General features: G+C 39.7%; 4 protein-coding genes and 1 long non-coding RNA gene across 12 annotated transcripts; 1 reads left to right on the top strand and 4 right to left on the bottom strand.

Moving 5' to 3' along the window:
- Window positions 1-40,625: 40,625 nt before the first annotated feature.
- Window positions 40,626-47,828, bottom strand: LOC140493608 (ATP-sensitive inward rectifier potassium channel 11-like). The gene is made up of 2 exons (XM_072592232.1): window positions 46,242-47,828; window positions 40,626-43,497 (listed from the first exon to the last, which is right to left on the bottom strand). Exon 1 carries the CDS (start codon window positions 47,460-47,462, stop codon window positions 46,293-46,295), a length of 1,170 nt encoding a protein of 389 aa, XP_072448333.1. The 5' UTR covers window positions 47,463-47,828; the 3' UTR covers window positions 40,626-43,497; window positions 46,242-46,292.
- A 4,594-nt stretch (window positions 47,829-52,422) lies between these two features.
- Window positions 52,423-278,312, bottom strand: abcc8 (ATP-binding cassette, sub-family C (CFTR/MRP), member 8). 6 transcript variants are annotated; one of them, XM_072592228.1, is made up of 41 exons: window positions 278,200-278,312; window positions 267,903-268,065; window positions 267,640-267,781; window positions 257,847-257,968; window positions 243,736-243,902; window positions 220,919-221,161; window positions 205,817-206,005; window positions 199,886-200,050; window positions 193,964-194,119; window positions 175,003-175,137; window positions 168,470-168,632; window positions 148,373-148,413; window positions 146,723-146,868; window positions 143,098-143,203; window positions 142,695-142,805; window positions 138,859-138,934; window positions 133,917-134,022; window positions 128,800-128,823; window positions 126,803-126,841; window positions 124,322-124,420; window positions 119,128-119,212; window positions 115,708-115,788; window positions 111,717-111,854; window positions 110,355-110,480; window positions 109,898-110,003; window positions 108,418-108,665; window positions 104,036-104,202; window positions 102,835-102,904; window positions 97,362-97,519; window positions 89,143-89,235; window positions 86,925-87,027; window positions 83,803-83,916; window positions 82,794-82,914; window positions 82,562-82,692; window positions 80,474-80,552; window positions 78,287-78,395; window positions 76,830-76,933; window positions 70,413-70,546; window positions 60,392-60,454; window positions 52,817-52,977; window positions 52,526-52,639 (listed from the first exon to the last, which is right to left on the bottom strand). In XM_072592228.1, exons 1-40 carry the CDS (start codon window positions 278,215-278,217, stop codon window positions 52,843-52,845), a joined length of 4,776 nt encoding a protein of 1,591 aa, XP_072448329.1. In that variant the 5' UTR covers window positions 278,218-278,312; the 3' UTR covers window positions 52,526-52,639; window positions 52,817-52,842. The 6 variants fall into 6 exon arrangements, with proteins under 6 accessions (XP_072448327.1, XP_072448330.1, XP_072448331.1 ...); XM_072592226.1 differs by lacking the exon at window positions 52,817-52,977 and having other exon boundaries at window positions 52,423-52,639; XM_072592227.1 differs by having other exon boundaries at window positions 52,541-52,977.
- LOC140493609 (uncharacterized) lies at window positions 278,206-279,236 on the top strand. The gene is made up of 2 exons (XR_011963724.1): window positions 278,206-278,318; window positions 278,861-279,236. It is a non-coding gene; the product is annotated as an uncharacterized lncRNA (long non-coding RNA).
- Window positions 279,237-293,892: 14,656 nt separating this feature from the next.
- ush1c (Usher syndrome 1C) lies at window positions 293,893-499,306 on the bottom strand. Of its 3 annotated transcripts, XM_072592221.1 has the most exons (22): window positions 499,181-499,306; window positions 474,650-474,717; window positions 469,020-469,163; window positions 458,833-458,971; window positions 443,902-444,010; window positions 442,934-442,958; window positions 434,413-434,470; window positions 430,364-430,467; window positions 430,170-430,254; window positions 425,378-425,437; window positions 421,219-421,275; window positions 411,029-411,171; window positions 406,848-406,913; window positions 397,800-397,924; window positions 386,865-386,941; window positions 341,770-341,832; window positions 337,832-337,873; window positions 329,973-330,026; window positions 326,519-326,618; window positions 305,757-305,866; window positions 301,502-301,557; window positions 293,893-294,349 (listed from the first exon to the last, which is right to left on the bottom strand). In XM_072592221.1, exons 1-22 carry the CDS (start codon window positions 499,214-499,216, stop codon window positions 294,337-294,339), a joined length of 1,734 nt encoding a protein of 577 aa, XP_072448322.1. In that variant the 5' UTR covers window positions 499,217-499,306; the 3' UTR covers window positions 293,893-294,336. The 3 variants fall into 3 exon arrangements, with proteins under 3 accessions (XP_072448322.1, XP_072448324.1, XP_072448323.1); XM_072592223.1 differs by lacking the exon at window positions 341,770-341,832; XM_072592222.1 differs by lacking the exon at window positions 425,378-425,437.
- On the bottom strand, window positions 378,909-383,890 carry LOC140493606 (harmonin-like). Its single transcript, XM_072592224.1, has 3 exons — window positions 383,192-383,890; window positions 380,908-381,024; window positions 378,909-379,461 (listed from the first exon to the last, which is right to left on the bottom strand). The coding sequence occupies exons 1-3, from the start codon at window positions 383,237-383,239 to the stop codon at window positions 378,910-378,912; spliced, it is 717 nt and encodes a 238-aa protein (XP_072448325.1). The 5' UTR covers window positions 383,240-383,890; the 3' UTR covers window position 378,909.
- Window positions 499,307-513,548: the final 14,242 nt, after the last annotated feature.

Here is a 513,548-nt window from a genome sequence, read left to right as displayed (position 1 = left end):
TCATGTCGGAAAGAGAGTGGTTGGGGTAACTGAAATGGGCGGTGACTGGGAGGTCAAGTCAGCCTCTGCAGACCCGACTGCAATACTTAGTGAACTGTTCCCTAAGTTTATGTTTGGTCTCCCAATGTAGAGAAGAGTACATTGGGAGCACCTGATGCAGTAAACTAGATTGGAAGAGAGTCAGGTGGCCCTCTGTCTCACCTGGAAGAACTGTTTGGAGCCCTGGATGGAAGTTACATTGGTAATTGGTAGGTTGAGGATTGAGAGATCCTACACAGACCCCCAGTGGTTCTTTGGAAGCAGCCAGTTGTTTAAAAGCTGGTGTTAATGTTATCTTAATAGCCACTGGGAGAAGATGGCCACCCTTTCTGGTCACTAGTCCTGCTCTAGCAGATCTCATAGACCTGGGACATCCTCATTTGGCAGTGGCAATGTGTCTTGCTCATCTGAAAAAAATTGCATCAAGGACAATAGACTCTAGGGCTCCTATACCACCACCTCAACTTGAGGGCACCCGTCCTGTGGTTTCTTTTTGTGGAGGCTGTTCTGCAGCTGCTGGAACTTGCTACTGGTCCTGAATTTGCTGTTGTACCTATTCCTCCTCCATTTCTCTGTGTCTTAATGATGCAGTGACCAAAATGAAGATAACCCCTTGTCTAACTTCCCCAACAGATCAGTGGCACCTGATAGCTCTCCTTGACTTTCTGTGATCAGATTCGAAGATTGAGTGTGGCCCATTCTGCTCACTGACCTGGAATGACTGACCAGACCGATATCTGTACACTTCCCTGATTTGACTAACTGCTATTCTGCAGATTGGATCCATTGGACCTACAGAACTGACCAATGGTTCACTCCCTGGATTGTAATAAAATGGAATCCTCCTGACTGACCACATCCAGGCTGCTGGACCGATATCAGGCAATGTCCTTTACTGACAATTGTGGGGACCCATTGATTGCTGGCATGCCCTTTCACTTGACTGAGGACTAATCCTCTTAGACTTTAAGAGATAGTCATTTGAAGGAAGCAGGTATGGCATTAACATAACATGATACCATTCACCAACAAGTCTGCCCCTCTCATTGACCATTATTGGTAAACATGACCAGTTGCTTGGCTTTGTCTCTGCACTAAAAAGTAAGCTAGACCAAAGAAGCTTGTAATTTCTGAACAAGGCAGCAATGTGCAAAAAGACAAAGCAAGCATCCAAGCAAGGACAAATTGAGTGACCACTAAGCAAGCAAGCTAAGAGCCCTGAGATGCACTCTGTTAGGGTGCATGAGATGAGTAGCTAATCATGTGTGTAAACCAACCTGAGCAGCTTTGCAATAAAAATTGCCAGTGAGCTCCAAGGTGCAGTATTGATGTGGGTAAGTGTATTGTAAGTGAGGTAGTGATGTGCCATGGTACCAACCTCCATGAATGAGTTGCAACCACCAGGTACCCACTCTGACTTTTGTATTGGGACTTGTCACTGTCCACTTTCTCTCTGCTGCTGTGGAAAATTGCAAACTATATAAATGAGTTGAGATTTGGTAATATTGAGATCTTATCTTGTGCCAGTGAACCTGAGGCCACTCACTAGCTAGATTCTTATCAAGTCATTGAAACCTTATGCATGAAATTGGATTTTTTTTCTCCGTGTTAAGAATTTCATTTTCCATTCTCATCATGTTTTCTTGACTAGCTTGCCATTGCCCACGACCTTCAGGACCTGACATAATTCAGCTGAATATCTCTTTTATGATTGGTAAAATGTACCGCCTTTATTTAAAACAACATATCCAATTCTGGTTCCTATTTTACATATCAAATAGTTTATGTACATATCCGCATTAAAATGTATATAGCACAATTTGTCCATTGCTGGCATGAAAAATTTAAATTGTTGCATTGTTTCTCATTACTCTCCCTCCTAATTCATTGATAATTTCAAAAGGTTGTGTATTTTAAATTTCTTTCTGTGCTGAATCCTATTTAGCATTTTAACTAATCACAGAAAAGACAATTGAAGGTCCTGCAGTTTGATTTCCTGTTCCTGTGTTTTAGGGGAAAATTAACTGGGGCTTCCACTCTCCAGTGACTCCTTCCACTGTAGGTTCATATGTGTGCAGGAGATTAAGACATCCTCAGCTCTGATGATCCAGTATGGAGCATTATGCTATGCTTGCTGTCAAGCTTCATACATCAATAACAATACTGTCTCAGTGCCTTCTGGAGGATGGGGATGTAAATTGGTGAAGTTTTTAAAGGAAAACAGAGTCGTGTCTGAAAGCTTGGAAGATTTGCAAATGTTGTAACTTTATTGCCTGTACATAAAGACCTGAATTATTGGGGCCAACAGTGCATTTAATTATAGTCTCGTAACGTCAGCATTGCATGATTATTAGTAATCACTCAAATGCAGTATATGGAAACTGACACAATATTTATAAGTATTCCAGAAATGCCTATAGCCAAAAAGGAATAGTATAAAGATGAAACTAATTATTTTCAAAGAAGATTTCAAGGATTCTACAATGCTGTTTTGACACTAAGTTGTTAAAGTTACCAAAGACAACATTGTGTCCCTTGCTCTCCTTCAAGTGGGTGAAGATATTACTGTAAATGTTTGTGTTGTCATCTGAATGGCTGTGAGCATATTTTTTCATTGCACATAATAGGTCTCTCAAGTAGCCTTAGCTCACAAGTGTTAGGATGAGGATTTTTCATCCATAGTGATGCTTATTTACAGTAATCTTCACATATGTGCTCCACCAGGGAGTAGACATATGTCTGTCTGAGTGTTGTTTTCACTGGTGCTTCTCCCTGTCTGGTACATATACAAATTGTGGGACAGTGGTAGTGTATCTTTGATTCAAAGTATCTGGTTCAAGTCCCAACTGTCCTGGAGGTGTCACAGCATGTCTAAACAGGCCTGAAATAACTGCACTTCTTCTGTTCATTGTGTCATGCTTCATTTTGTTTTGCATGTGATTCTCAATGGTCAGCTATTCATCAAATGTTAGATATCCCAGGGGAGTGATAGTCAAATTAATTTGCACGCACACACTCTTTCTACATGCTCATTCTTTCACCTTAATTCATGCCTCTGCTCTTATTCAAGGATAGTTGGAAGATCGTTCTTTGTAATGTACTGGCAGCACATACATATCTGTAATTTTCGAACGCACCTGAAAATAAGGCATTGGCTTTTCAAAGATGTTTAACTGGACTTTAATAGACTTGAATCCTTTTACAAAAGTGATTCTAAGGACAATGTTTTGAGGGGGAAAAAAAGAACAAGGTTTTCATGATGACCATCCCAGAAATTTAGTGGACCTAGATTGGCAGGTGGATATGTGTGCTTATGGCATGACGTGACAAAAGTCAGAGCGGGTACCTGGCGGTTGAGGCTCGTCCATGGAGGTGATGTATTAGCTTGGTTAACCAACAGAAATCAGAAAACTTGGGACAAATGGGTCTTTTGCCAGTTGGCAAGATGTAACTAGTGGGGGAACCACATGGTTCGGCCCTTGGATCCCAACTATTTATTGAAGGCAGGCTAGGTGAACTATTCATAAATAATTTTAAAGTAGTTTATTTAATTTTGAGTAGCAATAATTTAAATATGATGCATTCACTAGCCAAAGTGGTAGGGAACATTTCCTGATCCACCTGTCATCTGAAGAAGGCAGCTGAAGAGGCCAACTGATGAGGAATGCCTCCTATCTCTGAGCACTGGGTAGGGCTGAAAGGGTCAATCACTTGCTTGAACCTGTCAAACCAATGAATGCAGGAAGTACCCAGGATGGTCGCTTCCTTCCTTGTCTGTCACCCAATTCCTGGCCACTTCTAATATTTACTTATGTAAGGGGGTATGCAGGATTGCAGAAGATTCCTTGCCATAAGCTCAGGAAAGGTGTGACCTTAATAGTGGATGTACAATCTCTCTACCTTGAATTGGTCCTTGATTGCTTAAGATCACTTTCATTTTTCTGAAGGAGAGGAAGAATGATATATTGCAGCTAATTTATGGGTTTTTTTACTATACAGAAAAATAATATTTATTGAGGGTTCTTATTTCTTACAATAGCATGTGAAAATCATTGCACTTTATTGTTTAAATACAAATTACAGTTGAACATGTCTGTTGACATTTACACATGTGAAACATCGTCACTACAATCACATTTCCTCTTATTCACAGGAATGTGTGTGTGCGTGTCATGGCATCTGCTCCCAATATCCCTGAAATCAACTGAGAGAATTCACCTACACGGCTAACCAATCCAAGAAAAGTGGTTTCTGCAAATTGAATGGAATTAAGTGGTTAGAAATTGCTTTTCCAATCGATGGATGGTTCTCCCTTGCTGATTGGCTCATTTGTGAGTCCATTGACAACAATCTGGAAATGAAACAACATATGATTGGAGGAGCATTGAGGAACCATGGGCTCCACAGAGAACTGAGGTCTTGGGGGGTCAAGAGTAGGGATACAGGAATGGATGGGCAAGGCTACCATTTACCACAGCTGGAAGGAAGAGCAGGGCAGGAACTGCTGGGGGAATGGGGTAAGACTAGTAGAGTGCAAGAGAGATGGATGGAGACAGGAGGAGTCATTGGGATAGGAATGGGGTGGATGAGATGAGAAGGTTGCAAGAAGGGTGTGGGTGAAAGAGTCAGAAGCTGCAAGAATTTGAGGGAGGGAGCTATGGGGCAGGTGAGAGAGAAGCTGCAAGATGGAGTGGTGAGAGAGAGAGAGGGAGGGTGTAAGGGGAGTGACAGATGGAGATGATGTCAGCAAGAGGGGCTGACATGGGGACATAGAGGACACAAGACAGAGAAGGGGTTGAAGTAGGAAAGAGAGAGAGAGAGGCTGTTATGAAGCAACAACTGTTTCAAGCATAACAGGAACACTCAGCTAACTAGAAGCTAAGTAAACTTGAAATCACTGAGGTAATGAATTACTTGTAAATGTGGAATTCCCTATCTTAATGCTGCATAGTTCAGAAGCTCTTGTAGAGGAAACATACAGCCTATTTTAATGGATATTAAAAAGGATAATAACTAGTTAAAATGTTCCAGTTTTGTGAATACACAATGGAAGTACTTAAATTATGACCTTGCCAATGTGGAAAGTGCACTTAGGATGTTTTTTTTCCTGTGTAGAAGTCTGTGTCAGTTATTCTTAAAACTAACAGGCCAATTTAAATACTACACAAGAATTAAATGTAATCCTTGTGTGTTGTGGCTTTAAATTTAATGGAGGGTTGATAACTATTGAAGATATTGCTGAAAGCTTTTAATTCTGCATCTGAGTCCAAATGCTCTATGTCAATACAAATATAGGGTGGAATGTTGTGACGAACATAATCACTAAATTAATGAGCAAGTGAGAATGAAAAATGTAGACCCTGGAAATCAAAAGAAATCAGCCCCCCAAAGTCAAGAAGTAGCTCTCGAAGAGTCCTCAAGAATAATTTTCAAAATCCTGTCCAGGTATTACTTCTGCAGTTCCTAAAGGAGACTGTTTCAAATTCAATCTCCCGACTGAACTCCCGTCTTGGTATTCCCAATCTGGTGGTTGTAAGAAGTGGAATGACTTTATACAGGTTCACATGATTCTCATATTGAAACACACTCCTAAAATGTTGAGTTCCTGTTCATATTGATATATCAGGTTCTTGATGTGAGCACTGCTCCACCAAATAAATAATTGGTAAAATAACTAGCAGTGTGAACCAAGCACACATTCCCATCCAGTACGCAGATCCAAATTGTGTGATATCATTCTTCACTTGTTCCATGTGACGGTTGGTGAACAAAGACCATGCAATGAAATATAGTAGAGCTGGAAATAAAAACATTGAAACTTCAATTTTCCTGCAAAAGTCAGGTTGGTAATTCATGTAGTTACTTTTGATATGAAGTGTTAATGACAGTTGAGAACTGAAAAGACCTGTTAAATATAGTTTCCTAATGAAATTATTCGGCCTAAATCAATGCTGATAGTTGAGGTAAGAACAAACTAATTCAATTGTCAGTAAATCTTTTATTTTTCAAAGTAACTTTTAATATTTATAAAATCTTTGAGTATTAGGATAAATTTGATACAATCATTATTATCTATTGCCTTCACCCCACACATTCACTTTCTCCAGCACTAACGTAGCCACAGCAATGGTCCTCATCCACAAGTTACATGGCAGCAACTCACCAAGATTCCAATTATAGCATCTTCCAAACTTGCAATCTCTAATACTAGAAAAGCAAGGGTATTGGATGCTTGGAATCACCAGCAGGCCCCCAAGACATATATAATCTAAAGTGGAACTATATGCCATTCCTTCATTGTTGTTGGGCCAAAATCTTGGCTATCCCTTCTTAAAAGCACAGTGGGGGTTCTTTCCTCTGTTAAATTCAGTCATTCACGAAGCTTCTTGACCTCCTTTCTAGTATTATTAGCTGGCCTTGGAAGTGATGTTTGTATTCCATAAATATATGTAAGAGGGCTTTCTCAATTATATTAATTAATATTCATTAGCTCTGCAGTAACAAGGAAAATAATATCCTGACGAAGGGTCCTGCCCAAAATGTCGACTCTCCTACTCCTCAGATGCTGCCTGACCTTCTGTGCTTTTTCTAGCACCACACTATATCCACTCAATATTCCCACAATGGTTGACCAGTTTAAAGAAAACATGAAATAAATCTCAATATGTTACTTTGTAGTAAATTTGATTTGTCACTACATATGTTTATCAGTGATCATGGATCGGTCAAAAATGTACTGATTGCTCAATTAGTGTAAAAAGTGTGAAAAGCAGACTTTGTTCATACCCCTATCAAAATTAATGTACACAATAGGAAAGCCCCAAGTTCCCCCTTTAGTTTATGTTAACAGATCTAATGTCCATATGTTCATCTTGAGCTAAAATAGTGATCACTGATGAGAAACTTAAACTAATTCTTCCTCCCTGAGAAGACGGCCATTACAGCCAGTTGTAACACCCTTACTGCCATTCTTTCTGATAACTGCACAGATGTGGGGATTAAATTTGAGATTTATGTGGTCTGCCTGACTGTGTTACTCAGTACCTTTAACTAGCTGAACCATTTGAAGAGCTCCAGTGACTACTTACCAGTTGGCACCAGAATTACAATCAGCAATTTTCCGGGATGCAGTATCCGCCCAGGATTCATTTTGGATTCAATGTAGGTATCTGGGTTCCAGCAACAGATGAGCAGCAATGCGATACAGATGGCTGTGATTGCCATCATAGTTGCAATCACCCCAAATACACGTTCTGCCTCCACTGCTAGAAAGAAAATCAACAGTAACTAAACATAAAGCACAAGCAACACCTGAACACTGTTCTCAGATTCAAAGTTCCATATTACTTACTCTACAAAACATTTTCAGTTCATAAACAAAGCCGTCATTTCCGGACAACTAACATCATGCTTTGTTAAGCAAAATTAATTGGATGCGAAGTGAAAATTGCAAACATTTCAGGATTTTTGTCAACACCATTTCCTGCAGCAGCGGAAAAGCACCCAATAGCCTAACATCTCCGCCAACACATCTGAATAGCAAACCAAGTGAATTAGAATTAGCATCAGGTTTCTTGTCACATAATCACGTGAGTACAGTGGAAAGTTAACGAGTCGCACTTAGTGCGCCATCTTATGTCCGAAATAGAATATCTAATAGCAATTGTAGAAGGAAATGCTGGTGTGAAATTTGAATGCAGGGAGAAACTTCTTCGGAATTGGGCATTACTATACTGAAAATATGCAGACGAAAGAAATATCCTACGTTATGACTTTATTCATTTTAAGTGCCTGTCTTATATTTCTAGATTGTGCTGTATTAAACTTGCATTACAAATCATTGATCGGAAAAGGAACAGAAAGCTCAACAAATTTTGTATCTTTCTTAATAATAGCACTGGCGGAGAGAGTAGAAACTGAGTTTGTGAACTAAAACAGGAAATTAGTGGTATGAGATCTGATTTGTATCAAAGAGAAGTTCTGCTTACTGCTCTGAGCACTGTGTGTAGCTTTCTTCCTCTGGCTGAAAGTTAAAGTCTTTGAATTGAATATCTTTCTGATTATATTGCTAGTATCACTGGAAAACCTCATATTTGGAAACAAATTTTGAAAATATCAAATCAAAGAAGACCTGGCTGACTGACACTGAGCTAAAGGAATAATAGAACTCAACAAATACAAATTTTGACACGCGAAAAACGTTAGCCGTTGTTTATCTGCTAGTGTAGGGGATTGTGACAATGGAAATTGTTTTCTGTCAAAGTTTCCAATGAGGTAGCCAGGTCCAGCAATTGTGAAGAAGGGTTTTTCAACAGATAGGAGTTATCATTCAGACGGTACCATCGGGTGATCCGGGTAGACTAAAACCTCCTGTGAATCTTAGACACTAATCACGAGTAGTTTAACAGGTTGCTCTTTTCACATTTGTGTGTGGAATGATCCATTTGGAATTCAGTTCTGAAAACGGGTCACTGGACACGAAGCATTAATTGTCTCTCCACAAATGGTGCCAGACCTATTGACTTTCTTCAGCACGTTCTGCTTTGGTTTTTGATCTCCAGCATCTGCAGTTTTATTTTAGGGAATATACCCATGTTCACTTGTGCAAAGTAATCTAGTGGATGTAAAGCAAATTTTGTTTGTTTTGAGAGACTTACTTCTGTGTAAATCTATATCTTTGGCTTCCTCCACTTTGGATTTGGCTTTGCTAGGACTGCAGTCAGAACTAAAAACAATATCTGGTCCACTCACTATTATGATATATAACCCGTACCCTTATCTACAAAGTTCAGCACTCCCATTATATTCCCATTATTTCTTGCTAAACTACATGTTCCCTGGAATTCAACAAAAGAGCTAATTTTTTTTTTAGATTGAATGTTTGTTCCCATTCCCTGTGTTCATTGATCCTCCTATATATAGGTTACTGTTTGGTACCTGAGTTTGAACACATTATTCAAGATTCAGTTTTGCTGCAATGTTACTGCTAGATGATTGCATAGGGATCTTATGACATTAGTAAAAATATAGACTAAAACAAATTTGCATAAATGGATTGGATGAGGTGCATTATATATTGAACAATCATAATAGTTTCACATCATTGTCTTGTCAAGTTGACAATGGTGTAACATTGACTCACTCAAAGTTAAGAGGTTTCAATAGTGTAAATAAGGAGAAACTGTTTCCACATGCAGAAAGGCCAATAAACAAAGAACACAGATCAAAGATAATTGGCAAAAAAATTGAGGGGGGATATAAGGTGAATTTATTTTCAGCAGTGCATTTTTCTGAACAGGACTGTCTGCTGAAAGAGTGGTGGAATCCGATTGGATAGAAACCTTCAAAAATGTTGTTGAATTTATCCTTAAAATGAGAAACAAAAGATGCTGAGCTGTACAACAACAGTGTAACTACTGTAATATTGTAATATGTACCAGTGTGTTACAAGGGAAAGTCATCAATAAAAGTGGACACTGAATCTTATTCAGAAAAATTAGGAGAAAGAATTAAAAGCTTACAGAAAGAGAGAGATTGTAAGGAATGGGTGTGATGAATGTTCACAATATATTATTGTTCTTAAGAGCTTGGGTTCTAAAATGACCGAGGACCAAGTATTCATCGGCTGCTTCATTAATCAGCTGCCTCCATGAAAAGAGGGGATGTACCTTGATATTTGCATGATATTCAGCACCATTTATGGCTCTTCAGATACTACACCAATCCATTGCCAAATGCGACAAGACATGGACGTTACTCAGGCTTGGGATGACAAGATGCAAGTAACAATCATGCCACATAAATGCCAAGCAATGACCATCTCAAACAAGAGGGAATCTAACTACTGACCCCATGACATTCAATGACATTACCATTGCTGGATATCTCACTATCAACATTCTGGGGTTTGCAACAGTGGGTAACTCACTGATTTCTCAAGGAACAAATCAGGCATGTGATGGAATATACTCCACTTGTCCAGATGAATGCAGCTCCAAAATCACTCAAGAAATTTGACACCATTCAAGATAAAGCAGTTTGTTTGATTGGTGCCATATCAGCCACCCTCAATATTCATTCCCTCCACCACCGAAGTTTAGCAACTGCAGAAATTCACTTAGGCTCCTCAGTTAGCACCTGCCAAACCTATGACCACTATCATCCAGAAGGATAAGGGAAGCAGCTAATGGGAATACCACCACTTGCAAATTCCTCTCCAATACCGAATATCACATACTGGTTGGTAAACTTAAACATCGGAACTGAGAACAGGAATAGGCAATTCAACCCCTTGAGCCAGTTGCTCTATTTAATATGTTCATGGCTGATCTCATCCCAGCCTCAACTTCACTTTCCTGTTCACTTTCCATAATCCTTTAACCCATTACTAACTAAATATCCATTTATCTTCTCCTTAAGTTTATTTAGTGTCCCAGCATCCATTACACTCTGGGATAGTGAGTTAAAAAAAAGATTCACAAATCTTTGAGAGAAATAATTCCTCCTCACCTCTGTTTTAAATCTGCCACCCCTTATTCTAAATGGTCTCTCATTCTGGATTGACCCACAAAAGGAAACATTCATTCAAGTCTAATTTGTCAATTCTCTTTAGTTTCTTATATACCTCAGTTAGATCTCCTCACATTCTTCTAAAGTCTAGCATATCGGCCTAAACTGCTCAAACTCTTTCACAAGTCAAACCCCTCATTTCTGGAATCAAGCTAATGAACCTACTCTAAACGGCCCCAATACGACTACATTCCTCTTCAAGTAGGCTGACCAAAAATATGCAATATTGCAGGTGTGATAATTGAAATATTTACCCATTTCTATATTTCAGTCCTTTAGCAGTAAATGCTGTAATTCCATTGCTTTCCTTATTACCTATTGTAGCTTCATACTAGTTTTCTGTGATTCATTCACAAAGAAACCTAGATCCTTCTACACCCAAACATTTTGAAATTTCACTCAAGTTAGATAATAAGTTGACTATTTTTTCATTCTAGATAACATTCCTATCTTTCTGGTTTTACGGTTTTGTCTTCTTCTGGAGTTGGCACAATTAAAATGGACATGCTGAGTGTATGCAATAAACTGCCAGAGGCAGTATTTGAGATTGGTACAATTACATGATTTAAAAGGCATCTGTGTGAGAGTATACGAATAGGAAGGGTTTAGGTAGATATGGGCCAAATAGGACTAGATTAATGTACCATTTCTGGTCAATCTGAACCAAAGGGTCGTTGTGATGCCATAGTCTTACCAGACCATAAGGGCTGCTTTCTCATCAGAGAGAAGTGACTGGCAGTGATCTAACCTGAGGGCCACCTGACCTCTGGCGAGGGAAGATGTTGAGAAGGAGAGTCCTTCATGGTAACCTCAGACCGGTGATGGGAATTGAACCCATGCTGTTGGCATCACATTGCCTGTAAACCAACAAGCCAGCCAACTGAGCTGAACCGATTCCCTTCCATACTGGACAGCTCTATGATTTTATCATGTAAGGAGTTGGATTGAGCTGATCCTACCAATAGAGCACAGGAAGATGAGAAAGTTGAGGAAGGAGAGGAGCGGGTGAGCTGTTGGAGAGAAAGGCCGGATCGAATGAGCCAATTGGTTTTCCTTTAAGTTCTTCCCGAACCTGTGATACCACATGCTCCTTAGTTTAAAGATACATCGTTATATTAGACGCCAATGCTGGAAGCGCTTACCTCGGCTAAGCGGGTGGTGAAATTCAGTCCGTTCAGAGGTAGATGAATTGGTAACATCGGGCATGTACCACAGCCCCTTATTCTGATACCAGCTCGGGCTACAAACCGAGTAAATCAAAGCGACAGAGCCGATTATCACAGTGGTGTTCTGCAGCAATCTGCACCTCAGCTCCCTTCCCCGCATCCCCATTGGTCTAATTCCGAGTGTCCAATCTACCGGGGGTCACTGTTAGCAGGCAATGTGGATCCTGAAGGTTAGCAGCTGGATATTAAACGTTCCTGTCAACTGAATGGCACTGAGTCTGGCCTGAGTGAAACCATTCGGAATGCTGAGCGAGAGACCAGTAATGCTGGTTTTCAAAGAGAAACGCTACAAGGTCAGATGGAAGTCCCGGACTTTCCCTCTAAGGTTTTCAAGCAGCTATTGGAAAGCCCCAGGCGATGGCTCCAGCGGCGGCTGGCGATTTGACAATGACCCTGGCCATCAAGCCTGGGACTGGGCAGGCGGCCATGGGGAAACAGAATCTGTTGCTAAACCTCAACACTCCAGAAATGCAAATGAGGCGAGAGAGTCAGCTCACACAACAGGAAGGAGATTAAATAAAGTGTTCTGATATTTCCACTTCTGCTCTTTAGCATGTGCACAGATAGCACTTCAACACTTGCATGTTAGCATCAGGGACAGCTGGTAAGAAACCAGCAGCGTGCAGTCCCAATGGTGAGAAATCTGCTCAAGCTTTGCTCCAGCGGTGATATTTACAGCAGATACTTTCCGCCAAAAATGTGGTTTCCATCCAGTGACGTTTCTGGTGAACGGTCTGGTGGAAGGCTGCAGTTGTTTGCGGTGAGGCACACTGCATTTGGGGCTTTTTAAAAACGCTAATCTGTCAGAAAAGATTCACGAAAATGGTTGTGCGGATCAGTACAAAGATAGATTGCCCTAAGGAAGGGCTTTTGCCCGAAACGTCCATTCTCCTGCTCCTCGGATGCTGCCTGACCTGCTGTGCTTTTCCAGCACCACACCCTCGACTCTGATGTCCAGCATCTGCAGTCCTCACTTTCGCCTACAAAGATATATTGGACAGGGTGACTCTGTTTCATTCAGGGAGGGGGTTGCTGAGAGGAGATTTCTTGAGGCTGTATAAAATCAGAAGGGATTTGGAATGAATTTGTTCCCATTGGCTGGGAATCTGACAACAAAGCTCACGGATTTCAGGGAATTGATACAAGAGTGAAGGAAAACTTCACTCTTATGTAGCAAGTGATAGTTATCACAATTGCACAGCCTGTGGCTATGATGGAAGCGGGTTGACTTGAAGCATGTAACAGGAAATCAGATCATTATCTGCAAGGAAAGAAGAGGCTAAGGCGATGGGGAGAGGGGGTGGGGTTGGTAGCAGGAAGCTAGTTGAACTTCAAGAGAGTGTTAACACTATATGCCGAACAATCACGTTCTGTGCTGTGACTTTTATCTGAGCCCCTGCTTAATATCCAATCCACATTACCTGGAATTTCCTGTGTGTGTGTGTGTGTCTAACAAGATCTGAAATTGGGCATTAAATAATTAAGCAGTGCATTATGTCCAGATTTCCACAATCTTTTTCAAACTTTTTATCATTTATATAAAAATGACTTGGATGTGAACATAGGAGGAATGGTTCGTAAATTTGTCGTTGACACCAAAATTGGAGGTGTAATGGGCAGCGAGGAAGGTTACCTCAGAGTAGAATGGCACCTTGATCAGATAGGCCAGTGGGTAAAAGAGTGGCAGATGGAATTGAGTTTAGATAAATGAGAGGTGCTGTATTTTGGAAAGGCAAATCAGGGCAGGGCTTATACACTTGATTAGAAGGTCCTGGGGTGTGCTGCTGAACAAAGAGACCTTGGAGTGCAGTTTCATAGTCCTTGAAAGTGGAGTTCAAGATAGATAGGATAGTGAAGAAGACATTTGATATGCTTTCCTTTACTAGCTTTGCTGGGGCGACAGAGACTCACGATTGGTATGTTGCCTCCCAGGTGCAAGGGTACGTGATGTCTCTGATCATGTTTTCCGGGTCCTCAAGGGGGAGGGGGAGCAGCCCCAGATCGTGGTTCACGTTGGCACCAACGACATAGGTAGGAAGAGGGGTGAGGATGTTAGACAGGCTTTCAGGGAGCTAGGTTGGAAGCTCAGAGCTAGAACGAACAGAGTCGTTGTCTCTGGTTTGTTACCCGTGCCACGTGATAGAGAGTCGAGGAATAGGGAGAGAGAAGAGTTAAATGCATGGCTACAGGGATAGTGCAGGAGGGAGGGATTCCGGTTTCTGGACAACTGGGGTTCTTTCTGGGGAAGGTGGGACCTCTATAAACAGGATGGTCTACAACTGAACCTGAGGGTCACCAGTATCCTTGGGGGGAGGTTTGCTAGTGCTCTTTGGGAGGGTTTAATCTAACTCTGCAGGGGCATGGGAACCTGGACTGTAGCTTTAGGGTACAGGACCTTGAGTGTAGGGAGGTTAGGAACATGGCATCAATCTCGAAGGAGGGTGCCTGTAAACAGGAAGGTGGCTTGAAGTGTGTATACTTCAATGCCAGAAGTATAAGAAATAAGGTAAGTGAGCTTGCAGCATGGGTTGGTACCTGGGACTTCGATGTTGTGGGCATTACAGAGACGTGGGTAGAACAGGGACAGGAATGGCTGTTGCAGGTTCCAGGGTTTAAATGCTTAAGTAGGGTCAGAGATGGGGGTAAAAGAGGGGGAGGTGTGGCATTGCTTGTCAAGGATAGTATTACAGCAGTAGAAAGGGTGATGGAGGAAGACTTGCCATCTGAGGTAGTGTGGGCGGAGGTTAGAAATAGGAAAGGTGAGGTCACCCTGTTAGGAGTTTTCTACAGGCCTCCTAATAGTCCGAGAGAAGTAGAGGAAAGTATTGCGAGGATGATTCAGGAGAAGAGTGAAAGTAGCAGGGTGGTTGTTATGGAGGACTTTAACTTCCCAGATATTGACTGGGAAAGCTATAGCTCGAGTTCGTTAGATGGGTCGGTGTTTATCCAATGTGTGCAGGAGGGTTTCCTGACACAATATGTAGACAGGTCAACAAGAGGTGAGGCTATACTGGATTTGGTTCTAGGTAATGAACCAGGCCAGGTGTTAGACTTGGAGGTAGGTGAGCACTTCGGGGACAGTGACTACAACTTGGTGACTTTTACTCTAGTGATGGAGAGGGATAAGTGTGCACTGCAGGGCACAGTTATAGCTGGGGGCAGGGAAATTATGATGCGGTGAGGCATGACTTAGGATGCGTGGATTGGAAAAATAGGCTTCAAGGGAAGAACACAAATGATATGTGGAGATTGTTCAAGGAACAGCTAATGGGTGTCCTTGATAAGTATGTACCAGTCAGGCAGGGAGTAAAGGGTCTTGTGAGGGAGCCGTGGTTTAACAAGGAATTGGAATCACTTGTGAAAGGGAAGAGGGCGGCCTATGTAAAGATGAGGCGTGAAGGTTCAGTTGGGGCGATTGAGAGTTATAAGGTAGCCAGGAAGGATCTAAAGAGAGAGCTAAGAGCAGCGAGAAGGGGACATGAAAAGTCCTTAGTTGGTAGGATTAGGGAAAACCCAAAGGCTTTCTATAGGCATGTCAGAAAGAAAAGGATGACTAGGGTAGGTATCGGTCCAGTCAAGGATAGTAGTGGGAAGTTGTGTGTGGAGGAGGAGGAGATTGGTGAGACACTAAATCAATACTTTTCGTCAGTATTCACTCAGGAACAGGACACTGTTGCTGATGTGAATATTGAGTCACAAGTGATTAGATTGGATGGCCTTGAGGTAAGTAGGGAAGCGGTGTTGGAAATTCTGGAAAGGATGAAAATAGATAAGTCCCCTGGGCCTGATGGCATTTATCCTAGGATCCTCTGGGAAGCTAGGGAGGAGATAGCGGAGCCATTGGCCTTGATTTTTATGTCGTCGTTGTCTACGGGAATAGTGCCAGAAGACTGGAGGATAGCGAATGTGGTCCCCTTGTCCAAGAAGGGGAGCAGGGATAGCCTGAGTAACTATAGGCCAGTGAGTCTCACTTCTGTTGTGGGCAAAGTCTTAGAGAGAATTGTAAGGGATAGGATTTATGAACATCTGGATAGGAATAATGTGATCAAGGATAGTCAGCATGGTTTTGTGAAGGGCAGGTCGTGCCTCACAAACCTTATTGAGTTCTTTGAGAAGGTGACCAAGGAAGTGGACGAGGGTAAAGCAGTAGATGTGGTGTATATGGATTTTAGCAAGGCGTTCGATAAGGTACCCCATGGCAGGCTAATGCAAAAACTACGGAGGTATGGCATTGAGGGTGCATTAGAGGTTTGGATTAGGAATTGGCTGGCTGGAAGGAGACAGAGGGTAGTAGTTGATGGTATAGATTCATCTTGGAGCGCAGTTACTAGCGGTGTTCCACAAGGATCTGTTTTGGGACCATTGCTGTTTGTCATTTTTATAAATGACCTGGAGGAGGGGCTGGAAGGCTGGGTGAGCAAGTTTGCGGATGACACGAAAGTCGGTGGAGTTGTGGACAGCGAAGAAGGATGTGGCAGGTTACAGCGCGATATAGATAAGTTGCAGAGCTGGGCAGTAAGGTGGCAAATGGAATTCAATGTAGCTAAGTGTGAAGTCATTCACTTTGGTAGGAGTAACAAGAAGCTGGATTACTGGGCCAATGGTAGACTACTTGGTAGTGTGGATGAGCAGAGGGATCTTGGTGTCCATGTACACAGATCTTTGAAAGTTGCCACCCAGGTAAATAGTGCTGTGAAGAAGGCATATGGTGTACTGGGCTTTATTGGTAGAGGAATTGAGTTCCGGAATCCTGAGGTCATGTTACAGTTGTATAAGACTCTGGTGCGGCCTCATCTGGAGTATTGTGTGCAGTTTTGGTCGCCATACTATAGGAAGGATGTGGAGGCATTGGAACGAGTGCAGAGGAGGTTTACCAGGATGTTGCCTGGCATGGTAGGAAGATCGTATGAGGAAAGGCTGAGGCACTTGGGGCTTTTCTCATTGGAGAAAAGAAGGTTTAGGGGAGATTTGATAGAGGTGTACAAGATGATTAGGGGTTTTGATAGGGTTGACAGTGAGAACCGTTTTCCGCATATGGTGTCAGCTGTTACTAGGGGATACAGCTTTAAATTAAGGGGTGGTAGGTATAGGACAGATGTTAGGGGTAGATTTTTTACTCAGCGGGTTGTGAGTTCATGGAATGCTCTGCCAGTAGCAGTGGTGGACTCTCCCTCTTTATGGTCATTTAAGCGGGCATTGGACAAGCATATGGATGTTATTGGGCTAGTGTAGGTTAGGTAGGCTTCGGTCGGTGCAACATCGAGGGCCGAAGGGCCTGTACTGCGCTGTATTTTTCTATGTTCTATGTTCTATGTTCTAGAGCATTGAGTATAGGAATTGTGAGGTCATGTTGCAGCTGATTGATTAGACTGCTTTTGGAATATTGTGTGCAATTCTGGTCTCCCTGCTATAGGAAGGATGTTGTGAAACTTGAAAGATTTGTGAAAAGATTTGCAAGGATGTTGCCAGGGCTGGAGGGTTTAAACTATAGGGAGAAGCTAAGCTATTTTCCCTGGAGCATTGGAGGCTGAGAGGTGACCTTACAGAAGTTTATAAAATCGTGAGGAGAATGGATAGCATAGATAGACAAGGTCTTTTCCCAGGATGGGCAGTCCAAAACTAGAGGGGGTATCAGTTTAAAGTAAGAGGGGAACAATTGTAAAGAGACCTAACGGGCAACTTTTTCACCCAGGAGGATGGTATGTGTATGGAATAAACTGCCAGAGGAAGTGGTGGACGCTCATACAATTGCAACATTTAAGAGGCATTTGGATGGGTATATGAATAGGAAAGGTTTGGAGGGATATGGGCCAAGTGCTGGCAAATGGGACTAGATTAGGTTGGGATATTTGGTCGGCGTGGACAAGTTGGACTGAAGGGTCTGTTTCCATGCTGTACATCTCTATGACTCTCTGACTGATGCAATTGATACAAACAGATGGAAACAATGCCTAGTTGGTCAAACAGACACAATTTTTAACACAGTCATTTGTAGGACATGCTTGTAGTTGCTATACTAGCATTGATTCTCAATCCCTTAATTGCTCAGAGGGCAGTTTTTATGTCAAACATATTGCTATGGGTCTGGAGCCACACATAAGCCAGACATGGTAAGGATGGCAATTTCCTTCCCTAAAGGGCATTATTGAATCAGATGGGGTTTTCCCCAACAACTGGTAATGGTTTCATAGATTCATAGAATCCTTATGGTTTTTAGGGAGGTCATTTGCCCCATCAAGCCCACATCGACCCTCTGAAAAGCATCTCACCCAGACTCACCCTCCTACCATATCCCTGTCACCTTGCATTACCCATGACTTATCCACCTAACCTGCACATCTTTAGACTTCATAGTCATTTTAGATTTGTAATTCCAGATTTTATTGGATTCAAATTCCACCATCTGCTATGGCAGGGTTAGAATCCAAGTCCTCAGACCATTATCTGGGTCTCTAGATCAATAGTATTAATACCAGTAGGCCATCACCACCCCAACAGACTCAGTTTGGGGCTATGAGGGTTCCATAGATTATGGTTGGTTCTTTTACAGCCTCATTGGACCTGTCAGTGTGTTTCAGACCATTTTTAGTCTGCTAGCATCTTTTTGAATCTATTAGTTCTGTCTGAGTCTGTTTGCATTTGTTTAGATTTGTTTACTTTTATTTTGACAAGGCCAACATATGTAGTATGCTCTTGCGAAGGAGGTGTTAAGTAACTCAGTTGCAGTCCATCCAGTACGGGGACACCTACAGTGCTATTAGGAAGAGCCTTCCAGGTTCTTGACCCAGCAACAACAGTGAAAGAGTAGTGATATAATTCCAAGTCAGGATTTCATGTGGCTTAGAAGGAAACTGGCAAGTTATGGTATTCTTATGCCCTTGCTGTGCTTGTTTTTCTAAATCAATGCTACCCAAAATAATTTCCAATGTGACACCTTTTAATTCTTGAAAATTAATGTGACCCCTGATGCCAACCAAAAAAACATGCAGTAGCATGTTTTCAGTACAAAGTGAATATGGTTTGTTAAATCAATGTATAATATAAATATGAAATACAGTGATGAAATCTGGGCTTTGTCCACGTCTTCCTAATACACTTTGGTCATGGTTATTAAGTGGTCATCTACATTTAAAATTCTGCTGCCTGCTGACTTGGAAGCTGGGGTTTCAGCTGGGGAAAACTTCAGCCCCTCCTCCTCAACTGATTCCTCTTAGTCATGCTCAGATATGTCCACCCTTTGGTTTACACACACTGGTTGACTGGACTCGGGCTTTAATTTGATTTGAACTGCGCTTGGACCTCCCTTATGGTGGTCCCAAGGGTGCTGGACCTTGACCTGTTAGCTTAGTGGGAGGGAGAGGAGGTGGGGTTATTTCCCAACTGAGTCCATTTCAGTTCGGACACTACTGTCCTCAGGTGGATGTACAGCCCCTGCTGCATTGCCCTGCTGCTTATCAAGTAGGTGAGACATCTCTTTCACCATCAACATGTGTTTTAGGAATTTTCCAGGTCGCCCTTTAAGGGCTGACAAATAGGAGTTGTCTAGGACCCCCTGCTCTGCCAGCAAGGGTTAGGCCTCTTTCCTTTTTTATATTTTTTATGGTTTGAGAAATAAGAACATCAGAACTAAGAGCAGGAGTAGGCCATCTGGCCCTTTGAGTCTGCTCTGCCATTCAATAAGATCTTTATGTGTCCTCAGCTCTACTTACCCACTCTCTGACCATAACCCTTAATTCCTTCATTGTTCAAAAAACATCTATCTTAGCTTTAAAAACATTTACTGTAAATATTATCAACTACTTCACTGGGCAGGAATTCCACAGGTTCACAACCCTCTGGGTGAAGAAGTTCTTTCTCAATTCAGCCTAAATTTGCTCCCCCTAATTTTGAGGCTATGCCTTATTGTTCTAGTTTCACCTGCCAGTGGAAACATCCTCTCTATGTCTATCTTATCTATTCCCTTCATAATTTTATATGTTTCTATAAGGTCCCCCCCTCGTTCTTCTGAATTCTAATGAATATAATCCCAGTCTAGTTAGTCTATCCTCATAAGCCAAACCCCTCAATTCTGGAATAAACCTAGTGAACCTCCTCTGTACCCCTCTCATGCCAGGGCATCCCTTCTCAAGTGATGAGACCAAAACTGCATGCAGTACTCCAGGTGTAGCCTCACTAGCACCATGTACAGCTACAACATAACCTTCCTGCTTTTAAATTCAATCCCTTTAGGAATGAAGGACAGATTCCATTTTCTTTCCTAATTACCTGTTGTACCTGCAAACCAACCTTATATGATTCATGCACAAGGACACCCAGGTCCCTCTGCATTGCAGCATGCTGCAACTTTTTACCATTCAAGTAACAGTCCTATTTACTGTTACTCCTACCAAAATAGATGACTTCACATTTATTAACGTTATATTCCATCTGTCAGACCTTTGCCTACTCACTTAAAGCATCTATGCCCCTCTGAAAAATTTCACAGTCCTTTGCACAAATTACTCTGCCACTCATTTTAGTGTCATCCGCAAACTTTGACACACTACACATTGTCCCCAACTCCAAACCATCTATGTAAATTGTGAATAATTGCAGTCCCAACACCAATTCCTGAAGCACACCACTAGTAAACTGATTGCCAACCAGAATAACACTCATTTATCTCCAATCTTTGCTTCCTGTTCGTCAACGAATCCTCTCTCCATGCCATGCCATGCATCTTTACCTGATGCAGCAGCCTCTTGTGTGGCACCTTCTCAAAGGCCTTTTGGAAATCTCGGTACACCACATCCACTGGATCCCTGTTATCCACCGTGCTTGTAATGTCTTTATAGAATTCCAAAAGATTAGTTAAGCATGACCTGCCCTTCATGAACCCATGCTGTGTCTGCCCAATGGGACAATTTCTATTTAGATGCCTTACTATTTCTTCCTTGGTAATAGACCCAAACATCTTTCCTATTACAGAGGTTAAGCTAACTGGTCTATAATTCCCCATCTTTTGTCTACAACCCTTTTTAAACTGCAACATCACATTTGCTGTTTTCCAATGTGCTGGAACTGCCCCAGAGTTCAGCAAATCTTTGAAAATTACTACAAGTGCACTTGCTATTTCTTCTGCCATCTCTTTTAGTCCCCTGGGATACATACCATCAGGGCCAGGAGACTTGTCTATCCTAAGCTCTGTTAGCTTTCCAAATACTACCTCTTGTGTAATAATGATTGTTTCCAGGTCCTCACCTACCTTTGTCTCTTTGTCAATTATTGGCATGTTATTCATGTCCTCCACTGTGAAGACTGACACAAAATACCTGTTCAAAGCCTTGGCCATTTCCTCATCTCCAATGACTAAATGCTTCTTCTCATCTTCTAAAGATCCAATGTTTACTTTAGCCACTCTTTCCTTTTAGATATTTATAGGAACTTTTGCTGTCTGTATATCTTGTCCTAGGTTTTTCTCATGTTCAATCTTACTTTTCTTTATAGTTCTTTCTGTGGCTTTCTGTTGAACTTTAAAGCTTTCTCAGTCTTCTAGTTTCATGCTGTTTTTGGTCACTTTGTATGCCTTCTCTTTCAGTTTGATAGCCTCCCTTTTTTCCTTCGACACCCATAGCAGATTACCCCTTTTCTTACATTCCTTCCTTTTCACTGGAATATATGTTTTTTGAGCACTTTGAAGACTTGCTTTGAAAGTTGATTACTTGTCAACTATCCCACCATACAGTATTTGTTTCCAGTCTACTTTAGCCAAGTCCTCCCTCATCTTATTGTCGTCTCCCTTGTTTAATCACAGGATCCTGGTATTGGATTTTATCTTCATACTCTCCACCTGTATTCTAAATTCAATCATACTATGATTGCTTCTGCCAAGAGGATCATTAACTATGAGGTCATTAATTATTCCTGTCTCATCACACAGGACCAGATCTAGGATAGCTCGCTCCCTCATCAGTGCCATTACATACTGTTCAAGAAAACTATCATGAAAACACTCAATGAACTCCTCCTCAAGGCTACCCTGACCAAGTTGCTTGGACCAATCGAAATGTGGATTAAAATCCTCTATGATAATTGCCATACCATTTTGAAAGGCAGTAGTTATTTGTTTATTGCCTGTCCCGATGTGATATTATTATTTGGGAGCCTACAGACTATGCCTATAAGTGACTTCTTCTCCTTAGAATTTCTAATTTCCATCCAAATGGATTCAACCTTATTCTCCACAGAATCTATATCATTTCTCTCGTCCTTGAATATCACCACCTCCCTTACCTTCCTGTCTGTCCTGAATAGTCTGATACTCTGGATATTTAACTCCCAGTTGTGACCATCCTGTAACCATGTCTCTGTAATGGCTACTAAATCGTATTCATTCATGATGATTTGTGCCGTTAACTCATCTACTTTGTTACTACGAGCATTCAGGTGAAGTGCTCTTATGCTATTTTTCTTTCCTTCATGATTTCCAACATCTCTATCAATATCTCTTGAGTTATCCTTCCTTTTTGCTTCTTACAGGGGTGGCACAGTGGCTCAGTGGTTAGCACTTTGAGCTCACCAGGGACCTGGTTTCGATTCCAGCCTCGGGCAACCATCTGTGGGGTTTCCTCCCACAGTCCAAAGATGTGCAGTTCAGGTGAATTGGCTATGCTAAATTGCCAACAGCTTTCAGGATTTGTAGGTTAGGTGCATTAGTTGGGGTACATTTAGGCGAATGGGTCTGGGTGGGTTACTTTTCAGAGGGTCGGTGCGGACTTGTTGGGCCGAATGGCCTGTTTCCACACTGTGGAGATTTTAATAATTCATTGTCTGCCTTGTACTTAAACCCTCCTGCACACATGCTAACCTGCTGCTTACCTTTTTATTTACCATCATACTTCCAGTTGTTTTTCATTTCCCTCCCCCCACCTCACTGACACACTAGATTAAAATTCTAGTCCTAGTCTCACCCTATTTATCCTTTTTACGAGAACACTGGTTCCAGATCGGTTCAGGTGGAGACTGTCCCATCAGTGCAGACACCTCCTGTTCCAAAACTGACGCCAATGCCCCATGAAGTGGAACCCCTCTTTCCCACACCACTCCCTTAGACCCGTGGTTACTTCCTTAATTTTCTAATCCTAAACCAATTTGTATGTGGCTCGGGTAGTGATCTGGAGATTATAACCCTCGAGGATCTATTCCTTAATTTTATTCCTGGTCCTTTTGTTCCTAATCCTCAAACAGGTCCTCCTTACTCGCCTTGCCTACATTGTTCCCAGTGTGGACCACATAACTGGATCCTACCCCTCCTGCTCCAATATCCTTTCAAGCCGGTCAGAGATATCCTGCACCCTGGGACCGGGCAGGCAACACACAATGTGGGACTCCCGATCCGGCTTGCAAAGGATACTATTTGTCTCCTAATTATAGAAGCCCTATAAGTGCCACTTGTCTTTTTGCTATCCCCTCATGGGTTTGTAAAAAAATCAGTGTTGAGTCAGTCATCGTTGATGGAGATGGAGAGGTCCAGGAAGGGGAGGGAGGTGTCAGAAAAGGTCCAGGTGAATTTAAGGATGGAGTGGAATGTGTTGATGAAACTGATGAACTATTCAACCCCCTCGTGGAAAGATGAGGTGGCGCAGATGCAATTATCAGTGTAGCGGAGGAAAAGGTGGGGAGTGGTACTGGTGTAACTCCAGAAGATGGATTGCCTTCCACTCCCTCTGCTCCAAGCCCAACCTCACCATCAAACCAGTAGACAAAGGGGGTGCAGTGGTAGTTTGGCGTACTGACCTCTACACCGCAGAAGCCAGGTGCCAACTCGAAGACACCTCCTCCTACCACCCCCTCGACCATGACCTCAGCCCCCCATCACCAAACTATCATCTCCCAGACCATACACAACCTCATCACCTCAGGGGATCTCCCACCCACAACTTCCAACCTCATAGTTTGGGAACCCTGCACCACCCGGTTCTACCTCCTACCCAAGATCCACAAACCTGACTACCCTGGCCGACCCATCATTTCGGCCTGCTCCTACCCCACCAAATTCATCTCCACATACCTCAATACTGTCCTATCCCCTCTGGTCCAGGAACTCCTCACATATGTTCAGGACATTACGCATGCCCTCCACCTCTGCCAAGACTTCTGTTTCCCCGGCCCCCAACACCTCATCTTCACCGTGGACATCCAGTCCCTCTACACCTCCATTCGCCATGACCAGGGCCTCCAAGCCCTCCATTTGTTTCCTCTCCCAACGTTCCCACTAGTATCCTTCCACTGGCACTCTTATTCATTTAGCTGAACTGGTCCTCACTCTCAACAGTTTCTCCTTCGAATCCTCCCACTTCCTCCAGATGAAAGGGGTAGCCATGGGCACCTGCATGGACCCCAGCTATGCCTGTCTCTTTGTTAGTTATGTAAAACAGTCCATCTTCCAGGGCTAAACTGGCACCACTCCACACACTTTCTTCCTCTACATTAATGACTGCATCAGCGCCCCCTTGTGCTCCCACGAGGAGGTTGAACAGCTCATCAACTTCACCTTACATTCACCTGGACCACCTCTGATACCTCCCCCCACCTTCCTGGACCTTCCATCTCCATCAACAATGACCGACTCAACTCTGACAATTTTTCAAACCCACCAACTCCCACAGCTACCTGGATTACACCTCTTCCCACCCTTCCTCCTGCAAAAATGCTATCCCATATTCCCAATTCCTCTACCTCCGCTGCATCTGCTCCCAGGAGGACCAGTTCCACCCCAGAACACACCAGATGACCTCCTTCTTTAAAGAACACAATTTCCCCTCCCACATGGTTGAAGATGTTCTCCAATGCATCCTCTCTGCCCTCGAACCCCACCTCTCCAACCGCAACAAGGACAGAACCCTGCGTCCTCACCTTCCACCCCACCAACCTCCACATAAATCACATCATTCACTGACATTTCTGCCACATTCAAAAGGACCCCACCACCAGTAATATATTTCCCTCCCCATCCCATCTACTTTCCACAAAGACCAATCTCTCAGCGACTACCTCGTCAAGTTCACACCCACTTCCCCCCCGCACCTCCCCCAACAACCCACCCTTCCCTCCTGGCACCTTCCTCTGCCACTGCACCTGCACCTGCACCCACACCTCCCCCCTTACCTCCATCCAAGGCACCAAAGGAGCCTTCCACATCCATCAAAGTTTCATCTGCACTTCCATACATCATTTATTGTATCCATTCCTTTTGATGTGGTCTCCTCTACAATTGGGAGATCAGACACCTTCTTGCAGAGCGCTTCAGAGAACATCTCCAGGACACACGCACCAATCAACTTCACCGCCCTGTGACCGAACATTTCAACTCCCCCACCCACTTTGCTAAGGACATGCAGATCCTGGGTCTCCCCATTGCCACTCCTTCACTACCCGACGCCTGAAGGAAGAATGCCTCATCTTCTGCTTCGGCACCATTCAAACCCATGGCATCAATGTGGACTTCACCAGTTTCCTCATTTCTCCTCCCCCCACCTTACCCCAGTTCGAACCTTCCAACTCAGCACCATCCCTATGATCTGTCCCATCCTCCTTCCCAACTATCCGCTCCAACCTCCTCTCAGATTTCCACCACCATACACCTATTGCCCTCTCAGCTACCTTCTCCCAGCCCCACCCCTTCTATTTATTTCTCCACCCCCAAGGCTCCCAGCCTCATCCCTGATGAAGGGCTTTGGCCCAAAAAGGCGATTTTCCTGCTCCTTGGATGCTGCCTGACCTGCTGAGCTTTTCCAGCACCACTCTAATCTTGAGGGGCTGAATGGTGGCTCATGCTCCTTTTTCTTATGTTTTTATATTTTGCCTTCATTAAACAATCCAAATTCTAAAAATGATAATTATATATTTTTCAAACTTTTCAATATATCAACTTGTCTTCAAGATAATATAAATGTATCTTTAAGAATAATATTTTTCTATAAAAGTTTCTTCATAATGCTATTTCTATGGTTCATTAACAAAAGTAAGATTTTTGCATTGAACTTATAATTTTCACATCAACTATGTTTTGATCACTGCGTTTGTTTTCCCCTGTATGTGCTTGCTGTACTGTTATGTTTCCAGCTATATGAATGATTCTAATTCTAATGCAAGTCTAAGCCTTCAAAAAATATACTTGAGTTTTCATCATGGAATCACTCAAAAAAATTAAAAGGTGTACACTGCGTAAACTCCCCTATACTCCCTGTGTCTACGTGGGTTTCCTCCGGGTGCTCCAGTTTCCTCCCACAGTCCAAAAATGTGCAGGTTAGGTGAATTGGCCATGGGAAATTGCTCGTAGTGTTAGGTGAAAGGGTAAATGTAGGGGAGTGGGTCTGGGTGGGGTTACTCTTCAGAGGGTTGATGTGGACTTGTTGGGCCGAAGGGCCTGTTTCCATACTGTAAGTAATCTAAAAAAAAGACTCAGCAGAATTATTGGATAGCTAAATTGTAAATTGATATAGAACCTACAGTCAGTTCAGTAGCTGTTTTTCCACTATTGAATGTTTCTGCTGGCCCCAAGACAATTTCCTCAAGAAAGCACTGACAGACTGTTTGATCCCCATTTTAAAATTGGAAACAAACTTCTGACAAAATCTAGTCATGTCAATAGAATACAGAATGTGCATTTTCTCTTAGCCATAGGAAATTTAAAAATCTTTACTTTTACTTCCCTAGATGTTATTAAATCTTGCGCCACTGTGTGGCTCAAATAATTTAATTTTGCTTTGGCAAATTCTATTTTAGCCAAATTATGACCAAATTAACTGTGGGTAGTGAATCAAACAGTTCATTTAAGTGCTCAAAATGTACTTCTCAGTTTGGCTGAACATGACCTCATCAATGTAAACAATGCAGTTGTGCAATTCTTCAATAACCAATTCTTCAATTGGTTAATCATTAGAAAGTTTCTGATGCATTTCCCATTTGAAATGGCATAACTTTACATTGACAAACTCCATGTGGTGTAACAAAATCTTATATTTCTTTGACTCTATCAGTCAATGGAACTTGCTAAAACTTTTAACAAGTCAATTCCAGTGGCATATTGTGCATATCTTTTAAGACAATCATCAAGTAATGAAATTGGTTGAGTTTTTTTATTACAATGTTGATATTATAGTAATACAGATTCACTATCACGATAGGTGGTCTCCAGCTGCTATAATTCAGGCAGCATCCGAGGAGCAGGAAAATCGATGTTTCGGGCAAAAGCCCTTCATCAGGAATACAGGCAGAGTGCCTGAAGGGTGGGGGTGGGGAGAAAGTAGCATAGAGTACAATAGGTGAGTGGGGGTGGGGATGAAGGTGAAAGGTCAGGGAGGAGGGTGTGGGAAGGTAGCAAAGAATACAATGGATGGATAGGGGTGGGATGAAGGCGATAGGTCAGAGAGGAGGGTGGAGTGGATAGGTGGAAAAGAAGATAGGCAGGTAGGACGGGTCATGGGGACAGTGCTGAGCTGGAAGTTTAGAACTGGGGTGAAGTGGGGGAAGGGGAAATGAGGAAACTGTTGAAGTCCACATTGATGCCCTGGGGTTGAAGTGTTCCGAGGCGAAAGATGAGGCGTTCTTCCTCCAGGCGTCTGGTGGTGAGGGAGTGGCGGTGAAGGAGGCCCAGGACCTCCATGTCCTCAGCAGAGTGGGAGGGGGAGTTGAAATGTTGGGCCGCAGCGTGGTGTGGTTGATTGGTGCGGGTGTCCCAGAGATGTTCCCTAAAGCACTCTGCTAGGAGGCGTCCAGTCTCCCCAATGTAGAGGAGACCGCATCGGGAGCAACGGATACAATAAATGATATTGGTGGATGTGCAGGTAAAACTTTGATGGATGTGGAAGGCTCCTTTAGGGCCTTGGATAGAGGTGAGGGAGGAGGTGTGGGCGCAGGTTTTGCAATTTCTGCGGTGGCAGGGGAAGATGCCAGGACGGGAGGGTGGGTTGTAGGAGGGCGTGGACCTGACCAGGTAGTCACGGAGGGAACGGTCTTTGTGGAAGGCGGAAAGAGGTGGGGCGGGAAATATATCCCTGGTGGTGGGGTCCGTTTGGAGGTGGCGGAAATGTCGGCGGATGATTTGGTTTATGCGAAGGTTGGTAGAGTAGAAGGTGAGCACCAGGGGGGTTCTGTCCTTGTTACGGTTGGAGGGATGGGGTCTGAGGGCAGAGGTGCGGGATGTGGACGAGATGCGTTGGAGGGCATCTTTAACCACGTGGGAAGGGAAATTGCGATCTCTAAAGAAGAAGGCCATCTGGTGTGTTCTGTGGTGGAACTGGTTCTCCTGGGAGCAGATATGGTGGAGGCAGAGGAATTGGGAATACGGATGTCATTTTTGCAGGAGGTATGGTGGGAAGGGGTGTCCATCTTCCTTAATTACACCGGCACTACTCCCCATCTCCTCCTACACTACATTGATGACTGCATTGGCGCCACCCCGTGCTCCCGTGAGGAGGTTGAGCAATTCATCAACTTCACCAACACATTCCATCCTGACCTTAAATTTACTGGGACCATCTCTGACACCTCCCTCCCCTTCCTGGACCACTCCATCTCCATTAATGACAACCGACTTGACACGAACATTTTTTACAAACCCACTGACTCCCACAGCTACCTGGATTACACCTCTTCCCACCCTACCTCCTGCAAAAATGCCATCCCATATTCCCAATTCCTCCGCCTCCGCCGTATCTGCTCCCAGGAGGACCAGTTCCATCACAGAACACACCAGATGGCCTCCTTGTTTAGAGACCGCAATTTCCCTTCCCATGTGGTTAAAGACCCTCCAATGCATCTCGTCCACATCCTGCACCTCCGCCCTCAGACCCCACCCCTCCAACCGTAACAAGGACAGAACCCCCCTGGTGCTCACCTTTCACCCTACCAACCTTTGCATAAACCAAATCATCCGCCGACATTTCCGCCACCTCCAAACAGACCCCACCACCCAGGATATTTCCCTTCCCACCTCTTTCCGCTTTCCACAAAGACCGTTCTTTCCATGACTACCTGGTCAGGTCCACGCCCCCCCCCCCTCCTCCCCAATAACCCACCCCCCTGTCCTGGCACCTTCTCCTGCCACTGCAGGAATTGCAAAACCTGTGCCCACACCTCCTCCCTCACCTCCATCCAAGGAGCCTTCCACATCCAAAGTTTTACCTGCACATCCACCAATATCATTTATTGTATCCGTTGTTCCCGATGCGGTCTCCTCTACATTGGGGAGACTGGACGCCTCCTAGCAGAGCACTTTAGGGAACATCTCTGGGACACCCGCACCAATCAACCACATTGTCCTGTGGCCTAACATTTCAACTCCTCTTCCCACTCTGTCGAGGACATGGAGGTCCTGGGCCTCCTTCACCACCGCTCCCGATGCCTGGAGAAGAACGTCTCATTTTCCGCCTCGGAATATTTCAACCCCAGGGCATCAATGTGGACTTCACCAGTTCCCTCATTTCCCCTTCCCCCACCTCACCCCAGTTCTAAACTTCCAGCTCAGCACTGTCCCCGTGACCTGTCCTACCTGCCTATCTTCTTTTCCAACTATCCACTCCCCCCTCCTCTCTAACCTATCACTTTCATCCACACCCCCACTCATCTATTGTACTCTATGCTACTTTCTCCCCATCCCCACCCTCCTCTCATTTATGTCTCCACCCTTCAGGCACTCTTCCATGTATTCCTGATGAAGGGCTTTTGCCCGAAACATCAATTTTCCTGCTCCTCGGATGCTGCCTGAACTACTGTGCTTTTCCAGCACCATTCTACTCCAGAATCTGGTTTCCAGTATCTGCAGGATTGTTTTTATCCAGCTACTATAACTAATTCCAATAATGTCATTATTCACAATGAACTTAATCTGTTTCCTCACCCTGAGTTCTGTTCTTTAGATTGCAGCTGTAAGGATGTTGCTTTGCATCCATAATTTAATATCATGTATAACCAAATTTAATATCCAGAATTTAATATCCTTAATTTAATATCCATAATTTAGCCTTTACATCCATAATTTAATATTATGTATAGCCAAATGTAAACAAATGGCTTATGTGTGAGAATAAACTTAGGAGCTTGTAATAGCCTTGGTCAGTGATTTTCATAAGTTTCTGGAATTATAGAATATTATGTTACCTAAGCTTTAAAACACCTCTTTATTATCCAAACTGGGACTTTCATTTTTGAATTTTCAATTCTGATGCATTCTGTAATTGTTTTGATACTTTTATTTCTTTATGTATTTCTTTCACTTCCATCATATACTTTTCTCCTGAATATCATGGCCATAATTTTTAACAATATATTTCTACTGACCCACCTGCTGATTGTTCATCTTGTCTGGAATACTCACTATATAATTCAAACCATTTGGTTTCCTTTTAATGTGATAAAGTGCAATGAACCTCCATTTTAATGGTTTCCCAAACTCAGGTAATTGAGCTAATATCTTGTCTTCAGCAACAACATATCAAACATTAGCCTGTTTACCTGCTGCAGGTTTCATTGCTTGTGGAGCATTTTTCAAAGTACTCTTCAACGAACTCCCAAGATTTGGTTAGTTTCTATGAAGCTTGAAACATAAGGTGGAAGTATTGTGACTGGGTCTTCTGTTTAATTATTTTAAGGGATCCTGTTGCTTCATGCCTATGTATCCGTTTAAAAAGACTGAATACTGTGGATTCATTATGGGCATTTCTAATGGCAAACACGAATAAAGCAACTTCTTTATGATAATCATTAGGAGATACTTGACAGTAAAGTCAAATTATTTGTTTTCAATTTTGGATGCTATCTTTTCATTGTTCCTTAAGATTATGGATGATAAGCTAAAATGTAACATATCTTGTAAATATTGAACTAGCTTTTGCACTTCCACTTTTACCAAAATTTTCCATGAAGGCACTGCCTCAGGAAATCTTGTGACACATCCATAAATGTTAAAAGATACAGATTCTCATTCCTGGATTTAGGTTGAGGTCCAATATAAACTGTTAAGATGTCACTAAACAGTTCCTTAAGAGATGGCATAAAAAAATTAAAGGCAAAGTTTTAATTCCTGTGTGGTGTTTGCCCACTCCCTGGCATTGTCTTGCATGATTTGGCCACATCTTTGCATAATCTTGGCCAATAGAAATATTTTACTATACTAGCCTTTGTTTTCCTAATACCTAAGTGACTTCCCATTGGAAATTTGTGAACTACTCATGAAATTTTGACATGGTGCTTAAATGGGATTACACCTATGAACTACTGCTCTTTCTTCATTGGCTGATATTTAAGTGATCTCCACCTTTTCAGTTATACATTGACTTTTAAATCATAAAACTCGGATATTGGTTCTGTTCCAATTTCTGAGTGGGCTATTTGATATAACTCTCAATTCAGAATCAGTGTTGGATTTCTATTAAAGATACTGGACTAAATTTCTTAGCATTGTTCTCTTTTCCATTCTTCTTTTCATTTCCTTTTTGAAATTAGTATCCAAATTTGAGTTTCCAAATCGTCCCCTTGCTTATAGACTTATTTCCTTCCTGTCTAATTCTATGGGTCTGAGGTCTAATCACAGCACAGACAGGAAACAATCCAGAATGTTTCTCCCCTAAAATTTCTCTTTTTAAAAACCTCTGCTGGTTGTTCCATCACCTTTGATGAGGCCAATATTTTTGGACCAGTCATCACCCAAGATAAAATCAATTCCTTCTACAATGATTTGATTCACTATGCAAAAGACGAAATCTCCATTTATTAAGTCATTCTTTAATCTGAATCTGTAGTCTTTTACTTCTGAGAATTTGCTCTCTGGTCTGAGACTTTTCCAAGAGGGGAAAGATCCTGTTACCATTTACCCTATCGAACCCGTCATAGCAGGGATTATCTTAGTGAACATTCTCTGAACTGGCTCAAATGAAATGATATATTTTCTTAAACAAGGGTACCAAAACTACTCACAGTACTCCAGATATGGTATTGCCAGCACCTTGTACAGTTGCAGTTAGACTTTCCAACTCTATACTTCACTCCGTTGAAATAAAGGCCAACATTCCGTTCACCTTCCTGATTACCTGCTGCACCTGTGTGCTAGTTTTCTGTGTTTTGTGAACAAGTAATCCCATGCTCCTTCGTGCTGCAGCTTTCTGCAGTTTTTCTCCATTTAAATAATGTTTTCATTTTTGTTCTCCTTTCCAAAACATTTTCCACATTTTCCCACATTGTACTCCATTTGTCAAAGTTTTGTCCATTTATTTAACCCATCGATATCTCTCTGTAAACTGTTTGTATCCCTCTTGCAACCTCCCTTTTCACTAAATTTGACTAAAGTATATCAGTTTGCTTCCGCCAACAATTGAAGTTCCAGCACTGATATCTGTGTAAACCCACTGGTCACAGGTCACCAACCTGAGAAAGAATTCCTTATCCCCACTTGCTGTTTCCTGCCCTATGAACAAATTCTCTATCCATGACAATACACTATCTCCAAATCCATGGGCTTATGACTTAAAATTTTGTGAGGTACCTTTTAAATACCTTCTGGAAGTCCAAATACAACACATCTACTAGTTTCCCTCTAACCACTTTGATTGACATTCCCCGAAAAACTCTAATAAGTTAGCCAAACATGATTTCCTCCTTATAAACCAAAGAAATTGTTATGGAATATGATAGGCCCCCTCAAAACATTTCAAGAAAGTAGTCCAAACCCTAACTTTTCAGTAGTACATCAACTAGAGCCATAACAATTGTAAACTGTTTATGGGATCTGAATTCATTGAATTCAAGGAGATTCTGGGTTTTTGTTTTAATGAAATGTATTGGAAATAAATAGAATTTTGTGGTGAAGTTTACTGTATGGAATGGACTACCAAAAAATCCTTTGACTGTTGCTAAAACCTTAATGGGATTAAGTAGACACCATAATGGATTATTTGAAGTATTTGATTAAGGCTAAGCTGAGAGAGTTAGCAGACACATAGATGGTACAAAGAAAAGCCAGATTTCATAAACTGTTTTGAACAGGTGTACAGTGGATATTCCAGGAGTGATGCAGCTGGTCAAAACCCCTCGATTTTAACAAAACAGAATTTAATTACAGAGTACCAAATGAAACACACACAAAAAAGAGCAGAATACAGAATAACTTAATCTATTCAAAAACCCAAACAAACTATCCCAATTTAATGGTGCTGTTCTAAATGTTTGCAACAGTGCCCATGAACACCCTCTTGGCAAAAAGTAAAATCAGACACAGGTTCTTACAGGAGAATTGTCAGAGAGATTTTGCATGGAACCTCCTTCCACTATAGCTGTTTCTTTGGATTTCCCAGTTAAAATTGATCAGCAGCTCTGAACAGTGAGACTGCTAAAAAACAAAATAAACCAGAGAAAAGCTGAGCTAAGAGAACTGCCACTCCCTTTCATTGTACAAGCATTTTTTTAAAAACTTGAAAGCCAATTTTCTGAGGCTGTATGTGTTATCTGTAATCAAATTTGCCCTAAGAACCATCCAGACTGGACAAATCAGAACCTGTGTCTTTATGACTCCTCTGAAAAATGACGAAGGACATCATAGCCTTGTTAAAGGAGTAGCATCATCACAGCATTGAAATGGAATTCCTTTCCTAAGGGCATTGTGGGTTAACCTACAGCATGTGAACTGCAGCAGTTCAAGACATTCCTGATGAAGGGCTTATGCCTGAAACATCGATTCTCCTGCCCCCTCGATGTTACCTGGCTTGCTGTGCTTTCCCAACGCCACACCTTTCAGTTCAAGAAAGCAGCTAACCATCACCTTCTCGAGGGCAACTAGGGACAGGAATTAAATGCTGGCCATAAAAAGATGTTTGATAAATGGAAAAAGCAGAGAATATATCCTCTTTTCTTTATACAAAGTGCACTTAGAATATGGCTTCATGTCTGGAACAGTGATGGTTGAAATTATTCAAAATTACCCATGGCTGCGGTTGACAACTCATAGGGAATTATATGGCTGAAGCAAAGATGCTATTAGTGGAGTGCAAGTCTCCAGCCAGAACTATAAAAATTTTAAACATCCCAGCTTATGAAATCTTGCTTTTCTTTGTATCATCTATGTGTCTGCTAACTCTCTCATCTTAGCCTTAATCAAATACTTCAAATAATCCATTATGGTAACTACTAATCCCATAAAGGTTTTAGCAACATTCAAAGGATTTTTTGATAGTCCATTCCAAGCAGTAAACGTCACCACAAAATTCTATTTATTTCCAATATATTTCATTAAAACAAAAACCCAGAATCTCCTTGAATTCAATGAATTCAGATCCCATAAACAGTTTACAATTGTTCTGGCTCTAGTTGATGAACTACTGGACAGGCAAATTACTAAATGAAACCTGGCTTGATCATTCACTTGTTTTTTTCTCAGTTCGTGAATGTAGAATTTGGTCATTGAAATATAAGCTGCAAATTTTCTTAACAACGGAACATATAATTATTGCATAGAAGAAAACAACTGACTCCAGCTATAAATACACATAGAGTCATAGAGTTGTACAGAACATAAACAGACCCTTCAGTCCAACCAGTCATGCTGAATGTAATCTCAAATAAACTAGTCTCAAATCACCTGTCTGCTCTTGGCCCATATCCTTTGAGTCTTTCCTATTCATGTACTTATCTAAATGTATTTTAAAGGTTGTAATTGTGCCCACATCTACCACTTCCTCAGGAAGTTCATTCCACACACAAATCGTCCCCTGTATAAACAATTTGGCCCTCATATCTTTTTAAAAATCTCTCCCCTTTCACTTTAAAATAAGACCCTCAATCTTGAAAGCCCCCACCTGAGGGAAGAGACAACTACCATAAATTCTATTTATACCCCTTACGACTTTATAAGCTTCTATAAGATCTCAACCTCCTCCAGTGAAAAAATGTCCCAGCCTAACCAGTCTTTCTTTATAACTCAAACCTTCCACACCTGGCAACATCCTGGTAAATTTCTTCTGAATCTTCTCCAGGTTAATAATATCCACCAATATCTGGCAACTAGAACTGGACACAATACTCCAGATGGGGCCTCACCAATTTACTGTACAACCTCAACCTTACTTTCCAAGAATATACTAAAAGGACTGAATAATGAAGGCAAGCGAGCTAAACACTTTTTTTAACCACACTGTCTATGAGTGATACAAAGTTTAAAGAATTATGTGCCTGAACCCTTAAATGCCTCTGCTCTAGAACACTACTCAAGGCTCTGCCATTTATTGTCTAAGTACCCCTGTTGGTCATACCAAAATGCAATACCTCTTATTAGCCAGATTGAACTCCATCTACCATTTTTCAGCCCATTCACCCAGTTGATCAAGATCACTTTGTAATCTTAGGAAACTTGCTTCACTGTCTATTATGTCACTAATTTTGATGTAATCCACAATTTACTAACCATGCCTTCTATATTCTCATCCAAATCATTTATATAAATGACAAACAAAAGAAGACTCAAAACTGATCCCTGTAGAACACTGCTGGTGATAGGCCTCCAGTCCAATAAAACAACCCTCCACCACCACTCTCTGTCTCCGGCCGTTAAGTCAATTATATATCCAATTGACAAGCTCACCCTGAATCCTATGGGACCTAACTTTACTAAGTAGTCTACAATGCAGAACCTTGTCAAAGGCTTTACTAAAGTCCAAATAAACAACATTTACTGCTCTGACCTCATTAATCTTTTTGGTAATTTCCTCAAAAAACTTAATCAAGTTTGTGAGACACAATTTTCCTTGTAGAAAACCATGCTGATGATCTTTAATCAATTTTTGCCTCTCTAAATATCTGTAAATCTAATCTTTTAAACTCACGGCATAGTGGTTAGCACTGCTGCCTCACAGCGCCAGAGACCCAGGTTCAATTCCCACCTCAGGCGACTGACTGTGTGGAGTTTGCACATTCTCCGGGTTTCCACCCACAATCCAAAAATGTGCAGGTTAGGTGAATTGGCCATGTTAAATTGCCCATAGTGTTAGGTGCAGGGGCCAAATATAGGGGAATGGGTCTGGGTGGGTGTGGACTTGTTGGGCCGAAGGGCCTGTTTCCACGCTGTAAGTAATCTAATCTAATTTACCCATAACCGAAGTTGGACTCATAGGTCTATAGTTTCCCAGTTTCTCCTTATAATCTTCTTAAACAAAGGTACAACATTAGCCACCCTCAAGTCATCAGACACCTCACCCATAGTTTTCGATGATACAAATATTTCTGCAAGGGATTTCATAATTTCCTCCCTTACTTCTCAAAGTTAGATCTGGTCCAAGAGATTTATCCACCTTTATATTCTCTATGACCTTCATAACTTCCTCTTCTGCAATATGAACTGTTTTAAACCATCAAAATTTATTTCCTTGTGTTCCCTAACTTCCATTTCTTTCTCCACAATAAAACATGACACAAAATATTCATTTAGTATCTCTACCATCTCCTGGGATTCAACACAAAGACAACCTCCTTGATCAGGGACCCTACCCTGTCTCTAGTCACTCTTAATGTACTTGTTGAATCTCTTATGATTATTCTTAATCTTATCTACTAATGCTATCTCATATTTCCTCTTTGCCTTCTGATTTCGTTTTTAAGAATGTCCCTACACTCTATATTGACTAAGATATTCAATTGAACCAAGTTGCCCATATCTAAAATAAGATTTTATTTTATTCTTGACTAGAACCTCAATATCTTTATTCATCCATTGTTCCTTAACCGAACCAGCCTTACCCTTCACTCTAACAGGAAATAATGCCTTTGAACTGTCATCATCACGGTCTTGAAAGCCTCCCACTTGTCAGTTGTCCTTTTACCTGTAAACAGTCAACTCCAATCAAGTTTTGAAAGTTCTGTGTCATTCCATTATGATTTGCCTCATTCCAATTAAAACTTTAACTTTTATAGAAGGCTTATCCTTTTCCATAAGTTCGATTCCAGTCCAGGTTCAATAAACATTTAGAAACTAGTAGAATTATGATTACAATTAGAAAGATTTTAATTTGAACATTAAAGCAGTGTTTCAATCTGTTTCCCAATTCTATCTGTTAAAGAGAATATTCAGAATAATTACACACCCATCTCAATTTTAAAAATCTCCTACCTGATTCCCTCCAGTCTCTCCATTTGAACTGTACAGGCATTTTCGTAATTCCTCTCTGAGTGTGATGGCCTGAACCTTTCACTGTTGATGATCTAAATTTTTGTCAATTCTAACAACTTAAGGATTTCTATCCCAAATTCTCCTGGCTTAGAAAACTTGATAAACTAGGGAGAATAGCACTGCTCCTGCAATGACTGATATCCCCTGAACAAAAGTGAACCAAATGAAATGATTTGAACCAAAACTAGCCAGGAGAGAAAAATAATGCAACTCTTGATTCTTCTCCACTAAATTCTGGAATTCTTGCTTTGAAGTCAAAATAAAATGAATGGCTTAGCATATTTATGCTGCCTGTCATAAGTCTAAATGTATCAATGCCACATTTCACTAGTACACTGGGAGTGTTCAGAAGCCTTTGTTTACAGTCACATGTCTTCTTGGAACAAATGCATTTAGATCACTGTTCCAGAATGACTTTCTGACCTTTCAGAATAAAACCTTCACAACACTAACCTGCATCCATATGATATTCTGTTTAAAACACCCCAAATTAAGAACAGCTTCTTCCCCACTGTTATCAGCCTTTGAATGTACAATTCAAATGTTAATTTTGATCTCTCTCTCTCTCTCTGTGTGCACCTTCTCTGCTGTCATTACATTGTAATCTGCACTCTTTTCTGCTACCCTAATGCACTTTGTAAGAGATGATCTGCCTCTAAAGCATGCAAAACAACATTTTTCACTGTATCTCAGTACATGTGACCCACCAATAAATCAAACTCAAACTCCTAAAAACAATTTCACACAACTTTCAGCACACTCCCTTTGTCTTTTTTTGAGCTTCTGTCTCTTCTCCTTGAGCTTTTGATTTCATTTGGAAAGCACATCTTTTTCTGTCTCTTGAAACTCCTACTGTCTCTCTTACTAAACCTTTCTTGTCTCCTCCTTTCCAGCTCTATTTGCCATTTTAAGGCTAGAGTGATTGCTTTGTGTAAAGGATTTCAGTTAGGTTTTATTTCTGACTTTGCTATTCTGGGTAGAGACAAAGGGTCAAGTGCTCAAACTGTATCTAGAATTCCTCATATCTTTAGAAAGTACTTCTTCCAGCTACAAAATGCAAGGCAAGAGAAACTAAGCTAGAGTCTTGTCGATAAATTCTTCCTTTCCTCCATCCATCTTTGTGGTATAACTTGCCCTAATGTTAGATCAAAAGATTTTGTTATAGTTGTTTCTTTCTAAAAATAATTTTATCCATGGAATTTTTTACTCTTTGGTTTCCCAAAGTTTTGTCTCTGGTCATTTTTCTTTGCACTTTGATCAAATAATATTAATGTGCAATCATTTATCTCAAATCTGAGACCAGGATTTTGGTCACAGATGAGAGAGGGGTGAATTTAACTATTTTTATTGTTCCTCATCTATCTATAAAGGAATTGGTGATTACATTTCTTATTGTTGTTGTTTTCCATTTCAAAATAGCCATGGTATCCCATACTGTGTATATTTAAAAATGAACCACTACAAATTCTTGAGTATAAAAACAAAGTTTTATTTCTTAATACATTCAAAACCTCCAGGAATGGTTCAAACCCACATTTACACACAACTTATAAATTAAGAATTAACTTAAAATCAAGGATGTTGGCATTAATTCAACTGTATTTGAGAGACTAATAAGTAGATGGACAATGGAGGTCCTTCCTGTGCACAAAGAAAAGCCCTCCCAGGAGCTCAAATGCAGCAGAAGTTAAAGGTACACTGATTCACTTTGCTGTTAAGTACAGGATTCTTACTGGATAGCAGACCTTTCAGAGATATGAAGACCAGAGGTCCCAATTTGCTATGCTAGGAGTTGCTTCTGTGGTTTTCCCTTCTGGTGTTACAAGCAGAATGAGGAGAAAATTGAAACAGTTAAACAAAGGAGCAGCTTCATTCAGGTGGCTCTTGGGTTAAGTCATCTTAGTTAATGTGGTTGCTTTGACAACCCATCATCCATTGTATACTATAGAAGATAACTAAGAGGTCATTAGCATCAAGATCAAATTAAATGTAATGTGTCTTGATGGGTTTCTTTCAAAGCAGACACAGCTGTAGTGATGCATTGTTTGGGCTTCCTTTGCATAATCTTGTCTGGAATGCTCATACAAATGGTGGTGCAATATTCCAGAAAGATTATGCTTTTGTTTTAACGGAAGAAAAACCTGCAGATGCTGGAATCCAAGGTAGACAAGCAGGACGCTGGATGAACACAGCAAGCCAGGTAGCTGATGAAGGGTTACAACTGAAACCTTGACTGCTCCACCTCCTGATCCTTGTCTACCTTATTTCAAGTTATTGCCGGAAATTTCTATAAGCAGCCAACTTGGCCATTCTCTGTTCGAAAGTAAGTGTTTTCTATCCACCAAGAGTCTGTTTTCTTTTAAAATAATGTAATTTTCAAAATAAAAAATATTTAGGATCTTTCATTATGCTGCTGGGCATGATAGCAGAATACTCTTACCAATACTTTGATGGGCTGATGTATTAACAACCAGTAGAAAGATCAGGGTGAGATAAATTACATTTTACCCTTTTGTGGGTTCTATCCCTACCTAGAGCAAACTCAGTCTGGCTGGTATGTCTTTTAGGACTTGTCCAGCTCAGTGGTGCTACTTGGGAATGGTTATGAAAGATCCCCAATTATTGTACATTGTGCCCTTGCCGCCATCACTGCCTCTTCCAAATTGTGCTCAACATGGGAGTAATGATTTGTCAGCTGACGGACACAGTAGGAGGTAATGAGCTTAAGGCTTTCTTGCTAATATTGGACCGGTTATCAGGAAATGTCATGTGATCTGGAGTCAATGTTGAGCTGATTCAGACCTCACTCAGTTTTGGTTACTCACCGTCTGTGAGGGGTTGTTTGATACTATTTGGATTTATTCTCTGAAATATCGGAGTCTGTTACACATTGTAATGTATCCCTCAGTATCTGTTAGAGTCTGTCTTGTACTGTTTGGGTCTGTGAGACATTGCTAGTATCCATTTGGTTTCTCAGTATTTATTTGGGTCTGTCAGAATTCGTAAACATCAGAGTTGTCTGTTTGTGTCTGTTAGTCTCTGGAAGGTGATGTTGAATTCATCTTGATCACTTGCTGCAGTGCATCTTGTAGATGACATACAATGCTGCAACTGTACATCAGTGGTGAGTGAGTGGCTATTAGAGTGGTAGATGGGTTTCTCTGTCTTTGATTTCTCTCTAAATATAGACTATAAACAGAAATATTTCATATGCTATTTTGTTTGCTTCCAGGTGAACACTTTTTTTTAAAAGTGTGCCTTCACACACTATTTTTCCCATTAAGGAAAGGTGGGGAGGTGGTGGTGTTGAACGACAGGCTGAACACTCCTTTGCAGCTATCGAGATGTAACATGGGACTTGAACTCAAAGGTAGAGTCAGTATCACTGTGCCACTTGGCTTCATATGATTTATCACTTGATGTTTGCTGACTCCCAAAACAATTCTGTGAAATGCACAAAGTGGATTCAGGTCAATCAGTGACTTTGACCACTTTTGAAAAGCTTGCAAATTGCTGTCAAAGAAATTATCCCAATTTGGGGCCTTGTCATTTGATCATATCCAGGTAGATAATAGATATCGCAACCAAAGAAACAAATGATATACCTTTAATAATTTTATTAGAACATATAATATTTATTCAAATTAAATGACATCAATTTCTGATAATATGAAAGCTCCATCCAATTGACATTTGAATATAATTGCCCTGAGGAGACGTCTACAGTCAGCTCACTTGGAAATTCAACAGTAATATTCTTTACAAGAAAACATTTATGTAATCTTAGGGGTTAACTTCTTACACTTTTTGAGCATTACAAAATATTAAGCTTTAAAAATTAACAAAGTCGGTAATCTATTTTTCCACACAGAACTAGTGCTGAGATATTATGATATGTATAGTTAGGTGATATGATCTCTTTATAATAATCTATAATTGTCTTTAATCACTTTACTCTTGGCAAATAGTCCTGATTCAAAAGTTACAAATAAATAAATCATTGAAAAAAATGCATCTTTGTGTATGAGTTAGGTTTGAGGCCTCTGCGAAAGAAAAAAAAATGCATTTATTTAGCTCCTTTTATGATCTCAAAGCAATTTACAGCCAATAAAGTGTAATCATTGGTCTAATTTAGGCAACACAACAGTTTTTTTGTACACAGCAGGATCACAAAAAAGGACCATGATGATGACCTCATCATCTATTCTTTAGTTATATTGATTTTTGGATAAATATTAGCTAGGATCTCAAAGATCACCCTCATACTCTTTGAAAGAATAATCAGATTTTACATCCATCTTGGAGGGAAGTCAGCACTGCACTTTATCATGTCTTCTGAACAATAACATCTCTGACATTGCAGCAGCCTGTCAATACTGCATTGGAATGCCAGCCTAGATTATTGTTGAGTTTCTGAAGTGGGATTTGAAGCTACAAGCTTCTGACTCAGACAAGAGTCTTAACAACTTAATCACTGCAGACACTAAGTAAGAATTCTATGTTGTGTATTCTTGATTCAGTTAACAACTTGTCCATTTCAGTGGTTAACATTCATTAGTCTGATATAATGAAAGTTGCTTTGTATCTATGACCATAATAAACTAACCTTCTTTATTTATTTGCAACCCATCTTCAGCCTTTGACAGCTGACCACAAAACCATTCTCTATCCTCTTGTCATCCAGCCAGGTGATCTCTTGCCATTGACAGCCAGAAAATCATCTTCCTCTGCTGCACCATTGTTCCTTTAAGTCAATTTCTCATTTACAAACTGTCCTTTTGCAAGACCACCTGAAAATGCTGGATCAATTTCCACATGTATGCTGATAACACACAACGCTACCATGCCACCATGTTGCAACATCTCTGCACTAACTTTAAATGGTCATCCTGACAATTTTACATTCCATAATGGATGAACAGAAATTTTAATCCATTAACTATAAAAGAGGTGCCAAAGCCATTTTTTTTATTGGTTTCTGCCATATACTCAATAGTCTAGCCATCAACCTTTATCCTTCTCCTTGACAATTGTTTGATGCTGAACCAGACAGTTCATAACTTTAAGTCATACTTGATACCAAAATCAGCTTCTGAAAAGTAACTGAACAATTACAAAGACATCTTATTTCTATCTCTGTAACCTTACTTGACTCTGCCCCGACCTTAGCTTATTTTCTGCTGAAGCTCTTGTTGATTCACTTCTTACACCTGGTAGTGACCAAATTATTGCAATGTGTAATAAACTTGGATTTCTTTCTGACCTTCTTAGATCAGAAAAAATGCTGAGCATTACAACATTCCAATGAAACACGTGTATTGTTTGCTTCATTAATTGCCATGATGGAATTTTTAGAGTGTACAGACTAATACACAATGTGAATAAAGCAAGTGAGGGCCCCTTTCAACAGATGGATAGCTGTGAGTAGCTCCATGGTGAGATTATTTTAAGCCTGCATTTCTTTTAGTATACGAATAGACGTGGGGTGTTCCTCTTTGTAATCCAAAAATGTGCAGGTTAGGAGGATTGGCTGCACTAAATTGTTTAGGGATGTGTAGGTTAGGTGGATTAGTCAGGGGTAAATATAGGATAATAGGGGAGAAGAATGGGTCTGGGTAGTTACTCTTCAGAGGTTCCGCATGGATTTGTTGGGCCGAAGGACCTGTTTCCACACTTCAGGGATTCTGTGGTCTTAACTGTAGCTAACTTGTTTGCCATTGCACAAACTCCCCCACAGACACGGAATCTGCAATCTCTGCTTGAGAATGGAGGATTATTGGGGAAATTTTACACTACTTGTATACACATGTTCATTTAAAAAACTAAGGTGCTTTTACACATTACTAAACAGTGGAATTTACCATTGAATTATACATTGCAAATTGAATTTTTTTAATGTATGCATTCAGCTCGCAAAGCAATAGAGGGCGCCATGCACTTCAAACGAGAGCAACTACAAAGACTCCAACAGAGATTGGCAATTTCGGACGTCATGTCCTCCCGCTTGCACTTTGAATCCGTTTGTTTTAATATAATGTGAGTGAGGAAAGAGAAGTTTTAAATTGCAAGCAACAAAATCAAAGGTTGTGAAAACGTTTTATTTCTGAGGATTACGGTAATTCTGAAGGGTAATAACAAAAATCGCGAATTATTTGGGATACTTTGGCCATTTTATTGGTAAACATAAATGATATTTTTTTTTCCACAGGTAGAAAATTTGCTTTTGTTTCCTACCTTTCGACTGGCTGTCAGATCGGCAAATTTGCAATATGTACATTCAAAGGTTTGCCTCGAGATAGCAGATGTTTTGAGTCCACAGTCACAACGAACACTTGGACTGTTTAATGTTTAGTTTTTTGTTCAAGCAAACTGATACTAGCTCAGATGTAGTGGTACCGGAGTGAAACGTATTATAGACCAAATGCATGCGATAAGATTAGGGTTACAAAATCGATCGAAGTTCTAACGCAACCACTGGAAAGAATACAAAATGGATATTAGGCAAAGTATTGTAGCTAACATGAAATGACTGGAGTCTTAAAGATTTAACGAAAATTAACCCTAGATGTGTTCTGTTGAGTAATAACCCATTGACTACAATGCACCCAAGTGAAAAACGTAGTACTGTGGATTGCTAATGATGTACTGTAAATAATAAAATTACTTCGGATATCTTAATTTTTTAAAGGTAGCACAAAAGCTTTTCTTTCAAAAAGAAGGCTGTTCTGATTTCAATATGGGCGGCTATTTTTTCTCTCTCTGGAGCGCCCGTGTCCAACTGGCTTGGTACAAAGTCTGCTCAGATTTTCAGAATGTGTTTCTTAATTTAGGATTCTTAACTGCCATGTTGTCAAATGTTTATACATGATATGAAATTACGATTTTCTGGATGGTTTCTTAATCTTCCATTGGTTTTAATTCCGACCAAGTTATACATAATGCCCTTACAATCAACATTTTTAAAAAAAACATACTTTTAAACTACAACTCGATACTTGTAGTTAATGCTAACTGGTCAAACGTAATTAAATTCCAGTTTCATTTGCAGAACGTGAGCAATGAAATTCCACAATTTTGTCCATTTTCTCATTTAAAAACATAAATGCTGTGGCGCATTTACTCCAAGTGCGCATTTACTTCAGCAAAAGTGCTGAAATGATCAGAGACATAAACATTTTCACGCCAGATTTGAGAAAACACTGGTATTAAGTTCAATGTAATATCAAATACAGAAATTAAATTATCTCTTTCAGGAGCTTCATAATTGGGCTTTGAAGTTGAGTTATCATTTTTATATTGCTCCAAAATAAAAATTGCCAGTAATACTGCGTCATAATGGTACCCTTTGTTCCATCTGGAGTTTGGTTTCTGCTGGAAAGTCGTCCTTGTATGAATGATTTTAGTTGCAAATCTTCGGATTGTGTCTGCACTTGGCTTAACTTGCTTTATTTTATGATACGCTTCTCCTCCCAAATGGGCGCAGTTTAGATAATTTGGCTCGAGAGCTAAATTCCCAAGGCTTACTTAAAATATTTGAGTGTGTCGATGGGAGTAGGAAGCATCGCCGTCATTCTGATCTCCGAAAACACATTAAGTTTAATCGCTGTTGTGTACGCCCTGACTTGCACTCAATTCTTCACTCCTGTACCCGTTTCAAGAATCAGGGAAGTGGCTCCCAAAGTATGTGGGCTCAGTAACTTGGTCAACTTGAGACCTGAAACTTACGGCCGATTATAAAACAAAACTAACAAATATAGTAATCATGTAATGGGACCCGCAGCGTAGTGGTAGTGTCCCTATAGGCAGAAAAGCCCAGCTCGAGTTCCACCTGGACCGGAAGATATCTTCTCAAAACTCGCTAACATATCATATATCCCCGAAGAGGCAGTATCACCAAAAACGAAATGAAGGTCGATGAGTTTCTTCTAATTATCTTATTACATTGAAAGAATTGAAAGAATGACATTCAAATTCTCTGAGGCTCGGGAACCACTTTTTACCTAACACCCTCCCCACCACCCCAACCCCTCCATCCCATAACGCAGAAAGGTTTTTCTTTAGATTTTTTTTAAAAACTCTCTCTAATCAACTGAAAAAAAGGGAGATTTTACAAATCTCCAATGTTGTTTCCAACAATCAGATTGTTTCGGCTTTCACTATTGTTTGAAGTGAGAAAAAGGACTAATGGAAAACGTATTCCACTGACTAATACTTAAAGAGTTGTCTTTTTTTCTTTCGTCCATTTTACCTTTCTTTTCCCTAAATGTGTTTATCATGTCTTCATAACTGCTAGCGTTACATTAATGTCATTCAATTTAACGATATAACTAGAAGTTACCAGTGGCGTTTTAACAACACGGCATCGAATTCACCCTCATCCAGTTTTGCATTTATTTTGCATTCTAGTCGAGTAGGTGCAGAGGTTCAAATGAGAATGGTCGGGAGGGTGCTATTCATGCAACGTGCCCATCCCCATCGCAACGAGTTTGTAAAATCAAAAGGTCTGAGGAAAACTGCTACTCAGAGATAACCTTACCACTGTTCTTTAACTCAGCTGTCAAAACAGAAATACAAGGAAAGATGTCCCTTCCGTTTGCATCGAACTCGGCCGTCTATTAGTTGGAGACATACGTGAAAAAATGTAATGCTTCAGTGCCTTAGGGTGGGGATGATTAGACCTTATAATTGCTCTATTCCTGATGAAGGGCTTTTGCCCGAAACGTCGATTTTCCTGCTCCTCGGATGCTGTCTGACCTGCTGTGCTTTTCCAGCACCACTCTAATCTCAACTCTGGTTTCCTGCATCTGCAGCCCTCACTTTTGCCTAATAATTGTCGGGCTGGGTTGGGTTTCCATCGGGAAAAGGGGGTCTCACACACAGGCTGACTCATTTACTCTTCGATTCGACAACCTGCATGATTGTGCGGCGATGACACTCTTGCAGCAAACTCGGTTTATCGGGGGCTCTGCGTTCTCCTGAGGTTGAGGCGCGCTGTTGCTGTCTGGTGCAAAAAAAAACCCCCATCCAGCCGCTCCTTACAAACTCCGAGGAACTGTTAACTTCAGCACCAGGGGGGGAACCTGCCCGAGACTCTCATTTCAAAGTGCCTTATTGCTGTAGAGAATTACTTTTAAAAACGAACAACCGGCCGCACCACAAAAGATTAAATTATATATATATATATATAGGCAAATAAATATGTAATATATAAATATTACGGCGTCAGGTTCCCTTGGGTTTGGGGAGCTGTCTCTGCCTCTCTTTGTGCTTCATGGCCTGTCGCTGCTTCCCTGCTCCTCCTCATCCCCGGTGTCGGAGTGGTGGCGGTGCGGCCCCGTGAGCTTCCTCCTGTGGGCCGGCGGGAAGATGTCGAAGGTGGCGGCGTGCGGCGCGGCCTGGGCGTCCTCTTCGGGCATGGGCATGGGCACCGGCACGGTGTTGCCGAACTTGGAGTAGTCGACCGAGTAGCGGCCGTCCTCGTGGCCGACCACGGCGACGAAGCGGCGGCCCCACAGGATCTCGTCGGAGAGGTAGGAGGTCCGCGCCTGCGTGGTGATGCCGGTGGTCTCCACCACCCCCTCGAGGATGACGACCACCTCGAAATGGCGGCGCTGCAGGTCGGCGGCGCGCAGCGGGTACAGCGGGCTGCCGGGCGCGATCACGTGCGCGATGATCAGCGGCGCCACCAGGAAGATGCCGCCGCCGCCCACCGGGTTGTCCACCTCGACGTCGACCTGGTCGAGCGGCAGCACCTCGCCCTCGGCGGTGGCGGTCTGGCGGACCAGCTGCAGGCGCACCGTCGCGCCGATGATCATGCTCTTGCGGAGGTCGCCCACGCGGCACATGAAGCACAGGCGGCCGTTGCGCGGCGACACCACCGCGTGGCGGCTGAAGATGAGCGTCTCGGCGCGGCGGTGCGCCTGCGAGGTCTTCATGAAGATGCAGCCCAGCATGATGGCGTTGATGACCAGGCCGACGATGTTCTGCGCCAGCAGCACGGTGATGGCGGCCGGGCACTCCTCGGTGATCATGCGGCCCCCGAAGCCGATGGTGACCTGCACCTCGATGGAGAACAGGAACGCCGAGGTGAACGAGTGCAGGCTGGTCACGCACGGCACCGGGCCGCCGTCCCGGGGCCGGTGCAGGTCACCGTGCGCGAAGGCGATCAGCCACCAGATCATGGCGAAGAGCAGCCAGCTGCACAGGAACGACATGGTGAAGATGAGCAGCGTGTGCCTCCACTTGAGGTCCACCAGGGTGGTGAAGACGTCCTGCAGGAAGCGGCCCTGCTCTCGGATGTTGGTGTGCGCCACGTTGCACGCGCCGTTCTTGGCCACGAAGCGCACCTTGCGCTCCCGGGCCCGGTACCGGGGCCTCGACACGTCCTCCACCAGCCGCAGCACATACTCCTCGGGCACCAGGCCTTTCCTGGCCAACATCTCCGGCCCATCAGACACACCGCCCCGGCCCCCCCCCCTCTCTCTCTCTCACACACACACACACACAGAGCTGCTGCCTCCTTCCTCCCGGCTCTCACACACTCGCTCCTCCCGGCTACCGCTCACTGATTCTCCCTCCACCCCAGGGAAGGGACATCCTTCCAGCAGCCCGCCTGGCGCCGCCAATCACTCCGGTAACTCGATATAAAGGGCAGGCTGAGGGCAATGAATCAGCCCCAGAGCCCAGCTCTCTCTGCTCAGCACCAGCTCCCGGCCCCTCCCAACCACTCCGCGCCGCCAGAGGGAGGGGAGCCGCAGCGCCTTCCTGTCTCTCACTTTCTTCATTATCCTCTCCTCCCCAGCCTTCCCCCTCTTCACTGTCTTATTCAGCCTCTTCACTCTGCTCCCCAGCTTCTCCCCTCTTCAGTCTCCTCCTCCAGTCTCTTACCCCTTCACTGTCTGATTCAGCCTCTCCCGCTTCACTATCCTGCCCACCCCCAGCTTCTCCCCTTTTCACTCTCCTCTCCAGCCTCTCCCTCTTCACTATCCTGTGCTCTCCAGCCTCTCCCCTCTCACTGTTTCCCCCAATTCAGGATTTGCTGCAGTTCCACCCTGGGCTTGAACAGAGAACCCGGCTTTTGCAGGGAATTCAATTTGTGTTGTGTAAACAAGGGGTTCATCTCTCCGCTACCCGCCTTGAATGCCATTAACCTAGCAGTTGAGGACGCTTTTGCTCGGTCAAAAGACCGACGAGATGCCGCATACTCAAATTATAACACACATACACACAAAAACTGAAATTAGACAAATGTGGAAAGATCTTGGACATGAAACTTTTAACCCTTGTTGCTCTCTCCAAAGACGCTGCCAGACAATTTGATGCGGTGTAGCTAAGGTAACCAGGCCATTTCCTTCGTAAAATCCGAAAGAATTGCGGATGCTGTAAATCAGAGGGATTCTAATTCTAAAAAAAACAGAAGTTGCTGGAAACCGCTCAGCAGGTTTGGCAACATCAGTGGAGAGAAATCGAGTGACCCTTTTTCAGATCCTGCCTCGCGTAGTTTTCTGGGATTGAATGACGGGGCAAACTGCTTAGGTTTGGTAGTATATTCCCGCTGCCTTTTGCTGTTTTGAACCTGTTTGTCAGCAGTGAGTTCCAACACTGACTCCATAGCGGAGTGATTATGCATACCTCAGTGCATACATTTACTGCGCTAGGTTGTGTTGATCAGGGGGGAAACAACAGCGCTGGCCGTTCGGTGTGCTTGCCCGCAGACTTTTGCACTTTAGTTTGCAATGACCAGCGAACCATTTCAGCGCAACACCGTTTCCTGGAGTACTGAATCCCATATGCAGAATTGGCTAAAGACCGAACCTGGGAATGTAAGTTGGACTAGTGCATTCAGTGACAAATTGAGTGCAGCAAACAAAAAGAAATATTGGACTTGGGAGAGGAAAGACATAGAAACAAAAGACTGAAAACAATTGTATTTATGATCTCCACCAATGACCAAAATATGAGTCTCCTGGTTAATGTTTAGTCCTAGAGGAGTGGTCTGGAAGTAATTAAAATAGATCAAACATTTAAAAAATACTGGAATGGACACGCCTGAAATTTCTGGTTAGTTTAGAAGTATCTATTACGTACGTACAGCAACTCCTTGTATTACATTCCTGGGTGTCTCAACATGATCCAAAGACTGTAGTTTCTAGCGGAGTGGGACAGTACAAACTCCCTGATTTCCGTATTTAACTGCACATGCGCAGCTGTAGGAAATTGCTCTTCCATTGACACTTGAATGACAATGAATGTTGTTAGCCTTATTATTTTTACAATTTCGTTCAGGCCAGTAGCATTCATATGAATAGACCCTAGGTGGTCTTGCCTCTGCCAACCGTGCATCTATTGAGGGTTTCAGATTCAATTTTCTTGTCAAGGAAAGGGTTTTGTGCAAGTTTGTTTACAAACACACGCCATATTTACTATCAGGCAAACGTGGGTATTTTAAATACTGAAAGGAAGTTTAAATGAAATCCAGGATGTTTTGCAAAACATGCCCTTGCTACTTTAAATCCACCTTTGATATAGAACCGGAATAACAGTCCGTGCATAACCTTGTCTGTGATCTGAGGTCTGGTAGATTCACCAATTCTCCATTTGTATCCGGAGCCTTTTGTTCCTTGCAGTAATTACTTAGCAGTGAGATTAGACTTGCAATTTCACTGTGAGGTATGAGCAGCAGAATTTCAATTTAAGGATGCCGCAATTATTTAGCACAGCAGAAAACATACTTGGAACAGGTGGCAAATGGAGGCTGCTTTGTGATCGTCTGTGCTTGCGAACTCAGACTCGTTTCCGTTTCAGCCAGACAAAAGCCCGACGTCTGTCTTCTCGCTTCGAACGTAACAGGAGAGAGCTGCCTATGTCTGGTTACAGTATAAAAAGTAAATATTTAGGAAGTAGGAAAGAGCAAACCATGTTCTATATATAGAAGCAGCTTCAGTTGTAGTTTAGATTACAACAATAGGTAATATTCTGGATTTATCTTTTTGTAACTCAACATCCTCTGGATCCTTCCCTGGTCACCTATTCAGGGGAAATAAGCCATTATTTCCTGGAGTCTTTCTTCCTCATTCAGTCTCCTCTGGCATGGGATAATCATTCTCATCACTTCCAATAGCATTCCAGTACTTTGATATACTATTGTGATTGGCTGATATTCTGAATGCAGTAATAAGTGAAAATATAGCAACAGCAATAGAGTTCAGCCAGTTGCACCATTAGATACTAGTTCATTTTCTAATTCTAGATCTATACCCATCATATAAGATTTTCCTAACTAAGAGATACCGATCTCAGTTTTGAAGTTTTCAATTGACCTCTCACCTCCCCGTTGAGAGAGAGTTGGAGATTTTCATTGCGTCTTGTATGAAGAAACGTTTCATCGCCCCTGGACAGCCTCACTCATTTTTCATGTACGCCACTTGGTTCTGGAAAAAAAAACACGGTAGAAGTTTCTACCTCGTTCAGATCCTGTAGTCAACTCAATTGAACATTGGAGGCGGGAATTTGTGGATAGTTGGTAAACTGGACTCTTGCTTCTCTGTTTCTCGGCTCCAGTCCTGGCGGGTTGTTGTCGTCCCTGGCTGGAGTGGGGAACAGGTCAAATGGCTTGTTACAACTTTCGAAGAAACCGATTAAATCTAACTTCTGGGTGTACCTTGCGTAGGTTTCTGCAGGTTTGTGAAGCGTTATTCTGAAGGAATGATCGGAGTGCATCTACCAACAGATAGTCCACCCAGTGATGTTACTTGCTGATTTAGGAGAGAATATGAGGAATGACAACTGGGTGTGAAAGGACAAATATATCAGTTCACAACTGTTGACCTGAGTAACCAAATCACTGAAAGATGAAGGGCACGGTAACAATAGAATCTAATGGCGCGCTATCAAAATGCTAGAGTAGCTCATAGCATCAGCATAGAACCTGCAGGAAGTAAAGTGGGGAACCTGCAGGAAGTAAAGTGGGGACTTTGCAGCACCTAACGTGTAAACCTTTATATTTCTTGGCATTTATTACTATTGTAAAGGACATGATAAACCTTCAGGCAACCTCTCCCCGTTTGATTTGGTGGCATCTGATCAATGGTCTCCCTCTGAATTGTGTCCCGAGGGACTTACCTGCTATTGCTTTGCGAAGGTGAATCACCGACAACTGTCCCAGATCAGGACGAAGGCGGTTGGTCTTCAACTCTGTCTCACGGAAATTCAGACTGCGCAGGGAACGCTATCTGCTCCTGTCAGTTTATAACTTCAAAGTGTTGGTAAAATGGACCCCTGGGCTCCTCAGACATTTGATGACTAAAAATACCGCTCAGATAACGACCCTGAAAATATGCTCAGTTATTTGCGCGACTAAGGTCATTGCCCCGACGTTCTGATATTAAATTTGCCATTTCACCAATATTTACAATGACATTTATTTGTATATTTGTTCCTGTAGTGTATTTGCACGATTCTGCATTATGCTACACTGTATTTTGAATAGAGAGAGTGGGGTGGGGTGAGGATACACTGCCACTCAATTCAAATCAACTCGATTCAAATTTAGTGTGAATTCTAAATTCAACCGCAATGAGTATTGTTAGCCAATGTTGAGAACGTACCTTTTGTACGTAGTGCCTCATATACAGTATTGCGATGTTGTATTAATTGGAGTAGGGGTATTTCGGTTGGAGTAATTTGACTTTTTTTTGCCAATTTGGCGCAGTAATACAATATATAATATTTGTAATAGATATTTAACTCTTATGTATTGAGAAAAATATTCAACTGTCGTTTATTTCTGGGAGCAATGACAGACGTTTTGATGTCTGTGTATCCTACCTGAATAACAACCAAAAACAGTGCAGCCAGTCAAGATGATTTCAGCATTAAAGGCCATGTGGAGCAACAGGATTTCCTAAGGATATAAATTAGCTCTTTATTGCCGTTTGAAGATGATTTGCTCCGAAGACATTGTGCGATGTAAGTTCGAACAGAAAAATGATTGTGTAGACATGATTGTGAGTTTTGTATTGAGATTTTTTTAGCATTAGGGTGGAGTGAGTAGTACGGGATGTGTTTCCGATGTATTAAAAGATCGAACCTGGGTAGATATTTCAGAATTAAAAAATAATTTTGCTGATTTCGATTGAAAATTGCGCTTGTGTAGAACTATACGGCGTTAGATGCTAGTTTATTGCATTAGGTGTATCATAACAGAACATGGATTTGGAGATTTATTGAAGTTTTTTTAAGTAATGGAAATATTAGATATTATTTTGGTTTGATGTTCGAAAGAATTTTGTGTCAATGAGAGATTAGGTTCGATTTTTCTAGTAATTTAGTTGTGCAAGCAATGGTGTTATTTTACATTGTGTTGTGATGGTAGTAAACAACTTATTCAATACGACAGAATCATAAGAAATGTGCCAATTTTATTTACAGATCAAATGAAATTACAAAAGCAACTCTAGAATGCAATTATTGCTATGTATCATTTATCTGCCTGCACAAAAGAGGCAAAGATTCCGTCCCTCTGTTCCAAGAGTATACTGGGAGTGTCATATTCTAGGATAATTCCTCTTTTCATCACAATCACCAAGTCTGCATTCAGAATGGTATGCACTCGATGCTGAAAAACAGAAACACCAGTGAGCGTGATTCACTGCAAATCGATGTACCTTTTGAAAGTGTGAACTTGGTTAGGCACTCAATGCTGAAATGTAAAATAAAAACACAGCCTTTGTTAGTGTGAAAGCAGAATGCAGCTCGATTTCTGTGAAGGGTAACAAACCATTCCCATACAAACCCGGCAGGCCAGTTTGTGACCAGTCTCTACTTATTGGACTTCACTAAAAAGGCAAATGTGCTGTTCCTGCTCAGTAAATTGGATACAGTATCATTTTCTGCTACTGTGCCATCTGACAGGACTATAATCTGATCCGCGTCCAGAATTAGCGAAATCCGGTGCTACAAAAGAAAAAGTAAAGAAATCTTTCACATGAGCCTGACATAAGCCAGGGAATAACTACACTTCCATAATATCTATTGCAATTAAGTGTACAATTCGTGGTTATCCATACATGGAACTGAACCATCTCTCACTGTTACTTTGGAAAATACGGTCAGAATACTGTACCATTCAAATTTTAAACCCTTTGTTAATAGTCAATGTTTTCTTTCTCCAGTCGTCAAACTCATTTTGTCAAACAGCTACCTTTACAAACTGACAACAGTTAGTGACCAATTACTCAACCACTCCTGTCACACAGGCACATAGATGGACAATATTTACCTCTCAGCACCCGTACCTCCTTAATTAGATGAAACAGTATTTTAAACCCTTTTAGTCATGCACTGTGCAGAATCTCTTTGACAGACCTTCCGTATATAATGCAACTTTTAATTTCTCTATACAATATTATGAAAATCTGACTGTAGTATTTATTGGATCATAAATTAATATTATGCCAGAATTAAATAATTAAGGTAGTTCAGCTGAGGAAGGGAAAGAGGAGTCCTGTTGCATTTCCTAGATATTTTCAGCGCAGCAAATGATTCTTACTCTGATGTAGGAGAACAAGCTGGTTACTTGGACATTACCGATAAATAACTATTTTCTCTTCTATTTCTTAGGTTCAAAATAATATAGTAACTGGTGGCAAGGTTAATAAAGTGTAAAATAACTAAATATAACGTTCATTTTAAAAAATGTCATCCCTAAACCATATTGAAATGGCAGGATAAATGATTGTCACAGTTGCAGCATGCAGGAGTTCCTGGAAATCAGTCTGTTTCAGAGCAATCACATTTACAGCAAATATTTGAAGCTCAACCAGACTTAGCACAGAGTTTACAAACTGAAGAATGACAATCCACAATTGGAAGGGATAAGTTACCTGGATTTTTGTATCAGGAGGCAGTCACCCCTTTCAGGATCGTTTCATTTTTCTTCAGGGATTGGACTGTCTGACCATGAGTCAGTCAGAAGAGGATCGAGAAGGCAAGAGACTCAGAAATTGTCTATGGATTTGAGGCTTTTTGAGATTGGGGATGGGAATGAGGGTGAATGAATGAATAAACTAACTGATCATGATATTAAAGCACAGAAAGCCATTCATGTACAGACATCCAGGGCAGTTAAAAAAAAACAGTAGTGGGTAGGGACAGTATGGTGAGGGGTATTGATGCTGTTCTCTGCAGGAAAGAGTGAGAGGCCAAACAGCCCTGTTATTAGCATGTTGGGGCATCTGCTCAGGGTTGGAGAGGAACTTTGACTGGGGAGTGAAAATCCTAACTGTCAATTTCCATGTAGAATCAGTGAATCCCTACAGTTTATAAGCAGGCCATCCATTAAATTGAGTCTACACCAAACCTCTGAAGAGCATTCCATCCAGATCCACCTCCTATTCTGTCCCTGTAACACTGCATTTTCCACAAATGTTCCACCCTAGCCTGGACATCCCTAAACACTATGGACAATTTAGCATGGCAATCCATCTAACCTGCACATCTTTGGACTGTGGGCGGAAACCAGAGCACCTGGGGGAAACACACACAGACATGGGGATAATGTGCAAACTTCACACAGTTGCCTAGCAGCGGAATCAAACTTGGGACTGTGAGGCAGCTATGTTAACCACTGGGCCACTGTGCCACCATTAAGTATAGGTACCAATGATATAGGACTAAGGAGGAGGTTCCGCAAGGTATGAGGAGCTTGGCACCAAATTAATCTCTGCATGTGAGCCATGTGAAAACTGATATAGGGCAAATCAGATCAGAGAGATGCATGGGTGGCTCAAAGATGGATGTGGAAGAAGTGCATTCCAGTCTGTATGGCACTTACGCAGGTATTGAGGAAAGTTGAATTTATACTAATGGGCTGAAAATGTGTTGCTGGAAAAGCGCAGCAGGTCAGGCAGCATCCAAGGAACAGGAGAATCGATGTTTTGGGCATCAGCCCTTCAGGAAGATGCTGCCTGACCTGCTGCGCTTTTCCAGCAACACATTTTCAGCTCTGATCTCCAGCATCTGCAGTCCTCACTTTCTCCTCGAAGATTTATACTAATGGGACAAACTTCATCAGAATCATACTGGATTTGGTGTGCTTACTAATGGCATAACAAGAGGTAGAGAGGATTAGTGGGGACAAGGGATAAATTTTGGGAAGATGAGGTAAATAAAAGTGGAAGGTGTTAATATGAGAAATGGCAAATAGACGATGCCATGAAAGGATAGAAAGTACAAATCTAGCAATTAAGTAGAGTCATAGAGATGTACAGCACGGAAACAGATCCTTCGGTCCAACTCATCCATGCTGACCAGATATCCCAACTCAATCTAGCCCCACCTGCCAGCACCTTGCCCATATCCCTCCAAACCCTTCCTATTCATACACCCATCCAGATGCCTTTTAAATGTTGCAATTGTACTAGCCTCTGGCAGATCATTCCATATGCATACCACCCTCTGCGTGAAAAAGTTGCCCCTTAGGTCTCTTTTATATCTTTCCCCTCTCACCCTAAACTTATGTCCTCTAATTCTGGACTCCCTGACCCCAGGGAAAAGACCTTGTATATTCATCCTATCCATGCCCCTCATGATTTTATAAAGATTTAAAAGGTTACCCCTCAGCTGCTGACACTCCAGGGAAAACAGCCCTAGCATATTCAAGCTCTCATTATAGCTCAAATCCTCCAACGCTGGCAACATTCTTGTAAATCTTTTCTGATCCCTTTCAAGTTTCACAATAATTTTCTGATAGGAAGGAGAATTGCATGCAATATTCCAAAAGTGGCCTAACCAATGTCCTGTACAGCCGCAATATGACCTCCCAACTCCTGTACTCAATATTCTGACCAATAAAGGAAAGCATACCAAACACCTTCTTCACTATCCTATCTACCTATGACTCCATTTTCAAGGAGCTATGAACCTGCACTCCAACGTCTCTTTGTTCAGCAACACTCACTAGGACCTTACCATTAAGTGTATAAGTCCAGCTAAGATTTGCTTTTCCAAAATGCAGCACCTCATATTTATTTAAATTAAACTCCATCTGTCACTTCTCAGCGCATTGGCCCATCTGATCAAGATCCTGTTGTAATCTGAGGTAACTTTCTTTGCTGTCCACTACACCTCCAATTTTGGTATCATCAGCAAACTTACTAACTATACCTCTTATGCTCGCATCCAAATCATTTATATAAATGATGAAAAGTAGTGGACCCAGCACTGATCCTTGTAGCACTCCACTGGTCACAGGCCTCCAGTTTGAAAAACAACCCTCCAACACCCCCTCTGTTTCTGCCTTTGAGCCAGTTCTGTATCCAAATGGCTAGTTCTCCTTGTACTCCATGAGATCTAACCTTGCTCACCAGTCTCCCATGGGGAACCTTGTTGAATGCCTTACTGAAGTCCGTATAGATCATATCAATGCTCTGCCCTCATCAATCCTCTTTGTTACTTCTTCAAAAAACTCAAACAAGTTTGAGAGACATGACTTCCCATGCATAAAGCCATGTTGACTATCCCTAATCAGTCTTTGCCTTTCCAAATATACATACACTCTGTCTCTTAGGATTCCTTCCAACAACTTGCCCACCACTGACGTCAGGCTCACTGGTCTACAGTTCCCTGGCTTGTTCTTACCACCTTTCTTAAACAGCAGCACCACATTAGCCCATCTCCAGTCTTCCGGCACCTCACCTGTGAGTATCGATGATGCAAATATCTCAGTAAGAGGCCCAGCAATCACTTTCCTAGCTTTCCACAGAGCACTAGGGTGCACCTGATCAGGTCCAGACGATTTATCCACTTTTATGCATTTCAAGACATCCAGCACTTTCTCCTCTGTAATATGGACATTTTTCAAGATGACACCATCTATTTCCCTAAATTCTATATCTTCCATGTCCTTTTCCACAGTAAATACTGATGCAAAATACACTTTAGTATCTGCCCCATATCCTGCAGCTCCACACAAAGGCTGCTTTGCTGATTTTTGAGGGGTTCTATTCTCTCCCTAGTTACCCTTTTGTCCTTAATGTATTTGTAAAAAAAACATTTGAATTCTCCTTTGGATAATACATAGAATTTAGAAAGAGACAAAAGGATACAACTAAAAGCTTTGTACCTGAATGCATGTAGCATTTGAAACAAAACTGATGGATTGAGAGTGTAAATAGAAATATTAAGTATGATCTGGTAGCCATTACACAGACATGGCTGCAGGATGTTTTGAAGCGTACATTTTGGAATGGCAGGAAACTGGGAAAAGGTTAAGGCATAGCTCCGTTCATTAATTATGTTTTTAATCCAATACAAAAGGGTTCAAGTAACTAAGATGTGAAAATAGTTTGGGTAGAAATGAGATGATAAAAACATGAAGTCACTAGCGGACATGATATACTGACTCCATCTTAATAATCATGTGGTTAGGTGATGCATAAAAGGAAGAAATAATGAAAGGTTGTCAGGAAGGCACCGTGATAATTATAGTGGATTTCAATCCACAGAGACTGGAAAAGACAGATGAAAGAAAATTTCAGTCAAGTTTTGTAGAATGCTTTCAGGATGGTTTATTGGAACAGCACATTCTGGAACTAACTAGAGAGCAGGCTATACCTGGTATTATGTAGTAAGATCATCATTCCTCTTTATCCATGAGAGGTCTATTCCTGAGAACCCCATTGAATGATGAAATTTGAGAGTGTAGAGCTCATTAAAAATAGATTAAAATTGGGACAAAAATCACAGACATTGAACGTTGAATTTTGTTGTTACTTATTTCTTGGCGTGGAGAGATTCGTGATTTTGCATGTACAGAGGATTTGCTGTAAGCTTAATGATCTCAACGATGGTGCACCTAGGTCGCAATGACTATAATATGACTTAATCTTGCATTCAGTCTGAGGCAGAGAGGAGTGGGTCTGAGCACATATCTAAACATTTACATAATGGCAATAGTGAGGGAGGGCATGAAAACAGTGTTTGTCATATTGCATTGGAAAATCAGGTTAAAGGTTAGATCAATAGAAATGCAGTAGTAGATATTTAAGGGGATATTTCAGCATAGGTCCATTCCAATGATGAGAGATTACAAATGACAGACTCACCCTGGTTAACTTGAACTGTTCACAATAGTATCAAACTTGAACAAAAAGCAAAGACAGGTGGCAGATAAGAAGGTTGGATAAAATTTTAAATAGGCAATAAATGACCAAAGAAAATGAAAGGTAGACAGAAAGCTGGTCAATTAACTTAACATCTTTCATACACCGTATGTAAGAAGCTCTTAAAGAAGTTTTAGGAGAGCATTTGGATAAATTCAAGGTAATCAGGAATGTCAATATGGTTTTGTGACCAATCTATTGGAGTGTTTTAAAGAGGCAAAGGGAGCTAGTGGTGCACTGTACTTCAATTTCTCAAGTCTTTTGATGTGACGTCATCTCAACATGTAAACACACATAGTGTAGAGGGTAACATATTGGCATGGATAGGAAATTTGGCTGACTAGCAGGGAGCAAAGAGCAGAAGTAAATGAGTACTGTTCAGATTGTCAACGTACAAGTTATGTACCATATTAATGTTGGGAACTCAACTGTTCATAAGTTTTTTATAAATGACTTAGATGAAGGGATAGAAGGTATGGTTGTCAAAAAAAACTGATGACACAAAGACAGTTAGGAAATTAAATGGTGAAAAAGAACATAAGTTGGTTACACAAAGATGTTGGGAAGTGAACCAAATGAGCAAAAATGTGGAAAATGGAGAATACTGTGCAGTTGTCTATTTAGGCAGGAAGAATAAAAGGAATCATTATTTAATTGGTGAGAGATTGTAAAGTCCTGAAATGCAGCTGAATCTATGTGTCTTATTTCATGAAATTGCCAAAGGCTTGTATGCAGATACAGCAAGTCATTGGGGGAGCCCATAGAATGTTATCATTTATCATGAGAGGAATCAAGTACAAAAATAGGGAGATTATGCTTCGATTATACAGGGCACAGATGAGACCACATCTTGTTTATTGTGCACAGTGTTTATCCAAGAAAGGATGTAAATATGTTGGAGGCAATTCAGAGAAAGTTCACTGTACAAATTCCTTGAATGCATGGCTTGTCTTGTTAGGTAAGTGGGGCAGGCTCGACTTGTATCTGCATTAGATTAGAAAAGTAAGAGATGACTTTATTGAAATGTTTAGAATCCTGAGGGGTCTTGACTAGGTAGATGTGAAAAGAATGTTTCCTCTTACGGGAGAATCGAGAACTGGGGGTCATTGTTTAAAAATCAAGGGTCACCTATTTAAAAAAGATGAGGCCATTTTTTTTCCACTGAGAGGACTTAATGTCTTTGGAACATATTTCCTGTAAAAGTGGTGGAAGCAGAGCCGTTGAATATTTTTATAGCAGAAATGGAACAATTTTTGTTGAGCAAGAGGCTACACAGTTATTGAAGTAGGAGAAATGCAGATTTGAGGCTACAGCCAAATTCTCCAGGTTCTTGTTGAATGGTGGAACAAGTTGGAAGGGCTGGATGGCCTCCACCTGCACCTAATTTGAATGTTTGTATAAAAAAAATTTAAATTTGCCTTACTGTGTTTCTTCTGCCCATAGCAATTGTATTAAGTTTTAAAATAGCAGAACAGATCTCAGTGATGTAATTGGAACCTAATCTATATATTTAAGGATAACTACGTCAGCTCAGTGTGAGCATTCTTGCTACCTGTAATTTAATATTGACTTTGGTCAGATTGGAATGGGACATTTTAACGGTCACTCCATGGAAAATTGGTGACCGCTCTTATTAAATAAAGCAAATTCAACACTTATTTCAGTCCCATTATTCTACCTGATTACCTCAATGCAATTTATTTTAATAAGCAGTGCACTTTAGTGTAGTGGGTCTGTTACTGGTTCTTGTAATTCAGAAGTCTGGCCAATAATGCAGAAGTTCTAAGCTCAAGTTCATCTTACCCATTTAAAAAATGAGTTCAGTTTAACAAACAAGCGATTAATAAATTAAGCTGTCAAGTTCACTGATGGCCCTTCTTAGTTTGGCCCTAAAGACTCCAGCCTTACACCAATATTATTTATACTGAATTGCCTTATGAAGTGGCAGTTGTGTCAAATCACCTGGCCCACTGTATTTTCATGCTCAAAATATATTGTCCATTATCTTGATGCCGCGTTCCAAAATGAACAAGGAAACATTCTTTAGTTAAATCAGTGTAGTGTGCAGCTCAATTTCCCTGAAAGAAAACTTTCTTCTTGTTGAAAATACAGTTCTCCAAACTCTAACTTCATTCACAATCAATTGATCTCAAGGTTCTGGAAACGCTGTGATCTTCCCAAAAACCAAGAAAGGAGCTGCTACTTACAGCGATGGTCACCACTGTCCGATCTGCAAAGGCAGTCATCACAACCTTCTGTAAAATATTTTCCTAAAAAAGATAACAATGAATGAATTTATTTTCTAATATGTTCTACATACCAATAACTGCCATGCTCTCCTTCCCCATATTACAGATTTTGTTATTGTACTTTGCCTAACTGATAACTGCTATTTTAGCCCCTTATTTCTGCAGTACCTTTATACTTAAAGTAGTTCCCATCAATGCCAAGGACCTTCTTCAGAAAGATGGCTCACTATGCTTCAGGACAGGATTTGAAACCTCAAAATTACACAACAAAATATTGGTGTATCGCAATGTGAAATCACTTTTCTTCAATATTACCTTTTCAGTAAAAGATACAACCAAAGTTCAGCTTGATGCACAGTACACAAGAATGAACACATTCCCAACAGATTCCCATCCTGAAGGGTCCTGTCCAAAACGTCAAGTCTCCTGCTCCTCTGATGCTGCTTGACCTGCTGTGTTTTTTCCAGCTCCACATTTTATTAACTCTAACTTTCCAGTATCTGCAGTTCTTACTGTCTCTACATTCCCGATAATGAATCACCAATTTTCTTCACAGAAAAGTTATATCAGATGTATCCACATATGATATTCCTAGACTAATCAAGTACCATATAGCATCAAGTAGGTGTGTAGAAGCAAAATACTGCAGATATTGAAAATCTGAAACAAGCACTGAAATGTTAAAGTAACTCAGCAGCTCTGGCAACAACTGTGGAGAGAGAAACAGAATTAAGGTTTCACCTCCTGTATGTCTCTTCTTCAGAAGTATCAGTATAGGGTGTTTTTCTTACATGGACATTGTGAATATGCACAAATACTCTGCCCACCCAATGATGATGATGATATGAAAATATGATTGATTTCTGTCATTGGATTTCACTTAAATACAACAGGTGAATTGCTAGCATTAACTGGCTATTTATAGATCATTTGGGAGGATGTGGAATGCAATAAGTCTCCCACCACTTGAAAAGGAAAAACATTTTGCAAAAGCACTCATTGGAGAGCTCATTAGCACACTGTCATTTGTGGGCCTCTGATTTTCTGATACAAGTGTGGAGGTGGTATGGGGTAACTGGAAATGAGGGAAGTTCCATTGTCAGGAATATCAGTCCCAGGTTCTGGTGTGGACTGTCAGTTTTCTGTTTATATTGGCAACCTCTCCATTTGCAGTTTGGTACAGGAATTTACAGTTTGCTGCATCTTTCCAAGCTGACTGACTGGCATTTAATTTTATTCATTATTTGTATCTCAGTCTTGGTCACATTGCAGTAAAATCTGTATTCAAAAATTCTGGAGAAACGCAAGAGTAATATTTAAATTCCTTGGTAATGCAGCAAAGTAGGTGTCATGGACTTAATCTTCTCATTGGAAATAGAATTCACCTGTATAAAACCAGGGCTACAGACCAGTAATGTATAAAACCAGGGCTACAGACCAGTAATGTATGACCTTTGATATTTGAATACTTAAAGCTTTTATTGGAAGTGATTATAAAAGGAGGGATGAAAAGCAGATTTATCTGAGGTGACTGTGATGCACTTCACTTTACACATGGAATTTTACGAACTGACCTATGATCATCCAGCTGGAAATATCCAAGGGAACCTATCTTTGCAAGCTATGCTTCATTGTTGAGTTACTGGCATCTAACATCAGATACAACATTTCCCACATTTAATGAATCTCCATGCTGCCCTTTCTAAAACTTTATTACATTTTCTCTCACGGGGAGCCTAAATTGTAGGCAGCACTCTAAGATCTTATATCGGTTCTTCTGTATCTCTTAGCTTTTATAATTTCTATGAACTGGGATATAACCCAAGATTTTCTACAGCTTTATCAAGTTTATCTGTAGGTCTACAACCTGGCGTTCATTCACACCACTGAACATACATTCATTAAGCCTCCTTTCTTTTGCTATTCTGTGAAAATATTACCTCACTTACTCACATTGAAATCAGTCTGTTAATTTTCACTTCACTCTTCTCCCCCCACCACCCCCCACCCCACCCACCTTTAAACGTTAATACTTCAGATGGCTAAATAAGGTTAACTAAAACTCCTATTTTATATCTTACTATTTTCAACATATTGGGCTGTAGGCCAGTAAGCAAATAATTGATGCAGACACCGAAAAGAAATAGCTCCAGTACTGAACATTGTGGGGCACTATTGGCCACTTTGAAGTTCTGAAACATCTGTACAGTCCTTTCTCTATCTACCAACAAATTTCTAATCCAGATTGCAATGTCTCCCCTAATTCAAGGCCTTTAATGGTCTCTAACAATGTACCCATGTGGGAACTTCTCCAAGGCAAAATTCTTAACAACTGTGACATTATCCCCCATTTCTATGGGATTTTAGAGTTACAAACAAGCATGTGAATTTGGAGCAGCCAGCCCTTTGAGCCTGTTCTGCCATACAATAAAGTGATAAAATAGAGACAGGCAGGAGGCTGGAAGAACACAGTGAGCCAGGCAAATCAGGTGGTGGAGAAGTCAACGTTTCGAGAGTAACGCTTCTTCAGGACTGCTGAAGGGTTACACTTGAGGTGTTGACTTCTACACCTCCTGATATTGCCTGGCTTTTTGTGTTCTTCCAGCCACCTGCCTGTCTATTTTGGATTCCAGCATCTGTCTCTATGCTATAAAATCATGGCTGTTCAGCTTGTAACTTCAAATACATGTCTGCTTACACCTGGTAGCTTTTCACCCTCTTGATTACCAAGACTTTATCTACTGCCACCTTGAAAATACTCTGCTGCATTACATTTTCAGGAAGGGAGTTCAGAGGCTTATGACCCTCAGATTAAAAAATATCCCTAACTGTGTTTTAAAGGGGATAGCCCTGATTTTTGAATAGCGATCCCAGTTTCAGGTTCTCCCACAACAGGAAGTATACTCTCTATATCAACCCTATCGAGGGTCTTCAAGAACTTATGTTTCAATCAAGTGATATTTTACTATTCTTGCAGCAGGTACAAGTCTAGCATGTTCGACCTTTTCTCATAAGGCAACACCATAGTGCCGTCACTCTTCCTGCATACAGGGGTATAGGGAAGGGGTGAATAGACATTTGAAATGTAAAAAAAAATTGAATAGCATGGCAGCTTGATGGGCTGAATGCCCTTTTATAAGTTCATAAAATATAAGACCAGAATTAGGCTATTCGGCCCATCGAGTCTGCTCCCCCTATTGATCATGCCTCATATGCTCCTCGGCCCCATTTTCCTGCCTTCTCCCCATATCCCTTCAACGCATTACCAATTAAAAACATGTCTAACTCCTCCTTAAGTTTACTCACTCTCCCAGTATCCATTGCACTTTGGAGTAGCAAATTCCACAGATTCACAACCCTTTGAGAAAAGTAGTTTCTCCTCAACTCTGTTTTAAATTTATAAGACCATAAGAAATAGGAGTGGACGTAAGGCCATTCAGACCATCGAGTCCACTCCGCTATTCAATCATGGCTGATGGACATTACAATGCCACTTATCTACACTCTCCCTGCATGTCTTCATTCCTTGCGAGACTAAGAATTTATCAATCTCTGCCTTGAAGACACTAAACATTCCGGCCTCCACTGCACTCCGTGGCAGTGAATTCCACCACTCTCTGTCTCCTCATTTCTGTTCTAAATTGACCTCCTCTAATTACAACAGATTACAACAGGATCTTGACCAGATGGGTCAATGGGCTGAGAAGTGGCAGATGGAGTTTAATTCAGATAAATGCGAGGTGCTGCATTTTGGGAAAGCAAATCTTAGTAGGACTTATACACTTAATGGTAAGGTCCTAGCGAGTGTTGCTGAACAAAGAGACCTTGGACTGCAGGTTCATAGCTCCTTGAAAGTGGAGTCGCAGGTGGATAGGATAGTGAAGAAGGCGTTTGGTATGCTTTCCTTTATTGATCAGAATATTGAGTACAGGAGTTGGGTGGTCATGTTGCAGCTGTACAGGACATTGATTAGGCCACTGTTGGAATATTGCATGCAATTCTGGTGCCCTTCCTATCAGAAAGATGTTGTGAAACTTGAAAGGGATCAGAAAAGATTTACAAGGATGTTACCAGGGTTGGAGGATTTGAGCTATAGGAAGAGGCTGTTTTCCCTGGAGCATCGGAGGCTGAGGGGTGACCTTATAGAGGTTTACAAAGTTATGAGGGGTATGAATAGGGTAAATAGACAAGGTCTTTTCCCCGGGGTCAGGGAATCCAGAACAAGAGGGCATAGGTTTAGGGTGAAAGGGGAAAGATATAAAAGAGACCTAAGGGGCAACATTTTCTCACAGAGGCTGGTACAAGTATGGAATGAGCTGCCAGGGGAAGTGGTGGAGGCTGGGACAATTGCAACATTTAAGAGGCATTTGGATGGGTATATGAATAGGAAGGGTTTGGAGGGATGTGGGCCAGGTAGTGGCAGGTGGGACTAGATTGGGTTGGGATATCTGGTCGGCATGGACGGATTGGACCAAAGGGTATGTTTCCATGCTGTACATCTATGTCTCTATAATTCTAAGGCTGTGCCCATGAGTCCTAATATCCCTGCCTGATGGAAACAATTTCCCAGCATCCACCCTTTCTGAGCCATGCATTCTCTTGTAAGTTTCTATTAGGTCTCCCCTCAACCTTCTAAACTCTAATGAATACAATCCCAGGATCCACAGCCATTCATCATATCTTATTTGCTACCTCTTATCCTAAGAATATGACTTCTTGTCCTTGGATGCCCGACAAGAGGAAGCATCAACTCCATGTCTATTTTATCCACACCTTTTATCATCTTGAATATCTCAAATTACGCCTGCTACTATGTTCCAACCTATCTTGTCAGCAAATTTGGCAATTATGCCTGTCGTCCCTTCATCAAATAAACATTGTAAATAGTTGAGGTCCCAGCTAAAATTCTAGTGACCCACCGCTTGCTACATCTGGATAAACTGAAAAAGAACAATTTACACCAACTTTCTGCTTTCTGTTGGGCAGCTAATCTCGATCAATATGCCACTCTCTACACCATGAGCTTTTATTTTCTGTTATAACTCTTGATGTGGCAACTTATCAAATGCCTTCTGTAAGTTTAAGTACTGTCCGTCCCTTTATCCATAGCATCTGTTACTTTCACAAAGAAAACCCCAATAGATTGGTCAGATATGATTTCCTTTTCAGAAAACCATGTTGACTTCTCCTGATCCAAGGGTACTGTTTTAATGTCTTTACTAATTGTTTCTAATATTTGGTCTTTGACAGATGTTAAGCATACTGCTTTCTGCACCCCCTTTTTGCCTAACGTACTCACTTCTGCTCTTTTCCAATCTAATGAGTCCATTGTCGAATCAAAAGAGTTTTTGAAAATTAAACCAAGTCAACAACTATTTCACTTGCCACTTTTTTAAAGACCCTAGCATAAAACCCATCAAGACCCATGCACTTGTCAGCTCAAACTCCCACAATTCATTCACCACTACTTCTGTTGATTGTGATTTTTCTGAGCTCCTCCCTCTTCCATTTTCTGATTTATCATTGCTTCTTGAAAGTTTCTTGTGTCCTCTATTGTGAAGACCAATGCAAACTATCTATTCAATTCATCAGTGACTTCTTATTTTCCATATTTAAACCTCCAATCTAACTTACCAAAGAACTCACTTTGCTAAATCCTTTCTTTCTCAGATGTTTATAGAAACTCTTACTTTGTTTTTATATTTCTGTCTAACTTCCTCTCACATTCTAATTTATCCCTTTATTAATTGTTTGGTCATTCTTTTTTTTTTGCATTCTGTCCAGTATTCTGACATGCCACCTGCCTTTTGCACACAATCATAAGGTTTTTCTTTTTAATTTGATATTTGACATTCCTAGTTAACCATAGATTGTTGGACTACCCTTTGGAAATTTTCTTCCTTGTGATTTCTGAATATCCCCTTAAATTGTGCCACTGCATCTTAGTTGATTTATCCATTAATTTAGTTCACCAATTTACTTTAGACAGCTATGCTTTCATGCCTGCAAAATTCCCATTGTTTAAATTTATATTTAAAAAAATCTTGGACCCATTTCTCTCTCCCTCAAATTGTATTATGATTGCTGTTACATAGGGATGCCTTCACTTGGAGATCACAAACTAACCCTATCTCATTGTACAACGTCAAGACCCAGATTTCCTCATGACTAGACAGATGTTATTCCAATGTAGATATTAGTTGCACATGGAGACCCTACAGAACTCCATGACAGCAGGCTCTAAAGGAAATACTCAAGAAATTGATAATTCTGCTGGGCAATTCCCCTATGCCTGGGACCCTCAGAGTTTTCCTTTAAATCAGAGCAATTCAGAAGGAGCTGATGAAACTATATAGTAAAAGAAAAGGAATAAAAAAGGCTTTGTTTATCCCTTGAGTAACTATTTAACTGACACATACTTAACTCACAATCCTTCGACTACATATTCCCCCATCTTCAGACCCTGATTTGATACCTCACTAAAACCCAACACCACCTACCCCTGCTCCATGAACCTTTCCCCTGTGGCTGAACATTACCGGCCTTCCCCCAATGCCAGACATGCTTTCTTATCCCCATCAAACCTGACACTCCGCTTCCCCTCTGTCAGACCAGACCCCTCTTCTCCCATGACCAGACATGCTCCCTTTAGCCCTGCCAGACCTGACCACTACCTTCCTACATCGCCAGACCTGACAATGCCCCACTGCTCCTCCCTGCTCTTCCCCCACCACCATCACAACCAGACACCACACTTACCCTGCGGTTAGACCTGACATCCCTTCCACCACTCCAGAGCCAATATCCCAATGATCCAATATTCAGACAACACTTCTTCCCCAAATCCGCTCCCAACCCTCTTTCCTAACATGGGTCCAGATCCCCTGCTGTACCAATCCCTCCCCCACTTATCCTTCTTGCCTCCCTGTTGGACCAAATTTTTCCCTGCCATTTCTTCCAGCTCAAACACTGAACCACCTTCCTGGCTACCTTGCCACCCTGACACCCTTCCCACCTAGCATCCCAACCATGTAACATCTTGCTCCCTAACCAACTAGCGTCCTGACCCCTAACATTCTGCCCCTATCCAGCTGGCAACCCACTACCTACCCAGTAGCATCCTACCCATCTACCCATCCAGTACCCTACCCTCCCTATACCCTAAAATCAAACTCACTTATGAAAACTTACTATTTCACAGCAGCTGTCAAAGTGGCTGTGCTTGATAATTGTATAACTAAGGGAATGTGGACGAGACATCAAATTTGTAAGATGTTTTAAACTGACTTGTAGAATCAGGACCAAAGAGAAAGGCAGGAAGTGATAAAGCTTTAAATGTCAGAATACAGTAGCTGACTGCTGTGAAAAGGGGGTGTGGTTAATTCCCCCTGTTGGTTCGTGCTACAAAAGAACTGTCAGCATGGAAGTAACGTTCTCCATTTCTGAAGGAACCCTGATCAGAATCTGTTGTCAAAAATACTGAACTCTTTTTTTTTGCTAATAAAGAAGGGACAGAATGGCAAAATGAGAGAGATGACCACTCTTAGAAAATCTGCCTGTAAGTGCTCTTTGGTCAGCTCTGGAATATGTTGCTCTAAGAAACTATTCTGAAATAGCCTTTCCTTTCTGATTTTTCCAGTTTATATGTGGGTTAAACACTACCATGATTGTCATTCCTTTCTGACAAGCTCGTTATTTCTTCCTTTGTGTTTCTAACCGTGTGGTTACTACTAGGAGCCCTGCATACCACTTCCACAAGTAATTTCTCTTTAACATTTATCATTTCTACCCAAAGTATTTTCACATCTTGGTTTCCTGATGACTGAATGGTTTCCTGAATTTAAGTCATTCCTCTCTATTCTGTTAATGCCCACCATTAACAAACACAGCTAACCCTCCATCTTTTCCTAGTTCGCCATCCCTCCAAAATGTCCTGCACCCTTCATGTAACTTGCCACCATGTCTCTGTAATGGCTTCCAGATCATACTTATTCATTTCTATTTCCAATGTCAGATTTGTTTCAAATCCTAAATGCATTCAGGCAGAAGGCTGGAAATCACAGTGGGTCAGGTGGCATCTATGGAGAGAGAGCTCTGAAGAGGAGTCATCCAGACACAAAACATTAGCTTGCCCTCTCTCCGTGGATGTTGTCTGATCCACTATGATTTCCAGCATTTTTGCTTTCAGTACAGATTCTAGCACCTGCAGCAATTTGCTCCTTCAGATCAAGAGCCTTTAAGTTTTATACTTTTCACCTCTTTGCAAAATTTAGTCTAATCTGTTAGTTCACTCTTTTTGTATTCTTGTTTTCATCATAAAATGGTAATCAATACTAATTCAATTGTTGAATTTAAATCCAAGATAGACAAAGTTTTTATTAAGCAAAGGTATCGAGGGATATGGGTCCAAAGCAGGTATATGGGGTTAGGCCACAGATCAGCCATGATCTTATTGAATGGCAGAACAGAATACTCCTGTCCCTATATTCATTCCTGTCACACAGAAACGTAGAAAACAGGAGCAGGATTAGACCATTTGGCCCTTCGAGCCTGCTCTGCATCTATTATGATCATAGTTGATTATCCAACTCAGTAGACAGATCCGGATTCTCTCCTATGTCCTTTGATCTCTTAGCCCTAAGTGTTATATCCATCTCCTTCTGGAAATCAGAATGTTTTGGCCTCCATTGCTTTCTGCAGTAACAAATTCCTTAGGCTCACCACTCCCTGGGTGAAGAAATTTTACCTTATTTCAGTCCTAAAATTGTTTACCCCATAGCATTCGATTGTGACCCTGGTTCTGGACTCCCCCACCACTGGGACCATCCTTCCTACATCTACCCTGTCTAGTCCTGTTAAGAGTTTATAAGTTTTACCTGTTTTCTAAATCAACCTATTCAGCGATACTATCACACACCCCTTGAAGAGGTGTGACTTGAACTCAGGGCTGCCTGGCTCAAAGATACTATCACTGCACCAAGAGCCCTATCTTTTTGTAGTTTTACTGGTTAGGATTTTGTGGGTCACATCTGTTTATTGTTTCCTGCCTTTCTCTTTGGCCCTGATTATGCTGGCCAAGTCAAACATCTTCCCAAATGTGATCCCTTGTTGCCACCATTTAGTTTAAAATCCTCTCCCTTAGTTATGAAATTGGTAAGAACATCAGACCTAGTACAGTTCAGGTGGTTACTGCCCCATTGGTGCAGCTCCCACTTTCTTCAGTTCTCGTGCCAGTGCATCACGAACCTGAACATACTTCTCCCACTAGTCTTTCAGCCATGCATTCAACTCTAATCTGATATGCCCTGTGCCAATTTACACATCGTTCCTAAAGCAGAGATGATGACGTTTTGAAGTTCTGCTTTTTAATTTGAGATCTAGATCCTCATCCTGACTACGCAGAATCTCCTCTGGAACCTACATGGACCTGATGACTGGATCCTCCCCGTCCCACTGCAAGTTCCTCTCCAGCTCTGAGCAGATGTCCTGGACCAATGACACTAGGCCGGCAATACTGCCATCTAGACTCATGCACGTTTGCTGCAGAGAATAGTATCATTTTCTCTCACTGTACTCTTCCCTACTATCTCTGCATTCATTCTTATTCCTCCCTCTTGAATGGCGTCCTGTACCACACTGCCATGGTTAGTTAGCTCATCCATCCTGTATCCCTAACAGGCACAAATGTCCATTTTTAAATCTGTACTGACTGTATCTAAATATTCTCTTTGTCTAGATAGAATTTAACTTCTAATTAGAGAGACATAAGATTTTCGAGAACAGATGTTGATCTAATTGACTCCTTTAAACCATCTTTGTGGGGATACCATTGAATACTATCAAAGTTAGAGTGGAAGACTTTGGAATTTCCAGGATTGAAATACCTTTACAATGCAATTCCTAAAACCATATCATAGATCCCTGTAGTGAAGTCTCACACTGAAAAATCCAGTAGTGGAAGTTGAAGCTTGGTACTCACGGTTGCCATGTCTATTGAGGCTGTAGCTTCATCCATGATCAGCACACTACTCTTGCGTACAAAAGCTCTCGCCAAGCAAAACAGTTGACGCTGACCCAAGCTAAAATTTTCTCCTCCTTCAGTAACTATAGCATCTACCATTCAAACGTGAAAAGAAACAAAATAGGAATCTTGGTAATCATTCTTGCGACAGTTAACTTTTACCTAAACTTTCATATCACATGGAATGAGACCTAAAGGTTCCTATGTTTCTGAAATGATGTGAAAAAGGCATAGGTGATTAGGTTTTTCCCCCCTTATTCAGCCTAAACATGTTTCTAATGACTACTATATTATTTATTGTTTCAGAATTGAAATTAGTTTGAAGGACCAAATATTAAGCATGATAATAAGTGTCAGAATGTGTCCATTAGGGATATCCTGCACTGATTGTGCCGAAGTATGTGGGGTCAAGACGATGTCATTTAATTCAAATAATGGAGGCAGAGACTTGCAACACTCGTGATGAATGTTAGGAATCTGTCACAGAACATCAGCTGAAAAATGTGAATCAGGGTTTTAGTCAAGAGTTGGGAGTGTTGGTGTGGGTTGGGTGGGTATGGGCTGATGCTAGGTTCTTTAAGGTGGGAACTGGCTAGCATGTCCTCATCTTTAGGCACACCCTTGCATTTATGATTGCCCGTGGTTAAGGCAGGTAGTCACTCTGACCTACTTCATTCTCAGCAAAACCACAGAAAGTTTGCTGAACAAAGGTGAGAATATAATACGCCTGTGCCTCTTCCTGATGCCAAATCTCTCAACTACCAAGTGCCTTCGAATGGGCTTAAACTGCCAAAGGAGCCCACTTAGAGTCATAGAGATGTATAGCATGGAAACAAACCCTTTGGTCCAATTCATCCATACTGACCAGATATCCTAAATTAATCTAGTCCCATTTGTCAGCACTTGGCCCAAATCCTTCTAAACTCTTCCTATTTATATACCCATCCAGATGCCTTTTAAATGTTGTAGTTGTACCAGCCTCCACCACTTCCTCTGCCAGCTCTTCCATGAACCCACCACCCTGTATGAAAAAGTTGCCCCTTAGGCCCCTCACTCTCAACCTATGCTCTCTAGTTCTGGACTCCCCCACCCCAGGGAAAAGACCTTGTCTATTTAACCTCTCCATGCCACTCATGATTTTATAAACCTCTATATGGTCACCTCTCAATCTTTGACACTCCAGGAAAAACAACTCCAACCTATTCAGCCTCTCCCTATTGCTCAAACCCTCCAGGTCTGGCAATATCCTTGTAAATCTATTCTGAGCCCTTTCAAGTTTCACAACATCCTTCCTATAGGAGGGAGACCAGAATTGCACACAATATTCAAAAAGTGACCTAACCAATGTCCTGTACATCCACAACATGATCTCCTTACTCCTATACTCAATGCACTGACCAATAAAGGAAAGTATACCAAACATCATCTTCACTATCCTATCTACATGCAACTTCACTTTCAAGGGACAATGAACCCGCACTCCAAGGTCTCTGATTAGCAACACTCCCCAGGACCTTACGATTAAGTGTATAAGTTCTGCTCTGTTTTCCATTTTCTGCTCTGTTTTCCATTTCCAAACTGCAGCACCTCACATTTATCTAAACTAAACTCTGGCCAAACTCTGGCCCACTTCTCTGGGCTGAGAAGTGACAATCTGATCAAAATCCTGTTGCACTTGTGTTTAAAGAGACTGAACATAAAATACTAGTAAAGTTGCAACAAATTAGAAAAAAAATTAGTTAAAAATGGTCTGGAATCTTCAATTAGGAAAAAGGTTACCTGCATTTAGACTGGTTTGATTGATAGGCCATTTAGTGTGACTTAAAAAAAAAGCCAAGAGTTTTTCATGTTTCAATAGGCTTCCTTTTTTGGAACTTGGTTTGTTTTGATGGCTAAGCCAATTATAAATGCATGCATATGTTTCAAAAGTCAAAGTAACACTTTCTTCAAGAGGGGCTTGTGTATTGTATTAACAGTTTTAAGAGGTTATTTACGTTACTACTGAACAAGATTGTGTTTACAACTGAATGACCGGTTGAGGAGGATTACCAGAGGATTTAGCAGGTTTATAGATAGGCTGGAGATTTGACTGGAGAAATGGCAGATGGAATTTAATCCAGTGATGCATGTTGGAAGGTCTAATGCAGGAGGGATTATGCAGTAAATCACAGAACTATTAGAAGCATTAACATACAGAGGGACTAAGGCGTACAGGTCCACAGTTCCACGATAGTGGCAACACAAGTGAATAAGGTGGTTAAGGAGGCTGATGCCATGCTTGCCTTCATCATTTGGAGCACTGAGTACAAAAATTGGCAAGTCATGTTGTAGCTGTATAGAACTTTAGGAAGGCCATATTTGGAATATTAGGTACAGTTCTGGCCATCACACTACCAGAAGGATATCGAGGCTTTGGAGAGGGTCCAGAAAAGAATGTTGCCTGGTTTGGAGTGTATTAATTATGAGGAGAGATTGAACAAACTCAGTTTATTTTCACTTGAACATCAGAAGCTGAGGGGCAATCTGATAAAGGTTTACAAAATTATGAGATGCATGGATAGAATGGATAGTTGGAGTTTTTTTTCCCCAGTGTAGAAATGTCAACTAATTCAGGATATAGGTTTAAAGTAAAAGGGAGAAAATTTAAAGGAAATGTGTGCGAGGTAGGTTTTCTTTCCCCCCCCCCCCCCCCCCCACACACACACACACAGGGGGTGATAAGTGCCTGGAATGCACTGCCAGAGGAGGTGGTAGAAGCAGATACATGACTAGGCCAGAAAGGGGGGGGATATGGACGGTGTTGAAAGGCATTATGCATTGGCATATGCTTGATGGGCCAAAAGGGCTGTTACTTTGCTGTACTGTTCTTTGACCACATAAAGGAGATTTAACATTTTACTATTGGACTTGGAGGTTTTTTTCTCAGGGGGATGGTTGTATGTTTGAAAAATAGGACTTCTAGAGTTGAATTTTCTAACCAGCCTGCTTTGGCATCCAAACTCCTCCAACACTGCCTGGAGAGCTGGAAAATGCAAACCCTCTCACCCATGTATTCAGAAGGTGAAAATATGGATGTATAGACAGAAATGAGATATTCTTGTTTTCTGATTACAACACAAAAATTCAACACAGGAAAGCAAGTATATTAAATTAGTTCCTGGAAAAAGGTAAATTATTTGTTCATCATCTATTGGAAGTAAAAAGACATTATACAAGACATTGGTTCGGCCGCATTTAGAATACTATGTAGAGTTATGGTCGCCACATTATCAAAAAGATGTGGACGCTTTGGAGAGGGTGCAGAGAAGGTTTACGAGGATATTGTCTGGTATGGAAGGTGCTAGCTATGAAGAAAGGTTGAGTAGGTTGGATTGAGGTTTACAAAATCATGAAGAGTGGATAGAGACAAGCTTTTTCCCCCGGGTGAAGGATTCAATAACGAGAGTCAAGCTTTCAAGGTGAGAGGTGAAAAGTTTAAGGGGGGATACACATGGCAATTACTTCACACAAAGGGTGGTAGGCGTTTGGAACGCCAGCAGAGGTGGTAGAGGCATGCACGGTAGATTTATTTAAGATGCGTCTGGACAGATGCATGAGTAGGTGGGGAGCAGAGGGATACAAATACTCAGGAATTGACCGACATGTTTAGACAGTACATTTGGATTGGCTCAGGCTTGGAGTGCCGAAGGGCTGGTTCCTGGGCTGTAAATTTTCTTTGTTCTTTGATAACCAAAGGCAACTAAATAAATCTTCTCTGAATTAATCATATCTAGATTCCCATACACCATCAACACAGATGCAGTAAACATTTACTTTTCCTCTCTCACTCTTCAATTTTAAATCTCTCTCTGTCACTCTGAACTAAATATAAAAACATGAAAATAGTTTCCTTTTATTCAAAGTAAAATCTAATTTTGAAATCATCTGGAAAAACACATTCATTGTTCTAGTTATAACTAATTATTCAGTCTTCGAGGACGTGAAATTCACATTGTACTGTAGCTCAAAATATTTGAAATAATAGCTCTTTTCCAACTACTTTGCATTTTCTTTTTGATGGCTTCATTAGAAAAGAAAATCATGCAGACTATAAAATGGATTGCCAATTTGCTAGTGGTCACTTTGCAGTATCTGTCAAAATGAATTTCACTCCATTTTCTCTCTCCCCCTCACGTGCAATCTCTTTTATACAATACCTGTCCCACTCAAATTTACTCAATCATATGCACTGCTTTTATCCAAACTTTTCTTTCCCACAGATGCACTTAAAGCTCAATAAATGCTTGCACCTTCAGACTTTAAGCCAGCAGAATTTTAATTGTGTATCAAAAATATAAACTTAAGACCTATGCAAAAATGTCTTCTCCACTGTCCAGTTTATGAGAGAGATAGAATGAAGTAAAGACATTGATAAAGATGCTCAGACAGGTAAACTCAAAAGTCAAGAGTATGGTGCTGGATGCACAGCAGGTCAGGCAGCATCAGAGGAGCTGGAGAATTGATGTTTTGGGCAAAAGCCCTTCATCAGAAATGAGGCTTATGAGCCAAGGGAGTGGAGAGATAAATGAGAGGGGGTTGGGGCTGGGCACAGGTTGCTGAGTGCAATCGGTAGATACAGGTGGGGGTAATGGTGATAAGTCGGAGGGGAGGGTGGACCGGTTAGATGGGAAGGAAGATAGAAAGATAGGACAGGTTAAGAGGATGGTGCTGAGTTGGAAGGTTGGAACTGGGATAAGATGGGAGGAAGGGAAATGAGAAAGCTGGTGAAATCCATATTGATGCCGTGTGGTTGGAGGGTCCCAAGTTGGAAAATGAGGCATTCTTCTTCTAGGAGTCGTGTGGTAAAGGTGTGGTGAACAGGCCCAGGACCTGCATGTCCTTGGTTGAGTGGGAGGGGGAGTTTAAGTGTTCAGCCACAGGGTGGTAGGGGTTGGTGCAGGTGTCCTGGAAATGTTCTCTGAAGTATTCTGCAAGTAGGCATCTGGTTTCTCCAGTGTAGAGGGGACCAAATTGGGCGCAACGAGTACAGTAAATGACATGTGTGGAAGTGCAGGTAAAACTCTGATTGATGTGGAAGACTCCTTTGGGGCCTTGGAAGGAGGTGAGGGGGAAGATGTGGGTACAGGTTTTGCAATTCCTGAAATGGCAGGGCAAGGTGCTGGGAGGGGATGGTGGTTCGGTTGGGGGTGTGGACCTGACAAGAGAGTCGTGGAGGGAATGGACCTGAACTACACCTCCTACTACCCTGCCTCCTGTAATTAGGACCTCTTCAGCTCCATCAACAGTGACCGACTCAACACAAACATCTTCTACAAACCCACAGACTCCCACAACTACCTGGACTACACCTTCTCCCACTCTGCCTCCTGTAAAACCCCTCACCTCCATCCAAAACCCCAAAGAGTCTTCCCCATCTGCCAGAGATTTACCTGCACTTTCACATCATGTCATTTACTGTATCCATTACTCTTGATGTGGTCTCCTCTACATTGGGGAGATAGGATGCCTACTTGCAGAGTGCTTCAGAGAACACCTCCAGGACACCCGCACCAACCAACCCCACCGCCACATGGCCGAACACTTCAAATCCCCCTTCCACTCCACCAAGTATATGCAGTTCTGGGCCTCCTCTATCGCTACACCTTAAGCACCCAATGCCTGGAGGAAGAATGCCTCATTTTCCACCTTGGGACATTCCAACAACACAGCATGAATGTGGATTACACCAGTTTCATTATTTTCCCTCCCCCACCTTTTCCCAGATCCAACTTCAGCACTATCCTCATGACCTGTTATACTTGTCAATCTTCCTTCCCATCTATCTGCTCCACCCTCCTCTCTGACCTATTACCATTATCCCCACCTTATTCTACCTATCAAAATCTAAGCTACCTCCTCCCCAGCTCCACCCTCCTCCCATTTATCTCTCCACCCCCTTGGCTCTCAAGCCTCATTTCTGATGAAGGGCTTTTACCCGAAACTTCAATTTTCCTGCTCCTGGGATGCTGCCTGACCTGCTATGCTTTCCCAGCACCACACTCTCGACTCTGATCTCCAGCATCTGCAGTCCTCACTTTCTATGTGTAAAGTCAATAGGCAGGTTTAACAATACTATTTTGAAAGAATTGGTTTGCTAAATGAATAAAACCTGTATTAACCTGCAATATATGGATTGTTAGAAAGTTTGTGTATAGTAAATTGAAACATGTAAAACCAACTCATCAAGTTACACTATTGAAGAAACACAAGAAACAAAGGAGAATAGCAGAGATGATTTATTCTCAAATTTGTTGATGATTAGCTAACATAAAAGCATACACTTTGTTCGTGGCTTCCCTGCATAACTGTTGCATATTATAAAATTGCCTATGTTACCTAAACCTCCTGGTAACGACTTCACCACATGTTTGAGCTGAGCGATCTCCAGGGATTCCCACAACACACTGTCTGTGCATTTTTTCTCTGGATCCAAATTAAATCTACAAAAGAAAACTTTGATTCAAACACAAATTCCAAAATCACCTTCTTATTCCTGTCTTACAAAATCCTGATCAACAATCTGCTAACCTGTCATTCTCAGACTTGGTGGTCAATGTACTTTTAATTGAATGTTATTTTCTAATGTTTACATATTTCTTAAAATATCAGTTTCATTTCATTGAACATCATTGTAGTCAGGGGATCAATTTAAAATATTTTTTTGAATTTTATAGTTATTTGCATTCAGTTTTGGATCACAATGAATTCTAAGATAAATTCAAAAAAGGGACTTTTCAATCTGAGAAGTTCTATTCCCAAGTATGAAGTTAAGTTCCAATGTTAATTCTACTTATTCCTTCTTAATGTGGAGATTAATATTCAGATTTTTGAGCTGAATAAAACTTTTGGTATGAAATTACAAATACTAGGGTAAAACAAAAAGGCAATGCAGGATGTAGTTTTAAAAGTAACAATCATCATCGGCATGAAGATATTTAGTGTTTGAGCCAGACCTGTTAATTGACAGTGAAGACTAGATGAAATGATCAGGTCCATATCTTATCATCAAAGTAGTCTCCTAGATTACTGTATATTTTTTCTCCATGTACATTATAAACAATCTGTGCTATGATTTGGAATAGGGAAAACCTACTTTAAACTCTTTTGTGAAGAGTTTGACAGGTCATCAAGAAACACCACTCTTCTCTCAATTCCTATTTAAAACAAAGTGAATTTCCAGATCATTCCAATTAGCTACTTTGAATCTAATGCTGTTCAGTATACCCTTTGCATTGCTGGGGTTTACCTGTAAACATGTTGACTGTACTGTGATTACTTTTTGATGTGTGCAGGAGAACTTTAGTAGCTTTCCCATTAAGTCAACTATCATAGGGAATGCACTGAAAAGTGATCAAACAGATTACGCCCAAATATGAGGCATTAAGATTACTCTAGTTGAGATTTCCTGCAACCTTCATAATAGACAATTATTTTTACTTATGGGACATCACAAACTTATTTGTGCAAGCACAAAAACCATCAGAGAATAATCATATTCGTCTTCCTATTACAGAGATTTACTCTGCATTGCTTCTCCCGGTATACTTTCCTTTTGGGTAATGGTTCAAAGTATCTATTTTAGGAAATATTTTCTGACACCACTTGAGACATAAGCTCATCAAAATACCAGAGAATCCCAAAGTCCCAAACTGTATGGATGCAATGTTTTTTCAATTGTAAAAAATGTCATTTTCTCAAATTTAAGCTGGTTACATCAGAGGATGACTAATCGTGCAGTGGCCTTTGCTGAATTATTTGTAGTAGAGCCAGACGACCTTATGGTGGATACTCACCGAATTGAACCGCTGAATAGCACAGGATCTTGAAGAATAATGGATAGTCTGGACCGTAAAGTGTTCAGTGGCAGTTTGGAAATATCTATTCCATCAATAATTATCCTCCCTGTGCAGAAAAACAAAGAGGACTCAGAAGAAATGCTTTTAAGCTATGCTTCTGTAAAAGCTATCCTGACGCATGATAAAGATTAGATTTGAAATGGGAAGTAAATAGTTAGTTCATCGCCCAGATATTTATGTGTAAAACGATGTCTTTTTAAGAAAAGAAATACATGTATTTAAACAGCACCTTACGCTTACAGGCATTCTGAAACACTTTCCAGCCAACCCACTACTTTTTCTGAAATATTATCACTGTTGTGGAATCGCGGTAGCAAATTTGTAAGCTTCCACAAACAGTATTGTGATAATGACTATATGATCTGCTTTTCCATTGTCAGTTGAGGAATAAACATTGGGAGGGTAACAGGCAAAAATGATTTTAAAAAAAAAATTGCCATGGAATCTTTTATATCCATCCTGGAAGGTAGGCATGGGTCACTGTTCATTATCATCAAAAGGTGACAATTTCTACACTGCAGCATCTCCTTAGTACTGTATTGGGGTATCAACCCAGATTTTGTGCTCACATTCTGAAGTGAGACATGAATCACTACATTCTGACACAAAAATGAGAGAAAGCCACCAACTGAGGCACAGCTGACACTAACATGAAGCAAACCCCAAACAAATCCAGTGTGATAATCTAATTTCCTATAGAATGTAAATGAACCTTCATCTGTTTTATCATTGTTCTCAAGTGTCTATTTTGCTTAAATTATTTGGACATCAATATAACAAAAAAAAACATTTTGAAAACCATCACTGTTCTGAAATATTGGCAAAAAAGACCAAGGAGAAAAAGAGTCTATGATAACATGCCATGATGAATGTACTTCCTTATAATGCTACAGAGCAACGTGATCAGGATTGTAACTAAATGAATACAGTACCACCTCATCCTTATTATTGGGTCAAAGCTTTTAATTGTTACACACAAAAAGTAGTTATGGTAGTGAAATGGTTGGGCCTGAGTGTGGTGAAGAGGATACAGGTCATTTCTTAATTTTGATGACAGTGTGGTGAACTGAATGTATTTTCCTATCTAGGAAATCGCAAGTTGGGTGTGTTTGTCGTACATTCCCAGAATAAATAACTTGTGATAACAGGAAAACAGAATTATTATAACTACACTCACTTAGTGACAATAATATTTCTATCATATGAAAAGGAAAGCTAAACTGTTTGTGTGTAATAAAACGAGTTTATTACTGTGAACATCAACCTCTCATTTCCTTTGAATGCAGGGGGAGAGTCAGAGAAAATAAACAGTGGCCGTCAATAAATTTGGCTTCATCTGGCAAAGGAAAATATGCTCATTTAAAGTCCACAGCCAGACAGAATCAAAAAATGAGCAGGGGAAAGTGATTCTGCTCTCTAAATTGTACTTTTGTTTGCAAAAAGGGATATAACAATTGTTTTCTATGTTGAGTTTCTGTAAAATAAAACAGCCTAATGATTGGTAGTTAACATAAGCTTACTGAAAAACTAGATGAATGCACTTGAGGGCGTTGCAAAGTATACAATACCAACTGAAAAGGCTAATGGAAGCCAGAGAACTGAAAATAAAAGATTGCTGGAAACACTCAGCTTGTTATTGTGGCATCTGTAGAGAGAAACAGTTATGTTTCAGTTGGCAAAAGATCACCAAATGGGAGTCCAATTCTTACTCGCTAATCATGCTTCCACAAAAGGTAGATATTGGGATTTGTGGGCATACATCTGCATAGAAGACACTTGGATTACCAACAAGAGTGATCAGTAAAGAGGACAGAATAACAAAATATCTGCCAAGCTAAAAGGGAATTGAAAAATTTCAACATATCTTTGATGGATAGCAAAATAGACTGGCTGTTATGTATTTAGCAGGCGAACATTTGTGATTGCAAATTTACTTTGACACTTGGCTGGGCAATACCACCAGCATCACAGTGCTTCAGAACTATGTGCAGCCAACCAAGGCATTTAAAAGTACCAATGTCTGTTGCTTAGGTTCAAGCCAGGATTCAATGCAAGGCAGTTATCAGTTGGCTCAAAAAACTGAAGTCATAATATTCAAAACAAACACAGATTAAAATATTTTACCTTCAAACATATCTACCATCCTGAAAAAGGCTAAAGAAAAGGAAGACTTCCCACTACCAGTTCGTCCACAGATTCCAACCTGTGTAATAAATAGATTCTAATATTGAATATCATAATGTTATGCACAGTAAAGCCTTCAGAGATGCATACCAAAGGCATGTTGTACTAATATAAATATTATACTTAGAAAAATCATGTTGTGATTTACATTTAATGGTCTGATTTTGGGTTAAGAAATGATAAGGCTAACTTTATATTCAATTTTCTTATCATTTTGTTTACATACTGTAATATCTCTTAATCTCCTCTATCTTGCCATTTAGTTTTGCTTTCAGTACTTCATCTTGCAATGAATTAAATATTCATACTTATACTTGCTGATTTAAACTTCTGGGTCAGTGAATATTCTTCAGTTTGATTGGTTGAAGAAACATCTGCTCTCATGCACCACAGATCCCAAGAAAAAAATCTCTAGGAACCATAAGTTGTTACTTAAAAGCTCACAAGAAGTTTGTCAACAGTTGTAAACACAGTGAATGTGAAGATTTTTTGCTTTATCTCTGGCCACAAAATCCAGGCCAGAGTCCTGTCTTGTTATAAGATTCTCATGGTATGAATTACTGTTGTGTTGGAAAACAAACCACCTGTTTTGCACCATCAAAATTACACAAATATAGTGGCACGAATGACTTGAACTTTCTATTTTTAATTGGTGCTCTTAACTGAGAGAGGGGTATTGACCAGGACCCCTAAAGAATTTCCCTGCTCTTTGTTAAAGTGTGCTAATATGAACAGACAGCTGGAGGTCTCAGTTCAATGTTCCATCTAAAGAACAGCTGCTGTGATAATTTAGCATTCATTAGACTGGAATGACTACCTAAAGTATGAGCACCAATTACAGCATGGACTTGCAACCTTCAGATTAAAAAGCACTGTCGGACTATAATCCTGGTGTCGTGTGATTTAGGTCCTTTTCCAACCCAGTTCAACACTGGCTCCTTCATATCATTTATTCAGGAATAAATAATCTTGCAGATTCGTATTTGTCAAAATATTACAGTTAAGAGCTACTTTAATCTATTTTCAATTAACCACTTATTCCATTAACCATTATACGTTCTTATTTGTTTTTGTACTATGCATGCCTTAAGGTTCTCAATATTCCAATTTTCGGTTTGATATCATCAAACAGGGATTAAACAACACTGTCTCCAACTGGCTTCATTGGCAAATAACTGACTTTCCTAACTACAAGGAACAAATATATTTAAATCCTCTCTTAAAATACATTTTTCTTCTGTCTCCAAAACGTATGCTTTTGGTTGAGGTACACTTGTGCAATGAAGCATGTTCAAATATATGCTACAGCTTGGATGATGGAGATACAATGTCTCTGTAGAGTCCAGTCTTACTGATGGAATTGACGCATAATAGGCCACATTGAAAAACACAATATTTCAGATGAACAAGATATTTTGAGCAATTAGAGCGCATTATTAGATACACAACCTTCTTTTATTCCAGCACCAATACCATGGTATTGACATTGTGTTAAATGGGTAGAGCTTAAAAACAAAATCTACTTGATAGCTTTGTCCTCATAACAAACTATTTTATAATGTAATGGAGGAGCATTACTCTGAAGCTACTTATAAACACACTTGAGTGTGACTGGAGTCACTTTCCTCTTAAGTCTCCCATTATTCTTGCAGTATTGAATTAACACTCAATGCCATCATCAAAGTTAGGAATGTAACATTTAGAGAATGTGAACTCAACTTTCAACTCCTAATTCATGGCATGATGTTCTCCTTCCCTCCAGTTCATAGATGTACTGTTTCCAATTCATGCCATTAATTAATTGCCAGTGGAAGGGATTGCATTTTCCAACCCAACTCTAATAGGACATTAGGAATAAACTTTTCTTCAGGAGACCAAACTGCTTCTGTACCATTCCTGGCAGATGCTCAGCATGGTGCTGCATGATTTTGGATTATTATTCAATATTTTGAAGGCCAATTTAAAGCAGTACTTCATCTTTCTCCGTCTGACAGCTTCATATTGGCCAAGGACAATTTCCCAACCTACCTTCTGTCCTGGGCTGATGTGAGCATTCACATTCTTTAGCACTGGTTTTAGGCTGCTGTCATACCGGACGCTGAGATTCTGAATTTTAATTTCACCCTCGTCTGGCCAGTTTGGAGGAATCTGGGAAGGTGCTATAGCAGAGTAACCAGGATGAGAAAAAAAAATGTTAGAAGTTTCCTTCATTAATTGGCTGCTTTGTTATATTTAGATTTCTTGTGAAATGAATGCTCACATAGAAGTCCCTCATAGTTTTCTGTTTCAATTTTAAGAAGACTGTTTACTCTTTGCACAGCACCTAGTTGCACTTCCATATCAGCGAGATTGCGTACCATCCAGTTTAAGTAGTTTGAAATCTGGAAAGAGACAGCAATAAAAGAAACAATTGACTATATTGCCACTCATAGCATTTAACCATGCTAAATACAGGCAGTATGAAAAGCCAAAACATAATACACTATTGATCTTCCACATGAACAAATGTAATGATACATCAATCAAATTTATAGAAAAAATATGACCTGTGGGTTCAACTTCATTAATGTTCAACATTTGCTCTACCTTGGCTTTAAATCTAGTATAAATGTCCAGGCAATTATTGATGGTAAATTTACTCTTGCAGCTGTAAAGACCTAATCTTCTTAATTTTCTCCTTTTTAGATCATGGGTCAAGAAGGGAAAAGCTGTGTGGAAGGAATTGCTGCACTTGGAAATAAAACAAATTACTGGTTCTCATTGTGAGCTGTGTTTACACTGTTGCCTTGTTCAAGTAGATGGGGAAGACGTCTAAGGTGCCACAGCATCTTAGGTGCGTGTGCAGAGCAAGCTGCAATCAGAGACAAACTGCTGATTGGTTTGTGTAATCAGGATTTGTTGTGAAGGCCAAGAGTTGTCAACATCTCTCTAAATGGCTAATGGGCAGGTTATCAGAGAGGGTGGGTACAATATAAGAACAGAGGCCTCAAGACTACAACAACAGACTTCAGGTATATTTTCAGAGGGGTTTTAACACATAAATAGTTTCTTGGATTTCTTTCACTAACTTATCAAATGTTTCCTTCTGTATCCACTCACACCCACATTCAAACTACATCTCAACTATTCAAAGGTACATTGGATTCTGCATCTTTGTGATATTAGTGTAAGTTGACTAAAACAAAACTGAGTTATTCATGTTCAAATATTATTTAAATATCTGCTAACTTCAGCAGTTAGACATGCAATGATCAATTAAATACTCTCACCATAAGTGCATAGGTAAGTCCCAGACCCACAAGTCCTGATGCAAGTCCATAATATAACGAGTTGGTAATAGAGGCCACTGCTGCAATGAGAACTACACAGGCTCCGATATACTCCTGAGAAATCGTAATAAAAACATCATTCCAGACATATAACCTTAGTGCTTGAGCAAAGCAATAATGAACGAATAGGCATGAACGTACAATGAGTAGAATTGTAAGAAAAAGTACTGAACAGATTATAGACAGCATTTTATACTGTGATGAAAAATCTAGTAAATATTCAACATTTAATTTTTGGTGGAATAATGCACTGAAGAGTTTGTAGCTATTGATAAAGGAAGCTCAACAAAGATACTTGGCCTCTGGGGCAGTAACTCATATAAAGGCATACAGTTTTTATAGCATGGAAAGAGGTCCTTCTGCTTATCAAACATCTATCTATCCTAATCCCAATTCCATTTTCCATCACTTGGTGCATCACCTTGAACGTTATTCTCATACATTAATCATCCTGTCTGAAAAGTAGCTACCTGACAAAGGAGCAGGGCTCTGAGAGCTTGTACTTCCAAATAAACCTGTTGGACTATACCTTGGCGGTGTGATTCTTAACATGGCATCCTAGTCATTATGATCATCGTACCTTTGATTATAGAGAAGGTAACTTTAATTGGCGAAAGTAGTAGTATAGTTTTATAAATTGATGTTTGGATGAGGGTGGGTCACTGTCATTTACTGCTTATCCCTGGTTGTGGATCTTCCTCTTCGATTCTTGTAGTACATGTTGAAGTATCCCTATGATTCTGTTAAGTAGCAAATTTTGACACAGTGACCATGTGCCTAAATTGGGTGTTGGCTGACTTTGAAGAGAACTTGAAGATGAATTTGTAGGGGATAGCATTTCCACACACCTATTCGACTATGATATTCCAGTGATGGACAGGAGGAATATTTAAGCTGGTGTGGGAAATACCATTCAGATACTGGTCTTGAATGTTGGTGCAGCTGTACCCATTGATGCAAGTGGAAGGTATTCTGTCACCATTCCTTGATATATTATGTGCCATTTGCAGGTCAGGCCAATAAGTAGTGTTACAGCAATATATTGTTGAAAAAAAACTTGATAGTAATCTAGAGTGTTAACTCTAAACCCCATAAACTCTCACAGTATCAAGTCAAACTTGGCCAAAGAAATACCTTGCCAATTTCCTTTTATTGCTACTCATTAGCTGATAATCAACATAGCCTTGTGTTTAACACAATGTAGAAGAAATACAATAACTCTGATGTACTTTGGATGGGATCTCAATGCCCATCACTGAAAATGGCTGTGTAAGATTATTCCTGAGCTTATTGGCTGAGTACCAAAGGATATTGCTGTCAGACAAGGCTTCCAGCAGATGGTGGAAGTCAAAGGAGGGAAGAAAGCTCACTTCAATCATCCTCAAATCAATCTGTCACAGATCCATCTAAACAGGACAGTATTGGTAGGAGTTAGCACAGCACTATCTTCGTGGAGAGACGAAGTTTCTTCTTTGAACCAAGGACACACTCCATTGTGTTGCTCTAGCATCATGGGACACTGTATCATCAATCGCAGAAAAATTGTCTTCTGCCATAGTCTAAAATCGCTTGCTGTAGGAGATCCCTTATTCTATTATCCCCCCATCAATGGGATTGAAACTGGTTCAATTCATGCACAGGTGCATACCAGGAACAGCACCAATAACCTGAAAATGAGGTGCCCACCTGGTGGCGCTACAACACAAGATTGCACACCCGCCATAGCATGGCAGTAGCATGCTATAGACAGAGCTAAGTAATTCCATAAATAATAAATCAAAGCTATAAAGTTCTGCAACAACCCAGCCATGAATGTTTGTGCTACTTTAAACAGCTAACAAGAAAAGAACTCAGAGGGCTGTAGAGGCTGGTCATTAATTATCTGCAAGGCTGAGATAGACAGATGTTTAATTATTAAGGGATTTCAATATTATAGGGTAAAGGCAGGAAAGCGGAGTTGAGGACTATCAGATTAGCCATGATCTCACTGAATGGTAGAGCAGAATCAAAAGGGCTAAATGACCTACTTCTGCTCCTATATCTTATGCTCTCATGGTCTTGGGTCTAATCACATACACATGACATTCATTGGCATTGCGATCATTGAATTCCCAGCTATAAACAGACTCTGAGTCATCACTGACCAGAGCGCTTAACTGTTCTGCTCAGATATATACTTTGGCCAGGTATTCTGCAGCAAGTGCCCAATTTCCTGACTACCAAATGTCGCTCCACCATCTACAAGTCACAAGTCAGGAATGTGATGAGTTACTCTCAATCAGCTTGGATTGATACAATTCAACCAATATTCAAACAGTTTCACACTCTCCAAGACAATGCAGCCCAATTGTATAGTCCACCATTTACCACCTTAAATATACTGTTCCTCCACCATATGGGCATCATGACTGCTAGATCTTTGTACAACATGAATTGCAGCACCTCACCAAGGCTTCTTCATCAGTACCTTCCAAAATGTGATTTCTGCCACATGGGCATGGGAATACAACCTCCATTTGAGAAAAAGCACTGCATTCCACTTTGGTGATACATCACTGATTCCATCTATAGATATAGAATCATGCTTTCAGTTTGGAAACTGTAGTAAACAGTATGTGGACAGAAGAATAAAAATTTGAAAATCAAATATATTTCTGTTTATGAAATAACCGAGAAATTCAACTGAATTGGGCATATTCCCACTTGATCTGATGTCAGATTGTGCTGATAGATTGCACTTTTCAGGCAGTCTCACTGTTTCTATTTAGATCAAGATCAGGATCAACTGCAAGAGTTATATATTCAATATGCCTTTGGTTACAATCTTGGAGGTGAGTGGCAGAATAACAATATGATTGGACAAGGCTTTGGCAGCTTGAAGTAAATGGTCAAGGAAAAATAACTATCTCATTAAGTTCTTTTGAAATACAGGTCTGTGATGATGAACTTTTTTTTGGAAAACTATAGTGCATGTACTAAGTAGCTCAAATTCTAAGTCCATCAAGTGCGGAAAAAAAGGAGTCAATGATAATAATTAAAAATGGAGAAACTGAAAGCTTTACCATACGAACTTCTAGCCAGCGATTGGCAGCTGTGAGGAACAAGGAGGCAATGTTGTTAGTGTCGGTGAGCTCCAGCAGTTGCTGCCTAAAGCGATTTTCTTCCCTGAAAATATAGAGTTCATTGATAGAAGGTTTATTAAGTACATGTCTGATGACAATGAGGAGAAAATAAACAAACATTTTTCCCTCAGTCCTCATTCATCAACTGGAATAATTTATTCAGAATCTACATTCAGTCCAGAAATACTATTCTAGCTGTCAATAATTTTAACATGCAGCATGCTATGTCAGTGTTTTTTTCTGCAAAGCATAAATTCCAGGTTCCATTCTTGACCTGTGCTGAGTTAGTTAAGCTCAGTGTACAACAGAATTGCTTGAATTAACATCAGTACCTAAATTGTTACAATTACAAATTGGAGGTCTAGGTGGTAGCTAATTTGCCTTGATAGAAAACTCATGTGATTCACATTGCCCTGGTGATGAATGTTGAGTGGAATACCATAAAAAATCATTATAGTTTCAGGTTACAGATTTTTGGATCATCTATGTCTAAGCAGTATCAGCTATTACATCTTATTGAATGGCAGAGAGGGCTCAATGGGATGAATAGTTTATTCATCCTTTTTCATGTGAGATTTTTGTCATTTCATGTTTCTTGGATTATTTGGCACCTAGATATGAACTAACAGGTAGTCTCCAGTTTAATAGTCCAACACAGGATTATAAAACATCACCATAATCTATCTGCACTGTCTCAGAGTTCACAAAGTATCATCCTTTACATCAGTTTTTACATCCTTCAATTTATCAATATTATGCTACAAAACAGATTTTGTTTTTCACCAGAAGGGCTGTCAAGTAACAATCCATCCTAAGCCTACTTTCTACCTCTAGGTCCAGCACAAACATAAGAGGGTAAATGACCCTCCTCTCATTTATCTCTCCACCCTTCAGGCTCTCTGCCTGTATTCCTGATGAAGGGCTTTTCCCCGAAACGTCGATTTTACTGCTCCTCGGATGCTGCCTGAACTGCTGTGTTTTTCCAGCACCATTCTAATCTAGACTCTGGTTTCCAACATCTGCAGTCATTGTTTATACAATAGGGTATTTGGCCTTCATCTATGCTGTACATTTCAATTACTTTGTTCTACTATGGTAATTTCATTAAATGTCAAGTACAGTTGGTTGAACTCTTTTGTTAGACATGATGATTATTGTGACTTCTGAAACCACTTGCAGTTCCTCCTCTTCTTCCTCCGATAAATATCTGAAAAATAATGGGGACCCATTGGGATTCCATTTTGCAGCCTTTGAAAAATTTAGGTCAAAACCTCCAGGCTCAAAATATACTCCAAGAAGACAGAGGGCCAGAATGACAGACATTGAGGAAATTATATTAAGAAGAGTTCCCCATGAAACAACTTGGGTAGTTAGCCTTCAAGACTTCATTTGCATCTTTAATTGCTGGTCATTTGGTAAGGTATTACCTTTCAATATTTTGTAGCAACCTGTTCAGAGATGTTATTACACACGTCTGGAGCAAGTTGGACTTGAACCCAGGCCTTCTAGTCAGAGGTAAGGACACTCCCACTGAATCACAAGAACCTCCAGTAGTATGCATTATACTGAAACTACTGTAGAAGGATGGAGTTCAGGGAAGAGATTTTGAATTTAGGATGGGAGAGGTTATTCAATCCTAAAACTATAATTTGTATACTTAGACTGCTAATTAATGCTACAATTTAGGTGTAAGCTAATTTGGATACACTACCCGTGGTGTGAAAGGCTGGTAGGATGGGATTCAGTTTCAACTACTAGCCGTGTACATAAACATTGTTATAATTATGTTCTTCTTGATATGATAAATTTCAAGACCATTTAATGAGGTACATCACATCATTCATTACCATTGGGACTTACACCAACTTTTGAACAATAGTGCTGGAGGATAACTGCCAAAAATAGACTGTTATAATATTTGTCACAGTTCACAGTAGTAGATTTTACAAGAAGTGATATCATTCATTTTGCTTAAATTGTTAAGCTGGTTGTATACCATTAATTCACTACATAATATCACATTCCTTCTCAATGAGTCATTACCTGGATGTCACTGTGGAGAGTTCCTTGAAGAAGTAACAAGGTGCAGCAAGAAAGCACGGTACATAACAAATTTTAATGGAATCAGAATGCCATTTTAACCCGAATTAATATTTACCTCAAGGCTCGTATTGTGGTTAATCCCTCCACAGTTTCAGAAAAATGGGACAACAGGGGAAGTTGTGTGCTGTCATCTAATTGCTGGAGGTCTCTGCAGTAAGTAGGAGAATGATGAGCATTCTAATGCATGTTAAAGATTTTATCATATATCTTCTAATTCAGCTGTATTGGAACAAATTCTAATAAATATTTTCTCGTGATGAATCCTCAAGTGCAATAAGGCTGTCAGTTACAAGCTTGACAATCTGAATTATCACAGTGTGAAAATTTCACGTGCAGGATTGATATTTTCAGATCAACCTGTTCAGAGATGTTATGGCACATCTGTCAAGCAGGTGAGACTTGGAACTGGGCCTCCTAGCTCAGAACCCATTCATAGACAAGAAAAATATATTTGATGTTTTTCAATTAATTAGGAAACATGCAACCATTTATCAGTGATAATAATATACATTAGATACAAGTTTCTTACAACTACTGCAGTAAAGGATTCTGCTATTTCCCTTTGTGAATTCTTAAAAATACAATAAGTACCCTAGTAGTTGGGCTCTATTTTGTGAAGCTTTCACTTCAGGAAGGATCTATAGTCATTAGAACTTCAAACATGAGTGGTTTTTGGAACAGAGCACGTTAAGAAATGACGGTAAAAATATTTTCAAGCCAGTGAGAAATTTTGATAGACCATGAGGAGAAAAGTATTAAATTTTAATAGGTTTAAAAAGAAATTTGAGGGTACTTCATGTACTATGAGTGAATCTCACTTTGTGCCACTTTGAAAACTCTCATTATAGGATTTAAGCATTAAAGTTGCAGAACAATGCACACATAAGACAAGAGATTAGTGTGAACAAGTTTGTCAATGTCCCCCAAGAAAAAGACAGACAGAGGTGGTAATAGAAACTATTTACAAATATAGAGTCATAGAACTGTACAGCATGGGATCAAACCCTTCAGTCCAACTTGTCCATGGTGACCAAATATCCTAAATTAATTAAGTCCATTTGCCAGCATTTGGCCCATATCTCTCTAATTCCTTCCTATTCATATACTCATCCAGATGCCTGTTATAATTGTACCAGCCTCCACCACTTCCTCCAGCAGCTCATTCTATACATGCACCACCCTCTGCGAGAAAAAGTTGCCCCTTAGGTCCCCCTCCCCTCTCACCATAAACTTATGCCCTCTAGTTTTGGACTCCCCTATCCTGGAGAAAAGACCTTGACAATTCACCCTATTTATGCCCCTCATGATTTTATAAACTTCTATAAGTAATGTGCAAACTCTGCACAGTGATCTGAGGATGCAATCAAGCCCAGGACCCTATCACTGTGAGGCAGCAGTACTAACCACTGAGTTATTGTGCCACCCAAAGTAAATGCTAAAAAAATTAGTGTAGAGTTGAACCTTTTAGAACTTTCATAACAAATCTATGTTTGATGAATTAAAACTGCATTAAAAATGTTATTGAATGTATTTGGTGCAGTTGGCTAGATTTTGTTCACTTTTGAACTTTGAATCACACCCAACCATAATGAGGAGATAAAAGCTCTCAGTTCCAGCATCAAATGAGTTTGAGTAGAATGATAGAAATATACACCACAGGAGACCATTAGCCCATCACACCTGTTTCAGCTCTTTGATAAAGCAGACTTACTTCCAAATTGCCATTTTTGTAGAAACTGTGCCAATTCAACTTCTTTTATATTAATCAATGGAATCAGTTCCCAACTCTTTTTCAGGTAAATGTTCCAGATGAAATAAAAAAAATGTGATTTAAAAAAATCTCTTGATCTCCTTGCTAGATCTTATGTTACTGATTTTAAATCTATGATCTGTGATCATTGGTTCAGCCGCTTTTAGAATACGGTGTAGAGTTCTGGTCGCCACATTACCAAAAGGATGTGGACGCTTTGGAGAGGGTGCAGAGAAGGTTTATGAGAATGTTGCCTGGTATGGAAGGTGCTAGCTATGAAGAAAGGTTGAGTAGGTTAGGTTTATTTTCATTAGAAAAAAGGAGATGGGGGGGAGGGGAATCCTGATTGAGGTTTACAAAATCATGAAGGGTATAGACAGGGTGGATAGAGACAAGCCTTTTCCCAGGGTGAAGGATTCAGTAACGAGAGGTCACGCTTTCAAGGTGAGAGTTGAAAAGTTTAAGGGGGATACATGCAGCAAGTACTTCACACAGAGGGTGGTGGGTGTTTGGAACGTGTTGCCAGCAGAGGTAGTAGAGGCAGGCACGGTAGATTCATTTAAGATGCATCTGGATAAATGCATGAGTAGGTGGGGAGCAGAGGGATACAGATGCTTAGGAATTGACCGACAGGTTTAGACAGTACATTTGGATCGACTCAGGCTTGGAGAGCCGAAGGGCTGGTTCCTGGGCTGTAAATTTTCTTTGTTCTTTGTTATTGATACACTCCTCAGAGACAGAGCAGCTTTTCTCCTCATGATCTACCAAAATTTCTCACTATCTTCAAAGTATTGCTGCCACCACCTCTTAACCTTTTCTATTCCAGAAGCAGAAACACTGGCATCTCCAACCTCTCCTCTGATCCTTGGTAACAGCATATATACAGTTCTACATAACTAAAAAAAACTTTCCTGGAATGAATAGTTCCCAATACTCTAAGAGACTTAACCAATTTAGTAATTTGTTAATTTTTTTGTTTTTATATTTTATTCTACTATTTATAAAAAGTAAGTAGCTTTTTTTAAACTTCAGGGTTATATGGATATCATTTACACTTTTCAAAAGTGTGCCATTTATAGTAAACTCTCTCTCCATTTTAGTTTTACCAATGTTCACTATTTACATTTGTATACTTTGGATTCCATCTGCTATACTACAGGTTTTATACTGTCATGTCTAAAAAGCCCGAAGAGGTCTTAAATTGTTTATATTTCGGAAAACATATTCTCTTGTTTTTTTCCTTAATGAACTCTTGCAGGTTTTAAAATAGCTACCAACCACAGAATCTGCTTCCCAAAAACTTAGAGGACTAAAACTAACTTAATACTCTCTGGGACTGTCACATCTTGGGCAGTGCAAAATCTTTCTAGTCAAACTCACAAAGGAGCAACGAGTAGTCTGTATCCTCCAGTTGGGTTTTGTTTGAAATAAAACTGCACTGCACAAAATTAGAAATCACAACCCTAGAGATTGCCCTTGTAGTTCCACAAGAATCTCCCAAAACTAGATTGGTTTGATCAGATGCATCAAAGCTACCTCGTTCACTGAAGTGACTCATCCAGGAATTCTGGTAATGTGACTGCATCACTTTTGAATAGTTTTAATTATACAGCTTGGAGGTCTTTCCTCAGTCTGTTTGTATCTTCAGAGCAGAAACAAGAGGAGTAGCTCCAGTCTTTGATAACAGTCCACCTCTAGTCTCAAGTTCTTTTGAAATCCTGATTTCTGGGAAGAATTCTGTATCTTACCTGAAATGTGAACTAATTCTCAGTCACAAAAGTATGTTTTAATATATATATATTCTATAAGAAGTATTATTTGTTTTCCTAATGAATCTGTTCAATGATATTATTAAACACTTCTGAAGCAGGCGGGACATAAACCAATGTCTCCTGGCTCAGAGGTAGAACACTATCACAGTGCCACAAGAGCAATCTCAACAGAAATTGAACTTTTAAGTTTCTTTTTAAAAATGTAACTTATTTTTTATATTAAATATGTTCAGAAATATTATTATATATGTCGGGAAGGTAGGATTTGAACCGGGCATTTCGGTTCAGGACAGGACACTACCACTGTGCCATAAGAGGTCCCTCAACAGGAATGATTATCTTTTAACTTTTAAAAAAAAACCATTTATATAATCAACTTGTTCAGGGATGTTATTATACACTTCTGGAGCAGGTGGGATTTGAATGCAGTCCTCTCAGTCCAGGGGCAGGAACACTACCCTAGCACCACAAGAGGGCCCCCAACAGGAATTATTTTGCTGCATCTTCAACTACGTTCATCTGTGTCTGATATCTACATAAAGGAGTTTTTGCTAGACCAGGCAAGTGCAAAAATCACTGCATATTAACTTTTTGGTCTAAGTTGTTAGAAGTAAACTTTCCAGATGATAGCTTTTTCATTTTAAATTTTCAAACAAATTTTTTTGTAGTCATCTTCCTTTGTGCATAACAGAAATAATTTTTATTCTTATGCTCTTGAGGTTTTGAGAAACGGCAGTGGTGCATTTTCCCAAAACCAGTTTGTGAAGTCCAATTTTAATGATGAATTACCGCAAATATAGTAGGACGTAATTTGTAATTGTAAATTTTTTCCTGGTCTTTTTCCTATGCTCTTCTTTCGATGTTTGTATTAATGTCAGTCACAATAACTAGCTCTGTGTTTTGATTTTTTTAATAAAGCCTAATTTGTATTAGCATTAAAATATTTGCGATTGTTCATCATTAAAATTGGACTTCACAAACTGGTTTTGGGAAAATGCACCACTGCCTTTTTCAAAACGTCAAGAGAATAAGAATAGAAAATATTTCTGTTATGCAGAGAGATGGGCGACTATATAAAAAAAATTTGAAAAATTAAAATGAAAAAACTAGCATCTGAAAATTTTATTACTGTGATTCCTACATCAATAACTTATACTTATTAAATATTTAACATAGTCAAATAATCTAAAATTTATCAATTAAAAAAGTTTTAAAAACATTGACATTGAGATGGAGCCATAGTAGGAGGTCTCAGGGAAAGACTGATCAATTGCTGGATCAAAGAGGTAGATTTTTAAGAGCAATATAGAGCAAGGCTGAGAGATTCAGGGACAAATTCAGAACTTAGGGCCAAGGTAACTGAAAGTACCACTAATAATTGAGGAGTGATTAAAATAAGAAGAAGTGTTCAAGAGGCTAAAATTGGATTAGGATATAACTGAGGCAGAAGATTTTTGGATAACTTGGAGATGCTGGTGTTGGACTGGGGTTTACAAAGTTAATAATCACACAACACCCCAGGTTATAGTCCAACACATTTAATTGGAAGCACTAGCTTTCGGAGTGCTGCTCCTTCATCAGGTGGTTGTGGAATATATAATTGTAAGGCACAGAGTAAGTCTCTCATCTGTTAGAATGACAATGTTAGTTTCACTTCTTTCATATGTAAATCACAAAACATTTTTTTTTAAAGTTACATTCTCAGGTTAACATTAACAACAAAAGCCAGATAATATGTTGAAGATGTTAGCCTCCGTGTGCTGTTGGCTGTGCCATAATGTTTAGAATGATTCTAATCTAAAAAAAGAGTTAACAGAGTCTTACATGGATTCATGCATTTTTTGAGCAAGGTACAATGTAACTCTGCAAGTACAAATTCACCCCACAAACGTATGTGTGTGCGTGTGCGTGATAGAGTCATAGAGATGTACAGCATGGAAACAGATCCTTCGGTCCAACCCGTCCATGCTGCCAGAAATCCCAACCCAATCTAGTCCCACTTGCCAGCGCCTGGCCCATATCCCTCCAAACCCTTCCTATTCATATACCCATCCAAATGCCCCTTAAATGTTGCAATTGTACCAGCCTCCACCACATCGTCTGGCAGCTCATTCCATACACGTACCACCCTCTGCGTGAAAAGGTTGCTCCGTAGGTCTCTTTTATATCTTTCTCCTCTCACCCTAAACCTATGCCCTCTAGTTCTGGACTCCCTGACCCCAGGGAAAAAGACTTTATCTATTTATCCTATCCATACCCCTCAATTTTGTAAACCTCTATAAGGTCCCCCTTCAGCCTCTGACGCTCCAGGGAAAACAGCCCCAGCCTATTCAGCCGCTCCCTGCAGTCAGATCCTCCAACCCTGGCAACATCCTTGTAAATCTTTTCTGAACCCTTTCAAGTTTCACATCTTTCCAATAGGAAGGAGATCAGAATTGCATGCAATATTCCAACAGTGGCCTAACCAATGTCCTGTACAGCTGCAACATGACCTCCCAACTCCTGTACTCAATACTCTGACCAACAAAGGAAAGCATACCAAACGCCTTCTTCACTATCCTATCTACCTGTGAGTGTCTGTGAGAGAGAGTGCATATGTGTGTGAGTGTAAAGGGGTCTATGTCTGTAAGGGGGTGCATGTGACAATGTGGGAGTGTGTGTGTCTGTAGGAGTGTGTGTCTGTATGTGTGTGTGTGTGTGTGTGTGTGTGTGTGTGTGTGTGTGTGTATCTGTGTGTGTGTGGGGTGGGGGGGTTGTGCGGGTCTGTGAGAGAGAGTGTACATGTGTACTGAGCAGAGGCTATGGCAACAGATGAATGGGCACCACACAACAATCAACAGACAGGAGTGTTCCCTCCCAGTTGGAGAACACTTCAGCAGTCCAGGACATTTGACCTTGGACTTTCGGGTGACTATCCTCCAAGGTGGACTTCTGGACAGGCAGCAGTGAAAAGTGGCTGAGCCAAGGCTGATAGCTAAGTTCGGCACCCATTGGGAGGTCCTCAACTGAGACCTTGGGTTCATGTAACACTACAGCTGACCATCATTGCACTACACACACATACACAGGCACTTCTACACAGACATACTCCTATACACAGACACTCTCACACACTCCTACAGACACACACTCCCACAGGCACCCTCTCACAGACTTAGACCTCTTTACACTCACACATATACACTCTCTCACAGACACTCAACCCCCCACCCCAGACACACACAAACCCACATGCACACATGAACACTAGTACTTGCTCTTGCAGAGTTGCATTGTACTTTGCTCAAAAACTGCATGAATCCATGTAAGTTTCTGTTAATTCATTTTTTAGATTAGAATCAGTCTAAACATTACGGCACAGATAACAGCACACAGAGGGCTAACACTTTCAACACATTATCTGGGCTGACACCAATTGTCAATGTTAACCTGAGAATGTAACTTTTAAAAAAGTTTTGTGAGTTACGTATGAAAGAAGTGAAACCAACATGGCTATTCTAACAGACTTAAGCAATCAAGGTATTTTTCAATGTATAATTTCAGTTACATCACAGTGTAAATGTTTGCTTTAAATTCTGTGTCTTACAATTGTGTCCTCCACAACCATCTGATGAAGGAGCAGTGCTCTGAAAGCTAGTGCTTCCAATTAAACCTGTTGGACTATAACCTGGTGTTGTGTGATTTTTAACTTTGCATACCCCAGTGCAACACTGGCATCTCCAAACCATGACTAGGGATGAAAATATTTAATGGAGAAGGGACTTTGTGGTGAGTAACAATGACAATGTTTTCAACCTTTCTCACATTCTTGTTGGAAGAAATCTCTGATCATCCTTGAGCAGATGTCAAACCAGCAATATGACAAATCGGAAACAATGGAGGGGTTCATCCATGTGATGATGAGATAGAGTATCCTCAACATACACGTGGAATCTGATGCTATATTTTTGCATGATATTTCTAAGGACTAGCATGAGCTGAGGATTGGAAAGGGCCATGATTAGATCCTTGGGCAACTCCAGAGTTAAATGGAACAAGAGTGGAAAAAGTCATTGCGGATAATTTTCTTGTAATAATTAAATTCATAAAGTCAAACCAAGCTAAGATAGTTCCACCCACCTGGATGATGGAGCAGACCTTTTGGGGGTGTTAACTGTATATTACTTTATGCAGGTTATGTGTATTAACTAGGAACTTACATGAACAACTGCAGAAAGACATAGTATAAAACAATTGTTTTTCCATTAAAATGTTTGTAACTAATTAAATCAAAAATTTGTTAAGATTAACTTTAGTTATATTCTTCACCAGCTGGGTTCTGGGATTAAAACAAAAGTAAATTGTTGTGGCCAATTGTGTTGTGTTAAAGGTAGAAAATAGGTCCAGAAGGATGTTAAAGGACTGCTTACAGTCACAAAGATCCAACTTGTCTTAATACAATTAACAGTGATCTGCACTCAGTTGGTCATCTCACTCAAAGACCATAAAGGGTCTCATTTTAGAAATTGCACACTAGTTCAATCAAAATTTCTCTTTAGTTGCTGAGGCTACATTTACTGCAGATTATTGCAATAGATTTTTGGGAACTTTGCTCCGCATTTCACTAATCTTCACCCTACCCACGACAGATGGCTAACACAGGAGTTTCAGTTTCCCAGTGGCATTAGGTTTCTCCTTGACATTATCAACAGGCTGGTTCTGTAATTTTAACTCCCTAATCAACAGCATATTCAGTTCCTGGTGGGAAGTTACCTGGATGCTACTCTGAAGTATTTCTGAATGAAGTAATAAGCCACAGCGAGAGGAACTAAGGCAATAAGGAATACAGGGGTCACATACGAGATCACAGCCAAGGCAGAGACACATAGAAGAGTTGATCGACTGAGACACTCCAGAGTGGCAGGAATGTGCTGAAAATAAACACATCAAAGCATCAAATCATTCAAAATTAATTAAATAACATTAAAATAAAATTAGAATTTCATAATCAGCCCCCATTCTTCAAATCTATTGAACAAAACAAATCATCATTTAAACAGTTATTTTACTACGAGTGAGAATTCAAGAATTTGACAGTGTCAAGGAGGTGAACATATGCTGTTGCAGGTGAAAGGGTTTCTCTGCCAACATCAGATTAGCTTTCTCAAAGTTTATAGCTTCATTTACTCGAATCTATAGCAGCTCTCCATTGACATTACAAGTATTCAACACTTATCAAAAATATTTGAGAAACAAACTTCAAGAGAAAGTTAATAACACAGATTACCAGCAGTCCCTGGGGTTTGAACAGTTTCTGTTCTGGAGTCTGTTCGCAAGTCGATTTGTATGTAAGTCAGAACACATTGCAGGCTAATGTAAGTCTTTTGTAAGTATGAGGAAATATTCATGTTACATTTTTAGAATTAAAATTAATACACCTTTGTTTGGGATTGCATTTATAAGTCGGATGCTCATAAGTCAGAGACCCCTGTATATAAAGACAGCCAGCAAACAAGGGATTTCTCATGAGGCGACAAATGGTGTAATGAGAAGATTGCAATTGACCTTGCATATATAGATTTATAAAAGGCATTTGTTTCATTTATTATGTTACTGGTAAAATTAAAGTCCAAGAGATACAGAGGACAGTAACAGCAGGGATACAAAATTAGTTAAGGGATAGATACAGACAGATGTGATGAATGGCCTTTCATTATACTGGAGGTAGGCATGCAGAGTCAGCCTTGAAGGCTCAGTATTCAGACCATTGCTGTTTTCGATAGACATGAGTGAATTTGACTTGGTGGTATTGGGCACAGTCTAAAAATTTGAACAGGACTTAAAATGTGCAAGTGTAATACACAGTAAGGAAGAGGACAAAAGTGGAGGAATGGCTGACACATGACACATGAATTCTGTGTGAAATGACATTATCAGAAGAATAAGGAGAGACAATACAATCAAAAGACTGGGGAGGAACAAGAACAGAGAGACATCTCAAATGTTGTATACAAATTATTGAAGATTAACAAAATAGTTAAAGGAAATTTTGTAAAAAGCTGGAACTTAAAATAAACCTACAGTAAACACTACTTCTTATAAAGTGGATGTATTGTGTCTTGTTATGGAATCAATCCTTTACAGAGAATATGAAGGCTGTGTCCTACCTGCCAACCTTCCTTCCCACCTATCTGTTCCACCCTCCTCTCTGACCTATCACCTTCATCCCCACCTCCATCCAGCTATTGTACTCTTTGCTACCTTCTTCCCAGCCCCACCCGCCTCCTATTTATCTCTCCACACTGGAGGCTCCCTGCCTTCATTCCTGATGAAGGGCTTTTGCCCAAAACGTCGATTTTCCTACTCCTCGGATTCTGCCTGACCTGCTGGGGTAATCTAGACTGCAAAAGAGATTTCCCAGGCTGAAGGATACGGTTAGGTAGTTAGACTGGAGAAGCTGGGGTTACTTATCACAGAGCAAAGAAAATTAACAGGGGACTTAATAGAGATGTACAAAATCAAGAAGAGTTGGATAAGATCATTGAACAGAGACTTAATGTGAATGGTGAAAAAACTAGAAGAAATTCATACATTTTTAAGAAAATGAATGGTTAGGATTTGGAATGGAGTGCCTGATAAGATGATGGATGTAGATTAAAGAGTAGCCTTCAAACGGAAATTGGATAATCAGTTGAAGGAAAAGAAAATTGCAGGAATTTGGATAAAAAGTGGAGATAATCTGGATTTAATCTACAAAGGAGCTAGGACAGTTTCACTGAACTGAACAGTCTCCTTTTGGTATGCTTTACTATGGTTCCATAAGCCTAACTATTGGAAACTAGACCCCAAAAGGATGCTTATTGTAATTGATCAGCAGCTGGATGGGACATTTCATGATTTGGATAGTTAAATTGGTCATGCCATGCAAACATAAGCTGTGCAGCACATCTGCATATACATAGCTACAACAAAGTAAAATGCTGAGGTCAGCAGGTTCTAGAACAGTATCTGAGCTCTGGTAATACCAATCCACAAAGTTCTGAAGGATAACAAACACACTTGTCTTTCATTCTCGGAGGAGGAGAATGCTTTTCTTAATACTTTGCTATTATTTCCTGCAGCTGCTGGATAACAGAGGAAGAAATGAAGGAGAGAGAGCTTCTATTTTTCTCCTTCATTGGAGAAGGAAGATAATGTTAAAGGTTATGAGTAGTAAGACAAGCAATATTTCCACTTGACTCAATCTGGCCTGTCTACCTTTGCCTCAAAATTCCTATAAGTTATTGCCTGGAATACTCGCTTCCTGTCTCCCAACTCAGACTTATAACTAGAGATATTAACTAGGGATAATGAGGAATTTACTAATGCTTGGGAATTCATCTATAATGTGAACCTGGTGTAGAGTGGGCAATGCTCCCTTCCCAGATGAAGCTAGTAAGTGTAAAAATGGCTTTATAATTGTGGAATCAAGCAGCAGACATCTAAAGAGGAAGTTTCAGTAACAATCACAACTAGTCGCAAGCTTTGAAGGCAATCTCCCAGGACATGTAGCAACAGTGAGAAATGTAGGACTTCCTCCACATCGCACAGCTTTGTGCGCTTGACAGGCACTAATAAAATATCCTGCACCAGGCTCCCACATTAGAGGCAGACAGAGATCTCAGCAGAAATTGTGCAATTACAATAATTGCAAAATCCATCAAGCACATACTTGAGGCTCCCATTTTAATGTGAACTAATAACAGGCTGCTGAACCTTGGGCAATATCCTTCAACTGAGTCAGCAACTCCACTGAACAATGTCTGTTGAAGTCTCGGTCTGCCTCTCATATTGGGGATTAGTGGTGCTGGAAAAGCGCAGCAGGTCAGGAAGCATCCAAGGAGCAGGAAAATCGACGTTTCGGGCAAAAGCCCTTTATCAGAAATACTGGCAGAGTGTCTGAAGGGTGGAGAGATAAATGAGAAAAGGGTGAGGGTGAGGAGAAAGTAGCATAGAGTACAATAGGTGAGTGGCTGTGGGGATGAAGGTGATAGGTCAGGGAGGAGGGTGGGGGAAGGTAGCAAAGAGTACAATGGGTGAATGGGGGTGGGATGAAGGGGATAGATTAGATTAGATTAGATTAGATTAGATTACTTACAGTGTAGAAACAGGCCCTTCAGCCCAACAAGTCCACACCGACCCGCCGAAGCGCAACCCACCCATTCCCCTACATTTACCCCTTTACCTAACACTACGGGCAATTTAGCATGGCCAATTCACCTGACCTGCACGTCTTTGGACTGTGGGAGGAAACCGGAGCACCCGGAGGAAACCCACGCAGACACAGGGAGAACGTGCAAACTCCACACAGTCAGTCCCCCGAGTCGGGAATTGAACCCAGGTCCCTGGCGCTGTGAGGCAGCAGTGCTAACCACTAACCACTAGGTCTGAGAGGAGGGTGGAGTGGATAGATGGAAAAGAAGATAGGCAGATAGGACAGGTCATGGGGACAGTGCTGAGCTAGAAGTGAGGTGGGGGAAGGGGAAAAGAGGAAACTGTTGAAGTCCACATCGATGCCCTGGGGTTGAAGTGTTCTGAGGCGGAAGATGAGGCGTTCTTCCTCCAGGTGTTGGGTGGTGAGGGAGTGACGACGAAGGAGGCCCAGGACCTCCATGTCCTCGGCACAGTGGGAGGGGTGGGTTGAAATGTTGGGCCACAGGGCAGTGTGGTTGATTGCTCCGGGTGTCCCAGAGATGCTTCCTAAAGCACTCTGCGAGGAGGCGTCCAGTCTCCCCAATATAGAGGAGACCACATCGGGAGCAATGGATACAATAAATTATATTGGTGGGTGTGCAGGTAAAACTTTGATGGATGTGAAAGGCTCCTTTAGGGCCTTGGATGGAGGTGAGGGAGGAGGTGTGGGCACAGGCTTTGCAATTCCTGCGGTGGCAGGGGAAGGTGCCAGGATGGGAGGGTGGGTTGTTGGGGGGCGTGGACCTGACCAGTAGTCACGGAGGGAACGGTCTTTGTGGAAGGCGGAAAGGGGTGGGGAGGGAAATATATCCCTGGTGGTAGGTAGCGGAAATGTCAGCAGATGATTTGGTTTATGCGAAGGTTGGTAGGGTGGAAGATGAGCACCCCTTCTCACCTTCCCACACCTCCTCCCTCACCTCCATCCAAGGCCCTTAAGGAGCCTTCCACATCCATCAAAATTTTACTTGCACATTCACCAATATCATTTATTGTATCCGTTGCTCCTGATGCGGTCTCCTCTACATTGGGGAAACTGGACGCCTCCTAGCACAGCGCTTTAGGGAACATCTCTGGGACACCCACACTGCCCCGTGGCCCAACATTTCAACTCCTCCTCCCACTCTTCCAAGGACATGGAGGCCCTGGGCCTCCTTCACCGCAGCTCCCTCACCACCCGACGTCTGGAGGAGGAAGAATGCCTCATCTTCCGCCTCGGAACACTTCAACCCCAGGGCATCTGTGTTTCCTCTTTTCCCCTTCCCCCACCTCAGCACTGTCCCCATGACATGTCCTACCTGCCTATCTTCGTTTCCACCGATCCACTCCACCCTCCACTCCTTCAGCCCACCCCCATCCACCCATTGTACTCTTTGCTACCTTCCCCCACCCTCCTCCCTGACCTATCACCTTCATTCCCCCAGCCACTCACCTATTGTACTCTATGCTACTATCTCCCCAGCCTCACCCTTTTCTCATTTATCTTTCCACCCTTTAGACACTCTGCCAGTATTCCTGATGAAAGGCTTTTGCCCGAAATGTCAATTTTCCTGCTCCTCGGATGCTGCCTGAACTGCTGCGCTTTTTCAGCACCACTAATCCAGAATCTGGTTTCCAGCATCTGCAGTCATTGTTTTTACCCTCTCATATTGGGGGCCTGATACAGGATCACTGCAGTTTCATTTGTTGCATTCATAGAATCAGACAGAGATCTCAGCAGATACTGTTCAGTGGTCCATGTTCAGAGATGGTCTTAAACACTAAAAATCCAGCAGAAAGCTGTCCCCCATTATTTGAATGCCAAAAAAAGTCTCTATTTTACAGTCCACATCTATGCAGATCTTAAGTACATCTTTACATTGCATGTACATCTAATTGTAAACTACTGTATGCTATTGCTGGGTGGTAACTACCTGACATTTTCATTGCTTCCTGATGGAATTCATGAAGGGTTCTTCCATAACAGAAGAACATTTATTTACTGGGAGATCCCTGAACTATCAGAGAAGTATCTTACCTGGTCAATGATATTAGTGTCTGCAGAAAATCGATTTAGTATATTTCCAAGAGGAGTGGTTTCAAAGAACCTGAATGAAAACAAGCAGCAATAAGGAATTTGTACTGAATATTTAGAGCTAATGGCTATTTTGTATTTTGTAATGTTCTGCTTTGGTCCCTTGCCTTACACATGAGATTTAGTTCTGCTGCAACATTCACTTTGTAGTTACTGGTAGTAATTTCTGATGATTATTACGCATGTAATTAAGTACTCTTGATAATGCTTAAATTACATGTTGTTAATGAGCTACCCACAACTCTAAGGGTCCTACTTGTCTATAAAGGTTTCCTCTGTCACTTTTAGCTTCTAATTTCCTAAGTTTTGCCTTTAGTCTCTGGTTCAAACTCATTGGAAGGAAATGGAAACAAATTATTGCATTAGGTAAATTTTGTTGATTCCTTTCAGGATCACTGGTGCCATATCACCTGTCCAATTTATTATTCTTTTAAGTGAGGAATTCTAAGAAAAAAAGCATGAAATTTTGTAAATTTATCTACCTGCCAGTATTCTGCATCAAAGCAGACTAACATCAGATTGTGGGCAGATCTAGAAATTTCAAGCTTGCTTAAGCCACCAATTCCTTTGAAATTTTGGCTCACTTTGAAAAAAAATCACATTTGAATACATTAGGATGAGCACTCAAATGTGACAAGCTAGCTTTTAAACTATGAGGCAACTTGAACAAAACCTTTATGGTGGGCACTACATTGGACAGTTACTACTATTGGTGTTTGGGATGATCAGCCGCATTAATCCTTGCTTTGCTGAGTATAATGACCTAGCTAATTATCAGTGGAAAAAAATAAACCACAAGAGAGTCATAACAAGAAGAGACACTTGCCTTGCCTAACAAAATGCTGTTCATTGCATGTTTGAAATAGGTACAAATAACATGAACTAATTAACATCTCTTTCCACTGGGACTTCCTGCTAGACAATTCTACATTCAAAGACTGGGATATTAGAGTTGAACACAAATTAAACATTAACTCTTTCAGAACCATTACTTTATACAATAGCATGGAACTGAAGTTGATAAAACATAAAACTGGGCAACATCTAACAGAGCTGTTAGTTGGAGTCATATGAGGTTAAAAATATGTCCTTATAATTTAAAGTTGATATCAATGAAACGTAATTTCGAAAGATAGTCCAATACCTCATGGGTGCCAGGATGACCTTGTTGAGCAAACTCTTGTGTAGTTCCTTGGTCACTTTGAGACCTGTCCATTCCACAGCAATAGAGGTAACTAAGCAGAGGACAATCCCTAGGCAGCACAGAATGCTGAACACTATTGTGTAGGAGGAATGATTGAAGCGACAGTCCTAGTGCAACAAATATAAATAAAAACAATACACAATGATGCAATGCTGACCACTCCAGTAAAACAAGCAAGTCTATTTCTTTAAAGTGGGTTTCATGGTATCTATATAATGACAGAGTCCTGGAAAGTGCTTACCTATAATGAAGGTCTCCAACTTTTCTTTACATTTAAATTAATAGAAAAAAAATTGAAAAAGCTTAGTTCCAGATTCCAATTCTCCTTGCTTCATAATCTGTTTGTGATTTTCCCCAAGAACGCTTTGCAGTTAATTGTATCCTTATATTTTTAGTACACTATTTATCCCAATCAAAAATGCTCAGTCAGGTAACATTGCTTTATAAACATTTTTTACATTTTCTATTCAATTTCTGTAAAAAGGCATTCAATGACATTTCAGGTTTAATGGATCACTTGTAGCCTTTTGATTTAGAAAAAAAAGAAATAATAATTTTTGTATCCTTTTGAACAGAAATGGTTTTTGATGCTTCTATTAATGATCTGTAATTTTATACTTTGGATCCCAGTGAATAAATTATTTATATTTGAAGTGGACCAATTCACCAATAGACTTAAGATGCTGGTGGTTTTATTTTGATTGAATCAACTGTGAAAGAGAAAAGTCATGGACATGTAATTCAGTAATTATCACGTTAAAATCTACATTTCATTTGCACATATAAGAATGGCATTAGATGTCAGAATGCACATTGGACGTATTTAATTACAAAGGTTTCCTTGTGTTCAGTTCTAACTTTTTAAAATGGGTTTCAATCTAAATGTAAACATGCTTAATTAGAATGACGTTTCGTCAATCAGTGTGGCATTTTTATACATTTTTGGTAGATTTATTGTGCAAATCATAATTGTCTTGTCATTCCACAGACTTCAGTGTTTAGCCATTTGAAAAGACTGCAACATGATGGTGCCACACTTTCTATGTATTAAAAAGAGGATTACATTACAGATGCAGGCAGAGAACAGATTCTTTCCTTCTGAGGGCAGATTTAAGGTTTATTGTTAGGATAAAATAAGATGGGTTTTGATCTGCATCAATGAAGCCAATGCAAATGTCAATTAAGTTGTGAAAACATTTTCCTCTCCCAACACTAACACAGAAAATGAAGATAAAAAAAAAACACTTGAAAATGATTTGGCTGAACTCAGCACACAAAGTCTCAGGACTGAATTTCCCTTCCCTGGAAGTGATGAGAAAGGAAATGAGAAGGGGAAATAATTTGGTGATTTTGCACTGAAAAATTGTTCCTCCCCACTTCCCCAATCTCTATCCCTTCCTTGCTACATCATCAATTCAGTGCTTAGCAAGAACGTCATTTTTTATTTTATTAAACAGTACAGTTTACAAATAAACTATTAACATTAACAGCTGTATACAGAGAAACAGCAATTTACAGGGGAAAGGGGCAGCAAAGCCAAGCCCCAAACCCCACTGTTCAACAGTTTTCAGGGAAATGAGGACAAATCTCAAATCCCAAAAAGGTCTATTGGGAACATTCCTGATTCACCAGTAATTACTACCTTTCCGTGGTCAATTAATGGTCACTTAAGTGCCTCTATTCATCATCCTGCCTTCCTGGCAGGTGAGAAAAGTGGCTAATTTCCTGACTGGGAAACCAGGATGACCTGCCACTGGACTGGGGAGTTGGGCCTTCATTTGCCATAGTTTGGGGAAAATCTGAGGCACAGGTTGGGTGGGCAAGCGAATGGTCTCTGAAGCCAGTCACCTGACCTTTTCTCCGAGCTCCCAACTCTCACCTTCCTGCAACATCCACCATGTGGAAACCAAGAGAAAATTGCCTACCTTCTCACCACTGGATCTTGTGAAGTTTAGACCATAACCAATGGTCTTTAGCTAGAATCTGCTAGCTTTTGATTGTCTGGCTACATCGGGCAGGAGAATGTGAGGACTGCAGATGCCGGAGATCAGTATCAAAAAGCGTGGTGCTGGAAAAGCACAGCCAGTCAGGCAGTCTCTGAGGAGCAGACAAATCGACATTTTAAGCACAAGGTTCTGTTGAAGAGCTTGTGCTCAAAACATCGACTCTCCTGATCCTTAGATGCTGCTTGACTGGCTGTGCTTTTCCAGCACCACACTCTGCATCTGGCAGGATATGACTCTACTGTGAAGGTTTGTGATAGGCCGAGAAACTTGCTGGTCAGCTTTTAACACGCTGATTAGCTCACGATCAGGCAAGTTGTGGAGATGATGAGTCAATTGCCATGAACCTGTCTGCTCCTTTGCTCACCTAGCAAATGGTAATCATGACCTTAGAGCAGGTTTGCACATTGGATTATACCAATTGTTACAACTGTACTGAGGATCTAGATGGAAAGGCTTCCTAGAATCTTGGACTAAAAATAATTACAGCACAGAAAGATGCCATTTGGTCTGCTATTTCCATTCTCACGCCTTTTTACTTCTCCTTTTCTTCAGGTTCTATCTAATTTCCTTTAGAAGCTACAACTGACTTTGCCACCATTGAACTCTTGAGTTCTGCATTCCTGATTCTATTCACCTGTTGCACAAAACAGTTCCTCTTCTTTTCACCTTTGCTTGTTTGTGACTGACCATTAATCCATGGCCTCAGTGTCTCAATAAGCCTGTAAATGGGAACAGTTTTTCACGATTTACTCTCTCCAGGCCCCCACTTTGTAATTTTGAATACTTTTATCAAATCACTTTGCAGCATTTTTGTTCCTTGCCCTCATCCTTGAAATCAATCTCATTAATCATTTCTGCACCCTTGTTAAAACCTTCAGATGCTTCCTAAAGTGCAGTGTCCAGAATTTGAAATAATAAGTCAACTGAGGCACAGTCATTATTTTATAAAGGATTTATAAATGTTTTTGGTGCTCTATAGTCTCTTATAATTTGTACACATATACCCTCAGGTGTCTTTATTTCTGCATATTCTTCAGAATTGAACTCTTCATGTTATATTGTCTCTCCTCATTCTTCCTTCCAAAATATATCACTTTAACAGCACTCACCATGCCTTTAGATGATCCATTGTACCTGACAACCTTACAATTGGATTATTGTTAATTTATTTTTCTTGAAATCATTAGACAGTTACCCCGTCAAAGACAAAATTAATTGCTCATGTTCTTAGTTTCAAATTGAATTTATTATGTGAACGATGGGAATTAACTGCAAAGTGCTAGTTTGTAGAAATGGATTTATTCATGTGTTTTCTGCCAAAGGGCAGGCTCATTGTTTGCTGATCCTTCAATGTTGGTCATTTCCTTGGCAGCGTTTGACAGTAATGGTTTGTTGCTTCTCAGGGGAAAGAGATGGGAAAAGGTATCAAGATCACTCCACCTAGAACAGGAATCAAACCTGTGCTGTTGGTTTACTACACACACACACACACACACACACACACACGGGCCATTAAGCCAACTGATCTAATTGGCCTATAATACTGTATACTTTTTTCTTAGGATGCAGGATTCACTGTCAGTTCAGAATTTATTGCCCAATCCGAATTGCCATTCATGGGATGGCTTCCTCAGGCATTTTGGAGTCACTATAGAGTCAAATACATTCATGTCATATGCAATAGAAGGAAGGGTGATGTGAGAAAAAAAAAAATCTTCATTCAGTGAGTGGATGCAGTCTGGTATGGAATGCACTGACTGGAAGTATGCTGGATGTAAGTTCAGTTGAGGCATTTCAGAGGGGATTGGATGAGTACTTGGATAGGGATAATGTGCAAGGATATGGGAAAAAGCAGGAGATTGGCACTCGGTAATGGTGCTTGTTTGAAAAGCTGGTGCAGGCACCAGTGGGATGTATGATCTGTGATGTGATTTGTGATCTGTGATAACTGTAGATTTGCAGTGTCATGTAGGCTAGACCAGGTAGAGACAGTAGAGGTGGTGATGTAATGGGAAATGTCACTGGAGTAGTAATCCAGAGACCTGGATGAATACTCTGGAGAAATGGTTTAAAATCCGCAATGGCAGCTGGTGAAAGTGAAATGAAATTAATCAATCCAGAATGTAAAGCCAGGCTCAGAAATGGTAACCACGAAATTACGAAATGCAAAAATCCCACCTGGTCCTCTAATGTCCTTTAGGGAAGAAAATCTACAATGTGGACTACATGTGACTTTAGATCCACAACAACGTAGTCGATAGTTAACTGCTCTCTAAAATGGTCTAGCAGTCACTCAGTTCACAATGAAGGCTTTACCTGGATCAGGGTGCAGTTTCTTTTCTCTGCTTCAATTTTAAATTGAATAGCATCTGAGGTCCATTTTGCTAGCCAGTAGTCGATTGCCACCATCACTGTGTGTTTGAAAAGTTGTGAGAAGATCAGGAGAGGCAGTAAAAGACAACCTGCAGAGCTCAGATACTTCCCACAGGCACGCCACGGCATCTTTGCTCTCTGGCGCAAGACAGATGAAAGATTGTCATCGTCACCACTATCAGTAGTATCTTCTGTAATAAATGTACAAAGAAGGTCATAAAACAGTGAACTAATATTCCCTTTTTCTTTCACATTGACTGCAATCTCTGTAACTGGACAGCTAAAAGTATGTATAGATTCCAAAGACATGTCCCTGAAACAAATTCACAAACGTAGTTGTTGCTCATGCTTTAAGAGAACTGCAACTTCTAAACAGCCCACTTATTCTCATGTTTATCTACAACCTTCAGCTTATAAAACCCAAACTTAGTATCACCTAGTGAATATTCCATCATTTATCTGCTGTACCTTTTTCATTTTTAGCTTGATGGTAATCCTGCATCTTAGCTTTAGCCCTGTTTGAGGTTTCTCAATTTGAAAAAAAACACACATTGAAACTTTAAGACCTTTGCATTAAAATGATTCTTCCATTGTCATTCCCAAATTATATTTGTGCAGCTATACACTCAAGTAGAAAATATTCCCTATTCTGTTAAGAGATTGTGAAATTGCTCTCTCTCTCTTGTGCAATGATCTTCTCAGAGCCTGGGCTGGATTTCACTAAAACCAAGTGTGGTTTTAGTGAGGGGAGAATGTAAGACACGTTGTAGGGCCAGCCTGCCATTTTCCAAGCCAACGCTGAGTTCACCCACATGCTATGAAGAGTTAGCATCTTGCTCACCATATATGAATAAATAATTCAGGCTCAGTTTAATTGACTCCAATGTTATCCTGTTCATGCCAATAACCTGGTTGGTGTGGGCAGTTGAGTGAGCAGACTGTTTTTTTTGTTAAAGTGGGCTTTTAAAAACTCAGGAAGGAAGTGAGATACTATCTTTGGAGAACACCATTTGCCCTTTGGGCACCCTTTCAGAAGACAGGATCGTGGCCTCCCTTCCCAGTTACTCAGACTTTGAAACCCTCTCTTTTATCCTCCCCATCCTTTCTAAAGTTGCAAAAGCCTCCCTGCCCAATGTCCCTGATTTGCTTGGGTTTGCTATTTTATTAGTTGTCCTTTGTTGGTGTGCCAACAGGCATTGTTGGAGCTGCTGGTCAGTCATATTGACCAAAGGTTCCAGAGGGTTGTACCTCTTGCCAGTGAGGGGCAGGAAGCCCACTCAGTATGTTCAGTGTCTGGGGCAGGGCTTATTCTGCTTCCTTTGGCTCACTACTGGCTTTTCTTCCACTTTCCCATCTCAGAACTCCAGCACGAACCTAATTCTATGATGGATTTTGCACAATTTGTGGAAAATTAGATGAATACCTTCGTCTTCAGTCTCTTGCAACGTTTTGAGAAGGGCCTCCCGTGAATACATTGCTCTCCGTAGGTTTTTCCTTTCCATTGCTGTCTTGCTTTCAGCTATTGTCTCCTATAGAACAAAATAATGATTTTACCTTATTCATACTCAACATGTGCGGACAGAAAGGAAGTGTTACTTCAAGTCATAGCTAAGCCTGTCAATGAAAACCAACCCCAAGAATGAGAACTCAGTTTTATAAATTATTGGACTTCCAGCATTTTGTGATGGAAAAGCTTGTGCACTGAATCACCGCTGATAAAGTATAAATCCATTTTAATTTGTGACAAAAGGAAACCTTTTCTTTGTTTTCTTTTGAGTTTGTTCATTTTTTTTCAAAAATTAAAAATCCAGTCAGTCATCAAAATACACTCAAATTCGTTTCAATATGATAACGTAAGTAAACTGAGAAGATTGAAAAACCTTTTCTAGTTCCTGATCCTGTCTGTTCATTAGTGTTTTCCAAAGTTCAAATAGTTCTGGATCGGAATTCTGGATATCTTTGAGGGTTCCCTCTCTCTGAATTGTACCGTCTTTCATTGCTATAATCTATGGAAATACAAAGTACATCAATGAAAACATATAAGCACACAATTTGCAAATAGTTTTAATGATAAATATATATTTGAGCATTAATGTATCTATGAAAACACCATGGTTTGAATTTGCCAAGTAATAATGCTGGAGTCGGGGGCAAGAAAGATGAGGAATGTTTTTACGTTACAGCTCCTTGATTAGTGGAGGCAACTGCATGTGTAAACGTGTAAGCTGCCTTCAAACAGATCCAATTTTTGTTAGTTGGATGTCAAAAACACAGCGCGTTGACTTTATACTTTTTTAAATAAAAAGGTCTAATCTCACCAGAATTGTTTGTTTTAAAACTGTTGAGGCATTTAAATCTTTTGCACTTGAAATATATTTTTAAAATGCTGCAGTTTAAAAATAGAATGTGCCTGCTATTGTCTGTTGATATATACCAGAGGGATATCATTATGGGATTAATGCTATATGACTGATTTCATATCATTATGACAGTGAAAAGTTGGTTGTTTTGTTTGAGAGTTCTGTTAAATTGACTCAGGCATGGCCAAAAGAATGTTCTATATTCGAAGGACTTCTTTGTTTCCACCTGTTGCCACAACTTGATTTCTTTCTCCATAAAGTGCTCCTATTTGTTTATATTGGCTCCCTCTCTAATTGTGCTCACTCATCATTCTATTACAAGACAGGTTTACATTATAGAAAGGTGATTTATAACCTTATACTCAAACTGTTTACCCAACTGCTGGAAGTTTCCAAAGTGCATACTTAATGAAAAACATGTTGCACCATCAATTTTAATAATTTGAGTTAGTTCTTTGACTCTTAGGTTAACCTACCACCTCTCTCTCTCTCATATGAGAGAGCAGCCCTATGGTCTGATAAGACTATGGCAACTTTACCTTTCAATAAATAACAAAACTGTACAATGTATCTGTAGAAAAATGTGTTTGACTTTGCTTTTGATAGACAGACACTTAATCAATGGAATCTTGCTAATAATGCTTGCTGATGCTTCATCCTGAGCAGTTTCCTTGGCAGTTTTGTCAGTGGTAGCTTGCCATTACCTTCCACTTTCAAACAGAGGACAAGAAGGAATACCTCAGGCAAAATAGAAATCAAATACACATGCAGCTAATATTTTCAATCCCACGCTAGCCATCTAGCCTATTGAGATGACCAGCTCCAAAAAAAACCATCATTTATAAAACCAGAAAAATAAGTTAAAAATGTAAGCTGTCTCACCCAGTCTGCATGAGGCAGATACTGTAGCTTATGAGTAACCAGCACTACAGTCCGTTTCTCCTCTTGAAGCAGCTTCAGAATTCCATCTTGCATAAGGTGATCACTCAGGTGGATGTCCAGCGCCGAGAATGGGTCATCCTAACAAAACATTTGATCAATATTTGAGTTAGTTCCAACTTTCAATTTTACTGAAGAACACATAAAGTGACATGTATATAACAAAAAATGTTATGAACTTATTAGTTCTACCAAGAACTGAAAGCATGTCTTTGTGGCTTAATGCTTCTTGATTGCGTATTAGCAGAGCAAATATATAAATATTGATATTTAAAGGGGTCAATGCACAATGTCACTTCCTTAAATTATTTAAAAACTCTCTTGTTCCCTACTCCACCAGAATCATCATTTTGTGAAGAATGTTCCAAATTAGTCCTAAATTGCTTTTTATTTAGTTAAAACTCATTTTCTATGCTTATAGATTAACTTAAAGCCGTATTTAGAAATTATCCATTCTCTAATAGTTAGTAGCATTTATTTCACTTTCAGCTGCCTATTTCAGCAGATTTCTCCCAAGGCTCAAACTTTTCCTCAGAACTCATTCTCTGAGACAATGGATAGCCCTCAGAACCCAGTCTCTGAGATTATGAATAGCCGTCAGCACTTTTCTGCATTACTAAGGAAGTCTGATTATTGCAAAAGTCTAATTTCAAACCTTTTTGCACCTAAGTTGCTATAAGTGCAAGCTCAGAATGGTGTGATCACAGCTTTGGGATATCAAATGCCAATAATCTATTTTGCACAATCACAAGGGTGCATAGCAACCCAGATTTCCTACAAAGGCTGCATGGAAGTCAATCCCTTTGAGTTACCACCCTAAATTTCTGAGAGGAGTTTAATGAACAATTAATGCACAAATACAGCAAGTTATTAAAAATGTGGAGAGGCCAAGGACAAGACGTTGTTTATGTAAAATGGGGTTCTTTAAATTAACAGTAATTCTGAAGATTTGCAATTCACATTATGTCTCTAAGTGAATTGGAAGGACACTTTGTTCATTAATAACAGCATATGTTACTAATTCACTTAAATTTGCAGTTATATACATCTCAATGGCCCTGATATTTATCTGTAGCAACAGGAAGTGTTAAACATGGAAAATCCTAAATTGAGTTTTCAGTACACTGAAGTTCTTTCACTACTGAATGCCATTTCCAGATATTCTGCATGTTTCATGTCCAATATCCTTATTGCAGGAAAGCATGCAAAAGAACAATGTACCAAAGGGAGGTGGCAAGATAATGAAAGATTATTGTTGAAGTGGGAATGGTGGAATTCTTGCTGAGCAGCAAATAGAAAGGGGAAGATGGTTTAGGGGAGTGGTTAATCATTTTGTTGACCCTGGAAAAACACAACCATCTCAATTGTTTTTGGATTGACTCTTTCTTCCATGGTTTTCCAAGGGAAGCTAATAGATAAAAATAGATTTCAAGTGAAAGCATATATCACTCTTTAAAAACTCTTTTTCACCTGGACACCTTCTGGGAAGGCATTGATTTGTTGACCTGCCTCTGTTGAAACTGGCTTAAGTTTTAAAATTTTTTTTTTACAGGGCCGAGGAAATGATCTGGGAGTTGCAGTGGGAGAGGGACTCCCTGAGATTCTTGTAGAGAGAGGAGGAAAACTTCTTCAAGGCAGGCATTCTTGCAAGAGGATTTGCAGTAGGGTTAAAATCAACGAGGTAAAAACAATGACTGCAGATGCTGGAAACCAGATTCCGGATTAGTGGTGCTGGAAGAGCACAGCAGTTCAGGTAGCATCCAAGTAACTTCGAAATCTGCCTGATGAAGGGCTTTTGTCCGAAACGTCGATTTCGAAGCTACTTGGATGCTACCTGAACTGCTGTGCTCTTCCAGCACCACTAATCCAGAATCTGGTTTCCAGCATCTGCAGTCATTGTTTTTACCTCGTTAAGTTTTTAAATGTTAACTTCTAGTTTGCCTGAGCATAGCCATATTTTTGAGGGTTAACATTAGCTACAAATGGGAGGTGCAGAATGGAGGGTGTGATTGGGGTGGTTTGGCAAAATCTATTAATCTAAAGCATGTGGCATGCATCCTTGGTATGTCAGTGCTTAGTTCTTGCATGCATTCCAAACATGCTCTTTCCATGGAGGAACTCATGCACTAAGTACCGTAAACCATGATGGTACTCAACGTATGGATCGATTCCTCCATTCTCTGCCCATGACCCTACTTCAGGGAACTTCAACATGAGAAAGCACATCTGCTGCTGGTGAACCAGTTACAGCCTCCTTTGCTGTGACTCCTGCAGCCTTGCATCTGAGCTCAGTCAAGTAGGATTGGACCAGTCAGCTTTGACCTGAGGTCCTGTTCCACATCTGCCTCTATCTCTGTACCTCCTCCTGTAGCACGTGCTGTGCTGTTCATATGATCAGAACTTATTGGGGGGCCACTGAACTGAGTATAGTTATGCTGGTGGACGGTGCATGTAAGAAGCGTAATGATGCTTCTTCTGAACTCTGAGGTTGCTGTCGGTGGAAGGATAAAAGGAGTTGGTCTCATTATCTCAACATCAGCATCTGTGGAAAACACAAGGAAACCTTGGAGCTCCCTTGGAGATAGTAAGTGTCTGAGTGCTGTGGTTTGCTGCTGTAAAGCAAAGCTGAAAATACAGGGTGATATGTTCCCCTTACCTGTGACTGAAATGTCAGGCTGGAGCTCACACACTGACAACCAGCTGTCAGCTTATGTTTGGCAGGGTGTTCATTGGCACAGATCATGATTTTTTTCCCCCATGTGGGGAGGACGTCCAATCATAAGCTGGCTTAGGTTTGTGCAGTGGCCACTGCCCAATCAGTCCCTGAAGAGGAGGTGGTTATGGATGCCATTTTGAAGGTAATTCAGGTGTATCAACAAGTTGACAGATCTCAGTGACAGTGGTGAGATTGTGGCTGAATTTAAGACATCATGGTGTGAAGGTAGCATTTCGAGTACAATGTGGAGAAATGTGAGATTATTCATTTTGGTGTAAAGACCAGATAAACATTTTGTTTAAATGGTGAGAAACTATGAAACATTGATGTTCAGAAAAAAACTTGTGTACAGATCAACAAAGTTAAGATATACGTTGAGTAAGCGATTAGCAAGATGTGTTGGCCATTCGTGCAAGGTGACATGAGTTCAAGACTCAGGAAGTATTGCTGCAGTATTGCTTTACTAAGATTACAGGTGTCAGGTTAGCTTGAATGGCTGATTTGTGAAGCAGTATGATGCCAACAGTGTGGGTTCAATCCCCACACTGGCTGAGGTTACCATGAAGGATCCTCCTTCTCAATTTCTCTATCATCTGAGGTACAGTGGCCCTCAGGTTAAATCACCACTAGTTGTCTCTCTTTAAGGAGAGAACAGCCCTGAAGATGATGATGGCATACTGATACTGAGGTTATACTTGGAGTAATGTGTACAGTTTTCATTTCTGCAGCTAAGGAAGGATATGCCAGATTGACTTTGTGGATTAAGGAAATATTGAATGGAATGGGTCTGTACTTTCTGCAATTCAGAAGCATGAGAGATAATCTTACTAAAGCATGTAAGTTCTTGGAGGGTTTGAAGGGTAACTTATTGAGTTCAAAAAGGATGTTCTAGATTTTTGTAAGCTAAAAATAATTGAGGAATGTGGGGATAAGGCAGGAAGTGGAGTTAGGTACAAGATCAGTCTTGATTCTACTGAACAACACAGTAGGCTGTAGCTGTCATGTAGCCTATTTCTGCTTTTTATCATATTGTTATCTTAAAAATCTTTCCCATTGGCCTTTTAAAAATGGCCAATTTTTAACATTAGCGGAATTTAAGAAAAAAAATCTGAATATCTAATTATTGACTAGAAGATGCAAATTAGCAAGATAACATGAGGAAACTTAGTACATAATAAATGCATTTTAAAATAGAAATGAACAAATTAATGAACTCACCAGAAATACCACATTAGTTTGCTGATACAGGGATCTTGCAACACTAATACGTTGACGTTGTCCACCACTTAAGTTAATTCCCTGGGGAACATCAGGGGGAAGAAATAAAAAAGCCAAGCAAAACTCAATTTAGTCACGTAACTGCTGCAAAGAGCACAAATCTATATCGACAAATTCATTTCCCACAAACTCATTATCATTTAATTAGAATGAAATGAGGAGGCTGACATCCATCAATATTAGTATGCTATTAAAGCACTTACTTAACCTGATGTTAAAATCCTGTAATCCTTTTGGCATATCAAGACACTGGCCATTTCTTATCTCCCCATCTAGATATATCCATTAGACCTCTGCAGGGAATAGCAAAGAACTAGCTATGGTTTTGTTCCAGCATCTGTGACGGCATGTAAGAGGGTTTGGCGATTTGTAAAGTATTACAGTGCAGGGTAGATATTTGTAATCAATTATGACACACCTCTGGAGCAGGTGGGACTTGAACACACATCTTCTGGCCTCAAGATAGGATACTAAGATTATACCACAGGAGCTTTCCAAGGAGATACCCCACACCAAAGCATCTGAATGACAAACCACTAAGATAATTGGCAGTGGACAACTTCATGGCATCCTGTGAGAGAACTTCCAATTATTAAGCACAATGATGTTTTGAAAAACATTCAAAAATAGTCAATAGGATGGCTTAATGCCTCAGCGCAACTAATTGGTAGTCCACATGAAAGGTATTGATTTCAAGCTGCAATCCCGGGTTTGAATATGGAATCCAAATGGGAGTTGTGCACAATAATAGGAGCAGCAAAGCCTTCAATGACACATTAAACCAAGGTAGTGCCTGTCTTTTCCAAATAGATGTTAACGATGCCCTATTCTTGAAAGAGCAGCAATCTTTCTTGGTACCAAGCCCACATTCCTCCCTTAACCAGCAGCACCAAAAGAAAATTGCTTATAGAACTGGGTTTATTTAGGTTAGAGATATATTAACTCTGGGACAATCAGATTTTAGGTGTTTAAATGATGGACTTACACTGGCAGATTCTAGGATTCTATTGGATGGGATTGGGAGAATACAAAGGCTCCTGATGTTAGCAATCCAAAGCAGAGGGGATTATAACTTCCTTTTTTTTTCTGTACACAATTGGCAGGGCCATACTGTGCGCAGTGTGGATGGATCATTTACTTACTTAGCAGTGACTGCATTTGAAAGTAATTCGCCATTTAAAAGGCTTTACAGAAATATGATAAAACGTGTTAGAAATAAGAGTCATTTTTTTCTTAGGACTTAATGAAAATCTCTAGAGGTTAGATGGATAGGCAGACACTTGAGACAGGAAGTGCTCTGTAGTAAATAATATATTCAGTGTTGATGGCTTGTGGTAATGTTTGTGAAGTTTTGAGTGGGCAAATATTCTTGACTTAGTTTGATTATAATTGGGATTATTAAATTATTACGTGGAACTTATTCTGTTGTGATTAAACATGTAGAGCACCAATATTCGAGGACACAGGTTGAAAATTGGACTTGGTAGGAAATACATTTTCTCATTCTATTTTTCCTTTTATTTTAATCGGATAGAATAGATTTTGACAGTACTCACAAAAGTGAGCATTAAACATTCCATTCTATTAAATCCCCTATACCAACAACAGCATGTATTTATATAGCAACTTGATAATCACAGCCGTCCATCATACAAAACGTGAGGTGGAGCTACATAACGAGACCTGAGTCAAGGAGACATACACAAAAGCATGTTCAAAAGCAAATGTTTTAAGGAGTGTCTTAAAGTAGGAAAATGTAGTTTAATGCTTGAACTGCAGAGCTTAGAGCTTCAGCAACTGAAGGAATGGCTATTAATAGTGAAGATTAAAATCAGGGACATTCAGGAGGCCAGATATCTTGGAGGAGATTTGAAAATCATGGTCAGAATTAAAATGAAGTGATGCTTAACCAGGAACAGACACACGTCAGTTAATAAGTTAGGAGAAGGGTGACATCGTTTGGATAAAATTGATTAAGGTTGCATGTGGGTGACAGGAGTGCATTAGAAGAATGATATCTAAAGCTAACAGATGTATTTCATTGGTTTCATGGAGTGAAGTAGAGATGAAGACAAACAATAGTAAGTGACAAACAGTGGTGGTACAACTATGTGGTTGATAGCTTACCCTGAGGTTGAATATGAAAAGATTGCAGATAGACAGTTTGATTCAGCTTCAGGGCTTTGTCACTGAGATGGATGGTGTTCGTGGCTCAGGAACAGAGGTTGCAATGGGGTGCATCACTCAATAGAGACTTATTACTTTCTAAGAGAAAGAATGGGACTGGATATTGTATGCCCTAACAGGTTTGATTTCGGTGGTGGTAGGGTGGTGGTATTGGGGGATGGAGGGATGGAGGTTGGGGGATGCTCATCCACACCATGTTATGACTGCAGAGCTGACTTCTCTCTCTGTTGACTCTCTCTTAATATTTTTTCTTCTGGGAATGCAGTGCCATGGGAATGAGGATTGGCTATCCAACACCCCTTAAGTTCTGCCCAAGGACAAAAAAAAAGCTACCCATGCCCCCTTTATAATGGCCAATTACATGGAGATATTGCTTGTGCAGTAGGATCTGGTCTTTTGCCAGCCACCTTTTAGGAACTGACATAGTGTATTATAGTGATCACCTGCTAAATATCATAGCCTACACTGATTATTACATACAGACACTATTATTTCCTCCCAAATCTATACCGATGTTACACTATTGTGGAAGTCTTTGTTTGTGATGGAAGTTTTGTTTTAAAAAAAGAAGAATTTAAATTGCTGCTTAGAGAGGGGAGATGATCTTTCACAGAATATTTATAGTAAATGAAAACAACTGCATACAGTACTGTGCTTTGTACTAATAGAATGTTAAAGCCAGGATGTCATGTCCGATCGAGGCCATGGGGTCACGAACAGAGGCTGAACAAGTGATGAAAGTGGGAGAAAATGAATACAAGTGATGTAAGTACCCCACATTAATGGTGATCTGTAAAGTAATTACCTGGGATGTGGGATCTGGTCTTTTGCCTACTCTTAACATCAGGAAATGATGTAATATATCAGAATGATCTACATGACAAATAAAAAAGAAAACCCAAAAAGACCCCTGATCTGCGGTGGTTGCTCATCATAGGTTTGTGTTATTTTGGAGGTTAGTAAGATTCCCACAACAATTGCCCTATCACTCCCTCAAATGAAAAGCCAGTGTTTGAGTTTGTGCTTGTTGCTGATTCTAATCATTATCAGACAGGGAAAAGTAGAGCGAAACAAATTTTGGCTGAAACCCAAGTAATTGGTTTTGACCAAATCAGATTCTTATTGAATGGTAAAAACATTTTTTTTAAAAAACATCAACATATGGTTACCTACCCTCTCACCAATTTGAGTCTGATCTCCCTGAGGAAGGATGTCAATATCTGGCTGAAGCGAACAAGCATCAATTACTGCTTTATATCTGTGAAGAAAGCAGCAAAGAGTCAATGGGCATGCATTTAATACATCTAACTAATTGATTCAAGGGAAATTAACACAGATTATCCAGCTGGAAACTATTGATTTTATCTGAAAGCCTAATGGATCCTTGAGACATTGTGTAAGCAGTACACCTCTGCATTATTTTGCTGATTCTGAAAATAATTTATTTTCCACAATCTTGTACATTTCATCTACGTAAAAGAAAAGCAATGGTTTAGACCAGGCAAGCAACGTTGTCATTACAAGGCAGTGACATGTAGATACTAAGATACATGCTAAAAATTCCTCATGCAGCCCATAAAGGAAATGAAGATGTATTTGAAATTGCAATTAAAAGAACTTCTAAAAAGTGACACTTAGAAGGAGAAATGCCAGATTTGCAGCAATTCGAGCAAAGCTGAGTAGTTACAAAGTTTCTTCTACATAACTAAGTGGAAGGCAATAGAGAGAAGGGTTGACCTAGGCATAGTTGGCTGACAGTTACCATTGAATGGCTGCACACAAGCTGCAGTGGATTCATGAAGATGGTACAAGACCGATGCATCACCAAAGCAGATCTGCTGGCGCAAGTGGCTGCAATTAGCAGCAGTGATATTTTTTTCCAAGTTCTTAGTAAATTAATGGCTAATTATCACAATCTACTTCTCATCCCAAGATTGTAGAAAGTTCTTTTATTGTTTTGCCACCCTATATATGTAATGGGTTTTGCTCAGAATTACACCAACCCTGGAAAATAACCAGTTTATTTAAAAATTAACATTATATTAACAGTGAATCTAACATTGCTTGACTATAACTTCTGATGGAGTATAAAATAGTGCAGTACTAAGTGACATTCTAAAGGTTTTTTTCTGAAGTTTCTTCTCAACGGTTGACAAAGAATTGTCTTACTGATTTCTTGGTTCTTTCATATTAATATTTATCCACTGTAAACTTAACAAGAGGAGCTCTGCTTACCATCAACAGGACAATGGTGGTAGCATGTAAACATATTGCTAGTAATACTACTGAAATTCCAAAAGCAGGGGAAATTTAGAGTTCATCCCTATTTTAGCAACCACTTTGTTTGCAATGGCAGGCAAGTTAAAAACAAAAATCTAATTCAAGATAATGGACTTATAATGGCCAATCACCAAAATATAGACTATTATTTAAAATAAGAGAGGTTCCCAAAGAAAAAGTGCAGTGCACAGGGACCTGGATGTTTCTGTGCATGAAACACAAAAAATTAACATGGAGATGCAGCAAATAATTAAAGCAGCAAATGGAATTTTGGTCTTTATCACTCAGGGGTTGGAATTTAAAAGCAGGGATATCTTGTTTCAAATGTACAGGGTATTGGTGAGACCTCACCTGGAGTACTGACTACAGTTTTGGTCCTGTATTTAAGAAATAATATACTGGCACTAGTGTCAGTTCAATGAATTTCTGGGTTGATTCAGCAAGGATGGCAAAACAAGTTAGGCCTTTATTCATTGAGCTTTACAAGAACAAGGGGTGAGCTTATTTAACCACACAGAAATCTGAGGGGATTTGACAAGAGTGAATATTGTGAAAACATTTTCATTGGTGGGGAAATCTCTTACAAAGGGACATATTTACAGAATAAGGGGACACTCATTTAAAGCTGAGATGAAAGATTTCTTTTCTCTGAGGTAGTCAATGTTTGAAATCCTCTACCCTGGAGAATTGAGGACTGATCACTTGAAGGAAGAGGTAGAAAGGTTTCTTGAAATATCAGCTATGAGGAGGAAACAGCAAACAGGGGTTGAGGCCTAGGGCAGATCAGCCATGATCTTGTTGGTCAGTGGAGCAGTCTTGAGGGACCCAATGCTCTAATCTTCCCTATTTTTCTTATGTTCTTTTGCAGTAGGTTCTCAACAACTGAATTAAGACACTTGGGTTTTATTTTTAAAGAATATGTTGTATGGATCTCTGGCCAATTATTAGAGGATTGTGGCAAGATTCAAGTCAGAGAATATTTCATCGAAGCTGAGAACTTTTTTTCCATCAATCTTGATTACATTAGAACTTGTGTCTTTGAGGTGAAATGTAAGATTTCTTTATCATGCTATTCACTAAACTTGGATTAAATTTTGAATGATTGATTGAATTCTTCCTTACTGTATGCTACCTGTTTCACGATGGTTTTAGATAGAGAACTGTCCAACGCATTGCATCCTCAGCAAGAAATATATTGTTGTCAAATCATTGAACAAACTACCTAATAACAGCACTCAAAAGAAACACCATCTGTCATGCTTTGTAAAACGTTGCTATTTTGGATAGATCATCGCCTACTGAACCATTAGTGTTGCAAATATTGACAGAGGCATTTACTATTTGATGTGGCTGTACAACCTTCATTATGTTATTTATGCACCATGTGAGAAGTATAGACCATCATTACAGCCCAAACTAAGCAAATGTCATTAAAGCATTAGATCATTACTGCAAGTATATGCCTTTTGGAAGGAGAAACAACCCCAACCACAACACCCGACCCTTTCCACTGCCACCAGCCTGAACCCTGAGGACTTGACATAATACCCACACTAGCAGCCTGTTGACCCAAATAACCCCCTCCCACCATCCCTGTCACATCCAACCCACCCTCTGGTTTCCTGCGGTCCTGATACCACAAGCTCCTATCTCATGCAGGTCCCATCAGCCTCCCTCCTGCTGACTTCGGGCAAACCTCTCCCAGCCACATGGACACATGCCCACCAAACTCGCTGTCAGTTCGAACCCTATCCTCAAACTACCTTAAGCACTCCATCAATGTACCTGGAACCCTAAACTTCATATATGCCTTATATAATTACCCCTTCACAGCAGTCAGAACATGACACTGTGACGGCTACAAAAGAGGGTGTAGTCTGATTTCTCCCAACCATCCTTCCCAATGAGGGAACTATTTGATTTCAAGTACAATCTGGATTTCTGAAGGAGCTGAGATTGGAATTCCTGGTTCAAATGCAGAATTTTGTTTAAGGGAAAAAGACACAAGCAGAATGATAATCAATTGTGATTGCCACTCTTCAGAACATCCAAATTAATATTTCTCTCCAGTCATTTAGGAAGTTTCTAGATCACTTATGCTAGATTTGACAGCTATCTGACCATACAGATCAGAGGGGCAACATCAAAGAGCTGGGAACTGATTGAGGAATGTGTCTTTGTTTGTGTCAGTAATGTGTCTGTGCATGTATTTGGCACGTGTGTGCTTATAGGTTTGGTACATGTGTATGTGTGTGTTTGGTATACATACATTGTGCAAGATGACACCAGTATTATGCTTAAATCCAACATCCGATAGAGTAGACCTTGACGTTGTGTCATTGTATTAAATCAGGGACCCAGTCTCTCCTATTTTTATGTTCACTGATTTAAATGTTTTGTATTAAGTGTAGACTACTAAAAGTGATCATATATAAAATAGATTCAGTTTTTAAAATTTGAATCAAACTTTGTTTCTGTAATATACAAAGTCAGCTACTTGTTTATGTATTGTTATCTGTCTTAGTGAACTTTTTCAATTCTCCTGAATAAAACGATAAATATAGAAAACAAAAACAGAAATAATTGGAGAAATTCAGAAGGTCTGGCAGCATGTATGGAGAGAATGCATAATTATTTCAGATCCAGTGACCCTTCTTCAGATTTTATTTTGTTTTCAAATGGGAAATAACTAGATTTATTTTGAATAATGCTTAAGTTTTAAATCTCTCGACAGGATTGAAGAACTATTTAAAAAAAAACTTGTAAAAAGACATGAAAAGCAGCAACCTTTTTTTTAAAACTTCTGCGGACAAATCAGGCAAAGTATCAAACAGCTAAGGATCTAGCACTATTTAATGATAACTGATATCTTTTCTTGAGAACTGATAGATATGCAGGTATAATTGGGTTAATAAATATAACTGATCACAGACAGCAAAGGTGAATCATTTATTGGCTTAATCTAAAGTTTAACTTTAAAAAAGTAGAAAACAATAATGATTTACACATGAAACTTGTTTTTCTTTTTCTTAAATGTCATCTACAGTTTTCTCATCAATGAGAGAGAAATGCAATGGCATAAGACACAAATGAACTATTTAATTACTTGAACTAAGTTACTTTTAAAATTCCTTTTGATGGCCTCAGGAGATCATCACCTGAATAGATTACCCTTTCTGATATGTACATTATAATCGGAGGAGAGGATTTTAAATTTCTTTGGAATGGCCCTGCTAACTTTGCCTATGCTTTCATGACATTTCAAGCAAAACTGAGGAATGGAGGAGAACCATCTCTGTTATACTATCTTGACCCAGTCCAATTTCTACTATAAGCATTTTCTCACACCTCTCTCCAATTGCACCATTCCTGCTGTAATCAGCTCATCTCAAGGAGCATTCACATGACTTCAAACTCTTTCCACCAGCCAGATAATCAATCTGGCTAAATGCTAGGTGAGAGATTCTGCTCTTGTAGAATGGTTTGTCTACAGTTCTCCCACTCTCCACAGTGCCCTCAATGGAACTCAAAGCTATCTTCTCTACATTGATCTTATCAAGCCACTTTATCATTTCAAAGATCGCGGGAAGTCTCTTATCAGACTTCAATACAAAAAGCACCTGCTTGTTCTGTCATTGTTGGCAGTTGTCTGTCTAGTAAGGAAGCCATTGTGATGTTTCTGCTCAGGCCCAAGGTAAAATTCTATTGACTCAACATGACATGTTAATCCTGACTGCTTTAAACTGGCATATCATCAGCCTGCAGATTAAAATGGGAAATGGACCAAAAGTGAGTAAGGAAAATAGTTGCTTTTAACAGCTCTCTTATCTAGGCGAATGGGATTAAAAACTGTTCCTGCTATTTTCCTTGAGAAAAAAATCTAAACAAAATCTGGAACTTTCATAGAAACTTCGTGCAAGAATTCTGCTCCCTCCAAAACACTGATACAGTAATGTCCCCTCCCAACCTCTGATTTAAATACTTAATAACCCATATCAAATACCCACAGTCAAAATAAGACTGAAGAAGTTCAATGTTTATGCTCCATCTCTATTCTATAAATTAAACGTTATATAGCATTTATTACCTCTGTTTGTTAAATGGATTTCCAAAGGTGATGTTCTCTTCTACAGTGGTGTTCAATATCCAAGGTTTCTGTGCAGCATAGGCCACAGCACTCCTTCTCCTAAGATAACAAACACACTAAGTGCTGAGATACTAAGGTGCATTTATTCTGAGAATAACATTAAACTATTTAGAACTTACAAGATCCTGTCTTGAATGACCCTTGAAGATTTTCATGCTCTTTCGCATGTTGTACCTCATTGGATGGCATTCACAAGACAACTATAATTCCACTGATTAGAAACTTTAAATATTTGAGATGTATCAACCTTTTTCACTGAATTTTCAACCAATTAATTTGTCTATGTTTCAAATTTCGTTTGTTACTTATTTAAACTGATTTGCAAACATGTGGCAATTGTAGTAGGGTTCTTTGTTAAATTAGTTTGGAAAATATTCCTGACAATATTGGAAGTTCATTTTATTTCCCTTGCCAATGAATATTGTTATGATCACTGTAAAAACCAATAACCATTATAAAAAGAAATTTTAGCTAAAACATGAAAGGATGATTTATAAGTCTTTTTGCTAACGCTAATAAACACATCAACCATGAGTGAATTAAAAAAACATCACTGACAAAACACTATTGTTGGACACAACCTATTTTTTAAAGAACAGAACTTTCCACTATTACTTTTAACATAACCATAAAACTCATTTCACCAGTAAATGCTACACTGTCCCTTACTAGTCATTCAGGTTCCAACACTCATTCCAAATTGATATTTTGTTCTCCATGGTTTACTTCTATTCATTTCTCATCACAGCTTGTTAATATTTAACTACAGAACTTTCTTCTGTGGAGAGGATTCTTCCTGACAAATCTCCCTCTGGTGCAAGCTACGCAAATTTCCCAGCCTTGTTTCAAATCCTCACGAATTTTGGCCTTTTAAATCTGAGTATGAGATCCCAACCCCATGCTTGCTTTGCGATTCATAAAGATTTTGATCCTTGGTTCTTTCTCTCGGATCCTGGCAAACTAACTTGTCCATTATTTTCAGGAAAATCCTAGAAAACTTTCCTCTCTCATACTCATCTGTCTGGGATGGTGACTGACGTGGGCCTTGTAACCATGCAGAAATGCTAATCACCTTTTTTTAATACTCCAAACATATTTCACATTGGAATTAAATTAACAGTTTAAAGCACAATTATTTACAAACTGGCATTTTCAACACATTGCTTGGACTTCTGAGATTCAGTCTGACCATAGTAAACACAGATGTTGCTTCCATTCCTGCCAATGTGGACATCTTACACATTCCTCGTAAAACATTAAGCCCTTCTTTTATCTTCAAGAGCCCGATTACCCAGGCTTGTGGTCAGAGACTTCAGCAGAGGTTACCTGAACCCCTCTTGACTCTAAGTTAAAGACAGTCCAAAAAATAACTTCTGAATCTCTCAAATATAAAATAATCAAGGACTCTTGATTTGACAATTGTCAAAGTTACATGCACCAACACAGGCTGACAACTACATAACACTTATCCATGCTAGATACAAAAACATCTTGAATTATAATAATCTGACAATATTTTCACGGCTTGACACAATAACAAATGCATAACGTTGTGATACTTGTTTAATTATCATTACCATTCAGAGACATCAGGAAAATATCTCAAAGGTATACTCTTAAAAGCTAAACTATAACTAAGGATTTTTCCATTCCATTTCCTTTTAAGAAACGTTTAGCTAATCCCTTTGGAAGATGTTATTTTATAGAAAGGACTAGAATTTTCAGCAAGGACTGAATGAACTCAATGACATGAGGATCTTGATGATATATGCATTTAACCAGATACCTCACACCTCTCTGCCATTTTAAGAATATGCAGTGTGACACAGCACCCAAAAGAAATTAAAATAAATGTTAAGATGTTACCGATCTTACACCAAACATGTACAGGTAAAGTCAGTTAAAGTCTTCCATAAAAGGATTAATGATAGGTATGTGGTCAGAGGATGCAGGAACATCACCAGTGGAGACATACAGCCTAGGTAGGGTTGCCAACTCTGGTTTCTTATATTTGTAGGAGATCTCATATATCCTCCTACTTTGAATTCCTGTCCTAGATCACCAATTATGTCCATTTCAACGTACCTCTCTCCTTGGAAAGCAATCTGCTTGTAATTGTCTAAACAATCAAATTGTCTTTTGATCTCACCTCTGAATGTTGATTAGTTTAAAAATATTAAAGAAACTTTTTTAAAAAATCACAGCATACAAAAAATGATGTATTAGTTTGGTTGTAGCAGTGCCATAACAATTAATATTCAATATCTGTAAACTCTGGGATAATCCTCGAGATTTGGCAACCCTAAACCCAGGGGATACACCCAACAAAATCTGCAAATATTCACTATTGTGAAGCAACACCAGGAGGAATTTTGGTAATAGAACAGCTTTCCATTGATGGGAAAGAACAAGTTGAGATACCTCACTTCAACATCAACAGTCGAGTCTTCCTCCATACTGCTGCAATATTTTAAACAGAAAGAGCACAAAGTATTACGTCTCCTCAGGACGATGAAACATTTATTATTTCAGTTAATTCTTCCAAAATATATAAATATGAAATGCAGGAGATACACAGCTGTTCAATCATCTGCAAATATACCTTCAATAGAATAAGACTACCTTCTGTACAAATTGTTGTCCTTTATACAACTTTCCAATCCTTCTTTGTCAAATAGCATACCTTATCCACCAACTGTTTTTTTTCCTCCACCAGTCTCTTTCTTGGGAAAGATAATTGACAAAAGATTCCATCCAAAATATTAAGCCATATTTCTGTTTGAGTTGCTGACTGGACTGTTATCTATTTCATGCTCCTAATCGTTCTGTTCCCGAGTTCAATCACTCATGTTTTTTGCTGTTATCCCTTAAAAATAGAGTTCATACTACTGTTTCAAAGAGATGGGGTAGTGTTTTTCTCATAATGTTTTATGGGGAAGGGGGCTCTGCTGGCAGAGTATTTGATGCTTCAGTTTTGAAACCTTTAAACAATGTTTGTTAAATGCAAATTATATTGGACTGTCTATCAGACTAATTTCTTTTTAAACCCATCTTTGAGGCACACCATTTTATTTTCAGGATGGTTGGAGCTAGAGGATTTTTAGCTGGTCTGGAGGTCAAATTGAAATTTGATTGACCTAATTGGTCATTTCACTTTTGTAAGAGTATTGGGTGGAACGTGATACAGTGATATAAAAAATAAATAATTAAATGCCTAACAGATAAACCCTTCATTAAATTCATTAATTTGCTCCAACTGATTTTTTTTTTCCAAACGCACTTCCAAGTTTATAATCTCATTAAATGGATGGACCTGTGATGAGTTTTTTTTTAAAAAGTAGCATAAAATTATTGACCCCTTTATAATTGGACAGACGCATTCCCTATTGTGGGGATGTGATCCAACAAAGTTGTCAAGTTAACATTCTGCAATAGGTAAATTTAGGAGTCACCTTTATGAACTTGTGCTATCACGAGAAGTGAAAATGTGAACTTTGGTATCACATTAAGTAGTGAGGCAGAATAGTTTTGAGCTTTTGAGAGGACTTAAGATGAGTGCCTGAGGAAGAATGCAGCAGAGAAAATTTGGTTAACTCCAGTGAATGAAAAATCACAGCTGATGGAAACTCCTATTTGTGCCCCTTCAATGTAAGCCTTATTTCACAAGACATTTTATTTAACAACGATATCTTGAGTCCATTAGATGCACTCACTGAAATAGTCATCAGTTGTTCCAAGTTGCCAAAATCAAGGAAGCTGATAATTCTTAGCCTTTGATAAGTTGTTCAAAAACAAATTACACTATTTGGTATGATAACCTTGGTGCCGCCTAAATTGTACACTGCGAGCAGTATGTCCTGTTCTTACAACACCAAGGGGACCAAACAATATAAAACTGCAGTGATAAATCATTCATAGAGTAAAGGTTATTAATCTGAACTGTTGTGTGTTCCTCTGCTCACAGATGTTACCTGATCTGCTGAGCATTTCCGCCATTTTAGGATTTATTTCAGATTTACAATCTCTACAGTAGCTTACTTTTGTATAAAACACTATCTGTTTGTAAACTACCAATTCATGGAAATAAACAAATGTGGGAATGAACAAGCCAGAGACTGATAAAGAGAATTTATTGAAAATCATCAGCAGGATCAAGCATCAATTATAGAGAGAGAAAAACACAGTTAATGTTTCATCTGGTGAAAGGGCATCAAACTGAAGTGTTAACTTTGTCTCTCTCGCCTCAGATGTTGCATGGCTTGCTGAGTATTTCAGCAATTTCTTTGATACTTTTCATATTTACAGCATCCGCAATATTTTGTTTGTGACCAAAATCTTTTTTAAATCTTGTCCTTCAACTGCTGAGCTAAAACCAAAGGATTTTAGGGCAATGTAGTGAACAGAATTGAAGACCATACCTGCTATTTCCTTCCATGCGCTCACTGTCAGTAATACCAGGGGAGTATAAAGGAAACACATAATAAAAAGAGGATGAAATAGAAACAGAGAACAATGAATTTTCACTTATATAGCACCATTTACAACGTCAGAATGTTCCGACATGCATCTCAGTTAATTAGACAGTTTTGCAGTATAACAGCAATGAATGAAATGTGATAGCCAATTTACTCAAATTGAATTCTAGATATGAAATAAATGAATGATTCATTTATATTTAGGTGTTAATTGAGTGATAAATATTGGATAAAACAGTGGAAAAAAGTCTTCATCTAAGAGTGCCCTGTGATCTTTTATGGTTCATCTGAGAAAGGAGGGAGGGACTCTATTTCACATTTCATCAGGAAGACAAAAAATGAATATAATAGTGTGGTGACCTTTAACCCATAAGCATCACAGCAAGGAAAATACATAATTATTTACGTTAGTTCTTGGGAAGTGGACATTGCTGGCTAAGCCATCATTCATTGCCCATCCCTTCATTGACCTAAGAAGGTGGTGAATGTGATCTTGAACTACTATTGACCTTAAGATGTTGGTGCATTCATAGTGCTATTTGGGAGGTCATTCCAAGATTTTGACTGAGCAAGAATGAAGGAATAATGTTCCAAGTCAGGATGGTGCGTGTCTTAGAGGGGAACTTGCAGGTGATGGTGTTTTAAAGCAGCATCTGCTGCCTTTGTCCTTCTAGGTGGTAGAGATTGCAGGTTTGAAAGGTCTATGGAAGCAGCTCATTGAGTTACTGCAGTGCATCTTGGACATGACACACATGGTTGCCACTGTACATCAATGGTGAAAGGAGTAAAAGTGGATAGTGATAGATCAAGCAGTACACTTTGGCGTGGATGGTACTGAATTTTCTGAGTGTTGTTAGAACTGCATTCATGTGGACAATATTCCATCACAATCCTGACTTGTGCCTGAATTCCCAGCCTCTAACTTGGTCAATGGTGACCCAAAGGATATCAGTTGTAGGGAATTCAGTGACAAAGTGGCCATTGAATGTCAAGGAGGTAATGATTAAATTCTCTTTTGCGTTGTGCAAACCCTATTTGCCACTTAGAGTAATAGAGCCATTCAACACAGAAACAGACCCTTTGGTCCAATTCGTCCATGCCTACCAGATTTCCCAAATTAAATTAATCCCATTTGCCTGAATTTGGTCCATATTCCTCTAAACCTTTCCTATTCATGTACCCGTTCAAGTTTCTTTTAAATGTTTTAACTGCCCAAGTTGGAATGTTGCCCTAGTCTTGCTGTATATGGTCATGAGATGCTTCTGTTTCTTAGGAGGCTTGAATGGTGAAGCACATTGTCCAATCATCAGAGTACATCTCCATATATGATCTTATGGTGGAGGGAAGGTCATCAATGAAAATGGACGGGCCTGGGACACGATCCTGAGGAGGTCCTGCAGTGACCTTAAGGAGTTGATTGATTTTCAAAATCCTCAACCACATTCCCTTCTGCTAGGCATCCCCATTAGCAACAGATACCACTATTTTCCATTAATTCCAGTTTTGTAAGGGTTCCTTGATGTCATATTCCTTTAAGTGCTGCCTTTATCTCAAGGGCAATCACTCTTGCTTCACCTCTGGAGTTTATCTCAACTGACCCTGTTTGGACCAAGACTGCAATGAGGTCAGGAGCTGAGTGCCCATGGCAGAACCCAAACTGAGTGTCAGTGAGCAGGTTATTCCTGAGAACATGTTACTAAATAGCACTGTTGGTGGTGTCCACCACCATTCATTATTAAGAGTGGCTGAACGGCAGAGCTTAGATCTTAAAGTTGATTGTGAGTTCTCTTAAACCTGTCTATTGTATGTTGCTTTCAGTGTTTGGCATGCAAGTTATCCTGCATTCATCAAGTGGACACCTAATGTTTTTGATATGCCTACTGCTGCTCCTGGCATGCCCTCCACTCTTCATTGAACCAGGGCTGATCACCCAGCTTGCTGGTAATATAGAATGTGTAATATTCAGATTATGGTTGAATATAATTCTGCTGCTGCTTATTGCCCACAGTGCCTCAAGGACACCCAGTTTTAATTTGCTAGATCTGTTTGAAGTTCAGATCATTTAGCATGTTGGTAATGTAGGACAATACAGTGAGGGACACCTTCAACATGAGGACAAGACCTCATCTCCACAATGTCTATGCACCTATCACTTCTATGCATACTGCTTTGCATGGGGAGGTGACAGCCTAGTGGTATTATCACTGAACCGCTTATCCAGAGACCCAGGTCATATTCTGGACACCAGGGTTTGAATTGTTTCCCAGTTAATGGTGAAATTTGAATTCAATAATAATCTGAAATTAAGAGTCTAATGATGATTATGAAACTATTGCTGATTGTTGGAAAAACATATTTGGTTCACTAATGTCCTTTAGGGAAAAAAAACTGCCATCCTTATCTGGTCTGGCCTACATTTGAGTCCAGATCCACAGCAATGTGGTTGACTCTTAACTACCTGCTGGGTATTTAGGGATGGGCAATAAATGCTGGCCCAGACAATAATGCCAACATCCCATGAGCGAATAAAACAAAAGAAAAATCAGGTGGATTAGAGTGATCAAGGGAGGTTTTCCTTGTTGTTGAATCCTTCGCACCTGCTGCAGACGCAGTATATCGAATTTGTTCTTTATGACTTGGTCAACTTTGAGAGTAGATGTGCTACCAAACCACTCTAGGTTATGGACGTAGAAGTCTCCCATCCAGAGTACATTTTGTGACCTTACTATGCCCAATTCTTCCTCCAATTGGTATTCAATATGAAGTAGCACAGATGCTTAATCAAGGAGCATGGGGTGGTGGTGTCGAGAGTGGTACGTGGCAATAAGCAGGAGGTTTCCTTGGCCATGTTTAACTTGATGCCATGAGACGCCATGTCAATTTCGAGAACTTCCAGGTTAACTTTCTCCTGACTGTGCAACAGTGTTGACACCTGTATTGTGTCTGCCCTGTCAGTCGGACAGGATGTACCCAGGGCTGGTGATGGTGGTGTTTAACACATTGTCTTTAAGGTCCAATTCTGTGATTCTGACTACTTCAAACGCATGCTTGGCCATTCTGTGGAACACCTCTCTCAACTTTGCAATAAACTCCATATTAATAAGAAGAACTTTGCAAACTTGACAGGGTTGAGTTATAGTTTCTGGAACCCAAATTGATGCTGGGTGGTCTGTCCAGTTTTGTTGCGTGCTATAGACTTTGCATTGGTTTTGATACAACTAATTTGCTTGCTAGGCCATTTTAGAGGCCAGTTAAGAGTCAAGCACACTACATATAGGGAGACCAGCATTCCTTCCTGAAAGAATATTAGTGAACCAAATCAGGCTTTATAACCATAGACTCTGGTTACATGATCATCACATGATAATCATTAAACTATCTTTGTAATTCCAGATATTTTATTACATTTTAGTTTCACTATCTGCTGTTGTGGCATTCAAACCCATGCTCTCATAACATGAGACTGGGGTTCTGGATTACTAGTCCAATGTTAATGCCACTACATCTCCACCTCCTATTAAAATATTTCTGTAATCTGTAATTGCTTTTAAGGTTGTTTGAAAAGGAATTTTCAGAGGTTGGGTCAATTGTGAAGGGATCAATTGTAATCTTCCTGAATAATGAGAAATAGTGACCCATCTAAACGGGTGGTCCCTGACCTGGAACAGAAAGAAGTAAGAAAGATGTCTGTCACTAGCAGACGTAGAATCATAGAATATCATCTCTGTAGTGTGGAAGCATGCCATTTGGTCCATCAAATCCATACTGACCCACCAAGTGGCATTCCACCCAGACCCATTCAATTCATGTACTCCTGAATTTCCCATGGCCAATCTACCTAGCCTACACATTCCTGGACACTATGGGCAATTTAGTATGACCAATCCACCTAACCTGCACATCTTTGCAATGTGGGATGAAACTGGAGCACTTGGAAGAAACCCATGCAGACACGGGGAGAATGTGCAAACTCCAACCAGACCGTCGCCTGAGGATAGGATCAAACCCAGGTCCCTGGCACTGTGAGGCTGTAGTGCTAGCCACTGAGTCACTGTGCCACCCTTTAGAAAGAACAGCTGGAAAGGAAAGTTTTAAACAGAGAAGCCGGAGGTTGTAAGAGATCAGCACAGAGAAAGAGAAAGAGAAAGTGCAGAGTCAGAACAAGTAACACAGAGAAGCACTTTCAGAAAGTGGTAAGTTTTTACTTGTTTCATTGAAAAGGAGAAAGAGGCACTTGGATATACCATGTGAGTATTTGTAAAGATCAAAAACTTGGAGTGCTGTATGAATAGCTTGGAGTTGCTAAAGAGTTGGTATTTTCTCAGAAGTGGCCAAACCATGAACCAGGGTGTTATTGTTTTTGTTATGCTTAGTTGGTTGAAATGGAACACTTGCACCCAGGAAACTTTCAGGTGAAAGCTATTATTGGATAGGACTCCTGGCCTCTCAAGTGAATAAAGAATAAGATATTGTAGAGTTGTATAGCTACATAATGTCATACACAATGAAGGGAAATGCTTGTTATTGTGTAAATGTATCTTTATTGCATTGTTTAAAGTTAAGATAATGTTTTTATTTCAAGTATCATTTTCCTGTTAATTCATGTTTAATTGGCCTTAGTTCTGATTGATGTTCAAGTTACAAGAAGTGAACTCTTGCTTGTAATTTCTTCATTTGATGGAGGGGTCATTGAGCAAATTTGGTTTTTTCAATTTATGGTTCCTCCGTGGGGATTATAACAATAGTACTTACTGTGAGGGCTGAGTGAACACTGCATTGCTCTAATTGCTCATATGCTGAATTCCCAAAGAGCTGGGAGGAGTATAATTTTTTCAAGATTATATTTGTTTTGTCTCCTTTTTGCTAAAATTATGATGTCTGTAGGGAATCTGTGAATATCACTGGTTTCTCAGAACAAAGCAAAAGTGGTGTTAGGATATGAAGATCTCCAGACCATTCATGAAGCACATCACTCTAAATGATTACAATGGATTCAGCTGTAATTACCAAAGTCTTAATAATTCAGAACATATTTTAATATCATTCAGTTGCTTCAGTACCTGTTCCAGTAGACACTTCCAGAATTTCTTTGCATTTCTCCAAGAATTGCCAAAAGCAAGGAAGATTTGCCGCAGCCAACCTGACCAACTATCATGGTGAGCTGTCCTAAGAGAAAAAGGGAAACCTTTCAACTGCACATTACTATATACATCAGATCAGCAAACATATGAACATAACTTTGATCAAAACAGTGAATCCATAAAATTGCTATATTATTATCTCTTAGTGCACCAACGGATATATTTTGGCATTGTGCAAAAAATTTAAAACAAGGTCTCACATAAATTCAGGTACTTTCCTAATCAGATGTTATTACATGCCTCTGGAATAGGTGAGACTTGAACCCAGGTCTTCTGGCCTAGAGTTTGAGACACTACCACTGCGCCACAAGAGCACCCACTCATATACTCACACAATATCGGTAAATGCATTTCACATGTTTGTATTTACAACTATCAATTATTTTTCATCATAAAACTTTAATGTCTTGCCAGAATCAGAATTGCCAATCTACCAGACACAGCACAAGACTGCACAGCTTCTAGATTTTCTTCCAGCATTTACTAGTGGCATTTTAGCTGCTTTAGACCTGTTTATAAGAATGTTGACTTTCGGAACAAAATACAATAGACGTGCTCCTTCGCTCCATCCAGACCTGCTTGTTCATTGCTATGTAGTTTCCAGTTGAGGATATGAAAGGTAAAGTCTCCATAGACTTAGCGGGCCATAGGGACGCTCTCTCATTACAGAGAGACAATTGGTATTGGCTTAACTGGAAAGTCATCACACCTCAGGCAAGGGGAGAGGATGAGAAGAAGAATCTTCGATGTTAACTTCAACTGGTGCAGGAATTGACCCCCATACTGTTGGCATTACTCTGCATTGCATTTCAATCATCCAGCTAATTAAAAGGTATAATATACTATCAGAAGCATACTAAAAAGCTTTTCCTATAATTACATGACAATCACTGAATACCCCAATATCAACATGCTGGCAATTAACACTGACCTGAAGCTTAACTGAAGCTGCCCTGAACATACTACAACTATGGGCCAGCTAGTGGGAATTCTACAGTGACTAATATATCTCCTGACTGCCTGAGGCCTGTTCACCACACAGCACAAGTCAGGAGTACTTTAGAATACTCCACTTAATAGATTAAGTGCAGCTCTGTCAAAACTTCAGACCTTCCATGTCATCCAGGACAAAGCAACCTGCTTGATCTACATCCTATTCATCAGCCTCAACATTCACTCCCTCCAGGACTGTGGAAGCAGGGTGTAACATCTACAAGATCTACTGTGACAACTTGCAAGGCTCCTTTGAAAAACCAGTGACCCTTAAAACCAGCCACTTCTACCATGGAGAAGAATAAAGTAGAGCTAGTGTGTGAGGAACTTACCACCTACAATTTCCCTTTAAGCCACACATCCTCCTGACTTGAAATATGACTGCGTTCCTTCATTGTCACAGGATAAAAATCCTGGAATTCCCTCCTTAAAGGCACTGCGTATGTCCCGAGACCCAAAGGAGCAGTTTCCTCATGCTCAATAGCAACCAGGGAATGATAGATTTTTAAAAAACCTACATTATGCTTCAAACAGGAAGGGAAGATGGTAGCCTAATGGTTATGTCATCAGACTAGTATTCTGAGGACATGGGTTTCAATCCCAGCATGGTAAATGTTGAAATTTAAATTCAATCAACATCTGGAATAAAAAGCTAGTCTAATGGTAACCACCTTGTTACTGTTGTAAAACACATCTGGTTCATTAATGCCCTTTAGGAAATGAAATCTTCTGGCCAACATGTGATATCCATAGTTACGTGGTTGACTCTTGATTATCCTTGAGGCAATTAGTTTAGTAAGTTTAATATTTACTCTGGCCTTATTTACTTAGATCACAACAATTCGTGATTTGTGGTTTGTACACCAAAATTTCTTTGCTGTGCAACCTTATTTGGTTTCCTAACTTCAAAATAACCTGCACATTTTTTTAGACATACAATTACCTTGAAATTCATTTGAAAATTATAAGTCCATTCTTCATTTATGAATGCCTCTTTATAATTTGTTGCATTCCTCTTCAGTGTTACTTAGTCCTTTTAATTAGGTATCTTCATAAATTTGGAAATAGTGTTTTATGATTCCAAGTTTCAAATAGCAGGGATTACAGCATTGTCCTTCATGGGACTCTACTTACTACCTTCTGCTGCTCTGAATAGCTACAATGTCTACAATCCTCAAGATACAAGTAATGTAATTTGACCAGGCTTCTTTGATAGAACCTTCTGAGCTGTGATCTCTATGATCTAGCACCATCCTGACTTGGAGATATCTCTCTCTTCACTCATCCTGACTTGGAGATATCTCTCTCTTCACTCATTGTTGCTGGCTCAAAGTCCTGAGACTCCAGACCTCACAATAGTGTGGATATAGATGCATCATGTGGCTGCAAGAGATTCCAATGACTGTTTACAGCTCTCTTCTCAAGAGTAATGAATAATGGATAATAAATGCTGACTTTCCAGCGATGCAGATGTCTCATGAATTAATAAAAAATGCCTACCTGCATGTTCTCACCTTGATCCTACCGAAGTATACATAAGGATAAGACACATAATGAGCATGACACCAACAATTGCTTGGACTATTTTGAGCACATCTTGGATGTCCATCATGCAGAAGAGCCCACAATGTCTAACACTAAAGCCAACTAAGAATGCAGCTTCTCTGCCTGCCACACACCCATCCACCCACCCACCAATTAATTCCAGCAATGAAGGAGTGTGCCATTTAACTATTTTAGCCCCCTAACAGCATCTGAATGAAGATTCTTTCATACAAACTTTCTAGGGAACATAAAAACAGGAGTAGGCAATTCAGGCCCTTGAGCCTGTCCTGCAATTCATGGCTGATCTGTACTACATGTTTGATCCATATTCCTTAATAACATTGCTTAATGGAAGTCTATCTCAGATTTAAAATCTACAATTGAACCAGCATCCACTGTTGTTTATGGAAGAACATTCCAAATCTCTACCACCTTCTATATATAGAACTGCTTCCTAACATCTCTCCATATGGTTTGGCCCTAATTTTCAGACTACGCCCCTTAGTTCTAGAATCTCATACCAGAGGAAATAGTTTATCTTCATCTACACTGCCATTTTCCAATAATATCTTGAACTTCTAAATTCTTGGGAATTCAGGCCAAATTTATATAATCTCTCCTCGTCATGTAACCCCTTAAGTCCAGGGAGAGTCATCCTTTCTGTCAGAACTGATGCTTTATCTACCAGTTTATTATTTCTCTTTTCCAATTTAACTAATACACTTTTAATAGTTTTGCCATTAACTACTGTACCTGAAGTAAGATTCCTGACTATTTCCTTACCCTCTATCCTATTTCTTGATTTTGAAGTGGTATGGACTCCCCCCCCCCCCTCCCCCGGGCCCTCCTTCCCAATTATTAGTTTAAGTCCATATGACCACCCTATTTAGCCTTCCTGCTTGGTTCAGGTGGAGTTCCTCCCAACCGTGCAGTTTCCTCCTGTCCCAATACACCGATACAAATGCCCCAGAAAATGGAAGGCCTCTTTCCCACACCACTCCTTTAGCCACAAATTTACATCCCTAATTTTCTTATGTCTATGCCAATTTGCACGTGGTTTGGGAAATAATCCCAATAATCCCTTGAGGCCCTTTTTTAAAATGTGTTTCAAATTCTTGATATTCCCCAAACAGAACCTCTTGTCTACTCTTGAATTTGTTGTTGCTGTCAGCATGGACCACTTGAATGGCCTCCTGTACAACAGTGCAGTAGTCAGTTTGCTTATTCTTCCTACAGTCTTTTTACTCATCTACACAAGGAGCAAGTATCTTATAATTGTTTGACAAGGTCAAGAGCTGAGGCTCCTCCAATGATAAATTCAGAATCCCCTAACTGCCTCACTTGTAGTCACACCCTCCCTGTCACTGATCATTGGTCAAATTTGAAGTACTTAACCTATAGGATGTGACTGCTCCTTGAAACAAAGTGTCTTACTAGCTCTCCCCCTCCATGTTGGGTTACAGTGTTCATTGCTTGGACCCAGGTTCATCAGTCAAAGTTCCATGAGCAACTAACACTTGCTACAGATGTACTCCCTCTGAACCATAATAGGGTCCACCAGCTCTCACATCATGCAGGTACAACACGTCACCTGGCCCTGCATCTCTAAGTTATTTAATTAAACTTTTAATTAATTTTATACATTTCCTATTGGTATTTAGTTTTTCATCTGTAATACATAATTTCTATTAACCATTTTTCGATGTGCCCCATGTCCACTCTTCAGGAAGCCTCTGTGCCTCAGGCACTGTAGACAAATCCTCGTGGAAACTAGCTGTAGGAATTTGAAAGTATCATATTTGAATCTAAATCTTTTTTAAGCCTTTTCTAGTGCCACTTGGGAGTGTGAAGGAACCATGCACTGTTTTACGGATGCAGATCCCACATTTTCAAAACCAATTCACTGTTTAATGCTGTAATAGGACATAACCATGATTCTGAAAGAAGGGCTATCTCTGTTTCCATTTTGGAATCCATAAACAAAAGCAGATCAAGAAGAATCATTAGCTGACATTGGTAGCAACCAAAGGTAAAGTGAACTTGAGAATGAACCAATTTCCATCTGTCATAAATTTGCAAGAATTTATTACACTTCATAAATTGAATGTAGACGTTTCTACAAATCCCTGTGAATAGTTGTATTAGGTTCAACAGAACAGAAAACACAACTACTGATCTCAGTAGCTGGAACTCTACACTATCAACAGGTAACAAGAAAAAACAACAGGAGCTGATAAATTTAGATTCCAATCAATATCACAACAATTTTTATTTATCAAGGCATAATGCATTCATTGTGAATGTAATTCCTTCACTGTCCTACCATGAGGAATCTTGATTTCAATGTTAGACAATGTAGGGGCTCCATCAGATGTCCAGGTAAAAAATCCATTTGTCACCTGCAGTTACATAGCAAAGTATTAGAAAGACCTGGAAAATATAAATAGTTCTTAAACATCAGGTATCAACTTTGATGTATATAATGTATATATGTGAATTGCACAGTCATTCTTATTAGCCCAAAATACATTGACAAACCTGGATTGTACCGTATGCATAGAAGTCCCAATCTTGGGAGGAAATGAATGTCACTGGCACTGTCAGACAGGCAGTACTTCAGAATTGTATGGGTAGCAGCTAATTAATTGTCTTCACAGTACTGCGTATGAGCCAGATATAGTAGTATTTAATCCTGAGTCACACAAAGTTAGTCAATATTGTATGGACATGCCAGCTCAAATAGTTGTATGAACTGCTGTGCATGAAGAAAGTTGCTGTTATGATCCTCCTTAAGTGCAAGAAAATACAAGCTCTGCTAAGTCTAATCACATCCTGGTCTAACCAGAAAGGATTCTTGTAGTTAATATGATATACTTATTGCATGTTAGCAACTAGTTACAGATTATATTAATAAGGCATTGCTAACATTATTATAGAGTTTTAAGGAAGACCTGGATGTTAGGTCTTACTCCCTCAAGATATTAAGCTGATCCACCTACAAATCAATGTGACATGATCTTAGTGGGTGATACTTATAGCATTCCTCAGTACTAACCCTTTCAGACCCATGTACCAATAGCGTACATGTACAACTAGCAATAAGAAAGCAAATGGAATGTTGGTTTTTATGGGAGATTGAGTATAAAAATGAATTTGTTTATAACTGTTCATGCTACTGAGGCTACACCCATGTAGGTTTGTACTGAAGGAGAGATATACTTATATTGGAGGTACTTCAGTGAAGGTTTACTTGGCTGATTCCTGGGATGAATGGGTTATCTTATGAAGAAAGACTTACCAGGTTGCTCCTATACGCATTGGAGTTTAGAAAAATGAGAGGTGATTCTCTTGAAAAAAATAATATTAGGAGGGACTTTGATCAGGTTGATGCTGAAAGAATGTTTCTATTTAGATTTTAGGGAAATCTAAACCCAGGCAGTACGATTTCAGAATAAGGGGTCTCCCATTTAAGGTGGAGATGAGGAGGAATTTCTTCTGGCACAAGGTTGTTAATTTTTGAAACTTCTTCCAAAGGGAGCAGTGGAGGTTGGGTCATTGGGGGGATTTTGATCTCTGCCAGCACAGCAGATGTCTCACTGTTCTCTGCAGTCAAAAGACATTTATATTTATAATCTGAAGAAAATCAGTTCATGTTTCCCTCAGCAGTTGTTGTAATCTATGACTTTTAACTGATAAGTCAGAGACCTTTTATAAGTTAACCTGCCTCCTTGTGTCTCTTGTAAACAACTGGAAGTATCCAAAGAAAAAGGACTCAAAAGCAGCATTTTAATCAATGAAAAAATCATAAGGATCATATCAGCAGCTTGTGAATCTGAGCCATGGAACTACCTCCCAGTTTTTCTTGGCCCATAATCTATTTCTCCCTATGAATTTGTGATTGTGTGTGTATATATACATACACACACTCTCTCACGCAATCATAAACTCACATGTATGCATATATGTGAGTGTGTGTGTTGAGGTGGAGCTTTTAAGGGGATTAGAGTTCTAATTTGTTATATGTCAATGTTTTGTAACTATTTACCTGCAGTTAGAGACTATTAATTTTAATAAACTGTAATTCTTGTTATTTAGCAAAACCTGGTCCTCGCATTTTATCAATCAGTGTCCAAAAATCATGTAAAATGGGGAATTTTGTGTATTCATTTTTAAATTTTTAACTGCCGGAATAGTGAGATTTGATTTCCAGCTTGCTACCCCAGTGAGTTGTAATAATGCCCACCATGAACTGCAACCAGTGTCACTAGACGCAAAGTGCTATTAGAAAATGTCTGGGCCACACCCAGGGTGGATGCAGTAAATATCAGTTTGAAGGCAAAAACACAGGATTCACGCTTGCTGGGCATACCGATATTGTAATATCTAATACATGAAACAGCCACTTCTAAGGGCCAGCCAGTTACAGTCATTTCATTGCCCATTTTCTATGAATGGAGAGTAAAGGTGCTTAGAAGTCAGATACTGGTCAAAGGCAACTTGCAACATGTTAGTGCTGCTTGAAAATTAAACTTAGGCATCTCAATGATGTTGAAGTTAGCAGCAATCTTATTACAAAAGATCATTACTGTCCAAAGGGGAATCATTAATTGTGCAACTGTCAAGAATCCTTTGTGTGCCATACAACATTGCTTTATTAGTTGCCATGTAAGTGTAATGACGGTCTGGACTGAATGTTGTGAGAAGTGGAGTGTTTGATGTGGGGTCAGCAGGGTGTCAGAGTGCTATAGGCATTTCCTTCATGATGACAGTGGGAGGTAATTCAGCTGGTATGGCACTTCCACCTCATCACATCACTGCAGAATTCATCAATAAGAAGGGGTTCCATTTGGTCAGTCTGTGAAGTGTATCCCCACTATCCTCATAGATGCCACAACTCCTACATCCTAGAGCACTCTCACGTACCTGGTGAATTTGAGGACCTGGTAGCCTGCAAGACAGATTACTAGGGAATACCCCCTGTTGCTTATGACATTATTAGACAATCTCTGACTGATACGGAGTGTGGGTTTAATGTCACCCATGTTTCAACCAGGCCTGTTTTGGAGAAGGTAATTGAGCTCTTGAAGATTGGTTCCGCCACTTGAACTGCAGGCCATCCAGTATATTGTTGACAGGCTGATGGTCAAAGTGCGATCAGTATGAGAGAATAAGGTTTTGTGTACAAAGGAGTTTTTGCCGTGTCAGATATGTGCCATGGGTAGCATAGCTCCATAACTGCTGTGTCAAGATTAGGCAGTGAGGGATAATGCTGGGTTGCCAAGAGTCTGGATGTACAATGGCGTTTCAAACGTTACAGGGTGCAATGGATGCAGATCTAACAGTGATTCAGTGAGTGGTGAGTTGTTCTGGATATGGCACGTGGTAAGATGGAGGTGAAATTGGATGTAAGGGACACAATATGGGCAAGGCTAGATAGTTGGTGAGGTGAGTTTGGCAAAAATATGGAAGGAACTTTGCCAAGCTTATAAAGGAAATCCTGCCTGAAAACATTAAGCAACTTGGACTTAGCCAAAAAAACGTAAAATTCAGCCACTAATTTTTTTCTGCTATGGCCCTACAAAATATAATTCCAGTTTTAACATTGATTCCTGTTCAAAGTGGCAATTTTCAGGAATGCAACCCAGGTTTTAAGTAAGGACTCAATGTATTGCCAGAGCAACCACAGTTGATGCCATATGGCAGTACATTCTTTGTTTCCTAAATGGCTGCTACTCAGCATTTGGCATGCTTCTATCATGGCATAAATTCCAGAGATGACTTATTTTAATTGTTCACTCACTCAAATAAATTAAGAACAAGCTGGTTACATTTCATTGTTTAAAAGCAATGTTCAAATATTTTGATAATGAATTTTGGTGGAAGTCATTCATTTGAAAATTAAAATAAGCAATCAGCCAAGTTTTTCAGAAGACTTTGTGCTATGTATCACTGTTTCAGCTTATACATCTGCCAATTTTTCTTTTGGATCTTCACGGAACTGACATAATTGCAAGAAATATTTTTTTAAAATATGTAAGTGCAAGCCAAAAACAAATATATATACCTAAACTATAAAACTAACAATTTTCATCTTCATAAAATTTAAAAAAAAACGATCATAGCTATTGTGAAAATAGATGTAATTGACAATTATTTCACCTTTATAAAAACATCATCTCCTTCTGGGAAGCTTATCTGCTGTCTGGACTGAGGCTCGTAATTGTGCCATTCCTCTTTGCTGGGCCGTTTGCGGTTAATAACTTTAAGGGGCTGTGCAGGAGTGAGTGGAAAACGGAAGGGTAAGTGTTCATAGTATGAGAAGTGCAAATTAAATATCCATAAACAAACACACACACATAGCTTGAATCCATATAAACACATTCTTAAAGATTGAGCATTGCTATGTGGATGCTATTAATACGAGGGAATGATTGTGATGGACTTTCAGTTACAGGGTCATTCTATTGCATGGTAAATTGTGAACATGCAGGAATAACAGAAACAGGCTGACAGCACTGAGGAGCTGACTGGCTGCTTTGCAAAAATATTAATTTGTACTCACGACAGTTTGGTACTTGCTACTATTTTCACTGTTCAGCTGGACCACAACCCTGCTGTGATCCTCTCCAATTTCTTCACTTGAGAAGAATTCGCTCAGTTTCTGCACACTGGAAGAAACATACAGTGACTTCAACAGAGGAATGGATGCTTTCAGTGTCAGGGGATGATGTGACACTGCATTTATTTATCTGTGCATTGATAACTGATAAAAACATCGCAACCTGGTCGAAGAAATATTTCAAACACTATTACAATTGTTGTCCTGTTTTGTCTTGAATAGTTTATGTAGTAAAGCTCTTCAGGTATTGACTGCATTCTATTATTCTATCAAAATGTATATTTTTGTTATATGTAGTGCATATTGATTGGTTGCTCAACCAGTTGGGATGAGTGAGAAGGAGATTTTGCAGATAGGCCTAATCCAGTTCTAAATTTGGAAGATGTTATCCTTGTTTTAAACAAAATACATTTTATATCCATTCTGATTTTATTTTGTAACACGTGAAGGAACATATCAGTTCATATCTCTATGTATACTTTTCAGCAGCATTCAATACAAACTGATCCAAAGTAGAAGCAGGCATCAATGTGTATATTAGTAGCTGCATATCAATTCAGTTGCCAGCTTGACTCAATAACTCCTCGCAGGTATTTCTCTCCACTTCCCAATGATGCTATTTATGTCTTATATAGGAATAAGAGAAAAAAAGTGACATTAAAATTAATCCAAATGATTTCTGCTCCAAATGAAATTGATTTTCACCAAATCTCCCTCCTTTGCTTCGTAAGAATGACGTTTGGGTGAGTGTTAATACTGGGCCAATTTATTTGCTAGTTAGAGGTCCATTCTTGCCTGGCACAATTTCTTCTTTGCTGACTTTCAAGCCATTCAAAAATTCTGCTACAATCAGCTAGGAAAATTATTAAGTGTAGAAGTTGTGACTCAGACACAGTGATGGATGTGAATATAGGAGGTACGATTAGTACGTTTGCACATGGCGCCAATATAGGTGGTGTAGTCGACAGTGAAGAAGGTAACCTCAGAGTACAATGGGATGTTGATCAGATAAACCAATGGGCTGAGGAGTGGCAGATGGAGTTTTAGATAAATGCAAGGTGTTGCATTTTGGTAAATCAGGGCATGGCTTCTAAAGTTAATGGCAGGGCCCTGGGCAGTGTTACTGAACAAAGAGACCTTGGTGTGCAAATACATAGTTCCTTGAAAGTTGAGTCTCAATAGACTGGGTAGTGAAGGCAGTGATTGGCATGCTTGCCTTCATTGGTCAGTGTGTTGAGTATAGGAGTACAGGACATTAGTGAGGCCATTTTAAAATACTGCATTCAATTCTGGTCTCCCTGCTATTGCAAAGTTGTTGTAAAACTTGAAAGGGTTCAGAAAAGATTTACAAGGATTTTGTCAGGGAGAGCTTGAATAAGCTGGGGCATTTTTCCCTGGAAGGTCGAAAGCTAAGGGGTGACCTTATGGAGTTTTGAGGGACATAGATAGGGTGAATAACAAAGGTCTTTTTCCCAGGCTACGGGAGTCCAGAATTAGAGGGCATAGGTTGAGGGTGAGAGGGAAAATATTTAAAAAGGACCTGAGGTTTTGAGAAGATTTGTAGTTCAGGTTGAGGTTTTGGATGTAGGTTTGTTCGCTGAACTGCAAGGTTATTTTCAGACGTTTCATCACCATACTAGGTAACATCTTTAGTGAGCCTCTGGACAAAGCACTGCTGATGATTCCTGCTTTCTATTTATATGTTTGAGTTTCTTTGGGTTGGTGATGTCATTTCCTGTGGTGATGTCATTTCCTGTGGTGATGTCATTTCCACATTGGCAGATTGTGTTTATTGGGTGCCCAGTTTATTTGCATACGCTCTATAGTCTATACCAATGAACACAGTCCTCCGATTTCTCAGCAACAAACGCGAACAAGCAGACAGAATGCGTCCAGAAACCCTAGCCACTCTCCCCTACATCAAAGACATCTCGGAAATGACTGCCAGACTACTCAGACCCCTTAGCATCATGGTAGCCCACAAAACCAGCAACACACTAAAACAGCAGCTAATGAACTTGAAAGACCCTATACAGACAACAAGCAAAACAAATTTACAAAATACTGTGCAAGAACTGTAACAAGCACTACATTGGACAAACAGGCAGAAAACTAGCCACCAGGATACATGAATATCAAATAGCCACAAAATGACATGACCTTCTCTCACTAGTATCCTTACATATAGTTCAGGAAGGACACCACTTTGAGTGGGACAACATATCCATCCTAGGACAAGCCAAACAGAGACATGCACGAAAATTCCTAGAAGCATGGCATTCCAACCGGAACTCAATCAACAAAAACATTGACTTGGACCCCATTTACCACCCCGTGAGAAAGAACCAGAAATGACATCATTATAGGAAATGGCATAACCACAGGAAATGACATCACCAACCCAAAGATATAAATAGAAAGCAGGAATCAGCAGTGCTTCATCTGGAGGCTCACTGAAGATGTTACCTAGTATGGTGACAAAACTTCTGAAAATTAACTTTCCAGCTCAATGAACAAACCTACATCTGAGGACCTGAGGGGCAACTTTTTCATGCAAAGTGTGGTGCTTGTATGGAATGAGCTGCCAGTAATGGTGGAGGCAGGTACAGTTATAACACTTAATAGCCAGCTGGATGGGTGCATGAATAGGAAGGGTTTGGAGGGATATGGGCCAAATGCTGGCAAATGGGATTGATCTGTTTGGGATATCTGGTTGGCATGGACGATTTGGACCGAAGAATATTTCTGTGCTGTATAACTCTATGTCTGTCCAATCGGAAATGATTTTAACTTTATGTCAGGCAAGTTCAGATTTCTATGCAACCTGGCTTTTGTCCTATGACAGTAGGGGTGAATGACTAGATAGGGCCAAAGCAAATGCTTTTAAAAAATTGCACGTATTGTGGTACAGCATTAATGAGAATGCCCCCTGCCCCAGCCCTCAAGAAATAAACCTCAAAAATCCTTGGGTCTCCAAAGACCCAACTTTGCCTTGGCTCCTGGTATTAATTTAAGCTATTAAAGCTTTTGGCAGAACAAAGATTATGCTGAGGAAAGTTCCTTAATAGTCCTGGCATCCTAAGTTCCTGAATCAATTTCTAGCTTGCACCACCTGTCCTGTTCCTAAAGAAGACGATAAGAAAGAATGTGAGACAAGGATAACACTGATTGCATTATAAAACCAACCTCATATCCACTATTTAAATAACAACTATTGGTCCATGCTTGCAGATCCAATTGACTTTTTGCAGAGTCAGGCTGAACCTGTAGGCCTTTAAAAACAGTGGGTATGATCTGATTCTTTATTCCTGTCTACATTTCAACACCAGCACTTTTCCAGTCGATATGGTTCCATAGAGCAAAAGTATTGGCTATAACGGGTCAGTTTATACGGTCTGATGACTTGGGAAATTTCCTGACTTGAGCTTCTTACCTTGTTAGAAAAGATCTGGTTCTTTGTGCTTGAGCTACCATACAAATGCACCTTTTGTTCTTATTATTTTTTCAGTTTTAGTTTCATGCATTATGATAGCATTCAGTGGACCAAAAGATCAAACATGGTCTTTACCTCACTAAAGCTTTGACAGTAGAACGAACCACACTGGAGAGCAGGAAGAGGGGTGTGACCAGGATGTGGAAGAGGGAGAGTGAAGCAAAAGCGACTGCTGGCGAGAGATCTGCATTCTCATACAAGTGGGTGTGAACCACAAAGGTCTTTTGGGAAAAAATATCAAAAAAATAATTGAAATCAACTCTTCATGACTGAATAAAAATACACTTAAAGTCAAAATTAGATTGGCAAAGCAATCACAGAAAGAACTGAACAAGCAACATTCAGTCACTCCTGAAATCTGTCTTAAGTATATACACTTCAGTGGGAGATTCTAATTCTATCTGTCCAACGTAAACCAGGCAGATGGGCAGTAAAATTCCTGGTTTACTTACTCAGCTGAAGGCTGCCGAATCAACATGATGTTTATAAATATTTCTTTGCAAGCAGCTAAATGATCAAAGCCCAACAGGTTAATAAATCGTGGATGCTCATCAGAATCCAATTACATCAACTTGCTATGACACGGGTACCACAGACTTTCTACAACTGAATGTGAAGTGCATCTGGAAGCTGTAACGGTTCTTTGGGTAAAACAATTGTTGCAAAACTAGGAGCAATGGGAGTGCTCCTTTTGACAGTGCAAGGAGGGTTTGGGCCTCCCTGTGCCTGAACACATTTCCTGGAAGCTGGCAACCTCTTCCCACTCTTTCAGAGTATGGCCATTATTAAGTAGGACGTAAAGGTACAAAAATTGAAGGGTGTCAATTTTAACTTTTTGGTTGCCAACCAGTCCATACTCGCAACAGAAAGTCTGAAACAACTTTGAGGCCTGGACCTCATTTACAGTATTTGCTGAACTATAACAGGCACTATATCATAAGACATACATTAATGATTTCAGAACAAAATATTTCGGAAATGATTAGAGTACCAATCAGATTGTAAGGCACAAGGCAACTTTAGGTGACTTTATTCCAACAAAGAAAAGTATCTTATGATTCAGACAATGCTGTAAATGGCATGGATTTTTAGTCCAAACTGTGTAGCTTGTTTCTTACAGGTGGACACAACATGGGACAGTCTGAAGCAGCTGGTAGGAGGGCAAACCTTTGTGAAAGGTTCATTTCATAAGGCTCAGAGAATCACTCCTACCCAACAGAAATAATTAAAACATTCTGTTACATTGCCTTATCAGCAGTCTTTCAATAAAACCAGTTGGAGAGGGGACAGAGCAGTTCTGTAACCTGTTCAGGCCAATGCACATTATGAGAGAATGGGCACATTTCCTAAAGCAGCTACCTTTGCACATTCCTCCACAATACTGAGTACTGTGTGTTAATGTAGAACGGGTGGATGCACTGAGTGGAGGTCAGATTTATTTCTAGATAGGGGATGGGTAAATGGGAATGGAATGGCCATCCTCGTCATTTTCCAGAGGGACGTGCAGAGCTGTGTGTGCATCATGGTCTAGAGATTTAAATAAAGGGAGTAACAGTCTCAGAATAAAGACTAGAAATCAATCACTTTGTAAGTTGAATCTTTCTTTCACCTCTGTGTAGATTTGAATTTGTAATATATCAATTATTTCAGCTTTTGTATTGCAAGGTTACTATTCATACAATAAATATGTACCGTGTCAGAGCAAACTAAATACCAGCTACTTACTGTGAGGACTGCTGCAATGGGTATTGCTGCATTCATAAAAACTGCAAATAAAGAGAAAATCTTGTGAAGATACAAAATTAAAGCAGCTCAGTTCTAACAACACAATAGACAACATAAACGTATTTCATTCTGGAAATGTGGCTTGACTTTTAAAGGACACAGGGCCCAACATTAATAGGTTAGCTGCACTTTGGGCACATACATTTGTGTTGCATTTTGACACATTTAAGTAAGTTAGATGTCTGTTTGTTTCCCAGTCAGCTTTGTCCATCCAGCCTCCATTGTATGTTAAACTAAAAAGGGACTATCTGAAATAAAACTACCTGTTGCAATGTAACACTGAGGTTGAAGAAGGGATGTTGCAACTTAAATATTAAAAAAAATGCAGCATTTTATTTGCAAGATTTTCAAAGAACAAACATAACTTCCCATAATATTGCTTATGGTCAGTCAGAAGTCTTTTGTTTCACATGAGAGCAGAGTATAAGTCCCCATCTTTTTTCTTGTAATGAAGAAGGGTACAGCTTTCACTGGGTATGCGCTTTCACTGTAAATATCATTAAAAATACAAAGCTGAAGAAAATAATAAACAAATTGTCTTCTTCATGAACAGTTCATGAAGTTCATTAAACTTTACTTAATTAATTTTTGGGGGTATTATGCATCTTTGCAAGTTCAGAGTGGCACCTTCAGTGTACAAGCACATGAATTATGCCAGAAAACATATCAATAAAGTCATTAGTGACAACACAGTGATAGCTGAGTGAAGTGTACAGAACAGATCAATTAGCAAGCAACACTGATTCAATGCCAACACTGCCAATTTGGAGTTCCACACTCGAGCTGTATTGGATTATAGTCATTTTCTGTTCTCATCATAAATGGAAAGATTCCTCATTGTCATATAGTCCATCCATGTTTCTTCACTTTCTGCACTTGCATTTGTGACAATAGATTATTGATAAATACCCACAATAAGCCTGCCAAACCTCCTCCCACACTTTTCCTGTAAGTACTTTATTCTACTTTCCTAGTTTCTCCACCCTGTCAAATCTGTTCTAATGACATCACCTTCCTTTAGTATGTCTTCCAATTTCCTCAGTTGAAGATTTCTGTCCAGAACGTGACAGGACCTCCAACAGTGTCCATCCCATTTCCTCCACTTCTGCTCTTATCCATTTTCATACCTGCCAACACCACTTGCCTTCTCCTCACCTTCCACTCACCAGCCTACATTCTCAATGGATCAGTCTTCACCTTGTCCTTTGCTTCCAGCTTGATGTCAGCATTGAACACATCTTCACCTTCTCCTGACTCAAATTTGAGCATCTCAAGGGACTATTAGAACATAGAACAATACAGCGCAGAACAGGCCCTTCGGCCCTCGATGTTGCACCGACCGGTGAACCATTCTAAGCTCGTCCCCCTACACTCTTCAAAAATCATCCATGTGCTTATCTAAGGATTGTTTAAATCTCCCTAATGAGGCTGAGTTGACTACATTATCAGGTAGGGCATTCCACACCCTTACCACTCTCTGCGTAAACAACCTGCCTCTGACATCTGTCTTAAATCTATCACCCCTCAATTTGTAGTTATGCCCCCTTGTACACACTGATGTCATCATCCTAGGAAAAAGACTTTCACTGTCTACCCTACCTAATCCTCTGGTCATCTTGTATGTCTCCATCAAATCCCCTCTTAGCCTTCTTCTTGGCAATGAGAATAGACCCAAGTCTCTCAGCATTTCCTCATAAGATCTTCCCTTCTGACAAGGCAACATCCTGGTAAATCTCCTCTGCACCTCTTCCAATGCTTCCACATCCTTCCCGAAATATGGGGACTAGAACTATTCATAATATTCCAAGTGTGGCCGCACCAGCGTTTTGTATAGTTGCAGCATGATATTGCGGCTCCATAACGCAATCCCTCTACGAATGATACCTAACACACCGTATGCCTTCTTAACAGCACTATCCACCTGGGTGGCAACTTTCAGGGATCTATGTACATGGACTCCAAGATCCCTCTGCACATCCACACTCCCAAGTATCTTTCTATCGACCCAGTACTCTGCTTCCTGTTGTTCTTTGCAAAGTGAATCACCTCATATTCAGCTCCATTGAACTCCATTTGCCACCTCTCAGCACAATTCTGCAGTTTATCCAAGTCCCCCTGCAACCTGTAACATTCGTCCACACTGTCCACTATTCCACCGACTTTAGCGTTATCTGCAAATTTACTAATTCATCTACCTATGCCTGCGTCTAAGTCATTTATAAAAGTGACAAACAGCAGTGGCCCCAAAGCAGACCCTTGTGGCACACCACAAGTAACTGGACTCTAGGCTGAATATTTTCCATCAACCACTTCTTTCAGAAAGCCAGTTTTTAATGCTAAACTGCTAAACTGCTAAATCACCCTCAATTACATGCCTCTGCATTTTCTTCAACAGTTCAGGCAGCATCCGAGGAGCAGTAAAATCGATTTACTGCTCCTCAGATGCTGCCTGAACTGCTGTGCTCTTTCAACACCACTAATCCAGAATCTGGTGTCCAGCATCTGCAGTCATTATTTTTACCTATTTTCTCCAACAGCCTACCATGTGGAACCTTATCAGAGGCTTTACTGAAGTCCATGTATAGCACATCAACTGCCCTACCCTCATCTACACACTTAGTTGCCTTCTCAAAAAACTCAATGAGGTTTGTGAGACACAACCTGCCTTTGACGAAACCATGTTAACCATCTGAAATCAAATTGTTGCTTGCTAGATGATTATAAATCTTATCTCTTATAATCCTTGCCAAAACCTTTCCTACAACAGAACTAAAGCTCACTGGTCTATAATTACCTGGGTCATCTCTGCTGCCCTTCTTGAACAAGGGCACAACATTTGCAATCCTCCAGTCCTCTGGTACCAAACTGAAGACAATGACAACTCAAATATCAAAGCCAAAGGCTCTGCTATCTCCTCCCTAGCTTCCCAGAGAATCATCGGATAAATCCCATCCGGCCCAGGGGACTTGTCTACTTTCACTCCTTCTAGAATTGATAACACCTGTTTGTAACTAACCTCGATCCTTTCTAGTCTAATATCTCATACCTCATTCACACCTATACAATATTCTTCTTTTCCTGACTGAAAACCAATGAGAAATGTTTGTTTAACACCCCTCCGATCTCCACAGGGTCCACACACAACTTCCCACTTCTGTCTTTGATTGGCCCTATTCCTACCCTAATCATCCTTTTATTCCTCACATACCTATAGAAAGCTTTAGCGTTCTCCTTTATTCCATTTGCTAAAGACTGCTCGTGTCCTCTCTTGGCTCTTTACTCTCTCTTTAAATCCTTCCTAGCTGATCTGTAACTCTCCATTGCCACATCTGAACCATCCTGCCTCATCAACACATAAGCCTCCTTCTTCGTCGTAACAAGCGATGCAATTTCTGTTGTAAACCACAGTTCCCTTCCCTTATCACTTCCTCCCTGCCTGACAAGGACATACCTATCAAGAACATGCATTATTTGTTCCTTAAACCAGCTCCACATTTCCATTGTCTGCATCCCCTGCATTTTGCTACCTCATTCTATGCATCCTAATTCTTGCCTGATCGCATTATAATTGTCCTGGCCCCATCGATAACTGTGGCATGTATCTATCCCTTTCCATCACTAAACTAAACCTAACTGAATTATGGTCACTCTCTCCAAAATGCTCACTTACAACTAAATCAAACACCTGGCCTGGTCCATTACCAAGCACCAGATCCAGTGTGGCCTCCCCTCTTGTCGGCCCGTTGACATACTGTGTCAGGAAACTCTCCTGTACACGTTGGACAAAAACTGATCCACCTGACGCACTAGAGTTATAGCATTTCCAGTCAATGTTGGGGAAGTTAAAGTCCCCCATAATGACCATCCTGTTCCTTTCACTCCTACCCAGAACGATTTTGCTAATCCTCTCTTCCACCTCCCTGGAACTCTGCGGAGGCCTATAAGAAATTCCAAGCAGTGTGACCTTTTCTCTCCTGTTTCTAACCTCAGCCCACACTACCTCAGTAGACGAGTCCTCATCAAAAGTTCTCTCAGCCACCATAATAGTATCCTTTACTAACAAGGCCACACCTCCCCCTCTTTTACCGCCTTGCCTATTCTTAATGAAAGATCTAAACCCTGGAACCTGCAACATCCATTCCTCACCCTGCTTTATCCATGTCTTCAAAATGGCCACAACATTAAAGTCCCAGGTATCTATCCATGCTGCAAGCTCACCTACCTTATTTCGGATACTTCTGGCGTTGAAGTAAACACACTTCAAACCACTTCGCTGTCTGCCATCACATTCCTGTGACACTGAAATCCTGTCCCTGTCCTTCCTACAGTCACCCTCCTGTGCACTGCAACTACACCCCTGGTTCCCTTTGATGAGGACTCATCTACTGAGCTAGTTTAAACCCACCTGAATAGCACCAGAAAATTTCCCACCCAGGATATTAGTACCCCTCTGGTTCAAGTGAAGATCATCCTGTTTGTACAAGTTCCACCTTCCCCAGAATAAGCCCCTATTATCCAAGTACCTGAAACCCTCCCTCCTGCACCATCCTTGCAGCCACGTGTTCAGCTGATATCTCTCCTATTGATATCTTGCCTCGCTGTCATGTGGCACGGATAACAAACCAGAGATAACAACTCTGTTTGTTCTACCTCTCAGCTTCCAACCTAGCTCCCTGAAATCCTGCCTTACATTCCTATCCCTCTTTCTACCTATGTTGTTAGTACCTACATGGACAACAACATGAGGCTGGTCACTCTCTCCCTTCAGGACCCCAAAGATACAATCCGAGAAACTTTCTGCAAAACTCTGATCCATTCCTCAATCACTCTCAATACTGCCCCACCGTGCTTCTAACTACAGTACCTCTCCATTCAAGCACAGCAGATACAACATGTTCCCTGTTGCCTCATTCCTTCAATTGAGCAGTGCCCAAACAGTCCTTCCAGTACTGTAGTACTGCTACTAAGTTAGCATATTGTATTCACTGCTCACAGCATGGTTTCGTCGAAATTGGGTGGATTAATTCACATGGATCATTCCAAGTTTCTGGTTGTCTATCATTTTAAATCTCCTTCCCACTCCCAGCTATGACTTCTTTGTCTTTGACCGCCAACAACATTTCAAAAAAGTTGGATAAATTCAATAAATAAAGAGGATGACAACAAAACGTTCAATGTAAGTTTGACATCACATATTTTGATTTAGACACTTCCCTGCCTTCTCGACAGAAAAGTGAATTCAACAAATTCAGATCATGAATTCTGACTCCACTATTTTTGGGCAGCAGCTGTTGGTACTGTTTAGGTCTTGCCCTATTTAAAAAGTCCCTTCTGGGCACTTTTTCCATCTTTATTTGTCCAGATATTATCTACGTTGGCTTTGCTCCACTATTTCTTTCGACGTTTAATCTCTCCTATCTTCTACACGATCACAAACATTCACTTTGGCCCTTTTTTTCCCTTTCCTGTTTGTACTTGCTAAAGCTCCATTACACCTCTATTTATGTTCAAATCTAACAACATTTCTTCAACCTGAATTGCTGGACTGGACATTTCTGATTAGATTACTTACAATGTGGAAACAGGCCCTTCAGCCCAACAAGTCCACACCGACCCACAACCACTCCCCTACATTTACCCCTTCGCCTAACACTACGGGCAATTTAGCATGGCCAATTCACCTAACCTGCACATTTTTGGACTGTGGGAGGAAACCGGAGCACCCGGAGGAAACCCGCACAGACACGGGGAGAATGTACAAACTCCACACAGTCAGTCGCCTGAGGTAGGAATTGAACCCGGGTCTCTGACGCTGTCAGGCAACAGTGCTAACCACTGCGCCACTGTGCCGCTCACTTTCTGAGTCAATGGCTATGGGAATGAAGGTGGGGGTTGGTTTGTTGGGCATTGTTCACAGAAAATAGGAGACAGCATTGTCACAATGCCTTCTCAACACATTCCCCTGCTTAAAGAGGATATTCCGAGGTTGTGCTCGGAACTTGGGTCTTCTGGTTGTTCCATGGAGGCAGGCATCCAATAAGTTCAGTAAAGATCCAATTTATGGGCTGACTCTGGGGTGCTCCAGTACAGACGAATCTGGGTGTCCTCATTCATGAGTCACAGAAAACTAACATGCAGGTACAGCAGATAATAAAGAAAGTGAATGGAATATTGGCTTTTATAGCTAAAGGAATAAAGTATAAAGGTAAGGAAGTATTGCTGCAACTATACAAGGTATCAGTGAGACTGCACTTGGATTATTGATCCTCTTATTTGAGGAAAGATGTAATGGCATTGGAGGCAGTTCAGAGGAGATTCACTAGTTTAGGCCTATACTCTCTGGAATTTAGGAGAATTTGGGGAGTTCAAATTGAGATATTCAAGATGATAAAAGGAATAGATACAATAGACATGGAGCGGATGGGGGTAATCTGTATGTGTTATAGGCGTTATGTGGAATAGGATCATAGGGAATGGTAAGCAATGGGGGAGAGGACTATTGGCAATTCTGGAAAGAGAGATCACAGTCTTAGTATAAAGGTTAGCAAATTTAAAACAGAATTGAGGAGAAACTACTTCTCCCAAAGGGTTGTGAATGTGTGGGATTCACTACCGCAAAGTACAGTGGATGCTGGGAGAGTGAGTAAATTTAAGGAGGAATTAGACAGATTTTTAATTGGTAATGGGTTGAAGGGATATGAGCAGAAGGCAGGAAATGGTGCTGAAGAGCATATCAGCCATAATCGATTGACGGAGCAGACTAGATAGACCGAGTGGCCTAATTCAGCTCCAATATCTATGAACTTTTGTGCCCCTACCTGTGTTTTGTTGACATTTCAGAGGCTTTTTGCTAGGTGTGAAGGTTGCCAGCTCACTCAAGGAAGCCTCCCAGTGGAGGCAAGGCAGGGGCACAGACCCAGAGGTTCTATGCCTGCACATTGTAGCCAGGAGTTGTGATGGCACCTCTGGCAGTGAACATGCCTGTGGAAGAACCTTTCTTTCAATACAATTTTCATGCTGACTTGGTGCCTTTTAATTTATAATTTCAATGAAGGTAGTGTAGAGTGCCTCCATGCTGTGGTAGTTCCCAGCTTCCTGGGTTGTGCCCACCTCTGGAGATACTGGCTTGACATTGCACCCTGATTGGGCCTATAGCACCAGGTACCTATTTGTTATTTTAAGAAGTTTGAGACCCCCCCAGGTCTGGTGTTGGGTGTACCAATGCCTGCTGGAAGTTGTAAACTCTTAGGGCAGAATCTTATTAGGCTCTGAGTGACATAAGCTATAGTGAGGTTTGACTAGAGGCATGGCTGGTTTCTCACCAGACAGTGGCAGGTTGCCAAATAGGGGGATTTATTGCCTGACCCACCTCTGTAATATTCGGCTTCCTAAAACATGGGAATAAGAGTGGGTATCTTGTGAGTTAACTCACCACTTATTCTGAAGGACCACTTTGTGAAGGTGTTGTATTGGCTGATTAACCAATACACAGCATACAAAAAGAGAGTGCCTGATGTGCTGTAACCCATTCCCATTCCAACTTTCATCTACAACTGTTCTTCCTATCACCTGAACCTGACGTTACATCTCAATGATGCCACCCTGCTCCTCTATGCTCACCCTGTCAAACCACAGCAGTAGTCATTGCCAATAGTCCTCTCCCCCATTGCTTACAATGCCCTATGATCCTATTCCATATAACCCCTATAATACATACTGATTACCCCCCCATCACTGACCCTGTTCCCATCTCTACAAAAGTATCTGCATTCCCCCCAACCCCAGTCTTGATCTCCCATTACTTTGATAGTTATCCCCTGCTGCCCCTACATTCCCTTTGTTGCATTCTCTTCAACAACAGATGGATAGACTCCCAGGACTGTATTTGCTGTGGATCAGCCCTGGGACATAACTGACCAGACTCCTAATTGCTGTATTTACAACTCATGCCACTTTTGCTAATGGAATGGAGAAGGTCATTGATCTTCTTACTATGTACTGTCTATTCCTCTGGATGGCAGAGATTGCACACACCTGGGTTGCAACCTGGTACCAGGCTACCTTGTACTTTGTGTCATAGCCTCCACTGCTGGTTCTGGAGAGAACGACATCCCACATCTGCATCACTCAGTCCACTAGGATCTCCATGTCACTACCTGCAAAGCCAGGCATCGATTTCCCCTTGTCTGCCATGTTTAGGGTAAATTGCAGCAACAATGAAGGCCAACCATTCTTCTCTGAAAGCACAATGACCTTTTAACGATGGTGCTGGCCCATTTGAACTTTCCTGACAATGGCCAACTCTTCCTGGTACAGCGAGTGGTAGAATGGGACTAGAACTGGGATAGAGGGGCACCATAGGGGTAGGTGCATTTGGTAAGATAAGGCAAAAGAGACATCTCATTAGGCTTTGAGGAGGCAAACCTTCCATGAAACTTGATGAAACTGACACTGAGCTAAATTAAAGTAAGAGTCAGCCCAATAATTCTGATTAGTTTTCAATTATTTGTACCCTAGATGTCACATTAAAACTGTTCACAAAAAAAACCCACCAAAAGCCATTGGTATGGGATTACTCAAAATAGATAATATAATGGTCTTCTTGGCATTTGTTCAAAAATAATACAAATGGATATATGATGGCCTTAGCAGGGATATGCATCCAATTTATTTGCTATTGGATAAATTGGACTTTTACCTTGATGACCCAGTGAAATGAATAGAAAGCTTTATATTATGAAACATCAAACTCAAGGAGACATAGGAGATAATTAAAAATGAAGGAAATTGTAAGTTAACCTACAAGTATATCATTTTCATTCCTCATTAGCAACTTATGGAATGTACTGCCATCTAGTGTAGTCAAGTTTAACTCAAAGTGTTCAAAAGCAAAATCAAATCAAGACCTAATTCAATACCTCAATCAAGAGAGGTAATTTTGGGTATTGGAAAAATGTAGATTTTGTTCTGAAACTTGAACTGCACCCAAGAACAAAGTTGAATAACCTCATCAGGTTCATTCAGCATCAATTTTAACACAGATCAGGACAGTGTCTTTCAGGTGCCGGGGTGGAGGCTCTTCCTATAATGAATGAGAATACAGGGAACACAAGACTTCAAGAGACAACTCATGCTTGTGCAAACCCTTTGTGAAAACATTAATTAAAAATTATTTGTCTGGGTCTCTCCTGACCGCAGCAATTAGGTTCAATCTCCAGTTTATATCATATTGGGTTCTGGACTACATCAATAGATCGTAACAGTTCCAGATTATAAATCATCTACCTCTCTGCTGACATGACCTTAATGGTCCTGAAAGCCCAGCAGCTAAAACGACTGTGGGTAAGAATAGTTACTGACCACGATCCACTAGTTTAGCATCTCTCCCACATTAGTTCTGCCAGGCAAGCAAGGTTAAAATCAGGGCTAAATTATTTATCAAATACTTTATTGATTTGTGCCAGAAATCAGTTGTGCAGCTTTTATCCAATGAAACATTAAACCGTATAACTGCAACATTTTACTCAGAAACATATTTCCAGTTTGTTAATAGTGTGCTTGGCACTGAATACATTTTCATGGAATGACTGGCTCTGGAGATATCTACAGCACACTTACATATAAATAGTACTGTGATTACATGAGCTTAGTAAGTCTAGTTCCCAGAAGCTGTCTTGTGATTTAGAGAAGTTCAATTTCATTGGCCTCATATGTTTGTTGCAATCTTTTGGCAACAGTGCTGTTTACTTTTAGCCAGTTTATATGTTGAATTTGTCTTTGACCTTCATTATTTTTAAAGATAGACATCAGTAGTGGTGAAGCCGAAACCATCTATCTTCATTCTGCAAGCAATGTGTTAATATTAAATACTGCAAACCATTCTGTTAACTGCCACGCATATTTCTGCCTTGCCTGTTAGTGTTGCTCCCTTTGGTGCTGACAATTTACTGAAATATTAAGTAAACAGATATTGATGAACTGACTAAATTGACAAGAGAACAACTGAGCTTGGAAATGTATCTTCATCTCATACTTTCTTAATGAGAAGCATTCAAAATAGTGCTGTGTAAATTGATATTTGAAGGCTTTATGGTGAGCAATGGATGAGACAGCTAACAGAATTGGAGGTTGAAGAATAACATTCAGGTTCCACTCAAAATAAAGCATCAAACACACACGAACCACACAGTTAGATGAAAAATCATACTAGGTATGTATTTTATCCCACAGTATATCTTATCTTCAAGCTCAAATGAGCATCTCCATTTCACTGAATATAAATCTTTCACATAAATCATTACTCACATAACACATCCTGTGGAGTCCTCTGAGATTGGTAATTTAATAACGATTACCACATAGCCTTCAGCAGTTTTATGCTGTGGTCTAAAGTTCATTCTATCAATTGATGTTGCCTTTAACAGTCATATGAAAAAATGTAATCCCCAAGTTCATCATGTGGTATCTGCAATTTATACAGCTTATAAATTAATGAAACAGCTAGAAACAAGGCAAACTATACCAAAGATTATTCTGCATCAGATTATATTTGAAAAGCTTGGATTTCTTTTATTTGCCCTGGTGCTGTGTGGAGCTACATTGAGTCATATCTTTAGATCACATCTTAGCCAGCTTGCATTTTCCTTTGCAATGCATAATTAGTGGCTAAAATTAATTTTGGGAATCTTTAATGGGCAGGAATGCATGGGTAAGCAGACAATGTTCCCAATGAATTGTGCGGGCGTGCAATCTGTACAGCAATTTGGAACACGTGGTGCAGGCACCAACTGGTCATGCAGAAGCAGCATTCCCTTGAAAATATGCTCACTTGTAATCTAAATAGCACTGGGCAGTGTAACAGTCAGGCTCTACACAACAAAGAGAAGACATTGGGTAGGATTAGCCACATAGGTAAATTTGGAGAGGAAAAATTATTACATCTCGAACCTGATTCTAGATCCCATTGAGTGTGCTTGGCTGCATGGAGCAAATTGTTCATTACAGTCTGTGTCCTTGCACAGGCAGCTGGGAGGATAACGGAGGGCAATTGAGAAACTTTTCACTGAACTCCAACATTCCTTGTCTCTAGCACATTTTCTCGGATCTTGGAAAATGGATGGAGAAAGGATGCAAACCAGTACACTTCATGGAAATTCACCAAATCCAGATAGATTGAATTTAATAAATGCTCAATTGTTACAGCAGCTTTGTTAATTCTTTTTCATAAATATTTACCAGAGAGTTCTTGTGAGCTTACAATTAGGGTGGGAGGTGCCTTGGACATTGTTGGCAGTACATCAAATAGGAAGATATTCATCAGCTCAAAGCAGCAATGATGTACTGGGGTGGGATGTGCTGGTGCACAGGAGGGTGATCTGCAACATGTCATAAATATTTCCATTCAGCAGAATATTTGTATCTGATGAGGCACAGCATGTTTGTCCCACAAGATAAGAACTTTACAAGGGTGATGTAATTCTGAAAGATTCAATAGGCATTTATAACAGTTCCTGGCATTTACATATATTACACTCATAGGCACTTCAGTGTCAGGACTACTGCTGAACTATTTGGACACAAACTGTTGTATGCTTCCATCAGAATGCCATGCTTCAAGTGGCTCCAGGTAGGATGCAGTCAGAAATACTTACACCCTCAATACACATTATGATATAGAGATGATATAATGAGCATGTTTCTTAAAGGTATAATGCATATTAGTTGTGAGATCTAACATAGCAAGATGGAGGTACGCAAGACACAAGTTGAGATTAGACAAGACTAACCATGTGCCAATTGTGGGAACGTGGATTTGCACAATGCTTTTTGGTTTGCCTTGTAGTTTATGATCAACACATAATGGGTGACAGCAGATTTCTGTTCTGCTGAGATTGTATACTTTGTAAAACGATGAAAAAGGTAAAAGGATGGAAAATTCGCTCATCCAGGTAAAAACAATAACTGCAGATGCTGGAAACCAGATTCTGGATTAGTGGTGCTGGAAGAGCACAGCAGTTCAGGCAGCATCCGAGGAGCAGCAAAATCGACGTTTCGGGCGATGAAGGGCTTTTGCCCGAAACATCGATTTCGCTGCTTGTTGGATGCTGCCTGAACTGCTGTGCTCTTCCAGCACCACTAATCCAGAATTCACTCATCCATGTTAAGTCTGAGAGTACTTTATGTTCACTCTTTACAGTGAAAAAATAATAAAATTTGGATGAACCATTTAATTATGGTAAACTAATGGAATCATTGTGAGAGAGTGATGAGCATGAGTGCATTTTCTTGGCTGCATGCAATCTGATGTTTGTGTGGTGTGTCCTTTAATGTATAATGATTTGGTGTTAGTATGCATGGAATGTGTAGACCAAAGGCAATACTGATATTAGTATTAGAGAAAACCCATGATTTGCTCTAGTCAGATAGAAATTATGAAGTGATTGCTTGAGTTACTGTTGGGAGTTGTAAACACAACAATGAAGAATCGGATAAATGGTACTGTTGTGTTGTACTGGTCTGATTACTTACTCATGTTGGATTGCGTAACATAAGTACACTAAGGACAAATTCAGACAGAAGACGATTCTGTTAAAATTGATGTCTGTACTCAAGTAATGACAGAAAACAGAACAGGAACGTAGCTCGATAACATAGGCAGGAACTCAGGGTGGGATTTTACAGCCTCTGAACAAAGTGAGCAGTGATAAGAAAGATGATAAAATCCAGCACAAAGCTTTCCAACTTAAAGAGTAAAATGTTCAATTTTTCAATGAAATGTTTAGTGACTAGACAAAATTCTCATCAAAGAGAGGTCACCACCTTATTTGCATGCATTAGCATGCATGCATGCTTTGTCACGGTTGTCAGCAGTGACCAGTCAAGGGAACAGACATATTAAGACCAGAAGGCATATGAGCAGAAATAAGCCATTCAGTCCATCGAATCTGCTGCCTTTTCCCCATAAACCTTCAACTGCCTAAATAATGAAAAAAATCTAACTGAGCATACTTAATAACCGAACCATCTATGTAAAGAACTCCTCAGATTCATTACCATCTAAGAAAGAAATTCCACCTCTTCTCTATTTTCAGTAAGTGATGCCTCACTCTGAAATTATTCCTCTGGTCCTAGATTCTCCCACAAGGGGAGTCAATTTCTCTGCACCTGCCAGTTTTGTCCTAAGAAGTTCATAGGTTTCAATAAGCTCTTCTCTCATTCTTCTTAACTCCAATGAGTATAAGCATAACACACTCAACCTCTCTTCATAGCAAAATGCCTCTATAGCCAGGATTAACCTTGTGAATCTTCTCTGAACTATCTCCAATGTGAGTATATCTTTCCTGAGATAAAGGGTTAAAACTGTTCACAGTATTTCATATGTGGTCTGACTATGACTTCGATAGTTTTAGCAATATCTCGTTATTTTCTCAATCTATTCCCTTTGAATAAAATTTAACATCCATTTGCAATTCAACAAATCCACTGAACCTGGATATTAGCCTTTTGTGATTAATGCACAAGGACTCGCAAATCCCTTTGTGCTGCAGCCTTTCTCCATTTAAATAATATTCAGTTCTTCTGGTTTTCTTGATGAAATACAAAATCACATTTTCCCACACTATATTCCATCTGCTAAGCTTATATCCACTTACTTAACCTGTCTGTGGCCCTCTGTAGATTCCCTGTGTCATCCTCATATCTTGCCATCCCACCTATTTTTGTGTCATCCACAAATGTGGCAACAGTGTGTATATGCACACACACACACAAAAGGTTATCATCCTAACTCTCTGTCTATTAGTCATACAACCCTTTATCCATGCCAATATACTTGCCATAACACATGGTTTCTTATAGAGATGTATAGTACGGAAACAGACCCTTTGGTCCAACTCGTCCATGCTGACCAGATATCCTAACCCAATTTAGTCCCACCTGCCAGCACCTGGCCTATATGCCTCCAAACCCTTCCTATTTATATCCCATCTAGATGCCTTTTAAATGTTGCAATTGTATTAGCCTCCACCACTTCCTGTGGCAGCTCATTCCATAAAAGTCCCCTCCTCTGAATGAAAAAAGTTGGCCCTTAGGTCTCTTTTATATCTTTCCCCTCTCACCCTAAACCTATGCCCTCTAGTTCTGAACTCCCCCACCCCAGGGAAAATACTTTGTCTATTTATCCTATCCATGCCTATCATGATTTTATAAACCTCTATTAGGTCACCCCTCAGCCTCCGACGCTCCAGAGAAAACAGCCCTAGCCTATTCAATCTCTCCCTCTAGCTCAAATCCTCCAAACCTGGCAACATCCTTGTAAATCTTTTCTGAACCCTTTCAGGTTTCACAACATCTTTCCGATATGAATGAGACCAGAATTGCATGCAATATTCCAACAGTGGCCTTACCAATATCCTGTACAGCCGCAACATGACCTCCCAACTCCTGTACTCAATACTCTGACCAATAAAGGAAAGCATACCTTCTTCACTATCCTATCTACCTGCAACTCCACTTTCAAGGAGCTATGAACCTGCACTCCAAGGTCTCTTTGTTCAGCAACACTCCCTAGGACCTTACCATTAATGTATAAGTTCTGCTAAGATTTGCTTTCCCAAAATGCAGCATCTCACATTTATCTAAATTAAACTCTATCTGCCACTTCTCAGCCCATTGGCCCATCTGATCAAGAGCCCATTGTAATCTGAGGTAACCTTCTTCACTGTCCACTACACCTCCAATTTTGGTGTAATCTGCAAGCTTACTAACTATACTTCTTATGCTCACATCCAAATCATTTACATAAATGACGTAAAGTAGAGGACCCAGCACCGATCTTTGTGGCATTCCACTTTTCACAGGCCTCCAGTCTGAAAAACAACCCTCCCCCACCACCAAAGGTCTTCTACCTTTGAGCCAGTTCTGTATCCAAATGGCAAGTTGCCCTGTATTCCATGAGATTTAACCTTGTTCACCAGTCTCCCATGGGAAACCTTGTCAAACACCTTACTGAAGTCCATATAGGTCACATCTACCACTCTGCCTTCATCAATCCTCTTTATTAAGTCTTCAAAAAACTCAATCAAGTTAATGAGACTGGATTTCCCACACTTAAAGCCATGTTGACCATCCCTAATCAGTCCTTACCTTTCCAAATCCTGTTCCTCAGAATTCCTTCCAACAACTTGCCCACCACCGACATCAGGCTCACTGGTCTATAGTTCCCTGGCTTGTCCTTACCACCTTTCTTAAACAGTGGCACCACATTAGCCAACCTCCAGTTTTCTGTCACCTCACCTGTGACTATCGATGACACAAATATCTCAGTAAGAGGCCCAGCAGTCACTTCTCTAGCTTCCCAAAGAGGTCTAGGGTACATCTGATCAGGACCTGGGGATTTATCCACTTTTATGCATTCCATGACATCTAGCACTTGCTCCTGGGATAACTTATCAAATATTTTCTGGAAATCCAAATAAATTATGTCTATTGGTTATTCTTTATCTACACCGCTTGGTAACTCCTCAAAGAATTCCAACAAAGTTGTCATACAATTTCACAGTCATGAAGTCATATTGACTCAGCTTGATTAAATGTACAACTATTATATTCTTTCTTGTAGATTTTAGCAGGTTCCCAGTGAGAGATATTAAGCTCACTGGCCTATATTTACCTGTATTTTGTTGCCTCCCTTTATGAATAGGGCGCAATATTAACACTTTTCTAGTCTTGTTTGACTTGGACAATTGCCTTCTTGAACATATGTGTTTCTTCTCTCTCTCTGCATACAAGTAGGCTTGGCCTCCAAGTAAAAACATTTGTCTGGAATTTCTGCAATCATCTGCGATACCTTCATTGAAATATTGGTGGAGGCCTGGGAGAAAGGCCAAGAAGGCAATAATTAGCACTGCTCCTCTACGTTTTCCATCGATATTCTGTCACAATTATGCCAGAATTTGTTTGGCACATAGATATTTCCAAAATCTAAGGATTCTACCAGATTACTACCAGCGTATCCACTACCTTTGCAGTTATTCCTTTAAAATCCTAGGATTCAAGCTTTATCATGTCTAGGGGTCTTATCAGCCTTTAGTCCCATTTTTTTCTCTAGTGATAGTTAATTTGTTTATTTCCCCAAAAGATTCAACCCTTCATTATTCAATATTTTTGGAATGTTAGTAGTGTTCTTTATCATAAAGACTGACACAGTATTACTTCAACTCTGCCATTTCCTTGTTCCCCATTATTATTATCCCATCCTCATTACTTAAGGGCCTATGTTCACTGCAGCCTCTCTCTTCACCTTGATAGATTTAAAGAGGCATTTACTATCTATTTTTATGTTATTTGCTATTTGCCATCCTAATTTACTTTCTTCTTTTTTGGTCAACTTTTGTTAGCTTTTACAACTTACCCAAACCTCTGGTTCATCACACATCTTTGCTATATCGTATGGTCATTTTCAATTTGAAACTATTTTTAACTTCCTAAGTTGTTATCGGGTAATCAGTAATGCCTACACCCCATATAAAGAACAGGAAACAAAAACAGCCACATTACCACCAGGTGCCTCATACAGGGAGTAATGTTTCAGGCATCCTTTAGATGCCTAGGCAGATCTGGAGTTTTCTGGAGTTTTCTTCAGAACTCACTAATAAGGTGGTACAGAATAACAGTGGTGCGTGGAGGCCTATTGGGCACATTGACAAACTCTCAAACTGAAAATTATCCCGGTATACTAATCATTAATGGATTTTTCCAATAAAAAATAACTGCATGTTAATTTACTAGGATTAGCATTTTCATATCATTGCACGCACTTGACGTGTGACATTTCAACACTACAGGAGGTAGAGTATCTGTGCTGTCAAACAAATTCTAGCATAAATTTGGCAGAATATCGATGGAAACCTTAGAGGGACAGTGCTAATTATTGCTTTCTTGGCCTTTCTCCCAGGCCTCCACCAATATTTCAATGAAGGTATCGCAGATGATTGCAGAAATTCCAGCCAAATGTTTTTACTTGGAGGCCAAGCCTACTTGTAAGCAGAGAGAGAGAGAGAGAGAGAGAAGAAATACATATGTTCAAGAAGGCAATTGTCCAAATCACTGAGAATGAAACCACACAAAAGTGAACTGAGATGAATCTTAAAACTTTACCTAGGCTGAATGATACCATCGAATTTTAGATTAGATTACAGATTTAAATTTCTTACAGTGTGGAAACAAGCCCTTCGGCCCAACAAGTCCACATCGACCCTCCGAAGAGCAACTCACCCAGGCCCATTCCCTCTGACTAATGCACCTAACACTATGGGCAATTTAGCTTGGCCAATTCACCGAACCTGCACATTTTTGGACTGTGGGAGGAAACCAAAGCACCCAGAGGAAACCCACACAGACATGGGGAGAATGTGTAAACTCCACACAGACAGCTGCCTGAGGTGGGAATTGAACCCAGGTCTCTGGCGCTGTGAGGCAGCAGTGCTATCCACTGTGCCACAGTGCTGCCCGCATCATTTATTGATCCAATCCTGCAATGTCAAATTAAAACTTCATCTTCTTCATCATTCAGTATGATCACGGCTGATCATCCATTTGCATGCCCTTTCGCACACTATCCCTATACCCCTTTAGGTCAACAGTAATCCAAAATCTATCAATCGCTGTGTAAAACATAATCAATGACTGAGCTTCCCGAGCCTTGCTCATCTCAGACCTGAAATGGCCCACCTCTTATTCCTAGACTGTGCCCCTTGGTACTGGACCCCCAACCATAGTAAATATCCTTTCAAACACACTCTGTTCAGCCTTACAGAAAAATATTTACTGTGCAATTAGATAACCTATCATTCTTCTAAACTATATAAAATATAAGCCTTGTTTCTTCAATCTCTCCCTGCCATCCCAATGATCAGTCTGGTGAACCTTCATTGCACTTTTTCTATGAGACAACAAAATGAAGCACAATATTCTAGGTGATGTCTTACCAAGACTCTATATGTGCAGCAAGACGTTTTGCACTTCTGTACGCAAATCCTTATGAAATAACATCAACATGCTATTTGCCTTTCTAATTGTTGGCTACACCTATATGTTAACTTTCAGTGACTTCTAAGCCAGAACATTCAATTTCCTTTGCATCACATCAATTCACAACGTCTCGCACAGATACATACACATGTTTGAAATAGAAAACACAATAGAAACTGCCCAAAAGAACATCTACTGATACCTGAAATGGGATGGGGTGTTCTTTTATGAAGCACGTTTGGATAGGCTATGTTGCTACCCATTGGAGTTTATGAGAATCAGAGTGATTGGATTTAAACATAAGATTCTGAGTTGAATTAACAGAGTGGATGCTGAAAGGACTTTTTCCCCTTGTGGGAGAACTAAGGGACACAATTTAAAAATAAGATGTCTACCACTTCAGGTGGAGATGTGGGGAATTCCTTTTCTCTCAAAGCATCGTGAGTTTATGGAAGTCTCTTCAAAGCAGTGGAGACAGTGTCACAATAGATATTGTCGATACATTATTAACTAACAAAAGAGTCAATGGCTCTTGGGAACGTGAAATTGAGGTACAATCAGATTAGCAATGACCATAATGAATGGCAAAGAAGGCTTGAGGGGCTGAACAGCCTTTTCTTGCTGCTGATTTGCATGTTCAAGTTGCTAGCTAGTTTTGTTTTATTAGAAAGCTTCCAGCTAGGTACTAATGAATTCACACTCCAGCACAACTGCTAAGCAGAGTGTAAGTTAGACACATACAAATTCAAAATATTAGCCTGTCTTCTTCCTTTTGTGATGCCACCCTACTTTCCAAGTACTTCCTTTTTTAAAGTCTTCAATTTGAAAACAGGGTAGGATGGATGCTATATGTTGTCACAAATACTTGCTTCAAAATGATTCCACAAAATCTCTGCAGTGTGGTAAAAGGTAATTTGGCCCATCAATTCTGCTCTGACCCTCCAAAGACCATCCCACCTAGACCCAGTCCCCTATCCTATCCTCATAACCCCACACTTCCCACGGATAATCCACCTAACCTGCGCATTTTTGGACAGTGGGAGGGAACCAGAGCACCCAGTGGAAAACCATGCAAACACAGGGAGAATGTGCAAACTCCACACAAACACTCATCCAAGGCTGGAATCAAATCCAGGTCAATAGTGCTGTGAGGCAGTAGTCCTAACCACTGTACCACCACAGGAAAGTCATGGTTCTGTTGTTTTCCTCAGCTAACATCTGAAGCCAGTGCATGATTGCTTTCCACTCCATTTTGGGAAGTTGCTGGCTTGAGATAACAAACAATTTGACTCAATTCTCCCTCTATAAATCAGCATCTACGCTTCTTGAAGTAGAACTCCTTGATAATTAGAGATGCATCTGAATTAAGCACCTTATTACTGGGTCAAAATAACTATTATTAACAGGAAAACAATAGAGACATCCAACAACCTACACTTTAAAGTGTTTGATGTTTTGTCAGGCAGGAAGACATTCTCAACATCATGAGGAATGTTACAAGAAATATTCAGCATAGGTCAACAAGTTTCATTTTACACTGTCCAGTATCTGATCAATAAATCAAAAGGGATCTTGGTCCAAGTTCACATGACCCATAACTTTTTGACTGGTGTTTGTTTATGTACAAGGAAGACAGATAAAATTAATTTTGACATCCTATTTTTAATAAGCATCGTTAGATTCGTTAATTTCTTCTAACCTTCCAGAACTCAATCTGACCCTTGTATCTGAACTGAAGGACCTTTCTATCATTGTAGAAAGAGGATTCTCTCAACCACCTAATCTCCTCTGAACAGAAGGCACCAAACATTAAGTTTTAAGTAAGACCTTATTATGTAGTTTAGAACCCTTTTGCGAAAAGCAGACCTGTTATGATTCCATGACTTATCGTGGTATTTTTGTTTGAAGTGTGAAGCAAACACATTACATCCTAAAATAAAGCAAGAAAACGTATCATAGACAAACTGATGTTAAACTTTTTAAATTGGAATGTAAACTGAATCTTACTAGATATGGAGGTATAGAGGGCAAAGGACTTGAGACTTGTTAGCTCCTTGCGTCGAGTCTCTTCTACACTTTTATGGAAGATTTTCTCCCAAGCATAGAGTTTCAGTAACTTGATTCCTCTCAGAAGTTCATTCGTTTTCCTCAAACGCTCACTTGAATAATTCTACAAGAGGAAGGACAATTAGCAGTTGGTCTTGAGGAAGGAGAAATTAATCTAATGAACGTTTAAGGCCAAGAGCAACTTTCTCTCAGCCTTAGTGATTACCTCAACCATTGTGTGCGCGCTACAATCCCATTTTGTTCCAAATTTGTTATTTAATCTTGCTCATGAAGGTTAGACAAATCATTGTCAGAAAATGTAGCATATTCCCACTTCAGTCACAGGCATCAGTATTAAGCACTCCAATGTTAAGTTCCATAGACTAATTCCTGCTGAAGACCTTATGCCTGAAATTTCTACGCTCCTGCTCCTCAGATGCTGCCAGACCGGCTATACTTATGCAGCACCACACCTTTTGAGTCTGATCTCCAGCACCTGCAGTTCTCACTTTCTCCCAGACCACTGTAAAACTTCGTCTATTCTGTTCCAACTATGTGCTTTACACATGGAAAATGTGCTCAAAAAAAGCACCAGTTCTCTCTCACAGTACACACATTTGCCATATCTTTTTGAATAAAATTGAACTTCAAAAATTGTTGTGTCTGTGTGGTATGTTTCTCTGCTGGTCAGGAATTGAACTCAGACTGTCTCAACTACAGCCTTTATTTATAAAGCACCTTTAATATTGCAAGAGGTCCTCAACCCCTTCAAAGGAGCACAGCAAGGAAAAGTTGACACCAAGCCATCAAAGAAGGTGGGAGAGATTATTGGCACAGTTAAAGGATGGAGTACTGAAGCCATTTACATAGACAATTCAAGATCTAATCAATGTTGGAATGAAATAAGTCAGGACTGCACAAGACACAGAGTCTTCCAAGTCTCTCATTTGGCAGGTTTGCGGAGTCTACACTGAAAAAGATCCTAATGTAACCCCAAAGGCACTATAAAAATGTAGACACATATTTGCTCTAGCTATGGTTAAAAGTAGCTAATACTGTTTGGGGAAAGGTAAGGATGTGTCTGTAAGAACCAGTTTCAACCTGGGTACAGATTGCTCTGGGAGAGGGACATGTCATCTGTTCCTATGCTATACTGAATTCTGTTGAACAAGCCTGCAGGGAAGACAGACTGGCTGTTGTTTATTACATTGCCAGACAAATGCTTACTAATTAACTACAAGAAAATCATGGGTAATCTTTTCTTGCCAATTTGAGTTTATGCCAACTGTAATAATTACTCCATCCTGCTGCACCCTTGATATGAGAACTTTTAAAAAATCTGAAAGAAGGAGTTGTGTTAGAAAGAGATGTGAAACAGTCAACCTTCTAGCAATGTAGTTCAAGCAGGCACTCAGAGGTTTCACAAAACTGGCCCTTTTTACTAAAAGCTGTTCCTTTTCTCAAGGATACTGTGTCCTTGATGTTTTTCAGAGTGGTCATAAAACACTCTGGGCTCCAAATCGGCTGGGTTTGGTACAGAGATAAAAGGGTATTAGGAGGCCTTTTTGGTTATATGTAGGCCAAAGCTTATGTTTTAGAAGTGACCTGTATAATGAAAGGGGAGTGATCAGTCTGAAGAGCTGAAGTCTTGGTTGATTCAGTTCAGCAGTGGGCTATGTGGAAACAAGCTGCTAGACTCTCTCTCCTTCTGCCCTTCTAACTTCGACCTGTAAGCCTCTGTTTCATTTTTTTGCTGTGTTTAAGGGGTTTGTTTATTGGGATTACTGTGTATATTCAGAACAGCATAACTAAATCTAATTTGTAATTGTCTGAGTTCTGTGGGTATTGTATGTTCTGTTCTTTGTCATTCATTTCGTAATTTTGTCCATCATGTATGCCCGACCATTCAACTGATCTTCTACCTCAATGCTATTTTCCTGGCTATCCCATGATATTTTTTGTATCGAGAAAACTATCAATCCCTACTTGAGTTTCCACAGCCCTCTTGAGCAAAGAATTCCACATATTCACTAGCTTCTGAGTGAAGAAATTCCTTCTCTTCTCAGTCCTAAAAGGCCAACCTCTTATGCTGAGCTTGTGTCCCTTGTCCCCACCCCACCTTTTCCATTAGGCCAGGAAACATTCTACCTATGTCTACCCGTAAGACCATAAGAAATAGGAACAGAGTAGGCCATTCAGCCCTTGAGCCTGCTCCGCCATTCAATAGGATTGTGGCAGATCTAATACTCCTCACATCCACTTTTCTGGTCTTTCTCCATAAGCCTTGATTCCCCTCCTGATCAGGGATCCATCTATCTATCTATCTCTCTCACTCTTAAACATACTGAAGGATGCTGCCCTCTCAACTTTCTGTGGCAAGGAGTTCCAAAGATGCTCAACCTTCTGAGGGAAGAGAGATTCTACCTCATCTCCATCTTAAATTGGTCACTTTTCATATGCAGACTGTGCCCACTGGTCCTAGACTCTCCAATGAGGGGACACATCCTCTAACATTTCCTCTGTCAGGCCCTTTAAGAAACCTAAATGTTTCAATGTGACCACCTTTTATTCTTCTAAACTCTAGCAAGTACACTCCCAACCTGTTCAAACTTGAAAACATGCATAAAATCAAATTATATTGTTTTACTGAGTAAACCTACAAAGGAACATACTAAACAAGAGATAGGAACCAGAGTGGGTTATTCATCCATGATGTGTGCCCCACCATTAAGACAGTCTCTCCATATTAGGAAGGATCTTTGTGAATCTTCTCTGAACTGTCTCCAATGAAATTCTGTCCCTTCCTTAAATAAGGAGACCAAAACTGCTCACCAGCAACTTGTACAGTTGCAGTAAGACTTCCCTACTATTACACTTCAATCTTCTTGAAATAAGGGCCAACATTCCATTGCCTTCCTGATTAACTCCTGCACCTGTCTGCTAACCTTTTGTGTCTTGTATATAAGTAGTCTTAGGTTCCTGCTTTCTGCAGTTTTTCTCCATTAAAATAATACTGTTCTTTTGTTCTTCATATTTTCTCAAATTATACTCCATTTGACAGTTTTCCCCCACTTATTTAACTACCAATATCTCTGTAAGTTGTTTGTTTCTAATCTGTTTTCCATCTATTTTTGTATCATCTGCAAATCTACAGTATATTTGCTTCTTTCTTCCAAGTCATTAATATATATTGTAAACCCAATTGAACCATGTAAAATCATCTCTTAATTTCTTAAATTCTAGAGAGTATAGGCATAGTCTGCTCAAACTCTCACCTCTCCCAGGGATCAATCTGGTGAACCTGCTTGGTATATCATACCCTAGGTAAGGAGACCAAAACTGTACACAATACTCTGGATATTGTCTCCCCAATGCACTATAAGATATCAGCAAGACATTCAAATGGCCTTGTAAAGAAGGAAAATGTACCATTTACTTTCCTAATTGCTTGCTGAACCTGCATGTTAGCGTTCCATGATTTATGAACAAGGATACCCAGGTTCCTTTACATGTTGTCACTTTTCAGACTCTCACTATTAAATAAAGACTCTTCATTTCTATATTTCCTATGTCAGTATTATAAAGCCAGCAATATAAAGGAAGACTGTCAGTGTTTCTTTAGATTATTTCAAGGGCAAAAGAGGCCAAAAGTGGACATTGGACAGCTGGAAAATGACACTGGAGAGATAGTAGTGGGGAACAAGGAAATGGCTGAGGAACTGAATAATTACTTTGTGTCAGTCTTCATGGTGAAAGACATGAGTAATATCCCAAACATTCAAGACAGTGAGAGGGCAGAGCTGAGTATGGTGGCCATCACCAAGGAGAAGGTGCTAGAGAAACTGAATGGCCTGAATGCGGATACATCAGCTGGACTAGCTGGACTACAAGCCAGAGTTCTAAGGGAGATATCTGAACAGATAGTGGAGGCGTTAGTAGTAATCTTTCAGAAATCGCTAGAGTCAGGGAGTGTCCCAGAGGACTGGAAAATTGCGAACATTATATCCCTGTTTAAAAAGGGAATAATGCAAAAGATGGAAAATTACAGACCAATTAGCCTAACCTTGGTCGTGTGTAAAATCCTGGAATTCATTGTGAAGGATGATACTTCTGAATACTTGGAAGTGTACGGTAAAATAGGGCAAAGTCAGCATGGTTTCATCAAGAGGAGGTCATGCCTGACAAATCTGCTAGAATTCTTTGAAGAAGTAATGTGCAGGTTAGACCAAGGAGAGCCAATTGATGTTGTTGTTTACCTGGACTTCAAGAAAACCTTTGACAAGGTGACATATAGGACACTGCTGAGTAAGATAAGGGCCCATGGCATTAGACGCAAGGTGCTAGCATGGATAGAAGATTAGCTGTCTGGCAGAAAGTGGAGAGTGAGGATAAAATGATCTTTCTCAGGATGGCATCTGGTGACAAGTGGTGTTCTACAAGGCTCAGTATTAGAACCACAATTTTTCACTTTATACATTAATGAGCTAGATGAAGGAATGGAGAGCATTCTGGCTAAGTTTGCAGATGATACAAAGATAGGTAAAGGGACAGGTAGCATTGAAGAGGCGGGGAGTCTGCAGACAGATTTGGACAGGTTTAGACAATGGGCAAAGAAGTGGCAGTGGGAGTACAATGTGGGAAAGTGTGAGGTCATGCACTTTGGCAGAAAGAATAGTGCGTGGACTATTTCCTAAATGGGGAGAAAATTCAGAAGTTTGAAGTGCAAAGAGACTTGGGAGTTCTAGTCCAGGATTCTCTCAAGGTAAACTTGTAGGTTGAGTCAGTAGTTTGGAAGGCAAATGCAAGGTTGGCATATATTTTTTGAGGATTTGAATATAAAAGCATTTCTGACACTCTAGGAGGCTCTGGTCAGACTGCATTTGGAGTATTGTGTGCAGTTTTGGGCCCCATATCTCAGGAAGGATGTACTGGCCCTGGAGCATGTTCAGAGGAGATTCACAAGAATGGTCCCAGGAATGAAAAGCTTAACATATGAGGACCCTGGGTCTATACTCAATGGAGTTTAGATGGATGAGGATAATTGAATCTTACAGAATACTGAATGGCCTGGATAGAGTGGATATTGGGAAGATGTTTCCATTGGTAGAAGAGACTAGAACCCAAGGTCACAGGTTTAGAGTAAAGGGCAGATCTTTTAGAACGGAGATAAGAAGAAACTTCTTCAGCCAGAGAATGGTGAATCTATGGAATTCACTGTCACAGAAGGCTGCAGAGGCCAGGTCATTGAGTATATTTAAGATTGAGATAGGTAGGTTATTCATTTTTCAGGGGACCTAGGGTTATGTGGAGAAAGTGGAAGAATGGGGTTGAGAAACTTCCTTCTTCCAAGTCATTAATATATAATGTAAACCCAGTTGAACCATGTAAGATCACCTCTTAATCTCTTAAACTTTAGAGAGTATAGGCATAGTCTGCTCAATCTCTCAGCACAGGAAAATCCTGATATCCCAGGGGTCAATCTGGTGAACCTTCTTGGTAGGTATGTCATTCCCTCAGTGAGGAGACCAAACCTGTACACAATACTCCGGATGTGGTCTCCCCAAGGCACTATAAGATAGCAGCAAGAGATTTTTATACCTGTACTCAAATGGCCTTGTAATGAAGGACAACATACCATTTATATTCCTAATTGCTTGCTGAACCTGCGTGTTAACTTTCCATGAGTTATGAACAAGGATACTCAGGTCCCTTTACATGTTGTCACTTTCCAGGATTTTACCTAGTTCTTACTATTAAATAAAGACTCTTTATTTCTATATTTCTTATGACAGTAATATAAAGCCAGTAATATAAAGGATGACTGTAAAAGTTTCTTTAGATATATAAAGGGCAAAAGAGGCCAAAAGTAGACATTGCACTGCTGGAAAATGACACTGGAGAGATAGTAATGGGGAACGAGGAAATGGCTGAGGAACTGAATAATTACTTTGTGTCAGTCTTCATGGTGGAAGACGTGAGTAATATTCCAAACATTCAGGAAATTTATTCATGATTGAATGGCAGAGCAGACTCGGTGAACTGAGTATCCTAATTTCTGCTCCTATGTCTTACGGTCTTAAGACATTAAACTTGCAGTTTCAGAGGTTTAAAGATTTGACAGCTCTTGACATCATTATATTCCATATTATCCCTCAGAAATATAAGTACTAATCTTAAGACTTGGGTTCTGTAAAACAGCCCAGTTTGGCACACACAACAAAGCTCCATCCTTGTTTCTATTCTTAAAAGGGAAGTGGCAATTTGAAGATACTCATTTCAGAATGAATTGTTTGTTGGACTAACCTCTACTATTTTTCTGTGCGCTACCCTCCCTACACGTTAGTGGTTGATAAAATAGCAAAGCTATAACTTTTGTGATCAAGTCATTTGGTTGCCTGTTTGTTTGGTAATTATACCATATGGAGGTACGAACAGAACAGAAGAACAGAAATTATTCTCATTCACAAATCAGCATTTGTTAAAGTGCTACTCACCAATGTGCTTCGCTGGGCCTGAGAGAATTTCGTTGCTACAAAGTACTGGACTGGGGCCAGCACTGCAATTACTGTCGCTCCAATTAAGGCACTAATACCAAGGAGGTAGTAGAGAAGAATCACACCTGCAATTATCTGTAAGAAATTAAAATGCACATTTAGACAGATATTCAAACTAACTCTACCAAACTATTGGAACTACAGTTAATCCATATTCTGTTTAGGTCATAACCATTATCTACATTATGTTGCAATTTGTAAAAGTTAGAATCCTCTCTTCATCGATAAGAAAATTATACACTGGGCCCTGATTTTCTTTTCTGACAAATAACTTACACACCTGGACATGGACAACTCAACAAAACAGGTGCCAGTCATTGTTGCTTCATTCCTCACAGCAATCAGACCAATCAGAATCAACATGCCTTATTAAAAATTTAAACAAGCCTGGCAATTAACTGTCCATCATCTTAACCTGGTGTTGTCTTCATAGCACTATCTCTTTCAATCAGATTCCACATATCAGCCAATAAGCACTCTCTTCTCATACAGTATTAATGGTGTTTTCTCCTAGCACAGATATTCTTGTAAATTGTCCTGATGGGGGCAAGATGCCGTTTTCTACTGAAATGTTTTTTTTTCCAACAATATTTAAGAAAGTTATCATTGTGTAACAACCTTACAGCACTGGTACTAGCAAGTACAATGAATTAATATTCAATGGCTCTTTATATAGGTAAAACCACGGAGGGCTATTTTTGGTTATTTTGATGTGGGGGTGCTGGTGTTCAACTGGGGTGGACAAAGCTAAAATCACACAACACTAGGTTATGGACCAACAGGTCTATGTGGAAGCACTAGATTTGGAAACTTCCAGATAAACCTGTTTGACTATAACCTGGTGTTGTGTGATTTTTAACTTTGATTATTTTGTGATAGTAGCAAATGGGTGGTAACAGATCGGCTGTACATTAAACATCCAACTTAAATTTCCTGTACACTGAAGTCAAGACGGAACTGGGTGGGTTGTGTAATTAGGAGGCCATTGGTCGACTGTCTGAACTCTGCCAAAAGTTAGTCAGTCTTCTGATCTCAAATGTGGCCATAAGATAATATTTCACAGCAGCTGCTTGCAGGGGCATGTCATTCATCGGAATCAGCTGATGCTGTGTTTCACTCATTAACTTTATTATTGGTAAGTGATCTTCATCAGCTATTCTAAGCTTGATGATTTTTTGATTATCAGGTAAAATATACAATCTGCTTTAGCCCTCAGAGACTCAGTTACAACAAATCTTCCCATGAAATCCTATTCCTGATATAAGTAATGGACAGGATTGTGTGATGATTTATCTGAAAGAATTAAAAATGCTCAGCCATTACTTCATATAATACTGCAAGATTCAAAGGATGAAAACTTCTGGTGAGGTAGTGAGCTTGAAGTCGAGGACGGTCCTTAATTAGGTATCATTCCCAATTCCTACCACCCTCTCACCTTGAAACAGAATTATGTCTTGAGTGGAAGGCCTGTGATTGATCTTGTCACATTCTTCACCCTCCATCTGTAGCCAATTGGGGCCCTTATTTGGCCAACTAGGGACTACTTAAAGGTCTCAGTCCACCGCTGCAAGAATGAAGCCAGCTGCAAATAGACCTGTCAACATGCACCTTACTAGACAAGGTCAATCTTTGGAATGGGCAGCATCCCTCCATTCAAGGCATCAGTGCCTGACTAGGAGAACTCGAGGTCAGGCAGGCTGTCCCTCAGGGAGTCGTATCCCTGCCTTTATTTCCAATACCTTTGCCTTATATTCCCATGACCTAGGACACCCACTCTCTCACAAGTAACAGACCTTTGTCCTGGATTCACCAAGATCCTGGGAGTCTGGGAGGTGCTCACCCACCAGCAGCCAGGGGCTCCTCCCTGGGCCTCTGATTGCCTGGCAACTACCACTGATGACCTCACCCTTGGAGTCAGTATTCCAGGTAAATGCCTTCCAATGATCTTGCCACTGCCTGATTGACATAAGATTGAGCTGGCCTTTCATCATCGAGGCAAAGTAGGTTTCTTCTTAACTAACCAGCTGGCTGCTTTGAGATATTCCACCCATATTTTTCCAATATCTCAGACTGCAGTCATTCCCTTTTATAAAGTTGTACCTTTGTAGGATTTCTTTCTACCCAAGCTCCACATCAATCTGCTTTTTTAAAGACATACTCATACAGATCATCCGATATGCAGTCAGTGCTTATTTTTTACTGTTCAGCAGTTCACAATTAATCATTTGGAGGGTTCACAGCCTAACAACCAAACTAATTAACATCGTGGTCTCAAGTAAGTTGACGGTTCCAGGAAGCACAATTTAAGTATTAAAATTTGCCAAAATGAGGGTATTAAAGTGGCATGATTTTTACTGAATATTTTTCAAAAGTTCCGGAGATGGTTCCTTTGCTGAAAAAGGCAAGGTTATCCTGTTTGACGTAATGATGACCAGACTCAGTGAATGAAAAGTCCACTGACGTGACATTAAGTTGATGGCAGACATTTGGTGTAAAACAGCTGCCATTATTAACAGATTGATTTGGCACTGCAAAAGCAAATTTCCGCTGGAGGTATATTTAAAAGGTACATCTTTTCCCTTTTTTTCTGGTGTGCTTCTGTATCCCTCTGCACTCTCAGTATAATAAAGTTTATCACTGCATACTGCACTGTATGATGCTCAGTTAGACTGTATCATCCTCAGCAAAAAGCCCACGGATTAGATTGGTGGAGTGGGATGTGCTGCTCACTGCATTTTGTACTCTTCAGCACCCTATATAACTCCAGCATACAGAACACAGCCTAGTTCTGGGGTCAATAAACAACTAAAGAAGAGGCTTAAAAAGCCAGGCAGTTCAGGAAATTCTTGTGTTTTTACAGAGTTCAAACACAAAGCCTCACCAGATTCTAAGCCTGCCTGTATCTTTCATCAGCTCCCATGTTCTGATGTTTTGGCAGCAGCCTGTGTTCTTGATCTCTTTCTGGAAAGATATCCCTCAATCTTCAAAATTTTCAAAGTGCACTGTTTCACTGCAGATATGAAGAGCTGTCAAATGCCTTGAACTTTTGGAGACCTTAAGTCTCTGACAGCTAGTCCATTCCATCCAAATGATAGCAATAGATAAATCCTGGGAGGTCTTCCACAAATAATTATTATCAAAATACAAGAAACCGGAAAATGAAGATCAAAAGATCTCAAAATCAACTTTATTTATAAAGCAACTAGCAATTCACAAGATTTTTTAAAAACAACACTGAGTCACAGAAAGAGTTATTGGGATAGATATTTGTTCTAAAGGGTACATTTTAAGGAGCACCTTAAAAGAAGAAACTGGGAGGGGGAAATGTTTAATCAAGGTGGTTCAGAGCTTAGAGCACAGGCTTTTGAAGGCACTGGGTGAAGTGATTAAAAATAACGCTCCTCAAGAGCATATTGGAGAGGTCCAGAATTCTCACAGTGTTTGAGGACTGTGGAAGATTAAAGGAGGGGTGAGATGACGAAGATTCTGAAAACATGCATGAGAACTTTAAAATTCAGGACTTGCTTAAGCGGGAATCATTCTAGGTCAGCAAGCTGTTGTTGTTATGTTGCTATAGTTTTAACAAACTATAGTACTGCTCTCTCATTTGAGAGTTTTGACTAGGGGTGATTTAATCTGAGGGTCACTATACCTCAGATGAAGAGAGAGGTTGGGAAGGAGAGTGCTTCATGATAACCTCAGCCGTTACAGGGATTGAAACTATGCTGTTGGCATCACACTGCTTTGTAAACCAGCCATCCAGCCAAACCGACTCCAGATCAGCAAACGCAGGAGTGATGAATGAATGATACTTAATATGGTCACAGTCACATAGTCACAGTGATTTGAACATTGTCAAGTTCAATGATCTTAGAAGGCAAGATAATTATACCAATGGTCTTCTGACCATCATGTCCACAGGTAAGAAAGGTATTGGAGACAGTTTCAACAGCACTTAAATTGGGTAGAGGTGCAGTCAGCCAAAGTTATGAAATGTGGTTGGAATGTAAAATCTATGATGGTCAATTTATATTCCATTTAGAATAATTTTAGCTTTTATAAATAGTGGAATTCTGTGCAATGTAGGGATGGGCACTCAATTTTCTTTGGAAATGCTGAACCTGCATTTCCTGCTGGATTGGGGCAACAAACCTGAAGTATCCAGATCCTGGATCAACGAGCTATTTCACACCCTGCAGCTTACTGGTCCTCTGAGATGAGGGTTACCTGGTTCTGACAGTGATCTCCAATCAGAAAGCCATGACTCAATTCAAACATTCAGTGAGGGTTAGGGTTGGGGTTGCAAATAATTGTAGGATTGTTAGCCTTTCTGCTTGAGAGCTGTGCAATTTTTAGATTTATATGAGTCTAAGTGTAGACTGAACCCTTACTTTGGAATGCTTTGTGAGGAAAATGAAGCAAGAGGCCCCTGCCAACTCACCAATGTTAGACCTGTGCTTGGGCAAAAACAATATAGTTCTGTCCTTTTCCCAGGGAATCACCTGAAACTTTGTGCAAATGCTTGGTGAATTGATACTGAGCAAAATAAGTCTGTTGACATATACAGAGATGAGTGGGTGTTACTCTGCCAGCTATCTTCTTTCCAATTCTAGTTTCTGATAAATGTTTGTTTCATTACATGAGTAATATTAAGGCTGGAGAACTGAGTGCCTTATCCCTTATTCATCCTAGCATCAGATCATCTGGTTCACAAGTTAAATAGAGCAACAACTCCATTGTGTCCCTTATCTCAAGTTAGCGCAGCATCTTTGTACACCTCAAGGTGATCTTACTTTTGATATCCCACAACTCAATGTTTATGATTATAATGGAGAGATAGTGAATGAAGGGCCTGAAGCAAATAGACAGAATGAAATAATTGGCTCCTCCTACAACCATTTGAAGGTGATCTTAACAGGGATCTGGGAACATTTCATTCAAAACTTTCACATTCAGGGTTCCTGAGCCAAAGGAACAAAACTGAGAATAACTGAACACTTCACAGGATAATTATGCATAACTCACCATCTTAATTCAGTAAGTCACTGCAGTTGGAATTTGAAAAATATTGCTCTATGCATAGGTTTTAAATATTTTTCACATCACCATAAAATTGGAGACACAACCTGGTGCTCCAGTACAGCATAATGGCATGGCAGTGCTGACATGGATAACTATCTTTGTCATTTGAGGTACAAGGAATGAAACTTCAAACCATGTGCAGTAAATGTGTAAACATCTCACACATCCATCAAACATTATCATTATCTTCAAGCTATTCTGCAAGATTCCAGATTGATGCCAACCTCTCATTCTAATCTAAGTTAAGAAGGTATATCTGCCACTCAAAGAGATTGCCATTGTTGTCTAGTTGAACATCTGCAATAATTCATCAGTGGTTGGAGCGAAGCAGATATATTTCCATAACTAAGACCACAGAATCACAGAACAGTTAAGATGTAAGAAGAAGTTTATTTAGCCCATAATGAACATTCTGACCTAGTGCAATTGCTCTTGTCTTTTCCTGTATTACTTCATGTAGTTTCATTTCAAATAAGTACTGAATGCCCTCTTGAATGTCTTGGTTAAACATGCCGCCTACACCTTTCCACGGTGTGCATTCCACACCCTAACTATGTGCTAAGTGAAAATGTTTCTTTTCCACATCACATTTGCTTCTACTACAAATACCTAGCTCTATTCCCTCTCTTTCTACATCCATATATGAGTGAGGATAACTTATTCCTGTCTATCTTGTCCAGCTGGCTCATAATTTTGAAAATTACTGACTGATCTCCAATTAGCTTTCTCCTCTCCTAAGAAAACAGTCCTAACCTCTCTAATCTATTTTTACAATCGAAGTTTATCATCTGTCAAACTATTCTTGTAAATTTCTTGTGCACTGTCTGTGTTCACATCTTTCCCGGAGTGGGGTGTCCCGAGCAGTACACAATACTCCAGCTGATGTCTAACCAATACATACAAGTTCAGCATAACTTCTTTGCTCTTGTACTGAATAAAAGCCAGGACAGTGTTTGCTCTTATGAACTGCTCTCCGATTGACCTGCCAGCTTTAAATGCACTGAGGTCTCTCTACTCCTGCACAACCTTTAAAAGCAGTACTCTTTATCTTGTACTGTCATTCCATATGCTTTCTACCAAAATGTATCACCTCACACTTGCCTGTATTGAAACAGAGATTATTGTGTGCAGTTTTGGTCACCTTTCCTGAGGATGTTCTGGCTATAGATGAAGTGTAACATTGGTTTAACTGGACAGACATATGTAGAGAGATTGGATCTGTTAGGACTATATTCATCGGAGTTTAGAAGAATGAGGTGAGAAGTAGTGATCTCATAGGAAACTATAAAATTCTGACAGGACTATACAGTAAAAATGAAGGAAGAATGTTCTGGGATGACCAGGCTGTCCTCAGAACCAGGGATTAAAGACATCGGGATGTCCATTAGGACTGAGATGAGGAGAGTGGTAAGCCTGTGGAATTCTCTGCCATAGAAGGTGGTCGAGGCCAAAGCCTTGTGTGATTTCAAGAAGGAGTTAATTCTTTAGCTAATGTGATCACAAGGTTTGAGGAGAAAGCAGGAAACGAATTGGATAATCAGCCATGATCAGACTGAATGACAGAATAGACTCGAAAGGTCAAATAGCCAAGTTACTCCTACTTAGTATATTTCTATGACAGCTATCTGTCACTCCACCAACTTGTCAATGTCCATTTTAAGGTCTACACTGTCCTACACATAGTTAACAATGCTTCCAAGTTTTGAATGATCTGTACACTTTGAAATTGCCCTGTACACCAAGATCTAGATCTCTAATGTATATCAGAAAAAACAAGGGAAACAAGAAGTCTGAAAAATTATGGCCAGTTTCTCTGCAATTTTCACTTCCTTCAATGTTCTTGGATGCACCTCATTCAGTACCAATGCCCTGTAAACTTTAAGTATGGAGACTCGATCCAGCACTTCCTCCTGATCAATTTTGAACCTGACTAATGTCTGGATTTTCTCTACTGTTACCAAAGCCTGACATTAAGATAAGTAAAATAATCAGAAATAAATAAGGATTTCATTCTTGATTCCATTTTCAGTCAATATTGAATAGTTGTATAGTTAACGTGAGCATTTAATTGTTAGTGTTTGTGGTACATCCTTTTAATGTTTGGAAAATAAAACATTGGGTTACATTTTTGTCTTGTTACCAGGGATAGCTGAAAAGTCAGGAAAACATCCAAAATGAGGAATTTTGATGACATCACTCTTGCCGAGTTATGTGAATTGAATCTTCTATTTACAACAGGCAATGCTACCTGTAGTTAGGAACTTGTTCATTGCGTGATGGTTTCCATAGTTATGCAAAAACACATAGCTGACCTATATCCGCAGAATAGCATTGCTCACGATAAAATTTTAGACCAAAAGAAACAGTCATATTATTTTATTTAGATCTCATTACTGTAACCAATGACAATATTCTCACTTGCAGAGGGACTGTGATATCAAGGTACCAAGGGTGTAGATCATTAGCATGCATATGCTCAATCTCTTTAACAATTGACTGTGCAGCAATGTACATCAATGGATCGGAGGTTGCGAGGATTGAGAGAGTCAAGTTCCTAGGGGTGATGATAACCAACAACCTGCCCTGGACTTCCCACATAGATACTGGACAAGAAGATACAACAACACCTCTTCTTCCTCAGGTGACTTAGGAAATTCAGCATGTCTACAAAGACCCTCACCAACTTTTACAGATGAACCCGAGAAAGCATACTGTACGGGTGTGTAATGGCCTGGAATAGCAACTACTCTGCCTAGGACCTTGAGAAACTACAGAAGGTTATGTGCACAGCCCAGGCCATCATAGAAGCCAAATTTCAATCCAAGGACTCCATTTACAATTCCCGCTGCTGCAGGAAGGCTGGCAAAATAATGAAAGACCCCTCCAACCTTAGTAATGCTCTCCTACAATCTCTTCCATCAGGCAGAAGATACAGAAGCTTGAACACACGCACCAACAACCTCAAGAACAGCTTCTTTCCTGCCATTATTAGACTGATGAATGGACTCTCTAACTTCAGATAATGATCTTGTTAATGTTGATCTTGCTTCATTCACTTCCCATGAAGTGTAACCTGTATGTCTCACTTTGTCCAAGCCCCCTATGACCTGTACGATCTTGCTTACTATGATCTGCCTGTACTGCTCGCAAACAAAGATTTTCACTGTACATAGATACATGTGACTACAATAAATCAACAAATCAATTTTGGATTGTCTCTCTGAATATCTTGATACCTTGATTTTGGGGATTGTCTCAATAGTTTTAATGACAAAAAACATATGACATATATACAAATGTAAAATGTTAAGCATTTTATAGTTCTGAAGTGGTCTCAACTCCAAATGCAGGGAGAATAAATCAATGATAATCCACAGTGTAATTCACACTCCCTATCTTCTTCTTCTGCCTATGTTGTCCAAACCAGTAATTAGCACTGGGTATTCTAATTCATAAACATGAACAATTTCCAACACATGTTCCCTTAGTGAGACATCTAAGTGTCTACTAAAATAACTGCTTCCAGCAAACTAAAACTTGTATATCAAGTTATACTACAATATTCTCTAAATTATTAAGAAAGCAATTGTATCTTGTATTGGTCATTGGTCTCATAAGGCTTGAAGGGAATCCAAGGATATTGTACAATCCCATTCCAGAGCCATTTGTGCTCAACTAAGTCTGAGAAGAGATCAAGAAATACAAGCATTCTATCCTGCCTATCTGGCAGCTGTGGGCACAGCTTTGCTTTGTCTGACAATGACAAGACCAAAACGCTGACTCTTTTTTAATGGATCTCTAAATTAGTTATAAAAAATACTTTTTTTGCCTGAGTTATAGAGTCAAAAAGCTTTTCTGAACTCTTTCAGGTTTCAAAACATCTTTCTGTTAGCAGGGAAACCAGAATTGCACTCACTATTCCAACAGTCGCCTAACCAATATCCTGTACAGCTGCAACATGGCCTCCCAACTCTTATATTCAATGCTCTGACCAATAAAGGAAAGCATACCAAGCACCTTCTTCACTATCCTATCTACCTGCGACTCTACTTTCCAGGAAATATGAATCTGCACTCTAAGGTCTCTTTGTTCAGCAACACACCCCAGAACCTTACCATTAAATGTGTAAGTCCTGTTCTGATTTGCTTTTCCAAAATGCAGCTCCTCACATTTATCAAAATTAAACTCCATCTGCCACTCCTCAGCCCACTGGCCTATATCAGGATTTGAAAGATACAAGGAGAATTTCAATTTTTATCACTAATCTTTTGACAACTTTGAGAAAGTCATGGTCCTCTTCCTTAGACAACAGCAGTCTTTGTGCTAATGACACGTATAAATAGGGTGTAGGTTTGTTCGCTGAGCGAGCAAACCTACAACCTAAACCTCAACCTGAGCTACAAACCTTCACAATCCTTACAAAGATACTTATAAATGGTGTTATAGAATTCCAGTAATTTACCCTAACTATGATCAAGGACTATGAAGCATTATGTTGGGGTTAAGATGTTGTGTGACTAGAAGGGAACTTGAAGGTAATCTGAATAATTCACAATGTAAATTAAACCTGTAAAGAAGTCAAGTGAAAAGTATGAGTGGTTCAGTGCTGACCCTATGATAGCACTCCAGACTGTGTTGTGTTATAAGGTAATTGACAGGAGCCAAGATTGAAAAGTATCAAATGTACAAATTGCCACGACCATGATCAGAACTCCTGATCACCTCTGGAGCTAATGAACTTGTAATTCCAATATGTGTTATTTTAGAAGAGGACTAAATTAGCTGAAGTTACTACAGATGTAAATCCAGAAGATGTCTGGAAAGAAATTGTGGAAAGTCACACCTCATAGTGTCAAGGCAGCTCCATGAAAAAAACAAGCTACAAACAGAAGTGTATCTCCTGCACAATGATTAAAAAAGACAGCTGTCTGGCCAGAAGACATATTCGCCTTTCAAGAATACACAGAGACAGGATAAAAAGGAGGCTTCAACTCTGGCCAGTGTGTGTTAGTGACCTTCCAGCCAACCACTGTTGAAAGGAATCAGGAATTTTCAATCAGCTTTCAAAAGACAAAATTTTCAAAATTGACTATTCAATTACCTATGTCAATAAGACTGGTTACATTCACGACCTGCAAAGATCTACTCTTCACGAATTGCTCAGTGACTTATCCACATTGCTTTGATTTTACTTTGATTTTGTTTTGGATTCACTTATTTTTCCTTAACACTGTGATTTTGTGCTACATTATGATTTATTCTTGCTTTGGTAACTAATAAACTCACTCTTTTGCTAACTCAAGAAAGCCTGGTTAAATTGACTCCTTTCAAAACACAATTCCTTTAAGTCCGGAAGTTATTGGCAAGGGAGGGAATCCTTCTTAAATTAACCTTGTTGTTATCGACTAAGCGGCCAGTGACTAATGAAGGGAGACCAGTTCATTCCTCCTCAGTTGGGAGCTTACCAACATGGGGCACTCTGGAATGTTATTCGGGGGCAGGTTGTAACATGAAGCATACACACATCACTTATTGGTCCTGGGTATTACCATCATTGTAACAATCTTTCCTTAAATGACATTAAAAAATCACACAACACCAGGTTATAGTCCAACAGGTTTATTTGGAAGGACAAGCTTTTGGAGCTTGTCCTTTGTCAGGTAGCTAGTGGAGCAGGATCATAGGACACAGAATTTATAGTAAAAGATCAAAGTGTCATATAACTGATGCAATGTATTGAACAAACCTAGATTGCTGTAAAGTCTTAAATCACTTCGAGTGTGTTGTAGGTTTCGATTCATCAATATGTAAATACCAGAACTTCTTTCAAGTCACATTCCCAAGATAATTTAAGGTTTTATAAAAAAAGGTGACAAAACTAAGGATTCTGGGTGATCCAAGATGGAGGATGGGAAAAGTTTCTGGCTGTAACAGCTGCTCCTTTGTTGAGGGTATTTTAGGGGTTGGAGGTGATTTCCTCGAATTCCAGGAGCAGCAATTACTGTTTTATATGTTGTTGCATTGTTTTGGAACAACAGCAGTTTTTAAAAGGGAGAAAAACAGACAAAGGAAGCACATGGTGAGGTCAGTGCAGGAGAGCGAGAGAGAAACAGACACCACAGTGTACTTGCATAGTTACTGCCTTTGCTGATTGAATTCATGTATCGCTGGACATTGAAGTGCATCTGGGAAAATGAAAAAACAGTGAAATTCACAACTAATCTTGGAGGAACCTGTTTGGAGAGGTCACAGCACAGAAGCAGATAAGGGAATTTTAAGCGCAGCCTTGAAATAAGTCTGTAGTAGTGAGAAGAGTGGGTTCTTTCTTGATTATATGTTTTATTGATCTATATCTCTTGATTAAACTTAAAATATAAGCCATAAGTATTATTTTAACCTGGAGCAGTGTTTTGTAGAGGAATAAGACAATGCTATTTTTTGGGTCTGTAGATTGAAAGAAGCAAAAATGGCCTTTAGTAGAGTGATATGCTCTTCTTGTTGGATATGGGAGTTTAGGAAGAGTTTAAGGGTTACTGAGGATTATATGTGCAATAAATGCTGTTGGTTGCGAATCCTATCAGATCAAATAGATTGGTTGGAGAGGCAATGAGGAGTTTACAAGAGCAAGGGGATGTGATGGATGGCAGCTACAGGAAGGGAGGAAGGTCTCAGATACAGTCACTTAGATGGGTTAACTCCAGGAAAGGTAAGAGAGGTAGGCAGGTAGTGCAGGAATCTTCAGTGACTATCCGCATTTCAAACAAATATGCTGTTTTGGAAAATGTAGGGGGTGATGGACACCCAGGGGAACGTAGCAAGAACAGCCAAGTTTCTGGTATTGAGACTGGCTCTAATGCAATGAGAGGTACGTCAGGTTCCAAGTGATCAATTGTGTTAGGGGACTCTCTAATCCGAGGTACAGACAGACATTTCTGTGGCCACCAGTGAAATATCAGAATGGTGTGTTGCTTCCCTGGTGCCAGGATCAAGGATGTGTCAGAGTGGGTGCAGAATGTTCTCAAGGGGGGAGGGACCAGCAGGAGGTCATTGTACACATTGGAACCAACAACATAGGAAGGGAAAAGGTTGAGGTTCAAAAGAGAGATTACAGAGAGTTAGGGAGGAATTTAAAAAGGAGGTCCAAGAGAGTAGCAATATCTGAATTACTCCCTGTGCTACGGGCTAGTGAGGGCAGGAATAGGAGGATAGAGCAGATGAATGCATGACTGAGGAGCTGGTGTATGGGAGAAGGATTCACATTTTCGGATCATTGGAATCTGTTTTGGGGTAGAAGTGACCTGTACAAGAAGGATGGATTGCGTCTAAGTTGGAAGGGGACTAATATGCTGGCAGGGAAATTTGCTAGAGCTGCTTGGGAGGATTTAAACAAGTAAGGTGGGCTGGGGTGGGGGGGGGGGGGGGGGGGAAGTGAGACTCAGGAAGATAGTGAGGAAAGATTTCAATCTGTGAATGGTACATTGAGAACAAAGGCAAGTCAAACAGTCAGGATAGGCAGGGACAAAGCAGAGAACAAAGTAGGACTGATAAATTAAACTGTATTTATTTCAATGCAAGAGGCCTAACAGGGAAGGCAGATGAGCTCAGGGCATGGTTAGGAACAGGGGACTGTGATATCATAGCAATGACAGAAACATGGCTCAGGGATGGGCAGGACTGGCAGCTTAATGTTCCAGGATACAAATGCTACAGGAAGTACAGAAAGGGAGGCAAGAGAGTAGGGGGAGTGACATTTTTGACAAAGGATAGCATTACAGCTGTGCTGAGGGATGATATTCCCGGAAATATATCCAGGGAGGTTATTTGGGTGGAACTCAGAAATAAGAGAGGAATAATCACCTTATTGGGGTTGTATTATAGACTCCCTAATAGTCAGAGGGAAATTGAGAAAGAAATTTGTAAGGAGATCTCAGTTAGCTGTAAGAATAATAGGGTGGTTATGGTAGGGGATTTTAACTTTCCAAACATAGACTGGGACTGCCATAGTGTTAAGGGTTTAGATGGAGAAGAATTTATTAAGTGTGTACAAGAAAATTTTCTGATTCAGTATGTGGATGTTCCTACTAGAGAAGGTGCAAACCTTGACCTACTCTTGGGAAATAAGGCAGGGCAGGTGACTGAGGTGTCAGGGGGAAGCACTTTGGGGCCAGCGACCATAATTCTATTAGTTTTAAAATAGTGATGGAAAAGGATAGACCAAATCTAAAAGTTGAAGTTCTAAATTGGAGGAGGGTGAATTTTATGGTATTAGGCAAGAACTTTCAAAAGCTGATTGGGGGCAGGTGTTCACAGGTAAAGGGACGGCTGGAAAATGGGAAGCCTTCAGAAATGAGATAACGAGAGTCCAGAGAAAGTATATTACTGTTAGGGTGAAAGGAAAGGCTGGTAGGTATAGGGAATGCTGGACGACTAAAGAAATTGAGGGTTTGGTTAAGAAAAAGACAGAAGCATATGTCAGGTATAGATAGGAAGATTAAGTGAATCCTTTGAAGAGTATAAAGGCTGTAGGAGTATACTTAAGAGAGAAATCAGGAGTGCAAAAAGGGGACATGAGATAGCTTTGGCAAATAGAGTTCAGGAGAATCCAAAGGGTTTTTACAAATACCCTTTTACAAAAGGGTAATGAGGGAGAGAGTAGGGGCCTTCAAAAATCAGCATGGCAGCCTTTGTGTGGAGCCACAGGGGATGGGGCAGATACTAAATGAGTATTTTGCATCAGTATTTACTGTGGAAAAGGACATGGAAGATATAGAATGTAGGGAAATAGACGATGACATTTTGAAAAACGTCCATATTACAGAGGAGGAAGTGCTGGATGTCTTGAAATGCACAAAAGTGGATAAATCACAAGGACCTGATCAGGAGTACCCTAGAACTCTGTGGGAAGCTAAGGAAGCGATTGCGGGGCCTCTTACTGAGATATTTATATCATCGATAGTCACAGGTGAGGTACTGGAAGACTGGAGATTGGCTAATGTGGTGCCATTATTTAAGAAAGGTAGTAAGGACAAGCCAGGGAACTATAGACCAGTGAGCCTGACCTCGGTGGTGGGCAAGTTGTTGGAGGGAATCCTGAGGGACAGGATGTACATGTATTTGGAAAGGCAAAGTCTGATTAGGAATAGTCAACATGGCTTTATGTGTGGGAAATCATGTCTCACAAACTTGATTGAGTTTTTTGAATAGGTAACAAAGAGGATTGATGAGGGCAGAGTGGTAGATGTGATCTATATGGACTTCATCTGAAAAAGGTTACCCATGGGACAAGGTTCCCCATGGGAGACTGGTTAATAAGATTAGATCTCATGGAATATAGGGAGAACTAGACATTTGGATACAGAACTGGCTCAAAGGTAGAAGACAGAGGGTGGTGATGGAGGATTGTTTTTCAGACTGGAGGCCTGTGACCAGTGGAGTGCCACAAGGTGCTGGGTCCACTACTTTTCATCATTTATATAAATGATTTGGATGGCAGCATAAGAGGTTTGGTAGTAAGTTTGCGGATGACACCAAAATTGGAGGTGTCGCGGACAGCGAACAAGGTTACCTCAGATTACAATGGAATCTTGATCAGATGGGCCAATGGGCTAAGGAGTGGCAGATGGAGTTTAATTTAGATAAATGTGAGGTGCTGCATTTTGGGAAAGCAAATCTTAGCAGGACTTATGCACTTTATGGTAAGGTCCTAGGGAATGTTGCTGAACAAAGAGACCTTGGAGTGCAGGTTCATAGCTCCTTGAAAGTGGAGTCGTAGGTAGATAGGATAGTGAAGAAAGTGTTTGGTATGCTTTCCTTTATTGGTCAAAGTATTGAGTACAGGAGTTGAGTGGTCATATTGCAACTGTACAGGACATTGGTTAGGCCACTGTTGGAATATTGCGTGCAGTTCCGGTCTCCTTCATATTGGAAAGATGTTTTGAAACTGAAAGGGTTCAGAAAAGATTTACAAGGATGTTGCCAGAGTTGGAGGATCTGAGCTACAGTGAGAGGCTGAACAGGTTGGGGCTGTTTTCCCTGGAGCGTCGGAGGCTGAGGGGTAACCTTATAGAGGTTTATAAAATAATGAGGGGCATGGATAGGATAAATAGACAAAGTCTTTTCCCTGGGGTGGGGGAATCCAGAACTAGACGGCATAGGTTTAGGGTGAGAGGGGAAAGATTTAAAAGAGACCTAAGGGGCAACTTTTTCACACAGAGGGTGGTATGTGTATGGAATGAGCTGCCAGCGGAAGTGGTGGAGGCTGGTACAATTGCAACATTTAAAAGGCATCTGGATGGGTATATGAATAGGAAGGGTTTGGAGGGATATGGGGCAGATGCTGGCAGATGGGACTAGATTGGGTTGGGATATCTGGTCGGCGTGGACGGGTTGGACCGAAGGGTCTGTTTCCGTGCTGTACATCTCTATGACTCTATGACTCTATCTCAGCTCAGACAATAGATTAAAGGTGTGGGGTTAGAGTCTGTCTGTATTCCAACTTTAAGTCAGACCAGTTCTATTTCCAAAGTGGGAATTATAAAATGTCACATGGACAGACTGCCTACAGGTTCTGGGCTTTTTAAACAAAATAGGCTGTATCCGTAAATACAAATCTGCAAATTCACCCCCAAAGCATATGTGTGAGGGAGAGAGGCATGCGTGCACACACACACGTGCGCACACACACACTCTCTCTGTCTCTCTGTCTCTCTCTCTCTCTCACTCACTCTTTTTCTCTCTCTGTCTCCCTCACACAGATGCACATGTCTATGGGATGAATTTGCATTTGCAGATTTGTATTTTCAGATACATTCTATTTTATTCAATTTGTAAGCAGTCAATCCATGTGACATTTTATAAATTCCTACTATGGAAACAGAACTGGTCTGACTCAAAGTTGGAGTACAGACAGACTCTAACCCTGCACCTTTAATGCATTGCATGAGCTGAGATGTCACCTTTTTTTATTAACACCTTAAGTTAATTGGGACTGTGACTTGAAATAAGTTCTGGGATTTACATAATAATGAATCAAAACCTGCAACCCATTCTAAGTGATTAAAGACTTGACAACAATCTAGGTTTGTTCAATACAAGGCATTAGTTATATGACACTTTGATCTTTTACAATAAACCCTGTGTCCTATGATCCTGCCCCACCAGCTACCTGACAAAGGAACAGTACTCCGAAAACTTGTACTTTCAAATAAACCTGTTGCACTATAACCTGGTGTTGTGTGATTTTTAATTTTGTCCACCTCAGTCCAACACCAGCACCTTGCACACCCTTAAATGAGAACAGCAGGCTACTCATAAAATTTGGCAAAAATCTGTGGAATTGATTTTATGATGCCAAGAGCTACATGAAAGTTGTTAAAGAAACTTTGAACAAAAAGTACTCTACTTCAGATTAGATTACTTACAGTGTGGAAACAGGCCCTTTGGCCCAACAAGTCCACACCGCCCTGCCGAAGCGCAACCCACCCATACCCCTACATCTACCCCTTACCTAACACTACGAGCAATTTAGCATGGCCAATTCACCTGACCTGCACATCTTTGGACTGTGGGAAGAAACCCACGCGGACACGGGGAGAATGTGCAAACTCCACACAGTCAGTTGCCTGAGGCGGGAATTGAACCCAGGTCTCTGGCGCTGTGAGGCAGTAGTGCTAACCACTGTGCCACCATGCCGGCCTTACTTGGATCAGGAAAGAATCTGTGCTCACTTTGTCCCAATCACACTGATGCATAATTCTCTCTTACACGTCCAACAGAGACATGGTTATTCACAGGACCAAAGCTCAGTAAAATATTCAGTACAGGTGAATACATTGGAGCAACACACAGTCACAAAACATTCAGAATTAAAACAAAGAACTGTGAACGTTTGGAAAACCATAGAGTTAAATCATTGTAAAGAGGAAATGCATACAGCAGAAAAATCAGAAAAAGACAAATAGTAAAAGTGCTCTTCATACATTTTATTTGCATATGTGTAGTTATCATAGAAATAGAAGTTGGAAATTTTCCCAAGTATTCAATCCTGCCTCAAATGTTCTTGACACATTTCCCACCTCTTCCAGTCTCAGAGAGTTTTAATACCCCAAAATGAGTGGCACAGCGAGTCAGATATCAAAACTTTAAAATGTTGGAATCTGGCCCCAAATTGCATCTCATCCCTGTTCTGGGTTTAATGGAGGTTGGACAATGGGCAGACAATCATTCTTCTTCCTGGAGGTAAGTTAGCAATTAAAAGATTGTTCCCAGACTTTGGAAAGCTCTCACAACTGGAAGGAAGTGAGGATAACTATAGGGAGAAAAGTAAGTATCAATATAGCACCTCTTGGGGCCAAGAGGAAAAGGGTGCTTCCTCCTTGACATGCCCGACTCCACAGTTACAGATTTCACCCACAGTCAAGGATTGGAATCCTCGCTCCCCAAACATCAGATCCTGGAGTAGTCTGACTAATTCTTGCAGTCTGCATTTTCTGACTAGAGACCAAACTTTGCAATCAATCAGTCTGACTTCCAGACAGTGAATCTGTCCAGTGCAAAAGATTAGTACTAAAATTAAGTTCCACAAGGTGGACAGAAACCCACACTCCCCAGCTGAATCTCTAGAAACTGCCAGATGCCTACACAACTCTTCCTATGTTTCACAAGGTTTAGAATTGCCCCCAATATGTTTGTCACTTACCACAAGAAGCAGAAATAATGTGCTGCTAAAGCCATTCATTAACCAAAACTCAGCTTTTTGATGATAAAAATTAAATAAATGAGAAAATTAATGAAAAGACAAACCTTTTTGTGGTGTTCATATTACATTGTTAGGAGTGTGATGTTGTCCCAAGGTAAATAATTCTAACACTATGAAGTGCAGCTATTGTCATCGTGAAGGCAGATATCACAAAAGTTTTCACACAAATAAGGTGCATGGCTAGTTAATTCACATGTTTGATGGAATTAGTTGAGAAAAGTATTAGCCAGGACCCCACCATGCAATTTGACTCTTGTTGAATCACGGATTGTTTACCTATATCCAAAAAAGGCCTTGGTTTAACATCTCATGTTAAATACGATTCTTAACAATGAAGCACTAGTTCTGATGTTCTGTTATCACCGAAGGCAATGAAAAGGGCTTTATCTCATAATCCTCGACCTCAGAAGTAAGAATGTTACCATTTAAAGTATGTCATTTCAAGAGATCAAACTATTTTCAATATGGAAATGTGTATCTGATCTGATGGAGAGATGCTAAGTCTTCTCATTCTGAACATGTTTCCAGCAACCCTGCTTTGTAAGGGCAACCACTTGGGGACTCAGAACAGTAACAGGTTATGTCTAAATAAATCAGCAGTCTGAGTCTGGATCTCCAGGGTTATTCTTCTGCCATTTAGTAGCAGCGACAGCTGTCCTCAGACATATCATCTGTTGACCTCACCTCCACGCACTGTGAGGATTGAGGTGTGAGAACTCTGACATAACCTGTTACTGTTCTGAGTCCCCAAGTTTGGTTTCAGTGCTTCAAGGGAAAATAGTTCAGCCCTTAAAAGATCACCCAGGAATTTCAAAGGAGGACTGGAGCCTGACATATTCAGTTTGGCCTGATGTCCAGTTCTCACTTGAGATGACTCTGAAAAAGCCGTGACATAGTAGATATGGTAGCAATGCCTAATTTATACAAGTTGTATTCAATTTCAGGGGATAAGTATCCTATATTTCCAATACTTAACCGATGCTATATATCTGCACAACCATCATTAATGTTGGAATGGCTGTGACTAGAGAGATTTAACAAATATATTTATAATGCTTTTACCTGCACAGGCATGGCCCAAAGATTTGGAGAGAGAAAGAAAAACCACATTAGCTGGTTTGTATCTATGGCAATCAGATTGCAGATCTGCCCAACGGTCATCTCCCCCATGGACATGTTTGAGGTTGACAAACGAAGAATCTTGTTGTAAATCTTCGCCTGTAATAAAAAAAGAAAATTGATTACAGCAGATGTGAGAAACTGTCAGGAAAATTCTCCACCAATAAGTTTTAATGTAATTTCAACAAGATTTTGAATAGTGTAAAACTAAGTAGTTGTGATTATATTAGTGCAGCACCTGAAGTGATAGCAAGTCATAAATAAAATGGAATTGTATGAGCTCAAATACATTTTATTTCATATAACAAATATAAATTAGTTATTCTAGCCTTATTAGAAATTTTGGTCTCTCTGATGGAGCATAATGGTCAATAACTGCTCAGGCTCATCAACTCATTCCCATTCTGCTATGAATTACAGGTATCTCAGTGGTTCTGGAAGGACTGGATATTTACCAACTAACAGTCCAACCATGTGCTGGGGAATTATTCTTGGAATATCAGCAGTAGTTCACACCTGCGAATACTGGTCCAACTTAAAAAGGAAATCATTATTTGCTGGTTATTTTACAAATGGCTTTTAATGGCCTTTCAAAAACCACTGCTTTGTTTGCTCACTACCCAATGTAAATGTATAGACACTGTTGAGTGCATGTTCTGCTTATGCATGCCTTGAAATTTTCAACAGGATAAATGTCACAGAAGTTTGATTTGAAAAATCTAATGAGGCCCTCACCTGATTCAACTCAGCAAATGGACAAGACTGAGAAAGGCCCTGCTAATATTGCGATGGGAGGAATTGAATTGGAACAGGGCATTAAGGGGAGACCACCGATGTTGATACTTTATTGTTTTCATCTGGTGAACCAAGCTAAAATCAGTTTGACTGTTTCCCATACTGAAGGAAGAAGTGGTAGCTTCTCTCACCAGTGAATGGTCATCAGTTTCTTGTAATGCTCCTTACTTTTTCTCCTATCAACGAGGGAAAAATGATTCTGTAGGACTATGGACACCAACACGTCTTCATCTAAATCAGAGATAAACAGCCAGGAAAGCCGAAACCATGATGTAAGTATAATTACAGCATTGCTAATGGACCCAGAGGATCAGGAATGGTTCAACAAGGTTTCCAGGAAACCAACCTTTGACCTGCTGCTTTTCCCCATTCCATGTTTACAATATCTTCACAACCATCTGCTCCTCGCACCCATCGTCTGACTGCTCCCCTGATCAACGAATGCTTCCCTATCATTTTTCCACCCACACTATAATTGAGCCACACCGTCATCCACAATTGACACCCTTAACAACCATTTTGGCCTTTCCACTCCTTCCATCTCATGAGTGGAATCCCCAGCCACTTTTCCCCACCCTTCCCGAAGATCTTCCTGGTCAATATACTGGCCAAAGGTGGGAAACCTGTGGAAAACAAGAAGTATTCAGCCACTGATGAGAGCCCATCTTTTAAACTGGGCTGGAGATTGCATTGTAGTCACCACACAGTTCTACTTGACCCAGAAACTCTCCTACACTCAGTACTTGCCACATGTGTATTGGAAGGTTTTGCAGGTTGGTAATCAACCTGGTTGGTCACATCATGAACACCAGCAAGCCAATGAATGGGAACTGAACCAAGAATATCTGGCTCAGAGGTAGGTCTAGCACCCAAAGTCTCAATCTAGTTTGAGTTTAAAACCAACAAGGCATAATGGCAGTCTGTACGCCCAGGTTTCCTGTTCCTCACTTCAAATTCAAGGCAAAATGGAAGCAACAGAAAACAACAAATTTGTACTCCTCTCCTCTGGTCATTATATCCTTCATCCAAGCAAAACTAATCTTCTTGATGGCCTCATGTCTAAACTCACCCCAGATTAAATGACTTTTAATTGCTGCCTTGATTATCTCAGAAAATCTCTATTTCTGCTTAATTTACATGTTTTTTGTGACTCATAATGTTTATGTAACTCAAAAACAGCTTTATTTTTCAACCAAACTTAGTAATTAGTAGTGAGTCAAGAATCAGTCTTTATTGACTTGATTGGAAAATGAGGAAACTAGGTCATACAAAGTCAGCGCATTAGTATTTCATTTGGAACTGTGTAGCTGAAACAGGTTTCAACCTCTAGTTGTTTGCTGAGTCTTTACTTTCAGCCATTTCACTAAGAGAGTTTCACACGGAGCAGTCATCTCCCTCGGAAGGTGAAAAGAAAGCCAGAACATTCTTATGATAAAATTAGATGAGTAATCCCGTGTTAACTTAGTAGGGGTGGGGTTTGGAACTATATTTAACTCAGAATCTTTGACTTGAAAGTGATCCCTGCATTCCCTTAGGAAAGGGCACAAAGACAGCCCATAGCGCTCTGTTTCTTAGTGTTGCTCGAATTTGGTTGAACCAAAAGCATGAGGGCTATTCAGAAGGTTATTGACATTGTTTCAAGTTCCCTCTGTCTATGGCAATCATGGGACCAGCTCAAACCCCTCTCTTACCACTAACAAAACTTACTGAAATCTTAAAGCAGCATTAAAAGACTCCAACTAAATGACCTGCTAACATTTGCCTTTTTTTTTAACCAACCATGAAAATGGGCTTTGTGTTTGAAATGTTCAGCTGCATACATGTTTGACAAGTACATATAATATATCCTTTTTACTTAAAGACTCGAAAGAAGCTATAACCATAATAAGTAGAGAAATACTGTGGCCAGACTTTTATGGGACTATTATGGGCTTTTGCATTAGAACTGAGGCAATTTGAAATCTATTCTAGCACAGTGGCCCTCACAGGGGATTTGGTACCTTTTATGAACATTGCAAACAATAGCAGTCAAATCAATGAATCAGACTGAAGGGTCTTTACTCAGTTTGCAGAACCTGAGTCAGGAGTGTAAGGCAGAATAGTGAAATTGTTGTAAAATCATGTAGAGAAGGTGAAATAAAAAGAGGTAAATAAAAACAACAGTCTGTCGTGTATGAGAGAGAAAAAATATTATTCACTTTTAAAATAATTATTAAATATCCAAGAATAATTAAATTCAAAGAAATGTGATCCCATAGTTATCAAAGTAAATTTTCATTGGAGTGCTAAAGTAGTAGTTTGGCAATAATTAAGGTGTAACATGGCATTGAGATTTCACTTATAGAGAAAACTGTTGTCTTTACTGATGAGTTTAGTAGATGAGTAAGACCCATGTTCCTATGTTCCAACAATTCTACTGTGAGACCTTTGGTGAGGAACTGCTATAGCAAAGTTTATGGAGAAGCAGGACAATTCAGAAATTGACTCCATTTTCAGCCATTCATTCCCATCATTGCCATCCTTTTCTCCATCTCCTGTCTTCTGTTAGCAATTTCCCTTTTATTGCTATTCATTTTTACCTTGTCCTCTTTCATTGCCACTGCTACTCATTTCTACTTGGGTCCAATGGTGAAAGCACTGGTACAGGAATTTGCCTTCTTACCATATGGTTCCAAATACTAATAGCAGTTGCAGTCCTTCTTTTATAGTGGAGAAGGCATCAGAATGGCTACATAATATGTACAGTTGGAATCATTCATAATTTATATAAACTGAAGCAAAAGCACTCTGACTGAATCTTAAGATACATGACAACAGCTATGTATTTTTCTTCCTTTCTTCTCATTGAGAAAAAGCTTTCAGTGGTTAATCTTGCTTCCCATTTCTCTCCCTGTTAACCCTGACACTCAGCAGTATGAGCGAATTACAGGTGCAAAGTTATGTCCCACCAGTTGGTGGTACTGAACATTGATACTCCAACATGTCACCCTTCCAGAATCATTTGCTCCTTATAAAATTTTAATCAGGGACGTTTAGCTTCTCTGCTTACTAATAAATACATTCCGCTTGACACAGTCACATAGTTCAGAAACTTCGTTAACAAACTTTGTTCCATAAACAACATCAATTTTATCTTCAGGCACATATTACTGCCAAAGTGCAAATGACCATTTAAAGTGCACTTCTATGCTGAGGTTGATTTAATTATAAACTATTGGCAAGCCACAAGATTTTTGTTTGGCCCCATATAAATACTTCTATAAGCTGGTAACACTTTTTGTTGATGTCTCCAGCAGTGCCTTAAGGATAATGTCGAGGGAAACCAAGTCTGAAATATACTACTTATACTTCACTCATTTCTCGGTAAAGGTCACACAGTCCTGCAACAAGCATCGAGCTCTTACTTGAACGTTTATGCAGTTTTCCGTCTGAATTTCAGATCATGGTATGTGAAGAGAGAACTTTCACAAATCACACTAGAGAGCTGTGTTTGAGAATGGACCATGTGTTGATGTAAATTAAGGAGTTTTGCAGAATACATGAGGCTGATGTACCTTATTTAAAGATAATAAGCAAGCAGCTTCAGTGACAATGCCTTTGCAAGCCCCACAACCCCAACTACGACAGACTGATATCTCAGTGTGCAGGTAGCAGGCTTTGTACACAGGAAAAAGCAGATATCAATTTAATAACCTTCCTGATGATTGATTTAACTGGACAAATGAGTACACAAGACTCCTGGTCCTGGCATATTTTCAACTGCTGATCATATATTTCACAGATGAGAAGCAGACAGTGAACAATTTAAAGATTCTCCCTTTAGCTCTTTGAGGTTGTCATTTCATGAAAATAGTATAGGCATGGAACACAAATTCAAGACATTACTCGTAGTCTGGCATAAAATCATTTGAACAGCATTTTTATTTGCTGTTCACTTGCTGCCCCCAGCAAAACTGCAGGAAAGATTTCTAAATTTTCAATTGTTACTTTTCTAAGTGGTGTTTTTTTTAAGAGAAACTATCTGACATAGTTTCCTAAACTGACATAAGAATTGGAATTTATTTCTGAATTTCATATTTGTATATCTTTAGGATGTTTATTAAGAATTGGCATATCTGGTTCAGCAGGGTGCTTGATTTTCACATCTTCAATGACAATGGGATTGACAAAGGATCGAGGGCTTGCAATTCAAATGAGACAATCTCTTTCGTATCTTTTCTGTAAAAATATAATTCTTTTTTGGTTGCCATAAATCACTTTTAAAGCCTTTTCCCATTCAGACTGACAATTTAGATGTGAAGCATCTTGTGGACTTTGGACTGTGCTGAGAGCAAATGTGACAAAATTGTGCATCTCCAGTTTAGAAGTTTGGTGAAGAAGTTAAATCATGTACCACTGCCTCTAGAGGTGCCATACAGACTCATCAATTCCCTGGGGACGACAGGCAGCTCTACATGATTAGCCCATGCAGGATTCTTCATTGATATTAGTGAGGAGATCCAGGTGTATGTGCCCTGCAGTGATGCCAAATCCTCAGGGAATTGATGTAGATCTGTATAATTCTGCCTCAAGCAGTGTTACGTGAAGGGAGTTCTCTCTCATTATGTTTATAAATGAGAAGGGAAAAGCAAGTCAATTTCAGGACTGTGTAAATATGTGATATAAATTCCAAGCACATACCAGTAGCAAGCACATTGAATATATTATTATTTTGACAATGGGAGAGATGCTTTTATATATTTTGCTGCTGCATACTGCTCATATTAAATTTAGGGTTACCAACATTTATTTTATATTCACAGAGGCTGAAAGACGTTCACCTCATTGGTCACAGTTAGACTTAACTTCAGGCCCTTGTGGAGAATGCACAATGTGGTAACTTACCACACTGATCACTCAATACAATTTATAGAGAGAACCAAACATTATTCCATCAAAGTAAATATATCAGCAATCTCATCAAAATGTACAATTGCATTTTTATTTCTCAGAACACTCGTTGGGAAGGAAAATTCTCATCCGTTTTAAATGAAGAATTAGCTTTGTGATAGAAAGCACTTAAAACAATACCTGAATTGCTCCACGTAGATTAATTCCAGTTTCTATAGCAACATAGTAAGATGCCTGAAGAAATGTCCTTTGCAAGAGAAGGGCAAGAAACAAAAGGACTGCGATAACATAAGCATTGGCCAAAAACTCCTGTGAGGAAATGAAGTAAACGCCCAGCAATTTTACCTATAAACAACAAATAGAATCTGTAAACAGTCAGCCTCAATGCCTACAGCATGTAACTTGCAAAATATAATTTCTTTACAACATTCATGAATTAGTTTAATTTAGTAAAATCATCAGCAAAATGGAAATAGGAATTCTTACAACAGGTGAGGAAGAGTGAACTAGCTTCCCTTTTTTACCCTCTCCTCACTCTGCAGCAACAACGATGATAGTTCTTTTCGGTCTGCAGCAATATCATACTTAAAATAAAATGCAATACCAATCAAAATTAAGGTGAAAATGCAATGTTTTATTGAGTAAAAGAAAAATAATTCTTATTATTTACAAACCCTATTAAAATACAACAAAATGCAACATCAAATACATACACAAATACAGGTATAACTTTTAAAAAAGGGGAGAGTTTTTAGCTGTATAGGAATAATAAATGTGCAGTTTAGAAAGCTCTGTGGGTCCTTATTTTGTTATAAGTGAACCTGAGACCATAGCTGTTTAGTTGATGTCTTATCTCCTAAGCAGTAGTGACATTTGAAATGCTTAGAATGTTGAGAAGGAAACAGGAAGAGACAGAGTTTTCCATCCCTTGCTGATACCAATGTATGTTCCTTTTCTTTTTCTGATGCTCTGCTGTGGTATCCATGTGACTGTCTGTGTGGAGTTTGTATATTCTCCCCATGTCTGCGTGGGTTTCCTCTGGGTGCTCCATAGAACATAGAAAAGTACAGCACAGACCAGGCTCTTTGGCCCACGATGTTGTGCTGAGGTTTAATCCTCATGTAAAATATAGTAACTTAACCTACGCACCCCTTAACTCACTGCTATCCATGTTCATGTCTAGCAGTCGCTTAAATGTCCCCAGTGACTCTGCTTCCACCACCACAGCTGGCAACGCATTCCATGCATTCACAACTCTCTGTGTAAAGAACCTACCTCTGATGTCTCCTTTATATCTTCCTCCTAATATCTTCAAACTATGACTCCTTGTACCAGTCAATCCTGCCCTGGGGAAACGTCTCTGGTTATTGACTCTATCTATTCCACTCATTATTTTGTACACCTCGATCAGGTCTCCTTTCTTCCTCCTCCTCTCCAGAGAGAAAAGTCCAAGCTTATTCAACCTTCCTTCATAAGGCAAGCCCTCCAGTCCAGGCAGCATCCTGGTAAACCTTCTTTGCACCCTCTCCAAAGCCTCTGTATCTTTCCTATAGTAGCACAACCAGAACTAGACACAATATTCCAAGTATGGTCTCACCAGGGACTTGTAGAGCTGCAGCAAAACCTTGCGGCTCTTAAACTCGATCCCCCTGTTAATGAAAGCCAAAACACCATATGCTTTTGTAACAACCCTATCCACACAGGTGGCAACTTTGAGGGATCTATATACTTGCACACTCAGATCCCTCTGTTCCTCCTGTCTTGAATCCTATATTCAGCAATCGAGTTCAACCTTCCAAGATGCATCACTTTGCATTTATCCAGGTTGAACTCCATCTGCCATTTCTCAGCTCAGCTCTGCATCCTGTCTATGTCACGCTGCAGCCTGCAGTAGCCCTCTATACTATCAACGACACCTCCAACCTTTGTGTCATCTGCAAATTTACTAACCCACCCCTTAACCTCCTCATCCAAGTCATTTATAAAAACTACAAAGAGCAGAGGCCCAAGAACAGAGCCCTGTGGGACTCCACTCAACACTGTCCTCCAGGCAGAATACTTTCCATCTACAACCACTCTCTGTCTTCTGTCAGCCAGCCAATTCTGAATCCAGATAGCCAAATCTCCCTGTATACCATACTTCCTGACTTTATGAATGAGCCTACCATGGGGAACCCTATCAAATGCCTTGCTGAAGTCCATATACTCCACATCCACTGCTCGACTGTCATCAACCTGTCTTGACACCTCCTCAAAGAACTCAATAAGATTTGTAAGGCATGACCTGCCCCTCACAAAGCCATGCTGACTGTCTTTAATCACACCATGCTTTGCGCAATAGTCATAAATCTTATCCCTCAGAATTATTTCCAAAACTTTGCTGACCACAGACCTAAGACTAACTGGTCTGTAATTGCCAGGGATTTCCCTATTACCATTCTTGAAAAGAGGAACAACATTCGCCTCCCTCCAATCCTGAGGAGAGCGAGGAGGCAAATATCCTCACCAGCGGCTTAGCAACTTCCTTTCTCACTTCCCAGAGCAGCCTTGGATAACTCTGGTCTGGCCCTGGGGACTTATTAAACTTAATGTTTTCCAGAATTTCTAGCACATCAACTTCATCAATCTTGATCTGGTCAAGACTGTATACCAGCTCCACTAAGTTTTCATTTACAACAAGTTTCCTTTCCTTGGTGAAAACTGAAGCAAAAAACTCATTTAGGGCTTCCCCTATCTGCTCAGACTCCATGCACAAGTTCCCTCCGTTATTTTTGATCGGCCGTACCTTCTCCCAGATCATTCTCTTATTCCTCACGTATGAGTAAAATGCCTTTGGGTTCTCCCTAATCCTTCTTGCCAAGCCTTTTTTGTGCCCCTCCTGGTTCTCCTCAGTCCATTTCTGAGCTCCTTTCTATCAAGCCTATAATCCTCTAAAGCTGTGCTAGATCCTTGCTTCCTCCACTTTACGTAAGCTGCCTTCTTCTTTTTGACGAGAAGTTCCTCTGTTCTTGTCATCCAAGGTTCCTTAATCTTACCCCTTCTTACCTATCTCAAAGGAACAAATTCATGCATCACTCACAACAACTGCTCCTTAAATAGTCTCCACATGTCTGCTGTGCCCTTTCTGTGGAACAATTGCTCCCAGTCTGTACTTCCCAACTCCTGTCAGATACCTTCATAATTTCCTTTTCCCCAATTAAATATCTTCCCTCGGTAACTGCTTCTTTCCCACTCCAAGGCTATGCTAAACGTGAGGCAGCTGTGATCACCATTACCAAAGTGCTCTCCCACTGTGAGATCTGATACCTGTCCTGGCTCGGTGCTGAGCACCAAGTCCAAAATGGCCTCTCCCCTCGTTTGTCTGTCTACCTCTGAATAAGGAATCCCTCCTGAACACACCCGACAAAAACGGCTCCATCCAAACCATCTGCACTTAGGAGGTTCCAGTCGATATTGGGAAAGTTGAAATCATCTATAACAACAACCCTGCTACTTCTGCATTTTTCCAGAATCTGCCCGCCTATGAGATCTTCAATCTCCCTACTGCTATTCGGTGGTCTGTAGAAAAGCCCCAATGCGGTGGCTGTTCCCTTGCTGTTCCTAACTCCCATCCATACTGACTCAGTAGACAAACATTCCTCAACAACCTTCATTTCTGTAGCTGTGATGCACTCTTTGGTTAGCAATGCTACACCCCCTCCTCATTTTTCACCCTCCCTGTTCTTTTTAAACGTTCTAAACCCTGGAACATCAAGCAACCATTCCTGCCCCTGTGGAACCCATATCTCCGTTATGGCCACAACATCGTAGCCCCAAGTATTGATCCATGTTCTAAGTTCATCACTTTTATTTTGGACACTCCTTGCATTAAAATAGGCACACTTTAACCAATCCCTTTGTTTCATCACGTGAGAAACCTTCTTGACAGATTCAATACATCCTGTCACTGCCCCATCTGCAACGGACCCCTTCTCAGACATGTGGCTTTGATTCCCACCCCCCCCACCAAACTAGTTTCAACCCTCCTGAATCACATGAGCAAATCTCCCACCCAGGACATTTATGCCCCTCCAGTTCAGGTGAAACCCGTCCTTCATGTACAGGTCCCACCTTCCCTAGAAGGTATCCCAATGGTCTAAGTATCTGAAGGCCTCCCTCCTGCACCAGCCTCACAGCCACGTGTTAAGCTGCATTTGCTGACTATTCCTCATCTCACTATCTCATGGCACCAGTAGCCAACCTGAGATCACTACTCTACTCATCCTGTTCTTCAGCTTCCAACCTAACTCTCTGTAGTCACTTTTCAGGTCCTTAATCCCTTTCCTGGCTATATCATTGGTGCCAATATGTACCACGATTTCTGGCTGCTTGCCCTCCCCCTTCAGAATCTTGTAAACCCGATCAGTGACATCCCGGACCCTGGCACGGGGGAGGCAACATATCTTCCTATTCCTGATCACAAAATCTCCTGTCAATCCGTCTAAGTATTGAGTCCCCTACCACTAGCGCTTTTCTATTTTCCCCCCTTCCCTTCTGAGCCACAGTGCCAGGCTCAGTGCCAGAGACCTGACAACTATGGCTTTCCCCTGGTAGGCTGTCCCCACCAGCAGTATCCAAAATGGTATACTTATTGCTGAGAGGAAAGGCCACAGGGGATCCCTGCTCTGACACAGGGGTTCCCTTTCCTCCTCCGACAGTAACCCACCTGTCCTGTGTCTGGGGAGTCGCCACCTCCCTGTACAGTCTCTCAATTTCCCCTCAGCCTCCTAGATGATCTGAAGTTCATCCAGCTCTATCTCCAGTTCCCTAACTCAGTTTTTGAGGAGCTGGAGTTAGCTGTACTTCCCGCAGATGTAGTTGGCAGAGACATGTGAAATATCTCCCACCTGCTACATTCTGCAGGAGGAACATGCAACTGCCCCTAACATCCATATCCCACTACTCTGAAAGCCCGCACAGAACTAAAAAAGGAAGAGAAGAAAATAAAAAAGAAAACTGAAAACTTACCTAGTTTACAGGCTCTTAGTAAGGTTAGAGTAGGTGAGTGGGAGGGAGGCCCTACGGTGTAGGGTCTCTAATTTAGATCTTACCCACTTAAAACCTTTCCAGAAGTCCTTTGCTCCTCCCTTGCACCTCTCGGCAAATGGAGGCCCCGACGCCTTCATCATGTAGTTGGGAGCAGTGCTCCGAAAGCTAGTGCTTTCAATTAAACCCTGTTGGATAATAACCTGGTGTTGTGTGATTTTTAACATAGTGTACTATGTTATGGATCAGTGTGGCAATTAAGAGTTAAGGCTAGGATATCATTAGTCCTTTTTAAGATGGTTTTCGCAGCCAAATCCTATTGGTGAGGGGCTTCTTGCAATCATTTGTTGTTTCATGTGGGTGGTCTCTTTATTCATACACAAAGACATCATCACAAATATGTATTGTTCTACTCCTTATTCCATCCTCAGCCAACTGCAGCCATGTTGTCAAGAGCAGTTAGTCTCACCTCACCTGAGGTTTGAGAAGGCAGAGTGAGAGGGTGCTGAGAGACCTATATCAGATTCTATGGACCGTGAATATAGAGTTGTAAAAGCTAAGAATCAGATAGGTAAATGATAAGCAATAGCAAGTTGAGAAGAATGTTTTGCCTACAAGTCATTGGATACGTGGATATGCAACAATTAGCAATGTTTTGAAGAAACTGTGTGAATATTTGGCTGGGAATCACATTAGGAGTTATCAGAACACCGATTGATACTACCGAATTAATGAATGCTTATATGTTGTGTGTTGAATGAGCCATGGAAATATTGTGCAGCAGGGAGTATTCATGTTTAACTGCATTATGGAAGATTAGCAGAGATGTGAGCCATTTTACTGTTACTTGTAATAGACTTCTTTCTAAACAAATTAGAGGAATACACAATCTATTCCATTTGTTAATAAGATCAGGAATGACTGATCTTTCAGATCAGCAGCCATGGAACAAATTTGTTTACGTATTGGCTTGCTGGATGCTATTCGTTGGAGAAATTGGGATTCACCATGCAAATTGTATAAAACAGATTTTCTGTGAGCCCAATGCTCGATCTATGTTTTACAACAGCAATTAAATTGCTGTACCTGTGGGCGAAAGGTCTTGTTCTCATCACTCAGGTGATGCACAATCCCGGAGATGCAGAGTGGACCTGCAAAACCCAGCAAGTCTGCCAGAATGCGAAATGTACTGCTGAGAACAATGGGATGACCAAATGCCTGCCGCAGCACACGCCAGATCAGCTTTGAATCCTGAGGGCTGACCGTAGTTTTCATCTACAATGAGAAAACACAACATTTCTCACCAACAGAATTATGGCACCATTCTCCTGTATTGTAATGAAGAACAAATTTCAAAAATAACTCACTTGTCAGCGACAATACTATCCGTTCAAACTTTCTTTTTACTTAAAATGTAAATATTTCTCCATGTTGAAAAATAGGTTCACATGAAAAATAATAACATTAAGGATGTCATTTAAGAATACAATTGAATCATTTCAACCTAAATTATCTTGCGATACTTTATTTTGCAACATTGATGAAGTGCATGACAACAGTTGTAGAAAGAGATTCCAGGCAAAGTAATCAAGTGGAAATACTGAGTAGAATTACGAGCAGTAAAAAATGGAAGACTCTGGTGGAAGTTTTACACAGACCTCCTGAAAGTAGTGTCTAAGATGTATAAATAGAAAGATCAGGAAAGCATGCAGTAGAAGGAAAGGTATTATATTTTATAAAACGTTATTTCAGATTCAATCCTGGAGCATTAATGTTACTGGCAAGTGCAATATTTATTGTTCATCCCTAAAGGACGTTGAAAAGATGATGGGTGTAAGTCTGCTTTCTTGAACTGTTCTAGTAGCCATGGTGCAGATACACTCACAGTGCTAACACTGAGGGAGTTCCAGAATTTTGACACACTGACAGTGAAGGAACAGGCAAAACAGTTCCAAGTCAGGCTTGGGACTGTTCCCATTTTGAAAGTGAAACAACTGTACAGAGGCCATTACCTCAACATCCTTTAAATACACGTGCAATGTCTTTGACATTGATCCAGTTCTCTCAGAGCCAGCTCTCAGAGTAAGTAGGCCCTCTGACACTCCTGTTTTTATCTGTCAGCCAGGGCTCCTTGATTGGACCTGATTTCAGCCCCAATCAGGGAACTCATATTCTATGAGATCCACCTGGTTGACCTCGTTACAATCACTAAATCCCTCCCTTTCTGATACTGAGGACATAGGCCAGTTCTTTCTCATGTAGCTCCCTCTGGGGCATTTTAGCACTGGGTCAGGTTCCTCTGACTCTGCCTCGAATATGGGTAGCATGTATTGCACAAGAGCTCACCTCTGGCAACTGGAGTGCCTCAGAAGAAATTCATTCTCTTCCTCAGGCATCAAAGGCATTGAGAGGTGACGACATCTCAGATTCCGAGGTGCCTTCAACGTCTGGTGGAGAGGGAGAACCGACAGTTTTGGCCAACCTTTGCATTCCATTTGCAAGTTTGCAGCTTTTGTATGGTGGGTGAGCTTGTTCAGGACCATCGTGCCTACCTGAACTTCATACAACACTGGACCCGATCTCACGTTGACCATGCCTCTGACCCACGCAGGACCATTCCCATGGCTCTTACACCAAACTTTGTCCCCTAAAGTAAATTGTCTTTCTCTGTTAGCAGACTTTGTGTATAGCACTGGCATTCATGATACTGTTTCATCAGCAACCCCCACGCCCTCACCCCCCCCTCAAGATCTGGGAAAATCAGGTTTAACTTGCTGTTGAGCCCTCTCTCCCCATTTGTAGCAACTCTGCTGGAGCTATCCCTTGCATGAAGGGTGGCCCTAAGATCATATAGGAACTGGCACAGTTTGGTACCTGGTGAAGTTGTAGGCTGTTCCTTTAAAGTTCTGAGGAAGGGACCCAAAATGTTAACTCTGATTTCTCTGCATAGATGCTGGCAGACCTGCTGAGCTTTCCTAGCAACTTCTGTTTTTGTTTCAGACTTACAGTATCCGCGGTTCTTTCACCTATTCCTTTAAGCTTGCTGTCAAAGTTTTTTTCCGCCAGACAGTTTTTTTCCGCCACACCATTGGATGATGGATAGCATGGAGCTGTGCTTATGGGTCAAATGCTATTCCACCTTAGGAAATGCTCAAATTTCCTGCTAGGAGATGATGGCCCATTTTTCGTGACCAACACTTCCTGGACTCTGTGTATTTCAAAACATGCACACAGTTTTTCTATCATCATCCCGGTATTTGACGAATGAAATCTGTACACATGCAGCCACTTTGAGTGGGCGTCCACAATGACTAAGAACATTGAGCCTATGAAAGGATTGGCAAAGTCGACGTGCAATCGCGTTCAGGGATTACCCAGCTGTTCCCTTGAATGTGGGAGAGCTATTGGCAGTAGTTTTTGTCTTTGTTGTTACTCTGTGCACTGTCCCACCAATGCGGCTATGCCTGCATCCAATCTTGGCCAACAGACATAACTTCTCACCAACATCTATATTTTGGAAATCCCTGGATGGCCGTGGTATACATCAGCAAATATCTGACAGTGACCTTTGCTTGGGCCAATCATTCTTGCATAATAATATGTTGTCCTCTACAGTGATCTGGTGTCTCAGGTCTGAAAAGGTTTCCATTCTGGTTGTGATGGCCTTTTGGTTTCCTCATCACCACCAGCTATTCCAGTATAGTGAGGATCAGATCTGAAATTGTCAGCTGTGACTGGAAGTGTGTTCAGAAAATTTAAAACAATTACGTACTCTTCCAGTGGCAGGAGCACCGCTGGGGTATCTGCCAGCAGGAGGCGGCTTAATACATCTGCAGTTGCTACTTGGCCTCCCAGACAATTTGTAATTATATACACTTAGTATTAGAACCAACTACTGAATTCAGCCTGTAGCTATAGGCGGCAATGCGTTGACCTCTTTAAGTAGACCTAGCAGTGGTGTGGTCCCTTATTATGACCAATTTGCATTTGTAAAGGCTTTGGTGGAACTTCTTAACGCCAAGTATGTCCATCAAAACTTCCCTGTCCATCTGGATATATTTACATTCTGCATTAGCCAAACTCCTGGAGGCAAAAGCTATTGGGCATTCCTCTCCATTGGGCCACCGATGAGTTAATACCACCCCGATGCCATATGGGGAGGTATTGCATGCCAATACCAGATCTTGCTTGGGGTCATAGTGTGCCTACATTTTAGAGGATGATAGCTGCTTCTTCACTTCCTTGAAAGCTATGGCTTGACAACACGACTATTTCATGGCTGACCCACTTGTAGGAGTCGATGCAAATGTGTCAGAATGGAGGCCAGGTTATGTATGAACTTACAGTAATAGTTCACCAGCCCAAGGAAAGACCTAAGCTCTGGTACAGATGTAAAAGACAGGACACCTTTGATCAATCTCACTTTATCTTCCAGTGGGTGTAATCCAGGCTTTTCCACTCTGTAGTCCAATTAGGTCACTTGACGTGCCTGGGACACATATTTTACTTCTGAGGTGTATGCCTGCCGTGGATGAATGTCTAAGGACTATGTCCAAGTTCTCTAAGTGCTCTTTATTCGAGTTCCTTGTTATTAGCATGTCATCTAGATAAATGGCAATATGGGTAGAACTTGTAAAATGTTCTCCACTGGAAAATTGCACACACTGATGATACACAAAATGGCAGTCTTGTATTTTGTACAAATCCTGATGGCATGCTAGTGCTGCCCATTCTGCAAACCGGATTGGTTTGATGATTCCTTCACTTTCCAGCCTCCTGATTTTCTGCCTGTACTTTTGCTTGTAAGGCAAATGGCACTGAGTGGTCCTCACGGGATCGTGGAATTGCTTTCTGGTCAACATGCAAATTGGCCTTGACTCCTTTCATTGTTTCTGGATCTTCCTGAAAAATGTTTGGTTATTTAATTAGGACTTCCCACAGGCAGCCATTTTCTAATCAAAACATGTTGAGCTAAACTAGGTGAATCATTCTGAACTATTTTTTCCCCATCAGGTTTGGGCCCAACTCTTTTACTACAATCAGTGGTAACTGAACCAGCTGCTTCACTGAGATTGGGACTGAAGTTGTATCCTTAATCTGTAAAGGTTCCCTGGTGTAGGTTCTCAGTCTAACAAGGTCTTGTGCAAACTTAAAGGTTGGAGTCCAGAATGAATTTTGTTAAAGACTGGTTCTGTGATTACTGAAATGGCTGCATCGATATTGACCTCCCTTAGAACAAAATGACCATTTAACTAGACATTTATTTTGATTGGTTCTGATTTGGATGTTGGGTGTGCACTCTCCTGGATTCTGGCCTAAGAGCCCTCATACTCCATTCAGGCCTAGTGGGATTCTTTTGCTGTCTCAAGTCTGTATACCAGTAGCAACTACAATGGCTTGCCAGCCTGGATCCTGAAGAAAAGGTTAACCGTTTGACGGAGGCTTGGCTTTGTTTTGGAGATTTGCTGTGGGCTGACCTACAGTCCCCCTGCTCAGGATATGTCCTCCTTAGGCTGTGCAATTGCCTTCACTCAAGTGGTATTTCCCAAGCTCAGGCAAACTGGTGGAATATCCTGCAACCTCATACGTTCCACTTGCTGCATTTTCCACTGATAAAGCCAGTTGTTAGCCCCTGTTTGAAGTTCAGTTGGAATTATCTAGTAGGAGCTTTTGCATGGTTACATCATTAATTCCACTTTCGTTGCCACTGACATGGCTGCATATCGATCTGTATCCCGTAACCAAGTGAGCCTTTATTTACATGCAGAAAGTCTTTGACACTGATCCAATTCTCTCAGTCAACTCCTGGAGTGTTAGGATGTCTTTGATGTTCACCTGGGTGACCTCATTTTAACTCATTACAATCCCTACAGAGTGGTGCTACCAAAAGTGCATCTGCAGATTTTCTGCAGTTTGTCTTGTAGATGGGACACATTGCTGCCATTGTGCACTGATAACGGAGGTTAGCAAAAGTTAAAGGTGGTGGATGAGGCATCAAAGCATAATAACAGTCCTGCCTACAAAACTGGCCACACCAGTTGAATTCATCACTATGTCTATTAATCTTGCTTGTCTGTTTGCTTTTGAGAATGCTACAAAAAATCCCTTATTATGGGGGCTGAGTCAAGAATGTTGTCTATCTAATTACCACTCTACGTGCAAATACTTAAAACACATTGAAATATTGCCTATGTTAAATAACTATAGAAATGTATAGATTAGATTACTTACAGCGTGGAAACTGGTCCTTCGGCCCAACAAGTCCACACCAACCCTCCGAAGAGCAACGCACCCAGACCCACTTCCCTACATTTACCCCTTCACCTAACACTACGGGCAATTTAGCATGGCCAATTCACCTAACCTGCACATTTTTGGACTGTGGGAGGAAACCGGAACACCTGGAGGAAACCCACACAGACACGGGGAGAATGTGCAAACTCCACACAGACAGTTGCCTGAGGCAGGAATTGAACCCAGGTCTCTGGTGCTGTGAGGCAGCAGTGCTAACCACTGTGCCGCCGTGCCGCCCAATGTAATAATGTAATGTAATAAAGGTTCCTATTTATCAGATATGAATTTAAATGTACTCATGATATATTAAGTGCCCATTCATCCCACACTGAAAACATTCCCAGTGTTGGGCAGAGGAATGGCAGGTGATTGAAAAACCCAGCCTTCTCATTTCACCAGTATATCTGTTTTTATTTTAGGATTTTGTTTCAGTAAAGATATATTGAGTTTGGATTGGTTAGGGCACAGATTCACCAGAATGAAATAGAATTTGAACTTGACTTATATACTTTGGGTTTCAAAAGTTAGTTGTCTATCTACATAAAAATTATAAAGGTTCAATTGGGTCCACACAAATAAACAAATTTCTTTGGAGGGTAAATTCAGAATTCATTTCTTTAAATGTATTCACAGAATGTGGGTGTTGCTGGCTAAGCCAGCATTTATAACCAACCTCAAATGTCCCACACAGCAGTTAATAGTCAACTACATTGATGTGCGTCTGGATGTAGGCCAGACCAGGTAAAGACAGAAGTTTCCTTCCTTAAAAAAATCATTAATGAACCAGGTGGGTGTTTTGACAATCAACAACAGTTTTATGATCATTAGCTTCTTAATTCCAGATTTTTATTGAGTCCAAATTCCACCACCTACCATCACAGGATCAAACCCAAGCCCCAGGCCCCATGAACCTGAGAACAGGTTTATAATATAAAAATTAGATATGGGTTCTTTAGGAGCAGAATAAGGGAGAACTTTTTCACAATAAGAATAGTACAAATTTTGAACTCTTGCTTTCAAATGGCCATGGGTGTGAGCTGAATTGGAATTTTCAAAACAGTTAACACAATAATTTTTTTGTTAACTAAAGATATCAATGGATTTTTGCAAAGTTTGTGAAGGTTTGTAGCTCAGGTTGAGGTTTAGGGTGTAACTTTGTTCGCTGAGCTGTAGGTTTGATATCCAGACGTTTCATTACCTGGCTAGGTAACATCATCAGTGGCGACCTCCAAGTGAGGCAAAGCTGTTGTCTCCTGCTTTCTATTTATATCTTTCTCCTGGATGGGATTCCTGGGGTTTGTGGTGATGTCATTTCCTGTTCCTTTTCTGAGGGGTTGATAGACGGCATCTAGATCGATGCATTTGTTTATGGCATTGTGGTTGGAGTGCCAGGCCTCTAGGAATTCTCTGGCATGTCTTTGCTTAGCCTGTCCCAGGATAGATGTGTTGTCCCAGTTCAATTGGTGGGTTTTTTTTAGATCTAGGTACCATCTAGGACAAACATATAAATAGAAAGCAGGAGACAACAGCTTCGCTTCACTTGGAAGTCGCCACTGATGATGTTACCTAGCCAGGTAATAGAATGTCTGGATATCAAACCTACAGCTCAGCGAGCAAAACTACACCCTATATCAATGGATATGGAGCAACAAATGATATTTGAACTTGCGTTTCAGTTCAGTCATAATCTCACTAATTATCAAATGAACTAAAGGGGTTAAATGGCCAATTCCATCCCTATGCCAAATCAATATCTCTCTTAGTTTGTTCATTCTACATAAATAAAAATAGATTCCATCATACATTCAAACTTTAATGCATTGAGGATGATGTATTCCAACCCTATCATTGCACTGAAAGAAAGACATTCTGTATGTGTGTGTGCATGAGTGTGCCTGTATGCACATGCGCGTATGTGTTGATCTCAATATAGTCCAAACTTTATTATTTTTAGAGGGTGATTTCACCTTCAGATGTTGAAGTCAATGTTAACAAAACTACTCAGATAATTAAATGGTGCTGGACATGTTTGGAAAATGTCACGATGCACACATTTGTAGAGAGGTTTTGAAATTTCATATAAAATTAAACCAGTGAAGATATCAGAACTTTTAATGCCCAGATAACCAATCCTCACTGAATATCAACTGTTGGTTTTTAGAATATTCTTCACTGAATTTAGCAACATTTAGAACAAAAACATGATGCATAAAATTGTGAAATATCAACAAAAAGTTACTAACACTGGTAATCTTGTAGTTTTGAGGAATTAATAGTCATTTCTCTAACCAATAGAGAGATCATCTAGTTTGCTCTTGACTCACATTTCCTTCATGACATTAAATATTGATGTAACTAAGCAAACCACAAGTAAAGAAAACAAACATTTGAACGAGAAGCAGTGAATCATTTGCCAGTTTAGGCTTAAATTATGTGTAATTAACTAGTGAGATAAACAAAAGGATGACAAGAACATTGTTCTACCCTCCAAAAGATGGAAATAAAACAGGAAAATCATTCAAAAGATGTTACAGCTGATCCCATTTTGTATTTTACTGAACTTAGTTTAATATCACATCTGATAAATAGCAATAATACTTGAATTTATATCCTAACCTATCAAATGCAATAGCTCAATGCGTTTTACCTAAAAATACACTTTACAAGTGCAGTGGTACATGTATAGATGAAAATATAAAGACATCAGAAAATAGAATTTTCACAGAAATTCTCCAAGCTCACACCATAGCCCAGGTGAACACATATCAATCTGTACCATACTGCTTCTCCAGGGTTTCCGACTACATTTCAATTAAAGTCAGAAAATTCCCTGTACAATGTTTACTCATTCTATCATTGAGAGGATGGTATAAAATACTGAAGTCAAAGAGTCAAAGAGATGTACAGCATGGAAACAGACCCTTCGGCCCAACCTGTCCACACCGATCAGATATCCCAACCCAATCTAGCCCCACCTGCCAGCACCCGGCCCATATCCCTCCAAACCCTTCCTATTCATATACCCATCCAAATGCCTCTTAAATGTTGCAATTGTACCAGCCTCCACCACATCCTCTGGCAGCTCATTCCATACATGTATCACCCTCTGCGTGAAAAGGTCTCTTTTGTATCTTTCCCCTCTCGCCCTAAACCTATGCCCTCTAGTTCTGGAATCCCCGATCCCAGGGAAAAGACTTTGTCTATTTATCCTATCCATGCCCCTCATAATTTTGTAAACATCAATAAGGTCACCCCTCAGCCTCCGATGCTGCAGGCCTGTTCAGCCTCTCCCGATAGCTCAGATCCTCCAACCCTGGCAACATCCTTGTATATCTTTTCTGAACCCTTTCAAGTTTCACAACATCTTTCCAATAGGCAGGAGACCAGAATTGCACGCAATATTCCAACACTGGCCAAGCAATGTCCTGTACAGCCGCAACATGACCTCTCAACTCCTGTACTCAATACTCTGACCAATAAAGGAAAGCATACCAAATGCCTTCTTCACTATCCTATCTACCTGCGATTCCACTTTCAAAGAGCTATGAACCTGCACTCCAAGGTCTCTTTGTTCAGCATCACTTCCTAGGACCTTACCATTAAGTGTATAAGTCCTGCTAAGATTTGTTTTCCCAAATGCAGTACCTCGCATTTATCTGAGTTAAACTCTATCTGCCACTTCTCAGCCCATTGGCCCACCTGGTCCAGATCTGTTGTAATCTGAGGTAACCCTCTTCGCTGTTCACTACACCTCCAATTTTGGTGTCATCTGCAAACGTACTAATTGTACCTCTTATGCTTGCATCCAAATCATTTATGTAAATGACAAGAAGTAGAGGACCCAGCACCAATCCTTGTGGTACTCCACTGGTCACAGGCCTCCAGACTGAAAAAACAACCCTCCACCACCACCCTCTGTCTTCTACCTTTGAGCGAGTTCTGTATCCAAATGGCTAGTTCTCCCTTTATTCCATGAGATGTAACCTTGCTAATCAGTCTCTCGTGGGGAACCTTGTCGAACGCCTTACTGAAGTCCATATAGATCACATCTACTACTCTGCACTCATCAATCTTCTTTGTTACTTCTTCAAAAAACTCAATCAAGTTTGTGAGACATGATTTCCCACGCACAAAGTCATGTTGACTATCCCTAATCAGTCCTTGCCTTTCCAAATACATGCACATCCTGTCCCTCAGGATTCCCTCCAACAACTTGCCCACCACTGAGGTCAGGCTCACCGGTCTATAGTTCCCTGGCTTGTCTTTACCACCTTTCTTAAACAGTGGCACCACATTTGCCAACCTCCAGTCTTCTGACACCTCACTTATGACTATCGATGATACAAATATCTCAGCAAGAGGCCCAGCAATCACTTCTACAGCTTCCCACAGAGTTCACGGGTACACCTGATCAGGTCCTGGGGATTTATCCACCTTTAAGCACATGGTGAGGACAGTGCAGGAGAGAGAGAGAGAGAGAGAGAGAGAGAACCTGCACAGTTACTGCCTTTGCTGTTTTTGAATTCATGTGTCGCTGGACATCTGAGTCCATCTGGGAAAATGAACAAACAGTGAATTTCACAACTAGTCTTGGAGGAACCAGTTTAGGCGAAGTTCACAACACAGAATCAGATAAGTTAATCATTGTTTTAAGTCTGTCCAAGAGAAAGGCTGTATTAGTGAGTACAGTGGGTTCTTTCTTGATTATATATTTTTAGAGATAAGTCTCTTGATTAAACTTAAAATATAAGTCATAACTATTAATTTAACCTGGGGCAGTGTTTGTAGACGAATAAGATGGTGTTATTTTCTGGGTCTGTAGATTGTGAAGGAGCAAAAATGGCCTTTGCAGTGATATGGACTTCTTGTCAGATGTGGGAGTTTAAAGAGAGTTTAAGGGTTACTGCGGATTATATCTGCCATAAGTGCTGTTGGATGCGAATCTTATCAGATCGAGTGGATTGGTTGGAGAGACAGATAGAAGCGATGAGGAATTTGCAACAGCAACAGTATGTGATGGATGGCAGTTATAGGAAGGGGTAAAAGTCTCAGATACAGTCACATAATTGGGTTAACTCCAAGAAAGGTAAGAGAGGTCGGCCCCTAGGGCAGGAGTCTTTTGTGGATTATACCCATTTCAAACAGGTATGCTGTTTAGGGGGTGATGGATTCTCAGGGGAACGTAGCACAAAACAGCCAAGTTTCTGGTATTGAGACTGGCTCTAATGCAACGAGGGGTATGTCAGCTTCCAAGAGATCAATTGTGTCAGGGGATTCTGTCGCCCGAGGTACAGACAGATGTTTCTGTGGCCAGCAGAGAAAAAGCAGAATGGTGTGTTGTTTCCCTTGTTCCAGGATCAAGGATGTCTCAGAGAGGGTGCAGAATGTTCTCACGGGTGACGGGGGACGGGGGCCAGCAAGAGGTCATTGTCCACATTGGAGCCAACAATATAGGAAGGGAAAAGGTTGAGATTCTGAAGGGAAATTATAGAGAGTTAGGCAGAAATTTAAAAAGGATGTCCTCAAGGGTAATAATATCTGGATTACTCCCAGTGCTACGAGCTAGTGAGGGCAGGAATAGGAGGATATAGCAGATGAATGCATGACTGAGGAGCTGGTGTATGGGAGAAGGATTCACATTTTTTGGATCATTGGAATCTCTTTTGGGGTAGAAGTGACCTGTACAAGAAGGATGGATTGGACCTCAATTGGAAGGGACTAATATACTGGCAGGGAAATTTACTAGAACTGCTTGGGAGGATTTAAACTAGTAAGGTGGGGGGGGGGGGGGGGGGGGGGGGGGGGACCCAGGGAGATAGTGAGGAAACAGATCAATCTGAGACTGGTACAGTTGAGAAGAGAAGTGAGTCAGGGCAGGCAGAGACAAGGTACGACTAATAAATTAAACTACATTTATTTCAATGCAAGGGGTCTAACAGGGAAGGCAGATCAACTCAGGGCATGGTTAGGAACATGGGATTGGGAAATCATAGCAATTACAGAAACATGGCTCAGGGATGGGCAGGACTGGCAGCTTAATGTTCCAGGAAACAAATGCTACAGGAAAGAGAAAGGGAGGCAAGACAGGAGGGGGAGTGGCATTTTTGATAAGGGATAGCATTACAGCTGTGCTGAGGGAGGATATTCCCGGAAATACATCCAGGGAAGTTATTTGGGTGGAACTCAGAAATAAGAGAGGGATGATCACCTTATTTGGATTGTATTATAGACTCCCTAATAGTCAGAGGGAAATTGAGAAACAAACTTGTAAGGAGATCTCAGTTATTTGTAAGAATAATAAAGTAGTTATGGTAGGGGATTTTAACTTTCCAAACATTGACTGGGACTGCCATTGTGTTAAAGGTTTAGATGGAGAGGAATTTCTTAAGTGTATACAAGACCATTTTCTGATTCAGTATGTGTATGTACCTACTAGAGAAGATGCAAATCTTGACCTACTCTTGGGAAATAAGGCAGGGCAGGTGACTGAGGTGTTAGTGCGGGAGCACTTTGGGGATAACAACCATAATTCTATTAGTTTTAAAATAGTGATGGAAAAGGATAGACCAGATATAAAAGTTGAAGTTCTAATTAGGAGAAAGGCCAATTTTGACTTTACTAGGCAAGAGCTTTCAAAAGGACTTTTGCCCCGAAACGTCGATTTCAAAGCTACTTGGCTGCTGCCTGAACTGCTGTGCTCTTCCAGCACCACTAATCCAGAAAGAGCTTTCAAAAGCTCATTGGAGGCAGATGTTCGCAGGTAAAGGGACGGCTGGAAAATGGTAAGCCTTCAGAAATGAGATAACGAGAATCCAGAGAAAGTATATTCTTGTCAGAGTGAAAGGGAAGGCTGGTAGGTATAGGGAATGCTGGATGACTAAAGAAATTGGGGGTTTGGTTAAGAAAATGAAGGAAGCATATGCCAGGTATAGACAGGATAGATAGAGTGAATCCTTAGAAGAGTATAAAGGCAGTAGGGGTATACTTAAGAGGGAAATCAGGAGGGCAAAAAGGGGGCATGAGATAGCTTTGTGGGCGGCACGGTGGCACAGTGGTTAGCACTGCTGCCTCACAGCGCCAGAGACCCGGATTCAATTCCCGCCTCAGGCGACTAACTGTGTGGAGTTTGCACATCCTCCCCGTGTCTGCGTGGGTTTCCTCCGGGTGCTCCGGTTTCCTCCCACAGTCCAAAGATGTGCAGGTCAGGTGAATTGGCCATGCTAAATTGCCCGTAGTGTTTGGTAAGGGGTAAATGTAGGGGTATGGGTGGGTTGCGCTTCAACGGGGCAGTGTGGACTTGTTGGGCCGAAGGGCCTGTTTCCACACTGTAAGTAATCTAATCTAATCTAAATAGAATTAAGGAGAATCCAAAGGGTTTTTACAAATATGTTAAGGACAAAAGGGTAACTAGGGAGAGAATGGGGCCCCTCAAAGATCAGCAAGGCGGCCTTTGTGTGGAGGTACTAAATGAATATTTTGCATCAGTATTTACTGTGGAAAAGGATATGGAAGATATAGACTGTAGGGAAATAGATGGTGACATCTTGCAAAATGTCCAGATTACAGAGGAGGAAGTGCTGGATGTCTTGAAACGGTTAAACTGATTTATGTTTAATTGGCATATAGACTTTTGATAGCTATTAATTGTGTCAAATCATTCCTACTAATAGGACATAAATTCTGAAATGAGGATGAAATACAAGATTCAAGAAGTCAAAGTTAACCTATGTAATAATTATTTGAATCTTGATGAGATTATCTTTTGAAAAGATTGCTGAAAATTTGTCTTTGTTACCAGACCACCAAGTACACTGAAAACTGTATACTGTTTTGTTTCGCAAAAAAAGAAAACTTACAATCTCTTGGATATCTTTTAGAGATGTCTGAAAGATGATTAATAGAAAACAGGAGTAGGAATAGGCCATTCAGTCCTTCAATTGGCTCCACCATTCAATATGATCATAGCTGATCATCCAACTCAGTATCCTGTTTCCACTTCCTCCCCAAATCCTCTGATCCCTTTAGCTCTAAGTCCTTCTTGAATATATCTATTGTATAGCTAAATCCTTCTGATTGTTTCTAGTATTCCAAGTCTTTTCTCTGATGGTTTTGTGGAAGGTCAACTCTTTATAACATTTGACTAGAACAAAATTTGGATTTCTATATGTAACTCCAGAGAAGATGGATGACACACAAATATCAACATAATTGTAGCAGAAGTCCAAACAGTTGTTTGGCTGTTTTTCAAACAACTGGATGCCAGCCTACTACAATAGATGGCAATCTAGAATGCTTGGTGAAATATCTGACATAAACCTGATTGTAAAAAAAATTAATCACCTTTCCTTATAGAACCAGATGTTCTGCTATTCTGATGTCAGGCGAAATGGAATGGCACTGTTCCAAAATGTGCCAGTAAAAAAAAAGTGTACAAATATATTCAATGCCTTTTATTCTTAAGCCGCTTTTATGTGGCTACTATGAATATGAATACTCAAATGTGATTATAGGGGAAGAAGATCTGTTTAGAAGATATTTACATACGCTGCCAATGGTCAAGCAGTGTGTATAATCAGAGATCATAGAATCCCAACATTGTGGAACAAATGAATTTCCCTCAAAAAATCCCGATGAAAAATGAGAAAGGCAATGATACACAATTTATCACAGTTGTCAGTGTAAGACTACAAGGGATTATTCTTGTGTTATTTCTAGTCACCTTATGGAATTAAGTCTAGCTTTTTTGTATCGTAGTGTCTAGAATTTATGGAATTTATGATTAAACTTTAACTGATGGAATGAAAGAATGTTCATGTGTTCTTGCAAGTGAACTTCCTGATCTAGGGATATGGTTATAGAAATTATTCATCATCCATCCAGCTGAAGCAGTGGGAGCTTTGATAACAGCTTTCACAATGACTACTTGCCTTTGAAAGCAATGGAGATCAAAGAACTTTCAGACTCACTTTTTCATAATAGAAGTTCAAAGTCTCAAATAAGTTGGATTGGTTTCCAATGGTCACCCATTTAGACTGTAATAACAAGCCAATTGTCCCAAACAAACTGGGTTTCACAAAGTCTTCATTTAGCTTGCTTGATAAATAGGACATTATATAAGGATACTTTCTAATTGTAGGTTTAGTCCTGTGGGTCCTGCTTACTTTCTGGAAGAATGAATGGATGATCATCCAGCAATGAAGTATAGCTGAAAAATCTAACTTTTGGCTCTGACACTAAGTCAAAAGCCTCACAAATGGTATCCTCTGTGATCAAAAACTGCTGATCAATTTACCATCCAGTGTCTAGAATATGTGGAGATCATGTGAGTAACCTAAATATTTTCACATTAATTGCTGTTTTATCAAGTTTATTGAAAGAATGATTTACAAGCATTAACTTCCAAGAAAGTAACCTCTGCTATCACTTCATTTTTTTTTCCCTTTTGGGTTTTTAACTTCTCTGAGAGTGGTGGCTCATGCTGTGATGCTGATTTATATGTGCTAGCACCTCTACCAAACTAAGCTCAATAGCAACTGTTCCAGTGTGAAAACAGGAAGTGTCAATAGGTCAATTGTGGAACTTCACACTTCAGTTACACCTAGTTGTTATCCATTTATACACAAATGCCGGTATCACTTACTTGTGATCAGAAGCAGGGAATTAAAATAGATCTTTTTCTCCCTAGCTTGGTAATATGAGATAATGCTTTCCAAGGTAAAAGTTGATCAGCAGAACACAGACCTACAGCTAAATCCTAGAAATTCTTGATGTGCCCATGTGAGTGACAAGGCAGTTATACACAGAATACCCAAGGGAATCTAATACACAGTATTAAACATTTAAGCAAAATACTCAAAACTAAACAATATGTTTTAAAATATTTGAGTGCTCTACCTTTTGTGCTTCATATGCATCTTTTAGGTGCATATAATTGGTCGCAGCTCTCATAGCAAAAGGCAGCTTGCCAATGGCTTTAAGGTCAATAGGTCGTTTATGCGCTGTTGTTATGAAGGTGTTCATCCACCAGTATGTGCCTTTCGACAGTAGGTTCACAAATGGTTGCAAGAATCTGACACCTAAATCCTGCAGGTCTTCAGGAGGTTTCACTTCTCGTGAATGTTTGTAGAAGATATAACGCTAAATAGGGAACAATAAATTGTGGAGTTAATATTGTTTCTGTAAAAAACAGTGAAGTAGTTAAAAGTTTACAGTATTTATTAATTATAGTACATTTCTATTCTTTTGTTAACATTATAAAATAAATGTGCGCACGCTGTGTTTTTTTGCCTCATTTTATTGTCTCCTTTCCTAAAGGTGCTGAATCTGAGGGGAAAGAGTTCCAGGTTATTTGGTAGCCTAGTTAGTATCTTACATAGATAAACACTCACCATCCCCATAGATCCAGACAGAGTTTCAGTCATCTTTTTGATTGTGTGGCTGCATCAGAAGCTATTTCTGTTCTCTCCCATGCACACAGACACATGCGTACATACATCATTCACTAAGTGTATCAGATAGCAAACATCAAAAGAAATGCAGGTTAAGTTTATTCTCCTTCCAATTAAGTATACTGAAACCTAATATAATGCCACAAACTCCACTTTGCTTGAGTTGAACTTTTTGTTTCTGCTTAAATATATGTAATAAAATTCTGCAACGGATTCTCAGAGTGACCATGTATGTTAGCTTCACAAGTACAGGATACCATATCAAAGCCAACCTATGGAAAAGAGGAATTTTGACAACAGCAGCAATGGCAATAAGCATTATGTGAATTATATCTCTTATATTTTCTATATCTAGATCCATTTTAAATGTTCAGTTTATATTTAATGCATAGATCATATCCAATGTATCCAGCCTGAACATTCAATGTTATTGAGTATTTACAGTACAAAATCTTAGATCCAACTTAGATGTTGGTTTTTATCTTCCATCCAAGCTATTAATAGGTGTTAACCAGGTATTAGTTGCCCCAACCGTCTAAAATGTAAACTTACCATAGTCTTACCAGACCATAGGGCTGCTCTTTCATTCGCGAGAGATAACTGGTGATGGTTTAATCTGAAGGTTCCCATGCCTCAGGCAAGGGGACAGGTTGAGAAGGAGAATCATTCATATTAACCTCAACTGGTGTGGGAATTGAATCCATGCTGTTGATATCAGTTGGCAAGGCAAATTGGCCATCTAACCAACTGAGCTAACCCATCTGTAACCCACCTATCTAGAAAACTGTTAGAAGTGGAGGATGTTGTCAACTGTGTTAAAAGCTGCACACAGATGGAGGAGATCAAGGGAAATGTTTACCTTTGTTTCTGTCATATATGATGTCACATGACTTTGATATAAGCTGTCTTGGTACTGGCTCAGGGGTGGAAACCTGATGCAAGTAATTCAAGTGCGAGGTTCTGAAGACAGTATGCATTTTGTATAGAAATACATAAAATATACAACATGGAAATATTTTCTAGTCAGCAAGTCTGCATCGGCATTTTATATTTTCTGATCTGGATTCATGAGCTCCGCTAATTTCAATGAATCCTCTTTGGAATGCAGCTATGAATGTCATGAGCAACTTTAGGGGGAAGAAGCCCTGATTAAAAGATTTCCAATCAGAAGAGAAAATACATGCTTTTAAAGCTATCTCGCATATTATTTCACTCTATAAATGAGATAATTATTTTGAAGAGTATCCTATATGTTGATCTCATGTCAGAAACCATGGCAGCAAAATTTTAGTCCTTATTTATTTTATTCAATTTGATATTAAACGTATAAGACCATTGAAGTTGCTCTCTTGAGGTTTTATTAAGAAAGCTAAGGAATTGAATTAAACTGGATATAAACAGTGAGTGATAATATGGCTGAGTAGAACAGTATAGGATGTACATTTCTCTTGTGAATTTTAAATTAAAATTATATTGTCTTATAATAGTTTATGTTGGTATAGTTACGTTCTCTCATCCCTGCAGTACACTTGCTTCCAAAATTATATCAGCACTATTTTGCTTCCAAATATGAGATTGCACCATTCTGATTTTCCCTGTCTGAGAAATGCCATGGCTTTACTTGCATTTCTTGCCAGCACTGAAGCCAAGACTATTGATGATCCATGTTGGAAACTCATGGCGGAATTTTCCCAGCCCATGAGTGGCATTGGCAATGGTGAGCAATTTGGTAGAATATTCATGATTTTGGGAATAAAAAATCCAACTTTCCTTTTAAAGTTTCAATGATGAGATGAGAACCTCACCTGACTTGCAAGTTTAAATGGTTATCTCATAACTATGCAACTTGCATGCTTTTTCTGGGTTTCCATATTGACCATCATTTCTGCAACATCGTATTGAACACTGAATGACCTGTGTGTCCATCTCCATCCTTCGTTCTCAGAAGTCAGCATTGGCAAAACACCAGGCTCATCACACTATCGTAGCTGATCCCAGTCTACCTCAGGACACACAACAACATGGTGCCGCTGAACATTGGAGCTCTCCAACAATTTACAATGCAATACTCCAGCTAGGTTGCTCTACATGCAGGGTCACATCGTTTTCACATACATCTGCTGTACAGGAGAGAACTCAGGGCTCTGAGCTTGCTTTCTTCATGCTCACTTATTTGTGTTTACTTGGACACCCACAGCATCTGCACTGTACCTCGGTACATGTGACAATAAATTCAATTCAATTCAATTCAATCTCCATTTTGCAGAACAGTCAAAGGGATGGGCATGCTGCTGAACATCACTATGTTATACCAATATCATCTACAGCATGTGTCAGCAACCCCATGACAAAAACATTGTATGTGCTTGAACCAAATAGCCATGCCTGTAATTCTAAAGGAGGTAATCCTTAGTGTACCAATTAGGGTAATTTTGATGAGTCGGGAGGTCCTGACATAATTAGTCAAGAGTACATCCAATCTCAGTCTTGGGTTCTGTGATGCCATTACAGCCTGGACAGTGGGAGTTTTAATGATGGTCATGGTTTATTTTGAGAATCCTGAGGAAAGAGGATAGCTTCCACTCTACCACCTGGTCCACCAGGACCTCCATATACCTATTAGTGAATTGGAGTGTAAAGCACTTTTCTCAGCTATTTCCTTTTGAATGTGGGCAAACAACACGCTTAGAACAGTAATTCTGGTTTTGGATGGCATGGTGGCTCAGTGGTTAGTACTGCTACTTCACAGCGCCAGGGACTCAGGTTCAATTTCACCCTTGTATGACTGATTTCATGGGGTTCATACATTCTCCCCATGTCTGCATGTGTTTCCTCTGGGTGCTCCAGTTTCATCTCATAGTCCAAAGATGTGGTGGTTAAGTGGATTGGTAAGTCTCCAGGGATGTGTAGGTTAGGTGGATTAGCTATGGAAAATGCAGGGATAATGTAGGGAGTATGTCTGGGTAGGACGTGCTTCTGAGGGTCAGTATGCACTCGTTGGGCTGAATAGTCTGCTTTCACACTGTAGGAATTATATGATTCTAGTGTTTGTGCTGATTTATGACTGGGATGTAAACATGGCTCTTGCAGCATGCATAACAAAAGGCCAAAGGGGCATAAACTTCTGCCTCTCAGAATGGTCTCTCAGAGGCTTATTAAAACGCTGATTGTTGCTTTAAAGTGTATATTAAAATGGTCGCATGGCAAATGTTTCAAATAACACCATCACCTTATAGTTTCCAGCTGTTTGGGAATAAACATACCATTGATATTGACTTCAAGCATTAATTCAAGAGATACTCATTATTTCATGTTTATTTCTTCCCATCCTTCAATTACAGAACGTACTTCCTCCTCAGCAAGAAGACCACTGACAATCCTTCTAATCAATACTTAGTGCTAAATTGCAGATGTGTTGTTTAGCACCTCCAGGCAAGTACAAATTAAGGCAATTAGTTACTACCACAGTCCAAAAACAGTATTTCGTTTCACTCACTTTCTCTATAACTGCCTCCCCCTTCCCCAATCCAAGCAGCCTACATATTCATATAAAAACTGCAAGGACTGCGGATGCTGGAAACCAGAAACAAAACCAGAAACTGCTGGAACAGCTCGAAAGGTCTGGCAGCATCTGTGGAAAGAAATCACAGCTAATGTTTTGAGTCCAGAGACCCTTCTTCAGAACTTTGCTGTTTCTCTTAGATATTAATATGTTGCATTTACATATTTGTGCTGAATTCTTATAATCCTCAAAGGGTTACTCTGTGCAGGATATAAACTGTTTTGCGGAGCACGTCTGTGGCAAGTGCACAATCACACCCAGGCCACAAACAGTGTTACCTCCTGTGGTGATAAATAATGAAATGGAAGCTACTGTGGGTTAAAGGATGCCTGCATGAAATATTTCTCACACTAAATTATTCAAATGTTTTGAACAACTTTGCAAAATCACTCATTGCAATACTGAGTTTCAAGTCATTTGAATGAAAATCTGAGTCTCTGTGCTATTTTAAACAGTTCTGAAGTGCTCAGCATGGAGAAGTAAATATCACACCTCCACACATTTGTACAAAAATGTTCAGTTGTTTTGTTGCTTCTGTTCATTATATAATGTCAGTTGGTGTTTCTAAGGTTAAGCACAAAAATAATGTTTTAAGGTTATTAATATGCTAACAAAGTTGGTAAAAATAGAGTCATAATCACACAGCATAGTGTGGTCTAAACAGTCCATGCCAAACACAATTCCAAACTAATCTAGTCCCACCTGCCTGCTTCTAGTCCATATCCCTCCAAACCTTTCCTATGCATGTACCTATCCAAATATCATTTAAACATTGTTATTGTACCTACATCCACCACTTCCTTAGGAAGTTCATTCCACACACAAACCACCCTCTGTGCAAAAGAAAAATTGCATCTTGCACCTTTTTAATTTCTCTCTTTTCTCACCTTTAAAAATGTGCCTCCTAGTTTTGAATTCCCCTATCCTAGAGAAGACACTGGCATTAACTCTATCTAGACCTCTTATTATTTTCTAAACTTCACCTATCAACCTCCAGTTAAAAAAGTGTCAGTCTATCCAGCCATTCTTTATAACTCAAAACGTCCATGCCCGGCAACACCCTGATAAATCTCTGCAATGATACTTAAGCAGCAATACACATGGATTGAATGACATTACAGAATGCTCCAAAATTAATTTAAAATTATTAAAACAAGTTCATTCTGGGGAACACAAATTATTAACCAGGATATAAAACTGTCAACAATGGAAAGTGAATGGACCAAGCACAGCAAGAGCTTATGAACAGAGTAACAAATATCCTGCAATAAAGTCAGGGACCAGAATGCTGAAGTCTTCACTGGTGCACTAAGCTCTCCAAATCAAGCCCATCCATACATACAGAGGGGGGATAATTAATCTGGCTTGCATGGCAGTTGCACTTGCAAAGGTACATCAGAGACACCTGCCATGAACTTTTGGAAAGCTGAGCTATCTTATCAATGACATCAATGTCAGAAATCTAAAACATTCACAACTCCTATGGGAGCCATCAATGCTTAAATTCAGGTCAGCAATCTGATCCAGCATTTATTGACAATTATCACTTGAATCTTTCCTGGGACCTCAGTGGAATTCATGCCAGGCCATAGATAGCAAGAGCTCTACTTGGACCAATATAGGGTAGCTCAGCAATTATCTCTGACAAGTCTCCTTCAGGTAAATGTGTGTGGAGATCTAGTTCTGGCAGAACAGGAAACATGGAATAGTATTGTATACTCTAGCCTACCTTCTAGTTTCCCTTGGGATATTCCTCTTACTGGCACTCCAACTTGAGATTTGGGTCATGTGACATGATCTGATTTTCTTAACGTATTTATCAGTAACTCATGAATTATCCAGTTCTGTCTAGTCACATTAATAAACTGTTGCTATTTTTTCTATAATTTTATAAGAAACATTTACTTTTCATTGTGAAAATGCTGTGGGTCTGATACTTCATGTGTCTGATGCTGGGCAAAGGCTTTCCGGTTGGAATCATGCTTACACATAGATTTTGAAGAAGAGATGTAGTGGAACAATGTCAAACAGGTCAGCAGAGGCAATGGACACTTTTTGCTGCCATCTTCCTGTCTGTGTTTATAGGTAATTACCTAGAAGAAACTATGTGGAATTTAAGATACAAAGGTTAACTTAAGCCACATGCTGAAAACTTATCAAGCCACCGATTTTATGTCCCATCTGCTTTTACATTGCAGTAAAGTCAATGGAAAGTGAATCAGTGGAGCGTGGAATGATTGGCCAATTTGGTCTGATAAATCTCCTACTGAGCAGATTAAATTAAAATTATCAGAAGATGCAAGGGCATGTGCACCTACCAAACACTACAGTGCTGACCCTGCCAGTTACTATAATAACATGCAAACAAAATACACCGAATATCCAGTCACAGTCTCTCAAATACATCTCAGTCGAAGACCAAAAGTACTTGCAAAATTTACCTTACATGTTATAGTTTCTAAGAATTACAGAAGTTATTAAAGTCAAACATACATGGATAAGTGTTTGTTCTCAGTGACAATCAGGTTGCAATCTAAACTAAAGATAAGCTACTTGTGCTGATATAATGCTTTCCATAGCCTCCAGATACTAATTGTTGGCATCACACTGCGACAAATAGTATTGAGATTTATGAATCACTTTACCTGTTCTACCATTGTCAAAAAAAGAGAAAAGTAAGTTGCATTTATATTGCAAAATTTGTCCTAAAGCACATTGTAAATGATGATATACTTTTGAAGTGGAATCACTATTGTAATGGAAGAACTACTGCAACCAATTTACAGGAGGATCAAGATGTTTTTCCACATAATTTGTTTTGGTGATGATGGTTTTAGGATATTAACAATGCATATTCTAAGGAAGATAACCAATTTACTGTCAATGCTCAATTATAGGTATTGGGGATTGATAAGCTCAGTTGACTGAATGTCTGGCTTTCAATGCAGAGTGAAGCTAACACTATAGGTTCAATTCCTGCACTGATTGAGGTTACCATAAAGTGTCTGCTTCTCAACTCCTCCTCTTGCCTGAGGGGCTGTGATCCTTAGGTTAAATCACCACCAATCGTCTCTCTCAAATGAGTGAGTAGACCTATGAGCTGATGATACTATGGCAAATTTACATTCACAATTATTAATTGAACAGTGTTGAAAACATTTCAGAAAAGCAGCAGAGCAAAACATTCATCCTATAAGACTTGGGTGTTTTTAAAATCAAGTCCTAAAAGAGCACAGTAGGTACCTCGTCCCAAATTTGAGACAGTTCCAATGTTTTCCAGATATCTTGACAGAAATGGGTGAGTGTTGTTCAAAAGTTCTGATTTCCTGTTATCAAAGCTCAACTATTCATTGGATACTACATCATTGTAGTAAGGAGTTGGGATTTCTTTTAGAGGTGATGGCCACAGATTACAAGCCTGCCTCTGTTGACCCAGGAATCGACAGCCCTATTTGATGCAATTATTTATCAGAAGTCATGGCCTCTACTGTCTGACGCTGGATCCCTCAACTCCAAAACTCCTAGTTCATCAGAAAGCAGGCAGCTCTTCATCCCAGAAGCAGCACTGGGAGTGATGGCTACTGCAAGGATGACAACAATGCCCTGGAGCTAGATTAGAGTTTAGGTAAGTGGGAACGGGTATTCCCAGGACTAATCGGGATGCGTGGAGGCCACGCATAAAGGAAGAGGCAGTTGATCCCATGAGCATTGCCTGGGCTTCTATGGTCTACGGGGTGAATGGACCTTACCCAAAGCCCACAGAGAAGTGACCAGATTTAACTAGATGCACCTCCTAGACGAAAAAGTGTCCTTTTCCCCACTATCCAAATGGAATTGGAAAGAAGTTTTAAGTACCATTAATCAAAGACATAACAGGTTCAATTGGTCTTATTGCCAGTACTGCTATGCCACCAGTAAGATAGCAGTGGAGGCAGGGTAGTGATGGGCATGTCACCCGCACCATAAATTTAATTATATGTTCCATTCCATTCTTTAAGTATGCCAGTTGCAGGTACTGAGAGCAGGAAAGCTTCAATGGTCAATGGAAGCTGTAGGACAACAGTCTCACTACATTACAGTATACCATGTGCAGGCCCTTACCATCATCATTTGGAGCGTGAAACATGGATACAAGTGCACACAGAAAAATTGATTTAGCTTAAAGCAGTTGTCACAAGCTATCCTGGGAAAGGGAATGCAATATTAAGAGGAAAACAACTTATGAACACAAGAAAGTTAGGGATCTAAGTGGCTGTTATGCCCACAAACCTATTTCTTTCACACATTTTCTGTCTTATTTCAGTTCAATTCAACTTTATATAATGTCATGAGCCAAATTTAATCAGAGTTTCTGCCAATGCCTTCCTATATCCCTATCCCCACACAAATCAAAACACCAAATTCTTGTATAATTTTACATTCCATTTTATGCTCCTACATGTTGTAGCAGTATGCTAGCTCAAAATCACTTCTGCAGACTCCAAAGCTTCTCATTATCATTTTGATCATCTTACATCTCATAATACATTGAATGACAGGTTCATATTTCATGCTGTAGGGGATTCCCATATTTCAGTAGATGGCTACAAATAGGCACAAAACTATGTTAAAAGAATCATTGTTGATGTTCTTCTTCATTCATACCATATCAATTCTCAGAAGCTGCTAACTGTGCATGGGTCAGTCATGGAACTGTGGAACAGTGAAATGCCACTGTTAATATGCATATTAAATGGCATGGAACAGCAGTCACAGATTTGCCAATGGGTGTCATGGTGATATGAAGAAAAAATACATCATGAAATCTACAGAAATGTGTAAAATTTCAGAAATATTAAAGCTCAAAGATTAATTTTTAATCAAAGAACAATAAGGGTTGACAACACAAAGAAGGCCATTCGTTTCATTGTTTTGACAAGCCCAATGTCTAAACTCTGATACACTTGGGACCATGGCCAGCTAGATTTAGGGTTTTTCTGGATTTTGCATGTGATACTTGTAATCAGATATATGCCAAACTGCACATGCCTGCTTGGTATCTCCAGGCAGCTTGACAAATACTCTTAATTTCAGGTTTTACCTTAGATTCTGAAACAGTAAAGTGGGTGGCTATACCTTGATGGTAAAGCATGTTATTTGCTTTTCCCACTTCCTCCTCCACATAACAGCCCTTTCAGAGGTCAGGAAATGCAACATAAACTTAACTGCAAAGATCAACTTCTCTATTTTAAATAATATTAATTTATCTCATGTATTATTTTATCACACTGCTTAACATTATTTTTAATGCCTAACTGTGTTATTCTACACCGTAATTAATCTCTTTATTTTGATGTTGTAATCACTGCACTAAAATAGTTCAAGCTAGAATTTAACATCAATGTATTAATGCATGTGGAAGAAATTAAGCAGCAGTATTTCGGTATTCAAATCGGCACAGGAGTTATCGGGCAATCTTTCGGAAGGCATGATGGTTTTAAATGTGTTATGTTTAATTGAACTTCTGCTAAGTTCAAAAAGGATTTGCAGTACTGTTTAAAATGAAAATTAGATGGGCTCAAAAGTATAGTTAGAAAAGTAGTTAGGATTGTGAAGTCTAGTAGAAAGGCACACTGAATACTGCTCATTATTTCAATGCAAGAGGCCTAACAGGGAAGGCAGATGAACTCAGGGCATGGTTACGAACATGGGACTGGGATTAGATTAGATTCGATTTCCTACAGTGTGGAAACAGGCCCTTCGGCCCAACCAGTCCACACCGACCCTCCAAAGATTAACCCACCCAGACCTATTTCCTTCTGAATGATGCACCTAACACTATGGGCAATTTAGCATGGCCAATTCACCTGACCAACATGTTTTTGGACTATGGGAGAAAAACAGAGCAAACCCACGCAGACAGTCACCCGAGGCTGGAATTGAACCTGGGACCCTGGTGCTGTGAGGTAGCAGTGCTAACCACTGAACCACCATGCCACCCCCAAATAGCACAGTAATTACAGAAACATGGCTTAGGGATGGATAGGACTGGAAGCTTAATGTTCCAGGACACAAATGCTCCAGGTAGGACAGGAAAGGAGGCTAGAAAGGAACGGGAGTGGTGTTTTTGATAAGGGATAGCATTACAGCTGTACTGAGGGAAGACACTCCCAGGAATATATCCAGGGAAGTTATTTGGGTGGAACGATCACCATATTGGGATTGTATGAAAGACCCCCTAATAGTCAGAGGGAAATTGAGAAACAAATTTGTAAGGAGATCTCAGTTAACTGTAAGAATAATAGGGTAGTTATGGCAGGGGATTTTAACATTCCAAACATAGAAGAAGGGCTTTGCCCGAAACGTCGATCCTCCTGTTCCTTGGATGCTGCCTGACCTGCTGTGCTTTTCCGGCAACACATTTTCAGCATAGACTGGGACTGCCATAGTGTTAAGGGTTTAGATGGAGAGAAATTTCTTACGTGTGTACAAGAAAAGTTTCTGATTTAATATGTGGATGTACCTACTAGAGAAGGTGCAAAACTTGACTTACTCTTGGGAAATAAGGCAGTCCAGGTGACTGAGGTGTCAGTGGGGGAGCACTTTGGGGTCAGCGACCATAATTCTATTAGTTTTAAAATAGTGATGGAAAAGGATAGACCAAATCTAAAAGTTGAAGTTCTAAATTGGAGAAAGGCCAATTTTGACAGTAGTAGGCAAGAACTTTGAAAAGCTGACTGGGGGCAGATATTCGCAGGTAAAGATACGGCTGGAAAATGGGAAACCTTCAGAAGTGAGATAACGAGAGTCCAGAGACAGTATATTCATGTTCTGGTGAAAGAAAAAGCTGGTAGAGTAGGGAAGGCTGGATGACTAAAGAAATTGAGGGTTTGATTAAGAAAAAGACGGAAGCATATGTCAGGTAAAGATAGGATAGATCGAATGAATCCTTAGAAGAGTAGGAAGTAGGAGTGTACTTAAGAGGGAAATCAGGAGGACAAAAAGGTGACATAAGATAGCTTTGGCAAATAGAGTTAAGGAGAATCCAAAGGGTTTTTATAAATACATTAAGGACAAAACAGTAACTAGGGAGAGAATAGGGCCCCTCAAAGATCAGCAAGGCGGCCTTTGTTGGAGCCGCAGGAGATGGGTGTATTTTGCATCAGTGTTTACTGAAGAAAAGGAGATGAAAGAAATAGAATATAGGGAAATAGATGGTGATATCTTGCAAAATGTCCATATTACAGAGAAAGAAGTGTTGGATGACCTAAAATACATAAAAGTGGAAAATCCCCAGGACCTGATCCGGTGTACCCGAGAACTCTGTGGGAATCTAGGGAAGTGATTGCTGGGCCTCTTGCTGAGATATTTGTTATCATCGATAGTCACAGGTGAGGTGCCAGAAGACTAGAGGTTGGCTAACATGGTGCCACTGTTTAAGAAGGACGGTAAGGACAAGCTAGGGAACTATAGACCAGTGAGCCTGATGTCAGTGGTGGGCAAGTTGTAGGAAGGAATTCTGAGAGACAGGATTTACATGTATTTGGAAAGGAAAGGACTGATTAAGGATAGTCAACATGGTTTTATGCTTGGGAAAACTTTGATTGAGTTTTTTGAAGAAGTAACAAAGAGGATTTGTGAGGGCAGATTGGTGGACATGATTTCTATGGACTTCAGTAAGGCTTTTGTCAAGGTTTCCCATGGGAAACTGGTGAGCAAGGTTAGACCTCATGGAATACAGGGAGAACTAGCCATTTGGATATAAAACTGGCTCAAAGGTAGAAGACAGAGGGTGGTAGTGGAGGGTTGTTTTTCAGACTGGAGGCCTGTGACCAGTGGAGTGCCACAAGGCTTGGTGCTGGGTACACTACTTTTCATCATTTATATGAATGTGAGCATAAGAGGTATAGTTAGTAAGTTTGCAGATGACACCAAAATTGGAGGTGTAGTGGACAGCTAAGAAGATTACCTCAGATTACAACGGGATCTTGATCAGTTGGTTAATGGACTGAGAAGTGGCAGATGGAGTTTGATTTAGATAAATGTGAGGTGCCGCATTTTGGGAAAGCAAATCTTAGCAGGACTTATACGCTTAATGGTAGGATCCTTGGCAGTGTTGCTGAACAAAGAGACCTTGGAGTGCAGGTTCATAGCTCCTAGAAAGCGGAGTCACAGGTAGATGGGATAGTGAAGAAAGCATTTGGTATGCTTTCCTTTATTGGTCTGAGTATTGAGTACAGGGGTTGGGAGGTCATGTTGCGGCTGTACAGGACATTGGTTAGGCCACTGTTGGAATACTGCATGCAATTCTGGTCTCCTTCCTATTGGAAGGATGAAACTTGAAAGGGTTCAGAAAATATTTACAAGGATGTTGCCAGGGTTGGAGGACTTGAGCTATAGGGAGAGGTTGAATAGGGTGGGGCTGTTTTCCCTTGGGTGTCAGACACTGAGGGGTGACCTTATAGAGGTTTATAAAATCACGAGGTGCATGGAAGGATAAATAGTCAAAGTCTCTTCCCTGGGGTGGGGGAAAGTCCAGAACTAGAGGGCATAGGTTTAGGGTGAGAGGGGAAAGATATAAAAGAGATCTAAGGGACAACTTTTTCACACAGAGGGTGGTAGGTGTATGGAATGAGCTTCTAGAGGAAGTGGTGGAGGCTAGTACAATTGCAACATTTATAAGACATTTGGATGGATATATGAATAGGAAGGGTTTGGAGGGATATGGGCCGGGTGCTGGCAGGTGGGACTATACTGGGTTGAGATGTCTGGTCTGTATGGTCGAGTTGGACCGAAGGGTCTGTTTTCGTGCTGTACATCTCTATGATTCTGTGACTCTATCTCAATGCCACCAATGGCTTTTGGATGATGGGAGGTTATATAGTAACTTACACTACTTTGCCTAAAGAGAGAGTGAAAACAGAGAAAGTTTGTCTGGATTGCTCTCATGTAATCCCTGTAGAACAGCAGTGCAAACGTCCGAGACTTATATGCACACCCTCTGTGAACTGTTAGGAAAAGCACAGGATTGAAATGCTCACAGTGCAAAAGAAGATTAACTCAACCATACTGTCTACACCGGCTCTCCTGGAAGCACAAAAGCCAGTCCTGATCTATAGTCTTTTCACTAAAGCCCTGCAATTTCTCTCTCTTTGGCTGTTGAATATCATTCGTGAATCTGGCTCCACCACACTCAGGCACTGCATGTCGGATTCAACCATTCAGCATGTAAAAAGATTTCTCCTCAAAGACCTGTTAGTTTCTTTAGTCATGCACCTTATATTGATGTCCATTAGTTTTTTCTGCCAATGGGAACAGTTTTTCTCCATCAACTCTATCCAGGTCAGTCATGATTTTGGGCACCTCGAATAAATCTCCTCTCAATCTTCATTTGTCTGAGAAGAACTCCTGACCTTCTAAAATATACCCATGAGACTGAAGCCGCTAATTCCTGGTGCTCGATTGTAAATCTTTGCTAAATAATTTCTAAAAAAAATTAACATTCTTTCTAAAGCATTGGGCGCAGATTGTGACATCTTGAGTTGAGATTGTTAATCTACTTTTCATGTTCAGTATTCTGTTAAAAGACATCTCATGTTATTATCACTATATCATCTGACCTGAGGGAATAAAGATCTCATACCATCTAATACCCAGTTAAAAATCACACAACACCAGGTGATAGTCCAACAGGTTTAATTGGAAGCACACTAGCTTTTGGAGCATCGCTCCTTCATCAGGTGGTAGTGGAGGGTTCAATCCTAACACAGAATTTATAGCAAAAATTTACAGTGTGATGTAACTGAAATTATACATTGAAAAATTGATTATCTGTTAAGCCTTTCATCTGTTAGAATACTGTGATAGTTTCACTTCTTTCATGAGTAAATCACAAAACCTTTTTTTTAAAAGGTGCATTCTCGGGTTAGCTGTTAACAATGGTGATAGTTAGACAATATGTTGAAGGTGTTGGCCCCCTGTGTTCTCTGTCTATGCCATGATATTTAGATTGATTCTAATATAAAAATTGAGATAACGGAGTTTTACATGAATTCATGCAGTTTTTGAGCAAAGTACAATGTAACCCTGCAAGTACAAACTCACCCCACAAAATATATGTGTGCATGTGGGTCTTTATCTGTGTGTGTGTGTGTGTGTGTGTGTCTGTCTGTTGTCTGGGTTGGGGGCTGTGAGTGTGCGAAAGTGTATGTGTGTGTGTGTAGTGAGTGCAGAGTGTCTTAAGTCTGTGAGGGGGTGCATGTGAGAGCGTGGGAGTCTGTGTGCACATCTGTGTATAAGTGTGTCCATGTGTATGTGTGTAGGAGTGTCTATGTGTGTGTATAGTGCAATAGTGGTCACCTGTAATGTGACATTGTAACATGAACCCAAGGTCCCAGTTGAGGCCCTCCCTGTGGGTACTGAACTTAGCTATCAGCTTCTGCTCGGCCACTTTTCTCTGCTGCTTGTCCTGAAATCCGCCTTGGAGGATGGTCACCCAAAGGTCCGCGGCTGAATGTCCTTGACCACTGAAGTGTTCCCCAACTGGGAGGGAACACCCCTGTCTGTTGATTATTGTGCGGTGCCCATTCATCCGTTGTCGTAGCCTTTGCTCGGTTTCCCCAATGTACCATGCCTCCGGGCATCCTTGCCTGCAACGTATAAGATAGACAACGTTGGCTGAGTCACATGAGTACGTGCCATGTACAAGGTGGGAGGTGTCCCCACGTGTAATGGTGGTATCTACGTCCACACTCTGACACGTCTTGCAGCGCCTACCATGACAGGGTTGTATGGAGTTGTCCTGAGAGCCGGGCAAGCTTGCTACGAACAACGATCTGTTTGTAGTTTAGCGGTTGTTTAAAGGCAAGTAGTGGAGGTGGGGAAGGTCTTGGTGAGGTGCTTATCCTCATTGATAATGTGTTGCAGGTCATGAAAAGCTTGGCATAATTTTGCAGCTCCTGGGAAATACTAAATGATGAAGGGTACCATGTCGGTTGTAGCACGTGTCTGTCTCCTGAGGAGGTCATTACGGTTCCTTGCTGTGGCACGTTGGAACTAGCAGTCGATGAGTTGGGCATTGTACCCCGTTCTTGGGAGGGCATCCCTGAGTACTTCCAGGTGTCCATCACGTTCCTCCTCATCCTAGCAGATCCAGTGTATACATAGGGCTAGTCCATAGGGTATGGCTGCTTTAATATGTTTGGGTGAAAGCTGGAGAAGTGTAGCATTGTGAGGTTGTCTGTGGGTTTTCAGTAGAGTGAGGTGCTGAGGTGTCCATCCTTGATGGAGACACATGTGTCCAAGAATGAGACAGATAGTCGAGAGTAGTCCATGGTGAGTTTGATGGTGGGATGAAACTTGTTGATGTCACTGTGTAGTTTTATCAGTGACTCCTCGCCATGGGTCCAGAGGAAGAAAATGTCGTCAATGTACCTGGTGTATAATGTTGGTGGGAGATCCTGTGTAGAGAAGAAGTCTTGTTCGAACCTGTGCATAAACATGTTGGCATATTAGGGTGCAGACTTGGTCCCCATGGCTGTTACGTGTGTCTGGATCAAGAACTGGTTGTCAAAGATGAAGACATTGTGATCAAGGATAAAGCTACAACTCATCCGCTTAGGTGTCTAAAAATGTAATGTTTGTATATAATAGACAGTTGTAATAAATGTCTGTATTCTCTTCAACACCATAAGATCCACATCCAGTTTCATATGTTATGAGGAAAGAATAAGCAACCCTGCATCAGATAATCTATACTGCTGGATCCAAAATCGCATCAGAGGCTGAACCAATGTGTTATAAAGTCTCAATGCAATTTCCCCCCTTCTGTGTTCTATGCCTCTGTTTATAAAGCCCAGCATTCTACATGCGCCAACAATGGTTTGTGTAACAATGACAGCAGATTACTCTGTTCCTGTGACCCCTTTAGAATTACACCTTCTGCTTTATATTGTGTCTCCTCATTTGTCCTACCAATTTGTATAATTTCGCAGAAAGAAATATAGGCAGTTTGTCCTATATTTTAAAAACAATAGTTGAATAAATAGGTGCCCAGTTGAAGAGTGAGCTTGCGCTTGGTGTCAAAGGTTTTAGATGTTAGCTTCATTCCAGGACTAAAGCACAGGGAGTCTGCCAATTGAATGTAACCCCAAGGAAAAGTGGAATTGAAGATGTAGCAGATACTCGTCAAAGAACACATGAGATTTTCAGTACACTGGAAAATAAGTATAGCTTACCTGCTCATGTACAGAACTGTTCTTTTATCAGACAAATTCAGTAGAACTTAATGCAATGCCCCACCGCTGAGCAGCGTTTGAAAGGGTGAGAGTTGGGGGGGGAGGGGATCACATAATTAGTTGGAAAGGAACAGCATGGAATGTCTATCAGCTTCACAAGTCCCCACACCAAACCAAGGATTAAGCCAGAGGCAGGGAAGGTTGAGGTGAGCCTTCAACCTGCCACAAGTCACTGAAGTAGCCCATTAAGGGATGCAATTTGCTGCTGCTGCTTGGGCTCAGGTCACTAGGCTGGTTGCCAGACATATTCTGATGGCCTCTCTGAAGGCTTTAGGAAGGGGGTGGATTGCATTGAACACCTTTATCCCACAAAAGGGCTTTTTCAAAATTCACTCGTGGGACATGAGTATTGCTGGCTGGCCAAATCCATTCCCTGTCCCTCACTGCCCTTGACAAGATGGTGGTGAGCTGCCTTCTTGAACTGCTGCCGTCCACGTGTTGTAGGTTGACCCACAATGCCCTTAGGTAGGGAATTTCAGGATTCTGACCCAGTGACATTGAAGGAATGGCAATATATTCCCAAGTCAGGATGATGGGTGGCTTGGAGAGACAATAGTCGGTGACGGTGTTCCCATCTACTTGGTGCCCTTGTCCTTCTAGATGGAGTTGACAGTTGATTTGGAAGGTGCTGTCTAAGAATATTTAGTGAATTTCTGCAGAGTATCTTGTAGATAGTAAACATTGCTGCTACTGAGTACCAATCAAGCAGGCTGCTGTGTCCTGAATAGTGTCAAGCTTCTTAAATGATGTTGGAACTGCACACATTCAGGCAAGTGGGGAGTATTCCATCACACCCCTGACCTGTGCCTTGTAGATGGTAGATAGGCTTTGGGAGTCAGGGGCTGAGTTACTTCCAATAACATTCTTTGCCTCTGATCTGCTTTTGCAGCCATTATGTTTATGTGATAAGTCCAGTTGAGTTTCTGGTCAATGATAACTCCCAAAATATTGCTCATGCAAGATTCAGTGATGGTAACACCATTGAATGCCAAGGTGTGGTGTTTAGATAGTCTCTTAAATGGAGAAGATCATTGCTTGGCATTTGTGTGATGCAACTTGCCAAGTTGCCAATTCTCAGGCCAAGCCTGGATATTGTCCAGATCTTGTTGAATTAAACATGGACTGCTCCAGTATCTGAGGAGCCATGATTGCACAATGTTCAGTATCAATCATTGGCGAATATCTCTACTTCTGACATTATGATGGAGGGAAGGTCATCGATGAAGTATCTGAAGTTGATTGGACCTAGGACACTACCCTGAGGAACTCCTACAAAGATGTGCTGGAGCTGAGATGACTGATGTCCAACAACCACAACCATCTTCCTAGGGCTCTTTGATGCCACCATCTTAATGGACAGGGAAATCCCAATGAAAAACTTCTGCAGGCCTTCCACAATGTCTCCCAGGGGAATGGTCCCAGTGATCTGGCAGTACTCACTTTCTTCTAGGCCCTGCATCACTTCTGCTGCTTCTGGTCACCTGTAGTCCCAGCTGTCCCCATTTGTCCCAGTAGCACTGCTGGCAATGAAGATCCGCCAGTTACCTGACTGGCCAGAATCTTGAGGCTATGTGACATTTGCCATTAAAACATGGATACCCTGACAGCAGGTCGGCATTTATTCTTGCTGAGACAGCCAGAAAAGGCTGTAACAGGATTTCCATTCAGTGAATGGGGCCTCCGCCACAGTCGTTAAATTCAGCTCATTGTGTGCAAATCAGCTGCATCACAAACTAGTAATAGCAATGACCTTCAAGGTAATTAATTGGTCCTGAAGCAACTTAAGACAACTTGAGGATTTGAAATGATGTAATTTGTTTCTATTTTAATTACATTTCTGCACAGATTCAAACAATTTTGCAACCACATAATTCATGCATTTTAGTTATTTTATTTTGGAGTTTAAAACTAATTTTTATACTGTGGTTTATTCAGTCTCTCCAGTAGTATTAAACTCTTCAAAATCAAGATTTATGTTCTGTGCAGTGAAATTCATCTGTTTCATTTTACTTCAATTTGGTTCGATCTAAAGGGAACTTTGAAAACCTCTCTCCTGGTATCCAACTCGTTTAAACAACAGTGCAATTCAGAAACAGAGCTAGAACACAGTGAGACTGACTTTGCAGCCTCCACTACTATTTGGTGAGAGACACATCAAGAGTGAAGTTTTTAAAATGTCACCATTTTAATGTTTATTCTGCAAATAAATTTGGCCGACACATGTTTAAGTAAGATCCATTCTTTCCAATCATTTAAATTAGAATTAATTCTGGCTCTGTGCTTGTGACCTACATGCAACATGCACCAAAATGCATAGGCAGTTATCTTGCAAATTTTTCCAAATTGATAAACATGTGATTTTCTCACTTGAAATGGGTTGCATCAGTAACTACATTTACATTACTTGCCAGCGGAATGATCATGACACTGTCCAGATGAAGTATGCAGTTGAAGCCTAGTGCCAGTGTGAAGAGGTTCTGAAGAAAGGTTTTTGGCCTGAAACATCAACACTATTTTTCTCCCTTCAACAATGCTGCAAGACCTGTTGAGTATTTCCAGCAATTCCATTTTTGGCTATGATTGAAGAGGTTAGACTTTGTTGACATTATTTTAAAAACAATAAGTTACTTGGAGCTGAGTTTTCCCATTTGCAATTAAGGTTTAGTGGCAAGTGAGTTTCATTGCATCCAGCCAGTCTTGAAATAGGGCAAAGTTTCTCACATGATCTTCCATTTTTCATTTCATTATTAACACAAATGAGATACTGATATTCCCTGTGAAATGTGTGGCAATTAAGATGAAAATGCTCGCCACTAATGGGACCCATCAGCTTCCATGTCTTTGTTACCACATTTAACGCCCAACTGCACACCACTTTACATGCTGCAAGTGAGGACCAACTCTTCACACTAAAGTGGTCAACAGTGAAAATGTCACTGAGGAAAGTGACTACCTCCCCATTACAAGGACAAGTATCTGGAAATAAATGGAGGATCATTTTAGTGTGGTACCAGAGACATGGCAGTGGAGAGGATGGGTACCCTTTTCTTTCATCATACAAAAGAAGACCACACTATCAGACTCCCCCATCAGCCTGGACAGAAATTACAGCATTGAGTCAGTGTCATATTTCTAAAGGAACACCGAACAGTGCAGCAAGAAGGTCAATGCCCATCCATACTTTGTCGCTGCCTTCCCTCTTCTATTTCACATACAAGGGACAGTAATTAGTTTAACTCTGTCACTGCACACACATCTCACCAAGGTTGACGGAGCACAACCCTCAGTATCATTCAGGGCTCACCCTCACCTTATGTTTCCAAATTGTAAACCCTTCCTTTCTGCACCTCCTACTCATTCAATGGGGACACCTCACCATCTCTCCTGCTCAGACATCACGACTAACTGCCCTTCAATCTACTTTCATCATACTCAATGCTTGCTTTATCTAATCATAAGCATGAAAAGCTGTCCTCCATCGCCATCCCAACTGCTTCTCAACAGCACCCTGACTAATCTGTAGACTGCTTGCTCGTGACGTGCAGGATTGACTGTGGTCAAACCCTTGTAGTGTAAATAGGCAAATTCTTGACCGAGTGTAATTTCCCTTCACTGCATTAAGAACCTTTCCCCTTTGACTTGCACACATCACCATTTGTTCAGAGCACATGCGGAGTCTTTGCCACATATGTTGCTGACACATGCTGCAACACTGACATTGATGTAACACAGCACTATAAAGGTGCAATCTGACTGATTGACTGAATGTTTAATGCTGCCCTGCTGTCACAAACTGCCTGCCTTTCCGTACAAAAAGAGAGAGATTAAGTGCAGAGGCTGGCAGCCTGTAGATCAATGCTAAATTCAGTAAGTGCTAAGGAAGCAAGGTAAGAACCAAAATGTGTCTTATGATCCTGACCCACTAGCTACCTGATGAAGGAGCAACGCTCTGAAAGCTAGGACTTCCAAATAAGCCTGTTGGACTATAACCTGGTGTTTGTGATTTTTAACATCGTCCACCCCAGTCCAACACCGGCATCTCCACACCATCATCTTGCACACCTCCGGCAAGCCACCTCTCATTCTTCTTCACTCCAATGAGAATAGCTCTAGCTCCCTCACCATTACTTCATAAGACATGTCATCAAGTCCAGGCAACATCCTGGTAAATCTCCTCTAAAGCTTCCACATCCTTTCTATAATGAGGCAACCAGAACTGAACACAATATTCCAAGTGTGGTCTAACCAGGGTTCTATAGAGCTGCAGCATAACCTTGCGGCTTTTAAACTCAATCCCCCTGCAAATGAAAACCAACACACCGTTCACCTTCTTAACACCTCTATCAACTTTGAGGGATCTATGGACATGGATCCAAAGATTCCTTTGTTCCCCCACACTGCCAAGAATCCGTGTGTTCTGCATGAAACTTTCGCCTTTCAAAATGAATCACTTCACACTTTTCCAGGTTGAACTCCATCTACCACTTATCAGTCCAGTTCTGCATCCTGTCAATGTCCTGTTGCAACCTACAACAGTCTTCCACACTATTCACCACTCCACCAACATTTGTGTCATCAGCAAACTTACTAACCCTTCCACTTCCTCATCCAAGTCATTTATAAAAATCACAAAGAGCAGAGATCCCAGAACAGATCTGTGCAGAACACCATTGGTCACCGAGCTCCAGGCTGAATACTTTCCATCTACTACCATCCTCTGCCTTCTATAAGCCAGATTTCCCTGTATCCCATGCCTCCTTACTTTCTGGATGAGCCTACTATGGGGAACCTTATCAAATGCCTTGCTAAACTCCATGTACACCACATCCACTGCTCTACCTTCATCAATATGTTTTGACACATCCTCAAAGAATTCAATAAGGTTTGTTAGGCATGACCTGCCACTCACAAAGCCAGGTGGACTATCTCTAATCAAGCTATGGTTTTCCAAGTTATCATAAATTCTGCCTCTCAAAACCCTCTTCAATATAGTGGCCACCACAGGCGTAAAACTGACTGATCTGTAGCTCCCAGCATTATTCCTATTCCCTTTCTTGAACAAGGGAATAAAATTTGCCACCCTTCAATCATCTGACACTACTCCAGTGGACAGTGAGGATGCAAGGGTCATGGTCAAAGGCATGGCAATCTCTTCCCTGGCTTCCTGTAGTAACCTTGGTTATATCTAGTCTGGTTACCATCTGGTGAGTTGCAGCCTCCAAGCTCACTCCATTTTAGCAGTCAGGAATTTGTGCTGTCTAGTTGGAGGAGAGGAAAATTGAAAGTGTGATGTAAATAGGGTGAGTTGGGGCTTTAATGAGATGCAATTACATAGAACGAAGGTGTTGCTGTTTAAGGGCAAAATCAGAAGAACTTTTCTTGACTTTGAGAAGTTTTGAATCTGATGCTATTTGGTCACCATACTCTCCATGTTAAATAAGAGTCAGGCCAACCTAAATTTTTACAACATAAACTGTAAGATAGATGCTAAGTTTCAGAAAAATAGATTTAAAAAAACAATTCCCATTAACTTGCAGTGCAGTCATGAGTGGACCCTCATTGTTCATCTGGTAGATTAATGTACTGGTGAATTTGGTCTGAGACTGAATCAAACATAACAAAAAAAATTTCAAACTTACATTTCTTATCGATTCAGCTACTAGATTCCTTATAGATTCAGCTACTAATGTATATCATGATAATCATATGGGAAGCTAGATGTGTGGATTAAATGGACTAGTAGTGAATATCTATCCAGTATGTTGCTCTGATTTGTACTGAATAAGTTATTCCTAGCAGGAACGGTTCTAGCATTGTTAGAATTACCTTAGCATTCCAGACTAGGGAGAGTGAGTGAACAAATATATTTTAAGTGAAGTATGTCAGGATTGAACAATTACTTTCTCACCTGTATTTGTTGTCGGAGTGTTTAAGACCAGAGGACGTATGTTTAGAATTAGAGTTGTTTACTCAACAGGCAAGTTAGGAAAACAGTTACTCACACAAAGGATGGTAGAATCATGGTACTCTCACCTACAAATTAGGTAATGATTCAGTTAATAATTTTGAATCTGAGATTAATGGATTTTCAATAGTCAAGAATACAGAGGCAGCGCAGATGGACGGAGTTAAGATATAGTTCCATGAAGATCTCACTGAACACCATCAAAAATGGATTTGAATTGCTAAATAGCCTAGTCTTGCTACTATGTTTCCATGTCTAATTGTGATTGTGCAGTAAAACTCATTTGTATAAAAGGGGAGTACATGGTTCATATGAGATGCCTTGGAATCAACTAACATGTTGATCCTCATTCTTTGGCACTGTAGATGCATTATGGCTGTTTGGATGAGCTTGTGAAAGCCAGTTGCCATACTCCCTTACAAAGTTGAGAAGAAAAGGTGCAAGAGTGGCTGCTCACTTACCCGTACTCTGATGACGTTGACTTCCACAGCCAACAACATACCATATAATATGGCCAACAGTGCAGCAATACAGAACCGGAGTTGACTTAGACCAATGCCATGTTCACAAAACTTGGCAAACTTGACGGTTTTTGTAATGAATGCTAAGATCCAATAGACCAGTAAAGCTGCAAAATAAACACACATTACTGCTATCAACATTTTAGAAAGTTATAATGAAAATGCAAACTGAATTAAGCTATTTATCCCACAGATAAAGCAATTGATACTTTGTGAGCAGTTAAGCTCGTTATTCAAGTCCTATACCTATGGAAACCAGAAATTTTAAAGAAAAAGCTTTAAGTGACAATAATTGCTTTGCTGCCTATGCTGTTAAAACTGTCATAATTTTAACATATCGCTATGTTAAAGAAGTTCTGAATCAGAAACATTAGAACAGGAATAGGCACTCCATAAAACTCATGTTTTCCTGTCATTAGCCAATGGATCTTGTTGATCTTTTAATTCAAATATTTTCCCTATTAATCTTGAACAAATCTTATTTTCTATCTGTAATTAATATCTGTGGTGTTTTCTGAGAAAAGTTTGTGCCAGATTTGCTTCTAATTGATTTCATGTCTTAGTTTTTTTTTAAAAAATCTTAAGACCATATGACATAGGAGCAGAATTAGGCCATTTGGCCCATCGTGTTTACTCTGCCATTCAATCATGGCTGATAATGTTTCTCAACCCCAATCTCCTGTTTTCTCCCTGTAACCCTTGAACTCCTGACTAGTCAAGAACCTATTTCGGTCTTAAATATGGTCCTTTGCAACCTCAGCGGCATATCTTTACCCTTGTATTCTAGCCCTTTCAAACTGAATGTTAACATTTGGGGCAGCACGGTGGCTCAATGGTTAGCACTGCTGCCTCACAGTGGCAGGGACCTGGGTTCAATTCCCACCTTGGGCAACTGTCTGTGTGGAGTTTGCACATTCTCCCCATGTCTGCATGGGTTTCCTACCACAGTCCAAAGCTGTGCAGGTTAGGTGAATTGGCCATGCTAAATTGCCCGTAGTGTTAGGGGAAATGGGTCTGGGTGGATTACTCTTCGGAGAGTCGGTGTGGACTTGTTTGGCCGAAGGGCCTGTTTCCACACTGTAGGGAATCTAAAAAAAAATTGTATTTGCCTCCCTAACTGCCAACTGAACCTGCATGTTAACCTTAAGAGGATCCTGAACTAGGACTCTTGAGTCCCTTTGTGTTTCAGATTTCTGAAATCTTTTGAGTTTAGAAAATAGTTTTCGCCTCTATTCTTCTGACTAAAGTATATTGTCTTACAATTTCTATCTTTGCATTCCATTTGCCATTTCTGCATCTATCGTCTAGCCTGTCCAAGTCCTTCTGCAGCTTTCCCACTTCCTCCATACTACCTGTCCCTCCACCTATCTTTGTGTCATCTGCCAACTTAGCAACAACGCCCTCAGTTGCAGCTGCCATCCTGAAAAAGACCACTTTATCCACACTGCCTGCCTCCTGTCAGTCAGCCAATCCTCTATCCATGCCACTAACTTGCCCCGAACACCATGGCATCTTATTTTATTTAGCAGCCTCCTGTGTAGCTCCTTGTCATAAATAGGTTAAAATGTGTTTATATCCCACTAATATCACAATTTGGATATATCACAATTTGAAAATTAGTACAACAAAACGAAAAATAAGGTTTATCTGTTTTAGGTTTTACCATTCTTCTTGCATATCGGTGGAGTTTGGGCTACAATATTGTAACCCCAGTGTTGTGATGCAGAATTACAAGAAGCAAATCATTTCCCATTAAATGTCCCTATGAAATCATCCAGATGATAACTGGAGCAATTCATAATCAGAATATGTTGCCATAAATTACAGCGTTACAAAATTAGACTGGCTACACATAATTCTATTCATATTTCTAGGTATTATTTTGTCCTGAGTGGACTTTAATGTTTTAAAAGTAAAGTTTAGAAAGAACTCAATTACAATAACTGTATATAATTTCCTACCTTATCACACTCAAATTTAAATTAAATTCAAACTTAATGGGTTGTTTATAACAGGAAAGGCTCTTGGCGCTTCATTAATAATGTAGTGATCAAGCGTGCTCTAGAGTATGGTCCTATAACACAAAGACAATGAATATAACTTTAATTTGGTAATGTGCCTAAGCAAGGTAGAGCATGGGAAACCTAAAGGTTTCTGACGCGTATTTGTCATAATCTATTTAATCCACCCACTGTACTAACATCTGGCTTGTGGGATTTCTAACAAATTAGCTCAAGCAGGCATGACCTGCATAAATCTATTTCAGTGGAATTATTTACTGAGACACTGCACAGATGACAATTGCAGAATTCTCCAATGACTTGAGCTGTGGAAGTAGCTGCAGAAATGATTACCAATGTAGCAATGTGCACTTTCATTCAATGTTGTCTTCATTGAGCTGATTCAGTGGTCAAGAGACTCTGGGCAAATTCTCTTCCCTGCCAACAATAGAGGTTTGCCTCAGAAAATTCAACTGTTTACTGCAGATTGCAGAGGAGAGTATTAGGAGTGTCATGTGCTGCCTGATACAGTGACAGTTCAGGAAAGGATATAACATAAGACAATATGTACACAACGAATAAGAATCTGCTTTCTTAAAGCTACTTTGACTGTAGCCTCAACTACTGCTTGCTCCCCATAATCGCTGACTCTCATCCAGTTCAAAAACATATCTTGAATATGTGTCTCAGCCTTTAATATATTCAATTATGGAGCCTCCACAGCTGTTTGAGGTATGGAATTTTAATTGTCAGAGAGACATTTGTCGTCATCTCAATATTCAATGGGTGACCTTTACTCTGAAGGTATTCCTCTAATTCTAAATTCTGTCATGATGCAAAACATTCTTTAGCACATACCTTGTCATCCACATATTCATGCATATATTACTAAATCATTCTTCTATACTCTAAAGGACAAAGACCCAAACTGCTCAACATTTCATCATAAGCCAACCCCTTCATCTCAGGATTCAGTGTGGTCAATCTCCTCTGAACTGTCTCTAATGCAAATAAATCCCTCCTAAAAAGGAAGAGACTAAAAATGTGTGCAATATTTGAAATGCGCTCTCACCAATTCCCTGTGCTCTTGAAACAATGATTCCCTATTTTTTATATTCCATTCCCCCTCAGCCACATTCCAGTTGCCTTTCTAATTATTTACTGTACGCGCATTCCATGGATTTTCATGAATGTTCCATGGATGAAGACATCCAGATCTGCAGTAGCACAACATTCTGAAGTCTCTCTCCATTCAAGTAATATTTTGCTTTTCTACATTGCTTATTGAAATAGTTGACCTCATGTTTTCCATATCTGTCAAAAGTTTACCTGTGCATTTAACCTGTCCCCTGTCTTTATGTAACTACTGATCCAACAACAGTGTGCGAGATGATTCAGTCATACTTCTTTGCTTATGGTTAAGATGTTGGATTACTTGCTGTTATTGTTTTCTTAGGCCTATTTATCTTGTCATGACTCCCAACAATCTATGCTATACAGTACTTGCACAGCCCTTCAATCCTTTCTGGTATGCACTCAGATCAAATTGAAAGGCAAATTACATAGAAACTAAGTAGGCCATTCAACACATCAAGGCTATCCTGCTAGTTAGCCCTAACTCAGTGCAAGATTCCTCAATTAAATATTAATACTTATCAAAAATAAACAATGTATGATGCCTATCAATAATAATGTACCTGTTTAATGAACAAATAAATCAACATCTGCTTTATTAAAATGTATCATAGGATTTTAAAGTTATTTAGCTGATTGCTTTTCATAATTCTGTCCACTTTTCCATTGTGTTTGGACAATGTTGCAAATACCATAGCAATAAAATAATGCAAACTTTTATGAGCTAAAGCCACAAGCAGAACAGATTATCCAGTAATAGGTAGAGTTTGCTACTGGGTAAATTGACAGAAGATCAGTAGAAGCTGTTCAACAAGATTTTAACATGATAAGGAAAAGAGTTCATAACATTGTTTATAACACTGTTTATAACGCAAGAGTTGTACTAGACAAAAAAACCCAGCCATGAATGACAAGAAAGAAAACAAAATACTAAAAGAAACAGCACATAGAAATGCAAAAGAAAATGAAGTGATCTTGATGTTGTGGAGAAATAAAAGAACAAAGGTAGAAAGTAAGAGCTGCAAAAATAAGAAAATAAACTTTCAAGGAATATTAACACCACCACACATACTTTCAAATTGATTTTTTTAAAAAAGAGACTGGTCAAGAGTATGGTGGTGTTAAAAACTGGTAATTGGATGTAATGCCCAGTGGAGGCATGTCCTGCTAACAGCTTTCAACATGGACTCTTTTCCTTTGGAAGCTTCTGGAGCTGCCTTTGTATTTTTAAAATGGATGCTGATGAACGGTTAAAAAGGTTACTAAAAATCAAGTGACCTATGCTTACTGAACATGGACTAAATGAAAAATTCCGGGGAGTTCCAGGGTGAATAACCACAGATGGGAGCCATCCTTAAAAGGACATGCTCAGATGAAGCCTATCCGAAATTTATACTTGTTGTTTGAAGATTCATTTTCAACATAAACCCAGAAACTCTGACTGAGTTAGACCCCTTAACAATGAATGTGCGGTGGCATGGTTGCTCAGTGGTTAGCACTGTTGTGTCACAAGGCCAGGGATCCAGGTTCAATTCCATCCTTGGGTGATGGTCTGTGTGGAGTTTGCACATTCTTCCTGTGTCTGTGTGAGATTCCTCTAGGTGCTTCAGTTTCCTCCCAGTCCAAAGATGCGCCAGTTAGATGGATTAGCCAGGCTAAATTGCTCATAATGTCCAGGGATGTGCAGACTAGGTGGTAATCAAGGGTTATAGGGATAGGATTGGGGGTTGGTTCAGATGGGATGCTCTTTGATGGGTTGGTGTGGACTCAATGGGCAGAATGGTCTTTTTTCACACTCTAGGGTTTATATGATTCTATGAAAACCACTCCTGAACTATCCTATCTTGTACAGCTTAATCTCCTTCTCCAGGTGAGCAGAAACTGATAGCACATGAAAGATAAACAAGACACTAAATACCAGACAGAGATCTCAGCTTCAACCATTTTTAGTTCACTCTCAATTTTCACTTTGTTAAATAATACATTTTATTTATATTCATTTGCTGCAGATTTCTCATGCAGAACATGGTTTTGCCATATGTCTGGTACTGGAGCATAATTCAGGGAAAGTGGGTTTGTATCTGAAAAGATCAAAAGTTTGGAAAAGAAAATCTGGGAATAATGCTACCTATATAAAGTGTGCATAGAAATGGCCTTCATGATTCCATATAAGTACTGTTCATGTATCCAAAACCAGCTGTGGATATTGGCTTTGATCTGGAGAATCCAGAATTGACCTTAGCAGCCTTTCAGAGTTAATTGAAAACTGCAAGAATGTCAGCAGCAACAAGGCTGTGCCATATTTGCTTTTTATGGAACAAAATCTGGAAAGTATTTCTAAACTTTATCAACCTGATTCCAAAACTCCAAATCCATCAACAAAGAAAATGGCCTTATTGATGCAAAGCCGGACGGGCCTACCTTCATGATCAGCTGAACACTCATCTAATCAAAAACTCCTATAGAAATCCTGATATTTGAATTCAGCTATTGGAACTAGAATTCAGGAGTGGAGAAGATACCCTTTGTCACTGCAATTCAAGGACGGTTGATCCTACAATGAGCTAAACATGTTTACTGTTAATTATTCTTCTGGGTTAATCATTATAGAAGTGTACTTGTGGTGCAGTGGTAGTGACTACATCTCTGAGACAGGAGGCCCAGGTACAATTCCTATCCGTTCAGGAGGTGTGTTATATCATCCCTGAACAGGTTGATTACAATTACCTAGAAGTGCACTTTACTGTTTAACTACATCTTTCATCTGTACAGGGTGTGTAAAGTAGCATTTAGATTTTGGAGAGAGCATGGAAGCAAATATCTTCTTTATTAAAACCCATTAAAGTCTGCTTAAAAACACATGCAACTAGCTTTTCAAAATAACTTATTGACAGTGCACAGAGAAGTGAATTGGTTGTTTTAGTTTATGTCTCCTTACCTGTCTATACTACGTCTTATAGCATGATCAAGGATTTCAAAAGAAAATTCAATAGGACCTTAAGGAAAATAAACTGAAGTAACCCCACAAAAGGTTGGTATGATATCACCAAGTCATCCTTTAGTTACAAGTGGGAGGTCCTTGACACTGATTCAGCTCCGTCAGAGCCTGCTCTCGGAGAGTCAGGGTGTCTGGCATTACCTTTCTTTATCTGTCAGTCAGGGATCCCTGATTGGACCAGAGTAACAGCCCATATTCTATGCGGTCCACCTGGCTGACCTTATTACAATCACTATACCCCTCCCCATCTGAGACTGAGGACATGGGCCAGTTGTTTTGTTTTGTAGCTCCTCCTGTGGAATTTTAGCACCAGGTCAGGTTCTCTGACTCTGCCTCAGATATGGGTGATGTGGATGTGTAACACACAGTATCTTGCTTCTTTAAAGCCTGCCTGGACCATCTCGGAAGAAATTCATTCTCTTCTTCAGGGACAAAGACATTGAGGCAATGACATCCACTGTGTCCATCGCAGATTTCATGATCTCTTCATTGCTTGGTGGAGAGGGAGTACCCATGGGTTCTGTCAGGCAAAAGTGAGGACTGCAGATGCTGGAAACCAGAGTTTAGATCAGAGTGGTGCTGGAAAAGCACAGCAGGTCAGGCAGCATCCAAGGAGCAGGAAAATCGACATTTCAGCCAAAAGCCCTGATGAAGGACTTTTGCCTGAAACATCATTCTGATCAAAATATGGGTTCTGCCAGCCTACTTGACAGTTCCAAGGAGGTGGGTACGTTTTGCAGCTTTTATATGGTCCACATGCTTGTTCAGGACCATTGTACCACCCAAACTTTACATGTAACTGGACCCAACCTAGCATTGACCGTGGCTCCTACAGTCCCCTGCAGGGCCATTCCTTTGGTTCCTACATCAAACCTCATCTCCTGAAGTAAACTGTCTCTTTTTCTTATGGGAGTCCTGTGTCCATCAATGTCATTCCTGATGCAATTTCACCCTCTCCTCTGGTTTAACCTGATCAGATTTAACCTCGTGTGGAGTCCTCTCCACATTAGCAACATTTGTGGAGCTATCACTGTAGTTGCATAATGGGTGGTCCTATAATCAAACAGGAACCAGGACAGTGTGTTAACCAGTGAAGCTTTAGGCTGTTTCTTTAAAGCCTGCCTTCAAAGGTCGGACTGCTCTTACTGCAAAAGCATTGGATGATGGATTGTATGTCAAATGCTTTTGGCTTTAGGAAATACTCAAATTCCCTGCTGATAAATGATAGCCTGTTATCTGTGACTAACACTTCCAGGAGTCATCTATTGCAAAAGATGCACACAGTTTTTTTATCACTGTCAATGAACTCTGTATGTCTAGTCACTTTAACTGGGCGTCCACAATGACTAAGAGCACTGAGCCCATGAAAGGACTGGCAGAGTCGACATGTAACTGAGTCATTCTCACAAATGGGGTAATTTTTGGCATTCTGGAGGCTGCCCAACCAATGTAGCTATGTCTGCATCCAGTCCTGGCCACCAGACATAACGTCTCACCAACATCTTCACTTTGGATACCCCTGGATGACTCTGGTGGAGTTCAATCAGTATCTGGCAGGGACCTTTGCTCGGGACAATCACTCTTGCTCCCCATAATAATATGCCGTCTTCTATTGTGATCTGGTCTCGCCGGTCCAAATAGGTTTCAATTCTGTTTGAGATGGCTCTTTGGTTTCCCCCATCGTCATCGGTTGTTTCAGTTTTGTCAGGATTGGATCTTTCTGCATCCAAAGTCTGAAATTGTCAACCAAATCTGGATGTCTGTTTAAGACCTTTATGGACTCTTCCAGTTGTGGTACCATAGGTGGTTTATCTGCCAGTGGGAGGTGGCTCAATGCATCCGCATTCAGGACTTGACCTCCTGGATAGTGTTCCATCTTGTAATTATAAGCACTAAGTATTAGAGCCCACTGCTGAATTCAACCTGAAGCTTTGGGTGGCACTGCCTTATTCTATTTAAGTAGACCTAGCAAAGGTTTGTGATCCATTATTGTTACAAATTTATGTCCGTAAAGGTATTGGTGGAGATTCCTGACTCCAAATATAACCGCTAAATTTCCTTCTCTATATGGGTGCATTTACACACTGCATTAGCCCAAAGTTCTAGATGCATATGCTGTTGGGTGTTCCTCTCCATTGGGCCACCTATGAGCAAAGTTGAGGGTTGGAGTCCAGGGCAAGTTTCACAGCTACCATTACAACCCAGTGACCATTTAGCCAGACATTTATTTTAACTGGTTCTGAGTTGGATCTTGCTAAGCAATTTCACAGTCCCAAACCAGATGTAGGTGGACTTTCCAGGGCATGCACTTTCTTCGTTACCAGTCTATGAGTTTCCTTGTTCCATTTAGGTCTAGTGGGACTCTTTTGCTGTCTTGAGTCCGTCAACCGGCAGCAACTACAATGACTTGCTGGCTCGGATCCTGAAGAAAGTTTTCACCATTTGGCCGAGGCTTGGCTTTGTCTTGGGGTTTTGCTGTGGGTTGACCTAGAGACCCTCTGTTCAGGATATGTCTTGAGTGAGGCTATCTAATTGTTTTCACTCAAGTGGTTTTCCCCAAGTTCAGTTGGACTGGCAAAGGTGTCTAATTCTATTGGAATACCCTCCAACTTATATGCCTCACTTGTTGCATTTTGCAAAGATAAAGCTAGTTGTTGTGTTTGTTTGAAGTCTAGCAGGGTTTCAGTTGATAGGTGCTTTTCCATGGTTACTTCATTAAATCCACATACCAGTAATCTGTCATCTCATTAAGGGTTAAACTAAAGTCACACATCTCTGCCAATCATCTTAACCTCGTCAAAAATCTTGACATGGATTCCCCAGTTCTTGAATTGTGGGGTAAAAATGATAGCGAATAATAACAGAAAAAGCTGGGGTCCACATGCTTTCAGGAGAACTACATATTGTTTTGCACCTGTCCCAAAGACATTTGCCTGTAAAAAGAGTAAGACATTTTATCTACAAACTGGGCCTAGTCTTTGATGGCAGGCTCAAACAAGTTAACCTTTCCAAATAACGACATGATGCCAGAAAACACTCATCCCAGCTTAAAGCTAACTGTTGCATGTGAATTTTTCCAGGAGCACGCTTTGCCCTCTTTGCCACTGAAATAACTTCCTGAGGCCAGTATCCTGTCATCAAGTCATCCACACATGCAATTTCCATGGTACTGATCCAGGTCTCTCAGATCCAGCTTTCAGACCGTCAGGATGTCTGACACTGATTTTTATCTGTCAGCCAGGGCTCCCTGATTGGACCAGATTAACAGCCCTAGTCAAGGAACTCCTATTCCATGAGGTCCATCTGGCTGACCTTAAACTATCACTACATAAACTTAGCGTTACAGAGATAGAGCAGGGCAATGAGTATGACTGAATTGCTCTACAGACAGCTACTATAATTAGTTATTATATTATTGGATTCAATGGGCCAAATGGCTTCCTACTGTGTCATAATGGCTCCATATTGATTCTTTGCAAATCCTTTGTTTCAACATTTATTTGCTTTATCAGAAAGTTTGACTAGCCCACACTTGATCCTTTTATACAAATCTTTATTATTGATTGAAATAGGAGGCCCCAGCAATCATCCCTGCTGCATTCCCATTAATTACAGTTTGTCAACTTCAAAATTACCTATTTTCCCTACTCACTAGTTTCTGTGCATTAGAAAATTCTTTACCCTATGCTATAAAGTATTATATTGAGGTAACATGTATGTGGCATCTTTCAGAAATCAAAGCCACTACATCTAATGGTTTCCCTTCATTCACACTACTGGATATATCATGAAAGCTAATATTTTTTAAACTAGTTGAATGAACTTTAAAACAATGTTAAGGGATTCTTCTCCAAACAAAAAATGAGCAATGCTTGGATTATACTCCTAGAGACAAAAAAAAACTGTAGATGCTGGAATCCAAAGTAGAGAGGCAGGAGGTTAGAGGAACACAGCAAGCCAGGCAGCATCAGGAGGTGCAGAAGTCAATGCTTCGGGTGTAACCCTTCTTCAGAACTGGGATAGGATCATACTCCTATCCAGAGTAATGGAGGCAAAAGCTTTCAAACCATTTCTAAAATAAGTAGAAAATAATTGCATCAAAGTTTAATTGTTCTAATGGATAAATTAGGATAAATGCCTGCTTTCATTAGTAAACATGCTTTTGTCTCAGCTCCAAAAACAATTGAGGGATTACAATTGACTTTAATGTCCATGGGATGGATGAACAAAATAGCTTGGATTCACATATCTGATTCTAACTCCTGTTGGAAAGTATAAACTCTGGAGAAGTCTCACTGGGTTGATTTGGGGTATGCAGGAATTTTTCTTCTGAGGAGAAATTGAATAGATTGGGCCTGTACTCATTGGAGTTTCGAAGAATGAGAAGGAAACTTATTGAAACATACAAGATTCTTAAAGGACTTGGCAGGATAGATGTGAAGGCATTCTTTCACCTTTTGGGAGAGTCTAGGACCGGAGGGAAAAATTTCAGAGTAAGGGTTTACCTATTTAAGACAGCAATGAAAAGGAAGTTCTTTTCACAGAGGGCTGTGAATCTGTGGAATTCTTAACTGCAGAAAGCTGTCAAGGCTGGTCTTTAAGAATATGCAAATGGACAGGTTTTAATCAGTGAGTGAATCAAGGGGTATGGGGAAAATGCAGAAAAGTGAAGTTCACGATTATCAGAAATCATTGAAAGGCAGAAAAGTTTTGATGGGTTGAATGGCTTAATATTGTCCTTCTGTCTTATAATCTTGTGGTCTTATATGTTAGATTCTGTAGAGCAATAATACACAACAGCTACAGTACTGATCATTTGTCCTGATGTATTAACGTTCCTCTTGTATAAAGGGCTCTTTATACTGCAAAACTACCATTTAAAGTCCAAATGTTTACCCAACAATTGCGCTATTCAAGTAATTATCCTTAAGATTACACATTTAATTGACTCATTCAGATTACAATTCTATCAAGTTACAGCTGAACAACGTTAATAATGCCCAAGGGAGTGCTTTGGTAATTAATTTCCACAAATTGGCCTCATTAATCCAATAAATTGTCATTTTGATCCAAATGCCAACAAGGAAGATTTACAGTGGCATAATTTTTATTATATAGTCTATAGCTTCCTCCATTCTGAATGACCAGAATGAAACTATTGCACAAATATTCACACATAAATTCAAGTCATTTCTCTGTATTAAGTTGATCACTAGGATTATAGCTGTGATGATAATCCAAAATTATGAGGAAAACGTACTATTTAGGGAGTAAGATAAGAAGGTTTATTTTTTAGAACGTATGATGCCTTTAAAAAGCTTAGTAAGGAAATAGATACTCCTAGTTGAGAAGTTAATGACAGACAGTTATCGCTTTAAAACTGTCACAACAGGCAATGATTATGGTCCCCAGTCAATGGGTTTGCCAGGTGTCTATAAAATTCTTTGGATGGCCTTCCCACTGGCCTCCTGCCCACCTTGATCTCTCTACAATTTTAAAATGGAACTGTGAGGCACCCAATTAAGGTTCTTAAAAGGCCAAATAATGACCAATTAAAGGCAACTTCCAACTCCATCTCCACTTTTCAGGCTGTCAGGGAGAGTTCAGCAGTCAGTGGAAAATCAGGACAATGATCATGCTCAGGCTGCAGGGATGGTGTGGGCTAGTCATCTCCAATAATCACATTCTTTCAAAGATGGAGCCCACCCTATAAGGTCTTTGCCCTGGAGACATTTCCTATTCCACCTACCAACTCCTTCGTGCCTCTCCACCAGTGTGATTTGGACACACTGCCTAAGTGAGCAAATGCATGGCAGATGCAGTATCATATGCATAAATGTGGGGTTTTCCACATTGAGAGCTAATTATTATCTGAATGGCTATAGATTGAGAGAGGGGAATATGCAACAAGACATGGGTGTCCTTGCACTCCAGTTGCTGAAGGTAAGCATGCAAGTCAGCCAAGAAGGCAATAGTATGTTGGGCTTCATAGAGGGAGGACTCAAGTACAGGAGCAGGGATGTCTTGCTGCAAATGGAAGGGCCTAAGTGAGACCATACCTGGGATATTGTGTGCAATATTGTTCTCCTTGTCTGAGGAAGGATGTTTTTCCTATAACGCGAGTGTCGCAAAGATTTACAAACTGATTCCTGGGATGGCAGGACTGACACATAAGGAGCAATTGAATGAAATAGGATTATATTCACTGGAATTCAGAAGAATGAGGGGCAATCTCATAGAAGCCTATAAAATTCTAACAGGACCAGACAAGGTAGATGCAGAAAGGATTTTCCTGATGACAAGGAGACCTAGAACCAGGAGTAACAGCTTAAAGATACAGCGTAAAGATGAGGAGAAATTTCTTCACCTGAAGAGAGGTGAACCTATGCAACTCAACCACAGAAAGTAGTTGAGGCAAAAAGATTATATGATTTCAAGAAGGAGTTGGAATAGCACTTGGGGCTAAAGGGATCAAAGGATAATGAGGAAAGCAGGAACAGGCTATTGACTGTTAGATTAGATTAGATTCTGTACAATGTGGAAACAGGTCCTTCAGCCCCACAAGTCCACACTGACCCTCCGAAGAGTAACCGACAAAGACCCATTTCCCTCTGACTAATGCACCTAACACTATGGACAATTTAGCATGGCCAATTTACCTGACGTGCACATCTTTGGACTGTGGGAGGAAACCAGAGCACCCGGAGGAAACCTACGCAGACACAGGGAGAATGTGCAAACTCTACACAGACAGTCGCCTGAGGCTGGGATCAAACCTGGGTCCCTGGTGCTGCAAGGCAGCAGAGCTAACCACTGAGCCACTGTGCCACCCCAAGATGATAAGTCATGATCATAACGAATGGATAAGCAGGCTTGAAAGATCAAATGGTCCACTGCTGCTCCTACTTTCTATGCTTCTATATTAATATCACACTCCTTGACCTCATCACCCAACCTGGCCACCCCCCCCCCCCCCCCCCCCCCCCTTACCGAGACCCTACACTTCTTTGCACTTTGGGGTTTGGCCTCAGGGGACTGATTGTAGTTTCAATCCTATTCACTGCAGCTTCTACTACTGCTCAGACTACAGACATGTCAATCATTCAGATTGAGTGGCAGCTCACCGAAGTGGAACTTCCACCCAAATGAGGGGCAGAAGTCCCATCTTCAATCGATAATGCTCCTTGGAACATTAAATAATTGCAGAGCAGCTCTTATTGGCACCAACTAATTCTTCACTGACTCTTCAGGTAGGGACCAGGAAACCCTGCCATCTAAAAAAGCCTGGCCTAAAAGAGGGAGGTGAAAATTAGCGAGAAATGTTTTATAAATGGCAAGTTTTGTCAAAGTGCACTATTGTGTCTCAGATTGGGGAAAGGTTGGATAAAGATTTATAGAAGAGGATGACATAGATAAAGAGACTGAATAGAGCAGCTGGATGACAGAATCACACAATTGTTACGGTGCATAAGGAGACCATTTTGGTTTACTCTGGCAAAGATAACGATAGACATGATGAACTGACTGGCTTCCACTGGTACTGTCTGTTCTGATACTGGGACTGATTGGCTTAAGAGTATTGAATTTTTAAAAAATTATATGTTCTAATTTGGGCAAATAAACTCAATCTATACACAAACGATTTTACATTAATATAAATAATCAGGTTAGGATCTTATAAGCCCATCACTCCTTTCCAGCACATTGGTCTACATGGTAGATTACTAATGACTTACACAGGAACACCAAGGGTGCCAAATTTGAAGGTAACAACTTGTCAAAATTGCAATATTTGTGTTACTGTTAACTCTGAAAAGACATTTTTTTTAATATCAAGCAACTTTTCTGACCCAACAGTTATGCAAAGAAACAATGCCACAGACTTTCTGATCTTTGCAGTACCAGGTTTCAAAACCTACCTAGCAATAGTTTGGGAAAGTTTGATGTTTCAATGTTGTGGTAATAAATGATGGATGTTATTGCAGCCAAGAAACCCATGCCAGCTGGCATATAGAGATGCAAATGACGTGTGTCAGTAAACCTAGAACATAAGACAAAAATAAATAACAAATATTAGCTTGACAAATCAAATTCAATATTGTAATAGAATTAGGGTATGTCATTATTTTAAATGATTTTAACACATTATACTTCTATACACATATATTTCTGAAAATTTCTGCCAACCAACTGCTGTAACTTCAAGAAGAGGAGCAAAAATCAGGAAGAGATTGGGTTTCTATGAAGCTGCAGCAGCTGTTGAAGTTCAGTTACCATTGAAGATGTACTTTTTTTGTACCTTTGAAAAAGGAGTTTGACATTGAGGTGAATAATGATGGTAATGGTCCTGATTTTGTAGTCAGCAGAGAAGAAACAGAAACTGCTGGCCTTGAAGACTGGAGCAGTGGGAGATCAAGCAATCTCTATAATGAGGACTTTACCTTCATTGGCATGCAAAAGTGCTGCAAGAGCTGATAAAGCTGAAAACTAATAGAATAAATTAGTATTTATCATACATGATTGATGTCACATTGTTTCTTGGGGATTCCCACTGTTGAGTCAGTGTGAGGTCATCAATTTGCCAATCACGTTAAAGAATGTTCATTGATGTCTAACCAAGGTAATTAAAAACACTAATATTCAAAACACTTCTGATCAAATTCAGAGAGAAATATTTAAACATACACAGCAAGGTACAATATAAGCTGATGTATCATGAATAAATATTTAAACAATTTTTAAAAATCACAAAGGAGAAATTTAGTCGCATCCCATAAACCTTTTTAAAGACCCAAATCAATTGTTCACCAGTAGTATTATGCAGAATCACCATGAAAAGTTCACTTGCATCTTACTGAGACAGGTTTCAACTTCTTATGAAGTTTTTAACAGCAATGTGAAATTGAAAAAGAGGAAGTTCCATTGATTTTGCTAATTTTCATCTCAGGGTGGTGGGCTCAGTGGGTATAGTTTCAAAGCACAGTCTGGTAAAGTTGTGAATGATGGGTCACACCTTCAAGATTCCTGTGTTGGTTTATGCATGTGCTAAATCCTGACATAGCTGTCAAATTCAGAGGGGCAATGGTGACAAATGCTGACAGTTGATCAACAAAAATCCCATACATCCAATACTATTAAAAATCTGCAAAAAATGGCAAATCCCTTGCTTATTTTGTATCTGTTTTTTCAATGTAACACATTTAATTTAATTAGCATACTGTTTTCTAAATTCTGTATAAATTGGCAAATACAAAATACTACTTATTCTCTCTAATAAATGCAGTTATAATTTAGTGAAGCTGAGGAAGAACAATTGAGCTTTTGAACAGACATTAATCTATCATGCAAATAGTCAAAGCAGTCTTACTCTCAGACAGTCAAAGGACAGCTGCAGTGAAATGTGTAGGTGTGATTGCATTGTGAAATAAGGATTGCTGAGGCAGCATCAATTAAACATTATTAGGCGCCTAATGTTTCAATACTTTGTAACTTATTCTTTGATCTCTTTCTGACCCTTGTTATTATACCATTCAGGTCAGATTTACTTGTCCAATGAATGGTTAACATATCATGTATCTCTGGCATGCTAATTCCAAATATTCAGGATACTGGGCATATTACAGAAAATTAATAATTATTTAGTACCTTTGGAACATATGGTACTGGAAAAGAACAAATGGTTGCTTAATCCTGCTCCATCTTTCAATAATATCTTGGCTGAAATTCCATCAGGTCTACTTTTCTGTTCTTTCCCTCAATCTCTCAGTTGCCTTCACACACAAAATTGTTTAAGTCTCATTTTAGAATATTTTCTGTGATAAAGCATCCACAGCTCACATTGCAGTGATTTCAAAGTTTCACAAAATTCTGAACAAAGAAATCTATTCTTATCTCACCCTAACTTGCAAACACTTTATCTCTAGACAATAATCGTTATATTTCTCAATTCCCCATCAGGGAAACAGCATCTACCCTGTCAAGCTCATTAAGAATCTTCTGCATTTCATCCTCTCATTCTTCTGAGCTTTGATGGATATAAACCCATTTTACCCAATCTCTTCCACAGGGCACATCTTAACCTCAGGAATAAATACAATGCAGTGGTTGTCAAATATTTTGATTGAGGGGACGTCTTTTCAAATGGATCAGGAGGTTCAGATCCTAAATGTATATTATGATACTCCTAAAATGAAAGGAATATAGGCAATGATGCTTTTGTAAGGTGGTGTCCCTGCTTCTCAACACATAGGCTATGTTTTACAGGAAGACAGAGAGCAGCAGCATAGGGGACATAGAACATTGAAAGATCAGAAGCTGAGGAAAAGCAGGGTACAGAGGATGCACTACCGGAATGGAGGAAGAGGCGGAATTCACCAAGGGAATGGGAATATTGAAAGAGCAGGTGAATGGAGGGAGTACAGTCATGAGAAGTGCAAAACCACAAAGATAGCAGGAATAAATGCGGGATGGTGGGAAGGGTGGAAAGCACAACATTCCTCCAGCCACCATTTAACCACTTAAATGTAGCATTTTCATATTATTTTACAGACTCCTGCATTGGACCCACTCCTCATGGGCAGCAAAGTGGTTCAGTGGTGAACACTGCTGCCCCACAGCCCAAGTGACCTGGGTTTGATTCCAGCTTCGGAGTCAGTGTGGAGTTTGCACATCCTCCCCGTGTCTGTGTGGGTTTGCTCCGGCTTCCTAACCACAGTCCAAAAGATATGCATGTCAGGTGAATTGGCCATGCTAAATTGCCCATAGTGTTAGGTGCACTAGTCAGAGGGAAATATAGGTTAGGGCAATGGGTCTGGGTGGGTTACCCTTTGAAGGGTCAGTGTGGAAGTATTGGGCTGAAGGAGCTTGTTTCCATACTGTAAGGAATCTAATCTAATCACTCCTAGCATTGTGGACTCCAGTTTGCAAACCAATATTCTAGTGAGCCTTTGTGTTTCCCCCTCTCTCCATAACAATTATATCCTTCTTTGGATATGAAAACCTGACATTATATCCTTCTTTGGATGAAAACTGCATCTAGAACTCCAATATGGCCCCACCAAAAACTATGTAATTATTGCAAAGTGTGATACATTTTCACTCCAAATGCTTCATAATAATGACTAAAAAACATGTTGCTGTTCTAACTGTTTACTGTAACTGCAGGTTAAACTCCTCTGATTCAAACCCCAACATCTTCCTTTCCAAACAACTCTTATTGGAGCATCACTTTAAAAAAAATGAATTTGCTCTTTCTATGAAAGTTGCTAATTTCAAATTTCTCCACAATTTACAACATATATTACCTTCTTGATCAGTGAATTATTCTTCACTAAATTTCACAGTTTCTTTGCATGCCTCTTGTACCTTACTTTGCCAGTTAACTTTATGTTGTCAACAAACTTGGATACATTACATTCAGTCTCCTCCTCGAATTCATTAATACAGACTGTAAATAGCTGAGATCCAAACAAATTATCTTGTGGGCACTCAACTAGTTATAACAATAGTTATGAATATTACCCATTTATTCTTAACTCTGCTTTATGTTTATTCTCAGTCCATGCAAATATATTACTGTCAATCCCAAGCCTCATTTGTGTACATTAGTAGTTTGGGTAGCATCTTATTTAATGACCTTTGGAAATCCAAATATATTAGATCCACTGACCAAACCCTTCCTCCCACCCCACTTTCAATATCTATCTTGCTAATTAAATCCACAAAACATAATTTGCCTATCATAAAACTTTGCCGGCTCTGTCAGGTCATCTCTCCATGAATATTACAATTTAACACTTCAACTAATTTATTTTTTAAAGATCAGTAATGTTTATCTTCTTATAGTTCTCCAAAGTTTTTTTTAATAATGTGCCTGACGTCTTGAATTAAATTGATCTCCCATTCTCCTTGAAACTCAAGTCTTCCTTCAATATTGCTGAAAAGAACATGAGTTTATCATTTTGCTTTCATTGAGATAATTTGGAAGCAATGCCAAAGTAAGGGAAAACAACATTTATACTGTAGAGAGTGCTCACTGGTTGGAGGTGGACTCTGATCAGTTGAGGCATTGCCATGGGAAATGCACCATTTAATCACAAGTACCAAGTTAAATATAGATTTTTAACAAGGCATATTGACTCAGATTGGTCAAGCTGAAACTGTATTGCTGGAAAAACGCAGCAGGTCAGGCAGCATCCAAGGAGCAGGAGAATCGACGTTTCGTGCATGAGCACTTCTTCAGGAATCAGATTGGTCAAGGTATTGCCTGAGGGAAAACCAGGGAATGATTGTCACCCATTTTATTAACTTGTACATGTGCCTTCTATTTACAAAGCACAGGCCCTTTGCATTAATGTATAGATACATTTATGTAGCTTTCAATAAATGTGCATGTGCCATACTATGAAACTAACTGAAAATCCTAAATTGTTATCAATAATCATTTGCACATTCAGGATTATGTCGTAAATGCTGTCCGATCTCAGGATCATACATAAAGTTGGACTACTGTGTTATGGATGTTGAAAGTAGGCTTCAGTATAGTTACTACCTTGTTTGTTGTGAGCAGAATTAAAGGCAAAACTGTACAAATATGTTTATAAATAACACAGAATATTTTTTATGTTAGTGAACTTATTTCAGTAAGTTCTTATACTCTTCCCAGCATTTCTCCCAATACTATTTATATTATGTTTTTTTAACTCCCATTTTGGAAACATTTGGAGAATATTTGTATGGATTACATTTATTTTCCTTGAACCTACACTTATTGTATAAATGTAGCATGGTAGTTTGAAGAGTTTACATTTTATTTTCAATTTAGTGATTTTTTTTTAACAACCTCACTGATGCTCAGTGTTTAAACTTCATCACATTATGATAACCAGACAAAGATTCATGAATGGGTATATATGAAAGTCATCAATTCATCCAGTGCTAGTCCTTTGAAAGAGCTACACAATTAATTCATTTCCTGCTCTTTCCTCACCTTTGGTTTCCACCTTTTCCACGCTACTCAAATTAAAATAAAAATCAAAACCTAAAAGTGTTTCCTAACTGATGAGTAGATTATGTGACATTCATATGAAAGTCATTAGTCCCCAATTTTAGGTATTTAGTAATGAAGCAAACCTATTTGAATACATGAATATCCCCAATAAAACAGTGGCAAAGGAATATAATACAGTAAAGCTGGTACACTCACTAACATTATTAGCAATATTTCTAAACTCAGATCACAGTGTCAGCTGGCTTTAGGTGTAGCACTCTAACTGTAAAGTTGAAGATTAAAGTTCTAATGAGGGATTTAAGCAATCATCTAGATTAATAACTTAGTGTAGGACTGAAGAATAGCAACAATAGTACAGATGCTGACCTTCAGATAATACATACATTTGATCTCCAATTTGTTAATTAATCTGGATGTAATATCTTTAAACCTTTTTTTGAAGGAGGACATGATATTTTCTCAGAGTGCTTGACTCTTTCTAGCTCTCAATCAATACCATCGAAACAAGTCAAATGGTATTATGTTTAAGCATGGAGGGGAGGGGGTTTTCAGGGACTCAGGAAAGTAGGGAGCAAGAGCAGGAGTGTGGCTCTTAGCTGTCACTCTCGCACTGGAGATCCTGCCAATCAATGTTGCACAGTGTAGTGCTGATTGAGGGGCAATGCAAACTTCACTGGATTACTACCTGTTTGCCCTGGCTAAACAACTGGGTAAACCAACTCTGTTTTTATCCTACCTGCAGCTGAAATAATTGCAGATGGGATGGCACTTTTGAATGCCATTAATTGACTACTTCACAGCCTCAAATTGCAGGGTGGTGGGAATGTGAAGTTTACAACTTCCAGCACTAAACCTAATTCAGGGACAGAGCGGGGATGGTGTCAGGTTTCTGGCCTGCTACCATTCTACCCAATCAAGTGCTCTTCTTGCCTTGAGGCTCAGAGGACTCCCCCTCCCAAAACCCCGGGAAGGGGTAGCAACAATTGGTTTGTGCACAGTTGAGCCATACTTTCCATTTACTTCTAATGTGAAAGATCTGGGAGGGGACAATTCACGGATAACAAATGAGCATTTCTACCTGAATGTAATGTTGATTTGATTTCATGTTGCAATGGAGAAGAGGACAGGAGATGCTATTTTTGAGATAAGATTACACGCATCCCTACAAATCAATGAATGTTATAGACAGACAGCAGTTTTTGCATGCAGTCACCCGGAAAAGTTGCTTGGCTTTAAGCAAATACAACCAAATATGGAAAGGAAACAATCTTTAGTCGAAGAGATGCATCTTGCAGCCAACTAAGGATTCCAAGTGATTTACCCAGGCAAGACCAGAGAAGAAGAATCATTAGAACAGGCTTTACTGCTGGTCATAGTTTTTTTTTAAAAACTCTCTAAAGCTGATGTCAGCCAAAGTTACCACACAGCAAAACAGAGAAATTGGAACCACTAGAAACTGTGCACAACTCTAGCCTGTATGGTAAAAGGATTGTAATTCCACAGAAAGTGTGATGAGGCTAAGTATCAAAGGGAGAAGTCATTTCCTGTTTTTAATTATTGATCCACTGAGCATTTTAAAATGTGAATTATTTTTGGACCATTCTTTCTAATTAGCACCTGAAAGGTCAAATCTTGTAAACGTTATCAGAATCACAAACTGAATGTACAATTTTTAATTGTTCACATAGTTGTGAGCATTGCAGGTTAGGCCAATCATTATTGCCCTGGAGAAGGTAGTGGTGAGCTGTCTTCTTAAAGTACAGCTAGTTCTGGAGCTCAAGCCAAACTGTTGCCAGGGCAAGTAGCCTTTTGAATATCCACCGTCTTCAGCTGTTCCCTGATATCACTTGGAGTGAAACACTGTGTTCCTGGGGACCTCCAAAAATGCCTGGCTGAAAGATTATGCAAATACTTGCACTGATGTGTGAGCTTCCCCTTCACTGGGGTTCTGGATATTTATGATGCCTCCACCTCCCATTAGTTGTTTAATTGTCCACTACCATTCATGACTGGATGAAGCAAAGCTGCAGAGCTTACAATCTAAATTACCTTTGGTCTAGAAAACTTCAAGTCATGCTTCTTGTTAATTTCCAATTTATCAACTGCTCTTCTTAATATATGTTCTTTCAGCATAAATTGTTCTTAATATTACCACTGATCCTATTACATTCTTCCACTTCCAAATCAACACTGAGCAAAACATTTTTGTGACAATAACCCAGAATTTTAAACTGATGCTGATTTAGAACTGATTTTTAAAAATTGAGATATTAAGAACATCTGACCTTAACAATTGATATCGGAAAGGCTAAATAAACAGACAATTAATCATTTATTGAAAATGTGTTGCTGGAAAAGCGCAGCAGGTCAGGCAGCATCCAAGGAGCAGGAGAATCGACGTTTCGGGCATAAGCCCTTCTTCAGAATTAATCATTTGTGACAGCGAGCACAAAGTAACATTCCATGGTATTTAAAATTAAGTAATGATAATGCTGAACTTTCAACTATAGTAATGATTTGTACTCTTAGGTAAAGCTACTGTAAGAACCAAATTTTATGATACTTGTGTTATATCACATGCTAGATTTAAATGAGGTGAATAGTGTATTATGTCAGACAGTAAATTCCAGCGTCTGCTTGTACATAGTTAAAAACAGAATTCCAAAAGCTGCTATCAGCCATGCTGCACTGTTCCACAGGATTACTGTTACAGTATTCACCAATAGACTGAAAGCAGAAATAAATGTGACAGTGTGAACTTTGGGAACTTTCCTACCAGTTCACCACTAATCAGGCCAGAATATTAAGGTTATTGCATTCAGCGGCAAATGGATTTTAACGTTGCAATAAGTGATAATCATAGCTGAACCACTTCTCTGGCTGTGAAAATACAATTTTATATGTGTGGAACACCATTACATCAAAAATTATTTTGGGTTGGAGATTTAAAACTACATTTTCCACATGTTGCTTCTATCCCTCTCTCTTAGTTCTACTCTTTCTCAATCTCTTGCCCACTTTATTAAGATGAGTTATATCTAATTCATACTTGCTTTGAACTTTATATGGCTCAGTGAGGAATCTTCAATCTTAAAGAAGGTTGCTGTTTCCTGATCTGCTCACAAAGTTCACAGGTGCCCTGCAGAGAGTGCCATTTTGAATCTGACACCAGATTAGAGTTTGCCTGTTCTAAACCCAGGCACGTTGTGAATAACTGTCAATAAAATGAATGGTGAACTTTGTTCCTTCATCATTGATGGAACATTCTGGGCTTTATATATATCATTCTAACTATTCTTGTACCTCACTGTTTAGTCACATGACATAACTGCCAATAGTAAACTTTTTCAGACTAGCTCTGGACAAATGAAGAGCAAAAGGTGAAGGTGTAATACAGAAAATAACAGGGTGTTGCAAACTAAAACACAAAGTTAGTGTTCAGGTTACACACAAAAACTTCTCTAGTTCAATTCTTGCATTCTGAAATCATATTAAATCTTGCATTTGCTACTTTTTGAAGGTCAAACAATTATAGTTCATATTGTGAGGCCAATAAAAGTAATTTATAATAGTATGTGTACAGTATTAATTTGCAACAATACAATTTCAAGTACTGTATATGCCAGAGTAAACTTACTGATCAGAGTCTATGCTTCACTCTGCCTGTAACAATGCCAAACTACTCAACAAAATACTCCTGAGCATTATTTTTCAAACAATCCACTGACAGCAAAGAGTTGACAGTACTGTTAACTTTTTATTAGTATTAGACTTTAATGTTTCCCTGACCAGGAAGGAATGTAATGGCAGCAATAACAAGTTCAGCATTGCCAGTTTACTCCATTTTAAAGCAAGTACTATTGTCTTCCTAATTGGCCATGATACCTCAAAACCTGGGCATCTATAAAGGTTTTCTTCTGTACATGCCTAAATTAGAATGTTTTAGCATTGTCCAACTAGACAATTATTGTTTTGTTTGGATGTATAATCACATTGGGAGTATTGAGGTATATTACTAACATCATCTAGAGACCCTCAAGATCTTTCATTTAACCATATCTAAGCAAGACTTCCACTTCATTCATTCCTTGTGTCAATTCTGCTGAGATCTATCCATGTAACCTGATGGCAGAAATCTTTCGGATTTTCCAATAAAATGTTATCATATTTCCCCATTTTGGAGGAGTTTTGTCCTCACTATTCTATCATCATTAATAAGTAACTAATATAACAAGCTAAAAAACTTGATTAACAAACAATTATGCTGGATAAATCACATTAGGTTCTTCATGTTCAGTCTTGTTTTTCCTAGGACTTCCTTTCCAAAGAGAGAAAGAGTTTGAAACTTTATAAAAGATCAAGTTGTAAGTTGGGAGGAATTCAAATTTTAATCAGTGAAGTATCCTCTAATGAAATATTTGGGAAGCATTTTACATGCTAGTTAATTGCTAATGAAAAGGAACGCTGCAGCGATTAAGCTCGAGTCTATCTTAAACTCAGAGAGAACACACTTTTCGTTCGGTATGCCCCACAGTTTCTATGATTGAAATTCCGACTCGTCTTCCCGCTGCGGGTTAACACAGACGCATTTCCTCCCCTCTGAACATTGAAAGAGGACAACTGGTGCAGGCAATGAAAGGCAAAACGCGATCAGTAAAAATAGCCCCAAACGATATGGAAAACACCCGCGGCCACTCACTCACCCATCTGAAACGATCCCCTCTGCTATTTCACACACCAGGATAAACAGAAGGATAAACGTGAGGATCCATCGCAAATTATGCCCAGGAAAATGCAGCCACGTGCTGTGATGAATGTGGACTTTGGAACTCTGACTTCCCCAACCTCGAATCCAAAACAACGACAGATTTTATGTAATTTTTTTTCCTGTATCATTACAGTGCTGTAAACATGCAAACACAATTCAACCGAAACGCTGCGGTCTTCCTACTCTTTGAGAGCTTACCTATGAATAATATGGGGAAGGTGATGAAAAGCAGCAACACATGGGGAACAACATTCAAGGCGTCCACGAAACAGCCGTTGTTGAGCACCCCCTTGTCCACATTGTAGGCAGCCGTGTCGTTGTCATTGCCACAAAAAGACAAGGACATGGTCGAACTGGGGCTCTGGTCAAATCGAAGAGGGGCAAAGCTTTAGCACATTTTCAGAGAAGTAATGCCAAGATGATTCAAGTCGAAAAGAAAGGAAAGCGCGAGAATGCCGAGCAGGGTGTGCTGTCAATGAGCTGTCAGCGTTCCCGACTCCTGACTGTCCAGATCCATTTCTCCCATTACATCAGGACTTGTCGCTGATAAAACGAGAACAGGATCCAACTTCAGCGACTGCAGCAGCGGCTCACTTCTGCAATCCTAAGCAAATCTGCAACTGCTCAGAGTTGGCTACAGGCACATAGATAAAACAGCGCTATCTGGAAAGACATTTAATCACAGTATGTGATGTTTCAAGCGTTTAATAATTTGAATTGGAAGTTGAAACCGAAAACATAGACTTTCATACCCATTGACAATTATTAAAAACAAAAATTCATTTTGAACACGAGCTGTAGCAGGCAGTTACCACACACTGCCTGACAACTTAGGTTATTTCCTTGCTCTGAAAGAAGGTCACGTGTTTTACAAGGGTGTTACCATCACTGAATAACAGTGGGCAGTTTTGTCACCACGGAACATGAGGGGGAATTCATGCTGAAAAATTATTACAATGTAGCTGCACAATACAGTTCAAGAATAGTTGGTGAGCATTAGATCTTAACAAAACCTTTTCAGGGATCTATTCGACCCACTTATTTTGTCAAGAAGAAAGCATGCATTTATATAGTGCCTTTAACCAATGAAACTTTGGAACATTCTTCACAATTGTACAAGAAGGTTGTCATTAATAATATGAGCCTTATTTGGTGACACCACCACCTATAAGCTATAGAACTTTGACTGCTGTAGGACTGTGAGTACAAAAGTTAAAAAGCTGGTAATCCAATTCACGGAAGATGTGCTACACTGTTGGAAAAAGCCCCCTTCACATGTGACTTTAAACTAAGGTCCGATTGCTAGCTGGAGTTGACATAAAAAAATCCCCAAATGCTACTTAGAAGGAGAACAGGACAGTTGCCCCTGGCGTGCTGATCAATATGAACATCACATAAAGCACCAATTATCAGGTCATTATTACATTGTTTATGGATACCTTTCACGCTCTTTGCAAATTGGCTGTTGCAATTCCTATATTGCAGCAATGATTACACATCAAGTAGTTACTTGGCTGTAAAGTGCTTTAAGATGTCTTCTGGTCATGATAGATGCATACATTTCTTTATTTTGCTTCTGTCTAGGACAGGATTTAATGTCTAGCCCTAATTGCCTTTGAGAAAGTGGTAGTTAGCTGTCCTCTTGAACTATTGAAGACCTTGGAGTTTTGGTACTCCCAAGATGCTATTAGGAAGAATTTGATGTGGAGACAGTGAAAGATAACAATACAGTTCCAAACCAAGTTGGCATCGGCTAAAACAGTACCAAACCAGTCAAAGGCATGGCCTTCAATGTAGATTGAAAAACATGAATGATGAAAGTAAGCCAAAGTTGGAGAAACACAGAATTCTCAGCAATTTCTGGACCTGAAGGATATTCCAGAGACAGGGAGGGGTGAGAACAAGAAATTTAAAATTAAGGCATTTGTGACAGGGGTCAATTTATAATGGAGTGAGAACAGGGCAGTGAATATAGGAGTCTTAAAACGAGTTAAAATATGGTAAAGCAGAGCTTTGGGTGGCATAATTTTCAGGAGGGTGTAGAATGGAAGGTAGGCTAGAAGAATATTGGAATAACTGAATTTGAAATTAATGCAGGGTTTCAGCAGTCAGTGAACTGGACGAACGGCAGAATTAGGTTTATTTTACCGAAGTTAAAATAGGATGTTTTGGTGAAAGGGAGGACATTGAGGTAGAAGTTCTGTTCAAGGTGAAATATAATTCAAAAATTTTGTGTTTCCAGATGATTAGTCAATATAGTAGATAGAGTCAGTGGCAACCTCAAAAAGACAATCATTCAGCTCTTCCTAATGGAGAGTTAACCAGAGTCAATTTTGTCTTATCCAGGTCATGATGTCAGACAGATTGATATCACAAAGCATTGTGGAGTTGAGAAGGAGGTGATGAGGTAGAACGGGGTATCTACTTGGAACCCATTGCATGTTATTGAGTAATGTTGCCAAGGGGAAATGTGTAAACGAGGAATTTGAAAGATGTCTATGGTAGATCTCTGGAGTCTTTAAAGGCACTGGTGGATAGAAGGAAAAACAATCTATTGCATCTTGTAATCATTCATATTGTCCATTTCAATAGCTTTCCCTGTGAACTTTACATAATCAATAACCTATTAGATTAGATTCCCTACAGTGTGTAAACAGGCCCTTCGGCTCAACTAGTCCACATTGACCCTCCGAAGAGTAACCTACCAGACCCTTTCCCCCTAACTAATGCACCTAATTCTAAGGGCAATTTAGCATGACCAATTCACCTAACCTGCACATCTTTGGACTGTGGGAGGAAACCCATGCAGACACAGGGAGAATGTGCAAACTCCACACAGACAGTCGCCCGAGGCTGGAATCGAACGTGGGTCCCTGCCGCTGTGAGGCAGTAGTACTAACCACTGAGCCACTGTGTCGCCCCCTGTCTACCCTTTTTCATCTTCTTATTCCTAACTGCCCAAAGTCTGTCCATTGATATTAAGACTGCCACCATGATGAATGATTGGCTTAAATCAGTTTTGTTAATTCATTTCATAATTCTGACAACGCCATTGCAACACTTGTGTATATCATTACCACTTGCTCTGGCCATGTTTTATTTGTTTATGTTTTCATTTTAAATTAACAATAAACATGCCCATTAAATATTGCATTTTTATTCAATATAATCAAATGCAGTTACAATTTTCTCTTCTTTTCATTAGATTAAGAGACACAACTGAAGGATGATTGAATTGCATAAGATATTACAATGATTGAACACAATGGGAAAATAATGCAATAAGTCAGCAACTTGTGATTAGTTGTTGTCAAGTTTGGGTTTTTAAAGTCTGTACATTACAGAAGATAGAACAAGTTGCATAGTATTGTGCTTAATCATTGTCAATATTATATCTCTTCAAAACATTTCAAATGTGACATCATGTCATGTTGAATAGAAGATTTTCACCAATTTCATAAGAAAATGTTGTTTCTTTTGTTGGCAGGCAACTATTTTGTTCTAATTCTCACTGATTTAAGATTATTGTCCATGGATGCAAACTATTGGAATCATTGAGTTCTTCTTAAACTAATCATTGTACAGCTTCGGCTGATAGAGACAAGGTAAAGTGTCAAATTTATCTACGAACAGCTGGATTTTCACTTATTCGAAGCTACTATTGAAATTAAAATGAGAGCAAGCCCAAAGGAGGGTTCAGGAATAGGAGTTAAATGCATTCTCCTGAGAAGACTAAGTTGTTGAAGTCCAATTTGTTATCTCACTGTATAATACTGTAGGTACATTTCAATTATTAACCATATCTAAAAAAATGTTGATACAATCTAAAATCAAAAATACATCAGCAGGATGGTGGTAGTATTAATAGGCATGATTACTTTGACATCCTTCATGGAAATTAAGTTCAACCACCACAGTGAAGATATCTTTTATGATGTTGTGTGAAAATTGTATAAATTCAGAACACATCTAGGAACTGAAATCATGCATCCGTGAACAAGTGTAGCCATCTGCAGCAAAACAACTGTATTCAATCACAATGATACCTCATTGTTTGGCATTGCTCCCTCTCTCTCATTAGAATCAAGCCATGGAATCAACTCTGGTTCAATAAGGAGTGCTAGAGAGCATGCTAGGAGTACCACAAAGCATATCTAAAAATGCTCAAAATGAGATGTCAACCTAATGAAGATACAACATGGGACATGATAAGCAGCAGAAACAGCATGCAACAAACAGGGCTGAGCAATGCCACAACCAGCTCAAAGCTCTGCATTCCAGTTACATCTAGTCATGAATGGTGCTGGCCAATGAAACAACTACTCAAAAGACTAGTTCCACAAATACCCTATCTGCAATGATGGCTGAGTCCACCACATTAATGCAATTATCTCCGACAGAAGTTCTGAGTGGATGACTTATCTTGCAACTTGGTCTCCTCCTGAGTTGTCCATCATTTTCAGCCAATTTGATTCACTCCACAAGAAACAGCTGCGGCAATAGCTATGGGCCACAGAAGCAGTACTGACAACTTACTTCACACTGGTTGCACCTCTAGCCAAGCCATTCCAGTAAAGTTACAAAACTGACATTTACCCAAATAGGGAAAATTTCCCCAGTCCATAAAAAGCAGAACAAATATGACTCAGTCAATTTCCACACCATTAGTTTATCTCAATCATAAAGTGATGGAAAATGTCATTAACAATGTTATGAGGCAGCATTTCCAGAGCAATAACCTACTCACCAATGTTTAGCTTGTGCTTTGCTAGGGCCATTTAGCTCCAAACTCTCCTAAAACCTTGGTACAAATGTGAATGCAAGTGCTGAACTCAAGAGGAGAGGTGAAAGTGACTGGTCTTGACATTGAGGTAGCATTTGACTGAGTACAGCAGCAAGGAGCCTAAGCAAAACTAAAGCCAATGGGAATCCATTAGAAACCTCTTCACTGGTTGGAGTCATACCTAGAACAAAGAAATACAGTCGTGGTCGTTGGATATCAATCACCTTAATCCCAGGACATTATTGCAGGAGTTACTCAGGATGGTGTCCACAGGCCAATATCTTCAGCTGCATCAACTTCAAGCAAAATTAAAGTCAGTGATACTGATTATTGCTGATGATTATACAGTTCAGAACCATTCATGGCTCCTCAGATTCTGAAGACATCCATGTTCATGTGCAACAAATCTTGCATAACATTCAGCCATGGGTTTATCAGTGACAGGTAATATTCCTAGCACACAAGTGTCAGATAATGACCATCTCCGAAAAGAGGGAATAAGCTATCTTCCCTTGACATTCAACAGCATTATCAGCCCTGAAATCCCCTCCATAAATATCCTGGAATTACCATTCACAGAACTAGTTTGCCAAGCCACATAAATACTGTGGCTGCAAGAACAGGTCAAAATTATATGGCCAGTAACATACCTCGAGCTCTCCAAAGCCTGTCTACCATGACAAGGCATAAGCCAAGAGTGTGATCGAATAATCTCCACTTTCCTGCCTAAGTGCGCTCCAAGAACCTGCATAAAGTTTAACATATTTAAGGGCACAATAACCCATTTGATTAGTACCCCTTCAGCCAGAGCAAAAAGTCCTTCCATGAATGATGTATAGTGGCAGCAGTCAGAAACATGTACAAGGTGCATTGCAGCAACTCTTCAAGGCTCTTTCAACAGAACCTTCCAAATCTGGAACTACTATCACTACAGGGAAGCAAATGTATGGGAACAGGATTACCTGATTTGCTTTTAAATCACACATCATTCTGATTGAAACTGTCTTCACAGTGCTGGGTCAACATCCCAAACTCCCTTCGTAACCACACTATGGGTATCTACACCAGATAGCCTGACGTGATTCAAGGAAAGAGCTCAGCACTATAATCCTTACATCCCCAAAAAAAGGAATAATAAATTATAGTGAAAACAATTCCAGCTTCTTTGTACATGTGATGTACAGATTAAATCCATCAATGTGTACAGTACAGTGCTACTTCCAAGTAATTTAAAATGAACTTGTACTCTTTGAGTTGCTGGATTAATGTAAAGATTCAATAATAATTAGGAAGTTAATTTATAACACCATCAAATTTTCCCAGCTTTGTGACTTCTGGTCTATAGCTTATAACTATAGCAGCAAAGTTAATATCTGACTATTTTTCTGTCGGTTTATTTGTATAGTACATACAAATGTTGGCAACAGCTGATGGAAAACAGTTAACATCAAAATAGAAGTAAGTGAAAAGACCTAATGCAAAAATATGTATTTAAGGTGATAAGGGAAGAGACCAAAATAGCCAGGAACAATGGCTTAGAATATTATTGCAAATTCATTTCTGTATCATAACAGTTAGATTCCTAGTCTCCACAGGAAATAATTACTTTATTCTGGCTTACAGTTATTTGTCATGGAAATCTATTTTCCAAAATTCAGTCATGGGATGTTGGTTTTGCTGGCTTAGTCAATATTTATTGGCATTTCCTAGTAGTCCTTGAGCAGCTGGTGGTGAGCTATCTTCTTGAATGTTTCATTCCATTTGGTATAAGTACATCCACAATAGCATTACGGAGGGAGCTCCAGGATTCTGATCAATTAAATCTGGAGGAAAGGCAATATATTTACACATCAGGATGGTTCTGGTTTGGATGGGAATTTATGTGGTAACTTTTTTTTACATAATAATCTAAGCTTCCTACCAATGAACACTAGTTCTAAGTTTGGGAGAAGATTTGTAGCTCGGGTGCTTGTTGTTGTGGTTCTGTTCGCCAAGCTGGGAATTTGTGTCACAGACGTTTCGTCCCCTGTCTAGGTGACATCCTCAGTGCTTGGGAGCCTCCTTTGAAGCACTTCTGTGATGTTTCCTCCGGCATTTATAGTGATTTGTAACTGCTGCTTCCGGTTGTCAGTTCCAGCTGTCTGCTGCAGTGGCTGGTATATTGGGTCCAGGTCGATGTGCTTTTTGATTGAATCTGTGGATGAGTGCCATGCCTCGAGGAATTCCTTGGCTGTTCCCTGTTTGGCTTGTCCTATAATAGTAGTGTTGTCCCAGTCGAACTCATGTTGCTTGTCATCTGAGTGTGTGGCTACTAAGGATAACTGGTCATGTCGTTTCATGGCTAGTTGGTGTTCATGGATGCGGGCCGTTAGCTGTCTTCCTGTTTGTCCTGTGTAGTGTTTTGTGCAGTCCTTGCATGGGAATTTGTACACTACATTGGTTTTACTCATGCTGGGTATCAGGTCCTTCGTCCTGGTGAGTTGCTGTCTGAGAGTGGCTGATGGTTTGTGTGCTGTTATGAGTCCTAGTGGTCGCAGTAGTCTGGCTGTCAGTTCAGAAATGTTTTTGATGTATGGTAGTGTGGCTAGTCCTTTGGGTTGTGGCATGTCTTCATTTCGTTGTCTTTCCCTTAGGCATCTGTTGATGAAATTGCGGGGTATCCATTTTTGGCGAATACATTGTATACGACAGTACACCAGAACTGCAAAAAGAGGAAGAACACCTATACAATGTATTCGCCAAAAACAGATACCCCGCAATTTCATCAACGGATGCCTAAGGGAAAGACAACGGAATGAGGACGTGCCACAACCCAAAGGACTAGCCACACTACCATACATCAAAAACATTTCTGAACTGACAGCCAGACTACTGCGACCACTAGGACTCATAACAGCACACAAACCAACAGCCACTCTCAGACAACAACTCACCAGGACGAAGGACCTGATACCCAGCATGAGCAAAACCAATGTAGTGTACAAAATCCCATGCAAGGACTGCACAAAACACTACATAGGACAAACAGGAAGACAGCTAACAGTCCGCATCCATGAACACCAACTAGCCACGAAACGACATGACCAGCTATCCTTAGTAGCCACACATTCAGATGACAAGCAACATGAGTTCAACTGGGAAAACACTACTATTATAGGACAAGCCAAACAGAGAACAGCCAGTGAATTCCTAGAGGCATGGCACTCATCCACAGATTCAATCAATAAGCACATCGACCTGGACCCAATGTACCGGCCACTGCAGCAGACAGCTGGAACTGACAACCGGAAGTGGCAGTTACAAATCACTATAAATGCCGGAGGAAACATCACAGAAGTGCTTCAAAGGAGGCTCCCAAGCACTGAGGATGTCACCTAGACAGGGGACAAAATGTCTGCAAAACAAATTCCCAGCTCAGCGAACAGAACCACAACAATGGACAGTAGTTTCCATTTTTTATTTCTAACATCACTCATTGGACACATTTGCTCCACAATGCTGGTTGGAAATTATTTTCCTTACATCTGTGTTAATTATATTGATAATTTGAGTGCAAGCAATCAATAAGATTTATAAATATTTTGTTTTGTGACTTATGGCTTGGAGGTTGGGGATGGTAATGTTATGCTTTACTAGATTTATGAAGACAAATGCTTCTGTATTTCTTGCCCCTTTGTATTGACTAAGTGGAAAATATTTTGTCAATTGAAATCCTTGAGTTAATTATAACTATAATTTGACCGATTTCTGTGAATGCTATTAAAAACGAATACCTGAGATTCTATTATATTGACAGATAATTGTCCTTTTCAGCTAGTGGTAATGACACTCAACACAATTACCCAATAGATTTGATTATCTTCAAATTAACAGGAATTTGACAGTTGTATTGTTCCAATTTTCAGTGATGCCTCATCTACCTTGTTAAAATTCAACGTGCTTTGGGGTCAATCAAAGACTGCATTGAAGCTACATGGCTAATAGAATGATTTGTTTTCACAATGGGGATATCCTATGTTTTCAGATTGGAAAGGAAAACCTGCAAGTGGAACTTGAGTATTGATTTCTAAGGCAGTGAATTACACTTGTGTAATTACGTCGCATTATGTAAGTATTGGTCTTGTTTGCAGTGCCCACATCCCATGAACCAAATAAACCAAAACTGCAAGTTTCCTGCAATTGATGTTTCTTGTGCCTACACGCACAATGCTGGGGAGAAATAAGCACTACTGCTGTTCGGCAGTAGTGTTGGATAATTTTTAAATTTAAAAAAGAACTGCTGAATGTGGTACAATGCAACACTTACAAGACATCTGGATGGGTATATGAATAGGAAGGGTTTAGATGGATATGGGCCAAGTGCTGTCAAATGGGACTGGATTAGGTTGGGATATCTGGTCAGCATGGATGAAGTTGGATGGAAGGGTCTGCTTCGGTGCTGTACATCTCTATGACTCTATGACTATGTATCTCTACAAACCACCAATGGGAATTTGGCCACAGTAAAGGTCCTTCCATCAGCCAAGGTAGTAAATATTGCCCGATTGCTTCTGCTGGGCATATGGGAGCTCTCATCATCTTTTCATGGGCCCGTTATTTAACATCTAGTACTTTGGCCGAGATTTGGGCTTCTTAGCCAGATTGTAAGGTTAAATATGCCATAAGAAATGAAAAAAAAGATTAGCATTTGTTTACAGCCACATCGCATCCCGCATCTGAAGTCATGATTCAAAGCATGGCACTGGCAGAAATAGAGGACAGAGTTCGTACTTTGTTCCGAGCAGGGGAGTCCTTGTCATGTGATATAATCGAGACCAAACACAGCTGGAAGCAAAATCAAGACTGCAGTTGTGTAACAAAAGAAAATCTTTGGCAGCGAGCCACCTAGTGTACACAAGGGCATGGAGCTGGATGTGTACACTATGCTGACATTAGGATTAAAACCAGATTGGTTGACATACTTCATTCTTATGAGCAAAAAGTTAAGGATGTGACCGAATATGACGTAAAATCTACCTAAACATAACCAAATGATCCAAAGACTGCAACCGAAAGAAATAAGTACTTCCCATTGTGTTCATATCCAGTGCCTTTTTACTGGAAGAATGGGAATTTGAAAGCAAATAATTACTGACAGAATTTTTAAAAAGTACAATAACGTAAGGTTAATATGAAAATGACCCTGAGCAAGAGAGAAATGAAATACTGCGGTGCACTTGCCCTGTGCATTTTGTAGTGCTCATTTCAAACTCTGCAAGAGGGTGTCATTGGAGTCGGTATTTCCTTGAAAAGGGATAACTTCATCCCATTACCTGACCTTCCCTCAGCCGCAAATGCAGTATTACCGTCCCTCCTCTTTCCCATCACTCATTGGTTCAAATACTCCGGTGGCGTCTTCATACTAAACGTCATTTTATGAAAAATGCCCCACTTTGAGCTGACACCTCCTCAGTGTTTCAATTTGGGACGCGCTTCTGCTGCGGTGCAGTGATCATTTCAAACGTGCAGGCTAAAATAAAAACCCGTTCACTTATAAAGGGAGCTGAGCACATTCTGACGGAAACAGTGCCTACAGCAGCTTCTCCGAACTCTGGATGTAGGAGCCCCATGTACTTCTGATCTGGTTACTCTGACAAGCTTCCAAACCCAAGCGATACAATGCAGGTTTTCACGGTGCGATAATCACGACATTTAGATGTGTTTTAAGCTTACCTCTTTATACCTGGTCATCGTTTTTTAAGCGCCGAGTTTAACAGAGCCATTGAGAATTACAAACAGATTCACGATTATACCACACAGCGGGAACAGACCGGTCGTGGAAATTGAAACAGGTCAGGAGCGTGTGGCGGTAAAACCTATCACTGGAATCTCTCCCGCTTTGTTATGCTTCAAACTCCATCTTTTTTCTCCAGAAGTAGGTCGACATTGGTATTGCTTCATCACGATGATATTTTGCGCCCGTCGCCCTCAGGTTCTGTCGCTATCTCTCTGCCTGGCTGAGTGCAGGTTGATAACTGGAATCCCGGTGCTACAGTGGGTCACACTGACACACGGAAAGAAAACGGCTGGGGGGAGGGAGGGACACACACACACACACACACACACACACAGAGTCTCTTGCTCTCTCTCACACACACACACACACACACACGCAGAGCTCAGTAATAGGAGGGGAGCTGCACTTAGGGTTCGGCGGTGGCTGCTTGAATGGAGACCATTGAGGGGTGATGCTGTAGACAGCAGAGTGCGGTTGAGCGCTCTCCGTGGTACCTGGAGACATTTGTTGGACGCTTTCAGCGAGGTAAAGGCGGAAAGCCGACTATGCAATCTGATGTCATACTTGTTTACCGAATGTATTTTTCTTTCGCTTCAGTGCAGGTGAAAGGCCAACATTGTGCCAATCGGGAGTTGGATAACATCTCGAAACCAGTCTCACACCAAGTCCACCAGGCAGGTACCAAAACAGCACCGGCAACCTGAGGCCAGCAGTGTCACTCCGAGACATTCTTCACCCAAACCTACAGCTATCCCCTACCAATTATTTGGAACAACTTCCAACATCACTATCACAGAAACATCAGTCAGGGGCGAGATACAATGTTTGCAAGCCTTAATCGCGTTTCTTTTTTCTTGAAGCATGTTATTCTTCAAGATTTCAACAGCTAATGAAATGAGATAATTGGTGACATGTTAGATATACAATTACCACAAAGGGTAAACCTTGTACAATAAAGATCAATTCAACCTCACACTGAAATGCCGCTTATCGAATTCCTCGAAAGAATTTTTGTTTGCGATGCTAAGTTTCAAGTACCCTAATCATTCATTGGTCATTGATATACTCTGTGACTATTTCATTACTTATTTCCCACCCAATATTTGTGTTGTCTTCCCTCTGTTTTCCAGTTCTCTTCCACCCATCTAAATTCTAAATTCTTGGAAGAGCAGGGTCGGATTAGAACAAGTCAACATGGATTTAGTAAGGGTAGGTCATGCCTGACAAACCTGTTAGAATTCTTTGAAGAGGTGACAAGTAGGTTAGACCAGGGAAACCCAGTGGATGTGGTGTATCTAGACTTCCAAAAAGCCTTTGATAAGGTGCCACATGGGAGGCTGCTGAGTAAGGTGAGGGACCATGATGTTTGAGGTGAGCTACTGGCATGGATTGAGGATTGGCTGTCTGATAGAAGGCAGAGAGTTGGGATAAGAGGTTCTTTTTCAGAATGGCAGCCGGTGACAAGTGGTGTCCCGCAGGGTTCAGTGTTGGGGCCGCAGCTGTTCACGTTATATATTAATGATCTGGATGAAGGAGCTGTGGGCATTCTAGCGAAGTTTGCTGATGATACGAAGATAGGTGGACAGGCAGGTAGTACTGAGGAAGTGGGGAGGCTGCAGAAGGATCTAGACAGTTTGGGAGAGTGGTCCAGGAAATGGCTGATGAAGTTCAATGTGAGCAAATGCGAGGTCTTGCACTTTGGAAAAAAGAATACAAGCATGGACTACTTTCTAAATGGTGAGAAAATTTGTAAAGCCAAAGTACAAAGGGATCTGGGAGTGCTAGTCGAGGATTCTCTAAAGGTAACCATGCAGGTTGAAACTGTGATTAAGAAAGCGAATGCAATGTTGTCATTTATCTCAAGAGTGTTGGAATATAAAAGCAGCGATGTGCTACTGAGACTTTATAAAGCTCTAGTTAGGCCCCATTTGGAGTACTGTGTCCAGTTTTGGGCCCCACACCTCAGGAGGGACATACTGGCACTGGAGCGTGTCCAGCGGAGATTCACACAGATGATCCCTGGAATGGTAAGTCTAACATACAAGGAATGGCTGAGGATCCTGGGATTGTACTCATTGAAGTTTAGAAGGTTAAGGGGAGATCTAATAGAAACTTACAAGATAATACATGGTTTGGAGAGGGTGGACGCTAAGAACCTGTTTCCATTTGGCGAGGAGACTAGGACCCGTGGGCACAGCCTTAAAATTAGAGGGGGTCAATTCAGAACAGAAATGCGGAGACATTTCTTCAGCCAGAGAGTGGTGGGCCTGTGGAATTCATTGCTGCAGAGTGCAGTGGAGGCCGGGACGCTAAATGTCTTCAAGGCAGAGATTGATAAATTCTTGATGTCACAAGGAATTAAGGGCTACGGGGAGAATGCGGGTAAATGGAGTTGAAACACCCATCAGCCATGATTGAATGGCGGAGTGGACTCGATGGGCCAAATGGCCTTACTTCCACTCCTGTGTCTTATGGTCGTATGGTCTTATTATCTGGTGAAAGCATTTTTTCTCAATTTTGCCATTCTTTATTCCAACCTTACTTTCCATTGTTAAAATGAGAAAAAAAAATCCGATAGAGACAACTTCCTTACTCCTTCTGGTATATCTCCGACGTTGCTTTCAGTAGTGCCTTCCTATCTCACTCTCCTTTGGGTAACCCTTCTTTGTTTCTGTCCATCGTCTCGATGTGAATGCTGTTTTTTTTTAGCTGGGTCTGGGTGGAGATGCTGGCATTGGGAAAGGCCAGGTTGTTGTTTGCAATCTGGGAATATGTTAATAGTGCCATGATTTCTAGTGCACTAATACAGTGTGTATGTTAGGGATGGTCAGTTATGGGAGTATTCTAAGGATTGCATAGGAGGCTCATGGAATGTATTAATGGACTTGGAGCTCCCACCTGTGGCACATTAAAAGATTGAGATCCTTTGACAGTGGATTTGAAGACAAAGGGGATCTGGTGAGCTAGAGTATGTAGAGAATTTGGAAGCACTGACATGTTAAATCAATTAATGGGAATACGTGTGTTTGAGCAGTTAAAGCCAGGGAGATGGAGGTATGAAGCAGGTTTAACCAACTGATATGGATCAATGCAGTGATGGTCTCTAGTCTGGAAGTGTCAAGAAAAACAATGGGGTTTGCTACAAGAAAATGCAAACTGAATAAGTCTCAGTCTTATGAAGAAAGAAGACACATTCTGGGATCAGTGAATAGGAGATTGGGAGTAAAGAAGTGGGAGGGATGAAGGGGAAAGACGAAGAGAGTGGGACCATGGCTGGGTTTTCAGGATATATCCAGGACCTAGGTACTGTTCCTGACCTGCCCAAAAATCTGGGAACAGAACCAAGGCATGTTCTAATAGATCAGTAGTAGCAATACAATCAAGCAGAAGCAGACATAAGTGAACAAGATGCTATGAAGAGTTCACAGCTGAGGAGATTTTGAAGGTGGGGCAGGAGGGCAGAGATGGTGGAGGGAAATAATTGAACTGAAGTTTGCTCCTCTATCTGCAGACAGGGTCTTGGTTTAGATATCTAATTCTTCTGCCACGAAATCCTGGCAATCTAAAATAAAATAATATGTTTATATTATTAAGCTTACCTTTTCCTTTTTCAATCAGGATACTTTGCCTGGTTTCTTTGTGACTGGCTTTAGTGTAGGTTTTGCTGCATCTTAGTGTCAGTTTTATGATACAGGAAATGGATAAACACAGCTGAATCAAAATAAAATAATCAAATTAATTTGTTTATCTCAGTCTTCATTAACGCTGCATGGTGTTTTATGATGTAGTAGAGCAGAATATCTATATATTAGTATGCATGAGAATAATTTATCAGTTACAAGAAATTCTTATCTTGCAAGGCTATTGAAAACACCAACTATTTAAACACCATTAGAAATTTGTCTTTTCCTTTAAACAATGGCTTCCCTTAAGTAATGCACTGGTTAGGACAGGGAGAAAAACAGATTTAAACCTGGCAAAAGATGTACCCAAAATAGGCAAATCTTGTTCAAATATAAACTCTAGGATTAGGCGTTGAAACACTGAATCATATTTTTCATAGTATAACCTGTTGTGGCCTGTTTGATGAGACATCCTCATGGTATCATGCAGGTAAATTGGCACAGGTGATCCATTTAGTTTTATAAATCCTAATAAGTTTTGCAGATTATGAATGGTTACAATAGTGGGCAATATTTGTAAAGTATTTAATATTATTCAGAAAAACACCCCTATCATACCAATCATCTTAGATGTTCTGGAGTCAGGTAAGCACACTTTGAATACCTTGTCAATGTTTTGAAATTGGCCTGGACTTCTGGGAACTGAAGATTACTTTCCAGGACAGGACGAAGTCAATATTGGAGACAGTCCAAAGAGAGATATAAGGAATTTGAATGCATATTTTCATTTTAAGAATCTTTTCTTTTTATTAGAAGGATAAGGAAGATGAATGAAAGATTGTGTGAATGAAAGTCAAATGTAATCCAATGAATCAAAATTAGTTTACTTTCAGTTGCAAGGTGAATGCAAAGGAGATCTAAATGGATCATACTTCAGAATAAGCAGAAAGTAATATTCAATGGGTCACACAGGGAACTGCTGCAGAAATGTCTTTTTCTGATGGTATTTTCTGCTGACAAATGGAACATCAAGTGAAGATCAATGTTGTGCTCTTTTGCTCCATTTAAAACATTTGTGACTATTGCTTCATAGATGTCATTTCTAATGTTGAAGTCATGGAGCTAAGAAATGGCAGTGGATAGCAAGGAAATGGGCTCTGAATGTGAGACCCATACTTTTAGTCATAGCGATAGAAGTGGGAGGACAAGCAAAGTCAGAATCAGGCCTGCAGCCAAATGATGTACTTTGATCGTATAGTTGTGAAATCAAGAAGACTTTCCTCTATGGATTATTTTGGTTTGGATGCAAAACAGTGAGGTATCAGATGGTAAACATATCAATTAGTTGTGGTTGGTGTTCTGTTTAGTTTCTGGATACAGACTGTGTGACACTGGTAAAAGAATGTTCCTTAGTCCTGTGATGTATTATCTCATTTGGAGTCATGTGTTATGGACCAGGCCAGAACCCCTCAAAACATTTTAAGAAGGTAGCCCAGAACCTAACTTTTCTAGTTGTTTTAAGCAGATGCAAATTGAATATTCCAGGAGTGATGCAGCTCGTCAAACCACTTGGTTTTAAACAAAACAGAATTTATTTACACATGAACAAAAGAAAGCCAAATTTAGAATAACATATCCATTTGAAAACCCAACCTACATGAAAACACAACTTTACAAAGAGCGGTTCTGATTTCCTGCAACATTCCATAAACACACCCCTTGGCAACAAAGGTCAATTCAAACACAGGTTCTTACAGGAGGGAGATGTCAGAGACAGAGAGGATCAGCATGGAGCTGTTTCTTTGGGTCCCCTGCTAAAACTAACCCAAAACTAGAAGAAACCCTGAACTGGGAAAACCTACCACTCCCCTTTCATTGTACAAGTGTTTTAAACAAAAAAAAACACGAAAGCCTTTTCTGATTGTTGACTTAAGCAGCATCTGTTAGCCATTATTAAAGTAGCCAGTTCAGACATTTCGGCAATTGTGCATTTGCGACCCCTCTCAAGAAAAACAAGGACAAAATAACCTTGTTAAAGGAGTAGCATGGTCACACATGCATAATGTTGCAGGTTTCGGTTCAGTGGAGATTTAGTCTGCTTATGGGTGAAACAACTTCACAGAGGCCGGCATCCTGTCACCAAACCACCCTTTATTTACAAATGCATAGTACATGACACTGCTCCGGCTTCTTCAGAGCCAGGTCTCAAAGTGAACAGTACTTCTGACACTCCTGTTTATATCTGTAATGCAGTGCTCCCTGCTTGGGGATTATAACCTGGTCCAATCAGGGACCTCATATTCTATGAGGTCCACCTGGCTGACCTCATAACAATAGCTACATTCCTCCTCCTCTATGTCTGGGGACATTGGCCTGTTGTTTTCCTTGTAGCCTCCCCGGTAGTATTTTTGTACCACCTCTGGTTCTACTGCCTTCATCTCAGCTACAGGTGGTGTGTACTGGACTGTAGCTCACCTCTCACACTTAGAATGTCTCACAAGAAACTCATCTTCATGCAGTAAAGCTGTCGAGGCTGTGACATCCACCCTGTCCATCTCAGATTTCGAGGTTTCTTCAACACCACACCAAGGGGGAGAACCCATCCTTTCAGACAGCCTTTCTGGCTGTTCTGACAGGTCAGAATATTTTGCTCCTGCCCCATTTGCCAGTTTGCAGCTTTCATGTGGTCCATGTGCTTCTTCAAGTCCAGCTCACCTACCCGAACCTCGTATGTCACAGGACCTGACCTTATTTGACAATGCCCCTTACCCATGCAAGGCCATTTTTGTGGTGTCAGCACCAAACCTTGTTGCCTGAATTAAACTGTCTCGCTTGCTTAGAGGAATTTTGTGTCCGGCATTGGCGTTCCTGATGATGTCCCCAGTGACCTCCCCCAGGTCCAGGAGGATCCGATTTAACCTGGTGTGGCATCTTCTCCCCAGCTGTGCTGGAGTTATCCCTGTAGTTGTGCGAGGAGTGGTCCTATAATCAAACAGGAATCAGGACTGCTTGATATTAACTGAAACTGTAGCCTTTTAAGCTGCATTCAAAGTTTGGACCGCACTTTCCACTAGACCATTGGATGATGGATGGTATGGAGCTGTCCTTATTTGTTGAATACCATTCACCTTGAGGAAATTCTTGAATTCCCTGCTGGTAAATGATAGCCTGTTGTTTGCGCCCAACATGTCTGGCAGCCTGTGTATCGTAAAAGATGCTTGCAGCTTTTCTATTGACCTATGTTCGACAAATGAATTCTATGCACGCCCAAACACTTTGTGGGCTTCCACACTGACGAAGAATGTTGAGCCTTGTTGGCACTTTGGGCACTGATGCACCAACGTGGCTATGTCGGCATCCAACTCTGGCCACTCGACATAACCTTTCATCAACATAATCATTTTGGAAATCCCTGGATGACCCAGGTAGAGTTCAGCCGGTATCTGGTGGCAACCTTTGCTTGGGACAATCACTCTTGCTCCCCTTAATAAAATATTGGTTGTGATGGCCGTTTAGTTTTCACATCACCACCAGCTGTTTTCATGCTGCCAGGGTGGGACATTTTTGTGTCCAAGTCTGATATTGTCAGCAGTGTTTCATAAGTTTAAATCTAGGATTTTACCCAAGCAACACTGAAGGAATGGTGAGAAAGCAGGTTGGTGGTGGTGTTCCCATGGATTTGCTGCCCTTGTGCTTCTAGATGGCAGTACTTGTGGGTTTGAAGGGATAGAGAAAATGAGAAACATCAGGAACAAGGAAAATTCAGGGCCAACACAATACATAATGCATGTAATCCAAAAGAAAGTTAATACGAGGGAAGGAATTTTGTAACATTTAGGTTTAAATTCAGAATTCTTTTTCCCCCCCGAGTACAGGAATATTGGAGTACAGTGAAAAGAGTACAAATTTGCCATTCTCCAGGACCATCTTACTGTACAAGTCAGAATTTTGAGGTTTGTAAAATCATAAGGGGGTATAGTTAAGGTTAACGGTAGGTGTCTTTTCTCTAGGATGGGGGATTTTAAGATCGGGTGCATACTTTGAAGTTAAGAGGTAATTTAAAAAAGACGTGGGGGCAAATCTTTTGCACAGAGGGTGGTTTGCAGGTGGAATGAACTTCCTAAGAAAGTGGTGGACATGAGCACAGCTACAACATTTAAAGGACACTTAATAAGTACACGAATAGGAAACGTTTGGAGGGGCATGGGCCAGGGGCAGGCAGGTGGGAATAGTTCGGGATTATGTATGGCATGGGTTGGTTGGCCCGAACGGACTGTTTCTATGCTGAATGACTCTACGACTGTAAATAAAAGAACCAGCAAAAGAAAGGGAATGCCTAGATCAATCCCCACAAGTCCGCACTGCCACAAAGGTTGTTGCTCAGCCTGTGAACACTCAGGTGCCCCAAGTCGCTGTATGATGCAGCCAGAACATCACAGCTTCTGCTGTCAGGTAACCGGGCCCAGGCATGTCCTGGAGCTGCACCAACGCTGCTAGCACCATGAGGCCATTGTTCAGCACCATTTTGCCTCCACCACCATGAGTCTGCACTGGGCTGATCTCACCAATGTGACCACTGCTGAAGTTGCTGAGTCCCAAACTAGGCTCAAACTCAACGTTTGCACCCACTGCTGCTGACATGCTTGGAAGGAATCAGAAAAAGAACAAAAGTAAAAGAAAGAGAAAGAAAAAAGAAAGGTAGATGGAAGCAGATGAGCTCTGGGTATAGGAGATGGGCACAAATGCTGCTACTTCACTGCCGCTATTTAAAATTCCTAAAATGTATCAATTGGCTTCATAATCAAGCTAAAGTTAGTGACCTTGGGAAAGGAAGATAGCAATTGGACCATCGAATAGCTCTCACTATTCAACCTTATAAATGGTTGAGAGTTTAGGGGTTAGGAAGTGAGCCACTCTTAATAAATACTGATTTTCTTCAAAGTCTGGTTATTGTCAGAGGAGTGATGCAAGCTGGCTTAGTTTCTTCACTGGCTATGCAGCTTGGTCAAATGAAATATTGGTCTAAAATTATTGGCACTATTGATAGCTACATGTGCAGGAATTATTGCCACTGGCGGAAACCGGAGTTCTGGTTTACAGAGCTCGGTGGTGGCTATAGTCACAGTGGGATATCACAGCTGGCTCTGGGAAAGATGAGACCTGTACAATCAGGTAATTTTCACTTGACCAGAGCTGATACTGAGTTCCTGGTGGGGCCATTTTGCTAATACTGTTGGGAGGGCTTTAAACGAACTCTGCAGGGTCGTAGGAACTAAGAGACACTCAGAGAGGAAAACATAGATGAACAAAATGTTTGGAAAGATGGATGACATGAGTTTAGAAAACATAAGAGTGATGTTAGAATGAGGGAGAAAATAATGAGGTTGAAATTAGGATTATTGTGTATGTTTAAGAATGCACAATACGTATTAAATTAGAGAGGGGAGTTATGGGTATAGATAGTTATCAAGAAATATGATGTTGTGGCGATGACAGAGACCTAACTCAAGGAAGACCAAGAATGGGGGTTCAGTATTCCAGAGTACATGCTGTTCAAAAAAGATGTGAAAAGGTTGAATGGATGAGGAATGGTGCTGTTGGTTAGGAGTTTGGGAACAGAAGGGAGGCAAAAAGGCACATTAGAGAATAACAAAGCATTAAATGAAAAGACTGGAGGCCAACATAACAGGGATTCTCAAAGTCTTTAACAGTCTTATTAATTGTAAAAGGTAGTGAATGGAGGAGTAGGACTGATTAGGGACCAAAGCAGGGATTTACACATGGGAAGCAAAAGGTATGGCCAACACCTTTCCTATCACTCAGAAGGTGGCATGTCATTGGGAAAATGACTGGCACTCCAGTAGTACATACCATTTTAAATGCCTCCCACCTCCCAGCCCATTACATTAGAGATGGTAAACTTGGTCCCAAACTCACAGTAGTAACAAAGGTCCTGCTATGAGGCACAGAACAACAGATGTTCCCACATATGCCATCCATTCCAAGCAAATCTCTTCTTGTGTCGGGATAGTGAGACACCACATAGGCAGGATATATACTTCTCCAGAACTGATTGCATATATTGGGAAAGGTTGTGGAAAACCAACAGGGGTTGCAGCACTGTTTCATTGTGTTTATTGCTGATAGTACATTTTTGACCTTCATTCAAAATTCCTCTAACAACGAAGACGCTAAGCCAGCTTGCATCACACCTCTGACAATAACCAGACTTTGAAGAAAATCAGTATTTATTAAGAGTTACTCACTTCCTAACTCCTAAACTCTTATCCATTTATAAGGTTGAATAGTGAGAGCTATTCGATGGTCCAATTGCTATCTTCCTTTCCCGAGGTCACTAACTTTAGCTTGATTATGAAGCCAATTGATACATTTTAGGAAATTTAAATGCTCTTCTAGGATTTAGGTCACTGATTGCTCTATTGGTCAATTCTCGTGTGTCTTAAAGACAAGATTCTGCCCTTATCTGCCAATATATGTAAATATTCCACAACCCAGAGTGAAATATTGGTACTTCAGTTGATCATATAAGGTAATTATGAATGATGATTCTCAAGATGCTAATAAAACTGATGTGTGATATTGGACCGAATGTGCTGAATTACTCCCATTAAGCCTCTGATTAACTTGGGCAAAATATTTCACTGGAGCTGATCCAGCTCCACTACTGTGACTTAACGGTATTTTTAATATGCTTTTTGTGAATTTTTGGCAGTTAAGTGCAAGCTGTAATGAGAAATCTGTGTTTTTAAATTTTTAGACTGACACTTGTCTGGGAAAAGTCAGCCTTCATTTATCAAACTCCTTTGATAATACATGAAATTAAAAGGCAATATGCTAGGCTCCTCAAACCTTGTGCAATACAGTACAAGAAATCCACAGCGCTAATTTCTACTTGGAAATTATTCCGTTTCTTGAAACAATTCTTTCTGCTCAGATGAGGCCTGCATTGGTGTTAGTCCAGGCAATGAATTGTGACAGCAGAACCAAATGAAGAATCAATCATTTCTCAATTCAAGACCACTCAAAAATCCACTCAAATTATGTTAGAAGACATTATTCAATCAAGGAAGAAAGCCCCAGATTTACTCGATGATGCTAATGCTCCATAAAAAACAACTAATGTAATAGGAAAAGGCAGGGAGACAGTGAGGAAGATACTCCAAAGTTGTTCAGAATCTGATTGATATGTTTAAAATGTACCAAAGAAAGATAACACAGAATCTCTCATCAATCTTATCATTGATGCATCAAAAATGTGATATTTGTTTTTGAAATTCCAAAAAAAACCCAAAAAAATTTGTTTTGGAAAGGTCAGGTGAAGCACTTTATTGAACCATGTAATGCAGAAGGTATCAATTCATTTGATTGTTTATCCAAGGTTAAATTTATGATAATATTACACAGTCAAATATGACAGCACTTAGCAATAGAGAACTGTTGGCTAAGGCATATTAATTCATAGACTACTTATTTGTTCTCCACGTACAACTTTCCTATGCCATTTTGGATGGGGAGAAATAGTCAAAAGTTTATTAGGAACACAGGAAAAGGAGTAGGCCATTCAGCCCCTTGAGCCTGTTGCATTCAATGAGATCATGGCTGATCTATGTCTAACATCATATACCTGCCTTTGGCCCGTATTCCTTAATACCTTTGTTGAACAAACAAAAACCTCAAATTTAAAATTCACAATTTCTGATAGAGAAAATTCCCCATACTTGATGTGACAACAGTCTATCCCTTTGAAGGGGCGCGGGGGTGAGGGTGGTGGGGGATTATTTCCAAGCATTAAACAACCAATACTAAACTATTTGGTGACTTATTGAACATTAAAAGGTGTGGGACAGAATAACGCCATTTAGCTGAATGCATTACAGTAGCACAGTTCTATGAAGTAGCCAACACTGCAAGAAAAAAAGTGTCATCAAAGGTGGCTCATTAAGCTACAAGTGTTCCAGAGGCAGAGTTTTGATAAATAATAATTTTACAGTTTTTATTGATAACAACAAAGCAGCAGAACTAAATTAGTCCTCTTGCCACCTTGAGAATTTGTGAATGGTGATGGTTTCCTTAGAGGTTTTGTGGTTAACACCATCACTGGATGGACTAGAAAATTATGTATTTAAACACATGCATAACAAAATTTGGACTTCCATGGCTTCATTTGAAAACAGTAATGACCAAAAGGAATCAATTACAGATTTAACAACAATATTCACAGTGGGAAGAACAATAAATAATTAAATCTATAGCTATGTGTGTGCTCAGAAACTGTTTTATTTAAGATTTGTGAAACAACACGTTATGAGCAATACACCCATTTAGTTCTTGAGTGCAGGTGATTCAATAGTCATCACTATACTTAAATAAATATATTACAATCTTCTACTCTCTACACCTGTTGCTATTATTCATTTTCTGTGTCATATTAATTGTAAAAAAATGTACAAACTATAAAATGATCAAAAGTCCCAACGTCATTTCAAATCAATTGGTGGATGTGTTTTTAGCAATTCCAGTGGCCACTCTGATAAAAAATGGTGGTCCACATTTAAAAAATTCCATTCCAGCATGTGAAAGTTGATGAGAAAATCAGCCTTAGTGGGCGTGAAATTCACTAACACTACTTTTTGGGCAAGGGACCTGCAATGTGTGGTATGCAGACACATGTTTTGATGGAAATGAGTAAGACACAAAATTTATCTACACACCTCATCCAAATGAGTATCTGGTGCCTCCCAATGTTGACCTTTCCATTTGCACACTGCCAGTGAGCTCTTCACATCTCTGGCCATACAACATTTTGCACAGGCAGCATGCTTTTTCTTAAAGTTTGGCTGCCTTTAGAAAGAAGGAAAAGGAATAAGACTGCCACAATGGAAATCCTGCATAAAGAACACGAGGGCGCACAGAATGATTGAAAGTTGTGTAATGTTACACTGGAGGCATTAATGGTGGTGGTGGTAGTGGGGGTGGGGTGAGGCCAGAAGACTCCCAAGGCTTATCCAGTGAAGGAATGGAAAAAGGTGGTGAACAAGTTGAACTCCTGAAGTGTGAACCAAAGGGCCTTACAGCAGTACCAGAGGAACTCTAAGACAGTGAGCACATATGGAATCCCCTATCCACCACAATATCAACATCTCACACTCTTTACTATGCAATGCCCCAATGACTCACTCAGAAGCACATCCTGGCCCTCAGGAATCACACATTAAATTCAGAGACTACCTATAAATGCTGTCAGCCTCACACCAACCTATCACTAACTCCACAGCTACTTAGTTGTGGTGGGCACATCACCCAAATACATTCACAGACTCCACAGAATTCCTACATTTAGTCTATTGAGTCTACACCAACCTGCTGAAGATCATCTCATCCAGACCCAGCACCACCTCCCCATGCAATGGCTAATACACCTAACCTACACATCCCTAGACACGATGGAACAATTTAGCAGGTCAATCCACCCCACCTGCACATCTTTGCACTGTAGTAGGAAACTAGGGCACCCAGTGGAAACCAGGGCAGACACAGGGAGAATGTGCAAACTCCACAGATGGTCGCTCAAGGTTGGAATCGAATCTAGCTCCCTGGAGCTGTGAGACAGCAGTGCTAACCACTGAGCTACTGTACTACATTCCTACATAGCCGGTGACATTCTATCTTCTCTCTTGCAGAACATAGTGGCACACAGTAGGAAGAAGGAGACATTGCAACCAACTGATCAGATATCCAGTTTGCAGTCCTGCCAGATCCAGTCATGGTCTTAGATAATGAAACAATGAAACATAAGAGGCAGCTCCACACTATCCTCCTCAATGGGGGAGCCCAGGATTTCAGTTTGAGCCAAGGCAGACATATTTCCAACTACCTTTAACTATAAGTTTTGATTATCTCCTCCTGATGTGCCCAACATCATAGATGCCAGTCTTTAACCAAATCAGTTTACACCATGTGATATGAAGAAACAGTTAAAGGCACTAAATACTGGAAATGCAATGGACACTGATAACATTTCAGGAATATTATAGAAGACTTGTGCTTCAGAACTAGTCAAACCACAGCCAAGCTATTTCAATACACCTACAACATTGGAATCTGTCCAAAAATGTGGATGATTTCCCAGATATAAGCTGTGTACAACAGCATGACAAATACAACCTGGTTAATTATTGCCTCATCAGTCTACTCTCAAACATCAAATAATATTTAGAAGCATCATTGACTGTGCAATTCAGCAACAACCTGCAAAGGCTACTCAGCTTCTGACTTCATCAGAGCCTAGTTACAACATGGACAAAAGAGATGAATTCCTGAGGAGAAGCGAGGGTGAATGGCTTTGACATCAAGGGTAGCATTTGACGGACTGTGGCATCAAGGACCATAGTGAAATTAAAGCCAATAGAAATCAGGGGAAACCTCTCCAGTTGTTGGAGTCACACCTAAAATAAAGGAAGATCATGATGGTTGTTGAACATGAATTGTCTCAGCTCCAACGTATCACAGCAGTGTTCCTCAAGGTATTGTTTCAAGCCCAACTATTCCTATGTGTTTCATCTCTCCATAAGGTTAGAAGTGGGGATGCTTGACAATGATTGCACAATATTCGGCACCACTCATATCTCCTCAGACACTCCCCAAACAAGTTATGCCTGAATGCAGTAAGACCTGGACAATGTTGAGGATTGAACTGATAACTGTCGAGTCACATTCGCAACATACAAGAGCCAGACAATGATCATCTTCAACAAGAGAGAATCTATCCGTTGCTTCTTGATAATTAATTTCTTACCCATTTCTGAATCCTTCCTGCCAGTTACTATTGATCAGAAGCTGAACTGGAGTAGCCATATAAATATAATGGCTGCATGAGAAGGTCAGATGCTTGGAATTCTGCAGTGAATAATCTACCACGTGACTCCTGAACTCTATAAGGCATGTGTCAGGAGCATCATGACCTACTCTCTACTTGTTTGACTTGCTGCAGTTTCAATCACAATCAAGAAGCTCACCCCAGTCAGGCTGAAGCAGCCCACTTGACTGGCACCTCATCAATTCCCACCACCAATTCAGAGTGGAATCAACACTTACCATCCACAAGGTGCATTGCAGTAGCTCACTAAGGCTCCTTAGTCAGAACATAACAAACCTGCAATTTCTTGAATCTAAATGTTTAAAGGCAGCATTACTGCTAAGTTGCCCTCTCATTCTCATTCCTTACTTGGAACTATATCACAATCCCCTCACCATTCTTAGGTCAAAAATGCTGGCTCTCTCCTCCTAACATTGTGGCTATATAAGACCACATGGGTTTCAACATTTCAAGACGACAGCTCAATGTCACTCTCACAAACACAAACAATTGCTGACCTAGCCAGTGGCACCTACAACCTAAGAAAAACAATAAAAAGAAAGCAGAACTGGTAGAGGACAAAAAACGCTTATGTCTCCTGATCCTTTCAGAGAAAATGGTTTTCTGCACGATGGGACAGGCTGTAAGGGGCTTTGCAGCATTCAATCTTGGTGAGGACAATGAAGATGATGGCAGCTTCCTGCTTTATGGTCCTTCATTCAACAGTCCTGGCATGAGGAGTAGGTGTCAGGTGGTATCACCATGAAATTCGTACTTCCCACCTGAAGCCTTGTCTAACAAGAACCTTCCCTGTCTAATTTCTTGTTTTCAGTGTGTCAATTAATCATCTTTAGCAGTAACAGTAGAAAGTTATCATGATTCCATTTGTAAAGGTCATTACAGTTTCATTGTACTTAACAACAGTAGCTTTACTATTCTGCCTTTGAGATGAGATTTATTTCCTAGTTCTTGATTTTGTTTTTGTTACCTAGCTCATTTGCTTTCAGTAAAAATACATAGCTCATCTGACGCAATTGCTATATCCAGTTCAATTAATAAAACATGCAATCTACCTTCATAATTCTGTCAGCAGAACAATATCAGACATATATAGATCTGGAACAGCTTCATGAACCTACAGCCAAACTTTATTAGATAGACTTATGAGGGTAAAGTACATTTCTTCTCATCATTGTTTACATGACTCAGATTAAATCTTTGTTTTATATGCTTATAGGGCTGTTTGAAAATATGGTTATAAGACGATCATTTTTGCCAAACCTTCCAATATGATCTCAAATGAAAACTAATTTGACACAGGTATATGAAAAAAATTATAACACTTCAAATAAATGTTCCTGTTAAATTTACTTAAAAAATGTTCAGTTTTTGTTTACTACTTGTAGCAATATGTATCACCTGCATCTTTTATCATTATCATTACTTTCTTAATAAGATGAATCAATTTGATTTGCTTTCTTCTTTCTCATTTTCATAGAATTTAATATTGGCCGATGTGGAAATAATTTGATTCTGAGAGGCATCATTCTTCTGATGCTTATGTTTCTTCATTGTCAAAAGAATGTCCTATAAAAAGAGGAAATAAAAATTGTTTTATGCATTTGAAATACATCCACTTCCATTTGGTAATTTTCCCGAGGCAATCCACCATGCCCCCCAAAGAATCTCCGAAACTGTTTCAGGGTCTCATTCAATGCCACATTTTGTCAGCGATTTGAAACTGGAGGTGCATGGGTTTTATGCAGGTAACCTTCAATGTTCATGCAGTTTGAGCTCTCGCACAACCCCAACCCACTAATTTCTCAGAGTTAAAATTCAGCCCATCAATCTGCACCAACAAGCTGTGTTCAATTATCTTTTGTAAATGAGGCACCAACATTCACATATAAACCAAAAGTTTTAAAATTAATTCCAAAGTTACCAATGGATCAGAGACAACAATTATCGATGAGGCCAAAAACATTAAATTATTACTAGTTAGAAAACATTTTGAGAGAATTACATGTTTTACCTCAAACAAGTTGCACAAAACGATTTTGAAAACAACAAAAGAACAGAATATTAGAATACTAGGGATTAGATGGCAGTTTTTGACTGGCACAGAATTGAAGATTGAAGGATTATTTTGAAGGATCCTAAAACATAGAGTTCTGGATACGAAAGCAGACCTGGAAACGTTCTGATTAATGTTCGATGTGTGAATAACCCAATGCTGTTGCATCCCATGGAGCTGAAATAAAACGTGCTGCAGAGTAGATAAGAGTTCAAATTAGCTTGCACAACATAAAGCCCTGAGCTGGAAATCATTTCAGAGTTTAGGTGAATCCAACAAAGACACAGGAATGGGAGAACACAGGAATGGCTTGAGTGTGGACTCCAAGACTTACTAATAGAGCATGGTAGGCCTTGATGCTGCAGGAGGCTGTCAGGAGCCTAGGAAATAATCGAGAAAATTCTAAGAAGGTGGTTGGACTAGATCGCCAAACAGCAAATTTGAAGGTAAAGTCACCATAGTCCAACTGGAATATAAAGCTGCTCCCTCATTAGACAGAAGCAATTGATGGTGGTTTAACCTGAGGGTTACTGCCCTTCAGGCGAAGGAAGCAGTTGAGAAAGAGGGTCCTTCATGGTAACCTTAACTAGTGTAAAAATTGAATACATGCTGCAATGTGAACCAGCTGTTCAGCCAACTGAGCTAACCAACCCGTAGAGCCAAGTAGCAGGAAGGAGTGGGACACAGTGGCGCAAGGACTTCAATGATCTCATGCAAGTGATCAAGGTTGACAATGCATCTTCAAATATCATATTCTACCAACTGTCTCAGTAGCCCTACAGGGTACTCAAGGCACCAAATCTCCATGATTTACCTACCAATAATTGCTACCAATCTCAAACCATTCTTCACATTCATAGTTGACATCAACTTCACAAACTTAGTGCTGTTGCAAGCCTCACACATGCAGTACAAGCTTGCACACATGGCCAATGATTCAATGGCCTCAGGAATACCATTCACAATAAGCATACTGCATTACACTCACTGAAACATTCCTTCACTCCTGCAGGACAACTGCACAGCTGCATATCCATCACCCAGTCCAGGCCATGAAAATGTTGATTGAGTCTGATTGATGACTATGGCCCCCAAGTGATTGATGACTATGGCCTACTATCCTTGCCAAGTCATATGCATACTGTGTGTACCTCTCCAGAAAAAAAAGCAGCACTATTTTTCCCTGTCTTTGCATCAAGAGTTTCAATATCACACGACAGTGGGGATTGCAGGATATTGGGGATGGTGCTTGCAGTAATTTAGAAGTAGCAGAGCACAAAACAGCTCATGGTTGCTATCATCATCGCGACTGCTGACAGTGCCATCCTTGCCCTGCTTTGATGCTACAAGTCTGCCTGAGATGGGCAGCAAGATTGTTAATGAAACGGAGGCACTGAACACATTGCTCCTCATAGATAGGAGCTACAGCACTCATGATAGAGCAAGTGGCGTAAGCAGTAATGGAAAGCCAAGGGCTTCACCACACATTAGCTCATTCCCTTTAACATCACTAATTTGAAATGACAATACAAACTCATCAATCCTTTGACAAACAGAACAACCACTGTTAAAAATCAAGCAAAGAATAACCTGGCAAAGGTTAATGATCTCTTTAAGTTGTGGAAAGTTTACTTTTGCTACGTGTACTTTCAGGTGTGCAATATTAAAACAGCGCATTGGTTTAATTGTTGCAAACAAAAAAAATGGCATTGCAAGAGTCAAATCAGCATTCTAACTGATGGAAATCACAATCTGTCTACTTTGCACATTTTCAGCACTCCGAGAATGGTATCCTGATCTATTCGAAATGAGCTAGCTAGACTAATATAATGTAGCATAAAAAGTGTTGCAGCAAATTTTTCTGACCTTTACTCCAACAGTGATAGAATAATACATGCAATTTTTCAATTCCACAGTTGAATACAGTAACTATTGCCAATTAATGTTAGGTTCACAGTAACAGAAACTGACTTGGGGCATGGGAAACATAAATGTGAACGTTTCTCAGAACAAATGATGCTCACCCGAAAGCACACTAGAAAAAGGAAAGATTCCACAATTTAAAGGGATCAGTAACCTCTGCCAGGTTGATTTTTAATAGCTGTTGTTCTAGTTTGATTGACTAGCTTGTATTGTCATTTCAAATGAGTGATGTTAAAGGGAATGAGCTAACGTGTGGTGAAGCCCTTGGTTCTGGCTTTCCACTACTGCTTACACCACTTGCTCTATCATGAGTACTGTAGCTTCTATCGATGAGAAGCAATGTGTTCAGTGCCTCCGTTTCATTAACGATCTTGCTGCCCATCTCAGGCAGACTTGTAGCATCAAAGCAGGGCAAGGATGGCACTGTCAGTGGTCGTAAGGATGATTGCAACCATGAGTTGCTTTGTCAGACCTCTTGCAAACAAATCAACTACTTGACTTCATTGTTGTATCACCTGGTTCCAAATCAATTATGCTCAACACATGATAATTAAATATTTAAGTCTTACTGTCCTTGACTTTAATGATAATGATCTTCTAAACCTGCGCTGGGTATCACAGGAGTCAGCAGTAGTGTCATCCTCTGTTGATTAAGAGGCATCTAAAGCCTGGTTTATTCATGTACTATCTTCCTCTCACTCCACTGCTACACCTCCCCCTAATTTGTTTGAGCAACAGCTGCTTTACACTTAATATTAAAGAAGATATTCAACCTCTGCCAAAACCCTCATGATTCCTAAGCCAAGGTGACAGATGTGCAAGTAATCATTGCTAATTTAGCTCCAATCTTTGACATTATTCATAATATAGAGCTCCATTCATGGAATGTGCTTGCTTGTTGGTTCACAGTGTTCATGATTTGCTTGCAATATCAACCCACACAATGGATTCAGTTGTTGATGTTCATTTGAGGTTAACAGACTTTTAGAAATAAATTCTTTGGGAATCCAAGATGGTGGCATCCTGTTAGGATCACGTTTGCTGGGCTTCATGCTGCAACACTGACCTGACAGAGCCAGAACCCATCCCAAACACTTTACTGTGAGTAAAAACACAGTAAAGGAGCCAGAAACCTGAAAAAAATTGACTTACCTTTGTCCTCGTAGCTTGAGAATGCCAAGAAAAGGAGGAAGCTCACCTAGGGCCAGGGCCACAGTCCAGCCCTCTGAAGCAGTGGCTTGCTTACTCACCAGACCCTGGTTGAGGAGCTGGTCAAATCTCGTGAGGACTTGGGAGGCAGATACAAGAATAAAATTGAAGAGAAGTTGGCTCCAATATCTGCTATGCTGCAAGACCTGGGTAAAAGGACCGATGAGATTGAGCGCCGGTCTGCAGGGATTGAGGCAGAGATTGACTCCTCCTAGAACCGAATTGAAGCCCTGGAAACACTGGTCCATGGTCTGTTGGATCTGCTAGGCGATCTCAAAATCAGAGGTGGAAGAAAGAGCCTGCACATTGTTGACATTCCAGAGGGGATGGAAGGTGAGCAGCCAGTGGAGTTCTTTGAGAAGTGGTTCCTGGAATTCTTTGGTTTGGAGGTTGAGAAGGGAGGGATAACAATTAAAAGAGCCCACTGCATCGCGGCATGAAAGGCAGGTGAGGATTAACGCCCATACTCTGTCCTGGTGAGGTTCCACCATTATAAAGACAAGCAGAGGGTCCTGGAAGCCTCTATACCCTCCGTAGGAGAGGGATTCAAGAGCGTTGGTATGTGGCGGCTCCAGGGTCATGTTCTTTCAAGACATCTCAGTGGCAGTGGTCTGTAAAAGAAAGTCCTACGATGGCGTCAAGAGGAGATTGAGAAAACTTGGGATCCAGTATTCTTTAAGATATCCACCAGTGCTTCGGATCAATTATAATTGATCCACACGTTTGTTCGAATTGCCAGAGAAAGCAAAGGACTTTGTCCACATATTGACTTAAGTCAAACAGCCGAATAGGCATCGAGGACAGAATTGTTTGGGTTTGCTTTCCTTTAAAAATGACTTGGTGGAGTCTCCTTTCTGGTAACAGTAGCATTCAGTATGGACAGATTATTTATTTTTAATCTCCAAGTTATGCGAAGGGATGGGTGACATATTTATTTTTAGTTTACTTGTCTATAGTACTAACCTTGCTCTTGGGTGTTTTTTTTTCTCTACCAGGTGGTCGGTGTATGTGGCATGACCCTAGCTGGTAGGAGTTGAGGGCACGGTTGGGATGGTGAGCAGGTTGTAGGATGCGTAGGTACCCCTTTTGAATGGGGAGTAAATTCCACTAATCAGTGCCTTCGGGAATTTTTTTGTTTTTCTGTTTTTGCTATATATAATTTTTGTAAGTTTTGTAGACTTGTTGGCTGAAGGTATTTTAGTCTGTGAAGTTTTTTGGTTTTGTGGATTATTTTGCATTAAAGCTCAGCAATCTGTAGTTTGGGTTCTTCCTCTTAGAGTCTAGATTATGCTATAGAAGGTTATGGCAAAGGATGTGTTCAAGTGGTGCACTTGGAATATTAAGGGGAGTCATTCACCTGTCAAGATGAAGAAGGTATTTTCCAGCCTTAAAAGGGAGAGGGTGGATGCTGCATTATTACAAGAAACACACTTGGATGATGCAGAGCATTTGAAGCTGCAACAGAATGGGTATGACTTAATTTTTCATCTTTCTATACGAGGAGTAGAGTGTGAATGCTTCCTCTGCTTTTTACTTAGCAAATATTTAGAAGACTGAATGGCTGGTTTAGTTCTTTTATCTGGTATCGCAAGCGGTCCTTAATTAAATTGACTAAATTGCAGTTATCTTACAGACTGGGAGGAGTGGGCCTCTCATATATCAAAAACTATCAGCTCAGCTTGTTGCTATCTTATGTGAATGATTGGGCCCGGGGGGACCATCACTCACTTTGTTTGGACATTGAAGCATCTCAGGCAAGATGCCCCCTTATTAGCCTGCTGTTCTTAGACAAAATGAGAACAGTTAAGGAATATTGCCATAGCCCAATAGTCATCAATGTTGTCAAGGTGTGGAGGGCAATGCATCAGGGTGAGGGCAATATTGCCAAAACATCATTTTTGACACCCATTGTTGGTAGGCTGGGTTTTCAGCGAGGGATGGTGGACTCTGGGTTTAAACGCTGGGCAGCTAGGGGTGCGTCTTGCCTGGGTGATTTATTCGAAGGGGACATATTGATGTCATTTGACCAGTTGGATTGGAAATATGAATTGCCCAGCTGGGACCTCTTTTGTTTCTTTCAAATTAGAAACTTCATACAAAAAGAGACCACACTTCTAACTGACCCTTATAGGTCAAACATGGAGAAGAGGGTGTTGAGTGCTGAGGGTACATTATCTGCTAGCAACGCTTATCATCCATTGGGAGAGGGTCTCTTGGACGGGACTGAATAGCTCTGTAAAGTATGGGAGAGAGAGTTGGACATTGAGATCTCTTGCATATGGGAGGATATCTGGGGAAATGCAAAAAGGATCTTGATTTGCATCAGGATCCACTCCTTGCAACTGAAGATTCTCCACAGGGTCCATCTGGCCCCAGACCACTTCACTAAATTTAAAGCAGGAGCATCTCCAATGTGTCCTAAATGTAAGGTGGGCATGGACATGCTTATTCATTGTCTTTGGTCCTGCCACAGACTGTGGGCATACTGGAGTGCTGTGATAGGTGAAATAGAGAAGACCTTGGGGACGGAGGTGGAGATGGACCTGATGTCTCTTCTTCTTGGCTTTGTTAATTCACTTTCATTAGATGCACATTAAAAAAAAGGCTTTTCAGTATCCTCATATTTTGTGCAAGAAAGAACATTCCATTAGGGTGGGTGTCAGAAAATCCCCAGGGGCTGGCGGACTGGGGTAAACTAGTCATGGAGCACATCCTCTTGGACTTTCTGAGAGCATGGTGCACCATAAAACTGAGAATTTCTCTAAGATGTGGAAGCCCTTTTTGGATTTCCCGGGTACAGATTTGTCCACCATACTAGTAAGGGCCTTTCTATAGCCATGACAGTTCTGTGTAATGAGTCTAGCATCCAGAGGGGAGGAACTATGTATATATGAATAGTATAAACACATGCGCTCGATGATAGAGGGTTATTGCTTTGTTTTGCTGAGCGGTGTTTTGGTTTTTATCATTTTTATTATTGTTAAGAGTTTTCTTCTTTAGCTTAGATATCATAATTATGTAATTAGTGCATTTTTAAATATTGGTTTGAATTGTTTGGTTTTATATTTGCTGTAATATTCAAAAGAAAAAAATTCCTTTTTTAAAGTCAAAATATATTTAATAAAAAATAATTTCTTCATCTGTGAGATAAGGGTATCACTGTCAAGAACAGCATTTATTACTCATCTCTAGTCGTCCTAAAACAGCTCTGTTGAGTCTTCTTTTGGAACCACTGAGCAGTTTGAATGGCCACTTCAGAGAGCAGCTTAGTGACAAATCCATCGCACTGCCCACCATGGTTTCTACCCTCCAAACCTCTCCTCAACCCAGGCTGCAAGACACTATTCACTCACTTCCTATACTAGGAAATATAGGTACAGCTCTTGAAACATACCTTTTTATTTGAAGATCATCAATTGGTGAAAAGATAGAAAAGATTTTAAAGATACATATAGATACCTGAATGATAATTCATATAATACTACACAGAAAGATGGAAATTGACCAAACCCTGGCTGTAAACTTAGACTTACACTTCATCTTCATATTCCTTTGGTGGGGACACAGCAATTACAAGGTCTATCCAGTCCTGTAAGAAAAATACAATCGTTTTATATTTTATAATAAAAGCATTTAAGTTATTATTTATTTAAAAAATGCTTTTGATGACTTTCTAATGAACATAAGGAGCCACATAGAGAACAGGAAGGAATAGGTTTTTACTGTCATAGCTGACATCAGTCAAACAATGAAAGCGGCACAAAAAATAATGTAAATTTCCCAAGAGTTAGGAAGGGGAAAATCAGCTACTTCTTACCATTGACTACTATCCAGTTAATTTTTGGAAGCCCATGAGTCAAGTGATGACATTATCCAGCTTCCCATGTCTATTGGTCAAATATCTTATCACACATCATATAGAAGCACAAAATGAGCACAGAGCCCAAGGATCTCCAATGGTACTTTAAAAGTTCTAATTCCCTTCTGACGTATTTATGGCACTACAGGACTATACTAAACAAAATAATATTCAAATAGAGAAAAATACAGTCAGTACTAGATTTAGGGTGCAAGGTTATCTATGTGCATTCAACCTTTATACTTGGTGCCTGCACAAACCTTAGCCATAAACTCCATCCTTTTCTCTGGAAACTCCTGGGATATTGCTGTAACCAACTATCGCTGCATAGAGCGGAAATTAATCTGAGGTATTTTTGGCCAATAAATCTTAGCTAATTTTTACATGTTATTGATAACTGGTGTAATAACTAACTTTGTAATTGGAGAACTGACTTGGCCTTTTATTTCAAAGCACTAAATTTCAATTTGAAATCAATGAACAGAGAATTGAGTGGATTTGAAGTATCTCCTTTATCTTTTGTAAATAGATTCAAAATCTACTTCAATTTCTTTCCTGGTTATGTTAAAATCCACCTTATTTGGATAAGAGACAAAAATGAATAGAAATAGAGGTTATCAGCTGAATTAATAAAAACCAGTGTGTAATCTTTCAATACCGTGTATCATGGAAGTCTTGATGGAATTGCTTAATATCTAATGCAGGTGGGCTCCAGTTTTTCATTTTAAATTGAAGCATTTCAATAAATAATCAAAGAGGGTAGCTGATTTGATGTCAGGAATAACTTTGAAATGATAATGAATCAGAAAAAGGAATCAAATATTGTAGAGATAGGAGTCATACTGATATTTTTTGATGTTTTTCAATGCAGTAAAGGAGATATTTCAATAATAAAATCATTGTTCATGAACTTTGGGTGTTTGAGGTTTCATTTTGAATTGTCCAATAATAGATGTTGTCCAGGTCTTGCTGCATATGGACATTGACTACTTTAGAATCCAAGGAGTTGTAAATGGTGCTGAATATTGTGCAATCATCAAAAAACATTCCAATTTCTGACAATATATTACAAGGAGGCCATTGATAAAAGATCTGAAGATGGCCAGTTTTAAAGTCTGCCCCATTTAACTCAATAATAATGCTACACTACTGGTCATTGATTGGAAGAGTCGCTCCTCACCACCATTTTTTCCATTCTAATTCCTGGGGCAATATTTCTCTGACTGGTTGACCCTATGAGTTTCCAGGTGTACTAGCAACACTCAAGGGCAGATTTACACTCCCTGTAATTTGAACATTAAATTTTCCAATGCTGAAAGCACTATTTAAATACAAGTTATTTTATCTTCCAGATAAAGCTGTTGTTTATTGTAGGTATTTTATCGTTTGGACATTTCAAGTAATCAATCGTTGGAGATTTTGAAAGCCAGAATTCAATAAAACCCATTAGTCAGAGAAACAGTTTCATTCTTTCACCATCTGCAACTTTTTTCCCCATATTGTATTTTACCTCTTAAAAAACAGATTGAAATCAATGTTGTTCTTGTAGTCACTGGGAAAGTATAACAAAAATACCCTCAGACCAATACTTTTTGCTGTCGGTAATATTGATAAAAGCGATTATAGATATGACTGACTCATTGCATGTTGCCTCTCGTCTTTCTGCAAACACTATTGATCCTTTAAAAAGATGAGATTGATATTCAGTCATGCAAGAATATGTGAGAGATCCATACAAAGTTGAAATATATAGATTACGAGAGACATAGTATCAGGGACAAGATGGGAAGGGTGGAAAGAAAAAATAAATGAAGTGGAAACAATGAAAGATAAAAATCATCAGAATGATACAATCTCTAAGTATCGTGACAGTCCTGCAAACAACATATTAGTGATCAGTGGCAAAAGAATAGTCCTCATCATTCATTATCTGTATTGCTGCCCAAAAGCCTCTCATTTGCTTTTAACTAGTCATATGATCACTGGGAATCTAATGCAACACAGATTAATCTACAAGATATTGGGGTAGATGTGAACTGGGCAAATGATGAGTCTTCAACTAATTAGATCAAAGTTTTTCATTGAATCAAGCAAAGTCTGAACCAGGAAATCTTGGAATATTAAAATCACTGTTAAATCATGTGAATGATGCAAAATGAAGAAGGAAAAGTTAAAATAACATTGAAAGTGAGAGAGAGGACAAGGAAAGAGTTTAATAAAATTATTTTTGTGTAATGTGCTCAACAATAATTAGAATCTAAAGGAATGTGATTCCACACTTTGAAAAGTCAACCTTCAGTCCCAAATACAGTTGAATGGGCTAGTTCTAACTTTCTCTTGTATGTTTGGTGGATACCTAATTTGAGCAATCTCACACCCTTTTTGTGCTTCGTTGTCATATCGCTCAGTGAGATACCAATGCTGCAAAGGCTGTGCCATAGAAGTAGGGTAAATCAATATAATATTACCTGTTTTAACTGTGGAGACTAGAGGTTGCTGTCCAATGATTTCTAAATAATGGAGAGCATTGATAGTCTAACTGCTACTTCTACCACAAAATTTAGGATAATAATAATGTGCATGCCTATGGCACTGTTTACAAAAAAAACCAAAATACAGATAGATAATAAACAGATAATATAGCAAAACACCTGAATATCCCACCCATATCTTCACACACCACCTTCCCCACCAGCGGCAGGGTGTGTGAATCCAGAAATACAGTTTCACCATCTCAGAACACATACTTTTGATTTGATTTATTATTGTCACATGAACCTAGGTACTGTGAAAGGTTTTGCTTTGCATGCAGTGCAGGTAGATCATACCATACAAAGTACATTCTGATAACACAACAGAGCAAAGAATACAAAGTTACAGCTACAGAGAAAGTGCACAGAAAATGAGATCAACATTAAAGGTCCATTCAAATGTTTAATAACAGCAGGGAAGAAGCTGTACTTGAACCTGTTCTATGTGTATACACATTTTTAGTTCTTCTGCCTGACAGAAGAGGGTGGAAGAGAGTCTAACCGGAATAGGAAGAGCCTTTCGTTATGGAGTGGAACAAGGTCAAACTCAATCCTGGGTGGCTGCCTGAGAAGGAATATTGAAGCATGGCGAGAATATTCAGTATTGAAAAATATCTCAACGTGATTCATTGAAGTGTAAAAGTAAAGACAGCTGAAGATGATGTTAAGAGGAGTCACAAAGTTTTGGTAAAAGAAATGCATGTAACACAGATTCTGGGGAATATAAACTAATGCAGATCAGTAAGCTCTGAGGAGAAGGATGTTCAGGACAAGATTTTGAATAAAGATATGGGAAAAACAGTTTTGGAAGCAGAGTGGGCAGTGTTTGTGATTGAGAAATGTATTAGTTTAGAAGCTCAACACTATATTGAGGATGTTTAAGTTGCAAATCATCTGGTTCAGTCTAAAACAATAGTTACAGAGGGGTTTGAGTCATTCCTTGAATATGGAGCTTGTGGCAAGTGACTAATAAAGTGGCAATTGTTCTTCCCAATATTCAGCTCTGCTCACCCATTACTCAATGTTGAAGAAACAATGTCGCTGCAAAGGCAGTAAAGAGATCACAAGGGGTTGGTGATCTGGGTGGGATGCTCCTCGGCGACTCGGTGTGGACTTGATGGACTAAATAGCCTGCTTCCACACTGAAGGGATTTTATGATTCTATGACTGTAAGATGTGACGGTCAGGTCAAATTGGATATAATGGTGTATACCTGAAAATTAACTATATCTGTGGACAATGTGGATAATTTGTGTTTCTTTAGGGGATGTAAATAGTGATTGTTTAGCCTGAAGTTGATAAAATTTAGTTCCACTTTGGTCTTCCTTTAAAAAATGCTACTGGATTACTTTATGGTTACACCCTAAATAGTCTATTATGAGGGTTACATATACTTACACCACCACTATTCCAAGACTTTGCCAGCGTTGTCTGAGCTTCATGTAAGGTGGCATCAGTGAGTATCTTTCCATTAACAGCCATTATTTGATCTCCCTTCACTATTCCACCTAATGAAGGCAGTTGGAAAAATAACAAAGGTTAGATTGGAGGAGAAAAATCATAACCTATATCATTTGCATCATTAAAGTTTTGCACCAGGTGAACAACACCTCTGCTCTGAATGTGTTTAACTAAGGTTTAAATTTAAATTGGGTTCATAAGACACATTTATAAGACCAATAAAGGAAAGTATTCAGCTTTTTCTCCCATTGAACCAATTCCACCATTCAAAGAGATCACGGCCTCTCTGAAACTTGATAAAACTACTTTTGCCTGATAACGCTATATTCCACTGGGTTAACAAAAAGGACTATCAATCTTGGTTTTTAATTTAGTTATGGATCTAAGGACAATTGCTAGTTACAGAAGAGAATTCCAAACTTCTTTTGTTTGTAGCAATTGACTTCTAATGTCTGTAGCTCTAACCTTTAGATTACCAATGTGCCTTCAAGCCATGGGTCCCCAAATAGTGTCAATAGTTCCTTTCTGTTTACATAATATGTTGATCTTGAAATTTTAAAATCACATGAACCTATAACCTTCTAAAATGTTCTTTGTGTAATCTTGCCCAGTAATTTAACTCTCAGAGTCTAGGAATCATTCTGAGAAATCTACCTAATCTCTTTCCTATATATTTTTATTCATTTAAGGGATATAGGCATTACTGGCTGGGCCAGCATTTCTTGCCCATCTCGAATTACTTGGATGGCAGTTAAGAGTCAACATGTTGTTATGGGTCCAGAGTCACATGTAGGTCAGCTCATGTAAGGAACGACAGTTTCCTCTCTAAAATAGGGCTTCTTATAGTACTCAAGGCACTAGATTTTACAGGAGGACAGATTACCCATCATCCTAAACTAAAAGTTAGATTGCACCTTAGTGATCTGATAGTTGGTTGCTGCGCAGCAATACTACATTAGGCATGGCCTTAATTAGTGTATGTGGGGAGGGGCTTCTGCTTCTCGGGCACAGGAAGTACTGCCCTAGATATCCATTTAGTCAGCAGCTCTTTGGTTTCAAAAGGCAGTAATGGCCATTACAAGCAGACCCCACAAAAAAACTGAAGGTGTCTCAAGAGTATGGATAAGTTTGGGGATTTTGGCAGACATGATTGCAGACCCTAGCGTGGGAGGATAGAGCCGTGGAGATGCAGTTGAGAGGAAATGGGGTAGAAGGGATTCAAGGGGGATACCATCATGGAAAAGTGGGTGCAAAAGATACCCTCATAAGAGGTATTTCACCTTTCTGTCTAACATCAGCCTGCATTGTCAAAACTCCTGGGCTGTCTGCTGTGTTTCCACTTTCTTCCACGGACAGAGAAACTCCAACAAAGGAAGAATAAAGCCCTTAAGCTTTATTCGGGCAGCACAGTGGCTCAGTGGTTAGAACTGCTGCCTCACAGCGCCAGGGACCCAGGTTCAATTCCAGCCTCGGATGACTATCTGTGTGGAGTTTGCGCATTCTCCCTGTGTCTGCGTGGGTTTCCTCCGAGTGCTCCGGTTTCCTCCCACAGTCTAAAGATGTGCAGGTCAGGTGAATTGGCCATGCTAAATTGCTCATAGTGTTAGGTGTATTAGTCAGAGGGAAATGGGTCTGGGTGGGTTACTCTTCGGAGGGTCGGTGTGGACTTGTTGGGCAGAAGAGCCTGTTTCCACACTGTAGGGGAATCTAATGTAAGTCGCAATTAATTGTCCACATCTTGGTCTCAATTGCCCCAGGGCACAGTGGCTGTCTGGTACTTTACCTCATAACAGTGGCATGGGTGAGGGATTTTTGTTTAAAATATTCCATGGGATTTGGGCATTGCTAGCAAGGGCAGCATTTTTACCCATTCCTAACTGCTTTTGAATTGAGTAGCTTGCCAGACCATTACAGAGGGTTAAGAATCAACCACATTGTAAATCTGAAGTGGATATATGGGATTGGCCAGGAAAACAAGAATTTAAACTGATCAGGGTATGGTGAAAGAGCAAAAGTTAAAATTGCAGGAGGACACTAGTGAAGAAGAAGCATGTTCTCTCTCACCCATACTTGTAGCCACAAACCTAGAAACAAACACTCTGCATATTTAGGACAATTGATTAGAGGAGGGTTCTGCATACAGTGAAACACACAGATCAAGAAAATCTGCAACCGGGGGAGGTGATAAAGATAACAAATACCACTCCACTCCACCCGCCCCAGTGGAGGATGATGTACAATTAAATGCTTAGTGTAAAAGGTCCTCTAGCATGTCACCTGGCCCAGAAGGCCTAGTTTCAAGTCTCACCTACTCCAGAGGTTTGTAACAATACTTCTGAACAAGTTGAATAGAAAATTAGGTAAAATGCTGAGAGTATTGGCCTACCAGAAAGCCTGCAGTCAATGTCATGGAATATGGAGATGACTCCTTGATACAGGACTTGTAGAGTCTGGAGCTCATTTATTTTAAATGATATTGGGGAGTAACTCTAGGTGTGATGGCTGATGTCTGAGTTTCTATTGTAGCATGAGCAGAATCAAATCAACATAGAGTCATAGAGATACACAGTAGGGAAATGGACCCTTCGGTCCAACTTGTCCATGCCAACCAGATATCCCAACCCAATCTAGTCCCACCTGTCAGCACCAACATCTCAGTGTTGAAGTCGAGGCTCAGGTTGTGATATCGAAAGAAGTGAATATTTAACGAGACCTGGGTGTCCTTGTGTACCAATCACTGAAAGTAATCGTACAGATGCAGCAGGAAGCAAAGACGACAAACTGTATGTTGACCTTCACAGCGAGGGGATTTGAGTACAGGATCAAGGATGTCTTGTTGCAATTAAAAAGGGTATTGGTGAGGCCACAACTGGAATATTGTATGCAGTTTTGATCTCTTTATCAGAGGAAACTTGTTTTTGCTATACAGTGAGTGCAGTGAAGATTTACCAATTTGATTGCTGGGATGGCAGACTGACATGAGGGGAAGATCAAATGGTTAGGATTCTATTCACTACAGTTTAGAAGAATGAGGGGGGATCTCACGGAAACCAATAAAATTCCAACAGGACTAGGCAGGTTAGATATAGGGATGATGGATGTTCCTGATAGTGGGAAGATCCAGAACCCGGGATCATAGTTTAAAGATAATGGGTAAGCCTTTTTGGTCTGAGATAAGGAGGGACTTCTTCAGCCAGAGAGGAGTGAACCTGTGGAATTGAGGCCAAAACATTGTTTGATTTCATGAAGGAGATAGATGTAGCTTTGTGGCTAAAGGGATCAAGGGATATGGTTGGAAGATTGGGCTTGATGATCAGCCATGCTAATAACAAATGGAGGAGCAGGCTTGAGAGTGCAAATGACCTATTCCTGGTTCTATCGCCTATGTTTCTGTGTCAATGTTGTGATGATTAGTAACAGAGGGGAGGCAAGGGGTGGGATTGATGGTAAGTGGGATCCTGCTTACCACATCTGAGTGTGTTTATTACGGATGGCCTCACCTGGCATAACTATCATCACAATTGTCATTTCTAAATAGGGTCAGCACTTTTCACACCATGTTCCTACTGTGACCTTATTTAGAAATGACAATTGTGATTGTAGTGACAAGGTCAGTGGGTGGACCCCATACAATATGAGTTCCCTGATTTGGGCTGTTAATCTGGTCGAATCATGGAGTCCTGGCTGACAGATAAGAACAGGAAGTCAGACCTCCTATTCACCCTGAGAGCTGGCTCTGATGGAGCTGTATCAGTGGTGAAGGACTCTCAATTTCAGTCAAAGAGGGGGCTGAATCTGAGTTGGCTGCCCACATCCAATGTGTTCTGATGCTGTTGGTTTCTGTTTGTTTTTGGAGGAAACCTGATTCTTGAACTGGATGAATGATATAGCCAGTTTGTTAACTGGTATTTTTTTTCATTGAGGACTGATTTCTAAACTGGCTGATTCCAACAGTCAACGTGTTCCAGGTAATTCAGTTCTCATTGGGGAACTGTTGTTTCACTGGCTGGCTATAGCCTGTGTATTGCTCTTTTCTCTTTTACTTTGAGAAAAGGACAACGTTGATTTTTGTGGCATGGCTTAGCCCTTGCATTCTGGTTTTCTTTGTTGTTTGAATGTGTTTACACTTTTCTTGGTGTTTGGGCTGAGCTGTTCCTGTATGGGTAGGCCTGACCATTTGTCGGTGGACTAGATCTCAGTAAAGACTGAACACCTGTGTGTTTGCTGGGAAGTGAGCATTTGCTGCATTCTAGAGTTTGGGAGTGGACCCAGCCTTCAGGAATGGACCAACCCACTGAGAGTTAATTGCACCTTTAAAATGTACTGTGTTCCTGTGAGTGGGCCTGGTTCTCTATGGATGGGCCAGGACTTTATAGAGACTGAACACCCGAGTGTGCTAAGGGGTGTGCATTTACTTCCTTCTGGAGTGGACTCTGGCTTCAGTTGTGGACTCCAATTATGGCAATGGGATCTGCAGATTGGAGTGGGATCTATTTTTGACAATGCACTTTGTATACTGGAGTGGACTCTGTTCCTGGGAATGGACTCTACATTTTGAAGAGAACTGTTTATGGTAATGAACTCTGTACGTTGATAATGAACTCTGTCTTCTTGCTTGTTGGGTTTATCATCTGCACTGTCTTGTATGTCCCTGGGTCTTACTGTGCTGTCATCCCAGGGAAGGCAATGTGGTGTCCAGGAGGTGGCCTTACGGTGCATCAGGACAGTCTGCAAGTGGATGGTGCATTGGGGTGGGTAAGAGCCAGATGGTACATGGGAGCAGACTGAGAGCCGGAAAGTGGGTAGGCCGTCGTCAGTGCTGTTACCATGGACAGATATCAGGGTGGGCTGTCCTAGAGGTAGCTGGAAGTGCAAAGGGCGGTTAGGGAAGCCAGAAGGTGGATAGGCCATCCTGACTGCTGTCATCCTGTGGGGGCTGAGGAAACAGGATGGGCTGTTCTAGAGGTGGCTGGAAGGTGTGTCAGGGTGGACCGAGAGCCGGGATGGGCATGGGGCAGACGAAGAGCTGGAAGTGGCGTAGGGGCGGGCTGCCTTAGAGTAGGCGAAAGGTGGGGGGAGGGGGTGACTTGCTGCGGGGGTGGGGTCTGTATTCCAGGTGGTGGTTGGGGGTTGGTGGGTGGTGGGTGGGGTGGGGTTATATTCTATGCACTGTTTCTTATCTAATTGGATTGTCTTGTATGTATTTGTTACTACTATGTTTGTGATGACTGAAAGTGGGATTTGAGGTTTGTCTTCATTTCCCTGAAAACTGATTGAACAGTAGGGTTTGGGATCTGGCTTTGATGCTCTTCTCTCTGTAAATTGCTGTTTCTTTGTATAGAACTGTTAATGTTAATTGTTTGTACACTGTATTGTATAATAAAATAAAAAGAACAAGAAGTCAGACCTCCTGTTCACTCTGAGAGTTGGCTCGGAGAGAGATGAATCAGTGTCAAGATCTCTCCACTTGTAAATAAAGGGTGACTTGGTGATGGGATACTGGCCTCTGTGCAGTTATTTCAGTGATAACGGCTCAGTTAGAACTTAGAGAGCAGTGGGGCTATTAGAGCATGGGGCACAGATGTTTATAACTCTGTCAAAGTTCCACTACCTTGTTGCCTCAGATTTGGCAACCTAAAGTTCAGCTCATGACCTCATTTTGGGATCCCAACCCCCTCCCATAACCTTTAGGTTTAAACTGTTTTGGAAGACACCAAACATGCCAACACTGATGGAAATCAACCAACAAGTAACTTTTCTGTGGTCGATAACCCCTTTAAATACACATGTTCAACAGAGAAGACAAAAAATGCAAAATGGCAGAGAGACTTCAAATTCACCTGTGAACTGTGGATGCCATTTTGAGGTCACTCATAATGCCAAAAACTACTGGGTGCTAAGCAGTGAGGTATGCAACTAAGAGACAAGTAAGGAATTGGAAACTGGAGGGAACTGGCAATTCAGTCACATGCCTTTTCTTAATCTTGACCAGAAGTGCTATCTTCCATTGGACTGCAGTATTCAAGGTTTAGCCTTGGCTACAGAGAATTAATGATGGATGCTAAAATATTTTGTATGAAAGGGAAATGGAACAGGAAATACTAACATTCCACTTCAAACTAGCCCACTTACATGCCTCAATTTCACTTACATTGTTTTGTGACTTCAGAGTAGTTCTCTATCCTAGCCAGTCCCATGGAATTCATTTATTTGTGATCTTTCTCTGAACAAATGTCAAATTCTCTCAAATAATGTCATAATGATGAATAACTTAATGAGTATTACATTTATTTCTGCACTTCTTACTCCATATTACTGAGCCTGTGGTGAAGATTTTAAGTAAGCACAATCAGTGTTAATAGGAACAATAGAATTAACATACCCAGCTGATTTAACAGGGATCTATTGAAGAATGGCTGTAGTGCCCACCTACTTCAGACAGCAGTTGCCTTTCAGTATACAAAGGGGAAGCTATAGCATATACATATTAGCAATTACATCTCAGACCAGCTGTGATCAGACTAAACAATTTTGCTGGGCAAACTGGCAAGAAAACCCCAGAAGTTGCACAAAAGTAATCTGGTCTACTGTCCATTCAGGATTTCCCTCCTCAGCAAGTGTGAGCTCACCTAGATGTTAACTTGTTGGTGGCTAAATAGCCTTCAGCCTCAGGGCACCACACTGAACCATGTTAGTAGGGCACTGGCAGCTATTTGGAATGGGCAACATGTTAGTTCAACATAAACGAGGCTTGGGTTCTCAAAATGGCTCTGACTCCTTCAGTGCTGGAATAGGCAGTTGACCAGCACTCTTTAGCAGTTGGTCATCCAAAAGTTAAAATCTACCTTCATGTTTCATGGACTAATCCCTTCTCTCTTGACAGTATCATCAATGGGTTTAACATCTAGATAAGCTTTTGCTAATGTGCCCAGAATAATGAATAGAAACTGTTATTTTTTATTAATGGAAACTTGCCATGCATCCACAGGATCTTTCTCACATCTTTCACAAGTGGCATTCATCATTTCAGATCTAGCTTTAGACTTTAATTGTAAATGAATTAGTTGAATAATAGATGAGCAAGTACATAAATAGCACGAATGTAATACAATAGATTTTATGCTACAATAACTCCTCGTGAGGAAAATAACAATTTACTGTGTCTTGATTACTATTTTATAATTAATAGAATTTCCCATGTCCCCAAAACGAAGAGCTATTTGAACTTCATGAAAATTAAAATCAAATGTCTATGGCAGAGAATTGAGCTGTTTTCTAAGAGATTCAATCCGTTTAAGGTGAATCCTAATTTGAACAAAGGAAGTTGCTGAAAAGAACCCTTATAGGTAATAAATGTCCATATTATACTTGGTTGGGTGAAGAAAAATAAAATAGCTAAACTCCCTGATTATGTTACTATCCACTGACACCTGTTGGAAAGTACGTCCATGTGAAGCTTATGACTGGACTGGAACAGTCCCTTGTGAACACCCATCCAGGTATTTGGTAGCATTCACTGTTTATCAGCCTGGAGTTTTAATCTATTATTTTCAAATGAGGAAAGATAAGAAAAATTGTAAGTATTTTATATTCATATTATTTTTCCTGCATCACTTTACCTTTTTATAAAATATACAATAAAAAACTAAAAAACAGCTCACTAAATGGAACATAATTAGAAATTTCATCAATCTTTTTTCTCATAAATGATTTAAGTAGTAATCCCCAACATATATTTTGATGTCTTCTTCTATGAGTGAGTAGTGCGTCAGTTCACAATTTCAACCTTGTATTCAACAAGTTTGCATTTAGAATCCTTCAGCAACATGGAGTTAATTTCTCCTATCATTCCTTAAATCCTGAAAATTAGGAAATTACCATTTTTGATCTATTAAATGAGAACAAATCTATAATATCGATATAAAACATTGATACATGACCAAAAGGAATCAATAAAAAGAGAAATTTGTTTTGGACACCATCAAATAGCATAGTCATTTGAGCAGAGAATGCCAACCACTGTCCTGTAATGAGGTGAGATAGAGAGGCACAATCCACCTTTTCAAGATGGGTCTACAGAGTTTGCTTGGTCTAAAGTGCTAGAGCAAAATCATTAGGTAGTCTAATGAGAAGAGATTCATAAATAAGTTGCAGCAATCTTCACTGAATGCTTTCTATGGTAAGTACGTTCTTTCTTAGGTAAAGAGAACAAAACTGTAAACAATATACCAGGTGTGATCACAGCAAGGTTCTGCAGCCAGTCTTCTTTGTTCCTATACTTAAACTCTCTTGCAATGAGGACCAATATACCATTTTCTTCCCAACTGGTTGCTGCATCTACATGCTTGTTTTCAACAATCATGTACAAGTTCACCGGTGTCCCTTTGTTCATCAGCACTTCTCAATTTAAATAATACTCTGCCATACCAAGGCAGATAATTTCATACTTATTCTCATTAAATCTCATCTACCATGCATTTGGCCCCTCACACAACTTGTCTATATTGCCTTTTTGCATCTTTGTATCCTTCTCCTCACTCTCAATTTCTTCTAGTTTTGTGCTGTGAACAAACTTGGAAACATTGCATCCAAATCGTGGTATATGTTTTGTAGAGTTGGGGCCTAAGCACCAAACCTTATGGAAACCTTCTAGTCATCTCCTTTCACACATAAAAAAGACCCATTTATTACTCTGACGTTTTCTGTCTGCTAACCAATTCTCAATCCATGCCTGTATATTATCTCAATCCCACATGATTAAATATTGTACACTACCTCTTATGTGGGAATTTATTAAAAGTGTCCTGAAATTTCAAATATACCAAGTCCACTGGTTCTCCCTGATCCAATCCATTAGTTATACCTGAAAAACAAAATCCCCAATAGGTTTGTCAAACAAGATTCCCCTTTCATAAATCCATGACGATTTTGCTAAAGGCCATTGATCTTTTCTAAGTGCTTTTTGTTATTGTACTCTTTTTTTTTAAACAGACCAGCATTTTACTTACTACTGATATTAGAGGAACTGGGTTGTAGTTAGAGATTTCCTTTCTCTCTCCTTTGTTTTAAGTAGCATGGCATATTTGGCACTTTCCAATCTGCCAGGATAACGCTGATATGTTGTCTCCCTGGTGCTAGGATCATAGATGTTTCAGAATGGCTAGAGGACATCCTGGAGGAAGAGGGTGACCAGCTAGTGATCATTGTACACATTGGTACCAAAGACATTGGTACCAAAAAAAAAGGCCCTAAAAGCAGAATATAGAGAGGTAGGGAGCAAGCTGAAAAGAAGCATCTCAAAACTAGTGGTGATTTCAGGAATACTAGCAGTGCTAAATGCTGTTAGTAGAATTAGCAGGATATATTGGATGACTACATGCCAACAGAGATGGTGTGAGGGGCAAGGGTTTCAGATTCCTGGGGCAGTGGGACCATTTCTGGGAGTGGTGGGACCAATACAAACAGGACAGGTTACAGCTAGGCAGGACCAGGACTGACGCGGTGGGGGAGTTTTTGTCAGGGTGGTTGAGGATGATTTAAACTAGTTTGGCAGGGTGATATAAACCTATGCCAGGAGTCAGGGAATGGGGAATCAAGTAAAAGAACAAATGACAGAAAAGGAAAAAAGAGAAGTGATATGCAGAGGAATCAAAGGCCAGAATCAAACAAGGCTATAGTAAAAAATTTGTTATAGAACAAGGAACATTAAAAAGACAAGCTTCAAGGCATTGTGCCTGAATGCATGAAGCATTCAAAACAAAGTGGATGAATTAATTATGCAAATGTGCATGGATATGATACAGTTGGGATTATGGAGACATGGTTGCGGAGTGACCAGGGACAGGAACTGAACATTCATGGGTATTCAGTATTTAGTAAAGATAGACAAAATGGAGTTGCATTACTGATTGAAGTGCATGTATACACAATATTGAGGAAAGATATTAGCTGAGACAATACAGAATCTATGTGGATAGAATCAAGAAATACCAAGGGGAAAAAAAAAAGGTTTGTGTATAGACCGCTAAACCTCCGTGGTGGTGCTGGGAATGGTATTACCCAGGAAATCAGAGATGCATACGGTAAAGTAATCTCTGCAGATATGGGTGACTTTAATCTGCATTTAGAAAGCGCAAATCAAACAAGTCACAATGTTATAGACTTGAAATTCTCAGAGTCTATATGAGTTGATTTTCTTGACCAATACGTTGAACCAACCAGAGAACAGGCCATCTTAAACTAGATATTATGCAATGAGAAAGGTGTAATAGGTAATGTGAGAGACTTCTTGTGGATGTGGGATCATGATATTATAGAATTCTTCATCAAGGTGAAGACTAGGGTTCTGAAATTTAATGAGGAAACTACAATGGTATGAGGTGTGAGTTGGCAATAATGGATTGAGAAATGTTGCCGAAATGAATGACAGTGAATTGGCATTCGCAAAACATACAAAGAACGAATGGGTGAACTGCAAAAATAGTTAATTGTGTCTGGTGCAATAATGCAAAGAAAGCAGTAGCCAAACCACGGCTCATGAGGAAAGTTAGAGATAATTTTAGATGCACAAATGTGGCATAAACATTGGCAGGGGAAAAAAACAACAGACCTGAGGATTGGGAACAATTGAAACCAGCAAAAGAGGTCCAAGGGATTGATTAGGAAGGGCAAAATAAGATATACCAATAAAGTTTCAGTGAACACAAGAATTTACTGTAAACTTTTCTATAGGTATGTAAAGATAAAAAGATTCCTGAAAACTGATGTAGGTCCCTTACAGTCAGAAACAGAGGAATTTATCATTGGGAACATAGACTGACAAACTAAATTAATACATCACTTCTGTCTTCACAAAGGAAATCACAATTAATGTACCAGAAATGATGTAGAACACAAGGAAAGAAAAAGGAACAGAAGAAAATCTGTATTAGTATAGAAATGGTGTTGGATAAATTAGAGTCATAAAGTCATAGAGATACTACAGCATGGAAACAGACCCTTCGGTTCAACCTGTCCATGCCGACCAGATATCCCAACACAAACTCGTCCCACCTGTCAGCACCTGGCCCATATCCCTCCAAATCCTTCCTATTCATATACCCTTCCAAGTGCCTCTTAAATGTTGCAATTGTACCAGCCTCCACCACATCCTCTGGCAGCTCATTCCATACACGTTCTACCCTCTGCGTGAAAAAGTTGCCCCTTAGGTCTCTTTTGTATCTTTCCCCTCTCACCCTAAACCTATGCCCTCTAGTTCTGGACTCCCTGACCCCAGGGAAAATACTTTGTTTATTTATCCTATCCATGCCCCTCATAATTTTGTAAACCTCTATAAAGTCACCCCTCAGCCTCCGACATTCCAGGGAAAACAGCCCAAGCCTGTTCAGCCTCTCCCTGTAGCTCAAATCCTCCAACCCTGGCAACATCCTTGTAAATCTTTTCTGAACCCTTTCAGGTTTCACAACATCTTTCCGATAGGAAGGAGACCAGAATTACACGCAATATTCCAATAGTGGCCTAACCAATGTCCTGTATAGCCGCAACATGACCTCCCAACTCATGAACTCAATAGTCTGACCAATAAAGGAAAGCATACTAAACGCCTTCTTCACTAACCTATCTACCTGCAACTCCACTTTCAAGGAGCTATGAATCTGCACTCCAAAATCTCTTTGTTCAGCAACATTCCCTAGGACCTTACCATTAAGTAAGTAAGTCCTGCTAAGATTTCCTTTCCCAAAATGCAGCACCTCGCATTTATCAGAATTAAACTCCATCTGCCACTTCTCAGCCCATTGGCCCATCTGGTCCAGATCCTGTTGTAATCTGAGGTAACCTTCTTTGCTGTCCACTACACCTCCAATTTTGGTGTCATCTGCAAACTTACTAACTGTACCTCTTATGCTCACATTCAAATCATTTATGTAAATGACAAAAAGTAGAGGACTCAACACCGATCCTTGTGGCACTCCACTGGTCACAGGTCTCCAGTCTGAAAAACAACCCTCCACCACCACTCTCTGTCTTCTACCTTTGAGCCAGTTCTGTATCCAAATGGCTAGTTCTCCCTGTATTCCATGAGATCTAACCTTGCTAATCAGTCTCCCATTGGGAACTATGTCGAATGCCTTACTGAAGTCCATATAGATCACATCTACTGCTCTGCCCTCATCAATCTTCTTTGTTACTTCTTTAAAAAATTCAATCAAGTTTGTGAGACATGATTTGATGTAGATTGAAGGATAAATCTCCAGAGCATAATACTGTACAGAGATTACTTAAGGAAGTGGCCCTAGAAATAATGGATGCATTGGTAGCAATCATTCCATAGACGCTAGAATGGTTCTTACAGATTGGAAGGTAATTTATGTAATCCCAATATTTAAAAAGACAGAGAAAACAGTGAATAATAGACCAGCGACATCAGTGGCAGGAAAGATGCTAGAGTCCATTATCAAGGATTTTATAGCAGAGCAGTTAGAAAACGGTGGTCAAATCAGACACAATCAGTGTGGTTTATCAAAGGGAAGTCATACTTGACAAATCTATTGGAAACCTTCAAGGATGCAACTAGTAGAATTAATTGGGGGGCTGCAAGACATGGTTTATTTGGACTTTAGAAGGCTTTCGGCAAAGTTTTACATTAGACAATACTGTGTGAAATTAAAATGCAAGGTAATTTATCGAGATGAATACAAAATTGATTAATGGACAGGAAACAAAGAGTGGGAATAAACAGATGTTTTTGTGAATGGCAGGCAGTGACTAGTGGGGTACTGCATGATGGCCTCCACAGCAAAAGAATTTGAGTACAGAATCAAGGATGTGTTGCTGCAATCATACAGGACCTTGTTGAGGCCTATACCTTGAATATTGTGTGCATTTTGGTCTCTTTACCTGAGAAAAGATATTCTTGTTATAGAGGGAGTGCAGCAAAGGTTTACTAAATTGATTCTTGGGATGGAAGGACTAACGTATGAGGAGCGATTGAGTCTGTTAGGATTGTATTCACCGGAGAAGTATAAATAGGGAATCTCATAAAAATGCATAAAATTCTAACAGGACTAGACAGGATGCATGTAGGATATTCCCAATCGTGGGAGAGTCCAGAACCAGGGCCATAGTTTAAGGATAAACCTGGTAGGACTCCAATGAGGAGAAATTTCTTCACCCAGGGAGTGGTAAGCCTGTGGAATTTGCAACCACAGAAAGTGATTGAAGCCAAAATATTATGCATTTTCAGGAAGGAGGTAGATGTAGCTCTTATAGCTAAAGGGATCAAAGGGTATGGGGGTAGGGTGGGATTCGGGTATTGAGCTCAATGATCAGCTATGATCATAACGAATGGCCACAGCAGGGTCAAGGGGTTAAATGGTCTACTCCTGCTTCTATTATCTATGTGATGTTTCTGTGTAGGACTGTTCCAGAATTTTGGAACTTGACGATCAAAACATCCATTACTTCCACAGCCTTCTCCTTTTAGTATCTGGTGATGTAGATTATCAGGCTTTGGAGACTTAGTAACTTTCAATCCAATTAATTTGCAAAGCACTTTTTTTTACTGATACTAAATTTCCTTCATTCCTCCTCCTCAATTAACCCTTGCTTTCCAGCATTTTGGGAATGCAGAATTTAAGTAGTTTTGTAACAGCTCTGCCATTTGCTTGTTCTCCATTAACAAATCTCCCATCTCAGAGTGTGTCTATACTAGTTTTCACAAAACATTTTCTTTTTACATACTTATAGAAGTCCTCTCAGTTTGTTCCTAAGTCCCTTGCAGGTCTACTCTTACACTCTATTTTACCCCTCTTAATCAACCACCTCATCCTCCCTTGCAGAATTCTAAACTACTCCTGATCTTCAGGCTTTTCACTTTCATTATACAGTTTATGTGTCTCCTCTTTCTGATCTAATACTATCCTTAATTTATTTTGTTAGCCAGAAAGAATTAATAACTGTTGCAATGCACGCATTCATTCTTTACAAATTTGCAAATGCCTATCCACTATTACGTTTCTCAATGAAGATACCCAATCTATTATAGTCAACTCACACTGAATACCTTTGTAGTTTCTGTGTTTAGACTTAAGACCCTAGTTTCAGACTGGATTACTTTACTTTCTATTCACAATGAAGAATTGTTTGATGTTATGGTCACTCTTACCAAAACTACATCATACAAGATTAATTAAGTCATTCTTGACATACAATACTAAATCCAGGAAAGCCTGTTCTCTAATTGTTGGTCTAAAAAGCCTTCATATACACACTTTAGGAATTCATCTGCCACTGAATTATTGCAGATGTGGCTTGCCCAGACCAAATATATATGAAAATCACCCATGATTATTGCAGCGCTCTTATTACAAACACTTTTAACTTCTTGTTTAATATAGTCACCAACAGAACAGTGCTAACTGACAAATTGGAAGCCAGTAATATCCAGGTGCACAGCGAACACTTGAAATGTGTGTTCGGTGCCCTGCAAATACAAGTGGCAATACAGTTTGAATCAATATTGGCCATCAACTGGGTGGAGTTTGAGCTGCACATTCCCCTCCTAACTATGATGTTCGAGGTCTTAAGGTCTGCTAATTAGGTGACTAAACGGGACCACTGGAGGCAGGCACAAAGCAACAGGTTTTCTTTAAAGTTTATAGAACCAAGGAAGAGCACAGTCTTCTGGGTTTTGCCTGATCTGGTTTGACTTTTTGCCCAGGGCAAATGGATCAACCTGCCATTGAGGCCAATTGAAACTCGAGACCTGACCAGCACAATGCTTTGGCGCACTTGAGTGGCATTTGTGGCTCGAAGAATTCACGATGATGATGTCCAAGGTCCATACTTGGCTATTTTGTGTCAGAAACCAGTGCTATGAGAATTTTTGCTATATTACCTCCAAATAAAAGTATCTATTTCATTATGGTTACTAAGATGAAGGCTGGGAGATTGCACAATACATGGTCAACAAAGATCCTAAACCAACAGATATTTTCCATCTCAATTTCCTCCATTGCATGGTAAAGTGGCAATAATAACTTGACCACGAATGACGAAAATCTTTAATTTCAAGACAATTATTAGACTTGTTTCAGAGAAATGCAATGTCACAGACTAAAATCAGACCCAGAGATCAGCATTCATTACTACCACGGTGACTGCAATCCGCATAAATACTTCATTGACCTTCAAGCAGCCTCTCTGCTCCTCACCATAGCCCTACGTCTTTCATGTTTGGACAGTTGCCAGGCCTCAGTGAATGACCTCAACCTTTCTTCTGCATAACATGATAATTGATACAGTTATCATGGCTTATTATACAACTTTGTCCAACATATCCCTAAATACAAATTTGAGATTGAAATAATATTATACCAACTTTACTAATGAACTGGCAATTTTATTAAAAGTTATTTCAAAGAAGCTGAGATTTAACAAATTCATTTTAACAAGTTTAAACTAGGTTGAAATAACAGTTGTAATTTTGTGGAACTGTATTCCAACAGTTTAAAAAAACTGTCTTTATGATTTCATTGATTAAAATTAGGCAATTTAAAGAAGGTTATTTGTAAAGATTTAACTCTTTCCTCACATTCTAACATAAATGTTGCAAATGGAGACTTCTCAAATGAAAGCATTCCACGCTATGAACTCAAAGCTCTTTGGAAAGTACATGGTGTGCATTGGAATTTGCTTCATTTCTCATCTCATCAGGTTGTCAGCAAGTAGTGACAACTGCACCATTAGACTTGGATGTATTGAGGTTATCATCATGAACACAAGCATGAGCATTTGGCAAATATATTATTTAAGAGAATGCCAACTACCTGAACACACAATCTGTGCACTATATCTTTTTACAAAACAATTAATTATGTATAAATATAATTACCAATATTACTATTCACTAAATATGCAATTGATATATTGTGTATTGCTCTGTCATTTTATACAAACCTGGTTATGTTACTTGTAACACTATCTCTCCCAGCTGTTCCTCCTTCATCAAAATAATTTAGAAGCTGATAATACCAATACAGACTCTGAAGATTGAAAGATTGTCTTTAACAGTCCAGCTTGTTACCTCCACCACTCTTTTGATGCAATATTTCACAATTCAGGATTTTTATTACTATCGTTCCAGAGCACATTATCACAGATGAAGAGAGATCAATATCTGTTACTTCCACCTTATCACCATTCTCTCAGTGGAAATTTGTCAGTTTAATGCCTGCTGAAATTGCAGGGTTATCAGCAGTCCAGGAACCTGGCAACTCCCGACAGAGTTATGTGAGAGCTCTTCAAGTGGGCTAAAGCATTATCATCACACTTACAGCTGTCTCAAAGTCTGTTCCCTGCTGTCACAGTAACACAGACTGTTCACCAATGGAAAAAAACATTGCAAATCCTCTGACAGCCATGTCTGGAAAGCTCTTAAAGTACTCTTTATTCACGCTCACCATACCCAAAAGATACTGTGCAGAAGTACCTTTCTCAAGGCAACCTGTCATGATGGCATGGATGGAAATATTCCAAGAAAAGTAGCGTTGCCAATACTAGACTGTCAAGGTTAGAGTGCTCCATTGAGCTCTCAACTTCCTACTGCTTTCCTCCTTTATTACTTCTTGAATATTAAATAGAATATGTTTTCCTTTCTCTCCTTATTGCTCATCTCATAAAATAAACTTTTAGTCACTTCTTCTAATTCTGTCACATCAGCTTTCCACACAATACCTCAGTGGAATTTTCTCAACACAGCCCCTGCCAAATTGGCAGACTATCACTGGGTCAGCACCTCCTGAGGGAATTGGTGGTGTTCTTTAACTGATTCATGCTGTTACAAACAGGAGGATGGGCTGGATCACAACCTGGATCTATCATTGAATGGCTTCTATTTGATGGGGCTCCAGCAGAAATCACAAGGGCAGCAATAAATCTTGCACTGAAAAGGAGGAGAGATGGAAGTCAAATGTGGAAATATTGGCTCTCAGACTCGTTTTTGAGGATAGTGGTTGATTCAGACTTCTACCTTTGGGGCCGGATAAGAAGGCAAGTTAGCTTGGATGGAAGTTACAGTCTGACTGACAGGTGGTGCAGAAAACCTGGATCCTGTAGCATAAAAGTTTCAGTGATCTTGTTGGGATTGACAAGGTGAGTGGCATACCACTTTCAGATGGCAAATATCACACTCTCATTCTCCTGCATAGCACCTCCCTGATGGACACTCCTCTCAGTTACTCCCATTCTCTCCTCCTGCTCCTCTTCACATCTCCATCTGTCTCCACCATTCATATTCATCCTCTGTACCTTTCCTCGCAATCACCCTGTTCAAATATCCTCATTCCATCTTTAATGAACATTCAGATTGTTATAAACTAGACCAAACCCCTTCAAAACATGTCAAGAAGATAGTCTAGACCCTAAACTTTTCTTATTTTAAAGGCAAGTACCAGGTTTTGACTTCCCTGATGCAATTTGATCAGTAAAACTATCAGGCTTGAAGCAAAACACACTTTATTCATACACTATAGTTAAAATACAAATAAAAGGTTGAAATAACTTAATTCTATTGGAAAACTCAACATAATGATAGATTATTTAACTATTAAACAGCAGCTGTTCCAATAAAGTAATACCCCTTAAAACACCCTTGCCGAAGTCAAATTCAGTAAAATGTATCATTTCACATGCAATTCTAGTAGCAAGAACAGAACCCAAGCTTTTAGCCGTAGCAAAGAGACAGAGAAATATCAGTCCTAACAGTTACTGAAAGCTAAAACTAAAAATCACAGTCTGTGGGAGCTTGACCCCACCCATTCAGGCTGCTTCTATTGTTCCAAATTTAAAAAGGACCAAAGACTCTCAAACTGCATATTTTAATGACTTTGAGCAGACCATTCCTCAACTCTGCCTCAACCTCTCTTCATAAATAAAAATCCAAGACAAAATACACCTCTTAAAGGCACAGTACTGTCACAAGGTTCTTACACTCATAACTTTTCATCACTATGGAAAAAAAAGACCCAACTCCCAGGGAATGTCAACGAACCAGGGTGGATTAGCACCCATTGCTACCCTAAGAACAATGGAGATCTGTCAGATGGCACAAGTACTGAGTAGTGGCGATGGAGACATTGAAGTAGTCCACAGACTTGGTGACATTGGAACTCAACTTTTAATTATATAGAATTCACATCCCGATCAGCAAGCTATTATGATCAGCACTAAGTTGAACTTATATCCCATCTCAATGCCAGAACTAACTCACGTCTTTAACATTTCATAATATTTCCAGCTGCTGATGTATCAGGTTGAGGAGAAGTAGGAGAGGGTGAGTATTTGATGCATAGAAAGGTGTACTTCACACTTGAGTTAGAGCAATTGGAGAAAGGGACAATGGTGCAAGGTCCTTTTTGGTGGGCACCATCCTTCCAAGCATTGCTCAGATGGACACAGTTGATGTGCCTGAAGGGTTATCTATCAAGTAGGAAAGCTATGGCTCAGTAGCTAAAAACATCAGTGGCTCTGTCAGAATCTCCTGAAGCTATGCACAGCCTTGATAAGAGACTGAAGGGGCCAGTTTCAAATAAAAGTATCATTATTTCTCAGGTAATAATGCCATCTAAATGGAGCAACACTTGCAGATGCACAATGCATGTCAACCTACACCAATGCCAATCTACGTCTGCCTCTTTACAGTAGATAGAGGGAAGATTTACCATTCAATTACTCACTGACATGCAGCGAAGTGCTTGAGCTTCCTGTTCGCAGAGAAATGCAGGTGAACTACAAGAGGGAGGTTGGAGAGTGGGCTCCTGGAAATGGGAATTCATCTTAAAGTACACCCATTGCTCATTGCTTGTTTCCTTTCCTCCAAGTAGGAAACAAGCCATTTCCTACCTCAGTGATTCACAAGTAAAACTGGCTGCATTTGTTAGGGCCCTAATAGATTCCAAACAAAGAAAGGTGGAACCCATCTTTAGCTCTGCTGAAGCCATGGTGCCACCACTCCGCCGAATAGAGGGGAAGAGAAAAACTTTTGACTTCTTTGCTACACAATGAGCTTCACTTGAATATAACAGTGTGAATATTATATAATTTTTGAAAAGTAAATATGTGTTTCTATGGGTTTCCTTCTTCATTGGTGCTTGCATTTTTACATGTCCTTATATAAAAAAGGTATGCAGAACTATTCCCAGACATTCAAAAATACTTGCAGCCAAATAAAATTTATTCTAAAAACTGTTTTACTATAGTAATGCATGAATGAATAGGTCATCAGTTTATTGTGATATTAACTGAGGGACAAGCATTGATGAGGAAACGGGTGATAACACTCTTTCCCTCCTTCATTTCACCCCAATGGATCCTTAACATCCGGCCAAACAGGCTGATGGAATCTTAATTTAGTTTCTCATTCAAAAGATGATAGAGCCGTAGAGATGGACTGCAGGAAACAGACCCTTTCGTCCAACTCATCCCTGCCTCCTAGATATCCTAAATAAATCCAGTCCCATTTGCCAGCTCATTTCCCTCTAAGCTCTTCTTATTCGTCTACCCATCCAGATGCCTTTTAAATGCCGCATTTGTACCAACCCCCACCACTTCCTGTGGCTGCTCATTCCTTATACACACCACCTGCTGCGTGAAAACGTTGCCCCTTAAGTGCTTTTAAATCTTTCCCCTCTCACCTTAAACCTATGCCCTCTCATTTTGGACTACCCCACCCTGGGGAAAAGACCTTGTTGATTTACCCTATCCATGCCCCTCATGATTTTATAAATCTCTATAAGGTCACCCCTCAGCCTCCGATACTCCAAGGAAAACAGTCCCAGTCTATTCAACCACTCCCTATTGCTTAAACTCTCCAACCCTGGCAACATCCTTTTAAATATTTTCTGAACCCTTTCAAGTTTGACACCATCTTTCCTCATAGCATTCCTAACTTTGGAACACTCCCTGAATACTGCACTGGATAGTCAGCTTTGCATTTTAGACTCAAGCTCTGAAGTGGAATTTGCATAGCTTAAACATGACTCAGATATTGAAATTAGATTCATGTGTCAAACCAAAGTATTGAACTTCAGAGACAGAGGAATGACAGAGTCACTTTGGTAGCTTCCAAATTGAAATATATCTAGCTGGCAAACTATGTGCAAATTCCATAAAATTATCATTGATCTTTCTGTAACCTAAGAATATTTACTCAATTCAAAAAATATAGCAAGGATTCTGTGTTGGTATTAGAATGAAACTCAAACTGAATTTGAAACTAAAACTTATCTAAATTTGGACGAGGACACGTTTCCAACTAAGTTGGTAAAACTTGACACTTTTCACTGACTCAGTTAGGTCTCTTTCCACCTTTCACCTCCTTCAAAGATTGAAACTCACCTGAGCAAGGAATTGTACAGGAGCAGTCAAGAGCTTTTCAACTTTGAAAATAAAATGCTCAAGTTTAAGAAATAAATGGAAAAGCTGCACATTTAATTGGTTTCAGTGCAACACCCAAGGACATTTGAGAGAAACGTGATTACACATCACAAAGGATTTATTTTTAAGTTTATTATTGCTTAGATATTTCCTTCAAACATACAAACTCAACTTAGTAAGTATAAGAATAGGAAAATGGTCTCAAAAGTAGAAGTAAAAGGTTTTCAAATCAAGTGAACACCAGGAGACAAGAGAAATAACTGTACCATGCTTATCTGCAGCACCTCCATCGTAGATTGCAGATACGACAATTTTTCCAAGAGGGGAATTGATGCCCCCCTCTACTGCAAGATCTAATGGTCCTTCCTGTACAACAGAATAGACAATGATCACACTTTGTAGCTCAATTATAGAATTCCAATGACTTTCGTTATCAATGCAGTTTTTACACTATATTTACAGGCCAGATCTTTCATCACTAGAAGTCCTGTCCCCAGCAATAGCAATTCACTGTGAATGATATGATACAAGTGTTGCTGGTAGTGGTTTGATAGGCTGCATGGAATGATTTTCAGACATCATAAAAAGACTGGTAAAAAGTAAATGGAAATCACATTTGAAACTATTGAACAACTGCATTTACGCGTGTACTGTACGTGATATAACATTTTCAAATTTTATGTTGCTAATTGCAAATGCTCAAAAAGCTGCCAGAATGCATTTGACCAGACAATAAACGACCCTGCTATAAACTAAATGACTAGGGATTCTACAAATGTCAACAATAGCCTAAGAGACTATAGCATTTCAATTTTGCATTACTAAATACTATATCAAGCAACTATAACAGGAGTATTTTTATATTTAGAAGAAACTTATCTGAAAGAAGCAATTATTAAGTTAAGGTTAGTTGAAACTAATGAAGCCCTGTTTTAAAATATTTTTCCTTACTCCCTTTTGTTTCTAAATACCAATATCAATGAGCGTTCCTCTGGAAATACACTTACTGAGGCTGAGTAAATAGATGAAAAACTGCAGCAGGCAGCCTGGTACTCCAACCAAACAGCTTGAGGTTAAAATCTAGCTGTACAATTTTATGAACTTTAAGACATTCACAAAGATTTTATTGTAAGTGTTGTAATATGGCTGGTGGTATACTCTCAGAATAAAGACAAGCCATATCAGGTCATTCATCTTAGGTCACCGTGTTTATGGGTCCTTGGTACGTGACCTGAGGGGAATAGAAATCTATTGCCATCACAGGCACAACAGAACCATTTCACTAACATTGGAATGCAAGAAGTAGAAATAGACAACATGGCCTCTCAAGCAGGCTCCTTCATTCAATACAGTCACATTGATCTTCTGTCTCAACTCAATTTTCCCAACCTCTCCCCATCTAGACTCTCTAAGAGATCAAAGATCTCTCTATCTCAGACTTGAATATATTCAATCACGAAATATGCACAAACCTCGAGGGTAGAGAATTCTTCTGAGTGAATAAATTTCTCATCTAATTCTTAAATGATCAATGTCAAATCTTGAGACATGACTCCATGCTCTAAATTCTCAAACCAGGGGAAACAACATCTCAGCATCTAGTCTGTCAACACCCATCAGGATATTATATGTTTCAATTATATCACCTCTCATTTTTCTGATGTCCAAAATGTGTTGACCTAATTTACTCACCTCTCTCATCATAGGATAACTATCTCATCCCAGAAACCAATCCAATGAAGCTTCATTGAATTACCTCCATACTTGACATACTGTTTGCAATTTGCTTGCAAATACATTACACCAAGCATGATCTCATAAGACTAGAGATAGGAGCTGAATTGGGTCATTTAGTCAACTGAGTCTGCTCCACTATTTGATCATCGCTGATATGTTTCTCAACCTCATTCTCTTGCCTTCTCCCCAAAACCCTGATTCCTTTACCAATCAAGAACCAATTTATCTTTGTCTTAAAGACATTCAAATCCTTGGCCTCCACAGACTCTGCAGCAATGAGTTTGTCAGCTTCACCACCCTTCAGCTGAAGATATTTCTCCTCATCTCCATTCTAATGGGTTGTCTTTTAATTCTGTGTCTGTGCCCTTGGGTCTTAGTCTCTCCTTCAAGTGGAAACATCTTCTCCATGTTCACTATCCAGGCCTCTCAGTAATCTGTAAATTTCAAAGAGATCCCTCCATATCCTTCTAAACTCCATCAAGTATAGACTCAGAATCCTCAATCATTCTTCATATAACAAGTCCTTTATTCCCAGGACATTACTGTGAAGCTCCTTTGGACCCCCTCCAAAGCCAGGACATTCTTCGCTAGATACAGGGCCAAAATTGCTCACAGTATTCCAAATGCGGTCTGACCACAGACTTACACAGCCTTAGCAGAATATCCCTGTTCTTGTATCCTAGCCCTCTCAAAATGAATGCTAACACCGCATTTGTCTTCCTAACTGCCAAATGAACTTGCATGTTAACCTTAAGAGAATCTTGAACTAGCCATAAATAATTGCATCAGCACTTGTTATTCTATTCCCCAATTTAATTGCAATAAAAGACAACATGTCATTTTCCTGTTTTCCTTTGTTTAATGCAAAACTAAATATCCAACAAACTTCCTTGCATTATTCTCAATTTTCCAACCTGTTATTTATTCACTCAATTTGGCTATATCCTTTTGCAGCCCCTTTCTGCCTTCCTCACAGCTTACATTCCCATCTGGGTTGGTAAAATTGGAGAAATTGCCCCCAGGCTCTTTTTGAAGTCATTAATATGGATTATGAATATTTGAGGCCTTAGCACTGATCTGTTTGTTACTCCCTTATTTACAGCCTACCGACTTGAAAATACCCCATTTATCCCTATTCTCTGTTTTCTGTCCATGAATGAATGTTCAAATATATCATTCCCCCCCCCCCCCCCCCCACCTCCCCAACAATGGTATGAGCTGTCATATTAACCTTTTGTGGAGCACCTGCTCAAATGTCAATGACAGTTTATGATTTGAACTTAAATCAATGGTTCACTTTCTTGAGTGGTGCACAGATATAACGTGGATCACAAAGCGGTTTATGTAAGTGCCTCTTCACCAGTGTGGCCAATATTCAGAGATTAATTCAGAAATTAATGCAATATTAAGTATCGAGTGATAGAGGGCAGCTATATATGTGAAATACAACTATTAAAATATCCATTTTAATTGCTTATGAAGAATCATCGAGATATGTACAAATGTTAACCGTTCTTGAAAACAACAGAAAATGACTGATAATTTTCAAACTGCAAATTAAACTTTCGGTATACAAATTGCTAGTAACACTTTGCTGATTATTCATTACTTTTTTGGTTCCTTTTTTGAACATTTGAACTCCACTTAGATTTGCACGTACTGACCCCTGGCTAAAAATGACAAATTCATCCTCCAAATGGAGTGACAACCCCAATACATGAACATGAAATCTTGGTGTTTGGAGCCAAGTATTCCAATTGCACTTGCTACCAAGATGACATTTAGGGTTCTTATTTGTCAAATGCTACATGGACAAAATGCTACAGTAAGATTAGTTTGATGTAAAAACCGCAATGCAAAGCACCCTCTTGAAAATATTTTGTCAAGCTTGCAGATGTATAGAAGTAAAGCATATAAAATAGGCATCTTTCTATTTATTATGAATTTGAATATAAATTCTACTGGAGAAATAATTCTTGTTACCTTTTTAATTCTCAAGAGACGAACATCCTTTCCTGCAATCTGCTCTGGTGTGAACTAGAATAAAATTATATTTTTGATTAATGTCATGCCAATCACTGCTACATCATATGATCTCAGCATCTATTATTCATCACACAAAGACATGACTTAGTTTTTAAATAGATCAACATGAGCAAGCAGTGACATACTACTGATAAAGAAATGATGCATTACTACCTTTGTATCTAGACATTAAAAATAATCAATAATTTGATATTCATTCTATGACTGGTGGATAATGTGCTTCATAAGGAAAAGTAATATTTTAACTTAATTACCATGATTGTTTTATTCGATAATGATAATATAGAATCCTTTATTATTTGCACTATTTAATCACAGGAAAATAAGGTGTGGTGTATTTAAGTTGACTCAATAGCAGCATTGAATGAATTTTATATTATATGCCTCATTGCTCTATTAAGAGTGACAATGGAATCACCTTTCTCAATTTACACTGGTGTCAAAACTCTACCTACAAATATGGTGGTGGTATAGACCTAGGGATGGATTTTATAGGAGGATAAATTACCCAATTGCCCCAACCTACAGCTAACAGCTGATTAGCACTTCAGTAATGTGAAATCTGACTATCCATAGCAATAATTGGAACCGATTGAATGTTTTACCCCCTCATGGTTAGAAAAAGTTGGTGTCCAATTTGATTGGTTGGCAGTTCTATGATCCAATCAGTGCCTGAAGAGAGTAGTTCCCACTCCTGAGACTACAAGCAGTGCTAAGGATTGGCGTATGCAAAACTATGCCATGTGGCCACCCAGCTAAGAGGGACATTCCAGCCCCTAAGAAACCAACTACTGACAGGTCAAAGGTGGGAATGAAGGTGGCAAGCTGACTAATTTACAATACTACCCCATCAAGACCCAGTTTTAACTAGTTTGCTGCGGAAGCCATAAGATTTATCTCTTGGAAAGTCTCAGTGCTATTCACTCTCTTTTGTTTTAAACATATTATACTGCAAATTGTGTCATTGTTGAACAATTAATAGAAGTGCATGGTTAATTGATATGATAAATCATGATCATCAAACATTTATCAGGTTGTTATCAATACTAGTTGTCTTTAGATGCAAACTTTAAAATTCTAGTTTCTTATTCAATTCATTGCACATTTTGAACCTCAAAACATTTACAATGGTAATTAACAGTGGCTTTTTAGGTGTCTTGTTTGGAAGAGGCGAGGTTGAAGATACTCCCTTTTGTGGCACCTTTAAGAACACCCAGGGATCATTTTCTCAATGACACACAATCAGCACACTGCTGAAATTAAATTGTTTATATCAATTGGGCCCAGCAATCATCGGACATGTAATGTTACTATGGGTATTGCTCTCTTTCTAACACAGCTCAGTTCATTCTGACATTTACTTTGCACCACTTTCAATTCAACATAGCACTCACATCTCTTTTCAATGCAGTCAGAGTAATTCTATTAGCTTTGTGCACTGAGGTAATCTCCCATTCAGCAGTTCAAACTAATATCTTCTTCTCCATGTAGCCCTTTCTTTCCTCTCACATTCTCTGTGCTGCTCTTGGCTAGTGCTAATTGGTAATTTCTTTGTTACTGTGAATTTCCCAACAGCATTGTTGATGGACCGAACAAATGGACTGCATTCATTCAGGGAGGTAGATCACCATTAGCTTCTCAAGGGATAAGGAACGAATGCTGAGCTTGCCAATGACATTGACAACACACGGAAATTTTTTTAAAAATATCTGTTTTGTTGTAACATGTCTCCTCCTCCCACACTTACAATTCAGCTCCTTCCTTTGTTGTCACCCATGATCTTCCATTTTTCTTTGTTTTTATTGTTTCTTATTTGTTCACTGAGACTCATTGCCTCTCCTTCGTTGCTATAGATTCCTTAACCACATACAGAACAAACTCAACTATCCAAACAAGCCAGGTGGGGAGTTTTGTTGTTTGGATAAATGAGAGTTTGGATAATGGATTGTTCGGATAATGGATAGCATTTATCCGGGACTTTGAGATCTTGTTCGGATAATCCAAAATTTGGATAATTGATGTTCAGATAATCGAGGTTGTTTTGTATTTGATCCACCTTTTCAAAACTTCTCACTCTACCCTCTCTATTATCATATGTTCCTCTTTCAATGTCATTAGTCTCGTCATTTATTGTTATTCACCGTTCTTTCACTATGATCCATTCCTCGGTTTTTCAATATCCAGTCTGTTTTATTACATTCTATTCTCATTCACTCTATTTACTCTGGCTTACCAGAGCTCTTAGAATGAGCATCTAACTCGGATAACAACAATTGAAGTTTATTTTTAATCTGGCATTCAATAAAGGGATATGTAATTTGCTTTTCATTGCCATCCACTGGGGGCTTCTATACATCTTACTTCCATTCCCATTCATTCCCCCTCATCCATATCTTATTTCAAGCTGCATTTGGAAGGTACTGCACCAGATTAGGTTACTGACCTTTGAGGATAGGAATAACAGTAACAGTGAAGAGTAGTCCGGAACTCCACTAGCAATAGCATAAGCTGTTAAACTAGGTGGAAAGAAGTTTAGCCCTCACTAAATGTTAACTAAGGCAATGGTTTGGGCCTCAAACCACCAGTGTGGTTGCCATATGAAACACTGAAGAAGGGCTCATGCCCGAAATGTCGATTCTCCTGCTCCTTGGATGCTGCCTGACCTGCTGCGCTTTTCCAGCAACACATTTTCAGCTCTGATTGGCTATACACTCCATTACACAGATAGAATGACTTTACTCTGGAATGTCATTTGTTCTGATGCTACCTAACTGGTTTAAAGCACAGGTCTGTCTTGTCTGGTATCTGTACCATAATATAACAGTTGGTATGCATGATTATCACTGAACACTCAATGGATAACATAAAATTAGGAGATAACTGTGACATTAACAATGGCTTGTTAGGCAGAGTGCCATCATAAAATCTTTTGGTTAATCACGCTTTTTAACCTAAGTAATGTAGGATTGCAACAAGCAACTTAGTTGCTAACATTTAAGGATTTGAGTCTGAATTGAATGGTTTGGCATATTGTTTCAGCCATTGCAGGAAAATCTTTTGATCTCTTTACAATTGTGTCAAAATATGTTTTTAAACACAATGGGAGTTTTCTCCATAATTCAAATCTTTTTCTCCGAATGCTTCTCTACTCTTACATATTGCGCAATATACTGTTGAATTACATTCATTGAAGTTCAGATTCATTTCCCTTTACAGGGGCATGAAATAAATGGGGGCACAATAAAAACTAATACAGGGCTGTTGCCAAATCATTTTAAAGAAGTTATTCTTCATGCTATATTTTGCTTCCAGTAATCATTTGACATCCACGTGTACATTTTCCAGGAAGGGCTACTGAATAGTAGTCAATTACCATTGCTAATTTTCTCGTGTGTTTGATTATACCTTCCCATTATCTAGAAGTGCAGAGAACCAGTCTGCTTCTGCAAATGTTACCCCATTGCAAGCAAAGTCAGCACAAATATCAAATGCACCTGGAACTTCCTGCTATAATAAACATGAGAAAGATACTTAAACGGATTGAACTTCTTCACCAAGCAATGAAAACACATTTAATTATAGGAACAGAGAGCACTTAAAGAATTGCAAACCACATTAATCAGTCTCTCTAAGTGTGTCACATGAGAGTTGTCTATATACTTGTTAATTTGTTATTTACATGGGGAAAAAGGGACTGCTTCTATGTGTCATTAGCTGCACCTAATTTATTTTTAAACTGTAAATGTGTTTGTTCATCATTTTGCACATTTTTTCTGGTCTATAGAAGGAAAAATGCCAGACTGCTGTTATTTTTATTACCAGGTATAAATCAGGATCATCTAGAGCCAAACTTTTAAAAACTGCTTTTGCTCAGTTTGATATTAATACATAGAAACTCACCATCAAAACTTAAAGAAACCAGAAAACCCACACACTGATTTTTGGTTTAGAACATAGAACATAGAAGAATACAGGGCAGTACAGGCCCTTCGGCCCTCGATGTTGCGCCGATCAAAGCCCACCTAACCTACACTAGCCCACTATCCTCCATATGCCTATCCAATGCCCGCTTAAATACCCATAAAGAGGGAGAGTCCACCACTGCTACTGGCAGGGCATTCCATGAACTTACGACTCGCTGAGTGAAGAACCTACCCCTAACATCAGTCCTATATCTACCCCCCCTTAATTTAAAGCTATGCCCCCTTGTAATAGCTGACTCCATACGTGGAAAAAGGTTCTCACTGTCAACCCTATCTAACCCCCTAATCATCTTGTACATATTAGCTAATAATATGTGCACATCCTCTTGTTGTAAAGATAGCTACCATCTTCCCAAGATCAAAAGGTTTAGACTCAAGTTGACAAAAGTTTTAGACAGAGGTTAACAAAAGCAAAACTTGGAGAGCCCCAAGTGTACTCAGGTGATTAGCTAAAGCTATGCAATTTATCGCTAAGAGTGATGGTAAGTCTGAACCTTAGGTTTACCAGACCATAATTCTAGGATCTGTGGAAATATGTTAATTAATGGAAAGAGAACATTTGGCAACAGATATGACATTACATAAGGAGGGTAAGCAATGGATGAGCTTATGAGGGAGTTAATGGAAAGGGAACGATAGACGAGTGTGCAAGCTAAGTGGGAATAAGGAATGATGTGATTAATTAGATGTGAGAAGGTTGAGTGAGGGTTTGGGAAAAGGTGCTTTTTAAAAAGTATATGGGATGGGAATGTCACTTGCTGGAGGGACAGCAATATATTTCCAAGTCTGGATAGTGAATGACTTGGAGGGGAACTTGCAGGTAGCACTGCTCTGATAGCTCTTTCCAGATAGAAGTGGTGATGGATATGAAAGGTACTAACCGAAGAGCCATGGTGAATTTCTGCACTGCATCTTGTAGATGGTACTTACTGCTGCTATTGCATGTCAGTGTGGAGGGAGTGGAAGTTTGTGGATGTGGTGCATTGTAGATGCAAGAGAATGTGAAACAGTACTCACCTTTCTTGATCTACGCGATCATTAAAGTGTTTTGTGCATTGAATCCATCAGCCTGGCACAATGTTCCTGCAGGTAGTATACTGTGCCATTTCCAGCCATGCCAAAGAAGATTCTGTTGCAAGTCTTCCTTTCACCAAGGAGCAAACATGACTCTCTGCAATTCCTCACAGTCTCCATTAGTGCATCAGGGAAGGCATTACTCAACCAAGCAAACTTCGCTGATTGGCAATCCATTATGAGACTTCTGTTCCTGGTCTTTCACATTCTGAACTCATCAAATCTCAATTTCAAAGTGATCTTTCAAATGCTGTGCTTTTCCAGTGCCATACGTTTTGATGATGATGGTTGAGAGTCTTTGATTTACTCACTGGCATTATTGGTCATGTGACAATCAGGTCAGGTGGACTGAATCAGTTCCCTTCTATTAACTTGCTTGGTTAGTCACAATACATATTTTATTTCTTTTTAGCAATTATATCATAATTCAATTAAACACTTTGTTATTTAGGTCAAAATGGATAAGGCAATTGCAAGATTTTCTTGAATGAAATAAAGAGAATTTTTACTTACGCAAAAAAAATAAGGTGAGGTTATGGGAAACAGGTGTGAAGGGAGCAAGATTCTTCGAATTTTGTTGTTACAAAAGCATTTTTCCTTTGCTCTGCCCTAAACTTGTTTGCCTGAAATATAGTATACTTGGGTGTTTCTATGTTTGACGTCAATGTGTCTTTAAGATGAATAATCTGTAGGCAACTTTCATTCCAATATATGAAACTTCTAGAAAGACTTAAATCAAAAATAGGAGACAGGAGTTTCTTCATGTCTGACGGAGGTTCAGACTCCCATTGTTATCTCACAGCAGTTTCATGTGCTGAGTTCAATCTGGTCAAGTAAACACTACAGCCATCTTAACCCAGCATATTCTCTTTAAAAAAAAATTAATTAATGAAAGGTATCAGATATCAAAATCAGATGATGGAAATTGAAAATTGTTTTCCACATTTTACATCATAAAAGCCAGCGAATCAGGATGTAAAATGACAACATGCTCGCTGCTTAAAAAGCCGCACACAGATACTTTGAACTTTCTTCTTGATTTATCACAGAGTCCCTGCAACCAACATGTCTCTAGTCACTATACCCAGAGCTCTCCTCTCTACACAAAGCTGTCATTGTGCACTGTCATTTACATAAGCCATTCATGTTTATTCGCCTGACTTTATTTAATTATTAAAGCTCACTGCTCCTACTCACATAAGTTGCTTATACTTACAAGTATATTGTATCATTTGCTTTCATTGACTCAGTTCCATATGACCTTAAAAATTAATATTTACATGTGATGATCACTTCAGACTTTCATCATTCTTGGATACTTAAAAAGATTCCAATTCATTTTACTTTTTTTATTTTTGCCTGGGATAAATATTTGCCTTTTCATCTCATCTTTTTATCACTAACTTAGACTTGCTGCTTCAAACCCTGTGCATCCCATTAAGATGTCCTGAGAGGAGACTTGGTACAAGTCTATAAAATGATGAGATGCATGGATAGAGTCGACGGTCAGAATTTTTTTTACCAGAATTGAAATGGCCAATACTAGAGGCATGCATTATGGTGAGAGGAGGAAAGTTCAAAGAAGATGTGAGGGACACAGAGAGTGGTAGGGGTCAGGAACGCACTGCCAGGAGTGGTGGCGGAGGCAGGTACGATAGAGGCATGGAAGGGACTTTTAGATAAGCACATGAGTATGCAAGGAATGGAGTGATATAGAACAAATGCAGGCAGAAGGGATTAGTTGAACTTGGTGTCCTGTTCGGCACAACATCATGGGTTGAAGGGCCTGTTCCTATGCTGTACTGTTCTATGTTCTATGTTTTCATTCTGATTGGTTAAAGATATAGATAGTTAAATGGCCTGCTCATCTAGTTCTTGAAATCCCTATCAAGGGTGTTTCATAGAAACAAATTCCTCATCCCAGGCCAGTTAAAATGCAAACATCTGCGGACAATGGTAAAGTGAAATGATTACAATCTGAGTCATGATGTCAATCCATGTGAAAGATCAAATCACTGGGGTTGATTAAAATCTGCTGCAAAAAAGATCTGAAGCTTGTGGATTCTATCTTCTATGCTTTATTGACATTGTCTGCAGATAACTACTAGCTTAATGTCAACAAATGGGACTTTTTCCATTTTTTCCTTGAAATTAATATTACCTACTCCCTGCTATTACAGTGTTTAATCAGGGAGACCACTTCTTAAAAAACCAAAACTGGTCTGGAGTACAGCTGTTTCATGAGCTCTTTGTGCAGTCTTTGTATTGCATTAATACTGTCAAATTGATACAAATATGAAATTGAAAAGGTTGATTAATATTGGTAGCTTTAAAGTTGATCAACTCCACATGATCAACATCCAGCTGATCGCAAGTTACTTCTGAGTTATGCACAAAGTACTGCAATGTCAGAGTGCAAGGTAAACACATTATCGTCATCATCTGGGTGTTCAAAAGTGTTCCACAACCGACACAAACTATTTCACAACCAGCACATGAAATCAGACATTGTTGTGACACTTAATCACTTTTCAAGGAACACATGAACAGAATAATGAGCATTATAATAACACACATTTCCAACTTGTACTAGATGAATCAATCTATAGATGGAATATCTTTCAGTCATAAAGAACTCCTCTCAAGACTTTCTCACCTCAATTACCCCTTCCCTAAGTAGTTTCTCATTTTGTTGCTGTGGTAACTGATCTCTAGCTTGTAATTAGCTGCATTGCTTACCATGGAATAAGGATCAAAGTCCTCCACGTACTTCTGGAAGCCCTGTGATGACAAGAAACCATGACAAATTACTTTTCACATTACATGTTTATGGTGTCGTTGTGTTAATATGGCCTCTTGTTTTGTTTTCTTGCCTTCAACCCCAGGTTTAGTGAAATTGCAGTTTCATATTAATACATTGACAGATCAATTGTTTATCTCTGTATTATCCACACTATGTTTTGCAATTGTAAATATCATTACATAGTTTTCCGTTAAAGAGCACAACAATTGGTTAAGTTTGTTTACATTTTAGTTCACAATGCTAACTGATTTCTTTCTCATTTCTTTATTAAAAGGCAAATCAGTCGTCAAATTTCGAAGAAATTTCATAACAAATATGTATATGTGTCAATCATCCTTTGTTTAACTGAAGAAACTTGTCGGATCTGAAACAAGGTACAAGGAAATGATTCTGTAGATTGAAAACATCTCCCTCTAAGGCAACATTTGCATTTATTTCCGTGTGCTGTAATTTCACCTGACAGTCAAAGGGAAGGACACTGTTATCCACAACTTTATTTAATACATGGTATTCCATCTCTTATGATGAGCCAGTTGATATACAAAATAAATGAGCTAGTTGACTGTGACAATTGCCTCAGTCATTGCTTTTTGAAGTTATTGCTATCAATCTTTTTTTTAAAGACTGCATTCACCTCTTTCTCATGCACACTGATTATCAGGTCATTTCAAAGCACAGTATTTTTGTTGATATGTAAGAACCACTTGAGATGCAAACATTTCTTTCATGAGTTTTGGCAAGATTTACTGAGCACTGAATATGTTTTGTTTTGCATGCCAACTTTCTCTTTTCCTTCCTTGAAGTTGTTAGATTATGCATCAATTACTCTCTATCAATTCTCCCGGATGACCTTCCTTCAAGCACAACAATTTGCATTTATATGGCTTTTATCCAACTGCTGTCCTAATGGAGGAGCAATTAGGAGGGGTGAGCAAATTATTAGTCCACATAGAAACATAGAAGCATACAAAGAGGCCACTAGACCAATTGTGTCTGTGCTGGCTAAAAAAAATACCATTTAGCATAATCCCACTTTTCAGCATTTGATCTCGCCTTGCAAACCACAGCACTTGATATATGAATGATGCCACCTTTTAAATAGGTCGAGGGTTTCAACTTCTACTATCCCATGTTACATTAGAGCTAGAATAAGGGTGGAAGTTGGTGATGCTATTGAATTAGAAGTGAGTGACCTTTGTGATGGAAGGAATATGGAATCAGGTGCTTAATATGGGTTGAACAAAATGTTAAAGCTGTGGACAATCTTACAGACTGAAACAATGGATGAGAAACAAGGTGAAATTGTTAAAACGAACACAGTATTTGTGGTGGGACCACAGATCAAAAAATGCAGACTTCCAATACATAAACAGAAACTGTTATCAAAGATCACTGACATAAAACAATAAAACAATAACTCTTTACTGCTGAGCACGTCTGGCATTTTATGTTTTTGTTCCAGATTTGTGGCCTCTGCAATATTTTGGTTTTGTTTTCATTTTCCTCGTATTTCTCTTCAAGAAATTATGGCTTAAAACTGCCAGATGTGTCATCAGAAAGCACAAAGGCAAAGGAAGAGTCAGAGGTGGTGGACAGGTAGAAGCAAGTGTTATTTGCATACTTTTGGAAGTTGAATCTACATCTGCAGATGGTATAAACAAGAGGCAGCATGTTGAAGGGTGAAAGGAGGGAATCACGGCTAGAGCTCTTGGAGGTAAAGGTACTGATAGGATGAGAAGCAGTTGCTGAAGGAGCTCTGGTTACAAATAAACAGGTAAAAGTGCAGTACGTCACCATGAGCTGGAAAATAGAACAGAGACGTTGAAGAAGACTAGCTTATTTGGCACATCAAAGGCTATAGAAAAAGTGAAAAGAATTTCAAGAAGTTGGGGAAATGAAAGCTGAAGAGCTATGTTAATGAATAACGGAACAAATGGTGGATAGGCAGGAAGCTGATAACCTCTGGAAATAAAGCTCTTGTTCGTGATTAGTGAGTTAACAGAGGAAGTGTAATTGGAAGGCCTTGAGAACATACAGAGTTGAAATCAGAGATAGTGATTGAGTCAGTGATTGAGACCACATGACAACAGAGGTTATAGGTCACGCTAAAAGAGATTTAAGAATTTAAGAATTTAAGAACTAGGAGCATGAGTGGGCCATCTGTCCCTTCAAGCCTGTTTCACTACTCAATAAGATCATGGATGATCTTTTTGTGGACTCAGCTCCACTTACCCACCCTCTCACCATAATCCTTGATCCTTTACTGTTCAAACCAATTATCTATCTTAGCTTTAAAAACATTCAATGAGGAAGCCTCAACTATTTCACTGGACAGGGAATACCATATACTCACAACCATCTGGGTGAAGAAGTTCCTTCTCAATTCAGTATTAGCTATGGCCTATTGTCCTAATTTCACCTGCCAGTGGAAACACCCTCTCCACTTCTATCTTATCTATTCCCTTCATAATTTTATATGTTTCTATAGGATCCCCCCTCATTCTTCTAAATTCCAATAAATATAATCCTAGTCTACTCAATCTCTCCTCATAAGCCAAATCCTCCCAACTCTGGAGTCAACCAAATGACTTGAAGATGAGAATTTGGGAGGACAGGATGATAATATGGTTATTGGGTAAATTTTTCTAAATGTTTACAGAAGGTTTACTTTTTGTAAAAGGGCAACCAAACCACAATCCAGATTTTCATTGGCAAATTGAAGATAAACATTATTCAAACATTGAAGCTTCACAACAAAGCTCTTCTACAATTTTTCTATACACATCAGCTTTTTAGCTGGGGATTACGGAATTGTAATCAGGAGCAGAGACCCAAGTCACTTCTAGGCTCCCAGCCTAGTGGTTCTGAGAACAACTACCGAAATTTGACTATTTCCTCAGGTGGGAATGGCTAGTTCAGAACTGACCTAGTACAGAACCACTGAGCTCTGTATAAATCAGTAAAACCTTTGAGAAATACAATATATTTAACAATAAATTGATTGAAAATCATTCTCTAAGCCTTCTCCAACAAGGAGTCAGATATGCATTTTCCATAAACTTACAAACTGACTTTTTACTAATATTGTAATAGGCAGAAAATTAATTCTGAAATTTACTTGAGAAAAGGCAATGCATCCAAAACTTTTATCTGCTCCGTGTAACTAATAAAATTGATTAAAAAGGAATAAAGTCAAATTGTCAGTTAATATGTCCCTTGCTAATTTTTGTATTTTGAAGTTTCTTTCAACTATTGTTAATTTGAATCAATATCACAATATTAGGACAATCTGACAGAAGTGGCAATTTGATGAAATTTTACACATGTATTCCTACATTACAATGTTGACCACACTTCAAATGCATTGAATTGGTTGCAAAATGCTTTTGGACAACATGTGGTCATTAAAGAGGTATATAAATGCACGTTTTGTTTTCTATATTGAAAAGATGTTACTTAAAACATCACTGGGAGAGTTCTTTTTGAGGATTTTGACATGGTTGTACTGGTTTCTAGAATCACACAGATGTGTGGGAGTGGGAGAAATGTAAAATTTCGACATGCTTTTGGTCACTCCGGGTTGAGTTACTCATTTGGAGGCAAAATCAATAATATAAAAGGGCAAAGACAAATTGTCATTAATGCAAGGAGAGCGGAATGCAAGATGTTTGGTATACAATATAAAATCACTAGACAATCATATCCCACACTAGGTCGAGCTCAGGGAATGCATAGAATTGAAAGCGAAATAATATGAGCAGCTAACCAAAGGAAGGAGATAACTCAAGAGTTACTTCATTTGGAAAGTCTACATCAAAAGAATGCATTCAGAATAGAATCAAGAAAATTACGATAAAAGCCCGTGATTATTTACGTGCTTTCCTTGAGAACAAAACGACGAGTTGTAGACCACCATTCGTTTCAACATCTTTGGTTGCTGTGAAAGGAGGAAAGTATGATGAATCTAGGAAAAATATGCTGCATTCACTCTGTGCCAACAGACCAGACATGACAAAAAATCCAGTCAGTAATTCTTTACTTTTCTTTAAAGACATATTCATATTACACAAAATCACTGAAAGGTTTCAGATTTCCTTTTAACCAGGAATAATGTTCAGGCAGGAATTTAAATTTATATAGACCTTTCATGTGTAAAGACCATTTTAAGGTAATTTACAGAGATACAATCAGACAAAAATGGATGCTGAGTAAATTCAAGAACACCAAAATGAAAGTCTTAATGAAAAGTTAAAAGGTATGTTGTCTTTGTAGTAATGCACAGTTAACTTGTAGGAAGCTATTAGTTGAAAATACAACTGATAAGCATGGGATTATATTAGTGAACTAGTTACAATGGGAGAGCGCAAGTATTGTCTTATTGCCACTTAAATATTTTTAGGAATATGGAAAGGCCAACAAGTTTGCCACTTTTAATCGATTTGAAACCTATTGAGTAATTTTCTTGCCATATTTCTTCAGCTGTGTTTTTTAGTGGAAATGCTGTAGTTGCCTTTTGAAGCCACACAAGGGAAAATGAAGGGCAAAGAGGAAGCAAGATGAATGCCAACAGCACCACCAGCATCAGGAGCAATATCAACAACGGCAGCACTAATTGCCTCTCATCTGCTGCATGTCCCTTCATAGGGCAGACGGGAAAGACAAACCCAGCTGGAAGGGACTGCAGGCAAAAGATCAAAAGATCATGTCTTGTCATCATTGCCTCAAGAAGCTTAGCTTCTCTTAAGAGATCATTGTTAGGATCTTCAGCCTCCTGGCACAAGCTGCACCTCTCAGTGGAGTAGATCGTCAGCCCTTGTCCGTGACTGGAAAGGTGCATATCAGCTGAGGGCCACCCCCTAACCCTTTGCTGCTTGCTAGCTTGGAATCTTCCAGTCTGCAGATCCTCAGACCCCACAGTAGGATTTCCAGGTACCAGTTTTCTTAGTTCTCCTCTCCACTCCTGTTGTTACTGTAGTTTCAATTGTCCAAATGTCAGAAAGCCCTTGCAATCCATATTCCTTTAATTACAAATCCTTTCTTTGACAGATCCTACATGTCATTGGGTGCACACTCCCTAATTGGTTGGAGGATCCAGAAGTGGGACGTTAAATGATGAAGAATGATGGGAAAGAGCTTCATAAAGTCTGTCAATTTGTGAAACAGTTTCACTGTCTGTAAATAGCTCTATCATTCCTCATTGGCATTTATGCCAATTTGCTTCATCTAGAACAGCCTCGGTTTCTCCCGAGTGGTTATGACAAGATTCAGAGATTTAGAACTCCTTTTCCAGATTCACAGTAGACGACCAAATAAAATCGGTGAACCTTACTGAAATAGCAGCAGGATAGTTTAAAGGTATGTGTTTAATTGTCGTTCCTGACATTTCAATTGAGAACAGGAGGCACCATGGCCTCAAGTTCTGAAGCCTGGCAGGCACAGACTTATGTTGGAAAAGACTAGAACTGGAGTACTTTTAGTCACTTTTATCATCATTCTGGACATTTCAAACTCTGTCTTCCAATGCTAATCTAACTTTTTTTTTTACTATTTAAATGCTGTGACAACACTTAAAGTATCTGTACCTTAGATGAGAGGCGACATAACAAGTATTGCACTGTACTCATTCGAGTGCAAATGACAATAAAGGCTGTATAAGTAATCGGATGGTGGATATGTCAATGCATTCTCTGCTTACATGCACTCAAGCTCAGTGCAAAAGCACATTTTTTTTCTTTTAAACTAGGATCCCATCTAGACTGAGCATTTTTAAGATACACAACATTTTGTTAAAGGACCCAGACTGCTACTGACAGATGATGGTCAAATGAAATTTGATGTGGTGAACTGACAGAGCAGACTTAAAACTCTATTATCATCCACACAACATTTCATAGACATAATTAACTTACTAGTGGTAATAATCTTTCATAACACCTTATTTCCAAAAGCAAACTGTTAATTAGTACAAATCCAGTATTTTCTATAAGTCAACACTATTTTCTGTGAAAATTGCCCTGTAAATTGATTGAACGATGTTCTCAAAATAGGTTTAATCTGATTAGTTAGAGGATTCTTTTTCTTTTCTCAATTTCTTTGGTAATATTTATCTAACAGAGGCGAAGCAGTCCTTTTTATTAGTAGAATGAATATTCAGATACTGTAAGAGGATATTTAAGTCAAATTGTATATCTGTGGTTGTCTGTAGTAGTGGAAAGTGTATCACTTGATTGAGAAGATACAAGGTTTGCATTCAGGAAAATAACATCAAGTCTGCTTATACCATGCTGGTTGGAGCACCAGGATTAAATAATGACTACCCACCCCTCCCAGAACCATTTAACCACATGGAGGGGACATACTTTAAAAATCAAATGATGTCACAGAAGGTCAAAATGCAGTGATTGTACAATATGGAGTCAGTAGGTAACTGCAATGATGGGTATAGAAAAATGCTTAGAAATTGGAACAAAACAAAACGATGTAGATTGTGATATGAGAACATTTCCTCCCACTCAGCTTCTTACTGGGATATGGAAATGTCACATCTTATCCTGCTCTGTGTAGAACCCTCCGAAAGAAAGACTGAAGTGTTAGGGGACCAAAATGTAGAATTTGGTATCCGTGTTTCATTAAGTTTAATACCCAGCAAGGATTTGTGTGATTATTACAAATGATTGACAAGAAAAGAAATGAAACTTTCTGCTACAAGTATCAATCACTTTTGTCAATTGCTTGGAAAAAGGATTTTCTTTGAATCTGAGCTATATAAGAGGCTTATTGGCATTTGTCACTGTAAATTTTCTTGGTCTTTATTACATGCAGTTTCTCTTCCTTCATTAAAAGAGGATTCTCTTTGTCTTCTCTATTGCCATGATAAACTTTATCTAGCAGATGTAGGAAGGTCCTTTTTAAAAGTCCAAAATATACCTGGGATACAGTAAGAGGTGACTTATGTCAAAATTAATGACTACATTTGCCTCTTATAGAGAGAAAGTAGTGCAATTAAAAACAAAATGGAATGGAAATGGGATGAGACCACTTAGGCCCTTGAGAGTGCTCCATCATTCTCTAACATTCTGGCTGATCTGATCATTGCCTTAACCCCACTCTCCCATCTGCCCTTGTTAACAATTAACACTCTGTCTAACTCACCCTTCCCTCAATTTCATGCATCAATCTCCATTGATCTCTTCGGTAATGAATTAAGGTTAATGATTCTTTGAAAGAGAGAAAAATAATCCTCACCTCTGTTTTAAATGGGAGACTGTGTGGCTTAACAGTATCCTGCCTCCTGCTTCATTTAGATTGTTATTTGAGTCCGCTGCAACAGTATGTGTCTGCTACCTCATATTAGGTGAGCTGACAATGTCTAATGGCTCACCATGTACTAAATCCAAGTCTCTTCCAGCCTTCAAGGTATGTGTGGTTCCAAATACCAGGGCTTCTTCATCAACGTTGTTCAGTTGCTAGCTCCTTCCCTCCTTAATCTGCTGTGGTGCTTCAGCAGCAGTATTTGGGCATCTGAAACTCAGGCACTCAGTGGAAGCATTGACAGGCCTAGCCTGCAGCACAGGGAGAAAGTGAGGACTGCAGATGCTGGAGATCAGAGCTTAAAAAAGTGCTGCTGGAAAAACACAGCAGGTCAGGCAGCATCAAAGGAGCAGGAGAATCGACGTTTCGGGCATAAGCCCTTCTTCAGGAATGACTGAAGAAGGACTTATGCCCGAAACGTCGATTCTCCTGCTCCTTTGATGCTGCCTGACCTGCTGCGCTTTTCCAGCAACACATTTTTAAGCTCTAGCCTGCAGCACTACAAGATGCACGATGGTTGTAGACCAGGAATTAGTAACAGTGAATCAGAGCCATATGTGGCCTTTAACTTAGCATTTGCAGCTCCCATATAATGTTATTTATATTACAAATTAGTTACAGATATCACTGAATAGTTTTACAGCAGTCAATCATGCAGTTACATTAAGGGCAATCAAGACAAAAATAAAAACCTTCAAAAGTGATCAACTCTGATTTGACGGGAGGGTTGAATTGTGGTTCAGTAGTTCAGCTTACAACAGTGGATTTTGAATTGATTTTTGTTAGGTCATTAGAAAAGAAAAAGGGCCAAATCTTCCCAGTTTCTAAATGACATGGATAGGGTAAATAGACAAGGTCTTTTCACTGGGGTGAGGGAGTCCAGAACTAGAGGGCATAGGTTTAGGGCGAGAGGGGAAAGATTTAAAAGGGACCGAAGGGGCACCTTTTTCACATAGAGGGTGGTGCATATATGGCATGAGGTATCAGAGGAGGTGGTGGAGGCTGGTACAATTACAACATTTAAAAAGGTATCTGGATGGGTATATGAATAGGAAGAATTCAGATGGATATTGGCCAAGTGTTGTCAAATGGCACTAGATCAATTTAGGATACCTGGACAAGTTGCACCAAACGGTCTATTTCCATGCTGTACATCTCAATGACTCTATGAAATAGACTTGGTGAGAAAGCTGGGAGAATCATGTGTGATTGGAAATGAAGGGCTTCCCAGCATCAACAGCAGAAAATCCCATTCTACAATCAAAGTGTTGAATGGTGAAACAAGATTCTCACCAGCAAATTGCGGGAGGCCTTTAGAATGTATGAGCATAGATTAATTTCCTCAACTTTATGTCATCTTTCCTCATTACGTGCAGTTTCCCACTCTCTCACCTGCTGCATAGAAACTAGAGAGTAACCATGAAGGTCAGACCAGGATCCTGGTTACTCCAACTCACCACCTACTCCTCTGGCCCTCCATCAGTCACCAACATCTCAGGCTATTCTCCATGGCAACCGCACACATGCATCTAACCAGCAGGTCCTACTGCTTCTTGTCAGCAAATCGGGGTGCCAATTATTTTGTCCAACATGGTTAGAGCAGATAAAACAAACTGTGCAGGGCAGCTTTGTGCTGCCATGGTTTGGCTGGGCTTTAAAGATGGCACTGGTGCCAAGAAGCTCAGAACGTTCAGACAATGGCTAATATTTCCGCCTACAGTGATTGGGAGAATCCAATATTCAGGGTGCCCTTGTGGCACAGTCTGTGGTTAACAAAGTGAGCTTGGGAAAATAGTGAATTTTCTCTCAATAGGAATCACAGAAAGAAACTGTCCATGAAACTGACCAAAAATTATGATTTCTGGTCAGGTTCAGTCCCAACATTGCTGAACATAATTTGCGACAAGCACATAAATGTTGAAATTCAAATGAAAAATAATTGTTAAAATATTTAAATAATTTCTGAAAATAGTTTACAATGAATATTGTGTTGGTGCATCTCACTTCGGAGGCAAATCTCTCAAGGCATGGAAATCATAATCAGATTGTAATTCTGTTCCTTTTTACTTACACCACCCAGATGCTCTGGCCCAAACTTCTGATTCAGAGTTCATCTTTGTCTGCCTACAAGAAAGACCCTGAGCTTCCTGTTGCCTGCCACTTCAATACATCACCCTGTTCTGTGGTTAACATCTCGGACCCAGGCTTGCTACAGTGTTCCAGTAAAGCTCAGCGCAAGCTGGAAGTGCAACACCTCATTTTCCATTTTGGGACCCTGCAACCCTCCGGACTCAATATCGAGTTTAATAATTTTAGGGCCTGAACTTCCCCAAGCCCTACCACACACACCAGCTCTGCCATTACACGCCATCCACTATTAGCTACTAACAGTCTTCATTAACAGCTATTCACCCTCCTAGCCAGATCATTATTGACTCCTTTGTCTGTCTAACTGTTCTTCTCTCTCTTTGGGCTCTATCCCCACCTATCAGTTACTCCTTACCCCCTCCCACCACCCTATCTTTTGCATATGAACTGACGTTTTCCTAGATCCCATCACTTCTGAGGAAGGGTCACCAGACCTGAAACATTAACTTTGATTTCACCTCAACCTTGATGTTTGCACAGGATGTTCAAAGTAGATTAAGTTCTTGCCGTTGTTTGACTGGGATGTACAAAGTTACAAATCACACAACGCCAGGTTATAGTCCAACAGGTTTAATTGGAAGCACTAGCTTTCGGAGCACCGTTCCTTCATCAGGTGGTTGTGATTTGTAACTGTTGTGTAATGTTAACATCAGGAATCTTTATATCAAATTTACTTGGATAAATTTATCAAAAAATATATAAACTCTATACAGAGGATAAGTGTCAGCTCATGAAATATATAACTGCAGTGGTTGGTTTCTGAAGCAAAAAAACCCACAGATGTCAGTGAATAATTCCTGGTTCTTGTGATCTCAGCACTTTTTGGTTTGTTGATCACAACATACAAATGCTCAGAAAAAATTGCATTTGTATCAATATTTCAGAAAGTAAATAGTTAGGAAAGCCTTAGCTAGCAAATTGGTCCAATAATTATAAACCAATGTCAGGTTTAAATTAGTTAAATAAAATAGCATGCAAATATTCTGAAATAGACACCTGAATAAAATAATTAAAATGCAACTAAAGACAAAGATAAGCTCTTTTGCTACTTCATTAATGGATATAGTTAGAAACGATGCACTTTTACATCCATTTTCAATGTCAACAAAAAAGCATGGCTACTCCTCAAATTTCTGCTGAAATCAACATTATCGAACACTTGCCAGGGCAAAATGGTGCTAACGTTTGAAATTATTTTAGACACAGTTGAATGGAACAGGGAAATAGCTGATGTTTCTGAAGAGATGCGATTCAGTTGAATAAAGCCGAAATTAGAGGCCCCTTTCACATATTCAATTTGTGACATTTATTTTAAACTCTGATAGACACTAGCATGTTTCCAAGAAGTCTTTGTGTGCACAGCTGCTTATACCTCTTCCAAATGGGCCACTCTTTGCAAAGAGTACATTAAATGGAAAAAAATTGTGTAATGTTTCGTTATATTAATTTATTCCATGTCACTAAATGCAACCAACAATTAATTTAGTTTTTTAAAGAACTTGGGTAATTGCCTTGAATGTCTTGGTCTTTATTCCTTTTAAATGAATTGCATTTTATCTTTCTTTGCAGCTGACAGTTAAACAGATATGACAGATGTGCTCAAACAGTGGCAATGAGGTTTTAAAAAGGTCAAACTACAAATAGCTTTAATTGTTTTTCCTATGTTATTCGCTTTGTACCAGTTAAAGATATCAGTACAAGCTGATAGGTTCTATGAAGATGGGATATTTTCCCCGAAGCTTATTGTCAAATTTGCATGTGAAACAATGATGAGGTTTATTAGATTCTTTGAGACTGTGGGCTCAATTTTCTGATTTTCGTTTACCACACGTGATATGTAGAGTACAACACACCTCCCCCACCACACAGATAATTAAGGGGATTACACACCTCTCAGCTCCTTAAGAGCTGACAAGTGAGCGTGGGTGAGTTTTGTGGCCAATTGCAGGCCTCAACCACTGGCTGCCCAGCTTTTTAGAAACTGCCAGCCAGAGGTTGACAGCTTCAGAGGGCTAAAGATTACCGATCGAGGCCTACTCACTAGGGGATACACCAGCAACAACGCAGAAACATTGGAATAGAAGTAGGTGTACCAGCCCATTTAGCCTGCCCCACCATTCAATACAATCTTGACAGATTGAACACTTCAGTACCTTTTATTTACCCCATCCCTATAACCCTGAATGCTACTGGTAATTAGAAATCACTCAAACCCTACGCTAAACATATTCAAAGACTGACCCTCCACAGCCCTCCATCATAGAGAATTCAAAAGTTTCACAAAACACTAAATGAAAACAATTCTCATTTAGGATCTCAGTAGCATCCCCTTTATTTTTAACTTGTGTCCCTTAGATCTACATTCTCTAAGTAAGGACATCACAAGATAGGAGTGAAATTTTAAGTGCATTTACCCTATCTAACCCTTTCACTATTTTGTGGGTTTCAATGAGATAACTCCTTATTCTTTAAAATTTTTGAGAGTACAGGCTCAATTTGTCCAATCTCGATTCATAGGACTGTCCCACCATCCCAGAAACAAGTCTAGTGAATACTCATTGCTCTCCCTCAATGGCGATATCACCTTTCCCAAAGTAGGAATTCGAAAACTGCACACAGTACTCCAGGTGCTGTCCAACCAAGCTCCTATACAATAGACTTCACTACTTCTGTACTCAAATCCTCTGGCAATAAAGGCAAGCATTCCATTAGCTTTCATAATAACTGGCTGCAACTGTATGTTAACCGTTGGTAACCTCTTGCCATGCAAGAAATATTTGTTTCATATACAGGTGGATAACCTCAAACTTTTCCATAGTATGTTCCATCTGCATAGTCTTGCCCACTCTAAGCCTGGCCAAGTCCCTCCTGAAGCCACTTTACATTTTTTTCAAAATACACATTCCTACTTAACTTTATCATTTGCAAATTTGGAAATATTAAACTTGCTCCCGACCTTCAAATCATTCATACATATAGTGCAGAGTTGGGCCCAAGTACTTATCCACTAGTCGCTGTCTATCAATGTGAGAATGACCCAATTATCATTACCCTCAGTTTTCTGTCTGTTAGTGAATCATTAAGCCATGTCATTACAGTAACTTCTATCCTATATGCTTCAATCTCACTAACCAGTCTCCTGTGATGGATAAAGACCTCTGAAAATCTACATTTAGTGCATTCATTCACACTTTTTAAACTTTTAAGTAGCTTCTTCAAAAAAAAACTCCAACAAGTTTGTCAAACATAATTTATCCTTTGCAAATTATGCTGACAAGGCCTAATTAGTTCATGACCATATAAAATGTTTATTGGGGCAACATGATGGCTCAGTGGTTAGCACTGCTGCCTCTCAGTACCAGGGACCTGGGTTCAATTCTGCCTTTAGGTAGCTTTTCGTGTGATATTTACACATTCTCCTCATGTTTTGCATGGGTTTCCTTCAGTTTTCCACAGAGAGTGAAGTGTTTTGTTTCCCCGTCCAACTCTATTTTGATTTAATTCCTGCCCTCCCCTTCACTTCTTTGATCACGCAGCATAGCCCTTTGTCAAGAAGGACACTGGTTGTCACTGGTCACTCTGGAGTTTCCTTTCTTTCTGGTGGTGGAATATAAATAAAGATTTATACACTTGTTGTTCTTCACTGGGTCCTACATCTGCACACACATGACATGGGTACTGGGGAAGGTGTTGAGGGAGAAAAGGAAAATGAAACACAAGAAGAAAAAAAATATTTATTTATGCTACCCTTTCTCACAGAATCCAGCATTTTCTCTATTACTGATGTATGGCTAGCAGATCTGCAGTTCCCTGCTTTCTCTCTTGCTCTTTTCTTTAATGCTGGGATAACATTTCCTACTTTCCAATCAACAGTGACCATTCCAGAGTCTATAGAAGAAAAGTCATTTTTGTCTTGTCAGGTGAAGTTCAGGACAAAGTGAGGAAGAGGGGGTGTTTGTGGGAAGGGGTCCAGTTTTCAGGAGCTACCCTCTTGCATCCTACCCATGCCTCCAATTGCTCCCAAATGGCATCATTGGAGGCCACCACCTTTAGCTAGCAGACAGTTGCCCTGTTGAAAAACTAACCATCTTCGTTGACAGCCAGGAAGGCAGCTAATTGCAAAGAAGACAGGTTGACGTTCTTAAGTATTGTTAATTGATCACTTAACAGCCTGAATTGGTGGGAGGTTTAGAAGATCACCCACAGATTTCCTTGACCAGAAATTAATCAAGAAGGGGATGCTCATCTTGCCAAGGATGTGGAAGTAGATTAGGAATATAATGTTTAGTCAATAGTGCTTTTAGACTTTTGCTATATCATAAAATGTGAAATTCTGTTATGTTGTCCTTTCGGCTATTACAGAGGTCTCTACAGAGATTGTAACGCATAGCACAAAATGAATTTAATATATGAAGCATTATGTGAATCAATACAAAACAAGACAATAGCAATTAAATATAAGAAGCAATATACAAATGCCTGCAAATTAATTTTAGCACAAAAGAGGACTTATATTAAAAATAATGTCATATACAGAGGTTCTGCTATAACATGGTAGTGCCGTTCTCATGCAATCTCATGTTATAAGAAAATTGCATAATAGCAGCACCATTTAAACGAATGGAGCTTGAACTGGGTTATAACCAATGCAAGCTTTAAAAGCTTGTTTTTAGGAAACAGTGTTCCCCAATTCATCAACCATGTTATAGCAAATTCGCATTAATGAAATATGCAATATAGCAGATTGACCCGTATCTTTACTGACCAATATTTATTCATTCCAAATTAATGGACAGTTAAGTGAACCATCACTCCAATTAGCTCTTTTATTCAAGCAGATATTATTTCACCTCTTTGTGATCTTGATATCTTTCTGTAAGGAACACACAAAACTAAATACAATGGGTGGAATTTTCCCATTTGAATTTTAAAGAATGGTCCCATGCATTTGGTTGGCATGCTATCTGCCAATTCCCAGTCCAGGTTATATCACTGATCATATGCTTCTTAGCTTATTATCTATGCAAGTGTGATGTTGAGATTTACTTGGTGAATCACGTGCCAACTTGGCTGGAGGATCTTGACATGGAGGAGACCTGTCAGGCCTGAAGGTTCAGGCACCATACTTAAAGGCTAACTCTCTGCCTCTTCAGATGTTGCAAGCCAAGAAATGCCCATCATGTGGTGATTATTCCTACGAATCCAAACCAATGGAACTTAAGGCAGCCAAACATGCTCTCAGGTTTAACATTGGCACTGCTGGGTGGAGTAACCAAGAAAAGATCTATTTTCTTCCTGGCTGACCTGATAAGGAAGTCATCCCATCAGCCCCAACCAGCCTGGGTAGACATTGCAGCATAGGTCAGTGCTGTCTCCACTGAGAAGTGGGGCAGCAAGCAATGCAGAAAGGCCACAGATTTCCAAGGCTCTACAGGGTTAAGTGGGACTATCTTTTCTCTCTGCTACCTTACAATCACAGGGCCATTACTTGCTCTGGCAAACTATGCCACTTCACACACATCTCACCAAGGCTGATGGACTACAACCTTTAGCATTGCAGGCACATTTTATCTGCTCATAACTGCTAGCATTTTGCAGCCTCTGTGCTTCTTTGTCACTCCCTGGGGACGTTTTTACCACCTTGCATTGCTATGCATGCTCACAAACTGCTCCTACACCCATTCTCAACATGCTAAAGCCTTCTCTTTATCTCACTGTAAAGCTGTCCCACAACCAGCCGAATGGAGAAGACCAACAAGTGTTTGTTGGACGTTAGGTTCCTCATCATTGAGGAATATATTGTACAACAATCCGGGGAAGAATGGGTCAGTTCCTGTGGTGTCGGGGACAGTAATGGGTCAACAACTCAGTAAGTAACATTGTGCTTTGTTCTTCTTGGATAAGAACCAATTCACCATCTTCAACACTAATTCCCTCCCTTGTCTTGTACAGGCACCAATGCAGCCAGAGAACCTCAGTGAGAAAAAGGCCACTTAGCAAAAGGTAAGGTGTAGAGGAGGATCTGGATAATGTGATGCCCAAAACATCACTTTTTTAGGATGCATGATGCATTCACATATTTCAAAAAGGATAGGCTTTATGAAAGGAATGCTAAACCAGTTAAGTCTGAGAAATGGTTGATGGTTAATTCGTGTTCAGTTTCATTCATTGTGCAATCCCATAGTGAGCAGGTATACAAATCATACAACATTGTAGTGTAAGTGCTAGGATACTTAGACAGCAATTGTGCATTGCAGTGCCATTGCACTGTGGAGCACTGAAAGATATGAGGGAGAATTTATCATAAGGAGTATTTTGAGAACAAATTACAACTCCATAGTCTTCTTGGTGGAGCTCACTCATCCTAGAAGTAGATATCTATAATGTTGTCTTTGGCCTCTCAGGTTTACTACACCACTGCCTTTTCTTCCTATCTAGGCATCCCTTATAGACCACATCAGGTAGAATGCTGCATTTAGTTCATTGGTATCAGGATTTCTATTGATTTCAACTCTTGTGAGGCAAGTAGCACTCCCATGCCCGTTATCCTGCTGGCACTGGAATTAAAATACCTTTTCACACCTGTGGGGAGAAACATGTCCATTGTGTTGTGTAGGAGGCTGTGCTTCCATTTTCAAACTGTGACAATCACTATTCCCAAATACCCAGGGACCAAAGACACCAATGCCCTGAACTCTTACTAGCTCTGGTTCAATTGATATTGGGGCAGATCAGTCAGTCAGTCATTCACTACACAATAGCAAGTGCATGATGCATTACTCAGAGTAAACAATTACATCACATTTCCAGCAGCAAGATGGTAAAACAGCACGTTGTAATATGGTTTTCAAATGTTGAGAGAATTATTGACAAATTCACACAGCATTATTAGCCATGCTCTCCATTCTGGAAATTGGAAGATTTCTAAAATTGTGCAAGTCATTTGCACAATGCAATAAGAGTCCTCTTCACATTTGCTGTGCAGTCTTTTCCTTTAATCTGCTAAACCTGTACATAATCCCAATACAACCTGTGGCAGTGGGGAAAAAATGTCAATAAATTTAATACCTTACAAGTGAATACGTATGCACAAAGATGAGTGAAGGCTTTCATGCCATCAAGTCAATGGGCATGCTTACAACTGGGAATTGACCTTTTGTATCCCAAATGTTGACTCTTAAGTGAATCATGTGTCACAAAGCTAGTCCCTTGTTTTCTAAAAGCTGTTCCTTGGCTCAAGGAGACTTTGTCCTTGATTTTTATCACAGGGGCAATAAACCAGGCTGGGCTCTGGTCAGTCTGGTTTGGTACAGAGATGAAAAGGATTTTGAGAGGCCTTTTGTTATATGTAAACAGATGAGACTTCAGGTCAAAGTGGTCAGGCTTTAGAAGTGATCTCTATATGAAAGGGGAGCAGTTGGCTCTTTAACTGAGCTGAGCTTAACAGTTTTAATTCAGTTTTGAACTGGGAAGTTCAACAGTGAGCTGTGTGGAAACTCTCTCTCTTTTCTATCCTCCAACTTCAACCTCTAAGCATGTGTACCATTTATACTGGGTTTTCAAGGGAGTTTGCTTATTGGAACATTTATGTGTATTTGGAGCAGTATAATCAAGTCTAGCTGGATAGGTTGAGTTCTGTAGGGGTTCTTTATTCTGTTCTTTGTGTTTCATTGTGTAATTTTGTGGACAAATTTTTTGTCTGTTCTAAAATCTAGTAGTCAACCTAGCTATCTTACCCTGGGTAATTTTCACTGTACACTTACCGAAACACAAAGCAAAGTTAGGTCTAGGGCTGCCTGCTTAAGAACGTTTTGAGTGGCGTGGCTTAACACATGGGATGTCACTGGTGCAATGTTTGCCAGAGCTCACCTTTTAATTTCTTTCTTCCTTCATTAATGTGACGAGTCAAACATCTAAGGCATTCAGATTCTCAGCCATCACTGGTGCAGGATTCAATCAACATAGCTTTGAAAGCATCATATCAACAACCAACAATGTTCACAAACAGAAAAGCATTCCGCTCCATTAACATTCAACTGATTTGTAACAGTAACATCAAGTTTCGGAGGTTTGCACAAAATATCCAAGGAGCTATCACAGTTGAGTATTCACAGTTGCTAGCCTATTTCAGGGCCCTTTGTCCATACACGGATGGCTGTTGGGAGACAATCCCTTGCAAACTGAGATCATGAGCCTTAAGAAATCCTTGGACTGCTATACAGCAGTAGTATAATGCTGCCCACACTTCATCCAGGGCCTTTGTTGAACAGATCGTATACCTCCCAAAGATGAGGTCCTGAGCCTGGACTGAACTGTGTTGCCATGCTCATACAGGATGTCCCACATGGCTGTGGGTTTGTGCCCTCCACATAATGAGTCACCAAATTAGGCATTTGTCGGATTGATCCATTTTATGGATGGTTAGGCAGGAAATTCTGCCTCATGTGCAATCAATGGTTCTCACTTTACCACAGGTACCAGTGTAGCACAATTTGTACACAGGGTTTCTAGCTCCCATAGGTCTTAGAGGGTTCATATTTAAAACATAAAAAAGCTATAACACTCAGCAGCTCACTGACCTTTCCTCACAACTAGGTGAATGGACACATCTGATAACTTTTCACCAAAAACTAGAAGACACAGCACAAAATAAGCTTCAAGATGAACACCTTACAGGTATCTCATGCACATACATCACATAGTGCCTTACTAGTTGTCACCAACTCTTTGATGATGCTGAAACACCTTTCATTCTTAGGTCTTTAAAACTGAGCTTCCTTCATACTACATTTTCTTATTCATATTGCATATAGATAAGCACAGCTCTGCAGATTGACATGACCATCTATATCTATCAAAGCTTGTATAGTGTTGAGGTAGTGATGCTAACGTCTCTTGATGCTTCTCTACTTCTGCAGGAGGAAAACATGCAAAGTAAGTGGGAATATGCTCACCTAGGAATGAGGGTTGGTGGGGGTTATCTGACACGAGGCTTCTGATTCCATTCAAGGTGCAGGTCAGTTAACTTTGCAGGGGTACAAAAGCATGTACCTGCGTTGAAGGGAAAATTAGATCTCTACAGCCATCTTGTTAGAAAGCCTCCAATCCACTCCTCCCAGCTGCAGATCAAGCACTGATGTATTAAAGAAACCTCAGATAAGGGTGGAGTCTCTGACTCACAAGATTCAAAGGTCTTCCTCTGCCTCAGCACAGAGACATTCACCACAGGAAATCTATCGAGACTAGACTTGGGTTACACTATGGCACTAACTCTAGCCTGCAACTAGAAGAGGAAGAGAAAATGCACTAAGTTCCTGACACTCAGAAGATCACCAGAAGAACAGGCCCCCCTGCTGAGTCCAGTACAAATGATGGACCTCTGGACACAGCCATTGACGCAGATGCATGTGCATGTATGGGAACATCAGGTAGAGACGTCAGAGATCCAGTGCAGACTGGAGCAAAGGGCAGAGTAAGCTGTTCAAGTTCTGTCTGATAGCATGGTTTTTGTCATAGCATGTGAGAGCATGGCTGCCTCCATGGAATTAAGGGCAATCACTGTAAAGAGCCAAACCTAGTACAACAGTCAGTATTGGTAGCATACGTATGAGTACCCTTATTCTATTGCTTGAGTTAATGATGAATTTGTTCATGAGATGAGGGCTTGCTGAGGGACGTTGACCTCCCACCAGGTGCCCTATCCCCTCAAGTTCATTGTATGCTGACAGGGTGGAAGAGGCACTCAGAGATTGTCATCATTGATATTGGCGTATTTCTTGTCACTTTCAGTTAGCAGGGTGTCAAGACATTCAAATAAGGCTGAGAGATTCAAGTCTCTATCATTCTTGCTTGGAAAAATGGGTTGGTGGGGGCACCTGATGAACAGCCATATTCTTCAGCAGTTATACTCTGGATTCCAGTCTATTTTAAGGGCTTTAAGTTCATGGAGAAGGATGGATGTGGGTGAATCACCAACAAACTTGTTTTGAATCTAGCAGTTCATCCCTCTTATTCAACTGATAAATAACACAAAAATAGCACAATATTACCAGGACTGAGTTATAGGCCTTCAAATGCCTTGCAGAGATTAGAAGAGTTTGAAAGGCAATTGGTGCTGACCTCACCACAGGAAATTGTGTTCTAAATTTATGTTAGCTTCAATAATAAAAAAAAATGCAGCTAACAAAACATATTGCCAAAATAATTTGGGAACCTAACCTCATGCCATGAAATTTAGTACTGCTGGGCCATGCACAAGCTAAGTGATTATTTCCACCGAAAGCAGCTAATAATAACAAATATGTTTCATTGTTTACAACTTTTCTTAAATGAGTGTATGCTTTTGTGAATTTTTGTGAAGACAAATTAATAAAGAAATCTTGCATGGAGTCTCTTTACAAAATATGTGCTTTTTAATCTTTGCATCAGCACTCAAGAATACATTATTGAATCTTTTTGCATGTCTTTTGTGGGTGTCGAAAGCAGGCACATTATCTAACTAACAACTGAAGGTGATTAAACCAATATTACCCACATGACTGACAATAGCAGAGGGAAAAGCCATTTCATAAGCTTTTAGAGGTGATTCAATTATGTGAAAAAGTAGATAATAGCACTATGAAATTTACTTAAAACTGATCGTCAATTTCAATGTTAAATTAATCATATTGATCATATGTACTATTGGTTGGAAAACAGTGATTATTTTTCCAATTTCTGTTGCAAACTTGGAAACTCTTCATGGTTAGTGAGGCTTCTTTGCATTTCTGATTTTGAAACATAACAGGAAGTTGAGGAAAACCATTCCCTCATTGAGTTCATCCTTCCACAAAAAACAGCAATTGACTCATCACAAGAGAGACATTTTAATCATCTGACCACATTGCGGGACTGCTGCTCTGAGGGAGATTAGACTGCATCATTCATATATTTAAAGCAACGCTAAAGTAGTTGGATAAGCACAGGAAATGAAGTGTATTTATCCTGCAGCCTTTTGATTTTTGGGTTATCTCAGGGAATAAATTGTACTTAGTTTATATCTTTCTATTGCCTAGGCTTTTATTGATTTATTTTAATGTAATAATATTTATACAGCTCCTGGAAATAACTCCTTCCTTAAGCACACTTACATTAGAGGAATGGATGCACAATGACCACAAAGTCAAGATCACCAGAGTAATTATTTTCATTTGTTTGGCTACAATACATCTTCAGATTAATGGGTAAAATTCTACCTACTGACTAGAATGTTCATTCCTCACTGTCAGTGTTTGTGAATCACAAAGTAAAGAATTCATGCTGTCTCATACACTTCTAACAACATAAGCAGCTGATTCTGTTTGCATATTTAACTCAATAGTTTCATGGGCTACGAGCCACTGTTCAATTGTCTTTCAATACTCTATGTCATATGGTGACCTTCCAGAAACAAAACCAACAATTCCGAGCAATATAGTTTACAGAAATCTCAGCTTGTTCAAAAAACATAATGAATTGTAACATTCAAAGATTAATTTGTATCTGTAATTAGTGATTTCACATTCATTGGTATGGAGAATGGAAATACAAATTTGAAATTCTGCATTAGAATAACAATATATTCTCCAATTCTATCAGCATTCTTTTGATTGTAAATTTCTCTATCGAATTAATAATGGAGACTGCCTCAAGTAAATAGGTCATGAGTTAGTTCCATCATTACAAAGTACTAGTATTGTCACATCAGAATTACACTACACTGCCTGCAAAACAAATACAAACAAATAAATTCAGCAGTGTTTGCTCAGCACGCGGCCTCTGGAGCTGTGAATATTCAGATGAGCAGTATGTCAGATGTCACTGCTATAAAAGGATTAGTGGGAACACACTGACTGCCAGCATCCTGCAGAGCTGTCAGATTATGGACTATAGCATGTCCCAGTGCTACCACTTTGGATGCAAGTTGTTGGATTATATTTATTGGTTAGGTCAGTTGGCTGGCTGGCTGGTTTGTGATATAGAGTAATGTCAACAGTGTGGGTTCAGATCTGGCACTTGCTGAGGTAGCTATGAAGGACTCTCTTTCCCAACATCTCGCCTCATTTCAGGTGTGGTGACCATTGGGTTAAACCAGCATCAGTTATCTATCTCTAACAAGAGCAGCCCTATGATCTGGTAGGACAATGACAACTTTAGCTTTACTTTATGTGAGCACACTGAGACCATATTTGCAGCCATATGTCCTACTTTACAACAGTGATTACACTTCATGAACTGTCAGGTGATTTGTGAAGTGATTGTAAAAAACACAATAGAAATGAATTTTTTTTAGTACTTCTGACTTTTGCTCCAATTCTGGGCATTTTGGATGATTTTTCTTACTTATTTAATGTACAAAAGTATAGGCTCACTGGTATTGAAGCATTTTCTTAGATAACTTGTAGGTTTGAGCACAAATGAGTTGCTCCCAGACATGACTGACTAAGAAGGTTTAATTTGGTCATTGACCATGCTGGGAGAATGAGCATAGGCTATACACAAGAAAGATAACTGATGCAATAGAGAGGAGGAGAATGGAGAGAAATACTCTCAGCAATGTCATTTCTCATGATGGCCAGCGATTCATTTAGGATGGGGGTGGGGGGGGGGGGGGGGAGGTTGGGGTGTTAAACCATATAGGCATACCTCTTTAATTTCTTGCTATCTTCAATTATTCAATATCTTCCTCAAGAAAGACAGAAGGTAACAGTGAGTTGTATGCAATATGTCTGGATAACGCAGCTGTCATGGTTGAACAGCTGCCAGTGTGTATAAAATTGAATGATGTGAATATATGGTTTGTAACAGTCTAAGTGAGAGTGAAGTAAAGCATATAAATGTCAAGTCATTACAGAAAATGTTGAAAATCACAACACCAGGTTATAGTCCAACAGGTTTAACTGGAAGCACACTAGCTTTCGGAGCGACGCTCCTTCATCAGGTGGTAGCGTCGCTCCAAAAGCTAGTGTGCTTCCAATTAAACCTGTTGGACTATAACCTGGTGTTGTGTGATTTTTAACTTTGTACACCCCAGTCCAACACCGGCGTCTCCAAATCAGAAAATGTTGGTAAGTGATGGAAGTAAAGTGAATCAAGCACTGGATAAGGTCACTGGTGCAATTGGTAGGAAATTGAATTTGAAGACCTACACCTCACATTGACAATTCATTGGAGGTCAGCAAACTTCTTTCTGCATTGCATTCAGGCCTTTAACACTTCTAGTGTTGAGTTCCACATACATTTGCCTGGAGGCTACTAATTCTCTTAGTATCCAGGATACAGGTCAGATCACCTTCTCTCCATCTCTTTCATCATTATCTGCTTCCACACTGTAGCAATTGTATGATTCCATAAGAATAACTGTGCACATTCTCTATTATTCCTAACCCTTGTTGAATCCTCCACAGATTTTTAAAAAACATTGTCAGCAAAATCAAGTTAAAGAAGAAGCTGAACCAATTAAACTGCTCCAAAGTATTCCTGAATTTGGCAACTGACAAAAGTTTAATGATGTCCAAATATTAAAAAAGTATTAAAAGAAAGACTTCAATTTACGCAGCAGCTCTTATGAACTCAGGCAGTCCTAAAGCCTTTTACAAATAATGCAGTTTTAGAAAATATTTTAACATGCTATGTAGGAAATACAGCAGGTAATTGGCTCCTGGCAAACTTTCACAGTATAGGACAGAAAATCTATTTTACTTACATATTCAGGCCTAAACTGTGAGACCAGTCCCATAACAATGTGCCTGACTCTTAAATGTCCTCTAACTCACTCTGTGTATTCAAGAAGGTGGCTCACCACTACATGCTCAAGAGTATTGGAGATAAATAATAAATGCAGAGCTTACCAGTGATACCCAATAATATAAAATGATCATCCAGAAATCTTAACACATGCCTTTCATAAACTGCCCAATCTGCCTTTTCATTATAAAGCAGCACTATTACCTATCTTATCTGACTTCACATCAGTCAGCTACGCAGTAACAAAGGAACTAAAGTTAATACCATTAAGCATATTTGTACATCTATTATGAATTCTATTTTGTATAAGATATTTTTAAGATGGAAAATTTTTTAAAAAGTATGTAAAACACCAACTCCACAGACTGACTCTAGAGCAAATGAAACATTTCCAGAATGTTTTGAAGAGATGGGTAAGAATAGCCTGCACCAACTGCTTAAAATGCTGCACATGGTTTTAGGATTATGATGTTAAACCACTTGATTGGAGCAGAATATTTTGTCTGAAAGCTGTCAGCTGACTGCTGCTATTAAAAGAACCAGGTCTGGCTTTGAAACAAAACTTTTGTCTGACCTTATTAACACATCTCAACAGTTTTGCCTTCCAGCAGAAATGAAAATAACCTTTGGATGATTACTGGTCAAGCAAATTCCTTTGGTCCTTTAGTTATCTCTTTCAACACAATTAATTTACATTGTTAGAGCTGTTTTGAGAGTCAGTGCAGGCATGGTGGGCTGAATGGACTCCTTCTGGTCCATAACAATTGTGAAATATCTTAAATAGGCAAACACAGCACCAATTTTGTATATCGAAACAAGTATAGGTTATTCTGCTCTTCGAGTCAACTCTACCGTTCAATATGATTATGGCTGATCATCAATCTCAGTACACCACTGATCTACAGCTGGTCTACTTAGCTGTAAGAACTATACCTTATTCCTTCTTGAAAACATTCAATGCTTTGACCTCGACCATTTTCTGTGGCAGAGAATTCCACAAGATCACCACTCTGAGTGAAAAGAATTCTCATCTCAGTCCTAAATTTCTTTCATTTCAAAAATATAGCCACAAATGTAGTTTGGTTCTGAAATGTAACACATCAAGGAAAGCTTGGGGCAGCTGCTGCTAAGGTGCAGTGGGAAAAGATCACAGTCTGAAGTTTTCCTGCTGAAGTTAAATGGGAGTCTGTTGAGTTATTGGACCCTCGTGGTGCTTTAAATGCCTGTAAATATAACCTGGTTCAAATAAGATGTCCGGATAGAGTCAAACTCCAACTTTTGTTTCTCTCCTCATCTCAGTTCTAAAAAAGCCCGTCTCATATCGTCAGATGGTGATCCCTGGTTGTGGATTCCCTGCTTACTAGGAACACCCTTCCTGTGTTTACCCTGTCTAGTCCTGTTAGAATTTGTAACAAGTTTTTTTTCATGAGTCAGCAAGGAGATAGACAACCAATTAATTTTTCCTTTGATGATAGAGGACAGATGCAGGCTAGGAGACCAGAGAGAGAGAAAAAAAAATCACAAGATGCTAATGACACTAGATCTTGAATGAATTACCATCCTTCGCTTTATCTAACATCTTAGTAAAAGAATGACACTGCTGAACATACATTATGGTTTCAAATAGTGGATCATCTATTCAAACTCAAAGTGATGTCAACTAAATTAAACCAAATTAATATGAATTCATAATTTTTGTTAAATATCATATGGCATTCCATGCACACATAATTAAAATAAACATTTAATGCTACAGTCTTTTACAATAAAACAGAATGTTTGGAAAATTTAAGATCCCAAAACAGTTGTGTGCTGTGAACAGTCAGGTTCTCCCTTCATAGATTGTTAGGAAACCCTTTTTGATTGTAAGGTTTCCTCATTAGAGTTGTGCACACAATATGTAGACATCATTTAGGAAATAAAGATGCCCTCATCATATTAAAACTACAGGCATTAAAGCGCCAAACCCTTAAATGAGTGAAGAGTTTCTCTGGTCGGCATGGACACTAAATAAAGCATGGTCATTACAAGAGATGAAAGAGATCTACAAGGTTTTCAGATGCAGTGCTGCACATAGAAGTACAAGAGGCAAAAGGAGGAGAGATGCAATGTTTCTGCAGTAGTGGTTGTTGGGGGGAGGGGGGGTGGGGGGAGCAGCTGATCCTCAAAACAGAGCCGGTGTCCTAATTCCCAAAGTTAGGACCTGGCACCAGTGTACCAGTGTGAGATATAAATTAATGATCTCACACGAATGGCCAAGACCAGTCAATATATCTTTGCATAACATCACCTACCTACTGCACTAACATCCTCTCTCAACTTACCTGTTAGAGATCTCTAGAAATTAGGACTCAAGTCTAATATTTAAATGGCTGACATTACCCTCACATTTATATTGATCTTATCAGTCATACATGTTCCCCCAACCCCCCACCATCACTAAAGCTGCCTATTATTATCATAGAATCCCTACAGTGTGGAAACAGGCCATTTGGCCCAACAGTTCCACGCTGACCCTCTGAAGTGTAACCCACCCAGACCCATTCCCCTAACCTATTACTATACATTTACCCATTACTAATGCACGTAGCCTAGACATTCCTGAACACTATGGGCAATTTAGCATGGCCAATTCACCTAACCTGCATACCTTTGGACAGTGGGAGGAAACCAGAGCAGCGGGAGGAAACCCACACAGATACAGGGAGAATGTGCAAACTCCACACAGTCACCAGAGGTTAAAATCAAACCTGGATCCCTGGTGTTGTGAGGCAGCAGTGCTAACCACTGAGCCACTGTGCCACCCTCTCTTCCTAGAAAAAAAGGCTTAAAGTGTAGAAAAAAAGGACATGGATTAGTGAGTGAGATGTAACGTATTTGAGGAATGTGCTTGTCATTGTGGATAAGCTAGCACTGTGTACAAGTTGAAAGATCTGAATGTGAGGTACTAAAAAAAAGGGTGAAGTGAGGCCAGACTATATCACATACAATAGAAAATGTTGGCAGGTGAGTGAAGAGGATTGTGTATGGTTATTGTGTGGGGCTAGTTGCTCATCTGTTGATACACTTAGTCACTTTGACCCATCCTTTTGTTTGCACTTAAAAGTGGTACAAGCCTCATAAAAATTGTTGTTCTATCAGGTCAGCCAGAAAATTTCATTTTTCAAATTGCATGATCAGAGATCAAAATGGTCATTTTCACAAAGACTCAGTTGATTCATCAAGCTTTTGTGTTTACTTTTGTTTTTGCTTTATCCATTTCATAAATTGCAATTGAATTTCCCCATTTATTAACACAGCTCCAGGACAAAAAAAACTCAACAATCTTTATTTTAAATTCATTAGGCAAAAATGTAAAAAGGAGGTCCTCAAGGGAAGTAATATCTGGATTACTCCCTGTGCTACGAGCTAGTGAGGGCAGGAATAGGAGGATAGAGCAGATGAATGCATGGCTGAGGAGCTGGTATATGGGAGAAGGATTCACATTTTTGGATCATTGGAATCTCTTTTGGGGTAGAAGTGACCTGTACAAGAAGGATGAATTGCACGTAAATTGGAAGGGGACTAATATGCCGGCAAGAAGATTTGCTAGAACTGCTTGGGAGGATTTAAACTAGTGAGGTGGGGGGTGGGACCCAGGGAGATAGTGAGGAAAGAGATTAATCTGAGACTGGTACAGTTGAGAACAGAAGTAACTCAAACAGTCAAGGCAGGAAGGGACAAGGTAGGACTAATAAATTAAACTGCATTTATTTCAATATAAGGGGCCGAACAGGGAAGGCAGATGAACTCAGGGCATATAGTTAGGAACATGGAACTGGGATATCATAGCAATGACAGAAACATGGCTCAGGGATGGGCAGGACTGGCAGCTTAATGTTCCAGGATACAAATGCTACAGGAAGGATAGAAAGGGAGGCAAGAGAGGAGGGGGAGTGACATTTTTGATAAGGGATAGCATTACAGCTGTGCTGAGAGAGGATATTCCCAGAAATACATCGAGGGAAGTTATTTGGGTGGAACTGAGAAATATAAAGGGATGATCACCTTACTGGGATTGTATTATAGACCCCCTAATAATCAGAGATAAATTGAGAAATAAACTTGTAAGGAGATCTCAGCTATCTGTAAGAATAATAGGGTAGTTATGGTAGGGGATTTTAACTTTCCAAACATTGACTGGGACTGCTGTAGTGTTAAAGGTTCAGATGGAGAGGAATTTCTTAAGTGCGTACAAGACAATTTTCGGAATCAATATGTGGATGTACCTACTGGAGAAGGTGCAAAACTTGACCTACTCTTGGGAAATAAGGCAGGGCAGGTGACTGAGGTGTCAGTGGGGGAGCACTTTGGGGCCAGCGACCATAATTCTATTCGTTTTAAAATTGTGATGGAAAAGGATAGACCAGATCTATAAGTTGAAGTTCTAACTTGGAGAAAGGCCAATTTTCACAGTATTAGGCAAGAACTTTCGAAAGCTGAGTTGGAGGCAGATGTTCGCAGGTAAAGGGACGGCTGGAAAATGGGAAGCCTTCAGAAATGAGATAACAAGAATCCAGAGAAAATATATTCCTGTCAGGGTGAAAGGGAAGCTGAAAATGTGTTGCTGGAAAAGCGCAGCAGGTCAGGCAGCATCCAAGGAGCAGTAGAATCGACGTTTCGGGCATGGGCCCTTCTTCAGGAAAGAGGAAAGTGTGTCCAACAGGCTAAGATAAAAGGTAGGGAGGAGGGACTTGGGGGAGGGGCGTTGGAAATGCGTTAGGTGGAAGGAGGTTAAGGTGAGGGTGATAGGCCAGAGTGGGGGTGGGGGCGGAGAGGTCAGGAAGAAGATTGCAGGTTAGGGAGGTGGTGCTGAGTTCGAGGGTTGGGACTGAGACAAGGTGGGGGGAGGGGAAATGAGGAAACTGGAGAAATCTGAGTTCATCCCTTGTGGTTGGAGGGTTCCTAGGCGGAAGATGAGGCGCTCTTCCTCCAGCTGTCGTGTTGCTATGGTCTGGCGATGGAGGAGTCCAAGGACCTGCATGTCCTTGGTGGAATGGGAGGGGGAGTTGAAGTGTTGAGCCACGGGGTGGTTTGGTTGGTTGGTCGGGGTGTCCCAGAGGTGTTCTCTGAAATGTTCCGCAAGTAGGCGGCCTGTCTCCCCAATATAGAGGAGGCCACATCGGGTGCAGCGGATGCAGTAAATGATGTGTGTGGAGGTGCAAGTGAATTTGTGGTGGATACAGAAGGATCCCTTGGGGCCTTGAAGGGAAGTAAGGGGGTAGGTGTGGGCGCAAGTTTTGCATTTCTTGCGGTTGCAGGGGAAAGTGCCGGGAGTGGAGGTTGGGTTGGTGGGGGGTGTGGACCTGACGAGGGAGTCACAGAGGGAGTGGTCTTTTCGGAACGCTGATAGGGGAGGGAAGGGAAATATATCCCTGGTGGTGGGGTCTGTTTGGAGGTGGCGGAAATGACGACGGATGATACAGTGTATATAGAGGTTGGCGGGGTGGTAGGTGAGGACCAGTGGGGTTCTGTCCTGGTGGCGATTGGAGGGACGGGGCTCAAGGGCAGAGGAGTGGGAAGTGGAGGAGATGCGGTGGAGAGTATCATCGATCACGTCTGGGGGGAAATTGCAGTCTTTGAAGGAGGTGGTCAGAGATTATTGAGTACAGGAGTTGGGAGGCCATGTTGTGGCTGTACAGGACATTGGTTAGGCCACTGTTGGAATATTGTGTGCAATTCTGGACTCCTTCCTATCGGAAAGATGTTGTGAAACTTGAAAGGGTTCAGAAAAGCTTTACAAAGATGTTGCCAGGATTGGAGGATTTGAGCTAGAGGGAGAGGCTGAACAGACTGGGGCTGTTTTCCCTGGAGTGTCAGAGGCTGAGGGGTGACCTGATAGAGGTTTACAAAATTATGAGGGTAATGGATAGGATAAATAGACCAACTCTTTTCCCTGGGATCGGGGAGTCCAGAACTAGAGGTCATAGGTTTAGGGTGAGAGGGGAAAGATATAAAAGAGACCTAAGGGGCAACTTTTTCACGCAGAGGATGGTACGTGTATAGAATGAGCTGCCAGAGGATATGGTGGAGGCTGGTAGAATTGCAACATTTAAGAGGCATTTGAATGGGTATATGAATAGGAAGGGTTTAGAAGGATATGGGCTGGGTGCTGGCAGGTGGGACTAGATTGGGTTGGGATATTTGGTCGGCGTGGACGTGTTGGACCAATGGGTCTGTTTCCATGCTGTACATCTCTGACTCTATGACTCTATTCACATGGTTTGGGAGTTGCTGGTAAGTCCAGCACTTACTGGGCATGTCCAATTGCCACTGAGAAAATGGTGGCAAATCATCTTCTTGAACAGCACCGAGTTCCTTACTATGCCATATGGAGAACAGTCAAGATTCAGTCCAGTGTCACATTTAAGTCAGAATGGGTAAGGGCAGCAAATAATCTTCCAAAAAGTACACTAGTGAACTCGATATGTTTTATGACATTCTGACAGTTTCCATAATCAACATTACTGATAGCAGATTTATTTATTTGAATTTAAGTTTGGCAGCTGCCATGGCTCCAGGTTCACTGAATTTATCATCCAGAAACATAACCAGTATTTTATTGAACCTCTTTCCCACATCAGCAACACAGTAATTGTTCTATCAAACAAAAACAATGCCTACAAATTCAGGAATCTCAGTTGAACCCTTTCTCGAGCATTATCACAAGTATTCAAGCTTCAGTGCTATATAGTATCATCCCATGTCCAACCAGAAACTCAGAAAATTATGATATGGAGATGCCAGTGTTGGACTGGGGTGTACAGAGTTAACAATCACACAACACCAGGTTATAGTCCAACAGGTTTATTTGGAAGCACTAGCTTTCGGAGTGCTCAGAGTATTAGTGTGGCTACGTTTAAAGATGTTTTCCTTTTGACAACAAATCTCTAAGTTTGAAAATCACAAAGGTTTAAGAATTATTTACTTGCAATATACAATGCGCACTTGACAATCAGATATCGAGGGCTCTACCAGAATAGCATGAGTGCGACTTCAGACAGTCAGTTTTTGAAAGGTAATCATAAAACCTTTTCCATAAATTTTAAATTTGAGGATGTGGTTGATCATTGCCGATTTAGTTTTGACAACAGGAACGACGTGAGTAGGAACTGGTGCAAAGAAAATGGGCAGCATAAGTTTGAGTGAGTTAAAGTTTACAAAGAGTAGGAGTCATGCAAAGAGAGAGTACAGGGTTAATCAATATGACAACGAAGAAACACAATTTAGTGCTTTTTCCTCAACAGCTTTTATTACGGTCTGCAATGAAAAGAATGCTGGGTCAGAAACTCAGCTCAAGACTGAATCAAATGCAGGACTGCAAACAATTTGGTTTAGCCTGCAACAGTGAATTATGTATGGGAGGGATACAGAGTTAGTGGTGAATAATACAGAAGTTGAGGAATGAAAACAATACTTAGCTAAAGGGAATTGTAGCTCATTCGATCCTGAAGTTTGGATAACCAGTCTGATAGTAGAGATGCAATGGAAGGATAAGGTGACCTATTGAATAGATAAAGCTTTCTGTCACAAAGTTAATACTGAAACTGGCCTTATGTCTGTGGATGGTATTGACAATGGCACAGAGAAAAGGAAGAGGAGGGATCTAATGGTAGATATTTGAGATCAGCTGCTTGAGGTTGGAAAGAGGATCTTTTGTGAAGTGAAGATTGTTGCACTAAGCTGGACAAGAAGAACATTAAACTATTAAGAAACAGAAGCATGCATGAGCTATGCAATATAAACTATTCCGGAAATATATCAGCTCCATTTCCTCCTATCCGCAGATCCCTTGACTCACCCACCGCCCAAAATCCATCTGCCTCAGGTTTGAATAAACTGATTGACGGAGCATCCACAGAACATTTGGATAGATAGTTCCAAAGAGTTTTAACCTTTTGAGGAAAACAATTTTTCATCATCAGAGACTGAAATAGCTGACCCTTTACCCTGCAGTCATGCCTCTGTGATCTGAGTAGGTTGGGGCTGTTTTCCCTGAAGCATTGGAGGCTGAGGGATGAACTTATAGAGGTTTAAAAAATTCTTAAGGGGCATGGTTAGGGTGTATAGACAAGGTCTTTTCCCTGAGGTGAGGGAGTCCAGAACTAGAGGGCATAGGTTTAGGGTGAGAGGGGTAACATTTCAAAGGGGCCTAAGGGGCAACTTTTTCAAGCAGAGAGTGGTGTGTATATGGAATGAGCTGCCAGAGGAAGTGGTGGAGGCTGGTATAATTACAACATTTAAAAGGCATTTTGATGGGTATATGACTAGGAAAGGTTTAGAGAGATATGGGCCAAATGCTGGCAAATGGGATGAGATTAGTCACACAAACATCAAAACTAACTTTCCACTTGTTTCCCAGCACTACCTGTTCTAGAGACCTAATTCTCGAGAAATATCACTGCTATTTCAACCTTCAAATAATTACTTAACTGAGGCACTCCACTTTCTTTTTCGTGAACTGTAGAAACAATTTTATGATTCCTTTCCAAGATTTATGCCACAAACTTTTCACAACTCTGATATCCTAATTTGTTTCAGTTATAACAACTTGAAGATTTCTATACCAAACTCTCCAAGCTTACAAGCTCCATAGACTAGAAATCATTTCTATTGAACTGAAAAATTCCTACTAAGAAGAAACATTTTCCCTTTTGACCTAAAGTCTTCTTTTCTTCTGAACTGGAATCAAAAGAAAAGTAGTGGTTTTACTTTGTTTACTTTGCCTGTCATGAACTCAAAAGTACCTATTTGGATCTTCTAAGCACTTGACTGCTGTCATATAACTTCTTGAAACTGATGCACTTAGGATACTATCCCAGAATTACATTCTGACCTTTTACAAAACTTTCAAAGGAGTAACCCATATTCACCATCTCTATTTTCAAATTCAAATGTGTATATATCATATATACTACGTCTTCTTTTCCAAATAGGATAATTTCATATGTTCCATGTTATCTTCTTGTCCAATTATTTAAATAAAAGTGAAATCCTTCTGCAGACTCTTTGCATCCTGAAACAATGGTGGCGAAAGATGGTGTAATTAATTATTCTGAAGGCTGCAAAGAGCTGAGGTGATTAAAAAAAGGGGTAACCTATCATAGTTATGTTCTTGCAGATTTTTATTTAAGACATGTGTGAAGGCAGATTTCACATTGACCAGATTTCCACTTTTTCTGAGAAATGACTTAAAGAGGAAATTTTGGAAAGGTGGCTAAAAATACTGAAACTGACAACATACAAGAGCTTTTGATATTAACAGAGGTTAGAGGTGATAGTGGCTAGTTGTGACAGCATGATTGAGGGCATTTCCTATGGGAAGATGGTTATTGCAGTTTGAAAGGAATGGAGGAGTGCGTGATGAGGGACTCATCAACTATGTAAATTGTATAGCAGTCACAAGAAATGAAGCGTTGCAGAACTATTTTTTAATGTAGAATTGATAAAGAAAGTAAGTGTATTGAATTAATTCCTACAACAAGATCAGTGAGAAAATGGGCACAACTGTAAGACAATCCTTTTTTGTTGGCAATGCACATATTTAAGCGTATTCTAGACACTGAAGTTCGCAAATTTTGAGCTAATAAATTCACGTTTAGGGCTATACTCACATTAGAATTCAGTGTCAATATTTCAGCTGAGAAATATATTTCAGATTACACTCAACTTGAAAGTCAACCCATGGGATCAAGCAAGCAATATGGGTTATGTCGTCAAAACATGCACAGGGACTTTAGACATGTCCAGTAAAAGCAGACCACACATAGCAATAAGAAAACAGAAATGGATCCTCTTCCAAAAAGCATGAAGCACAAAGTTGGTTTCAAGCAAAATATCAGAATATTTGTAAAGTTGTCAAATAACTACACTGCAATGAGAGATTTCAGTGTGAGTGGAAAAAAAAGACTAGCATGAGAATGGAAGGAGGAGGAACCTGGCCTGAAGACGATCATCAAGCCAGAAAGCACAATGAGAACAGAAACCAGCCACTGGCTTGTGACCCTCAGCTCAATCTTGAGAAGTATGTTATCAAATTCTCAAAAATCATCAAAAAGTTACATTGTCACTAGAAATACAATGCGTATATAGAAATGTGAGTGGGCCAGGTCTAACTTTTCAGTACTGCAAAGATGGTGAAAGTGAGGACTGCAGATGCTGGAGATCAGTGTCAAGTTTAGAGTGGTGCTGAAAAAGCACAGCAGGTCAGGCAGCATCCGAGGAGCAGGAAAATCAACGTTTTGGGCTGGAGCCCTTCATTAGTACTGTAAAGATGCCAGACCAACAGCTGTTTAGTGTTCCCACCTTATGGAATGAAAATATCTAGTATTGGGGCAAAAGACTGAGATTGCTGAGGGACACTAAAAGAACTTGAAGGCAAAATGATGAGTTTCTAGCAATTCATCATCAGGTGAATCAGAGGCAGAAAAAAAAGGGCCCTCTATGTCACAATGGCAACATGGTTGAAAACGCCCATAAATTTTGATACACCCCACAACTGAATGTTCTGATCATTTCAACGAATATGGAATATCAAGTTATCCGGAAAGGTGACTTGTTGTGGAGGGCTGACTGTGAAACCAAAAACACAGGGGAATCTTTATGATGATGCTGTAACTAAAGTGATTCTGAATAATTTCAATTATAACTATGTTTCGCACATTGAAAACAAAGAAAACAATGAAATTGATCATTATAGGAATGTTCTAATTTTTATTCAAACTATTGCAAGAGAATTATTTAATGAAATAAAATATGACATTTTGATTGATTTAATTGCATTACCAATGTTTGTATTTCAAATTGGTGACTACTCACACCAATACCAATGGTTGACAAATTATGGTCTTGACCTTTGCTTTTGGAGGGATATTTTAAACCTACGAAGGTCAACTAATATGTTAAATTCTACAGTATTCTTATGTAAATGGTGGGAGAAATGTAAAGTATTTATTTATCCACTGAGAATTTTCAGGAGAGCTTGAGGTTGATGCTAATTTTTAGCTACTTATTAGCAGATTTAAGAAGAAAGCTTTGCAACAAAAAACAGGTATACTTAATGCAGCTACAGGGGTTAAGATCTCAAGACTGAGCCAGAGCAGTGAGCATCAAGGCAAATTGATGGGGTGGATAGGACGGGGGAATCTTTGCAATGTGGCAGTTCAGATTACTTTTTGGACTCTGGAATAAAAGAAGCATTTCATCAGGGTCCACAAAATACATCACTCGCAGTTGGGTGGGCCTCATAGGTTACATCACTCAGATCACAGTATCATGTTCAACGGATTTGACTTAAAGTGGCAACTGAATCCTATTTACCTTATAACACCCTGGTTTCTATTTTAAAAGGGAACAATCACTTGAAACAGGCAGGAGTTTTCGATACCAGGCTAAAGATCCCATTCCAAATCTAACTGCATTATTGTTGCTCATGAGGCAGAAGCGGTATGAAGCCCAGGTTAAGGCTATTTCTGCCTTGTTTATGGTAGGTAGACTCAGAGAAAATTGATCTTGTTATAATCTATTTGATAATTGCAGCATCAACCTAAATATGATGCAAGTATGCACCGATCCTTAATTAATTTTTCTGTTTTACTTTAGAAATGTGCATTAGGAAATCTGTTTAGTTAGGAGATCACCTTCAAAATTAAAAAGTTGCATAACCATGAATAGGCTTTCATGTTTCTATTCCATTGTTCTCTTTCTAAAAAAGGTATTCAATTCCAAATAGTGGAGTCATAGTGGAGTCATATGTGTTCAGTTAGAACTCTAAAACATGCTGTCATGTGAATCCACTTCAATCATTGTTTCGACTGAGTATTACATAGTTATGAACTGGGGATACCACATAACTGGGGGAGAAGGCACAGCCACTTTCTGACACAATGCCGTGCTCCTTGATTCAACTTTCTCTCCCCCCCCCCAGAAGGGCCAATGAAAAGCATTGGCCATGGATATCAGTTTTTAAAATCTGTGCTGGAAAACATACAAATTCATCATATAATGGAATGACCTTTAAACAATTTCAAGTTATTCTGAAGTGGATTCTAAGCTCAGGCTCAGACAATGTGTAAGAACAATGCACATTCTATTTTTAGATTTTATCATCTGAACCCTTCAGTGGCCTATTTGTTATTTCCAGCTTTCTGTCATTCAATTTTCATAACATGCAACACTAACTTACATCACCAAAACATTTTATAAGATGCTCATTAAAATTGTCCATGAGGGATCATAGGTCTGTCTCCTTTTAGAGAGAGATAAGTGGTTATATAGCTTGAGGGCAGCATTAAATATGGTGTAAGACAAAGAGACAAGCCTCTATGACTACCACAGCGTATAAAGGAATTAAACCTGTGTCATTGGCATTGACTTGATACCCACCCACAGATATCTTCAGGATTCTAGAACACACTGGTTAGTTTCCAGCAGAAGCCATGCATTCATTACTACATATGAGGAAAAGAAATATTATACCTAATCTTAACTCTAATGCAATCCTCTTTGGATTTGTCTACTTTTTCATCCTCTGGCTCCCACTTGAATTCGATCATTTCTCCAGATTCTGACTCCCAGTTATGGATTACCTTCAATTAGCTAACCTTCTTGACTGTCTCTTGCCCATCTGTACATTACTATGATGTAGCAGGCATAAAACATTACACACCTGGAAACCAAATTACAAGGTAACTTGTTTTGACTGGCATTAAACTGTTGGTCATTCTTACAAATTGCAGTTGTCACTGACATTTGGTTGTTGTACAAAAATAATGCTAACCATTGATTCCACTCTAAAACTAAGCAAATTAAGAAGAAGGAGAGTTAACATTTTTATACTAATAAATACATTAAAATAAAACTTACCAATTCCATTTTAACCCTTGTCTTGTTCATTTGGGTAGAGCTAGGGGACAACATGATTGGTTTGGAAGCCATTGGCCCCATTGGTCGCTTTTGGATAGGTGGACTTGGGGCTAGTTGCTGAAGTTATGTGCAGTAACAGATGACAGACATCCATAATAGATGCAAAGGGAAAGCACAATTAAGATGTAAATAAAATATCTCTATCAAAATGTACTTAAATAAATGAGATACATAGTAGATGCAATCCCATTCACAATCATTAACTCTCTGACCAATGCTGAGTCTTCTTGTTCTATATGATGCTTACAACAAAGCCCTTCTGAGTAATGTTTTATAATAGACAAAACACATTCTACCTAACTGTTATTAAAAAGCAATTACTCTGGCAGTGATTGGAAATACACAAAATTATATTGCATTGTATCTTAATATTGGTCTTTAAGATACAATTTAATCAAATGAAATATTAGTGGAACAGTATTCAAATTATGATAGATCTAAGTCTTTTTCAAGCAAATCTCCATTATGAATTAATGAACTTTTAATGTCTAAAGGTTAATTTTTAGATGTTACATATAAACTGTTATTTTAATTTCATCTCATGTCAGCAGGACATGATAATAGTGGACTAAATAGGCCCAAAAACACATGACCAAACACTAAAAATTAATCCTATTTCACAATTGTGACACATTTACTTTCCACAAATTTAACATTGATTAAAAAGCCAAATAGCTATACAATGACATTGTTCCAAAATAATTTGGGATCATAGAATCCCTACAATATGGAAACAGGCCATTTTGCCTGGGAAGGAACCAAGGGATCAGTTAAAGTGTGTTTGCTTTAACGCAAGGAATATCAGGAATAAAAGTGATGAGCTTAGAGCATGGATCAGTCCCTGGTGCTATGATGTTGTGGCCATAACAGAGACATGGGTTTCTCAGGGGCAGGAATGGTTGCTGGATGTTCCAGGGTTTAGAGCATTTAAAAAGAATAGGGAGGGGGGAAAAAGAGGAGGGGGTTTAGCACTACTAATCAGAGAGGGTATCACAGCTACAAAAGCTTCCATTGTCGAGGAAGATCTGCCTACCAAGTCAGTATGGGTGGAAATCAGGAACAGCAAGGGAGCAGTCACTTCGTTAGGGGTTTACTACAGCCCCCCCCCAATAGCAGCAGGGAGATTGAAGAAAGCATAGGTCAGCAGATTTTGGAAAAGCGTGGATGTAGTAGGGTTGTTGTAATGGGTGACTTTAACTTTCTAATATTGATTGAAACCTCCTTCGAGCAGAAGATTTGAATGGAGCTGTTTCTGTAAGGTGTGTTCAAGACGGTTTCCTAACTCAGTACGTTGACAGGCCAATGAGGGGAGAGAGCCATTCTAGACTTGGTGCTCGGAAACGAGCCGGGGCAGATATCAGATCTTGTGGTGGGAGAGCATTTTGGTGATAGTGACCACAACTGCCTCACATTCTACATAGCGATGGAGAAGGAGAGGATTCGGCAAAATGGGAGGATATTTAATTGGGGAAGAGGAAACTATGATAGGATTAGACATGAGTTAGGAAGCATGGATTGGGAGCAATTGTTCCATGGTAAAGGCACTATAGACATGTGGAGACTGTTCAAGGAACAGTTGTTGCGAGTGATGAATAAATATGTCCCTCTGAGACAGGCAAGAAGGGGTAAGATAAAGGAACCTTGGATTACGAGAGCGGTGGAGCTTCTTGTCAAAAGGAAGAAGGTAGCTTACATAAGGTGAAGGAAGCTAGGGTCAAACTCAGCTCTAGAGGATTACAGGCAGGAGAGGAAGGAGCTCATAAATGGTCTGAGGAGAGCCAGGAGGGGACATGAAAAAGGCTTGGCAGAACAGATTAGGGAGAACACAAAGGCATTTTACACTTATGGGAGGAATAAGAGAATGGTCAAAGAAAGAGTAGGGCCGATCAGGGATAGCACAGGGAACTTGTGTGTGGAGTCTGAGGAGGTAGGGGAAGCCCTAAATGAGTTTTTTGCTTCTGTCTTTATGAAAGAAATGAACTTTGTAGTGAATGAAACCTTTGAAGAGCAGATGTGCATGCTGGAATGGATAGAGATAGAGGAAGCTGATGTGCTGAAAATTTTGTCAAACATTAAGATTGACAAGTCTCCAGGCCTGGATCAGATTTGTCCTCGGCTGCTTTGGGAAACGAGAAATGCAATTGCTTCATCACTTGTGAAGATCTTTGCATGCTCGCTCTCCACTGGAGTCATACCTGAGGACTGGAGAGAGGCAAATGTAATTCCTCTCTTCAAGAAAGGAAATAGGGAAATCCCCGGCAATTACAGACCAGTAAGTCTCACGTCTATCGTCTGCAAGGTGTTAGAAAGGATTCTGAGGGATAGGATTTATGACCACCTGGAAGAGCATGGCTTGATTAAGTGCAGTCAACACGGCTTTGTGAGGGGCAGGTCATGCCTCACAAACCTTATCGAGTTCTTTGAGGATGTGACTAGAAAGGTTGATGAGGGTCGAGCTGTGGATGTGGTGTATATGGACTTCAGCAAGGCATTTGATAAGGTTCCCCATGGTAGACTCATTCAGAAGGTCAGGAGGAATGGGATACAGGGGAACTTAGCTGTCTGGATACAGAATTGGCTGGCCAATAAAAGACAGCGAGTGGTAGTAGAAGGAAAATATTCTGCCTGGAAGTCAGTGGTGAGTGGTGTTCCACAGGGCTCTGCCCTTGGGCCTCTACTGTTTGTAATTTTTATTAATGACTTGGATGAGGGGATTGAAGGATGGGTCAGCAAGTCTGCAGATGACACAAAGGTTGGAGGTGTCGTTGACAGTATAGAGGGCTGTTGTAGGCTGCAGCAGGACATTTACAGAAATTTGAGGGTGCATACATGAGGATCAATGGTCAGCACAACATCGTGGGCTGCAGGGCCTGTGCTGTACTGTTCTATGTTCTAAGTCCACACTGACGTTCTGAACAGTATCCCACCCAGGCCCATTTCCCTACCCTACTACTCTACATTTACTCTTAACTAATGTACCTAACCAACACATCCGTAAACACTATGGACAATGTAGCATGGCCAATTCATCTAACCTGCACATCTTTGGACTGTGTCAGGGAGAACGTGAAAACTCTACAAAGACAGTCGTCTGAGGCTGGAATCAAACCTGAGTCCTTGACACTGCAAGGCAGCAGTGCTAACCACTGAGCCACTTAGGACTGAAATCAGAAATCAATCTGTGGAGATGCCAGTGTTGGACAAGGCCAGAAGTCACGCAACACCAGGTTATAGTCCCACCGGTTTATTTGAAATCACAAGCTTTCAGAGTACTGCTCCTTCAACAGGAAGGAACAGCATCTGAAAGTTTGTGATTTCAGATAAACCTATTGGACTATAACCTGGTGTTGTGTGACTTCTGACTGAGTAAATAATTTGTGAAGATCTCAATTGATTCCAAAGATGGAATCAGTTAACCTCTTCCAAAGTCTCATTCCGTTTTGTTCCTATGTCAACTTTGATTCAGATCCATACACATATGTGTGGAATGAAACCACTCTATATCAGTTCTACAGCTACTGTTAAGAATAGTTAAAGTCATAAACCTTATACAACGGCTAATCTGACAGTAATGAATCTCTAAACATTTCTTATGTTTGGCAATAACGGGCTTGTAAGTATCTCAGCATCAAATCAAATGCAGGTTTGCTTTATGCCAGGGCACTTGATCTCTATGAACAAGACTCAATAGCAGGAAAAGGTTCATTGGTCATCTGGCTGTTATTTACTCATTTGACATTTCCAACACATTTCTTTTTCTTTCTCCACAAAAACCTCAATCTTAAAAGTCTAAATCTCTTGGATAAGTTCCAGTGTTGGCTTATAATGGCGTCCAGTATACTACCATTGGTCTATCACGAGTAGCAAGAGCACTCTAATATGTCTACAAAGCTATACACAATAGTTTTGTCACATACCAATGGAATATTAGATGTGGAAGATATTCTGCTTGCATGAGATGTATTTCTTGTAACCTGAGGTGAGTCAACAGTTTTTACAATCATTGCTTACATTACACATTATATTAATAGCAATTAGTCACTCCAAACACATGCAACATTAAAGTTGGGAACATGCTGGGCACATCTGTCTTGAGTCAGAAAAACTGTCATGCCAAAAGATAAAACATTTTCAACCATTTTTAAGTATTAATGATTATTAATTTATAGATTTTAGAACATGCTTTTTAAGATTCACCTTTTATTTGATATCTATAAACAAATAATTAAATCGATCAAAACAAACTCCCTGAATGACATTGCACATTTTACCATAGATTCTCTCTACTCTTGGGAAGTAGTAGTAGTAGTAGTAGTAGTAGTAGTAATAATAATACTAATAATAATAATACAAGCACTGACCAAATTTGTTTCAGTTCAACCTACTCTACAGATCAAATTTTTATAATCAGACATACTAACAAAAAGTCATCCACATGGAGTAAAAACAGAGAATGCTGCACTATAGTGTTTTGCCCACAGTCTTCTGTGTGCTGGATTATACATTTCTCGATCGCTTTAAAAAAACTTGCATTTTAATAATGCTGCACATTATCTCAGAAATAATTGAAGGTGTTTCCTTTCCAATGAATTAGCTTTAAAGTGTACTGGCAGGGAGTTTAACATCTGATCTAAATGATAGCAGTTCCAACAATGCTGTACTCTCTCAGTATTTGACTGGAATGCAAATTTGATTCCACACACGTATACAGTTAAGACTCAAACTGTGCTTGATTTGCCAAGCAGTCATTGCAGTACCTGTGTAATTTTGTTCTGAAAGGGCTGTCTACTTCGGTAACTTTTAGGATAGAAGTTAGAAAATGTGCAGATCAGAGGAAGATGGCACAGCAATCATAACAGATTTCACAACACACAGTCAGTACCTTATAACTATTTGGATATGAATGTTCACCAGTCAGGATGTGCACAGGACTGTAGCCAACTTTTGAGCTATGGTTGTTTACTTGCCAATCATTAGCTGACTCCATGCCAGCATGGGAATGATAGGTTAAGTTGCTTTCCCTTGCTTCTGGGATGGTACCATGAGAACAGGCCAAAGCAATAGGATGAATGGGTATTGGAGGGGGCGGTGGTGGAGGGGGAGGAAGTTGAACTGGGGAACCCATGTGAGATGGGGTTGGATGATATGGAGATGGTGGAGGTGGGGCAGGCTTTTTCCGTGATGGTGTTACAGTTGGTGATGGAATCTTGGTTGGCTGTGGTAGTGGAACAAGATGAGATGCTGGTGGATGAGGTGCCATCCGCTTTGCTGATTGCTCAAATTGATCTAAGTTGATGTCATCAAGATCTGTGGTATGCAGTTGGAGGCCACTGACAAACTTCCGTACAGAGGTTGAAGGAGGTGGTGGTGCAGTTGACCCCTGTGGATAATAGGGGGTCTTTAAACTGAGATGATTCTCAATTGACAAGCATAACATAAAACTATACTGTTAACAATATCCATCAGTAACACTTGAAGAAATAATCCTTTGAGGATGATCTTTGAGACATTAATATTGCTTTGATAGTAATTTGGAAGAAAATTTCCAGTAAAACTTAAGAGCTTTGCTGATACAATAGCATGTAGGAATGGGCACTGAAACAAGTTTTGAATTCAATGATCCAATGAGGTCAGAAATTGATGAATTCACTCATCCTCTAAACTGAGACCAATATGGATACTTGGGATTGTTAAACAAAGAAAATATGAATGAGCTGAAATCTATTCCACATGATGTGTAAAAAATAGGAACATAAAAGAATGAAGTCAAATCTTAATGGGGCTCCCATTTTTTAAATGTAAAAATAAACAAAATATCAATATTAATTCATAAAAACTTAATTACATAGCTCTTGCTGGTAAAAAAAAATGAGTGCCATAATGTTGTCATGTCCAAAACATTACTGAGAGAATGCTCACTGTTTCAGACAATAGGTTATGTTAGAGAACATGTTAATTCATTTACGTCAGAAGACAAAACCCACAAGATGCCTGACCCACTAACTGTTGTACCTCTGGATGAGTTTTGTACAATATTTAATTAAAACTGTAACGGGAAATCTTTAAAGTGGTGAATGACTCTGAACATATAATCTGGCTGAGGATTCAAAGCCACTTAATTTAACCTCGAGTTCATCTTCTGCTAGAGATGGTAAGTGTAACAGTTTTGGTGAAGAGGAATCGTAGAACAGTTCTCCATATAATGGAGGTTTGCGCAGTCAAAATGAGAACTCTCAATTCCTGCTGCCAGATGGAAACTCAATTGTATAGAAGGTAAAATCCAAGTGGTTCTCTCATTCCAAATAAATCAAAATAAAAGCAAAGTTTTAAAACAAATTTCACAGAAACATATTTACAGCTTTACTAAATTCATACCAGTTATGAAGATTAAACTGATGGAATACTTTGAAAATGAGACCCCCGCTAAGTCTGATAAGCAGTTCTGGAACTGCACACAGTTGGCTAGGTAGCTAGGGGAAATATATTACAGAGTGATACATTAAAAAAATAGAAACCAGGTATGAAATTGTTCTTCAACTCTGAATTGCCTATTTTGTGCCAGAACCAAAGACCAATTTCACTCCTATACTTCAATATCAAATGTGAGTTTTATGATTACTTATTGCCAAAGTGATCAATGTTGGTTGTTCAAGGTTTATTTGTCACTTTGATATTTGAAAGACTTTTGTCACTTAGTCATTACTACAAGGTTGCCAAATTGATTGGTTGGACATAGATGTCCCACTCTATAAAACAAATATTTCATATTGCATAAAGTGACAACACAGCTTTATGTACAAGCACAGTACTCCTGAATAAACATTACCTCAAGAGATTCATTCTCTGCTGATGAGATTTGCTCTAATCGAGTCTGGCACAACCTCTCTACCCAGTGCTGAACCTTTACAGACTCTTCCAGATCTTCACGTTCTGTTTCAGATACCTGAAGCAATGCATCAATAACTTAGCTCATTTAAAGAGTTTGATAAAGAGCTATAAATTGAGATTCTAGCCAAGTAAATATTACCAAAAGAGAGAAGCAAGTCTCAGTAGATTGCTTTCTTCAATTGTCTATTGAAAACAAAATCTTTTGTCATGAACATGTTCTACATTTTAAAAAGACATCAGCTAGTCAGTGGTCTACTTTCAATTTGGCTCTCTAATGTCACAACATCTAATGTTTTCTAGTTCTTTTAATATTAAGCAATCTTCACTCCATTAATTTCTCCTCTATCCTTCTAACAGTTCTGACATCCTGTGAGGGTGGTTTCAATGAGTGCTAGTACCTTCCAATATTTCATCAAAGTAACACTATATACACAAACCTTGACATGGAGTGTCACAGACTCATTACGACAAAGGAGGAAGCCACACGTTCCTTTGATTCCATGAAAGGATTCTGTAGAGCAATCCTGTTAGTCCCATTTATCCATCTGTAGTCCCATTTATCACCATGCCCTGTAAACCCTGATACTTGAAGTGCCCATCTAAATTCTTTTGAAATCTTTTATAGCCACCAGTTCTCACTTTCAACAGGAGTTACTGGGCATGGTGATAAAGAACAGGAACCCTTACTGATTGGTCCATCCTAGTACAGAGTCACAGAGGTTAACTATTTTGTCTATACTGTTGTATTGTTGAGATTAGCGAATACTTGTACCAACACAGACATGAGGACATCTTCCTGCTCTATCTGACCCATCCACTCTTTTCCAACATCAGGAAACCTCTCTGTAATTGAGACCAGTTAATATGCATGTGTCAAATAATATTTCTATAGGAACATATTTTATCAACAGATAAGGGTGTAAAGAAAAAAGAAGTACATTTCACTTTACAATTCTATAGTACAGGCACACACAGTTTGACAGATATAACTGTGCTTCATACCTTGTAAAAATAAGCGTTCTATTTATGACATGCACCGGCTTTTAAAAGCATATTGTCAATATGGATTGTTTGTTCTTGATTTGAAAACCTGGCGTAAGTGGCTAAGAACAATGGTTTCATAAACTGGCTTCATTGAAGGCCAATTTTACATTCAAATAAGATTTAAGTACTATGAATTTGAGGTACATCAGAACAGGGGCTCATAGTAAATACAGAGAAACCTTAAAATTCATATAGTTAATTTTTAACAGGGCATTATGTGGAGGCATAGAAGATAAATTAAGCAAGTTGGGTGGGTGAAGTTGATTCTCTCTCCCATTTAGATTAAAGTGAATAAATGTCACATGTAAATCAATTCCAGTTCAGTAATCTTCAACGAAGCCAGAAAAATTACTAATATCACTCTTTCAGTTTTGGGAAATTTTATGTTATTTAGGACTGATGTATTGAAAACACTCAAGTAGGTTAAATGTAACCTATTTCTAGACATCTGGTTGCTGAACCCTTTCACAGAAAGAGAAATATTCTTGCAGCAATAAAATAAAGTAAATTCCACGAAAAAAATGTCCAATAACTTGTGCATTCTTCAACAATATGAAAGAAGTGTGCATTCCTCAATATACCTTCCAGTAACACGGAATTACACATTACTTAACAAGCACCTCCAAACAAATGCAGTGCAATCTTCAACCTTCCCTCCCCCTGAGAAAGTCCTCTCATTTCACCTTTAATATTATCAAATATCATACTTATTTGTCAATCTGTCAAAATACAAAACTATATGAAAATCCACTGGATTTACTGAGACAATATCTGCAATAAAGCAAAGAACTGCAGATATTGATGATCTGAAACAAAAACTAATTGCTGGAGAGACTCAGCAGGTCTGACAGTATCAATGGAGTGAAAACAGAGTTAACATTTTGAGCTAGATCCAGAATCAAAATGTTAACTGTTCCAGATTTGAAACATTAACTCTGCTTCCTCTCCATTGATACTGATAAAATCTGCTGAGCTTCTCTAGCAATTTGTTTTGGTTTTATAGTTGGTAATGTTAGGTAATTAGTTTGATATCTATTTTATACTATGTAAAAACATCTTTGAATATATATAAGAATAGTTTTCATTAACTCTACATACCAGAGGATGATTTCAGTTGTGAAATCACACAAGATATTACTTAGAAGTAATTGATGTGACCACCTGCAGTGCCAATATACCTCTTGGACCAGTCGATTTATTTTCAATTGTTTTTCTTTCTCCAGCATCTCCTCTTTTTCTTTTGCGAGTTTCTGTTCAAATTCCAGCTCCTTCTTATTCTTCCTCTGGTCAAATAATATTTCAGCTTTGGACCTCTTCCTCTCCTTCCCTTTCTTAGAAGTTTTAATATGGAGATATGTTCATGAAGAAACTCTAAATTACAACCACTGCAAACTACTCAAAAATTAGACCCATCACAGCCACAGCAATAGAAATATAATAGAATAGATAGACATTGAGATGACAAAATCTTCATTCCTCAACACATATGAAATTCAAAACATGCATATACAATATAGATATATTGTAAATAAGCAATCGTTAAGGAATTATATACTTAATTTCCCTGTCATCCTTTTGTGATTCCTTCCTTCCGTGTCAATTGAGAGAAAATTAAGGCTATAAGAAATTAAGAACAGTCATGCTCCTCAATGTCAGTGTTCAGCTTGTAGTTACCTTATTCGTTACATTGTGTTTCACTGGGGGCACAACATGAGTGAGGTCAATCACACCAGTTAGTATTTTAACTCTCCTCAGCCTGATGGGTAACTGGTGGTTTATGTAAGAAGTGGAACAAGGGACAATTAAAAGAGGAAAAAGCAATTGAAAATGGCACAGGCTCAAAATTATTCCAGTGTCACTGACCATTTATATTTTTTATTTGTTCTATTCAGAGTTTATTTAAAATAATGTCTTTCAGTGCCATTTCATCATGCATCCATCTGCCAATGATTTGCTTCATTTCATTTTTTTTCTCAATATATAAAATGCATTAAATATTCCAATAATATCATGCTGAACCAATACTGAAATGGTACAGCATTTTCCTACCTCAATGCCATATGTGTAGAATAAATGGTGGTGTACTGGTTATGTCATAGGCCCTATAATCTACAGACTCATAATAATGCTCTGAGTACACAGTTTGATATCCTACCATGGCAGCTGGTAAAATTTAAATTCAATTCATAAATCTGGAATACAAAACTAGCCTTACTCATGGAGACAATGACCATTGATTGTTGTTAAAAATCCATCTGGTTCACTCATGTTCCTTCGGAAAAGAAGTTGGTTGGCCTATAATATGGACTTATGAAAAATGGTGTTCACTCTTAACTGCCCTCTGAATTGAGCTGGCAAACCACTCAGTTCAAGGGCAATTAGGGATAGACAATAAACATTGCAAATGGCTAGTGACACCCATTAAAGAATAAATCAATCAAAGTTTGTTCAATACCTGTTTAGCACTTGTGGCTTATTATACACAAGACTGCTGACTGTTTAATTTTGTAACTTTTCTTACAATCACTTGAAGCATAAACAAATATCAGGAATTTGGTATACATCAATGATTAATCTGCTATTTAGTTACATACTATAGCTACGGTTTTCAATTTATGTATTTTTTAAAACTGACAGCAGAGGTCACCAACAACACAATTTTTAAAATTTATTATGCATAGTAGGTAATTGGACATTATTGTACACTGGTATTAAAATGGATACTTCAAACATGAATTGCAAGTCTGAGAGTGCCTGAAAATACCAGGCAAATTCAAATCCCAGCAAAATTTTAATGTTAGTGGAAAGTATACAATGAAAAGCATAATGTGGTCAGCAATAAACAGAAAAATACTATATTAATGGAAAGGATTATCTAAGTTGTTGCTTATTAATTCTGTCTCTTTCAACAGTCTTAGAAATTCCCATCATTTCAATGCTTCTTAATTTAGAAAACAGTTAACTCTGTCATGTCTTCCAGAGGACTCTTTTTATAAATGTAATGTAGGGATGGATTACATATACAGGATCCAGGTAAAATTTTATATGTCTTTCGAACACAGCATCATCCATAAGAAAGCCAAACATTCGGGTCCCACACTAAAAAAGATTGTGCTGCTCATGCCATCACTATACAACACCTCTGCTCTCACATCTAGCTGCCTGTTTGCTACCTCCAAGTCTCCCCAACCCACCAGCTGCTGCTTTCCACACAGGATAGGGAAACAACTGCCTGCTGACATTCAAGCACAGTTCGGTGCTTAAAATTGCCAAGATTTTCAATGACAACTTCACAAAGGATTCTCTCAACCATTTCTGTCTTTCTGCTAGGAAATTCAAATGACCCTTTTTTTTCTTCTACTAGGATGTAGAATTTACTAAAATTAAGACAGTGATATAAAAGTTTGTATGCAGATGCAGAGCGGGAAAGTATTAATTTAATTCTCCTTTATGTGCTGAATTAGCTGACATTGATTGAAGAGAATATTGAGATGCTAAGGTGTGCTACTCCTGCAATGAATTCACTTCTGATAACTATCTTTTACCGACTAGATAAAATATGCTTATGTGTACCTTGTTGGGCAGGACATTGCAAGTTGTGATGCCTGCTACAGTTGAATAACATGTTTACATTCACATTCTAAGCTCACTAATGAAGAATAGGTGTGCGCCTGTGGAGCTGTTAACACCCAATGTCAGCTTTCAGATTCTGAATCAGTGCCTTTTTAATGGTGGCAGGCTGTGTTTTATGTATCACTCGAAGTACTGAGTCCTCAAGTTTGCGATATATTCAGCTTATCAGGATTGTGGACAGGTTCATAGTTTGTGTTCATAGTTTTATTTATTTGTAAGTGAGATACATCATTCAAATATTTTGATTACCATGTACCATTAATTCACAAGCTAACTTCTCTGGACAGTCATTATGACACAACAAAGTGATGACATGTACTTTCATGAAGTACTTGAAATTGAAACAGCACTGTCAGAAAAAAAAAATCAGAATTCAGATAAAATTAAAGTGAATCCACACAGAAACAAACAAACAAGCAAACAAAAGCAGCTTGGCACACTCTCTACCTTTCGGGTAGTGGGATATTTGCCATCGTACCGATAAAACCAACCAATTGCTAAGAGTAAAAGAGAAAAGTAATGATGTTAATGTAACGTAGCATGAATTATTCAACATAGAATGCAGTCTGTGCTGTGTCGGCACACATGCACAATCCTGTGATTACCATAACTTCATTACTGGGAAAAAAAATTATGTTGTGTGGAATGCTGAATAATCTTTACCAAACTGTACCATACCTTGCAAGCTGTTGTCCTCTCATTCTGATCATTTCTGAAGTTCATAAAGTCAAGCCTTTGAGATAAGTGCTCTAGTCCTAAGTACGCCAGACCTCACATCATATTTCAATATCACTTGTTTCTGCTGACATCTACAAGATAGTCACCAATGAAGCATGGAAAATAACACCATGCTTGAGAAGCTCAATTAAAACATCTCTGATTTTGTCCTAAGTAAGTGACAGCTACATTATATGAAGATCTGACTGTATTTGAAAGCATAGAATTCAGATGTAAAGTTTTGATAACTAGAAGATACTGACATTTTATGCTTTTAGACTTCTGCATGAAAATATTCCCTTGCTTTCAAACAAAATTAATTGTTGCACTTTTCATGTGAGTTTTAAATCATCTTGGAGGCAGGAGAAAGAGGTTCTAAACTTTTGCAGATCCTGTGGCACACCATATCCCAGTTTTCGGAAGCATTTTTTTGATTGGCAGGTGAAATTTAAATACAGCACATATGCTCAGCCCCAAAGCTAAAATACTGGCTGCCCAAACCTGCTCCTTTTTCAGCTCCATTCTTGGTTCAGCCACTTGATCCATTGCTAGCTGAAGATCATCAGTCTTATGGTCTTCTGGGAAAGAAGAATAATGGAAGGAGAGAACAAGATTTGTTTACAAAACTTATGATGCTGGAACAATGAATGTTATGCTGCATTTTCTGAATGAAAATAACTTAGGAATTGGTTCGGTGTCAGACAGTAGCAATGCACAGTCAGATGTTGCCTCACTTCTAAGAGAGCATTTTTTTTTTAAATGAGTAGAAAGAGAAAAAAAAGTAACACTTCTACATTTAAAATGTTGACATTTCTAAATGGGTTTCTTGTAGATGCAATCTATTTTAGAGAATATCACAGTATTATCTTTGATGAAAGCCAGACAATCTTCCTCCACAAATTGACCTTGGAAAAGTTTTGCCCAGTAGTTCCATACACAGTTATAGAAAACAAACTGAGCAGGGATTTTGCACTGATCCCTCTTAATGCGTTAGTGTCAAAAAAAGCATGGAAGAAATGATTGATTTTCAGTAAAAAGATTATCCCACCTTCGATATTGCAAGTGACATGATTTTATTACAATAGAGCTGTTGGCATGTATTTTTCCTTTCCTACTGGAAGTTGTATTCTACAATTGGTGACTGTACACAGCTCCATAATTGAAATCAGGGCATTGCACTGTAGGGAATCACAGTTGCAGATTTCTGAAGATGTCACAGTATTCTAGAGTACAGACATCAAGTGTTTTCTGGGATTTTGGGTTGCGCAAAAGAAAATCTGAACAATACATAACTATATGATGTTGGCAAAGAAATTTTAAAGGGTGAGGCAGATCAATTATTGTAACTGAGTCATAATACTCCTCTGTGCATTGGCTTTAACAAAATCAAAAAATGTTTCAAGATGCTTGACATAGAGACACAAGCACCTGGTCAAATTAGTTAGTACCTTCAGGTTAAATAGCCATGGCGTAAATAACTGGATTATAAGGAAATCAAAGTTGTGTTTCTAAAGCAACACTCATTTATTTTTGTCACTCTGACAGAAAATACTCAATGTTTCTGCCATTTAAGAATTATTTTTAACGTTACCCAAAGCGAGTGCTCCTCCTTTTTGCTAAGGGTTCCAAAAAAAGTCTTTTCAACTTTACCTCGCCCAGCGCCTGAAGTGACTCAGATTCATTATTTGGCAAAGTGACTGTCACCATCGCCCTCAATTTTACACTACTGGGTTCTTCAAAGTTCCAGATGGGAGTAGGGAACATTGGCAATATTTAACAGGGTGCCATCATCGCATCAGTCAAGAAATCATGTTTATCTACTCAAGGCATAAGCAGTTCATTTTTCTTTGCTAAGGAGAAAAAGTAGGATGAGAGAATACAAGGTTTTCTCTTTGATAGCAGAGTTCCTCCTGCTTTAGAACATCACTGATTGCACGTGATTTATGGGAATCTCATGCCAATATACTAGGAGAATCACAACGGCTCCTATTTCAAAAAATATTCCGTTTGCATGAGATCCTGCCAAGACTATGCTTTTGGTGAATGTCCATCATCATGCCAGCAGCCACAATGTATTCATCCTGTGCTGGTTGGCTCTACCGACATATTTGAAGGTAGAGACTCCCCCATGATCAGTCCACCACGTCAGCAAAGTGAACCCACAGTGAGAGCTGTGGAGCCCCTTGAAACATTGTTCGCATGCAATCAGCCTTCACGCACAGTGCTTCTGGTGTCCTTACTGTTTGGGCAAGTTTCTCAATGTTTTTAATCCATTGCTTTCATTGATGTGAATGCCAATTCAGGAGTAAGAGGATAAAGAGGAACAGGAGGAGGAACTAAAGGAAGCAGGAAGGAGTCAGGTGGACACATAGTGATGAAATGAACTGAGAGAGAGTGGATTATCAAACTTGAGTCAGACAGCAAGTATCAATATTTAATGGTGGAAAACCAGAGAAAAATTGAACTGGAAAAATATTTTAATAAAAATCACCAGAATGGACTCTCAACTTTTCACGGGGCTATCCAAACCTTCTCAATGAAGTAAGCAAGATAAAGCATTTTAGATTGTACAGTTTTATGAAGAGAAATGATACTGCATGGTGACAAAAGAACAAGGCTTTGGAGTGTCTCCTAGCAGAAGTTAATGACAGGTTTATTACATTTCAGTGGCGTCCAGTCAAAGATAGACAAACGATTGGACAAAGTTTGGTTTGTATTAGGAATGTAGACGGGACTCCAATGAATTTTAACATGCCAGCCAGTCAAACAGTCCATGAAAATGATGGTGGTGCAGCCAACTAGCCATGAAAAATGTTGATATGGAGGAACCACAATCATCGAATATTGGATTATCTGGCAAGATCGCAAGGTCCCGATGCTTGGCTAAACTATGTTATCTGACATTTGATTATCTGGAATTCGATTAACTGAACAAAATACTCCATGCCAGTGTCCTTCGGATAATCGACATTCCTCTGTACACAGTAGTGCTATTGTCTTTGTCCAACTGGAAAAGAAACTTAGGCTAATGTTGATAATAAAGAGAAAAATCCTCCAAAAAGCAGCAACGTCTGAGAAGCATTGTCCATTCTCACAGTCATATATGGTGAATGTCGCTTGAAAGTATTTTTGCGCAAAGTTTGGAGTTTCCAACCAGGAGGATTTCATTAAAGAAAAAGTCTTCTCAGTTGGGACTTATTCAGATCACACTTTGTCAACTACATTACTGATGTCAAGCTGTAAAACACCAGAATTGTAATGAAGCCTGGTGGTCTAACCAGTCTTATTCGACAATTAATATTTCGCAAAATAAGATCTTCCAGGATAACATGACAAAGAAAAAGCAGAATGTCTGGATGACTGAAGAAGAGAAAAGAGTCACTAACAGAGGCAGCCTATGAACTCTGATGTTAGTAATCCTGTGTGAATGGGTTGTAATCAGTGGTGATTGTCCTCAGATCATTCAAGAAATGTGGAATATTCAATACATTTGGTGGCAAGAGAATAATTATTTGTGGAAAGATATGGCTGATGATGACGTGATTGTTGGTGATACTGATAATGCCATCCAAGCAGCAGATTAGGACATGAACTTTAGTTTTGAAGACAAGGAGCTTTGTGGTGTCATGGATGTTCATAGTCATTTAATATATGCTCTGCTGCTAATTAGTTTTCTTTTTTGTACTGCAAGAAAACAACAGAAATCACTTATTTGTAAATAAAAAATTCAATAATGAATTTATGTTTGGCTTCTTTGGCACTACTTTTTGGGGTGGAATAGGTGGATTTCAATTTCTTCAAAACACTACTTGTGTTAAAGTTAACACCCTACATTTTCACCAGCAAGCTGGTCTTAGGAACACAATTATTACTTGCGTATATATGCAGAACATAGAACAGAGAACAAGACAGTGCAGAACAGGCCCTTTGGCCCTTGATGTTGCACCAACCTGTGAACTAATCTAAACCCATCCCCCCTATATCATTCATGTGCTTATCCAAGGATTGTTTAAATGCCCCCAATGTGGCTGAGTTAACTATGTTGGCAGGCAGGACATTCCACACCTTTGCCACTCTGAGTAAAGAGCACTTGTCTGACATCTGTCTTAAATCTATCACCCCCTTAATTTGTAGCTATTCCCCCTCCTACAAGCTGATGTCACCATCCTAGGAAAAAGACTTTCACTGTCTACCCTATCTAATTCTCTGATCATCTTGTATGTCTCTATCAAATCCACTCTTAGCCTTTTTCTTTCCAATGAGAACAGGTTCAAATCTCTCAGCCTTTCCTCATAAGACCTTCCCTCCAGATCAGGCAACATCCTGGTAAATCTCCTCTGCACCTTTTCCAATGCTTCCACATCCTGTAATGACGTGACCAGAACAGTGTACAATATTCCAAATCCAACCGCACTAGTGTTTTGAAAAGTTGCAGCATGACATTACAGCTCTGGAACTCAATCCCTCTACCAATAAAAGCTAACACACCATATGCCTTCCTAACAGCATTATTAACGTAGGTGGCGACTTTCAGGGATATATGTATATGGACTCCAAGATCCCTCTACACATCCACACTACCAAGAATCTTTTCATTGACCCAGTATTCTGCCTACATGTTATCCTTCCCAAAGTGAATCACCTCATATTTATCTGCATTGAACTCCATTTGCCACCTCTCAGCCCAATTCTGCAGTTTATCCAAGGCCCCCTGTAACCTGCAACATTCTTCCATACTGTCCACTACTCCACCGACTTTAATGTCATAAGTACTAATGTGTCATTAGTACTTCCTAGAATTCCTAGCCTTCAAGAATTTTCTTATACGGGACATCATTCTTAAAATTATTTATACTCTGCAGTCCCCTCCCCAGTCTAGACTATAGACTATATGTCATTGACCCCTTAGAGGTAAAACTTACTTTTATTCTCTCTGGATTGTGGCAGTCTCAGTCCCTTGTTCCAATTACTTATCTAATAATTTCACATTAATCTGCTGGTTACTTTCTTTTGCAATATGGGACTGACGACCCTGTAGATTCTCTCACTAGCTTCAAACTATCCAAACTTCCTGCTTGTGATCCTCTCAAGATTCAGAATTAGATGAAACCTCATTCATCTTTCACACAGTCAATTTTAGTGTTCTATTGTGCTTATAGTGCAGGTCTGCCTAAGGGCTATTTATTTTGGATAACTTCACTTAGTGGGCTTCATTTCAAACTAATCAAGGTCTATGCTGCATCTAAAAACCTACCCTATTACCCAGATAAATCAAAATCAAAGATCTTTTCTAAATTCCACTCATCTCCAAGATGATGTTGTCTCAAATGGACCTTTAATTTAATTATCCCTCATTTACAATTCTTTTTTGTTTGACAAAATAAATAAGTTTTATAGCTTTGAAGAGTATACTGCATACTTTCGAATTAATTTTGTTCTAAGTCCCAAAACTGGCTATACTATTGCTTCCGAGGTAAAAACAATGATTGCAGATGCTGGAAACCAGATTCTGGATTAGTGGTGCTGGAAGAGCACAGCAGTTCAGGCAGCATCCAAGTAGCTTCGAAATCAATGTTTCGGGCAAAAGCCCTTCATCAGGAAAGCCCTTTGCTGCCTGAACCGCTGTGCTCTTCCAGCACCACTAATCCAGAATATACTATTGCTTCCAACAGGAATGGCATGATTAAGTCACTAATGGTGTTCCCCACAATCTGAATAATCTCACTTTGCAACTTCTTATTACCTGTTCAAAGATGGCTATGACTATCCAGTGGTAATTCTGATTTTCAATCTTTACTCTGTCACTATTAGGTCTATGTTGAGTAGAGGACCAATAGCCAACCTGATTAAGATCACCAGACCATGAGGCACACACCTCTCAGCACTTTACAGGAGCACTAGGTAATCACTGGACAACATATTCCAGGCAGGAGCAAAAGCTGAATAGTTTCCAGCTTTGCTGATTCAGTCATACCCTGAGCATCTCATGGCAGAACAAGTTCATCACAGAGTATTGGAATAGGCTAATTCCATCACCGTACACTCACTGCTAAGCCAATGATATCTGGACTCATTTAGTCATCTCTATCAGACGAAATGATGCTCTATGTTCAAAGATGGCTTGTACCAAGAACTGGGTAACAGCCTGCTGGGCACCCATGTCTCTGCTAAAAGGAAACATGCAAGCTAGCTATCAAATTGGTGGTGGATATTGACATGGACAACTGGGAGATAGTCATCAAGCTATAGTTGTGACTTCTGTTGGATAACAGTTTGGAGGCACAGTGGAAGAGATGAGCAGAAACAAAACGTTTGGGTGACCATGAAGAAAGCTCAGAGAAGCATAGGACCATGAATCCCCCATGTCCTCAATCCACAAACTTCCTCGACAGAAACAAATACCAGAGTCTTCAATGCCAGAGTGACACTCCTGAGCCCCAACAGGCCATGATTAACACATCAACACTGCACAACCACCATCTCAGGAGATGAAAGAATGACGATAATGTTGTGCCACTTACACAACTCTGCATCAATAGCAGCATCACTGTCAGCAGAAGGTTTACAATTTAAACATAGGAAGTTATAATGGTAAAACTTGATACTAAGGTGTAATATAAATGCACAAAATCTAAAGTGTTGTTTGGCAACTGCATGGGAGAATTTTAAATATATATATATTATGAGGATTAATATTTCAATATGCATGGTAGCAAACTGGGACAAATAATTATTAAATAATCCCAGAAGAAATTATTTAAAAGTAAAAATATTGCATATATTCTGTTTTAAGATTCACAATATTTGTTAAACAGTATTTAACTGTATGTACCCATATAGTTCACAAGCTTTGCAAACCTTACAACTCTTAATGTTGAACTGCGGCAATTAAACCTTTTCCTAATTCAGGCTCAACTAATCACAATTGTGGCATGACAAGTCAGTTTTTGTCACAAACAACAATTTCCCAAAAGTTTTATACACTTTTTTTCTTTTGCTGGACCAGTTAAGAGTTAACCATGTTTATGTGAAATTATAGTTTAATAAGCCATAGCAGTAGGGACTGAAGTTTTCCTTTCCTTTAGGACATTAGTGACCCATAATGTTTTTATCACAATCCATCCTTGATTTTACTCTTTACAGCTTTTTTTCTTTTGATTGTTTTTAAAAACTGTGGTTTAAACTCAATCTTTAGTCCGAGTCAACTGGATTGCTAATCCAGTACTCCAATGATAATCTGTCCCTATTGCAGAGAATTTTGTCATTCTTTTCTTTGGAGTCACACAACTTTTTTTTGGAGGTATACTGCCATCTGTTGTTTCACTCAATTTTCCTCCTCTGTAGGCCAGTGCTAAGGTAATGTGTTTGTATACAAATAACACTTTAAATCTTGGCAATTAAAGATTCAACATTAATTATACATTTGAATCTTATTGTATCATTTAGTGGAATAATGAGTTCGGCTTCCACATCTGCCAAGCACACAATTTGCATCTTCAACTTTGCCTAATGGCACCATCGAGAGCACAGGCCAAAAACCAAAAGCACAAGATTGTTCACAGTTTAATATTAATCTGGCATCCATACAGATATGAGGATGGCTGGTATGGAAGATAAGAATTTCACACTATTGACAGGACAGTACATTTGCCTATTGAAGAAGCGCTGAAAGGATTCCATGCTGCATTTGATTTATGTCTTTTCCAGACCTGAGGAAGCTTGACATTGTCACTAGAGGCAAAAAGCAGAAAACCTTTCATTCTTTACCACATCAATCATCACTGTAAGCATGAAGGAAATGTTTAAATCCAATAAAATATAAACCAGTGTTGCAGTTAATTGAGGTTAAATTTATAGCCTTTTTCATCCACTGTAGCCCATAGCCCTCACTTGAATAATATGATGAAATATTGATGAGCATTGCATTTCAGATCGAATCTGGAATGCAATTTGTAACATCCTGAGCACCTTCAACATTGTGACATTTTCTCACAAAGGAAAAATTTCAATAAAATTGAAATGGCAGTATGTATTACCCTTCACTGTTCATATTGACAAAGAATAGAAAGTATTACATATGAATACCAAAACTAATGACTAGTTTTAACTACATTACAAATCAAATGCTTTGTTTCATTATACTGTTGTGATAGAAGGCAGGTGTTGCTAATACCTCTTTTACTAGTTGGATATTGCCTGTCCCTAGTAGCCCTTGTGGTGGTGGTGGTGAACTGCCTGTATGAACCACTGCAATCCATATACTGGAGGCTGACCCACAATGCCCTTAGGAAGGGAATTCCAGGATTTTGGCCCAGTGACAGTGAAGGAATGGTGATTTATTTCCAAGTCAGGATGGTGAGTGGCTTGCAGGGGAACTTGAAAGTGATGATATTCCCATGAATATGCTGCCCTTGTCATTCTAAATGGAAGTGGTTCTGTGGTTGTAAGGTGCTGTCTAAGATTCTTTGGTGAATTCCTGCACAGCATTTTATAGATAGTACATACTGTTGCTACTGAGTATCACTGGTGGAGTGAATGGATGCTTGTGGGTGTAGTCCCAATAGAGCGGGCTACTTTTTCCTGGATAGTGTCAAACTTCTGGAGTGTTGTTGGAGCTGCACCCATCCGAGCAAGTGGGGAGTATTCCATGTAGGTGGTGGTCAGGCTCTGGGAAGTCAGGAGTGAGTTACTTGCCACAGTATTTCTAGCCTCTGACCTGCTCTTGTAGGCACTATGTTTAGTCCAGTTGAGTTTCCAGATAAGCTCCAGGATGTCGATAGTGGGGGATTCAGGGATGGTAACACCAGTGAATGTCAAGGTTGGTGTTTAGATTATCTCTTATTGAAGATGGTCATTGCCTAGCATTTGTGCAGTGCAAATGTTACTTTTCAGCCCATACTTGGATTTTGACCAGATCTTGGTGCTTTTGAACACAGATTACTTCAGTATCTGAGGAGTCACAAATGGTGCTGAACATTGTGCATTCATTGGCAAACATCCCCACTTCTGATCTTATGATGGAGGAAAGGTCATTAAAGCATCATTGAAGCAGCTGAAGGTGGTTGGTCCTTAGATACTATCCTGAGGAGCTCCTGCAGAGATGTCCTGAAGCTGAAATGACTGACAACCACAGCCATCTTCCTTCGTGCTAGGTACAACGTCAACCAGCAGAGGATTTGCTCTCTATTCCAGGGTGGCTAGGGCTCCATGATGTCACACTCAGCACACTCAGTTGAAGTGTGAAATTAAATGCTGTCAAGGGCTGTCACTCTGGAATTCAGCTTTTTTGTCCATGTTTGAACCAAAGCTGTAACAAGGTCAGGAGGTGATTGGCCCTGGCGGAACCTAAACTGGGTGTCATTGAACAGGTTATTGCTGAGCAGGTGCTGCTTGATAGTACTGTTGATGACACCTTCCATTACTTTGCTGTTGATCGAGAGTTCACTGATGGGGCAGTAATTGGCTGGGTTGGATTTGTTCTACTTTTTCTGCATGGGGCATACCTAGGCAATTTTCCACATTGTCATGTAGATGCCAGTGTTGCAACTGTACTGGAAGAAGGGCTGTCCTGAAGGAGGGCTTATGCCCGAAACATTGATTCTCCTGCTCCTCAGATGCTGCCTGGCCTGCTGTGTTTTTCCAGCACCACATTTTTCAACACTGTACTGGAACAGCTTGGCTATGTGATGCTGGGGACACGAGATGGACTATCCACTTGGCACGTCTGGCTGAATATTGCTGTGAATGCTTCATTAAAATTTTGGCAGTAGCAAAGTTTAACAGGGTTACTACTGGTTGTGATGGATAGAGGACAGATGTTAGGAGAAAGTGAGGTCTGCAGATGCTGAAGATCAGAGTTGAGAGTGTGTTGTTGGAAAAGCACAGCAGGTCAGGCAGCTTCCCAGAAGCAGGAAAATCAACGTTTCAGGCTGGAGCCCTTCATCAGGAATGTTTCCAGATGAAATGTCTATTCTACTGCTCCTTGGATGCTGCCTGATCTGCTGTGCTTTTCCAGCAACACACTCTCCATAGAGGACAGATGTTGTCTATTATTCTGTTATATCTGTAATAAATCTAAACATTCAACCTATCACTGATGTACTTCAACCTAAGAAACAAATCTCAACTGTTCTATGGCATAACTGTCCCCATCAATCAGGAGAATGCTTCAGATTGGCATTACAGATCTATTGTAATTAATTCACTATCATAATTTAAGACCTTTGAATATGCTACTTTTAGGCCTTTGTCTGACAAACTAGTGATCACATTTTCAATAAATGCTAAGGATCCTTCATATTGTGCTTAGAATACAGGATGATCAGAGTGATAGGCAGGAACTGAAGCTGATTTGCAATATGTACATTAACTGGATGGAAAATAGATGCAAGGGAGAATAAATTAGCAATAAGAACCTAGGAAGTCTTGCAACTCAGTAGGCACTGCTCCTGTCTCTGAGCTAGACGCTCTATGCTCAAGTCCCACTACAGGACTCCCATGACAGAAAGTTGGTGATATGGTTCAAATAGTTTGACAATCACCTCTCTAATGTTTCCATTTCTTTCCCCATGATTCCCCAACAATTGTAAGATTGTTTGCAAAGTTACAAATGTTATGAGAATCTCATCGATGCTTTTTGTACTCATTTGACAAGATAAAGACACAGGCTAAAGCCAGTGGGGTCCTTTGTCGCACATAGATTAGATTATCAAGACCCAACAACATTAGGTCGTCTTATGGGAAAATCCAATATTTCCTGCTTTGCCACTGCAGGAGGAAACAAAAGAGGAACAGTTGAAGAAAGTATCAAAAGAAGGTAATTTTCTTTTTAGGGGCAAAAACATTTTTGGTTCCCACAGGGAAAATGTAAGCCACCATTGAACCTTTCCTGTTTTTTGGATATGGTCTCAGTCTAAAACCCCCCTAGGGTTTGACTATTTGCTTTGAGGCATGGTTTTACAAAAAAACTGACCGCAAAGGATGAATAAGATTGTGGGACCAAAATAATATTTGGTTAGTTGCCCTAGAATTTAGCAAGCCATTCAGTAAGACATAATGGATGGTTGGTTGACTTCACAGCAGTCTATTGATGGGTCTTTTATCAAATTTAAAAGGTGGAATTTAAATTCATTCCTCCTCAGCAAAAGCTAGGCAGCATGGGAATTAAAAGCGGTATTTAAGCAATTAATTTTTGTGGTCCTGTCATCTTCCTAGGATCGGCTAACTAGACAGGTGAAGCACTTATGTGAGCTTCATGAACTGACTTTTTTTATCCTATTATACAGATTCTACTGATCCATTTCTCACAAGAATAACTTGCTGTCATCTGGATTCCTTGCTGTGACTTTTACAACTTGAAATATACTCTCAGTAGCTGACAAAACATGAATAGTAGGTTGAAGTTTGGAGTGAAAGTATTGCTGTTCAGTATCTTACTTTTAGTTTTCGGTGGTGGGTGAGGGGAAACATTGGTGCTAACTGATTTCGGACTTTTGGATTGTTCTCGTTGTCCCCAGTCTTCATCCCATTCCTTTTTGAATTTCTGTTCCTCTGCTTCTATCCTGTAAGATACAATAGTTACTCAAGTCTTTGCTTCCAGTTAGACAAGAAATCTGCATTTATTCTGAAAATGAAGAGTGTCAACAAATTGAAGCAGTTTCAGAGTTATGCAGGTGAGTTGCATTAAGCTTAATACATAAGATCTAGAACAGCGTGATTAAAAAAAAGGATTAAAAAATCTTTTTTCCAATTACTGAGCACATCGCCTTGTATGATTTTAAATAGTTCTATTTCGTCAGCAAGGCATTTTAACCTAGAGATTTTCAAGAGCGAAAGCCATTGTGCAATTCATTAAGAAATTAATGGATTACATAATTGCAATTTGTCTAACTAGTCTTTATTTTTTTACTATTAGTCACTATTCATCCAGAAAGGAATGATATCAAATATGAACATTGACATCTGTTGAGAATGCCAGTTGATTGTACCTAGCACTTTTCTTTCTGCTTGTTTTCCCAGTATATATGTAATTATGTAAATAACACATTTTTAAAAATATTCATTCATGGCATGTGGGTGTCACTGGTTGGACCAGTATTTATTGCCTATCCCTAGTTGCCCTTCAGAAAATAGTGGTAAGCTGTCTTCTTGAATGGTTGCAGTCCATTTGGTGTTAGTATTGTCATAATGTGGTTAGGGAGAGAGTTCCAGGATTTTGATTCAGTAACAAAGATATATTTCCACGTCATGACAGTGAATGGCTTGAGGGAAACTTGTAAGCCACTCAATCAAAGTAATGCATTAACTGGCAAGCCAATCTCCAAGTGTCAAACATACATATTAAAATTGAAATCCTGGTATTTATTTTTCAGAAAAAAAACAAAAGAAAACTGTAGATGCTGGAAATCAGAAACAAAATCAGAAGTTGCTGGAAAAATGCAGCAGATCTAGCAGCATGTGTGCAGAGAAACCAGAGCTCCATCTTCAGAGCTGATTTTATTTATTTTTATTTCTTTCTCTGAAATTTTCTTCATATGTCACTTGAAGGCAGGTAACTCATGCTAAGACCATTTCACAGCTTTTGGTGGATTTTGAACACTTGGCTCCTAGGACTTTTGTTATTGTATTAGTCCAATCAGGGAAAGTATTTTGTCATTTAGTAGGCATCCTGTATATCACATGCAATTGTTACAAGGGCTCAATAAGATTGCATTATGAGCAAGGAATTTGATAAATTCTCAACCAAATGCGATAACCACAGAACCTGCCTGAGCAAAGAGCACCAACTAAAAAGTGAACCTGTCCTCTTCCGCATCAATAGGAATTTAAAACTTGGCAGACCGACCAATAATCATGCAAGTCAGATGGAACTCCACCAAAGAAAATTAAAAATATGAAACATGTGACTCAAACTATGCATATGCACAGAGTTGAAATTGGGATTTCTACTTCCAATGTATTGGTTCGCAATTCACTCATTTATTTGGCCAACAAGGATGAATGTTACTTTCGATGATCATTTTAAAGTAGGTTAATGGTGCTGATATAGAAAACAACATTTATTTCTCAATGTCACCAACATGATGCAAATAGCTTTGTTTTTGTATGGCAGAAAAGGTAGAAGCTCTCCATTGATTGGAGCCATATTTATTACCTTCAATTCTACAAAGTGTTCTTTACTGGAACACTTGATTAAATTCTGCCCTGATCTCAAGGTAAACCACACTCAACCTCGAGATTCAACTCTTCAGTGCAATGCATGGGCCAAGGCTGTACTAAGATCTGGAGTGGACACCTGGCAGAACCCAAACTAAACATCACAAAGGAGGTTCTTGCTGAGTATTTGTCACTTAATAGAAGATGTCATTAACAATGCTATCACTTTGTTGATATTAAGAGTAGATTCATGGGACAGCAATTGTTTGGATTTGATTTATTTGCTGTTTATAGACAGGGTATATCGCTGGTAAATTTTACAAACATACAAAATTGGACCAGATGTAGGCCATTTGGTTTCTCATGCTTAGTCCAATACTCATAAATCAGAATGCTTGTATCACAAATTCCATATTTCTATTAATCTCCAATAACCGGGCGGCAAGGTGGCTTAGTGGTTAGCACTGCTGCCTCACAGCACCAGGGTCCCAGGTTTGATTCCAGCCTCGGGTGACTGTCTGTGTGGAGTTTGCACATTCTCCCCATGTCTGCGTGGGTTTTCTCCCACAGTCCAAAGATGTGCAGGTCAGGTGAATTGGCCATGCTAAATTGCCCATAGTGTTAGGTGCATTAGTCAGAGGGGGATGGGTTACTCTTCGGAAGGTCGGTGTGGACTGGTTGGGCCAAAGGGCCTGTTTCCACACTGTAGGGAATCTAATCTAACCTTTGTTTCTTCTAAGTATCTATTTACCTCCACCTTAAAAATATTCAATGACCACATCTCAAACAACTTCTGGAGACAGAGTGTTCCAAAGTTACATGATTGCTTATACGTACATTCCCTTTCACAAAGCCATGCTGCCTCTTTCAGTTTACTTTCTACTTTTCTGATTTTTCTAAACACCCAGTTAGAATCTCCTTAATGATCAATTCTAACACCTTTCACATGACAGATATTAAGCTAACTGCTCTACAGTTTCCTGTTTCCTATCTGCCTTCCTTCTTGCATAGAGGAGTTATATTTGCTATCTTACAGGCTGAAATAACCTTTCAACAATCTAGCAAATTCTCGAAAATTGACATCAATGCATCAACGACCTCATCTCCACCTCTTTTAAGATCACAGGATGAAATCCATCTGGAAATGGTACAGCAGCTTGGTGGCTCAGTGGTTAGTATTGCTGTCTCACAGCAACAGGGACCCAGATTTGATTCCAGCCTTGGATAACTTTATGAAGTTCGCACATTCTCCTTGTGTCTGCATAGATTTCCTCCTGTAGCCCAAAGATATACAGGTTATTGGGACTGGCCATGCCAAATTACCCTGTAGTGTGTAGGCTATGTAGATTAGCTATGGTAAACACAGGATTAGAGATGGGGGAGTGGGATGCTCTCAGCTGATCGGTGCAGTCTATCTGCACTATCGGGGACATTTCTATCAATTCACCCAGTACTGCTTCCCTAGTGCTGGCAGTTCTTTTCTCCTTTCCACCTCCTGGTTTGTAACAATTGCTTCAAAATATTTGTACCTCCAGGACTAGACAGAACTTTGCCAAGATCCATAGCTTTGCTGTGTCCAGTTTTTCCAGCTGGTTCACACGGTGTGGAATAACTGTCTCAAAAACAGCATCTGTGATGATGGGCATCTCAGGAAGAAGCCTAGATGGGTCACAGCTTGGCAATTCTGGGGCAAAGAGGCTGTAAACATATCAGCTTAATCTTCTAAACAGATGTGCAGCATTCTTCCAGCATCGCGATTAGGGACGTTTCAGGAACCGTTTCTTAGATTTATTTACTTCATTTCAACACTGTTTCATCTGGGTCCGTAAGAGATGTGTGTAAAACCAGAATATTAATTTAGCTGTATCAATAACACTTTTGACATGCATGCTTTGCCCTGATGTTTCAGGTCAGTGGTCTAACCAACACTCAATGGATCTTTACAATAGTACAAACCCATCTTGCTCTTCAGCTGAATGTCTTCTATCGATCTAGTGTATATGAATCAGCTGATTTTACATCATCACTGTCTAAGTTAACATTCACTTTTGTGCTCTATTTTTTGGGTGAAAAACTGAATTTCACACAATCATTTTGTACCCATCATTTCAAATCCTGTTCTTATTGTGGTTATTTTATACTAAACAATGAAAGGAAATGCATAAATAAATACGCTCCAGTCAAATACATCATCTGTGCCAGACTGAGAGCAGGGGAATAACTTGTGCAAAAATCTGCAGCCAAACAACAGCTCTCTGCTTCAGTAGCTTGTAAATTATAATCAAATGCAGTCTGGTGTGACCTGAAATTACATTGCAGTGTTTTTATATCATGGCTGGCTTCTTGATATGCTGTTTCAGTTTTCCTCAAACTCAATATGTCAATATAAATTCATAGATTATTTTCCTGAGCTTCTTAAACATGCATGATTTTTCTTAAATTAATGTGACCTTCAAGAGTACCAGAATATTCACTCCAGAATATTAGTGTTATATTGCAATCTACATTATGCAAATCTAGCTTGTTCACAACATCTTCATGAATAACAATCTAGCAGCCTTAGTTTCCCAGAGTGTTTGGACAATAAGTATTTATAATTCTCCCAACAAACTTCAATTATCACTTTTTCACGCAATAAAATTCTGAAAGCAATAAGTCTACAGAATATTAATTGGTATTAAAGGAAGCTTTTTCCCCATGGAATGAAACATCCTCTGTCTGCCACTGTGAAAGAGGAACTGGACAATGCAGCACAGTTCTGCTTTCACAAATGTGGGTTTTCGCGCAACCTGTGCTTGCATATGAATGAAATTAGTACATCAAAATAATAGAAGAACATAAAGTAATTTCTGTACACCCCCAAAACTAAATAAAAATAGAAATTAAAATGAAAACAACTTGCATTGTAGAAACTTTAATGCCATACACAAAAAATAGAAAAATTATTTCCTCAACCCGTATACTGTCGTCATGGCTACATAGGAGCAAGTGAGGACCGCAGATGCTGGAGATCAGAACTGAGAGTGCAGTGCTGGAAAAGTACAGCAGGTCAGACAGTATCCAAAGAACAGGAGAATCAACATGTGCTTTTCCAGCACCACACTCTTGACAGCATCCAAAGAACAGGAGAGTTGATGCTTCGGTGGGGGTGGGGTGGGGGTGGGGATGAGGGGGGTGTGGGTAGTGATTGGAAGGGGGTTAAGAGATAAATGGGGGTGGGGATGAGGGGGGTTAAGAGATAAATGGGAGGGGGAGCTGGGGGGCAGGTAGCTTAGAAGGTGATAGGTAGATGTAGGTAGGGGTGATGGTGATAGGTCAGAGCATAGGGTGGAGGGGATAGCTGGGAAGATGGATAGGTTGGACGGTTCCAGAGGGCGGTGCTGAGTTGGAGTGTTGGATCTGAATGAGGTGAGAGTAAGGGAGATGAGGAAACTGTGAAATCTATGTTGACGCCGTGTGGTTGGAGGGTCACAAGGCGGAAGAAGATGCGTTCTTCCTCCAGGCATCAGGTGGCTAGGATTTGGCAATGGAGAGGCCCAGGACTTGTATGTCGGTTGGTGGAGTGGGAGGAGGAGTTGAAGTAGTCAGCTACAGGGCAGTGGGGTTGTTTGGTGTGTGTGTCCCAGATATTCTCTGAAATGTTCTGCAAGTTGGCGTCCTGTTCCCCAATGTAGAGGAGACCACATCGAGAGCAATGGACACAGTTAGCTGAGGTGTCGAGATTAACTGGAAAGTCTCTGCCGGATGTGGAATGATCCTTTGGGGTGACACGGTGGCTCAGTGACTAGCACTGCTGCCACACAGCATCGGAGACCCAGTTTCAATTCTAGCCTTAGATTAGATTAGATTACTTACAGTGTGGAAACAGGCCCTTCGGCCCAACAAGTCCACACCGACCTGCCGAAGCACAACCCACCCATACCCCTACATCTACCCCTTTCCTAACACTATGGGCAATTTAGCATGGCCAATTCACCTGACCTGCACATCTTTGGACTGTGGGAGGAAACCGGAGCACCCGGAGGAAACCCAGGCAGACACGGGGAGAATGTGCAAACTCCACACAGTCAGTCGCCTGAGGCGGGAATTGACCCCGGGTCTCTGGCGCTGTGAGGCAGCAGTGCTAACCACTGTGCCACCGTGCCACCCTTGGGCGACTGTGTGGAGTTTGCACATTCTCCCTGTGTTTGCGTGGGTTTCCTCCGGGTGCTGCAGTTTCCTCCCACAGTCCAAAAATTGGCCAAGCTAAATTGCCCATAGTGTTAGGTGCATTAGTCAGAGGGAAATGGGTCTGGGTGAGTTACTCTTCAGAGGGTCAGTGTGGACTTGTTGGGCCAAATGGCCTGCTTCCACACTGTAGGGAACCTAATCTAATCTAAAAGAATTTCAGCACCGCCCTTTTGCACTGTCCGATCATCCATCTTCCTTCCCACCTATGTCCTATACACGAAAAGCTGGAAAATCTAATGCAGCCAATTACCGGCCCATAATTCTATTCTCAACCATCAGTAAGGTGGTGTAAGTGCTCATCAACAGTGCTGTCAAATAGCACTTGCATAGTGATTATGTCATGTTGTTCACTAACAAACAGTTTGTCTTCTGCCAGGGGCACTCAGCCTGGACAATAATCAAGTTTGGACTAACAAGTTGCAAGAAACATTGTCCCTCCCTAGTTTAGGCAATGCCCATCCCCAGCAGGAGATAATTTAACCATCACCCTTTGACATTCAATGACATTCCTATCACTGAATCCTCCACTATCAATATTTTGGAGGATACCATTGACCTGAAACTGAACTAGACTAGCCATAAGAGTACTGTGGCTTCAACAGCAGGCTGAAGGGTAGGAATCCTGCAGTGGATAATTCACCTCCTGACACCCCAAAGACAATGAACCACTTACAATTCAAAACTCTTGTGATGAAAAGACTGTCTACTTGCATGGATGAGTGTAGGATACAATCCAGGACAAAGCAATCCATTTGACTGGCTATAAATGTTCACTCCCACCACCACTCTGGAGCAGCAGTGTGTACCATCTACAACATGCACTGCAAAAATTCACCAAAGCTCCTTGGACATCACCTTCCAATATCATGACCATTACCATTTAGAAGGACAAAGGCAGTAGGTACATGGGAATCCCACCATCTTCAATTGCCAGAAAGTCATTTACCATCTTGACTTGGAAATGTATTGAGTTTCCTTCAGTGTCACTCGGTCAAAGTCCTGGACTACTTCCTTAACAGAATCATAGGTATTGTTAAAGCAGATGGACTGCTGCAGTTCAAAGGGGCAGCTCATGACTATCTCCTCAAAGGCAACTAAGAATGGGCAATAAATGTTGGTTTAGCCAGTGCCGCCCAAAGCCAATGAATGTACTTGTTAAAAAATATGGCTCCTAGTCTAGGGGTGCCTTTATTTTAAAATTCTCATTCTTGATTTCAAGTCTCTCCATGGCTTTATACTTCCTTGTTGACACAGAATGATTGAACAATGTGCTCTCAACACAAAACCAATTGGTTGACTGCTAATTGCAGAAACAGTTGATGTTTGCACCAATTTATTTTTCAATTTGTCAGATTTCAATTATTAGAATACAGAATCAGTGCTTTAATGACCTCCCATTACATAACCCAACCCGAGCACTCAGGTACATCGTACTTCAGAATTCAACACCAGACAAAATAAAATTGGTTGTTCAAAACTCTTATAACAATTCTATTTTTGATTTCTATATTCCCTGCATACTCCCACTAAATATTAATGCAGCAGAAGTCAGAAAAGCATCAAATTAAAAATACAGAAGCAGCAAAATGTTCTTAACTACTCTCAATCTCTTATAATCTTTCTGTAACCATGGATATATGGTTCAGTTAAGTTTTTCAAATCACTATCACTATAAACATAGTGACCAGATCAATCTTTCCTCCCAAGATATGGAAGGTTGACTTTCATTCCTTCAGTTTCTCAACTTTGGCAAAGAGCTATTGCACAATGCATCTCTATTCACAGAAACCTATTTTAATTCATCATGCATTGATCCACAAACAGTCCAGCACCAGTCTTTTCACAAGGGAAAGTTCAAAACTTGGGAACATACTTTTAAGGTGTGAGAAGGAAGGCTTAAAAGGGATCTCAGAGGCAACTTTTTCCACACAGAGAGGATTCGTATGTGGAATGAACTGCTGGAAGAAGTGATAGAGACAGGGACAGTTACAATGTTTAAAAGACACTTGGATAGGTGCATGCATAAGACAGATTTAGAGGAATTTAGGCTAATTGCAGCCAAGTGGGATTAGTTTTGTTTAGGAAATTTGGACAGCATGGACAATTTGGGAAGAAAAGTCTGTTTTCGTGCTGTATGACTCTATAATGAGTTACATGAGTATTGCTAGCTCATCTTTCTCCAGCTTGTAGTCAGAGAAGGAATCCAGCAGTGAAGACTAGAGCAGGTGGGACTTGAACCTGGGCCTCCTGATTCAGAGATAGGAACACTACCACTGAACCATAAGATCCTCAAGAACCCCACAATTTAGTATAAAATCTAACTAGCATCATCAGTTTTCAATCCACTATTCAGCTGTTTGGTTTTGCCCTAAAATTTTACTCTAATTTGTAAAACTGATATTGTTTCATATAGTGTACAAATCATAATGCTCGAGTTTAAAACAAATGACAGACCAATTATTAGTCCAAGATTTCTAAATATCTCAAACAGTTAAGGGCGTGAGTAACTGAGTCATACGGCTCAAGATGGACTCAATCTCAATCTGCCATCTATGTTGATTGCAGTTTGATTGGTGGGTTGAGGTGTTCTACTTGGTCGCAGAACACCTAGGTTAATAAGGGAAAATCAGTCATGATACCATTTTTGGTCCAGTAGCCACAGAATCTCACTGGAAGTACACATAGTTGAATGAGGGTACTCCATTCTGTTACAGTATTCTCTGCGGATTAATTGCCTACCAACGTTCACCACCTAGATACCAAAATGAAGAATGGATTCTTGAGGAAGGCACTGACAAGCATTCTGATTCTGTGGAACTGTACTTAAATAAGAACTCAACATGTTCAGGAAACAAGAGAAAAATATTTACAGAAAACAGGTAAAGACGACACACAAGTTTTGCTAAAGACTAAACATGACAAGTATTAAGCCTCAATACAAAACCAGGCTACAAAGTCCTGGCATTAGTTTGATCATCCAAATTAGTCAAGTTTAATCAATCTTGGAAATTCCTTATGATGGTTTTTATCTATGTAAAAACAATTTGACTGCAAATTATTATAAGGCAAAAGGGACCAGTACTTAAACACAACACTTACTGTTCAATTTCCTTGCGATATCTCTCTTGCTCTTCAGCGGTTTTCTGGGAAATCTCTAATTTCCTTCTAAAAACATGAAACATTGTTTTAAAAAGACAACACTATTTTCATTGAATCATATAATCGCTACAATACAGACAGAAGCCATTCGCCTGGTAAGTCTGCACCAACCTTCTGAAGACCATCCCACTCAGACCCACCTCATTCCCATAATCCCGTATGGAGATTTTAAGATGGTTAACCCACACAGCCTGCACATCCCTGGACACTATGCGGCAGTTTAGCGTGACCAATCCATCTAAACTGCAAATTGTTGGACTATAGGAGAAAACTGGAGCACCTGGAGGAAACCCTCACAAACATGGGGTAGAATATTCCCACTCCACGCAAACAGAGGCTGGAATCAAAGCCAGGACCCTGGTGCTGAGAGGCAGCAGTGGTAACCACTGAGCCGTCGAGCTGCCCAAACCCCTAGGTTGGTAACAGAAAATCAGTCATGATATCATTGGCCAAGGAATTTCCCAAATTTTCTTTTACATTTAAATGCAAGATTAAAGAAATCTTCATTCAATCCCTGTCTCGGCTTCCCAGTTAATTTACAAATTCTCAAAGTATTTCTTTTGAGGATACATATTCTAAGTGTTTCCTCCTTTTCCCCATTTCCTCTTTCTCAGGTACATGTCATTTGCAAAGTAGTGTGATACAGGCTGCCAAAGATCTAATATTCCATTTGATGTTCCCTTCAATGTAATGGAGATGTATGATATCTATTTTGATCTCTTTGCGAACCTGCAATTGAGATCAAGCATCCAGCATCATTTGGAAAATTAATCCTGATTTCTTGGACACAGTGGCATGGAAGTCCTGTATATTCAGCAAGGTAAAGGTCACAGCATGCTACCGATCCAATGATTCAACTTAACAGGCACTTTATTTTGTTAACAGAAAGAAGTTTGTTTGTTGACCAAGATAAAGATTGAAGCTGGATAGGATAGAGCACAGCAATTTACTAAATTAAGTAATGTTTAATCTAACAATAAAATATGGCTCTGACATTGTACACAGCAATGAGGAGTTAGCCAATGTATTGCAAATAAGATTTCAGCTCAGCTAGGGAACAATGCAGCAGCCTTCAGAGAGAATATTAAATTTAAACGGAACAAAGGACAGACATGACAGCTTCATCCTTAATAACTAGTTTAAATTATGCAATATAATTTGCCGAATCCAGATAGACTGAAACAGAAAAGTGCAATAAGATACAACTCATAAATTGTTTAACAACCTACATTAGTATGAAATGTGATGCTTCAGCACTTAATTCTAAGCCTACACTGAAAAGATATCACTCTAATTTTAACACATAAACAGATGGTGATTCTAAAAACAAAATTAGAATTGATCTTTTCAAGGTGATAAACAAGACCACATGATACCTTTCACATTTGATTTACCAAAGGATTTAGAATTGTAACATTAATAAAAACCTAAATGCTATAGGATCTTTTCTATGTAGCCAACTAACTAAATCACAATCATGGTTATTTCATGCATTTAACATATTCCTGAGAATATCTGGTTCTGTGTACAGTAACAATAAAATAGCAGTCCTTATTTGGATCATTAAGAATTATTTTACATACTATTCTAGAGTATTACATAGACTATACTATTTTAAGTTCAGGTTATCATATGTACATAGGATAATAATATTCTGAAGGGTCTTATTCCTGAATATAGGTTTACGCATGCAACATTAGAATGTTTCAGTTGCAACATGATCTGAGTTTGGAACTCAGTTTCACCCAACTTGCCTTAAGGCTGGACCTCACATTAAACAAAGCAATGAACTGGTTAAAATTTAAAAGAAATGAAACTTTTAATGGAAGTGCTATGTTTCCGTGGGAACATTCACACCTCTAAATAAACAAGTTACGGAATTAACTTCCAATCCTGAGAAAAGGGCCCCTGAATTTTCACAAAAAGAGACTGCCAGTCGATGCAAAGATTCTGGTAGAAGTCCAATTTTGAAAACCTCAGCCTCAAACTCAGCCTATGTCACTTTTGCAGGAAGGGGGTTAGTAAAGGGGGTACAGCAAAGATTCCAAATTGCACATCCCTGTTTTCTATTGGTAGCTGCCCATGCCAACTGGCAGCTGTCTTAATTCATACAATTTTGATGAGGTAATTGTCCGAAACCCAAAGTGTGTGGACTAGACCTTGTCAAAACAATCTGGATTAGTGGTGCTGGAAGAGCACAGCAGCTCAGGCAGCATCCGAGGAGCAGTAAGATCGACGTTTCGGGCAAAAGCCCTTCATCAGGAATGAATGACCTGGTCAGAACAATTCCCATCATTGTGAATTCATTAGATAGCTGGAGTATCCTTTTGAAGATGTAAGGTTGAAATGTCAAATTTGTAAATGAATGGCTAATGTGTCAAATAACCGCCAAAGCTCATTGGAACTGTTAATGATGCCAATGGATTTAGCTCTGTTGGGTTTCCAGCAGGGAGTTTTAAAAAAGACAATGCTTTCTACTTCGCTTGGTTAAAATAAACCCGAGGGCCATCCCTATAAGATTTGTGCTGCATGGTGGCACAGTGGTTAGCACTGCTGCCTCACAGCGACTGAGACCCGGGTTCAATTCCCGCCTCAGGCGACTGACTGTGTGGAGTTTGCACGTTCTCCCCGTGTCTGCGTGGGTTTCCTCCGGGTGCTCCGGTTTCCTCCCACAGTCCAAAGATGTGCAGGTCAGGTGAATTGGCCATGCTAAATTGCCCGTAGTGTTAGGTAAGGGGTAAATGTAGGGGCATGGGTGGGTTGGGCTTCGGCAGGTCGGTGTGGACTTGTTGGGCCGAAGGGCCTGTTTCCACGCTGTAATCTAATCTAATCATTTAACATTATTATCGCACAATGCCTGTCAAGTGAACAGTTTGCTTGGCAGATCTATGTGGATATAAAATAGGAACATTCATTTTCAAATGAGATTAAGTTCTTCAGAGAGATAAGGTGCCAAAAGGATAGGTGTCTGCAGACAAGGATTGACATAGAGACTATAGGTTGCCATGGGTAGATGTACATAAGTTGGAATGGAGGGGATGAGGAGTAATAGGAATGGGTAGAGGACATGACGTTGTTTAGATTGATATGGATGGAGCATGGGGACTGAAGTATGTGAGGGATACGTGCTGGGGGCTTCTTTCTGTATTAGTCATTTTTCTTGTAACTTCAACACTGTGTCTGTGCTCCAAGGCAGGCCTTCCATGCAGTCCACCTCCATATCCAGTGCCACAACGTTTCATCTGGGGTCACTCAGCCTAACTCCCAGACAACCCTGTTTCCCTGGAATTAAATTGCAACCTTTGGGGTCATGTTTTCTCTGGTTGGATTTGCAGAGCGGGGATACATGCAGACTCTGCGCTCTTGAACCAAGAGTGAAGACCTGGACCTAGAGCATACAGTAATACTGTAAAACTCAGTGCTGCACAAATGGAGTTGTGCTAGAATATTGCAGGTGTTATTTTTGGGCTATCAAACTGAGAAGCCATTTGCCCTCTCAAAAGGACGTACAAGAAACTATTGAGTTATTTGAAAGAAAAATCCTTCTATTCTGGTCAGTATTTATCCTTCAAACAACATAATTGAAAAGGATTATCCAATCTTAGCATGGTACTAGGCAATTGATCCAACACTGAATAACATATGTAGCTATCGAATTGGCTGTAGCAATTTAAGACATCCTGAAGTTTTAAAGTTTTTGATATTTTATTATTTTCTCTTTATTTTCTTTATGACAATATACATAATCAAGACTATTAACAGTTTCATTAATAAAGAATGGAGTTGTCTATTTTAATAGCAAAAAATTACTTTGCATAACTGTTTACAGGTAAAAATAAATATCAAGGGATCAGGCACTTTAAATACTCTGTCTTAGCTCAGTTGGCAATTGGTCAAGAAGTTAGAATCTCTCAATATTGTTAGAAGCTTGATTAATTTTGTGGCAGACTTTAAGGAAAGGCTGACTCATTATAAGATAAATGTTGACACTCTCTTATTCAGATTTTTTAATCATTCTTTCAGTAAGACATATCCCAAGGGGATGGTGCCTGACTGGGGCATTACCTGACTTTGGTCTGGACATACTCTAGAAAATAAAATTGGAAAAATGTTCCACTCACAGCCTCTCCTTCTCTTGTTGTTCTTTTACAATTTTGTTGGTTTCCAATGCTATCTTTTTCTGATGCATCAATTCCTGACGTTCTTGTTCACGTCGATAGTGTTCATTCATTCGTTCTTGTTCTGTTTGGAATAGCTCTTTCCCCTGAATTGAAAAGTACAAGATGATCAAAGATACTGATAATACATGCTTTCATTTCTGTAAAAAAAACAGAAAGGCCTTCATTTTTACATACAGCTTCTCTGTGCACATCTTTGTCCAAACTTAACAAAATTCTGAAATAGTTCCACACATAGTACTCGTCTCCAGAACAATAAAGGTATGGATACAAATTTGATTTTAGGAGAAGAGGTGACCTATTACACCTTTATGACTATTTTTAATTCTTCCCCACAGATACAGTGTAAAAGGGTATTGCATGGTTTGGGAACCTTGGGTAATAATAAAGAACGTATTAAATGGTGACAAGTAGACCTAATCCCAATATCCTAGCCAATGAACACATGGGACAAGTTGGATCCAACATCAAATGGAACAGCAACATGAAATATTATTGCATCACCAAATTGAATATATTCAAGGAAACAGTAATTTAGAAGGTACTGAATTAAAGATACAAAACAGAACAAAAATTATGAGATGGAAATCCAAAAAATACAAAGCAAATCAAATCTGTTCTAAATAGATGGACTAAAAATTATGCTGTATGTTTTCTTTGGATAGTTTTAATCAACCTGTTCAGAAATGTAATAACACATGTCTAATGCAACTTAGGACTTGAACTGGGGTTTCCTGGCTCAATGAGAGGGACCTGACACTGCACCACAAGATCCCTGATGGTTTTATTCGAATGAGGGGGGCGTAATTAGCCACCTGTTGCATCTACTGATGTGGAGGTAGCACACAAGTTTGGTGTTACTTCCTCAATTTGATTCAATTCCCTACAGTGTGGAAACAAGCCCTTTGGCCCAACAGTTCCACACCACCCCTCCGAAGAGTAACCCAACTAGACCCATTTCCCTCTGACTAATGCACCTAACAGTATGGGCAATTCAGCATGGCCAGTTCACCTAACCTGCACATCTTTGGACTGTAGGAGGAAATCGGAGAACCCGGAGAAAACCCACGCAGACATGGGGAGAATGTGCAAACTCCACACAGTCAGTCACCTGAGGCTGAAATTGAACCTGGGACCCTGGTGCTGTGAGGTGGCAGTGCTAACCACTGAGCCACCCTGCTGCCTCTTTTCCCCATTTGTACCACTGAGCTGTGTCTCCCTTTCAGCTGAACTCAGCAGGGATTGCAACAGCATATGGTCAAAGCAACAGCATTCTAGTCTTTAAGGTAATATAAGGAAAGCTGCACTAAATTATAAAATGTAGCTAATTAAAATTGATGTCATTGCAAACAAGCCGGGGTGGGGGGTAGCCCTCAAGATGACGGTAAGAGAGAATAAATAAATTCATAGCTTGTGCCTGAGAATCTGGAAGCTGTCACAATACAAAACTAAAGTCATGATCCACGTGGTCAAGGTCATTGAATGTATCTTCACACCATATTTTCTACCCACCATTCTCCAGCCAGTCAAACTGCTAAATGCATTATAGTCCCTTCACTCATCCATTAACAATACCTAATACTGAGGACTTAACACCGAAATATTCCTCACCCTCGCACACTTATCAATGCTCACACCACCTGTTGCTGGTCAGAATTTCTCCAGCTATTCAGCCATGGCAGTCATATCATTTAACCAGTGCACAGTGAGACTCTTCCCTTGTTATTGTTGTAAAATGTGGCACACAATAGATGGAAGCAGAGCAGAACTGATGGGACACAATGGCTCCTGTAGGTCCCAAAATACAGAAGAGATGGCACATTTTTGGTACGGTAATGCTTTTGGCATCCAGCATGTTTCAGAACATTGTCAGTATATTGCTGCCTTCTGCCCCTTATCTTCACTTTCATCTTTGTTCTATTATCTAGCATAATGACCAATTTGCTGATGGTTGTACCAAGGACTTCTTGTCCCTTCGCATTTCTCCACCAACTTTTCCCCGTCTGATTTTCAGACACCCAGAAGCTGCTGACCTGACCACGAAAGCACTGGGAGGAAGAGGAGAGAGCAACAGCCCAACGTTGAAGAGGAGGTTCCATCGCTTGATCAGACTCTAGCAAAAACTAGCACTGAAGCTGGTATCAGCATGTGGTGAGTCAATGGGCAGCTAGCATCTCAATCTGCACTACCACCTGTATTTGCCTGTTTGCCATTCAGGTCCTGATCTGTGTCACAGGTAGTGGAATTAGTGGAATGACCTTGCTACCTGGTGAGCTCAAATATGAATCCTGGCCTGGTTGCAGGTCTCCAAAAATACTCTAGAGGACTCCCAATCTCATTGCAATCGAAGATGAATCTAAATCATCTCATTTGCAATTTGGGTTCCTGGCTGTCCAAAAAACATTGGTGCTTGGTAACTGGGTACACGTGTCCTTTGCGGTGAAAAGTGAATTTATTCAATGGATTTACATGGTTTACATTTGGAATTTGTGAGTCACATCTGCCTATCGGACTGAATGATGACATGATTGTTCCAAGTTGAATCCTCACCATTGTTCCTTGTGTTGTATGAGCTGTCTGGTGGGTTTGTTGCCACCATACCCTTCCTGGCAGGTACCTATACACCTTGCTAGGTCTAGCATACTAAAGCAAAACACAATATTGTCTAAACAAAAAAGATTTGCTTTTAAAACAAAATGTTTATTTTTCAGGATAGCAACTAGGTACTGGTTACATTGATATGGTAGACTGTTAAAGAGATTATCAAGGTAAAAACAATGACTGCAGATGCTGAAAACCAAATACTGGATTAGTGGTGCTGGAAGAGCACAGCAGTTCAGGCAGCATCCAACGAGCAGCGAAATCAACGTTTCGGGCAAAAGCCCTTCATAAGAGATTATGACGAGCATCCAGCGGTGAAAGATGGTGCCTGAGGATCAGCAATTTTAATGTTAGCTGGGTCCTGTGAGGTCATAGTGACCCTGAGCTGGACTTCTCGTTCAGCTATATCCTTTAATTTTCTCCTCTTCTTAAAATATCAAAATGGCACAGGATTATGGCAACAAGTGAAAGCTTTTCACTGTATGCTATTGTGTTTCACTGTAAAATACATTCATTCAGTCAATCATCTGAAGGATAACACGGAGTCAGAATGACTGTTAAAGTAGGCAGCGTTTAAGGCACTCTTCTGTATTAACCCTTTCAAACCATTACCCTCTAATAAAACATTAATTGCAACATGTCAGATGCTTCTTGTATTCCAAGCGTTGACTTTGCATGTCACCTTCCACACACAGTACACTGCACAGGGAGCAACGGAAGCCACTGTGAGCACAGTGTGTACTTCCTCAAAGGCATGTGGCTTCCATATTGCTGTTTTCTGCGGCACCACAGGTCTCATTTTCAGGTTTCATAATTCCTGCTTTGCATTTGATCCTTTAATAGGATTTAATTTTGAGAGATTAGGTTGTCCTTCTAATTATTAGATAATTATGAATACAAAAAAAATACAGCAACCTTCTCAACTACATTTGTTCTGAATAGCCTGGTACATCAGAAGAATACAAAATAACTCCTTGAAAGAATTATTCAATTGGCTTAACTTTCCTGCTGTATCCTTGTATTCCTCCATGATTTTTCTTTCTAGGTATAGTATTTATCTAATTCCTATTTCAACATCAGTACAATAGTCCATCTGCTTCCCTCACTCTTTCAGGTAGATTTCAAATCATAGCTTGCTAAATATCTTTCTTCACTATATGGCTTGTTACCAATTATTCTAAGAGGTAAAAACAATGACTGCAGATGCTGGAAAGCAAATACTGGATTAGTGGTGCTGGAAGAGCACAGCAGTTCAGGCAGCATCCAACGAACAGCAAAATCGACGTTTTGGGCAAAAGCCCTTCATCAGGAATAAAGGCTTTTGCCCGAAACATCGATTTCGCTGCTCGTTGGATGCTGCCTGAACTGCTGTGCTCTTCCAGCACCACTAATCCAGTACCAATTATTCTAAGTCTGTGCAGAGTTACCAACTTTTCTGACACTAAAAACAGTTTCTCTTAATCTGTCAAAATCCTTCAAAATTTTAAACATTATTTTCTTGGCTCTACTGAAAACAACGCCAGCTTCTTTAGTCTCTCCGTATAACTGAAGTCCAGAACTTAAACATTGTTAATCAGAAGTAAGCGGTTAAAGGTTTTTGATTTACACCCATCACCATGCATGAAACAGACTTGATAAAAAAAGGACACTAACTTTTACAGTATGAGAAGAGGGTGCTGATAATCCCAAACTTCTTTTTAAATTAGATTTTCCTAAAGTATGGTACATAGATTTGTACACAATACTCCAGCTGAGGCCTGATTAGTGAATTGTAAAGGTTTAACATAATTGCCTTGCTTCCATACTCTTTGTCTCTATTGATCATCCTTAATGTCTCATGCACTTTTTCAAATAGTCTTACAACTTGTCCTGATATCAAAGAGCAAAGAATGTTTATGGCCCGTTAGGTATCCCTCCTCCACAATCTGTACCAACTTATTTATATTCTCATCGTTCTCTCAAAAAATGTATTTCATGCTTCTTTGTATTAAATTTGATTCTGTTCAAAATCCATTTGTGTACTTTTGAATTTTCTTACTGTCTGCTTCACTACTCTCAGGTTTGCTTATTTTCCCCACTAGGGCTGCTGGCACTCTGATTAGATTACTTACAGTGTGGAAACAGGCCCTTCGGCCCAACAAGTCCACACCGACCTGCCGAAGCGCACCCACCCATACCGATTCCCCTATATTTACCCCTACATCTAACACTACGGGCAATTTAGCATGGCCAATTCACCTAACCTGCACATTTTTGGACTGTGGGAGGAAACCGAAGCACCCGGAGGAAACCCACGCAGACACAAGGAGAATGTGTAAACTCCACACAGTCAGTCGCCTGAGGCCGGAATTAACCCGGGTCTCTGGCGCTGTGAGGCAGCAGTGCTAACCACTATGCCACTGTGCCGTCCACATCTGCTGATGCTCCAGTCAGACTTGCTGTCATCTTATCACTATCGCTGGCCAGCACTCACTGCAATGAAAATGCTTGGTAAGAAAGTTTGAAATCCCCTCTCTTTCTGCTCCAAGCCTCCCATATGTGTAATTCACAACCAGGTTGCCAGATATTTGAAAAGTGAGCCATACTGTTTTTGATTTTTTTAAAAATTTGAAATGTAATACATTTATTCTTTTTACTTTGCTGTCAAGTCCAGAACCACACTGTAAGAACATACATACAGAAGTATGCCAGAAGGTACCACTTTTTAAAGTGGATAAATTGCTTTACTTAAGCAGCAAAAACTGGATTGGCAATAATATTATTATGTGCAATGGATTTGTTGCAAAACTTAAGATCATAAGAAGTAGAAGTCCTTCCAGTTTGATGTACCAAATTAAAAATTATCATGGCTGATCCTCCACTTCAATTCCATTTTGCCATATGCTTGGCATATCCCTTCCTTCTCCAGACCTTCTCTTCGAAATGTGTCTGGAGAGCTGGGCCATTTGTGACTCTCAGACTGTACTCCTGACTCTTACGCGACATTGCATGGGATTTTTGTCTTTTCCTGCACAGTTTGGGCTTGCAGTGCATTATTTTCATCATGTTACAGCATTCCAAAATAAAGGACAATATTCTCAAAGAAGGAAAGAACAGAAGGCACTCACGTCAATTTCAAAGCAGAGGGCCGTCGATCAATAAAAGGTACTCAGGTATTTCCTTCAAGTATAGAAGTTTTGCAAATGTGTAATTTTTTCAAGTTTCAAAAGCAGTTTTATTTGTAGCACCCAATTTAAATCACAGTAGAAATGATGACAGCACAAACTGACATGACATTTTGTAACATTTTTCATTCTATAAATGGTACTTCCTATGTTGGAAAAATACCGTACTGTACATAACCAGTCACAAAATGCTGCTCAATTTAACGGACTAATCTCCACGATGAACCAGTGCATATTAAAAACACAAAGTTAAAAATACTGGAACTTATTGCAGCATTTAAGCATGTGGAAACAATTGGCACTTGCCTTTCAGAATGTTCCCAACTCACTTCAGTGCCTTTCATTCTATTCTCTCAAACTTGGCTTGCAATTCAGAGGATTACAAGACTTTGCACTGCCAAATGAAAATGTTATGCTAGAGGAAACCCACTTTTTGTTACTGTCAGGTACCGACTCTACCATTAAAATGAGCATTTGGGCCACACCTATATGTGACACACATTAGAGGTCACCATGAGATGGATTATATTACCCTCCAGACATATTAATTCACTTTGAGATTTTTGAAATTACAAATTGCGCCATCCATGGGTTAATAATCCATTGTCATAGAGTCATAGAGATGTACAGCATGGAAAAAGACCCTTCAGTCCAACTCATCCATGCCGACCAGATATCCCAACCTAATCTAGTCCCACCCATCAGCACCCGGCCCACATCCCTCCAAACCCTTCCTATTCATATCCCCATCCAAATGCCTCTTAAATGTTGCAATTGTACCAGCCTCCACCCCTTCCTCTGGCAGCACATTCCATACATGTACCACCCTCTGCGTGAAAAAGAAGCTGCCCCGAAGGTCTCTTTTATACCTTTCCCCTCTCACCCTAAACTTATGCCCTCTAGTTCTGGACTCCCTGATCCCAGGGAAAATACTTTGCCTATTTACCCTATCTATGCCCCTCGTAATTTTGTAAACCTCTATAAGGTCACCCCTCAGCCTCCGACGCTCAGGGAAATCAGCCCAAGCCTGTTCAGTCTCCCTTTATAGCTCAAATCCTCCAACCCTGGCAACATCCTTATAAATCTTTTCTGAACCCTTTCAAGTTTCACAACAACTTTCCAATAGGAAGGAGACCAGAATTGCATGCAATATTCCAACAGTGGCCTAACCAATGTCCTGTACAGCCACAACGTGACCTCCCAACTCCTGTACTCAGTACTCTGACCAATAAAGGAAAGCATACAAAATGCCTTTTTCACTATCCTATCTAGCTGCGACTCCAAGGTCCAAGGAGCTATGAACCTGTGCTCCAAGGTCTCTTTGTTCAGCAACACTCCCGAGGACCTTACCATTAAGTGTATACGTCCTGCTAAGATTTGCTTTCCCAAAATGCAGCACCTCACATTTATCTGAATTAAACTCCATCTGCCAATTCTCAGCCCATTGGCCCATCTGGTCCAGATCCTGTTGTAATCTGAGGTAACCGTCTTCGCTGTCCACTACACCTCCAATTTTGGTGTCATCTGCAAACTTACTAACTGTGCCTTTACGCTTGCATCCAAATCATTTATGTAAATAACAAAAAGTAGTGGACCCAGCACCTATCCTTGTGGCACTCTACTGGTCACAGGCCTCCATACTGAAAAACAACCCTCCACCACCACCCTCTGTCTTCTACCTTTGAGCCAGTTCTGTATCCAAATGGCTAGTTCTCCCTGTATTCCATGAGATCTAACCTTGCTAATCAGTCTCCCATGGGGAACCTTGTCGAACGCCTCACTGAAGCCCATATAGATCACATCTACTGCTCTGTCCTCATCAATCCTCTTTGTTACTTCTTCAAAAAACTCAATCAAGTTTGTGGGACATGATTTCCCATACACAAAGTCATGCTGACTATCCTTAATCAGTCCTTGCCTTTCCAAATACATGTGCATCCTGTCCCTCAGGATTCCCTCCAACAACTTGCCCACCACCGAGGTCAGGCTCACTGGTCTATATTTTCCTGGCTTTCCTTACTACCCTTCTTAACCAATGGCACCACATTAGCCAACCTCCAGTCTTCCAGCACCTCATGTGTGACTTTTGATGATATAAGTATCTCAGCAAGAGGCCCAGCAATCACTTCTCTAGCTTCCCATAGAGTTCTAGGGTACACCGAATCAAGTCCTGGGGATTACTCTACTTTTATGCACTTCAAGACATCCAGCACTTCCTCCTCTGTAATATGGACATTTTTCAAGATGTCACCATCTATTTCCCCACAGTCTATATCTTCCATATCCTTTTCCACAGTGAATACTGATGCAAAATACTCATCTAGTATCTCCCCCATTTTCTGCGGCTCCACACAAAGGCTGCTTTGCTGATCTTTGAGGGGTCCTATTCTCTCCATATAGTTACCCTTTTGTCCTTAATGTATTTGTAAAAACTCTTTGGATTCTCCTTAATTCTATTTGCCAAAACTATCTCATGTCTCCTTTTTGCCCTCCCGATTTCCCTCTGTCTTCTTAGTTCTTCTCCCACTGCTATTAAGTCATCTAATCACATCTCTGATGTTCACTGACCACTTATTCTCTCTTTTTCATTTCACCATTAAATAAAGTCTGACCCTAGTGCCAGTTTAAATTAAACCATACCTATAATCAGTCCATATCTTACATTTTTAATTCTTGATACGTTTATTTTCCATAATATATAAATATTTAATGAGGATTCTATTAGATTAGTTACCTTGTAATCTTTTCTCAAGATTGAATCAAAATTTTATGTTTTACTCTACTTGATTACAATTTGATATTAAAAAAATTTCCACTCAAAATTACCAATTATATGTTCCATTTATTATTTAATGTTTAGATCATTGATAAAAAAGTTGCATAGGTATTTATTTTCAAATTTGCCAAAACGATACAATGGTCATCTCATAAGAACTGAGCTACTTGGCTGAAGTTCATAGCGCAAAGGAAGTTAACAGCAGCATCAAGATCCCCAGGAGATAACTGTGACAGGCTGCATCCTCTAGCTCATGGTGGGTACCTCCAGGGGAGCCTAAATAGTAATACATCTCACATTTAAAACATCCACTTGCTGAATGATGCATTCCCAATGCCAACAGTTCACATATGCAGTTTCTATTATAAATTCCTATATCCATATTTTTAATGATAATGTGAAAAAATGAAGGTAGACTGAATAAGTTTGAGATCGTAACATCTGCATCATGCTAGTTTGATCGTCCTTGTTAAATAATCTTGCTTCTCCTAAAGACTGCCCTTGGTCTTAGCGCCATATTTGTAATGAAATGTGAGATTAATTATTTTGCTTTTTTTAAAACAAAATGAGCTCCCAGCTGAAGAGTCATAACTCAAGGTACCACCCAAATGACTACAAGGAAAACACACATTTTAGGTTACTTAGCCATTTGAAAATATCTAAAAGTAGATAACATGATAATTCATTTAAATTTGAAATGAATGTAATTCCAATCAGAAGATATCTCACATTCTTTACAAGATCAACAGCGGACAATCTGATCTTAATGGATGATTACAGAGTAGAATGGAAGTATTAAGACATCTGTTCACGAGATGTTAAGCACTGATAAAGATATATTATATATATAAAAATATATCTATAGCACATGGCAGCTTGTCCCAAGACACTAGGGATGTCATTTTCCTTCAATAACTCCAAGTTTTGTTTGATCTTCTCCCCACAATGCTTTATAATTGGTGAATTTAACAATAAAGAAGTCCTTACTGGATAAATGTATTGTTAAAGAGAGTATTCAGTCTGCTTAGTCAATATGAATCGTGTTAGCATCAACCTTTGTTCATGGAAGTGTGAAGAAAATCTCCTCCGCTTCCAAAGATAATGCAGATTGGGAAATGGGATCAGAAGATGCCTACAAATCATCATTACTTTAAAGGGCTGAGGGGCTGGATACAGCCCCTGTGGTCCACTTGAAATATTAAAGCAACTTTACAGACCTTTCCTCAAAATTGTTGTGATGGATCATCATGTTGCACTCATCATCATAGCGTGTGGTAAGGTTGGTGAAACGAGGTTAATTTCTGATAAAACTTAGTCTTTATGTCCAAGTTATAAGTGCCTCACATTTTTATTTCATTATTTTTCTTTATTCTTTTCATTTTTTCCCTCGACAAATATTCTCCACTGCAACTTGTTCCACTATTTTCTCCCTGACCAAAAGTTCTTACAAAATTAGGTAAAACTGTGAAACTTTGAATACAACAATTTATTCTCTTTCACAAAGTTACAGTAGTTTCTTTCATACAATCCTCAATTAGTCTGTTAAAACCATCCGTTTTCATGTTGTTGTTTTCAACAAGTTTAATACTTACTGCGCCAGTGAGTACAACAATTGTTAGGCTCCTACTGCTTTTCAGCACTCGGACAGCCTGTAAAAGAACAGAAATATAGGCAGAATTTCAATCCCAACCTCCTCTTCATTTTTTGACACAAGATGTGACAATACTCAATTGACATATATGCTTTCAATGCATTTATAAATGTCTGAAATATAATCCACAGATCAGACATGAAGGAAGTGCAGGAAAGTTCCATGAAATTGGTTGTACATATCTGATTTTTAAAGCTTGAAGGAAAATGAGGGATATTTGTGTTCATCATCTTCAAAATTAGAGGTTCTAGCTGGGTTCCCTAGTGTTTCTGTGGTTATCGTATTTCTGTCAGATTGTCGTTAGAGTGTTGAATTTACCTGTGATTGCAGAGTAACAACATTGTTCTGTTGCTTCAAACCACGGAAGCACATTTCCTGCAGTAATGACACTGCTTCCTTTAGCTGTTCTTTATTATTTTTATATCATGTTGACGTTAAGTGAATGTTACAAGTTGTAGTTTTCAATATGACTTGAGACCGACTCTAAACCATCAACCTGTATTATGCTTGTGACTTCATGATTCTCTCAGATCAATATAAACAAGTGAATGACCAGTTTATCTGAATACATCAATTTCAGAAGCCTGAACTCCTTATATCAAGACAAGCACTGTTACTGAAATAGTTTAGAAACTAATTGCGCATGCTCATCAGTTCTTATGAAAGAAAACCTTTTGAATATCAGTCTACAGTCTTCTAATGGAGTTCACCTATTTGAACTAATATTCCCTTATCCTAAGATCTTGATTTATTTAGAATACTATTTCAGATCTACCATTGCTAATTGACCTAACGTCTCCAAATATTGATAGCTTTAAATGTTTTGATTGAAATGTACTGCAAATATTAAAGCTCTGCTATGAATTCCTTACAAATGCTAATAAATTCTTGGGGATTCCTGTCCTAACTTGCAATAGTAGGATCAAGTACCAATACTTTACATACAATAATATGTTCTGTACATAAAATAAAGGCTGTGTTTGCTGACACTGAGGAGTTTATGCAGTATGCTGTAGGGAGACATGCATTATTGAATAAGATTAGTTTAAATGTTTCAATGGTGTGCTTATTTGATGTGCATTTGCAGTTGCTTTGAAGTGTGTGTGTCTGTGTGTGTCTGTGTGTTTGTGTGTGTGAGAGAGAGAGAGAGAGAGAGAGAGGGAGAGAGAGATGTCACAATGATGTAGAGCATGCATGCTTCCAAGTATTCAAGCAGGCACAGCTGCCCTGTAGTTTCAGTCTTAGCAAATGCTGTTTAAAGGAAAAGCCAAATGTTTGTCTGATACAACTATATAATCTGTTTACTATAGACATTGCATGTAGTACTGAAATCTGACACGCCATTAATTTCTGGTTTTCATTAAAGTCTGGTTTCCTCATTTCTCCTTTATCATTTCTCAAATGGTGGAGTAACATTTGTTTTTTCAAACCAAAGCTAACCTTCCCAACTCTCGAGAATTTTAGAAAATGATGATGAAAATATTTGCAGTTTCATCGGAGATTTATTTTAATGGGTTAGATGGAAACTATCTTGAGAAACATTATTATTGCAACATTTTTTTAAAAATCTATGTTAAATCTAACAAGTCCTTTGCTTTGACTTCTTAAGCTTCTTTTGTAATGGCGGTAAATGTATTATGAAAATGGATATAAAGGGGAATAATTTCAGCCCAGCTCACTGGCTGGAAGCAAAAAGGCCAGAGTGAAATGTTAGCTTTCAGACTTTCTCAATATTGATCTCCACTGACTTCATGGAAAGATTGATTGGGCAGGATACAAAACTAAATCTTTCACCCAATGCCATCAGTTTCCTAATAGAGGGGATTATCCCCTTTATGAATTAATTTAGCAAGTCTAATATGCCATCATTATTGGGAATAGAGGCAAAACCCAAACAACTTTCAAAAGCTGATTGGAGGCAGATGTTCGCAGGTAAAGGGATAGCTGGAAAATGGGAAGCCTTCAGAAATGAGATAACAAGAATCCAGAGGAAGTATATTCCTGTCAGGGTGAAAGGGAAGGCTGGTAGGTATAGGAAATGCTGGATGACTAAAGAAATTGAGGGTTTGGTTAAGAAAATGAAGGAAGCATATGTCAGGTATCGACAGGATAGATCGAGTGAATCCTTAGAAGAGGAAAAAGGAAGGAGGAGTTTACTTAAGAGGAAAATCAGGAGGGCAAAATGAGGGCATGAGATAGCTTTGGCAAATAGAATTAAGGAGAATCCAAAGGGGTTTTACAAATATATTAAAATGACAAAAGGGTAACTAGGGAGAGAATAGGGACCTTCAAAGATCAGCAAGGTGGCCTTTGTGTGGAGCCACAGAAAATGGGGAAGATACTAAATGAATATTTTGCATCCGTATTTACTGTGGAAAAGGATATGAAATATATAGACTGTAAGGAAATAGATGGTGATATCTTGCAAAATGTCTAGATTGCAGAGGAGGAAGTGCTGGATGTTTTGAAACAGTTAAAAGTGGATAAATCCCCAGGACCTGATCAGGTGTACCTGAGAACTCTGTGGGAAGCTAAAGAAGTGATTGCTGGGCCTCTTGCTGAGATATTTGTATCATCAATAGTCACAGGTGAGGTGCCGGAAGACTGGAGGTTGGCAATCGTGGTGCCACTGTTTACGAAGGGCAGTAAAGACAAGCCAGGGAACTACAGACCAGTGAGCCTGACCTCAGTAGTGGGCAAGTTGTTGGAGGGAATCCTGAGGGACAGGATGCACATGTATTTGGAAAGGCAAGGATTGATTAGGGATAGTCAACATGGCTTTGTGCATGGGAAATCATGTCTCACAAACTTGATTGAGTTTTTTGAAGAAGTTACAAAGAGGATTGATGAGGGCAGAGCAGTAGATGTGATCTATATGGACTTCAGTAAGGCGTTCGACAAGGTTCCCCGTGGGAGACTGATTAGCAAGGTTAGATCTCATGGAATACAGGGAGAACTAGCCACTTGGATACAGAACTGGCTCAAAGGTAGAAGACAGAGGGTGGTGGTGGAGGCTATTTTTCAGACTGGAGGCCTGTGACCAGTGGAGTGCCACATGGATAGGTGCTGGGTTCTCTACTTTTTGTCATTTACATAAATGATTTGGATGCGAGCATAAGAGGTACAGTTGTAAGTTTGCAGATGACACCAAAATTGGAGGTGTAGTGGACAGCAAAGAGGGTTACCTCAGGTTACAACAGGAACTGGACCAGATGGGCCAATGGGCTGAGAATTGGCAGATGGAGTTTAATTCAGATAAATGCAAGGTGCTGCATTTTGGGAAAGCAAATCTTAGCAGGACATATACACTTAATGGTAAGGTCCTCGGGAGTGTTGCTGAACAAAGACACCTTGGAGTGCAGGTTCATAGCTCCTTGAAAGTGGAGTAGCAGGTAGATAGTATAGTGAAGGCGGTATTTTGTATGCTTTCTTTTATTGGTCAGAGTATTGAGTACAGGAGTTGGGAGGTCATGTTTGGCTGTACAGGACATTAGTTAGGCCACTGTTAGAATATTGTGTGCAATTCTGGTCTCCTTCCTATCGGAAAGATGTTGTGAAACTTGAAAGGGTTCAGAAAAGATTTACAAGGATGTTGCCAGGGTTGGAGGATTTGAGCTACAGGGAGAGGCTGAACAGGCTGGGGCTGTTTTCCCTGGAGCGTCGGAGGCTGAGGGGTGACCTTATAGAGGTTTACAAAATTATGAGGGGCATGGATAGGGTAAATAGGCAAAGTCTTTTCCCTGGGATCGCGGAGTCCAGAACTAGAGGGCATAAGTTTAGGGTGAGAGGGGAAAGATACAAAAGAAACCTAAAGGGCAACTTTTTCATGCAGAGGGTGGTACGTATATGGAATGAGCTGCCACAGGAAGTGGTGGAGGCTGATACAATTGCAACATTTAAGAGGCATTTGAATGGGTATATGAATAGGAAGGGTTTGGAGGGATATGGGCTGGGTGCTGGCAGGTGGGACTAGTTTGGGTTGGGATATCTGGTCGGCATGGACAGGTTGGACCGAAGGGTCTGTTCCCATGCTGTCCGTCTCTATGACTGTATGACTCTACGAACTTCCTTTTTGGAGAAGAAGCTGAAATATTTTTTACCTCTCTATGATCCACATTTGTAAAATCTACTCCATCTACTTCGATAATTTGATCTCCAACCTGCATTTAAAACAAAGGAGTGTGATATATGATTGTAGCTTGGTAATCTATATTCAAACATGATGTCATTTTTTTAGTTCATTGAGTTATGTTCCAAATGAATTACACATTCAGCGTCTCTGCATGAATCAGTCAGACTCAACATAATTTCACAGAAACCTCATAAATCACAAACGCATTAATAATTTTGAAATCTCTTACAGATTTGAGACATGTCAAGTTATTAGGAGAATTACAAATAATGAAGAAGAGATAACAAGGTTATAACACATTGATTGATTTAGGGGTTATTACAAACTGCAAGGCATCTACTTTAGTATTTCACAGAATGTTACAGCATAGGAAGAGACACGTTGGACCAATTTGGTTGCATTAGCCGTCTGGTCTAACCTCTTTCTCTCACTCAGCAGCAATACACTTTAATATCCTTCTCCACAAGATTTTATTGAGCTACCTTTTTTAAATAATTCAGTTTTCAACAGGGAATATGACATTCAAATCACCTCCTATTTCTGTTAATTAAATTCCAATGAATATTAGTTTCAAAACATGCTGGGACTAAGCTCAATATTCCCTGGGGATCATAATATGGTATAAATCTGTATCTATTTGTTCTGATGCAGGTAGCATGTCAACTACAATGAATCAAGATTCATTTGTTTCACCAGACCTTCACAGACATCGCATTGCTGTAATCCTCAGATCAACATCTCACAGCTTATATACACTGCCAGCTATTCAACTTTACAAGCTTCATCATACAAAATAAATTGCAACACACTCACTATTTTTTCAAGAAAAGTTAGCAAAGAACTGAAAAGCACCGAAACTGCCAGCATGAATTAGGTCGGGAGAATGTCCTGAGGTTGACGGATCAGTTAGTAGTCGCTAATATTAAGATGATCAAAGGTAAAGCCATAGCAAGCCAAAATCTATCGTGATAATGGCAATGTTATACCCAACAAACACCATTTTCTATATCTCAAATCTGCAATGTCCAATTGTATTGAGGAGTATGCTCACATTACAAAGTGCATCATGCTCTGTTTCTTATATTCTCCACACAGGTTTATTTAAAGTGCAACTGATGGGTCCACCCACACCAGGGGCGATTATTGTTATCGCTGCGATCAATGACAATGCAGAGAAATCCAGGAGGAACAGATCCATCAGCAAGCCCAGGATCAGCAGCAACCTCCAGCAGCTGCTGAGCAGCTTCCACATGAACAGGCAATAGCTAAAGGTAACCTCAGGATGCACAGGAGATATAGGAGGGCCGGAAACCTTCATCCTAGATGTCATTACCACCAGCCTAAGGATTGCTCAAAAACTGCATGAATCCAGATAAGATTCTGTTAATTCATTTTTTAGATTATAAACAGTCTAAACATTACGGCACAGATAACAGCACACAGGGGGCTAACCCTTCAACACATTATCTGGGCTGACACCAATTGTTAAAGTTAACCTGAGAATGTAACTTTTTAAAACAAGTTTTGTGACTTACATATGAAAGAAGTGAAACTAACATGGTCATTCTAACAGATGAGAGACTTAACAATCAATCAAGATATTTTTCAATGTATACTTTCAGTTACATCACACTGAAAACTTTTGCTATAAATTCTGTCTTACAATCATGTACTCCACAACCACCTGAAGGAGCAGCTCGCTCCAAAAGCAAGTGCGTCTAATTATACCTGTTGGATTATAACATGGTGGTTTGTAATTTTTAAACTTTGTACACCCCAGTCCCACGCCGGCATGTTCAATTCACAGGGAAACGTACTATAAAAATTGGGACGTCTTAATAAAAGTATATCAGGCATTTGTTATACCACACCTGGAATACTGTGAACAGTTTTGATCCCTTATCTAAGGAAAGATATATTGGCATGGGAGGTAGTCCCTAGAAGGTTCACTATGTTGATCGCAGCTCCAGGGGATTATTTTAAGGGAGAGCTTGAGTATTTAGAGCCTTTACTCATTGAAATTTACAAGAATGAGAGGAGACCTTACTGAAACATAGAAGGTTCTTCATGGGCTTGGTAGTATAAGTACTAAGAGTTGGTTTTCCCTGGTGAAATAGTCTAGAACCAGAGGGAACAATGTCAGAGTAAAGGATTGTTCAGTTACAATAATTGAGGAAGAATTTCATTCCTTAGAGGGTAGTGAATCTGTGAAATTCTTTATCATGCAGGACCCGCAGAGGCTTGGTCATTAAGTACACTCAATGCCGAGAAAGACTTACTTTTAATCGGTAGGGGGAAATCAAGAATTATGGCGAAAAGGCAGGAAATTATAGAGGTGAGGATTAGCAGATGTCATTGAATTGTGGAACAGACTCAAAGAGCTGGATGGCCTATTTCTGCAATATCTTATGGTGGATGGGACCGAGGTGGAATCTCTCAGTCCTCAACCACATTAATTACCTGAGGACGGTTACTGATTAATTTGTGACAGATCACACCACTTCAGCTTGTTTCCTTGTGCCAAAGTCAGTGCTACAGCCTGGACAGTAGGTTTTGCAAACAAAGCCGGCTTCACCCAGGATCAACACTGTAGGCAATTTGATGGAGAATTCAGAATGGGAATATTCTACTTCTGAGGAGGAGGATGATCATAGTAAGCGGGGGACCCTCACCTTCAGTATGCTAGATTGCAGCAGTGTCTGATGCTACAAAGCAGACACCCTTTTCCAGTAGCTGAGAACTGGATGCAGTGATCACTTCTTGGGTGTAAATTTATTCATGCTCAAAAAACATACAGTGAGTTTTTGTTCTGAGAGGCAGTTGTTTGGTATTGCAGTCATGGAGTTAATGTGAAGGCTCTGACATTTTTCCTGTCTGTGATGAACTGACATCAAACAAATAAGAGATGCTGGGCTTCACTAGGCATTGAGGAAAGAATAGCACTAACTTAGGCAGCGATATAAGATGGGAGCAGGTTCAGAACAGGCTAGGTGCTTCAACAGTGATAAGTGTAAGACTGTGCACTTTCATGTGCAATGGAGTGTCAGCTATGTGCCTTGATAAGTGTTAGTTTCGAGTTACCCTCCCATCACCTGCACAGTGAAGGCGTATTCTGACTGTCAACACTTGACCAAATGCTCATCAGAGCTTCAAAATGACACTGCCACAGGGTGGCACGGTGCTCAGTGGTTAGCACCGTTGCCTCAGAGTGCGAGGGACCCGGGTTTGATTTCCGACTTGGGCAACTGTCTGTGTGGAGTTTGCACATTCTCCCCGTGTCTGTGTAGATTTCCTCTGGATGCTCCAGTTTCCTCCCACAATCCAAAGATGTGCAGGTCAGGTGAGTTGGCCATGCTAAATTGTCCACAGTGTTAGGTGTATTAGTCTGGGGTAAATATAGGGTAGGGGAATGAGTCTGGGTGGGTTTGGAGGATTGGTGTGGACTTGTTGGGCCAAATGGCCTGTTTCCATATTGTAGGGAATCTAATCTAATTATGGAATATTGGGTAGACCAGCAGTGGCAAGAACTTCTGCAATTGGCAAGTCGGAGAATAGGACAAGCTGCCTTCTGAAGGAATGTGGTGCATGGTTAATAACGTAAGTTTGGGATGACAGTGTAAGAAAAAGCTCAGGCCTTGAGAGAGAAACCTTCTGTAAACTCTCCAAACTTTTGATTTTAGTTCTCAGTGGGGGGGGTCAACATCTGCCTTATAAGAGCTGTTTAGTTATGCTTCCTAACACCAGTTTGTTCTTGCTCATGTATTTTGCTACGATTAAACATTTATGAATTGCCTTGCAAAATTTGTGTGTATTAACATCTGAATGATAAATTAGCCACTGTTAGTTCAGATGAAGTAAATATCAATCTGAACAAATGTTACCGCAATAATTCAGTGGCAGGTTAAAATACCTTGAATTGCATGGCAAGAGCATTTCCTTGAAGGCATCAAACATTTATGGCAAGTGGAGATTCGGCTCATTTTGTCAAATGGTTGATGTAGAGCTACTCAAGCTAATCTGACATGTAGTTAGGAAGGTCAGTGGGGAGTCTGGTTTTCAGTTCACTAATTACCAGGAATTAGAGTAGGTTTTTAATCCTCTAATATTTCCTGCTTAACTATTAAGCTTGTGTGTTGGAGCCCCATGATTTTAAATGGGCTTTATCTGAGGGTTCCAGACTCAGGAAAATTTCCATTGGAAATGACAATTTCCCAGGCAATTCTCACAACATCAGAGACATTGGAAATTCTATATGATCCCAATACACAACTTCATCCTATGTTGCATGCTTCAACAATGATCTGGCCACTGGAATATCTGGACCAATGTTTCTAATCCAACATGGAACTTTGGAAACATAAAATATATTGGTTGCACATAATTGCATAAGGTACTTTGTCGATAAATCGCTATTAACATGAAATAAAGAATAAAATCTAGACATATAAAACCTTTCAATTTTCAGCTAAAATTTATTTGTAAGCAAAATCCCTTATAGATCAAGTACTCGTGTGTTTACTTAAAATATGTTGTTTGAACTCTGGTGATTGTTACAGATCTGTCCAGGGATTACAAACATATCTATAACCCATTTATTTTATAAAAAAATTGAAATATTATTTTATTCACAATGGAATAGTGTTCTGGCTTAACTTTAGCCCTAAAAGCTAGCATTTCCATCATTTCAAACTGTGCCAAAGTAAGAGTAATATTAAGCACTGTGGCTAGTCATCAGAGAGAAAAAAAAGAGGCTCACTTACCTCTAGGCCAACCTCTGCTGATACAGATCCTGGTTTCACATTGCTGATAAAGATCCCTGGTTTCTGAGTTGGACCACTAGAAATGCTAAAGGAAAGAAAATAAAGGAATGCTTTCAGTAATTATTGATAAAAATGAAAAGTGCGATCTAAGAAACCATTACCGATTTGCCTGAGAAATTGACAGAGTGACTGACCTGCATCCCATGCCTTTTGTGCCAACTAGGCTGATAAAGACTTTTTTTTCCTTGATTTCCTTAGTTCCCAGTGAAGCCAAGCCAGCTAAACTGATCTTTCCATCCTACGAAGAAGTTTGGGAATGAATTTTCAATAAATTTCAAACTTTGACAAGACTGACCATTATGGTATTGATATAAATAAGAAGAGCTCAGTAGTTCAAAAAATTTTCTTTTTTAAAAAAGTGGATAGAAGTTTTTAAATATGGTTAGAGTTCCACAACCTTTGGAGATATTTGTTTTAGAGTTAAGTGGAGACAGTGTCAACATACGACAATATTAATGACAGTACTTTTTTGCATATTTTGTAACCAAACTTTATAATCTTGTATAAAGAAGAAATTAATAACAAAATCACTGAAAATTAAACTGAAACATGCACCTTCAGTGTCTCCTAACTTTCATAGAATGGCAACAAGCATGAATTATTCTGCACATATCATTCTGCACACAACCACTTGTTCAATATCTTGTTTGCATTTAAGCAAGTTATCAAAGTAATGAGGAACTGAGCTCTGATTTAAACTAAACCATTAAAATATCAAGTGCATAATGAAAACTTCCATACAGTATTTTTCAAATTAAAATGGTGTCAAAAGTAAAAGCCAGGCTTGCAGTAAAAATCTAATTTATTTTTGAAAATATTATAACAATCTATAACCAAACATTATTAATGCTTTTTAAAAGGAAAGTAAACAATATACCCAGAAAATTGCATGAGCAGTCATTTCTCGAAAAGATCCGGGCTGCGTATCAGTTTAAATTGTGCCATAATGTTAATATTTACAAAATCCTTTATGGCTATCGCCTTTTCCTCCTGCATGATGATTTAAAACTCCTGGCCAACAACTTATTGTGTGCAAACATTTTCCAATGTATCTTCTTTTTTGTTCATATTCATATACTTATATCATCATCTTCAAAAACCCTATCAAAATTTTTGTTTCATCACATTTTCTGTCACCTCATCTTATTCTTCGACAATTATGCGGTAGCTACTTTTCCTATTTGCATATTTTCCTAGATTATATCAATTTTAAAACTTACTTTACTGGATGTAAGGCACTGAGGAGCACCCTGAGGGTCATGATACTCATTATAGAAATGCAAGACTTTCTTTTCCCTGCAGTAAAGGTGTTAAATAAACGGACATTGTGGGTGATGTGGATTCCCCCTCCCCCCACAAAATACAGGCTAATGGCAGATAAATATGGCAAATATTCTCAGCTATTTCAGCATCGGTGTGCCAGAGAGAATGCCTGTCCTACCATGCCACTACAAATCTGAGCCCATAACTTAGTAAAAATTGATGCATGACAGCACTATTATTTTCAATGTTTTTTTAACATTCTATCGCTTCGGGTGGCATGCTGATTTAAGAGGTTACAAATCTCATTATAAATGATCAAACAAGAACAAAGATTATGGTAGTTTCTTTGATGCAGAAAAATGTGAGAGACAAAAGGAAATGCATACCAGTTAGTTAACAGATTATATTAATTCATTTTTTCAAACACAAAACTCATTGATTTATTTTCAAGTAAGGCCTTCAGAATTTCACATCAGTTCTTCCAACTTCTGAGAAATTTTCTCACATTCGTTAATACCGAAATGGTTCTAATTTAGGCAGGGATTTATGGAGCATTGGGAATTGTGTCTACTGCTTAGAGACTCTCATTTCTTCTCCCTCCAGCGTTAAGTGCCACTCAGGCAATGGAGCATGAATCCTTAGGGTGGACATCCTCTCCATCGAGGCACGCTGGCCAATCTGACGTCTGCAGATCTTTGGAACAGCATCACCAGGGGAGGCCATGGTTGCTGTAGAACAACACTTCCTGGAGACCCAGAATCGAGGAAGGACCAAGGCCACAGCCAGGTCATGGCAGGTGAGGCTTTGCAGCTCAAGCTGTCAGGGAGTGGGGTGCATGTGTGGCCTGGCAATAAGGGCAGGGGTTGTATCCTTCGATCAGATATTGAGTACCTTGGAATGAAGGATTCGCTCCCCAAGGGAGATCACACTGCAACAATCTTGTTATATCTTTCATGCATGCCACATATTGAGAGGCCTACCCACCATTGGGTTAATACGCTAATGTAGTAATGAATTGTGCACTCTCAGGTTTCAGTTGGCATTGGTGCAGGAAGTCTGGCCCTGTCTTAATTCTGGCAGAGGTGGAAGGGTGACAGTGCTCAGGAATATCACCATTCCACTAAAAGGCCCTTTCCCAGGCATCTTCTAATTAAATTTACTAAATTGCAGCTCCTGTTGGGGAGGTGGGGGGTGGACCCTCTGAACTTGAAGAGATATCAAGTAAGCGCCCCGTTAGCATATGTGGGGATTCTGAGTCGATTTGACTTGACGTTGAAGCCTTGCAGTCAAGATGTCCCTTAATTAATTTATTATTCATGGATAAGATGAAATTTGTGATCAAGCAGTGTAAGAGCCCAATCATTTTAAATACAGTGAAAGCTAGGAGGATAATGAGGCAAGATGAGGGCAATTGGCTTCAGACCTCGCAGTTTACTTTGTTGGCGGGAGCCCAAGGATTTAAAGCTGGAGCAATGGACTCTGGCTTTAAGCTTTGGGAGAAAAAGGGAATTTCCTGTCTGGAAGATTTATTTGAGGGGGAGGTCTTAATGTCATTTAGCCAGCTAAGTTGAAAATATGGATTGTCTAATAGGGACCTTTTCTGGTATTTCAGATAAGGGATTATATACAGAGGAAGACCACGCTCCTGGCTCAACCTACAAGTCAAATGTAGAGAAAGGATTGCTCCGGTGTACAGGCACTCTTTCAGTTAGTACTTTATATTATTTACAGAAGGGACGTGCCTTAGGAGATGTGGAGAGGCTCTGTAGGATTTGGAATCAGGAACTAGGAGAGGACATTTTACTGGAAACATAGGAAGATATATGGGAATATGTAAAGAAAATCTCAATATGTAACAAAGCACAGGCCATGTAATTGAAAATTTTACCCAGGACTCATATGGCGCCAGAGAGGCTAGCTAATTTCAAGAGAGGAGCATCTCCAGGGTGTCCCAAATGTAAAATTAGTATAGGCACTCTTACACACTGCTACTGGTCATGTTGCAAGATCCAGAGATACTGGATGCCATAGTGAGAGCGCTGAAGGGGATCCGAGGAATTGAAGTCAAAATGGACTCGGTATTTCTTCTTCTGGGGTTGCCAAATTTACCCTGTCTGGGGAAACATGGGAAGAGATTATGTAACATTCTCACCTGTTGTGTGAGGAAGAACATTTTAATGATTTGAATGTTGGGAAAACCCCAGGTCTAAAGGGCTGGCGCAGGCTGGTGATGGAGCATCTCCCCCAAGACTACCTCACAATTATGGTGCATCACAAAATGGAGCAGTTTTACAAGACATGGCGACCCTTTCTAAATCATATTGATGCAGACTTATTGGTAATATTAATTAGGGCTGTGATATAGCTGCGGGAATCAGTTTGGGCACCCGTGGGGCCCTGGGAGGGGGAAGCTAGGAAAAAAATATATGGGTACAATGACTGGTGCTCCCAGGGGTGGGGGCTTCAGTGGAGGTGTGGTGAGTGAAATCGAATAAAGTAATGTGCTATAATTTAAGATAATTTGAATTTAGCTTAATTTAATTTTTATTTAATTTGATTGTAGTTTAGTTCAAGTAGATATGTTCATTCTGGTAGAATAGTAGGTAGTTATCATTAATAGTATTATGATATGACATTGTTGTTGGGCCTTTATCTTTTTGTATTTTTTTTTATATATATATAGTTGTTGTGCTAAAGATTTGAAAAAGTTTTTAATGAAAATATTTATGTAAAAAAAACCCTTCCCATCTCTGAACACACCACAAGAGAGGCCGTGACATTTCACCCTACAAGTGGACCAGATTTAAACTGAAAATAGAAACAAATGTGCAAATAGTTCCTAGTGAAATGTTAGCAAGAGTTATCGATGACCACAAGATGAAGAGGGACAAATGTCAATTGGAAAGAATCTATAACTTACCCCAGATTCTGACACAAACTGGTCCACAAACTGCCATTTCAAAGAGTCCTCAGAAGAACTAGAAAAAAAAAGAAACATTTTTCACCTCTGCCTGTGTCTTTCTACTATTCATTATTGCTGTCATGTCAACTTGTCAGCTGCTGAAGGAAAAGTAACTGGCGTGCTATGTAATCGGGAATTTGGAACACAAAGCCTTGCTCTCCTGTCAGCAATTGAAAGACACAGATCTTGTGAATTCACCAGTAATTAAAGGGAAAAGTAGAAGATCAGACTGGGAAATACATAGCTACTCCACTCAAAAATAATCTAAATTTTAGATTTTCTCATTTCTTACCTGTACTGTAAACTGAATGCAACTGGCATTTACTGCAAACACGCAACTTTTGATTAGATTAGATTCCCTACGTGTGGAAACAGGCCATTTGGCCCAACAAGTCCACACCAAGCCTCCAAAGAGTAACCCCCACCCCCCTCAACAGACCCATTTCCCTCTGATTAATGCACCTAACACTATGGACAATTTAGCATGGCCAATTCACCTGAACTACACATCTTTGGACTGTGGGAGGAAACCGGAGCACCCGAAGGAAACCCACGCAGGCAAAGGGAGATTGTGCAAACTCCACACAGACAAAATTGAACCTGGGTCCCTGGCGCTGTGAGGCAGCAGTGCGAACCACTGAGCCACCGTGCCACCCTAACTGCTGGATCATTCGTTCATCAAGCTAGAGCAAATTACGATTATGATTTTCTTTATGGAAGCACTTGTTACTATCCTTCAATCACTGAAAAATAAAACACTTATTTAAAAAACTGCAGATGCTCTCAGGGATTATTTTGAAGAATATATTGTCAGATTTCAGATGTTATGAATAACATAACCTAAATTGAACAGTATCAGCAGAACCAGTCTGGAACGGCTGGTTGCCAGCCACTCACATTGAGCTGACTGCACAGCTTTGCAATGTCAGGCCACGTGAATAATTAGAAGAGCACCGCCCAAGTAGCAGTTTCGAGATGCAGCTGAAAATGTGAAGCTTAAGCAAATGTGATCACTCGAAAACAAGTGATTACACAAGAGGATAAAAATAGCTTCAGCTGCCATCATGTTATAATTAGGATTTGACATACTTTTCAGACTTTGAGGGACAAAATGCTGTTTGAAAATGTAACTAAAGCGGTGAAAGCTTGCCTCCTTTAAAGTGTTTTTCCTGATGTGGTGGTGCTTATGTTATCGTCAACAATAGAAGAAACTGGGTGTGAATACTGTGGTGTTGAAATTTTCTAACAGATTTTACAATTAACTAACTATTATCTAAAAGCATTACACTCCTCAGGCAAACAGGTTAATACTAAGCTATTTGGTTAAAACAGAGGAACATGCTTCCATACAGTGTCATGCTTAAAGGTGATCTGAGCTTGTCTATTGGCACTGCAGTATAATTCTGCCAGTGCATGGAATTGGTGATCTATTATCTGTTGAGGGATGTTGACGTACACATATTTCAGGATGTGTAATATTAATATGTTTACACTAGCCAACATGATTTTAGCTTTTAGTCTGTTACTCTGTTTTTTTAAAGGCATATGACATTAATGGTTTTTAAAGTTTCTGATTTTTTCACACCATTGACAGAGTGTGAGAGATATAACAATATGGAAACTTGACTGTCTCCTGAAATTTGCTGTTTGGTTGACTGAGCCTAAAACGTGCTTGCATTTGTGTTGTAGGGTGTATTGCCTCCTGGGTCACCCATGTTTTTGTCCTGGCATCTGGCTTGGCCCGTGTAATGAGATTTCCTGCACATGTATGCAAATGTCTCCTCATACCAAGTGTTTTAAACACATCAAGAAAAGCTGGACAGTGCTTGGGTATATATATTGACATGTTCCTACCTGGGGGTAAGAATTCTGCTACAAAAGCAGAGATGGTGTTACACAAGCTTTAAATTTTATTTTCAAGGCAATTTATATAAAGAAAATAGATAAACCAATCAATCGATCAGTACAGGCAAGTCCTTTTAATGTTGAAAATGTTTTTCAAGAGATCTTTTTAAGCTTCATTTTCTTAAATATAATGCTTTACAGGTTTAACTACAAACAAATATATTGCAGTCCTTTGTAAACAGCCAACACTGGTATGAGGTGAGAGTTTGTGCGCAGCAAGGTGATTTATCTGATGTAGCAATATTTCTCTAATGTCCCATAACATTAAAAACTAATGGATATTATGATATTGAAGAATCCCTCAAACTTGTATCGCAGCTTCCTATTTTATGCATACATTAGATTAATCAGATAAAAAATAGAATCTATGCAAGTAATAAACTGTTAGATTACATCAGGGAGCATTGAGTAACATGCTTCTAGAAGTGTGTCACACTTTAAGTGATCCCTGGATAAGGTGAAGGATGCAATCATTACACCTTCAGCTTACATGCTATGCTACAGTGATGGCATCGTGAGCATGTCTTTTAAAGATACACAAACAGGGAAACAAAGCACAACGTAAAGGATGCTCAATTGAAGCAACTGAGACTATGGATGCAAGTAACTGAGCAGTGTACCACCAGATCCAATTTGCTATCTAGTAAAAATCAGAGTGTTGCTGAATTAGATGGGGCAGTGCATTAGATGGGACTGGGTTGGTAAGCAGAGGGGCCTATAAAATAGTATTTGTGCCATGTCTGTAGCCTTCCCCCAATGCACTTTTACCAGGGCAGAAGTCAGAAGACCCTTCAAACGATTACCCAAACACAGTGCTGCTGTGAGAGCATCTGAATGGACCGTCGGTGTGAATGTGTTGATGAGCAATAAGTTCCCTGGAACTTTTAAAGGACTTGCTTCAGTCTGGGCATTTAAACAGTCTCTCATCAGCGTGAACCCACTGGTGTCTCTGTAGGTTGGAAAGCTGAGTGAATCTCTTCTCACAGTCAGAGTTGGTAAACGTGCACACTGGCGGGCTAACTAGTGAACCCCCTAGACACTCAGAGCAGCTGCACCGCCTCTTCCCTGTGTGTATAATGAGGTAGGAAGAATGCCTGTACCCAGCCCCAGAATAGGGGCACTTGAATTGTCTCTCATCAGTATGATCAATTTCCCAGAACTTTCATAGCAATTCCCACAGTATTTTGAAAGACCTTTCACTAGTAAGAGTTCGCTGTTGTCTCAGTAGATTGGATAGCTGAGTGAATCCCTTCCTGCAGTTGGAAGAGGTAACTGGTCTCTCCCTAGTGTACATGCACAGGTGCTCAAGGAAATCGGATGACTGAGTGAAGCCCTTCCCACAATCGGGGCAAGTGAACAGACTTTCCCCAGTGTGGACTCACTAATGTACCTGATCCCAAAGAGATGTTCCCTATTCCCTGTCAACATCCTTATTATTTCACTCTGGCTGTGTGACATCTCACTGTCAGTGCAGTCCCAGTAATGCCCTTCACTCCTGAAACCAGAAAGTGGCTGGCCATTTGTTTATTTAGCATCCTTTAGAGACAGCACCTCCTCTCCAATGGAGAGGAAGGCCTACCTCTTACCAGATAATAGTCAGGTGGTCATTAAGTCACAAGATCAAAGTGTGACATTCTAGGAAAGTCAAGAGCTGATTGATTGTTGAGCAGTTGCTGTTCTGGACTGTGTTTCACCTTCAGTGATTCTGAAAAACATGCATTTTTAAACCAGTCCAACAAAAGAAAGAATGTCTAGGCATAAGCAAGGGACTTGAGTTGTGAGCAAGGACAAAGAATTCTATTTCTTACTCTTATCCAGAGTTTAGTTAGTAGTATAAAAGATTAAAATAAGTTAAAGTAATTAAAAAGGGTGATTAAGTCAAGTATAAAGTAGGACAGGGTAGCTCAGCCAAGCAGAAATACACATCCTTTGGCATCTGGGGAGTCATGGATAGTTGTTATAGCCAGAGAAATCCATGTACAGGGAATATCACTGTACAAGCTTAGCCTGCAGGTTTTAGAATTTGAGCAGTGCCTAAAATCACAAAGATGCATCCACAAAACCAAAAGCTACATGGTTAACATATTTAGAATACAGAAAGATCTAACAGCACAAGTTAGGGGCAAGCTGGTAAAATTGGGAATTGGTGCCCACCAAGCAGTCTAAAAGATAATAGAGACCTGGGCAGATCTGAATGTTCAATATTCTTAGTTACAATGTGTCAATAAAGAAAAGAAAGTAAAAAATAGGAAGAGGTGACATTTCTGGTTGGTGACAGCATCTCAATGTGGGAGAAAGATGATGTTTCAGAAGGTTCAGGGACAGAATCAATTTAGCTCAAGGCTAATGATTAAGAAGGATACAGTTTCATTGCCTATAATTCACGAGTTAGTCTCTCATTGGAATCAATGTTATTGCTGAAGTTATGTTCCTGTGGAAACACCCCTTCCCCAAAACACCAATATACAAATTTGAAATACACTGAATCCCTGTTATCCACAGGGGATAGAGCACAGATCATCCATGAATAATACAACAACACAGATAGCATTGTAATAGAAATCCCCTACTGACTGCAAAGGACCATGAGATCCATGAGAAGAAATTATGTGTGGGGTCAACCCCATGAGTAATCAGATCTATGGATGAATCCATATATAGGGAGGAGTATACTGTGCTATATATGTGCAGAACTGTGTATTGTTTGCCGAAAAAAGCTTGAAAATTAAAATAAATTACTTTAAGTAAATATGAAAAAGTACAATATTAGGGTAAAACATTCCAGTGATATGGTGGGTTTGGTTATTACTGGCAACTCAGTGGATAGCTCTGTTACCAAGGCAATAGATCTGTTTTCTCACCACAGATGCTGCCAAACTTGCTGACTTTCTCCAGCAATTTCTGTCTTTGTTCATTGCAGACCTTCAGCACCCACGGTTTTGTTTTAATTCTGTGTTTAATTCACTGCCACATCTCTTCCAGGTATATCCACATTAAAGCAGTTCTGCTCCTCTCAGAGGGCTTTATTTTTTAAAAAGTCTTCTTTGTCACTATTACTTCATTTTCTCTTAGCATTTGACAAAATCCCAGGGGTGGGGTGAATCTGTAGACGACTGCAAATGTGTTTACTCCTTTAAACCAGTGAGTAGAAATCAGCTCCACCTCTGCTGGGGGTGTGGCGTTGACTCCCCACCCCCCAAACTCACTTTCACAGTCATCTCTCACTCCCTAGTGACAGCCTCTGGCTCAGAATCACCCCACACAGATTCCGGCTGAAGTTTCATCTTTTGTGTTTTGAATCCACCCAGATTCACAGGTACCTCCATGGATGTACAGAAAGCTGTTCTTGCTTTATCCCGAGATAATTCCCTTCCCTCTACTGTCAGCATCCCATAAAGTCTGTTCCCTTCGCAACAGCGCGGTCCACTCCTCCAAGACTTCTAATACTTCCTCACCTCCCACTGGCACCTTCCCATGCAACAGCAGTAGGTGAGACACACACTCTTTCCCCTCCTCCCTGTCCAAGATCCCAAATGCATCTTTCAGAAGCTGTAGTTAACTTGTACTTCTTTCGATCTATTCAACAATATCCATTCCTCACAGTATAGTCTCCACTACATTGGCAAGATCAAATGCACACTTGGTGACCGCCTTGAGAAACCCCTCTGCTCTCTGATACCAACCTTCCAGTTGCTTGCCATTATAACAAGCTATCCTGCTCCCATGCTAAAATTTCCATCCTGGGCCTCCTACAATGTTTCAATGAAGCTCAATATAAGTGGAAGTGGCACCTCCTTTTCTATTAAAGGCATTTTATACTTTCTAGGGGCAACAACTTGAGCATGACCCCTATCCTTCATTTTGATTATCCCCAGCTGTATCTTCCTGGTGTTTGGTTGGCTTTGACACTGAATTTACATTGATACAAAAAAAGTGAGGCAAAATGGAAATAAAAAGCACAAAATGAATAAACTTTGCTTAAATAAACTGACATTAAGCATGGCAGCTTAAAGGGAAGACTTACTATAATAAAGCAAGTTAAAAATCACAACACCAGGTTATAGACCAACAGGTTTATTTGGAAGTACTTGCTTTTGGAGCTACCCGATGATGGAGCAGCACTCCGAAAGCAAGTACTTCCAAATAAACCTGTTGGTCTATAACCTGGTGTTGTGTGATTTTTAATTTGGTCCACCCCAGTCCCAACAGCGGCGACTCTACATCATGTAATAAACCAACCTAAGCCACATATAAATTACCCAGTGAAGGATATTTCAAATAAAAAGTCAAGTTTCACTTTAAATTGTTAAAGTAAAAGTGATATGCTTCAAGTAGTTACAAACACTTGCATTACTTTCCACACAAATGTAGCACCATGTGAAATTTTAGCCTTCCCACTCAGCATCCGTTGTGTGGATCGCTCACATTTCTGGTAATCATTTCAACCTTCCAGTTGCATTCACCAGCAGGTGTATCTTATCCAAACTCGCAGGATCAGTTAACACTGATAAGGTGCATGTCTATAAACCTTCTCTCACTTGTGTCATTTTGTCTTGATCACATGAAATTTTGCTTTAATCAAAGATTTCAAACCGTCCACTATTATACCTTCCAGTCCCTAAAAGCTTTACATGTTGCTAAAAGTCATCTTCAAATTCCATGCAATAAATCTGACCATAACAAAACAATTTTATGTACAAAATTACCACACTCCCATCATTAAAAAGAAAAATAAAGATCCCTGTTTAATCCAGTGAATTCAAATCCCATAAGAGTCTCTTGTTATTATGATTCCAATTGATGTTATTATCAGACTGAAAATTGGATTGATAGATTCTTTCCCTTCTTAATGAGGTGGTCTTTCTCAGAAATACAACTGCACTGTGCTGCAAATGTGATTTCAACAATAAAACACTTAGCTTATTGTGCAAATGAAAGGAAGATAAAAGTGAGCAAACCAAGCTACTTACATAGAAAATAATATGAAAGATTTCAAAACACATGGTAAAACAGAATTCCATCTAGTCAGCACTATCACATTACAGCACTGTAACACCAGGAGAATGTTCTTCTCTATCACATCTCTAGTTTTGACTTAAATGTTTCTTTCAACTTCCATTCTTGCTAGTTTGGTGGTCTCTTTCTTGATTAGCCACTGAATTTCAACTGAATTTCAACTTACTCAATTTTGAAAAAGCATTGCAGAATTCAAACCAAATACTTCTCCTCCAGAACTTTTAAGCTAAAGTCCATCTGCACTGAAATAATCTATTTCCTAACAGTTCTAAACTATCTCCTTTTTTTAGAAGAAACTGTTTCATACTTCTGGCTTTTACCAGGAATTCTGAAAACTGAATACAAAGAAAAAGGTTTTCCAAGACATGGGTTTTTCTTCTGGGCAAAACAGATTCCTGATTCTTCTAAGTGCAATATCTACTCTGCTCGTACAACTCTCCCAATGGAAACAAATTCCCATTATCATCTCAGGAATTTTCTTTCTCATTCTGGATTAAGCAGAATCATAGCTCCAGGAAAGTTGACAAGTTAATTCGTTAAACATCCTCTTACAGACAGACCAAAACCTATGCATCACTAGTTCAAAATCCAAACTGTACACACTTTATAAACTCACACACTTTACACCACATTCTGCTCACACACAAATTCGAGAGGTTCTGAACTGCCTGCCACCAGACCTACTTGAATCCCATTGCAGGTCTGTCCACATTGAAGCAGTTCACTCTCTATATGCCTTTTTGTTTCTGAGTCTTTCATCTCCATGGTAACCTAACATTACACAGGCATTTCTTGGAAACGAAGAATATGATATTCATGAAACCAATTTCTGTTTCAGAATACTCTGCAGTTCATAGGGACACTGCATGATAAGAAAATGCAGACTTTTCGTATTGATCATTAAATTGTAAATCTAAATTTAGCAAGACAATTGCACACAGCAATTTCCTACAATCAGCAAATTAATGACCAGATAATCTGTATTGTTGGTGATGATTAATGGAATAACAGTGGTCAAGGCAGCTCTTCATCAACTTGTGTCACTCACTTGAGATGGAGGATAGGATCTCACCGGACCTCTTATTTGAAAAGCAGCACTGCCTGTAATGAACTGAAGTATCAGCTGAGAAAACATGCTCAAAATCATCAAAGTATTTGAACCAAAGCCTTCAGATTCAGAGAATAGAATGCTCCTAACTGATCCAAACCAATGCCAAAATAATTTGAAGATCAATCATAAAAAATACATTCAACAAATACAAATATCTGCTAATGGAAGAAGCTCCATCACAGTTAATTAAACTTTATCTGTGGCCAATGGGTTCAATGACAAAAGGCGCAGCTGATGACAGAAAACAACATGGACTGTTTTTGTGGGTGGGATATATATCTGGAATTTCTTTCTTCATGTCTTGCAAGCAGTTACATTTAAACTGGATAAGCTAAAATTGCTTGAGAGTCTGTTTTGTGCAGTAAACCTTCGTAAATGCATTTACCTAACTACTATATAGACATTCAGACATTGCTGACTCAGAACAGTTTTAAAAAAACACCTCACCTTTTGACTGGAATCATTCCAACATCTGTAAAAAAGCAGAGACATAATTAACAGTGTCTGAACTGTCACCAGTAATGAATTCCTAAGTACTTAGAAGGAAATATTAGAACGAATGGAAGGTCAAACTAGGAGACATATTTTAGTGTCTGTGTTTTCCCTATCCTTTGGTTTTGTTTTGCAGCAACAGAATGCTATTAGAATTAGGTGTTTTCTCAGCATCCATACAATCACTGAATGAGTTCCATTAGAACTGCAGCACCCATAATTTTGCCAAATACCTGCTCAGCAATTCTCAGGGAAAATATATTGCTTCGATTAGCAACCAAAAAAGAACAAATTTGGAAAAGAAAATTAAATGCATGGTGGCTCAGTGGTTAGCACTGCTGCCTCATAGCACCAGAGACCCGGGTTTGATTCCTGCTTCGGGTGACTGCATGGAGTTTGCACATTCTCCCTGTGTCTGCATGGGTTTCCTCTGAGTGCTCTGGTTTCCTCTCACAATCCAAAGATGTGCAGGTTAGGTGAGTTGGCCATGCTAAATTGCCCAAAGTAGTCAGGGATATGTAGGTTAGGTGCATAATTCAGGGATAAACATAGGGCAGGGGAATGGGTTTGGGTGGAATACTCTTTGGAGAGTCAGTATGGACCTATTGAGCCAAATGGCCTGTTTCCACACTGTAGGGATTCTATGATCTATGAACGAAGTATGGGTATTGGCCCACATTGCACCAGTTTTCAAATATTCTTCAGTGGCAATGAGAGAAATTGGCATTATCTCTCATTAAAAATGACCTACCAAATTAAAAAGCATTATTTTAGCAAAATATGCACTATCAATTTAATAGCTTTGCACAGTATTTATAATTGGAAACACTGATCTATAAATTTAGATTTATGTGCAAATGAACATCGCACAAACAACTCTGCAGTAACTGAATCAACTCGATAATAAACGCTTACACACTTACGTCTGACTTTCAGAGAAACAGTCTTTTTAGTGCGGATTAGGTTTATCACTTCCTCATGGGTGCAAGATACTATTGAGTAACCATTTATCCGAACAATCTCATCTCCAAGCTGAAAAAAACAAAAAGGAATTGGAGTACCAACTCAGAACAAACCTTATTGTTTGTATATGTAATATCCCAGCTGTTTTGGAGTCTCTAGCCCAAATTCTGTAATTCTAAGAAATAACATTCCTTACAGGTATTTGGGTCATGATTCAGTGTGATTCATTTGACGATATATCCCCCATCCCCCACCCTGCGTTGATTTGGCCTTTTTACACTTCAGGAAATTCTGCTTTTCCTGCTTTCTCAGTGCTTCTGCTAATTGCATTTGAACCACAGACGCAGAATTCCAGGCTGCAACACTGGACTGTTCGTTGTCAATTTTCTCCCCCCATATAAGTGAATTAAACTTTGAAGATACAAAGACATCATTGTGGAAAACAGATTGGAAGAGAACTTGTCAAGCAAAATGTTGAATGCAAGTGCACCTTTTTCCTTACAATATTGAGCAAGAGATGAGAGATGGACAAGTTTGCAGAGAGTTGAGAATTAGCTGAGTGAACGTGGAACAAGATATGGTGAAATATAACAGTTGAGTAGGTAATTCAAGGGGCAAGGTTTGGGCTTGTGATGAGAATATAGAGATGATGGGAAAGTGAGAAGCTAATGTGAAGATTATACAATGAATGTGAAGATACAGAGGAAGAACATGTCCAAAACATATTGTCAGGATAAGCTCAGCAATCACATGCCAGTCAGTTTAACTCCAGTGATGGCAAAACTTCTAGAAACAATAATCCAGGACAAAATCAAGTGTCTTATGGACAAATGTGGGTTAATTAAGGAAAACTGTGCTTAACTGGCTGGAGGTTTTTTAAAGAAGTAACAGAAAGGGTTGTTGAAGGTAATGCAGAACACCTCCAGATGGTGAAACCTCCTTCCCAATTAGAGATGGAGATCATACAATTAGGTAATGGCTATGCGATCAGCTTCTTTGAGGTCTATCACCTCATCGCCAGCTTTCCTTCACCACGCTTTCCTCCCCATAATTTTCTTTTTGACAATGAAAAGGTCTTGTCAGAGACCTTTCAATGAGAACTACAAATATAGAGTGCTAAATGATGAGAGAAAAGGAAGAATCGTTATTCAGGAGGAAAGGTAGAAGAATAAATAAAAGCTACAAATAGATCATGAGAACAAAGTAATTTTTTTTGTCAAATTTAAATAATTACTTACATACATAGGAATAGGGTACTTCATCTTCGAGCCTGCCTTGTCAGTCAATAAGATCTGATCTGATTCCTCTACATTCCCGCCGACCCTTAAAGCCTTTCACTCCTTGTTTGTAAGAATTTGTCTACTTCTGCTTTAATAATAAACAAAGACTCTGCTTCACAATTTTTTGAGTAAGAGTTTCAAAGATTCATCAGAGAGTAAAAGTTTATCCTAATTTTTCTTAAATGGATAACTCTTAATCTTCAAACAGCGACCTCAAGTTCTAAACCAAAAGAGAAAATGCTGGAAAATCTCAGCAGGTCTGGCAGCATCTGTAAGGAGAGAAAAGAGCTGACGTTTCGAGTCTAACTGACCCTTTGTCAAAGGTTTCAGATTCCAGCATTCGCAGTAATTTGCTTTTATCCAGAACTCAAGTTCTAGATTTTCTCACAAGAGGAAACATCCATTCTGTATTCAGTCTTTTAAGGTCCCTCAGTATCTTATACATTTTAATCAAGTTACCTCCTACTTCTCTGAACTCCAGCAGCTACAAGCCTAACCTGTAAAAACTTCTGATAAACCAACCACTCAATTCCAGGTATTAGTTTAATAAAGGAGAAAGTGAGCACTGCAGATGCTGGAGATCAGAGCTGAAAATAAGTTGCTGAAAAAGCGCAGCAGGTCAGGCAGCATCCAAGGAGGAGGAGAATCGACATTTTGGGCATGAGCTCTTCTTCAGGAAGAAGGGCTCATGCCCGAAACGTCGATTCTCCTCCTCCTTGGATGCTGCCTGACTTGCTGCGCTTTTCCAGCAACACAGTTCAGCATTAGTTTCATAAATCTTGTTTGAAGCACTTCTAATAATTACAACATCCTTGAATAAGGTGATTTTACATAGTACTCCAGGTGTAATCTCACTATTGCCTTGTATAACTGCAGCATGAACTCCCTACTTTAGTATTTAATTCTCCTTGCAATAAACAATTACATTCTATTTTTTTTCCCAATCATTTTCTCGCTATCTTTTATGATTCATGCATTAGGACACCCAGATCCCTCCCATCTCAGAGTTCTGCAACCTCTCACCTTTTAGATAATACGCCTCTTTTTCATTTTTCCCCTGCCAAAATAGACAATTTTAATTTATCCATATTATACAACATTTGCCAGATCTTTGCCACTCTATATCCCTATGTTCCCTTCACAACTTGCTTCTCTACCTAGTTTATTGTCATCAGCAAATTTAGCAATCACACCTTTTGTCCTTTCAAAGTCTTTTACATAAATTGTGTAAAAAAAACTGAAGTCCCACCACTGATTCCTGCAGCACACCACTTCGTACATTCTACCAATCTGTCAATCATGCATTTATACCTACTGTTTCCTGTTTGCTAGCCATTGTTCTATCCACATCAATATGTTAGCCACAACATCATTAGCCAGATCCTATGACTTATCACACAAAAATGATTGCAAAAAAGCTTTATAGGCATTGAAAACATGACTCAAAGATTTATCAAGCTTGAGCTGAAAGAGAATCATTAGGAAAGTGCAAGACAGGCCTGGGGTTAAAGGTCAACAAGCTGGAAATGGAAACGAATGAAGCAATGTTTTGGGAACTGAGAATTATTAGGATTGGTTCCAGAAAATGAGATGATGACTTAAGAGATCGTATGAAGCAAGGCAATCAAGTAAGATGTTTGGTTGTGTTAAAAGTAACGTTTGTTTAGGGCAATAAGCAATTCTGGAAGGTTTGTAGCGAAATAAATTCCATCAAATGAGCAAATCTTGGTAGCTATGCCATCTAGTGGAGAAATTGTGCTCAACACCTTGAATCTTGAGATTGTTATTTGACATGCAATTGGTGAGTGCTTTTTGAACATTGTTATTTGGAGATATTGCGAGTTAATTCATTAGTTCTGCTAAAAATTTCCATCCTTCTCTCATTGTCACCAGGTACATCTCTGACTTTTCCCTTCCCTTTCTTGATTTCTCTATTTTCATTTGTGGGGATAGAGTCTGTGCCAATATCTATTACTGACTGTCAGAGGTATCTTAACTAAACTTCCTTACAGCCTGCTTGCTGTTAGGGCTACATTTTATCCACCTGTTGCTGTTGCATCTGCTCTGATGATGCCACTTTCTACCAGGCTGCCTCCAACATACCTTTCACCCTCAACCGCGATGGGCTTCTCCTTCCTCTCACGTTCCATCCCACCCGGTATTTTCCCTCTAATTTTTCCAGCTGCTGCACAGACCTCCAATGTCCATTATATGGTAACAGCTGTAGAAACCAGAAGTTAACATGCTGGGGTGCCTATTAAAATGCACAGACCTTTGGCAAAGCTGTGCACCTTAGAAGGACCCTTGTCCACCAGTCCCCACATTTAAAAGGATCATCTTCCACCTACCCCACCTGCAGCAGAATGTCACCACCAAATTCACCTTCCCCCTACCCTCCACTGTCAGCATTCAGCAGTTCCCTGTGTGACACCCTGGTCCACTCTTCCATCACTCCCCAACAATTCCTCATTCTCCCAAGGCATCTTCTTATGAAATTCCAGAATGTGTTACACTTGCCCATTCACCTGCTCCCACCTCACTGTCCAAGGGCACAAACACCTTCCAGGTGAAGCAAAGTTTTACTGTACTTCTTTCAATCTGGTCTACGGTATTTGCTGCTACCAATGAGATTGTCATTACATTGATGAAACCTAATGCAGACTGGGTGACTGCTTGCAGAAAACCGCTGTTCTGTCCGTACAACCGACTCTGACCTTCCAGTCGCTCGCCATTTCAATGAACCCCCTTGTTCCCATGCTGACATTATCACCCTGATACATCACCAATATAGTTTTCCAACAAAGCTCAATATGAACAACACTCTATTTTCCATTTTGACGTTTCAAAGCGTCCCGCACTCATGACTGAATAATGAGTATGATCTCAGTCTTTCACGTTCCTCACGTCTGCACTCCCGCCCCCCGACCCTGCCTTCTTGCAGCTGTGTCTTGTTTGTGTTTTAACTTATGGCATATCTCCACAAGAACTAGAGAAGGGGAGAAAATCAATGGTTTCTGTCACCTCCTCTTTTACAAACTGCCTTTCATCTATTTAACGCTAGGGATCTATTTTTTGCTGAATTTTGATCAACACTATAGCCCTGAGTGTATAATCATGGTTGACTCTTCAATGTGGTATTAAACAAATGTTGTAATGTTAGATATGCCATCATTTGGATAAAATGTTGTTCCCAATCCAATGGCACTATTCACAGAAGGAAAATGTCCCCTGTGTGCCTGACCAACACCATTCCTAACAAAAGTGGATTATTTGGTTCATCAATAGCAGAATCACTTTTGCTATAGATTGGCTGCCAGTTTTACTTACATAAGAATTACTGAAATTCAAAAAATAATTTATTGGCTCTAGAACATTTGGAATCTTAAAGATGCACGAAGGAGAGATATAATAAGGCAAACTCTTCCACTTTTAGCTGAACACAAAACCAATCATTTCCTCATAAAGTAATACAAATTAAACTAAAAGTGAAGTATAAGTAAAAAAAAAACAAAAACTGCTGACCAAACTCAGCAGGTCTGGCAGCATCAGTGTAGAGAGAAAAGGCTTTAAGTTTTGAACCATGATTGGAATCCCAAAGAAGTTATATTGAACTTGAGATGTTAACACTCTCTCTCTCCACAGTTCCTTCCAGAATTGCTGAGTTTCTCCTGCACTTCATTCTTTTTACCAATTCAAACAATTTATTTTCCGTGAGATGCTGATTAACCTGTGGATGGCTGACACCTTCCCATGCTTTTGCTATTTTGCAAGAGGGTGAAAGGTAACAGCCTCAACCTCAGCTAATCCACTCAAGTGTGCAATTAGCAACCTTCATCTGTTTCTGTTGGCATTTACTAGTGACATAAGACACTTGATGGAAGGGGAGATTGTCATTTTCGTTGATTCACGAGGGGACCCTCCTTTGAGCACTCTGGACTCAGGCCGACAAATATACAGCTCCATCCTCTGCCCATGGCACCACCTTCAATCAGTGACCCTGCCCAACCTTGCAGCTTACACCGCTGAGGCTAAACGCCAGCTCGCGGACACCTCCTCGTACTGCTCCCTTGACCGTGACCCCACCTCCTACCACTAAACCATCATCTCCCAGACCGTCCATAACCTCATCACCTCAGGGGATCTCCCATCCACCGCCTCCAACCTCAGTCCCACAACCCCGCACCGCCCATTTCTACCTCCTACCCAAAACCCACAAACCCAACTTCCCTGGCCGACCCATTGTCTCAGCCTGCTCCTGCCCCATCGAACTCATCTCTACACACCTCGACACGGTCCTGTCCCCCTTAGTCCAAGAACTCCCCACCTACGTTCGGGACACCATCCATGCCCTCCACCTCCTGCATGATTTTCGCTTCCCCGGTCCCCAACGCCTTATCTTCACCGTGGACATCCAGTCCCTGTACACCTCCATCCCCCATCACGAAGGACTCAAAGCCCTCCGCTTCTTCCTTTCCCACCGTACCAACCAGTATCCTTCCACTGACACCCTCCTTCGACTGACTGAACTGGTCCTCACCCTGAACAACTTCTCTTTCCAATCCTCCCACTTCCTCCAAACCAAAGGAGTAGCCATGGGCACCCGCATGGGCCCCAGCTATGCCTGCCTCTTCGTAGGATATGTGGAACAGTCCATTTTCTGCAGCTACACTGGCACCACCCCCCACCTTTTCCTCCGCTACCTCGTGCTCCCACGAGGAGGTTGAACAGTTCATCCAACTTTACCAACACCTTCCACCCAGACCTCAAATTTACCTGGACCGTCTCAGACTCCTCCCTCCCCTTCCTAGACCTTTCCATTTCTATCTCGGGCGGCTGAATCAACACGGACATTTACTATAAACCAACTGACTCCCACAGCTACCTAGACTACACCTCCTCCCACCCTGCCCCCTGTAAAAACGCCATCGCATATTCCCAATTCCTTCGTCTCCGCCGCATCTGCTCCCAGGAGGACCAGTTCCAATACCGTACAATCCAGATGGCCTCCTTCTTCAAAGACCGCAATTTCCCCCCAGACGTGATTGACGATGCTCTCCACCACTGTCCTCCACTTCCCACTCCTCTGCCCTTGAGCCCCGCCCCTCCAATCGCCACCAGGACAGAACCCCACTGGTCCTCACCTACCACCCCACCAACCTCCATATACATCGTATCCGTCATAATTTCCACCACCTCCAAACGGACTCCACCACCAGGGATATATTTCCCTCCCCTCCCCTATCAGCGTTCCGAAAAGACCATTCTCTCCGTGACTCCCTCGTCAGGTCCACACCCCCCCACCAACCCAACCTCCACTCCCGGCACCTTCCCCTGCAACCGCAAGAAATGCAAAACTTGCGCCCACACTTCCCTCCAAAGGCCCCAAGGGATCCTTCCATATCCGCCACAAATTCACCTGCACCTCCACACACATCATTTACTGCATCCGCTGCACCCAATGTGGCCTCCTCTATATTGGGGAGACAGGCCGCCTACTTGCGGAATGTTTCAGAGAACACCTCTGGGACACCCGGACCAACAAACTCAACCACCCCGTGGCTCAACACTTCAACTCCCCCTCCCACTCCACCAAGGACATGCAGGTCCTTGGACTCCTCCATCGCCAGACCATAGCAACACGACGGTTGGAGGAAAAGCGCCTCATCTTCCGCCTAGGAACCCTCCAACCACAAAGGATGAACTCAGGTTTCTCCAGTTTCCTCATTTCCCCTCCCCTCACCTTGTCTCAGTCCCAACCCTCGAACTCAGCACCGCCTTCCTAACCTGCAATCTTCTTCCTGACCTCTTTGCCCCCACCCCCACTCCAGCCTATCACCCTCACCTTGACCTCCTTCCACCCATCGCATTTCCAACACCCCTCCCCCAAGTCCCTCCTCCCTACCTTTTATCTTAGCCTGCTGGACACACTTTCCTCATTCCTGAAGAAGGGCTCATGCCCAAAACGTCGATTCTCCTGCTCCTTGGATGCTGCCTGACCTGCTGCGCTTTTCCAGCAACACAGTTTCAACCTTGCAGTTTGCCTAATAAGCTCTGGTGTCCCCAGAACCTACTTACAACACATAGTCACTTAAAATTGTGGCTGAAAATTACAAATGTAAGCAAAATAACATGCAATGAAGCATAGTTTCCCATTGTAATCAATGTTAGGTTCCTTGGGATTTGTTTTTTTGGCCAGAATAAACAATGTAAAAGTTGAAATATTGTAAGTGTGTAAAAGTACATTACTAGCTAAAATAACTTGTAAGATAAAATGAACCAATAAATCTAAAAGAATTACAATACAGATTTCTTGTCGACTAACGTTCATTGTGCCATAGTTAGATTGACCATGCTTCCAATAGTGGTAGAAGTTGGTTGCAGAATCTGAACATCCAAGATTATCTGCACTGACTAACCTCTGCCACAGGATGGAGCTCAGGACTTCAGTTTGATTTCAGAAAGTCCAAGGACCAAGGAGCGCAGAAGCAGTGAACACCTAATCTCAACCTGAAAAGTGAGACAGGTGGTGGGAGGTAAGGCCATTGCAAAACAATACTGGGGAGACATGAGGGCCAGGAAAGACCAAAAGTGGCAGGCCATTAGGAGATTGAGACCTACAACAAAGCAAGCTGAAAGATGAGGCCAGGAAGTCAGGGCAACAGGGAGGAAAGATTTCTTATCCACAGTCAGAACAAAAGGGAGTGAATGGGATGTAGACATTTAATGAGAGTATACTAGACCCTGGTTTGAGATGACGACAGATGTTGATAACTAATCCACAAATGACAGTAACATTAAAATGGCAATGCAAAAACATATATAGGCTAAAAGCACAAATAAGGTTAAGTGGAGCTTAAAAGAGGAGGATTTGCACCTGGTTTTGAAGGTGCATGTCCATAACTGTGGCCTTGCCCTCCATGCTATGCCTCTGATAGGACCAACAGCTCTTTGGGCAGGCAGCCATCTTTAATATGATGGCAGGCCTGCCTGCTGTAGTCTGTGAAGTACCACCCTGTGTCTTAGTGTCTGTGAAAATGGAGTTACCTTCTCCACCTCCTGTTCTGCTTTCAAACCAAGTATTGGGAACCCTACTGGATCCAGAAATGTCCCAGCTACTGAGTCAACTTGACCTATTACAGTAAGTCATGTAAGAGCTGCACTCTAGCACTGTCAAATTGCTGGGACCTGCTACTTTGCTGTCCTTTCAAACATACATGCTGTGCCGTATTCAGCAATTCAAATAAGTGGCCAAAAACAAGCCCAAAAAAAAAAAATGCCAAAGGAGTATCATTCTTCCTGATGTCTTCATGAGTCAAACAGGTGGGCAGTCTCTGTTTGTGTGGAATTTAACTGATCTCATCAGAGGATGGTTTGAGAACTCGAGTTTTAATGCATGTTTAATAACTCTGAATGGACAATGCTCCTGAAAGGATTTCAGATGAGGACAAGAATGCACTTAACTCTGCACAGTGCACCCTCTCCTGACAAACCTTGACGGCGTGGACTACCATTGTCATGACTCACGAATAATGAATGGTTTCATGAATGCAAGGTTTTCCAAGATGATTACATGGCTAGAATGGGGACAATGCTGTGAACAAACTTTTAGTGTCCAAGATTTCAGACAGAAAGAGGAGTTCTCAAAGAGAGATGAAAGGCTGCAGGCCATGTAGTTAGCAGAGAGGAGCATGTCTTTTCTGTGGCCGACCAGACATATTACAGGAGGAAAGACAATCACTGGTTGAATAACACATTGATGGCATCAAATGAATCTGGAATGTTCATGCTGGTAACACAGGGAGCTGGGAAGGATCATAGGAGCTGGCCTTACTGCTGATAGTCAGTTCAGGACTTCTCCAGAATATAAGAGAAGCCCCTTTAAAAACTGCCTCAGCAGAATAACTGTACATTTTGGCCTTGCTTATAGTTAGAGAGAGGACATATTTTCTGTAGTAATAGCATACGAGTTGCTTACTAAATAATGTTAAGTAAGTGTTGGTTTTAATTTTTTTTATTCCAGTAATAGTGTTGAAATTGAAATATTGTCCTGCATTTACTTTATGTGGATCAGTCGGAATTCAATAATCTTTGTAAAAGTAATCCATCTCAACAGGAGTTGTAGTGATGGGCATTTCGAAGATGAACGGAAGAACAGCTGGCCCATTAGAACCACAATCCAGAAAGAATCAAAACGTTTGGAAAGAAATGTGCAGTGGATGAAGCTGATAACAATGGAGCAGTTAAGGGGATACTTGTTGGATTCATTGCAGAGGAGGGCACAGAAGAGTGCAGAAGGATTGGAGAAAAGGACTTAAGAGCTTGTGGAGATTTGTTTGGAAAGTAAACACCAGTATGGGCTACTTGATCTGAGTGGCCTATTTAAATGATGCAGGTTCAAATGTTCTAACTCCATGCTTAGCTATTAGCATGCGACATAATTTAACAAAACATAGAGGAGAGGGGAAAACTAGCAGCACTAGCAATTAAAACTCAAATAAAGGAAACATTTTTTTCTGTTGAATTTCGCTGTGGTGCAAGTGATTCATTCTAAATATTGTGACAATACTTATAATATAATGTACTGTATACAACAGATCATAATGATGTGTTGGCCTTCATTGGTAGGGGAATTGAATGTAAGAGCTTTGAGGTTATGCTGCAGCTCTTTAAAGCCCTGGTTAGACTACACTTGGAATATTGCGTTAAGTTCCACCTCATTGCAGCAAGGATGTGGAAGCTTCAGAGAGGGTGCAGAGGAGATTTACCAGGATGCTGCCTGTTCCGGAGGGCATGTCTTATGAAGAGAGGCTGAGGCTTTTCTCATTGGAGCGAAGAAGGATGAGAGGTGACTTGATAGAGGTGTACAATATGATGAGAGGCAGAGGCAGAGTGGATAGCCAGAGATTTTTTCCCAGGGAGGAGAGATGTCAGAGGTAGGTTCTTTACACAGAAAGTGGAGGGTGCATGGAATGCATTGCCAGCAGTGGTAGGGTTAGAGTGGTGCTGGAAAAGCACAGCAGGTCAGGCAGTGTCCAGGAAGCAGGAAAATCAACATTTCGAGGAAAAGCCCTTCATCAGGAAATGTCGATTTTCCTGCTCCTCGGATGCTGCCTGCCCTGCTGTGCTTTTCCAGCACCATTCTAATCTTGACTCTAATCTCTAGCATCTGCAGTATCCATTTCCGCCTGGCAGCAGTGAAAGCATACATTATGAACATTTAAACAATTCTTGAATAGGCACATAGGTGCTAGTAAAATGAAGGGTGTGCAGGTTAGTTTGATCTTAGAGTAGGATAAAAGGTCAGCATAACAGAGGGCTGAAGGCCCTGTACTGTGCTATACTGTTCTATATTCTATGCTCCATGTTCTGTAAGGTTGGATTTTAATTTTAAAATATAGGCAGGTGGGGTTTGGTCTATGAATTTTTTAAAAAATGGTTTGAAAGTTATTTGTCACAGTAACATAAACACATCATTTCCAATAATGCCTGTAATCCAGTGAAGCAGTACACCTGTATTGGATGGAACATACTGCAGGGTTTACAACATACCAGAGTCCATTATTATAGCTCCTGATTGCAGCTCATAAAATTCAGGAGTTGTGCTCAGGAGGGGGAATAATTTCCTCATAGCAGAGGAATCATGTTCTCAGTTCAAAGGAACAAGTCACCTCAGCAGAAATGATTTTAGTTTGTGAAGCTTCCAAACTGGGTGAGTTTGTATAAAAATCTTCAAGCTTTTGAAACTGAAAATGTTTAGGCCATCAGAAGTGAGAGAGGTTTATGCTAGCAGTCTCAGAAACAAATCATAAATCTGTCTCAGTAGTCCAAGAGAAAGCTACTACAAAGAGTTGATTAAATAAAAAACTTGAGATTAAATAAGATTAATATTTCTCTGAGATTAAGTAACTGTAAAAGGAAAGTGTTGGAAAAATAGTTGAAACGTGGTTTTGCTGTTTTTGTTTAGATCCTTCTCATATCTGATATGCATGGGGAATGGGAATTGAATCTGCCAGTTACTTTAGAAATATTAGTGGCGTCTGAGAGAAATCAACCTATTGCTGCTACAAGATAAATGTGTATTTTAAAAACCAGTGGCCACAACTGCTCATAAATACTATCAGTGAGGTTTTAATCAAAAGGAAAATGAGGCACCAAATTATCAGTTCCCAGAGCTAAGAAATCGAATCCTGTCCCAGTAAGTCAGTCACTCGGAGTAAATTCTGCAGGAGGTTACCTTTCTTATTTCCAATTTGAATCTTGGGCTATGCTGTTGTGGGAGAACTACAATACACCTTTCTGATTGCCAGCTACATGAGAACTCTGGACACTTGGGTGCAAGATATCAGCGATTGTACTATATATAACTTTGTATGCTCTTTTTCTTTGTATTGAAATTTATATTTTGGTAATGAAGAATATCCGATGCTTCATGTTTCTATGACTAACCTCCATATTAGCCACGTAGAAAAATTAAATATATGATGTATCAAGCCATGGTTCACTCTGGGATCTGACTTGTCCCAGTAACATCATCTGGGATTGTAACAATATTTACAAACTTCAAATATATTCATTTGTGACAAATCTGAAGTAATTACTCTACAAATAATTATGGATCCCTTAAAACTGGTAGATATTTGGACAATTTTCATCTAATATATCTCCAATTATGAAATCAATAGTTGACTAATGCTGCAGATTGATTGTTCCTGTGAGGGAGAGAATACTATTACGAGTATTATTACCATTTTCATACTAAATTGCCAAAATGCAAATTAGTGGTGGCTAAAACAGAGAAAATTAAATTTTGTGCTTTTATTTACTTTCAGCGCAGGAGCAACACAGAAATCTTACTTTATGTACAATAGGAAAGGGTATCTTAGTTGGTATGTATTTTATTTTGCACATTTCTTTCCAGTATGAATAAAGTATGAGCTTAAACAGTAATGTGAAAAAAGAACTTGTTTTGCAAAAAAGAATCAAGTGAAAGGTAACTGTTGCAAAGACAGTGAAATTCCAGACAGAGTCTGCTATACCATGAGATTGCAGTTTTGAAGAATGAACTTCCCGTGTATCATAATTATTCAACAAACTGGTTAATTGTCCATCAGAAAGTCTCTTTAGGAGCCAAATGTGGCAATCAAATAACAAAAGAGTCTTTAGAGATCCGATCAATTATATTTTATGGAAGGAAATTTATCCTCAATTTATTGCAATTTATGACCAACAACTTGACAATGTTAATGTGACTTCAAATAATATGTTGCACATATTCAATATACCGCTTGACAAGTTAAGTCATCCATGTACTTCTAAAAAGGTCAGCAATGGAAATTGCACTTAATTACTTTTATTGATAAAATACTACTGGATGAATGCACCACAGATACAGCAAACCAACGTTACATTTAACAAAATAAGTAAAATGCACTAACCAATCTTCAAAAGAAACACAAGTTAAAACAAATACAATGGATCTTCAAAAACAAAACTGAATAAAATAAATGATTGCCCAGTAGTTCTCGAATTGAGGAATAACTTGGTCCTATTCTCCAATACTGAATGCCTTATTTCTCAACTCTTGCATATCCTTACAGGGTGGAGTGGAAATCTGCCTCATAAAATGTATAATTTCATTATGAAAAATGGACTTCAAAAGGGTCGGAGTACGTGGCCCAAAATCCATTGCATACCTTCTACCCATGGTAATAAGCAATATTATTTGTCACTGGAGAAGATAACAAACTTGCTAAATTTATTTTCTTTTGTACTCCTTAAATAAATGTGGCTATACCTGTGACTGTACCTCTGAGTATATACTTTGAATGTTTTAATATAACTACTTTACTCTCACTTATGCATTTGGCAATGCTTCATGGGAAAAGGCATGAGAAAGTACCGATATATATCCTTTCAAAACAAAAGTCAAGCAACCAATAACAAGCATAGATAGGCACGTGATGATCCAAACTTTATATGCTCACACCTGCAGGCCTTCAAACCTCCACACTGCCTCCAGCAGCAGTTAAACTTATTTGCATATTGAACAACTTCTTCAATCTTATTCATTACTCAAAGTACAAGTGTTTCTGTAAGGGCCCTTGTAGGTTTTAGATATGCCTGTGTCTGCTTGGGATATGCAGAATGTTCATTGTTTTAGACTGACTCAGGTCCTCGTCCTTTCCTCTTTTTCTGGTACAACAATAATTGTATTGGTGCTGTCACCTACTCCTGTCCTAGGCTGCCAAAAATAACATCTCCCAAAAAAAAAACAGGCTGATCCCTGTTAGTTTTAGGTTGATGGAAGGCTCATACAACTCACATCCTGCCAACATGGAGAAGATGTTTCCACTAGTAGGAGAGACTAGGATCTAATGGCACAGCCTCAGAGAGAAGGGACGATGCTTTAGAACTGAAAGGAGGTGAAATTTCTTCAGTCAGATGGTGGTGAATCTGTGGAACCCATTGCTGCAGAGGGCAGTGGGGGCCAAATCATTGAGTGTATTTAAGACAAAGATAGATAGGTTCTTGATGAGTAAAGGGGTCAAGAGGATGGGGAGAAAGCAGGAGAATGGGATTTGGAAACATATCAGTCATGGTTGAATTGGCCAACCAGACGCAATGGGCTGAATGGCCTAATTCTGCTCCTTTATCTTATGGTCATTCACATGTGTATTTCCTCTCCAACAAGGAGCAAAGTAAAAAAGCTCAGAGTAAGCATATGTTCAGTCAATGGATGCAGTTCATTGGGTGAAGACAATAATGAGGGAAAGGCATGAAATCACAATCATGAGACTGAGTGCTAATGGTGGATACAAAGATGGAGATGTGAGAAAGAACATTGATAGAGTGAGGTAGTGAACCTGCAAAGTAAGTGTTATCAGGAACTCTGTCATGGATTACTCTTGAGAAGACAGAGGCATTAGGATAATGTGCACAGGAAATATGGTCTCTGTTCCGATCCTTGTCATTGCATTGCTACCCACATGGAATCTAAGAACATAACACTACACCCCTGCTTCTAACCTCCTGTGTCACCCATACACATCCAACCTTAGTGTCAGTATCCATTTCCTTCAAACTATTGCTCTGACTCCTTACAAACCCAGCAGCCCAGCATTAAGCAGGAGCACAGCTGTCCTGGTTTGATCCTGAGTGTTCATTTGTGACTGGCTCAAAATGTTAACCCTTTCAAATTGAAATCTCCATAATTGTTATGATATCAACCTGTTCTCACACAAAGTGAATACATGAAATAGGTTTTATTAAGGAAATTGCTAAACTTATTTGATGAACTGGCTGTAGTTTCCAGCTTTCTGGAGAAGCTCGAATTTGTCACTATCCTTCTTCAGCCATGCTTCGGGATGTGCTATAAAGAAGGGACCTTCTAAAAAATGTCACAAAACTCTGCAATTCATCTAATCTGATATTGGCATTATCATAGGGCATTGCTAAACAACCTAAAGCTGAAAAGGTCATTCTCCTTTTATGAGCTTGCAGATGGGCCACTGTCAAATAAATAATTTGGTGAACCAAGCATTCAGCACTGTTACAAAGATAGATGATGTTTACTGAAGCACTTCACCTCTCTTACATGACAGTCATCCTTACCTGTAGACCAACATTGTCTGCCTGTCCTCCTTTTACTAACTGAGAGATGAAGAGGCCACAGTTAAACTCCAAACCACCTCGCACACTCAAGCCAAGGCCTTCAGGATGAGTTCGATCTAAACGCACTTCTTTCAATTTCCTTCAGGGTTAAAAAAGAATACTGAATTACAAATATACATTAAATTCCATTTATATAATGGTCAATTTTTTCCTTCATACATTGGGAGTGCAGATTTCCACAGCCTGAAATTATACATAAATACATCGGCATACATCGCAGAGCAAGTGGACCATTCGTTGGCACTTTGCTTCTGAGCTTCAATTTTCAACTTTTTAAATTATTTGTGAGCTGGTATTTGGGTCCATTTCCTGTTTAAACTTCAATAAGGCTTCAGATTTAATCTAAAATATTTAAATCAACATCATATATGGTTTCCTGATATTGGTTAAGATTTTCTCTTTTTCATTGTGATATTGGGTGGAATAAGAACAGGGAAAGTGTCACAGACAGAAAATCTCTTAAATGGTCTTCTGGTAAGATTTATTGTAACAATTACAATGACAGAGTACTACATTAGACACATTCCTGTTTCTGAACTTTTTATGAAAGCATTTAAATTTCAGGAGTCGGGTGTAACAAAAGGTCAGCATCACTTTTGCTCTATATCGTAAACTTGCTTATAAAATTTATGTTCAAGTTTGCACAAGGTGCAAGCACTTGACAAGCCACAGACAGTGATAAATTTACATGCCTGTAACATAAGAAACAAATTAACCAGATTGACCCTTCTAGAGGAACAGCAATACAAGTGGGGAGCAGGATCACTCCATCTGACACTTGCTACATCAATAAAATGGTAGATTTTCATTTAAATTGTGGAACAGTGTCATTTTGCCTTGAATATTATTATTCTTTTTTAAACCAATGTACTTTATGTTTATCTCTTCTATTTCATAAAATCTAGAATATACAGCTACCTGGTGACAAAAACTTAACAGGTGGGATCTAGTCATCAGCATTGACCTGCATCGGAATTGAAAACAACAGTGGCAAACAGTGACAATGTGGCAATCGATGGCTTTTGCAGCACTTGGAATGGTGCTCTTGGAATCCATAAAGCAGGATTGAGACTACTCAAATTTGGCAGCATTTAGTTGACTGTTCCTGGGATTCAGCAAAAATACTGTAGAGTTTTGGAATGTGGAAAGCAAAGAGTTTGGCAGAATTTGAGAAGGTGATGCTGGAAGGAGGCAGAGAGAGTGTACCCAGCTGGGGAGTTATGGGCCAGGCAGACCTTTGTCCTGTGTACCTAATCGTAACAGAAATACTTATGTGATGCCTCAGGTCCTAGTAACAAAGGAGAGGGTTGGAGGATTCTGACAGCATGGAGGTAGTTCTAGGCTTCACAGTATGAGGGGGATCTGCCAGCACTGGGTGCAAATTATTTACTTAAGGAGACGTTATTGAAAATTCATACAAGTCTCAAGTGTTTTCAAGAAAGTGAGGACTGTGGATGCTGGAGATCAGGCATCTGCTGTTTTTTTCCACTGCCACACTTTTCGACTGAAGTCTTTTATAGTAATTATTGTACGTGGTAATTATCAGAAATGGAATATGACAATAAACACAAATGAATTGAAGCTGATTGCAGTTTGGATGGGTAATAGGTTAGCTGACAATGTGCTTTAATATTTTTAGGATTTGCACTTTAGTGTACGTTGGCTACCACAAAACTTACATAATAACAATCATTGCACTTCAAAGACTGCAGAATTTGACAACTCTGAAAATGGTCATAAGAATGGTGGTGTGCCCTAAAGTCATAGCCATTGCATCTGATCTAAACTTTGTGCTGTCCGTTTATGAAATCTTCATAGTGTAGTGTGTAGCCAGCATGAAACACGCGACTGAGTGGCTGCATTAATGAGAGGGGTTAACATTAATTTCAAGTAAGCTGGCACTACCTAACACCAGCTAATAATTTTTAGGAAAAGGTGCCAGAAGTAATTTTAAAAGTGATTCCAATTTGGGAAAGACAGAAGAATGACCCAAGAACAGGCTCTAAAATTTTTGGATGCTGCATTGGAGAGGAAGAGAAATGTCTTCAATCCATGGAAGGCCAGGGAACCCTGCCGATGAACTCTCAGAAGTCAGACTGTGGCAGTCAGTCCGTCAGGCAGTCAGTCAATGTGGCAGAAGCCTACTCTCAAACAACATTAGAAAGGATTTACTGACACTGAAGGGGGCGCAGAGGAGGTTCACTATGTTGATTCTGATAGAGGGTTGGCTTATGAGGAGAGATTGAGTAGACTTGGACTATACTCAATGGAATTTAGAAGAATGAGGGGCTATCTAATACATGCATATAAAATTATGAAGGGAAGAGATAAGATAGAAACAGGGAGGTTGTTTCTGTTGGCAGGTGAAACTAGAACTATGGGGCACAGCTTCAAAATAAGGAGGAGCAGATTTATGGCTGAGTTGAGGAGGAACTTCTTTACCCAAAGGGCTGTGAATCTGTGAAATTCCCTGCACAGTGAAACAGTTAAGGCTACTTCGTTGAATATTTTAAAGGCAAAGGTAGATAGGTTTTTGAGAAGTAAAGGAATCAAGGGTTATGGTAAGCAGGCAGGATAAGTGGAGCTGAGTCCACAAAATGATCAGCCATGAGCTTATTGAATGGCGAAGCAGGCTCAATGGGCCTGATGGCCTACTCCTATTTCTTATGTTCTAACAATTTCAGAACACTGATTCAAGCTGTTCAATTATCTTATAAGAGTGAACATGGTCAGTAAATGCATCTTCAATTGCAATATCTCACCGATAGCCTTAGACGCCCAACGCTCACCCACCAAGAAGAAGAAGCAATCAGAATTTATTCCTAACATTCACACCTTCGCCTCACTCTCACCTACTTAGCAGTGCTGCAAGCTTCTCAGTCACACCTTGAACACACTGCCAGCAATTTAACTGTGACAGACTCATTACCCAATCACAATTCACCACATTCACTGATATATTGACACATTGGTACACACTTGGAGGTAGCAGTAGATATGTTCAAACCAACCTTATCAAGAATGTTATTACACACCTCTTGAGCAGGTGGGACTTGAACTGAGGACTTCCAGCTCGGAAGTAGGGACCATACCACTGCACCATAACAGCCTTATCCAGATTGGCAGTATCTAACCTTCAGCAGACAGTCTCAGCTGTTTGTCCTTACTCCAAATAGACAGAATGGTGTTCAATGAAATTGCCACATGTGAGGCTGTGGCTTGTACAGGGCTAAAACCTAATCCTCCTTTTACATCCCACTATTTCTTCTCATTTAAAACCTGCAAATAGTATAAACACACATGTTTTCCTTACTTAAACACATATCTTTCCCCACTCTATTACCAAAAATGGCCAGGCAGTCGTGGAAGAACATGGGGAGGAAGAAAAGGAAAGCAGCAAAGAAGTTTAAAAAAAAAACTTGTCACCTGCAACCTCCAGTTCAGATAATGCCATGTATGTACCTTAGAGGATAAACCTAGAAGGGGACCTGTATGTGGTGAGACAAGGACACAAGTGCTTATAGACCGGACAAGGTGATTGACAGCAAAGTTCACTAATATTGAGCATGCACAACAAAATGCTTGGTGCATTGAGGTTTGTCAGAAAGCCCACAACCAATGTCATGTAGCATGGAGGAGTCAGCACCAATTTGGCACGGGGATTCACATGGGACACAGGGACCATCCTTTCAGAATGGAAATGATGGCCAACTCTATTAACACACAACAGATTCAACTATAAATAAATCATTTGAGGGTCCGAGTCTCAATTTCGATAGTAACTCAAACAGAAGCCACTTGAGGTTTTGGTACTGTATTGCAAGCTCAATCTGAAATGATCTTGCTGTCATACATTATCTCCCGCAATTTGTGCAAGGTCAACTTGTTGCTATTCACTGTTAGACTATTGTATCAGAACTGCAGATACCAGAGCTCAAAGAGACTTACCTATCCTCTGAAATAATACTGGATTGCCGAAGTGCTACCCCAGTCGAGATGCACTGTACAGCATGAAATTGCTACGTTATTCAAGATTCCTGCAATCATCTATTATGGGACTTGCGCTGTTATTATTGATCAGCATTATCTAGCACAGGTTGCTACCATCAATGTCAAGACGGGAGAGAAAGAAGCCTGGCATTTTAGGTTCAGAGCTTCTTGAGGTTGTCCTGCAAGACCATCTGCAATTGCCTCCACAGAAAGGTAACCACCTTCCACCTTCAAATACGAAGAGAAACTTTCAATTATGAAGAGAAGAGTCAAGAAGAATAGGAGCTCGTGTCCCAGTATCAGGGACCAGAATTATGAAAAAAAATTGGGTCCTGGAACTTTGAAAGAATTCACGCTAGAGGTGGGTTTTTCTTTCTTTAAACCCAGACAGCCACGCCATCACCAAACGGACAAAGCATCACTGGCTGTGTCAGCATCCAAAATGACTTCAGGTGGTAATGGGGAACCATCTTTTTAAACCACGCAATCAATATTGTGACAATACTATTGCTTTAAGAGGTATATATTGTCCTGGGTATTTTGAAAAGACGTTTTAAGGCAGAGATGCTGAACTATCTATTGAAAGCCCATAAAATAAACAGCATGTGACATATTTTTTGAAGTAGGAACAATAAATGCAGCCTGAATGGGTGGGGCAAGCTCCCCCAGGACCAGAATTTTTAGTTTTACTCTTCAGTAGTTGTTGCTGGGGTTTGAAGCTGGGTAGAAGCTGCAGTACATTTCTCCCTGCTACTCTCCTTCTCTGAGTTTTCTCTTGGTGTTTTCCTCGCAGTGGAGAACTGCCCTGTGGGACAATCTATTTGGCTGAACTTGCCTTTGTCAAGGAGGTTTCATGGGATGTTACTATATTAGAACATTGTTTATTAGTTAAGTAATCTATTATTCTGTTTAGTTTTCCAATACAGTTAAGTTATTCCAATTTCTTTTTACTTTTGTTGTATTTTAACTATAGTGTATGAATAAAGTGTGTTTTGCTTCAAATCTGATAGTTTGACTGGTAGAATTGTATCCAGAATGCAAGGCTTGGCACTTGCCTTTAACGTTAGAAAAAAGTTACAGTTTAGACTGTCATCTTGATATATTTTGAGGGAGTTTGGTCTGGTCCAATACAATATGAGATCCTTTTGCTCGCAGCAACTTCTGGCATTTTGACATGGAAATGATGAACAAACAGTGACATATTTTCAATTCAGAATGACATATAACACAGAAGGGAAGTTACATGTGCTCTAAGTCCCTGCTATGTTCATTCTTGTTGGATGAAATCACAGGTTTGAAACATGATTTCCAAGCAGGTGGAATGAGACATCGAAGTGCTTCATGTAGAGTATAGTCATGATATGCCAACAGAGGATCAATATATTATAACAAATTACTGCTGATGCTAGAGATCTGAAATAAAAACAAAGTGCTGGAGAAACTCAACAGGTCAAGCAGCAGCTGTGGAGAGGGGCAGAGGTAACATTTCAAGTCTAATTTGATACTTCTTCAGATCTGGGTGGGGGCGTTCGCTGTCAGGATGATTGACCCTGATCGTTTACATCCCGTATGCAAAGGGGGTGGAGGTATAAATGAAACACATAGGGAGACTTCTCAGTACAAAAGACAAAGTGAGTGCAATGACAGGAAAGATATAGATGTTGAATAGGTGTTAATGGTATTTGTGAACTGCTGAGAGTGAACCATACAAACAGGACATGGAGGGGAAATCAAAATGGAGGGCAATGCTCATCTGTAAAAGTTGTTGAACTCAATTGAGTCCTGAAGGTTCTGAAGCGCTAAAACAAAAATGAGGTGCTGTTCCCCCAGTTGGACTTCATACTGGTATGCTGGGATGTTTCTTATAGACAGAGCAGAATAGCATGCAAGATTGCTCAGTATGTAGAAAAACGAATGGAACTAAAGTGGATTCAAACCAGTATAAGGCATTATTTGGACTAATGCCAGGAATCCCTTCTTCACACAAAGGCTTATTAATAATTTAAGAAACATCCACAAGTAATAGCACTGCTGCTTCACAGCGCCAGAGACCCGGGTTCAATTCCCGCCTCAGGCGACTGACTGTGTGGAGTTTGCACGTTCTCCCCGTGTCTGCGTGGGTTTCCTCCGGGTGCTCCGGTTTCCTCCCACAGTCCAAAGATGTGCAGGTCAGGTGAATTGGCCATGCTAAATTACCCGTAGTGTTAGATGTAAGGGTATGGGTGGGTTGCGCTTCGGCGGGGCGGTGAGGACTTGTTGGGCCGAAGGGCCTGTTTCCACACTAAGTAATCTTAAAAAAAAAAATGCTCATGGAATCTATTCAAAAACAATTATTAACTACCATGGGCACATTAGTATATCTCTGATGCATGCAGTGAAATGGGCTAAATGGTCTTCCCCAATCACAAGTCAAACTGTGGTCAAGTATAGCAGGAGTTACATTCATTGTCTATAAAACTTAGTTGAGTGACATGTTTTAATTAATTCCTTCTTTCATGGATACTCCATTTTTATTTTGAAGCTTGAAAGAGATACAGTAAAGCCACGAAGTAAATTCCCGTCATATAATTAAAAAGGCTTCAGAATTCCTGGTGTGGGTCAATAAGTACTCAAGCATCTAGTAAAACAAGGAAATTCAACAATTCAACATTGTTTCTCTTCATAAAAAGCTTTTTATTGTAGAGAGTTCCGCTGTATGATCCCAAGTGAATTCATTACTGTATAATGCATGGATAACAATTGCAAGTATTGTTCAGACAAGAGCACTTCCAAACTGTTTTCGTAGAACCCATTTAATATTAGAAAGCTGTCATTGTTTCTGCATATGAGAAAAGATTGTTTGAGAAAGTCAGGTAGATGTGGTACCTGACTTTTTAAACTTGGTAATGAACATCACTACAGCAGGGAAACTGCAATCTCATGCTCCCAGAAGAGCACTGGACTTATACAGTGAGTTATGATCTGTGGAAACATCCCTAGCATATTATTTAAATATTGTGTCCATTTATGTAAATTCTCTCACTGTCTGATTTTTCCGATATTATCCTGAAGGCTTTATTACACTAAAGGGGCATTGCTGGAAAAAAAGACTTTGTTAAATCATTTCATCATGCATTATTCAGGACAATTCACAAGCAATACCCAAGTAAAGGGCAAACAACATTTAGACTGAATGAGATGAGAGTGTTGAGTGTTTGGTGGAGTGTTGCTATCTGGGATGCACCAATTAAATGATTATCAATAGTTAATTCCCACGTTTCTGGTAAATTTTAAACCATGCAGTTTGTCTTTGATTTGTCAATAAATTGCCTCCAGAACTGAACCACAGAATGGCTGTCATCTATTTTGTTGAGTTTAATCAGGCACAGTGTGTGTATGTACACATTATTTCTCTTTGAGAGAACAGGGCCCTGCACATTAATATTTGTAGTTACCAGAACAGGCAAATGCCACATTATGAATCCAAATGGTTGTCCTAAATTAGTTAATAATGTAAATTTTCAGAAATCCAGTATTATTTAGCAAATGTTTCCAATTGTGGAATCACATCAAATGTTGGACACAATTAAAAATCACACAACACCAGTTTATAGTTATCTGTAAGATGAGAGACTTAACAAACAATCAAGGCATTTTCCAATATATAATTTCAGTTACATCACACTGTAAACCTTTGCTATAAATTCTGTGTCTTAACAGTTGTGTACTCCACAACCAACTGATGAAGCGTTCCGAAAGCTAATTCTTCCAAGTAAACCTGTTGGACTATAACCTGGTGTCATGTGATTTTTAATATTGTACACCCCAGTCCAACACCGGCATCTGCAAACGTTCGACACTGTATTGTGCGTTCAGCTCTTACCCGAGCTGTACTGCAAGTAGTTGAGGAACAGGACTTGAGGAGGTGATAGAGCTGGAGAAAGAAAACCTAAACAGCCCTGTTCCATTTTGGCTCTCTCTGAAGAACATATTGACTGCAGTGCCAGTAACTGTGATCCCTCTTCCCTATTCACCAACAATGCCATAAGATAAGTTCCTACTGTATAAGGGTTATAAGACTCTGCAGCAGCCTTACAATGGTGTAATGGGACTGCTCTCATTCAGCATAAATAATAGTGTAGGCAGAGTCCATTAGATTTGAAGAGAGAAGTGCATGTAGCGAATAGTCCCTAATGCAAGTTTAAGGTTAGAGCCTGTAGATCTCAGATTATCAAGTACAGTTGCATTTCGTGTCCACATGCAATAAATGGAATGCTGAAAAAAAATCGAAGCCTAAAGACAGGCTTTTCATCTTGCCTCCTCCTTGATCCTAAAGTCATGAAGTCACAGACAGAAACAACACAGAAACAGACCCTTCACTCCAACACTTCCATGCCGACCCGATATCCAAAATTAATTTAGTCCCATTTGCCAGCATTTGGCCCATATCCCCCTGAATGATTGAGCTGAGAAGGCGACCCTTATCAACAGTTTCAGAAAAGCAACCAAGGAGACTAAATCTATACCTGTGAAATAATACATTGTGGAAGCCATTTGAGTAATCTAGCCAGTTTTGTTATTTTCTTTTGTTTTGCTTTTAAATATGTGTTTTCCCCTGTCTGTGAATGGGAACTGAAAACAAATGTTTTGCATTTAATTAATTAGACATTAATTAGATTACAATGTTGTTTAATTTTTTCTCTGCTAAAGTTATTGTGTATTTCATAACTAGTTAAGTCTTTTACTTAAGTTACAAAAACAGGATTTGGAAATAAATTACTTGTGAAGTCTGGGATTAGTTATTCAAAACTCTGGTTAGGAACTATTGGAGTGATTATTGGGGGGTCTTTGATGGTTTAGTTTTACTAATTTGCAAATACAGAGGTAGGAATGCTGCTTTGGTTTGGCTATCGGAGTCCGTGTCATAACTCATTTAGAGAGGGGAGTCTGATGAGATGTCACAAAGGGCAGGCAACCATGTAGCTTGGTTATTAAATGGTAAACCTTTAGTGAATATGCACTTAGACTGCAGTGAAGTGTCAGCTATGTGCCCACTGAAACGTTGCCTTTTTGTACCCCTTCCATTATGTCCACTGTGAAGGACAACCTCTGCCTTTGTCCTGGTCAGCTCTAAAAAATGGAGGTCTCTGCAGTGACAGTACTTCCACCATTGCTGAGTGAAGAGAGCATGAATGGGGCACCAGACAGATCTAGTGCATTGTAAATCGCTCAGAAAGAAACTCTCCATGAAATCTGTCAAAATTGACATCTGGCTGATTTCTAGCAAAATTCAATCCAAAATCTCCTAAGTTGTGCTGTCATTCAATATTTCCAAGGTCCATTTACTTCCTATGTGACTACCAGTAACTGCTACTGCAGCAAAAAGAGATGCAGGCTTGCTTTGAATGGTGCAGACTAGACTTAATTGGTCTCACTATTGGTCTCTTGGTCAAATATCCAGCTAAGCAACACAATTAGAATGGATTAGGTGCTAAAGTGATATGAATGGTCAAAATTGTTGTGTTGTCTGCATTGGAAAGAAATGGTAGGGAATTTTGGACATTGCAATCCCTGCACTATCAAACTTAGCACCCTCGATGCCTATAAATGATTTGATCTTTGCCAAATCACAACAGCCTTGTTGATCATCCTTACTAAACATCCTGACACTCAACTTTCAACAGGAAATCAAGCTTCTTAGCAAATAACTGCCCTGATCAACTTTACAACTGTCGAATACCAATATACAGACTATTGCTGAAATTTAGGAATATTCTGCTGCTTATTACATAGCAGTGTATTAGCATAAATATAAACATATTTTAAATATACATATAATCTTTCCCTTTTTGTTTGGGCAGTCCTCTAAAAATATGACGAATTAATTATTTCATAGTACTTCATCCACCTCAAGAGCTTTGGAAAGGATAAACTAATAAAATACTCCACTGGTAATGTCACATTAGCATACAGATAGAAATTTGCTTAGGTCAGTAAAAAAAAGGAAAGGACAGCAAATGGCTTTTGCTCTAATAATGAAAACAAATGCACTTTCTTACAAAGAGAATGTTTTAACTTTCCAGGAAATTATTCTGAGTTATATTACTATTTTCTAAATTAACTATGCCTTGATTTCCTTTGGTGTATCTTCATCTTACCGTGATCGTTTTGGTGTCAGGTTATCATATTCCACTTGATGTTTTAGTGGAATAAGGGGTCGGATGGCATCAAGCATTGGCAGACGGCTTGGCTCATTTATCACCAGTTTTAGGTCTCCAACCAGAACAGGGAGATCCATAGACCTGAGACACAAAAGAAACAAAGTTGGCCAGAGATAAAACAATAGGTTTCCTAACATTTTCCCCCACATTATCTCATCATATCCCCACATGTTTGACTCACTTGATCCATCTCCCAATTTCCTCTTTCAACATTGCCACTGATATTGTCATTTGATTCAACAATAATTATTTCACTCATTCATCCAAAGAGGTACTTGTCACACTCATTCCTCCCCTTCCCAGACTTACATCCCAACACCTTTTTGCAAAATGGTATTGTGTGTGTGTGTGTGTGTATGTATGTATATATAATTTAAATACAAAACGTACAAATATCAACCTGCACTTATTCAGTAACCAACTATGATTCAGACTATTAACATGATTTATTGACATCATTCATTAGTATGATTAAGCCATACAATTTACTCCTAGTCAATTAAATTTGGCAAACTCATAAAAAGTAAAATTAAAAGTAGGAAAATGCTGCTAGTCCAACGGAGATGCTGATATTTCAATTTTCTTTCTCCCAAGATTGTTTTAAATATGGAATTCATGAATTCATGACACAACATGAACTCTATTTAGGAGCAGGCTCAATGGGACACAGAGTCTACTACTGTTTATATTTCTTATGTTAGGAGATTTTCTTTTTGCATTTCATTAATCGATAAAATGTGGAATAACACTTTAGAAAGAGTTGTGGAATAGAATTTTGAAAAGAGATCTGGATGATCTTGAAAATTTAAAAAAAGCTATGATTGTGATGCAAAGAATAAAAATCAAAAGAAAGTATGGGTGTTGAAAATGAGAAACAATGTTCAAATATCCTAAAAGCACTCAGCATTTCAGTAAATATTTTCTGCACAGAATACATCTGTAAAAGTTACAGGTACAGTTTTTTCAAGAACTGTAAAAGCTCACAGGTAAATTACATTTTAAAAGGAATGCAAGTGAAAAAAGAGAAAAGTGAAATTTCTAAAAACATTACAACAGCAAGAAAATTGGTTGGGCACCAAAGCCTAACTCTTATCTCTCCACCTTGGAGGCTTCCTGCCTCTATTCCTGATGAAGGGCTTTTGCCCGAAACATCGACTTTCCTGCTCCTCGGACACTGCCTGACCTGCTGTGCTTTTCCAGCACCACTCTGATCTAAACACTGGTTTCCAGCATCTGCAGTCCTTACTTTTGCCTATCAAAGCTCAACTCTTGATGCAGGAATTTCAAAACTGTTACAGAAACAGGAGTGGATACTTCTTATAAATGTACCAAGTGGTGAGAAAAATTAACTTGAGTTTCAGTATATAGTTAGTTCTGCTATAGTGCACTGTTTTTCAACACAATTTGGCTATAATGTAATTGATAAATTTAGACCATTATCTGGAAGGCATGAACTTTCCTTACCTGTATTGGCTCAAACATGATTCCGGCCCCATTAGTTTAAATGGTGCTGCTATTATGCAAGTTTATCATAAAGCGGCATTGCATAAGAGTGGAACTATTGCGTTATATCGGAACAGACTTTATGGGAATATATGAATTAAGAGTAGACCATTTGGCCAATCAAGACTGCTTTGCCATTCAATAACATTGTGGCTCCTTTGATTGTGTACTCAAATCCACATTCCCAGTTAAACCTGATAACTTTTTAAAACATCCTCCTTACCAAGAATCTATCTAACCCTGCCTCAAATATATTCAAATACTCTGTTTCCATCACCTTTTCATGAAAATGGTTCCAAAGACACACAACCCTCAGAAAAAAACATATTCTCTGTTTTAAGTGGGTGACTCAGATTTTTAAACAGGGACTCCTATTCCTAAATTATTTGATAAACAGAAACATCCTTTCCACATCTAGCCTGTCAACATCCCTCAAGATTTTGTTTCAGTTAGGCCTTCTCTTACTCCAGCAGATACAAGCGTAACCTAGCCAGCCATTTCAGGTATTACCTCACAAGCCATTTTAGAATTGCAATACATTTACATCCTCCCTTAAATAAGGTAAACAATACTGCACACTCTACTCCAGATGCAGTCTCACAATGCACTGCATAGTGAAGTACAATCTCCCTACTGTTGAAATCAATTCTGCTTGTGATAAATTAGAACTTCCTAAATTACTTTCTGTAATTGTGATTTATGCACAAGAATGCCCAGATCCCTCTGCATCTCTGGAGCTTTGAAATCTCTCACCATTTTAGATAACATGCATCTTTTACATTCTTCCTGCCAAAATAGACAATTTCACATTTTCTCCACATACAATCCATTTGCCACATCTTTGAAATGTCAAAGCCACTTGTGTTCTCTTCACAATGTTATTTCCAATCTATTTTTGTGCTGTCAGCAAATTTGGTAATCATACCTTCAGTCCTTTCAACTCAGTCATTTATAAAAATTGTAATTGATTGCAGTTGCAGCGCTAATCCCTGTGGTACACCATCCCTTACATCTGCCCAAGCTGAAAAGACATATGTACACCTATTCTCTGCTTCCTGTTAGCCAACCCATCTTCTAATATGTTACCCCCTACATCAATGAGCTTTGATTTTTTTCACAATTACCTTCAATGTGGCACCCTATCTGGAAATTTAATACAGCATATCCACTGGTTCCTCCTTTATCCACAATGCAAGTTAGACATACAAATTATCTAGTAAAACAATATATTTTGTAATGTAGTATTCAAGGATCCTTACATATCTTTTAGTAGCCACTTACAGAACACATTGCCCAACTTGCGCAGTTATGTACAAAAGCACAGCAATCAACTGAGAAACTGAACTTGTGCTGAGATTTTCTTTCACAGAAAATATATTTAAAAGTAAATCAGATCAAATCATGGGTTGAGAATCATTAAATTATCAATTTTCCTTTGCAAGCAAAGTAATCTTAAAATAGTAAAATATCTTTTTACTATCAGTTACCATTAGTAATATTACATGAGAGTACATTTTGAAGTTGAATAATGATTTTCAAAACTAGCAATTATTTCTAATTCTTGATCCATAATGATTAGTTTCTTCTATCCACGCCGTTTCTGCCACCACCTCGTGCAACTATCCCACCTTTTGTGCTTTTTTAAAAAATCTCATCAAATCATTATAATTAATTCTAGTCAGTTAGTTACAAGGTTCATGAAAAAGTGAAGGATTAATTGAGTTCAGAATTAAGTTTATGATTAGCTAAAGGATTCAGTCAGAAGTTGGTCGGGAGAGAGATACAACTGTTGGTCAAGGGTCAGTTTAACAAAGTTTAGAGTCTCATCAACCCAGTAACTGGTATGTCCTTGCAGTATTTTATTACAGCTCAGCTAACTTGATTTCTACAAGTTCGCACAAGTATTTTCAGTGGCTATTTCAAAGACATTTCAAATATTCTGATACAAGTTGTGTGATCTGGAAATGTAATAAATTAATAAAAAGGCAGAGAAAACACAAGTTATTATGATATAGCAGTGAATTTGAACAATGCAGCAAAGGAATAAATTATTAAGAACTGTTGATTCACTGATTATCCAAACACTGCAGGACTTTGCTTTATGAATGGCAAAAGCAATTAGGCAAACATCCATGAAACTGAGTCGGAAAAGACCACTGAGAAACAACATCCATTCTCCCTACAAAGATCACATGGAAACTTTGCCAGCGTCTACATTTCAGTTCCTTTTGTGCTTCTTTTATTCAAGTAATGAATGGAAACAATATATCTTACAAAACATTTCTGTGACAGTAGGAAACTAATAACTCTTTTCAAAATAATTATTTTATGCAGAATAAAGTTCATAATTCATTTTGCATTTTATCATTCTATGGATTAAACATTTAATGCCAAAACATTCTGACTTAGCTCCTTAAATTGGGCAGTAGGATAAAAATATGGTGATCTAATTTAATAAATCATGTTGCACTTAGTAAACACAAAAGTGCAGCCAAATGCTTTTAATACATTTAATGCTACTGCACACTGTGATATTAGTCTGTATCTTGTGTTGGCATTTATACTGGTAGTGGTTTGTGATTGGTACATGCTCAAAGCTATGGTCGTGATCTAAGTTATGTCATGAGCTGCACAAGTTTTTTGTTTGAGAAAGTTGGGAATTTTGCACATGCATAAAGTTGACCCCAAGATACCCAAGCAGAATTTAAATTTTAATCTTGGCAAAGAGGTTGAACTTAAAAGCCATCAACTGTAGTGTAAATAATTCCACACAATCCATTATAATTCAACTTTTAAACTAAGTTCGAAGTACCCGAGAGGGATTTGAATTATGTATCACTGGTCCAGGCCACTATGCTACTAGATACCACCAGTAAACTACCATAACACAAACAGCAAGTTATTACCACAGAAACGTTCAAACAAATACAAATACAGATGTTTATCAATATGCTAAAGTATTTTAAATTTTGAGATATAATGTTACCATTTCTTTTATTATAAAGATTCTGTATATTATAAATGTCTGTAAATTATAAAAGTTAATTTCAAAGATTTTATCTCTGCTCATAAAAATATTAAGATATAGACTGATAATGGCCATCTTAATAAGTTCTTTAAATGCTAATATTTTCATTTTGGCTCCACATTGAATACGGAATTGAGCTTCCCCAGTCACTTAATTGGGAAGTGAATCATCCTGCATTGTACTGAGCTATGGAGATCAGGAAACTCTGTGCTGAGTTGATTGATTTACAAATGGTTTTGGAGATTTGGGCTGATGGGGGAACACAAGCATTCCTTCGGTCTGTTGCAGATGATTACATCAGTGGATTTTGTTGGAAAGCTTTAAGGAATTTTTACCAGATGCAGGGCAGGCTTACATTTAGATCGGCTGAACCTCCTTCTATCTCCTTGAACACATCATTAAAAATCAAGTTAACATTTCTTCGCCATGTAGGCTCACAAATAAAAATGGACACAGACCACGATCAATTGCATGAGTCTTCAACAGAATATGGCTAAATAAGCTCTTCAGTTTAAATGTCGACATGTGTTTTTTTTTAAGATCAAACAAGAAAGATTATTGTGGTCTGCCAAAACAAATCCTGTAATTCTCAACTATTCAAGTTTATACCATACTATTTTAATATTTTCTACATCAATGGTTACAATGAGAATATTCATTTCAGTTTGGTAAACTCATTTATTTTATTTGGGTTTAAAATTTGAAGTTTTTGCTACTTTCAAATTGTGAAATGTTTTGAGGGCTCCAGAGTCATGATTATCTTTGCTTCCAGTTGTTAGTTCTTGTCAATCACATATATTCCCAAGCATTATCTTTTACTTTGTAAGACTTATATTTACAGCTAAATGTGCAGTCACATCCATAAATTTGCATTTCCACAACCTAGAACTACAGAAATGTAAAAACATATTTTTGCCAACTTCATTCTTTCTTTTCCTGATGAATCTATATAATGTAGTTGAAAAGAAGAACTCTAATTGACTGAAAGATATCCCCATCCAAACAAGAAAAGGTTACGAGTAAAAATGATACTTACTGGTGGTACATGCGTAATACATCATAAAGATAATCCTTTTCTGCATCGTTGTCAATCAATACATCCACCTGATAATCAAGGGAAAATGTAAATCAAGATTATTTTTGATAAGTATTTTTGCTGCAAGTGTAAACTAGTAATCGGAATATGAACAATGTTTAATAAAATCAAATAATTGTTTCCAGTTAACCAACTGGATACCTTGGTTTGCTCTTGTAGATTGAAAATTTAATAAAAAGATACTTAACCAAACTAAGTACCATATCTGATGTAAGTTTAAAATCTTCCACGAAGACTAATTAACAAAGCTGAAATCAGACTACCAGTTAGTACAGACTTGGATTTCACTGTAATAAAATCAGAAAATGATCTGATAGACATTTTGTTGATAAAAACTTGTGTACCTGATGATTACTAAGCTGCTCAATAAATATATTCAGGAACCTCTTGGGCCATTCATTGATGTAGCACATTCCCCTACTTCAGAATTAGTGTAAAAACACAGACAGGTAAAGTGATCAGTCCTTCAAACACACATCCTAACAGTATCCAGGCACCAGGTATTGAAAGCTCGTAGGCATATAGGTTTCTACCAGTCACCTGCCACCCAAAGAAACTGAATGCTAAGTCACTATCCCCCATTAGCTGACAAGAGGTTATTCAAAGCCAGTATCATATTACAATACACTTGTTCATTCACCTATAAACCAAAGATAGCTTACTCATTTAAAAAATAAATTATAGCTTCTGCGCTGAGTTCTTTAATATTATAACACACAAAAATTGTAATGAACCAAAAATTGTACCTTACTAATGTCTCTCTAACACCATGCTTTTAGATGCTTTAGAGAATTAATTATTGCAAAATATTAGTTCTGTACAATTTCAGAACTTTAGTCTGATATATTTGGCAGTGTATTAAAATATGGAAGTTTTGACTTTATTTCAGAATAAATGAAACCTTTTGTCTTTTGGAGGTTACTAAACATAATGAACACCTTAGGGACTCAACAAATTGATGCTGGGCACATGCACTCTAATCATAGTCCCTGCAGTATTACATAGTGAAGAATCCATTTTATTGCACCAGAACACTCAGCATTTACCATTAATCTTTGTTATAGCTTTTGTACAAACAGCACAGATCAGTGTCAATTAACTAATCAATACATTGCTGATACGCACTCCCCCTTTTTTGTGTTCCTGCATTGACTATCTAGACCATTATCAACTGCTGTGGCTCCAAATCTCTGTCCTGCTATCAACTTAAAATCAATAAAATAAAATGAATTAGACTGAGTCATCCTTTGTCATGCTCAAGTGTAATGCTTTCATGGTCTCTCAATTTCCCTAATGGCTATCATCCTGAGCTTCAAATGCATTGCATCCTCAAAGATTCGTGCCTCAGCAGGTATTATGAACCCTTTGTGATGGTTATTTTTTTCTGGAGACCTGGACCACAGTTAATATTCTACGGGTCAAAGAAAGTTTAAACATTTCCAATAAAATTATAAGCTTTCACCTTTTAAAATTGGTTAATACATGCACAAATCAGTTTTATTCTTATCCACCTATTGTGAAAATAATTAAGAAATGGCCACCAATCTGTGGTCTGTTCCAAGGAAAGAACAGGGTCAGAATTCTCTTATGAAAGCTACATGTTGTTTGCCAAACATTTTGCAACCAGGATTTCAGCACCAAAACTAGACCCTAGGGTTTAAGAGTCTTTTTTTTAAGCAAAATCAGCAATAAGGTGTAGCTGACTTAGCTTTCAATTAGTAGTTTGCTCCAAAGGACAAAAAAAAAATTGGTCATTTTAAAGTCTATGTTGAGAGAGAACGCAAATCATATTACTAATTGATTTTCAGTAGCAGAGTCAGTCAAAATCAAGTGCAAAGTTTAAAAGAAGCAACAACCTGTATTTATATAACATCCTTAACCCTGTAAAATATCCCAAGAAATCTCACGGGAACAGTGAGAAGAATGAAGTCAAACAATCAGTCTGATAGGAGATCGGCGGTCAGATCCCCTAAAGATTGGCCGAAGAGGTAGAATTTCGGGAGTGTATTGAAGGGAGAAAACAGGAGTTAAAGAGGTTAAAAATTTCCAGGTTGTGAATTCCAGATCTTAAGGCCTTGGCAGCTAATATGCCAGTCACCAATTCTGCAGACTTTTAAAACTGGGGTTTCTCAAGAGGACAAATGTTTTGGAAAGGAAGAGATTGCAGAGAGGTGGTGTGGTGAGATCATGGAAGAATTTAAAAACAAAGATGAGGAGAACTATAAATGCAACCTATTGATGAACTGGAGCAAACATAGTTCAACAAAAAACTGCAAAGATGGTTGAAGGGTAATTAGTAAGAGGTGGAACCAGTGTTTCAAAGCTATGGAAGCTTATAAAATGGAGGCTGGCCAGGAGTGCACTGGAATTGCAAAGCCATGAGATGACAAAGAGATAAATGAGGATTTCAAGGTTGTGAACAGTTTGGATCAGTTTCAGCCAGGGAAAGAAAGAAGGACTCCATGATTCATGAGCAGAGTTCCTTCAATGTTTCCAATATTTTAATTAGAGGCAATTTCTGCTCATTTAGTTCCTATCAGACAAGTAATCTGACAATTGAGAGATTAGAAGGTCAAGGATTCACATATTCACGCAGACACTAATGATGTGTTTACAAATTTTGTCTTCAAGTGTCAGCTGGCAGATGAGAAATGAAAGTGGCTGAGGAGAATTCCTCTGAGGGACAACTGAGGAAACTCTGAGCAAGTGGGAAAAGAAGCCATTACAGGTAATTCTCTAGCTATGACTGAGGCAGTAAGAATAGAACCAGGCTCACTTAACTGGAAGACAGCAGAGAGGTGTTGGAGGAGAACGGTGTGGTAAGTCTTGACAGGAGCTGCAGTCAGGTCAGAAGAAACCGAAGGGATGGTATAGCTCTGTGACAGCCACAGAGGATGTGACTTTGAGACTCTTTTTAATTGCAAGGCAGGTAATGTTCTATTTGGAGAGATTCAAATTGACATATGGGGATGATGGACACAGATTTGGGGACATGTTCAAGGTCTTTGAAGAGGGACGACAGGAATGAAGCAGTGTTTTTTCATTGGGAATATTACTTCGTAGAAGAGGAGAAACTGAGAGATTTGGTGGAGAGGTGCACAGTACGTGAAGAAAGAAAAATATGGAATAGTATCAGCTAACAGGAAGGAAAGTTGGATGGTTTGTAGTTTGGTGGGAATTGGGTCATGGGAGAAAGATGTGGATTATACAGGATGAAATGAGATAGGAAAAGGACATTGTAAGAGCTCAGAGCAAAACCAGACAGAGCAACAAATCCAGGGCTGGGGAATGGAGCAACCTTAAAAGAAATTTGGCCTGGCAGGCTCAGGAAAGAGAGAACAGTGGTAAGAGGAGTTAAGTAAAATGGCGTGCACAAATAGAACTCAATCAATCATTCTCTTAAAAGTGAAACAAAGAACTGCAGATGCTGAAACAAACAAAAACAGAAATTGCTGCAGAAACTTAGCAGGCCTGCACCATCAGAGTTAATGTTTCAAGTCCAGTGACCCTTCTACAGGACAGTTCTGAAGTCGGGGTGGGGGGGGGGTGCTCTTGACTTGAAACATTAACTCTTGTTTTCTCTTTACAGATGCTGACAGACCTACTGAGATTTTCCTCAGATCTTCAACTCATAGGCCTCAATATCCACTTGATAACATGCAGGAGAAGGTGCGCACTTCCATGTTTATGGCACTGTATGTTGGGGTGTTGAAATTCCATAGTATGTAGAAGTGCAATGCTTTACCTATTTGAAATTAGACTGATAGAGTAGAATTATTTTCACAAATTAAGTGGTGATAGGGACTCTATGCTATTCTAAGGTGGGTCAGGAGGAGCTCAATCAACCAAAGCCTCTCTTTCAGCCCTCCCCACACAGGTCCTTCCCCGCCAACACATAAATCTTTGACTTCCTCCCTCCTTAATACAGCATTTACAATCATGCAGCTCTCCCTCTCCACTTGCAGGCCTCTCCCACCATTGTTAATTGCTCAAGTGCCAGTTGGGAGTTGGATCTACAAATTTTAAATATGGCCCTGACATTAGGACCCACGGTGCGTCTATGTCCTGTGTTTGGTTTTGGTCCTGCATCACCATCCTGGAAAATGTTGTGGATTTCTGACTTCAGTTTTGTATCAGTCCTGTAGAAAATTGTATGTCCACATTTAGGATATATCCATTATCAGCAGCCTTGAATATTATAATACCACGCTTGCATTGATTTTACTGTCACTGGTAATTTAAAAAAGTAATTACCTGATTGACCAGTTTACATAGACCAGTTCCTATGAAGACATAGGAACATAGTATGGAAGAAATAGGCACAAATACAAAATGCTTAATACCATACAAATGGATCTTCCCATTCTTTTGTGCATGTTAGGACAAAGATTTTAAAATATAGTCATTGAAGAGGTCATTAATTTATAATAAATATTCATTGGCTTATATATTACCCAATACATTTGCAACAATCTTCAGCCACAGGTCACAAGCTGATAAGACATTTTGTTCTCCTCCTTGTCAGCATATGACTTCTAGGGCTAAAGATCTTTGCTCCAGAATTAGCTCCATCTCTAGACAAACTGCTCCAGTACAGCTATAAGACTAACTTATAATAATGTGAAAAATTGCCCAGTACAACCTGACCACAAAAAGCAGGACAAGTTTAATGTAGCCAATTATTGTCTAATCAGTTTATTTTCAGTTCTCAGCAGAGTGAAGGATAATGTCAATGCTAGTGGTATTAGCAATGCTTATTTTACCAATAGCCTGCACACCAATGCTCAGTCAAGATTCTATCATGACTGTCTGGTTCCAGACTTGATTACGATCTTTGTAGAAAGACCTGAATTCAAGATGTGGAGTGGACTTCAATTGGTCAGCAGCCCATCAGATGAGAAATATAAAATCAGGGACCTGATTCGCAACAAAGATCCACCACTGTCCTTTTGATCCTAATGGGCAGAATATATGGCTGGCACCTTCCCAAGAGTCAGTTTGGGTATCTCAACACATTTTTAGGCAGTGCTCTAGACATGGAGCCAATAAGGAAGACACCATTGCTGAAGTGAACGTGACTGTTCTTAACACTGTGCAGCATTTTATCAAGTGTAATATCAACCAACCCCATTAAAATTGAAGTTCGTGGAAATCAAGGAGAGAATGCTCCTTTGCTGAAGCCACGCTTAGCACAAAGAAAGATGGTGTCATAATTGTAGAAATCAATTATATTATATTATTGCAAATATTTGTCAGGGTAGTGACCTAATCATCTTCAGTTTCTTTATCAGCAATCTTCCCTCTATCTTAAGGTTGGAAGTGAAGATATTTGCAGATAATACCATCATGCTCAGTTTTATTCACAACTCCCCAGATAAAGCAGCAACCAATGCCCCCATCAATATGACAACATTCAGACTTAAGCTGATAAATGGCAAATAACATGTTTACTACCCAGGTGTCAGCTAATGACCATCTTCAACAAGTTTAAGGTCAACCACATCCTCTTGGTATTCAATGGTATTAACATTGCTAAATCTCATCCACATCTGGGGGGTGGGGGGGTCATCATTGACTATATATAACAATGACTATATAGCTATATGATGTCTAAAATAGAGGTTGGAGAGACTATGTATTTTATCACAAATGACTCACCCCTTCACTCCACAAGCCTTTCCACATCTACAAGGCACAATTCAAGAGTGAAATGAAAATAAATGACTAATCTTATCGGCTCATTTATTTGTTACTTCATTACAGCAAAAGCCAAAGCATTTATTTTATCATTTTCTGAAATAAATGTCATTTTAGTACTTTTTATCCTTTTAAAATGGTGTATAATTTAAATGTTTTGCAGCTAAGATAGCCCAAGACTCAATGCTGTGGAAAACTTTCACATTTTATTTACTTGATAAATCAACCAATCATGGCTCATTTCATAGCATTTCATCTCCTGATACAGAAGGTTACAGTTGTTGTCACACTCCCAGACCCAGAGTTCAAAAATAAAAGTTGATCCTCCAGAGCAGTGCTAAGAGTCTGCTGCACTGTCAGACGTGCCGCCTTCAGACAAGACTTTAAACCTAAGCTCTGCCTGCTGTCTGAGACAGAAGTAAAGATCCCTTAGCATTATTTCAAAAAGAGCAGGGGAACTAAGTATTTATCTGATTGTATAATCATTATTATATTGCTTTTTGTGGAAGTTGGTAGTGTACAAACCAGTTGCTGCTTTATGACAGTACAACAGTGATTATGCTTCAAAATGAATTTCATTAATGGTACAGCACCTTGAGACATCCAGTGATCATGAAAAATTTGTTCAAGGGCAATTAGGAATGAACAATAAATGCAGATATCACCAGTGATGCCTACATCCTGTGAAAGAATTTTTCTTTAAAAATGCAAGTCTTCCACTTCTTTGAAAGACTACACTGGGCAACAATCCGTGAGACTGTAAAGAAGACATTCTAACTTTTAACTGTAGAAGATCTTATAGTTTATTTGTATGTTCCTTGCAAGTTTGCTTTTCAACTCTATTTATCCATTCTTAGACAAACTCTTGATCCTCCTTTGTTGAATTCAAGTACTTTAGTATCAGCTACTGAAGGTAGACCCACAGATGATGGTGTATGGGAATGAACAAGAGGTATTGGAAGACTGGAGGAAATTACAAGATAACAAGGGACAAGGCCAGAAGGGATGTAAAAATAGGGGAAGAAATGCTAAAATCAAAACATTGCTTAATTGGAAGCCAATAATGCACAGGCCTGAAAGGGAAATTGGATTGCTGCAATTACTGAGGAGTCGTTTTTTGGAATACCTCAAGTTTATTGAGAGTAGAATGTAAAACATCAACCAGGAATCCTTTGCAAAAGTGGAGTCTAGAGGTAACAAAATCATGGTTGAGGGTTTCAGCAGCAGACCAACTGAGGTCGGAGTCCCCTCAGAGCCAACAGGTCCCTTAGAGCAATCTTAAAGAAGTGTAAATGGCGACATTAGAAATTACATGAATATATGGTCACCTTAGGATCAAATGTGACACCAGGGTTGTAAACAGACTGACTTACGTTACCAGGGATATTTTAAGTTTCACCAATTGGGTCACTCATAGGTAGAGAGATAACACACTAGGCACACCTAGGTCCTTTGAAATACACAAAAAGGAATAACAACTCCTCCACCACAGTTGAGTCTAAGGTACTTGTTTAACACCCAGACTGTACAAGGATCAAACTTCAAATCATAAAGCAATAAAGCAAAAGGTTTCAGTCAATAAAATAACATATGGTACTTCATTTTGTGCTGTGCTGTTAACAGCTGTTCAAACTGGCAAAACAGCTGTTGCCAAAACAATCCAAATCTGCAAACATTTCAATGGCATCTTTACAATCCTTGAGCAGACTACTAATTTTATGTCACTAGATAGGAATCATTCATGTTTTCTTTCAAAATGTTAACAAATTGTGATCCCAGGCACTTACAAAAGAAAATAAAGGCACAAAATTCGTAAATTTGTTTATACAAAGTTAGAGCACTAATACGATCTGAAATGTAAGTCATTACAGTCCTGAAGGATCACAGGCTATGCTGTTACTAGACAGAAGTGCAATTGGGTTTAAGCACAGAGTCACTGTGCCTCAGACAAGGGATGAGATTGAGATGGTGAAGCCATCCTCATTGTTACTCAGCTATGGGAATTGGACCTGCATTGTTGGTATCGTTCTGCATTGCAAACCACCTATCCAGTATCAACTGAGCCAGCAACCTCCCACCACCAATCTACAACATACACACAACTTACATTCTAGCATCCAAAGTTAACCTGAGGTAAATATAGATATTGACCATGTGGTGAAACATCCCCAAGAGCACATTAAATGGCAAATGCAGTCAAGACAGATTGCACAGATTTCTCAGCCGCTCCCTTGACATTAGTGACACTGTAGGCCATCAAACCTCATGAAACGTTCCAAGGAATTCTAATTTCTTTTTCAAATAGTGTGCTTCAGAATCCCCTCTAATGCTACTGCATCACAGATAGCTCAAGTTCTGATGGTCCACCTTCCTTTCCTGAGACTAATCTCCCCTAGATTCTTGGAAATTGCACTCCAGCTCGAAGTAGTAGGAGTGAAAGTAAAACATGCAGCCATCGAGTATGTTCTGCCATTCAATAATATCATGGATGATCTGATAATCCTCAACTTCACTTTCCTGCTTTATCCTCACAATCCTTAATTATCTTGCTGATTAAAAGTCCAGCTCAGCCAAATATACTTAACAAGTTGGCTCCCCAGACCTCTGCAGTAAAGAATTCCTCAGATTGAGACTGCCCTCTGAGAAATACATTTCTCCTCCATCTGTTTTAAATGGGTGACCCCTTTCTCCGAGATTGTGCCCTCTGGTCCCGGACTCTCACACAAGGGGGAAAAAAGCCTCTCCACATCTACTCGGTCAAGTCCCCTAAGAATCTTCTAAGTTTCAGTAAGGTCCCCTGTCATTCTTCTCAACTCCAATGAGTATAGGTCCATCCTACTCAACCTCTCCTCATTAGAAAATCCCTCCATACCCAGAATCAATCTAGTGAACTTTCTGTGGACCAAAGCCACAGCCACATCTTGCCATCCATAAAGGGATCAAAATTGTTCACAGTATTTCAGGTAGTCTTGCTCGTTTTTTAATATAGAATGCCAGTGTGGAAACAGGCCCTTCAGCCCAACAAGTCCTCACTGAACCTCTGAAGAGTAACCCACCCAGACCCATTGCCCCTACTCCCAACTAATGCACTTAACCTACACATCCCTGAACACTATGAGCAACTTAGCTCCTTGTATAGTTTTAGCGAGAGCTCTCTATTTACACACTGCATTACTTTTCCTTCACAATCCAGCTTTTCACAAACAGTTAGCTTCACCAAGCTAGTGCTCCCCTTGATTTTCTTTCTACTGAGCTCTGGCCTAACTTAGTTGCACCAGGCCTATTCCTGCTTGTGGGCTTTCAACAACACCCTGCTAACTCTGAGCTCCACTGAATTCTTTAAAAGCATCCAGCTTCTTCAGAGTCCCACAACTTCCAAAGTTTTCCTGAGTCATAACCCCAACAGTAAGCTGCACCTCCTGGCTTCCCAATCTTTTCCTGAGTCCCAAGTGCTTTGAGTCTGCTACAGCAGTTGTTGTTCAGAATTAAGTCTCTTCTCCCTGCTAAAGTACCTGACCAACTAAGAGCCTGAAGGTAATCATTTTGTCCTTTGGCTGCCTCCATCCAACTGACTTTTCAATAACACACCTCAACACTTTCCCATATCTTTTTGCATGACTTTTGCCCCAAGTTCTGAGACAGAATTGAATGTAACTAATATTTTAGAACAGTCAAATTAGCAAATCATTGGAACTCTCTGTTCCCTTTCTATTACCATTTTTGCTGAATGCTGGTTTACATAGCACATGTGAATACTGAAATATAATTCATCAGATTATTATGACTACCTAACTACCATGCACGAAGAAATCAATTGTGAATGTTGTTTCAATTTTAGAGATTGTGTTTGATGGGTGAATTTGACAGTGGTACATCCAAAAGGATAAGAACTCTTGTGCTGCAGTGGGCAATATTTGATCCAGAAACTCTTGAGTTCAAGTCTCAACCCAGGACTTTATGGTTAAGGAAGATATGTTCATGATGTAATCAAACAGCGTGAATATCAAGCTGAAAATTCTGGTTATTCCAGATTATTGACACTAACCTGCAATAACCTACAACTAACCTGAAATACTTTCACCAATGGCATGTAGTCCTCAGTTTAAAAATATTGCACACTGAAAGCTGTAGACCAGTAGTTATAGATAGCAAAGTCCTAGGGAATCTTAGGGCAGCTCTCCCATTACAGAGAGAGAGTGTGGAGGGGGTCCAGGGGGAACTGGTAATGAGTTTAACCTGAATCACCATGCCTCAAGTTAGATATTAGGCTTGAAGGTGGGACCTTCACGGTACACTCAGTCAGTGCACAACTGAATCAATACTTTTGGTGTCACTCGGGATTGCAAACCAACTGTCCAGCTTGCCCTGCTGATAACTGTAGATGTTTCTAATAAACCTGTTTTGGCATGTGATGTCATATCTCTGGATCAGGTGAGAATTGAATCTTGGCCTTCTAGCCCAGTGCTGGGGACACTACCACTGCACCAGCAGAGCCCCATGACAGCAGTAATATTGCTGCTCTTCATCTTGCCCTATTTTTTGATGAGTCATTAAAAATAGAATTTTTCCTTTTAACAGCCAAATGTTATTAAATTTTCATGAATTGTGTATTTTGGATCAATGTTGTGAATTCTGGACTATTGCCTGCAGAGTCTAACTCTCCCTCTGCTCCTTGCCATGTGATTTACAGATACAAAGGGAGAATACTTGCATAGGCAATGGAGCTGTCAGTTGACCAATGAGTGATGGCGGAGTGGATACAGAGAGCAAGGAGAGGATTCTCAGTAAATGCACTTCCTCCCTGATGGCCCTAAATCAGACACAATCTATCTTTCAATGAGGGACCATCTCTCCCCACCACAACCATCTGCATCCACGTGGGTTTACTTGTCTTTCTTCTCACGTGGGAAGCCTCTAACTAAGTTAGCACCAGTGGTAACAGGAGGAGGCTCTGAAATGGGTCAATTTAGATATTCAAGTGGCAGGAGGGCAGAATAGGCTTTCCCACTGCGGACAGGATCAGGGTGAAGGCAAAAAGTTGGTGGGGTCTCAATCCCTCATCCTCCTATTGGTTAATCCCCCACCATCAAACAAGATTCCACCCCATAGCTAAAAGGGGAATAACATTGCTAGAGGTGCAGCAGGTCATTCAGAATCTGTAGAAACATAGCAAAGCTGTGTGAAGGAGATTTTTCAGATTTCTTTCTGGCCAGAGAAGCATTTGTTTGCTTTCAATTATAGTCCTGTCCTCAAAACCAAAACACTATGCATTTCAGCATCAGAAAGGATGGGAAAGGCAAAAAACTTTTTGTGATTTGATCAGTTGTGCTTTAAGGGAATCTGCCTAGCAGTGTGGATAAAAAGTATGATATGACTGGAGAAATAGCCATTACAGGTCAAAAATAAAAACAGAAATGATAAAAACAGGTACTCAGCATGTCACTGGTGTAAAGATTTTTTTTAAAAAAATGTAATTACACTTGGCAAAAGTGTAATCGGTCGTAGGATTTACACCCAGAATTTCAACTTACTCTAGGTGCAATCAGGGTTACCTCAATTCACTAGCACCTGTAGGAAAGGGAATAAGGTGTGCAGATAATGTTTGTAATTACTAACCTCAAATCAAAATGCTGAGGAGAAACCTCAGGTATGAAGGCAACTACCTAGTTTCCAGGGATGGGGTACAGTTGCCAGGGACACTTGGCAATAAGTTATAGGCATGCAGCTTATTATTTCCAAGTGGAATTCTCCTCAAGTACAAACAGAAACTGCTGAAGAAGCTCAAGGTAAACCTTTCTTCAGAACTATCACTGGACCTGAAACGTTAACTCTTCTTTCTCTCCACAGATACTGCCAGACCTGCTGAGTATCTCCAGCAATTTCAATTTTTATTTCAGATTTCCAGCATCAGCAGTTCCTTGCTTTGTCTCCTCAAGCATTGCTCCCGATCGAGAGTGTAGAACTGATCTATTGCTTCTGCAACTTGGCAGCACACAGTAATCATTCAAAAATGGAGGCAAATATTGCATGGCTGTAAACTACATGGGATTTTTATGTACATTAAACTAATTTCCTTCCCAAACTGCCACTGATCGACTCAATTGTACGATCAATAATTTCTGTCTCTCTTAGTAAACTATTACTTATTCCAGATTATTGACACACTACCCTATAATTCTTTCTTTACTCAAATCTGTCGTGTCATATTGGATCATGACTTAATTAGCAAAAAGATTCTCACTCTTCTCGATGTTTGAACTTTGACAAGGAGTGTCAGCAAGCAGTATGGGTGTCAGGGCAGGGTGGGGCTGAACAGCCATCAGATACCATCCATTAACCACATATAAATAATTTTCAACATCAACCTTTAGATAATGAGTTGGAGGAAATGATTCCATTATCCTTTATGGCACAGAAACAAGGTGGTAACTTGTATCATTTCTGACAATACTCCAGCTCAACCATCAACTACAAGTGACAGACATTTAGATTAGATTACTTACAGTGTGGAAACAGGCCCTTCGGCCCAACAAGTCCACATCGACCCACCAAAGCACAACCCATCCAGACCCATTCCCCTACATTTACCCCTTCACCTAACACTACGGGCAATTTAGCGCGGCCAATTCACCTAACCTGCACATTTCTGGATTGTGAGTGGAAACCGGAGCACCCGGAGGAAACCCACGCAGACACGGGGAGAATGTGCAAACTCCACACAGAGTGTCGCCTGAGGCGGGAATTGAACCCAGGTCTCTGGCGCTGTGAGGCAGCAGTGCTAACCACAGTGCCACCGTGCCACCCATTTAAGAGAATATTTCAGAATACACAGAACAAATGCATTCCAAAGAGTAAGAAAAATTCTAAAATATAGACCCACCAAGTAGAACTGCTCAACGTCAAATCAAATTTAAAAGATAAACCATTATCAAGTAAAAACATATGGGAGATCAGAAAATTGCACAGAACTTTAAAAAGAAGCAACAAATGACCAAAAAAAAGTGAGGAAAAATAGAGCATGAGCAAAAGCCAGTCAGAAACCTATTTATTAGTAATATGTTGTTATATCCATGATCACTTAAAAAATAAAAAGTTGAGTGGTGGTCTGACAGAATATGAATTAGGAGAATGAGTAATGGAAACTAAGGAGATGGTCAGTAAATTGACCAAGTGTTTTGCATCAGTCTTCACTATTGTGGATGCAAGCAACATCTAAGAAGCAGCGATAATGGATGGGATAAAGGAAGTCAGGAAAATCACAATTGCCACAGAATTGATGTTGCATAAATTGTTGAAGCTTTGAGTTGTCAAGTACCTGAGTCCTGATGGACTTCATCCTTGGATCCTAAAATAATGGCCAGTGAGAAAGTTGATAGCTGAAACATAAAATGAAATGTAACAGATAATGAGGGAGCTCGCCATCTCTCTTTCTCACAGAAAGTCACTTCTTGCAGAAGTTTTGTGATTTGCCTTCTAGGACTATGCAAAAAAAGTTATAAATTGATTTTGAGACTAATCTGTATGCATTATTGGCCTAATGTGACCAATGTGACTGAAGGCTCATACCTCTGAAAGCAGTGATTTAGACACCTCTACCTTGCAGGTAAAAGAAAGGGAAATGATATTCTCTCATTCTGAGTTCTGCTGAAAGGAATTAGGATAAAAGAGTTTGAATCAACTTACAAAATCAAAAATCTCAAAATTAACATTTCAACTGCCATTTTCATCACTGCTGGTAGCCTGCAACCACCACAACACTCAACAATACACTCGACAGTGACCCCTGTATTGTTTTTAAAACAATTTATTGGACTCAAGTCTTATTTTAGTGTGTGTGTGTGTGTGTGTGTGTGTGTGTGTGTGTGTGTGTGTTGCACTTTTATTTTTTCTCATGTTTATTAATGATTCAACTCACTCTTTGCTATTCAAGAACACTCAGTTAAATTGGCTCCTTTTAAAACATAAGTGAATTTGGGTCTGGCAGAAAGGAGATGGGGTCCTTTTTAAAATTAATCTTTTGTGACTAACTGAGTGGAGCTTGCAAATAAACAAGGGGAGCCAGTCCACCACAGGGGTTTTGAAGTGGTCTGTCTGGAACAAGTTAGCAATTGGGGAATATCGCCTAGGAACTGTTCAGAACTCTAATGAACTGCCCACCAGAAACAGGCAGAAAAAGGGCAGCTGGTTGAGGGATAGAAGAGGTCAGATATGTGACAGAAGAAGTTTGGGCGGCTTCAAATGGTAACCATCGATAGCTGTTTGCTACAGACCATCCTTTCCGAAGTCATGGGGAAGGGTGTTTAAGAATGAATCACAAAAGATATAAGATAGAATGGGCAAGGCAGGGAAGCAGTCCTATGCTTCCTGCATGAACAAAAGAAATATTACAATTTGTGTTTTTCTGTTGTTCCCAACGCCCTTCTCCATTTTGATCCTAGTTGAAGAACCTTCTCCCCATCTCTGTTCAATCACCTTGCACTGTTGGTTATAACAAGGTTAACTTAAAGCAAAAGGTCTGTACCTTCACGGAAAACTTTGAGTTCCAGTCCAGTCATGTTTTAAAAAGGAACCAATTTAACCAGAGTTTCTCAATTTAAAGAAAGTATGTTTATTAGTTACGAAAACATGGAGGAAAAATAAATTGCGACACGTACACAATAAAAATGAGAAGTGAGTAAAAATATAACAGTTAAAAAATAATATCAATCATTCTTTGATTTCTCTGTGTGGCGTAGATGGTGAAATGTTGCACCGCTAAGGTGGGTGATTCCAGTGACATTGACACCGGAAGTTAAGGAGTGGTTTTTGGGATTCTGGGTTCTGCAGATTAGCCAGAAGGCATTGTCACCTATCCTGTTTAACTGTGACTTTTGACTAGCAGCTTACTTTCTGCAATCAGTGAGAGAGATAGACTTTTTTTCTTTTCACCTACAAGCATGGGAGTGTCTTGTGGATGTTCTCAGCTGTGACCTTCACAGCACACTCTAGTGCTAGAATCGCAGACTGCCACAGCAACACCAGATTAGCACACTATACGAGAACTACAGTTGATTTTTAAGCCCTTCTCTCGTGTATTTCTGGCAGGGATAAAACATTTTTCGCAGATTATTTTAGCTTGCATTATGTGCAAAGTCAGAAAGGAGATGGTTCAGATTTTTGCATTGCACCTCTTGCTTAAAAATGATGCTTTGAAAATCTTAGATACTATTCTCGCTGAAACATTTATGGTCTGTCACAAGACTGAGTGCAATTCACAAAATAATTTTTGCCATCTATTGAATTGCATTTTCTGCCATCTCTAGACTTCATGATCTTTTCTTTTAAATGAACCTGTCTTACTGAACTGTTCAGCTAACCCTAAGGAATTTGGGCAGTGAACTGTTTGTATGACATGGTCAGAGAGGATCATAACTTTCTGTATGAATGCCAGAGGAGCACGCCTGCTTTTCTTGAAACTAAAAACTTTCTGTCTACAAAGATATTTTAGAATGGTTGGATAGTATAAAGGTTTCCTCATAGGCCCCAATTTTGGGATTATTTAATGTAACCAAACTTCAAGTTGTATAAAAGGTAAATGCTGAAAACCAGAAACATTCACAAATTGTGTCCAAATTGCACAACTGTGTTAGGTGGGGTCATCATTCACGTTTAGAAATCTAGGGGATAAAACAAGCAATGTTGATCCAAGTGTTATGAAGAGGTAATTAAGTTCTCTGAAAATGTCCATCCACTGGCTTCCATTGGGCGAGTTAGTAAAATCAACTCAAAGGTCTTTTGCTTGTGCAGTCTCTGCTTATTTCTGGCTGGGTGACTGCTTTACAGAACCCCAGGTTCCGTCTGCAAAAAGGATTCCGAGCTTCCAGTTGCCTGCCAATTCAACTTACACTGTTCCCACAGTAACATTTCTGACCCAAGGTCAAAAATCACACAACACCAGGTTATCGTCCCAACATCTTTATTTGTAAGTACAAAGATTGTATTTTCAAATGAGCCTGTTGGACTATAACCTATTGTTGTGAGATTTTTGACCTTGTCTACCCCAGTCTAACACAAGCATCTCCATATCATTTCTGTCACACACCTGCTGCAGTGTTCCATGAGCCTCAGCACAAGCTCAAAGAACAGTCTCAATGTTTCCAGTATAGTTTTTAGATTGAACATCAAGTTTAATGACTTTGGAGCCTGATTCCATTCTTCCATTTTGTTATACTCATTTCACACCCAGTCATGTTATGACATGGGTTGCTTTTAGCACAGCTTCCCATTTTTTCACTCTTAGCTCTTTTCACTTTGTCTCTGTCTTGGCCTGCTGTCTATAATAATCTCCTTGTTTACGTATTTTTTCATATCTCTTTCTCTCTGGGCTCTGTGTCCACCTATTCGTCCACTTTCCCCCTTCACTATCAACAACCTCATCTCCAACATTGGTTCAGACTTAAGTACCATTCTTTCATAGCTACGAACACTTCCGAAGAAGAGTCACTTGATTCAAAACGTATCTATGTTTTGTTCCCACAGCTGCTGCTCGACCTGCTTATCTTCACCAGCCATTTCTGTTTTTAGAACATAGAACAATACAGCCCAGAACAGGCCCTTTGGCCCTCGATGTTGCGCCGACCTGTGAACTAATCTCAGCTTGTCCCCCTACACTATCCCAAAATCATCCCAAGTGCTTATCCAAGGATTGTTTAAATCTCCCTATTTTGTTTCTGCTTATTTCTCAGTTTGTTTTAAAGTTATTTCTCACTGTCATTCTCTATAAACATACACCTTTCCAGCTTCTATCTTTACATCCATATCTCTCTCTGACCTAGAGAGAATGCTTCCTCTTGTGGGGAAGAGCATGGCGGCCAAAAATTTAAAGTAGTCATCAAGAAATTCAGCAACAGATTTAGAAGATAATAAAAACAAAATACTGTGGATACTGGAGACCCGAAATAAAAACAGAAAGTGCTGGAAACACTCAGAATCTGTGGAGAGAGAAACAGAATTAACATTTCATGTCCATCAAATCCAATTCTTCTTCAGAATGAAACTAGAAGTGGTAAGAATGTAACATTTGTTACATAAGCAAGTCGAGATGAAATGAAAGAAAATTGGACGAAAGTATGAAGAAAATACTGAACAGATAGTTATAATGGCAGAATAAAAGAATGGCTCGAGTGAAGCATAAACATTGATTTCGACACTGACTGCGTTCTGTGGCCGCATTCTGTGCCATATATCCCATGTAATTTTTTTCTCTTCATTAATTTCAGGACACTTTAAGACTCACATATGCACTAATACAGAATTTAAATTTGAGAAAATAATCATCAAAATATGGTATTGATTCTCTCTTGTTCAGCTGTTGTCAAGTTCCAATACTTGGTGTAGACTTTGCAAAGTCATCACAACTTGTCTTTTGCAATAAATAATACATTAAATTTACAATAAGCAATTTGCTAATAACATGCATTGTCAACAATGAAAGTTATAAATATTTGTAATGTTCTTTTGTCACTGCTGTCTCAGAAGTTAATTTTACACTGATCATACAGTTGTCATGACATTTATTGCTCCTGGTGTATTTCACAGTTGCTGGAAATTGGCTTGGCATTCACTATTAGTTTTTCAAAAGGCAGCCTTTCATTTATCAATGGTTGTAATCCTGTGAGGAGGGCAGAATAAAGACTCAGGAGTCAGATTATTTTGACTTGGATGTTGTTTTGTTGAGCTGAAACAGGATTCAGGACTTACTGAGTATGGAAACTTTAAATGTCATTCCCTGAGTGGGGCCTAATAAATGGCTGAAGCAGTATCAGAAATGCAGGAGGCATTTGATCTTAGAGTGAATGGCCAAGGAAGTATGTCACGCCTAATTTTTCATGAGCAATTGAGTGGGCCCTGAGCATAAGGTGGAGTGGGCTGAACTGAACCAGAAACATTGGTCTGGATCTTCGAGGAATTGAGGAGAATCTGTGGATCTCATGTGGGAGAAGGATACTGGTTCTACATTCCTAACTTGGCTCACTCCAGTGCTGGGCATACTAGACCCCAGGAATTTTCTTGGAATCAGGCCTACTGCTCGAAGACCCATATTTTATAACCCTTCAGAGGTGAAGATAACTTTAGAAAGTCTTATCCATACGCCTCCAAACACAACAAAGGGCTTTCATACCCTCCCTGCCAACACATACTCCTGTACCACTGAATGGCCCACTCATAGCCAAGATCTTTTCCCCAGGGTAGGGGAGTCCAAATAAAGAGGTCATAGGTTTGATTTGAGAGGGGAAAGATTTAAAAGGGACCTAAGGGGCAACTTGTTCACAGAGAGGGTGGTGCATGTATGTAATAAGCTGTCAGAGGAAGTGGTGAAGACTGGTACAATTACAACATTTAAAAGACATTTGAATGGATACAGAGAGTTTAGAGGGATATGGGCCAAATGCTGGCAAATGGGACCAGATTAATTTAGGATATCTGCTTGGCATGCATGAACAGGACCAAATGGTCTGTTTCTGTGCTGTACATCTCTATGACTCTAAGAACCTTTCTGAAGCATTTCCACATGCTGTGGTACAATAGGGCTCATCTTTGTTCCTGTACAGTGTGTATATGAGATGAATGGGCATGGAAGTGCCATTTGTTGGTTTATATAAGCCTGAGAGACAAATGGGTTCAGTAGAGGATGATTAGTTACATAAAGGGTACTGGACCTAGTGTGGAAAGGCCTAAGTTTCCACGGACAGAATAAGAGGCTAGCAATTTAGGACAGAGGTTGGCATGGATTGGAGGTGGGGAAATGGCTTAAAAGGACATGAGAGATAGAACAGTATTGAGCATAGTATTGAACAAAAGTCCCAGACAATATAAGGGCTTTTTAACCAGCTCTCCGAACAGCCCAGGTGGCTGCTTCCAAACTGTTTCTAGGGCAGCAGACCTGGCTCCAACATATACCCATATAATCACATAGACCCCAAGCCCCCACACTGTCCTGCACTGTGGATGCCAGAAGGAAAATCACACATCTTTCCAAGGCTTGCATACCAAGCTAGGCAGTGAACTGATAATATACTGAATTAAATATTAAATAAAAGCTGAAAGAACGCAGATGCTGTAAATCAGAAACAAAACAGAAATTGCTGGAAAAGCTCAGTAGGTCTGATACCAACTGTGGAGAGAAATCAGAGTTCACATTTCAGTTCAAGTAATCCTTCCTCAGAACTATTAAGTAATGCCTTATGGGTTGACTTCAGAAATTAAAAAAGCAGACACACTACTAGACATGTAATACAGACTTTCTAATAGTGGGAGAGAGTTAGAGGAGCAGATATATAGGTAACACACTGACTGGAAAAACAACATAGCAATAATAGTTGGGGACTTCAATTACTCATTAATCAACTAAGATACAAACAATGTGAAAGGCAGAGGGCACATAATTCTTGAACTACACTCAAGAGATTTTTTTTTTAGCCAGCATATAGCAAGCCCAACAAGATATAACTTGAAATTTAATGTTCGGAAATGAAGCTGAGTATGTGAAAGAAGTAGCAGTGGGTGGCAATTTTGGAGATAGTGATTAAAATACAGTTTAATGTAGCATCATTATGAAAAATGACAAAAATAGGACATGACCACAACTTTTAAACAGGGGAAGGCAAATATTACAAAATTGAGATATGATTTAGCCCAAGTGGACTGGTTATCGCTACTTGAAGAAAAGTCAATGGCACATTATTGAGAAGAATTCAAAAATGAGATTCCATGGCACAACATCAACATGTCCCCACAAAGAAAAACAATGATACTGCCAAATCAAAGGTCCCCTGGCTATCCAGAAGCATACAGCGCAAGATGAAAAAGAAAAATAGAGAATGATAATCTCGTAATAGTAACATTTCAAAAGTCTTAGAGGGGTATAGAATGCACAGGGATAAAGTGAAAAAGGAATTTTGGATAGAAAAGAGCAAAAATGAAAAATTATTGGCTTTAAACAAGGATGTTGCCCTGTCTGTTTTATCCGAGCTCTTCATTATTTTGTGCACCTCAATTTAGTTACCACCTCCTCTATTTTAGAGGAAAACATCTAAGGGTGTTTTACCACTGCTTTAAGAACAAGATGATGAATAAGGAAAGGGACAGGATTATTAGAAAGACACAGGTAACACGTAAATGAACATGGAAGGAGGCTTGGTTCTTATTGAGTACTTTGCTTTTGTCTTCACAAAGGAAGGAGACAATGCAGGCATTCTAGATAAAGAAGAAACATGTGAAATATACAATAAAATAGGCATAATAGGAAAGGAAATACTGGAGAGGAACTGACTTCCTCAAAAGTGGATAAATCACCAGAGCTAGAAGAATTTTATCCAAAGCCATTGATAATGCAAGCAATACTGAGAGGTTGGATTAAATATTACTTAGAAAAGCACGTCTTCATCAAGTACAGTCAGTAAGGTTTTATTAAGGGAATGTTGTGCTTACTACATTAATTGAATTATTTGAAGAAGTAACAAGGAGGATTGATAAAGGTAGTACAGTGGATGTTGAAGACATGGATTTTAGCAAGACATTTGACAAGGTCCCATGTGGCTAATGGTCAAAGAAATTATAGCCCATGGGATACAGTGCAAATTCTTTTGCACCAATGTGGCAAATTATTTCCAAAAACTGGAAATAAAGTGTTTATGGATGTGAATGGTAAATGGTTTCCAGGGGTGTTCCACAGGGCTCAGTGTTGGGTCCTGTTGATTGTGGTATGTGTTCATGACTTAAGCTTAAATGTGGAAGGAATAATTGGGAGATTTACAGATGACACACAAAAAAAACTCTAACGTTGACATTAAAGATGGTGGCTGTTGACTGCAGGATGGTATCATCGATTTGACTGAGTGAGCAGAAAAGTGGTCAATGGTATGTCAGGCATTGGGTGTGGGGAAGGAAGGGTGGAAACAAAGCATGGAAATACACCATTAACAGGAGAATTTGAGAAAGTTAAAGGAAATGAGAGACCTTGGAGCATATGTCCACAGGTTTCCAAATGTGTGAGTACAGTTAGGTAAGGTAGCAACACAGACGCATAGGAGACCTTCCTTCAATGGACTTGGCATCAAAAACAAAAGCAGGAAGGTAATGCTGAAACTATACAAGATTCTGGTTAGGCCCTGGCTGGAATTTTGTGGACTGTTCTGGCCACCACATTGCAGGAAAGACATAATTGGTCTCAAGACGCACAGCAGAGATTTACAAGCCGGGGCTTGAAAATTGCAGCCAAGAGTCAAGATTGGATAAATTTGTGTTGTTTCCCTGAGAACAGAGAAGGTGGTGACTAAATTGAGGTGCATAAAATAATGAAGAGCTGAGATAGAGTGGGGAGGGATGACCTGTTGCCCCTCATAGAGAAGTAAATTTCCATGGGGCACAGATTTAATGGTATTGGTAGAAGGATGAGAGGCAACATGAGGAAAAACCTTACACCCAGATAGTGATGGGTGTCTGGAATTCACTTTGGGGTTTGAGGTTGATGAAAACCCTCAACTCATTTAAAAGGAAGTTTGGAACAACACCTGGAGCACTGTAACCTGTAAAACAATGCACCAAGTGCTGGAAAGTGGGGCGAGAATAGGCTGCTAGTTTATTCTGCTGGCATAGACATAAAGAGCCAAATGGCCTCTGCCTATACAGTCTACAATTCTTAGAACATCATGTCCATTTTGAAATAAGCACAAAGCATAGGCATCAGATTAAGTCTAATGCTTTCTGTTGGAAATGTAGAGTATCCTCACAGACAAAGATATTCATTTTGCTTTGGCATTGGAAGAGTATAGTAGCACACTGGAGTAATTGGACAGGAGAGAAAAGCTTGTAATTTTTATTGGTAATTTGTGTCACATCTGTGAACAGAGTTTATGCTTTAGGTCAATGACCTTTCACCATAATTGACAATTTTATTGTGCATCCATTTAATTTGCATAATAAGGGAACAGATGCCCACAATGAGAAAAAAAAATCAATAGAAAGAGTTAGGAAATAATTAGAATTCTGCAGTTTTGTTCGTTCCCATAATTTGGTAAAGATACAAATTAAATTTAAAAGAAAAACTTTGAGAGGGAAATTTAACTTGAAGATGAGAATTTGGGAATTTGGTGGGGTTAACTGTGGAAATTGACAGATTGTAGATAAATTGGCTCTGACCCATCAACTTTTGCACTTAATTGCAGCACATTCAGCTGTGGGTGAACAACCCCTTAAGGAAAGATGTTAATAGCTCAGTAAGAGCAAAGCTACTATGTTTTGTTTTAAGATTTTACCATTGCTGCATGGCTTCCTTGAACTCAGTTGTGAAGGGAGCGGTACAATGGTTCAGTGGTTAGCACTACTGCCTCACAGTGCCAGGGACTGGGTTAAATTCCAGCCTCTGGTGACTGTGTGTGGAGTGTACACATTCTCCCCATGTCTGTGTGGGTTTCCTCTGAGTGCTCTGGTTTCCTCCCACAGTCCAAAGATGTGCAGGTTAGGTTAATGGGCCAAACTAAATTGCCCCATAGTGTCCAGGGATGTACAGGTTTGATGATGTAGCCATAGTTAAAAAGTACGGGGTGCTCTTCAGACGATCAGTTCAGACTTGATAGGCTAAATGGCCTCTTTCTGCACTGCATGGACTCCATGATTCCAACACAGCAAGAATTAAGGGGGCTGAAGAAATGTCACTCAAAAATAGCTTACCAAAAGCTTACTTCCCCAAGTGTGGGATAGGTTTTTGATCTATTGTTCGGAGATAATATTTCCAGTACTTCATGAGGCCATTTCACTACTTTGCCAACTAGTTTCAAAGACTGTCTGTCTAATCGTCACTTTGAAGCTGGAATCTCTCATAGGATCTGAGCTACAGGAAGAGGCTGAACAGGCTGGGGCATCAGAGGCTAAGTGGTGACCTTATATAGAGGTTTACAAAATTATGAGGGGCATGGATAGGATAAATAGACAAAGTCTTTTCCCTGGAGTCGGGTAGTCCAGAACTAGAGGGCATAGGTTTAGGGTGAGAGGGGAAAGATATAAAAGAGACCTAAGGGGCAACTTTTTCATGCAGAGGGTGGTACGTGTATGGAATGAGCTGCCAGAGGATGTGGTGGAGGCTGGTACAATTGCAACATTTAAGAGGCATTTGGATGGATATATGAATAGGAAGGGTTTGGAGGGATATGGGCCGGGTGCTGGCAGGTGGGACTAGATTGGGTTGAGATATCTGGTTGACATGGATGGGTTGGACCAAAGGGTCTGTTTCCATGCTGTACATCTCTATGCCTCTATTTGTATAGGTGCCACTTATGCTGTATTTTCTTCAAGCTCCGGTGAGGGCCAAGATGATAAGCAGGATCAACAACAATGTCGGCACCAAAAATATGACAAGAGAAGCAGCAGTATGCTGCACATAGATATAATACAGAAATCAGGACACAGTGGAATGTGTCACTGTACTCACTTTTCTTGTTCTAATTAAGTCACTAAACCATCTTTGCACTGACTACAGGAGTGCCCAACTACATAAAGTAAAAAAAGTGACAACAAAACTGCAAATGCTGTAAATCAGATATAAAAACAGAAATTGCTGGAAAAGCTCAGCAGGTCTGGCAGCATCTGTGGAGAGAGAGCAAAGTTAACATTTCCAGTTGAGTTTTGAGGAAGGTGTGGGTGAGTGTTACAAACAACACTCTCTGACTTCACTTACATCCACATACCTACTTGCAACAATGCATGTTGGACAACAATGAAGAATGGGAAATCTAGTTGATCTTCTCTCATGAAGTATCACTGAAATGCCCAAACCTTGCACTCCTGGCTGAGAATTCCTCATTTGTTACATTGTCTGCATTGGGATCAGTGCAGAGACATGCCTTGTGCTCCATAAGGCTTAGGTGATTATAGATGAGACATCCATAATCACCCAAATCTTAAACAAACATTGTAAACTTTTTAAAAAATCATTCAATTGACTTTATTTCAGGAACTGAACCGACCCAAACTTATTTGATTATTAATATGGATTCTGCTAGGGACAATTAACTTGGATCTTCATTGAGAACTGTAAGATCTCCACATTATACCAGAATAGCTTATTTAGAAATGGCATTAAGAAATAAAACTACTTTGCTATTATGTTTTACTGAGACATCAGTAATTTTCTTCATTTTATTGTCTCGATTTTGTTCTGTGAACTCTCGAAGGCAAGATCCTTTTAAAGAATTTTGTTAAGTTGTAACATTCCCAATATAAGTCAGTGTCCAGACGCCTCACCTGTGTCTGGATGCAATATACTGGGTTTCTTTGCGCAGTTCTCAATAATTTTTATTACCATATCGCATGTCAATGGGTTCAGTGTTGAATCCACTGCCAAGAGTTTATGAAAGTGCGTCCCTCTGCCTCTCCGATGGCGCTCGACTCCCAGGGCTGATTGAGATCATTCCTGGGCAGAACGACTGCTCACTAACTGGGGAAAATTTCCAGAAACTTTCTCACAAATACGAACATTTAAAAAGGTGCTTTACTCCAGACGCACCGTCCGAACACAACGAAGACAGAGCTGAATGGAAATAGACATTTTTTTTCGGAAACTGACAATGCCCTTCCCCCACTTGTTATCGATACCGCTGGGTCCATAGTCTCACACAACCGAAGCTTACAAACTCCGCGAACAGCAACAACACAACGTCCCACTAATAAATAGAAACACGTTCAAGAAAAGTGAAACGCGATGTAGTTCTCAAGTTAGCCATTCTCCTGGTCCCATACCTTATGCCTGAATTCTCTGGCCACCTTTTTCTCCATTCTGACGGGCTGGATGCGACGGGAATAAGGAATGACCGGCCCCTTTCCCTCTGAACCCGCTGTGTGTGGAGAGCTCGCACAGCAACCAGTTAACGACACCCAGACAGGGCGAGATAACGAAACAAACTTTAGACATCGTTTGTGTCTGTGTGAAGTATCACCATTCACATGTCTGCTACTGCTACTGCATTGGTTTACGTGAAGTAGCTAAAATATTCACGTACATTTATAAAGCTGTTCAATTTTTTTTATTTATAGGACTCCCATTCTGCAAGGCAGAGAAATACAATCCAAATAAATCAGATGTATATAATACTTAGATGTATGGTTTAAGGTGTCTTCATTGTTTTTTCTGTGTTTATTTCAGAGTTCCCTGAGCAAAATACCATCGACCTGGTTTAAAAGAAAGAAAACTCATTACTTTTTAGAGACGTTATGATACATCTCCACCAATGGGGAGATTTGAACCTGGATATTCTGGCCCAGAGTTAGGAACGTCATTCAACCCTCATAAGACCCCAAGCATAGTTCTGGCACATGGAGGTAGGTGGGACTTGAATTCAGATATTTTGACCCAAAGATAGTAACACAACTTCAAGCTTTAAATTCCAATATCTTATGTGCTGAGATTTGAACTCTATCCCCGGAGTTTTAGCATGGAGCTCTGAATTATTCAGCTAATGACCTTCCCTCCACAGCACCATCTTCCCAGATTTTTAACCAACATTTTCAAATGTATTATGACATACCTCTGAGGACTTGAACCCAAACCTTCAATTCCAGAGGTGGGGACTCTATCACTTCCCTATGAGATCTCAGTCCATGAGACTGCTATGATTGCTGCATATGACCATTAATGAATAGATGAATGAAAGCAATGTGAGCATTTAATTTCTTTGATTTTCCTACTGTTTCTGTGGGGGGTGGGGAGTCTTGGCTTCTGTTTTGGTACCTCCTGAAACCATTATATTTAAAATCAGAAACTTGGCATCTGACAGAATCACAAGCACCAATTTATATTGCATCCTGTATGGCACAGCATTACCTTTTTAAGATTCACCAAGATTTAACTTCAGTTTATCAAAATATATAATATCAATAAGCATAAATACAATGTTTTACAATAGTTTACATTTTGCAGTCAGTGATGAAGGAAAGAGGTGCAATGATCTCCTTGGCTTTTTTCCTCTCTCACCCTACACTTGATTCTTGTGTTGTTGTCTGGGGAATCCTTGTATGCAGCTGTATCAAGATGTCATCAAGCTGTCTTAACAGCCAAAGAATTCTCTCAATGAAAAGCACTTCCATAAAATCACTTTTTAAAAAAATTATGCACAAAAAATAAAGATTGGCATGTACACATGGGCTGAAGATAATACGGTGAAATATCATGAAAATATTTTTAAAGTATTATTTCTGGAATTTGGTTTCAAAACAACAAAAGTTAATCATAAAAGAGAAATTTTGCAACACTCCACAAATCTGTTTATGAATTGGGACATTCTCACCATATCCACTTAGTTCATTGATTGCTAGCTATGGTTTGCATCTGACATAATATGCAAAGGTCACCCTGTGACAAGAAAAGTGAATGACAAGTCACAGCTTTAGGATTTCCTATTACAATGACAGACTTCTAAATCCTGACATTAGGGTCAGTTTGTTTGAGCTCCAGCACCGGATGTGAAAAATAGAATCCCTTGTGAATCTGTGCTGAGGTCTCAACTATTTCCAATCTTGATCAATGTCTTGGATAACTGGACTGAATGTATGGCAACTCAACTTCTGAAGAGATAAGATAAGTCGGAAAGTAAATTGTGAAGAGGACACACTCATTGCTGCTGAAGGCTCTGGAGGCCAAGTTATTGAATGTACTTAAGGCAGAGACAAGATATGTTCTTGATTAATAAGGAGATCAAAGGTTATGGTGAGAAGACAGGAGAATGGGATTGGGAAACATATCAGCCATGATTGAGTGTTGGAGCAGACTCGATGGGCCGAATTCTGCTCCTTCATCTTATGGTTTTGACTAATAAGGAAGTGAACAGATGTCATAGGTAAACAGGAAAGTGAAGTTAAGGTCAAATCAGATCAGCCATAATCCCATTGAATTGAGTGTTATTTAGCGGCTGATATTAATACTGGACAAGTCAGATCTCACATTGAAACCTGATTTGATGCTCACTATTCTTTCTTTAAACTACAGAGGTCAGTTACTGAACACATTCAGAAGATCCTGCAAGTGGATTTTTATCACAAAGAATTAAACATTTCATAGACAAGTAAAAATATGAAATACATTACATGAGATAAAAAGGTTTTCATTACAAACACTAGAAAAATAATGATACTCAATATTCTTTTTAGCTCACCAATATTTTTTACAAATGTCAAATCCCAGCAAAGTTTTAATATTTTCTCCACTCTAAGGCTTCTTGCTCAGGCTGGCACAGCTGCAGCCAGTTTCCTTCTGGCAAGCTCATCTAGTGTTTATCTTCAGATGGGATCTTCCTGGAAGCACCTAAATCATAGTGCAAACCAACCTCACTATTACTTTAACTTCACAAAAAAACACATGAGATCCTAAACTCAGTTTTCGGCAGCATTGCAGAATTACCTACCAGAAACTCTCCTGTTTTCACTCTCTGGTACACTCAGAAACTGACTAATATTTTGATTTGCTGTCTGTGTGTCCCCTTGGATACCAGTTACTACATAACTATGCTTTTTTGTTAACACACTTAACTACCAAACTCCATCCCTTCAGCCATGGTTATAAAAGTATACTAAAAATCTGTGTATACAAATAGATCTCCTGATCTCCTGGGATACCAAGTCTACAAAAGCAACTCTAAACATGAGCCTAAGGCTAAGCAATAATTGTTGACCTAGCCAAGAACGCTCACATCCTGTGAATGAATAACAAAATTATCACCAAAAAAATCCCATAGCTGGGTCTAACACCATGACCTGGGAACTGCCTCACAGTATTTTAAGGAACTATTTCAGCTTTACATTGTATTTGTTTGTTTTCTGATCATGTTTTGTTAAGTTCTTTTCTGCTCAATGGAATTGTTGCTTAAGAACTTATTCTGTATAAAATTGAAGATATTGCTGTACTCATTTTAACTTGTTTTGATGAAAATCATAATATAAAATTATTTACTATTTTACACAATTTCATTTTTATATGAATGGAAAAATGCATTATTGTATTTGAGTGTAAAACCATACAAATTTCATACGCCAATATCCTAGCCACATATTATGTACTGCACAACACCACCTAGTGGAAATAAAGTTGATAAAGCAACCATCTGAAGACGTCATTACCTGAAATCTTTGTGATAGAGACATGCAATAAATAGCATTTTACTGAAGTCATTTTAACAAAAATGTAATACGCAATTCAGTAAAAAATATATCAGGGCTTCCAGTTAAACGTAGTGTACTTTTAACCCTACCATTCTGGCAAAAACTGGGTATGAAAGCAGTTAATATTGCTAAGGCTGCTTGACTGCTTGAAATTTTAACTTGCTCAGATTCTTTTCATTGTAAGAAAACTGGGTTCAATGATAATGTTGGAATTTGATTGCAACTTTAAGTCAGTAGTCTGCACATTAGCAGGAGTAAGTTTAGTAGAGAATAGATTCAGGACCAAAATATTCTGAAAATATAAATTTTGATAATGGTTCAGAAATTTCAATGGATAGATCATTATTTCTGCAAAATAGATTAAAGTTGTACACAGGATAGCTCAAAAGGGTGGTGACATCTGATATTATGTGAGAAGAGAGTACTGATTGGTTTGCAAGTAGACTCTGATTAGAGGCATTGCTATTCGAGAATGCACCAGCTATGTGTTGACTGACAGTTAACTGCCAAGATTTGTTCAAAGTTAGAGTATTTGGCACTGACTGTTCAGGGTATTATTCTGAGGAGTGAATCAAGGAAAACTGCTACCTGTTTTAATTTGCAACAGGTACACATATATACATGTTCTTTCTGTCTGCAAATAACATGATTTTGTACTTTAATTTTCTTTGAGTAATACTCAATTTCTTACTACCAAATGACAATAAAAACATTCTTTGAAAATTTCATGCATGATATCAATAGCTAATAAATTAAACATTATATGAGACATACTTGTATACTCATTCCCCTTCAAATAAGAAAGGTGATAAGTAAAGAAACTTTCCCAATACTTTGTAGTGCTTAATTAATAATCAGTCACAACTTTCAGAACTTTTTCAAGTTAGCAATTAGCTAACTAAACTAAAATGAAGCTTTCTTTTATTTAATAAGGTAGAGAATAAACAGAATTAATATTATAAAGCTAATGTTTTAAACAATATGCTTATGTATTTTCTCTGGCAGATGGCAAGAATGTGGGGTGGTATTTTGACAAACTTTGTCTAAAATGCCTCTAATATCCACTGTACTTCCTCACCTCCTGTGTTACTTTCTCAAAAGTTTCCAATTAGTTCATAGTAAGACACAACCTTCCCTAATAAAACCTCAGTGACTATTCCTGATTAATCTGTGCTTTTCTAACTGTTAAGCCTACCTTTCAGTATTGAATATCATAATTTACCTTCTACCAAAGTCAGACTGACTGCCAATGAGTATTTGTTCTGTCCCTTGCACCCTTTTTGAATAATAGTACAACTTTATCCAGACACCAAATATCTGGCACCTTGCCCGCATTTAGTGAAGATTGGAAAATGATCCGCAGAGCATCTGCTGTTTCCTTCTGGCTTCTTCTTGAAGCCCAGGATACAATTCATGATTTATCTGCCTTGAAAAAATTCAGTTCCTCCAGTCATTAGTTCTTCCCACGAGTTCCTCCCGTCTTATTATGTTTCTTTTATCCAATATTTCACTCTCCCCTCTTTAACTAGAATGTCTGCATTATCCATCTCCTTTGAGAAGTCAGAAACCAAATACAGATTAAGAACACTGCCTTCATCTACTCTTTCCACCCACATGTTACCATGTTCTTCTCTGTTAGTCCCACACTTTCCTTATTCATCCTCTTGCTCTTGATTTCCTGACAAAATATCTTTGAATTATCCTTGAATTAACCAGCAATTTTTTTGTTTTGTATCCTCTTTTTGCTTTCTTGTCTTCATTTTACATTTCACCCCTGTACTTTCTATACCCCTTTAAGCTTCCTAAAGTATTGCTTTATATGAGACAGTCATAAACTCTATTTTACTGCTTTATCTTACCCTGTATCCTCCGCATAAGAAGGTGGTTTCAGATTGGGCAATATTGTTTTTTTCCTTTGTGGGGATATGCCTGCCTTGTCCCTGAAGAATCTCACTTAAATGTTTCCATTGATTTGCACTGACTTCAATGTATGTGGCTGTGACCGGTTCAATGTTTGTCAATCATCTCTCAACTTTGTAATATTTGTGTTCCCCCAATTTAGAACTTTTACACCTGTTCTATATTTCTATAAATGATGCTAAATTGAACTGTATTTGGATGGCTATCTCCATAATGTCCAGCTACTGTCACTTCATCCACCTGCCAAATTTCATTTCTTCAGATTAAATCTAGAATTGTACTTTCTTTCATTAGGCTTGTGATGTGCTGTCTTAAAATATTCTCTTGACTTAAATTTGAGAATTACTGCACTCTGTGCCTATCACACTGGGGTAGCATGATGGCTCAGTGGTGAGCACTGCTGTCTTACAGCGCCAGGGACTTGGGTTCAATTCCTGCCTTGGGTGACTGTCTCTGTGGAGTTTGCACATTCTCCCCCTATCTGCGTGGTTTTCCTCCACATGCTCCGGTTTCCTTCCACAGTGGAAAGATGTGCAGGTCAGGTGAATTGGCCATGCTAAATTGCCCATAGTGTTAGATACATTAGTCAGAGGGAAATGGGTCTGGGTGGGTTACTCTTTGGAGGGTCGGTGTGGACTTGTTGGGCCAAAGGGCCTGTTTCCATATTGTAGGGAATCTAATCTTATATACCTGTTGATATTTAGGTAGTTGAAGTCCTGAACTATTATTGCCATTTTTTTCTTTTTGTTGTGTCAGAAATTTGATGATATATTTGCTCCTCTAACTCTTTCCTTAGCTGCCCATTTTTGTTCCTGAGCTCAACCCATTTGGTCTCATTTGATTTTTTTTCCAGTTCACCACCCCTCCTCACAATTGTTATTGCTTCTGAAACCAATAATGCTATGTCCTCACCTTTTATATCCCCTTCCTGCCTGAAAAATCCATATTCAATGATGTTGCCTGTCTCTAAGCCAATATTCTGGAAAGCAATGATATAATGCTGCCATGTGTATACTTGTGCTCTCAGCTGATTGGCTGTATTTGCTAAACTCCTTGTGTTTATACATTTACCCTTTAATATGCATATTTCCCTATTCTTATATCCGTCCTCCATTTTGCCAGGTCAAGTGCCAAATTTTTGCCTCTTGTCCCCTGCTCTGAATTTACTCTCAGATTCCCAAACCCAGCACTGGGAAATCTCCTTGCAAGAATATTTATCCTGGTCCTGTTCAGGTGGAGATCATTTTTTGTATAGCTCATGGGTCCCAGTTTCCCCAGAATGCATTGTGATACCCTAGAAATCTGATGCTTGCCCTCTTCCACCAGCCATGTGTTCTGTCACTCAAATCTTCAACTTCAATACCCAATAGCACATGGGACTGGAAGCAATAGTGAGTTCCTGCTTCTGAACTCCTACCTTTCAGTTTCCCGTCTAGCTCCCTGAAATCTGATTTAAGGACTTAATTCCCATTCATATCTAAGTCATTTGTGCCAAAGTGGACCACGATCTTTGTCTGATCACCCTCCTCTAGAAGACTGTCACTCTGTAACATCCTTTATCCTGGCACCAGGGAAGCAACATCCCATCCTGGAGTTACGTCAATGCTTGTTTGATTCCCAACCATAGAAGTTACTATCATTATTATTCTTTTGAGCTTCTTTCTTCTCTCCCTGTATAAATGAAACACACATACAGTGTCATTCACTTGTCACCAGTAACATTCTGTTACAAAGTTGGGGCAGCATGGTGGCTCGGTGGTTAGCACTGCTGCCTCACAGCACCAGGGTCCCAGATTCAATTCCAGCCTTGGGTGACTGTCTGTGTGGAGTTTGCACATTCTCCCCATGTCTGTGTGTGTTTCCTCCAGGTGCTCTGGTTTCCTCCCACAATCCAAAGATGTGCAGGTCAGGTGAATTGGCCATGCTAAATTGCCTGTAGTGTTAGGTGCATCAGTCAGGGGTAAATGTAGGGGAATGGGTCTGCATGGGTTGCTCGCTCTTTGGAGAGTTGGTGTGGACTTGTTGGGCCGAAGGGCCTGTTTCCGCACTGTAAGGAATCTAATCTAAAGTTGAAAGAGTGTATAGTCACTTTAAGACAGCAAGTGTTGTTCAGAATTTAGGGTGCAGAGCAATTGGGAAACAGACTGTTCCAAACAGGATACATGCAACAATTGGTTGGTAAATAGTTACCTTAATTTTGGTAGCTGTTTTGACAACAATTCAAATTATGCCCAGAATACCAGAACCCAATTGAGTTTGAATTTATTCTATTGACAACATCAGACCGATGAGAGAGTATGACGTTCACAGTATAAAAACAAGGGCATTTTGAAAATTGGTCAGAGCAACTACCATCTGAAGAAATAAACATCTTTCTCACGAAAAGAAATCACTCGGAAGTAAAAGCAATAAAAAAGTAAGAAGACGACGTAGGGAGAAGACAGGAGATTCAGAAGGCTAGAAGGAAGACAGCATAAGACACTGTGTGGACTTTGGGAGATTAAGTTGATTTAATGTTTAATAATTGTGTTATTGGAACAGCATTTTTATAGAATTGGGGTCAGATAATGATTAGTTAAGAAAAGGGGGCTCGGATTTGTTAATAGTTTTTGTTTAATGTTCATTGTTAGAGTTAGGAGAATAAAGGGTTATTTTTGTCTTTTAACAGTGAAAATCAGGGTTTTCTTTTACTCACCCGCACTTTTAGCAGATCACAAGGCAAGGTGAGCTTTCCTGGGTATTTTAGTTTTAATTAACAGAGGGGTTCAACCTCCACATTGTAACAATTCTCCTGAGGAATTATCACGTACACCAGTATCCAAACTGGAATACCGATTTTCAAGTAAAATAGACTCAGGCAACCCTTGCAATACCTACATAGTACTCTTAGCCTGGCAGTCACCCAGGTTAGAAGCCTTTACGCTTCTAACCTCTGGTGCAGCCATCTCTGTCAATGTATTTTCCATGCAATTCTGAAGCTTGTATTTATATGGCTTGACTTCAGTTGCAGGTCAAGTTCCAAACCCAGAGCCCAAGCTGGTGTTGCTGGTTACACTTCTTGCAGGTGTGTTTGTCTAGCACACAATTTGTATCCATCACTTCACACATTCTGCTACTTGGCCAAATGAACCTGCCAACCCATAACTATTTATTACAATTAGAATAACAGGAAATTTTTTCATGTTCACCAATCAGCTTCTTTGCATGTAGTGCATGCAGTAAGCGCCAGTTACAGGAGGGTGTAACCAGGACAAGAGGAAATGTGCAATTCCCCCGCCACACCCTCCTATCACATTCCCTCTAAAACTCAAATTCAGTACTTTGTTCAAACAATACAGGACTCATTGCAGACAAAGCAGGACTATGAACATTCTGGAAAAAGTTGACTTATCCTTTAAAAAACTGGGTTAAGCCAGTCACTAATTAATTAACTGTTGTTTTATTCCAAGCTTGTATACCTGCAGCGGTGTTACACAGGAATCGGTATTGGATCCACTTTTGTTCATCATTTATATAAATGATTTGGATGAGAATTTAGGAGACATAGTTAGTAAGTTTGCAGATGACATCAAAGTTGGTGGTACAAGTGAAAATAAAATCTAAGACTACAAAGAGATCTTGATCAATTGGGTCAATGGGTTGAGGAGTGGCAGTTGGAGGTTAATTTGGATAAATGTGAGGTATTGCATTTTGGTAAAATCAAACAAGGGTAGGACTTATACAATTAATGATAGGGCCCTGAGGAGTGTTGTAGAATAGCGAGACCTAGGGGTACAGGAATATAACTTTTTTAAAGTTTGGGTCACATGTAGACAGAGTGGTTAAGTTGGTGTTTAGCGCACTTGCCTTCATTGCTCAGACCTTTGAATATAGAAGTTAGGATGTTGAGAATTGTTGAAGTTGTACAGGACATTGGTGAGGCCTTTTCTGGAGTACTGTAAGCAACTTTGGTCGTCCTGCTATGGGAAGGATATTATTTAATTGGAGACGGTCCAGAAAATATTTACCAGGATGTTGCCAGGAATGAGAGATTTGAATTATAAAGATAGGCTGGATAGGCTGGGACTTTTTTCACTGGTCAAAGGGTGACCTTTAACCCAGAAGGTTAAAGGGTGACTTTATAGAGGTTTATAAAAACATGAGGGGCATGGAGAAGATGAGAAGTTAGGGTCTTTTCCCTGGGGTGAGGGATTTCAAAACTGAGAGGAATATTTTTAAGGTGAGAGGAGAGAGATTTAAAAAGGAAATGAGGGGCAACTTTTTTACACAGAGAGTGGTTCGGGTGTGGAATGAAGTGCCAGAGGAAGTGATGGATGCAGGTACAGTAACAACATTTAAAAGGCATTTGGATAAGTATATAAATATGAAAGGTTCGAGGGATACGTGCCAAATGAAGACAAGTGGAATTAGCTTGGTTTGGAACATGGTTGGCATGAACTAGTTGGACTAAAGAGTCTGTTTCCATGCTGTATGACTCTATGAAGGTGGTGTGTATAAAATAGTAAAATTGTAAATGGGGGAAAGTATTGTGTGGTCTCTTTTAAAGATGCTTTTTTTTTTCTGGTGCTTAGAGTTAAAATGGATGTCTGAACAGCAGCTTAAAGTGCCAGTGCACAGAGAGCACCCAAACTGAAACATTTTGTATTGAATGGTCAAGCAACATTTTTACCAAGACAACAAGTCTTTTTAAATTTAACCAATCAAGTTAAACCAAGCACTTAGCTACCAAGAACCCATTAAATTTAAATCTGGTGGTTTTGACAATCTCACACCAATCCGATTGTAATAAATTAATAGGTTATCAAGGGTATAAAAGATGAGGGCATTTTGAAAATCAATGAGAGTCAACTGCCATCTGCCAAGAGATAAAAACTTTCAGCTTTCAGAGAAAGCACCAGCTAATTGATAAAGGTACCGCAACTCACCAAGCTAATATTCCAGACAATAGAATTTACAGAGAAAACATTCCTGACAGAAGAACCGACACACGAATCCTATGAAAAGAGGTGCTCCTGATGCAAGAATTCAAATGAGGAGGCATTACTGAGAGAAGATCAGTGGAGATGGCACAGAGCATTCCGGAATATGTATCCTAGCTGTAATTTTCAGAGACTAAATTCTAATTTTTATTTTTGGTTTATATAAGTGGGACTTGCATATATTGAAACAGCACACCATTAGAACCTTATTTTATTCGGGAATACTTAGCAGTTAGAGGGAAATTGGTTTGTTAGTGGTTTTGTTAATTTGTTCACTGTTGGAATTAGAATAAATAAATTGTTACTTATTGATCATAGAGTGAGGAAAATGATTCCATTTCATTTAATCACTCCTTTATTACAGGTTAAGGGGGGTGAGAGGGAGGTTATTTTAGTTTTCACACATCTTTTAGCAGTTTGTGAGGCAATGTGAGCCTTTCTGGGTGTTTCTGTTTTAGTTATCAGAGGGAGGTCGATCTCCACTTCATAACTCTCTTAAGGCTCTCACACTCACCAGCTCACAGTACAGAGCTCTTTTGCCACGGACAAGATATCCATGAGTCAGAAAGTGGCACTTGATAGCTCAGTAGGTGAATGAGTTGTCCAGATTCGCACAGCTGGCAATATGCCAGAGAGCAGGAAGACATTGGTCACTCCATGATTCCTGCTACTACTATATTGCCAAATCTCACACTAGCCCATGGCAAAGAACCAAGAAAATTCATTTCATAATCTTCTGGAGCATTCATCTTGTCAGGTTACTTTTAATTCTTATATTTTAATTACATCATTCCAGGTTGCTGTAACCTTTTTATTGGCACAATTCATTGTTAAAACTAAAAGCCTCTTGAAAAAGGTTTCATAAGAAAGACAATTAAAATGCACCTGGATTGTTTTGAGTTCAATGAGCATTAATAGTCTATTTTTTTCGACCATGACAATCTTGATATGTTATTAACATTAATTGACAAAAATAATTGCTGGAAATGTACAGCAGATCTGTTTTCACCTTTAAAGTGAAAGTAGGTTAACAGGTGTAGTACCATGGAGGAAGAGGCAACACAAAGCCTTGGCCTTGTATTATTATATAAAATAAGTCACTGAATTTTACAAATTAACTTTAAATGTGCGAGCAAAACAGTGCTTTTTATGTTATGGCCATCCCCTGGCATAAGGGTAAGTTTAGGAAATGCTGCCTAAAACATTTGTTTGTTGGAAATTATACTGTAAATCTGAACCCATCTGATTTGATTGTAATGTTAAATAAGTAGCATTTGTGCTATTATTGGCTTAGCTGATAGGAAAACATAACAATTTTATAACAAATGTAGAATTTATCGGGCAGCACAATGGCTTGAGGCAGCACAGTGGCTCAGTGGTTAGTACTGCTGCTTCATAGCACCAGGGTCCCAGGTTCGATTCCAGCCTCGGGTGACTGTCTGTGTGGAGTTTGCACGTTCTCTCTGCGGGTGTACTCTGGTTTCCTCCCACAGTCCAAAGATGTGCAGGTTAGGCGAATTGACCATGCTAAATTACCCCATAGTGTTAGGTCAATTAGTCAGAGGGAAATGGGTCTGGGTGGGTTACTCTTTAGAGGGGCGGTGTGGACTGGTTGGTCCGAAGGGCCTGTTTCCACACTGTAGGGAATCCAATCAACATAAAACTGCAATTCATTTTACCAAAATGTTGAAGAAACATGGTAATATATGCAATGATGTGTAACTGGTGGATTTGGAGGTCTACTTTATGATATTGATCACAATGTGCTAGACATTGGTGGAAAAGCAACTTTTGCACACTCCTATGGTTTATCAGATTATTAATGAATATAAATCGCAAATAGATTGCAATATTCCAATATTTTTATCTTTTTAGAAGGATGTTCATGCTGAGAATGTGACTTTTAGACATACTTTTGAATATGCAACTTGCAAGAGTCATATAATAATGAATGTGAAGTAATTGATATTAATTGATATTAACCAGATTGAAATACAAGAGGGCTTTTGTATTAACAAAATTAACACTCCTGTCAGTTGTGTCCTGATATTACAGATGTAAAAAGAATGGAAAATGAAGAAATAAATCTCTGCAGCACGAGAGAGAATGGAAATGACTGTAACTAAATATGTGAGATCTGCATTACAGATGTTAGTCTGTAACAGAAATAACCTGCCTCCTCTCCCTGCAAGGACCATCATCACGACTTTCCCAGTAAGCCTTTTCCTACTTTAGTTTCTTTTTATATTCTTGTATAGGATGCTGGTTTCACTGACAAGACTAATATTTACTATCTATTCCTAGGATCTCTCTGGAGAATAACAAATCAAGAGAACCAAATTTATGCGAGCAAGAAAATCAACACACAAAATTGCACTTCATATAACTTTTACTCTAACAACTGAACCAAAATCAACGTCAATTAACAGGCAAACTTTGATGAAGGGAAAGTATAAAATACGCATTAAATAGCAGATACAAGAATAACAGATCTCATGGATTTACATTGTAGTCTACTGAGTGTATAATTTCAGTCACAATGCTCTTCAAAACCCTAAATTTTCTCAAGTAGAGTTCTAGCTCCTTTTCTTTGGGGATTTAGTTACTGGTCCTCATCCAACTGCAGCTCCCAATCAATTCAAGTTCCACAGACACAGTCTTCACCACAATAGCATACTTTGCCAGAGCTTTCTTAGCTTTGTTCACAACAGTCCAGATGGTGCAGAGGCTTGGTTATCCTTATCCTCCTGAACAAATTTGCCTACTTTATGGCCCAATGCTAGTTAGTTTCTTTAAAATAATTAAAGCAGTAGAAGACCTGTTAACCTTTCATTGGCAGAAGGGAAAATGTTAGAATGATAAAAGGACTCATGGATCATAATGATTTGATTGGACATAGCATGGATTTGTGAATGGGATATTGTGTATGCTAAATCTGTTGGCGTTTATGAGGGTGTTGCTAATAGAATTCATAGCTGGAAGTCATGGATATTGTATAATTGGATTTTTGAAAGGCTTCTTATAAAATTCCCCAAGGACACTGGTTAGTAAAATCAAAACACATGGATAGGAGGTAACGTAATGGCATGGATTAAGAATTGACCAGCACATAGAAATCAGAGAGTAGGAATAAATGGGTCATTCTTGGATTGTCAGGCTGAGACTGGTGGGACACCATTTGAGCCTCAGCTATTTGCAGTGTGTATAACTACACAATATTTATCAATGATTTGCATATGAGGGCCAAGTGTAATATTTCTAAGTTCATGGATGACACAATGTTGTGTGGGAATATTTTCGGTGAGCAAAATGCATAATGGAACTTATTTTCCATTAACTTCTGCTCCTATATTCAGCCTTTATTTTTGCTCTTTTCAACTGCCCAACTGGGAAATCTGAACTCAGATGGTTTTCTGTCTGTTATCCAGTTTAAACCAGTTTTGATTGCCCCAGAAACCTAAAGTTTCAGTCTTATTTTCACTGGAAACCTGAGAGCTGAGTTTCCCATTCAATTAGTATCTGACACCAAAAATACGAACTTTGAAGGCATCACATTATCCTTAATTTCCTACAGGAACCTGGTGGTGAACAGCCATCTTGAATTCAATTGCTTATCTTGCTGGATCATTTCAGAGGGGTGTTAAGAATTTTGTGCATCTGGAGTCACATATAAGCCAGACAAGTCATAAAAATGTGTACACTCAGTTCAGGGCCAATGTTAATTTTACAGGTGCAGGATGTCATTGGCAGTATGCATATGGCTAACAAGTTTCTCATGGACCAACCAACGGCCTTCAAACAGCAGAAGGTGTTTCAATTCACTTAATATTCAATTAACTCTGTAAAGGTGGGCTCACAAATTGTTGCACCAGTTGAGAAGCAGCTATGATGCTTACATGCTGCAACAGTCCAAGTTCCTGCAGCTTTTCTGGTCCACTCCAAACACTCTGGGGGAGAAAACTGGGTATTGTACTGACAAACCAATGACTGACTCATGCTTTTGAAGAACTCACACACAGATGCCGAGGAGGGGTGTAACATCTGCCATGGGATGAGTC

Source organism: Chiloscyllium punctatum, chromosome 22, assembly GCF_047496795.1.
Source record: "Chiloscyllium punctatum isolate Juve2018m chromosome 22, sChiPun1.3, whole genome shotgun sequence".
Classification (NCBI taxonomy): domain Eukaryota; kingdom Metazoa; phylum Chordata; class Chondrichthyes; order Orectolobiformes; family Hemiscylliidae; genus Chiloscyllium; species Chiloscyllium punctatum.
The sequence above is the reverse complement of the archived record's forward strand: the minus strand, read 5'-3'. Positions and strand labels throughout refer to the sequence as shown.

Excerpts from the sequence above, each read along its gene's own strand:
- LOC140493608 (XM_072592232.1), bottom strand. The coding sequence starts at position 47,462 with ATGTTGGCCAGGAAAGGCCTGGTGCCCGAGGAGTATGTGCTGCGGCTG.
- abcc8 (XM_072592226.1), bottom strand. Across the intron at positions 168,633-175,002 it reads AGGCCCAGCGAAGCACATTG|AATTATTCAAGTGAGCGTTT; the intron begins GTGAGTAGCACT and ends TTCCTCTTGTAG. Across the intron at positions 60,455-70,412 it reads CCTCAATAGACATGGCAACC|GAAAATATTTTACAGAAGGT; the intron begins GTGAGTACCAAG and ends TATCTTTTTTAG.
- LOC140493606 (XM_072592224.1), bottom strand. The coding sequence starts at position 383,239 with ATGCTGGAGAAAGAAAAACAATTGAAAATAAATCGACTGGTCCAAGAG. Across the intron at positions 381,025-383,191 it reads TAAATCGACTGGTCCAAGAG|GTATCTGAAACAGAACGTGA; the intron begins GTATATTGGCAC and ends GCATTGCTTCAG. Across the intron at positions 379,462-380,907 it reads CAGAGAATGAATCTCTTGAG|GGGTCAACTGCACCACCACC; the intron begins GTAATGTTTATT and ends TATTATCCACAG.
- ush1c (XM_072592221.1), bottom strand. The coding sequence starts at position 499,216 with ATGGAGAAAAAGGTGGCCAGAGAATTCAGGCATAAG. Across the intron at positions 469,164-474,649 it reads GTATTACGCATGTACCACCA|GTCTATGGATCTCCCTGTTC; the intron begins GTAAGTATCATT and ends TTTGTGTCTCAG. Across the intron at positions 421,276-425,377 it reads CAAATGTGGATCATAGAGAG|GCTGTCCGAGTGCTGAAAAG; the intron begins GTAAAAAATATT and ends GTTCTTTTACAG.